Raw genomic sequence first — 503734 nt, 5'->3', positions numbered from 1 at the left:
GCCAAGGCTGGTAATCTTCCTTTGTAGTGGAGCAGTGGGCAAAAGGCTCTGTGTGCTGAGGGATGTGGACCATGGGTTTACATGACGTTGCTGGGTGTCCATGAGGATGCCCATAATGTGTCTGAGCCGTTGTCTGAAGATTCATCTTCTCCTTAGGTGGTGTGTAAACATCACGCTTTATGATGAAACGGGCAGGCGTTGGCCAAGCTTGGTACTTTTCTTTAAATTCAGTAGAACCAACAAATATGTCCGTGTCTGGCCTTATATAAGGCGGTTTCATTGACTTTGCCGGCTCACCTGATAATCCTTTATAGGATAATTTGTGAGTGGTGAGACCTTCAAAAGGGACGTCACTGGGCTTGAATGGCTCGGGCTCATGGACATATCGTTTTTGGATAGGATGTGAGACATAATTCAACTTGTAATGAGTCGTACCATCCAAAGGTATATTTGTGATCTGAGGTGGCTTAAAAGGTTTGAAGCTCTTGGTTATAACAGGACCCTTGTAGAGGTAGTCATCCTGGTTAGTAGTCCTATGATCAAATTTGTCATCTGATGGACGGTAAGCATTGTCTGGCTTAATCATGTCCCTTTTGGGCTGATTCCATGGCACATAATCACCTGGAAAAGAAGGGGATTGTGATGTAAGAGACAAATCAGATGCTAAAATTTTTCTAACTAGCTCGAGGCTGTTTACCATTGTGAAAACACACAGAGATGTCATCCCATGTATAGGCTTTTATATTTCACTTACCTGTTTAACAAACTGAAGCAGGAGTAGGCAACATAGTGCCCTTTAGAAGGTGATTCTCATAATAATAATAATAATAAAACTTTCTTTCTAGCCCGCCTTTCCAAAGATCAAGATGGGTTACAACACTTAGACCATACAACAATACAGTCCATGAAATACAATAAAATGCATTAAAACATCAATCATCAGTTAAAACATCCTACAATGAAAATAACTGTCCAAACTAGCATAATTGTGCATCAATGAGGGGAGAAAGGGGGATATCTCGGGGGTATTAGGGGTATGCCTGCTGGAAAAAGTGTGTTTTGAGCCCCTTTTTAAATTGGTCCAGAGAGGCTGCCGAGCGGAGCTCACTGGGAAGCGAGTTCCAGAGCTTAGGGGCCGAGGTGGAAAAGGCCCTCTGTATGGTGGTAGAGTATCTCACTTCAGGAACTCTTAGCAATTGCTTCCCAGCCGATCTGAGTGTGCGGGGCAGATTGTATGGAGAGAGGCGGTCCTCCAAGTACCCTGGGCCCATGAGTTTCATCACAAACAATGGTCAGGATGTCTGCAAGGCCTCAGATTGCCTTGAACTAGAGTTGATTTTAAACCATGATTCATATCTAACAGTGAGCAAGGAATTAACTGAGGCAAAATGAAATCTTAGTTTAGTCCTCTTTTTGGCCACAAAGAGGAGAGATGCACATGAGCCTGGTGCTCTGTGTGGCACCCATTCTACGTATTCAGAGACATAGGAGATTATCACATGGGGGAAAGGAGGGAGCAAAACGGAGCGCTCCCATCCTTATCCCGTCCTTATCACGTCGTGCTTATTCTGTCCTTGTCCCATCGGTGAAGTGGAATGGCCCCGTCATTTTGTATTAATGTGAGTTTCTGTTAATACAAAGTGACAGGGCCATTCCACTTCACTGACAGGAGAAGTACAGGATAAGCGTGATGTCATCTGATAATTTTTGTGCAATTGTGTGATAAGGACATTGTAACGATGGGATCCTGACAGAATAAGTGCAACATCATCCGATAATCTTTGTGTAATCATGTGATAAGGATGACATAACAATGGGATACTGACGGAATAAGCACAACATTGTCTGATAATCTTTGCGCTATAAGGATGGGAGCAATCCCCTTTGCTCCCCTCCTTTTCCCCATGTGATATCTCCTTAGCCCGGAGAATCAGGATGCAAAGGGATCTTATAGTACTTTCGATTCTAAAGGGATCTTGAAGCCTTTGAGAAAGATGTTGGTAGTACTGTATGAGCTTTCATAGACTTGAGCCTAGAAGAAGCAGATTCATGTCTACAAAAGGCTCATGCTACAAACTCCTTTCTTTCATTTAATCTCAAAGGTGCTACAAGTTCTCTTTCTGCTTATGTATACAATGCTATATCTTGCCACTGTCAGTTCTGACAGAGTCCTAATAATGAACTGCAGTAGGCCTTTGCTGCATAATGCTCTCTTTACATGCAAATATACACTTGTTGTTGTTATTATTATTATTATTATTATTATTATTATTATTATTACGTTTATTTATATCCCGCCTTCCTCCCAGTACAGGGGCTCAAGGTGGCTTACAAATCCTTTTCTCCTTTTTGTCCCCTTTTCTCCTTTTTGTCCCCTTTTCTCCTGCAATGTTGGCTTTTACACATAATATTCAATTCAGTGATACACTGCTTCAACACCAATGTGGTGAGGTGTGATCTAGATGCAGCATCTGTATCACCTCTGAGACAATTCCTGTAATTCTTGTAAGGAATCTCCATTGTGAAGAAGCAGGTTTCAGTGTTATATCTTGATTGCCAAAATGCTCACAAGGGATTGGCTGAGAATCAAAGTTTAACAGCTACTACATATAATAGAGGATTAGGATTTCTTTGGGAGGAAACCTGGAACATATATTGAAAAGAACCATGGGAAAATGGGGATGATAAATAAGTGAAAATGTACATTATTTATGGTTACCTCTTACACAATCTCTTTGTGAGTACAATGCTGCTTCATAAGGTCTTACCTTTCAAATGTGTTCTAGTAGGCTATCAAAAACATACTTGGTTTGCCAAGGTTTGCCATTATTTGTGATAATCCAGTCCAAGGAGTTCACTGATATGGCAATTTTGCACAGTATTAGAAATCTGACAAATGTTTCCACATGTCTTCCATGGTTTTTCCTTTTAAAAAAACCACACAGTTGGAGTTCTCCTAGGTAATATGAATATATTTTACTTTGTAAGAGCCAACGGTGCTACTAGCCCCCATTGAAATATGTAACAATTTTATTGAAACTCTCATTCTTTTTCTGGTAGATATTAATGGTTTCCCATGTATCACCATCTTGAAAAAATTAGGGAATAAGGGAGGGAATCCAGGATAAAAACCACATGTTAAATAGCTTAGGCAGACTACCAAAATGACTCTAAAATTAAATTATCTACTTGTAGGTAGATAAGACTATATCTCAGAGACAACGAGAAGGTTCAAATAATACACTGATTTGTACTGTAGAGCTGTGAAATGATTGCTATGAAATATCTAATGGTATCACTTACAACCATACCTTGCTGCTGAGTTCTCAGGGCCTTTCCAGAATCAGGGCAATAGCCAATGCTGCTTGAACAGATGTGTTAATTTTGCCATGTTCTCCTCCCTTCTCCAGCTTCCCATGCACCCTAAAATCTCCTCCAGAAAGCTCCCCCAACTTTCTGGAGCAGATTTGGGTATCCAGGATGGAAGGAGAATCTTCTTCCCTACAGCTGACAGATGCCATTCCATCAATACAACTCATTTTCTTTTGAAAAACATTCATCCCTTGATCGAGCAATTATTCCAGCCCTAATAAAAATATTCTGAAGTGGAATGAATGAAAATGAAAGGTGTTGCCCCACACCCAAATATACTAGATAACAGGCCATCAAAAACATACTGAAGATCCTCCAGAGTTTGCCATTACTTGTGATAATCAGGATCTTTCTTGAGGCCATCTGACGCCTTTGTCGTGTGGGGCTGTCAGCGGATTTTCTTGACACGGCTGCAATAAGTATATTCACCCCAAGTAGCTTTGTTAAAGCAATCTTGCCATGTCCATGGCCATTCCTGAACTTTAGAAAGAGACGATTGGTGGTTTGAGCAGAGAGCAGGAGGGACCAAACTGGGTGTGCAGGGAGAATTTGGAAGGGGGGGGGGTCTCCTCCCTGCTTGGCCCTTAAGCTGTCATTGAAAGAGACTGTGTCCACCAAGTCTCTTCATCAAAATTTCACTGTTCTTCTGGCTAAGAGCTACTCTCCAGGGCCATGTGCAAGGAATCTGGATAATGCCTGACTGCAGGCCAGTAATTAAATGACTCCACTCAAGAAATAAAGTAACTCATGACCTTCAAAGAAACTCATGCAGCGTGATGATTAATTCACAACTATTCATGCTCATGAAGAAATGGCCAGCCTTATGGCTGACCCTCGAGTAAGTGTCTACGGCACTGGAAAAAGTAAGGACATAATTCAAGAGAGGGTAGGGAGTATTATTATTTTTCAAACAGTGCTTCCTGGGGTTCCCTGGAGGTGTTCCTCAATGAGAAAATTGCTAATGGCACCGTTACTGATAATCTTAGTGGTAATATAGCATCCTAACTACAACCAGAGACAATTGGATGTGGTGGAGATCCACATCACACTCCATCTGTGCTAGAGCTGCCACATTCCATTCCTGCATATTCAGGCATCTAATCTGCATATTATGCAGATTATTATAATTATGCATGTTATTAATTTACATTCTAATTATGCAAATTCAACACCTTGATCATTGCATTTTTTCTATCATTGTGTTTCAACCCCAGTGCCAGTACCAAGCTAAGAGTTCTTTTCTTCTTCAACCTTAACGCGAAGAGAGGGTGGCTTCCAAACAACCCCACAGAAGGGACTCCCTTTCCTCTCTGGAAGTTGTTTGGAAGTTGCATCATGCTTTCTAGCCCAAGGCTGCAGCACCGACACTATTATCACACTACACAAAGCTGTCTCTGCTTGCCTCTTTTCCTCTCCTGACTTCTGGGCCTGTCAGAAGAAGCAGGGAAGGAATGGAAGAATAAGGTGACAATAATACACCTGTGCAGTAGCAACCATAGCCTGCATGGTGGGATGAGGATTCCAACAGTGCCTCTCTTCTTGCACGGTTTTCTGCTTCATCACCACTGTCGTATTTTAACCTATTCATCTGCCTGTGATGAAGGAGAAATCTGGAATTTACTGCTTCAACTGGCCCAGCTGGGGCATTTTTAGTCCCTTCAATCTAGGATTTTCCAGGTTTTCTGGGACAAATGCCAACCTTAATTTCTCTGCAAACCCTGCCAGCTCTATCCAGGGTACATTTACTTTCATATCGATGCAACAGAAGATAGGAATAGTGTTTTTGTCTGGATCTTCAGTACAGAGTCATTTCTTGTGCAATGCTACTTATCTGCAGCATCTAGCAACACACAGCTATTTGAAATAATTCTGCTCTAATATTCCTGAGTTCTGTTCATTCACTTCAGTGGAGGGTTCCCAGATCCATCTGTATAAGAAATTATATTTGTGAAGCTTGTCAAGCATGAACTCTATGAGTGTGTTTCAGTGAGACTCTGACTGGTTAGACCTGCCTGGATACTGAAGAATGCCAGTATGTCCTTTACACTGGTGAATTGCAGCCTTTAAAGAATGAATCAACATAATATGGAACATGATCATGGGACCAATTACATGATGAAGACTTTCACTTGCAAGTGTTGTGAAAAAGGTTGCAAATTACAACCAAATGTAGCTGAGTTACATTTTATTAGACTTCTTGAAACCCCAGCAAAGACTGCTCCAAACACTACAAATCTTTATTACTGTTTACATATGGTTTGCATGCTGATAATGTAAGCATATCACTATGGCATACAGATTTGTCCACTGGTATCAAATGGTATTGATAGCCTTTAGGGCTGAAGGGTGGAGTATAAATACCATAAATAAAATAATAAATAAATAAATACTTTAAGTACTAGCTAGAATTGCGCTCATTGTTACACATAAGTAAGGTTTGTAATGGGGTGAGCAGGACTACGTTCATGGTCTCCATTTCCCCTTCTAATCAGATATATCATAACTTGCAAGCAATTCTGTGTCCACACAAACTGTACACAATATAAACAGTGGATTTACTTTTGGCAGTATCTAAATGCACGCAATGCTACTGTGCACATGGATAGAACATACATAGGCTCGATTCACAGGTGACACCAAATGTGCACAGGGGTAGTAGAGCCCTGGCCCAGCTCTCTCCTCCATATGTGTTGTATGTATACATTAATGAAGTCCTTGTGACTCCATTGAAATCAATTTTATAGCTCCATGAATTGTAGAGCCAAATTTTCTTTATTTGCATATATGATAAAGAATCTGTCCAGGACAGCTTTCAAAAAAAAAGTTAATGCTATATCAATGTAAGGTGTAACAAGGATCTATTTAAAAGTTAATTACCCCTGAAAAGCCACTTAGGAAGACAGTCTGCACCAGGACTGTTAAAGTGTCATTGCTGTGATAAAACTGCTTGTGGCTGTTTTGCTTTGTTTTTATTTATTTTTTTAATTGCCTGGAGGTCTGTTGACTGTAATAAAGGCTATTGATTGATTGATTGATTGACTGTTAAAGTGGTCCATACTTTGAGCAGTACTAGTCTATAGTACAGGTCCAACAAAGAAAAGCTCCTTACTGATGGAAGAGCTGGCCCTTCCATTAGACATTAGACAACTGGAGTTGCATCAAAGGTCAGCAAATTCCTAGATCTGCAAAGGGATCATGTAGCACCTCTGAGACTGAAGTTGGTAGCATACGCTTTCATAAACTGATCAGGGTGCATCTACACTGTAGCAATAATGTAGTTTGACATTACTTTAAAGTGCTATAGCTCCATTCTATGGAATCCTGGCATTTGTAGTTTTACAAGGTCTTTAGCTGTCTCTGTCAAACTACAAATTCCAAGATTCTGTAAATGGAGCCATGGCATTTGTAATGGTATCAAATTTCATTATTTCTACAGTGTAGAAATACACAAATATACTTTGATACACTCAAAGTAGTCTTAAGTCTATAAGGATTTATGTTGCCAATTTCTTTCTCTCTGTTAGCCTCAAAGGTGCTACAAGATTCCTTTGTGCAGTGATATCCCAGACTAACACAGCTATGTCTTTGCAATTGCTAGATAGTTATGGAGGAGCAGAATTGGCTTCCAAGAGAGGGCAAGGCACTTGTGGGCACTTTCTGCCTTCAGTTCCAAAATGATTTGAGTGACTTGGAGTACTAGACATCTTGAGTAAAAGGGAAAGGAATTGCTCTGCCCCAGGCAATGAAACCAAACCTCTGGGGCAAGTCTTGTGTATTCTCAATTGGATATAGCTGTGACAATGCACTAGATATAGCATTGTACTGATATGCAAACATTGAATGCTGTAAGGAGCCTTTAACCACTAGAGTGTGGTAAGTTAATATCCAGGGAGATGAACCCATCAAAAGCAACATGATAATATAGTCAGGGTAACCCAGCAGCACCCTGGGCAACAAGTTACACAAAGAAGCCAAACCAGGATTTATATCTTGTGGAATGAAGTAGAAGTCTTTTGTACTTTCCCTTTTAAAATAAATAAATAAATACATCCTGCTACAATGGCGGACTCAATCTATTTACAGAGATGGCGCTGAAGAACGATGCAGAGCAGCTGTCACACACTTCCTGTCACATTACCACAGAACAGGGAATTGTTTTGGATCCACTGGTTGACTTCCAATCTAAAAGGGTCTCATTCAGGGGTACTTCTACAGGGGGCAAAATAGGAATTTTCCTACCATGAAATCTTCCTACCATGAAATTTCCCCCAAATTTCTAATATTACAGTAACTTGAAACTTCCGTTGCACATTTAGAAATAACATTCAGTCTTCCAAAGAAAAGGTGCAGGCAGAGTTGCCAGGGAAATGTGAACACAGGAAATTGTTCTGGATACAATTTTCATTGTCTCACTTTCTGCAATGCTAGATCATTGAGGACTGAAGAAAAATTTCATGGAAGGAAGATTTTTTTTATTAGGGCACATGGCTCCCAATTTACACACTCACATACCCTCATAGTTACATTTCGGACCTTAATGTAGTGGTGGGTGGGGCCAATCGAAAACTAAGTGGCACCAAAGGGATATATGGTCATGGCCAAGAATATTCCAAAGGAATATATTATAATGAAATGGGTTGTTTCTTTTTTACCGATGTAGGTGTTTCCCCACCAAGACTTTTTTTAAAATGTCCAGTCTACTCAGTTGCATCCAAAAGGTTAGAGGGAACAGCTGAAGAAACTGTAGGCTAGATGGAGAACATCTGGGGACCAAATCTGGCTGCAGACAGAGGTTCGCCACCCAGTAAGAGGCCTTGAGTCTCACATCTGGAGACCTCTCTGATCCTTACCCATAAGTAAAGGTTTTTGAGACTTCCCAGAGAAGGTGCAGAAGTAAAAATGCTCTTCTTGGCCATACTATGTATAATCTGTTCTTCCAGTCTATGAAAATGTACAGTGGTTCATTAAAAAAAAATCTCCCATCACAAAAGGAGGCCATATGTCAATGGCTTGCATACAGACATTATCCCTTCTCTTTGTTCTTACACAAAGAGGTTTCAAAGAAGTGTGACAACCTATTGAAAATACGCCTTTGCCACTTACATTTGTATGTTGGTATTGTTGTCATCTCCCCTGAGGAAATGTGTTGTGATTGGGGTATGCAAGGAAGCACTCGAGTTAAAGGGTGAGGGTTGTAGTCTTTCCTATAGGTGGATTGCAGGTCCATAGTTTCATCTTTCTTGACATATTTATCAGGAGGTCTCTGTTTGATCGGTCGCACTTCATAAGGGACGTAATCTCTCCTGTAAACGAAAACATAAATGTTATCTTACTTGCATTAGTAAGCCACTCTGGGAGCATTTTTGAAGAGAGGAGAGTGAGTGAGTGAGTGAGTGAGTGAGTGAGTGAGTGAGTGAGTGAGTGAGTGAGTGAATAAATAAATAAATAAATAAATAAATAAATAAATATCTAATATGATCTACATAGATCATAAGTAGTTGGATACAGATTTTCTTCTGCCTGGAGTAGACCCACTGAATTCAATGGTGCAGATAAGTGGCTCTATCCCCAAATTTATTTTGTTGGTTAATTGATGACATGCATGTCAGACACATGAGATGCTATACCTCACTGGAAAAGACAATACTCTTTGGCAAAGTGGAAGGCAGGATGAAAAGAGGAAGATAGCATTTCAGATGGATTGATTCAATCAAGGAAACCACAGCCTTGAATTCCAAGCTGCTGAAGAATTGGAACTCTTGGAGGTGTCTCATTCATAGGATTATCATGGGTTGAAGCCAGTTTCATGGAAAATATTTTCCAGGCTCTGGAAAGCTTGCCAAGGGCTCATCAGCCAACATCAATAGTCTTTAACCTTCTCAGATCTGGGAACTACTTTTAGCCTAAACATGCATTTGTAGACTCTCTACTTCATTTGTAGCACTGATACTGCAAACAATCTTAAATCAAGGGATGCGCTAACAGTAATCTCCATTCCCAATACCCCATGGCAGTTGGTGAGATGGTGAATGCTCTGTGCTTGAGTTCAACCTCTAAAATTGCTATCCAAGATGTTGAATCCATTGGAAGTCGGGGTTCAGCACTTTGGACAGCACTGTTAAAATTCAGACTTGAACTTGGACAAGATTCATAGCCCCAACTGAACGTCAATGATCAGATAGTTTTTACAAATACAAAAAAGTGGGAAAATCTGTGGAGGAATACAACATTCTTACAGTAGTTTATATTGTACCAGCAGTTTTCATGGAGCTTTGCACATTGACATACATAATAATAGGTCATGTTTGGAAAGACAAAACCTAAATTTGCAACTGTAAAGGAAAGAGTATGCAAGAAAGGAGAGGCACAAATAACAAATAATGCATTCTAATATGTGTAGTTACACATGTGAGATCAGGATATGAACATAAGCCAGGTACTGTAATTGGCCAACAAATTTTGAGATAACAGAAAAGTATAAGATAGAAAACTGCAGTTAGCATTTATCTATTCTTTTGCTGAATATAGAGGATGCCAATCCACAATTCACTACTATGTTGGAATGGCTAGTCCTAAACATGAAAAACATTGTTCTAACATACCAAAGTTGCTGAACTGATTAACTGATTAATTGATTAACTGAATTGGTTAAATGGTTAATTTAATTTTCCTAGGCCTATCACAGGCATTATACAGGCACAATATAGATTTACAAAGGCAGTGGGGCAGCATCATGGTTGCTTCTAGACTAGAAGTAAGGAATATCCGGGTTTCTAGATGTTTTGTCCTATAACTCCCATGAGCCCCAGCCAGCATAGCCAGTTGTAAGGGATTGTGGGAGATGTTATCAAAACTTCTGGATAGCCAAGTATCCCCTATCCTTGCTCCCGCTACACATGTCACTTACATTTCCAAAGTGGCTACACACAGGTCAAAGGTAATGCGCTTACCGCTGTGATGCTACTTCCTCCTTACACCTATTCATTCTGTGCCTGTATTACCTCTATACATGTCCACGCATCTCACTAATCTGAATTAATAGTTGTTAGGCTATATATCCAGAGATGCTAAACCTACTTTTTATTTTAAAAATGCTTTATAATTCTGGGATTTCTTAAAGAAGCACAACTATGCTACAAGTAGGGGAGGGGGAAAGGAAGAGGCAGGAGCAAGTGAAATCTCTATATTCCCCACTATGATGGCCACTGGAGCCAAACTTGGAAAGTAGTAGATTGCAACAGATAGGAATTTAAATATTTTAGAGTGTTTTATATTAAAATATGCAAATGGGCACTGTATGGAATATTATTATAGTTGAAGTGGCAACAAGTTCAACGATGACTGCACTGAACAGATCATGCCTTAGGCTGAAATCCTACATCAACCCTACACCAACCCAGTGGATCGTAATACTCTGCCCATGCAGTTCTGTGTCCTACCTGCCCCACAGCAGTTAAAAATCAGTTTGGACCTCCTATCCATTTGCTACTGCTGCTGCTGCAGGGGATGGGGGAAGTCATTCAGACAATGATGAAGCTGTTGATCTCAGCTCAGGGCCATAATACCAGGAATGTTGCTCATCCTTGTGATATACCTGATATGATGTGAACCGCTTTGATCATGTTGGAAAAGTGATATACAAATAAAGCTTTTGTTGTTGTTGTTGTTGTTGTTGTTATCCTTGATGTAAAACCATGGCTGGAATCCTGTTGGTTAGTTCTAATTAGAGTAGACCTACTGACTCAATTGTTGTATGGCAAGTAAACACATAGGAAACAAAAACTGAGGATAAAACCCAATAAAATCCACAGAAGAAACTGGAAACATGGAGGAACGATTAATTTAATAAAAATCCCAATAGAGCAGGAAATTATTTTATCAATAAATCATTCATCGACTGAGAACCTTGAGACAAACCTTCAGGGTTGTTGTTTTTTATGAAGTAAACACATAGGTAAATCCTACTGGTTGGGAGATTCTCCTCTGGTTGGGATGAAAAGTAGGATATAGGCCATATATGTGTGTGTATTATATAATATAGCTTAGTCAGAACTTGTCAACTGGCCAGAGGTGCTGGTACTACCAAGGAATAGAAACGTGTCTATCAGCCTCCAGAAATGAAAAGGGAACAGAGACAGGCATTTCTGCACATTTCCTGCTATTCCCATTCTTGCAAACAACAAATCTCACCATCGTTTCCCAGAAGCCCTACAAAGATAAGATGGGCTACAACACACATCCCTCCCACCCAATTCCATGCATATATGTGTGCTTTTTTGGAGGGGGGCTCCCAAATTAACTTTCCGTTTTCTTACCTGGCGGTTGAAATACCTTCCATGGGTACCGGCTGCTTGTTATATTCTGCTTTGGGTTTGAAGGAGTCCCTTGGTGGAGCAAAGGGGTAAAGAAGGTACTTGTCTGTATACTCAGAAAGGAGGCATGGCTTCTCATCCATCACATAGGGCTTTGTTAGGAGATGAGGGCAATGGTGACGCCTGTGGGACGAAGGAAAGAAGAAAATTAGCTGATCCATAGCTCTGTCAACAAAGCTTGCTCCCAGTGCTAGCTCTCAATCCAGAGACATGCAACACAGTCAAGAAAAAGAGAATAGTTTATTGGATATGCACAGAAGGCTTTTTCCATATCAAAGGAAAGACATTGTGTGAGGAGGAGAAAGAACAATAAGACTTCCATGTCACAAAGTCTGGTTTGTATCAGGTTAAAGCTAGTGCATCACAGTTTTGATTATAAGAAGAGTCTACCAGAGTAAGCCAAAAGACTATCTAACCCATTCTGTCTCTATAGTGGCCAAGAAGATGCCTTTGGGAAGCCTACAAGTAGAACCTGAAGACAGCAAGCATTGTCCAACATATGCTCCCTAGCAACTGGTATTCAGAAGCATGCTGTCTCCAATACCAAAGCTAATATATAGCTACCATGATTAGTAGCCACTGATAAATTTTCCCTTCCATTCATTTTTCTTATCCTTTTCGGAAGCCATTTAAATTTGTGGCTGTCACCACAACTTGCAAAGGATGTTTTATCATTTAACTAGGCACATTTAACTGTCTTGAATCTCCCACCAGGTTCCAGATTAAGTGGGTGACCCCAGGTTTTAGTAATATGAGAGAGAAAAGAGAGGAATTTCTCCATCCACTTTCTCCATCTTATTCATAAGTTTACAACACCATTGTCATGTCTACTCAGTTGCCTTTTTTCCTAAACTACATAGCCCCAAACATTCTATCATCCCTTTGCTATAGCCTCTTCTTCATTTTGGTGGCCATGTTTGACTCCTTTTGCAGCAATACATATCCCTTCTAAGGTGCAATAAACAGAACAGTACACAATACAGCCAGCTTTCCATATCCACCGATTCTTTATCCATGAATTCAACCATCCATGGCTTGGAAATATTTTTTAAAAAATAGAAATTCCAATAAGCAAACCTTGAATTTTGCCATTTTATATAAGGGGCACTATTTTATTATTTCATTGTATTTAATGAGACTTGAGCATCCATGGACTTTGATATCCATGAGGGTTCCCAGAACCAAACCCCAGTGGACACCCAGAGCCCACTGTATTCCAGTTGTGGTCCAGTTAGATTTCTGAAAAAGCATTGTGATTCTAACAGATTTATTTTTTTATTTGTCTCCTAATTCTCCAGCACAGAATCTGGCTTTGTCACAGCTGCTGACCACTGAACCAATGCCTTCACCAAGCTGACCACCTTGTACCCCAAAACTCTTTCCTGGCTATCAGACCTACTCAAATGCCACCAATCTATATGTGAAGTTAGAATCTCCTTCCCAGTGTGCTGACACATACATACACTGAACCATGCCTCACATTTTAATGGTCATTCCTCATTCCGTGTATCTCAAGTTAACAACTAGTTCTCTTGGGACATTTTTTTAGCCCTCAGCTTCTGATGGTTGAGACATGTTATATATTTTTGTTGAAGATCAGCAGTTTGACATTTGAGTTCTCTTAGAGCGCTGAAGTAAATTGATCCAATAATTTGTGAATTTGTAATGTCCGGAATTAGTGGCTTGGAACAATGGATCTCAAACTTGGGTCCCCAGATGTTGTTGGATCAGAACACCTTCACTATGCCAGGCAAACCAAGGCGACTGGGAACTTAATCCAATGATATTTGGGACCCAAATCTGGGAGCCACTGGGTTTGAACTTCATCTCTTGTTACTGCTCTGACTCCATTCCTGGAAATGCCTGGCCAAGCATTGGTATCTGACACTGCTTTACATCTGCCAGAGGGAGACAGAGGTATATAATTCATTCAGGTTTTCTGTGATTCCTTATTCTCCTTTAGCACATCTTTACTTTAGTTGTTATCCAATGGTCCATTACCTCCTTAGCCATTTTTCTATTTTTTGTGCATTCTGTGTGCGTGTGAGATTTGTATGTGAGATTTGGCAGGTTCCGTCCTTGTATGCCCCTTTTTGGTCTCCTTATTCATGCAAGACCTCATTTTCTGCAAGAAGCCCTACCTCTAACAACTTCCATGACTCTGGCTGTTAATCCTACAGGCTTGGTCTCCACACTCTGCTTGTTACCTTTGCAGTTGGTGGTATCTTATTTCTTATCTAAAGTACATGTTCTTGCTAAGCTCCTTTTACTGTGGTTTTGAATAACCCCAAAATGCTCAGAAGAGCTTTGAAATGAATTTATAGGGAACTGTGAAGTAAGGAAACCTTGCTGCTATTTTAAATGTGGGTGCCTCAGGCAAAACTGCAAATGAAATAAATTCCCTCAAATCTCAGGGAATATCGACAGTTAAATTCAGAAATAAATCTGGCTTTCCTGTATTAAAATTCAGTGGCCCGTGCTATTGACCTTCCTCCCTCTGCAGAAATTCAAGTCCTCTTTCACTTTATAATTCTGGAATGTCTCCAAATGACATCAGTGGAAATAACCCAAAACATTCCAGGATGAGAGAAGAATTTGGTTGAGGCCTCCTGGGCTCACTCTATGTCACAATGTAACACACAGGCACACATAACAAGCCTTTTGTCCCAGTCAGGGGGAAACTCCATTCTGGGAGGCCCCTTCAGGCATGTTTGGATTGCAACTCCCATCATGTCCTGCAGCAGGCTTCTCATTGGCATCTGGCTGATTACTGTGTAAACCAAATATGTTGGGAGCATATCCAGGAGTAATCCTATTGGTCATACAGCATAGTACAATAATTTCTTTCTTTCATGGGTCCCATAATGTTGCCAGTGGGAGCTGGTGTAGTGAATCCACTTTGAGTTTTAGGCTGCATCTGAACTGAAGAAATAATGGAGCTTGGCACCACTTTAACAGCCATGGTTCCATCCTATGGAATCCTGGGGTTTGTAGTTTTGTGAGGCACTAGCACTCTGGCAGAGAAAGCTAAAGGTTTTGTACAACTACAGATCCCAAGGCCTGTTACAGACTGCCAAAATAAATCTGCTTTGGGTCTCTTTGGAGGAATGCTGTTTAAATGATGCATGCATCCTAAGAATCCGGAAGCTTCACCAAAGCTGCACTCCAGTGCTTAGGAATGGAGTGTGACTTTGGCGTGACCTCCAGACTCTTAGGACCCATGCATCATTTAAATAGCATACCTCCAAAGAGACCCGAAGCAGCTTTATTTTGGCAGTCTGTAACAGGCCCAAGATTTGTAGGATGAAGCAACAGCTCTTAAATTGGTGTTAAGCTGAATTATTTCTAGAGTGTAGATGCACCTGAAATGTCAGAGGAAATTCACTGCTCCACTAGCATGCAATCCAGCTGCCACTGAGTATTGCCAGTTAAGAAAAGAACCTGATCCTTTGTTTTTAACATCAAGCTAATATACAGGGGAAGCTTTTCCTGGCATAGAAATTAATAGTAAACTGCAGCTCAACAGCCCCTTTAGAATAGTGTAAGTATCCACTCCTGGAGCTATTCTGCACAAGCACTACACAACTCCCATGCAGCATAGCAAAATTGCACAATATATGTCAATGACTAGGTACCATTGTGCAATTCACAATACATGATGTAGAAACATGATGCAAAGTGTACGGTACACATCTTCACTGCACAATATAGGTTCCACAACCACCATGCAAAGTGTAGGTGCACAGCTGCACTGCACAATGCCAGTTTCTCTTACCCAAAATGCTTGGGGCTAGAAGTGTTTTGCACTTTGTTTTTGTTTTGTTTTTAATTTTGTAATATTTGCATATGCATAATGAGATCTTGAAGAAAGGGACCAAAGTCTAAACATGAAATACAGTTGCCCCTCCAAGACTGCAAACTTGAAATCCACAGACTTGAAAATCCACGGAGGGGTGACTGGCATTAACCTTAATGAGGAGTGCACCCATGGCGCGCACCCCAGATGCACATACTCCATTCAAGCCTATGGGGCTTGAATTTTCATGAGATTTGTAAGTTGTGGGAGGGGGGTCCAGAACGAATCCCCCGCAAGTTCCAAGGAGTAACTGTACATTTATATTGTGTATACAGCTTATATGCATAGCCTGAAGGTAATTGTATACACAATATTTTTAGTAATTTTGTGCCTGAAACAAAGTTTGTGTATACAGAACCCTTTTTGAAAGCAAAGGTATCACTCTCCCAGTCACCCACATGGATAGTTTTGGAGTATTTCAAATTTCAGATTTCAAAATTCTGGATAAGGGGAACTCAAGCTGTATAGGCTGTACGACCACGACACATAATATGCAACCACAAAGACAAGACACGGATCAACAGGCTGTCTGCACAAACCTACTTTTGGTGCTCTCAGGAAAATGCATCCATTGCACAACGGTGACCTTTTGGCCCAGCATGTGTAGTGTGAATTAGGCATGCATATGTTTCTAATGGGATTCCAGCCAAAGAGTTGAAACATCAGAGTCACTCATTTTATTAGATCAGCTATAACTCATATCAAGGTACATACCCTCACTTACAATTCCGTTTTGGAAAACAGGTTCTGTTTATGTTATGGGATTTCTTACCAACTGTGAACAGAATGTACTTTTTAAAAAAGCCAGGCATTTTGTGCTTGTGTTGTGGCTTTCCCTGTCGAACAACCTAACACATGACATCATCGGCGTACAAGTGTACTTCCAAGTTCTTTCAGATCATTAAAAGGTCATTAAATAGCAGTGCAAATCATAAAGCGCTTGCTGTGAATCCCCAGGGTCGGCTCTGAACCAGCTTAAACATTCTTCTTACTGACCTAAACAAACTTCCTCCCCCAAATTTGGAAAAGCAGAATTATTCAAGCCAAATGGAATTGTTCTTAAAGTACATTATCAGCATTCATTGGTGTCTATAGATTGATATTGATTTCAGTTACTTTGTTCAAACTGCTGTGACTTTTTGAATTGCAAATGCATTTGAAAATGCCAAAAAGATGTTCAGACCTTGAATTTTTAAATTTTTTTTACAGCTTTTAAAAGAAAAAACAGAGAAGAAAATATGGGCCCAACAGTTTTCTCCAGTGAGGTATTGTGTGGTTTTGGAAGCCTGCATTGCCTAGGCCTAGAGAAGAGGTTGCCACTAGATTTTGTCTAGTGTGTGGTGTGATAAATGGAGTAAGGATACACTGCTGGGTGCTGTACATATGGCCTCCCTACTATAGGTTCATGCTGTCTTGAGAGCTAATTTAAGCTGAAAGAAAGTGGACCAAAGTTGCCTCTGAGAACATGTTGAGTGCACTTCCCAGTCCAAAATCAAGCACTCTGTCTGCTACATTACTCCGGCTCTCATGATGCCACTCTTGCCAACACTCTTGCTGTTCCCAATTGTCAACCCAAATGTATCCAAATCCCTTTCTGTATTCTGCTTACAGGATCCCCATGTCAATGAAATCCTTTCTACATACAAGTCAGCAAGTCAGCACCAGCCCTAACATTAGGCAGAGTGAGGCAGTTGCCTCAAGAGGAGATTCTGAGTATCATGAAAGATTAACAAATTATTATCTGAAAGAGCCTGTCTTCCCACACAAATCTGCAAGACCTCTACCATCTTCAGGGAAAGACTTTCTCTTGGTTCAGCTACCATCACACGCTCACTTGGTGGGGACACAAGAAGAGCCATCTCAGTGACTGCTCCAATCCTCTGGAACACCTTTCTTTGGGAAGCTAAGGTAGCCCCTTCTATGCTTTCCTTTTGCTGGGAGGCAAATAAGTTTTTATTCAAGCAGGCTTTTAATGTGTAACTGTTCCAGGGAGGCTTTCTTATTGGGGTGTGGGTTTTATTTATTCTTTAACTTTTGTATGTTTTAAAATAATTTATATTGTTTTAATTGTGGCAATTTTAAGCGTTTTAAAAATGGCATGGGTAGATTTCAGTTGATTTCCTTCTCTGGACCACCTTGGGTCCCAATCCAAGAAAGGGTGGCATATAAATAAAATAAAAATAAAACAGTTATTCTGTGTGATATTATTGTAGCTTTACTGCCAATTAATACGAGGAAGAAATAGAGGTGCTTCCAAAACGTTCTTCCTTGCATGCCAAAAGTAATTGACTGGTGTGTGTTGTGTGAGTGGGTTGTGTGTCTTCAAGTCATTTCCAATGTATGGCGAATCTAAGGTAAGCCTATCATAGGGTTTTCTTGGCAATATTTGTTCAGAGGAAATTTGCTATTGCCTTCCCTTGAAGCTGAGTGTGTGTGACATAGTGGGTTTCATGGCCGAGCTGTGAATCCAACCCTGGTCTACAGAGTCATAGACCAACACTCAAACCACTCACCCACACTGGCTCCTGGTGTAGGTTACTATACATCATGCCTGGGGTGAGTGGGAAGGCATCATTAGCCGCTCTGCCTCAGGGAATAAAATGCTACATGATGGCCTTGATAAAGGTGCGATTTCATGCCTGGCAAACTGGATAGTCTTTTAGAACTGGAAGCAGCTCATGTGTCCAGATGACCATGTTGCTCCTTGCCTGACCATCTCCCCACTGAGATGTTACATAGCCAACAATACATACCAATAAAATTGAGAGAAGCATGTTTTCTCTTCATACAAGCAATTGACCAAACAGAAGATAGAAATACTACCGTGTCACAGGAACCAGCGAGAATGCTCCACTTTGGGCAACCATAACCCGGTCAAGGAAAGAGATGAAACCACTTGTGAAAGGGAGGCTGTTTCCACCAGGAAAACCAAACCAATGACCTACTCCTTCATTTGTCCTTTTCAACGTTTAACCTCTGCCTCTCATTGAGCTTGCTTAAAAACACCGGGACCTAAGTATCTGCACATAGCATATCATTCATTACTTTAATGTCTTTGCATGGTGTGGTAGAATATGCATTTACACACACACCTGTAGCTCAGAAAACAGAAAGGCATCAATATCAACCCACACCATAGAGAATCCTACAGTCTGTATATATCTTTATTACAGGGTCAGAAAGGACTTTTTGGGTTTAAAGGTGTTTCTGCATTGCATTGTCTGTTTCAAAACAGTATTACTGTGTAGCACTAACTCATCATCTAGACTCAACACTGTGGGTGAAATATTGGCTAGAAAACCAGGGCCCACCGCATTGAAACAAGCTTTTCAGTAACACCTAGAGCTGCAGAAGGTTCTTTATAATCCATGTGAGGCTGGTGCAGATGAAAGATCTTGCATTTCATGAGCTGACAGCGATGAGTGCTATCCTGCTTATTTTATATGAAGCATGACTTAACATTGTTGAAATCACCCCTAGTAATTAAACATCAACAGGGTGGATTTTTATATACTTTGTCAAACCCCTGACCCAAAGCTGAAGTTAGTGTGGCTAGATGAAGTACCATTAGCTTCCATTGCATAATTAAGAAATAACACATATTTAAGGTCATATTACAAGCTGTACACACACAGACTGTACTTACAAATGCTCTCCATGTGTTCAGGAGTGCTTACCCCTGAGCAAGTGTTCATAGGACAGCTTGCATTCAGGCTTTGTTATTCCTGGGAGAGCTCAACTGTCTTAATATTATTTGTACAATGGGATCTTGTAGCACCTTTGAGACTAAATGTGCAAAAGAAGTTGTTGCATAAGCTTTTGTAGACTTGATCTGTTGTTGTTGTTGTTGTTGTTGTTGTTGTTGTTGTGTGCCTTTAAGTCATTTCTGACTTATAGTGAAGGGTTTTCATGGGATTTTCTTGGCAAGACATGTTCAGGGGAAGTTTGCCATTGCTTTCCACTGAGGCTGAGAGCATGTGACTTGCCTAAGGACATCCAATGGGTTTCATGGTTGAGCCAGGAATTGAACCCTGGTCTCCAGAATCACAATCCAACACTCAAACCACTACACCATGCTGGCTGTCATACTTCCTTGGAAATTATCCTTAGTAACCATTTTCAGAGGCTTACACTACAACTTCTTTTGCACACTTGTTCTCAAAAGTGCTACAAGATCCCTTTGCACGCTGATATTCCAGACGAACAGGGCTATGTCTCTCTTAGTTTAGAATATTGCTTACGATCTTGGAATTCCACCTTGAGGAGGCCAGAATAGTCCCATCCTTACTATCTTTCCATTAGCAAGTTAAAGTATTTTTATGCTGTCAGGTATGGACTGGGGTGGGCTTTTAGTGCTATGTGGTGCTGCCTTACAGTTTGTTGTGTTTTAATAAACTTCAGTCTTTTTAATGTTCAATGCTTTAATTTCATTAATTGCTTAATTGTTTTTAAATAGTTATATTTACATTTTTATTGAAACTTTTGTACAGTTTTAATCAGTATTGTTTTAATATATTGTTGTTAGCCACCTTGAGTCCCATTTTTGACAAAAGGCAAGATATAAATGAATTACATAAATGATTTCTGCAGGTGTCAAGTCCACTTATGAAGATGTAAGGCCCAAGAAGGATTCTGAAGAAAGGTCTTCCAAAGTTTTATCCAAACCGGTGATATCACAAGTGTTTTTATGCATAGTGTGGTGATTTCCTACATTTGATGGATTTTGTGCAAACATTATCTTTGCGCACAAAAAAAGTTGCACCAAAACAAAATTTTGGCATACAGAAAAATTTCAAACAAATAACGGTTGGGGTTTTGTTTTTGTTTTTTGCACAATTTTGTGTGTGCGCAAAAAAGGCCCTGAAATGCAAAAGAACTCATAGCAGTTGACTATTTTTCAATGGAATGTCTCAAGTATGTTGAAATAGCCATCCTTATCAAGTGGCTTGTTGCAATTTTTGCCCTTTCTTGCATGTAATTTTGGGAAAATTGTATAAACATGAGAAGGGAACACAGAGCTACAAGAAACAGTAGGAAAAGCTGTCAGAGGGCCCAAACAGACAGGCCAAAATAAAGCTCCTTTGTGTCACTTTGGAGGTATGCTGTTTAAATGCTGCATGCGTCCTAAGAGGCCGCAAGCAGCGCCAAAGCCACGTTCCAGTCCTAAGGAGTAAAGCACAGCTTTGCCTCAGCTTCTGGCCTCTTAAGATGCGTGTGTCATTTAAACAGCATACCTCCAAAGTGAACTGAAGCAGCTTTATTTTGACCTGTCTGTTCAGGCCCAAGGGGAACTAGAGTTCTGAAAGTTACTTTTTAAAAAGTAATTCATTACAGTTGTAGTTTTAAATGCCCCAAGACAGTTCATAATAATTTTCCTTACATTCAAAGAGATAGTCAAGATAGGCTTGATCAGTATGCAAAGGGATCTTGTACCAAAGGGATCTTGTGACTGGAAAGTCACTTATGGTTTCTCAAATACGGAATTTTGGTATAAAACAAAGGAAGGTCTTGGGTCTAGCTTTAGAGGTGAACCATTTCTCAGGGATGTTTCTGAAGTTGCTATGCTTTCTGTTTCAGCAAAGAAACAAAAAATTCAATCTAGTAGCAGGACAGAAAACTGAGGGCTGAAAATGGACATGATGGGGGACCAGCCAGGTGACTCCCAATCCTGGCCTATGTTTATTTGTATAAAAGACCTCCCTCTCCCTCTCATGTAACTACATGCACATGTGAGAAAGACAGAGAAGGGACAGCTTACAGAGATTGTGTCAGGAGGAAAAAGCTTACATGTGCAACGCATCAGGACGTAGCGTACAGGAATATTAGATGTGGTAATCATATTAAGAAAATGAAAACACATTGCAGATAAGGGCTGATGGGAATGACAGCATGCTGCTCTTAGACAGTGAATGGTTCTGAAATAAAACTTAAAAGGGCTGTAAAAAGTAACTGCTCCTTTGGGAAAGCAGAAGTTTGAAGTCTCTGTGCTTATGACCATACAACAGATTTTAATCCAAAACATTTAGAGGGTTTTCTTTAATTCCTGCAGAACTTGGAAGCCTTTTCTAAATATCTGTACTCTGGATGCTGACTATCATTATAATAATTATTGTTGTTATTGTTATTATCCTGTGACATGTACACTTCCAAATGTTGAAATACATGTGAGTATATACAGACAGATATGTTCACTATGAAAAACAATATTTTTTCACATTCAGCCACACAAATCCCACACATGCACATTTCATAGATGAAAACCGGACCACTCTTAGACTCACATAAAACTTCTGCTAACACGCCAAGGACCACAACCTGAAAATGTTCCTCTTCTCCACTATTATCCAGTGCTGGATACTTCACAAGTCTTGCTTGTATATGCATCCATTCACTCTATAATATGCTCGCCCTCACAGGACTCTAAAACAGTCAAATTGTTTGTACTTATACAGAATAGCTGCAGTTCAATTATACTCTTCAGCAACATATTTATTTATTTATATATGTGTGTGGTGATGATGAGGTTGATGCTCACTATCTAGAGAGGTGGTTGTAAGGGAGACAAATGGGAAACAGTGTGCTGGAATTAATGTAGCCAAAGGAATAAGTGTTAACTGGGGCAGATTACAAGGGCCATACAAAGCCCTTGTTAGAATAGCTGAACTGGCTGCCAGTTTGTTTCCGGGTACAATTCAAAATGCTGCTTATAATAAATAATAAATAATAAATTTTATTTCTACCCCGCCCTTCCATGGAAATGATCAGGGCGGCTTACAAAATTTATAAAAACATTACAATACAGGATTAAAAATTCAATATAACAATTAAAACCATTACTACAAAAAACAGGAACAGGAAACAGTGAAATAGGAAAATACACATATCAGGGGCAGAAGAAAAATGCAAAAAAGTTCCATCGATCCAGGGTCAGAAGGGAAAAAAGGGGGCAGGAAGAATAGACAAACAAATTAAGGTGGGAAGGCCAGCCGGAATAGATATGTTTTCAGCTGTTTTTTAAAAACAGCTAATGAGGCGGCGGAGCGAAGCTCTGCAGGGAGCTTATTCCAAAGTAAAGGGGCAGCAGTAGTAAAAGCCCTCTGTGAGGTCCGGGTAAGGTTAGACCTAGGGACCTCCAACAATTTAGTCCCGGATGTTCTGAGTGTGCGGGGTGGATTATATGGGGAGAGGCGGTCCTCCAAGTACCCTGGGCCCAAGCCATTTAGGGCTTTATAGGTCAAAACCAACACCTTGTATTGAGCTCGGAAGCGAATAGGCAGCCAGTGAAGGCCTTTTAAAATAGGTGTTATATGGTCCGACCTGGAGCTACCAGCGACCAATCTGGCTGCCATGTTCTGCACCAATTGCAGCTTCCGAGTTTGGTACAAGGGTTGCCCCATGTAGAGCGCGTTGCAGAAATCCAATCGAGAGGTTACCAAAGCATGTACAACAGATTCTAGGTCCTTTCGGTCCAGGTAGGGACGCAGCTGGCGTATCAGCCGAAGCTGATAACAGGCACTCCTGACCGTCGCATCCACCTGAGAAGTCAGCTGGAGCGACGAATCAAGGAGTACTCCCAAGCTGCGCACCGAGTCCTTCAGGGGGAGCGTGACCCCGTTCAGGGCCGGGTGACAGATCTCACCACCAGAAACCGGGGAACCTATCACCAGTACTTCCGTTTTCCCTGGATTCACACTGAGTTTGTTCTCCCTCATCCAGCCCATTACCGACGCCAAGCAGGCATCTAGAGGAGAGATGCCATCCTTAGTTACTGCATCAGTCGGAGACATAGAGAAAATTATCTGGGTGTCATCAGCGTACTGATAACACCGCGCCCCATGTCTCCGGATGATCTCTCCCAGCGGCTTCATGTAAATGTTGAATAGCATAGGGGACAGAATCGCTCCCTGAGGGACACCAGATGTCAGGGCCCTCCTATCGGAGCGACAGTCCCCCAGCTCCACCATCTGGGATCTGCCTGAGAGGTAGGAACGGAACCACTGCAAAGCAGTGCCCCCAATTCCCAACTCCCTCAGGCGTCCCAGAAGGATACCATGGTCGATGGTATCGAAGGCCGCTGAGATGTCCAAGAGCACTAACAGGGACACGCTCCCCCTGTCCATGCCCAGACGGAGATCATCAACTAAGGCGACCATGGCGGTCTCAACTCCATAGCCCGCCCGGAAGCCAGTTTGAAATGGGTCCAGAAAATCGGTGTCGTCCAAGATCGACTGAAGCTGGAAGGCGACTGCTCTCTCGATCACCTTCCCTAAGAAAGGTAGCAGCGAGATGGGTCTATAATTATTATGGAGCAGGGGGTCTAAGGAGGGCTTCTTTAGCAGGGGTTTAACCACTGCTAATTTTAATTTAGATGGAAACTGACCCTCACTTAGAGATATATTGATTATGTGATGCAACATTAGTCGCACCACATCTCCCCCCTGAGCTGCCAACCATGAGGGACAGGGATCAAGAGAGCAAGTCGTCCTCCTAACACTTCGGAGGATCTTGTCCACTTCATCGGTACTAACAAACTCAAAGTGATCCAGTATAACAGGGACCACGGACGCTTATGACCTATAAAGCCCTATGTGACTCAGGTCAAGGCCACTTGGCAGACCATATCTCCCAATATGAGCTGGTCTGGGCTCTGAGATCATCAGGAGAAGCCCTTCTCTCTATCCCACCACCATCACAAGCACAGTTCGTGGGGACATGAAAGAGGGCCTTTTCCATGACTGCCCTAGACTCTGGAACTCCCTTCCCAGGGAGGCCAGGATGGTCCTTCCTTGTCCATTTGTATGCATTTTATTTTTTAAACATGTGATGTGTTTTAATATTGTAATAGTTCTATTCTAATGCTAACCTTTTGTATGTTTTTAACTATATTGCTCTTTTAAACTTTAAGCCACTTGGAGTCCCAGTTCTGGGAGGAAGGCTGGATACACATAAAAATAATAATAGTAAGAATTTGCAACTTCTAATGCACTCTGTTGTGGAACTTATTGTGGAACGGTTTCCTCTAGGATCTGATGCAGCTTTTTTGAAAGTGTGTTTACATAGAAGGAGCTGCCTAGTCATTCTTACTGTATTCAAATTTCAAAATATTTAAAAAGCTATTAGGCCTCAAATATATGATGGTTATTAGTTCTTGGAGTGATGGGTCCTGTGATAATTTCTTGTTTTTCAATCGTTGATAGCTCAAGAGACATTTTGTTGTTGCACTTTTGTACTGACTCTGTGCTATATATCTTTAATTTAATATACAAACAGAATAAAGATATACCACTATACACATATAGATTTCACTTTGGAGATTCACTGTGGCAGGTGGTCTAATGCATTTGCATGCATATTAATAAAAGCATCCCAAACACCTCTTTGTACATACTAATGGTAAACTCCAGTGCTGGGTTATGGTGACATGTAACTAAATTAAAACTATGGAGAGACCATGGTGGGTAGGGGGGTTTCAGTATGCTTGGGAGAACCCCAATGCTTTCACAACTAGAAAAAACACCCATGAATTAATTATGTAATTAATTCATGGTTCTTAGGCATACTCAAAATGGTGGACATTTTTAAATTCCTCCTGGAGGGAAGGTTGAAATATAGGATGTGGATGTGAAAAGAAAGATGTCTGGTCACCCTGTTCCTGATAAAATAGAAATGGTTGTACAGTATTATATCATACATACACATGCATATTAAAATTTGAAAATCTTGCATGCTCTTAAAACATATAATACAGCTTAATGGATTGTAAAAGACTTCGTAAAAAGGTTTAAAAGGTTTGGGGGGAGGTTAACACAGAAAGCCTCTGCTCTGCATGGATTCTGACTGCTGTGACAGTCAGTTGTGATTTATCAGCCACTGGGAGCATTTTTATTCATTCAGACTGAGGTCAATAGTCTGAGAGGAGGACAGACACCGGAGCATGTTGTTAAAGAGCCTTGTGAATGCTTCAGTACAGCTTATAAAGAGAAGACAGAGTCATGACAAGGTCAGCTTCTTTACTGTCAACTCACAAGGTCAGCGAAGGGTCCGCAATGAGATCATTACATTTCTCCAGGCAGAGGGCCTGTCATGTTGTTCAGGAAAGCCTCCCTTTGTGTTTTGAAGGGGTTTAATCCTAAACATGCTTGGGACAGACTGTAAAAGAGGTACCTGTTTTTTCAAGTTTCCTCTTTGAAAATGAATCAGTTGGGCAGAAAGTGGACAAAAGTGCCCAAGAAAACTGTTAACTAGTTGGACTTAAGGGACCAAACTAAAAGGGCCACAACTCCCAACTATGGATCACCATTCTCTGGTTGAGGAGACACAAAGAGAATTAAATATAGCCCTCTGGAAGGGTGGCAATAACAGTCCCACCCATGCTGTTTTCACAGTGTAACCCCTCTCCAAATTGCTATTTCATCTATTACATTTTCTCTAATAGAAAAAAAGCAATATGGGGTAATTTCCACTGAAAAATTGGGGAAAGTATAAATCCCCATCCATTCCTCTGCACCATGATGGTTCCAATCCAATTCATTCTTATCTCTCCCCAACCCCCCAATTAATTTTAAAATAAACTTTAAAAGATGGAATTCAGGGACATACCAATGTTACTCTGGAATATCAGTATGCAAAGAGACCTCACAGTTCTTTCTAAAGTAACTGTGCAAAAGAAGTTGTAACATAAGCTTACAAAGAGTTGGTCTACTTTGTCAGTCTATGAACGCGTATGCTACAAATTCTTTCTCACAGTTAGTCTCAGATGTGCTACAAGATCCCTTTGGGAAAGATGGAAATTTGTATTATGATACCCAATGGCTTGTCTACTTCATCTTTTACTAGATTTTGAAAAGCCAGTGGAATAACCCCAAATCCACAGATTGGCAAAGCCATTACTAGGATCAACTGTATATACAGAAAATGTTCAGGCTTTCTAATCCTCCAGAACTAGTCATGCGATTATATGGGGTGTGTGTGTGTAAAGGGTGGGGGGAGTTGAGGGTAGAGCTATAGTAATCCAAAATATATATGTGTGTGTGTTCTGGCTAAATGTTTTAAACCATTGAAGTCTGTAATTAAATTCTGTCCCAAATTGGAGCCCTGCAGGTACACTATGCCAGACTAACTACACTGATGTTGGCAGTAGCAACAGAAAGAAAAAGACTGTGGGCACAGTAGCTGTGAAGGAAGGCACTGAAGAAATAGACAGCATGGAGACAGCAGATTTTGTCTGCCTTCCTTTGCTTCTGATGCATCGCCCAGAAAAATACAACTGCTAGTGTAGTGCAGCAGAGTTCCAACCACAGATTTAAGGCTTGCTGAGTAACTGATAGATGTACATGCATCATATGATTTTTAAGGCCCCTGGGATAAAACATGCTGGTGGGACTCCTTCACTAATAATAATAATAATAATAATAATAGTAGTATTTATTTATAACCCACCTCTCCCTGTGCTGGATCAAGGGGGTAACAACATATAAAAAGAGAAAACAATAATATCAAAGGCATTCGAATCAGTCTGAAGAGAACAATTTAGGCATGTGGAGAATGAAATTAGGGGATCAATTTGGGAAGGCCCACCGGACAAGATCTGTTTTTATTGCCTTCTTAAAGGCCTCGAAAGATGTTAGTTGGAGGATCTCGTCTGGCAGATTGTTCCAGATTTTAGGAGCTGCAGCAGAAAACTTCCTCTGGGAAGTAGTTACCACTCTAGTTCTCTGTGAATGTAGTAGGGGGCAGCAACTCAGATAGAGGCCACTTGCCACATCCAGTAAACAGTAACACCCTGTTTACAAGTGTAAAATGTAAATCAAATATCCAAAGCCTGTGAGTCTGTATTTGGAAATACGTTCCACTGTATTTGTGGGTTTTACTATCATGTAAACATACACTGGCATGCAGCACCTAAATGGTAGTGGGAAACATAGGAATACATACCTCAATTGTGCTTTTTCACACAGTGCACTTTCTATAAAATGCACATTACAAGACTTGAGCTGTGCTGTTCAGAAGCAAATCCCATTGGGTTAATGGGGCTTGTTGTTGTTGCCATGTGCCTTCAAGTCATTTCCAGCTTATGGCAATACTAAGGCGAACGTGCCATGGGTTTTGGGGGGTCTGAGAGTATGTGACTTGTCCCAGGTCACCCAGTGGATTTCCATACCCAAGCTAGCATTTGAACCCTGGACTCCAGAGTCATAGTCCAACGTTCAAACCACTATACCACACTGACTCATTTATGGGGCATACTCCCACAGAATTGCAACCCAAGTAATGTTCAGAGATTTGTCTGTATACAATTCATATTGGCACAATAGCCCAAGAGCTTGTTCTGTAAACTGGATTTCTTCAGCCCAGGTTCCTCCAAATGTACTGAATTAGCAACCAAAATCCCAACCAGCATGGCCATTGCTTCTACTGGTTAGGGATGATGGCAAGCTAGTACATCTGCAAAGCATCAATTTGGAGGAGAATGTCTTTAAAGAACTGGAGGATGTGCCACCAACTGCAGCCAGCAAATTCCATGGTCAAGGATAACTGCAACTGTTCTTGAGCCTAAGAACTTCTAGAGTACCACAGATTCCTCTACAGTTTGAAGTATAACATATATATATATAGTATATCTATTACAGATGATGGCAACAAATTAGAAAGGGATTTTATAGGAAATGCTAGCTCTCCACTTCTGATGAAGAGACACAGGGGAGACGTCTTTCTTTACAAGCTGGGTGCCAGAGCAAGCTTATTGTGAAAAAGGGTTAAATGCAAACAGGTGCAGTTATTAAGACTTCAAATACCAATTAAATGGGTAGAACATAATATTTCCTCCTTGGGGAAACACAATCTAAGAAAGGAGCTTCCCAAAGGAAGGATATCAGAGATCAGAGAGAATTTCTGGAGCCTAAGATAGCTTTTCTAATCCAAAAATCAGCCTGCGTGATTCAGTTGGCAGAAAACAATTTTTGTAGAAAGAGATACCCACCATCCACCCCCCAAAAGGGTGACCTTTCTCTGAAGCTAATGAAGAGATATACACCACAGATACCCAAGTGGATTAAACAGGGGAAAGACTTTACAATGAGACCTGTTCAAATCATCAGCTGTATATTGAATTTGGGATCAGACTCTTGTACTTCTTTTCAACATGCATTTTGACTTTTTCCTTCTGGCACAATGCTGTAGAAGAAATATTTTGTTTCCTTTATATGGATAACTGTGCTCGCATGGGACTCCGAACAACATGATGGCACCATGAAATCAAAAGGAAATGGGAACATGTTCTCTTTCATCCCCGTGCAACTGAATTTTTTAGCTTCACAAGAAAAAGAAACAAGAGCTTTTTAAAGGATAAAAAATAATCGTCAAGAGGAGCAAACTGTCATGTCAGTCAGAATCGATCATTATTCTGAACAGCACATTCATTCATTCATTCATTCAATACCCTGCCATTCACTCAACACCACACACTGATTGCTAGAAGAGAGGACTAGATTATATTATGATAATGGTATGGATATAGTTTTAACCTCTTGCCTTGTGCTGGTCTGTGACTGTAATAAAAGATGAACTGAAAAATATTTCTCTCCTACACTAGGCTTGTCATTTGTCCCAGAAAAAGAGGAAAATCGCAGATGGAAGGATCTGGAAAATGTCCCTGCTGGCTGCACCAGTTGAAGCAGCAGATCCTGGATTACTCAAGGCAAGAGTGAAACTTTTTGAGAAGACTTATCATCCTTCCATTGAGGCTCTGGGTGGTACTGTACAAGTGTGCCAGACCCAGAGCCCAGAAGGCCGGAAGGGAAAGCAAAGGAGGCAAACTGAGCAGAGAAAGGCTCTGTTGTGTCCTGCTAAGTGTGTGATGCTGCTGAAAGAGCAGGAGGGAGTCCCTCTTACTCTGGTAGCCTTTTGGGGTTCATAAGAGTGAAAAGGAAAAATAAATCCTTTCCTAAGTTCCCTTCCTATTCCCTTCCAAGTAGGAGGGAATCCTTCTTACTGTAATGACTGCTTGGGAACGTCTCCCTACTTATACTCTCCATAAGAGTGAAAAGGATTTTAAAAAAACGTTTCCTAAGTTCCCTTCCAGCTGGCTAGAATGCAGAGACATACGTTTCATTTGCACTGGACAAATAATGCAGCTTCACACCACTTTAACTGCCATGGCTCATTGTGATGGAATTCTGGGGTTTGTAGTTTTGTGGGCTATGCAGCCTCTGTCAGAGAGCTCTGGTGCCACAACAAACTTCAGATCCCAGAATGTAAATTATTGGCAAAATAATAATAATAATAATACATCAACAATTGAAATATGCAATAAAACAATGTTAAATGTCAAAATGTGGTGTGTGGGGTTTTTTTGCAGTGGGGGTGACAATAATCTGCCAAATCCAACCCTGTATACTTTTGTCCCAGTTTTGCGAAAGAGAATTATGGCAATCCTATCCTCCAGCTATAAGTGAAATTATTCTATCAACAGCACTACATCTGCCAGCCAGTAAAATCATGAACAGCGTGCTCTTGGCTATTCCCTCAGTAACGATTATATTTTTATGAGGCATACTGGGAAATTTTCCACAGAGCATTATGACATAACAAGGCTGATTGATGATCAAAGTGACCTCTTGCTGCACTCAAGGAATGCTGGGATATTATTAGAGTTTTTGCTACTAAAGGGGATAGGAACACAATGGGAGTTGTTCCTCTGTGGCCATCAATAGGACAGCAACAACTGTAAGCCTATTATAACGTCTTCCATGTCAGTATCCACCACTGTGTAAAAGTAGTTATGCCACTGAGAATTGTAGAGAGCACCAGCATTTGTTCTATGGAGCTCAATGGTGCCAAGATGAATTTGCCATGGTCTGGAAACATGTTGTGTTGGCCTCTATCATGACTCTGGTAAATATCAGGAGAACAGAAAGCAAAAGAGGTTGGTTCTTTAATAAAGGGTCCAAGGAAGATAAGAGTAGCTTTCTGACATCACATCTTACACTAATTCTCCAAGTGTTTTGTCCTTCAGGTTCCAGAAGCCCAGCCAACTGATCAACAGGATGGTGGTTAAAGTGGTGTCAAACTATACTATTTCTACAGCAGATGCACCCTTGGAAGCAAGTCCCAGTGATCAGACATCTCCCCAGCTGTTAAGGCTCCCCTACAGGAATAAAAGCCAGTGATATATGGCAGCAGTTTATTAGTGCCTTAGTAAATGTAAAGTTTCCCTCCTTAAAGATAACATTAAATTTTGATTGTAGCATCAAAATGTTATTTGATTAGATCTTTAGCAGAAAGCACAAACACATTTGCATCAGTGCTCCAAAATGCTTGCTATAAAGACTTCAGTACCTTTGCATTCTATCACTTGAAGGTAATAGGTGGGCAAGATGTAGTCTACCAACATTTTGCAGCATGTTGCTAAATGCACTAATAACACAACTAAGCAGGCATTTACCTCGATTGTTACAAGAAGACTTTCATGTGCAGGAAAACCTTGGTTCTACTACATGGTGTACCTGACTTGGATGGAAATGTTTTCTGTGCATTGAAAACCTTGGCTTTGCAAAACAGTAACTGGCTAATGTACAGTAGTTAATTATCTTAAATGAAACAAGAAGCTGTTTCTTTGCAGAGGAAAGCTTGGTTTTTTAAGCAGTTCAGAGGGTAGCAGCCATTAGCTGTTGGTGTGTCTGTCCTAGTGCTTCAGCTGCTACTCTCCGTAGTACTGTACAGTTTGTGCAGGGTGACCAAATGTCCTAACTGCAAAGGAGGACAAGGCATCACAAAATGTAAGTCATTCAGGAAAATGCAGGACATTACAAAATGAGATCTAAAAAACATCATATAAATAACCGTTCAAATGGAGGACATTTTGGAATTCCTCCTGGACAGAAGGTTGAAATGGAGTTCATGTCATGGAAAAGGAGGATGCCTGGTCACCTTGAGTTTGTCAGCATACCTACCAATGTTTCATAAATGAAAACTGGGCCATGTGTGGCCCAGCAACATCAGATTGTGATCAAGATGGTCAAAGTTATAACTGAGGAAGAACAAAGCTAGCAGAGGTAGTTTGCTTGTGCCTGTGTCTACTGGGAAGGGCAAGACGCTGTCCCAACCTGTCCTCTCTTCCCACTAAGTGCAAATTACTTTTGCAATTAGAACCCGATTTGCATCAGTTGAAGCAAACTGAGGATGAAGGGAAAGTGGGAGGAGGGAAAAGATGCAAGGACATTTTAAAAGGACCTGAAAAAGTTGGAGGACAGAGAATTAATTCATACTGTTCCTGAAAAATTGGAAGGTATGTGTAAATCCTATACTATATTAATAACACAGTGAACTCTTTGTATCTGCTGGATTCCAGGACTGGCCATGGATACCAAAATCCATGGATGCTCAAGTCCCATTATACACAGTGGCAAAGTAAAATGGTGTCTCTTATATAAAATGACAAAATCAAGGTTTTATATTTTTGAATATATTTTCAAGCCATGGATGCTTGAGTCTGTGGATATGGAATCTGTGGATACAGAAGGCTGACTATAATTTCTAATTCTAAGTGAATTGTAGTGAATTAAAGAATTAATTTTAATTGCAAATTTAATGTTAATATATGTTACAATTCCAGAAATGCATTTGTTTCATTTCTTAGAATGAACACAGTGAATATTATTTAATCGCCAGTGAATAAATAATTTTTTTAAAAAAAAATTAAAAACAAAGGAAAAAAGTGCAGGCCTTGACCATTGAATCTGAACCTGAACCATCACTCCACCACTACCATTGCTTACTACTCCCTTATAACATGGAGAGACAATTCAAGTGCCCATCATTTTTGCTGTCAGTGCTCCTAAACTGAAAGCTTTCCTTCCTTCTTTAATGTTGGTATATCCATTCTAAAACATAGAGCAAGTTGAAAGCATTTATCGCAAGAGCAGTGAACACAGGAAAATGTTCTCTTAGCAAATAGCTCTGGTTTCACTTTGACAATATAAAGCACAGGTTGCCACCCTGTGGCACTCTGAGAGAAAATACACTGCCGAGACACAGGAAAAACCATAGAACTTGACTTTCATTCATTACATGGAAGTTGCTGACTGGAAACACAGGCTAATTGTAGTAACAATTGTAGTTCATGCTTAAAACACCCTGAATCCTAACAGTGTGCTTAAATCACAAAACAATCTAGCCAATTCACGTTGTTGTTGTTGTTGTTGTGTGCCTTAAAGTTGTTTCCGACTTATGGTGAGCCTAAGGCAAACTTAACATGGAATTTTCTCGGTAAGTTTTTTCAGTGGGGGTTTGCCATTGCCATCCTCTAAGGCTGAGAGAGTGCGACTTGCCCAAGGTCACCGAATGGGTTTCCATGGCTGAGCCAGGATTCGAACCCCTGGTCTCCAGAGTCGTAGTCCAACACTCTATCTCTATGTCATGCCAGCCCTCACAACCGACTGTCTCAGCCAATTCACTATCTTATACAAAATGAGAGGTTAGATCCATCTTTCGGTCTCTTCAACCAGAGCAGCAGTCCCAAACATCCCTGTCCCCCTTCTCTCACTATGGAGTCTTTCTTCAGCCCCTTGAAAATAATCCACAGAGAATCAGAGCATCTGGCTGAATGAGATGAGCTAAATTTGCAAAGGAGTGGGGAATCCTCCCAAATCACATAAAGAGAGAGCATTAAGCAAAAACATTAACAATATTCTTTAATACACACACACACACACATATAATTTTTTTAAAAAAATTCTTTAAAAACACCACCTTTTACCAAATATTCACTTCAACCACATGAAACTAGCTATATGGAAATGCACTGAGACTGTGAATGACACGGCAATTTAAAGGTATAATTTCAATTTTCCTTGTTTATGTCACAACTTTGACATTCGGTATTATGCAGGAATTATGATTAATGAGAAACATTAATACAAAAAAACATGACTAAGGATTCTATATGGTGGTGGTATGGGAGGAGATCAATGGGGCGTGTGTGATGCCATCAGTTACCCCACCAGGTGACACCAACCCTAGTGACACCACTGCTTAGAAAGCCTCCAGTTTGGATTGCAAGTCCCAAAATACACCAACAAGAATGGCCATTGGTCATACTGATGGAATTTATTAGAGGTATAATCTCCAAAGAAACTTTCCCTGAGCTCTTTGTTGGACCCAAGATATATGGAAAGAGCTTTCCTCCCACTGTCAGAAGATGTGACCTTTATTGGAGGAAGGGAACTTTGAAGCCAGCCCAAGTACTATAACTTATTAGAGATATTAATTGTGGAAATGTAGAACTGTGACTCAAATTAAAGCTAAACTTAAAAAATAGCACATTGCTGGGATGGACCTATCCTTTTCCTGCTGAAGATATTCAAGCTGTTTCCTGAGCTTGTGTATTCAGGTGCAAGTATCAGGTGTGGAACAGCCTCATAAAATCTAAACAATCTGTTGAGCATTGCACACTAGGTATTTTTATCTCTGTCTATATATTTTCCCTTAACTGTGAAGGACGAAAAAACATTAAATGCATTTCTTCAAAGATCTGACATGATCAACAGCTTTCCTAGTATTTAAATCTCTTGGTCAATGCACAGAGTAGGCCAGCAAGAGACAAGACTCTTATTCTTAGACCACAATAATATATAGTTGCACTGTTGACACACAAACTACAGGATCACTCTCCAACCCGGCAAAGGTTTCTGATAGATATCCCTAGCATGGCTCACCAACACAGACTAAATAGCTTTCTGCTGATAGATGTGGGGTTCGTTCTCTTACTTTAAACACTCAGTGAGCCAGGTAGCAATAATTACACTCTGGATAAGGTAAAGGTGTGTGCTAAGAAACATCAGCAAGCATCTAAAAAGGATTTTAAAAACAGAAATGTGACATGTTTATGGGGCGGGCCTGCTGCTGTTGTGTGCCTACATGTATTTACATGGACATACTTTCATGTGGTTAAAGTGAAAATTCAGTGAAATGTGATGTCTTTAAAGGAAATTTAAAAATAATTTTTAAAATTATCCCTTTTTTGAACCATATAAACTAGCCATATCTCACATATTTTATAGCTAATTTTATAGCTCGAGGACAGACCACTGTGTCACTACATATGTTTTCATCTACACTTCCCATCTGCGATAAAACAGTCATCAAGGATTGGAGAGTTATAGTCCAAACACATCTGTCCACTAGGGTTCCCATATCTAAGAGCCTGGACTTTCTTTCCAAGTCTTCAGGGGGAACTCAAGGAATGTCAGGACAAGACCACTGCCTATGCATTTACATATATGTGTGTGTGTATTCATTTGTGGAAATTAGTGTGCTTTACTTAAACGTCATACTCTATGCAATGGTGGTTATTGCCAGAATGAAAACTAGAGATGGTTCCAGTCTCTTTCATATTTCTATAGAAGAGGGAATTTCAGCAGGTATTGCTTGTTACCCCGTTGCGTGACAAGCCACAACTGCTGAAATTCACTCTTCTACACATCCATTAAAGAGGTACGGGAGCCATCTCCATTTTTCAGTCTGCTAGCTGTAGTTATAGATGCTTAAGGTATTATGGTATCACCGGGGAAGTTTGAGTGCTGGACTGCAACTCTAGAGACCAAGGTTCAATTCCCCACTTGGCCATGCAACCCACTGGATGACTTTGGGCAAGTCACATGTTCTCAGGAGAGGGCAATGGAAAACCTCCTCTGAACAAATCTTGCCATAAAATGCCATGGCAAGGGTCATAAGAAGTCAGAAATGACCTGAAGGCACACAACCACACAACATAACAAGTGGCTTGCTGCCATGACATAACAAACGGTCATCTTTATGTCTCAGACTTTGGCCATGAACTCTTGGGAACTGGGCTACTCCTGATTTGGGAACCCTATTGCCCAGCCATTCTCTCGATCACATCATTCCTTTTGACTGCCTTCAGTCTATTATAACTCAGGCCCCATACAGACTGCCAAAATAAAGCTGCTTCGGGTCACTTTGGAGGTATACTATTTAAATGATGCATGCATCCTAAGAGCCCGGCAGCTGTGCCAAAGCTGTGCTCCAGTCCTTAGGACTGGATCGTGGCTTTGGTGCGGTGTCTGGACTCTTAGGATACATACATCATTTAAACAGCATACCTCCAAAGTGACCTGAAGCAGCTTTATTTTGGCCTGTCTGTATGGGGCCTCAGGGTCACCTTATGAAACTGAACACTACTAGATCACCTTTCTGTTGCAATTTCTCCCATTGTAGCCCTCTTGACTTTTAAATGAGAGTTAATATCTAGACTGGCTCGCTGTTACTAAAAAAAAAAGTTCCACTGTACTAACGCTGTTTGTCTTATGGATTTATTGGATGCTGTAAACCCATTAACAGATTGAATGCTCAAATGTTTCAGGTTCTAAAACGCAAGCATTTGGCCAGCTTCATCGTGCATCTTTCAACATATATTGCAAACAAAATGTCAGTTATTACAGTAGGCAGGGAGCATGATGAGAAGAGCAGAAAAGTGAGGAAGCCTCCATACAGAAAATGAAGGGAGGAAGGCTAGATATAGAAAACGTGCCTTTTGGATTCAACATGTGTCTAACCTCATACATGTTGAACATGTTGAACACGAAAAATACATTTTGTATATCTAGGCTTCCTCCCTTCTTCTGGTATTAAACACAGCCACTCTTAAACCCGATGCAACTCTATTATGCAGTTAATAAAATTACAGTTGGACCTTCATATCCATGCGGGATCCATTCCACTCCCTGATAAGAAAAAATGCAGGACCTGAAGTTGCAATGTTGTTAGTGGTGGCACACCATGCATGTGGTGGCACTAGTGGCCACATGCATGTGCTGTCGCTTAAGGCAAGGGGGTCTGCTGTCCACGGATGCTGAAATCTGTGGATGGCAAGCCTGTAGATGGTGAAGTCCCACTGTTCTTTGCAAAAGAGTCACAGAAGAGCAAGACTGGCTGCTCTCAAGACTGCTCCAGTGGGGAGGCACTAAGGATTCCTAGCAAAAAATAGACTTCATCATCTTCAAATGTGATATTGCTTTTGTAAGGTGTGCAAACATTAGTCAAGCATTTCCTAGGGGTGTGGGGCATAGAAAAGGTTGGGAACTACTGCACTAGAGCATGATAGAATGTTTGGGACTGGGATATATTAGAATCCCATGTAATTTCATGCTCTTGGCTGAGCTTCAGATAGGATAAACACAAGAACTAGCTATATGAATCAGAACTGTTACCTGTTGAGGCACAGTTTAACTGACTAACTGAATTACAACCTTAAAAACATTCCTTACATGATGTCCCTCTTCTGAGTCTACTGTATGTGTTATTGTTCTTGCCTATATATGTTCAGAGAATCAGGTCTTTTTATTACAAAGTTAAGAATGCTGTCAACACTTAATGGTGTTACAAGTAAGACAGGAAGTACTGTGCTGAAATATGTTAAACAAACAAAATGTCACACTGCAAACACAAATAATTGTGGGATAATATTATTTTGCTTCTCACTGTGCCAAAAAAATTCCCACCAATATCTCCACATGGTGCCCATAGCACTAACCACTGAAATGCAGACGCTTGGAAAGAGACAGCTGAACAGCCATAAATGAGAGATTAAGGCGAGTGCAGACCAAATTCAGCACCATTGCGACTCCTATTGTAAATATGTCTGAAACCACTGTCAGTGCCATGGAAAAACAGCAACAGATGTGAAAGACTAGGAGAAGTGTTAATGTACCCAAAATAAAAAGACACAGATGTACTAACAGTGGACGATGTGTGTGTTTCTGCTCCTTGCCAAATCCACCAAACACATCCAGTTCCCCAGCTTTAAGCCCACACACATTGCTCCAGATGTGGACACCTCTGCTAAACAGTCTCTCATCAAATAGGGCACCCATGGCAGGGTCCTGAAACTCATCAAAACAGCCACTTCTTCCTTTCAGCTTTTGACTTTCCATGATACCTAGGCAGTGTAGCAAAGGTTACAAGAATGAAGCTGGCATCTGGGTGGCCACAGGCCTAGGGCAAGGGAGATTAACATCTTTGCCAGTGATGTGAAGGCCACATTAGAAATGGTTGCCAATGATACCACATATTTAAATTGATTTCTGCAACCAGAATGCCCTTTAATGAAGACTGAAGTTCTCAGACTCAATCTGCACCAAGCCACATGCCCATTCCTCAAGGGCTAATTGCATGCCCTATAAATTGCCCTTCAACTTGGGTATGAAAAATGTGTATTTTTCCAAAATCTGTTGGCCTACAGCTTCCATAATTCCTCATCTGTACCTATATTGTCTAGGGCTGACAGGTGCTGGATCTGGAGGGCCACACATCCGAACCCCTGCCTCATGTATATGCAGAAAACATATAAGAGGGGGTATGACAAGTTCTCAAGTAGCCATTCAGAAAGCAGACAGTAACAACCTTCCAGATGGGTTGAAGGGTTTACGGATAGCTTCCTTTAAATTTGAATGAAATGTTTTGGAGAATTATTACAGACAGTTAAAAAAAATAGTATACCATATGAAATTTCCAGTTTAGTTAATATAAAAACTTTGTAGTTTCTTTATACAGTGGGCCCTTGGGTTCTGCTGGGGGTTGGTTCCATGATCCCCCCATGGATACTAAATCCATGGATGTTCAAGTCCCATTAAACACAATGGCATGGTCAATTGGGTCTCTTATATAAAATGGTCAAACCATTGTTTGCTGTTGGGAATTTATATATTTTTGAATATTTTCAATCCATGGATGGTTGAATTTGCTGTGGACAAAAACACACTCGCTAAATGTTATTTGCTTTCAATATGTGGATATAATGTTTGAAATCTTGACAAAAAATACGTTTTTAAAATAGCAGGAAATAAATGACGAAAGGCTATTGCAAAGCTCTGAGATTGTTTCCCTATCCTTCTCATGGGAAATTTCACTAAGCAATACCTTTCAACTGAGAATTCCTAAAAACTGTTATAGTAATAGGCTTTCTGGGGTATCCCCAGAGACTAAGATGCCATACTCTTTCTAACCTTGTTCCTTTGCACTAACTTCTCCTTGCCCTTTCTAAATGTTATGCAATAGTCCGTTCACATTTGCTGGGATTAGGGGCACAGGATCCCTGTGAAAGTGGGAAAACCACAAATAAAAAAAGACTTGTTTTCTAACCTGCGATAACACCTTGCTAGGAATTTCTAGGTCTTCCAGTGCAACTCTATGGGAAATAGCTACCAGAAACTGACCATAGCATTGCACTGGAAGACTTACAAGTGCCTAGGGAAGTGTTCTCTCTAGGAATCTCTAGGTCCTTCTTGGCAACTACTGGCGGACATTGATGGTAGTCCTGTTGGAGGAGCTAAAGATTCATAAAAAGAACATATTAATCAAATTTGTGAATAATCAAATCCTCAAACGCCAAAATCACAGACATTTATGTTCGACCAGTCCAGGAAGCCTGTAGTCTTGGTTATATTTTTGATTCTTCTCTATCGTGTATCCCCCAGATCCAGACCACAGCTAAGTCATGTAGATTCTTTTTATACAATATTGCCAAAATCCGACCAAGGTTCTGGTCCATGCTCTGGTCATCTTGCGACTAGATTACTTTAACCTCCTTCTGGCAGGGCTTTCTCACCTCCATCCTTTAATATCTGTCCAGCATTCAGCTGCACACATTATTACATCCGCCCACTGCTCCGACCATATCTCTCCTTTGTTGTCATCCCTTCACTGGCTCTTCTTCCCCTTCCGTATTCAGTATAAGCTCCTGTTGCTGACTTTTAAAGCCCTGCATGTGCTGGCCCTCCTTATTTATCAGACCTTCTTTCTCCTCACCTTCCCACTTGGGCCCTCCATTCTGGTAGTCAAAGTCTGCTGTCTCAACCTAGGATCTCCACTGCCCCGTCCCAGATTCATCCCTTCTCATTTGCTGCCCCTCACTCCTGGAACCTCCTTCCCCCACAAACATGGCTCATCACTTCTTTAACCAGTTTCAAAACTGAGTTGAAGACCATCCTGTTCAGAGAAGCATTCCCAGGCATTGTGTGACTATTATTTGCTATGTGTCGTTTTGAATTTGTTGCCTGCCTTATCTTATTGAACCTCTTCCTGTATTGTTATGTATTATTTATATGTATTATGCTATTATTTCTTAGAATGTACACCATGGGCAGGTTTACTCTTATGTATTTTATTGTTTGTATGTACAGCGCTGTGTAAATCTACAGCACTATATAAATAATGCATAATAGTAGTAGTAGTAGTAGTAGAAGAAGAAGAGGGGTGGCAATTGTACATTCTTTGCCAAATAAATCTGAGTGTAGAACTTTGAGTTATACATTAGAAGTCCTAGTAGTTCTGGGTTGTTGTTGGTTTTTTTTAGGAAAAACATTTGAACCAGTTGTGGCATGCAGTATTGCCTATATATGTGCTTGCACAGTTGATTGTGAAAGTAAACAGTTCTTCAATGAGTTTCTATGTTTTATAGCATGTTCCATAAGCTGTGCAAGCACAGATCTGTGCAATATGGCATGTGATCATACCTGAATCCGAATACTGTGTGTCGTGGCACAACAGTGCAGGCACAGGCATGATTCATATCTGAAAATGATCACAAATGTGCATGCATTTTAACATGAGATTAAAACTAAAACCCAAAAGCATTCTAAGGTTTGGAAAGAGAGGTTTGGACATATTCCTCGGCCTTCACTGGACCCCATCCCTAGTTTGATTTTTCTAACCGCATTCTGCCTGTCATCAGCCTCTGCCCATCACCATCTCTATATTCTTGTCATACAAGAAAGACTAGTATGTGCCAACTTCTTTTCTAAACTGGGCTTTACTGCACTGCGAATTTATGACCAGGGGTCCAGAGCAGCAAGGGAAGTGACTTCTCTCTGCACTTGAAAACAGCTAGGAAGCAAAGCTCTTGGCTTACTCATGGCTGAAACTTTTCTTATTTGCTTTTAAACTCCATTCTGCCCTCTGTGGACAACCCTGTGCCACTGAAACTCCAATACAGATGCATGTTACCATGCACATCTGATCTAGGTCATATAGGTATCTTACATAAGATGAGTGTGCAAGCCAGCATGGTCTCTACCTACCCACAGTCGCAGATCTCACATATGCATTTTCCAGAAGACTGGGAGAGAAGTGGAGTCACTGAGGAAGCCATTATGGGTTGATAGGATGGTTGCAATCTTTTTTTCTGAAACTGAATCTGTAGGTTAGCTCTGGCCAATCTCACTGCTGCAGGTGGCAGTGGAAGAAATGATTTTACACATCCCAGCTAGTCAGCTTTCCTGGGACAGCAGATTCTCGTCCCTACTAGCCTTGCTACTGTTTAAGCCTACATTAAAACTCAGCCTGCCCTACAGGGCCTCATAACCTCTTGGGATAGTAACCTGGAGAACCTTTGTGAAGTCACCATGTAGACCTGGACCCTGCAGGCAGCAATACTGCCAAAAGGAGACTTTCACACATTAGCCTCTCCCAAAACTATGGGATTATTTATGCCCCAATATAGCGCTACTTGAATTCGTTTGGAAACTACTAGATTACTCCAGTTGTAGCCAGAATAAAGGAGAAAGTCATGCTACAAACATGAATTAGAAGAATGCAGTTTATACATTCCTAAAAAGAAAATGTTGTAGTAAAAACGGCTGGAAGTTACTTGACAATACAGTAATAGTATTTGGTCTTAATTTGGGGTTCTTTGAAATTAGTTTTCTTAAAAAAAAAACTTGATGTATAGATTTCACAAGGATGGCAATAAAAGCCTAATGAAAATTAAATTGATCCTAATCTAATCCTAATGAAGTTCTAGCTAAGTCACATATCTTGTCTGACAAGTTCTATTCCTGTTTTTATGGGTTTCCAAACCTCGTACAAAAGAGATGTACTAACTCACAATATTGATTTGCTAGCACTACAAATATACAGGTTGAGTCTCCCTTATTCCCAATTCCAAAATACTCCAAAATCCAGAACTTTTTTCATGGGTAGCTGAGATAGTGACATATTTGATTCTTAATGGTACACAAACTTGTTTTATGCACAAAATTATTTAATATTGTATAAAATTACCTTCAGGCTTAAGGTGTATATGAAACATAAATGAATTTCACATTTAGACTTGGGTCCCATGTCCAAGATGCACAGTGTGTGTGTGTGTATGTGTGTATGCGCGCGCATGCATGCATGCATGCATGCAAATACAGGGATTCCAAAATCCAGAAAACTCCAACATTACTGGTCCTAAGCATTTTGGGCAAGGCTCAGCCTGTATTAGAAAGCTATTATATAGCACATCTCTTCTAGCAGTTTCATATTAATCTTACTAGGCCACTATTACACTAACACGGCTCACTACAATGTCAGGACCAATTCACATGACACATTCCTTCAGGCCTTGATTTATAGCATGTGAAAACAAGATAACCCTTAGGTAGGTAGTCCATCAAGTCATAAACTGCTTTGTGCAGGGGCTATAAAAACAGAACATGTCATGAAAGTCCACAACCATGCAGGTACTCCTGTGGTCCAGCTTCTGAAAAGATTAAGAGCCATAGAAGTTAAGATCATGGAAGCTGCTGTGTGCCCTGTGCTGCAAGGTAGAAGCTTTTAAAAATATACTGTATGGCAGAATCACAGCTATTGATTTACAAAGCTCACTGTCCTATTTTTGTTAAATGTTTAAACCAGGTATTGATTTAACACTGCAGTATAGCATGCAAATTGGCTATTGATTGAACACTGCAACAGCTGCCACTTCTGTGGTCAAAGAGGCTTCAAACAATCTATAGTTGTCAGATTATGGTTCAGTTCCAGCTCCTGGACCAACGTGTGGTGCAGTGGTTTGAGTGTTGGACTATAACTCTAGAGATTAGGATTCAACTCCCCACCTGGTCATGGAAACCCAATGGAAGACCTTAGGCATTGTTACACACACTCAGCCTCAGAGGAAGGCAAAGACAAACCCTCTTTGAACAAACTTTGCAAAGAAAACCCCATGATAGGTTTGCTTTAGGGCTGCCGTAAGCCCAAAATGACATGAAGGTACACAATAACGTCTCAGCCTGTGTTAATATAGAAAAATAAAGTGAACCAATAATTCAACACACAAACTGGGCCTCTTCAGAAAAGTTAAAGAAAAAATAACTTCAGACGGTTTCACTGAGGTAAGTTTATGTTATCTTTTTTAAAAACTAAACAAAAACATTATAATAAATATTTTAAGACAAATAGTTTTAAGACACCACTTAATAGAATTGAGCTTTTCTTCTACAGAGCCATGTTGTCCAGGCAAATGAGCTCCGGTGATACAGCTTAACCAGTATCCCTATTTTTAATATCTTTGTCACCCCATCATTTATCTAATAAAGGTGGACAAACTGAATGGAAGTGGACAGAACATCCTTATGTGACCATCTCTATTCCTTATGCCTGTGGGAATTCTATGTGAAGTGGAAAGAAGCTAATTTCTACATTGCATTGGAGGAAAAGCACAGCAGAGTGGCAGAAACTTAAAAACCACACCTGTAACTGGCAATCCCTCCCCCCCAAAAAAACATCAGCAAGGCTGAACTCATTTTTCAGAGAACAGCTTTCAAAATGTATCAAGATGAAAACTAAAATCTCCAAGAAGAATTGATGACTATTCAGAAATCACCCTAGATTTCTACACTGGGGTAAAATGAAATGAATAATTGATCTAGTCAGTTATTTGCTACAACATTTCATTTCAAACGTATTGTGTTATCTGTTAGGGAAGGTGATTTAATACAATTTTTATAGGGTTGCATTCTCCTAAATCTTGAAATTTCATTCTTGCAATGTCTCAAGTGACTTCACTCCATCAGTATTTCTTAGACTAAAGGGCTCCAACATCAAGCAAACTGTGCAACAAACCTACAATGAGGATTAGTATTACACTTGAAGCTTCTTGGCCTTTTGGCTAAGATCAAGTGTAGAGGATTAGTACAGTATTAGTTAACAGCAATGTCTCAATTGCATCAGGTTTGCAAAACACTTTTAACAAAGTTGAATGTACAAATATTGTATCTCAAGTCAGTGTATCATAACTGTATATAACCATAGAGTAGCTTCACCTTTACAGATCTTTGCAGATGAGGATTTTTCTGCATCCACCTTCATACTACTTTTCTGAAAAAGAAATATGCACTTCAAAATCATTTTTGGTTTTGAAGTTGGCTAAAAATATATTTCAAAGCATAAAGGACAAAGAAGTACTTGTGCTTTTATGTATGGGGTAGAAGTCTGTTTTAAATCAATTTTAATTTTAAATGTTTTGAAATTTTTGAAAACAATTCAAGTGAAATGGAGACTTTATATATATATGAATAACACCATTGCTATCAACATTTAGGCCTGTTACAGACTGCCAAAATAAAGCTGCTTCGGGTCTCTTTGGAGATATGCTATTTAAATGATGCATGGGTCCTAAGAATCCAGAAGCTGCACCAAAGCTGCACTCTAGTGCTTAGGAATGGAGTGTGGCTTTGGTGCGACCTCTGGACCCATGCATCATTTAAATAGCATATCTCCAAAGAGACCCGAAGCAGCTTTATTTTGGCAGTCTGTAACAGGCCTTAGATTCTGCAAAGAACATGGCTGTGAAATATGGCAGATGGACAGCCATGGAATGTCCTGCCACACTGCTGCATCTTCACTATGCCATTATGCTGGCCCACACCAGCTGAGCTTTAGTTTCTAGCATACTCAAAAGTAATAGCAACTAAAAGTGTGGTTCCAGAAAAATCACTTGAGGATAAAAGAATTTGCAAGGTGAAATATGGAGATCTGGAAAATATGTTTCTCCTGCAGGAACACATTTTAACATTGAGAAATCATTCTCCTTGCACAAGCAACTTATGAAAGAGACCTAAATAAATTTAAAAAATCAAAATTGTATCTGATGAAACCATTCTTACTGGTAAGAGCCAAATGATGAAATCCAATTTTGAATAAGCATTAGTATGATTGTCCAAAAGGACCTTTTCTTTTCCTCAGCCACACATTCTTCTACACGCCTCAAATTTGCTCCAAAGTATCCCCAAATTCTTCACACATGTAGATGACAGTGAGGGAGAAGACAAGAGGAATCGCCCATTTCTTTACCTATTGATGAAAGCTGATTTCTCACGAGGATTTAACTAGATTCAATTCAAATCCCATTTTCCTTTATAAAAAAAACAAACTTCCTTGCTATCTCAAACTGGTTTTTAAAATCCCAAAATTAAAATGCTGTTTGTAATGTGGTATTGCGTAATGGAGAGAAAGTAGTAGCCACTTTGGTTGCATGGTTCTTTTGTTTCTAACACAAGCCTTTTGATCTCTTATTTTCCCCATATAGCATGACTGCTTAAGACTAGCACATATGGAGAAAACAGGAGAAATGCAATTTGTTTTGTGCTTTGCAAAACTGTACCAGTAGTGTAGTGGCACTTCAAGAGTTATTAAAAGAAACCTGGAAAAATTGAAAAAAATGCAATATTAGCCCCCTTTACAGACTGAAAATCCCTATTGCTTTAAGAACCTAAAATACATTATATATCATTTTACTTGAGATGGAAGCTTAACATTTGATATATTAATAGTAAAGTTCATTTAGAAAAAATTGTTAATTTGATTTTTTTTTTTTAAAAAAAAATGTTACAAAGTTAAAAGGTCTTGAACTGTAAGGAGCCTCTTTTCTTTTGCCAGTTAGAGGAAGGGCAAAAGGAAACCCCATAAAAACAGAAGAAACCATGAACATCAGTAAAACAAAGAAAATTATTTGTCTTCTCTGGTCCTCCATAGTGTCAAGAAGACATAAAACATTGCCGTAAAAAGAACAGCGAAAAGAAAACCAAGACCAACAACAGCAATGATGTAGGATACTGTGCAGTCTTATATGAAACTTTACCTGCTATATACACTCATCCCTCCATATTTGCGGCTTTGATATTTGCGGATTTGGTTATTCACGAAATTGATTAATAGGTCCTTGAGTGCGACTCTATGGTCAACTTTAACTAAAAGTTGCACTGAAAGACCTAGAGATTCCTAGAGAGAATACTCTACTAGGCATTTGTAGCTCCTCCAGTGCAGTCCTATGATCAGTGTCTGTCGGACGTTGACCACAGAGTTGCACTGGAGGACCTAGAGATTCCTAGAGGGGTGTCATCTCAGGTAAAAACATGTTGTTTTTGTTATTTGCGGTTTTTCCATATTCACGGGGGTCTTGTGCCCTAACCCTAGCAAATATGGAGGGACAAGTGTATTTTTAAAAGATAAAAGATAACATGGGGAAATAAACATATGAACATCTTGCCTTAAATGTTTTATTGGTCATTTTAAAAGAAAATATTCCATAATGCATTTTTTTCAATTTTTCCAGAAAAAAAATTGGTTTTGGAAAAACCCTGAAAAATTTTTTTTTCTGAATTTGTCTGGGCCTTCACATCTCTAGATACTCTGCAAAGAAATACAAAGCTCACCCCATACACAAAAACCACAAACACTTCTAGCCACAAGGTCAGATTTGTACTATCCTTTCAGTTTATAACATAGATCTCCTTGATTCTGTACATCCAATTTCTCTCTTGCTTGTACTGGAGAAAAGGGAACTTGAGGGGAGAGAGGGACCTTTCTTTCAAAAGTCATGTGTGTTGGTGCCTTGACAAGTTCTGCATCAAATGCATATGGTTTTCCAGAAGAGCTAAGCACATCATTTGTTTCTAAGCCCACTGAATGAAGACTGAAGTCTGATCTGCACCTTGAAATTTGATTTCTAGAAGATGAGTTGTCAAAAAGAGTCTTTTGCAATGCTTTATATCGTTCCCGAATAGAATATAAATCCAATTTGTGCTCATTTTCTGTCAGATAATCAGGCAAACCCTTGCTGTCTTGGGAGTTTTCTTTTCTTACTTCATCAGACTCAAAATCATTAATACTATTAAGACTTTCAGATCCTAGTTCCTCTGGAAGAGTTTCTTGAAGTATGCCAAAATGGATAGCTTCTTGGCTATCAGTACAAGTGCCACCTACCATTCGAGAAGTATCCCACGATAAAGTTGTACATGTTGAAGAATTCTTACCTACATAAGGTGACGCTTCTGTTGAGTTCCCCAGATTATAACACTGTTTGCTCACATATTTATTTACAGCCTTGGGGCCTGCCTCTGGATTATCTGTTACACAACATTCTGGAACACGTGTCAATCCCTGCTTGAAAAATATATTATCCAATGCACATCCTTGGTGGGTTGACAATTCATTATGACCAATAACTGTCTGCTTTAAGCTATCTGAAGACTGCATTGCCAGGAGGGGAGACTCTGCTGAGTCAGATATGCACAATGACATAAAGCATGCCATACTTGAATCTGTCTGGTTTCCAGATGCAGGGACTGCAACCTGTGGTATGTCTTTTGTTGCTTCAGTATGATGTGATTCTGCGTTTGAAGATCCTTCAGCCTGAATGGCTTTTTTCCATGAGCTTCTGATTTCTGTAACTAAAATTGAATCAGGAAAATGTTATGTGTAACATTTAGTCTGAAAATTCTTAGGGTGCCAAATACTAATACAGAGACTGCATTTACAGTATACAATGGATTATCAACTGCATGTGGGCCTCACACTGAGGAATTTACTGGGCTGATCGAAGGGCTGGTCTTCTGGAAATGGATATTAAAATACTAATCTAGAACATATCTCTGGACTTTACAGACTGAGATGTATGGTGGAGCTAATGCTTGCCTTTCCCAGTTAATGAAGTCTTTCTTCTTACTTATTTGGGACAAGTGTCACACTTACCGTTTGGCTCTCTGATAAGCTCTAACAACTTGTGTTCCACTTCCTGAATGGAAATTACACTTTGGCACATCACTCATCTAGGCCAGCACAGAAAAGTATCCCTCTACAAAACTGTCAGAATCAACTTGCTTCAGAATCATAGAATCATAGAATAATAGAGTTGGAAGAGACCGCAAGGGCCATCCAGTCCAACCCCCTGCCATGCAGGAAATCCAAATCAAAGCATCCCCGACAGATGGCCATCCAGGCTCTGTTTAAAGACCTCCAAGAAAGGAGATTCCACCACACTCTGAGGGAGTGTGTCCCACTGTCGAACAGCCCTTACTGTCAGGAAGTTCTTCCTAATGTTGAGGTGGAATCTCTTTTGCTGTAGCTTGCATCCATTGTTCCGGGTCCTAGTCTCTGGAGCAGCAGAAAACAAGCTTGCTCCCTCCTCAATATGACATCCCTTCAAATATTTAAACAGGGCTATCATATCACCTCTTAACCTTCTCTTCTCCAGGCTAAACATCCCCAGCTCCTTATGTCATTCCTCATTTCTATAGCAGTACTACTGAAACTGGTGTTTCATAAAGTGGGTGAAAAAATCATCAACTGACAATCTGCAGTGAGGGTCTAGGAAATGTCTCTGATGCATTGAGAAAAATATGCCAGTTCTCCCACGTCAGAAAGCCTAAAAAAGCTTGCATAGTATCCAATCACTGTAATTCCTGGTCCCGGTATACACGTCTCAGTCCTTTTCAGGAGAAATGAGCGCTATGGGTTTACTTGACACCTCAGTATCTTACTAACAGTTATAATTAGTAAAACAGTTTCTTCTGTTCTTATTCTGTGGGGTTTTTTTAAGTTAGTTTTAGATTTTACAGTTCAAAACCTTATATTTCCATTTCTGTTTCTTTTTCTTAAACCGAATTATGTGTAATTATTTTCTGAATAAACTGTACTTTTAAGATCCAAACATGATTATTTTATGTCAAGCAAAGTTATATATAACAAATTTTATGTTCCTAAAGTAAAAAAGTGACTTTTAGTCTGTAAAGGGTGCTAGCATTTTTCAATTCTCCAAAAAAAAAAAATTTAAAAATTGAAGAAATAGTTTCTTTTCCTCAACTTTAACATTTCTGGAAATGTTATTGGCACAATCCCCTAACTATGGAATACTAGTTTAAACAATCCATTTTGCATATTTCATAATTCAAGAATACAGTCACTAGCTGCCCAAAACAGATCATAAGTCTATGATGTAATGACCATTTCACCTGATCCATCAAGAAACTCACTTTTTGTAATATGGATCTATCATACAAGAGAACTGGATCCCCAAAAGTTTAACACTAATTTTAACATGGTTTCTCCCTATATAACTAACAGCTGTAGTTATACTCACTCAGATACTTACTCAGATTTTCTGGAGTGCGTGGAATCTGTTTCCTTGTTAAGAAAGGATCTGAGATTAAAGTGTCAACCAGGTTATCCAGATCTTTTCCTTTTCCTCCAGCATTTTGTGGTGATTCGGACACTACCACATTTGCTACCTATAAGAATACGTCGATTCCAAAATTTAAGAGAAATTATATTATAACAATGGAGTTTCAGTCAAGTTCTAAACTCATGTTTTCCTATGAAGTATTTCAGAGAAGCTTTGTGAAAACCTGGAACAGAAAATCACCACTCATTTAGTCCTGCCAAGCTAAAGCAACTTTAAAAACAATTAATGCAGTCACTCAAGTCACAACCAATTTTTACCAGCTGCTAGCTAACCTAGTGCCCTCCTCAACTCAGACCTTCCAGTTCTGAAACTAAGTAGGGATCAGCATTTTTTCACCTGCTGGAATTTTTGTACTACAAGGATAACAGCCTGTGAGATGAGCCAGAGTACTGTAGCTATGGATTCTGAAGCCAGAGTACACAGAATATAAAATTCATGAGTAACAGATGAGAACCCCATGTGAGGAAACCTAGCAGCTTAAGAAGAATTATATTGCTGCCAATACTTAAGAATGGTTTGGCTGTATTTATATCTTAACAACCACTCCATACAAATAAAAGTCCAACATGTATAACATATTTGTATGGGGGAAGGAGCTGTCTCTGTATGTACAAATCTAAATGAAAAGCACTTGCCTGTATTACTATACAGACATAGAACTGAAATTCAAGGACAGTCACACCTTACTACCATGTGTCCATGAAATGCAGTAAGTCTGTTTTGAGTAACACAACCCTCATTTATATTCTTCCCTTCATTATAGACCCTTTCTCACTATTATTATGTTTATAAGGAGTAAAAAATGACAGAGATGAAGAAGTAATGAGGGCTAAAAATTTAGACCTATTTGCACTGTTCACTTTACTGTAGTTGACAATGTTCTGCTCTTTGGCAACTTAAGTGCTTATTAAATTAGTACAGCAAACAAAAACATTTCAGTTGTGGTGAACTTCTAGCACTAGTGTTAATGATTAAACAACATCAAACTATTTCTCACCTCTTCTGCCAGCTGCTCTTGCGCTCTCTTCAGAAGATCTTCTCTTTTAACTGAAGATGGAGTCCGCATCACATTAGTTTGTCTTTTCTTCCCAACTTCTGTTGGTTTACCTTTTCTTCCTGTGTATTTTAAGATTTGAAAATCAGAATGCTCTGTCCTTGTAGGAGTGTCAGCATTTGATCCCTGGGGGAGGAAAAAAAATGCAGGTTTTACATATTTTAGGACTGGTTAGAAACGGAAACTATCATACTTGTTATAACTGCAGATTAAAGCAGTACCACTGCCACAACTACTGAACTGTGCTTGTATTCAATTCATAAGTGCTAAGTAGAATTTGGGATGCTGCTATTGGAACAACCCAGTCTTCCTAAGCAACTGAGAGATTACAGAATTTAGCAACATTTAATCCACACTGCATTACATCGCATTTTACAAATAAATAACTAGAGAAGCTACTCAATTTAGCACAGGTTGTAATAACCAAAGCCATCAAGCAGGGTTATATAACTATCAGCCAGATACAGCACACCTGCCCCATGTGATACTCTTAGCATGCACCCCTTGTCACCCAATTATTTAACATCATCTTTCAAAGCTTGAAGTTTCATGGTATTGGAGCTATGGGCTTGGCAGATATTGTACAATAGAAAAATTATGCCTATGTCTCGTTCTTAGTCAAGCCAAGTAAATTTCTTATCTGGAATTTCTATGCCTTTGACCACAATTCACTCCTTTTAGTACTGTACTAAAGAGGAGAGTATAATCCAGTATAGTCAATTAATAAGATCTTTGCAAGCTGATGAGTAATTTGTATTGTCATTTCTACAACGTGACCAGTCTGTATTCAGCCTTTAATTCTGACATGGGTAAGAACATTTTGGAGTTGGTGATGGACGTGTTTTAAACAAAACTGTGCTGGAGGTCTTTAGCTGTAGCAATTAAACTACAACAGGCATTTTTGGGCAGGAAAGAAACTAGGCAGTACAGGGGCTTAAAAAGGAGATTTTAGGGTTACATATGGCCAATGGGTTGCACTTTCTGAACTCCTAGGAGAGCTAATTGGTGAATGCCAGGGATAAAACCAACTAGTCTGTGATTCAGTTTCTTCAAACCATTCTGAGCTGCATATTATGCATGTGATAAATTCTCAGTATAAACATGCTGATAGCTTCCTAGAAGTGAAGAATCTTCAGTGAAGAATCTTTCAAGTCTATGAATATGTATAGGCATACATACTCAGTTTGACTGTCTCAAAAGAACATATTAATTCTTAGATCTACACTATCTCATCAAACAAGAACTCAAGACCACTCATAAGCAGAGTAAAAAGAACTTGGTCAATTTATTACAAGGGCACTCCCCAGTAAAATATACATAAGCTAGAGATGGGTTACCTTTTCAAAAGTCTTCCTGTTTTCAGATTCCTTAGCCAGGTTAGAAAACATGATATTACTAAGGGAAAAAATAATAAATATTACCAGAAATACAATTAAGTTATGTAAATTTTTTTTCTTCAGCTGCTGGAAGTTGTGTGCCCCGTATCTGTCCGTTACGATTTCCCTCAATTCGTCCCGGTCATCAGAAGGCGGTTTTGTTATAGGGAGAGCTTGTGACAAGTAGAGCATGGCTTTTCTCTATTTGAGTATCAGCCTCCCAGATGTATAAAAAATTACAGTGCAGATGGGATGTGAATTGTGTGGATCTCAAGATGTTGTTGAACTACAATATCCATTGACTCTAGCCAGCACAGTCAAAGATTCGGAATGCTGGGAGCTGTAGCCCAGCATCTGGAGGGCTGCATAATTCCCACTTCTGGATTATAGCAACAGGTATACATATAAACTTGAAAATATTTTATCTTGTATTTCACAGAAATGCTTTTAAATAGCCTATAAGAAATTGCACACTGGTAAAGGTAACATTTTCCTTGACAAGATTGTCTAGTCATATCCAATTGTAGGGGGCAGTGCTCTTTTCCGTTACTAAGCCAAGGGAGCCAGTGATGTCAAAGACGATCCCATGGTCATGTGGCCAGCATGACTTCATGGAATGCTGTTATCTTCCCACCAAAGTGGTACCTATATTTCTACCTGCACTTTTTACATGCTTTCGAACTGCTAGGTTGGCAGAAGCTGAGACTAGTGATGGGAGCTCACCCCGTTGTGCAGCACTTGGGTCTCAAACTGCCAGCCTTGCAAGTGTCAGAGACAGCATCTTAACTGCTGAACCAGACATTGGTAAAGATCACAAAAGATGTTGGAGTCAAAGTTTTGCCCTATTAGACGCAACTATTGATTGTAGTTTAGGATTTTAACTCGCCTCTTCCAGTCACTTGACCACAACAGCAAAAAGAAAACCACATATACAGCTGGCCAAATAATCAGCTGGATATGTGGTTCAAAAGACTTCAAAAACAGGAATTTTATGTAGAACTGCATTTACAAGGTACAAGTTGGTGGTAGAATTACATTTACCAGAGATGCTTCCTAGACCTGAAAGGAGAAGCACGAGTGATCCCTTCCATGAAGCTGACTTCTAAGTACAGAAGAAGTAAAGCAAAGTCATTTTACCTCTCCTGTTGCTCCCACTGGGTCTGGTGACTCCAAAGTATGAGGAAATGGTGAAAGTGGCAGACAAGGGAGCAAATATCTAATTAATTGTTAGGCTGTACTAAAGAGTTCAAATTTAGATTTAAATTAGCACCTCCAATCACATTTTCTTATGGCCAAGGGAGGACAACTGTGGGGTGACTAGGAGCCACTTTTTGCTTTGGCCATATGCTTGCAAGCCTCCCATTTCGGATTTAGTTTTTCTGTGCTCTTTTAAAAAATACCTAAAAAGTCTAAATTCATTTAAACAAATTCATTATAAAAGAAATTAAATAATAAAAATGAACAGATGATAATTTGATTCTCTCAGGTTTGGAGATCACAATTAATAGGACAATGACAGCAGCAGCACCAACACATCAAGAGCAAATGGCACGTGAATTCCTTGCAAACCCATTCCTGTTGCAAATAAAAAGCCAGTTTTCCATTTAATTATAGCTTGCCAACTATTATTTAATTAACTATATCGGTCAATTACAGTGTCAGTGCATTTAGTGGTTTACCATGGAACAGATTTTCATGGTGTTTTAAAACTTCATTTTTCAGGCAGTGTTGACAAGCTGCAAAAAAAGGATTTGGGTGCTGCAGCTAGTCCACTTTTGCCCTAGATAATCTCATGTCTAGAAGTATAAATACAAGAACCTGAGAAGTGTTAAAACAACCCAATCTTTTCCAATGTATGTCCCTCTATAAATATGCAACATAAGGATATGTATAAATCATACCTCTCCGCAGTTACCACAGTTGAACAGTCCTGACATCCTGATGTTTTATCAGCTCCCTTACATTGATCTACTTGGAGATTCTTTTTGGTTAATTCTAAAACAAATTTTTAAAAATTAGAACCACAATTTAGCCTTCTAGTTAATTAAATATTACTTATATAAAAGACAAGATGTCTTTTATTATGGACAGGAGCAAATGCCCCTCATTTGATTCAGACTGCATGGATAAAGCTTCAACTGTTATACATATATCAGCAACCTGCCTAGCAAATTGTGGGAATATCTGAAATCTATAGCAAATCCATTTACAGTTGGGAATAAATACATACATTGGTAAAAGGACAAGGAACCAGTTTAGTCAGCTGATAAAGTGGGCAACTATGGATAGTCCAAGACTAATTTCCCTCCTGCTATTGTTTGCATTTTACCCACTGCAATGTTTTTCAGTCTAAGGGCCAAAACAGACCAGCAAAAAACACCGGCTTTGGGATGGCATGGGGATGTAGCATACACATGGCACATGCCCTGACAATGCCCCCAAGCTGGCATCACACCACCCCGCTGACCACACAGCGGGTGGTGTCACGGCATTTCTACGGTGCGGCAGTTACACATGCAGCAGAAGGGGAAAGGGGGCAGCAGGTTGGTGGTGAGAAGGAAAGGTGGTGGCAGGAGGGCCTTCAGTCAAACTATTGGTGTGCAAGAAAGACAAGGGAAACCAGTGGCCTTTAGAACCATGATGGAAATGAGGGTTGCATGAAGCTTCTTTTCAGGGTCCCTTAAAACCACCATGCAACTGCACTGATTGCTTCATGTGGTGGTGTCTCCCACTCTTTGCCTACCCATGCAAGCTCACTCCCTTAGCTAGTAGTGGCGGTGGTGGCTGGGAAACTCTCGCAAGGCTTTGGCACAGGGCATTGCTTCTGTGGCTTTGAGTAGTGCCATTTTTTGATAAACTGATCAACTGGAGCAAGGAGCTCATGGTGGCAAGGGAGAAATGGCAGCAAAAGAAAGCTTTCAAATTTGGGACTCTGCTTAAGCTTTGTGAGCCTTGTTGAGGCTTGGCTGGCAGGCTGAAGCTGTGCTGCTGCTCCTGCTTTATTTCATCAAACAGGTTGAGAGAAGAGGTAGTAGAAGAAACAATGTTTGAGGGGGGCACATTTGAAGCTGTGTGGGGAATGCACTCTGGGGAAGGAGTCCAGAGACATAGTTCAATGCTCAAGCCACTACCCCACGCTGGCCCCCATGGTGATATTAATGGTGGCTCCATGATATTTTATTGCTTTCTAAACTAATGTTCTGTCTCTTTTTGCCAAACATTTACATACACATGCATTGTTAAGCCTATGAAAATGAAGCACTGTTTACTTGTTTTCCAAAATATTTATTTACATTTATATACACCTGTCATTTATGAAAAGTTTTCATTTCATTCTAGAACTTAAACATTCTTATTTCTGAAAAGTAATTAGTGGAGTAAGACACTCCTTACTGAACATTTCAGTCCCACTGCCATGTTCTTGAGATATGAATTCAGCTTAAAGGAACAACTAAAGCCCTTAGATCAGGCAACCAAAAAGTTACTTCTAAAGCTTACCTGGAATTGATGCAGGATACTGGCAAAAAACACTGCTTTTATAAGCTTCCTCTGTAGCAGGAGTAAAAGAAAGGGGTGACATAGCTGGTAATAAGTCAAGTGCCTAAAACAAGAAAGAAAATCAATGTTACAATTAAGAATGTTTTGATATCCAAAAACCTAGATTTATATGAACTAAAACATTTCTATATCAGTCTATTTTGAAATCTAAAAATGTTTCCTTCATATTTTGCAATATAAGGTTTCAGTAGTAAAAAGGTGAGGAGGAAAACAGAGAGATTTTAAGGTAACTATTGTGGCCATAAAAGCAACTATTTAAAATGGCTCAAATGCATGGCATTAACCATCATAAAAAATACTGAAGGGTTCTAAGTGTCATAACAATATACTATTTAGAACTGCATTTAGCTTAATAATTAGTCCAATGAGAAAAGATGTTTCTATTGTGATTTTATAGGCCAATTTCTTCCCATTGCATTTGACAAATCCTTTTGAAGTATATATATTTCTTGTTGAGTACATACTCAGATATTTTTCTGCACTGGAAATACTTACAGAGTTTGGATATTTAATTAAATCAAAAGGAGCATGGCCAAGATAGGCTTTCCATTTCAAATCCCATTCATGTTGTTTTTCAGCAATTGATTGGCTTGTTGATATATGGTCCTCATGTTTTAATTTTAGCCTGTAAAAATATTAATACCCAAGATATTTATTGGGTTATGTTCATTACTTTTATTCAAGCAAATGCAAATTTCACAAAGAACAGGTTTTTCCAGCAACTTCAAATGCAAGCGTTTTGTTATGTAAATACAGCAGCTGTCAAATGTAAGGTATTTCCCCTGTACATTAGTTACAGTTTAATTGTGATTCATAATCATAGTAAACAAAAAGATACTGCAAAAGCACAAGTTTCACTTAGAGTCAGCTTCCAGGTGACTTGGGGGCATGGCATTTACATGCTGAATGCCCCCAAAACGTCTTGAAGCCTCCCAACTGCCCAGACATAGACAGCTTCAGGATACTCCAGCAGCACAGTGTTTACACGCCACACCCTGAAGCCAGTTTCCAATCCCAATGTGGGCGCCACAGCTGGCTTTTTGCCAGCCAAAAAAGGAACAGCTCTTTGCTGCTCCTTTTTCGGGCGGCTTCAAGGTGGATTGGGGCTCTGGCATGTGGTTGCCGCAGGCCCCAATCTGGCTTTGGAAGGGGCAGTCTGTTTTTGCCACTTACTCAAATTTAAAATTGTAGAAGTACTCAAGATCAGGGTTGTTTCTTTAAATTACTACATTTGGCAAATACAAAAATGGTAAGATGGTTTCTTAAAATTTCATAATATTCTTTTAGTCTGTTAAAATTTTATAATGATTTCATACATTTACAATGACTTTATACTTTTAAATTTTATTCTTTCTTTTCTTTTAATATAATTTTATAAGTGAAATTTTAACTATTATCTACTGTATGTTGATTGATGTTTGTTGATGTTTGATCAGTTGATCACAATAAATCTATATATATATTTATACATTATTTGGCAAATACACAAAAGACACGAATAAATCTGATCACCAGAAACCAATTAAAGAATGCAAGCCTAGGTTAATGATAGGACTGAGCAAATAGTCCTAGCTATGCTTCAGTATGGATGCTATGGATATCAGCTTGTTTAAAATTTTATTCAGCCAACAAAATACAAAAAAAAGGTCAGTGTTGTTGCTCAGATGTAACAGTGAACAGGAACAAGTGATAATTCACATGCACCATCTTCCCTTCCACCTTACAGAACTTGTTGAATCAATTTCTGTTACCTCTGAAGTAGGAAAATCTGGTTTAAGTAATCTCTGCAAACCAAGACTGATCCTGGTTTGAAGGGACTATTCAAACCATAATTTGCTCTTCTGAAGTCACGGGAACACTGTAGTTTAACAAACCCTGGAAATAATGAAAGAAGGTCCAGAATGGACCAGCATAAAAAGCCGGCTTCCAGGTGTCTTGGGGGCATGGTGTGCAGACGACACACACCCCCAAGACACCCATAAGCTGGCTTAAAGCCAGACAGCTACCCACATGTGGGCCTGGCTTCCAGGTGCTCCAGCAGCACAGCGTTTACATGCTGCATGCCGCCAGTGGACCTTAAAGCCAGCTTCCAGCGGTCGCAGCCAGAAAAAAAATGGCTTTTAGCAGCCCAGAAAAAGAGCAACTCTTTACCGCTCATTTTTGGGTGGCTTCAAGGCGGATTGGGGCCACCAATCTGCCTTGAGAAGGGCAGCTTCAAGCCGCCCCTTCAGGCCATCTATTTCAGCCATTCTGAGCAGAAGAAGAGTGTTCAAGTTCAGGCCATAACTTAAGTAAATCAAGGTTTTTACATGTAAAATGGATGAATAAATCTACACTCAGATTTTACCTGTTAATCTGGAAGGAGGCAGTGCCAACAGAATTCAATATGAATGCCAGATTTCCATGCTCACCTAAGTGACTTTAGTCCCAGGAAAGTCTCATTCTGGAGTTTGGTCTTTCCTTCAAAATACTGAAGATCCAATTTTGGTGTATTCTTATCAGTGTGTCCACGCTCATCAATCAACATTTTTATGGCTCTGATTAGTAACTGGATGACTGTTAAAATGTTTAGTTTTCCTTCTTCATATACATTTCCCACAGGCAACTTTAAACATTGAAAACAAGGAGTTTAGTACATAAATATGCTGTCATAAGACCCAGTCACCATTCAACAGTAGAAAAGGAATAGTGCATAATGTAACACAAATGGAGGGGAAAACCGTGATTTAGTTAATATTCAATAAAGATACAGCAAAAATGGCTGTGCTCTTAAATTTATGATATATAATCCCCATATAATCCGCCCCACGCTCTCAGGTCGGCCGGGAAGCAACTATTGAGGGTTCCAGGCACGAAATATTCTGTGACTGCACAGAGGGCGTTCTCTATCTCGGCCCCGCAGCTTTGGAACTCTCCTCCCAGTGAGCTCCGCTCGGCTACCTCCCTTGACCTATTTAGGAAGAGATTAAAAACTTTCCCCCAGATGTTGTAAGATCCGCTCTCTCCCTGTTGCACTTGTTGCACCAGCACTTTAAGCTAGTTATTGTGTGGTTTTAATTTTGTAATTTTAACATTGTTTTTATAGTTTATATATTGGTTGGATGTTTATGTGTTTACTGTTTGTAAAGTGTACATTTGTGTACTTCTGTGTAACCCGCTTTGATCTGCCAAGGAAAAGCGGGCTATAAATAAACAGTTTATTATTATTATTTATTATGATAATTGAGTTTCTCTCTTTATTTCTTCTTCCATATTCTGGCAATTTATTACCACTGTAGAATGTACATACAGCTTCTCCTACTGGCTCTCCTACCAAATCTACCATTAGTCATGCACAGGTTAAAAATAAATCTTCCTGACACTAGAATATGCTGGACAAAGTGGGTCATACAGGATAAGTAATTCCAAATGTATGTGGAAAACATCTATTTTGCCATTCACTTTAGACAGATAAAGGCCCCATACAGACAGGCCAAAATAAAGCTGCTTCGGGTCACTTTAGAGTTATGCTGTTTAAATGATGCATGCATCCTAAGAGTCTGGAAGCCGTGCCAAAACCACGATCCAATCCTAAGGACAAGAGTGCAGCTTTGGCACAGCTTCCGGACTCTTAGGATGCATGCAACATTTAAACAGCATACCTCCAAAGTGACCCGAAGCAGCTTTATTTTGGCAGTCTGTATGGGGCCAATGTTATCTGTCCCCTACTCTGCAATCCTTCCTAATAATTATGGGCTATTCATCCTAACAGGAATTCACAGTTCAATATTGCATAGGATGCCCAGTAGAACTACTTTTTTGTGCTTAATCTAGCAGTTCAACACTTGTGAAGACGTAATTCAAGCCAACTTTTATAGCTAATGATATATTAGATCATAAGGAAAGTGTTTCTACAGGACACCGTGCCTCATAAAAACATTTCCCCTTATTTATAATAGTGCCTCTTGACATATCTAGCAACTTCTACAGTTAATTAAAATTAACTAAAATTTCTAGGCTGATACCTAGAAAAAAATTATTGTAAACATTTATATAGAATTGAAAACTTTTAAAAATTTATTAGAAGACAGGATCCAAAAAACCACGCCTAACGTGTCTTTTCTTAACTTAAAAAGTTAAGGTTGTTGTTTTTTTTTTACAAAAAAAACTGAGTACAATAGATCTTCCACTCTGAAAATGTCTAAGGTTTTTGCAGTTTTCAATTTCTACTAAAGGGTGTGAGAATCTAACCCACAACCAGCAGTTCATCATCCTAGAATCATCCCACATTCCAAACTCTATCCACATGTCCTACTCATGCATGCTGTGGCACTTGTAGTGTCTGCAGTCCACAGGCCTCAGAGTGACCTAGTCAGTTGGCCCTTATATTCTTTCCCCTCTTCACATTCTCATTTGTCCCCATGGCACCCCAGACATCTCCCTCAGTCACCACTGCTACAGCTTCTTCCCTGTCCTCTGTCTATTGCCAGATAGGGTCAGACTCAATCCATCTTGATTCTCCCAGCAAAGATAAGGATGGAGGTTGGGTGTGTGAAAGCAACAAGTGTCACCAAAATAATAATAATAAAAAGGAGCCTGACAATCTCAGTCAGGTCAGAGCTGAATCCCAGAGGCAGCTGAATCCAATTAATTCTCTTGTCTCGTCTCAGCAGGAAATTCTTGGCTTTTCTTTCTCTAATCTAAGCACAGTAACCAATGGACATTCAATACCACACAGCTAAAGCAAATGAAACATAAGTTAGAAACATAAAATGCAGTGTCTAAAAAGCAGAAAATTACCTTGTGTATTTCCTTTTCAACTTTTTCAAGCAGGGGCCTTGGAATGCTGATAGCAACACTTGTGCCATCTAATACATACTGGTCAGCATGACCCTTAACAATTGAATCCACAACTTCTCTTTCTTTGTCCAGTAGTTTAAGTGCTTCCTTTATGACTTCCCATGAACAGCGAACCTTGGGGCATTGGAGAGGAGGAAAAGGAAATGAAAAAACACCTTGAAAAAGCCAAAATAATAAAAAAAATAACAAAATGGAAATATATACCTGCAAGTAAATGGGCAAAGATTCTTACCTTTTCAATTCTCTGTGTGGTGATACTTTCATTTTGAGGAATACTTTTTCCTATTCTGCCCAAGAAAAAACACGAAATAGTTTTCACTGACAGTAGGAGTAATACTTCTTAATTAAATCTTAACATATTTTGTCAATGGTATATGAATTTAAGCCATTCAGCATGATAGAGCACAAAATTACATAAATAAATATCTAAAACTTCTTTCTCTCATAACTTATCATACCCATGAAATGTAATGCTGCACAGAAAACGCATTAAAAAAAGCAGTTTAGAGGGAAAACATAGAATTATAGAATCATCTTGGACAGAAACTTACAAATGTAAGCAAGTTAACACAATACACATACTTTTGGAGCTGTTTGTCCAGATCTGCATTTTCAAATCGTAAATCTCTTATTCGTTTAGTTAAAAGCCTGTAGACAGAAAAATAAAACTCAAAATCCAGTTGCAAGATTAATGCAAGCTAACCCAATAAACACCTGCTAGTTAGAAATGTAAAATTTTCAGAAATGTTGAAACCATGAGGGAAAAAACATGCAATTGGAGGGAGGTGTAAAGCATAGAAATACAGGGGGGGGGGGATGACTATGTGGAATTAGCATCTTTTGCAGATTGAAAGGCACTTTGTTACTACAGGAATATGCAATTATATATACAGTAGACTACAACTATGTAACATTATTTGCCCATTCTATAAATTATTTTAATTTTTTTGTTGTTGTTATAAACTGAACTACAATGACCTCTTTGGTTTTGCCACTTTATAAAAAGAACAGGCAAAATCAATAAAAATAGAAGAAAGCATCAACAATAGCAAAGCTCAGAAAATTATTTTGTCTCCTCTAGTCTTCCATTGTGCTAAACAGATACCAGTCATTCCCATAAAAAGAAGTGACAGAAGGATAATAAGACCAAGAATTGCAATGACCAGATAGTGTATTCTGGCTCAACTAAGTCTCCCTGTTGTTATTTATTATAAATATCTGAGGGGTGAGGGAAGATATGGATACCTTGTTTTAAACATTTTATTCAATGTTCTAAAAGAAAAAATATTCCATAAGCCCAGTGTTGTGATTTTTTTTTGGCCTGGGGGGGGGGGGGGCACTTTGAAAAAAACAGGAAAAACAAAACGACCAGTGCATGAATCTACAACTAAAGCAACCTTGATAGATGACCATGTATCCTCAGTTTCAAAATCTCCAATAGAGAAGTGTGTACCAACTCTCAAGACATTTATTAGCTTTTACAATCACAAAGTTCTTCCTAGTGCTTCACTCCCAAATGATAAGAGCAACCATGTACTCCTTACTTTCAAGAAAACAACACTGCAGAAACAAAGGTCCAAAAACACTGCAGAAATAATCCAGTCTGAGACTGCTTTAACTGCTCTGGCTAGTACTGCCCTGGCTCAGTATTTGGGAATCCTGGGAATTGTAGTTTTATATGGCACCAGAGCTCTCTGACAGAGAAGGTTAAATATCTCACAAAACTACTGGCCTGTTACAGACTGCCAAAATAAAGCTGCTTCTGGTCTCTTTGAAGGTATGCTATTTAAATGATGCATGGGTCCTAAGAATCCGCAAGCTGCACCAAAGCTGCACTCCAGTGCTTAGGAATGGAGTGTGGCTTTGGCGCGACCTCCGGACTCTTAGGACCCATGCATCATTTAAACAGCATACCTCCAGAGACCCGAAGCAGCTTTATTTTGGCAGTCTGTAACAAGCCACAGTTTCCCATATTCCCTAGTATTAAGCAAGGGAAGTTAAAGTGGTCTCAAACTGGATTATTTCTACAGTGTGTTTTGGACCAAAGAGCTGTTCACAGTGAGATTTTCTGTTATTCTCATAACCCTGAAGTCCCTACAGTCTCTTCTGAAGGATTGACAAACCCTTTAGAATTGCATTCTCCCTGCTGCATTGAGGGAAGTTGTTTTGTTTGCAAGTGGGTATAGATTTAAAATTATGTAATACACTGTCATCTTCCTATTAAGAGAATTGTATGAACTTTATTGTATAACGCATTGTTCTTTTCTATATGGACAGAATATGGATAATCTTCCTCTATGTGACAGTTTGAGTTATTCAAACTATTTCAGTGTTTGTTACAATTGCAGCTTTCAATACAACACAAGTGGGTACTGAAAAGTTCCCAACCCGACACGCTTCCCAAAATTTGAATGTAACTTTGTCACTATAACTTGAAAGAGTGTTCTTTTGTCTTGTAAACTGCCAATCTGCAGGATCGCAGCTCTACATTTTGGGTTTTTTCAGATCACTGACAGAACCATGTCACCAAAAAATGTGGAATTTTCAAGTGCTGAACTCTGGGCTAACATAAAGTTCCTGTCCCAAAAGAAGAAAACTCCAAAGGAAATCCATGAGTGTCTCATGCAAACATTGAGTGACAAGTGCCGATCATATTGAACTGTGAAGAAGAGGTGTGCCAACCTTCAGCATGGAGAGTAAGACCGCAGATCTAGCAGGGTCTGGGAGGCCTTCAACAGTGTCAACTGCTGAAATTGTTGAATGCATTATTGCAATTTTGGCAGATCAGTGAATCTCAGCTAAAACAATTACCTGAGAACACATTGGGTTTATAACTCATAATATAATTAATAATCATTTATTTATATTCCGCTTTTTCACAGAGGAATCATGAGCTATGAAGAAGCTGTCTGCCAAGGAGATGGCGAAATGCTTGACTTCTGACCAGAAACAAAATCAAGTGGATACTTTCAAACTGATTTTACATGATTTTGAGAAATCCAGTGTTAATTTTTGGAATGATTGATCAATGTTGATGAAACATGTTTACATCACTATAATCCAGAGACCAAACAACAGTCCTTAAAGGTGGCACTGAATGAAAAACAGTGAGGGAAGCTGTGGAAAAATGTTCTCTTTTTGCAGAACAATGCACCTGCTCACAGGGTTGGCAAGATAATGGATGTTTGGAAGAATCCTTGGGATTTCAGTGCATAGACCATCCACCCTACGCACTAGATCTTACTCCATCCGAATTTTAAAAGAAGGTGAAAAGGAAGAAAATTTTCAAATGATTCAGAGGGGATAGCTACAGGAGAAGAGTGTTCAAGAAAGGCCCTCCCTCCAGTCCATGTGCCATGGTCCAGGACTCAGAGGGAGAAAAGATCTGTTGGACTTGATCCCCTTACTCACTGCCATTCCCTTCTCCTTTTGTGTCAGGGAACTGTAAGCCACTCTGAGAGCCTTTTTGGCTGAAGAGTGGGGTATAAATTGTCCAAATAAATAAATAGTATTTCAGAGAACAGACATCAGAATCTTGGGGGAAAGGGTTAAAGAACCTTGAGAAACAATGTGCTAAATGCATTAAACCTAATGGTGAATATGTGAAATAGCACCTAAGTTTCATGGCTCTAAGGCCTGGGACAGACTGCCCAAAAAGGACAGCCTGCTGGCAACCTACTTTCCTCCGGATCAAAGCCGCCAAACCACACGGCTTCCCTCCGGAGGATAAAGAACCCAGGGAAAGTGGGCTCTTTTTCCGCTGCAGGGCTGACGTGAGTGCGCCACTGGCGCACTCATTACGTAAGTGATGCTCAGCGACGTGCAGATGCCGCACATCGCTTACATAACAATGATGGCGCCCGTGTACGCAGGGCACCGCCATTGTTTTGCCACCTACAGGTTCTAGGGTTAGGGACTGTGCGGTTGCCACACAGTCCCTAACTCTAGAATCGGTGCCGGTATGCCGCATGTTGGCAGTATGTACCGCACCTATGTCATTCTCTTCTTGGTCAGGCAGAGAACCTTTCAGCAGCCCCTCATACATAAAAACATAATATCCAGTACTGACAATCTGAAATCTACAAATTTATAAAAACTCAGCTTACTGTGATTTTTTCTGAAGCTCTTGAATGAGCAAGTCTTCTTTCTGTAGACTTTGTAAAAATCGATTTTGAGACACACGGTATTTTGCATCTGCTATACTCAACTCTGGCGATTTTGAACTCACAGCGTCTGGACAGGGTATGTCAACATCTAAATAAAAAGTAAAACATTATGCTGCATCTCTCAAGTCTTTTATACTAGGGATCCCTCCTCTAAATGAGGATGAAAGCTCAAGGATCCCTGTGCAGAGCTGTACACATGCAGTCTACTATGTACATAAGAATACATGGGCTTCAGTACTACTTGCTTTCTATCCCATCCTTCAGCAAAACTTCCAGTGCTTTCATTAAACACAGCATAGATAACAACAAGAAAACTACTGGTTTTTAAACTCTATTTTGTAGATCTTTATCGGGGGATCTGCAACAGTTACCCATGGCAGGAATGGTATGCAAAATGCCACAACAGACAGCTTGTTCATCACTGAAGAATTTCTACAGCAGTCTGCAGCCACACGAGAAAGCTGGATGTATTCTACAATATATCCTGGTTTAATACGACTCATAAACACATTTCAGAATCTTCTACAACATGCAGACATTCTGTAACAGGTAGATTTATGCAGGAAAAGTGATGGCACTGTTGTTGTTGTGTGCCTTAAAGTTGTTTCCAACTTATAATTCCAAGGTGAATCCATCATGGTGATTTCTTTGTAAGATTTGTTCAGAGGGGGTTTGCCTTTGCCTCTTTATGAGGCTGAGAGTGTGACTGCCTAAAGTCACCCAGTGGGCGTCCATGGCTGAGCAAGGATTTGAACCTTGGTCCCCAGAGTCGCAGTCCAATGCTCAAATTACTACACCACACTGGCTCACTTGACGGCATAAACTTCCCCAAATCAAATTAGGTACCATCCTCAAAAAGAAAGCATTTCAAGAATTACATCTTGCTGTAACACTATTGTTTACCTGCACAATCTGCTTTAATATGTTGCATTATGACATATCTTGAGAAGTGGAACATGAGATGAATGAACTTGGGACCACCGGGAGAAAGGAATAATGATGCCACAACTGGAGGGAAGTTTTTTCCACATTCATCCTAAAGAATTAAGAGGATTAAGAGGAATGTGTTTGAAAAAGTGAACTGCAGCCTACAATACAATGTTTTATATTATGCTTTAGCTACTACCTGCTTATATTCACTTCAACCAAAAATGCCAGCAAGCAGGACTGTGCCAAATAGCTTTTGTTTCCCTGTCAGAGTTCACCATACCAAGTCTTACCACTACCTGAGGCTGGTACAGAATGAAGCAGCCATTCTGGTACAACAGATTGCCTCTTCTCTCCTGTGCCACACAAGTGATTTTTCACAGTATGTATATACATAGTCACAGCTCTCAGGTATCATGGCAGAATCAGTTTCATTCTCATGCTAGCACTGGTTGTCTTAATTTCAGCTGCATGTCCTCAAAGACAGGAATGGGCAACTGTGCCTCTCCAGACTTTTCACTATTGGCCTATGCTAGTTCAGGCTGATGGGAGTTTCAGTCTCACAACATTTGCCCATTGTGCTAGGCACAATGTTCATGCTCATGCTATATAAAGGATACCAAATGGAAACTTTAAAAAAAAAAGGAATCTTAAGAGATACACTAATCTTCTAGTCTTAAATTTACAAAATCATAGAGTTGGAAGAGACCACAAGGGCCACTCAGTCCATATCCTGCCATAAAGGAATACATAATCAAAGCAGTCCTGACAAATGGCTATCCAGCCTCTGTTTAAAAACCTCCAAAGGAAGAGATTCAATCACACTTCAAGGAAGCATATTCCACTGTCTAACAACTCTTAACTGTGGAATATGCTGCCTCAAAGTGTGGTAGAGTCGCCTCCTAAGTGCAACAAACTTCACTGACTGTTACTATTGATGGTGCTAAGGCAAGCTTTCCACTTTTTAAGTGTATCAAAGAGAAGAATCAAATGAGAGAAAAAAATTAAAAGACTGGGGAGCACTATGGCCTTCCTTTTAAGCTGTTTCCCTCTTCTGAACGCTTCTTTGATGTCATTTTGAATTATTTCCCCAGTTGAAGAAAAGCTTCAAAGGGTGAAAAAACGCTGAAAGAACAATGCATAAAAATTCTCTCCATTATCATGATACAAACTCTGAAAATATTTTTATAGACCAACACAGGCATACCCTGACACATATGAGACAAATGAATCAACTCATTCTTACTAATACTTACTGAAATTCTTCTTAGCCATTCATAACACTGTTTTCTAAATTCAGAATCTGTCTTTTTATCTGTAGGTGGAAAACAAAATCTTTCCATTCCAAAGGAAAGGAAAGAGACACATTTCAAAATATGCTCAAGAAGCCAAATATCTCCCTTGTCATAACACAAAAAGGGTTTTGGTGTTACATGAAAACATTAGCAAGATATTTTGTTTTCTGCAGAGCCTCAGTGGGCAATAGGGGCCCTCCAAATGTTTGTACTACCACTCTCATCATTTCCCCCACCACTGAATATGCTGATATAGAATAATTTAAGAAATGTCTCATCCTATCCATACTAGAGTTATATATACAAAGCTGTAGTGCATTCCCAGACTGGTTTCAGTAGTACAAATTCAAAATGACACCATGTTGGCTTTGAAAATCGAAAGCATCAAGTAATGATTGCTGCAAGGAATTATCGCTATCCCTGAAGATCCCTAGAAACTTCAGCTCTTCTGAAATAATGTGGCAAGGATTTAAATCGACTCTCTGGCTTGGGTGCACATGGACCCTATTTTACAACACCTATACTGCCTTCCAGGTAATTTCAGAACAGTGAAAGACTTTGTTCGTTATCTTTAAAGGATCTTCAAATCAAAGCAGACTGCCCACTCTTTAATATCAAACAGAGAGGGTCCTTTCCACATCCTCTCAGTGGCAAAAGCACATCCTTCAGAACACAACAGAGAACGTTCTCTTTGGGTACTGGGTCTATTATGCAATGCTCTGCCACAGAAAGTCTTTCACCCATTTTCTCAGACTTCATCCCTTTTCCAATAAGCATTTGATCTACCAAGATTATGTATTTAATTGATCTCTTTTGTTTTAAAATCTATTTATCAGGTATACCACTCTCTAATACACAACATCTGAGTTACACTGAACTCAGTGAAGTTACTTCTGAGCAAAAACGCACAAGAACACATTGCTAGTTGTTTTAACATAGTTTATAAATAAATTTTGAAAATTATTTTTAATTTATTAGTCATGGTAAGCTTTGTGTGACAATAGGTTATTATGCTCCAAGGAGCCCAAGATCTTCAAGGAGTGCCTCAACTCATATGAGCCTAGTCACTCTTTTTCAAATGTTCAGTGTTTATAGAAGTGAGGAACTACTATTCATGCATAGCTATGTTCTTCAAAGAAGGGTATTTCAGTAATGCTATATTTTTCAAAAACTGAGACATTAACACACCCTTATAAAGACTTCAAAAGGAAGCACAAGTTCTTCAATTTATCACAAGTCTGTGCTTCCACCACCTTGTGACTCTATAACCAGAACGTCATCTACAAAAAGAAGACTTAAAACATAATAGCCTGAAGATATTGTAGAGAAGCCCTTCGTTTCTCTCTCAAGCCCTACAAAAATAGTTTAAATTTTCAAGAAAGGATATGAAAAAGAGAGAAAGGCAAAGAACCACTTTACACTTTTTCTTGAGCTTGCTAGTAACATCCCAACAGGAATAGTAAGTACATTTCTATCATGCTTATCAGTGCACTTAAGCACTCATTAAGCGATTCACAATGTGTAAGCTAATTGCCCCCAACAAGCTGGGTTCTCATTTTAACGACCTCAGAAGGATGCAAGCCTGAGTCGAGACTGAGCCCCTGGCTGGTACTGAACTCACAACCTTATGGTCTGTGAGTGAGTGGCTGCAGTACAAGCATTTAACCACTGCGCCACCATTTAACCACAATCCCCACCATTTAATCAGCATTACCCCCTCATTGGGGCGAGGGGGCAGATAAGTTATTTCTCATCCAACAAGAGTAGATCTCTATTATGAATGACCTACATATCACACTATTTCTTTTGAACCCTTCAAAATCATTTAACACAGTCTTATAAACATCAACATCATCACGTTCTTCCATAATTTCCCATGGTGTCCCATTATACAGATCTGACTTAAAAGCTTTTAGATGCATAGAATTCTATCCCTCGTACCATATTCATAATCCTCTTAACAATGCAATCACATCTGTTAAGGAATTACACATCTCTACAGAGGCATCTGTGACTACACAGACATTCAAGGGATAATCCCCTTGTTAAATTTTAATAGCATAACAACAACCAGGCTATATACCTATAGCCTTACCAGCATTTTGGACAACATGTCAGGGCTATCAGGAGCAGTGTCTTCTGTGTTGGAGGCATTCTGAAAGGAGCCTGATAAGAGCTACTACTTGGTTTGTTTCTCTCCTTACACCTGACCAAATAAAATGAACTCATTCCAGAGGGGTTCATCATCTGTGCTTCACATCTCTGACCTCTTACTCCGCCTGGAGGTCAGCAGAAGCTGTAACTATCCTACTTGTCTCAGGTAATGCACCTGTGAGGAGATTTGATCCCAAGTCAGACTACTGACTGTCTTCTCTTGAATACAAAGGTAGAAGCATTTCTTATCTTTGTTTACATTCCAGAGCATATGGCATTTATTCCAGACCAGAATCCCGACTGATACAGACAGGCACTCTCACCAAACCTATTGCTTGCATTAGAACTTATGCCATTTATCTTATACTCTATAGGCTATACTGGGGTACATTTCATCCTTCCAATTTATATGAACAGACTGAGAAGTTGCCATCTGAATACAGTGCACCCACGTCATAGGCAGATGCACCATACGTGGCTTCAGCATATGATGAAAGCCACCAGGGACCGCATGGGGTGCAAGGGGCAGCATGTCCCATTAAGAGTAATGGGGCGCGCGCCTGTCGCTGTGCACCGTGCCATGCACAAGCCCCATTATTTTCAATGGGGCTCGAACATACACTTTTTTATGTGGAGGGGGGGCTGGAACAGATCCCCCGGGTAAAAAAGGGTGCACTGTATAACTAGCCTTTAACATAGTATCCAGGGTACCGTGGCCATAGAGTACTCAACCTGGCAAGCTTGCAATTAACCATCACCAGAAAGAGTGCACTGGTGTAGAAGGCAGAGCCAATCCTGGTCCGGGAAACAGTATTTGATTCAGCCAACAAGACTGACATAAACTGCGGACAACTCTCAGTAACCTTAAGGAGATTTTGAGTAATAAAGCATTGTTCAATGATATCAGAGAAATTTTATTCTTACCTGAAGGTCTCATTACAATGTGATTGGTCCAGCTTTGAAAACAAGAACCACGCAACGATATGAAAAGCATCTTTATTTGGTTTGTCAAACATGTCCCTTTAAAAGCAAGAAAAAATCAGCAAATTAAACAACTATAAAACTGATAAAGGTCAAGGAAATGGAATATAAGCCTGTTACAGACTGCCAAAATAAAGCTGCTTGGGGTCTCTTTGGAGGTATGCTATTTAAATGATACATGGGTCCTAAGAGTCCGGAGGCTGTGCCAAAGCCACCCTCCATTCCTAAGCACCGGAGTGCAGCTTTGGTGCAGTTTTCGGATTATTAGGATGCATGCATCATTTAAACAGCATACCTCCAAAGAGACCCGAAGCAGCTTTATTTTGGCAGTCTGTAACAGGCCATAATTACCCCAAGTACTATCCTGGAATGCTCACTAAGCCTTCCCTGTTTCCTCCAAGGTGAAGTCCCTGGATGAGCTTCATGACAGCAGTAAAACAATGTTTTCACCCTCAAGCACTTAAAACCTCCACCAGGACAGCGCTTGTCTACATTGGGCTTCCTTTGGAAGGTCTGTGGAGTTTTATTGCATTTCATTATATAAAGGCCACACTACGACAGCACTGAGAAGACTGGGTTAGCCATGAATGAGACAGCGGGCTGCCCAATTGCTCCCTCTGCAAATGCAAGCAGTTTGACAAACTCAGACCTCCCATTTGTCATGTGTTTATTGTGATGCCCAACCGCAACAACCAGTCATGTTCTTCCCTTACCCAGACAAGAGATATGAACCAAAAAGAAATCCTCTGGTCTGGGCTCGACTCCCCTGAAATTCTAGCAGCTATTCTGTTACTTATTTGTCCAGGACCCTGTTTTATTGCAAGCACAACAAGCTGCAACACACACACACACATATTAATATAGAAAGTACTGGGACATACGCATTGTTTTGCTTCCTTTACTCACGCAAACTGTTACGTTGGGGTGGCATCCTAGTTCTAAAAATGCTCACTAATCATCCGATAGACAAACTGTATATCCATATTACTGCCGCTCTGGATCTCCTTTGGTGCCACTCCTTATTAACAGCAGTGGATAGTTACGTTCGTGTTCTACATGTTTGATTGTGAGTTCCTGCACGGCAGAATGGGGTTGGACTGGACTCTTCCAACTCTATGATGCTATGATTACTATAAAACTTGCCATTTCAAAAGAGAAGAAAGAAGACCTTTTAAAGCACCAGTGTAGCTGCCTTGTAATATTATCTTTCTCATTTTGCCCTTTTCCCAAAAAAATTGCGTATTATACAGTAACAAAGACAGTAGGTTTGTTAATAACTGTGCATTTCAACCCACAGGGCCAGAAGGAGGAGGGCTCACCTGCAGGAATACCCTTCCAGACCATCTGAACTGGGGACAACCATCATCACCAAATGCAGAGCTATGACTAACGCCATCAATTTGTTTCCTTTCTCCTGTATGATGTCGAACACCTTTCTTTGCCTGATGAAGAAGCCAGTGGAGCTTCAAAGGCTCGCAACATATATTTTGTGCATCTTGGCTGGCCCCATAAAGGTATCACTGTGTTATGGATTTAGGGGGCAATGCTATCTCTTTGGTTGGCCCCATAAAAGTATCCCTACTTCGTGGATTTGGGATGCTGTTGTACTTTGCTATGGGGCCAATATATATATATAAATCTATATAGACACACTAATATACTTTGGTCGGCCCATAAAGGCATCCCTGTTCTGTGGGCTTGGGATGCTATTGTACTTTGCTATGGAGCCTATATATATCTCTCTCTCTTGTGGGTTTGGGGTGGCACTCACATTCCCAGGTGGAGGTGGCAGGATACCTTCCCGGCCGAGGCTCCCTCAGGGTCGAAGCCCAGGGCCAGGAGGCCGTACCAAAGGTGCTCCTTCTCCCAGGAGCGAGGCGAGGGCTTGGCGCTCATCTTCAGCCAAGGCGCGCCTCTCCAGTCCTTCCTCAGCAAAACCTCCTCGCCGCCATTTTGTGCAAACCGCCAAATCCGGATAAGTAGAAGAGTGGGGCATTACGTCACAATAAAGCCTTGGGGCGCATTAGCCAATCAGAACCCGGCCTTTGGGGCATGCGCGCTGTGCGACGGCGAAAGGCGACGGATTCGTCCTCCCAGAATGCACCGCGCATGGCTATGCCTAGACGCTCCCTAGAGAAAGAGCCATAGAGTTGCCAACAGTGGTTTCCTCAAACTGTGTGCTCTAAAGAGATTTTGGTTTTTTGGGGACTACATTTCCCAGAAGCCTCAGCCATGTTGGCCAATGGCCCTGGATTCTGGGAGATGGAGTCCAAAATCCCTGACAGGGCACAGTTTGGGGACCACTGCTATAATGTCAAGTGGTCTTTAAGGGATTTTGGACTTCATTTCCCAGAAGCCTCAGCCATGTTGGCCAATGGCCCTGGATTCTGGGAGATGGAGTCCAAAATCCCTGGCAGGACACAGTTTGGGGACCACTGTTATAATGTCAAGGGGTCTTTAAGGGATTTTGGACTTCAGTTCCCAGAAGCCTCAGCCATGTTGGCCAATGGCCCTGGATTCTGGGAGATGGAGTCCAAAATCCCTGGCAGGACACAGTTTGGGGACCACTGTTATAATGTCAAGGGGTCTTTAAGGGATTTTGGACTTCAGTTCCCAGAAGCCTCAGCCATGTTGGCCAATGGCCCTGGATTCTGGGAGATGGAGTCCAAAATCCCTGGCAGGACACAGTTTGGGGACCACTGTTATAATGTCAAGGGGTCTTTAAGGGATTTTGGACTTCAGTTCCCAGAAGCCTCAGCCATGTTGGCCAATGGCCCTGGATTCTGGGAGATGGAGTCCAAAATCCCTGACAGGGCACAGTTTGGGGACCACTGCTATAATGTCAAGTGGTCTTTAAGGGATTTTGGACTTCATTTCCCAGAAGCCTCAGCCATGTTGGCCAATGGCCCTGGATTCTGGGAGATGGAGTCCAAAATCCCTGGCAGGACACAGTTTGGGGACCACTGTTATAATGTCAAGGGGTCTTTAAGGGATTTTGGACTTCAGTTCCCAGAAGCCTCAGCCATGTTGGCCAATGGCCCTGGATTCTGGGAGATGGAGTCCAAAATCCCTGGCAGGACACAGTTTGGGGACCACTGCTATAATGTCAAGTGGTCTTTAAGGGATTTTGGACTTCATTTCCCAGAAGCCTCAGCCATGTTGGCCAATGGCCCTGGATTCTGGGAGATGGAGTCCAAAATCCCTGGCAGGACACAGTTTGGGGACCACTGTTATAATGTCAAGGGGTCTTTAAGGGATTTTGGACTTCAGTTCCCAGAAGCCTCAGCCATGTTGGCCAATGGCCCTGGATTCTGGGAGATGGAGTCCAAAATCCCTGGTAGGACACAGTTTGGGGACCACTGTTATAATGTCAAGGGGTCTTTAAGGGATTTTGGACTTCAGTTCCCAGAAGCCTCAGCCATGTTGGCCAATGGCCCTGGATTCTGGGAGATGGAGTCCAAAATCCCTGACAGGGCACAGTTTGGGGACCACTGCTATAATGTCAAGTGGTCTTTAAGGGATTTTGGACTTCATTTCCCAGAAGCCTCAGCCATGTTGGCCAATGGCCCTGGATTCTGGGAGATGGAGTCCAAAATCCCTGGCAGGACACAGTTTGGGGACCACTGTTATAATGTCAAGGGGTCTTTAAGGGATTTTGGACTTCAGTTCCCAGAAGCCTCAGCCATGTTGGCCAATGGCCCTGGATTCTGGGAGATGGAGTCCAAAATCCCTGGCAGGACACAGTTTGGGGACCACTGTTATAATGTCAAGGGGTCTTTAAGGGATTTTGGACTTCAGTTCCCAGAAGCCTCAGCCATGTTGGCCAATGGCCCTGGATTCTGGGAGATGGAGTCCAAAATCCCTGACAGGGCACAGTTTGGGGACCACTGTTATAATGTCAAGGGGTCTTTAAGGGATTTTGGACTTCAGTTCCCAGAAGCCTCAGCCATGTTGCCCAATAGTGTAGGATTCTGGGAGCTGAAGTCCAAATTAAAGAGCACAGTTTGGGGCCCATTCTTATAATATCAAGGGTTCAGCACTGACTTTGGACTTCAGTGTGGCCACAACCTTCACTGGATCCTTTTATATTCTATTTTACTCCCACAACTGTATAAATATGCTTCATAACCTGAGTCCTTAATCTCTCTCTGCTGTATCTGAAGAAGTGGGTTGATATGAACGGTATAAATATATGAAAGCTCATGCTGAAATAAAAACAAGGCGCTGCCATGGTTCCCTTTTTCTGTCTTCATAAGTAAACACAAGTAACAGTTCATATTCTTAAAAAAGAAGTTAAGATCACAACCAAATGGCACATAATAAAATGGTACATGGAGGACATTTTATTAGTATGGTAAAAAAAATTAAATGACAAATGGCAGAGGATAAAACTGCACACAGAGATTGTTTTCCTTTGTTTGCGTATGGTCACTTGTCATTAAGGCATAGTTTAATAAAACATTTAATCCCAAGAAAATGAAAAGCAAGTCTGACAGTAAAACAAAAAAAACATCACAAACAGAGAAGGCTAAATGTCTCACAGAACTACAGTTCCCAGGACAGTTAAAGCGGTCTCAAACTGGACTATTTCTGCAGTGTGTTTTGGACCTAAACTCACTCTTTCAGAAGACTTAAGGTTTTTTTAAAAAATCCTTTCTTTCTCAATAGTACCATCACAGTTGCTACAATTTTCTATGAGGAAAAACAATATGGACTTATTTTGGTATCAATAAGGATCAGTTACTTTATAAACACTTTCATATTTCAAATTTAGCTTTCTCAGGCATATCTAACCAGCAATGCTGGCTTAACTTCACGTGAGTTTCCCCCCGCATGTTTTTTGGTTGAACTTGTGGCTGTTATGGTATGAATGATCAGATACAAAACCTGCTCGGTGCTTATACTCATGGCTTCATTGCAATGGGAAAGGTCAGCAGCTTTACACGCCTTCTTTCTAAGGGCTTTCACGCTTATGTTTTTGTACCAAGGAGATCCAAATCTCCAGGGCGATGCAATACTGAATTGAAGGAGTTTATCAAATGGGACGGGAGGCTCTCAATTTCGAAAGAGAAGATAGCGAGGTCAATTCAAAAATTCACGCAATTGCATGATTACTTATCACACCTTAAATTCACCATAATGGCCTCCCTGAATGCAACCCAGATTCTGTGCAAAGTAAGCCATTCTTAATTGCGAACTGGCCCCCTTGCGCATGCTCAGTGAGACTCCAGATGACTGGAGCATAGCATATTTTGGCGAGTGACAGAGAGGAACCAAGGAACCCCACAATTTACAAAAGCGGCTGGAGGGGGGGCGGGAAGAATGGTTGAAAGAACATGCTCTATTCACATTAAAATGAGCATATATCCACTCTTGTCATGTTAAAACATGAATATAATGGTTATCCAATAGCTCCCGGTCCATGCCTCTTAATTAGCAGGCAGCAGCCCCCCAATGCTGAAGGACAAGCGGAAGCAAAATTGAAGCATGGCAACCCCCCCTTCCAGATTGGGGGGGGGAACCAGGGACAAAGGAGACATGCACATCACACCAAACAACAGTGCACTGAGTGTGAAGTTGCCTAGGAACAGGGTTTGTGTCTTCGCTAGTTCACTAAATTTACTTAAGTATGGATTGACACGTGATTGTGTTTGGAGTGCATTCAGACTGCCAGTGATCGCGTGTGGTAACCTTTCGTGCAATAACGTGAATACACATGATTGTGTTCAGGATGACACTGGATTATACTTCCAATTTCAGTCGTGTGATGTCATCCGAATTTCCCACTACGTTTACCACAATCGAATCTCTCTATAGCATTTTAACCCTATTGCTGTTTACACTGTCATCATATCAATTTAAAATGGAGCCTCCATTTCAAATATGTTCAATCATTCTCGGGTTGTTTCTTTTAATGTCAATCAAGTGATATGCATCTTTGTCATTTTGCTTCCACTTTTACTGTTGGTGATATGACTCTTCTTCCATTGTCACAGGTAGTTTGAATCTGAACACAAAAAGTATATAAATATACAGTGGGTCCTTGTTATCTGCTGGGGCTTGGTTCCAGGTTCCCCCATGGATGACAAAATTCATGGATGCTCAAGTCCCATTAAATATAATGGCATAACAAAATGGTGTCCCTTATGAAAAATCAAGGATTGCTATTTGTAATTTATAATTTTTAAAAAATATTTTCGAGCTGCAGATGCTTGAATCCATGGATAAAAAAACTGTAGATAAGAAGGGCCGACTGTATAAATAAGCCTTCCAATGCTAAGCCAAAGCAAATTGAAACAGTGGTGGAAATACTGGCCAGATTTATGGACCCATTGGCAAGACCAGGTGGGATGTGTGTGTTCTGCCCCTCTGCACATAATCCTTTCCTTCTTGTTTTGGAAGATCCTGTTCAGAATGCCCTGAATCAAATTGACAGTGTGTTCTCATGTGCTGAGATCTGCATGTTTTCAAAAGACGTGGAAAAAAAACAGCATCGAATATACCAGGGTAAGTGGTTTTTGAGGCAGCCCCCCCCCCCCCCAATGCACTGAGTGCATTTGGGTGCATTTGGTGTGGTTACTGGAAATAACCCAGTAACTACACCGTGTTATTTCGTAGTGTCAATGAACCCTAAGCCCTTTTTTGAAAAATGTCCTTGGTTACTTCTTGCAGATCAAATTCATCACCCCATCCATCTGGAAAATATGAGCAGACTGCAATGGTGATCACAGGCAGCAGGCGGTGCTCAAGCTCTCAATTGGTGAACTCTCTCTAGTGGAGATGGATGGCAAGGAATGGTTGTGTTTTTGGTCTCTGCGATGTTATGGGTGTTGGATGGAACTTTATTGCATTTATTAAAGAAATTAAGGTAAATTATGCAAGCCTGGACAGATCAGGGTTCGATCTCCCGCTTGGCCATAAAACCCACTGAGTGACCTTGGGCAAGTCACAGTCTCTCAGCCTCAGGAGAAGGCAATGGCAAGCTTCCTCTGAACAAATCTTGCCATGATAGGTTCACCATAAGGTGGCCATAAGTTGGAAACAACTTAATGAAACAACAACAGCTGCAACAACAACAATAACAGTCTTTAGCCAGGGACATAGCCAGGATTTTAGGAAGGGGGGGTCCAGACTAAGTGCCACCATTATATTGGGGCTTGGGTGCAGCGGTGCAGCAGCACACACCATTCATTTTTCTAACAGAAGGGAGGGTCCGGACCCCCAAGAACCCCCCCCCCTTGGCTATGTCCCTGCTTTAGCCTTCTCTGCCAAAGAGTGCTGGTGCCTCACAAAACTACAAATCCCAGGATTAAGTAGGATGGAGCCATTGAAGTTAACATGGTATCAAACTGAATTATTTCTACATATACCTGCACCCTGAGTGTTGGAATGGATGTTAAAAGGGCTAGGTGGGTGCCAGAGTAAAATGTGAGTGTCAAGGTTAGGAATATGAGTGAGGCATGTGAGTTACAGTTAATGTCAGTCAGGTTTTAGATATTTTAAATAAGTAATTGTTAACTGTATGTTGAACTTTTGTAATATTTCCAGGCATACAGTCAGCCTTCCATATCCATGGGTTCTTTATCCACCGATTCAACCATCCAGAGCTTGAAAATATTTTTTAAAATCCCAAAAGCTAACCTTGGTTTGACCATTTTATATAAGGGACACCATTTTACTATGTCATTGTATTTAATGGGACTTGAGCATCCATGGATTTTGGTATTTATGGAGGGTCCTGGAACTAGGGTTGCCATAAGCCGGCTGGGGGCGGGACAATCCCGGGTTTTGACCACTAGGGGGTGTCCCAGCACGGTTTCCTCCTTGTCCCGGGTGGATGAGGTTGCCTTTGCTGGCCCTTGCAGAGCTGCACGCAGGGCTAATGAGGAGGACTTCCTCCTCCTCAGGCTGGGTCCTCCAGGCCTGAGCCTGTGAGGGCTGGCAGGGGGCGGGGCTGTTCCAGCCCCAGTCTGCCCCCATTGGCCAGCCAGACTCAGGAGGAGGAGTTCCTCCTCTGTTGGGCTGGGCTGCAGCCAGAGGGGAAAGGAAAGGGCCATTTCCTTTGCCCTTTTTTGGTGCCAGGGAGGAGGAGGAGGAGGATGAAGAGGAAGAGAAGGAGAAGGAGGAAGTACTGTATGTGTTTTTTAAACTGTATTTTTAAAGTGCATTTTAAGCTGTATTTTTAAACTGTATTTTTAAAGTGCATTTTAAGCTGTATTTTTTAAACTGTATTTTAAAGTGCATTTTAAAGCTGTATTTTTAAAGTGCATTTTTAAGGTGTATTTTTAAACTGTATTTTAAAGTGCATTTTAAGCTGTATTTTTAAAGTGCATTTTAAGCTGTATTTTTTAAACTGTATTTTTAAAGTGCATTTTAAGCTGTATTTTTAAGCTGTATTTTTAAGTACATTTTAAGCTGTATTTTTAAACTATATTTTTAAAGTGCATTTTTAAGCTGTATTTTTAAACTGTATTTTTAAAGTGCATTTTTAAGCTGTATTTTTAAACTGTATTTTTAAAGTGCATTTTAAGCTGTATTTTTAAGCTGTATTTTTAAAGTACATTTTAAGCTGTATTTTTAAACTGTATTTTTAAAGTGCATTTTAAGCTGTATTTTTTAAACTGTATTTTTAAAGTGCATTTTAAGCTGTATTTTTAAACTGTATTTTTAAAGTACATTTTAAGCTGTATTTTTAAACTATATTTTTAAAGTGCATTTTTAAGCTGTATTTTTAAACTGTATTTTTAAAGTGCATTTTAAGCTGTATTTTTAAGCTGTATTTTTAAAGTACATTTTAAGCTGTTTTTTTAAACTATATTTTTAAAGTGCATTTTTAAGCTGTATTTTTAAACTGTATTTTTAAAGTGCATTTTAAGCTGTATTTTTTAAACTGTATTTTAAAGTGCATTTTAAAGCTGTATTTTTAAAGTGCATTTTTAAGGTGTATTTTTAAACTGTATTTTAAAGTGCATTTTAAAGCTGTATTTTTAAAGTGCATTTTAAGCTGTATTTTTTAAACTGTATTTTTAAAGTGCATTTTTAAGCTGTATTTTTTAAACTGTATTTTTAAAGTGCATTTTAAAGTGCCTTTTCTGTGTATTTTTGATGCTTTTAATGCTAACAATTGTCCCTTGCTTCGACAAGGATAGTGTGGTGATGATGTGATTTGAGTCAGCTTCTGAAGTTGAGAGAGTGTCACCTTCCAAAGTGTGGTTTTGGTGTATTTTTTGTGCTTTTAATGCTAACAAGTCTCCCTTGTTGTGACAATGATGGTGATGATGGTGATGGTGATATTGATATCAGCAAGCCTCTCAGGCATGGCCAATGTTAGCTGCTCTGATTTTTACAAACTCATGTGCAGTGAAAAAAAATCAAAGTCCCTTGACTAAGTACACACTTCTGAGAAGTAGAGTTGGTGCAAGAAACCTGAAACGGCAAATCCACTTCTTGTGAAACCACCTTGACATGTTCAATATGCATAGCCATGTTAAACCATGCTAAGTGTTAAACTCAAGGGGTTTGATTATGGAATAAGCCTCTGAACTATGCAAGAGGCCATGTTAAGTAAAGCCACGGGAAGTGCCCAAATGTGCTGTTGTGTGTGTTTTGGAATGGAGGGGGGTGGTTTGGGCAGAAAAGGAAGTCCATTTCTGCCATCTGACTAGGAATAATGCCCAAATGTCCTCCATTTTGATCATGCCTAAGAAACATGCATTTATATTAACATTTTTAAAAAGCATCAATTTTTTCCGCATGTCCTCCATTTTTATAAAATGTGCCCTACATTTGAAAAGGTTGTCCTACATTTGCCCTACATTTGTCCCGGTTTGGAGGTCCTGACTTATGGCAACCCTACCTGGAACCAAACCCCAGCAGATACCAAGGTCAGCTCTGAGACTTCCATGGGTGGTAGTTTTAGGTGTCACCAGATTGGAAGAACACAACCCTCCAAATCTGAAACAAACCTGAAAAGCCAAACTGAAAGTTGCTGTCCAATGAGTGACGGGAGTAAAAAAGCTGAGCCCTTAGCTCTGCCAGAGTTGCCTGCCTCACTACATTGACCATATGTATGATGGAAGTGACCCCCGACCATACAGATTTGCAAATGCATAAGGATGGGGAAAGTGTATTAGCAATTGTCAGACAAAACTGGTCCAGTTTTTTGAGCAAGAACGAAAATAGGATGTTTACTTCTACTGTACATGCAGCTCCTCAGAACATTGCATCTGATTTTAAAAATGCCTTTGCTATTGTTGAACAATGCTACCCTAGCTTCCAGTGTGAAAAACTGAGAAATGACCCACCCATCAACAAGTTTCATAACCCTACGGCTATGGAAATTTTCAACACCATAGGTGAACAAAACAAAGTGAAGTCCAAGGGAAAGGAATTTGTTTTGAAAGCTGTTGTGTTACTGTTTTGAGTACATTAATGTAATGCCAAAAGCATGTGATCTGTAGAAGGCAAATAGCCTCCCTAATCCATATTGTCACATGCCTAGTCAACATCAGAAATATGTCATAAAAATATAAATAAAGATGCTTTAGTTAATTTATTGAAGATGAATGCCACAGATGAAGTAGATATACAGACTGAGTCTCCCTTAACCCAAATTCCAAAATCTGAAATATTTCCAAAACCAATACTGTTTTCGTGAGTGGTTGAGATACTGACACCTTTGCTTTCTGATGGTTCAGTGTACACAAAACTTTGTTATATGCACAAAAATTATGAAAAATATTGTACAAAATTACCTTCAGATCATGTGTGCAAGGTGTATATGAAACATTAATGAATTTTGTGTTTATACTTAGTCCCATCTCTAAGATAACTCATTATGTATGTATATGCAAGCACTGGTATTCCAAAATAAAATTTAAAAACCCAAAATCCAAAACATCTCTGGTCTCAAGCATTTCAAATAAGGGAGACTTAATCTATACTAAGTAGTTCAATCACTATAGTAGATGATCTGGATCTAGTACTGAAGGTGAAAGGTGATGAATTAGTCATTTTTCTTCAGCAGCAATCAGAGAAGGGAACAAGTAAAAGAATTACTGCTGTGTTTGACAAGCAGTGTCAATCAAATCCTGTGGAAGACCCCTTAAAGAAAAGAGGCTCGACACAACCTACTTAGTATCGCAAACTCACAAATAGCTGGCACTCTCTCAGACACAAATCCTCACATATCATCCCACTCTGAGGGCTTGCCATTCAACAACAGACCAACACAGAGATCAACATATAAAACACTTCCTCTCAACCAAAGGTCACATAGTATATATACCCCACACACCTCCAGGCCACCATTATCTGAGATGCCAGCCACAGCTGCTGGTGAAACATCAGGAATAAACTCTTCCAGAACACAGCCACATAGCCCAGAAATAAAAACCCACAAAAAATATGAAAGTGACATTGATTTTGACATTATTCAGATCTGAGAGAACTACAGAAATTGAGTCTCAGACAATTTAGAAATAGTAGCTTCCAAATATGATAGAGGGAACTGTCATATAAGGAGAGCAAGGAGTCCAGCAGGCCTTTTCTTGCTGGCACACTTGGGGAGCACTGAATCCATCCCCTTACTGGAGAAGACAGCCCATAAATAGATGTCTTCAACGGAGCAGCAATTCAAGTTGTGCAGGGCAATGGAAGATATGGCATTAGCAGGGCAAAAGGTCATTACAGAAGAAGACGTGATAGATGTCTGATATCTATTCCGCCTTCCATTCGCCCTGCTACCCCAAAAGATCTGGAAAGCATGCCGAACCATTCGCCAAACCTTTCCCTGCTCTTATGTAATGCCAGGTCAGTGAAGAATAAGTCCCGTATCATCTATGACTTACTGATAGATCACAATGCTGACCTGGCATGTATCACAGAGACCTGGCTAGGAGCAGATAGCTCTGTAACCTGGGCTCAGGCCCTTCCGGCCGGGTACTCTGTCAATGAGCAGATAAGGGGAAGCGGGAAGGGGGGAGGCGTAGCCATAATCCATAAAAACAATCTCACTTTAACCAGGATACCTATCCGTGCATTAAACCACATTGAATGCATTTACCTTCGCTTGAAGACCAGGGAGAGTTTGGGGATTCTGTTGGTCTATCGCCCACCCCGTAACGTAACAGACTCCCTAACTGAGCTGACACAACTAGTCTCAGAGCTGATGTTGGAATCGCCTAGGCTGTTAGTCCTGGGCGACCTCAACATCCCTCTCAAGGGTGATTTGACTAATCTTACTGGTGCGGCTCGGGAATTCATGGGTTTAATGACAAACATGGGCCTCTCCCAGATAGTCTCTGAGCCCACGCATTCTGCAGGTCATACTCTTGATGTGGTCTTCTGTACCGAACAGGCATATCCATGGGGAGAAATAAATAGTATCTCCGCATTATCATGGACGGATCATTTCCTGGTTAAGGTTGGTCTGGAGACTACTATTCCTCCCTCTAGGGGTGGAGGACCAATTAAAATGGTCCGCCCTCGAAGGCTGATGGAACCCATTAGGTTCCAAGAAGCCCTAAGGGGTTCTATGGTTGGCAGTGCCAGTGACTCTGTTGAAGTTCTGGTTAATTTATGGAATAACAACATCACCAGAGCTATAGACATGATCGTCCCAAGCGTCCTTTCCAACCCAGTAAAAACCGTAAACCTTGGTACACTGAAGAGCTTAAACAAATGAAGCGGGTTGGACAACGACTAGAGAAGCGTTGGCTGAAATCTCAACTCATATCTGATAAGATACTTCATAGGACTTTTCTTAGGTCCTATCAAATGGCGATAGATGCAGCCAAAAAATCTTTCTACTCTGCATCTATCGCATCTGTGAAATCTCGTCCAGCTGAGCTGTTCCGGGTGGTAAGGAGTTTAACACAACTGCCTCCCACCCAGACCCCTCTATTAGAGTCAACCATAGCTTACTGTAATGCTTTTAATGATTATTTCACAGATAAAATCTCTCGGATAAGAGCTGATTTAGATGCCAACTTTAAGTCAGAAGCAATGAGAGAGGCATCCAACGCCTCCGCCATTACTGTTAGACTGGATCAATTTGAGTCGGTAAGTACTGAGGACGTGGACAAGCTCCTTAGTAGTCTGAAAAAAACGACTTGCACTCTTGACCCTTGCCCATCCTGGCTGGCTGTCCAGGGGGGTGATATAGTCAAGCTGATGCTGAAAAATATAATCAATGCATCCTTCAGGGAGGGTACCCTGCCTTCTTGTCTTAAGGAGGCAGTGGTCAGACCACTCTTAAAAAAGCCCTCCCTGGACCCTCTGGATAGAAATAACTATAGGCCAGTCTCGTTGTTGCCATTCTTGAGCAAGGTGATCGAGAGGGCGGTCGCCAATCAACTACAGGCAGTCTTGGATGAAGCTGATTATCTGGACCCATTTCAAACCGGATTCAGGGCAGGATACGGAGTTGAGACGGCCTTGGTCGCCTTAGTCGATGATCTCCGTCTAGGCATCGACAGGGGAAGTGTGACCCTGCTGGTGCTCTTAGACCTCTCAGCGGCCTTCGATACCATCGACCATGGTATCCTTCTGGAACGCCTGAGAGAGTTAGGTATCGGAGGCACTGTTCTACAGTGGTTCCAGTCCTACCTTTCAGGCAGATTCCAGATGGTGGCGCTAGGAGACAGTTGCTCTTCTAAAAGAGAGATAAAATTTGGTGTACCCCAGGGCGCAATATTGTCTTCTATGCTGTTTAACATTTACTTGAAGCCGCTGGGAAAAATCATCCGGAGACATGGGGCAGGATGTTATCAGTACGCTGATGACACCCAAATATATTTCTCTATGTCTCAAACTGATGCAGTGTCTATGGATGGCATCTCTCCTCTGAATGCCTGTCTTGGGGCGGTAATGGACTGGATGAGGGAAAACCGACTCAAGCTGAATCCAGGTAAGACGGAGGTACTTGTTATAGGAAACCCAAGCCCAGGTATGGAATTATGTCAGCCAGTTCTGGATGGGGTCACACTTCCCCTGAAAGACTCTGTCCGCAGCTTAGGGGTGCTCCTTGACTCGTCGCTTCACCTGACAGCTCAGGTAGATGCGACAGTCAGGAGCACTTGTTATCAGCTTCGGCTGATACGCCAGCTGCGCCCCTTCCTGGAGCAGGGAGACCTTGAAACAGTTGTACATGCGCTGGTCACCTCTCGATTGGACTTCTGTAATGCGCTGTATATGGGGCTACCCTTGTGCCAAGTTCAGAAACTTCAACTTGTACAAAATATGGCAGCCAGGTTAATTACAGGTACTCGTTGTACCGACCACATAACACCGGTTTTGAAATCCCTTCACTGGCTGCCAATTAGTTTCCGGGCAAGGTACAAGGTGTTGGTGATTACCTTCAAAGCCCTACATAGCTTGGGTCCAGAATACTTAAGAGACCGCCTACTTCCATACTGTCCGTCCCGCACTCTAAGGTCCTCGGGGAAGAATCTACTTCAGCCAATAAAATCTAGGCTAACTTCAGTCACCCAGAGGGCCTTTTCCATTGCAGCTCCAAAGCTATGGAATGACCTGCCGAAGGAGATCCGTGACATTTCTACTCTTACAGCCTTTAAGAAGGCTCTTAAAACGGATCTCTTCCGGCAAGCCTTCCCTACCTAGTTCTACTCCCCATTTACTGTGACTTATGTCACTCTGTCCCCCAATTCTTCTCTTAAATTTAATGAGAAGAATTAAATTGAAATTAATTAAAATAAAATCCTTGCCTCAAGAAGAAGAGCCCTCCCTCCATGACATCATCATCAGACCTGGGAGGGAGTGAAAAAGAGAGGCCCAACTTCCATCAGGCCTAACTGTGAATGTACTCACTTCGCTCTCTGTAATTTTATTGTATTTTATTTATTTATTGTATTTTATTTTATTATCTTTATTTTTACTGTTGTAACCCGCCTGGATTCCTTGTGATTGGGCGGGCTATAAATAAATCATTATTATTATTATTATTATTATTATTATTATTATTATAAACAAATGCCATGAACGCTACGTATAGACAGTAAAATGATAGATAACAGCACTTAGGGAATGATCTGCACAGTCTGAACCAGAAGAAGCTGCATGCTGTGAACTGAAGAATCCCCAAATGGATGGAAATATGTTATATACAATGCTAGTACAGTCAGCCCTTCTTATACACGGATTTTTTATACATGGATTCAAGCATACACGGTTTGAAAATGTTAAAAAAAGTATAAATTCCATTTGATTTTCCATTTTTATAAGGGACACCATTTTTCTGTGTCATTATATTTAATGGGACTTGAGCATACACGGATTTTGTTATACACAGGGGATCTTGGAACCAAACCCCAGCGTATAACAAGGGTCCACTGTATTACCAATAGAGTCAGCAATAGTCTCTAAACCAGCCTTCTCAACATTTTTACCCCAGATGTATCCTTGAAATAATTTTTAGGTCTCACTTTAACTTTAACTTTCTTTCACATGTTTGACTTTTCATTAAAATATACATGCTCTGCACCTCATCTGGGTTAGGATGTGTTCCTACACCTAATTCTTGTCTGTCAGTGCTAGTTAAGGTAATTACAAATGCTTGTACTTTTGTCCCTTTCATTTCCATTCCTTCTCATGTCATTAATTACATCCTCCCGCCCCAACCATGTATATAAATATCTGCCAACTGAAGCAGTGTTTGCTTTTAAATACAAATTATATCTACATCTTATTTTTAAAGGTTATTTTTTTTAAAAAAAATCATAATCTCTTGCAGAACCCTATTGACCTCTTGCAGAACCCTAGGGTTCCAGGGAACAGTGGTTGAGAAACCTTGCTGTAAACTCACATAGTTACCAAATACTTTCTGTAACAATAACTATTAATGCAATGCATTAATGCAATTTATGTAAAAGTACTGCAATCCTGAACTAAGATGAAAAGTATCAGAATATATTTTGTAAGAAGCTAGATGCCATAGAGAGCCAGTGTAGTGTAGTGGCTTGAGTACTGGACTATTACTCCAGGAGACCAGGTGCTCATTCAAATGCTCATTCAGCCATGGAAACCCACTGGGTGATCTTGGGCAAATTACATTCTCAACCTCAGAGGAAGGTAATGGCAAACTCCCATTGAAGAAATCTTGCCAAGATAATCCCATGATTGGTTCACTTTAGGGTTGCCATTAAACAGAAATTAATAGAAGACACAGAACAACTACAGCGGACATAAAGATACCTAGTGCAATACAAATAAACCACAATATTAACCTTTTTGTTATGCACAAACACTTCCAGTGATATCCTCCTAACTATATTTTTGCCATCAGTTTTTCTCTTATGGGAAAAAGATACCAATTCATACCACAAGAGTCTCCGGAGAGTGACTGTCTTCTTATTCACAAAAGATGCAGAATAAAGTAAAAAACAAATGGCAGCAGCTGACGGGAAAAAGGTATGGTCTAATTACCTTCAGAAATACATATTATGTTATTATAACTAGAAAAACCATATACTTTAACTTTCTTTCACATGTTTGACTTTTCTTTAAAATATACATGCTCTGCACCTCATCTGGGTTAGGATGTGTACCTTACACCTAATTCTTGTCTGTTAGTGCTGGTTAATGTCATCAGAAATGTTTGTACTTTTGTCCCTTTCCTTTCCATTCCCTCTCATCTCACTGATTATACCCTTCTACCCCAACTATCTGCCAACTGAAGCCGTGCTTGCTTTTAAATTAGTCTATCGGAGAGCAGATGTGTGGAGAGACCTCGCTGACACATTAGCATTCATTTTGTAGGATCTTACAGACTTTCCTGCTTTGCTTGATATGTTAATTGTATTTATTTTTATTTTCTCCATTTTGTAATAGTCCATTTCATAATTTTTATTGCTTTCGTGGTAGTTTATTACCTGCTTCCTAGTATAGCAGAAATAAGTGTACAATATATCTAATTTTTGTATGGGTTGGATATATAGAATGTGAATGGATTATTCAAGAGGAGCTATTAAACTTTTTTAAATTAAAAAAAGAGATTATTACTTGGTGGTAGTAGTAGTTATGTAGATGGGGGGAAATCCACTTTTTAAAAACTGTTCTAAAATATTCTCATGTCAAACATTTCAGCAACGAAGTTTAGTTAGTCCTCAGACAGAGTACATGCCCAAATGACACCATTACAGTACTTCGTAATTTCTAAGGACTTTATCACACATGAGGAATTTCATTTAATTTCGAATGAAAAGAAAGTGGGGCCAAAACGCATTTATGAGAATTCAGCGAATTTACGTGAATGCGAATTGCGTTCGAACTGGCTTCCCATTGCCCGAAAATAGCATGCCATTGCCCGAATTTGCGTGTGGTAGTCTATCATGCAATAACATTAAACTCCATGATTGCGTTCGGATTGCCTGCTGTCAACTCAAAAACATCCTTATATAAGTAAACGATTACTTCACTGTCTTGTAAGGGTAACTAAATGCAGAAAAGAAATAGTCATTTTTATAGGAAACCATTTGATTTTGAAATAATGGTGAACATAAGAGCTTTCTGCATGATCTCTTTCACTCCCAATTCTAAGACCATAGGATATCTCCAGTATTTGATGTGATGTCCTTAGGTCTTCGAGAAAGACAACTTCCTCCTTAGGATTCCAGCCTCTGCTGTTTCAAATAATCCAGATTTTTCAATAAATTTCAGGGTTATGAACAGATTAACAAAGAGAAGCAACACTTCAGCATCAAATTATATAGCTCAAACTTTATTTGCAAGGCATTTCAGTGACTAGTCCTTAAAAACATCAATGTTACATCTGACATTATTTTAGAACAGGGGTGTCCAGTTCATGCTAGAGAGAAAATCTCTTTCATCCCAATTTGTGGACCTAGTCTATTAAATTAGCACCAGGAGATACCCTCATGTCCCCGTAAGATTCAAACTACTAGTGATTTTGAAGTGGTATCTCCACAGGATGTAACATATGATGTTAGCATTCAGCAAGGTAAGTTCTAATTCTTTGTTTTTGGCTGATGCTTGGAGCTCCCCATAAAACTTTCATTACCATGAAATAAAGCATTTGTTGGCAAATTACAGTAATGATACACATCCAGTTTAAACAAATGTGAGTTAAGTAGAAATATAGATTCTGGAGGGAGCTTTCTCACTCTCATCCATATTCGTTTCCTATTTTCACTTACATACCACTGTATCTAAGCTTCTTGTGTGAAAATGTTTTTCCCCTTTTCCAGCACCAGTTTTCATTTCATAAGCCTTTCCTCGGTTATTTTTCACATTATTTGTCCTTTTCAAACTACACACTCTACCTTAAGCCTAGTTCTTCATAAGACAATAAATCTGTTTCTGGACTTTACCACTTTTAGTGGGGGTTCTCATGATTTAATGCTCTTCCTCCCTGATTAGATAAAAGGAAGAATTCCAATCTAACCTTTTCCTTAGCATATTTATTTCCTATTGCAGTGAACTGTTATACAAGGAAGAACATTCCTTTTAAGACATAATTGAACGCTCAATGATGGCCGGTCCTTTTAGGCCAAAAGGCTGGCATCCACTGTTAGCTGGAAATGGAAGGCTACCCATATGTTCCTATATATGCACATCCACAAGCTCCAGCATGCATTGATGGGAAGGCTTAAACCTTCCTTGCCTGCTTGGCAAGATCTAGGGTTGCATGTAAGAAAGGGAAAACCTCTCCTGTCTCTCAGAGGTGATCCACCTAAGAGTTCCCTGTCACTGCTATTAGCAAGAGAAAAGCAATTTTGGAAGCCAAGGAGCAACATTTTCCTCCAAACAGTCCAACTGTTTGGCTTAGATATGGAAAAAAAAAAAAGGAGTGGAGTCCTGCCAGCTTTTGAGGCCGTACAGAGAAAAACCAATGGCTGTTGGCTGTGGACCCCTGGAATTATGGTAACCCACATTCTGAAGTGGTATAATCAAGATCCAAGTTTATTAATTCTGTTAAAAAAAAATCTAGTTTACCCTTTGCTGGGATATCAGAAGATAAAATCATGAAGAAAAGCAATACCATATCTTCCCATTGCATTAGAACCCAAAGTGGACTTGTTTAAAAAGTGGACTAAACTGGATATTTAAGACCAAGGGATGCTTTGGTCTGAAATATAAGCAATTTCTGCACTGGACAAAAGGTTCTTTTATCCCTGCTAAAATGTTCAACTAATGTATCTTCCATGATAATGAAAAAGTCAAAAAAATTGATTGATCTACGTGAAAGTGATAAACAATTGTGTACTCCAAAGAGCTAAACAATTCCATTCCAAAAAGCAGGCAGGTAAGTTAGAAAGTGTGCATCAACGTAGTACATACTGAAAGAAAAAGAACAGTCTGTTTTGTGCTTGATGTCTATTCAGCCCTTTGTCCTGTGGTGACTGGGCCATTTGTGCGTGAATAGTCAGGCTGCCCTTCCTCATCCAAAGCCAAGATGTCTGGTATCTCATCAGATTCTGAAGATAAGTCTGTGATGGTGAAGTCTGGAACCTGCAAAAGAAGAGAGAAATTTGAAGGTAAAACCAGAGACATTTTCCAAAGTACTAGGCAACTAAGGCACTGAAGATAACAGGAACTAACCAACATCCACCCCCACCCCCCGCTGATTAATTTATTTATTCATTCAATATATATCTGACAAGAAAAGAAGGCACAATTTGCACATTCATCAAGGATCAAAACAAAGGATTTAGCATATTCACAAAAGATTCAAAGAGTGGGGAGACTTCTCTCTCTCTCTCTCTCTCTCTCTCTCTCTCTCTCTCTCTCTCTCTGCTATGGGTTTCCTAGAGGAAACATAGATTTGGAACAACCCCTCATTTTGCCCAGAATGTGTAACTTTAATAGAGGATGCTTCCTTAATACAAAGAAAGATCCATCCAGCTTAGTATTGCTTATACCTACTGGCAGTTGTTTTCTAGGACTTCTACCACACTGTAGAATTAATGCAGTTTAACATCACTTTAACTGCCATGGTTCCATCCTATGGAATCCTGGGATTTGTAGTTTGTTGTGGCACCAGAACTCTATGACAAGGATGGATAAATGTTTCACAAAACTACAAATCCCAGAATTCCATACTACTGAGTCATGGCAGTTAAAGTAGTGCAGTGTAGATGCTGCCTTGGTTTTCATACAATGCCTTTCCTGAAGATGCTAGAAACTATAAACCTGTTGTATGCAAAGTATTTGCTATACCACTGAACTATGGCTCCTTCCTTAATATTTGGGTCCTCTTACCTTTGTTGTATGGGCTTCTTATTGAAATCAAAGGCCTCTCGTTCACTCAAAGCAAGACCATACCCCCCAGATCAACAAGCACAAACTGAGCTAAAACCATCCCACAGTTCCCCAGTTGTTCTCCTAAACTGGATTCTAATATACAATATACCACAGCTTGGATATAACAGAAGGAACTGGTTGTTGTCACTTGCACCACTTTACTTTAATTATCTGATTTAAGTTGTCAGAAAACCAAATAGTGGGAAGAAAACAATCATACATACTCTTAGGCAGCTGGAGGAATGGCTCATGGTCTTAGATGTCTCTACATAATGCACACAGCATGGGAAATAAACAAGATGAACTTAAACTCTTAGCAAAGCAAATATGATATAATAGGTATCACCAAAATGTGGTGGGATGAGTCTCATGACTGGAATGTAGTAACAGAGGGGGATAACCTATTTCAGAGAAATACAACGAATTTGAAGGGAGGAGTACCACCATTATATGTCTGGTATTATTTACACCTACGAAGAGATCCATGACTTAAATCTGGAACTCAGGTTGACAGCATCTGATAAAAATGAAAGGGGAGAGAAACAACAGGGATGTCATTGTGGAGGTGTACTACAGATCCCCAAATCAGACTGAGGACTTGGATCATGCCTCCCATCCTAGACAGAAGTGACTAAAGGGTTGCCACAGGGTTCTTGTCCTGGGCCTAGTTCTGTTCAACATCTTTATCAATGGCCCGGGTGATGGAATAGATGGCATGCTTATCAAATCTGCAAATGAAACCAAATTAAAAGGGGTAGCTAACAGCCCAGAGGCCAGCATTAAAATTCAAAATGACTTTAGATTAGAGAGTTTGGCCAAAACTAACAAAATGAATTTCAACACAGAGGAGTGCAAGGTACTACACTTAGGCAGGTAAAAATATGAAAGGCTTAGCTATAGGATAGGTTGACACCTGGCTTGACAAGAGTATATGCAAAAGGCATTTGGGAATCTTAGTAGACCACAAGCTGAACATGAGTCAACAGTGTGGTGCAGCAGCTAAAAAAAGCCAATATGATCCTAGGTCGCATCAATAGGAGTGTAGTATTTAGATCAAGGAATACTACTTTGGTTAGACCTCACCTGGAATACTGTGTGCAGTTCTAGACACCACAATTAAATAGGGATATTGACAAGCTGGAGTGTGTCCAGAGTAGTGAAAGGTCTGGAAACCTTGCCCTATGAGGAGAAAGGTCTGGAAACCATGTCTTGTTAGGAAGCTGGGTAGGCTTAACCTTAGGAAGAGAAATTTAAGAAGTGACATAATAGCGAAGTTTAAGTATTTGAGTGATGTCATATTGAGGATGCAGCAAATTTGTTTTCTGCTGCTCCAGATACAAGAACCCAGAGCAATTGATTCAAACTACAGGAAAAAAGATTACACCTAAACATTAGGAAGAACTTCCTGACAGTAAGAGCTGTTTGACAGAAGAATACACGGCATTGAAGTATGGTGGAGTCTCCTTTGGAGATTTTTAAACAGAGGCTGGAAGGCCATCTCTCAGGAATGCTTTGATTGTGCATTCCTGCATGGCAAGCGTTTACAGTGAATTAGACTGGAAAGTTGGACTAGGTGACTGCGTCCCTTCCAACTATCCAGTTGAATGTTTCCATGGGATTTTTGTTCTTCCAAACTAGTGAGCAGTACAGTCAAAAACTATTCAAAGAAACTGGGATCAAAAGGGGCAGAAATTATCTGCAATTATCAAATTGCAGAAAAATAGTAATTAATTGTATTTAAACAGGCAAGGAGTGACAGACAAGTGAAGGAAGATTTCTTCCTTTGAGCAGAATATGATGATCTGTAGGTAGCCACTTAATATACATTTTCATGGCTTTATATTTCCAAATGCATATACAGATTGAGTTTCCCTTATCCCAAATGCTTGGAAACTGATGTCTTTTGGATTTTTTTTTCAAATTCTGGAATATTTGCTTATACTTAATGAGAAATATTGGAGATGGGACTCGAGTTTAAATGGGAAATTTATGTTAATTAATTTATTAATTTATTTGTTAATTTATGGAATACAGGTTGCGATTCCCTTATTTTGAAATCTGAAATAATTGAAAAACATTTTTTCTGGGTGGCTGAGATAGTGACACCTTTGCTTTCTGATGGATCATTGTACACAAACTTTATTTCATGCACACGATTATTAAAAAATATTGCATAACATTACCTGAGACCATGTGTATAAAGTGTATATGGCAAACCTGGGTTTTATGTCAGTACACATCTGTAGTGATATTTCACTTTAAAGAATCTGGGAATACTGTGAGAAGAAATCCAAACACTACTGTGTTACAGCTCTTCCAGTTTATAGATGATGTTATGTTTTTAAGTTATCTCAACTGGGAGAGACTATCATAAAATCTCCCAATTGAGGATGAAATTACAATGGATTGTATGGTCAAATGAGCCCAGAATACTGGGCACACAATCAGACAAATGGGAATAAATGTGGAATAAAAGATAAAATACAGGTATATGTATTGCCAAGATGTATAACAAAATAATTATAGGCGGGATACAGACCGCCCCTTTCCCTGACGGATCGGGGCCTCAGCGGCCACAGCAGCAGCCCCAGAGGCCCCGATCCGTTGTTTTTCCAGGCCTTGGGGAAGCGGCAAAACACAGCTCGGCCCCTTTCTCTCTGTATCGCTGAAACGGAGCTCCACAAGCATCCTTCAGTAGCGCCAAGACATAATGGCCGCGCTGCACCATTTGGACACGATGTGGCCGTTCCATCAAAATGGTGGTGCCCATGTAGACAGGGTGCCGCCATTTTTACGTACTCCGTACGTACTAGGGTTAGGGAGCGTCTAAAAAGGACGCTCCCGGGCAACCCTAGCACGTACTGAGTATGTGCTTAATGGCCCATGTAAACAGGGCCTATGTATGTTTTTTAGATGGCATTTACCACCACATAAGCTAAAATGTATAAAAATTGAAAATATTAGAATATTCCCAAGAACCAGGAACTTATTGTCATACAGGGTGGGCATGCATTAAAGCTAAGAAATACTGGTTATAAATTTGTAAAATAATAGTTGAGGTTTTAAAGACTAATATACCATTGGGACCAGAGGTATTTTTGCTTAGCATAATTCATGATAACTTGAGGAGCAAAACTGATAGAATTCCTTTTTATATGTTAAATGCTTCAAGGATATTCTATACAAAGATGTGGAAGAATGAGGAACCCCAAATGTTGAAGATTGGCTATTAAGAATATATGAGATGGTTAATTGGACAAAACTGACTTGCGTGATGAAGGAAGGATAGAAAATTTTAAGAAAGACTGGAAAATAGTGACCACCTCCTTGAGGGGATATGGCTGTAATGAGTTTCAAAGATTAAAGAGTTAACTCTGGTTTGTATAAGAAAGGAAGTAATGGAAAAAATGTAAGAGGCAATATATTATATTATATGTATAAATATTCTGGGAATATATAAGCAATAAGTAAAAAAAAAATCAGTATTAATAGAATCGAATGGCCAGGAATCATAGTGACATTAGACGGATTCCAAGCATAAAGATTAAGAACTGTTAGGGAGGAAGTCAATGTATGTGTTGCTCTTTGTTGCATTAGTATTGGTCATTTAGTGATTAAGTTTGTTATGCAATGGACTGTTATGTTATATGTTTTGTTGTTTGGTTATATGTCTTTTTATGTTATTTTGTTTGAATTTTTATTTTTTTAAAGAAAAATAACAGTTGCTGTTTATTGAATAAAAATCATCATCATCATCATCACCTCCCAGTCCAGAAAAATCTCCCAATTCAGGGTGGCTAGTAATGTAAAACAGAATATTGGATCAAAATTTATCAGCTATCCTGGGGGTGATGGTTGCAAAATATATTAATTCGAGTCATTTGCAGCTAAAACTTGTAGGCCCAGACTGAAGTTTATTGTACTGTATTTCCATTTTGTTCCAGATGATTAATATGGGAAGAAAACTGAAATAAATTTTCACCTTCTTACACTATAGAAAAAGAAAGGTAACTATGACTCACCTTCTGATTAACAATAATAGTATGGCAGGGATAAGATATTGAACAGAAAGGGGTTTTTTTTCATTTGAAAACCTACTAAAATTGTTAACATGACCTCAGCTGCCTCTGAAATGCCTTTGATCTATAGCAACTAACACAACTATCCATAATGTGTGTTGGGTAGCATTTTATCTACTCAGTCACAAAGTGCTAAAAAGACTTGTTTTCTGCAGCTATAAACTATAGTAGGGTTGTAGAACATACAGCTCTCTTCTGCCCATCAGCATTTCGACAGTACCTGAGCCCTGCAATAAAATGGGAAACTTTTACCAAGGGTGAGAAACAGAAGGGATGCATCTCACCATGATATTACATGGGTGGTGATGTGTGGATATCTGCAAGCATGAAGCACCACTGAACAATATGGGGTACAACAAATTCTGGACATGCCTATCTGCAAATAGCCAATCCACTGTTGTGGCAGGGCCAGTATATTATCTCATAATTTATCTCAGGTTGCCAAGTCATGCCTGTATTGGTTCCATTACTGTAACACTGAAACCCATTAAACATTTGCTGAAAACTTAGACCAAGAATACTTTGTGTGAGAGGTTGTTTGAACATTATTTTTTCTGGGCATGCATGCATCATTTATGTATATGCTGGAGTTAATTGGTGAGGTTCATTTCAAGCAACTCACCTCTTAAATCCAACTTGCTTCTTATATTTTCAGACTGAATGCCTCTTAAACTTTCTAGCATAGGTAGCTTTTATCAAAGGATTTTATCAAAGGGTGGTGGGGATGAGATAATGAGCAAAATGCAAGAGAAAAAATGAGATACATCGTAGCTCCTGTATAGAACAAACCTCTCTTCTCTTTTTTTTTCTCTTTTATTATACCTGTCTCAACCCTTTCTTCTCCTACTCATGGTAATATTAACTGATTCCTTTAATTTTTCTGTCACCAGAGACATACTAGCATGGTATTATTCACATCTCAGTGAGGCTAACAAAACATCAGTTGAAAGTTTTGACTTTTAAAGGGTTCGCAAATTTCTCTTTTCAGGAACATGCTGAATTGCCTCTGAAGGATGTGTGTATCCCAGTCAAGACTTTTACATGTACACTTCAAATATGAAAACATTTCTTAGTGTTATTGAGGTTATTTTCCACACCTACATGTTTAAATTATGAGGTTGCTCTTTTTTTGGAACAAGAGCAAAGAAGTTTAGAAGATGGTCCACATATCTGTGCAAGTATGCAGTTAAAGAGGAATTTGGGGAGGTATCATATAAATGTTACCAGTATAATTCAAGACTCAGATCTGCAACTAATATTAATCTAGGGTGTCATATAACTCTACTTCACAACTCCTCTGCTAAGATCGAAGTTATAAATTTATGAAAAATACAGTGATAAAATACAGAATTAACTTAGGGGTTGTCTGCACAGGCTAAATGACCTGAATTCCCCTCAACCTCGCATCGTGTAATGTAGACCACACAGGCCAAAACCCCATGAGGATCTGGCCTGACCCCAGGGTAAAGAGCTCTTATCCTGGGGTAATTTATCCCTGGTGTTCCATGGAGTTTCTAGGAAACTGCAGCAAAAAACCAGTCTGTGCACACATACCCCCACGCTCCTTACCTTTCCTGTGGTCAATCCATGTGAGAAGCCCCCTAGTCGCCTGTCTGACATAGAAATGGGGCGCCAGACTACATGGGTGCAGCCATTTCTGCATCAGACAGGGCGACTGGGGAGCTTCTCAAATATATCAACCACCAGAAAGGTAAGGAGCAGTGCACCAGTCCTGGGATGAGGAGGACGGGTGTGTGAACTCCCACCAATCTCCATGCTGGCCCAGAGACTAACCTAGGTGAACACCAGAGTCACAATAGCAGAGGCTCAGCCCATACTATCCTAGCCTGTCTGCTCAGGCCCTAAGCCTTATATTTAAGTTTCTTCATTGTTTCTATCAAACTTTTTAAAACAAGGCTAACATGTTCTTTAAAAGACTGAGGAATTCTCAGCATGAGCCAAATAAAACATGAGTAGTCCTGACAACACAGGGCCCAATCTCCGATTCTAGTGCAAACTGTCTGGGCGATGTCCAGCCAGTTCAGCACTGAACCTGCCATATAAACCTCCCCTTAAAATGGTTTTAAATAACTCACCTTTTGTTCTGGATCTTCCTAGAAGATTCAGAGGTGTCCTTTATGGTGCCAGGTGGCTTTTTACAACATTGCTCCACTGTATCTCCCAGGACCGCCATGGTATATCACTCATTCTGAGGTCAGACTGAGGCACCCAGCCATATGATCGATGGTGGGTACCTTGTTTTGACTTCAGATTGAGCTGTCAAGTGTCACAACGGAGGGCTGCAGGTAATAGGAAGCAGACGTTGGGGCAGCTCTGTGGCCAGAATATTCCCGGTTGCTCCCTATTCTGCCCTGTGCAGACCTAGCCTAGAAGTAGATCTAGTGTACTGTGTTTTGTTATGTTGTCTTTCGTCTGCTATTAACCTGCTTGATCCTGCCTAAATATCATTGCCCTCACATATGCTTTCCATATCCTCACATCTTCAGAAGTGGACAATTACTAGCGGCAGGTCTTTTGTATGGGTGGGATTCTTTCCAAACAATTGGCACACTTCATCAAATCAAGTGAAGATTTTTCATTTGCCAAGACCTTTTTAAAACTCATGCCATCTAGTATTTTTATGCTGACTCACTGTTCTGCTCATTTTAAGAATGACTTCTTTCTATTGGCATTGGAAAGTTTGGTATTACTACTCTGAGGGCCTTCATGCCAAAGAGGGTTATTACATTCCTGTACTAAATATTTAATATGCAAGTAAAGCTTGAGGAAAAGTAAAAGTATTCCCTGGTGACAAGATTGTCAAGTCGTGTCCAACCATAGGGGGCGGTGCTCATCTCCATTACTAAGCCGAAGAGCCAGTGTTGTCAGAGACTACTCTGTGATCGTGCGGCCAGCATGACTGCACAGAACACTGTTTACCTTCCCACCAAAGTGGTACCTATTTATCTGAGGAGCAGATGTTTATAACAAAGTTGACTTTTTAACAAAGCCAACTTTGTGAAGATACTTGGACTACAAAACATGTTTAGATTTCATAAACCAAAATAGAAGGATTTTCTTTCTATTATTCCATCAAAGGATTTAGAGAGACATAAAGAATAACTGTTCTGCAACTGCCGTGTTTTCAGAAAACACCTGTAAATGCTTGTAGGGCAAATACTGAATTATTTGAGCAAGAGTGAGGTTGTTGCTGAACCCATATTTATACAATGTTTACTTTAGGCAACTGCACCGAAACAAGGTCTGCTCCTAAACCTAAAATTTTGCTTAGAAGGCTCACCTGATGAACCAAGCAGCACATATAGTCTTGTAACCAACACAAGAACTGCAAAAAGAATTCAGTTTTGAAGGAATGAAACTCACACCCTATTTCTGATCCTCATATAGCTAACACATGGGCTATGTGTAGGATGACCACCTTACTTATACCAGGGAAATAAATGGCTGACAGAGCTGAACAAAGACATTTTTCCGCAAGAAGTGAAACAGAAAATGGCATTTACCTCCTTCATCAAAGTGTATAGTACTGAATGCCAGTCAAGTTATTTTAGCACCTGGGACACAAAGTCCCACAAATACCGCTAACTGGTGCAGCATATATAGTGAAAAACTATTTGTTAACCTTTTCTTGATGCCCCAAATCAGTTGTATGAGATGATCTCCATCTTGAAGCTATCCAGTGGTAAGGCTAGTAAGCATAACTCATCCAGATATACAGAAGTGCTACCCGTGAACAGTTCCACTAATGCTTAATCCTCAATCTGGGCAGTAACAAAATCTTGGAGATTTATCTTGCAATGGTTAGTACAGTACACCATTGATTACCAGGGCCTAAAACAGGTATTTCATTTTACATTAAGCAAGAAAGGCAGAGCCAGCATCGTGTAGTGGTTTGAGCATTTGACTTCGACACTGGAGACCAGGGTTTGAATCCTAGCTCAGCCATGAAAACCCACTAGGTGACCTTGAGCAAATCACATTCTCTCAGCCTCAGAGGAAGGCAAAGGCAAAAACCCCTCTGAACAAGAAAATCATATGACATGTTCACTTAGGGTCACTATGGAAATGGTGAGGCACACCACAATAACAAGGAGAGTGTAACATCTGCAGAGCAACAACCACAGATATCTCAGTTAAGTAGTGGGGGTTCTCAACCACTGAAACCAGTGGTTTTCAACCATAAGCCTCAGGATCTATTATAAAGTCTGACAGACCATTAAAACCACTGCATATGTGTACTACAGGAGACAGGATATTATATCACAGCAACCCATTGCCATGTCATAATCAACCAGTTAGGAAACCATGACCCAAAAATGCAGGCTACAAGCAAAAGCTAGAATCATAAAGCTGAAACAAGTAAAGCTTAAGAAACAGCAAGTATTTGGAAAGCCAGATGAAGAGCCACAGGAAGGAAACAAATGCAGCAGCAACATCTAGAGCCCATCTATTTACATGTCATATTTGCGGCTGATTAATGGACCAGCAGTTTGTGTTCACCCAGTTTTAAAAGACCCAGCTCAATAGTAATTGAGTCAAAGCACTCATTTAGAATCGACAATTTTTATATATAATTCAAGAGACAGACTTTGGCTGCTGAAGCATTTATTACTAAAGCATACATGTGAAATTACAAGGCAAGGCACTACAGAAAGACAGGCTAAACACCCATGTACAAACAGCATGAATCTTGTGTTCAGTGCACAAAAGTAGTTTAAATGGAGTTATTGAGTCATACAAAATCTTAGAAACTGGGAAAAATAATGTAAACTGTCACAGCATATGAGTAACTTTGGCAGATATTAGCCATAAGCCCTATTCAAGAAAAGTGGCAATGTGCATCAAGGCTTTTTTGGTACTACATCAAAGTGGATAAAGGCACACAGTAACTGTAGAGTGTATCTGCAATGGCACACCATGCAGTTTTCAGAGCAGTATCAATATAAATTTCCAATTATGGTGCCAGAAATGTGAGATTTTCTCTTCAAGTGTTTTGACCATATATCACAATAGCAGGAAATTTATTTTAAGAGCCACTTTACAGGTGAAATAGGACTTTGTAACTAGATAGCTGAACAAGGCTTCTTCAACAATGTAATCTGCTGAGGTTTAGAATTCTTAAGACACTTTGCATCTTTCACTACTTCTAGCCAAAGCACTAAAAGCTGAACTCAAGACATACGTGAATCTCTTTTCTCATGAGACAGTTCTTGTCAGAGAAAGACCCAGCAGACATATGGCACAAAGCAAACTTCTGCTGCCATATAAATTCCCCCCCAACAGGTTACATTGCAGCTCCAACAGCTAAGCCACCTTGTTAGTTAAGGCTACAAAGTCTATATTTGCCGTGCATGAAACTTATTCTGTGTTGTGTTCAGGCTGTTTGTCCTTCCGGCTGGTTTTTTTCTCCCCTTCACCTTTGTGCTCAGCATTCTGAGAGCCAGCCAACTGCAGGTAAAAGGGACCTACCAGCCAATTGAGGGGCGTGTTGTTTACAAGATAATCCATCACATCATCCAATGACTCCTTCATTTTCTTCAGCTGCCCTTTACTGGTGGTAATGAGATTGTCAGACACTTCTCGGAAGGAAGATGCCGACCGGAAGTTTTGGTAAACTTCCCCTGCCATTTCCCCAACATGGTGAACTTGGTCCTGGATATTCTGTGGCAGGCCTTGTATACTTGACACCAGGGTGAGGCAGGTGGTTTGAAGCTGCTGAGTCAAATTCCGTGCAATCGTCAGCGTGCGTGATTCAATGTACTGGAAAGAAAGAACAGATCCTGGAAATAAGTTTCTCATTTTGCTAATTATAGCTTCTGAGCTTCCACAACAAATGCAATGAAGGACTAGTCAAATAATCTTTGCAACACTTCTATTTTGCTATTCTCACCTGATATTAACTAGAACTTCGAACTGAAATATCTAGAATATGGAATCTGGTTGAATTCCCACCCTTTCATACTGTTTTCAACATTATGAGCTGGAATCAGACTTGCTCCTTACGTTCTTGGATGGGACCAAGAATCAGTGATGGCTTTCTGCTGGACAAAGGGGCAGGCAGCAATCTTCTTCAATTCCCCTTTGCCCTCTGTTTTATGGCACCATCTTTGAGGGCCCTCTTTGAAACAAAATGGGAATGGACTGCTAAAAGACAAATAAATAGGTCCTGAAGCCTATTTGTAAGACCTGGATAAGGCTGTTGATGACAGGATGACATCTGATTCACAAGTCAAAGTAGACTTGACGGCAGTTAACAAATAACAAAAACAGAGGAGTGGAAGGAGAATAAAGTGGGTTACCACGCTGACTACTTCCTGAATGCCAGTGGAATGCTGCTGAGCACAATCTTGGATCCAATTAACTGACTAGTATTTCTTCAAATATCAGAAGGCCCTTCCCAAGGGGTTGCAATTTTGAGTGAAAAAAACCCAGCCTAATCAAACCAATGAATTTGAATCAAACCTAATCAAACCACAAATAAAATCCTTCCTTTTCTTCCTTCCATACAGCTCTACTAAGTGGTTCTTCAGTTGCCTCAGTTGCCAAAAAGCTTTACTCTGATTCTTGTGTGCACCCCTATACAAATTTGGAAGGAGCAGGAAAATGAACTCAAGGACCCGCCTTTCTAGTTCACATGTTCCAGCTTTATACAAGCTTGTTAGACTTTCAGAAGACTGAACAAGACTAGCAGTTAACGCCCAGTAGTAGCGAGAGCTATGTTTAAGCCAGCAGTTCTTATCGCTGCTGTAATTATGTGGGTCAAGAGGTTAATACTCTTAACCTTGATAGAGAACTTTCAGGATACTCGGCTGTAAAATGCTGCAGTCACCAGCAAGGAAAAGTGTTTTAGGTGTTACCTTTCAACAGTTTGGAGACCTCAAGGCCAAATCAATCCACTGAATATTTTAAATCAAATCCCTGCAAGGAAGAAACTGCTGCTGAAAGGAGGCCAAGTGATGGCTTTTCTTCCTTCCTTCCATATTTTTGGCCTACCTACAGCAGGGCACAGTGGGTTTCCCAATGTGCACCATGAAAGCATCTAAAAGACTAAGTTTTAACAAGCTCCGGGATGTCTGTTTCTCTTTGAAGAATCTATAATTTAAAGCACATATTTGAAGTCTGCTTATTAATCAGACACAAATGGTTCATGTTACTTAACTGCTGTTACTTCAATGAAACAAAACAGCAGCATGAAGGAAACACAACTGAAACCACAATGCAAGATGCATATGGAGTCAATGGAAGATACATATGGAGTTAATCTTTCTATGCATGTCTCTTTACCTATGGCATGTACGTCCAGGCACCTACCTCAGCACTTTTCAAGTCATCCTCATCATTTTGGCTTATGTTTTTCCTCCATTCTACCCAGGAACTGTACAACTTCTGTTGGGCATCTTGGAGTTTCTGGTTGGCACTATTCATATTCTTTCTGGCAAATTCAATCTAGAATATTCAAAACCTACATGTTCACATTTGCATTAAACATTTTAAACACCTCTTAGAACTTTGATATATATTTTAACCACTAAAACCTTGGAGAATTTCCAGGTAAGAAAGAAACCACTGTTGCTGGTGGGCAAAAATATGCTACCTGCCCATGGCACACTGGAAAAAAAATCAGCTTCCCCCACCCTTTATATTAGATAGCTTAAGAAGTACTAGTCTATAGCACTTTTCAAACTCAGCTGTACAACTCCAGCTTGTACTTCTGCTTAAACCTGGGGGTAGGGCTGATGTTATGAATGTTAACCATTACAAATCATCAGAAGAAAAAGAAGGAACAGTAGTATCACAGTGATGTGGATTGTGAGAGCTGAATGACAACTGCCTGGATTCAGTACTGATAATGAACAAACAGAAGGCAATTGTATTTATGCAAGGGAGGGCTCTCAATTTTTCATCTGTTCTGCTGCAGCATGGATAGGAATTGTGTGGCCCTCCAGATGTTGTTGGACTGCCACTCCCTGCAGCCCTAACCATTAGAGTCAATGGTGAGAAATGCTGGAAACTGCAGTCTAATAAGAGAGCTGTACAATTCCACTCCTGTTCTACAGTCTAATGTGATGCATTATAAGGTTCCTCAGCAAATTTGGACCAGGTTTTAGGCAGCTATGGGAGGCAAACAAGGGTGAAAGATAATCATACAAAGCAGGATGCATGTTATTGAATAATAATAACAATTATTATTATTATCATCATCATCATCATCATCATCATCCCACCTTTCTCCTAACATAGGGACTCAAGGCAGTTTACAAAGAAATAAAATAAAGAAATAAAAATAGTGTCCCCAAAATGCTATTTCAGATGGACAGGTTTCATGATAAAAGCAGCAGAGAGCAACATCTAAAACTCCAGTAAGGTATCAGGAAGCATTCTACTCCTATAGTGTAATTAGGGCCCGTTGTAACTAATAGGGTCACACTAAGGACAAACATATATGTCAATTCTAATCCCTTACCCATCTTAAATTACTTTCATCCCATTTCTGCATCACACTGAAATTTGTTTTAGCAAAATTCATGTGCATTTCTCCTGGTTTGAGATTTTGTCCACTATGCTTTTCTGCAAGCATTTTTTCTAATGTAATGTGCTACCATGTGCGCATATCCACAGCCCAAATACACACGTTTGTGCCCACTTTTACCCCATTTACACATCATACTCATTTTGACAGCATAACTATACAGTGGGCCCTTCTATTATGCAGAGGATCTCTTCAGGAACACCCCCCTCCCCACGTAAGGGGAATCCCGCGTATGCTGGAACCCCATTAAAAATAATAAGGCTTGTGCCTGCGGCACGGTGCACACACCATTATTTCTTCTGGAGTGCACCATGACTTTTTCCAGTGTGGCTTTCAGACATATAATGTGGCCGCACTGTACTACAAAATTAAAGAAATTGACTATCTTAGTACAACTTAGAATTCAAAGATATAGCCATGTTAGTCCATAGAATCAGTACATGGAGAGATCTTGTAGCACCTTTGAGACTAATTAAAAGAAAGAAATGAGCTTTTGTATACTTCAGTATACTTCCTCAAATGCATCTGGTGCTACAAGATCTCTTTTAGTACAACTTAGTTTTTGGTTCACATATTAGTTCAGGATGTATGAATTAGGTAAACTGACATCTAAATGTGAGCTGAACAAGTTTCCCCAAATATGCAGGCAACAAACATTGATCAACTAAGATATGGAAAAGGGCAAGAACCAGATGGGCAAAGTTTGCTAGACTGCTATTTCCTGGGTAACAGAAAAACTCATGAGAACAGCCTTTAGAGAGAAATGAGAATAACTATTCCAAGAAAAAGTCAAATCACCTTTCTTCTATGCCAAACCAAAATTGAAGTGCAAATCATTTGAAAACCTGTTTTCACATAACACCTTTACTGCATTGCTTTGTATCAGGGATGGAGAACTACCAGCTTGTGATGCCTTTGGATCCAGCCAAAATTTTTCCCTTGCCCTGAAATTTGGCTTAGGAGGAAAAAAAAAAAGCTTTCATTTGCATGAATGAATGCTTGTCTTCTGTGCCTAATTGTGGGAGAGGGAGTCAGAAAGCACAACAGGGAGAGGAAGGTTAATCTTTCCCTCCCCATACAGCATCTCTCTCAATAAAATTCCTTCCCAGGCAGTTAGCCTCAGAAAATGAGCTTCCACTAGTGCCAACCAAAGCTTTTAAAATCCTAATTGCCATGGTATATGTCTGGAGAGAAAAAGAAAGAATAAAAAGGGACATTAGTAAAATGGGAAAGAAAACTGGGATTTTACTCTCTACAGCTGGGTCTCTCACCACTCAGTTTCACAGCTTCCCCACTTCCATAGGAATGTGGCTCCAGACACAGTCCCACACCTCTATTTTGAATCAGGTTAATCTACAGTAGGGATGTAATGCTTCACTGATTTTCTTTTCTATAGAAACAAGTATGTTCAACAATTTTCTTCCCACTGTGAGAAAAGTCTTTGAAAATTAGGCTGTTTCAGAGGCTATTTGCAATTCTGGACTTATTCTGGAAAAAAAATGCACATGGTTGTTTTGTGCAGAAAATAGCATTTTCTGCATGGAAAATAGTATTTCAATGCAGAAATATTAATCACCAATATGCAATTTTTACATATGTATGTGCACCCACCCACACACACGTGTCTGTGTACGTATGTGTATACACACACACGCACACAGCACAACATTAAAATTTGGCTTACACCAGAAGCCTGCAGCTTGATTTACTGGACAGCCACCTGATGCCGTCATACCAATACATCTCTATTGTGCATTATTAATTGCCAGAGGGAGCATAAGAATCACCAGCTGTTGACACTGTACACAGTTTAAACAGAGAAGCAGCGTAAAGAAAGTTAGAGAGGAGTCAGTGGCCTCTTTGAGGAGGAAGCTGAATTTGTAATTATATCAAGAAGTAGGATGAATAAATTGCTTTTGTATATGACCTTCCAATTATGCTGTTCTGGATATATATGGCTTACTGTATATACTCATGTATAAGTCTAGAAATTTAGGTAAAAAAATTGACCTCAAAAAACTGACTCGACTTATCCACAGGTCAATGTAAGTATTGTATCTTAAATCTTATTTAAAAGAAGGCACCATCTCCTGATGAAAACCAAGAGTATAATATGTGAAGCACTGACCCCCTCTACTTTCTCATCCATCTAATCTTAAGAGTAAGCACACAGAGTTATGTCTGCTGGAATTTTATAAGTTCTTTGACATTGTTTTGCTTTGCTTCATCCTTTCGATCCTTTACTATATGCCCCTAAATTTTACCCTCGACTTATCCATAGGTCATAGCAAAATCCATAATTTTGGCCCCAAAACTTGCCCTCGGCTTATACATGAGGTCGACTTATAGTTGAGTATATACGGTAATTGTAATATTAATCCATGTGGAGGTGGAACACACTGCACATACTCAGAGATATCCTGTTTTGCACCCAAGAGGTAGTGCAGATGTTCACATTCAGCTGCAAATAATAAATTGGTGCATTTTTGGCAAAAATTCCCCCAAATCATTTTGGTCTGTTAAAGTAAAAAGATAGACCTTTTGAAATTACCTCAATATTTTTTTAAAAACCTACTTATTAATTAATGACTTAATGAACTGATTTTAATTATCTAATTTTTAATTTTCATGAGCTTGTGGGCAAAACTAGTAACACACCTTGGGCAATTATAGTTTAGCCTTTATATATTTATCTGAAGCTAAGGAAACAGAATAGTTCAGAAAGAACAACAACAACAACAACAGATAATGGGCTGGATTAAAAATATTCCATAAAGCCCCAGCATTTAACTCTTTTATGAAAAGTGGTAAAAAAGACACTTACCAGATTAACTGTGGAATTAAGTTGAGAAATTGTCTCTTGGCTTCTGATTTTAGCATCCCTAACCTTGTTTAAGGCCTGTTGGTAGGCACGTGATCGGACCTTTGAAGACAAAGATCCTAGTCTAACATAATAACTTGGCTTCTGAACTTCAACTTCAAATCCTTCCATTTTTGTAGCTTCTTTCTCTGCAGAGAGCAAAATATTTTAACTGTGATTCTAATGTTAGGACTATACCATTTACAATCCTACAGCAAATGCTTCACATCCTTGTTCTTTCCAGGTCTGTGGCCTATCATCAATATGTATTATTTGTCCCAGGCAGCTTTGAAAAGGGATGTTTAATGATCAAATGTATTCTTCGCATAAACATCCCAGCTAACTAGGCTGGCAAATCTTCCAGCCAAACCCTTGATCAAAAGCTTACTTCAGATTCTGGAGTGTTGATACAGCTTGACGGACTTCAGCCTTACTCAATCTGCTGTCCTCAAAATATTTTGGATTACAGCTCCCATCAGCCCCAAGTAACACAGACAATGGTTAAAGATTATAGAAGAAAATATTTGTAGACCTTCAATTTGAAGCTCACTGGTATATGATATTGAACTGATTTACTGCTGGTCCAATGCCACACTAGAAGTGTACAACAATACGTAAACATCTGTCGATGACTGAAATTACATAATACTTGATAATGGTCATTTATCATTTTCTTTACAACAGGGGTGAGAACTATGAGTCCCTCCAGATGTTATTAAACAGCAATTTCCAACATTTCTCCCCACTGTTCATGTTACCCAGGGCTGCTGGGATTTGTAGTCAAACCATTGAAGGGTCCCATGACTCCCCACACCCAGCTGTTTTAATCACTGAAACTGCACAAACCATTATTTCTCTACCCTTGAGTTATGAAATAGCAAGTTTGTCACTTAATATGACAGCATACTTGTGCTGCTGGGAGAACTTACCCAGCTCTTCTTCTGTAAGTGGGAGGTACTGGTCTACAAGGGTTTCTGATTTACTGAGTGCATTATCCACTCCACTAGTCACAAGACGCACTACACGGCTCTCCAGGACAGTACTGATGCTACCAGCAGCAACTGACTTGGTCAGGTCCACACTGTTCTGAACAGCTCCTTTTGTCATGTCAACAACTCCATTAATTGTATGTGCAACAGTATCCTTGGCACCAATCACAGTGATTGTTACAGCATCCCTTGCTCCAACAACAGCATCCACTGCATTAGCAACTACCTAGAAGAAGAAAAAGTTGTAGATGCTTCACTACCAGCTGAGAATGAATGCAAATAGTGCAAGCAGTTTTAAGTCCTTGGTACAAATTACACCATCTCAAAATAGTTAAGCATATTCGGAATGTGCAAGATTTGTAACCAATATAGTAAGTGCATCGTTTTCCTTACATGTATGCATACACACTCCAATCAACTTCATTAAACAAAACGAGTATATATCATTACTGTAGTGGTGGGATTATATCAGCTGGTATTTTTTTTAAAGCCTGTTTGCACAAGGGTCTTTTAAGACAGTTATCTTGTTTATCTCACTCTATCCTAAATATCCTAAACGACTGATTATGTCATTTTCAATTTGGTTAACTAAGCTATATGAGAATTTGTGTACAGAGTCTACAAAACTTCTTGAGATTCTATTCCTCACAACAGGACATATGTGTCTCCAAAATCCAGAGTGGTGCAGATCCTTGCTCATAAAACATAATATGGAATACTCTATAGGTACAAGGAGGTCTGTATAGATATTCAGAATATTTCCTGTCACAGAAGAGACTAAATAGAATTTTAAATTAACGCATTTAGAAAACAATGGGTGCCAAGCTCATATATGACTCACTGGCAAGTTTTCTAGTTTTTCATACCATAGTCTATCAGACCCAGACTTACTGCATTCTTTTCTGTACTGAAGCAATTTAGGGTCATTTTTCTAACCCAACTAGTTAGTGTATTTTTCCATTCCGCAGGCAATGTGAGGCAAGCCTTATATGCTTCTAAATAACGTACCTTATCAGTTGGTTGATACAGAATGGGCAGCCTTTCTTCCACTTTGTCAAGTCCTATACAAGCATAGCTGTTGGCAACAGCAACTGGAAACATTAAAAAAAAACTATTAGGATAACTCTGTATTTCTGAAGTAACTTCAGAAGTTAGTTCAGCTTCTTTTACTATTAAGCAACATGGAATTGCTTTAGTATGTTGAAAACGTATACCATGACTGTCTTACTAACAAACTGAAAGGCCCCTTTAGAAAGTTAGCAAGCATTTCCTGGTCTTCTGCCAGTTCACAAGAATGGGTTTTCACCACTCTTGACATCCAGTGAGTTCAAAATAGGAACTGCCAAAATTCTGCACAGCATTTGGAAAGTAGGTGAAAGGGAAAGCACAAGACAGAGCCTGAAAGTGGGTGAGGAGTTACTTTACATGCTAACTTGAGCAAGAGGCTTTTTACTTATTAAGCATCTTACAAATCAAAGTCCGTTAAACAAAAAGTCGTTAGAAATATAATCTTGAAAGCAAAACTCATTTGCCTTCACACCCAATTATAGTCTTAAAAGCTCATGTTTAAATCACAGTTGATTCAAGGCTTACAGTATGCACTCATTACAGTCCTCCAATGTGCAATTGTTTGAGGGTGCCTATTTACAATATAGAAATAATGCAGTCTGACAGCACTCTAGCTGCCATGGTGCCATCCTAGAGAATCCTGGGATTTGTAGTTTTGTAAGGCACCAGCACTCTTTGGCAAAGAAGGATAAAGATGTTATGTTTTCAAAGCCGAACTATAGTCCAAAGGTGGGATGGTAATTAGTAATGAACAGATCATATATCACTGAGTATGATGCAGCAGAAGTACCGTCCCAATTAACTTTTCCTGGTTTATACTGGTCAAAGACCGAATAAATTTTATTACTTACTTACTTTCCTGGTTTGAATGAGCACCCTGTTGATAAATGGTGTCAACTAGTGTCTCCCTTTGTACTCACAAGTAAAAATCAACCAAAGGGATAAAGGTGACATTCAAACCTAGGACCCCAATTTGTTGCATTCAAGCATGTCAGGTCTTGATGGCTTAAGAATGCTGGCTTGTTTGGGAGCAAGAATCCAGGATCCCATATTCAGATGTCATACTGCTGCACCCAGATGTTAGTTGCATTCAAATGGGCTGCACACAACTTCACACTGTTCCCCAGAGTAAGCCAGGATAAGTAAGGTACCCTGGCTTATTGTTACAACTAGTAATTTACTGAAGTCTAGTGAGTGGCTATGTAGTCATTACAAAGTCAGGGAACAGAAAACACACACTCTTCTATGTTGCAGGTACCTAGTTAAACTATAATATGTATGCTGAAGATGGGGAACCAATTGTACAAATATTGCTCAGTGTTACAGAGCATATATGTCACTAGGCCCTCCCTCCATTTCATCTGCCAGTGCCCTGGCCTCAGAGGGAGAGAAGAGGAGGCAGGCACAGCCCCACCACGCCTAGCCCAGAGACAGAAGAAAAGCCCTCTCTCCATTCCAACTGCCATCACCCTGGCCTCAGAGGGAGAGAATAAGAGGTAGTTTCTGCTGGACTTACTCCTCTCCCGCACTGCCATCCTCTTTCCTTGTATTTTTAGACTTGTATCTTTAGGTTGTAGGCTTTAGAGCAGGGACCTTTCTAATTACCAATTTGTAAGCCGCTTTGAGAGCATTTCTGAAGGGGGTTAATAAATGCAATAAATAAATAAACAGTGACTGTCCCCAATCCTCTATGATCCATCCATTCATTAAGCCCTGGACCTACTGTGTGCAGGTGCCCCCTCCCCAAACCATTCCATGTCTAAAGAGAATGCTAATGGATTGAAAAAATGTCCGATTGTGTCTCCATAGCCAAACACAAAATGACTGCATCCTCTACTGAGGTTTACTTGGGTCCTCCGGAGGTCACAGTAGACAATGTAATCATTTTGCGTCTGGCTACAGGGATGTAGCCAAACATTTCTTCAATTTCCCACCACTCTCACTAGTCATGGGATGGCCAAACGAGGGCTGCAGTGACTGTGGCACAAATCTGGGAGAAGTGTGATTTGGTTGGAGCAGAGGGAGGAAGAAAGGGAATTATCATCCTCTTTATCACCCAAAAAGTGGTTAACTTACTCCTGCATATGCAACTAATAAGATGCCAGCCAATGTTTTATTGTTGTCTTCATGTCAACCTATGCTTGTCAATAATTTATGGTTATAATGACAATCTGAAAACTCTCAAAAATTTACTGCTACTTCCATGTCCAATCAGCTACAAGCAAACCTTGTTTGCCAAGGACAGCCTAAGCCACTGAGCATTTACAAAACTTGTGGCCTAAAAGTGACAGTACCTGTTACAGTACCAAACTGAAGTTATGTTTATCATATTGCAAGAAACTAGATTTCAAAGAAATTTCCAGCCTTTCAAAGATGCAAAGCTAGCCACGTGCTGGAAGTTAGTACTAGAAGTGCTTTCTTAACCTGAAAGAAGGATTTAACAGTTTTATAAGCAAACGTTATGTTTTTAAATAAAAAAGCAAAGAACAGTGATGCCTTACTTTGTGGCTCCAGCTTTTGGATGATAGGCAGAGCGCTGGTCACCGCCACTGCAGTAATGGTCTTCACTCCTTTCTCTGCTATCTCACATACAGATTTCAGGTAGGGATGGTTATCTTTTGTGCTGACATAAGCAGAGGAGACCATATCATAGGTGGAACTCACCAGGGGAAGGTTGGCAACCCTGGATACCACATTCTGTAAATACAGAAGACAGGACAGTTAACCCACATGTCTTCTTGGATAAATGGCAGCTGACATTACTCAACTGACTCAGACATACCTGTTGTGCGTCGGTTGACACTACGGCCATGTTGCAATCTTGAACGTTTTAGAATCTGAAAAGAAAGAGCACAAGTGGGGATTTTAGACTTTTAGTTCCCCGCAAAGACGTAACTATTTTGTTAATTTACTAAACTCCTTCTGAAGGAATGGCAAATTTAGAATCCAAAACCAGATCTGGGATCCAACCCTTCCTAGACATTGGGAAGGAGGGGCTGTCCTGTCTACAACATTACACACTCTGGTCTATTCAGTAAGAACAAAGGCCCAAGTTTAAGCGGCCATGGTCAGACCCTGAGGATTCTAACAATATCATTTACTTTTCTACAATCCTGAGGCTCCTTAATCTTTCTTGAGATCAAAGCTTGCCTCATTTACCAAACACAGAAGTATTAGATGAGGAAAATAAAGTTTCGGCTAACACCAGAAAACTGGAAACTGGGTGCCTGAATACAGCATCCAGTAGAAAATTCCTAGGCATGGATGATTAGGAATTCAAGTTCCTGATCGTGTGATCACTCACATACACACACTGTGCAGCCAAGGCTGTGCCCTCAGGGCCAATGCCAAAGACACACATTTTACCCTGACTACAAACAAAAAATAGACAGTATATCCCTCGATATTCCTCTTTTAATTAGTACTCTTTGCTCTCTTACTAAAAGATGGAGCCAGCCTACTGCAAATATTTTCATGTGCCACCACTACTGGGTGTGGCAGCATCTGTTGGCAAACAGACCCGCCATTTGTGTTATAACACCACATCACTCTTCTATGATTGAGAACAATAGCTCTGGAATATTCCTGTAGCCCAGATATGGAGATTTCTGGAATGCACAAATAGAAACCTAACATCGTGACAGACAGTGTTTCTGTTTCACTTCTCAGTGATGCTTCTAGACAGGCAGGACTTCACCCTACAGCAAATTTTGACCAAGTAATAGATATTACAACCAGATTTACAATCCCTTAAAAAAATAGGCCTGTGTTGTAAAGTTTAATTATTAATATCAAGTAAGATTATTTGTAATACTGTCCTATTAACAAACAAATGAGTGCTCCAAAAAAGGTAAGTGCACACCATTTTATGTAACGAGAAACTGGACTAGACATTTCATTAATTTGTAATTGGAAGACAAGGCAAAGATGCTCTTATGCTCAAACCTTTACACAATACCAGGAAGAACACGCATCTGAATTAGGGAAACATAATTATAGTCAACATACACTAAAAGTTCAAATACACATTAATATTAAAATTAAAAAATATTCACCCAAATGGCTCATTAAGTCTTCTCTGCTTCTAACTGTAAAGATGATGAAAATAAAAAGCTATCCATACTGCATCCACGCTGCAGAAATAATTAAGTCTGACAGCACTTTAACTTCCATAGTTGAATGCTATGGAGTCCTGAGAATTGTAGTTCCCAGAACTAAACCTCTGCAGCACCAGAGGTGGCTAAATGTCTCACAAAACTACAATTCCCAGAATTCCTTAGCATTCAGCCATGGCAGTTAAAATAGTGTCAAAATGGATTATTTCTGCAGTGCGGATTCAGCCCAAAATTAATATTTTTCTATCAAAAGCCCTGTTTAACAGCAAGCAGAGGTTGCTCAGCTTCTTCAGGAAGTCTGTATAGACGGCAGCTGCTGCTGCTCGTCGTCCACATGGTTGAAATCACTTTAGCAAGGCATTTAAATGGAAGCAAACCTTGGGCAAGTCACAGTCTCTCAGCCTCAGGGAGAGGCAATGGCAAAACTCCTCTGAACAAATCTTGCCAAGAAAAACCCATGATAGGTTTGCCTTACGGTCACCATAAGTGAGAAACAATTTGGAAGGCACGCAACAACAACAAATCACGCACAGAGAACTTTTAGCTTGAGAAAGGAAAGAATCTATTTCATCCCCAAATAGGAGAGCCCGAAAAATCACTCTAACCAGTGTGTTTTTGTACAATGGGGCCCTTGGTATCCTCTGGAGTTTGTTTCCAGGACTGCCTCCCCCCAAAATGGATACCAAAATCTATGGAGGCTCATGTCCTATGATGTACAATGACATAACAAAATGGTGTCCTTTATGCTTTTTGGAATTTATATATATGTGTGTGTGTATTTATATATACAGTCACCCCTCCGTTCTCCATGGAGGGGCGACCTATGTTAATTTCAATGGGGCATGCCCAGCCCTCGCTCATGGGCATGCACCTTATTAAAGTCTATGGGGCTTGAATATCAGCAAGTCTCCATTTTCACTGGGGGGGGGGGAGTGCGAAACGAATCCCCAGTGAAAACGGAGGGCCGACTGTGTGTGAGTGTGTGTGTGAGTGTGTGTCACGGATGACTGAATCTGTGGATATGGAGGGCCAACTGTATTTCAGCCTGATTTACTCATCCCAAATCTGGAACGCTCCAGGAACCTGGAAAGGAGGAGAGTTCAGAGAATGAGTTCTTCTATGAAACAAAATGTAAACCTTCACACTAGCAGTGACAGCACCTAATCAGTATCTTTCCCTTCTTCAGATAAGAGACTTTGAAAGAAAGTCTGCTGTCAGCGTTGGTACATCTAAGTCTTCTCAGGGAGCCCAACCAGAAAACTTTTTAGTCCTCATTTTCTTTTCTTTTCTTATTGTTGTTGTGTGCCTTCAAGTTGTTCACAGCTTATGGCAGCCTTAAGGCGGTTGAACCCATCGTTGGGTTTTCTTGGCAAGATTTGTTCAGAGGTAGTTTGGCATTGCTTTCTCCTGAGGCTGAGAGTATGTGACTTGCCCAAGGTCACCCAGCGGGTTCATGGCCAAGCTGGGAAGAGAACTCTGGGATTCGAACCCTGGTCTTCAGAGTCCTAGTCCAACACTTACACCATTACACTCATTCTCTATGCACCATCATCTATTAGTTTACATACCTGTGTGTTTGTCTGACAAGCGATCCAACAGAAAGAGAAGAAAAAAGAGCACAGTTTTTCGCATGTGGAGTAAAGGTGCATCCACAGGGCATCAAAGGATGCATCTACACTGTAAAAGTAATGCAGTTTGACGTCTCTTTAACTGCCATGACTCCATCCGACAGAAACCTGGGATTTGTACTTTGTTGAGAGTCAGTGTGACATAGTGGTTTGAGCACTGGACTACGACTCTGAAGACTAGGATTTGAATCCTCGCTCAGCCATGGAAACCCACTTTGAGCGAGTCACACTCTCTCAGCCTCAGGGAAAGGCGGCAACAACAAAACCCTTAACAAAACCGCAGGATAGTGTTTACCTTAGGGTTGCTGTAAGTCAAAAACGACTTGAAGGCACACAACACCAGCACTCCTTGGCGGAGAAGTCTAAAAAACAAAGCCCTTTGGGAACTACAAATCCCAGGACTCCATTGAATGGAGTCGCAACATTTCAATGTAGTGTCAAGTCGTGGCATTATTTCTATGCACCCAGCAGCATTGTCTGGTGGATTGAGTACTGGGCTACAACTTTGGAGACCAGGGTTCAAATCCCATAGAAACCCACTAGGTGACCTTGGCCAAGTCACACTCTCTCAGCCTCAGGGCTTTAACTGCCCTGGCTCAAGGCTAGGGAGTCCTGGGAGCTGTAGTTTCGCGAGGCATTTAGCCGTCTCTGTTAGAGAGAGAGAGCTCTAGTGCTACAATACAGTACAATCCCCCTCCAGTGTCCCACCAGCATTGAGCCAGGGCAGTTTAAAAAGCGCTGTCAAACCGCATTAAAGCTCCAGTGCGGATGCAGCCTCGCCTTCTCCAAATAAAACAATACTGCAAATACTAAATATACACTGAAATACACACAGCCATAAACTACTCACCCTGGGTTCCTCAAAGCCTCTCCAGCCCTCCAGGCTCTGCCTCCCAGGCAATTTATGGAGCAGCCGGGGCGGTGGCCAAGGCCTCCCGGCATCCTCCTCGCCTGCGATGGATGGCCGCCCACCCGCCTCCTCCTCCTCCTCCTCCTCCTCTTCCTCAGAGGCCGCTCCCATGATGGCGCCTGCTGCCTGAGGGAGGCCGACCCCTGCCCCAGTGGCCTCCTCTTCTTCTTCTTCTTCTTCTTCCTCTTCTGGGGGGGCCTCAGAGTCGTCTGTGGCGACCCTCCTCAGGGCGGCCCTATCCTGGGGTTTTATTGGGGGGGCTACTAAAGAAACAACTGACTGTACTTGCCCATAGAGAATACATTGGGAATGTTTGCCCTCTTAGGGAAGCATAGAAAGGGAAATATAGGGGAATGCTTGCCCATGGGGAAACCTAGAAGACATGCCCATAGGGAAACACAGGAGAATGCTTGCCCATAGGGAAACATTACTTGCCCAACGTTTCACTATTGACAAGTATTGCCCTATGATTCCCTATAGGCAAGTATTCTCCTATATTTCCCTATGGGCAAGTATTCCCCTATGTTTGCCTATGGGCAGGTATTCCCCTATATTTCCTAATGGGCAAGTATTCTCCTATGTTTCCCTATGGGCATGTATTACCCTATGATTCCCTATAGGCAAGTATTCCCCTATGTTTGCCTATGGGCAAGCATTCCCTTATGTTTCTCTATGTGCAAGTATTCCCCTATATTTCCCAATGGGCAAGTATTCTCCTATGTTTCCCTATGGGCAAGTATTTCCCTGTGGGCAAATATTCCCCAAGGTTTCCCTTTGGGCAAGTATCCCCTTATATATTCCTTTAGGTGAGTATTCCCCAGTTTTTCCCTGTGGGCAAGTAGTCCACTATGTTTGCTTACGGACAAGTATTCTCCTATGTTTCCCTATGGGCAAGTATTCTATATATCCTTATAAGCAAGTATTCTTTATTCCCCTATGGGCAAGTATTCCCCTATGTTTCTCTATGGGCAAGTATGGTTTCCCTATGGGCAAGCACTGTCATTTGCTTTAATACCTTCCTATTTTTGGTAAGGTTCCTTCAGAAGGGGGGAGGCTGCCATGGCCATCCTTTGGAGGCTGAGAGCGTGTGACATGCCCAAGGTGACCCAGTGGGTCTCATCGCCAAGCTAGGATTTGAATCTTGGTCTCCAGAGTTGTGTCACACCAAACTACACATCCCAGGATTCTGTGGGATGGAGCCACGGCAGTTAAAGTGGTGTCAGGCTGCATTATTTCTACAGAGTAGATGCACCTTGAGGCTCTCTTTGGCCACGGTAGTAGTAGTTATGTGGCGATTTATTCATGTTGTTGCTATGGGCCTTCAAATTGTTGCTGACATACAACAGCCCTAAGGCCAACCTATCACAGGGGTTTCTGAGGGCTGAGAGTGTGTGACTTGCTCAAGGTCACCCAGTGTGTTTTCATAGCCGAATGGAGATTCAGATTCAGCTTTTCAGAGTTGTAGTCCATCAACACTCAAACCACAACACCACATAACACACACACATAAACACTGGGCTCTCAGTATCTGCTGGGGTTTGGTTCCAGGACCTCCAGTGAATATCAAAATGTATGGATGTTCAATTCCCATTAAATACAATGGCATAATGAAATGGTGTCCCTAATATAAAATGGCAAAATCAATGTTTACTTTTTGGAATTTATATATTTCTTTGATATTTTCAAGCTGTGGATGTTTGAATCTGTGGATAAGAAATCTGGACACAGAGGTCCGGCTGTAGGTAGGGCTTTTTTCTTTCATGACTTGTTACCCAAGGAAAAAAATATTTTAAAAATTATTATGACCAAAAGTAGGTTTTGGTATTGTTAATTTGCACAATATTTCTCCCTATCCTCAATAAAGATCCCAGTGAGGGTCTGGGCCACTAGAGTCTGTTGCTACTGAAGCAGCCAGCATCTTCTGTCAATGTAATTGTAATCCTGATTTCAAAGGTTCTTGCAACACAGTAAGATTATTTGGTTTGGCACTTTTAAGATTTTAAACATAACATTTTGCATGTCTACTCAGAAATAACTAGGCTTCATTGAAGCTTCCTCCTAGGTAAACGGAAACAGGAGGCTTTAAGGAAGCTTATATTAGCACAAGATTTCCTTTAGATGCCTGAAGTATTTATCTGCTAGTGGCAAATAACAGATGCATGCATGCGCACAAAATTGTAAATCCGGCGTTTTCAATATCTATGGAATGCAAGGGCATCTCTATATTTTTGTACAGTCATCCTTTTTTCCCCCTGTATTTGTGTTGTCTAGAGCAAAACAAAATAGACCCATATTTAAATGTCAAATTCAGAGGAAACAAATCCTTACCCTCAATTTCAGGTTGCCATCCTGTACAATATTATCATTATTATTAGTAGTAGTATTACTATTATTATATATTTCAACCCTGCCAGATAGCTAAGATATCAGTGCTCATACTCCATTTTGGGAAAGGTATTCATTTTCAGATGCTGCCAGACAATTGGATGAAACTGATATGGATCCTTTTCAAACAGGTATCAGGCCTGCTTTTGGCACAAAAATGGCTTTACTTGCCTACTGGGGTGAATTTTGACAGGAGAAAGATGAGGGAAATTATTCGTTTAGACTCCTCTAAGGTTTTCAATACCTTTCATAAGTCTGGAGAAGCTATTTAAGTGGTACTGTATTTCCAGACTCATGGCTTCCCATGCTAACAGTTGGGAGACCCAGAGCTACCTTACTTTATTCCATAGTGGAAGAACTGGTAGAAGAAATGGTGGAAGAACTGGTGGAAAAACAAGAGGGGTTATGTATAAAGGATGATGGCGGGATTAGGATGCGTTAAAGTTTCCTCTGGGACTCTTTTGCCTTGGAGGAGCTGTTTTTCATTAGCTCCACTCCTGCTTGAAGGATATCAGATGATGATGTTTGTCATGTTCCAATGTTCAAGCATGAAAAGGTCACAGCTGATGATGAGGAATCTTTCAGAGAGTCACTGTTCTTCTTTCCAAATACTTTCAGGCTAGAGGACTTTGCTTTACTAGAGCTTTCAGATTTGACCCCAAGGTACAACCTACTTGCCTCATGTCATGCCATAGGTACCAAACATGTTGAAATTCAGCTCCCATGAGAATGGAAACTGATAGGGCTTGGAGTCCAGCAACAGCTGGAGGGCCACAGTTCTCCCTCAGCATTAAGGCCATAGGCAGCTGCTCAAATGGGATAATTCGAACAGCATGTGCAGTCTAGTCAGCCTTCAGAAAGCCATATCCAAAAAGCTTGTGCACCTCACTGAAGTAGCAATTCCTGTTCCGTGGGTGGAAACAACCCAGCTAACTTTCTCACAATCTCTGGTCCAAGATCCTGATTGTTGCTACCTTATCTAAATTGGACTCTGCTGTATCAGGCTTGGTCTGATCTTAAGCAGATGTCATTTTGCCTTATCTTTCCTAAAGTTACCTTGTTAGTCAATGTCACTGTTGCAGTCTGCTTCACCTATGGCCTCAAAACGTGGCCAGAACAAAGCTGATGATGAATGATTTCAGCCCTGCTTCTTGACATTTGTGGCTTGAGATATTACATGGTTCTATTTTATTCCTCATGCTATTTAGCATCTCAAGAGTCTAGAGTGAAACTTCTAAGTGACATTGTTCAAAGATTTGGAGCAAAATATCATGGATATATAGATGACACCTAGCTCCTTAAACTGGAAATCCCTGGATTCCCTAGTGTGATTATATTTATAGCCTACATCTGCAGAGTATACCCAGTTATCTGGGGGTAAGTCCTGTTGAATTTAGTTAAATTGAGCTGATTCTTGAGAGAACTCTTGACCTATTTTATTTTTTAAAAATCAGTTCAGTCATATTAATAAAACTTACAGCCTTATTTTCTACACATCTTCTCTCTGGAGAGGCCATCTCCTGATCTTCGGTACTGGCTCATGCATCAGCACTTTAAATTGGTTCTCTATATCCATGGATTCTTCATCCAGAACTTCCACAGCTTGAATTTTTTTTAAATTCCAAAAAGCAAACCTTTGATTTTGCCATTTTATATAAGGGACACCTTTTTTCTACCCTATTGTATATAATGGGACTTGAACATACATGGATATTGGTATCCAATAGGGCAGGAGGGTCCCTGGCACTAAACCCCTGCAGATAGCAAGGGTCCACTGTATGCCTTACCCAGTTTTTAGTACTGTATTAGCTTTCTTTACAACTCAGACATGGCCTCTGAAACTGAAGTGAATGCATAAGGCTAACATAGAACTATTACTTGTAGTAGGTTTGGCAGCAGCTAATAGTCCATCTATGTATGCACATGACCCACTAGGTGACCTTGGGCAAGTCACACACTCTCAGTCTCAAGAGAAGGCAATGTCAAACCCCCTCTGGACAAATCTTGCCAAGAAAACCCTATGGATTGCCATAAGTCAGAAACAACTTGAAGGCACACAACAACAACATTTTGTATTTAGTGAAAGCCAGTGTGGTATAGTTGTTTGAGCATTGGACTATCTGGAGATCAGGGTTCAAATCTCCAATAAGCCATGGGAACCCTCAGCCTCAGAGGTTGGCAATGGCAAATCCCTTCTGAAGAAACTTGCCAAGAAAACCCCATAATTGGTTTGCCTTAAGGTCGCCATAAGTCAGAGACTACTTGAAGGCACAGAATAAGAAACAATCATTTGTGCTTAAGTGTTTGAAAAAAGCAGTACAGTATTTTCATTGTCTGATTTGTAAGAGAGAATCCTTGTATTATTTTAAAAGGCTACTGAGCCTGTCAGCAGTCATGTTTAAATAAGTATTCTAAAATACCTCCAATGTGACTTTGTCTGAAAAACTGTACTCCAGATATCATATATGACCATCTCATAACTCCTCTGCCCCCAGGATTCCCTTCAGAGCACGCTGCCTCAGAAAACTTTCAGTTTTTTCTGCCAAGTAAAGGAGAATGAGAATGACCTGAGAATAAAAGGAACATCAGAGCAGACATTGGCCCCGGTCTTTTGATGTACAGTCACTGACTGTTGCACAACTAAATTATGTGTCAGAAAGTGAGTGAGCCTGGTTAAAGTGCACAGATCACTTTATCATTAGTGTCTCATTAGCTGTTAGCTGATGTTGGGCAAAGTTCATGAGCCTGCTGATTCAAACAACAGTTGTTTGCACAGACTGTCTGGTATAATGCACCATATGCAATGATCAGAGTCCACCAAAAGCATATTGCATCTATGCAAAAGAGTATGGGTCATGTGAGACCTTGACAGAACAGAGTTGAATACCCAACTGATACAGTCAGACCCCATTCAATTTATTATTATTATTATTATTATTATTATTTAAAATACTTTTTGTCCTGAGGAGATCTGGATATCTGTGGTGATGCAATACCAGATCGGAGTTCCTACCATATTTTCCATCCCAAATCTCTCTGTAGCATTTTAACCCCGTTGCCATTCACACTTGCCATCTAAACGATTTAAAATTGAGGCACCTCAATTTCTGGGAACGATACAGCCTGATCTACATTGTTTGGAAGCGTATTCACACACCGAACATGTGGATTGTTGCGGATCTTTTAAAAAAAAAGTGGGGGGAAATGGTATCAAATGTACCAGGTTAAGTGGGTTTAAGTGGGTTTTCTGGCAGCCCCCCACAGACTGCACCAAGTGCAGTTGGGGCAAGTGTGAATTACAAGAAAATAACCCAGTTTCACGCCAGGTTATTTTTGTAGTGTGAATGAGGCCCATCTGATCAGGTTTGCAAGTCTTTGATCTGCGCTACAACCAGTGTTGCCAAGAAGCCTCGAAGATAATTCCCCAAACGTTTGGCCAAAACTCACCAAATCCCCCCCATATCTCACCAAATACTTATTTCAACTCTCAAAATTACCATTAAAACCAATCGCCAAAATCACACCAAAGGCTCTGAAAAGTACCCATTTTGGTGTGAAAGTCACCAGATTTGCAGCAGAATCGCATGTGATGCCCTTGGGGTAGTATCCAATAATGTAAGGTAGTCAAAGGGATCTGTAGTAGAGTTGCGAGTTCAAGACCAGCAAAAGGGCTCAAGTTCAACTCAGGCTTGCATCCTTCTGAGGTCGCTAAAATGAGTACCCAGATTGTTGGGGGCAAATTAGCTTACAGTTGTAAACCGCTTAGACACTGCTTAGGCAGTATGAAGTGGTATATAAATGAAGCTTGTTTTTTTAGTACAATATACAATGAGAAGCATATGTTATCCTATGCTGAACTAAAGCTTGTGAAGTTGTTAATCTCTAAGCAAGACAGAAATCCCACTCTATGCTCAGGATTTTAGGCATGGTACTTGGGCAGCATGAATATTTCAAAAAGAGTTGTAGCAAAAGGAAATGAAATGCTTCCTTTCTTGCTTTAAGAAAGAAATATTTCCATTCTTTGCTTTAAAGAGCTCATACAGGAACTGGTGATTCGTTGTTCTCTGCCCCCTGAAACTTTTGAAAAGCTTGTTCTTTTGTAATCATTTATTATATGCATTTAAATACATTCATGCATTATAGTTCCATGTGATGATACTGATGACACCAAATAGACCATTACTAGAATAAACCTAAAAGCCACGTTAATATTCCACAGAAGCTGATAATTGCCAATAGAATCCCAGACTGTGCAAGTTACTACAGAGTTTCCCAAACGTGCCAAAAACCCTGGAGAAACAGGTGGTGAAAAGGACGTTAATGCCAAATTATGCTACTTAATGTCTTTTTGTGTCCCCTTCTTTCTTCTCTTTGTGAACATCAGGTGAACATATATATCCATTTTCTCTACCCATCCCATTCCATCCCACCATCCCACTCCACTTTCTTCCTCCACTGGTTTGATAAGGAATTTCAGTGTGGTACTTGATGTGAGTGTAGATTGAGGTTTGTAGAGAGGTTAGATAATGGTTGCAGTACTGTGTGATGATGCACTTAAAATTTGAATTGCCAGTTCCTATCATGATATTCAACAAGTCAAATATGCTGGAGAGTCTAAAAATTCAGGCAGCTGTTCTGATCCATGTGGATGAATCCATGTGTACACACACATATACAAGTCCTGTTCAGACATTCCTCTCAATGAATGGAAGGCTAAATGAGTGTAGGGGAAGTATGCAGCCCCTAAAAATCTCCACACACCCAATAGTAGGGGACCGTTCTGCTTTTGTAGAATCACAGAGTTGGAAGGAACCTCAAGGGCCATCTCATTCAACCCCCTGCCATTCATGAATCCAATATTAAAGCACTCACAAGAGATGGCATCGCTAGGGGAGGTGAGGACCACACTGGCTGAGACCGCTGAGGGTATGTCATCTGATGGGGTGGTACACTCAGAAGGACTGGCATGGATACTGGGCAAGTGAGAAAAAGTTCTTTCCCGCTTGCCCAGCAGCCACACTGGACCCTAAACAAGCCCTCCGGAGGCTGTACTACTGCCCCCTCAGTAGTAGTGTTGGCTGATGGTGGCGGTGGTATCTTCGGAGTCTTGTGTAGAAGAGGATGAAATTGTCCTTCCTAAGCAAAAGATCCAGCTGCTTCAATCCTATCAGCTCTGGCTGTACAACAACATGGAATGCCATCAGTAGCTTTTTATGGGGGCCATGCTCCCTTCTCAGGTGAGTTTTTGCACCTCTTTGAAATGGCCTCAGTTCCCAGTCAGGGAAATCCAGACTCAAAACACCATGAATGGTAAAGCTGGCCCTTACCCTGTCCTGTTCTTATGGTGTACCTCCTCTCAGAAAGCTGTTCTGAAGATTCATTAAGGATTCTCGACAACACACTTCACTTGAGGGACTTGGAGGAAGGATTGAATAAAAATGTGATCCGTTAATACCTAAATATAGAACGGATAGATTTCTGTGCTACACATTACCTTTAAATGGCACACTAATGACAATAATAAGGAAAGCTGATGAAATCACTGGTTCAGTTGGCTGACATGAGCAAATAAATGCCTGAGTACCTTAAGCTAGTGCATCAAAAAATTGTTCCCTTAACCAGACTGTTGAATCAGTCTCTAGACTTTACTCCTTTTAGCCAGCCTTTTCTATTCTTTACCACTTGTCAAGGTCCTAAGGTCTCCTTACATTTTACAGCCAATGCATGTATATCCCTGTAAAAGATGAAAGAATATGCTGGATTTCAGCTTGTTCCCTTGGTTATTTTTTTAAAAAAATCAATGGCTAGCTTAAACAAATAGTGAGAATGTAAGTATTCCGATAACACACGTACAATCCTTGACCTCTCTTGCATCTGATAAATAAAAGATAGCCAATATCTGTGGCTAAGACTTAGTGAAATCCAGAAATATGCCTCTATCAACAATGCTGTCTTTTGTAACTGTCTAAGAGCCTGTAGTTCCTTGCAGAAACAAACATTGCACATAGGTTCATTTGCAAACCATTCATTCTGAAAACATTCAAGAGCTTGCCGACGGAAAGCTGAAATACATGGGGGTGGGGGTACTTCAAGTCTGGATTTCTAGTTTCTCATTCAATTTCCAGGTGCAAGATGCTGCTTCAGATGACACTAGATTTTATGTCAACACCACCAAAAAGATTTTTATTCAGAAGCAACAAAGGTGTTTGGGCACACAAGGTGGCATTCCTCAAATGCCTATGTCAGACCCATTGGCAAAATTAATCAGTTACAACATGTGATAAATAAAAAAGGTGTATTGCCATGCTTGCTTGCTTCCATCACTGTGTTCTTTTGGCTTGGTTCTCTCTCTCTCTTTTTTTAAACAAGCAGTGATGCATCTTTGTAATTGCTTGCACACATGCAGAATTTTCTGATTCTCCTAGGATAGGGGATGGTGACAAAGGCAGTGCATTGGGATGAGGGAAATCCTCTGTCTCACTGCCAAGTATGGGGGAGAAAACAGTTTCTCCTAGAACTCAGTGGAATGAGTGAAAACAGGTCACCCAGTTGATGATCATGATGTCAATTTTGAACCAGCTATACTTTGACTTTCACATTCAAACCACTCATCTCTGTGTTGCCATATCTGACAGAGCAGGAGCTACATACGGGAATAGTTTGGATGTCTATAAAACCTGATGTCCATTTTTACTGTTGTGTAAGCTGCATGTTGGTAATATGCTCACTTTTGATTCAAAGTAGATGTGCAATGAGGTGGACTGTGGTGCATATTGGTTTGTTCACACTCCAGATATGGCTGCATGGGATGGGATGTGGTAGGCAAGCAAAGGAGTGGATTGGGGATGTTCTCAAAACTTCTTGGGCTCCAAAGATTGCTTTTTTAAAAAGTGGCTCAGAGGATATTTTTGTTACCATCCCACCCTTACATATTCAGCTGTGTGTGGATACGCTCTCAGCATCTCTTTTGCAATGGATTAGAAATGGTAGTGGTAGCAGAAATACTGTTGAAATTAAGAAAATTGGACAGTACCAAGCAGCAGGTATTTGTTCCTCTCTTTAAGGTGAAACGGCAAACTAAAGATAATGCATTTGTTATTAGTCTTCAAAGAAGTAGTTGTGTTAGTCTATTGCAGCATAAAAAGGAGGAAGGGAGGGAGAGAAAAAAAGAAACATGGCAGCACCTTTAAGACTAAGGACTTTATTATGCAGGCTATAAAAGTGAAATTTTAACAAGATAAAATCCTTTTTGGCTGGTACTGATCACACAACATTGTGTCTGTCCTGCTGCTGCCTTGCATTCCATTTGTTACTGCAGTGCATCTTTTCATTGACAGGCAAAACCTGTCAATAGGCTCTCAATGCTGCTATTCCATTGCTGCCTTTGTGTGATAATCTGATCCTGCTGCATTTGTGTTTCTCAGGAGATCATGTGATGTTACTGAGTGTGATTCTGCACCTCTCCCCTCTCTACCTCGCAGCGATTGCAGTTTTCAGCACTTTCCTGAAGCTGGCTGCTTTGTGCACATTCACACAGCAGCGTCTTCAGGAGGTGGTTGGTGGCCAAGATCACTTGTTCCCAGCCTTCTTCCCAGAAAGCAGTATTTGGCAGTGTAGAAAATAGATCGTATGACATTGGATTGTCAAAGTGCTATCATTGGGAAAATGTGATAAGAAATTATGCCAAGCCAATATGGTTTCATTCTTAAACTAGTGCAAAACTATTCTTAAACTAGTGGCAGGATAGCAGAATGGTTATTACTAGGTGTATCCTGAAATATCCCAAATTATCTCAGATTCATTGTGCTTTTGCCAGAGTGACTCACATTTGAAAAAAGGCAGAGTTGGTGGAAACTGTGGTGAAGTCATGTCAATCATCTCATATCTCCCTTGAATAACTAGTGGAAATTGCCACATATGGTCAAGCTGCCAGTGCAGGTTAAATGTATGGAGTCCTTGAACTCTCTGGAAATCATATAGGTGTAAGATTTCCAGAGTGAAAACTGGAAAGAGAGTTCCTGTGCCTATAATGGTTGTGTAGAAGGGGGAATTTCAGTAGGGGGCTCTCGTAACACAATCGGATAATAAGCAGTACCTGCTGAAATTCACTCTTCTACACAGCCATTAAAGTAGGGTTGCCATAAGCCAGGAGCTCCAAACCGGGACAAATGTAGGACAACATTTTCAAATGTAGGACACATTTTTATAAAAATGGAGGACATGCAGAAAAAAAAGATGATTTTTTTAAAATGTTAATCTAAATGCATGTTTCTAAGGCATGATCAAAACGGAGGACATTTTGGCATTATTCCTAGACAAAAAAATAAAAATCAAGACAGGGGTGTATATATTTAATAATAAAAATCATGAAAAAAATAAATAAATAAAAAAGCAATAATAAAAATTAATAAAAAAACAAGAAATTATAAAAATTAATAAAATAAAATAAATATTTGATATTTTTAAAAAATAATTAAAAACCCCAAAAAACCCAAGGCAGACCTAATGGCCACTGACTCACCTTTCGTCCTCCTCCTCTCTCTCACCCTCCTCTCCCTCCTCCTCCCCCTCTTCCTCCTCCCCCGTCCTCTTCCTCCTCCTCCTCCTCCAACACAGGAGCTCGTCCCTTGCTTTGGCCAGCCAGCCATTGGCCAGCTGGCCAAAGGGGACGGGATCCTCAGCGTGTCCCGCCCGGGCCTCATCAGGGGCCAGCGGCAGCGCTCGCGCCTGCCCTGTATCCCTACTGCGCGCACGCTGCCACTGGCCCCTGCTGAGGCCCGGGCGGTGCACACCGAGGAGCCTGTCCCCTTTGGCCAGCTGGCCAATGGCTGGCTGGCCAAAGCAAGGGACGAACTCCTGTTTTGGAGCCGCGCGCGCGGGCAAGCCCTGACACTGGAGGAGCGGTGGTGGCGGCGCTGCTGCCGCCGAGGAAGAGGAGGAAGGCAGAGCCGGAGGAGGAGGTGGGTTGGCGCTGCCCACCACGAAGAGGAGGAGGAGGTGGGTTGGCGCTGCAGCCAGCTGCATTAGTGGCAGCGGCAATGGCCGCAGGAGCGGGCCCCGAACCGGGAACAAGGCATGGGTGGGGGCCAAACCAGATCGGGACCGGGAGGGGCCCCCCAAAAGCAGAATTGTCCCGGGGGCCACCAGGATATGGCATCCCTACATTAAAGGCACAGCAATCCTCTTCAGTTTTCACTCTGGCAATCCTACATTGGTCACGGCTGCATGACTATCTGTCAGGAGTGCTTTGATTGTGTATTCCTGCATGCCAGGGGGTTGGACTGGACAGCCCTTGTGGCCTCTTCCAACTCTAGGATTCTATGATTCTATGACAATATGGTACAGTGAGCATGCACCATACGTGGGCTCCTTATAGGCGGCTTTCAGCATATGCTGAATCCACCCAGGAAACGGGCAAATGCCCAGGGCACGCACATGGCTGTGTGGCGAGCACAAGCCTCATTATCTCCCATGGGGCTCATGAATGGCGCGTGCGGCCGTGGGGCATGCATGCGGCAGCGCAGCGCACATGAGCCCCATTGAATATAATGGGGCTCAAGCACACACGTTTTTTGCTTTACACGGAGAGGAGGGGTCCGGAACGGATCCCCATGTAAAGCAAGGGCCCACTGTACTATTGTACTTGTCATCTGTTAGATCTAACAATGGAATTAGCCCTTGAAACAGCATCGAAAGATAAAATATGGCTGAGTAATCTTTCAAGCATAAAACCATACTTCCAAACAGATCCTTCCAGATATAACCTTATACACCAGTTTTTCCATGAATGTTACACATTTCCTTATACTTTAAAAGTGCATTTTGCATATCATTTAAGAAACCTGGGGGCAGCTTTGTAAGTTTAAAGAGGAAAATATTCTGGTACTGGAAATTTGAAGACACAAACCTCAAGGTCACAACAAGTTATATTAATACTTGGTCCTCCAGCTATTTAGACTTCAGCTCCCTAAAGCCCCAGCCAGCATGGTGCAGGGTAAAGGATTCTGGGAGCTAAACTACAAAAGCAGTAGCAAGTACTGAGAGCAGTGTACTGTATCAATATGTGACATTGGACAGGGACGTAGCCAGGATTTTAAGAAGGGGGGGTCCAGACTAAGTGCCACCATTATAATGGGGCTTGGGCACAGCGGTGCAGCAGCACACACCATTCATTTTTCTAATGGAAGCTACGTCCCTGAACAATGTAATGCTTATTTCAGAGTTATTATTATATATTAAAACGTAAAACTAACTTAACCTCTCATTGACCTGTTGACAAACCAGTATATTTTATTACACTATAGATTTACAATTTCTTGTAATTGTGAGTACAGTAATAAAAGACTTCAAAAGATTAAAATATAATTCTTCCACTACAAATAATTTTATTTCTATATGCCAATTTGATAACTTTCACTTCTTTTCTATAATGAAGTTGTGATACATTTAATGTGCTTACCTCTTTTAGTTTGCTGTTGGAACTTATTTTCTTTCTGATCACAAACACATCTATCTTGAACACTCAATATAAAAACTGTTAAACTATTTTAATATCACATCGCTCAGAAAAACATACGATGTTGTTATGCAACAAACATGGCAGATCAGCAATAATGCACTGGATATCATTAAAACATAAACCAGACAGTCCAACAGGCCAAGGGATGAAGAGGGGAAAGATGTATGTCCTCCAGTGGAATTCCTGGCTGCAGTGTGTGTTTTTGTACCATACAGTTCCCAGAATTCCCTAGCAGTCTGAAAGCAGTCTCAAATTAGATTATTGCTGCAGGTCGGCTTAATAAAGTTACTGCAAAAGTATGGGTTTTGGAATTTGTCATGTAAGACCCACAAGGTTAAATTTGTTGTAGTGGTTTGAGTGTTGGACTATGACTCTGAAGTCTGGAGACCAGGGTTTGATTTCCAGCTCAGCCATGAAACCCAGTGTGTGACCTTGGAGAGTAAGTTACACTGTCTCAGCTTCAGAGGAAGGCAATGGCACAGCTCTTCTGAACAAATCTTGCCAAGAAAACCCCAGGATAGGTTCATCTTAGGGTTGCCATAAGTTGGAAAGGGCTTGAAGGCACACACAACAACAACAACAACAACAACCCAGATCACAATGCACTGTAATGGAACTATATTCTGTTTTAACTTTAGCAGTGGCAACACTGTGAGCAACTACACTGTAGAAATAATGCAGTTTGACACCACTTTTAACTTTCAGGGCTACAAAAAACAAAAAACAAACCCCAAACCCCTGGGATTTGTAGTTTTGTGAGGCACCAGTACTCTTTTACAAAGAAAAAAAAAACGCTTGTAAAAATACAAATCCCAGGATTCCACAGAACTGAGCTACAACACTTAAAGTGGTGTCAAAGTGTATTATATCAACAGTGTAGATTCCCCCATGCTATAGAATTCTGGGCTTTGCAGTTTGGTGAGAGGGGCATTTGGAAAGCTCAGCCAGAGATAGAGAGATGGGGGAGGTCACTGAACTACAACACCCATAATCCCAGAGCACATTGCCACGGCAATCACTCTATAACAGTGTGATAAACTACTCAAGTTGCAGTGAGTGGCTATTGATGAAGGAAAGGGGTGGCCTTTGCCAAGCGCCGCCTTTTCATTGGTGCTTTCCTTCCTTGCAGTGACGGGCGCTCTGTCCAATCACAGGCAGGAGCGCGAGGGACTCAGGCAGGGTAGGCATTGCCATAAGAAACTGACTGCCGTCACTCTCTTCTCATATCCAAACAGAGCCCCTGCCAGAGCCATCCTCCTTTAAAATGCCTTGATTCACACACCTGCCCTCCCTCCCTCCCTCCCTCAGCCTCCCTGCGACTTTCCCCCCTTTTCCCTCTAGTCTCCATTGGAGTCTGTGCTTTTGATGGAGGGGAGGAGGAGGGGGAGGAAGGAGCTTGAAAATCCCCAGTCTTGATGGGGGGGGGGGGTCCGGACCCCCCAACCCCCCCCCCCGGCTACGTCCTTGCATTGGAAGGCATTTGTGATCTGCAGTTTGAGCAGCAGTTGTTTCATATTTCGTCGACTTTCTCAGTATAAGTCTGCAGATAGAAGAGGACAATGCTATCTCGAGGAAGTCTACATTTTTGACAGCGTTCACGACTAAAATTCTCAGTTATCAATGCTCGCTGTCCACTGGTTGAGTGATTTTTTGGTAAGGTTACTGGTAGCATAGTTTTCCCCAAGCATCTGCAATAACTAGCCAGTGATTTTGGAAATACTAGGAATAAACACCCCAGACTATGGTACACAATATTCTAATAAATTGCTGAAGCTTTTCGTTTGCCTTTCAGGTTTACTACAGACATTGCTTTCTTCACCTTTGGTGCTAGCTCTCCACACTGTGACATCGAGAATAGTTTTTCATGACAGTCAAACAAAAGCTCCTCACTGTATCCTTGGTGTAAGAGTCTAAAGAATGCAACCTTATTTGTTTCACTGAATGACAAAGGAGCTGCTACTTATGATTTATACTGGAGCAGAATTATAATGGAAAAAAAGAATGAATATGTAGGGAATGGTGCAGCACTGCGTACAGAAAAGATATTTTATTGGTTTTCCAGACAGATTGATGGTTTCTAATAACGTCAAGAATTATTGTGTAATATGTCTCTGTGTTCAGTCGCTTCCATTCAGTTTCACTAAAACTTCATTCTTCTCATCTGTGTTCCTTTTTATAATTAAAAAAAAACTTAGGTTGTTCCACAGAGACATAGAAAAACACATGTGAAAAACACAATGGTGTACATAATATAAAAGCAAAAAAATCATAAATCACAAATTAATTGGTTAAATTCTTGTGTCAACTGATGTCTACTGCATGTCCCAAAGCTAGGATTGGGTTGCCATTTAACACAAATAGCAACCACTTTTAAAATACCTTGAATAAAAGGATAAACCTAACAGGTGTTAGGATCACTAACTTTTGGTTACTGGCTTCTGCATTCTTTGAACTACTTCTGCTGATTCTTAATTCATGCTGTGACAAGACTCACCTGCTTTTGTCTGCAGATTTTCTGTACTTTAAAGGTACAGAGACAGACCAAGCTGTTGTTGCTTTCCTATATAGTATCTAGACATGGCTTTTTATTTGTATTGCAATACTATAAGACTGAAGTGTGGAGACAGGCCTTCCAGATTAACCAAATATCTCACCAGTTAATTGTTGGACCACTTTGTTGTTTGAAAGTTGCGTCCTCCCTCTTTCCTTCAGCAGCTGGGTATCCCTTGAGACTGCTGATATATTTTTCCAAAGCAACAAGGACCCTGCTGTTCAAGAGCAAGGCAATTCCCCAGAGCTCAAGGTTACCTGCCTGAAAAGCAAGGTTATGTCTGTTTCATGGAGGCTGTAAATTGTGTAAAGGGCTCTGCCTTTTCATTGATATGAGAATAAATGATGCTGTAAGATTTGGCAAGATTTGTTCAGAGGAGGTTTGCCATTGCCTTCCCCTGAGAGAGTTTCAAGCTCACCCAGTAGGATTCATGGCCAAGCAAGTTATCAAACCCTGGTCTTCAGAGTTGTAGAGTTGTTTCACTGAATGACAAAGGAGCAACACTCAAACTACTACATCATGATGGCTCTCTAGTTTGTCTCCTCACACCAAATAAGATGGTTGAAGGATCTCCATGCCATTAGTAGTCTTGTTTGGAAAAGAAAAGGACAAATCCATCTGTTTCATTGCAGAGTTTGCATTATTGTTGTTATTTTAGCTTCACTGTCTACCAGGTGTTACCGGATAGAGATTTGGACCATCAGTGATGCAGATTCTATCCGACAAGCTAGGAATCAGTGAGGTATCCTTGGTTGTTCCAAGGAATGTCTCTTTTTGTAATTGTATTATTGTGATCCTTTCTATGATGGCTTCATTCAGATATTTTGTCAGCCTATTTGGAATTGTGCCCAGAGCACCTGCTGCTACTGGAACCACAGCTGACAGTTATATTTTGTGGTTGTTTCTTCATCCAAGTACTAATACATATTTTCTTAACAAACTTAAAAAGAAAGGACAACAAGAACTGTGAGATAAATCAAAAAATGTATTGCAAAACTTCACCCTGGAGGATGAGGGACCGCAAGTGGGAACCTGAAGCCCTCCAGCTGTACATAGACTACAAATCCCAACATTCCTGACCACTGACCACGTCAGTAACTGTGAAAATGTAGTCCAAATTAAGCTGTGGTGGGCCTTTGCAAACTATGTGGCTACAACCAGCAGCATTTTAGCACCATTTTTTTTTCTGTACAGAGTTTAACCTTGGCTCAAAACATATGGGGATACTATGAATGTGCAGTATGAGTGGTGGTGTATTCAATCATGGTTAACCAACATTAGGCTCTGTTTCAAAATACAGTGAGTCCTTGGTATCCACTGGAATTTGGGTCCAGGATCCCCCCCCCCCCATGAATACCAAAATCCATGGATGCTCACACCCCATTCAATACAATGGCATAGTAAAATGGCATCTCTTATCTCAAATGGCAAGGTTTGCTTTGGAAATTCATTTATTTTTTAAATATTTTCAAGCTGTTGATGGTTGGATCTGTGGATGAAAAATCCATGGATACAGAGGACTGACTGTAGCAATAAAGCATAGTTGAAATTCATGGCATGCAGAGATGACTTGAAGGAACACATGGGGATAGTAAAACACAGTAGCATCAGGATAATAGCATCTTCAGTTGGGTTTCTCACATGATGTCATCGCTCTTCCATTGCCACATGGGAGACCATATTAAAAGCAACTTTTTTTAGTACGGGGATATATGATTTCCATGCAATAGCACTATACTGCTGATTTTGGAGGTGAATAGGCTTGGGAGAGGAAATGATAGCGTTCAGGGGCAATCCAGTCCCTTGCAAATGTCTGTGTTGTCCTGTTGCTGCAATGCTACTACATCTCTCTCTCTTTTCTCCCCCTTCTTTTTCTCTCTCACACACCAATCTCCCTTGACTCCCTTCTTTAATGGTACCAGAACAAAGATGGTGACATGAAGGTGCTTCTCCCCTTTTGCCCTCCTACCTACAGGCTGGTAAACCAGCAGCATCCTATCTTCTCCCCTCCTGGCCTCCTCCTCCTTGCTCCTGTGGGGCTGCAATGACCCTCAGGTTGGCTGAGGAGCCAATGCATCCCTTGTGCGTGCAATCAGGTTTTGGCACTAAGTGGTGCTCTGATCTCAGAATGAATCCAAAGGTGCATAAGGTAAGACAGCAATCTTGATTGCATTCCATTTTTACAGGAAATAAAATTGTAGGAGTAGAGGGGTCTTGTGTAATAAGGCCCAAAGTACTTGATAACAAGTTCATGTCCCCGCTAAAAACCAAATTATTGATTTTAATTCACTTATGTATTGCTTTTGTACATATGTACTTCTCTGTAAAATTAACATATTGTCTGCATTCACAAATTGCATGATGCACCCATTTCTGTATTTATTAAGAGCCAACTCTTCAAAATACGGAATTTGGGGTATCTTGTTCAAGCTATATAAAAGGAAAAGCTTTCCAACTTTCACACAAAAGATATCCCATATAACAATAGACAGCTGTCAATCCAACCCTCAAAAGGGGACATCCCTTATAAGAGACACTTAGGCCTGTTCTGCACGGTCGGAAGGTACGTGCGCGGTACGTACTAGGGTTAGAAAGGGGCGTCCTAGTACGCGCTGAGCGCATACAAAATGGCGACACCCATTCTACATGGGCGCTGCCATTTTGACGTCACGGACACTTAGCGTCCCCACGTCACGTGGTGTAAATGATGCCACGAGTGCGCCACTGGCGCCTTGCGGCATCATTTCTGCACCACAAAAAGAACCCGCTTTTGCGGGTTCTTTTTGCTGCGTCCAGGAATTGCACGGTTTGTCCGCTGCGGTTCCCTGACGCGGCAACCACCAGCGCCGGCAGAGCACCCTTTTTGGGCGCTCTGTAAAGCGCCTTAGCAACCCTGGTCTGTGCAACAACTGCTCCTCCACCCCAGAACCATCCCTCTTGCAATGAAAGCTTTGGAAAGTTTGGCATTAATTATAGAGCTTGAAGCTCCCTCTTGTGGTGAGAAGTCAAACAATTTATACTCTGGTCCTCCAAGTTGTCAGTCCAGATATAATTGTGTAGGATCACTACTTGGTTAAAATCTTCCTCCATTCTGCTTGGTAAACTAGTTATGGAGTACTGAAAGCAAGATTTCTATAGAACAACAGATGGCTTTGCCTTTTTTCCTTCCTTCCTTCCCCAATAACAAGCGTACAAACAGTTTCAGATTATAATCATTAACAAGGCATAACTTTGTGATGTCACTGAAACTTGTTGGTGAATTTTATACTTACAGGGGTTTTGTCTCACTAAATGGGGAAGGAGGAATATCACATCCTCCCAGTACAGATTTGTGCACCCTCCCCTCCAAAATGAATTATTTCTGATTGTAGAGAAGTCCCATAGGAAATAAAATGGCTGCAAATAAATAAAGTCTTTCACATGCAAGTATGGAGAGTGTGGATAGAGATGCACTTTCAAACAACTCCCCTTTGGTTACTTCAATCCGATCTGATCCGAATGGGAGAGGCGGGCTAAACATTATTATTATTATTATTATTATTATTATTATTATTACTTTACAGAGACCAAGACCTATCAAATGGGCTGGCTATTAACAAATGTTGTTTTGGCCAATATGAATTAGAGCAGGAGATGTTTCTGAATGATTAATATTTACACATAAGGACCATTCTGTGTCAAGAAAGCTGTAATTCTGCTTGAAAGGGGAACAGTATCAACACGATCTGCTCCAAATGAAATGGAAAAAACTGCACAATTTTAAGTTCTATATTATAGAATTACTATTTTAAATTATAATATTTCATGTGTTAAAACACACTTTTGCAGAAGGTCTAGAAGCATAAATGGGTGTGCACCTGTGGGGTTTCCACCACCGCCACCCCAGTCTTTTATGTGCAAACTAAAAGGTAATGGCTTTTAATTCCCTGGACTATGAACTTGGGTGTGTCATATTCAAAGACCTAATACAAGAAAGCCATTACATCTGTGCACATTTATCTGGCTTTAATCTCTCACGTGCCATTTACTCTGAGTTATACAAGAAAAGCTGTTAAACAAATCCATATTTATCTTCCTTTATTCTGTAAGCTGTTATTTACTGTAGTCCTGTATTAAAACAGCCATCTGTTAAGAACAGAAATAATGTCCATGGAGGAGATAGAGAGGAAGTATACTCTTACTTAAGATTATAGCACAAGGGGTGCTGTGTATATGTGGGAAGTTGAGAAATTATCATGACTGTGGTACACCTGTCCATGACAGAGCCATAGCTCTAATGGAGGGAGCCCATGATCCATTACATACAGGAATAACAGTATTCATCTCTAAGTATTTCAAAGTAGATCTCAGGTAATAACACAAGGTGGACAAATGGTTTGAGAATTATGGGGCAGTTTCATTTGGTGAGCCAAATGTTTTTAACATTTTTAAAAGTTGGCAATAAACTTTGGGAATCTTAAAACAGCTTTCTGACATCCTACAGACATGTTGGACTATGTCTCCTCCATCCAGTATCACAAAGAGCCCTGCTGGGATGATGCAGGTTGTAGTTCAATATATTTGGAAAGTGTCTGGTTGAAGAAAGCTGTCCTAAAATAATTATACTTTGCCCAGATAATCTTCTGCATTGCCCTGAGGAAGGACTGTGCAACAAATCATCCCAGTTATTGCATCTAATATGAACCTGGATCCCATTGGTTAGTCCCAATTGGATTAGACTAATTGAATCATTTCTTGAAGAGTGACTCAACATGTAGGGAATCCAGTCAATTCAGTGGGTCTACTCTATTTGGGGTTTACAGTAGGATTCAGGTAACTCACACTTTCAATGCTACTGACAGGATTATAGACAAAATGGGAACAATGACAAACAAGAGAGCCATGAGCATACCTAAGAGAATCATAGGCCCGTTACAGACGGGCCTTAAAGTACGTGCTGAGCACGTACTAGGGTTAGGAAGCTTCTGCACCCCCCCAACCCTAGTACGTGCTCAGCACGTACAAAATGGCGGCGGCCTTTCGACACGCCATGACGTCACGACCGCGCTGCCTCCAAATGAAGTGGCACAGTTGTTACGTAGTGGGGCCGCGCGAGGGCACTTACTGCGCCCTTTCCGCGGCCCCGGAAGGAGCTCCGTTTTGGAGCTCCTTCCAGGTTTGCGTCGCTGGATGCAGCCTTTAGATGGCTGCGCCCAGTGACGCAGAGGAGAAAGGGGCCAAGCGGCCCCTTTCTCCTCCTCCCCACCGCCGCGGGGTGTCCTTGGGGCTTCAAGCCCCAAGGACACTCCTTTCCAGGCCACGGGGGAGCGGCCTTTTGCCCCTTCCTTGTGGTCCACAAAGCGGCAGATCAGGGCCTCAGCGGCTGCTGATTTACCCACTGAGGCGCCGATCCGGTGGGGAAAGGGGCGGGTGCAGGCCGCCGCTTTTCGGCGGTCTGTAACGCACCTATAGCATTAAAAAAAAGTCTTTTAAACAGAGGGGGAAATATTAAAAATAACTCAGTGAGGTCTTGACATACTCAATAGCTACAGACTATTGACTAAAAGATACACACACATACACCCCTCATGTGCACACTCTACTCCACACTGAGGCCCTCTCCACAAAAATCCATGGAGCATTTTTTCTTTAGCTTTTCTTTTTCACTTGTCAGCATCCTATTGCCTGTGTAACTTACTGTATTCTTGCAATCCATGGCCTCATTCATACTGGCATAAAAGACCTGGAAGGAACTGGGCTGAATAGGATGCCCCTCCCCCGAATCGCTCCGTTAGCAAGTGCCCACTACAAATGTTAAATCGAATGCATTCTGTGTCTGCTGGCGAGGTGGCCGCTGTCAATCAAGCGACCGTCATGGTGACGTTTTGAAGGGCATCGGAAAGTGTCCTCCCCCTCCTCCCTTTTTTTAAAGAGCCAGGCACAGGGTCAATTTTTTATAAACCTGTGGGCATTTGGGTCAGATCTGCCCCTGTTCCAGGCATTTTTTTATGCTTTTAAAAGCAACATTAGCTTTCCCTTTGCTTCCCTTGCTGTATCTGCTCAAGAAGACAAATCATGTGCATATTTGCTCAAAAAAATTGTTAAAAAATGTAATTGATTGTTTGCAACATTTGTAGCTTCCCCCTCTGCAGTAAGCAAGGAGATCCAAGGATATAAAGTGCAAGCCTGGCTCTATCTGCCTCTGGAATACAAACAATGCGCATATTTGCTCAAAAAAAATTGTTTAAATTTGAAAAGGTGGGGTTGCCTGATGTGAACTCCGTTCGTGACCTGAACGTTTTCCTCCTGCAAGGGAAGGAATGCCCAGCGACAGAGGGTTGTGGGCAGGGGATGCAGGGAAAAGAGGCTCCTAAAGAATGCCTTCCCTTGCTCCCTTCTTCCCAGGGCTCTTTCCTCCTCCCTCTCCCCTCCGATGAGGGGAGGAAATGCCTTGCCCTTTGCCCACCCTCTGACCTAAATCCCTCCCTCAATTTGCCTTGATCGTGATCGAGGCCAAGTTCTCATTCCCAGAACCTGGGGTTTTCCAAAAGAAACGGTATTTGCGCCGATTTCAAAAACACCACGCTAGGGGCCATTTACCACGGAACGGGTGTGCAAGCCTCGGATTCGCTTGTGTGAGATTCGGGGTGAGTATGAACTTCACATGGAAGAATCGCTTTGAAAACCGGTTTTTTTCGTAGTCTGAATGGCCCCCTAGTTTTCCTTGGTTACTTCTTTTCAGAAAAGTAAGTGGATGAGCCATGCAGCTTCCAAACTGTTGGAAATATCTACCTGTGGGGCAAGGTAATGAAACAGGAATACAGAAATTGAGGCTGTTGTAGCTTGACCACATTATTAGAAAACCTATGACAGCTGGAGGGAAGTAGAAAGAGAAGAAGACCACACAGCAGATGGAAAGACTCAATCAGAGGGTCTTCGGCCTGAATTTACAGGACTCAAGCAGAGAAGTGGAGGAAAAGGGGTCTTGGAGAAGTGTCATCCACAGGACCACCATGAGTCAGGGACAACTCAAGGGCAGTTAACAACAACAGTACAAATGGCCATGGTCCTCCTTCCTCTGTGTAGACAGCTCTGATGACCAGCCATGCTACATCTGATCTGTAAAATAAACATCCTTTGGAACTATTGAACTGCTTCCCTTTCTCTTCATCATGTTCACTGCCAAGGATTCATGTCTCCACGTCTTCCCTTTCATGTTTGTAAAACAATCTTACTCTAGGGAAATATCAAGGAAAATCCATTTTTCATGCATGTTTGAGTTACCACAGGCAGCGAAAGATACTTAGCAGACTATTCTCCTACAAAATGAATACACATTAAAGTTAAAGCAAGTTAGAAAATATTGTTTTAGGAACGCATCATTGCCTCTACTGAAAACGCCAAATGTTTGTGGAAGATAACCCAGCAGCATTTCCACTTATTTCATATCTTTTCACCTGAAGTATGTGTCCTATGTCTATTTATACTAATAATCAAGAACCCGAAAGCTTAAATTAACAGGGCTATATACATAATCAGATACCTCTGATCAGAATATTATTCTTGCTTCCCCACCCTCCTATTGTTTATGCACTCCCAAGGGGATTTATTACATTCTTTCCTTGATAGCAAAAATAACTGTGCTTCCTAAGCTAGTGTTAGTGCTATACAGTTATACTGTACATAATGGTATCTGAGCACCTTCAGACCAAAAACATCCTTTTGGCCAATACAAGTTCAGATTTCATAATGCTCCTCCTCCTCCTTCAAAGGTAATGTTTCAAAAGTCTTATTGTTCTGGCATAAATGCCATATACTCCCCTTCCCATGCAGAGTACAAAAAAGGATTGGAAAGTAGCTAACTGGATCTCTTTGAAAACTAAGCATTTTGCTGCAATCTATCCTGAAATAGATTCTTTTAGGTAGGAATAAAATAATTTAGCTTAATGCTAAACATTAAGAAACCAAAATAATGACCATGATAAATATACAAGAATTAATCCTAGACAATGAGAAAATTTAAATTAAACATTAAGAAAACAAAATAATGACCATGAAACATATACAAGAATTCATCCTAGACAACGAGGAAATTTAAATGGTCAAGAGTTCCCTTATCTTGGACCAAATATTGATCAGAACAGAGACTGTAATCAAGATATCAGAAGAAGACTAGGATTGAGAGGGACATCTATGAAACTCTTACAATGAGGAAGTAATTCCTAATCTTCGTAAATTGATAAGATTAGTAAAGTGCTTTCCAAATGTGTGTTTTGATTAATTATTTTGTTAATTCAACCAAGAAATCTCAAGAACTTGAGCAACAGCTAGAGCAATAAATGGGAACTTTTCCTTTAACTGTTTCTCAGGATGGTGGCATTAGAACACACTAATCTGTCCCTGGGATCAATTAGGCAATTGGAAAAATATGTCTGGATATTATATCCTAGTTGAAAATGTAGAGGGTTTCCAACAGTTTAAAATATTTGTCAGAGATGATTTGTCTGTTGACAGGATGGTTAATGTTCTGGAAACCTTGAAGGATATAACTGGACAGGTACTCAGCACCAGCAGAAGGACATTAAATTCTGTAGATCAGTTCTCATCCCTTGGGATTGCTGTTCAAATCTCTGTTTCAGCCTCCTCCTCCCGCTATTTTCCCACCGTCCCCCGGCACCCGCAGGAAAGAAGGGAGGGGATCCAGCGCCTCCTCCCACTATTTTCCCACGGTCCCCCCCACAGCCGCACGAAAGAAAGGAGCGGGTCCGGCTCCTCCTCGCGCTATCTTCCCAGGTGCCCCGGCACCCGTGGGAAAGAAGGGAGGGGGTCAGGCTCCTCCTCCCGCTATTTTCCCACAGTCCCCCGGAACCCGCATTAAAGAAGGAAGGGGGTCTGGCTCCTCCTCCCGCTGTTGTCCCCTGGTCCTCCGGCACCTGCGGGAAAGAAGGGAGGGGGTCCGGCTTCCCTCCCGCTATTTTCCCATGGTCCCCCGGCACCCACAGGAAAGAATGGAGGGGTCCGTCTCCTCCTTCTGCTATTTTCACACGGTCCCCCGGCACCCGCGAAAGAAGGGAGGGGATCCGGCTCCTCCTCCCGCTATTTTCCCACAGTCCCCCAGTGCCCGCGGGGAACAAGGGAGGGGGTCGGGCTCCCGAGGGAAATAAGGGAAGGGGTCCAGCTCCTCCTCTTGCTATTTTCCCACGGTCCCCGGGCACCCGCGGGAAAGTAGGGAGCGGGTCCGGCTCCTACTCCCGCTATTTTCCCCCTGTCCCCCAACACCTGCGGGAAGGAAGGGAGGGGTCCGGCTCCTCCTCCCACTATTTTCCTACCGTCCCCCAGCACCAGCCGGAAAGAAGGGAGGGGGTCCGACTCCTCCTCCTGCTATTTTTCCACGGTTCCCCGGCACCCGTGGGAAAGGAGGGGGTCCAGCTCCTCCTCCTGCTATTTTCCCACTGTCCCCCGGCAAACGCGGGAAAGAAGGGAGGGGTGCAACTCTTTCTCCCGCTATTTTCTCACGATCCCCTGGCACCCACGGGAAAGAAGGGAAGAGGCCTTTTTGGTCGCCGGCCCTACTTTGCGGTGATGACATCTGGTCACCCTGTGCCAAGAAGAGCTCAAAAACCCAGGTTGATTATGTACCATCTGTATATCTTTTGTAAAATACAGTGTTGAAATGTCCATTCCATAAAGCTATTTTTCAAAGTCAGGGCAGCTATCAAAGCCTCTGTGAAGCCATTTTGAATGCAGTTTCCAAAAGAAAACAGTACTAAAAATCCCCTTGTATGTTCTGTTATTAGCCTTAACACTGGACTAGATGGCACAAAAGTGCCCTCACAAAAACCCATAACTTCTTTGGTGGCTGCTCAGATTTGACCCTGCAGAAATAATCTGTTTTGACACCACTTTAGTTGCCATGGCTCAATGCTGTGGAATTCTGGGAACTGTAGTTTATTGTGGCACCAGAGCTCTCTCTGACAGCGATGGCTAAACTTTTCACACAACTATAGTTCCCAGAATTTCCTAACATTGAGCCAAGGCAGTTAGAGTGGTCTCAAACTAGATTATTTCCGCAGTGTGTTTTGCACCAGTATGTTAACTTTTCTAGGCTGTTTAATGCCAAAAAACCTGTCCCTCCACATTTGCAGCTTAATACTGGGCTAGATATGGCTTCACGGATGTTATTAATACGTTCTATCTAGGAACATCGAGGTGCTCCAGCACAACTCTATGGTCAGCAGTTGCACTGAATGACCTAGAGATCTCTAGAGAGAACACTCCACGAGCCACTTATAGCTCCTCCAGTGCAACTCTATGGTCAATTTCTCACAGAGGTTGACTATAGAGTTGCTGAAGCCCTAGAGATTCCAAGAGAGAACACGCCACTACATTTGTAGCTCCTCCAGCACAATTCTATGGTCAATTTCTGGCAGATATTGACCACAGAGTTGCACTGGAGGACCTAGAGATTCCTAGAGAGGTGTTCTCTCAGCTGAAAAGACATACATGACTATCACACTACCCTCTTATATTGCTGCTATTCTACTTTAACTGTTCTGACTGCCTCCTGTTGCATTTGGAGTTTGTAGTCCAGTGAGGACTAAGACCTCTTTGGTTGAATATCCTAAATGCTTCTGCTTAAACTGCAAATTCCAGAATGCAACAGGAGGCAGCCAGAGCAGTTAAAGTGGAATAACAATGCTTTAAGAGTGTAGTGTGGTCATCATCTCTATATAGGGTTTTTGTTGTGTGCGGTTTTTCCACATTCATGGGAGTCCTGTGACCCTAACCCCAGTGAACGTACTAGAAGTATAGTGTCTAGATCAAGGGAAGTAAAAGTGCCACTCCATTCTGCTCTGGTCAGGCCCCACCTGGAATATTGTGTCCAGTTCTGGGAGCCACAATTCATAAAGGACATTGAGAAACTGGAGTGTGTCCAAAGGAGGGTGACTAAAATGGTGAAGGGTCTGGAAACCATGCCCTATGAGGAATGACTTAGGGAGCTGGGGATGTTTAGCCTGGAGAAAAGAAGGTTAAGAGGTGATATGATAGACCTGTTTAAATATTTGAAGGGATGTCATATTGAGGAGGGAGCAAGCTTGTTTTCTGCTGCTCCAGAGACTAGGACCTGGAGCAATGGATGCAAGCTCCAGGAAAAGAGATTCCACCTCAACATTAGGAGGAACTTCCTGACAGTAAGGGCTGTTCGACAGTAAGAGTGCAGTGGAGTCTCCCTCCTTGGAGGTCTTTAAGCAGAGGCTGGATGGCCATCTGTCAGAGGGGATGCTTTGACTGAGAATTCCTGCATGGCAGCTTGGGATTTCCTGCATGGCAGAATAGTGTTGGACTGGATGGCCCTTGGGTCCTCTTCCCACTCTATGATGACTCCATGTGGAGAGGGAGGAGTGACTACTCCAGAGCGAGGCCTTCCTGTGAAGGAGTGTGTGCCAGGCCTTGACTAGGCCTGACTTGAGAAGCCCTCTGGGCGGCGGCATGACTCCAGCCTCCCTTCAGTCTCAAGAGGGGCGCCTATTGAGCTTATATTTTGTGTGAATAAAGACTATTTCTGCTTGTGTTTATTACTCCATGGAGGCGGGGGAGGAGGAGGAGGAGGAGGATAAAGAGGGAAGGAGGGCTCCATTTTCCTGAGGGAGGCGCTGAGCAGGTTTCACTCGTGTCCCTGCTTAGGCTCCCCCCACAAACTGCGGTGGTCCGGTCCTCCTCAGCGCTAGGCCTCAGCCAGGCCTGAAGGGGAACTCCTCCTCGAGGCCCGAGAGAGGAAGAGGCCAGTAATGGCGGAGGAGCCTGAGCAGGCGGAGGGAGGAGGAGGAGGAGAGGGGCCGCTCTCCCTGCTCCGCTCCCGGGAGCCTTCCTCGCGGCGTCTGGTGGTGCCTTCGTCGTGGCTCTCCCCGCCGGGGTCTCTCCCTTCGGAGCTGGGCGCCTGGTTCCCGGGGCTGGAGGAGCTGGACGTGAGCGGGGCCGGGCTGAGCGCCTTGGGGCCCGAGGTGCTGGGCCTGGGGCGCCTGCACACCTTGCTGGCCAAGAACAACCGCCTGGGCGGCCGGGGCTCCCTCCCGAAGGGGCTGCCCGGGTCCCCGCTGGGCCGCGCCCTCCGCACCCTCAACCTCAGCGGCAACCGCTTCGCCCAGCTCCCCGAGCCCCTCCTCGGCCTCCGCGGCCTCCGCAGCCTCAGCCTCGGCAGCAACCGGCTCCAGAGCATCCCCGCCGCCATCCAGGGGCTCAGCAGGTCGGGCGCCGCGGGATGGGAGCCATGGGGAAGGCAGGCCCCGGGGGAGAGAGAGGGAGAGGGGGACGCTTCGTGGAAGCAGCCCTCGCCCTCCTTTTCCCCAGGGCATGTCCTACACTCCAGCACGGGTGTCCTCCTTTTACTAGGACATGTCCTACATTTCAGTCTTCTGCCCAGGAGGAATTGCAAAACATCCCACATTCAGGTGTCCTCCTTTTTCCCAGGACACGTCCTACATTTCAGTCTTCTGCCCAGCAGGAATTGCAAAACATCCCACATTCAGGTGTCCTCCTTTTTCCCAGGACACGTCCTACATTTCAGTCTTCTGCCCAGGAGGAATTCTCCAATATCCTCCATTCAGGGTGATCAGGTGTCCTCCTTTTTCCCAGGACGTCCTACATTTCAGTCTTCTGCCCAGGAAGAATTGCAAAACATCCCACATTCAGGGGGACCAGGTGTCCTCCTTTTTCCCCAGGACATGTCCTACATTTCAGTCTTCTGCCCAGGAGGAATTCTCCAATATCCTCCATTCAGGTGATCAGATGTCCTCCTTTTTCCAGGATGTGCCCTCCATTTCCATCTTCAGTTCAAGAGGAATACCAAAACGTCCTCTTTTCAGGGTGACCAGTGTCCTGCTTTTCCCTGGACATAGACTACATTTCATTCTTTTGCCCAGGAGGAATTGCAAAATGTCCTCCTTTCCGGGTGATCAGGCATCCAAATGTGCCCCTTTCAGGCTGACCAGGTGCCCTCCACCCCCAGGATAAGTCCTACATTTCCATCTTCTTTCCAGGAGGAATTCCACAATGTCCTCCTTTCTGGGTGACCAGACACATCCTCCTTTTCCAGGACTTGTCCTACAGCTCAACTTGACCAGGAGGAACTGTAGAATATCCTCCATTCAGGGTGATTAGGTGTCCTCCTTTTTCTAGGTCGTGTCCTACATTTCCATCTTCTGTTCAAGAGGAATACCAAAATTTCCTCTTTTCAGGGTGACTAGATATCCTTCCCCCCTCCCCAGGTTACGTCCTACATTTCCACCTTCTGTCCAGGATGAATTCTAGAATGTCCTTCGTTCAAGGAGTCTAGTCCTCTACCTTTTCCCAGGATGTGCCCTACATTTCCAGCTTCTGTCCAGGAAGAAGTGCAAAAACATCCTCCATTCAGGGCGACCAGACACGTCCTACATTTCTAGCTTGTTCCCAGGAGGAATTCCATACCGTCCTCCATTCTGGGTGACCAAGCATCCTCCGTTTCTAAGACACACCCTACCTTTCCACCTTCTGTCCAGGAGGAATCTCAAAATACCTTTCATTCAGGGTAGCCAGGTGTCCTCCCTTTCCAGGACATATCTTACATTTCCGTCTTCTGTCCAAGAGAAATTGCAAAGAAGTCCTCTATTATGGTTGACCAGGGAGTCTCCATTTTCCCCGCCAAGACACATCCTACATTTCAACCTTCTCTCCAGCAGTAACTCCAAAATGTTCTCCATTTTGAGCAGTACTAAGAGGCAGGAACTTATATTAGTGTTTTTAACTTTGATTTGGTCATGTCCGCATTGTTCTCGAAGGCCCTACGTTTTACGACGGCTTGCCCTCCTTGTCATCCCAGGGAGAGCAGACGTCTTCCTTTTCCAGGACATGGCCTACGTTCCTTGTTTCGACCAGGAGGAATCCTAAAACGTCCTCCATTTGGAGCATGATTTAAGAAGCAGGGATTTACACTTTTATGAATGTTTCAAGCTTTGACTTGGTCCTTTCCGACTTATGGCAAACCTGCTTTGAACAAATCTTGTCAAGAAAAACCCTAGACCTCAGGGTTGCCATAAGTTGGAAAGGACTTGAAGGTACACAACAACAACCACAAACACCCTTCCCTTTGCTTTCAGGTGCAAAGTTTTCACTTAGACATGGCTGAGTTTTTCATTTCAAGGCGTTTGCACACATTGATGGAAAATTCCTAACCTCTGTTTATCTCCTGCTTATTTTCCCACAAAACAACCTTGTGAAGAGCAGTCACTTTGACTCCCTGTGATTGGAGAAAGGCAGGATATAAGATAATAATAATAGTAGTAGTAGTAGTAGTAGTGAAGGGGCTTGCCACCGACTCCTTCCTTCTCCTCGGTTTCTGTGGAGATTGTTGGGGTCCACTTCAGGAATAAGCCCATTGGTGGTGCTTCTAGCATTTTGAGAAATGAGGAAAGACAGCAGTCACCATTTGTTAACTCATGTATAGTTGGCCCTCCACATTTGTGGCTTTGACTTTTGCAGATTTGATTATTTGTGGTATTGATTAATATGTTCTCTCTAGGAATCTCTAGGTCCTCCAGCTCAAATCTGCTAGAAGTTGACCATAGAGTTGTGCTGGAGAATCTAGATGTTCCTCAAGAAAACACTTCTCTGGGCATTTGTAGGTCCTCCAACATGATTTTGTCATCAACTTCTGGCAGGTGTTGACCATAGAGTTGCACTGGAGGACCTGGAGATTTCCAGAGAGGTGTCCTCTTGATAAAAATAGTGTTTAACTTGCAGTTTTTCTATATTCACAGGGATCCTTCACCCCTAATGCCAGCTAATGTGGAGGGACCACATAGTCTGGAAAATCAGCATGCAAAGGGATCTTGTAGCTCCTTTGAGACAAGCTGAAATAAAGAAGCTGGTAGCATGAGTTTTCATAGACTTTAGCCTATTTTCTCACATTCATGTTTTTACAAACATGCATCTGAGGAAGTAGATTCAAGTCTATGAAAGGTCATGCTGCCAACTTCTTTCTTTCAGTTAGTCTGAAAGGCGCTACAAGATCCTCCTTTGCATACTTATATATTGCAGTCCTTCAGGAAGAAGGCCTTAATTAGTTTTTGAGTGTATTGTACATACTGAGTAAATATAATAACAATAACAGAACACTTGCATGTCACATTAGAACACCGAGTCAACCCTAAATAGAGCATTTTCCTGCCCAAACAGTGTGGTTGTGAAAAGGTAAATGTGATGATGAGGTCACTGGCAATTTACAATTTTATTTTGTCACACAAAGGAAAGAAATCCCAAAGCCATTTAATTCTAACCTCTGTCAATGCAGGAATCCACAGATGAAGAGGTGATAATCCAACCTCTGTTTAAAAACTTCCAGCAAATCAGAGTCCTTCACTATCAGAAGCATTCTGATTCCACTGTTGAGCAGTTCTTACTGTTAGGAAGGCCCGTTACAGACTGCCAAAATAAAGCTGCTTAAGGTCTCTTTGGAGGTATGCTATTTAAATGATGCATGGGTCCTAAAAGTCCGGAGGTTGCGCCAAAGCCACACTCCATTCCTAAGCACTGGAGTGCAGCTTTGGTGCAGCTTCTGGATTCTTCGGATGCATGCATAATTTAAACAGCATACCTGTTTCCTCTTGCAAAATTATATCTGTTGAGAGAATAGTCTGAGCTGTGAGAAATTACATTTACAAGCTTTGCTTATTACTTTTGTTTTTCAGCTTAGAATTCTTGTATCTTGGAGGAAATTTCATTACTTCAGTTCCACCAGAGTTAGCAAACCTACCATCACTCAGTTACCTTGTCTTGTGTGATAACAAGATACAGAGTATTCCCCCACAGTTAGCACAGTGAGTATTTTATGCTTTTTACTACTTTTGAATGTCTCTCTCACTCTGATCTCCTAAATTCAAGCGGTTGTGAATCTGGTATTTGCTTCAGAAAGCATGTGAGTCTTGGAAGAAGGATGGAAGCTATGTGTTGTTGCTCACAACATAGCGTAGTTCGCTGTGTATCCTTGACAGAGATGAAAACATATCAGAAATTTTGAAACCATGGAAAAAACATCCCCCATTTTTTTTTCAAAAATGAATTTTTTAGAAACATTTAAAAACTGCACCGTTAAAACCACTTTACAGACTGGAAATCATTTTTGTTACTTTAGAAACATAAAAGCCATTATATTTCACTTTGGCATGAAATTGTGTTTGATATATTAAAAGTGCAGTTTTTTTAGAACATAATTACAAATTGAACTTGACTTTTTTTAAAAAAAAATTCACTATAAAGATTGTTACAAGTTCCTGATTTTCTGGTGTATAAGACTACTTTTTAACCCAGGAAAATCTTCTCAAAAGTTGGGGGTCATCTTATACTCCAGGGGTCATCTGATATGGCAGGTGCTGAAACGTCCAAGCTGGACTGAAGAATCTGTGATTGCCGCATATGGTGGGGGGAGCTCAAAAATGGCCGCGGGGTATGGAAAAAAGAACTATGTTTGCACTACTGCTCTGATAGTCTTGGAGACAGGGAGGGCTGGGCAGGCAGGGAGAGCTGACCGATCCAAGCAGGCTTTGTATACAACAAGTTTCCCTGCTAAGTACTTGCATGTCATAAGCATTTGCATTAAAATTACCATATTGAAATCAAATCTGATGTTTTTTAAATTTTTATTTGGTGTGCGTTGGAAGAGGGGTAGTCTTATACAGCGAGTATATCCCAAACTCTATATTTTAACTGGAAAAGTTAGGGGTCGTCTTATACGCCCAGTCGTCTTATACGCCAGAAAATACGGTATAAGGAGCCTCCTTGGTGTTTCCACTTTAAGGATCAGACAAAATCTCCCAAGTGGAACAGGGTAAAGCATCAACATCAACATTAGTAAAGGAGAGAAAATTATTTTGTCTTTACTAGTTCTCCATAGTTCCAAGTGGATATAATGCACTCATATCCATAAAATGAAATTTGAAAAGGAAACCAAGACTACTGTGATCTGCTATTATACATAGTCTTCCACAAAACTCTCCCTCTTATTAAGAGCCTCGACAGACTGGCATCAAAGCCTGGCATGGGGGCAGAGTGGGGGCGTGGTGTCCACACAACGCATGCCCTGACTCCGCCCCATGCAAGCGTGATGCCATGCACCCCACTATAGATAACACAGTGCCAAAGGAGCACTGAAAAGCTGCGGTGCCGGCAGCTATGGCACCCTTACCATCGTGCAAAAAGGAGCTGCTTTTTGCGGTTCCTTTTTGTGCCACAGAAAGACCAGATCAGCCCCAATCTGGCACTGAAAGGGGCAGGCCGCCGCCCTTTAGGAGAAGTCTGTCCAGCTCCATAATTTTTAGAAATGATTTTAGGATAGGAAATATTGGAACATCTTGCATTAAACATTTTATTCATCATTCCTAAAGAACATATTCCATAACAACCCCCCACACCCCAATTTTCTAATAAAACCCATTTTAGAGAAGAAATACACCTTTCCCCCTAAATTCTTCCAGGTCTTCACATCTGTAGTCCTGGGAAGTGTGATTGTTGCAGATTCAGAGCACTTGTACAGCCAAAACAAATTGTGCAGTAATATTGCAATCCATATATCAGTTGTATTGCTTTTGTGTATAAGGAAGTAATCTCTTTAACATGGTAATTATGGATATCTGTTCAGAGAAGAGTTCCACTGTAACTTACTCTAAGGTAAATTGGTATAGGAAGAAGCGTGAGTGATCTGATAAAGCCTTATTGCATTTGGACCAACAGAGGTGTTTCTCATGCTTGTTTTCTTGATATATGTAATGACATGCATATGTAAATGGGAGATCATCACAAATTTGTATTTCCTAAATCAGTAATATACCTTTATATGAGAAGCAATTGTGAGTGTATGGAAATAGTGGGCTTAGTAAAGAAAACATTTCAGAAGGCAGACCAGTCATTGTTCTCTGTGAATGGTTTTCTCCAAAGTATAATTCTAAAAACTAGATTTTTTTTCGAATTTGGTTATGTATTTTGCAGTTCCACATCTTTTTCAGCAGCATTCTCCTCCCTTCCCGGCCCACAATTGCCAAGGGATTTTTTTTCTAGGTAGTTGAGCCATCTTGGGTGAAAATATATATGGACCGTGCCAACTTCAAACTAAGTGTTACTTATTTTGACTATTTTTGTATATTACACCAAGTTGGGGGATTTCATGTCATGAAAGCTACTCACTTCTGGCCATCATGGCTAGTAATTTTATTCGGGATAGGGACTATCCACAAAAATGTACTTTATTGTGCCTTCAAGTTGGTAGCAATAACTCCTTCTAATCCAGAGAGGAAACAAAACTTTTGGCAGTCTTACCTCAGATTTTCATCTCTTTGCTTTCCAGGTTGCATTCATTGCGCTCCCTTAGTCTGCACAATAACCTTTTGACATATCTTCCTCGGGAGATCCTCAATCTTGTGCATCTTGAAGAACTGAGTTTGCGAGGGAATCCTTTGGTTGTGCGATTTGTCCGTGACTTGACCTACAATCCTCCAAGTCTTCAGGAGCTGGCTGGACGCACAATCAAAACCCGTAATGTTCCCTATGTTCCTAGCGATCTCCCTGGGAACCTGCTCCGGTACTTGAGCTTGGCCAGCAATTGCCCCAATCCTAAATGTGGAGGTATGCTCTGTTCCCTGGCCCCTTAGCATCCCCTTTCTCCTGCCTTTCAGTGTACTATCCATGCTGCACAACCCTTCTTTGGGTGCAAGTTGTTAGGTGTCATTGGGGCAAAACAGATGGGCGGTTTGGAGTGGCCTCTGGCCACTGCGCCTGTGATCGAGTCCGGATCAGCCTGGGACTGTGGCGACAGAACAGCCTGCTCTGAAAGCAGGCCACTGTGGTCCCAAATGAGCCACAGGAGCAGATTTTTGCCACTTCTTTTGCTGGCGGCTTTGGGCCACCTTAGGTGGCCTTGGAGCAGCTTTCAGCCGCACTGGGTGTGCATCATCTGTATGCCAGCTCCATAACTGTTGTGTCTTCATGGCATTTAGATTAGCATTCTACAGTCTTTTCATAACACTGAGCCTACAGTCCTGTACATACTTGGGGGTAAGTCCCATTTAAGTCAGTGGGGTTTATTCTGAATAAACATGTGTAGGTTCACAATGTTATTATCTAAATCCAACCTACCAAGAAGACTGGTAACATCCAACAGATGTAATTATTTCTCCTTTCAACATCCTGAGAATTTGGCCCGGTACAGACCACCACTTTGTGCCGGCCTGAGCGCGGACTAGGGTTGTGCAAGGGCTGAGCATTTACATGCTCAGCAACTCCCCCTCGCACCCTGGCCACCATCTTGGCACGTGCCCATACAGATGGAGTACGCCATGATGGTGTCGCTCGTGCGCAGCACTTACATGGCACTGCACATGACAGACGTCATAAGGCTGTGCTGTGGCTCTTATGGCACCCGTTTTAGGGCGCAAATAAGAACCACGTTTCATGGTTGGGGTGTGGTGTGCGGCTGCTACATCCCTAACCCAGGCCATTCAAGGGCAGCATAGAGCCTCTTTGTACAGCCCCTTTGTCTGTTTTCCACATCATACTTAAATCCAATCTACAACATGAGGTCCACTCCAGTTTTGCTTTCCTTCTCCTTCCCCTTCCCCTTCCTCTTTTCCTTTTCTTTCTTTTTTTCTTTTTGGTACATGATTACTTTTTCCTCATCCTGGTGTCTTTTTTAATTATTATTGATTTGTTTATTTCATTTTTATGCCTCCTTTCTGCTAGAAAAGTACCCAAGAGGACTCACAAGATAAAAATATTTTTTAGAACTTGACATTAAAAATTTAAAAACAGTTAAAATCATTGAATTAAAACAATATAAAATTAACACACAGAAAATTCAAGCATAAATAAAACACACACACTCCATATAAAACCACCCTGTCACGATTGCGTTAAAAAGCCTTCCTAAATAATCTATTTCCCTTGTTCCCTATAGGAATGGCTTTGCCGGATCGTAGTGATGTGTATCAATAGCTGGCAACCAGTAATCAGTTTACATTTAAAAAAATATCACCACAACCCTGCAGGTTGAAAGTTACCACAGATTTGTATCAGTTTAGGATGGCCAACAGCCAAGTTCTGAACACCAGGACATGCCTTCTTCTGTTTTAGGTGCATATTAATACCTTATGCCGAAAGAAAGTTAGGGATGTTATCTCTGCAAACAAGTTTTGTTTTCAGTAACAGTTTGAAGCATCTGTTATCTTAGAAACTTTGTCTTTTTTTTTCTATAGGAGTCTATTTTGACAGCTGTGTCCGGCAAATCAAATTTGTTGACTTTTGTGGGAAGTACCGTGTTCCCCTGATGCACTACCTTTGTTCCCCGGAGTGCTCTTCCCCTTGCAGTTCCGCATCTCAGAGTTCCAATTCTCAGAGTGAGTCGGACTCAGAAGACGAAGCCATTGTTGCTGCACGCAGGATGCAAAAGGTTCTTTTGGGCTAGGAAGAGGAAAGGAAAAGACTAGGAGCAAATTGCTTTCAAAAAGGAGTTGTGGAAGCAACTGTGAAGGGGGAATCTTCCAAATCTGAGCTTGGCCTTCTTGCATCTTGTTGCATGTGGAAAATGGATCTGGACAAACAAAGAATTGCTTGGAATTGTGCTTTCTGGGAGGCTACAGGCCCTGCATGCCTTGAGGGAGGAGGAAGCTGGCAAAGGAGCCTTTGTGAAGACACATGCTTCCGGAGAGGTCATTCTAGGCCTCCTAGATATTGCCTGCTAAAAGGGTGCTTGGACCCCTGCACTACTGAGACTGGATATGAAGTGAACTGTTCTTAGTCACTGTGATAAAACAATTAATAATGGAGGGGGTGCAGGGTGGGAGTTCCCCAGTATTATTATTTGCATCTGTCATACTTGAACATTGCTCTCTTTCCTTGCTTCAGATGCTTGATTCCTATCTATTTATTTTAACACATTCCTCGAAAGTACAAAAATCCCACAGATTTTGATACTTTCTTCCTTGTCTGGTTTCAGTGCCTATCACCAGTGTTCTGTTGTAGAAACAGAACTAAGCCTTTCTTTGTGCTATATATTGCTTTGAAATGCATAATTAGTGCCTTATTTGACCTTTGTTCCATTATGACTTTTTATGTATAAACCTTACTAGTTTTTCACTATGTACTTCCAGAAGATTTTTTTTTCATCTGGAGTGATAGTGTAATGAACTAGTAAAATGTAAATTCACTGTTTGTTTATGGCTTGGTTGTTACAGACTTAGGGACCATATTTGTCCCTTTTTATACTGTGGGCAATATTTCTTCAACCAGCATATCTATTTATCATATATTGCAACACTTAGCATAATATGGCTTTGCATTATATAAGTGAAAAGTCAGAGTGGAAACATTTATCAGTGTCTCCAGTATCTCTCCCAATTCCTGCATTACAAAGTATTTTACATTATAGACTTAATCTTCTCTTGTCTTGCTTGGTATGATTTTTTTCAGATATATCTTGCCCTCCTAAAATTGTCCTGCCCAAATGATTCCTTTGCTTCTCTATCAGTGCTAAAGATACTGTCATGTACAACAGGGAGGCAGCTTGCTTCTGCAGGAGATAAAAAATAAAACTTTATCACAAAATCACAGAGAGATGAGAGGTTTTGCCTCTCACTAGAGATGTTAGGCTGGGTAGTGGCAGCCGTACAGCCATATTCCATCCACAGCACTTGTTGTCTTAATAGGTGTATTAATCCAAAGAGAGTGGAAACAACTGTATGCTTTTTTCACACACTTGTCTGTTAGATTGTCTTTGTAGGAAGATCCACAATGACCCTCCACTAGTATCTCACTCCAGTTGGATTGCATTTTTTCAAAAACCTAATCCAGTATTGTGGATTGAGTACTAGGATAGAGTGATATCTGTGCAGTGGAAACACTGTTTTGAGTATGATAATTTCATCTCCCACAACCATGTTACAGAATGGTGGAGACATATAAAAGGGTCTTTTTGCATAAAGCAATTGATGTGAACTGAATTCCACTGTTCTTCTAACAAGGCTTTTAAGAAACAGTTAAGTGAATACATCTGCTATAGTTGTGATCTACAAGCAGTTCTGTCACTATTTCTGCCACTTGTAAAAACTTTCTCTGTTGAATTACCATTGTAGCAGCATGAGTCCATAAAGTCAGCAGAGTGGATGTTGATACGTAATCTTTGTTCTTTACTATACTTTCCTAGCAGTCTGATCCATCTTTAAGTCAAGTCTAGGGAGTCAGATCTTTTTGCACTCCAACTGTATATTGGCTTGGTCAGCATAGTCAGTAGTCAGCGAAAACATGAGTTGTCAACCAGTGACAATTTGAGGTTTGCTTATGCTATAATGCATATTTTTCTGTTGAATATCAGCAGTGAATCTGACCCTTTCTCAATCTCCATTTTCTTTTCTTCATATAACTCTTGCTTTTAACACAGTAAAACCTAGTGCGCTAGTGTTACTTTTAATGATCATCAAATTTTGTAACTTCAGCTATTACGGTAGTTAATGTCAGTTCATTTGCTAAAACTAAAAACAGTAATATACAGACTACTTTTCAAAAGAAATCAACACTTTTTCTATCACAGAATCCTAGGTGTAATCTGATAGTACATTAAAAGAGAAGATTAATTCAGTCTGCTGTCTCTATCTTGAGAGTGACTCTAAATGCAGACCATACAATTACAACCTCTAGCCTAACAAAACATTGCTTTTGCCTGTTTCTTCTGGCCATTTGGGTATTGGGAGCGGTGGAGTGTTATTGTGCTTTAGGTATTATTTAGGATGATGCTGAAGTCTAGCGAATTCAAAATCTTGCAAATAATCTGCCACAGTTTTTCCTAATATTACCAAACTGTGCATTTTGTAGCGCCCCCCCCCAAGCTAACACTTTTGCTTTTTCCAATGTCCATGTCACTTTATTAGTGCTTTTGGTATAGGATTATTTAATGAATGCTGTCAGCCTGAATCACATCCAGTTCCCATTCATTGATGCCTTTTCTGGCTTCTTTGACAATAAGTAACCATGGGAGCTTTGGTCTGTTACAGCAAAAGCAGAGCAGGGCGATTTGGTGGCATCTTACTGGCCGCATGTTTATTTTGTATTCACTCTCATGGACTGTAGCCCACTCCATTAGATGGCTAGGGAAATTGACAGTTTGATAACAATTGGTAATATATACTTTTATTTCTCATTACAAATTTGAGATTATTCTGATCTAGCATTCAAAACTGTTGTCTGTAAACCTTCACTACTTAACAGGCATTTAAGGCTTCATTAAAGCAGTTCTCAAGTACTGTTCATTTTTTTATCTCTTTATAACATGAACGTGCAGAAAGTGCTAAACCTGAATGTGAATAAATCAGTCTGTCTTTCCTGCCATTTCTTTTTTTCCCCCCTGCCGTCTCTTTAGCCAAGAAGAGCAGATGAGACACTTGTAAATGCAAGTTTGGTGCTTTAAGATCAGTTAGGAAACGTTCTAAGAACAAAATATCTGCTTGACTGGAAGCAACTCATACAATTCCCGACACAGATGCTTTTCTCTAGTTAGAATTGGGGTGTTTTTTTGAATCTTTTCCCACTATGCCCTGCTCATTTGAATGGCCTCCCTGGTCTTTTTTGAAAGCTTGTTTGGACTGTTTGGCAAGAGAGAGATCTTGATCCCTTTTAATTTATATTCTAGTTAATAGCAATGAATGTGAAGGATTTAATCCATGGGAAGTAATGAAACTTAATCCTTACAGTACTGCTTTGTTACTTACTTCAAAGAGTTATTGTAATGCCTCTTAATTGTGCCAGGGAGATGTGGTTTTCCTTGCTTGAATGCTCTTAAGACACTTCACAGAGATGTCTCTGGAGTGTAAAATGGGGGGGGGGGGGGGGAGAATAACTTCCATCCTTAAAACTTCTCCATCAGCTGGATGGATTGCTTGCTTGTCTAGCACACTTGATTGCACAGTGAACTTTGATAATGTTGTTTGACTGAATTCTATTATTTAATGTAATCATGTGCCTTATATTTACTTTACAAAGATGCCTTGTAAAACCTTCACTAGATATGTAGAATATTCCTCTACATAAGGAGGTTGTGAACACTAAAAGCATAAAATAATTCACAATTTTTGTATTTGCCTGTTGCATACCATAGAATCGTTGCTTCTGAATGGGTTTGGGTGTGTATATGTTGCAAACTTCTCCCTCCCGATGTATAACCTATGTATAATTTTAAAGTATGTATTTTGTCTTTTCTTGCGGCAGATGTTGACCTGATGTTCCAAGGTTCATCGTTGTTAATAATTGCAAGTTGAGAAGACAGTATTTGTCTTGTTTTGAGAGGATCTCATTGCCCCATCCCAGCCTTGCTTTGAGTTTGAATTAAATTAAATTAAATTAAAGGGCACACACAGCATGCCGTGTTCAAGATGTCGGCTTGGTCTTAGGTTCTACTTCTCCCCAACATATACAAACACTTAGTTCATTTCAATGATAATTAGTTTTATACTGGTTTCTCTGAAATCCTTAATTGACAATCCTATACATACTTACAATGGTTGAATTCAGTGAGGCTTACTCTCAAGCAAGGAAAGCAGCCTATGCCTTACTACCTTTGTGAAGAATAATCTCAGAGTTCTTAATAAACTCAAATATGAAATTGCCAGTTTTACAGCAAAAATATGTTACAAAATTATCCTCCGCCAAAGGACTGGAAATTGGCCAATTTAACACCTGATTTTAAAAAGAAGTTCAGGGGATGTTAGCTTAATAATTTTCCCAGATAAATTGTGGAAAGCACTATTAAAGATAAACTATCCAAGCAGGTAGGATGCAAAAGAACGAGTCCTGCTGAAGAAGAAACAGCCTGGTTTCTGTGAAGCCTTCTCTCATCTTGTAACTGAACAGTCTTGGAAGAAGAGAAGAGGTCCTCTTTTTGGACTAGTAGTTTCAAGCACAGAATAAGGGGAAAATAGTTCTTGCAACTGAATCCCCTCCTGGTTTGCACTGGGACCAGTGTTGTTTTTCAACCTTGCCCATAAGTGACTTTGAACTGGTTGAATTGTGAGGTGACTGAGTTGGCTGACAGCACAAAATTAAAACAAAAAGGAACAGTGAAGACATCTTAAGTGCTATCTCTAAATTGCTGACATTCAAAGTAAGCAAGTGATGGACAAAAATATCCAAATTTCATCTATATGGATATAATCTGGTGGTGAGTGAAGAGAAATGAAATCTTGGGATTAATTCATAAACTTTTGTCCTGTATGAAAAGGAGTATCCCTTTCAGTAGTATTGGTTGGAATAAATAAGGAAGATGTTCAATAAAATTCTTTCTTGCAAGGTTCCCAAGGTCATCTGTCTGTTGTGAAAACAGGAATTTTATTGAAAAACATCGTCTTCCTTATATATCCCAACCAGTGCTATTAGGAGAGATGCTAAATATAGTTTTATCCAACACAACTCTTTTTTTAATCGTCTTGTAATTTGGTATTTTCTCCCATTTTCCATGTATTCATTGGTTTCTTTTGCAAGTGTAGAAGAAATCAGTGGGTGTAGCCTATAATGTTCTTTTAAATGTTGCACAGAATAGTGGTAGCATTTGTTGTTATTATTCTGTTGTTGTTTTTAAGGGGCTTGGAATAAGCTCCTTCATGAAGCTGAAACTAAAGTGCTTGCTGCTAGATTATTTTCTTACTAGATTTATTTTAAAACTGCCCTTTAGTCTTTGAACTTCCGGTAAAATAAATAAGACCAAGGTCTGTTATTACCAAATAAAATAAAACTGATAAGGCCCAGCCAGCAAAACCACTGAATAGCAACAAGGTATAATAAAACAAAATGTTCAGGCAAACAAAACCCTTTTTTAATCTGATGTCAAAAGGACTGCAACGTTAGCACCAAAGGGAAGATATTCTAAGAAAGTAAGATTCCTGTTTGATTATTCTCAGCCTCTGGTCCTCCAGATGTTTTTGACTTCATCTCCCAGATTCCCTCATCATTGGTCGTGCTGGCAAAGGTGCTGAAGTCTAAAACAGCTGGAGGATCAAAAGTTGAGAACCTCTGGACTAAAGGCTTTTCTAGTCAAGTATTCTGTTCACACAGTGGCCAACCAGCTGCCTATGGGAAGCCCATAAGCAGAACACGAGTAAAACTTGTGTTGTACTCACCTTGTGTTCCCAGCAGCTGATAAAGAAGCATACTGTCAAGTTGGCAGCTGAGGCACCACAAAAAGGATTATTTCCCCTTATTATCATATTGTTGATATGACAGTCTACCTCCCTTTTAGGTTTTTCAGTGCAGAGAACCTTAAGTTGTGGATACAGCAAAAACGCAGTGGCACAGACACAGTCAGTGGGATATTGTTAACCATCAGTGGGATGCTGCATGTGTGAGTTGCAATCTACTAAGGACAGGGAAGGCTATATTGGCATACTATTTTCATGGCAAAGAAGTCCAATCTAGTGTACTAGCCATGTCTGTCTGTAGAATCCCTATGTAGAGAGATTTTGTAGCATCTTTGAGACTAAATGAAAAAAAAGTTGGCAGCATGAGCTTTCATAAATGCATCTGAGTAAGTAGGTTCAAGTCAATGAAAGCTCATGCTGCCAACTTCTTTCTTTCAGTTAGTCTCAGAGGTGCTGCAAGATCGCTTTATATACTAGTGAACTAAATCATTTTTCAAAAGAACCCTTTCTATAGAAGTGGTAAGAGTAGCAATACCAGGCCTCAACACTACTTTAGTACAAGATTAGTATCAGGCCTTGACAGTAATTTTGTACTGAAGGTTCGATCTTCAGGCAAAGGTATTGGGCGTCTGAAGAGCAACATATTTTAATAATCCCAAATTAAACAGAAAACAAGCAAAAAACCAAAACCGTATTCCATTTCAAAGCGATAAGTCCCCTTTTCTCAAAATAGCTTCAAACGGTCATGGATGACAAAAGGTGCATCTACACTGTAGAAATAATGCAGTTTGACGCCACTTTAACTGGCACGGCTCCTATAGAATCCTGGGACTTGTAGTTTTATGAGGCACCAGTACTCTGGCAGAAATGGCTGCAGACTTCACAAAACTACAAATCCCAGGATGTTATAGGATGGAGCTACAACACTCCGCATTGGCAAAATAAAGTGGCTTCAACCCAATTTGAATCCTACCTGTTCAGATGACACACGACACAAAACTGGGTAGAGCCCAACATGAAGCTGCGCTCTGGTGCTAAAACCCAGAGCAAAAAGCAGCCTTGATACTCCATCTTGACATGGAAAATGCGCATCATTATACCAGCATATAAACAGCAAGGCATTCAGGAAAACCAAGGCAGTGTATGGAAGTGGTCAAGTATGCGCCCTGGCATTGGTGAGATGCAGCCGCCAGAGACATTATGTGCTGTGTTTTTTTCATTTGAGCATACTTCACATGATGGCCAGCTGCACCACTGACGGGTAGCGCCATTGACTTGTCACACCCCATGATAAAAAAGTACGGCAAGCATGAAAGGTTGGCAATAATGCAATGGATGTAATTAAAACCTACATGAGCCAGACAGTCCAACGGGGGGCATGGGGTAAAGGAGACATGTACAGAGGGGTGCCTCCATAATTGTGCTTTGTCAATGTGTCACTGGGTGCACTGATGTACCATATGGGTGACGTTTTTTGTGGGTTTTTCAGGCTATGTGCTCATGTTCCAGAAGAGTTTCTTCCTGACTTTTCACCAGCATATGGGTGAAGTGTTGCCTGTGGGACTGTGTGACCAATCAACATGGAGCATCCACTGGGAAGGCAGCTGAGCGGGAAGAGGGAGGTAATTCTGGTCTCATGTGGTGTGTTTGTACAGTGGTGCGCATGTATGGTGGGAAAACAAAAAAACAAAAACAAAAAAACAAGAGGTTTGGCTTGATGCCATGTGGTGTGGATTACCTGTGGGACTGCTTTGAGAACAGGCCCTGTGGACAGCATAGTTTCCAACTGGTTCAGCAAGAACTCCCATGATATTCTTGCAAACAAGCTAGTAAAATGTGGGCCAGACAATGCAAATGTTACATGGATTTGTAATTGGTTGACTAGCTGAACCCAAAGGGTGCTCAACAATGGCACCTTTTCATCCAGGGGCCAGTGCTATTCAACATCTTTATCAATGACTTGGATGACAGAATTGGAAGCATACCCATCAAATAGTGTTCTTGAAGAACGTCTATAAACTGAGTGAGCGGGCGAGCAACAAAACGGCAAAGGAAGTTAAATTATGTATAGGGATAGCTCTGTTGGCTCTAAATTATTTTTATTTTTGAAAATTTTCTTTTAAAATAGCACATTTTACCAAATTTTCACTTTAATCGCATGTAACTATGTATATGTAAACACATTTCTTCTCTGCATATGATACTGCAATTTAAAGGTATAATTTTAATTTTTCTAGTTGTTTATGTCACAACGATTTATGAGTAAATACCATCAGACACAACTAGGCAATCTTGTCAACCTTTACCATATTGGTACAAAAACATTACTATGGATTCTGTATGGGTGTAGTATGGGGAGATGTCAATGGTGGGGGTGACACCATGAGTTGCCATACTGGGTGACACCAACCCTTCCCATTAATGGGAAGGCATACACTTGCATGTTTTCTTTAAAGAAGGTTGTTGGTCTGTGCACTGGCTGCCCACCCATTAAAAAATATAAGAAGATGACTATGATTCTATGATGCTATGATTCTAAGACTGACTGGACCCAGCTTCTGGTCCTGTCTGTCCTTGGTGAGTGAAAAGGCCTGAAGTCCTGAGGGGAGGGAAGGGGAATACAAAGCCAGGCTTTCCTTGGATCAACACAATTGCTGACAGTTCGGGGTGTTTGGGGTGGAAAGAAGAATTGTGTGTTTGAAGGGGAAAGGCAATATGGTACTCAAATGGTACTCAAATAATGCAATTTTTAAAAAATGTAATAATAATAATAATAATTTGTTTTATTTATATACCGCTATTCCAAAGATCATAGCGGTGAACAGCAAGTAAGCTAATTTGCCCCCAACAGTCTGGGTACTCATTTTAGCGACCTCGGAAGGATGCAAGCCTGAGTCGAGCTTGGGCCCTTTTGCTGGTCTTGAACTCACAACCTTGTGGTTTCGAGTGAATGGCTGCAGTACAGGCATTTAACCACTGCGCCACCAGGGCTCCATAAGCTACGTTTGCACCCTTCTGGAAATCAATAAAATAAATAGCGTCAAATACATTGCTGTCTGAATCTTATGGAAACAAGTGTCTTGCTTGCAACATAATTTTGTTTATGACACACTATGGCCTTGCAACCACTGCTCCTCGAAATGTAATATGCATTCACCACCATTAGCTTGATCAATGTTGCAACCCCTGAGGGATGTAACATAGAGTTTACCCCTTGGGATGATGGCATGTGACTGGAGTTTGACCAGCTGTGGCTAAAAAGGTATCCATTGAATGCCTGGTTGCCTACATAAATATGGCATAAATATGTTAATTCTCTGGCTAGTGTTGTGTTCCTGACTGAGGTATTTGGCGAATGAACCTGCATGCCACAAGATACAAAAACCTTGCCATTTTGAAATTTTAGTTCCCCCTTATAGTACAAGGGGAGTCTACAAAGTTTTACGTTTTCCATGTGGATGAAGAAGTAGCGGGCCTGCTTATCAAAATTGCAGATGACACCAAATTAGGAGGAGTAGCTAATACCTCCGGTGAAAGGATCAAAATTCAAAATGACTTGAATAGATTAGAAAGCTGGGCCAAAACTAACAAAATGAATTGCAACACGGAGAAATGTAAGGTACTGCACTTAGGCAGAAAAAATGAAATGCATAGCTATAGGACGGGGGGACACCTGACTTAAGAAGACAATATGTGAAGGGGATCTAGGAGTCCTAGTAGACCACAAATCGAACATGAGTCAATAGTGTGATGCGGCAGCTAAAAAGCCCAATATGATTCTAAGCTGTATCAATGGAAGTATAGTGTCTAGATCAAGGGAAGTAATAGTGCCACTCTATTCTGCTTTGGTCAGGCCTCACCTTGAATAATACTGTGTCCAGTTCTGGGCACCACGATTCAAAAAGGATGTTGCAAAGCTGGAGCGTGTCCAAAGGAGGGCGACCAAAATGGTGAAGGGTCTGGAAACCATAAAACCTTATGAGGAACGACTGAGGGAGCTGGGGATGTTTAGCCTGGAGAAGAGAAGGTTAAGAGATGATATGATAGCCCTGTTTAAATATTTGAAGGGATGTCATGTTGAGGATGGAGCAAGCTTGTTTTCTGCTCCTCCAGAGAATAGGACTCAGAGCAATGGATTAAAGCTACAGGAAAAGAGATTCCACCTCAACATTAGGAGGAACTTCCTGACAGTAACAGCTGTTCAACAGAAGAAGATGATGCTTTGGAGAGTGATGGAGTCTCCTTTTTTGGAGATTTTTAAGCAAAGGTTGTCAGGGGTCCTTTGATTGTGAGTTCCTGCATGGCAAAAGTGGGTTGGACTGGATGGCCCTTGAGGTCTCTTCCAACTCTATGATTCTATGATTCTATGTTTCAGCAATGTGAAAGGTCTCTCAACAATACAAAAGTTGAACTCCTTCTTGAATATGCAGCTAATGTGCCAGTAAGAGGATCTGAACATCTGTGTGTCTTGGAGCAGTAGCTGCTGTTAAATATTTCAGTAGATGCTCCTGCTCAGACGACTGTAAAGGACTGATCAAATTTCTCAATACTAATGCAACTGACTGGTTCATGACCTATTTGGCTTGTATAAAACAAAGCAAGAGTTTTGACTATTCAGCCCTAATAGCAAACAGTTAAAAGTGCAGATGGACAGATGAATGGGGTGAGCATATGATTATGACTCTGGGAAAACATGTTTTCCTCTAAGTCAATAATAAAATATGTAATGGAAATAATTATTCACTGTACTGGAAAATGGGGAATAGAAAACTGACCACATGTAAAACTTGTGTAGCAGTTGTTAAAGCTTCGTAGAAGTTGAAAAGGAGGAGGGAGGTTGTATGACAAGAAAGCAAGATTTTCTTACAACTTTAAACTCATAGAGTTGCGTTACAATATAGTCTCAGCAAGGAACCTTTTTTTTTTTCTTCATTTGTGTGAAAGAAGTTTTAGAAATCCAGCTTACTGCTTGCTTCGAGGACCTGGCCTAAATACCCAAAGGCAACAGATCCCATCTGATCTTAGAAGCTAAGCAGGGTCAGCCCCAGTTAGTACCTGGGTGGGGGACTGCCAATGATATCAGATGCTGTTGGCGATATTTCAGAGGAGGAAACTGGCAAAACCACCTCTGAGGATTCCTTGCCTATGAAATTCATGGGGTTTTCAAATGTTGGCAAGCGACTGGAAGCCAAGATGACTAAATGGAGACTGCTGCTGCATCATGAGAAGGCATCATTTGCTATAAGGATCCTAAAGAGTAAACATAAACAACTAAGCACAAAAGTTGGCATACAAGCCATCATGTTTCCCATCACCATGTACAGATGCGAGAGCTGAATAGTGAAAAAAGTGGATAAGGAGAAAATCAACTACATTTGAAATGTGGTGCTGGAGACAAGTGCTGAGGATCCCATGGATGGCCAAGAAACAAAACAAGTGGTTCTTAGAACTGATCAAGCTTGAAATCTCCCTGGAAGCCAAGATGACTAAAATGAGGCTGTCGTAAGAGTTTATCATGGACAATTGGAAGTATAAACAATGATTAACCTGTGATAATCCCGCAATTGCACTAATGGTTTTCACATGACATCGATATGAAATGTGATTAAAGTGCCATTATCCCATGAATACAGTAGGATATCATTCACAAGATTGTCCCATGAATGCATATCAATATTTATGGAATAGCCCTGGGGCTGTCTCAAAATACCTCAAAACATACAATAGCATTCTATGGAAAGTCTATAGGGAACTACACACACACACACAAAATGTTAATAAAGTACAATAAAGTACAATATATGACAATGCAATATAGAATGCCTTTTTGCTGATTATTGCCTGGTTATTTACTGGTTATTCACAGAATAATGGCTCTTGTGCTAATATAATTTTAATTGTGTTTTAATGTCAATTGCACCATTTTCACAGGTTGATCACTGTCAAAACTCCCGTGTGATATACATCATACTTTGGCCGTGTCATGTGGCAACAAGCTCCATGTAGCCATCGACTTATAGGGATATTTCTGGCTTGATCTGCTCTAGGACTGATTTGTTTGTCCTTTTGGCTGTCCATGGGATCCTCAGCACTTGTCTCCAGCACCAAATCTCAAATGAATAGATTTTCCTCCTATCTTCTTTCTTAATGGTCCAGCTCTCACATTCACACATGGCCATAGGGAATACAATGGCTTGTATGATTTTAACTTTTGTGCTCAGTTGTGTATGTTTGCATTTTAGGATCTTTTTCTAGTTCTTTCATAGCCTCCCTCTTCATTCTTAATCTCCTTCTGATTTCCTGGCTGCAGTCCCAGTTGCTATCAATGCTGGTGCTGAGTTGGAGATCTGTACTATTCAGGATCTGCTGCAGCTCCTTCTGCTGCCCAGCTAAAGCCTCTCCTGTCTGTGCCCCTTTCCCCTCCCCAAGGAAGGAAGGCTGGCAGCAGGGAGGCAGGTCCCAGTGCAGAAGCCCCCCCCCCCCCCACCTTCATCCCCAGGGAAAGAAGACTCTGCAGCAGAGGAGAAAGAGGATCCAGGGCTGCCTTTCCTTCCAGAGCCAGGTAAGGAAGAGGAGGAGGATGAGAGGGGGGGTAGCTAAACCTCCTAGACCAGGATCCCCCCCCCCTTAGTAGGCCAGATAGGTGGCCAAATGTGGCCCCTCACCCCAAAAGAGGAGGACAAGGCACTGCCCAAGGAAGGGCATCCAAGGGAAAGGGAGGACCCCAGCCAAGCCAAGCCCAAGATCTCCTTTCCTGCTTCTTCCCCCTGCTCCAAATGCAGGACCTGGGGGAATTCCTTAGAAATGAAGGACATGTCCTGGAAAAGGAGGACAATGACCCCCCCCCCCCCCCCCGGCCAATCCACATAAAGAACAGTATCTTTATGGGACCAGCCCCATAAGATGCACAAAATGCACCCAGTGTCTGTGCAGAGTGATCTTGCAGCCCCTTTGAGATTCACTGAAAGGAAGAAGTTGGCAGCGGGAGCTTTCCTAGACTTCAGTCTACTTCCTCAGATAATATTTACTATACTGTAGTATACTGTAGTGTACCGTAGTATATTTAGATATAGCCGTGTTAGTCTGTAGAATCAGTATGTAGAGAGATCTTTTTGTAGCTCCTTTGAGACTGACTGGGAGAAAGAAATTGACAGCATGAGCTTTCCTAGACTTCAGTCTACTTCCTCAGATAATATTTAGTATACTGTACACTGTAGTATATTATAATATACTGTAGTATATTTAGATATAGCTGTTTTAGTCTGTGGAATCAGTACGTAGAGAGATCTTGCAGCACCTTTGAGACTCAGTGAAAGGATGAAGTTGGCAGCAGGAGCTTTCCTAGACTTAAAGCTGCTTCCTCAGATGCATATGGATCAAATGCATCTGAGAAAGGAGACTTAAATCTACCAAAGTTCATGCTGCCAACTTCTTTCTTTCATTGAGTCTCAAAAGTGCTGCAAGATCTCTCTACACCTGTCCCTCCACATCTGTGGCTTTCATTTTTGCGGCTTTGATTCTTTGCAGATTTGATTAATATGCTCTCTCACTATCAATCTCTAGGTTCTCCAGAGAAAGTATGCTGGAAGTAGCACTGGAGGACCTAAAGACTCCTAGAGAAAACACTTCTCTAGGCATTTGTAAGTCCTGCAACATGATTCTGTGGTCAAATTCTGGCAGATGTTGACCGCAGCGTTCTGCTGGAGGACCTAGAGCAGTGATGGTGAACCTGTTTGGGGCTGAGTGCCCCAACTAAAAGTTTTTCCAGCACCAGGTGTTACCCGGTGCTGGGGGCAGGACTTCCACCCTCCGAGGGTGGGACTTCTGCTCTCTTGGGCAGGGGCTTCTGGGGTGGGACTTCTCCCCTTGCATCTTTTCCAGCCTCTAGCTGTCTCTGGAGAGGCAGCTGGAGGCTGGGAAAAGTCTGGGGGGAGGAGGAACAGGCATGTGCGCCTGTTCCATCTTCTCTCCGCCGGGTGCCAGGCCAAATGGCATTGTGTGCCACAGTTGGCACATGTGCCATAGGTTCACCATCATGGACCTAAAGATTCCTAGAGAGGTGTTCTCTCAAGTTAAAAAAGTCCTGTTTATTTATTTGTGTGTCCCCCCCCACACTTTCATGGGGATCCTGTGCCCCTAAACCCAGCAAATGTGGAGGGAGAAGTGTACGTACTGATTCTACAGACTAACACTGATAGAGCTTTGAATTCTTCGCACACAATGTTGCAAGCTTTGGAGGCTCCACCAGCTTCTTCCACAGGCAAAGGGGTTGAAAAAATCATATAAGAGGGAAAGAAAAATTCAGATGATCATAGAATCATAAATCATAGAATTGTAGAGTTGGAAGAGACCACATGACCACCAGAGGAGTCCTCGGACAACGCTGGCTATTCGGCTTAGTAACAGAGATGAGCACCGCCCCCTATGGTTGGTTATGACTAGACATTCATGTCAAGGGACTACTTTTACCTTTACCTTATTAAAAGCCCTTTAAAAAAAACCCACTTCTTGAAAATTTGCAAGGATTTAAAAAATACTGTACCAATCGCTTGCATGCTGGTAGAAGACCAATATGTACGGTATATGTTTCTTGGTTGGTTAACAAATGGACAAACTGGTTCATGCACCAGTTCCAATCACTGATACATACACCAGGCAGAGCAAGGGCCCTTTCTTCTTTTTTTTCTCATCCAAAATCACCGGTTGAGCCAGAGAAAACAGTAGGAAGAAGGCATTCATTCTGGTTCTCCTTCCATCTCCCTCCCACACAATGACACCAAGGCATGCAATGCCAAACATCACCAAGCCTGCATCCCCACTGCAGCAATAGTCTGGTTTGGCACCACTTGAACTGCCATGGCTCACTGCTATGGAAGTCTGGGAACTGTAGTCTGTTGTGGCACCAGAGTTCTTTGACAGTGAAGGCTAAATCTCTCGTAAAATTACAGTTCCCAAAAAACAGGTTCAAAGTTGCAGTTGCCTCCCACTGACAATCACAGTCATCCTCATTTGTCTGGATGTGTTTCATTGAAGTATCTCAAAAACCACTGTCAAGTCACAGGTAGCCAAAGTTTGGATGCTCATAGTAACATTTCTAAGCTCTGTACATAACATCTACTTTGATGGAATTGACTGTAAAAACCAGTGGTCCTCTGCCTGTAGTCTTTCAGTGGACTTTCATCAAACAGCTATAAATCTATGGAGACCAGTTCCCAAGCAATGGTGTTCCACCAAGTGTCCACATCCTGCGTTGAGGTCCCTCAGCCCCTTTTTCCAGGTTGCCTTTGCAGAATGGAAGGCAGGGCAACCTTTCCTTGTGAAGGCAGTGTCTTTAATAACAGTGACAGGCAGCCAGGTAGTGTATGGTTTGGGTTTTGTATAATCTTCCTCGCTACATAGAGAGATCTTGTAGCACCTTTGAAACTAATTGAAAGAAAGAAGTTGCCGTCCTCGCTAAGTCAATGAAATCTCCGTTGTGAATAACAGAGTAAACCCCAAACTATAAATGTTGCTCTTGCACAAATCCCATTGCACCCATCGGTCTGAAATGTCATCAGGCCATACAGTCTGAGCTCAGACGCCCTTTTCTGGGTCTCCGCACCAAAAGAAGGGAGGCAGGAAGATACCAATGGCAGACTTTTCAGCAGGATCACTGCCCTGGTTGTGGAATACCTTCCCCAAGAGGCTTGCCTGGCACCTGCACTGTGGCCTTTTTGGCAACAGGTAAAGAAGACCTTTCTATTCCCCCTAGGTTTTAGCTCTGTCTGTTTTAAAAGATGTTGATTGTGATTTCAAGTTTGTTACAGTGCTATTGTCCTTGCTTTTGCTTTATTTTACAACTCTTTTATGTTTATTTTTTTAAAATGTTTTATTCTATTATATTGTTCTAACCTCTCTTTTGTAAACCAGGCACAGAGATTCAGCAACTGGGTAGTATACGGATGTGTTAAATTGTGTTGTTAAACGGTTGTACACCACCTCAGATTCCATGATGGGATAATGGTGGGATATAAATAAAATGAAATGTATTTATTTACATTATTTGCCTCTCCCATCACCATGTTGGCTGAAACTCTTACATTACCCTTAACTAGAATAAACCCACTGAATCAGTTGGATTTATCTACAGGTTGACTCCCCATTCAATACTTAATTCAACGGGTCTACTCTTTTGAGGGCTAACCAACAGGATTTCAGCTTTGGTGTGATATTTATATCATTGCTACCACCATCTTCTGTAACTGCTTTTTTATGATATCCATCTATCCACTTCAGGACACATCAGTATAGACGAATTTGTTTCAAATAATTCCTGCCATCATTGGATATATCTAAGCCAGAGCTGCTTGGAACAACTTTCCCTCTACAACAGCGTAACTAAGGACCGTAAGACAATGTGGTTGAATAAAGGCGTACAGTGTGCTGTGGAGACTGGTTTCAACTATTCCAGCCGGCTTAATTTCAAGAGCCGGGAAGAGCTGCAGAAGAACCTGCAGGATCTCTGTACAATAACAACTGTGGGTAAATATAAGGATTCAAAGGGCTGTAGCTTTGAATTTAAAGCTCCTTATATGTTACTTTCATTGTTGCAGTTTACAAAGAGCTGTATTAATCTGTTTCAGCATAAAAAGGAGAGGAGGGAATGAGGTAATAAAATAATTCAGCAGTATTTGTGGATATCAGTCAACTTTCACTCATGCTAAAAGGTGTTACTAGATTCCTTTAATGGAATTTCTGCATTGCTGTTTCCATGTTACTTCAGCCAACTTGGCTATCCATCAGAATTTTTTGTACATTACTTGCAGCAATGAAATTTTCCTGTGGCTCCTTATATATGTTAAGATAGTGGGTCAGACAGTCTGAAAGGAATGAGAGAGTGTCTTTTATGTTGGCTGCCATTTCTTGTGATGCAGATACCACTAACCAATTCGTCTGCAAATCCAATAACGTCAAAAATCCATCAAATAGTGATACCTTTATTGGAGCAACCAATCAAGGTATCACTGTTCAGTGGATTTATGATTGGATTTGCTGTATGGCCAACATGGCTACTTCAGCCAACATGGCTATCCATCAGCATTTTTTCTTTTTGGTTTACCACATTCTCATGAGAATGGATTGTGTGTTGTATACAGCATGCTGTATTTTACCAGAATGCAAGCCAGTGCAAAAATTGAATTGTTGGACCAATGTGAATTGTGTAAATCAGTGCTTCTTAAATGCTTCTGATGTGGAGGGCTAGCATTTCCTTTCCTCAGTATGCCAAGGACTGGCACCATATTTGTTTCTTTCTTTCCTGGAAACTCATCAGAGACTGGCAGCTGATGGCTGGTGAAGTGGCATCAGTTCATAGACCACCACTTTGAGTAACTGTTTTGTGTAAAAATGTGGCTAGATAACAGTAATCATCCTGAGAAGCTTTGCAAGGACCCCCTGAGAGGAGAGCAAAGCTCTGGTGCCACAGCAAACTACTGTTCCCAGGATTGCCTACCATTGTGCCATGGCAGTTAAAGTGGTGTCAAACTGGATTATTTCTGCAGTATGGATGCAGCCCATGGTGGCAAAAAAACAAGGAAACCACTGTGCTATTTCATATGCATTAGACTTTTCTTACCAAGCCTTTCTTGGAGAGAACAGTCTCCATATGTGTTCTCATTGTCTTCCCTTAGCCACTTTCAGGCAACAGTTGTGAAAATTCCTCCTCCTTTTCAGCCGCCCTCTTGGGAACTGTGTCCATCTTTCTTACCTGTGGGGTCCTGCTGAGTTTCTTCTTTCTCATCTTCACAATTCACTTCAGAAATAATAGGTAAGATTAGAAGCCTATTCTATTGATACTTTGACTCGAGAGGAAAATTGTGACAAGGTGTTGTTCTGCTCTGGCTAAAAATAAAGAATCCTCTTGCTGTCTGATGCAATATAGGAAGGTATTCTACAAGAAATTTAAACATAAGGTAGAAAAAGGTTGGATACTGTATATGGTAATATTTTAACCCCCACCCCTGATTATCCAGTATTTGTCTTCCAAACCAGTTTTTAAAATGTTCCCAGGATTATCACAGCTAATAAAACTATTTTTCAAAATCAAAATAAAACAGCAATATAAAAAAAATACAAAGTGGTTTGGCACCAATTTAATATAAAACAGCCTGAGACCAGTTTAGAACCAACAGATTTGAAAAATATTTTCCATGGCTTTTTTGTGGGTTTTTGGGGCTCTGTGGCCGTGTTCCAGAAGAGTTCATTCCTGACATTTCGCCAGCATCTGTGGCTATGGGCATCTTCAGAGAATGCTGACCTGGAAGAGAGTGGGTATAAAAACCCACAAAAAACTGTGAGTGCCGGCCATGAAAGCCTTCGACTTGACATTTTCCATTGCTTTTAAAACATTTTTCATTCAGTTAGCTCCCATTATTCAGATTAGGGATACATACCATATAGTACTTTGAGTCATACGTAGCTCTGTGAAACCTCATAGGTTCATATCCAAAACCTGGATCAATATAGGAAAATGAATGGATTCAACACCCACGGTTTGAAAATATTCCAAAAAAGTACAAATTTCAAATAGCAAACCTTGATTTTCCATTTTATATAAGGGGCATCATTTTACTGTGCCATTGTTTTTAATGGGACTTGAGCATCCATGGATTTTGTTATGCATGGTGTGTGTGTGTGTGTGTGTGTCCTGGAACCAAACCCCAGCGGATAACAAGGGTCCAGCGGATAACAAGGGCCCACTATATTTTAGTTTGTACTCAAGATGGTGGGGTCTCCAGCCAATCCTGGGAGATTATTGCATGCCTCTTTTTGCTCACTCTGGGCATGGGTTTAAACGGATTTTTACACATGCCTCCATGCCCAACTTGGCCTCCTGGTGTACTTTTCAATGAACAGGAAAGTATCATTGGCCTGTTACAGACTGCCCAAATAAAGCTGCTTCGGGTCTCTTTGGAGGTATGCTGTTTAAATGATGCATGCATCCTAAGGATCCGGAAGCTGCACCAAAGCTGCACTCCGGTGCTTAGGAATGGAGTGTGGCTTTGGCGCGACCTCTGGACTCTTAGGACCCATGCATCATTTAAATAGCATACCTCCAAAGAGACTCGAAGCAGCTTTATTTTGGCATTCTGTAACAGGCCATTATTCGAAAAGTATGCCAGAAGTCCGAATCGAGTACGCAATGTGGCTGAGGCACGGAGGTGTGTGATAAGATGTTTTCACCTGTTTAAACCCATGCCCAGCCTGTGCCTGGATTGAGCGAAAAGAGGCATGCGATAATCTCCATGGACAGTATGTAATAGCATTCACACACATTATCAGGCACTCTTCTGATAATCCCATCCAGGCTGTTGGGAATGCTTTGATTGTGTATTCTTTTATGGCAGGCAGTTGGATTGGATGGCCTTGCAGTCTCTTCTAACTCTACGATTCTATATGTTTTGACATAGGTCCTGAAGTCTGTAAATTCACTGATTTCCATAAACAAGATTTATGCCGTTTATCTGAATTCATAAACAATGGATGATTTTAAAATGAATAAGTCGAGAAGCAGTAGGAATTAACCTTTTTGACAATATTTTTAAAGTGTAATCATGTTTTAAAGAAAAAGATTACCAGTAAGTATTTCATAACAATGACTGGAATATTAAACCTTCCATTAATTGTCTGCCTTAAAAAAAAATCTAAAGACAGGCATCTGGGATGGAGTCTCTGCTTACATTATAAACAGAAGCTGTTCCATTCATATGGATATATGTTGTCACACAACCCATCTGTTTATTTGTCAGTTTTCCCAGGAGTGCCATTATTTACACCCAAAGTATCCATCTGTATATGAAAATTGTAGGAAAGCTTTCCAGTGCTTAGGCAACATATAAGAGTGGTAGGACTCCTTTCATTATTTAATCCTTTGATTTATCTCTCTTGCATGACTCCTGCCTTCATTTCCAAAGGAGCATGATAGATGTAACATATACAGTCAGCCCTCCGTTTTTGCGGGAGATTCATTCCAGACCCCTCCCCCCTGAAAACAGAGACTCACAGATATTCAAGCCCCATAGGCTTGAGTGAGGCATGTGCCCATGAGCTTGCACAGGGCTTGTGCTGCAGGGGTGCACCCCATTGAAAATAACAGAGCATGCCCCTGCATGAATATTCAAGACCGTGGATCTAAAGTCTGTGAGAACAGCAGGGCGACTGTACTACAATATATTTGCTTTGAGTACCGTATATACTCAAATTGAGAAATATATGCCCCAAAATTGACCCTAAAATCCTAGGTCAATACACTAATATTGCTTAGAAAGATCCTGAAACAAACAGGTCTGATGCCCCACTCTTCTTGCCTCAAGGCAGGTGTTTTTCTGTCTGTCTCTGTGTGTGTGAAAGAGGCTCCCAATCCAATTGCAAGCCTTCTCTTCCCATCAAAGAAAGACCCCTTTTAACTCCACTTCCTTCCCTTCCCAATCCAATTTGAAAGCCTTCTCTTCCCATCAAAGCAACACCCCCTTTAGCTGCACTTCTTTCCTTTCCCAGTCCCATTTGGGAATCATGTTAGGTGGTCAGGAGAGGTCCAGAGAAGGAGAAGGAGGGACAGAAGTGATGTTTTCCCCTTTCTTTCCTTTGCTTTAGCCCTCTAAGTTTTACCCTTGTCTAGCTATCATCCGATTTCTCTTCTTCCCTTTCTTTCTAAGGTTTTGGAACGGGTTGTCTATTCGCGCTGTCTTGAGTTTCTTGAAGCCAATTCCATCCTCGATCCCTTTCAGTCTGGCTTCCGCCCAAGGCATTCTACAGAGACAGCTCTCACCAAGATCTCGAATGACCTTTTACAGGCCAAGGCTAATGGCCTTTACTCTGTTCTCATCCTTCTTGATCTGTCTGCAGCCTTTGACACCGTTGATCACTGTCTTCTAGTTGATATCCTCTCTGATCTTGGGTTCTCAGACTCTGTTCTCGACTGGTTTAGATCTTACTTGTCTGGCAGATCTTTTGCAGTAGTTGCAGGTGGTCAGACTTCATCTCCTGTTCCCTTATCTGTTGGAGTTCCCCAGGGCTCTGTTCTGGGTCCCCTTCTGTTTTCTCTCTACACACTGTCCTTAGGAAAACTCATCAGCTCTTTTGGCTTTTCCTACCATCTGTATGCCGATGACACCCAGCTGTATCTTTCCGCCCCTGACCTTTCTCCAAGGCTTGAACAGCAAGTTTCGTCTTGCCTCACAGCTGTCTCGCAGTGGATGTGCCATCGGCGTTTGAAGCTCAACATGTCCAAGACGGAGCTTCTTGTCTTTCCTCCTAAGCCCATCCTTCAACACTCCTTTTCTGTCTCTGTGGACAACATTTCTATTCAACCAGTCCAGCAAGCCCGCAGTCTTGGTTTTATCTTTGACTCTTCTCTGTCGTGTATCCCTCAGATCCAGACCACAGCCAAGGCTTGTAGATTCTTTTTATACAATATTGCCAAAATCCGACCATATCTCTCCTCCTCTACTGCCAAGATCCTGGTCCATGCCCTAGTGGTCTCACGACTTGATTACTGTAATGTCCTCCTGGCTGGGCTTCCTCTTTCTCACCTCCGTCCTTTAATCTCTGTTCAGCATTCAGCTGCACGCATTATCACTTCCACCCACCGCTCTGACCACATCTCTCCTGTGTTGGCATCCCTTCACTGGCTCCCCCTCCCTTTCTGCATTCAGTATAAGCTCCTGCTGTCCACGTTTAAAGCCCTCCATGGACTGGCCCCTCCCTACTTATCAGACCTTCTTTCTCCTCAACTTTCCACTAGGGCCCTCCGTTCTAGTAGTCAAGGTCTGCTGTCTCAGCCCAGGATTTCCTCTGCCCCATCCCGGATTCGCCCCTTTTCACTTGCTGCCCCTCACTCCTGGAACCTTCTTCCCCCACAAGCAAGAGCCATCACTTCTTTAACCAGCTTCAAAACGGAGTTGAAAACCATCCTGTTCAGAGAAGCGTTCCCAGGCATTGCATAATTGTCGCTCACTATTTGATGTTCTTGTGGTGCCTGTTTATTGAACCCTTTCCTGTACAGTGGTCCCCCGGGTTACGAAAGTAATTCGTTCCGCCGCCGCTTTCGTAACCCGGAAACTTTCGCTAGCCGAAATGCCCATAGGCGCTAATAGCGAAAGCCGCTTTTTGGTGCGAAATCGCGCCGAAAAGCACCAAAAGTTTTTTCGTAACCCGAAAAAACTTTCGTAACGCGGAACAGTTTTTTTAAGTAAATTTATTTCGTAACCCGGAAATTTCGTATCCTGGCGCATTCGTATCCCGGGGTACCTATCCTACTTGAGTGTATGTATTTTCCCTGGAAAATGATTAACCATCCATTATGAAGCCTCCCCCTCCCTCCAGTCCATCTGCCTTGGTCCAGGCCTTGGAGGTAGAGGGGAACTGCTGGACCTCTTACCCTTTCCCTCCACCACTCCCTTCTCCTTCTGTGTCATGTCTTTTTAGATTGTAAGCCCGAGGGCAGGGAATCGTCTAACTAAAAGACTGTATGTACAGCGCTGTGTAAATTTACAGCGCTTCATAAATAAAGGTTAATAATAATAATAATAATATCCACGGATAATATCAAAATTCATGATTTTGATCCTGAAGCCTTCCCTCGACTTATACATGAGATCGACTTGTACATAAGTACAGTTGGCCCTTCTTATACACGGATTTTTTATACACGGATTCAAGCATCCACAGTTTGAAAATGTTCAAAAAAAGTATAAATTTCAAATATCAAACCTTGATTTTCCATTTTTTATAAGGGACACCATTTTGCTATGTCATTATATTTAATGGGGCTTGAGCATCCATGGATTCTGTTATCCACGGGGGATCTTGGAACCAAACTCCAGCATATAACAAGAGTCCACTGTATAGACAGTATTTACTTCTCCACCCCTCCCCAAAATTTTGGGAAAATGGGGCCTCCAGGGTGATGCTTCGGGGCATGCAATTCACTTTTGAGAAAGGGCATGGGTTGAATGGATTAAATATCCAGTCCCAGAGCACTCCATTCAAAACAGGCCAGGAGACACCTGATGCAGGTTATTTGGGTCCTTCCTTAGAAGTGGAGGATTGAATCAGGACATTCAGCACAGCAAAGAAGCATCATCTGATGACATGGACATGAAAAGTGTGGCATTGCCGTTTCTTAAAATAATTCTTGTCCCTGTGTTCCCTTAATTCCTTTGTTGACTGGAGGATAGTGAAGATGTCCAGTCCCAACCTCAATGTGGTGACTCTTCTGGGCAGTGGCTTGACTTACGGCAGCACTTGCCTTTTGGCAATTGAAAAGCAGACTTCAATCACCAAACACTCCATGGAGATACTTTTTCAGGTGTGTAAAAGCCAAATGGGAGGGGAAAGCATGTGGCTTACTTTAACAAGGTCTTATGGAGCACCTTTGTATTTGAAATTAACTGGAATTTGGAGGGGTACAAGGATACGTTCTCTAGGTGCATGCAGAATTTTCCTCCTGCACACCTGCTTTTCAAGTCAGTTCTTAATGTGAAACAGCAATGAACATACATTGCAGGCAACCAAAGACCAGGGTCTAGGCATTATCTGGACTGGTGTGCCTAGAACTTGGAAATTTATAAATCTAATAACTAGCTTTGAGAGCCAATGTGTAATTTTTACTCATCCACCAAGCTGCCATTTCTCAACATAGGATGAAGTCGAGATAGAGAGAGAAAACAAAATAAAAATGATTAAACTGAGTAAGTACTGTACTTCAAAAATATATACAAAGTACAACCTGTTGCTTCCACCAAATACTGCCTGCCCATCTGACTGGGAATGAAGGCAGCTAGGAAGACACTTTTAGCAGGTGCTATCTGATGATGGAACTGGATTAGGGAGTTCCCTAGTTGCTCAGTAGGCTGTTGCATTGGCAGGAATGCTGTCAGACTCTATGAGCCGGTTGCATTTTTTATTTTATTCCGTTCCTACCTAACTGCCACATGCCACAGGTGAGAACATGGTGCTGCCCTTTGTTTCGCCTTCCCTCCAGACAAGCAACCAGTTTTATGATCATTTAAATTGTTTTTCCAGCCCACTCCCAACATTATTGGGCCCAGCAACACATTTGTTCTCCGCTAGATGAATCTGGCTATCTGACCATGATGGCCAAGGCTCAGCGCAGATAGCAAATTGTCTACTTTGTCCGATTCCAATAACTGAAAAGTCATTAACAAAATTAGAATAGAAGATAAGATGCTTCTTGAGGTGAATAACTGCTCTGGGATGAACTTGTGGGGTGAGATGGAAGTCTATCATGTTCTTACTCTGATTTGCAACCATAGTAGTTGCAACTATTTTTATAAAATACACACCAGTCTTACAGCTCCCCATATTATGTCTAGCTTGGATTTCCTGGATTTCCTCCACTTCCTACCTCAAATCTTTTCCCTTCTCGCTTGCTTTACAGGCACGACTCTGCCTATTGTGTATAGGCAGTTCCCTAGCTTTTGGTCCCATCCTAGGAAAAAGCTGGCGGTTGTACAAAGTATTCACTCAGCAGGTTCCAGAGAGGAGAGTGGTAAGTTCTCCTTTTCAGCCTTCTGTTCATTGTCCCTTCAGTTTGACAAAGAGTTTGTTGCATATGGTTCTTCGAGGAACTGTGGAAATAATGGCAAAGCTCATGAATGACCAGATGTAGCTGCATTAATGGGGTTCCATCAAATTATTTGTTATTATTATTATATTCATTTATATCCTGCCCTTTCCTCAAAACTGGGACTCAGAGCAGCTTACAAGATTAAAAACAGTACAACTAAAAACGTAAAAAGTGTTACATCATATGTCTTAGGATTCAATTCCCTGACTCCCATCTTAGAAGTCAAGCAGTGGATGAGAATGTCTCCAGCCCCCTCACACAGCAGCAGGTTGCAATGACTGTACATGTGAAATGCAATATTTACAGTGCCATAGGTCTGGCTCATGACCTTATAAACATTGAACAGGATGCCAGCAGATACTGTCAACTCGATGTGTTGCAATTTTGTTAATATCAAGATTGTACTGCTGTACTCAAGATATACTAGTCCACACATTCTCATAGTAGTAATTCTATCAAAGCATGAGTAGTCTGTCATGACCTATTCTGGATAGTACCCATGCCAGTGCATTCTTTTCTAAATGCTCACAGACCCTTTAGTAGTAGTAGTAGTAGTAGTTATTGTTATCATCATCATTGTTTGCACAGCAGTGATGTGAGCTTGACTGGCTTATATGTTGCAGGATCCACCTTTCCTTTTTTTTTTTTAAACGGACATTTTCTCTGGCTTCCAATATTGTCCCAGTTTTGCAAGAATTCTAAAGTATTGCAATTAATCTGAAATAAAATTCAGAAGCTCTTTCAGTACATGAGATATTAATCATCTGGCCCCAAAGACTAGAAATGGCTAAATTCCCAGCTACCTGTGTGGCAGGTCATACTACTCTGTTTCTCCAGGTTGGATGTAGATTTTCTTCAGGAGGCAAAATGGGAATTATGTAGTTCCATCACCTCCCAGCTGTTAACACTTCACCATCTTCCCCAACTTACATGCTATCCCTTCCACATTTTCCATGATCGATACATAATCAAAGAAGGCCATTTAGATCTTTTCACAGCCACCTTGTGTAGCCCAGTCTCTTTCGGCCAAAATTCTTGTCATTTTGGTTATAGTTTCCTGGCTTTGATGGGCCTTCACCCATCACTTTTAAAAGTTTATGATGTAATTTAGTCTGATTATGTCACCCTCTACTTTTTCATTAGATCGTTCCAACAATTGAAAGTATCTATTTACAAAGGTGAGCATCTCCACTGAAGAAATAATGCAGTTTAACACTTGCTTTAACTGCCTTAGCTCCATTTTATAAAATCCTGGGATTTGTAGTATAGTGAAGCTCCAGAGCTCTCCCACAGAGAAGGCTAAATATCTCACAAAACTACAAATGTTAGACTTCTATAGCATTGAGACATAGCAGTTAAAGTGGTGTCAAACTGCACTATTACTGCAGTGCAGATTAGACCTAAAAGAGTTCATTTAAAAATTATACATTTGGCCAAACATTAAAAGTGCACTGGTTTTAACAGTTAACAATTAATTAATGTTAAAGATGATCATAGTAAAATTTCCTTCCACTGTTTGATGTTTAATTAAGTCTTCTTGGTTTTTGACAAATGAAAAAGACAGCAGTTGGTACTATCTTTTGGATATCATCTGAAACCTGCCTATCTTGGTGTAAGTTGTTGTTGGAAAACTCTAGTGCATGCACACACACACACACACACACACACACAATGAAATCTCGAATATCTGTATTCCAGATTATCAAAGATTTTCAACTGCTGGTGATGGTATCAGTGTTAGTACTGGTTGATGTTATCCTACTTTTGATCTGGATTCTCTTGGACCCAGTTCAGTGTCTCCAAGGCATCAATGTAGAGCTGCAGGTAAGATGTGAGGGAGGAATAATGTGTGTATAGTTAAGAGAAAGCTGCAACCCAATACTTCACTATGTGAAAATAAGTATATTTCTGGTTCACAGTGTGTTTGGCTGCAGCAAAGGCTCTCACCATCCAGATTGTAAACCTACCTGATGTGTGCTAATTCCAGAGACAAATCACAGATTTACTGTATGTCAAGCAGATAACATGCATATAAGTAATGTATTGTTATGGAAGTAAACATTTATACATTTTGAAACAATTGATAAACATAGTTTATTGTGGGTTGAATCTAGCTAGTAATCTGCACTGGAAAGAATTCCATGTTGACATGGGCATTGGTGCAGTGGCATCACTAGGGTTGGTGTCGCTTGGTGCAGAAACTCATGATATTACGCCCCATTGACCTCCTCCCATCCCAACCATACAGAATCCTTAGTCATGTTTTTTGTACTAATGTTACTCATAAACTCTAATTCCTCTATATTATTAATATAGATATTAATTTAAAAGGCAGATATTTGGGGAGGAATGGTGTCACCTGGTGTGGATTGCACCCCCTAAGTGACATCCCTGCATTGCTAGCAGGAAGAAGCAGCCAGTGGAGAAAGGGGGCTGCTTGGAGCTAGGAGCAGTCCATGCCTGTTCTTCCTCCCCAACAGGATTCTGTCTCTGATTCCTACTCTTAGTAAAGCACTCTAGGTCGGGGAGGGTAGGGGAATTATTCTGAGTGCAGTCTTGTCCCATCAGTTACTTGTAGGCCACCCTGAGATCCTGTAATATTGGCTGGGATGTCAGTATTGTAAAAAACAAATTTTAATAAAATCATTGGGGTAGGTGAAGAAAGAAAGAGCAGCCAAGCTTAAAGCTTCTGATTGCTCCATTGTAAGGATTTGTAAGCAACTACTGTATATACTGTAATTCCCTTGCCCTCCTCAACCCAGAGCACTTTACCAAAGAACCTACAAAATTATGCCAGGCATAACTGGCAGGCTCACATTAAAGGCTGGATGGAAGAGAGAGTAGTGGGAGGTCAGTGCTTCCAAGACAGATTGGACTTTTGCCTTTCACTAAGGGATGGTACCCTTTTTAATAAGAGTTATAGTATAGTATTTATGTTGACCCATAGATAAGTGACCTAGGTTTTTGGGGTCAATTTTTTGACTAAAATTTTTAGACTTATAGATGAGTATATGCAAAATACCATAGGATCTCTTGTTTATGAATTCAATTTCTGTTGCCACAGAGTAAAGTGCTGTTCTAAATTCTCATTTCAAATGACAAATCCATCCCTATGGTACATTTTATCTTACTGTATCTTTATTTATGTTCACAAAGCTAATTTATATATTAGCTGTGCTTAGCAAATAAAGAGCTTAACAACCTTTGTAAATTTAATCAGAATAAAATGTGGAAAATCCTAAATTCTGTCCTTAACACACACACACACCCCGATATTTGATTTTGGGGAGCTGTTTTTGTAAACATAAACCATAATAAAAGCTCCATTCACAGAAAATGTTTAGAGTTAGATTGTAGTGACCTGCAGGAAAGTGCAATGTTTAAGCAGATTTCTTTAGGTGAGCAAAACAAAAGGCAGCTGTGTGATCTACGAGTAAAAACAAAATGTTAAGTTCTCTTATAGCTTTGTAAGAATCACCAAAATATCACAAAATTGGAAAGCTTTCAAGTTTTAAATAAAAAACAAAGTCCAAAAAATCTGACTCAATGTAATGATCATGGTATGGTGCCTGTGGACAGATTGACTTCCAAGTTTGAGACTGTAGAGGAAGCGAAGAAGATAGGTGTCAAGGTAATATAAGTAATAGCTGCTGTCCCCACTGAGGAGGAGGGCAGGAATGTTTTTTCATCACTTCAGGAGATCTGAGGATTTGCTGAGGGCTCCATCTTCCTCCAACCACTAGCTACCAATTTTGCTTCAACTTATATAACAAGCTTAGAACCTTATTGGACAAGAAAAGAAAGATGAAACTGATCAGGAGAGTAGCGGCTTTCTCTTTGCCTCTCCACATGCCATCGAAGCACTTCCATTCTCTTTCTTGAGTGAGATGGTCATAAAAGCACATCTTTTGTCACAGTGGAAAAATGCATTTGTCAAAAGGAACACTTTTACAACTGTCTCCCTTAGGACAGAGAACGGAAGTTCTACAACAGCATGCGGAGAGGCAAGGAGAGAACAGCTACTTTCCCAATCCATTTCGTCTTTCTCTTCTCAGGCAATAAGGCTCTTAACTCACCACATAATTTGATTTTTAACTTTGCTGATACAAAAACTTTCATGTTTACTCCATGCTTTTGCTCTAAAATGCATGAGGAGCCAGTATTCCTCAATTAAGGCAACACACTGTGCATTAACATCCAGCCTAGAAGTAGGAATTCACATGTGCCTGAAGAGGGAAAACATGACTCCCTTAGAAAAGGTGGAGGCTGTGAAGAGTTGCATTCTTGAGTTTTGTGTGCTTAAATTTCAGCTGAGATTTCAAGTATGTCTTTTATGGTTAGGAATCTGAAAATAACAAATTGTTCAACATTGGGCATTTTGCAAGCAAAGGCAAAAGGCTTCCTCTGTGTATTTCAATTTTCTGCTAGGTGACGGAGAAAGGCTTGGCTTGCACAATGCACCAAGGGCACTTCTGTACCTCTCTGTACTCTGACTTTTGGCTCCTTCTCTTTCTGGGATTCAAGGTAGGTACTTCATTCCAATGATCTGTTCACACAGCTAGTAAAGTTCGTATGTGAAGAGACTTTGGGTGACAGGTTTGTTTAGTGCTGCTCACTGTACATTCTATACACACCTTGCTCAGGATAGTGAGTAATTCATATCTACACCATGTTCAGTTGCTTAATAGTGCAGATTTATTTCAGATGTTCACCAGTGCAAAATTCATAGATGCATTTGGCAGTTTACTGGGTTTTAGAAGAGATACAAGGACTCCCTGAAACAACATCTCAGGCTCGGCCAAATTGATCACCAACAATGGTCCACCCTGGCCTTGCATTGGGAGGCATGGAGACACACTATGTACAATGCTGCAGCCTTTTTTGAAAGCTCACACCGAATGAGTCTTGAAGAGAAATGACAACGCAGAAAGAACCACAAACTGGAAACATCACCCAAGGAGACTTTGTGCTGTGCTTTCTGCAACCGGACTTGTTTATCTTGGATTGGCCTTTTTAGTCATCAACGCGCTTGTAGAAAGCGCAGGATGAGTCCTTCCTGAATCTTCGTTCACGAAGTAAAGCCAGAGAGAGTTTTAGACTGGACAAAAAACATTCACCCCACCTTTATTGTAGCATCACCTGCTTTATCACGTGCTTTATCCTAAACCAGACAGAACAGATGTGAGTTTAAGGAGTGACAATGAATGTGAAGGATCACATTCAAAGTGGCATACAATCTTCAGATCTTCACAGACAAAACACAATTAGTTCTGTTGTTTGAGAAGATTGTTCTCATATAAAAGAATATTCTATTATTGTGGAATAATAAAGCCTTGGAAGAACCCGTCTAGGGTATAACCAGCCCTTTGCTCAATGTGGGAATCTAGAGCTAGAACTTCTATTCTGCTTGAAGATGTCCAGCAAGGAGGAGCCCACTTAGAATGGAACCAACTAGGAAACTGGTTCCATCATCCAGCTGATCTTACTTCAAGATATTTCTCCCAAAATCCAGCCAAAATCTATCCAACAGATCTAGACTATTAGAGCTACTCTGGCATCTGGAACAGCACATCTTTTACTTGATAGCTCTTTAGGTCCTCTCTCAGCCTTCTTTTCTCCTGGCTAAATATTTCCTTCACATTTCCTTACACGAGACTTGTGGTCCATAGTGCCTATCACTTTTAATGCCTTCAATGGAACTTGTTCACATTTCTAGCTGCTTGTTAAAGAGAATGTAGACCAGTAGTTCCCAAACTTTGCACTTCTAGGTGTTTTGGACTTCAACTCCCAGAAGCCCCAGTCAGGAATTCTGGGAGCTGAAGTCCAAAACACCTGGAGGATTACAGTTTGGGAACCACTGATGTAAACAAACTTGGCACAGTACTCTAGATTAGATGCACAGATTAATGGTGAACCAAGATCGTGACTTGGAAACAGTTGGACTATTAAAATAACATCAGTTGTTAAATCGCACTGCTGACTAACCTTGTAATGGACTACAAATCTTAGATGATTTTAATGTAATACAGTATATTTAATGCACATTAATTCTCTAGCAAGCTCACACAGTTGGAGTTCTCATACAGTTCTCAAGGGATTACCTGCTCCAGACCTTTTCCCCTCCAGTTATATTTTTGCTAGATCCCTGTTCAGCTTTCCCTTGAAATCCTTCTAGTAATGCTATATAGCTTCTGTAAACCAAATGTGCACTTATACTGTCATACCAAGTAAGTACTAGAATTTGATTGCATTAAGAAGTGAATGGTTAATTAGGCCAGAATCAAATTTTAATGTGTTGAAAAAAGTGCTAAACATACTTCTTGAATTAAGTTTTAAAAAGATCACTGTTCTTTTTGCTCCCAGTGTAGCCTGTTGATATATGGAGCGTATCTTGCTGGGCTAACAAATGATCTCAGTTGTCCGCCAGTCAATCAGTCCCTGACCCTCATCATTGCAATAGCTCTTATTTTTCTCTCGACTGGACTTTTGCTGGTGGTGCATCGTTTTTTCCACTTGTGGCACAATCTGGTTTTTGGATTTACCTCGGGAGGCATCTTGGTTTGCACATCTACAATAAACTGCTTGATCTTTATTCCACAGGTAAGGAACCAAATGGAGCAAGATGTCGCTCAGACCAATAGTTTTTTTTTGTTTTTAAAGTTCTACATGATTGCTCAAACACACATATAGCTGTGGTACTGGTGTGTGACACCAAAACGTAACCAACCAAACATACTGTATATACTCATGTATAAGCCTAGAAATTTTAGTCTTAAAACTTATACATGAGGTTGACTTAAAGTCGAATATATACAGTAGTTGTTTGGTGGCTAGTTGTTCAGGGTCAAGAATTCACTGATGTTGTGTGGTAGTGGCTGGAAACTACTATCATGTGGCCCTGCATTTGCTTCATTCCATTTCTTCCAGACTAGTCCGTTTAGAAGAGAAATACATTAAATCCTTTTTACTCCTTGTGGAGTAGGGTGCTTCTTAGGTTGTGGAGGCTGAGGTGAAGATTCCTAGCAGGGTGACACTCTTGCCTTTTCTTTGTAATCTGACTTCCCAATACCAAGCAGAATAAACTGGTGGTACTTTCCGCAGTGTAGGAACAGATCTGAAGTGATGCCTGGGATGTTTACCTGATTCTTCTGCAGTGTAGGCAGGTGTCATAACTGGGATCTACAGCAACTTCAAAATATTTCCTAAAGGGAACATTGGTCTATAATGATTCAAATTGGCCACAAAATATATTTCTCCTTTAACTGCTCATGAACCACCACAAATGGTCAGGCTCCACAAGAAATAAAAAGGATTTAATGTATTTCTCTTCTAGCTTATGCCTGATTGAGATCTGAAGCCAAAAACATGGAGCTAGTTTGATAAAGCGCCTCAAAGGCAACAGCAGAAGAACCAAGGAAATCTGGAATGGCTATAATGTCATTATTTGGTGGATCAGTGATTGGGTGAGCTAGGGATCTACTCTAATTCTATAGTTCTTTAATTTAATAGCATGTTATACCTACATATCATATATACCTGCATATACCTGTAACAGTGTTCAGTGCAGTATGCTGGATACATGACCACCAGAACAACACTGGTTCTTTGGCTTACTAACGGAGTTGAACACTGCCAGTTATTACTGGACATTCATGTCAAGGGACTACCTTTACCTTAACTTTTATACCTGCATATCAGAAATCTAGAAAACATGAAGAAAGGAGTGAAATAACTGTACTCTTACAGAATTGATTAGCTGAAATATGTTCTGAGCTGCAAATCACATTAGGATATATGAGCTCAATAGACAATGCAATCTAGCTTTCAACCAAATAGATGCCCCAGAGACGTTAAATATTGGACTTGTATGGTATCCTAGACATAAGGAAATAAGGAAATAACTTAAAATGTTTAAAGTAGTGACTTTAAAATAACCAGAAACGGATGGATGGATGGATGGATGGATGGATGGATGGATGGATAGACAGACAGATAGACATTTTAATTTATATATTAATAACCAGCCAGGGCTCTCCTCACTCTCCTCATACTTCTGATACAAGCATATTAGTACAAATTTTGTTTTGGATAAGAGTAAGCTGTCAAAATTATATTTAGAATAAATATCCAAAGTGGGACAAAGTACACATTGGATTGATAAAGAGTTTACTTTATTTTCCAGTTCCACTGTTGAATTTGAAAACTGCTGATGATGTGTACATTATAATTTTCCATCTGATACCAGCATTACATGCATTCCATCCAACAGCATAAAAAGCAGTAAAAACATCATTTACACTTCTGGAGTTTAGAAGCAAATTTAATTTTTAAATTCTCATGATTAAAAACTATTGTTAGATTCAAATATTTCCAGAGGATATAGCAAAAAGGGAAGTGGTAAAATGCACTGCATCGTTCTCAGAAAATGGTGATTGCTAAGTTGCTACTATGTTTTCTGTGCGGTTAGAATTCAGAGACATAGCCATGTTAGTTGGGGATATCAATATGCAAATGGGTCTTGTAGCATCTTAGAGATTGAGTGAAAGAAAGAAAGCTTTTATAGACTTGGTCTTCTTCCTCAGATGTAGACTAAATTGTGAAAACTTATGCCACAACTTATTTCATTCCGTTAGTCAAAGATTCTTCAAGATCCCTTTGCATATTGTTATTATGTGTTGAAGCCAAGGAGAAGAAATCAAATAATAATCCAACTGAAAGAAATCCTGGTGCATAGTTGCAGGCAGGTAGAGGAAGGATATTTTCCATTGGATGTTGAATATTTTACCATCAACCAGTCCTAACTCATATATGACTTGATTACAGAATGATTGAACCAAGGAATTAATGTATCAATGAACATAAATTATTTCTGTAGTCTAGGTTTTCCAGTAGCTTAAGGCAATAAGACCATTCAATACAATCAAATGCCTTAGGGGCATCTAAAGATAAAGAAACGAAGACTGTTTATGTTGCTGTAATGCACAATTTTCAAAACTCTTATGACTGAATCTGTCATTTGGCAAATTAGATTGATAACCAAAATAGAAAACTTATGTTTTGGCCAGATGTCAGAACAAAATACCCACCATCCATTATTTTCTTTTTCCATTTTTCTGTTCCCCCCTAATTATACTGTTTACACCTTTTTAAATAATGTTCAGCAGATTAGACAATGGAAAGCTTTTGAAACACATAAAGATGATGCTAGCCACATGGCCAAATATTTTACCAGCTCCAGTAAGATCTTCCAGTCTACCATGTACAGTGATGAAGAGATCTACCAGCTGCTGGGAGAGAAAAAATCCATGATACAACAGCTTGCTGAGGTGAGACACAAGGAGTAGAACAATTTCTTCCTTCTAATTATTTTGCTTATTAATAGGAAGATTAGTGCTATGTATTCATATCCCCCCATCATTCAGGAGCCGTAGCTATGACCCCTCTTATTCACATAAAAAGTAAGTATTAAAAATGCCTCATGGAACACGTAAAAGAAAAAACTAGTTTATGACATGGAAAACCATGGAATGAGAGTGAGGAAGACCATCCATTTTGTAATCATCCTAAGCATTAAATTCTATTAGCTCACAGTAAAACTCAGTGTCAAATGTGACAAATCACTCAATCAGACAAGATATTTACCAAGTTGTAAATATAGGAATATCTCTCCATTTGATGGAGACTCTGGCCTTTTCACATTAACATATCTGTTAGGAAGAAAGCACCATATTTTCCATAATTTTGGCCCCATACAGACAGGCCAAAATAAAGCTGCTTCAGGTCACTTTGGAGGTATGCTGTTTAAATGATGCATGGGTTCTAGGAGTCTGGAAGCTGTGCCAAAGCTGTGCACCAGCCCTTAGGACTGGATTGTGGCTTTGGTGCACAGCTTTGGACTGTTAGGACGCATGCATCATTGAAACAGCATACCTCCAAAGTGACCCGAAACAGCTTTAATTTGGCCTGTCTGTATGGGGCCTTAGATAACTAAAAAAACATGTTGTAGAAATTTATACCAAGAAGTCAACTCATATTAAGTTAGTCAAATTAATTTCTTTTTTTAAAAAATTAATCTTTATTGAAATATTACATTAAAACCAACACATTACAGGACATAACATACAAAATACACTTACGTTATGACAATAAACAAACACAAAACTAACATAAATTGTCCTTCCTGAGCTTCTGATACTTCCTTTCTTTTTGAAAACAAATTGTTAATTCGAATTGTATTTTTGTTTCAACTTACTCACTGCTTTTTTTACTTTTAAAGTAATATTTGAGATGGTTTATAGACCAACATATATCCTTATCTTTATATACATTTTAGGAAAACATCACATCCCAAGTTTTCCCTTCGTTTTCTTCCCCCATCTTGATATGATTCCTTGAAAGAAAGAAAAAAGTAAATAGAGTTTAATAATATAATTATCTACAATTATCTAACAATTACTACTTCTAGTCAAATAGTCAAATTAATTTCTGTGCACTATGACAGACAGAAGCTGTAAGTTAGAGGGGCATGTGCAACTCTTAAGAAACACCTTTTCTGTCTACTTTGTTATGCAAAATGTCAACCAGAGTAGGTAGCTGCTACTGCACCGTCTCAAACTTTGGTTGACTTCATGCTGCCCTACACTAATTGTGACAGGGAGTCCTTTGCAAATCATGTAGCACTAGAGACAATATCTATTTACTGACAAACATAGAATGGGTTCAAAGGACAATCAGGAAAATATTTAGATAGCTTTTTTAAAAAAACTATTTAAAAAGTTCATTTTTTAAAAAAAAAAAAAAGCTTAGTTTTTCAATAATGAAAACCTTTTGTAGGTTTTATCCAGCAAAAATAAAAAAAATCTACTGGGATCTTAGCATTGATAATCTGATTTAAGATGCTAATTCCAGTGATCTGAGGTTTTGTCTATTTTTAAATGGACGACAAAAACAACCTGATGATTCCTAGTGAAGAATATGTTTATTAAATAAATAACTGTAATTGATTTGTCTCTCCGAAATCTTTCTGTTTTATTTTGTGGTACGTTTAGCCAGGCCAGATACAGGGCTTGAAAGAAAATAAAGAACAATATTCAAATCTCACTTTATGACAGATGTAGAATTCAAGGATATAGCCTCATTAGTCTCTAGAATCAGTTTGTAGAGAGATCCAGTGACACCTTTGAGAGCTGAAAGAAAGAAGTTGGCAGCATGAGCTTTTGTAGACTTAAGAATACCAAAAGCCTCTGAGGAAGTAGACTTAAATCTACGAAACCTTATGCTGCCAACTTTTTTCTTTCAGTTAAGCCCGGGACAGACCGTCGTAAAAGGGCGGCCTAGCAGTGACCTGTTTCCCTCCAGAGGGACGCCGGAGCAGCCAAACTGTCTGGCGTCCCTCCACCCCAAAAAGGACCTGGAAAAACTGGGTTCTTTTGGGGCCACCGCTCACATGTCATGAGTGTGCCATTGGCACACTCATGATGTAAGCGACGTGCAGACGCTGCATATCGCTTATGTCACAATGTACACGGGACTCTGCCATTAGTCCGCCACCACTCCTTAGTAGGGTTAGGGACCATGCAGTTGGTTCACGGTCCCTAACACTAGTATCGCCGCCGCCACATCCCTTTAGGCCAGTCTGTCTTGGGCCTAGTCTCAAAGGTGGTGCAAGATCTCTACATATTTTATGACAAATAGTGTACTTGGGGGTATTAACACTGGAAACATTTATCATATTCTGTTCAATACAGAAAAATACAGCAATTGCTTGTCTTCAAGAGGAAGTCAACAATGCTAAGGAGAAGCTGATGAGGCTTGTGGCTGTAGAGGATGACAGTGTTGTTGATTCTCCATTTCCTTCTTCACCACAATTACTGAAGGCTCACTCTGCAACTAATTGTTCTTTCATGGGAGCTGAAAATCAGCTGAGAGATACTTTTTTACCTGGACAGGAGCTGAAGTCTTGGCAGTTTCCCCGGCTCTCAAACTCACAGTGCGGACCAGGATTCTATACTAAAAAAGATTGCACTGATTATCACGAACCTACACCTCAACAGGTACCATTAGACATTACTACTAGGTGCAGATTAATGAATGATTACAAGAAGACTGGTGATGATTTCAGTCCTAAAGATGACCAAGACCAGCGGCTCTGCCACTGCACCAACACATTTTGTATAGATGCTATTCAAGAATCATCCAGACTCTCAACTCCAACTGAGGAAGCAAAGCAAGGGAAGTCTGCACCTGCACTTTTGAATCAGCTCTCAGAGATTACCCATGGAAGAACCAAAAATCTTCAAGGAACCTTACAAGATCTGAGCATGAACTATATTACCAGTACCCAAATGTCTTCCAGGGTATCTAATGAAAGTGTGGAGTGTGACATGAACATAAAATGTCAACCACACGATATTCAGGCAGACATCATGAAACTTAGTCCTTATGAGACAAGACAGGGGGGGAAATGTCCCATTCCCCTCAAGAGTTTGCATACTGTGGACAAAACAACCAGCAGAATGCAAACAGGTGACATAGGTTCATCTCATGCAGTGGTAAGTGACAACAAGGACGGGATACCACTAAAGATGGGATACCCCCAAGTATACTTGCATCATCTGCCTTCTTTGTCAGCATCAGTGGGTAAGAAAACGCTTCAGGACAATGCTAAAACCCTACTTTATCTGGGCAGCATCAGGAACCTGCATCAGTATCATCAGAAGGATTTTTTGATGCACACATTACAAGGCCCTGGCTCTGATGCCAGCAGTAGCTCCTCTGGAGCTGATCCTCTCAACTTCCATCACAGACACTGCTGCGAATTTTGCCACTGCAGACTGTCTTCCTCTAGTGACAGCTGCATCATGGATACAGACTCGGAACTTGGTATGGCCCAAGGCTCTTTTGTAAAATGTTCTGACAAGTTTCAGCCTATTGTGAATTTCAATGAGGATTTGGAGCCCACCTATGTGTAAAAGGTAGGACTGAACACAACCACTTCCTGCATAGGCAGGAATGGCAGTCTAGGAGGATAATAATGGGAAAACCCTACACAATTAAAATGTGGAGACAAACTTGCTTGGTTCAGCTATCTGAGAAGTGGGTTGTTTTCTGGAATGGAGACGGGATCACGGAAACGGGATCACAGATTTTATAAAAGTTTTGTGACTTAATGCATCCCTCTCACCCACAAAGTGCATTGCATTGCATCTCTCCCATGAATTCAGCGGATTTATCACAAGGGCAAAAATCTATGTGGTCCTTCTTCCAGGTTTAACAGAAATGGGGTTAAAAAGTCTGTAGTACACTGGTTTCTATGGTACTTGCAGGACATTTATAACATTTGCATTTTTGTCATAATAAAAACAATTGTATTCTTGTTGGGAAGATGGAAAGCATGTTTATAGGGGAAGGAGTGAATAATTCTAGCAGATTGTTCTGTTGTGAAGTGTATAGTGATTATGTGTAACACCAACACCAAAATGACATTGGATTTTGCAAGACTGACCTTATCTGTGATAAGCAAAATATTACTAAAGATGCATTATGTAGACAAATCTGTGCATGTTAATGTTACACATGTTTTTGTTTTGAGAAATGAGAAATAGCAAAGCTGTGTTGTGAAGACTTCATGTTTGTTGGTAAGGGATAGTCTGAAGGGATTAATCAAGGAAAAAGCTACCCTAGAATAGGGTCAGAACCGTGAGAAACCTTGTTTATCTACTTTCTGGTGGTGTGACAGTTAACTATTGTTTTTATTACTGAGAATAGTCTTTATAAAGCCAATTGTCAGTATGAGTAAGTCTTATAGTATTATAAAGCCAAGAGTAAGAAACACATTCTGAGGCATGAAAGAAATCATACAATTCTTTTGCAGCTGTGTATTAAGCAAAACAATAATACAGTGCGCCTGCGCCATACACGGGCGCACCATACAGTCTTGAGCGTATGCGCTCAAGCCACGGGGAACGCGCGAGGCGGAAGAGGCGGCGTGTCCTATTCAATTGAATGGGGCCGTGCGCCCGTGGCACCCCGTGTGCCACTGCGCACGAGCCCCATTGTTTCCAATGGGGCTTGAGCATAGGCGGAATTCGCCTTACGCAGCGGGATCCGGAACGGATCCTTCACGTAAGGTGAGGGCCGACTGTACAGTGGGCCCTTGGTATCCAATGGGTTTGGTTGCAGGACACCCCCCCATGGATACCAAAATATGTGGATGCTGAAGTCCCATTGAAAACAATGGCATAGTAAAATGGTGTCCCTTACATAAAATGGCAAAATCGAGGATTGCTTTTTGTAATTTCTATATTTTAAAAATATTTTCAAGCTATGGATGGTTTGATCCATTGATAAAGAATCTGCGAATACGGAAGTCTAACTGTACTAGTGATTGGATTTCTTTTGTTTAGAGATATTTGATACACATGTGATAAGGTCCATAGACACCTCTGCTGCTCAGGAGCAAAACAAAAACAGGAAAGAACGAAGAGGAAAATTGTGGGGATAAACAACTGGCAGCAGTTTAAAATGCCAATATAATTCTGCGCTGCATCAATACAAGTATAGTGTCTAAATCAAAGGAAGTAATAGTGCCACTCTATTCTGCTTTGGTCAGATCTCCCCTGGAATAATACTGTGTCCAGTTCTGGGCACCACAATTCAAAACATGTTGAGAAGCTGGAACAACTAAAGGGCAACTAAAATGGTGAAGGGTCTGGAAATCGTGACTTATGCCCTGTTTAAGTATTTGAAGGGGTATCACACTGAGGATGGAGCAAGCTTGTTTTCTGCTGCTCCAGAGAACAGGACCCAGGACAATGGATGCAAGCTACAGGAAAAGATTCCACTTAAACATTAAGAAAAACTTCCTGACAGTAAGAGCTTTTTGACAGTGGAAGACACGATGGAGTCTCCTTCAGCTAGATCATTACGGTCTGTTCTCACTGTGCAATGTCTCTGTTAACCTTCCCATTTCCACTCCTTAAATACTTTAAACTCAAAATGCTAGAATAGATTTAACTCAAAATAAAAAGGATCTTTTGCATGCTACAGCACAAGCCACGCCAGCCCTAAAATTAGGCAAAGTGAGGGAGCTAATGCAGGCCTTAGATGGTGGTGATGAGGATTTAGTGAGAAGCATCCCCCTGCTCCTTGCTCTTCAGCCCTCCACGCCATCCTCTGTCCAGCGGCATCCCCAGGGTTGGCATCACCCAGTGCGGTCACTCATGTTGTCAGCCCCCTTCATTGACCTCCTCCTGCCATCCCACAACATACAGAATCCTTAGTAATGTTTTTTGTACTAATGTTACTCATAAATTGTAATTCCCATTTATCACCGAATGTATGGTCATAGCTGTGGCATAACCAAGTGGTACAATTAAAATTATACTTTTATTTGACAATATCACACGCACAGCCTAAATGTATTTACTTATACAGTGGACCTGTACCATACACAGGGGATCTGTTCCGGAAACCCCCTGCATAAAGGGGAAAACATGTATCCTCAAGCATTTGGGCACACGCTCCCATGCACAGTGGTGTGCGTGTATGGTGGACATGTGCACCATTGTTTTAGATGGGGCTTGCCTTTCATGTAAGGTTAAAGCCACGTATGGTGTGCCCGCATATGGCACGGGCGCATGGTACATAGTTTCATATGCTTAAAGTGGAAATTTGGTGAAATTTGATGCTTTTAAAGATTTTTTATTAAAAAAAACAACTATTTTTTTAAAAAATTAAAAAAATAACAATTATTTTTTTAAAATGGAGCCTCTCCTTTCTCCTCCCACTGAGCCTCATCCCACTCACACTATCTCTTCAGTGTTTTGAAGGGACAGAGGTGAATGCGACAGCCCATTTCTGCCAAAAAGCAGATCTTTGGGGAGCAGTAGTGTCACCCCCCCCTTAGCGTATCACCTAGTGCAGTCTGTACCCCCTGCACTGCTCTAGTTATGCCACCACTACTCCAGGCTAAACATACCCAGTTCCCTATGCCTCTCCTTTTAAGGTATGGTTTCCAGACCTTTCACCATTTTTGTCATCTTCCTCTGAACATGTTTCTCTTTATCAACATCTTTCCTGAATTGTGGTGCCCGGAACTGTACACAGTATTCCAGGTGAGGCCTGACCAAAGCATAATAGAATTGTACTATTCCCTTGACCTAAACACTATACTCCTATTGATGCAGCCTGGAATTGCGTTCGATTTTTAAAACTGCTGCATCATATTGTTGACTCATGTTCAATGTGTGGTCCACTTTTAATGGGACACAGGTGAATTCTACTGCCTGTTTCTGCCAAACGGCACATGTTTGAAGAGCAGTGGTGTCATCTCCTCTTAGGAGTTTATCACACGAAGGAGATTGGGAGTTTATCCCGTGAATATCCCAGAAAAATTGCTTAATTATGCTTAACGATTTTATACAACGTTGCACAAAACCCATCATTAAAATAATCACAAAGAAACTTTAATGCTCATCTTTTTACTTCTGGGATTTCAGTGGCAATGCATTTCTGATATCACTCTATTTGTTCAATTGCGCATGATAATCATCCGCGCAATTACTCGCCATTTCTGCTTCATTTGCAGGATGCTTTAAATGCACTTTAATCTCTCTTTGATGCCTAAATCAGCCCCAATGTGATAAACTCCTTAGGGTGCCACAGTGGTGCACTCTGCACCCCCTGCATCTCCTAGTCAGTGACACTACTACCTCTCTGCTAACCTTTGTGTTTAGGAGCAATACAGCCTGTCTGCAACCTTCAAGTAGCTTTGTATGCCCTGTTGCTAGAGGTGAAGGAAGATTCAGCTGCTAGCCCAGTTTGCTTTTGAATATTTATTGTTCTTGTGTGCCTTCATTTCCAACTTATGGCAACCCTATCCAGTGGTTTTCTTGGCAAGTTTCTTCAGAGGGGGTTTGCCATTGCCTTCCTCTGAGGCTGCGAAGGTGTGACTTGCCTGAGGTCAACCAGTGGGTTTCCATGGCCAAGTCAGAATTTGAACTCTTGTCTCCAGAGTAGTCCAATGCTCAAAATACTATACCATGCAGGCACTTTTTATGGAGGACCATTTCCCTAGGCAGCAAAATACCTCGCTCTGGCATGAGCCACAGTAGTAACAACACAAGACAAAACAGAACAGAAAATAAATGTAATAAAAGCATATAGTTGGAGACAGCCTAACCATGATATGAATTATGGAATTATGGCATTTGGAAAGAACATTGCTAGATATTTATTTTGTTCATCTAGGCTTTTTAAAAGTTTTTCAACAGACTGCCAGCATTCAGTCTCTGTTGCCATCTTGTGGCAACAGAACAAGAAAAATTGCAGCTTGGGAAAATGGATGCTAACTATTGAATATTAACAGTACCAAAAGTGTAAGTACCAAAAATAGAAACATAAGATTTATCTTCAGTTTCAGGTGCGGCTGTGGGACGCCTGAATCTCTGAGAAGCCACCTAAATTTAAACACACATTTGTTTTAAAAAGAGGGAGATGGTTAAGTTCAGCCTAAAGCAGAGAAGAAGGAGAAGTGATATAATAGCCATTTGTAAAGATGTGAGCCAGCATGGTGTAGTGGTTTGAGATTAGGCCATCCAGTCCAATCCCATTTTACCATTCAGGAAGACAGTCAAAGCACCTGAGACATATAATGTTTTATGAGTTACTGAGGGTTCAGACCTAGGGAGATCTAGCACATTTCCAATATAGTCCCCCATGGATGCTTAAGTACCAAACAAACAAAAGAAAGTCAAAGAAGAAAATACAAAGGCAGGCCTAATGTTAAACTTAAAGAAAATGAAATAATGACCACAGAGGATTTACATAAATTCAACCTAGATGACAAGGAAATCGAAAAAGGTAAAGACTTCCCATACCTTGGATCAAACATTGATCAGAACAGAGACCATAGTCAAGAAACCAGAAGATTAGGAAGGGGGAGGGCAGCTACAAAAGAACTAGACAAAATCCTAAAGTGTAAAGATATACAGCTGAACATTAAAGTTAGAATTGTACAAGCCATTGCATTCCCTATTACCTTGTACAGATGTGAGAGCGGGACAGTGAAGAAAGCGGGTAAGAAGAAAATAAACTTGTTTGAGACGTGGTGCTGGAGAAGAGTGCTAAGGATCCCACGGACAGCTAAAAAGACAAACAAATGGTTCCTTGAACAGATCAAGCCTAAATTCTCCTTGGAAGCCAAGATGATGAAACTGAGGCTGTCGTACTATAGATCATGAGAAGACATGACATGGCATGGCAAATTATGAGAAGATGTGACTCATTAGAAAAGACAATGATGCCAGGAAAGGTAGAAGATAGTAGAAAGAGGAAGGCTGTGTGCCAAATGGATGGGACTCAATGGAGACCATAGGCCTGAGCCTGCAGGGATATATATACAAGAAATAAAAAAGAGAATAAGAGGGCTTGGAGACATCTCATTCACAGGTTTGCCATGAGTCGGGAAATACTAGAAGGCAGCTAACAACAAATAACAACAATATATTGGAACAGACAGCACAGCATCGAACTAGGGGAGTTCTTTTGTTTCTTTGTTTAGGAAGACCACATCTGCTCCATCCTCCAGTTTTCACACAGATTGTGTTTATTCACCGTCTGTTCAAGTGTATGAACAGTCATGAAGGATATGAGCAACATAGAGAAGATGCATAGGAGAATTTGTCAATGGAAGAGCAGATAGTTTTGGATGATTTCATCAATCAATGGTTATTAATGAGGCAGATAAGGAGCAATGCTACTGCTCTAGTTAACAATGACAATTATTGTCTAAAGACTGTGTGTTAACTGCAGGATTTCCTGTGCTACTAACCTGTAGGAACTGATCTTACTAAATGTATGATATTGATTTCTGACAGTTGCAGATGGCACTCCTAAGATTCATAAAGCAGGCTCTTTTCTGCTTGGGAGCCTTACTGTTTTATGTTCTAATTCTGAATCACAATCACAATACATTGATTCATCTTTCAATCTTGGTTGCAAAATATTCTATCCCAGTTAGAGATACTAAAGATTTTTAGAAGATTTGAACGCACTAAGAAGGCTGTTTCAGTTACCAAGGATATAGTAAATATATTCCACATGATAGTTGCAGTTTTGAACTCACAAGGGTCCTCCTATTTGTTTTCTCTATGGAAATAAAGTTATTTCAGCATCTCCAGGATAACAGAATATAATCATAGACTATTTCATTTAAGACTTTTTTTCCTATGAACTTTGCTACAAACTGTGTTTCATGTGTTTGGGGAGGGACACTATTGTATTAGCACTCATTTTCTGGACATATGCTTCAAGGTTAAAAATAGGATCTTTTAGCTTATTTTATTGAGTACACAGTCATACTGATTTAAAATTCTTTGTTCTGGATATGTCTGAAATGTAACTAGGATGAGCATGCATCATTGTTGGATTGCAGGCAGGCAGAGTGTATAATTAAATTGGACATAGTGTCTCCCTGGGGTTTATTGTTGATATAGATTTCTGCTATTTAAAATGGCAGGAGGTGGACTAGATAGCTCTTGTAATGCCTTCAGCTTTATGATTCTATTTCTTTGAGGAGCGGTGTGCATGTAAATCAAATCAGTTGCATCCACAACTTGTGTTATCATGAAGAAGTTTTGTCCCAGTAAACCAAAAACCAGGATTCTATCTTTGGATTAACTAGAAGACTTACTGTTTATGGCACATGGCTTGGAATTAACTTAAACCTGATTACATTTTATCATTCTAGATATACAGCGGGGCCTTGTTATTCACTGGAGTTTGGTTCCAGGATCCTCCGTGGATAACAAAATCCATGGGTGCTCAAGTCCCATTAAATACATTGGCAGAGCAAAATAGTGTCCCTTACACAGAATGGAAAATCAAGGTTTGCTATTTGGAATGTATACTTTTTTGGGGAATATTTTCAAGCCATGGATGCTTGAATCCGTGGATGAAAAATCCATGGATAAGGAGGGCCAACTGCATAGTCAAGAAATAAAAAGAGAGAATTCCATAACTCTGGGTTTTGAAAAGATTTCTACATAGGTAATAATGGCCTTGATTTATCTATTTTTTAAGTTGGGGGATGCCTGTACCCTGGCTAGGAGTGAACAGTGTCTTATGGATGGGGACCTCTTTGTTTTGTATCCATTTATGGTTGGAGTCTATGCTGGAGGATTTTGAGCAGAATTTTGCCTGTGTGGGAAATTGATGCTATGGTCCTATAGATGCTGCAGTCTTTTGTGTCTCCTTTTTTGTGTATGGGGATGACTATTGAATGTATCCAGTCTGTTGGCCACCATTTTGTTTTCCATACTTGTTGGCATATTTTAGTTAACTGTCAGAATGGTCAGTCAGCTCTTGGATCAATCAATCAGTCAGGTTTGATGCAAAACAAACTGCACTTTATTGATGATTTCCAAGACAGCACTTGTGACTCATTCAGCTCCTAAACTGAAACTGTGCATCTCCAGCAATTATAATACATAAAATCCCCAGCAACTCCACCTCCAACAGACCTTTTCCTCCAGTGTTGCCAATTTCGTGACTTTCACACGAAAACGGTGACTTTTCAGAGCTTTTTGTGTGATTTTGGTGCCTGGCTCTATTTCAGTGCATTTTTGGTGACTTTGGCCCATTTCTGGGAGCGAGGCTGGCTACAGAGCAACCAACCCTTTGGAGTGTAACAGTTTTCAGCCAATCAGAGAGAGGACAGGCATTCTCAGGCTCTCCAGGGCAAAGCAAAGTGGCGGGAGGGGAGACAAGGAGGCAGGCAACCAGGCACAAAGTGTTGCCCAGGAGGACTGAGGGATCTTGGCTGGCTTAATCCCAATTGCCTTGGATTTCCAAGTAAGACATAAGTTTTAAGGCACACAAAGGCAATACTTGATCATGGTATCATGGCTTGATCTTGTGGACTTCTGTGTCTGCCTGAGAGTGACATTTGAATTTCTGAATTCCTGAGCTTGGGCAGAGTGCCCCAAGCCTACCTCTCAGGGTCGTTGTTATACTGTGAGGTGGACCATTTGGGTTGTGTGATGTGAATGTGATGTCCCTGAGTGTGTGTGTGTGTGTTAGTGATTAAATATGCCTCTGAGCATGGGCAGAGCACCTGGTAAGTTGGCATCCCTGCCCTATCTTCCCAGAATTTTGTTTTGTGGCTCTCTTTTCGTTCCCTTTTCCATTGCCATCCATACTGCAGAAATAATCCAGTTTGGCACTGCTTCTAACTGCAAGGCTCCCTGCGATGATGGGATTCTGGCCACAACAAACCACCAAGCCCAGAATTTCAAGATGGAGCCCTGGCTGCCGGTAAAAGCAGTGTCTCAACGTGTCACAAGAAACTACAATTCCCAGGATTCCCTGGTTGAACAAGGGAATTGCCTCCACGCTTCCAGATCACAGCCCCAGAGAATGAGTCTACAGGATATCAGTGTTGCCAATTTAAGTCCAGTTCTTCAGCAGCATTTGGATTTAATAATAATAATAATAATGGTGATGATGATAGAGAGATCTTGTAGCACCTTTGAGTCTCACTGAAAAAAAAGCTGGCAGCATGAGCTTTCCTAGACTTAAGCGTATTTCCTCAGATGCATGGGAATTGTAGTTCATTGTGGCACCAGAGCTCTTTCTCACAAAACTACAATTCCCAGAGTTCCCTAGCACTGAGCCAGGGCAGTTAAAGTGGTCTCAAACTGGATTATTTCTGCAGTATGGATTGGAACTTGAGCATTTTTAATAACGAAGGTCCAAAACACTGCAGAAATAATCCAGTTTGTGACCGCTTTAGCTCTCCTGGCTCAGTGCTAGGAAATCCTGGGAATTGTAGTTCATTGTAGCACCAGAGCTCTTTCTCACAAAACTACAATTCCCAAGGTTCCCTAGCACTGAGCCAGGGCAGTTAAAGCAGTCTCAAACTGGATTATTTCTGCAGTGTGTCTTGGACCCAACTCAGGCTGCATCTTCACTCCAGACTCCAGAGACAATCCAGTTTCATACCGTTTTTACTGCCATGGCCCAGTGCTATGAAATCCTGGGAATTGTAGTTTGTTGTCACACCAGAGTTTGCTGAGAGAGAAGGTTAAATGTCTCTGAAAACTAGAATTCCCAGGATTCCATAGCACTGAGCCATGGCAATTAAAAGGGTGTCAAACTGGATTTATTTCTGCAGTGCAGTTGCAGCCGAACACATTTCTATTTGGCACAAAGCTTCCTGAACCCCCTTCATGTCAAAATAAATATCTTAAAAGGACTGAAAGATTCTTTTTTTGGTTCAATGGTGATTTTGAGGTTTGAAATAAGTTACAATTATTTTTATTCAATTATGTTTACGTTTATTTGCAAAACATCTGCCATTTTAACATTATGGGAATTTTCCGGGAATTGTGACTGAATATTCCGTGTGATCTGGGGGGATTCAGTGTGTTTTGGACAAACATTTTGGGGAATTATCTTCGAGGCTTGTTGGCAACACTGTTTTCCTCCTTTTCCATCTCCTCCCCTTTTTATACTTAACAGTTTCTAAAATTCTAACACCAGATTCTACTGTACTGACACTCCAGGCCTCTTGCAACAAATAACAAAGTGTCTGTATCTGCCCTCCTCCTAAGCCTATCCAGCTAAACTAAATATTTTCAGCTCACAACTCTTATTTCTCCTAACCCATTATCCCCAACCTTTTAAATATCTATTTACTTTTGATAGAATCCAAGGATTCTAACATTAACATTGGAGTCGATCCTGTCTGTGTAGGGTTGCCATGTCCCGCCCCCCGGCGGGACAATCCCGCTTTTTTACCAGGCGGGGGCACCCCGTCCCGGTTTCTTCCTGGCCTCGGGATTGCCCTGGGTCTGATGCCTCTGCTGGTGGCGGCGGCAGCTCTGCTGGCCATTGCACGCGGCTGCTCCTGCGGCTTTTGCGCTGCGTTGTACACAGTGCACCGCCACCTGTTGCCCTGCGCGCATTTGCAGGGCCACACGCAGGGCTAAATAGAAGGAGTTTCTCCTCCTGGGGCTGGCTGGCCAATGGCTGCTGGCAGGGGGCAGGCTGTTAGAGCTCCAGTCTGCCCCCATTGGCCAGCCAGCCTCAAGAGGAGGAGCTCCTGCTCTGGTCCCCATGTGGGCCGGCCCAGGCCTGGCGAGGCAGCAGCGACCAGCGGAGGAGGAGGAGGAAGAGGAGGAGGTAGCAGGAGGAGGAGGGAGGGAGGGAGGGAGGGAGGAGGAGGAGGAAGGAAGAGGAGGAGGAAGAAGAGTAGCAGGAGGAGGAGGAAGAGGAAGAGTAGCAGGAGGAGGAGGAGGAGGAGGTAGCAGGAGTAGGAAGGAGGAGGAGGAGGAGGAGGAGGAGGAGGAGGTAGCAGGAGGAGGAAGGAGGAAGAAGAAGAGTAGCAGGAGGAGGAAGAAGAAGAGGGAGGAAGAGTAGCAGGATGCGGAAGAGGGAGGAAGAGTATCAGGAGGAGGAGGAGGAGGAGGAGGAAGTAGAAGAGGAGGAGTAGCAGGAGGAGGAGGAGGAGGATTTTCATTCCATTTGTACAGGTCTGCTTTGTTTTAACAATGATAGTGGTGATGATGATGATGATGATATCAGTCAGTTTCTGAGGCATGCACTCACTTTTTTTGAAGGTGAGACAGTGTGACTTTCCAAAGTGCATTTCTGTGTATTTTCGGTGCTTTTAATGCTAAAAGGTCTGCTTTAACGATGATGATGATGATGATGATGATGATGATGATGATGATGATGATGATGATGATATCAGCCAGCTTCTGAGGTATGGCCAATGTAAGTTGCTCTGATTTTTATAAACTCATGCGCAGTGAAGGAAAACCAAAGTACCCTGACCAAGTACACAATTCTGAGAAGTATAGTTGGTGCAAGACACCTGAAACCGAGGGCAAATCCACTTCTTGTTAAACCACCTTGACATGTTCAATGTGCATAGCCATGTGAACCCATGTTCAGTGTGAAACCCAAAGAGTTTGGTTATGCAATAAGCCTCTGAAATATGCAAGAGGCAATGTTAAAATAAAGCCATGTTCAATGCTGAAATGTGCTGTTTGGAATGGGGGGAGGAGGGGTTGGCCAGAAAGGGAAGTACATTTCTGTCATCTGTGTAGGAATAATGCCCAAATGTCCTCCATTTTGATCATGCCTAAGAAACATGCATTTATATTAACATTTTAAAAAAACCATCACATTTTTTCGTGTGTCCTCCATTTTTTAAAGTGTCCTCCATTTGAAAATGTTGTCCTACATTTGTCCCAGTTTGAAGGTCCTGACTTATGGCAACCCTATGTCTGTGTGAATTGTATCAGTTCTATTGGAATGTATTCGTTCCTGGTGGTTTATTCTTTCCAATGTCTCTTACTGCAGCTTCCACCTCACTGTCTAGAATTTGGGGGTCATTTTCGTATGCTCCTTCATTCCATAATAATAAGAATAATAATACTTTTTATTTATATCCCGCCTCTCCAGTTGGATCGAGGCGGCTTACACCATAGATAAAAATACAGTGGACCCTTGTTATAAGCTGGGGGTTGGTTCCAAGATCCCCTGTGGATAACAAAATCCGTGGATGCTCAAGTCCCATTAAATATAATGACATAGCAAAATGGCGTCCCTTATAAAAAATGGAAAGTCAAGGTTTGATATTTGAAATTTACACTTTTTTTGAACATTTTCAAACCGTGGATGCTTAAATCCATGTATAAAAAAATCTGTGTATAAGAAGGGCTGACTGTATACAATACAGAATAAAATCCATTATCCCTTCCTCCCACATAACTCTTAAAATTCCCAGTTAACAGCCACAATAATAAAATTACATCCAATAATAAAATAATAAAAGCAATAAAATAATAAAAACAATAAAAAGAACAACAAGACGATGGGAATCCTGGGTATGCCATGTGTCATTCGTGTTTTTTCCCCATCTCTTTTGTATAGCTCCTCTTGTATTGCAACCAAAGTATTTTTATTTATTCTTGGTCTTGTAATATGTTTCTCTTTTTAATAATAATAATAATAATAATATATTTATTTATTTGTATCCCACCTCTCCTGTTTGAAGATCGAGGCAGGTAACAATAAGGAAAATTTCAAATACAAAAGTCACAGAAAATAATAACAAAATAGTCCCCAAAAACCCTCACCCTTCTATCCTGGAATAACATCAGTTAAAACCACTGCTTCAGTTAAAACAAAGAGCATCACAGCCTTATAAAGATCCATACACACTAGCAACTGATGAATAGGAAACAGAATACAATTAGGCTGCCCATTTTTATTGTACAGATGAGCAGCAAGTGCTTTCTTTTGCCTGCTTAGAAGGGGGAGCATGAGAGACAGAAAGAAACTTGAATCCTGCTGTCATTTAGAGGAAGATTTATTCAGAAGGGGTTGCCTTTGACTTCCTCTGTGGCTGAGACAGTGTGACTTGCCTAATCCTTCCATGGCTGAGAAGGATTTGAACCCTGGTCCCGGAGTAATAGTCCAGTGCTTAAACCACACCACACCAGCTCTCTTTTCTTATAATGTGTTTGTACTATGTTAAAACAATATAGTTTCCAACTATTATACTATTCAGTTTATGGCACTGTCTGTCCTATCTTTGTGTATGTTGTTGTGGTGGTGTGCCTTCAGGTCATTTCTGACTTATGGTGACCCTAAGTAGAACCTATCATAGTGTTTTCTGGCAGTGAGAGTGTGTGACTTGACCATGTCTGACTGAGAAGCTGTACCCTGATCTCCAGAGTCGAGTCCAATGCTCAAACCATTACACCACACTAGCTCTCTTTGTGTATTTATTGTGCTATATGGTCTATCACAATACACATACTTTATACTATAGTGTAGGGTACCTATTATTTCTATGGATAGGGTTAGCATTATCTACTCATGTGTTGTGTAGTTAAAAGATATCAATCTGCTGTAATTGTGCAGTGTGGATAAATCCTAAATCCTTGCCTTTTAATTAAACCAAATAGTTTCTTTCTTCTCAAGCTATGGTGAAACCCTATGTTATTGACAATCAGGGCAATGGGTGATAAACCTAAGATTACATTCCATGTTGATAATAAACTTTTCTCATCCTAAGGATTCTGAATTTTTGTTTTTTTAAAAATATTATGCAATGTGAAATTACATTGTAAGGCTTTAGCAATAGCAATAGAAAGTACATTTCTATACCACTTATCAGTGCACTTAAGCACTCCCAAAACAGTTTATAATGTGTAAGCCAATTGCCCCCAACATGCTGGGTGCCTCATTTAGCAACCTCAGAAGGATCCCAGGCAGAGTCAACCTGGAGCCCCTGGCTGGTATTGAACTCACAACCTTGTGAGTTTGTGAGTGAATGGCTGCAGTACAGGCATTTAACCACTGCACCACCAGGGCTCATAAATTTAAATTTAAATAAAACCAAACCAAGTATCTGAATATAAGTCCATTTGTAAATTGTGTTGATGTAACACTCTTTCAAATGTTGCAAGTATTGTTGAATCTTCTATCCAAATCACAGCCGGGAATGAGATATCTTTCCAATGCTGGAATATCAGTCTTTTAGCAGCCAGAAGAACATGAAAGATCAATTATTATTTTTAATTTAAAATGTATTAATTTAATTAGAATATAATCATCCGAATACATATCAGCAATCAGCCATTTCATATATATAATGTAATCGTATATACTGGTTTATCTTGACCGATGAAGTCTATCAATCCTTCTTTATTAAACTTTCTTTAAAATCCAAATCTTCTCTTGTAAAGCTTCCTGCTCTAATTACCTTCCAAGAACCAACCAGGTCTCTAATCATGAAAGATCAATTATGTCTGATCATGTGTTAAGTTCAAAGCCATGGATAAACAGTTCAAAAGAATATGTGCAACACTAAATACCAGCAAAGTTTCTAGTATCAAATTTATTCATCTAATTCTTCCCCCTCTCCCAGAATGAGGCAGCTGCGGAGCATTTCCAAAACATACGGGTTAAAGAAGCAATAACAGCACTATATCTCCAACAATTACCCAATCTAGTTAAGCCCTTATATTAAAAAAAACAAACGAACATTGTGGTGACTAATATAATTGAAACGACAGTTTTTGTTATATAAGACAGAGATCTATAGTCATACTTGTTATGGATGTTAAAACTGCTGACTATTCACTGGTTAAAATTGGGCATTCCAGTTCCTTATTCCATTCCTGCTGTAAATGTTACATATCATTCTTTCTGTCAATAATAAAAAATTATCTGTGCACCGGCCATTGCCCTCCTACTCACCAGAAGGGGTTGCACAAAGTCTTTCAGCACTTTCAACTCCTCCTTCAGTTGCTACATTTCTATCACTTGGTCTTGGTCTCCAGTTCTCTCAAAGTTAAAGTGCTGCTGACCTGCATGTCCCAGTCTGACAGCCAGTCAGCCATGCATCGTTCTCTGGGGAAGCGGCGGGGGGGATCACTGTTCCTGACCACTCCAGAATGATGTAGTCCCAAAGTTTCAGTTTCACCAAATGCAGCCCACCTCACCACTGCACCTTAGTCCAACTCCTTGGTCCCTTGCTCTGCAGCCTTAGCCACTTCCAATTTGATAGTAATGAATAAATATTTTCCCGAATGCATATCTGCATCAATTCAGCCTCTTGAGGAGTCCTAACAAACTATCATGTACTGGCAGTCTTTGACCTAAGAACACAAAACTTCAGTGTAAAGTGCCCTTTCCACACAAGCCCATCTTCTGCCAAATTATGCATCAACCCTCACTAGAGTATCCAGTCTGTAGTGTTGGACAAATGTTGATGGCTGTGACCAAGTTGCAGCTGGACAAAGGTCCAGCATAGAAACATCTCTAAGAAAAGTTGAGGAGGTAGCCCTAATGGAGTGCTCCCCTTCAAGAGGAGATTGACAGGATTGACATGACCCATCTGGTGAATGTATGAGCACAGATTTTTTATCCCTTCCTGGTACCAGAAAAGCAAACAAAGAGGTACAGTGTTTTGCAAAAAGTCTTTTGTACTGTTAACATATGCTCCACATGCATCAAGACAGCGAAGTGACTTTTTCAGGCCATTTGACGGGTCTGGGAAAAAGGAGGGAAGAACAATATCCCATGAAAGGTGAAATTCAGACAAATATTTGGGAAGAAACAAAATATTTGGCTTCAACACCAAGTTGTCTTTATGCCAGATCAAGTATGAGATAGGATGCATTCCTTAAGGCACCCAACTCTCACATCGTACGTGTGGATATAACAGTTACAACAAAGGCAGCCTAGCCCCTAGCTATATGTCATATATTCAGAGTCAATGATGGTCTGTCCTCAGTGCTGTCAGCTTCAGCTTGTGGACTCTGGGGTGGAGTGTCGATCCATGATCTTTCAAGACCACATTGTTCCACAAGGCAAGTCAGGAGTCCTGGGAGAGTTGTAGAAGAAGAGGGAGTCATACCTGTCTGGGCCACCAAGTTGTTAGGTGGCTATAATTAGCACAATCTCTCCTGATCTTTGAGATCAGCAATGGACATGGAGGGAAAAGGTAGAGGAAAAGCTCCCACCAGCTGAACAAGAAGGTGTCTCCCTCCAACCCCTTCCCTATGCCTTCTCTGCTGCAAAAAACAAGGGAGCTGAGCATTGTGCTGAGTGGCAAATAGTTTTGTTTGTGGAACACCCCATCTATTGAATGACCTGTCCCAGATGGCTGGGTGAAGTGTCCACTCATGGTCAGCAGTCCCTGATCTGCTTAGTTGGGCCACAAGAATATTTCATACTCCTGCAACAATTTCAGTGATGAATGCCATGATGAAGGCACCAGTGTCAAACACAGAGTGCTATGCCAGCAAAGATGTGGGAACATGTGCCCCCTTCCTTGGTTATATACTATACCACCATGGTGTTGTCTGTGACTACCTGGACTGCACGGTTTTATAGAGGAGGCAAGGGGGCTCTGCATGCCTTGAAGAGAACCAGCAATTCTAGGATTTTGATGTGCAGGCTCATGCCCCTTTTTGCCCACAGACCGCTTGCCTGATATCTGCAGCAGTGGCTGCCCCACCTTTCCAGGAAAGTGTCAGAGATGACAGTGATGGGAGTGGAAATGAGATGAATGGCATGACCACAATGGAGGCCCACACCTCCAGCTGTGCCAAACATGATGTGCTAACACAACACAACTATCCTCACATTCAGAGTGGACATGTTTACTAGCTGCAGAAACCAGAGTTGTAACAGATGCTAGGCCATATGGTCTTGCAGGTTCATAATGGAGGTTGCTATGATGATGCCCCAATGAATTATAGCTTTTGTCATGATACAAATCTGAGATGCTTTCCATGTTGGAAGAATGTCTTAAGCCCTCCTCAAGGAGAGCAGGGTACCTATTAATAAAATATCTTGTGTCAGGGTCAAGTGAGATTTCTTGAAGCTGACGCAGAGGTCGAGATGAGAAAGATGACACAGAGCTGCATGAATGGCTATTTCTAGTTGGCATTTGGAATCCGTGACAGATAGCCAATTGTTTACGTATGAGAACACTTATATTCTATAAAGATTTTCAAATGCTTAGAGGCTATAAGGAGGATGACTTCTCCCAAAATGACTTCATTGATGACATTAAAAAAGGACAAAAGAGAAGTACCACGGTTGCATTTGCAGTAGACTGAACCATCCCAAAAAACTGGGTGGTCAGGTTGAGGTAAATCCTGTTTATGAGTAATCTGCAGCCCTTGGCCATTAACCTCTGTCAGTGAGGAAAGTTTGATATCCTCCAGCAGGGCACCCAAAGAGGAAGAGATCTGTACACAGTAGTCTCCCTGGATAGTTCCAAGTTAGAGTCAGATTCCTTTCCTGATGATAAATGTTGAAAATGCAATATTTCTGTTAATGGTACCATTGGGGCTGATAAGGAAGTGGAGTGGACTGGTATCGTAGTAGAAATTAGCATTGGTATGCATATAACCATAGCTGTTGGTAGCACTGAAGTGGTGAGGCATGCTGTTGGTACCATGATAGTATATGATACGGTGGGAGAACAAAATGGTTGTGGCAGCAAAGGAGGCAGGCTATGGGACCGAGAACAGGACTGTAGTACTTGTTGTCTTAGAGAATGTGAGCATTATCAGGACATATATATCCTGGAAAGAGATCTTCTTAATGAGCTGCAAAAACGGCAGCTAATCTATGAGGCTGAGCATTCCCTTTCTAGACATGAGGGTAATAATAGTTGTGCCCCCTGTTGTAGTAGTGGGATGGAGACCAGAATCCCTGAAGGGGATCAATGGCTCCAATACCAATGTGAGCTGCAATGTAAATAGAACTTCTCTGATGATGGAGAGTAGTCTTAACAGGCTTATTACTAGTACCAAAGGTTGTGATGGTGCTATCCAGCATCTCCCATTTATCAATGTGGTAAAGGGCTGGGGGTTGTCTCTCAGGAGAGTGTGACTGTTGTGTATACCTGTAAGAGTAGCTTGGACATCTTTAGGGACTGGCAGACCTCTGCCTAGATCTGTGTGATTCCTCCTGTAGAGAGTCTTCGGCCCCATTCCCACTTGGCAAAAAAGTGGCTTATTTCGCTGCGATTCTGACTCGGATTTTTTCCCGAGTCGTAATCGAATCTGACCCACCATTCCCATTAAAAATGGGTGCAAACAGACCTGGGTTTTTTTACCCCTGTTTTCGCTCCCATTGGTATTTTCCCTGTGGTAATTTGAAGCGGTTTATTTTGCTCCCTGCTCCCATTGCCCTTCCAGAACCTCTTTGTTTTTAAAGCAGCTGTCAATCAAGCACTTAAGCGCTTGACGTCACAGCAATCAGGCGCTTAGGCGCTTTTCTCCTCCGGGAAAGGAAGAAGGGAGCCTCTATTCCCCTCAAATCTATTCTCTGGAAGAGAGAAGGAGCCTCTATTCGTCCTAAACCCCTTTGCGTCCCGGCTCTTCTGTGTCTCCCCAGACTCCCTCTGGAAGAGAGAAGGAGCCTCTATTTGTCCTAAACCCCTTTGCATCCGAGGCTCTTCTGTGTCTCCCCAGACTCCCTCTGGAAGAGAGAAGGAGCCTCTATTTGTCCTAAACCCCTTTGCATCCGAGGCTCTTCTGTGTCTCCCCAGACTCCCTCTGGGAAAGAGCGAACAGGAGCCTCTAATCACTCCAAGTCCCTTTGCCTCCCCCATTGCTCCCTGGGGTGTCTGGGGGGCGATCAAGCAGGCATGTACTGCAAAGCCCATCTGCTGCTCAGGCGCTCAGGCAGAAGCAAAAAAAAGAAAAATAGAAAAAATAAAAAATAATAGTTTAAAATGGTGTTCAATGGCTCTCCTCACACGTTGGTCTATGAATGTGGAGCAGGGGGGAGATTGCAGGGGGAGTAATGTGTTTACTGCGTTTGGAGCTCAATGTAGCGTGATCGCCTTATCCTGTTTCCCGGTAATGCAGGAAAGAGAACAAAGAGGGTGACCCCCCCAGGCCAGCCCCTTGAACACTGCTCCTTCCATCCCCAAGTTCCCGAATCAGACATGCTTTCGTTCCCATTCATTTGCCCCAAATCAGACTCAGGAGGCACAGGAAAAGCCTCTGAAAAGCTGCTGTTTATTTAAACCGGTTTATTGACCACTGATTCGGGTTTTTCAGGATATATCGATTCAGATTCGAATTCCAATGGGAACGATATCGGAGCAATGCGGATCAAATGCGCGCTCAAATGGAAATTATGCACCCATGATCCGAGTTATAAGCCAGTGGGAATGGGGCCTCCTTCTGATGCTGAGCCCACTACCTAGACATCTGGAGCCAAGACTATTAGAGATAACTCTGAGTCAAACAGATCTGAAAGTGGCACAATGGGGGCTAACTGGATAATGCAGGGTAGAACTTGGTTGACTTCACTTTTTTCTTTTTCTAAGGCTCCTTATTATGAGGTCTCTTTGACTTGAGGTCTTAGACACCCCCCCCCCCCCCCCCCGCAGCTCATACTTATGATTGTGATGGTAATGGAGTCATCACAACCCTTGGCACCATGGCAGATGTAGTTGATTCTGATAGGACCAACAAGGTATCTGGGTCGGTACCAACAGAGGCGGCAGCAAATGTGGTACTGATATCTGCTGAGGTGGAGGCCATGAGAACATTTGGGACTCCAGTTGTCTTAGAAATAGACGGTTCCAGCATGAAGACTGGAGGCTTTACCAAACAGACTGCAGCCTCACAGAGAAAGGAGCAGAGATGAGCGGCTATATTATGTCTCACCTCCAGAATACAGCTCAGGCAAATTTGACACTTTCCTACATTATGTGATACACACAGGCAAAGCAGGCACTTCCAGAGTCTTTCAGCTGGCAAGAATTTTATGTTATACTTGGGATATGTCATAAATAACAGCCATGAGCCCATAAGCTTCTGAAAACTCCCATCTCCAAGAACTCACACTTTTGGCTATTTCTCTCCATAATGAAGAAACAAGAAGATAAGTAAAATTTTAGTTGAAAAAAGGTAATGAAAATCTGAAAAGTCTCTAGCTAAAAGAGATGCTCCAGGACAGTGGTAGCACTGGAGTGGATGAAGTACAATGGAAGCAGAGCATGTGCGTTAGGAAAGGAGGTCAGAGCTACTAACTGAGGTCTTAGCTATCTACAAGGTCCCAAAGGGTCACTCTGCACAGGTGCAAATCCACAAGTATGAGGCAGAGAGATCACAAAGAATAATTCTTAAAATCCATTTAATCACAACATCATACATACATCTTTAAAACTAGCTCTCACAAGTGTTGGAGAGGATGTGACTTAAATGAGTCTTATGTCCATATGTAATAGACTTGCACAGTGGTTTCAACATTTTGGAGAGCTGTATTCTATGTGAAATAACAAAACAAAATGTGTAACAGTCCCCAAACCTTGCCTTGCTGAACATTTTCTCAGGTCTCAACATTCATAAAGATGTCAATTTCTTCTTGCTGTTAACTGCCAGACTGCATGGCAGTGGAAACTGGCATCTCACTGGGTATGTCTGGACACTACCCAAAGCTAAGGGGCATGCCCACCTGGGAAGCTAACACAAAGAGTTTGAAACTTAATGTGGTGCAAAGGAGAAGGTGTCAGGGTGCTCACCTCTGACAGAGCTCCACCTGCTAACTTATCTGCAAGACCAGGTGATCCTTGGAGGCCATGGACAGGAACATGCTGTGGGAAAGACCTTGGGAGGAAATGCTGGCAGGGAAATGGAGAGAGAAAGAGATGTGATAGGAGGAGAAGAAGCAGGAGGGAATGAAGATAGAAAAAGGAGAGAGAGAGGAAACATGGTGCCTAAAAGATAGGGACAGGTGGCTGGGGAAAGGAACATAAGAGGAAGAGGAAATGTGAAATAATGGCATTAAGCCTTTTTGTTTGGTACAACTGGTTGTCTGGAGGGACACTCCTAGTTTTGTTGTTATTAACTATCCTCAAGTCAATCTCAACTCATGGTGAGCCTGCTGATCAAACATCTCCAAGACCCCTTGTTTCCACTGCTCTGCTCAGTTCCTGCAAACTCATACTCGTGATCTCTTTAATAGAGTCCATCCAGTGATGTAGCCAAGGGGGGAGGGTTCTGTAGGGTCTGGACCCCCCTTCCGTTAAATACAATGAATATTGCATGCCACTGCGCCACCACACCCAAGCCCCATTATAATGGTGGCACTAGATCTGGACCCCCCCTTCCCAAAATCCTGGTTACGTCCCTAGTCCATCCATCTAGCATTTGGCCTTCCTCTCTTTCTACTTCTCTCCACCTTTCCTAGCATTATTGCTTTTTTTCCAATGAGTTGTGCCTTCTCATGATGTGGCCAAAGTATGAAAGGCTCAGTTTTGCCATCCTGGCTTCCAAGGAGATATCTGGCCTAATCTCCTCTAGGACCCATTTGTTTGTCTAGAGTGTTGCTCCCGACAACTGGTTGTCTGGAGGGACACTCCTAGACCTGGTGCTTAAAAACTGTTTACACTGATAATAAAGACTAACTGCAGTTCATCCTACCAATGAGACGAATTTAGCAGAGTTAGATGGATCCTCAGGTAGGGTGGGCCTGGGCCTCTTGCGGGCGGGAGTTGAGCCACACTTAACAATAAAAACAAACAGAGAATTTTATTAAAACTTGGATTTAATTTCATTGGTTATATGAATCAAAACAAGTGTACTAAATAGTAGCTGTCACCTTACAAATAACCAAGATATTATCACTTGTTGCCCTAAACAAATGATAAAAAATAGAAGACAGTAGTTTGACAACTAAACAGGAGAAATTTTGAATGAGAAGGCATCAAAAACTTTTTTGTGGGATTTCTATGAATTACAAATTATGATTATTAATGAAGGAGAAGGAGAAGGAAATACTGTGTGTGGTTGCCGCAGACCCGATCCGGCGATCAATGGGGCAGCGTCAAGCCCAAAGGCCCAAAGACTACAACCGGTAAATAAATGAGAAGTCTATACTTAGGCTATTTCCAATTATTTAGTGGGTCCACTGTAGGTGGGACTAAGGACTGGATTTAGGCCAGAATATAAAATCTGATCCCATAAGACCATTGACTTTACAGTGGAATGCAGCCACTGCCCATAATTACCAGCCAGAAATAGAAGTTCTACTTTCAGATGAGGCAAACCAGGTGCTAGGAACATCCACTGAGGGAGGGATGTTGGTTTATGCTGCTGCCACCACCAACTATAAGGAGAGAGTTAGGGAGCTGGGTTTGTTTAGCCAGGAGAAGAAAAGATTAAGAGGTGATACGACAGCCATGTTCAAGTATTTGAAGGGATGTCACATTGTGGATGGAGCAAGCTTTTTTTCTGATACTCCAGAGAACAAGACCTGGAGCAATGGACTCAAACTACAGGAAAAGAGATTCCACCTCAACATTAGGAAGAACTTCCTGGCAGTAAGAGTTGTTAGATAGTGGAAGACGCTCTTTCCGAGGGCATTGGAGTCTCCTTCTTTGGATGTTTTCAAACAGAGGCTGGATGGCCACCTGTCACAGAGGGGCTTGGATTGTGTCTTCCTGCATGGCAGAAGGTGGACTAGATGGACCTTAGTCTTTTCCAGCTCTAGGGTTCTATCACCAACACCATCACCGCCCAGCTCCCAGCAGCTGCCAGGCTGGCTCTTCCTCTCCCATGGAGAGGAGAGGGGTCTATCCACAGGCTGGGGTGACTGGTATTCAGGGGCAGCTCACCCTTGAAAGGCACAATGCTTGGGACAAAGCCACCTGGTGATGTTGGCTGCATTAGTTCCTTTGCCTCAGGGCTGCTATGTTTGGTGTAGTGGTTTAAATATTGGAGTACCACTCTGGAGATCAGGGTTCGAATCCTGCTTGAGCATAAAAACCTACTAGGGCTGCATCCACATTGCAGAAACCATAAAAATATTGAATCCTAGAGTTGGAAGAAATCACAAGGGCCATCCAATCCAACCCCCTGCCATGCAGGAACACACACTCAAAGCATCCCTGACAGATGGCCATTCAGCCTCTGTTTAAAGACTTCCAAAGATGGAGACTCCACCACTCTCCAAGGGAACGTCTTCCACTGTCAAACAGCTCTTGCTGTCAGGAAGTTCCTCCTAATATTTAGGTGGAATATTTTTTCCTGCAGCTTGCATCCATTGCTCCGGGTCCTAGTCTCTGGAGCAGCAGAAAACAAGCTTGCTCCATCCTCAATACAGCATCCCTTCAACTATTTAAATAGGGCTATCATATCACCTCTTAACTTTCTCTTCTCCAGGCTAAACATACCCAGCTCCCATTTAAGTCACCCTCCTATGGACACGCTCCAGTTTCTCAATGTCCTTTTTGAATTGTGTCCAGAACTGGACACAGTATTCCAGGTGAGGCCTGCCCAAAGCAGAAGAGTGGCACCATTACTTCCCCTGATCTCTAGACACTAGACTATTAATGCAGCCTAGAATCCAGGGCTGGGGAGTAGTGGTGATTTTGGGGTTACCCCTTGTCCTACGCCCCATCCCTGGGGATATTTTTTCTTAATGTTACTCCTACTCCTACTCTTGTAAAAACCTCTTACTCCTTTACTCCTTACTCCTACTCCCCATCCCTGGGGAAAAGCCCCAGTTGCTTTGCAAGGCTGTGGGGGGTGTGTGTCTTTGCTTCCCAGTCCCTTCCCCAGTGCAATATGATAAAATTGTTTTTGATGTTTGCATGTACAATATATTAACTGGAATGAGTAAGAAATATATTTTGTTACTCTTTATTCCTACTCCTGCTCCTGTAAAAACCTCTTATTGCAATGACCTTTTTAGCTGCCTCATCACACTGTTGACTCATGTTCAACTTGTGGTCTACTTGGACTCCTAGATCCCTTTCACACACAGTCTCCTTAAGCCAGGTGAACCCCATCCTATTTCTGTGCGTTTCATTTTTCTGCCTAAGTGCAGTACCTTACATATTGAATTTCATTTTGTTAGCTTTGGCCCAGCTTTCTAACCCAGTGGTCCCCAAACTGTGCCCTTCATCTCCCAGATGCCTAAGCCATCTTGGCTAATAGCCTGGGATTCTGGGAGATGAAGTCCAAAATCTCTTAAAAGGGCAGAGTTTGGGGACCACTGCATCTATTAAGCTCATTAGGCAGATCAGGGAATTGGGGCTGTGCCTAAGCTAGATGGGGTTACATTCCCCTGAAATCTCAGGCTTGCACTTCGGTGTGCTCCTAGACTCCATCTGAGCCTGGATGCCCAGGTTTCAGCAATGGCCAGGAGTGCATTTGCACAGTTAAAACTAGTGCTCCAGCTGCGCCCATTGCTTGAGATGTCAGATCTGGCTACAGTGACACATGCTTTGGTTACATCCGGTTTGGACTACTGTAACACGCTCTACATGGGGCTGCCTTTGGAAACTGTTCGGAAACTGTCCAAAACACTGCAGCTAGAATGCTGACTAGAGCCAGTTACAGGGAACATATAGCTCCCTGTAACTGGCTACTGGTTTGTTTCTGAGCACAATTCAAACTGCTGGTCATGATCTATAAAGCCGTACATGGCTTAAGTCCAGACTATGAACCACCTAGAGCCCTAAGATCCTCAGGAGAAGGCTTTCTCTCAGTCCCATCAGCATCCCAGGCTCACCTGGTGAGGAGATGAGAGAGAACCTTCTCAGTGGCTGCTCCCTTCCATGGGAGACTAGGCTGGCCCCCTTGCTGCTGGCCTTTTGCAGGCAGGCAAAGACATTGGGGATGAGGGGGTTGGTTTTAGATTACTATTTTTAACTTTGTATGTTTTAAATTTTATACACTTGTCCCTCCGTATTTACTAGGGTTAGGAGCCCTGTGAATGTGGAAGAACACCAAATAACAAAGACACCTGAGAGGACATCTCTCTATGAATCTCTAGGTCCTCCAGCGCAACTCTGTGGTCAATGTCCGATAGGCATAGAGGTCTGAGTGCGTGTGGAGTAGGCCAGGAGTTCGAATCTCCACTAGGCCATTGTGGTGGGTAGATGTAAATTGGGATTTTACTTTTTGCTCCGGAGTTGGGAAATTACAGCACTGAAGTATTGAGAGCAAAGGTTGTTATTCAGGTCATGACAAATTCTATGTTTAGGAATGTAAACAATTTGGAAACGTGAAGTCGAAGGCTTTCATGGCCGGCATCCATAGTTTTTTGTGGGGTTTTGGGGCTATGAGGCCATGTTCCAGAAGAGTTTATTCCTGACGTTTCGCCAGCATCTTTGGCTATGGGCATCTTCAGAGAAACGCCAGGAATAAACTCTTCTGGAACATGGCCTCATAGCCCCAAAACCCCACAAAAATTTGGAGAGGGCTCCTAACTCAAGATGCTATAGATTATTAGTTATATTAATTAGATTATATTTGCTGTTGGATGCTGCTGTGCTGAACCTGAGGAGTGGACATGAGCCCCACTGTTTGATCTTGGGCAAGAAGTCACACTCTCTCAGCCTCAGAGGAGGGCAGTGGCAAAGCCTCCTCTGAAGAAACATAGCAAGACACTCCATATTTGGGTTTTCTTGGCACCTTGGCAATGGCTTTGAGGCACATAACAACCAACATTGGCCTAATGACCCCAGGGGTTCCTCGAAGGCACGGCTCCTTAACAGCCTCCCTTCTTCGCCCCTGAGGCGGCCAGCCGCCATTTTGGGCCTAGAAGGCGGCCACAAAAGCGGGCGCCACGCCCCCCTCCGCGGCAGCTCCTCCAATGGGCGCGCGGGTCTCAAGCGAGGCGCCCGCTTTCGTAACGCCGCAGCGGATTGGTCGCTGCACCTGCGCTTCAGAAGCACCTCCCTCTTCTGCGCGAGGTGCGAGCCTTCGGAGGAGGCGGCGAGCCAATCAGAACCAACCTGAGGCGACCGAACGCGGGGAGAGGGGAGGAGGGCAGCGCCTCCTCTTTAAGCCCCACCCATTTTGCATCACCTCTTCTCCTCCCGAGACGAGAAACATCGGGCGCCGCTATTGGTTCCGCCCTGGAGACCATTTAGGGCTTTCTGATTGGCTGTTGGAAAGGAAAAGGCGGGAGAACATTGGGAGGGAAAGGCTTCTGATTGGTCGCCTGTTTAGAGCGGCGCTTTCGCTATTGGTAGCTCGAGGGCGAGGGAGGCGGGGTTTTGGGCCGGGGACGAAGCGTTCCTATTGGCTCCCCGATCGCACTCGGGTGTCTCCGTTCGGCTCGGCATTCACAGAGAGAGAGAGAGAGAGAGAGCGCTTGGTGAGGTTGCGTAAGCCTTAGTCTCTCTGAGGAAGAGGAGGAGGAAGAGGAGGCAACGCCTTTCATCCCTTGAAGAGAAAGAAGGAAGGAAGGGAGGAAGGAAGGGCTGCAAAGGAGTGCTGCTGCTGCGGACAAAGGATCCCAGTCGGGGAGGCGGAGCCGCTGCCTCTTCCCGCAGGAAGCGCCCCAGCGCCCTCCTCCTCCTCCTCCTCCTCCTCCATGGCCGTCCCCGCCACAGCCCTCCCTCCTCCGCACTGCAGCCTCCTCGCAGGGCGCCCCTCGCTGCTATGAGGAGGAGGAGGAGCAGCAGCAGCAGCAGGACTAGGCCCTCGGAGAACGACCACGACCTCGGCGCCTTCTGAGAAGGAAGGAGGGAGAAGCCAGGAAGGAAGGAAGGAAGGAAGGAAGGAGGAGACAGACACAGAGAGAGAGAGAGAGAGAGAGAGACCTCTAGGAGTAGGCCTTCGGAGAAGGACGACGCCTTTTGAGGGGAGGAAGGCATCAAGAAGGAAGGAGCAGACTCACCAGCCACTGGGCCTCCTCCTCCTCCTTCATCTTCCCTTTGGACTGAGCCCCTGAGGGAGACCCAGGAGGAGAAGAGGAAGGAAGGCACCAAGGAGGAAAGAAGGGAGGAGGAGACAGACAGACAGACCGACCGACCTCTAGGCCTCCTCCTCCTCTCCCTTCTCCTTTTTGGACTGAGCCCCTGAGGGAGACCCAGGAGGAGAAGGAAGGAGCCAGGAAGGAAGGAAGGAAGGAATCAAGAAGGAAGGGAGGAAGAGACTGAGCATCCACTAGGCCTCCTCCATCTCTTCCTTTGGCCGAGCCCCGAGGGAGGCCCAGGAGGAGGACAAGAAGGAGGAGGAGAAGAAGAAGAAGAAGAGGGAGGAAAGGGAGGCGGATAAGGAAGAGGCCGGGGGAGGATGGAGGGCCTCTCTTGCTAGAGAACCCAGAGGAGGAGGAGGAGGAGGAAGAAGAAGAAGAAGGGCCGCTCTCTGCCTCGCTCCCGTCCTTGGAGGCTCTCCTTCCCTCCCGCCAGCCCTCCTCCGGGGTTCTGGGTGGCTGAAGAAGCGGGGGGCCGGCCCTGGCCCTGCTGCCGGTGCTGCCGGCCTCCCTCCCTCCCTCCCTCCCTCCTTCCTTGCTGCTGCTGCTGCTGCTCTTTGGGCCCCTGCGGGAGACGCCGCCGCCGCCGCCGCCATGTCCGGTAGGCCCAGGACCACCTCCTTCGCCGAGAGCTGCAAGCCTGTCCAGCAGCCCTCCGCCTTCGGGAGCATGAAAGTCAGCCGTGAGTATAGGGACGCCTTCCTCCTCCTCCTCCTCCTCCTCCGGGAATAGACAGACGACTGGCCCAAGGGGGTCCTTCCCAGCCTCCCTTCTGCCATCATCCTCAGGGGAGGGGAGGGGAGGGCCCACAAGGCCCCCTCTCTCCGGCTCTGCCTCGGAGACTCCCTCCCTCCCTACCCTCCTCCTTTTTTCCTTCCTTCTTCCCCTTCTTTTTGGCTTCCTTCCTTTCCTCTTGTCTTCCTTTTTTCCTCCCTTTCCGTTTTACTCCTTTCTTCCCTCTCTTCTTCCCTTTTTTCCTCCCTCCCTTTTCCCTTCCTCCATTCTTTCCCTCCTTCCTTTTTTTCTCCCTTCCTTTTTTCATTGATTTTTTTCCTTTTTCCTTGCTTTCTTTCCTTCTTTTTTCCTGCAATCTTTCTTTCTTCCCTTCCTTCCTTTTCCCCTTCCTTCCTTCTTTCCTTTACCCTTCTTTCCTTCCTTCCTTCCCTCCCTTTTCCCCCTTCCTTCCTTCTTTCTTTCTTTCATTCCTTCATTCCTTCCTTCCCTTTTTTTTCCCTTTCTTCTTTTTCCCTTCCCTCCTTCCCCCTTCCTTCTTTCTTTTCCCCTTCCTTCCTTCTCCTCTTCCTTGTATCTTCCTTTTCCCCTTCTTTCCTCCCTCCCTCCCTCCCTACTTTTTTCTCTTTCCTTTTTCTTCCCTTTCTTCTTTTTCCCTTTCTTCTTTTTCCCTTCCTTCCTTTTCCCTTCTTTCCTTCCTTTCCTCCCTTTCCTTACTTCCTTCCTTTTTTTCTTCCCTTTCTTCTTTTTCCCTTCCTTCTTTTCCCCTTCCTTCCTTTTCCCTTTTTTCCTTCCTTCCTTCCCTCCCTCTTCTTCCTTCCCTCCCTTTCCTTCCTTCCTTCCTTCCTTCCTTCCTTCCTTCCTTCCTTCCTTTCCCCCTTCCTTCCTTCCTTCCTTCCTTCCTTTCTTCCCTTTCTTCTTTTTCCCTTCCTTCCTTTCCCCCTTCCTTCCTTCCTTCATTCCCTCCTTCCCTCCTTTCTTCCCTTTCACCTCCCCCATAGACCCACCCCTCCACCTCAGATTAGGTATTAAAGGGCACCTTAATTTACTTATAATAGCTGTAGTTTCTATGATCGTTTTGATCACTCAAATAAAGGCATGGTCTACCCCCCCCCCCCCCAAAAAAAAAAAACATGGTTTTGGACCTGTAATTCTGTGGGGATGGTTACCCACAAATGTGCCTGCATTAGTGTTTTCCCCCTCATTTTTGTACCTACAATTGAAGAAGCCTGTTTTGTGCTTTGACACATGGTTTGCAGTGATTTCAACCCACTTCCCCAAGCTATTTATCTTTATTCTCATAGGCTTTAAGGTCCTTTTGAATAAGCAGCGAGGAAAAGAAATATTCGCAGCAATAGGCGTTTGTTAGATTAATATGCTTTTTTAGGATATAAAGGGATTTCAGTTGGAGCTGGTGGAATGATCTAATTGCCTTTCCTAAATGGGGCCTGAGTTTCATTTGGCTCTAGACAGCAAGAGTTACATATGTGTGTGTGTGTATGTATAGATATATATATATGTAATGGTTGACTCAATTATGTGTGCAGATCAGGATTTTTTTAAATGGGCTATCACTATATAGGATGCATAAATTATAAAGTGGAGAAAATTGCTATTTGATGTAATTTTATATCTCTTTAGTGGCCTAAAACAGTCCCTATATGCTGTGACAGAAATACCTCGAATCCAAATTCCCCTTAGTCTGGTTAATTTTATGAAAGGACAGGTATTTATAACAAAACTAGATAAAATGATGCTTCGGCACCAACCCCTCCAAAAAGCATGCCTCCAAATCTACAAATATTTGCTTAGAGTTCTGTCTGATTCAGACAAAAACCCAGTATGGGTTTGCATCAAGGATTATCGTTTCCTGCCGGAAATGTGGCAACGTATCAGGCCATTTATTTCTGGAACGTCTTCAGCTTGAGTTGAAGGTCTGAAAATACTGGATTGCAGGAAGCTTGCAGAATATGTGGTCCTCCGGGTCAAGCACAACCCAGGAAGTCAGGTGTAATGTATTATAAGCCCCCCCCCCCTTCTTCAAATACCATTCAACAAGCATCACACATCGGCCACTCTGTCAGAAATTATGTATTGAGGCCTCAGGCTCTGCACTTTCCTAATGTATTGCCCAGATGAGATGTGGGCAGATTTTGAAGACATCATTTGCACAAAACCTAGGGAGGGAAGAAAGTAATGCATCTTTAACATTGTTAAAACATTACGTTTTAGTTCCAGAAACATACTGCCACTTATTTTTTGGGATTATGAATGAAGAGCCTTGAGAAACTGCAAACCACGCTTCAGTTATTATTATTGTTTGTATAACGCTTCAGTTATTATTATTGTTTGTATAATAATATAAGCACACCATTATTATACACCGTTATTATATTTATTATTATTATTAATATTAATAATAATATACCAATAATAGACCATTATTATATTTATTTGCATCCCGCTTTCCCCCCAGAATTGGGACTCAAAGCGGCATACAATTTAAAAGCACAGTACTGTACAAACTTACAAAAGCGACAATTAAAATAGAATTAAACCATTGCAATATTAAAACAGATCTTTTGTTTAAACGTTGATTAAAAACTGCTTCAAGGATGTTTATACAGCACCACTTTAATAAGTCAATGTATGACCTTACACATTTCTGTTTATGTTATTACATTTTATCCCACCTTTCCGTTAAAAACAGTGCTTAAGGTAGCTAACATTATTAAAAATTTAAAACCAATTGGACAATCAAACCATTGAAATAATCACAGTAATTGAAGGTATTAAAATTATGATGATAATCAGTAAATATCAAACAGTTAAAAAGGCGAATCGTTTGATTATAATTCTGTCAGTGGCCTTTGATCAGTTATGACTCATTGTCTGGTGGAAATTAAAGTTGATCGTAATAGTTAAAGCTACATCATGTTAAGATTTATTGTCAGTCAGAACTTTGATGTCTTTTTCTTTATAGTAGTTATATTAATTGTCCCACTACAACTTAGAACTATGTTACACGAACCTCACACAGTATCTACTTAGAAGCAAGTCCTGTTTCATGCAGTCGTTACTATCTTTAGGTATGTTTTCTGCTGCTCCAGAGACTAGGACCCGGAGCAATGGATGCAAGCTCAAGGAAAAGAAATTCCACCTCAACATTAGGAGGAACATCCTGACAGTAAGGGCTGTTCGACAGTGGAACAAACTCCTTCCTCGGAGTGTAGTGGAGTCTCCTTCCTTGGAGATCTTTAAGCAGAGGCTGGATGGCCATCTGTCATGGATGCTTTGGTTTAGATTTCCTGCATGGAAAGGGGTTGGACTGGATGGCTCTTGTGGTCTCTTCCAATTCTATGATTTCAGTGTAAATCACCAAACTGACTTGAATGAAAATCTTCATCATTCACGTATTGAAAACACTACTGTGATTGGGTAAAGCTACAGATCACAAGGCAAACATTGTGCTTACAATTTTATTCTAAGTCTAAAGTCATTTTCCTTAATTCTTGAAGTACTGTTATCAAGAAGAATTTGCCTTGTAATCCCAATAAAATGAATTAATATTAGAGGCAGGTTGTAATATTAATTAATGTATTGGCAGCTAACAGCCTTATGGGTCAGGCTGTTATTTGCTGGCTGGACCCGTGACTAAATCAATAGCTTCCAGATTCAATGTGATAGTACTTACTATCTGTACTAAATGCCAAAGGATGTGTCTTGATTAAGGTGAATTTGAGCTACTCCACCTTCTGATATCTGCCTTTAAATCTTCAGGAAGGAGCTTTCAGGTTTCTCAGTGGCCATTTGCCAGGCTGGTTGAAGCATGGCATGATTTGACCTTTCTCTCTCTCTTTTTTAATTCTTGTTTAAAAGCAGTAAAGCAGGTTTCTGTTACGTTCTAGTACTGCCATTCCAGTCCCTGTGCCAACATTTCTTAGTCAGCTTCCATGTGGCAGATCTTCCTTGGTCTTAATTTCTGATAAGTCTTACTTATTCATATTCTCCTTTGCCGCTTCATTTAGTCTTTCATTTTTTCAGCTTGTAAATCATTCAGATTTATATTTCAAATGTACACTTTCTAACCCCACCCAGGGTACAGTCAGTGGGACTTGCACAGTATTGATTTACAAAGCAACAGGCAACTCACTTGGTTTACCCTAGTTGAGACTGTCAACTGGATTTAGGTCTCTGATTTTATACTTCCAACAATCTCCTCAGTAAGCTACATCATTCCTGTAGTCTTGATGTATGCTTGTGTACCTGTGTCTTTATTAAGCCACAACTACATAGGCAGAAATGTTGGGCTGGGTGACTTCTGTAGGTATTTTATGACCCCATAGGAATTTTAAAGTGTTTCACGAAAGAATACAGCTGTCCCATGGCCACAGGAGTCTTTGTGGATGTAGAGCGGAAGATACTCTTATTTCAGTGGTCCTCAAACTATGGTCCTCTGGCTGTTTTGGACTTGGCTAACATTTAGGAATTCTGGGAGCAGAAGTGAAAAACATCTGGAAGACCAAAATTTGGGAATCACTGCTCTATTCTAAAGGAGCCTAGAGGCAGAAAACGTTTGGTTTAAATAGTTAACAAACTTTCTTCTCTGTAAAAAAAGGTAGCAGCATTTTTAGGACATAAACTTATATCCAGTGGAAAGCAAGAAATCCCTCTTCCAAGTTTGTGAAACACACAAACTCTGAAGGAACAAAGTAGTTTTTATTTGCAGGAGAAGTAGGCATATGCTGTTATGCGACAATTTTTATCCCAGTAGCATGATGATCCCTGTTGAGGACACCCAGCTGAAGAGCATTGCTCTACAGACAACCAAAGCATGTCCCTTGGAACATTTCAGACATTCTTGCAAATAAATTTCTCACCTGTAGTATACTCTGGTTTTCTTTTCTGTTGCCCTACTTTTTTTGTCAGATGGTGCTGACATGCATTACTGCATTTCGTCCACTGTAGAAATAAGTTCCAACTAGTGTTGTCCAATGGCAAAATGCAATACATATGAGGAGAATTTTTGGCTGTAAGCAAAAAAAAACTCTTACATGGCACCTGGCTGAACTTGGAGATAAAGGCCTAAATCATATTATTAGTCCTGATTAGAGTAGAGCCATTGAATCACCTGGATTTATCTATTTGTCAACTCATCATTCAACAATTGATACAGAGAATGTACTTTATTTGGATCTAACCAACAGGATTCCAGCCATATTTTGCAGCTCTGCTGGTGACAATGTTGTGACATTCCTACTTATCCAGTTCTGTGTGTATTGTGGGACAAAAAATGACTCTGGAAATACAGTGGGCCCTTGGACTCCACTGTGGTTTGGTTCCAGGATCTCCTGTGGAGACCAAAATCTGTGGATGCTCAATTCCCCATTAAATACAAAGGCATAATAAAATGGTGTCTCTTATATAAGATGGCAAAATCAAGGTTTGTTTTTTGGAATTCATATTTTTGGAATATTTTCAATCCATAGATGCTTGAATCTATGGATAAAAAAATCCATGGCTATGGAGGGCCAACTGTATTGAAATATCCTGTTTGATAGAATCAGGGTTAAAATATGTAAAATTTAGGTTATCACACAGGATTTATTTTATGCTTTTTCTGCTCTGAAAGAGAGTTTATTCCTACATCTGATATCATCAGCATTTTCTGACACCATCAGCATTTTCAACCAGCTCAGATTTGTAGTTCTCAGATTAAGAGGCACATTTTCTAGTTTGTGGAGGCTGGCACACATTTTTGGTTGGATTCCTTTTAATAAGAACATTTCATTATAACACCCTTTCCACTAATTTGGTTGTTAAAGTAAATCCTGAAAAATGTCAAATGGAACAGTGGAATTAAGTACTATTTGACATATGGAATTGGATTATTTAAATCCCAAATAACAAACAAATCTGAAGTTCAGGTTTAATGATTTCTGAAGGTGAAATCATTGATGACTAAGAAGCTTCTTATATACACTGCTTGAGGTTCGGAAACAAAAAAATTGAAATTATTTGAAATGAAATGACAAGTAATTCCAATTCCTTTTATATAGAAAGATGCAAAAGGGAACTCCTCAAGAAGCAATTGAAAAAGAACCCAAATTTTGGTTTTATACTGCAGTTTGAATTTGATTGGGCATAATAAGAAAAGCCACCTGTAATAAAAAAGCTTTCCACAAACTTGGGAGCATTAGTAGTCAACATCCTCAAGCCACTGGAAAGCTGTCAAAGTTTGAGAAACAGTAATTGCACATGATCATGGATTCATCCATCCATCCATGGATTCAAAATATTCAAAACATATATAAATTAAAACAAAACCACCCAATCCTTGGTTTTGCTGTTTCATATAAAGGACACCATTTTACTATGCCCTCCCCTGTGCTGCAAAAAAGGAACCTTCATGGTAAGTATCAATGTTTGATTTTATTTTACCATTGCTTGTCAGATGGTAAGAATTAACATACATATGCTTAAGTAGCATTGCTGTGTGCCATGTATTCATTTCCGACATACAGTGAACCTAAGGTGAATCTGTTTTGAGGTTCTCCTGGCATAATTTGTTCAAAGGGTGTAGTTCAGTATAGTGTAGCATAGTTTGAGCATTGACTTATATCTTTGGAAATCAGGGTTTGAATCCCTGATTGATCATGGAAACCCAGTGGGTGATACTGGGCAAGTCACAATGTCTCAATCTCAGAGGAAGGCAAAGGCAAACCCTGCTGTGTACAAATCTTTCCCAGAAAACCTCGTGATAGGTTTGGTTTGCCATAAGTTGGAAATGACTTGAAGGTACAGAAAAACAACAGACTAGCACAACTCTATTGGTTCTTCAGTCTTCTGAAGTCTTCCATGGTGCTATTTACTTCTTATTTTTGTTATATATTGACCTGTGACAACTGCTCTTGCAATTCTATAGTATGCATACTCATTGTCTTATTGTCTTAAATTACATTGTCTTTCACTCTTCCTGCAGTTTGATTTCTGATTCCATACTTGAAACCCACATTATTATTCTGAAGCTTTTTGCTTAATCTCCTCTTCCTCCAAGAAGTCTCAATTTTCTGAGATAGATTATCTTGATCCATTTCGGTCTGGTTTCAGGCCCAGTTATTGGATGGAGATATTTGGGCACCATATTTGGGAGTATGTAGTTGTTAGTTCTGTTGGACCTCTTAGAATCTCCGTTGTTGTTGTGTGCCTTCAAGTCATTTCTGACTTAATGGCAACCCTAAGGCAACCCTGTCATGGGGTTTTCTTGGCAAGATTTATTAAGAGGAGGTTTGCAATTGCCTTTCCCTGAGGCTGAGAGAGTGTGATTTGTTCAAGCCCACCCAGTGGGTTTTATGGCCAAACAGGAACCAAAGCCTGGTATCTGCATTTTTAGGTACTATTAATCTTGGTATCTTGCTAGGATGGGATTTAGAGGCACAATTTTGCAGTGGTTCAGTTCTTTTCTTGTAGGGGCATGCCTAAAAGGTGGTGCTGGGAGGATTCCAGTTTGACAGCTTGGATGTTGCCCTGTGAAGTCCTGCAAGACTCTGCCTTGTCTCCTGTCCTTCATATACGTGGCACTTCCAGAAGTTGTTTGGAGTTTTGGGGTTTCATTGCTATAGTGGTGACAACCAACTCTATTTTTCTTTTCCACTAATCTCCAAGTAAGATGTTTTGGTTGTAAACCATTATTTGGATTGGATGAATGCAAACAAATTAAATTTAATACAGAAAGATCAGAGAAAGGAAAGGTGAGGTGGATTAATCTGTCCATCAACCCCATCAGCAAACTGTCAGTTGAGAAAGATCTCAACCTTGAATTCCCACTACTCTGCGAAGGTCACTGGAGTTGAAATGGAATCAGTAGTCCCTCATAGGAAACATAAAAAGAAGAAAAAGGCAAAGGACAAGACTCAACGCAGCCATACATTGCACAAATCTATTCCTCTAACTCATTGGTTCCCAGTCTGTGCTCCAAGGAGGCCTTAGGGCTCCTTGTGCACTTCCCAGGTGCTCTGTGGCCGCTCCAGGAAAATTACAGTCTATCCCATCTCCCCCCACCCCAGTAACACTACTCCTAAACACCATTAATGTGTAAGACACAGCGTAGGCCTCTTAGTGGCACTGCTATAGAAATTGATTCTAAAAAGAGCTCCACAAGTCAAAAAGTTTGGGAACCCCTGCTCTGGCTTGTGCTGGAGACAAATTGGAACCCTCATTTCCATCCCACTAGCATGATCCTCCAACCTTACTGTCTTCTGAAAATCCTGGCTTTGCCACTTGTGGAACAGGCAGTTGAGCACTTTCCTCTTTTCCCTTCACACAAACCGTTATCATCAATCCATTCTGTAAAGCATGGTTTCTGAAGGTGAAATCATTGAGTCTTCTTTGATGGTTTGAATATCAGTAACTGCTCTACAAACTCGACCTGTTAGTCCTCAGACATGGACTAATAGACCACTTCCTCATATTCCATTGCAACATTGTTGTAGGTACCAACAACCATGGTCAGATTTATCCTTGAGCTCACCTAGGTCCAGAAGGAGAAGTTGGTACCAGGAGGATGTGTGACTGTGGCAGATGGGAGAGACAGCGTCAGTGCTGAGGCTTTTGCTTGAGGTACTATGACTCTAGGTCCAGGCAACATAGAAGGTCTCCCTCTGTCCCTTCCAGGGAGTATGAGTTCCCTTGAGGAATGTTGGAGGAAGATTTAAGAGAGCATGAAGCAGAGCTTTAGAAATTGAGGAACACTATACATAGACCCTTTCCGCGTCCCACTGCAGTTCCTAGTTATTCTGCTGAGGGGCAAAACCTACTTGCAGAGACTCTAGGGGCCTCAGCACAGGATCAGACTGCTCAAATAGTTCCTGTGCCACCACAAACTGTCCAATCTACCCCAGTTAGGTCTCGGTTTCCAGTCAGTGCTTTGGATGATACCACCACTGACACTGAATCCGACTTCAGTTTGAAGGACATCCCAGCTCAGCAATCTGCGCCATCTATCCTGACTGAGATGGATCCCTCTTTGTCCAGTGATGATAGAAGTTCCTTTATGAATGAGACCATCAAGATAACAAAATCACTCAACATACACATCAACCAAATGAAGAACCATATTGAGGACCCCATCTTCTGTAGTGTACAGAGGCAGGTCCCTGTACCAGGTACCCTACTGATGTTACTGCATTTTCTACAGGTGATACAAAAATCTTGGTCCATTCCATCACTGATACCTTTGATGTCAAAGAAAATAGAATTTATTGAATGGCTGACACGAGTGGATTGGCTTGGACAACCTGTGGGTGCAGCACAGTCTAAGACCTCCCATAAGATCCACTTTATACTGGTGGCTAAGGAGGGGAAGAAACTGGACACAGTGGGGAAGATGGTTATATTCCTCAGCTGCCCATGTCTCCAAGATTGATAACTAAACAGTTTGCATGGGGGGCTACCAGCAGCTCCTCTGGGGGGAAAATGACACCCTTCCTCAATAAGATTGTTGGTCACTACCAGACCATGACAAAAAAGAAGTGCCCCTTTACAATCTAAGACACATAAATTGTCAGCCCTACATATGGCTTCACTGGGAAGGCTGTAAGGGGGCCATAATTCTTGAACAACTTGCATAGACACGCTCCTTGGGCTTGACCTCGCAGCCTTGCTCCAGCATTGAGGATCTGCCTTTTGACAAAGAAGGTCTTTTTAACATGTCCACGAATTCAGCTTTTGAGCACACACACAAGATATGTTCAACAGCTGTTTGAGTTCCAGCAGTCCTCTCAAGCCACAGCCATACTGAGGACTGCATGGAATAGATTCAGAACTGGACAGCGAAGATTTTACAATCCAGCCCATCCTAGGCACAAGGGATACTGCATTTTCCTCTCTTCTTCCTTGTCTAAGAAAGGAACTGCAGCCTCAATTTCTTCATCGGTCAAAGAAATTTACTCGCAAGTAATCAGTGTCAATTTTGACTTTGCCTTGGACAACATCTTTGCTACCAGCCCTTCTTGATGTTGTTTGCCATGTTTTGTGAACAGGCTCAAGACCTTCCACCATGCTTTGGCCTCTTATCACCTCAGACTCTTAGGTTCTCAAGATTATCAACAGGGGACATGCCATAGAATTAAGAGAGACTGCCTATACATATCTTCAGGGCTACCTCTTTGTTTCCAGAGTTGAAGCAGGAGGTGGAGATTCCCTTTTCAAAAAGGGGCCATCAAGCCTGTCTCTGTCCCACCTGAATCAGAGGTACTTCTCCTGCTATTTCTTTGTGACCCAGAAGGATGGTGGATTGGGTCCCATCCTGGACCTTTGGGACATCAATGCCTATATCTCACCAAAACAGTTCAGGAAGATCAAACTCAATGCTATCCTTCCCCCTGGTGTTGTGTGCCTCCAAGTTGTTTCTGACTTATGTTGATCCTAAGGTAAACCTATCATATGGTTTTCTTGGCAAGTTTCTTTAGAGGGCATTTGCCATTGCCATCTTCTGCAGCTGAGAGAGTGTGATATGCCCAAGGTCACCTAGTGGGTTTTTATGCTGGAGCAGGGAATTCAACCCTGAATTTAGAGGCATGGCTCAAACCACTGTGCCACTGTGCCACTGGCTCTCTCCTTCTGATACATGAAGGCAAATGATTCACCACACTGGACTCAAAATACACCTACTTCCACATTATGATCTGCCCAGGCCACTAGCGTTTCCTTTGCTTCTCAGTGGGGTCCAGGTGTATTGGTTTTGAGTGTGGTCTCTGCACTGCCCCATGAATATCCACCAATGTTGTGGTAGTGGTAGTAGTTGGGCTTTGACAGCAAGGTGTCGTCCTGTTCCATTATATAAATGTCTGGCTCACTGGCGCTCAGTCCAGACATCAATGTCTGGATGGTATTCATCTCATCCTTGAGCTTCTGGATGCCCTCAGACTAATGGTGAATTGGAAGAAATCTTGCTTTATTTCTTCTCAGATGATAAGGTTAATCAGAGAGACAATTGACTTTCAGGCCCAAGCCTCCTTTCGCCAGATACAGAGTTCTTTAGAAAATTCCTTTATCTCATTGCATATAGAACTGCTGCGTTGAGGCCAGAGACACCCACATCCTCCTAGGCTACATGGCATCAACAACATCTGTGATGTTACATGTCAGACAGACAATTTAGATTCTATAGGCCTGGTTTCATTGATTTTGATTCCATTGGGGGACTCCCTGGGAAGGTGGTTCACAATATGAAGAGCTGTTCAGTGCTCCCTGAGATGGTATACAGAACCGAAGAATATACAGTGTCATAACTTGTCCCCCACAACAGCCTCATAATGTAGTCATGACAAATGGGTTCATGGGGAGCTCAGAGGCCCACTTCAATGCTCTCTCGATCAAGGGAAAGTGGTCTTCCAAAGAAAAGATTCTCTGTAGTAGTGTGCTAGAGCTCCTCCGGGTGGAGAAGGCATTTTGTTCATTCGAGACATTGCTTCACAATTGGATAGTACAGACAGAAGGCAGCATGAAACTGACCACTCTGTGATGAACTGTGCATCTATTTGATTGGCACATCAAATGAAACATCTCCATCTTGGTGATCTGCCACAATTGGCACTCCATCTGGATGTAGTGTTCCCCTTCTTTCATCGATAGGGCAGCTCCAAAAACAGACAATGACAGATGTTCTGTTCTAGGACTCATTAGGGAAGTCACAGGGCAGTGCCTTCATATATTGGTGGGATGGTCCATATGTCTGTGTCTTTGTACCCTTCAGCTCATCAGGGTCGTCTCAAAGTTGAAATGGAGCAAATTGCATTCTGATTACTCAGCAGTAGCCCAGGCAGTCCTGATTCGCTCTGTTGCTCCAGTTGTCCTGGTCTGTGTACCTCAGCTTCTAATCTGGTCAGCCTGGCCACTATACACAATGAAACCTCCAGACCTCCATGCCCTGAATGTCACAGCATGGAGAATACAACACTTAGGCACTTGGGACCATAAATGGAGCTGCTTATAGACCATAGACAGAGTGTTCCTACCAATATAAGTGGAAAGCATTCTTATCCTTCTTAGAACTGAGAGGGATCTGTCAGAATTGAGAGTGGGTTAACTATGTTCTTGAGTTTCTTCTCTTGCTTTCAGAATATCTCCTATATTAGCTGTTACTTGGCTGCATTATCGGCCAACTTCCAGTTCATCGGTAAGCCTCCCAGGACCTATTCCTGAAGGGGTATAGGAATCTTCATTCTGCCTGTTTCAGGACCAATGACACAATGGAACCTGGAACCTTTGTTGACCAAGAATCTGAGAATCCCATGGCACCCTATGACATTGCTCTCCTGGAAGATGGTTTTCCTGGTGGCCATTACATCAGAGCAGTTAAACTCTGTGCACTTCGACTGGACGCTCCATATTTTTGGTTTGATTGGGACAGGGTCATTCAGACTGGACATTACCTCTCTTCCTAAAGTAGTCTCTGTGTTCCGCATCAATCAGGATACTGTGTTGCCTGCATTGTTGCCAAACCTGACTTCGGATCTGGAATGGATGCTACACTAGCTCAGCGTTAGTTGAGCCCTTATCTTCTACTACGTTGACAGGACTGCAAGTTTCTGAACTTAACTGATCTCTGTACTGTACTCCTGCCTTACCTGATGAGTTACCTGATGTCTTCAGGATTGATATGCATACTTCTCAGTGGCGTGATGATACTCCTGCTTTCTGTGGTTAGTAGTTTCCTAGTGTCCCATTTGTGTGAATCCCAGAGACCATGAAGGAGGAGGACAGGTGGCACACCTGTAACTAGTTCTTCAAGTGATCATTTGTGAATTCACACAATCCTTCCCTTCCTGCCCTTGTCATGTCCTGCCTATCCTTAGTTCTTTGGGTCTTGCCTTTACAGTATCCATGGAACTGAGGTAAAAGGTCAGAATTGGAACTATAGTTGGCTGAGGGTGGGCAGTGTTACTGCCAAATGTGTTATGCAACTGTTCTGAAAGAGTCCAAACGGTGCACTGTACGGGCGTAGAGCAACTCATGTGTGAGAATTCACAGATGACCAGTCGATGTCCAGTGTGCATTCCTTGCAAAAGCATAGTGTGAAAGAGAATCCAAGACATTCTTCTCCCCAGGTTCTCAGTAGAGGAAAGGAAGGTTGTTTTTTCTTTGGCTCGGGTAAAGGTGGCAGAAGCAAAGTCTGACTGCTGTTACCCCTCGAGATGTGAAGGCCTGGGTGGAGGGAGTTGAAATAATGAGGGATAACTTTTTTCTTGAAGGCACAGAAGGGATGGAAAATTGATTTCTGTGATGTTTTGCTTATTTATTTAGTGATATCTTTTTGTTTGTGTTTTGTGTGTCTTCAGGTAGTTTCCAACTTACGGCAAACCTAAGATAAACCTATCATAGGTTTTCTTGCCATGTTTCTTCAGAGACGGTTTCCCATTGCCATCCTCTGAAGCTGAGAGAGTGTGACTTGCCCAAGGCCATCCAGTGGGTTTACATGGCCAAGAAGGGATTGAACCCTGGTCTCCTCTTAGTCCAACACTCAAATCACTACACATTTGTGGCTCTTGCTATCGTTGTATATTATGCTTTACCAGTAAAAGAAGAACAAAACTGTTCCCTGTCCTCAGGTTTAAGGCAAAGGGAATTAATGAATAAAATATTTCAGACAGGGTGTTCATATATTTATTCTCCCACATTATTTCTAAAAGCTAAGAGGAAGACTTTTAGGCAAAATTACAGTATGTGACATCATTGCAATTCCTGGTTGTTTTTCTTTTCTCTTTTTATGGGAATGAGTACTTTATATATTCTGGGCATTATGAAGGACTGGAAGAGACAAAAAAATCTTCATTTTTACTAATGTTTATATTTTTTTATTTTTCTGTTTATTTTACCTGCTCCACACAAACTGTAAAATCAAAGAGGACCATTATAGTTCATGTGTCCCTTGCATTTCAGCACTTTGTAGCTCCATTTGTAAGTAAAATAAAATTTAGGAAAGAAAATTGAATTTGTAATTTTGGAGTAATTTCACGCCAAACCAAATTATAAATAATGCATTTTATATTTCTAAAGTAGCAAAGTGACTTTTAGTCTGAAAAATTATATTTCATTTTTTTTAAAAATTCCAATTTTTTGCTCCCATAGGAAAACCACTCCTTCCCAGTTTTTTCCAAATGGCTTCAAACATCGCAGCATTTTTACAGTTCTACTTTCCCTGCTTTTGTGTTTGCTTTTGTTGACTCTCCCCTCAGAACTTGGAAGTTTCCTCTGTCTGTCTGTCTGTCTGTCTGTTTCTCTCCCCCTCTCTCTCACACTGGCGCTCCTTTTCTGACATCAGCCACTCCTGGGCAAATTATGCTTCTTGGAGTGAAGGTGTGAGGAAGCAATGCTGTGCTCAGTAGATTTGCACAAGATAAGCAACTACTGGGCAGATTGTTTTTAGGGTCGCTGGATAGGTTTAGCACTTTCATTGTTTCCACACCACAAGTAGAGCAGTTCTAATCTCTCCCCTCCTTGAAGCTGTGTTTATATGCCTGGAGGGAAGAAAATAAAAGCAATGTGGGCATGCATATTGCCTCCACAGGAAGCAAAATGAGTGGTTCCTTTGGTTTGCCTTTATACATCTTGTTGGAAATGATGTGGGACTCTGTTGAATTCTCCTGCTGACTTCAACTGTGGTTCTGGAAAGAGAAACTGTCTTTCAGGAAACTTTTTGCATAGCCATGGCCTCTCTCACTCTTGCTTATTAGACAGTGGATACCAAGAGCCCACTGTATAGTAGGTTCTTGTGATCAGACTGTTTTTTCCTACCGGACAACATGTACTGAGCCTTTTGAAGGACCATTGTTTGCTGTACCTACATCAGGAGAGTTAGGGACAACCACACTTTTTGCCAGGCTTCGGAAGTGTCAGAGAGCACCTGGACAGACGTTGGTGTGTCAACATGGGAGACTTGTTCCATTCTGTTCAATTGTTGTTGTGTGACTTCAACTTGGTTTAACTTATTGTGACTCTAAGGTGAAACTTTCATGGGGTTTTCTTGGAAAGATTTGTTCAGAAGGGGTTTGTCATTGTCTTCCCCTGAGGCTGAAATACTTGCCAGTGGAGTCCCCATGACCAAGCAAGGATTTGATTCCCGGTCTCCACAGAGTTGTGGTCTCAAACTGTAACACCACATTGGTTTTCTCTTTTTAGTTGTATAGGAGTAAATCAGATGTAGTATGTGAGGTCTACAACTGAATAAAAATGCATAGAATCATATTGTGAATTGTAAATAGGTTCATGTTTAGTTGAGTTAACATAGCAAGGACTGGAAGAGAGGGACAGAGACATGCTTCAATGGCATAGTCATGGGCTAGGCATTTAGAAGGTCCCAGGTTCAGCCGTTATCAGCTCCAGTAAAAATTATATGATAGTAGCTGATGGGCAAGACCTCTGCATCCTATCATTGAGATGTACAGCAAATGAAAACAAACAGTGCTGGGTTCGAAAAACCAGTATGTACGGTAGCCCCACATGTTCAAGGGAGGGAAGAAGAGTGAGAGAAAGAAAGAAAGAAAATAGCTTTCTGGATCATTAAGTGATCATAGTTACAAGGAAGTTATTGAATGAGATTAATCTGGGAAAACAATGTATCAGCCTAATTATGGTGAGGTTGCAGAGTTTTGGAGTTGAACCTTTATGTTGAGACTATGCAAATGATGTTTCCATCATTTTAGAGTAATCGGGGTAGGTAGCCCCCAATCTGTTTACAGCCCTCTGTCCATATTTTCCATGAGCAGGAATGTTTGTCAGTACAGAACTGCTTTTGTTCATATTCGCTACCTGTTACCACTTTAAGAGAGATAAAGGAAGCTTCCCTTTATTTGCTTATTTTTCTTTTAAAATTGCCATGTACACTCCTGCAGCATTAATAATTTCAGCATAACTAAAGTACAGGTTCAGTCTCCCTTATCCATAATGCTTGGGACCAGAAATTTCTTTGATTTTTTTTTTGGATTTTGTAATGTCTGTATTTGCATATATCTACATAATGAAATACTTTGAAGATGGGTCCCATGTCTGAACACAAAATTCACTTGTTCCATATACACTTTATACACATAGACTGAAAATAGTTTTACACAATACTTTAAAATAATTTTGTGCATGAAACCAATTTAATGTACATTGAACCATTAGAAGAGCATAGGTGTCACTATCTCAGCCACCCATGAAAAAAGTGTTGGTTTTTGGAATATTTTGTTTTTCAGAATTCTGGATAAGGGAGTCTCAACCTACAGTTCTCAAAAGCTTTCAAAATTTCCTATTACAATTTTATTAGAGCATTAGTTAATTGAAATGGATTATATTACAATTGAAGGTTTAGCCTAAAATTTGTTGGTGATTCATGTGGGATTGCCTTAGTGAATCAGAGACTAGCTCTATAGAACTGCAGCCCTAGTCTCTGGAGCTTGGTGAATAGGCGGCACCAACAGGGATGTTTTGCGAGTGTGCTTGGTGGGGTAGTTTTGAGCGTGAGACCCTGAGTTCTGTTTCAGTGCCTGCTTAAGACTGTTGAATATAGATGGTCTCCTGCAATAGCTGTCATAATAGTAATAATAATAAATATTTATTTATATCCCGCCTCTTTTGCTTTGAGGATCGAGGCGGGTAACAGCAAAGTTAATAGAATATACAACAATAAAAACAGCAAGCCCCACAAGACCCCAACCCAACCCTCTCTCCCAACTATAAAATTAACAGTAAAAGATGGTTAAAAAGTACATAACAATACATTAAAATTTAAAAAGAGAAAAGACAGACCACAAATAAGAAAAATAATAAAAGGAGGGGGATTCAGTTGGTTCTGGACATTATCAATCGGGGAAGGCCTGCCCGAAGAGAAAGGTTTTTGTCGTCTTTTTAAAAGCCTCGAGTGAGGATAATTGGCGAATCTCTTCCGGCAGGTCATTCCAAGTTTTTGGAGCGGTGACAGAGAAGGACCTCTGGGAGGTCACCGCCAGTCTGGTCTTTCTAGATTGTAGAAGGTTTTTCCCGGAGGATCGGAGTGTACGGGAAGGGCATTCCTTCAAGTAGACTGGACCTAGGCCATGTAGGGCTTTATAGGTGATAACCAACACCTTGTACTGTGCCCAGAAGCAAATAGGCAACCAATGTAGTGATTTTAAAATAGGTGTATGAATTGGAGCTTCCGGATGTGGCACAAAGGTTGCCCCATGTAGAGCGCATTGCAAAAATCAAGATGAGAGGTTACTAGAGCATGTATGACCGTTTCTAGGTCCCGCTGCTCCAGGTAGGGGCGCAACTGGTGTATCAGCCGAAGCTGATAACAGGCACTCCTGGCTGTCACATCAATCTGAAAAGACAGTTGAAGCGACCAATCCAGGAGCACCTCCAAGCTGCGGACGCAGTCTTTCAGGGGAAGTGTGACCCCCATCTAGAACTGGTGAATTTATATGTTGCGTTCTTCCCAAAGGATGTGGACAACTACATCTGCAGCAAGTGCAAGTTGGTTGCTGCCTTGGAAGAGAAGATCCAGCAATTTGAGGCCCATTTATCCACTCTTTTGCATATTAGAGAGCATGAGGCTTTATTGGACAGAGCAGAGCAGACTGTCCTGGTTGAGGAATACACAGGAGAGGTCTCTGAGGGAGAGGTCAATTTCCATACACAGGAGGTAGACAGTTGGAGGAATGTAACAAAGAAGTAAGAGGGCCAGGGATCATCCTGTGAGATTGGAGCTGCAGAATCAATTTGAAGCTTGCTCGCTCTTATCCATGATGACGAAGGGAAGGAAGAAGAGCAGCAGTATCACTCCTCAGAGAATGTGCATGAGACTTTGGAAGTTTCAGCACACAGAATGGTCTCTGCCAAATCTTGGAGGAGGCGTATGATGGTGGTGGTAGCAGTAGGGGATTCTCTGCTGAGCAGCACAGAATCAGTAGTTTGTGGGCCAGGCAAGATGTCTTGAGAGGTATGCTGTCTTCGTGAGACAAAAATATACATTGTAAAAGAGAGGCTGAAGCCCACTGACTGTTGGTTCATGTGGGAATCAATGATACTGCAAGACATAGGCTTCAGAATATCATAAGGGATTATGAGGCTCTGGATAGGAAGATGAAGAACCTGGGTTACAGGTTGTCATTTCATCTTTTCTCCCAGTGACAGGACATAGCCCAGGAAGGAAGAGATAAACAGTGGAGGTGAACAACTGGCTTGGCAGATAATGTTGCCAGGAACAATTTGTCTTCTTTTGACCATGGTAACAGCTTTATCAATGACTTGGAAGATGGAATAGAGGTCATGTTTATCCGATCTGCAGTTTGACACCCGATTAGGAGGGATAGAGATCAGGATCAGAATTCAAATTGACCATAACAGATTAGATTTAGGTCAAAACTAAGAAAATCAAATTCAACAGGGAGAAATGTATGGTATTACACTTATGCCAAATAAATAAAAAAAAGAGAGAGAGTGAGTGAGATAGTAAAAGTAAAAGTCTCAAATGTAGGATGAATGAAACCTGGCTTGACAACCATGTGTGTGAAAGGGATCTAGGAGTATTAGTAGACCACAAGCTGAACTTGAGTCAGTGTGATGCATCAGCTAAAAAAGTCAGTATGATCCTAGACTGCATACAATAGATGTATCGTGTCTAGACTGAGGGAAGTAATAGTATCACTGTATTCTGCTTTGGTCAGACTTCACCTAATCATAGAATCATAATCATAGAATCAGAGTTGGAAGAGACCACAAGGGCCATCCAGTCCAACCCCCTGCCATGCAGGAAATCCAAATCAAAGCATCCCTGACAGATGGCCATCCAGCCTCCGTTTGAAGACCTCCAAGGAGGGAGACTCCACTACACTCCGAGGGAGTTTGTTCCACTGTCGAACAGCCCTTACTGTCAGGAAGTTCCTCCTAATGTTGAGGTTTGTTTGTTTGTTTGTTTATTTGTTTTTTTATTTATATACCACTATTCCAAAGATCATAGTGGTGAACAGCAAGTAAGCTAATTAGCAAGTAAGCTAATTTGCCCCCAACAGTCTGGGTACTCATTTTAGCGACCTCGGAAGGATGCAAGCCTGAGTCGAGCTTGGGCCCTTTGCTGGTCTTGAACTTGCAACCTTGTGGTTTTGAGTGAATGGCTGCAGTACAGGCATTTAACCAATGCGCCACCAGGGCTCCTGGTGGAATCTCTTTTCCTGCAGCTTGCATCCATTGCTCCGGGTCCTAGTCTCTGGAGCAGCAGAAAACAAGCTTGCTCCCTCCTCAATATGACATCCCTTCAAATATTTAAACAGAGCTATCATATCACCTCTTAACCTTCTTTTCTCCAGGCTAAACATCCCCAGCTCCCTAAGGCGTTCCTCATAGGGCAAGGTTTCCAGACCCTTCACCATTTTAGTTGCCCTCCTTTGGACACGCTCCAGTTTCTCAATGTCCTTTATGAATTGTGGCTCCCAGAACTGGACACAATATTCCAGGTGGGGCCTGACCAGAGCAGAATATAGTGGCACTATTACTTCCCTTGATCTAGACACTATACTTCTATTGATGCAGTCTAAAATCGCATTGGCCTTGTTAGCTGCCGCATCGCACTATTGACTCATGTTCAACTTGGGGTCTACTTGGACTCCTAGATCCCTTTCACATGTTGTCTCCTTAAGCCAGGTGTCCCCCATCCTATATCTGTGCATTTCATTTTTTTGCCCTAAGTGCAGTACCTTACATTTCTCCCTGTTGAAGTTCATTTTGTTAGCTGTGGCCCAGTTTTCTAGTCTATTCAGGTCATTTTGAATTTTGATCCTGTCCTCTGGAGTATTAGCTATTCCTCCTAATTTGGTGTCATCTGCAAATTTGATAAGTATTCCCCCAATTTTTTCCTCCAAGTCATTGATAAAGATGTTGAACAGTACTGGGCCCAGGACAGAGCCCTGTGGAACACCACTGGTTACTTCTCTCCAGGATGAAAAGGTGCCATTGTTGAGCACCCTTTGGGTTCGGCCGGTCAACCAATTACAAATCCACGTAACAGTTGCCTTGTCTAGCCCACATTTTACAAGCTTGTTTGCAAGAATGTCATGGGGAACCCTGTCAAAGGCCTTACTGAAATCAAGATATACTATATCCACAGCATTCCCTTCATCTACCAAGCTAGTAATTTTATCAAAGAAAGAGATCAGATTTGTCTGGCCTGATTTGTTTCTCTGAAACCCATGTTGACTTTTTGTGATTATGGAATTGCTTTCTAGATGTTCACAGACTCTCTGTTTAATGATCTGCTCTAGAATCTTTCCTGGTATAGATGTCAGACTAACTGGACGATAATTGTTTGGATCCTCTTTCTTCCCCTTTTTGAAGATGGGGACAACATTTGCCCTCCTCCAGTCTGCTGGGACTTCTCCTGTTCTCCAGGAGTATTCAAAGATTATTGCCAATGGCTCCAATATTACATTTGCCAGTTCTTTTAATACCCTTGGATGTAGTTCATCTGGTCCTGGCGACTTAAATTCATTTAGATTAACAAGGAATTCCTGTACTATCTCTTTACTTATTTTGTGCTGAAATTCCCCTATTCTGTCCTCTGCTCCTTTATCCTCAGGTTGAGTTCCCTTTGCCTTTTCTGAAAAGACTGAGGCAAAGAAAGTGTTGAGTAATTCTGCCTTTTCTCTGTCCTTTGTTAGCATTTTGCCATCTTCTCCACGCAGTGGTCCTATCATTTCCTTCTTCTTCCTTTTGCTGCGGACATATCCATAAAAGCCCTTTTTGTTGTTCTTAACCTCTCTAGCAAGCCTGAGTTCATTCTGTGCTTTAGCTTTTCTGACCTTATCTCTACACTTGCTAGCTATTTGTTTGAATTCCTCTTTGGTGATTTCCCCATTTTTCCATTTCTTATACATGTTCCGTTTAAAATTTAGCTGAGCTGAAAGTTCCTTGGTCATCCATCCTGGGTTCTTGCGACACCTCCCATTTTTCTTTCTCACTGGAACTGTTTTAATTTGTGCCTTCAGTATCTCCCTTTTGAGAAACTCCCATCCATCTTGAACTCCCTTCTCTTTTAGTATTCCTGACCATGGGATCGCCCCCAGTATTTCTCTAAGTTTACTGAAATCTGCTCTCCTGAAGTCTAGAATGCATGTCTGACTATGCCTGGCTTCTCCTTTCCACTGTATAACAAACTCCAGGAGAACATGGTCACTTCCACCTAAGGATCCCACCACTTGCACCCCATTAACCAAATCATCTTTGTTGGTTAGGATCAGATCTAAAATAGAATACTATATCCAGTTCTAGGCACCACAGTTACCAAGTCCTATGAAGAGCTGCTTAGGGAGCTGGGTATGTTTAGCCTGGAAAAGAGAAGCCATTTTTAAATATTAACTATATTAAGGATGGAGCAAATTTGTTTTCTGGTACTCCAGAGGCTAGGACACTGAACAATGGATTCAAACTCTTGGACTTTTCTTAGAGGAAATCTTTCCTAGAGACATTAGGAAGAATGTCCTGGCAGTAAGAGGTGTTCGGCAGTGGAATATGCTCCCTTGGAGTGTGGTGGAGTCTCCTTCTTTGTAGGTTTTTAAACAGAGGCTGGATGACCAAATGTTGGGGATGTTTTGCTTTTGTCTGCATGGCAGTGGGTTGGGTCTCATGGCCTTTGGGATCACTTACACCTCTGTGATTCTCTGATTCATTCCTTTTGAGGTGTTAGAGTTCCCCATTGCAAGAAGGAAATAGGAGATAGCGGAGACTCTGGAGCAGGAGACTCTCCCAGTTCTCAGTGGAGGGGTGCTTGTTGAATTAAGTAGAAAGTGATTCTCTTGTGCTTAGAACTTAAAGCAGTGCTAGAGATTTCTGCTGTGCTGCTTCTAGGTGCCTGTCCTCAGGGGAATGTGATTCTTTCACAGGGTCTCTTGAAAACACTTTCAGGTTAGCTGTGTTGGCCATACAGCAAAATGAAACAGGACCCAAAATCCATAAAAGACTAATGCCTTTATTGGCCAACCAAAATGCACAAAACAGTAAAATTTAACCCCCTTAGCGGCAGTAAAATAACTCCTCTTGGGATCCAGGGTGTGCTTTACTTTTGTGAAGCCAAAGACAGAGAACTTTTTTCTTTTTTCTTTAGAGAACATTGAATTTCTCAAGAAGTCTCTGTATTACTACATCTGGAAAAACCTTTAGATATTGTATAGGTAAAACCTAGGCCATTATAGTATAAAAAAGAGTGGTTTACCTTTGTTGAAGTCCCACCCTTACTTGCCTATTTTTAGGATTTCTTTGTTACAACTAAATTCATTATCTTCAAATCCAGGAAACATATTCAGGAGTAGCTGTGTTGGCCTGACAGCAAAATACAGTAAAATATAAAATCCACAAAAGAGTGATACCCTTATTGGCCAACCAAAGTGCACAAAACACTGTGTAAGCATTCAGAGTTCCACTGGACTCTTGGGCACTCTTTCATTACTGAAAGGAGGTGTGCTGGAAGGACTAGAATAACAACTGAATTGTGCTCTTTCTCATTCATTCAGAGCAGAAAGGTCATGTAATATGCACATACAGTGGAACCTCGCCTTACGCGGCCGCGTCATACACGGCTTGAGCATACGCGCTCAAGCCGCGGGGCGCGCGCGGGGCGGAAGGGGCGGCGCGTCCCATTCAATTGAATGGGCGCTTGCGCCGCCGCGCCACCATGCCGCTGTGCACAAGCCCCATTGTTTCCAATGGGGCTTGAGCATAGGCGGAATTCGCCTTACGCAGGGGGATCCGGAACGGATCCCCGCGTAAGGCGAGGTTCCACTATATACCTGTGCATGTATGTGTAAGGACTGTGCAAAGTAAGTTCTGTTTTTGGAGATGAACCCATAAGTTGGAATGGAAGAAGGAGCTTACAATTTTGTTGTTGTTGTTTCTCATTGGAAATGGGGGAGAATGCTGTACAGCTCTTGATCTGCTATTTAAGAGTTGAAACAACCAAGAAAAGCTCTGCTTCCCATACAGTTGCTAAACCCTTCCTTTCTACTTAAGATAACAGCCAGTGGCCTCCCACATCCTTTAAATCTATTTTTGAGGGCATTCTGCAGCTGCCTTTAAAATTGTGGGAAGTCTGCTAAGGAAAAAGGGAAGGAGCAAGAATTGTATCAGAACTTCAGAAGTGACTTTCTTTGCCAGTCGAGTTTTAAGTAGTCTTGTACATACCTATTCAGAAGTTCTGTTCAGTGATGTTTACTCTGTGATAGGTGTGCATGATATCACTCTTAAAATCTTTATTGGAGAATTGATTTAGAACAGTGGTCCCCAAACTGTGCCCTTTAAGAGATTTTGGACTTCATCTCCCAGACGCCTCAGCCATGTTGACCAGTAGTCTGGGATTCTGGGAGCTAGAGTCCAAAATTCCTTAAAGAGCACAGTTTGGGGACCACTGATTTAGAACATTGTTCAGCATTGATGTTCATCGGAATTGTGGAGTTGATTCTGCAAAACAGTTTTCTAAGCCTATACTCTTCTGATATGGGGGGATTAGTAGATTAAGTAGAATATCAGTTTTATGATGTCATCCATGGGAATATTGATGGTGGCCTTGTGGCCTTTGTTGTCTATTTTGATTAGATATGTGGGCATTTATCATATCTGTGATCTGTTAATTCATTAAAGTTTCTTTGAGTAAAAACCCTAAATAAAAGCAGGCAGGTTTTAAAAAATGATCTGTATACCACTGATATTTTACAAATTGCATTCCATTGTTATTCTTTGTGGTCTTTGTGAATTACACAAACAGGTTATCCTGCACCTGCACAGTGCACAGTCTATATCCTTCTAGAGCTGTTACATAAGCATTTTGTTGGTAGCCAAGCGTTTTGTTGGTCTGCCAGCTCGCTTCCCACCTAACCCCTCGTTTTCTTTTTGTCTGCTGCAGCAACACTGTCTCAGGAACACTTTGGAGCTTACTTTTCCTGTCAGACTTTGATTTTTGTGTCTGAATCCTTCTGTCTTGCGGTTTGGTGGTTATTTCTTCATTTATTGATTATCATGGTGTCTCAGGTACTTTTAAAATTGTACCAAGTATTTTGGTGAAATAAGTGGCACTTGGCATGCCTTTTGTATTTTGCATAGTTGTGCATACATAGGTTGTAATACAGAGGCAAGGCTAACAGTACTTCTGTGTGAATAAAGCCTACCTGAGACTTCTCAGGCAGTTGGGAAACAGTGTTTTCTGACAGATCATCAGCTTCTTGTTCCCTGCCCCACCTCCATCCTTTTGAGTCCCATTGACTCTTCAACCCAATTGGCCCTCAGGTGGTCTTATGTGGAACGTATCTCTATACTGGTTTAGAAGCATTGGGTGGAAACCAAGCCAGCATCACCAATGGCCACAGACCATTCTGACATTGCTATTGAAGGAGACATATGAGGCCAGTCACTCCATAATATGGGTCTGTTGTCAGTACCCTCTCCTCACTCCATACAGAGGAATTAAGTGAAGTCAGTCCCTACATACCAAGGGCCAGTCATCAGTATGATCTCATTTCATGCAGAGGAAACAGAAGATGAATGGTGGGTCCCTCCATACTGTGGGCTCTTCGTTCATACATTCTGTCACTCCATACAGAGCAAACAAATTGGGTCAGTTCCTCAATGCCAAGGACTTGTTGTCGGTGCCATCTTCTTACTCCATTTAGAAGAAATGAGAGATATGATTTGTCCCCTCCCCCCCCCCCCCCCCCCAAATACTGAGGACTCATCATCAGTACCATTCTCTTGCTCCATACAGAGGAAATGTTAACTTGTCTCTATACTGAGGGCTGTTTTCAGTACCATCTTCTCTCTCCATATGGAGTAGACAGACGTAGTTGGTTCCTCCATATGGAAGGCCTATTGTTAGTACCATTGTCTTACTCGATATGGAAAAAAATAGCATCTCAGTCCCTCCATACTAAGGGCAGATTGTTAGTATCATTTTCCCATCTCATTGGGTGATACACAAGAAAAGGTCAGTCACTCTACCAAGGGCCGATAACTGGTGTCATCTTCTTGCTTCATATGAAGGATGCTTAACAAGTCTGTCTCTCTACTAAAAAGCAATTGTTAGTACAGTTGGCTTACACGGGGGATCTATTCCAGTCCCCCCACGTAAACTGAATAACGCGTAAGCTCAAGTCCCATTCAATTGAATGGGGCTCGTGCTCGTGGTGTGGGAGAGTGTGCGTGCCATTCAGTCTCCCGTCACACAGTTCCCACGTAAGCAGGAAGCCACGTATGGGCCGTCCACCTATAGCACAAGATATTCAGTTGGTGTTGGGCTTTACAGCCTCCACCATATCATTCACACCCTTTACCAGGCTTCGGAGGTGGCTCCTTCAGGCCTCCCTCCTGTCTTTCTTTGAACCTCTGGGTGATTCTCTTTGTAAATGTATCCCAATAACTCTTAATGTGGTTGTTGGGGGATGCCATTGAGTGACATCCCACTAGATTCTATGTTCTTCTTGTCAGAGGTCATTGATAGCAAGACAAAACAGCTCTGCACATCAATGCTATTTGAGTTTTGGCAGTTGCAAAATCCTTTCAATTTTTTGAGTGACATTTACAAAGTGAAGTGGTCCTGATAGTTGCATTTTCACCATGATCATGGATCAACAAGTGAGTGCATGGTAGACATCCATCTCTTGATAAAGATATGGGTGTATCCATAGGGTTGTCTTCCATCTGCCTGCCTGGAGTAGAATACACTCTTGCAGATGACTGGAGCAGGCCTGAGTCAGGCTTGAGTCCTTTTGCTGGTATTGTACTAGCCTTATGGTTTATGAGTGAGTGGCTGCAGTACAGGCATTTAACCACTGCGCCACCAGCTTCTCTCTCTGCTGCATAATTCCAGTAGTCAGTATTAGAGACTTCCACTAAATCCTGTTAACACCTGTTAACACTCTCCATTGACAGAAATCTAGACCTCTGTACAATCAAGCCCACAGCGTGGAAGCTTTCTCTATGATTTCTTTTGTCAGTCTCTTTTAGCAAAATTATTACTGAGCCTAAAGGCTGTTCACTCAGTGCTCTTATGCCTATAGGTGGATCAAGTTCTTTGAATTCTTTCAGTTTCAGAAGATCTCTCCAAAAGATAACACTGTCTTGTGTTCGACTTTCTGGTGCCCTTATCCAATTGTTGTCCCTGTTTTAGGTTAAGTGTTACTTTGCAACCCTCTCATGACACTTCTGATGGCTAGGTAAGGCTTCTTGTTTATCAGATCTACTGGTCAGGGAGTTCTTGAACAGTTAAAGGACTTTATACCATCTAGAGCAGGGCCTTATTTTAATGGTCCAAGAAACACTTAGAGCTGATGGTTTCTTTTGGTTTAAAATTATAAACCTGATGGATAGCTTTTCTGATAGTGGTCACCATGGTTAGAAAAAGCTATGAAGCTATGTACTTTGTGAAGGGATCAACCCCACCTTTATTAGGCTAAACATTTCCTTCTTACCAACAGTCCTGTCTCTTGTCCATCTCAATTAGGACATTTGCCCCCATAACTGCCACGAATGTAGGGCACTACCTTCTGAGATTTCCTCCATTATTCATCTGCAAAGAAAGGATGGCCTGTGTCTATACGGCTTCTCTATAAGTGGATTGCAGCAACTGTCTGCAGTGTATATGAGGTAGTAGGCAAGCGGCCTCCTGCCCAAGTGAGAAGTCATTCTAGAGTGATTGCAGCCTCGATTACATCCTTGAATAGTATTGTTCTGCGTAACAACTGTAAAGCTGCCCCGTTTTCCAGACGGTTCACTTTTGTATCTCACTATCCTGTGGTCACAGATGGAGGCTGCCTTTGAATAACCTGTGCTTTTCTCCTGTGTAGCATGACACTACCTCCTCCTATGGTTAGTAGCTTGCTAGTCTCCCATTTGTGTGATTCACAGAGTTCATGAAGACAGGTTGCTTACCTGTACCTGTAGTTCCTCGAGTGTCATCTCTAAAACCACACAACCCTGTCCACTCTCCCCTTGTTGTGTCCTGCCTGTCCTTAGATCTTTGGCTGCTGCTTTGACTTCCATGCAGCTGACGGCTTAGATGGGAAGCAAGCTAGCAAGTCACTCGGAAAGTGGGTGAGACTGCAGCTAAAACAAATGCATCTTGCGCAGGTGCAGGATGACCCATTTGTGCAGTTTTACAGATTACCAGTCAAAGTACAACAGTTACATGCAAGCAACTGGTCCTGTGGCAAGGTTGTGGAATAGTTGAGAATATATGTACTTGGCCCTGCATTTGGTTCATTTTTAAAATGAGCAATATTGAGCAGATTGATTGTACCTGGCTGAGATTATAGAAGGAGCTAACAAGACGATGGCTTAGCTAATAGTGTAATATTGGTTTTGATGATACTGTTGTGGAAGAAAAAGTTATTAAAACAATAGCTGGGTGTGTGCCATTTGATAGATCTCTACAACTTTATAGATACCTTGGTAGACCAAAATAAATTATTGAATGTTCTGCAGCAGGAAGAAAAAAAGATTTTAGAGCTGTTGAGTTATAAATGAAGCAGGAGTAAAGCTGACTGTAATCAGGGATTTAAAATCCACTATATCTGTACATGGAATGGTGACAAGCAAAGTTTTACTCAAGGAGCTCAGGAAATTACTGTATCTGTAAGCTCTTATTTCAATGACAGTAAGGGATGTCAAGGGGCTTTTGCATGCACTCACCATTGTATGCCGTGTGTGTGCCATTTGATAGACCTCTACATTTTGGGAGCAAGAATCTTATATCTACTACTAGAAAGAGGCAGAGTAAATTTAGTGGGGTTTTCTGCACTAATGGCATAAAAACTTATTAGAGAAATGTTGGATGAAGGAGCTCACAGCTTCATGGGATATAGTACTCGTGGGTTTAAAAACCAAAGAAGAAGTCATATCAAATTAAAACCATCTCAGACTGTTTGGTGAGGATTAGTTATATGACTGGCTATCAGGTGTCAAGAGCAGGATTCAGCAGTAGCTTGTGATATTATTGTAGCTTTTACCTGGACATTGGGAATGTATTTTTGATCTTTTAGTAGCTGTTGAAGTTTGGCTTTCTTATGTCTTGTTCAGGAATGACAAAATACATCTGTCAATTTTGTACTTGAGCTCTGAGAAGCTTTCTTTCTTTCTTTACAGAATTTTGCCTCTTGTAGAAACATTCTCTTCAAAACTGTCAGTTTTCATGTGATGACAGTGATAATGGAGGGATGAAGCTAGGAGGCTGCCTTCTTATGTGCTGACCTTTTCGCACCCCTGACTAGGGCTGTGGTATTTCTATTTACACACATGATTGATGCTTTTACATCTACACAGAGCTAGAACCAGAACCTTCTAGCAGTTCACTAGTGTTGGCAGATGTTCTGCCCTCTTCCCAGTGTGCATACTCAAGACGTTCTGGATTCTACCTTTCTATTATTCTTGCTCTTATCAACATAGCATCAGCTTTATCTGGAATAGTTTCTTTGCACTCTTATCTTAAAGTGTGAGCTAGACTATGTTTTGTATTTTTCTTGTTTGCTTTCCCTTTTCTTCTTCTGACATTTCCCCCTCAGTCCCCTTTAGCTTGTATTTTCATTTTCCTGTGGTTCCTTTTTAACACAAGGCATCCCATTGCCCCTGTAGTGCTGAAAGCTCCAAATTGCAAATGTTGGGTTTGTGACATAGTTTATATCTTCATTTGAATAAAGACTTGCTGATGATCTATGCCCACATCATCAACAAGCCATCAAACAAGCTTGTTAGTGATGAAAAATTATTTCTAGTACCAATTTGCAAGCTCTGAACCATTGATACTCTCACTACCTCCATAGATGGCTTTGCTTCTCTGTCTCCTGGCACAGTGCAGATTCTCACAGGGTTAGACAGTGAAGAGAAGGTTGGTACTAATCCTACTGCATCCATACTTCATCGAGGCTATTAGGGCTGTTTTGTATGCCTTCCAGTATTGGAATCTTCTGGTAATAGGTGAACACATGCAGCTCACTTTAGTTGTATGTGTTCATTGTTCAGATCAGTGACCTACAGAGATAAGAATATTTCTTTTCTTAATAGTTGCAGTAGCCTTGACATATCTCAGATGGGGGGGGGGGGTGAGGCACAATGTGTAGGGATGCTTATCAACTCTGGGCTGTGCAATTGTGAGTGCACATTACTGTACTTGAACTTCTATTGCTGATGAAGTCATCTTTCCATTCATTATTACAAAGATGGTGACCAAGATACAAGAGGAAGGGAGCTAGACTCCAGTGATAATTACTGTATGGTAGCTTTCTGGAGGTACCAGGCCTGTTTCTGAGATAGACTTTTCCAGCTTGATATTGCTGACCTCTGGCTGTGGCCTGATACATTCATCCCACATTAACCTTCTAGGGGGAAGTAGGATGATTGAAGCAGTATAGAAACCATTCATGTTGGGTTTTCCAGTTGAGTCCTGTACCTCTACATAGGGGAGAAAGTGGTAATACTACTGGATGCCTGATTGTTTCCTAAGGTTTAGTACAGACTTAACCCAACCTCTTTATTTTTTCCCAAACCCTCCTCACTTTTGTGGCCAGGTTATTAGCATCCATACCAGGCTTCAGTCTTCATGTGCAATCCTCTTTTGACTAATATGGACTATATCCTGACCCCCAGGGGGGAAATGAAATACCTCTGGAGCATGTTTTTGGAGTGGCCTTCAGAATGTGGGACCAAAAACATATACAAATGTCATGCAGAATTTAGGATGATGCCTGAGTGTTTTAAGGATGAACAATAACATGAGAATGTTCGCATGTATATTGTGAAGAGAGTGTGTATTATAACTAAGGAAAGGCCTCTGGATCAAAAGCTTCTCTTGTTTTTATGTCTTTGATGCAATTAAAAACAATAGAACACAGAGAGAAGTGCTTACAAGGATATCACTGATTTTCTATCAGTTTCTTTGGAGCCCCACCAAAAAACACAGCAGCCCCACCATGAAGAAATCTGGAGATGGCCCTGTATTACTACATGCCAGATTGCTTGTCGGTTGAGAACACATTGTACAAAGAAGGGATGAGAATCATGGGCTCCTGCAAACGTTGTTGGGCTGTAACTCCTGGCCTTGACTGCCACTGGCTGTGCTGGCAAAGACGGCTGGCATTTGCAGTACAACAACATCTGGAAGGCCCCATGATTCCAACTCCTGATATAGAGATAATTACAACAGTCAGCTACAGGATTATTCCTGAAGCAGATGTGCTTTCACTTAAGCCATCAAAGACTCATTTGTTTTAAAAGACTTGCCAGACCAAGATCTGCACACTGCTTTAAAGTGTACTTAGAATAGCCATTTCCTTGCCTCAGCAGAGTACTTCAATTCCAGTGAGTCAGTCGCACCTAACTAGCCCAGTTTCTCTAAAGTTGAAGTACATTTTACATTAACTCTAACAAAATTGAAAAAGCCTCAAAGGCTGTGTCTTCTATTCTAACCTAGAACAGAAGCATCCATCCACCAGCATCCATCCACTCAAATCAACCTGCCTTCTCCAGCTTGCAGCAGAATTGCGCTGGAGAACTCAGAGGTTCCTAGAGAGAACATATTAATCAAAACAGCAAATTATCAAATCTGCAAAGGTCAAAGCTAAAGAAAACAGCATTTGTGAAATGGCTGTTATTTTCTCATTGCAGTGTGTACAACTACTTACGTTGAATTTGATATTATTATAATTTATGTTTTCTATATTATTTTGAGCTTCCCTGTAAGGCTGCATTGTAAAAGATGGTTTCTAGATACAGTTGGCAATCCACATTTGCGACTTGGACCTTTGCAGATTTATAAATAAATACTTTAAATTTTAAAAAATCCTTGATTTGCCTATACGTGAGAACAGACCACATTTAACTTGAAAATAGCAGAAGTTATTTGGGCCATAGATAGAAGTGTGGGGTGGAATTTGTTTTACCTTAGGTACCTGCTACGTCTTATTTCCTTCTGATGAACATTTGAATGCTACAGTAATTTTTTTTATCTATAGGTGTGAAGAATTTAACTAATAAGTGTTAAAGATTTTTATTTAGCAGCTTGTGTGAAGTTTTGCCTTGCTTAATTCTTAGATGGCAGAGTAAAAGATGACTGATAAGATATGTACTGAATGTCACCCAGTTTGCATGGTGCATTACACTGAGCAAGTGTAGAAATAATGGATTTAACAAAGGTGAACTAATATTGTATGGCATTATTTCTTGAATGTGTCGTTTAGTTTAGAGGGCTGTATGGCAGGAATATGCATGTATTATGTAGAATACTTGGGAAGACCTCTTAGCCTAGAGAGCTAAATAATACAGCATAATCAAATGGATGAGTGAAATGGAAGGGAGCACATTTTGCATTAGAAGATGGTAAACGTTTCATTCTAATTGTCTATAGCATACTAATTTTACAGATAATTCTAGAATAGTTTGTTAATCCAAAAACTGAGTTCAGTTAGCCTTACTCTCAGGTAAGAGATGTAGAGTTTTGCTATATTGTCTTACATCAGCTTGTGTTAACATCGTTGCTAACACTCTGTTTAAAACAACTTTTATTGTAGCCCATGTATTTGCCATTGGCATAAACATCCTAGTATTTAATGTCTGATTTAGTTGATCTCTTGATGTTTTGCAATACAAACAAGAAATTTTGGAATTTCCTTCCTGACTGAACAAAGAAGTGCGGAAAATGTTGGGATATATTTCTCAGTTTCGTATATACTTTGTCTTTTGACTTAAAAGTCAGCAGGGGAAGTGCTTTGCTTGACAGATTTTTAATATTTATTGAAATGGATGAAAGGCAAATTCATAGGATTGAATGGCTTGCCTAAAGAGCTTGTCTCCCCCCCAACCACACACCTTACTTTTTTTTATCTGTTGTATGTGTTAGTGGTTTTGGTGCACTATAGCAAACTAAAATGTAATACAGTGCGCCCTTGCTTTACATGGGGGATCCGTTCCAGACTCCCTTGCATAAAGCAAATACTGCCTATGCTCGAGCCCCATTTAAACGAATGGGGCTTGTGCATGTGGTGGTGGAGCAGTGCACGCGCGGCATGGGCACACGCCCCATTAGTCCCTATGGCAGTGGTTCCCAACCTATGGGTCGGGACCCTTTTGGGGGGTCGAATGACCCTTTCATGGGGGTCGCCTAAGACTATTGGAAAACATCTAATTAATTACAGTTATGAAGTAGCAACTAAATAATTTCATGGGTTTGGGTCACCACAGCATGAGGAACTATATTAAAGGGTCACGGCATTAGGAAGGTTGGGAACCACTGCCCTATGGGTGTGCCGTCCCTTCTCCCTACGCAGCTTTCAGCGTATGCTGAAAGCCGTGTAAAGCGCGCCCGCGTATGACACAGGCGCACCATAGTCTTTACCTGGTCTCTGCCCATACAGTCTGTATAGCCTATAATGATGGAAACTAATCTTGTCTAGCTTGCATTAATGAGGATGGAGGGAAGGGAAGGAGAGAATTTCACAAATAGTCAAGTCCCATTGTCCCCAATGGCATCATTGGGGACAATGGGACTTGAATTTTTGCGAAATTTCGGTTTCATGGGCCCCCTGGAACATATCCCCTGCGAATCCATAGGGACCACTGTAGTCTAGGGTTTAAGCCCAATTTTCTCAGTCTGAATTTGTATTCATCCTGGATAACCAGAATTAGAAGAATTGTTTTTTTTAGAACAGCACATTACTTTCCCCCATAGACTTTTTCTTATTTGGATAGGAGAAACAACAGGTCTCAGATCAGATCTAATTGATCACCTCAGTATCCAAAATGAAGATAGTGGTCCTTTGTATTTGATCCATGGTGTATCTATCTGTGTGTTATATATCGCACACGCATGCACGCACACACCCATGGATCAAATACAAAGGACCACTATCTTCATTTTGGATACTGCAGTGATCAATTAGATCTGATCTGAGACCTGTTATTTCTTCTTCTTCTTCATTTTATTATTGTGTGTGTGTGTATGTGTGTGTGTGTGAGAGAGAGAGAGAGAGAGAGAGAGAGAGATATTTTAAAAAGATAATATAAAATGGACTTAATGTTGTCACTCAGAAGGTAATGGTGCTGTTATTGCCTGTTGACATGTTATGTGAGGCTAGTCCATAAGTTCATCATCCTTTCGCAGAACTATGATTATATGAAGGAAATGAATTGTATGAACCAGAAAACTTGATGTGGCTGTAAATATTGCAGTAACAAAATAATGTGGGAATGAGTCTTGCAATTCTATCTGAAGAAATAATTCCTTCCAGTATACAATTTCTGTAAAGTAACATCTGTGCCCGGAGTTGCATAGACAACTTGCCTGTCATAAAATAATGGGAATTAGGTGTGATGGGTTATAGAGTAAAAATTGGAATTGCTAGGTCAGTGGTGATAAGATAATACTGGAAGGGAAGCAGGCAGACAGACAGGAGCCAAGCCTGGTCAAGGTTATTTCTGTGAAAGAATTCTGTTGTAACAGCAAAGATAGGGGAGGGGGGCTGATATGGGAAAGTGTGGGAAATTGTGTTTATTGTAAATAATTAGAATTAGGCCTGCCTGAAGTTTGAAATTGTATGTAGTTTAGTTAGGCAGTTTTAATGTTTGCTGATCAGTTCTGAATTGTACTGAACATCATTGGACTGGATGTATAGTTTCTTAAATAAAGGCTTTCTGAGTTTTAACTACTGAAGCCTGATTTTCTGCAATCACTTGTGTAGATCTTTCCATATTTCGTTGCTGTATTTTTGTGCAATTTCAGTTGAGTTCCAAATATTTTCATAGTTGTCTAGTAAAATGTTTTCTGATACTGAAAAATAATATGCAAAGGTGCAATCCTAAATGTTTATTGTTGTCAGAGATGATGAATTAAGATTTGAATATCGGTGGATTTCCGTTTTCGCGGGGGGTGGGTGGGTCTGGAATAAATGCCCTGCAAAAACAGAGGGACGACGGACGACTGTAATATTCTTTTCCATATGGACAGCATATTAAACTTTGATTCAAAATACACTTCAGAAATAATCCAGTTTTAGAGTGCTTTAACTGCCCTGGCTCAATGCTAGAGAATTCTGGGAACTGTAGTTTTGTGAGACATTTAGCTTTCTCTATCAGAGAGATCTGGTGCCACAATAAACTACAATTCCCAGGATTCCTTAGCATTGACCCAGGGCTGTGAAAGTGGTCTCAAACTGGATTATTTCTGCAGTGTGTTTCGGACATTTGTCTTGAATATTCTTCTTTTCTGCCTTGAATTTACTCTTGCTAACCACTTTGTTTTTGTTGTTTCAGGAGATAAAGATGGCAGCAAAGTGACCACAGTTGTAGCCACCCCTGGACAAGGGCCAGACAGGCCTCAAGAAGTTAGTTATACAGACACCAAAGTGATTGGGAATGGATCTTTTGGTGTTGTGTATCAAGCCAAACTCTGTGATTCGGGAGAGATGGTTGCCATTAAGAAAGTTCTACAAGACAAGAGATTTAAGGTGAGAAAAACAAGACTGTTCTTGGTATTGACTTCTTCTGGTTCATTTTTCTCCAGATAATTTTTATCCAGCATTGATATTCCAGTGCTACACTTGTACTTTTATGTCAGATAGAGAGCAAAAAAGTTAAAGGTTCCACTTGAACATGTAATGCTTTTCCTTTGACCGTATACTTTTAAGCCTATTATATATTAACTACAGGAACTAAAAACTTGATTGATTTAGTGATTCCATTTTTTGTCATAAAAACTTGATGTATTCAGATGTATTAATGATTTATGTAGGTATTTAGAGAAGTAGATTGATGTTCAGTCATGCTTCCAATTTTTCCTTCAGAGATTTCCTAAACAACACTGCATAGTAACTTCTTGATATAATTATTAAAACATGTTTATTTGCAGATACGTGGAGTGTAGATTCTTAGACAATTTACAGTTTTGCATAAATAAAATCACAAACCAATTATTATATATGAGTGTGTGTATTTAAACTACTAAGTTAAAACTAACAAATTCTACTAACTTTGCCTGTCTAACTACTTGGTATATGCCACTATTTACTGTACTTCCATTATATGATACAAATTTGTGCTTCCACAATATACAAATTCTGTTTATTTAACAAAATCTATTATTGATTCATAGCACCAGTGTAATGGCAAATAAGTAATATTTCCCAGTTTTTCATAAGTTGGCTCAAAGATTAATCTTTGATCAATATTGTCAATTTCAGCAAGTTTAGTCACCTTCATCAATCAGTCCTTTTGTGCAGGTATAGCAGTAATCTTCCATCTTTTTGAGCATATATTACTCTTGCTGCTGTTATATATTGTAATGACCATTCATAAAGGTAAAGGTAAAGGTTTCCCCTTGACATGAACCAACTGTAGGGGGCAGTGCTCATATCGGTTACTAAGCCATAGAGCCAGTGTTGTCCGAAGACGACTCTGTGGTCATGTGGCCAGCATGACTACACAGAACACTGTTAACTTCCCACAGATGGGATACCTATTTATCTACTTGCTTTTTGCATGCTTTCGAACTGCTAGGTTGGCAGAAGCTGGGACTAGTGATGGGAACTCACCCCATCATTTGGCACCTGGACCCCAAACTGTCAACTTTCTGATCTTGTGATCTTCAGAATTGGGATCTTAACCACTTAGCCACCGCATCCCTTATACTGACTATTCATGCTTATTCACAATTTGATCATGCAGCATTCCAAGCCCCCCCCCCCTCTATATATATGGCTTTAACTGTATCTTTAAAAATGTCTTCCAACATACAGTGCATCTGTGTCCAGTATCACATGCCCACTGCATATTTTTTTTAAAAGTCTCTATCTTTTGATTACATTTCCAACATTTATTTGAGTTGTTCCTATAAATTTTGGTAACCTATCACTGTGCATCATTTTATAAAAATTCTTCCCTAAATCACAATTCGTAACTCGCCTTCAATTTCAAACTATTTGTCCACGTCTTTGCTAGGTTCTAACTTTAATAACCATTATCTGAGACAGTCATTATTGCAGATTAGGAATAGATATATAGTCAGATTTTATTCAAGACTACCTCATTGGTGCTGTCTTGTAGAGGTTTTTTTAAGATAGAAATACATGTAAAAGAAAAATGGTTGACATAAAGACTTGTTGATAATAGAAAATAACCAAAGCCGATTGAAATCAAGCAAAGAGCTGGAATCTTAAGGTCTTGTATTAAAGTGTTTTTATAGACATTAAATGAAAGATTCTATGGTTGTCATGGAGGTCAGGAAGTCCTGAGCTGCTCCCTACAAGATAGCCTCAGCATGTCTGTTGAAGTCTTCCAGTACTAGTAGCCACTCAGACTCCAGCACCAACCCTGAGTCCATACCTGCTAGCTCAGGAAGGGAAGGGAGACTGTTGAGCAATGTGATGGGCAGTAGACCAATAGAAACCCTATTCTATCCTGGCTACCCACCTTTAGGTACACACACTCAAAATCAGTAGACTGTGGGAGTTGGCATCTGGCCAGGGACGATGGAATCATGATAGACTACTGCAACCCCACCTCTCTGCCCACCAGGTCTCGCCTGCTGCTTCACAGAGAATCCAGCTGGGCAAAGCTGAGACAGATTAACCCTATCTCCCAAGTCTCATCCAACCAGGTCTCTGTAATACCTGCCAGGTCAGCATGTTCATTTAGGATCAAGTCTTGAATGGCAGCTGTTCTACCATTCACCATCCTAGCATTCAACAGCAGCATTTTCACCCCATGAGGGTAGAGGCTGTCAGCAAGGCTATCTGCGCTATTTGAGCTGAGAGACAGTTATGGAACAACAAGCACCCTTTGCTCCCCTCTTCCTTGGTATTGTAGTTGTTTCCTCTCTCCATATCACCCCCTGCCCTGTATGGCTCCAATGGCTGTTCCATAAATCTGTGTATCCTCTCCCTCCTTTGGAAAACACATCTTTCTCATCTTAGGCTGACAGGACAGTGCATGTTAACAGTGACTTGGAAATGTAAGGGAGAAACCCACTCTTCTAACTGTTGTGATTGCGCATGCAGCAGATTGGTCGGTTAGTGTATGTGAAATGTAATATGAATACAATTCCGATTTTTAGAAGAGAGCTTTTAAATTCTTAGCCAGTGGAGAAGGAGCCATCTAGGAATGGGTTAATTCCAGACGCCACCCAAGCAAGGCAAGGGATCTTAACATTAATTTGAGTGATTCAGTATCCTGATCCCTAGCTCATCCTCTTCAATCATAAGCAAGCTCCACCATCTTTCTTTGGCTACATTTTCCCCCTTTCTTTGAGTTCCTTATCCCTCACTTCCCCCCTTGTGCCTCCGTTTTGTTGTGTCTCCAGCCACTGGAGTGCCGATTGCAAATCACAGAGGCATTTGTTTTGGAGGAGGACATTACTTTAATTTCTTATAATATATCTTTTCAGTATTTAGAAAAGGCAAGTTCTCTTCCAGAACTCTCCAGTACTACCCAAGATAACACCAAAGAAACCTTTATAAACAGGGTTATTCCTTAGTAGCAGCCTTCTAAAAAGCAAGCATGTGCTCACCCACATGGTGGTGGCCATTTTGAATTAACAATACCTATGCCCTTGTCAGTTGCTGTGACTTTTATGGATCAGAGTGCATGGCTCAAACTATTTTCCTCCATGATGGCTCAGGAACTCAATGGGCTGCACCAGCCCCCCCGCCACCATGCCCATGGTAGGCTGTACTGTAATCCCACTCCTCAAAAGAACCCTAGTTCCTTCTCTGGGCCCTTCTACCTCCACAACCCAAGCACCCCTTGTTTTCCCCAGGAATCATGGAAAGACCAAAGGCAATTACATGCTAGACCAATTAGGCCATTTCTCTTAATGAGGAGTCTGCTCCCCCTTCCCCAGGGAGAGGGGCTCCTCTCAGAGATAGTGAGATGACTTCTTTCCATTCCACTGTCAAAGATTTATCTGACTCAGACCAAAGTGACTGGTCAGAGTCTGGAGAGCAAGATGATAATTCCACAAAGATATTTTAACAAAAATGAGTTTGTCTCCCTCCCCTCTAAGGCTATAACAGCTATAGGCTGCCAAGAGCCCCAGTCTGACTCTCATAGTTGCTCTTGACCACTGAGCAATCCAGCCATGTAGCAGCTGTGATCTCCTCACGAGTGGCTCCTTTTCCCTGTGATTTCAGTGTCTTACTAAAATCAGAAAGGTCCTCTCCTCTACAGGGCAGAAAAGAGACAAATGTGGCTCAAAATCTGTACACCCTTCTGTCAGAAGCCATTAACTTACTAAAGCCTGCTCTCATTGCTGGACCATTTCTGCTATTTTGACCCATGCTCTCCCCCTTAGGGACTCTGCTTTTAAAGACCCCTCCCTTAAATGTTCTAATTAAGCTTCTGCACTATCAGTTTTTATCTCTTCCACAGTATATCTCATAGAGTTACTGTGCTCTGGGTATAAAATATTTTAGAATCTCAGACCTGGATGCAAAATCCCTTCACAAGCGATTGTTTGAGATTTATAAATCCTTAGCCTTGGTAGCTGATTCTGCCAGAGATACTCCTACCTCTTCTGCCCTCTCCATCACAGCAACTATTGTAGCTAGATGCTTTATTTACTAAGGCACTTTGGAACACTGACTCCCAGTCCAGGTCCAGCTTAGCTATGGTCCCTTACACTGGCTCCCTCCTGTTTGGTGAAGAGGCTCTCAAGGATATCCTCGTTGAGACTAAGGCTAGTAGAAGGCCACACCTTCAATGCCCAAGAAAAAAAAATTAAACACCAGGATAAACAGTCCCAGAGTTTTCATCTTGCCTGATCCTTTCCCTTTTCTTGCGATTTTCGGTCATTCAGACACAACTAGTCTAGATCCCAGTTTTGCTTTCATCCTCAAGGAAAATTAGGCAATGTTTGGAAACCCATACCTTATAAGGAGGGACTTAGGAAGCTGGGTAGAAGAAGAAGTTAAGAGGTGATATGATATGTTTAAATATTCAAAGGATTGTCATATTGAGTACGAAGAACGTTTGTTTTGTGCTGCTCCAGAAAACAGGACCTGGAGCAATGGATTCAAACTACAGGAAAAGGGATTCTATCTCAACTTTAGGAGGAACTTCTTCACAGTAAGAGCTGTTTGACAGTGGAAGACACTCCATCAGAGTGTGGTGGAGTTTCCTTTTTTGGAGGTTTTTAAACAGAGGCTGGATGGCCACCTGTCAGGAGTGCTTTGATGGTGTGTTCCTGCATGGCAGGGGATTGGACTGGATGGCCCTTGTGGTCTCTTCGATTTCTGTGATTCTGTGATTCTCCTGCTCATTCTCATGTGACTGAGTCTACTTCTCAAAGAGACTCCCTTTTATGTCTTACTCAGAAGCCCCAGGCAGAGAACATTTCTGGGGGTTAAATCCTAGAGTCGTCTCTGATTGTGAAAATTTCCATCACACTTGCTTCCTTTCAGCTGTTCACTTGGGAATGCTTCCTGCTAAACCATTGTATTGTCTGCCCTCTCCACCAGATTGAAACCAAAGCAACCAACAATTTAGATCTTGCTCTCCTTCCACTAATTTCAACTCCTCAAACTCAGGGTATCAGTCTTGGAAATCTCATCGGTATTGGCACTCAGTATTGTAGGTACCAGTGTCATATATGCTATGGCGTCATGAGTGGAGGCATTTGAGGTCCATTCTGATGGAATCTTTGTATTCCCATTAACAAAAGCTCTCAGGCCTACTGTTGTCACTACCTGTGTGATTACGACTTGGTTTGTACTTGCTATCATACTTGCCCACAGTATTGTTAGAATCATAATCACTCTTGAGTACACTCTTGCCTTGTAGGAGATTTCACCGGTGATGTATGAGGAACCTGCCTTATCTGGAACCCAGCCTGTTCAATCCTTTGTGAAGCAACCATCTCAAATTGCTTCATCTTCTCAGGTAGAGCTACAGGCTTACTGTATATACTCGTGTATAAGTCTAGAAGTTTTAGTCAAAAAATTGACCCCAACAACCTAGGCCGACGTATCCATGGATCACTGTGAATAGTATACTTTAACTCTTATTAAAAAGGGAACCATCCCCAGGTGAAAGGCAAAAGTGCAATCTGTCCTGGAAGCACTGACCTACCTCTACTATCTCTTCCATCCAGCCTATAGTGTGAGCCAAAGCAGTTATGCCTGCCATAATTTTGTAGGTTCTTTTTGCATTGTTTTCCTTTGCTTCATCATTTAGATCCTTTGTTGCATGTCCCTAAGTTTTACCCTTGATTTATCCAAGGGTCATAAGAAAATCCACAATTTTGCCCTCAAAACCTGCCCTTGATTTGTACATAAGGTTGACTTATAGTCGAGTATATACGGTCATCTCAGCCTTTGCTCTTGAGAACCTTGTCTTTGGAATTTGGACATCATTCTGATACAGAAGTCTCCAATGCTGTTGGATGGAGTAGATCTTTCCTCTCTTACAGATGATGTGAAGGCATTTATAGATCAGATGAAAATAGTAACATAGCCACAAACAGAAATTGTGTCTAGACTCAGGCTACTGTTCTGGCTGCTCGGCCCATACTTCTATGCCTTGTACAGGTCATCCACAAATCTTGGGCAACTCCGTCTACTGTACCATTCACATCCAAGAGAATAGAAGCCTTGGTTCGGGACCCTGACATACCTTGGTTTGGTCAACACCAAAGCCAAACTCAATAATTTTGAATGCACCACATTCCCATGTGTCACACAAACTACATTCAACACCAATTGACAGAGGATAAAAATTTGTACGCAATGGGCAGAAAGTTTTACTCCTCTCTATCCCTTATTTGTGAAATCTCTACCTATAGGTGTGTGTCACTATTGCTCTGGGAGAATATACTTTCTTCCTTCCTCAATAACTTGGGAAATCAGAGAGGGGTGTTGCTCCAGTCTGAAGCCTACAGGTTAGCTGAGCTACCTTCCTTCCACCATGTAACAGATTGCAGTGGCAAGATTCTGGCTAGGTGCTATCAAGACATGCTTGACAAAATGCATGACAAAAGCATCATGGTCATAGTGTCGCTCTTCCTGGAGAAGACAACATCCTGACAGACATGCTCAACAGGACATCAAATTCATCACATGAATGGATATTCCATTCTGAGGCTCTGGTACGAATCCTTTGTCATTGGGGCACTTCAGTACTGAACCTCTTAGCATCCATGATGAATACTTAGTGCAAGGACTTTGTTTCCGGAGTCGATGGGGGAAGTGGCACTGAGATTCTTTCTTGTTTAATTAGGGACACATCCCCATGTATGCCTTTTTTACTTCCCTATTCTGATCATGCCATGGTGGCCCCAGCAGCTGTCATTCAACCCTCTTCTCCATTTAACTTGAGGGGTCTACATTCGTCTTCCATGCAGATCTGATCTCCTTACCCTTTACTGTGGCAAGGAGGATTGTTCACTACCCTCCTTCCCTGTTGTTGTCAGGGACATTATCCCTGACATTAACCTTTCATAGGTGCTTGTAAAAGGAGGAAGTTTCAAGAGGTCTTGAATCATCTTCACATTCACCCTTCTGAAACCAGTACTGGGCATGTACTTGATTTCCTGCTCCCATTTTCATCCAAAGGCTTCTGTCTGTCATCGATCCATCAAATTTGCTGCAGTTTCTTCGAACTTTCAGCTGTTTTGGAAGTCTTCCTGTTTTCTTGAGTCTCTCATGCAAAGGTTCTTAAAGGGCTACAAGAAGCTCTATTCTCCAGTTTTAGGCCCGATACTAAGGTGGAGTTTGGAACTTCTCTTGGGCCAGCTTTGTGGGAAGCCCTTCAAGCCCATGGCTATTTGTGATCTCTTAAGTTGGTTTTTGGAAGATGGCTTTCCTGATTACGATCCTGATTGCCAAGCAAACTGTGCTTTCCATGTGGACCGTCCATACCTGAATTTTCACCACAGTTGAGCCGTGTGGAAAGCTGATATTACCTTTTTGTCCAAAGTAGTGTCTGTTTTTCATGGCAACAAAGAGATTGTTCTTCCAGATTTTGTGAAGAACTTCACTTTTGCATTCAAGAGGAAGCTGCACTGTCTTGACATGTAGAGGGCTTTGGTCTTCTCCGAGAACAGGACTTTGGCTTTCTGACTTCACAAACATTGTTTGTGTGCAACTCTCAGCAAAGAAAGGACTGCTGATTTTATTGCAGCGTTTCTCAAAGTGCGATCTGTTGGCTATATGCCTCGCTTATGAGCTGGCTCAGAATGACCTTCTCAATCGAATTCAAGCCCACTCCATGTGGTCTGTTGTCACATCTTCTGCTTTTTTGGCTGGCATACCTCTTAAGGGCATTTGTCATCATGCTACCTGGTCATAGCCAATGATTCATTGCAGAACAGACTTGAGGTCTCAAACTGATACTGCTTTTGGGAGATCTGTACTATATTCCTCAATATCTTGACTGAATTATTGATGTTTCGGGACAATTCTGTTTTCTGAAACCTGGTTTTCTACTGTGTATTGATGTTTCCGCTTGTTTCTGTCTTCTGAAACGTGTTGTGCTTTTATATTCCTTTATATGGGCTAGGGGATGTTAGACTCATATTTGATGTCTTGCATTGTCTGATGTTAAGTGAACCTCTGATTGGTTTGCAGTGACACTCCCACCTCTTCCTTTGGTAGCTTGCTAGTCTTTTTGTGTGATTCACAAAGACCACGAAGAAGAAGGACATGTTGCATACCTATAACTGTACTTCTTTGAGTGGTCATCGGTGAACTCACAAAACCCTACCCATCCTCTTATCATTCATCCTACCTATCTTTTGGATTGCTGCATCAGAATCCAATGGAACTGGCAGTTTCAGTGGGAAAGCCTTTATATAGGGTTTCTGCAGGTGGATGGGGCTACCCCAAAAATGCTTATGTAATGTCCTAGAACAGCAGTTCTCAACCTGTGGTTCACAACCCCTTTGGGGGTCAAACGACCCTTTCACAGGGGTTGCCTAATCTAAATGATGTACTGTGCAGGCACAGGATAACCTGTTTGTGAGTTCACAGATAACCACTCAAGCTACAGTTACAGGTAAGCAGCCTGCCGTTTTGTTGTATCATTTGTTGTCTCAGTAAAAGGCAAACCATGCTAGAAGTATGTTCACTAATAATTGCCTAAGAAACAATTGAGTTTCTTTAATAATTGTTTAAAGAACTAACTGAATGAATTATTTCTAGTATTTGAGCTCTCAGTCATACAAGATCCTATATCCCTTGAAAAATGACCTTTCAAATACTCTTCTCTCTTTCAGAATCGAGAGCTTCAGATTATGAGGAAACTCGACCACTGTAACATTGTCAGATTGCGTTATTTCTTTTACTCCAGTGGAGAGAAGGTGAGTTTGGAAAGGCATGCAGAAATTTGAGTCTCTGAGATTGTCTCACCATTTAGTGAACAAGCAGTGGGAAGGAGAGAGAATGATTTTCAGGAGAAATTTACAAAAAGAAGAAAGATTGACGATTCACTATCTGGATGTAGAGATTAGTTGGGTTGGTAGCTCTGGGGAAGGGGTGACCATTTGAATAGCAGCTAATGTACCACACCTCCTTCATCTGGTAATTCTTGTGTTTCCAAAGAAATAGGAAGCTGAATAATGTCAAAGTGTTGTGTAGTGTGGCGTATACCCCATACACCAGCAAACTAAGAAGAAGCATTTATATGGAGGGTATACAGTGAGTCTGAGCCATACGTGGGCTTCACTTCTGTGACTTTGAGCATACGCTGAAGCCATGGGAGAATGTAATAAATGGCATGCACACTGAGTGCACGCGCCCCATTATTTTCAATGGGGTGCCAGCATACACAATTTTTCGCTTACGCGGGTGGTCCAGAACAGATCCCCCACGTAAGGGAAGGAAGCACTGCGTATGCCTATGGAAATAGGATTTTAATGCTACACTTAAATCTTGTTGTATAAAGTATAATTGTAAATAGCAGTTGATTAAGAACTCATAACTTCATGTATTCTGTGTTATTGCTTACAGTTTCTGATTAAATCGTATAGGTACTTTACAGTATTTAACTTTTCTGTAAGCATCATGTTCCAACAAAGCTATTCATACCTCTTTGCTTCTCCCTTTCTTGCAAGGGGTCACTCCCCCTTGTAATTTAGAATTTTAGCACACAATGTAACTGGATATGTTTTTAAATAGGATGTTTTTAGAACCAAAAAAACCCCACTTTTTTCACAAATTGTAATATTCCAGTGTGATTTAGTAGGTTGAGAGTTGGACTGTGAGTTTGGAGACCAAGTTTTGAATGCCAGCTCAACTATGTAAACACATTGGGTGATTTTGTTCAAGTCGTATTCTCTGAACAGATGGCAATGGCAAACCCCCTCTGAAGAAGTTTGCCAAGAAAAACACGTGATAGGGTCTCATTAGGGTCACCATAAATCAGAAATGACTTGAAAACACACACCAACAGCAATATGATGATTGAAAACAATGATATTTTCTTGCCTGGCTTCTTTTTCAGTGGGGAAAAATGTGTAGTATGGTATGGCATTTAAAATCATCCATTTGTATCCTAGTGCATTGATTTCTTGAAGGACAGACTAAACTCTGTTTAAAAAATTACTTGATGCATATTGTAATCTTTCTAAAAACCATCACCTTTCTTAAGTGCTACATACAGTTCCTTATTAATTTCTATTTCTTTCTTCTCTCCTTTTTCCAGAAAGATGAGGTATACCTTAATTTGGTTCTGGACTATGTTCCTGAAACAGTATACAGAGTTGCCAGGCATTATAGTCGGGCCAAGCAAACACTCCCCATGATATTTGTGAAGGTAGGTGACATGAACTAAGAAGTTTCACTTGGTTGATTTGTTTGTTATTGCAGCAGTAGGACAGGATCACCAACTCTTTGTGTGAGCACCTACATTTTTCATTTATGCATTACAATAAGCATCTGGATAGTTCCTTCACATCTCTCATTGTGTTCTGGAGACCTTGACCATGGTGGCCATCAAGGTAGTAGTGCTGAGTTCCTGGAAGAGGGGAAAGTACCTCTGTGAAAAGTACAGATGTCCCTCCACATGCGCTAAGGTTAGGGGCACAGGACTCCGGTGAATGTGGGGAAAGAGCAAATAACAAAAACATGTTTTTACCTGAATCTTTAGGCCCCCCAGTGCAACTCTGTGGTCAACATCTTTCAGACACTGACCATAGAAATGCGCTAGAGGAGCTACAAAACCTAGTGGAGTGTTCTCTCTAGGTATCCCTAGGTCATTCAGTGTGAATTTTTATTAGAGTTGACCATAGAGTTGCGCAGGAGGGCCTAGATATTCCTAAAGAGGAATAAAATCTGTGAATAATCAAAGCTGCAAATGTGGAGGGACGAGTGTACATATATGCACACTGTTTTGGTCCTGGTCATAAAACTTGAAAATAAATTCAAGCATTTCTAAATGAGGGCTCATTCATACATTTTGTCTACATAGGCATTTATGGATATAAAAAGGCTTGTGAAAGCTGTGTAATATAATGAAAGGACTGTACATGTGAAAATTGTGTTTGTTTGTTTCTGCAATATCCAGTGAGTTTCTGCTATATTCATCAAGGTACCAAAGAGCGCAGAATGGCTGGTTCTTGAAATAACTTGGAAATACTGATTTAAAAACAGTCAGCAAAAACAAACCTAGAGGCTGTGTTGGCTGGTTTAAAGCAGGTTGCTTTAAACTAAATTACTTTAAAAAACAAAACTATTCCTGTTTTTTTAAGTTTGGCTATTGCTACTATTTTCTAAACACCCTTACTGGACAAACAATGATTGTTTAAATTTAAACATTTTAACTTTAACATTCTCCCTAGAAGCCAAGATGATTTAATTGAGAATGTCCTATTTGGACATACCCTGACTGACTAGCAAAAGCAATAACGTTTGGTAAGGCAGTAGGAAAAGACAAATGGATTCAAACGGCAAGAAATGAGATTCCACCTAATCATTAGAAAAAATCTCTTTGCTGTAAGAATTGTTCAGCAGTGGAATACAGTGCCTCAGATGATGGTGGACCCTTCTTGTTTGGAAGGCCTTAAACAGAGGTTAGATGGGCATCTTTCAGGAGTCTTCAGTAGTATATTCCTGGATGGCGGGGAGTTTGGACTAGTGTTCCCTTCCAATTCAATGTTCCCTTCCAATTCTGTGATTTCATAAAAGTCTCTCTAGAAATCATTTAGAGGCAGTACATTTCTGTGTCCCTTGTGTTAAACATTTCATTCGTTGTTGTAAAAGAAAATATTATTGAATCCACCCACCCCCATTTTTAGAAAACATGGCTTTGTGGAAGGAGATTAAAACCTCCCTCCCATTTTTTTCAATTTCCCCCCCTGCAGGTCTGGCTATGGAATTTGGGGGCCACCAGTAGATAGCCTTCCTTTCTTCTAGGGTTGAGTTAATTCCTTCAGACTCTACAAAGATACTGAATAGATCCTTACCATCCTGTAAATTCAACCTGTCATGTTTTGGGAAATTTGTCCTCTTTTAATGTTGAATTTGATTCTCTTTAACACCATCTATTTCTGTCTTCCATGCCACCTATTATATGCAGCAGGGTGGTCAGTCTGTCATGCTGGAGTCTTCTGAGGGCGGTAATCATAGCACAAAATTAATAAATTGATTTTTCAGTTCCTCTTTACTCTCAGCATAGGACTCAAGGCAGCATGAAAGATGTAAATTTACAGAATTTTGTCAGGTTACGGTACTTCCTTGCCTGCTGCAGCCAGATCTGATACCTGATAGGAATTACAAAATAGAAATGTTGGTTGATTTCTGTTCTATATATCTCATTATTTCAAAAAAGGAGAGTGGGGATTTGAGATGGGAATTACTGTCATCATCCCACGAACATTCAGGATAACTACTTTGCTCAACACCATTTTCCTCATTGTAGTAATTGATTTCGCATTGCAACTTGTAGGACTTCATTTAAGGCTGATGGCAACTTGATTTATTAACTGATAAAATGAAGTTGGAGTTGGAGCTTTGCTTTGCCTTGAGTTGGTCAGAGAGCAAAAGACCTAAGCATCTGAAGAAAGTGCAAAATCTTGATAGGAAAAGAGAAAAGTGCGCTACAGATATTGTGGGAATATATCCTACAAAATAAAAAAACAGTCCCAGGAACATTGTTATGGTGGCTCTAATCCTGTTTAAAAAATATCATAAACCTTCTTGATTTTCTTATCCCAGTGATTCCCAGCCTTTGGTCCTCCATTTGTTCTGAATTTCAGATCCCAGACGCCTCAGCTAGTCTTGAACAACAGTCTGGAATTATCGGAGTGGATGTCCAAAACATCTAGAGGACCAGAGGCAGGACAAGTCAGTTGAAAGCACTGCCTTATCCTGATAATTTCTGAATTAGTTATCTATTATTGTCTTGGCCTAACTTGTCAGTTTAAGAGATTTTTAAAAGCACATACTTTTGGTTCACCTCGGAGAATAAAAGAAATGGTCCACTTTGAGGAATAGTTGATAAGGCTTGCTAAATTTGGCAAAACTGAGATTGGTCAGTAAAAGAGGTTTCTAAGATTGTCAAAATAACAATAAATTTGTTCCAGTGGAGATGGAAGTAGAGAATTAATAAACATTAACAGACAAAATCAGATAATGAGGAATATAAAAATTCCATCTTGGAACATTGCTGAGGGGTGTATAAGAGGGGACAACACGACTTTAAGGACTATTTACAATTCTGTCCTATTACAGCGCGCCTTACACAGAAGGTTAAGCTGCCGGAAATACAGTGGTGCACGCACCGCACCAAACACAGCGGCATTCCCCCAGTAAAACAAATGGGGTTTGAGCATACACATTTCCTCCGTGTTTGGGGAGGGCCCACTGTATTTTTTCTAAAAGACTTAGTTGTCAGATTTCTTAATGTGCAGGGTTTTAAGATAGATGGATGGATAGATAGAACAGACTTGGGTCAGGTCAAGGTTGGTTGCTAGGAAAGGATGTAAATTTTATGTTTACCAGAGCTTTCCAAGAAGTGCTATATAGAGAAATAACCTTGAAAATTTAGTCAGTGTCATTAACACACACTGTTTCAAAGTATGCTTGGCGCTTCTAATGAATGAGTCCTGAATTTGATTTTTAATATACAGTTTTGTTAAGTAGATTTCTCATGTTTTAAAAGTTATTTTTTTAAATGCCAGATTATTGTTGTTAACTGCCCTCAAGTCAGCCCTGACTCATCCACCTTGGAGATGAAACATCTCCAATACTCCCTGTTCTCCACTGCTCTGCTTAAGTCTTGTAGATTCATGCCTGAGATCTCCCAAACCGAGTCTAGCCATCTGGTATGCGGTCGTGTTCTCTTTCTACTGCCCTCCACCTTTCTTAGCATTATTGTCTTCTCGAGCGAGTCATGCCTTCTCATGATGTGGCCAAAGTAGAAAAGCCTCAGTTTCATCATCCTGGCTTCCAAGGAGAATTCTGATTTGATCTGTTCTGGGACCCATTTGTTTATCTTTTTGGCTGTCCGTGGTATTCTCAGCACTCTTATCCAACACCACATCTCAAATGAGTTGATTTTTTTCCCCCTTACCTGCTTTTTTCACTGTCCAGGTTTCACATCCTTACATGGTGATGGGGAATACTATGGCTTGGATGATTCTGACTTTAGTGCTCAGTTGTATGTTTTACCTACTTAGCAATTTCTTTCATAGCTGCTCTCCCCATTGTGATCAATTTGATCTTTGATTTGATTTCCTTATTGTCTAGGTTGAATTCTGTGGTCATTAAGCATGCCTTTGCACTTTCATCTTTGGCCTTCCTTAATACCGTATTTTCCGGCACATAAGGCGACTGGGAGTATAAGACAACTCCCAACTTTTCCAGTTAAAATATATAGTTTGGGATGTACTCACAGTATAAGACTACCCCTCTTCCAAAGCACACCAAATACAAATTAAAAAAAAGATCAGATTTGATTTCAGTATGGTCATTTTAATTCAAATGACATGCAGGTACTTAGCAGGAAACCTTGTTGTAGACAAAGCCTTCTTGGATTGGTCAGCTCTCCCTGCTTGCCCAGCCCTCCCTGTCTCCAAGACTATCAGAGCGGTAGCTGCTTTCATACGATTGTCGCATATGATGGGGATGCGGCCGTGGCTGTTTTTGAGCTCCCCCCACCATATGCAGCAACCACAGATTCTCCAGTCCAGCTCAGAAGTTTCATCACCTGCCCTAAAAGATGACACCCGGCGTATAAGACGACCCCCGACTTTTGAGAAGATTTTCCTGGGTTAAAAGGTAGTCTTATACGCCAGAAAATACAGTAGTTGTTTCAATTCTGTGATGTTTTGAGCTAGTAATATTGTGTCATCTACATTGTTGATATTCCTTCCTTTTATCTTCACTCATCTTGAGTCTAAACCTGCTATTCCTACAATGTTTTCTGCATACAAGTTGAACAAATATGGTGACAGAATGCATCCTTGCCTGACCCCTTTGCCAGTTGGGAACCAAGCTGTTCCTCTGAATTCTGTTCTAACAGTAGTTGCTTGTCCTAAGTATAGATTTCTCATCAGGACTATCAGATGTAGTGACACTCCCATGACCTTTAGAGCCATTCATAGCTTTTTGGGATCTGTACAGTCAAATGCTTTGCTGTGGTCTATATAAAGCATATGGTGATTCATCAAATTGGTGAACAATTAATGCAGTCCTGGATAAACCACTGTGTATTGTCTCAAGGAAGAGATTTTGTGCTTGGATTATTACTTCATTCTTTTCTTCAAAAGAGAATATCAGTTAATTGTTTTAATGGAATCCCTCTCCGTTCTTTCATGGGTAACTGATCCAGCACCTAATTTGAATACTTTCTTGGTCTCTATTTTTCATGTCTTAGGTTATATAATAAAATGGAAAGTGTTCACATTCTCCTTAAACTGCAGCTGCATTTTCAGACCCAAACGTTCAACAGCAATTTCATGTCCTAGGATGAAAGGAATTTAATTTGGGGATGCCTTTTAAGGTTGCTCATACTTGAAATAAACAAACAAACAAATAAATAAATAAATAAATAAATAAATAAAATTAACACAAAAATGAACTGTGGTATGGAAAATAAGTCTTGTAAATAAATGTTTAAAGGAATTAATTATGTTTATCCTGGAGAGAGGTAGTTTAAAACTGGAGGAAATGATAGCCCTTCAGGTACTTGAAAAGTTCTGTCACAAAGCAGAGGGTCTGAGAGACTTGGCACAGAGGGCAGATGAGTTCTAGTAGGTTTATGTTAAGAGAAAGGTAGATTTTAATATTGTGAAAAGAAACCTTTTGTTAGTAAAAGCAGGTTGGCAGTGAAATTATTTCCTGCCAAGAACAGTGGTGGCTTTTCCCTTGTTGAAAGATCGTTGAGCAAAACCTTGATCAGTCATGTGTTTGAGCTACTCTATTTCTGGATTGTCTTCATGGAGCAAGGCATTGGGGCAGATGGCCTACAACAGTGGTTATCAGACTGTGGGATGGGACCCCAAGGGGGTCAAGGGGAGTACAAGGCTTGGTGGCCCTGATCACCCCTCCTTCCTCTTCCCAAACTGTTTTTTAATTCGTGAAATTTACACAGGCATTGAGTTACATATTGAATTTACTTAAATAAAACTGTTCTAATAATGTCATTTCTTTAAAAAAAATGTGTGTAAAGAATGTGTGATTGAAAATACGCACACTAAATAAAATATTTTCATTCATATATTGTGTCAGGTTGGGGTGGGGGGAGAGGACTTCAGCAGGTAGGTATAAAGGAAGGTCCCAAGGGTGAAATGTTTAATTACTACTGGCCTACAAAGTCACTCTGACTCTGATAAATGAATTCATGAACTGAAATTTAAATGATGACCTGAGTTTTTATTTCAACATTGTAGACTTTTATTGTGTTTTTCTATAGTTTTGCTTGATTCTGTTCTGTTAACTGCTTTGAATTTCATAGTTGAAGAGAAGTGGGGGATTTTTTTTTTTAAAAAAAAAGTACATACTGGTTGAGTCTCCCTTATCCAAAAAGCATGGGACTAGAAGTGTTTTGGATTTTGGTTTTTTAATTTTTTTTGGAATATATGTACTGTACATATATTATTGTACATATATTATGTACAGTGTGCCCTTGTCTTATGCAAGGGATCCATTCTGGACTCCCCCCCTATGTAAGACAAATACTGTGAATGCTTGAGCCCCATTGAAACTAATGGGGCTTGGTTGCAGTGGCACATGCACATGACAGGCACATGCGCCATTTCCTCCTTGTTGTGTGGCTTTCAGCAGCTGAAAGCCACGTTTAGGGTGCCCATGTATGACATGGGCGCACTGTATATATCTGTACTTAATGCGTTATCTTGAGAGAAGGGACCCAAGTCTAAATACAAAAAAATATATTGCATATATATCTTATACACATAACTTGAAAGTACATTTTTACAGTATTTATAATACTTTTGTGCACTAAACGTTTGTGTACATTGAACCATCAGAAAGCAAAGATGTCACTATCTCAGCCACCCATGTGGACATTTTTGTAATTTGGAATATTTTGGAATTCAAGATGAGGAGGCTCATTGTGTAAATTATGAAGAAAATACATGTTATATGTCTATAATGTCTGATTTTTGTTTTTATTAATTTATTTATTTACAGTATTTATACCCCACCTTTCAACTACATAGATGTATTTCATTATTTATTATACAAAAATTAGTATGTCAAATCTGCCATTTGCCAGTGTTTTAATATGGAAAGTGTGCATTATCCAATGTCTTCTTGTATTTCAGTTATACATGTATCAGCTGTTCCGAAGTTTAGCCTATATCCATTCCTTTGGAATATGCCATCGAGATATAAAACCACAGAATCTTTTACTGGACCCGGACACAGCTGTTTTAAAACTTTGTGATTTTGGAAGGTAAGCTTCTTTGGGGAATAAATGATAGTAATATCCTGGTTTGGCACACAATTTTCTCAGTGACATTTGCACTGCGCTTTCCTTTGAATACTTTTGATTTTTTGCAGGTTATTGTGACTTGTAGGATAATGGTTATTTTTGTTGTGTGCCTTTAAGTTGTTTCCAAATTATGGCAATTCTATCATAGGGTTTTATTGGCAATATTTGTTCAAAGGAGTTTGCCATTGCCTTCCCCTGAGCATGAGAGCATGTGACTTGCCCAAGGTCATGCAGTGGCTTTCATGGCTGAGCTAGAAGTCGAACCCTGAACTCCAGAGTCATAGTCCAAGATTCAAACCACTATGTCATGCTGACTCTCTTGCAGGATAAACTACTTCTATTTTTTCAAAGTACTATATTGCCATTTTTAAAGCTGGCAAAATTTGCAAAATTGTCCTTGTTGATTTTTGTCCTTGAGGGATCGCCTACTCCCCATATAATTGCCCCGCACACTCAGGTCATCTGGGAGGAACCTGTTGCAGCCTTTAAAGACCAGACTAACTGCTACCTCCCAGAGGGCCTTCTCTGCAATTGTTCCCAGACTATGGAACGGCCTGCCGGAAGAGATCTGTCAAATTGCCAGCTGTCAAGACGGATCTCTTCCAGCAGGCCTTTCCTGAATAAAAGTGTCCGGCCACAGAATGATCACTCCTCACATAATGTATTAGCCCACCGCTCTGTCCTCGTTATATTTTTTTAAATTGTGTTATTAATAGATATTTTAATCTTCAATTTTAATTGTATCATGTTTAATTCTGTTTTAAGGGGAGGGGGAATTTGGGATATACTGTTGAATGTGGATATTTTAATGTATTGTGAGCCGCTTTGATTGTTTCGTCACAGAAAAACGGGATAAAAATAAAAGTTTTATTTTATTATTTATTATTTAAATCCTTTCTGTTGCGAATAGTTGAGGTGTATTTTGATGTTCATGTTATAGTAGTAGCAGCAAAAGCGTATTTCACCAATGTTGTAAGTCTTGTTACAAATGTGCCTAGAGAAGATGCTGTGGGTATTTGTGTAATATTCCTATTTCCCCTGTGACTTAAATTTGAGTAGGATTTGTTACTTAAAATAGGCATGCATACCAATATTTAGTGTATATTATTTCTGTTTTGCCCATGGCTCTTTTTAACTTATACCTCAGAAAGCATGAAAGTTTAAGAGATTATTTGAAAGAAGAAACATTAGTTGTAGCATTCTCATTTTCAGTTATCTCCCTAAAAAGAGTTGGACATGGTATGAGGGAAGAAGCCTGTAGACTGGAGGAGAAAAGCAACTCCGGTCATCGAGATGTCTTTTGCCTACAACACAACTTCAGCTCGCCCTAGCATAAGTCCAGAAACATTGGCAGGGGTACAGTCATAAACTGTTTGAATAAAATACCGTAGTGAACTCTTGGACTGAGTACAGATATAACAACAAACCTTAGTTTTTGGCATGAACTGGTGTGCTTCTCCATTTCCTTCATGAATGTGGAGACAAAAAGCTTCGCTTCATGGCCACTATCATATTGTAGTTGTTCCAGGATAAAACAAATTATAGTATATTGAAATTAAAATTTGTGAACAAGCCAGAGTATCAGATCAGGATCTTACAACCATTGCTTTCAGTTTATTTGTTTCTAACAGTTGACTGCTGTATTGCAAAGCTGCATTAGCAATTTAGACATACCTCACATAGTTGAATAGCACTTGTCATCTGCAGTGTTTATAGAACTTATTTGGTGAATTTCAGGTTCAGAAACAACTGTATCATTGATCAAAAACTACATTGCCAGATTTTTTCATTAATCCCAAATGTAAGCCAAAGCATTTAGAGTGATGCATGATTAAAATAACAAAATCGACCATCCTCAAATTGCACCAAACTGTGTGTCAGAAATAATGATCATTACAGTGTGTGGATGATGAAAAAGAAATACAGAAATACATTCTTGAGTAACCAAAATAGATTTTTGAATTAAAATTGTGGGGTGAAAAAAACCCTGCTGGTAGATTTTCTTAAGGCTGGCAAGAACAGAAATACATAAGAATAGTCCTGCCAGAGTAGGTCAATTGCCTGTGTACTCCAGCATTCTCTTCCTGTACTTTCCTATAGTGGATGAGTATAGGAAATCCCCAGGCAGGGCATGAGCATAATAGTATCCTCAGAGATCCCACTCATGTTCTTTGGCGACTGATGTACAAAGGGCTAGTACATCTGACATTGTAGGTGATATTTTAGTTATAATATTTGGTAGCTCCTGACAGTCCTCCTCTAGTCTAAATCTCTGTCTAAATCTCTTTTTGTCTAAGCTGACAACTCTACATTATATGTCATTGCAGCAAATTCTATAGCTTGATTTTTGTGCCTGGCTCAGGAGGTGCGTCCCTTTGTTAGTTCCAAGCCTCCCAACATTTAACTTCTTTGGGGAATCCTGCTCCTGATGAGAGGGAGGCGAAAAACCTCCCTTTCCCCTTTCTCCACACTTCACACAATTTCATACACCTCTCATTTCCCTTCTTGCTTGCTTTCTTTCTCAGTTAAACAAGCCCAGATGTTTTAAACTTTGGAATTGCTCCAAAATCTAGACAAGTTTGATTTGATTTTGAAACCTAGAAATATTTATTTTAGCAGCATCAACATTGTGGAGATAGTGATAGAAGGCTGGAAAAGCACAGACGTTTGGTTTTTACTGTCTGTTGTATACAATTAAGCTTGAAGTGGGAAAGAACGGGATTCTTCTCTTGCTGATCCTATCATAGTTGTGTGTGCCTGCCCACAGCAGGCAAAGTAAATGACAGTTGCAGCCATAATCACTTATTAAGCATGTATGAACACCAAAACATTGAAAAGGGGTATAGGCGATACACTTGCCTTGCCAGCTATCCTCAGCATGTTAAAAAAGCATAGATATGTAAGTGGAGTGGAAATCATAAGAAAAATGGAGTCTGAGGAGAAAAGACACTTTCCCTTGATGCAGTTTGTTGTTTCTTATTGCATGCACGTATTGTTAGTTCTGGATAAAAAGTTTGGTTAAACCTGTTGAAGTGCCCATCTTTTTGATGATATAATAACCTATTCCTTTTCTTTTCATGTTATTTCTGCTTCTGATAACACATTTTCTCTCTACTTTATTAACTGAGGAATATCTGCATTGTCATACCATAGGATTAAACAAAGATATAGTACAGGTTTCGTCAATTTCATTTTTTTAATTTCAGATCTTCAGCATGGGAATTTGTCTTTTTATAGCAACCACACAATGGATCAAGGTGACAGTTGCAACCCAGAAATCCTTTTCCTGGTCAATAACTGTTAATTCAGACCCCATCGACATACCTAATGAATTTATGATTTACTTGTTTTGTCCAAATGTGCCTCAGTTTGCACTTGGATACATTGAATTACATTTGCCTTATCAGTGCTTCTTCACCTAGTTTGCAGATGCTCTTTAATATCTTTTCTCTTTTTCCTTATTCGTCTGATCTTGTAACTATTGTGATGTAATCCATTATGTAGAAACTTGTACATTAGCCCATTGCTACTAGGTTTGCTTAGGAGACTTTGTGAAAGTTCAGATGAACAATGCTTACCACATCTCCATTTTCTACATGCTTTATGATACTCTTAAAAGACCTCAGATGGCAAGGTTTTACCTTTTCAGAAGCAATGTTGATTCTCCTTCTGCAAGACTTGGCATATTATACTTTCTCCATTTAATAGTCCATTGATGCAGAAGAAACATAAGCTAATTAGCCTTCCATTTCTGGTACCTTTCAAAAAACTGTATTGTCTACATTTCTGTCCTCTGGCACTGAACTTAAGGATTTATAATAAAATCAGTGATTTCACTTTTGTGGCTTAGTGGTTAAGATGCCAATTCTGACAATTGAAAGATCGTAAGGTTAGTAGTAAAGGCCCAAGTGTCTCATCATGCAGTAAGCTCATGTCACTAATCCCAGTTTCTGCCAGCCTAGCAATTCGAAAGTATGCAAATGCAAGTAGATAAACAGCTACTACTTCGGTGGGAAAGTAACAGCGTTCAGTGCAGTCATGCTGGCCACATGACCACCAGTGCAGTCCTTGGACAATGCTGGCTCTTTGGCTTAGAAACGGAGATGAGCACCACTCCCTACAGTCACTTACTACTAGCCATTCATGTCAAGGGACTACCTTTACCTTTACTCTTTAAGAAGTTTCAGGTGATAACTGGGCCAGGTGATTTAGCCTTTTTTTCTTCAGTTTGTCAAAAGTCCTATGACCTCTTGTCACCATTTCTTATCTCAATTTCTCATGTCCCCTTTCCGAAAATGCCCTCACTATGTATATTAAATTCTCCACAATGAAGAAAGACATGAAGATTGCATTCAGCTTTCTTCCATTCCTCATTATTCTTTAACCTCCCTGATCATCTCACTAAGTCCAAACTATCACTATGGATTAATTTAGGAGTAACTCCAGCAGTCACATCCCCTCTGGCTGATTTCAGGCCAGGTGTACTAGTGCATTTGCTTAATGTCTCTACAAATTTTGTTTTGGCAGGTACATCCATCTAGCCCATCCTTGTGAGTATAATTCACATTATCCATTATCCCTTGTCTGTCTCTGATTTTAGAAGGTTAATACTTGAGCCACCTCCGGAGAATGTATGCTTACCCAGTTTGAAGAACATTTCAGGCAGTTGATGAAATGTTCTGCAATTCAAAAACATATTTTTAACAAAAAATATAAAAATTAAAATACAGTTCTTCATGGATTCTTCTCCGTACCCCACACAGATGGGCTATCCTGCACATGCATGGTGCACCGTTTGGAACTTTCCACAATCTAGTAAAAATATTTTGGCAGTAGCCCCATCCACCTCAAGCAACCCTAGACAAGGGACTTTCCACTGAAACTGGTAGATACTTTTTGTCCGCCACTGCGTCATCATCATTAGATACTGCTCTGTTGAGTTACTTTTGCTATTCATTATTCAGTGCTGCCCTTGCTGCTATCTTTGGCTTCTCCATTATCTAGCGTTTGGCAGTCAAAGCCATGTTCGCACTTGGAGCTATACTTCCTCACTGGCAATTTTCAAATAGTGGATCTCTTGCAGTGCCAAAATTCCCAGATGGGATGGTCATTTGGAAGTGCCTAAGCTGTTTAGGCAAGGCTCATGTGGTTGCTGCTTGTGTCCACTGTACTGCCTTCCCACCACAAGTGAGGAGAAACAGGGAGTTGTGGAACAAAGCAGTCTTTACAAGCAGGCCTTTCCGTCTCCTTCACCAACATCATGGTTATCCACCTCTAATAGGATGGGCACTGCAGATAAGTTTTCTTGCCCATCTACATTTGTTTTTGTCAGTATTGGTGCCACAAAGAGATACTAAAAGTCACTCCAGTCCCAATGGTCAGTTCCTTGCTTGGCATGAAGCAGAATTGTTGCTGATAGATTCCATCTCTGCTATTTCTAAACTCTCACAGGGACATTCAGATACTGTGTGTGTGTGTGTGCGCACACACACATCCCCATACACTGGGAAAATCCTTGGAACTTGACTTACAATTGCTGGGGAGAAAAAAGCAAAAGAAGAAGAAGCATTCAAAAGAGAAAGAGTGTGGTCAGTCTCATTCTTCAGTCCCTGCAGAGCAGCCAGCTTCTATTCAAACCTAGACTACTCCTCAGGTTCAATGACTCACCTCTCGAGAAAACCTTTTGGACATGCAATCTTAAACCGCTCAAGTCTCCTTAAGCCACTCACCTTTGCTCTGTTGGTGGCAGTGCATGTGTCTGATTACCACTCTTATGAGAATATATCTAAAGATTCTTGGAATCATATCCGGCTATGAGGGTCATGATATAACCATCTCCCTCTGGACAAGCGTCTCCTGTTAATCCACCTCCAGCCAGCAGACCTCTACTTGACATGCTGTCACCATTTCGAAGGCATTTGCATCGGTCTTCATCCCATTGTTTCCGATTGGCATTGAGATTGTACTTGAGTTAGGGTCCTCTTGAAACTCCAGGTACCACTCCAGGGGTTGCCACTGGCAACATCTTGACCATCGGCCCAGACATTGGTGGATACAGTGGCACTGGACACTCATTGATGTTGTTAGAATTCAGCTATTTTAGATACAGCAAGTCTTTGGCCTACAGGAGAGTCCTTTAGTAATGCAACATGAACCTCTACTGTCCAGATTGCTGCCAGTACAGGAAGTCTCCAAATAGGCTAACTATGAGCCTGCTGTTTCAATAGAGCTACTGCAGCCTTCTACTTCAGCTACTGGCATTTTGCACCCTGGGACTATTTCAGACTCAGTCTATCAAATTCTCTTTGCACTTAGTACCCTGGATCCGTCCTCACCTACAGACGTCATATAAGCCTTCGTCAGTCAAATTATAAGCATGACTGAGTCACTTGACCTCTTCATGGCCCAACCACAGTCGCAGATTGACAACAGTGTTTTATCATGTCCAGACACATGCTACCATGCCTGCAGTGTTGCCTTTGCAGTCTTACTTTGTCCAAGTCATGAATAAGTCATGGGCAATGCCCCCTTCCATTCCATTCTTTTGCTACAAAGTCATGCACATCTCATGGTGGACTCCCCCATCCATTCTAACCATATCCAATTAAACTGAGAACTTTTACAGGTTCAGAACTCTGAAACACCCTGGTTAGGGCAACATCTGAAGCCCAATTCTCTTATTGTTGATTCTGCTGGGTGTCTCCACATCTCCACTTCATGCCAGCCAGCAAGCAGGGGAAGAAACCTGATTCAGTGGGAAGAAAATTCTACTCCTCCTCCTCCTTGCTGTGCAAGATTTCCAATTGCTTGACCTGCATGGAGTACACCATCAGTTATTTGGGGGAAATCAACTCCCACTGTCAACAAGACGAGTGATGAGGACAGGAGAATAGCATCCTTTATCCTATCTGAATCTCACCTGTTGGCTGGCTAGTAAATAATGACATCCAGCCACATCTCTGACTGCAGGAGCAAAATGAATGCTGGTGTTGTGGCTCTCCATACACATGTGTAACTATGTTCATTAGGGTTCTTCATGCAGGCTCAGTTAGTGATTGAGAGCCAGCCATTTGACAGTGATGAGCTCTTCAACACTTATGTAGACACCAAGTTAGAGCACACCCAAAAGATGAGGGAAACAGACAGCTTCAACCCTCTGCTACAGATGAGTTTTGAATCCCAGGTACTCCTTGTATGGATACTGCATGAGCTCAAGGAGATCCTACATTCCATTGAGATCTTGGTGCCAATGTGCTTTTACACTACCTTCCTCTGCTGGGTAGTTGAAATGCCAAGAAAAGATATCTAAGCATTGGCTTTGACTTTCTGAGCTGCTTCTGTACTAAAAAGACCACTGTTGTATTTCACCAAACAGTAAGACCATGCTGCCATCATCAATATATATGCCTCCGTTCCACAGCTGGCCTGAGAAATACCACTCTACTTGGGCATCCATCACCTCAGAGTCCTGGGTCCTCAACATTGTTGAAAGAGACTATGTCATTGACTTTGAAAGTATCCTCCCACAGGCATTGTAAGTTCCATGCCTCCCTCCATGACATTATTCCAGGAGGTGGATACTTTCTTGCAAAAAGAGGCCATCAATACTGCTGAAGTATCTTCTCTCAGTATTTCGTTGTCACCCAGCACCCCATCCTGGACCTTTGAGGTGTCAACTGCTACATCTGTCCATGTCGCTTCAGGACTCTCAACTCAACTGAATTCAGGTAGCTGGTTCACCACTCTGGATTTGAAGGATGCCTACTTTCACATTTCAGTTTGGCATCCCATCGAAGATTCCTCTGCTTTGTGAGGAAGAAGACATACTAGTTCTGGGTCATACCTTTCATCCTCAGCATGGCTGCTCATGCTTTCATAAAGGTCATGGCAGTGGTGGCAGCTTTCTTACAGCAGTAGGTTGTTGTCCTTTATCCCTACATAGAGAATTGGCTCACCATAGTTCCCTCCAAAAACAACTCCTAAAAGATATAGAGACTGTCTTGGATCTTATCAAGAGCCTTGAACTGCTGCTGAACTGGGGGATATCCCTCTTGGTCCTGTGTTAGGAGAGAAGATTCATTGAGACAATCCTAGATCTGAAGGCACAGGCAGCCTTCCTCCAAGACAACCATTTTGTAGCACTCCATCAATCCCCCTCAAGTATGTCCAGGTGAGTGAGGGCCAGACAAGTGCAGGTCACCCTGGGGTATATGGCAACTACCACTTCAGTCACATATCATGGATAATGTGGTATTTAGAGGATAGTGAAAGGCTGGAGAATTCTTAATCAGAAATATTTGAATTCCACAGAAATATGCAGAATATTTTTCTGCACAACAAAATTACTGTATGCTCCCTGTCCTCATATTCCCTATCAAGAACTGTGATCTGGAATGCTTGGTGGCAAAGCACACATTTTACTTATTTCAGTCTAAGATAGATTCTTCCTAGTGGAGTTTTAAGAAAAAGAGATGTGAAGGTATAATTTTAGCTGGTTGTATCTTTTGGCTGCAAGCTGCAAACTTACCAGATCTATTGAAGTCAGTGATCCACTCAGCAGTGTTTGTGAGAAAAACAGAATGGATGAGGAGAGAAAGAAGCAGTGAGGGAAAGATTCCCACCTAGTCAGTCAATCAATAAAATAAGTTGTCCAAGTTTCTAACACTGTATGAGCTATAACAAACACACAAAAGACGTACAATGGGTTCAATGGAATTTCCTTCTGAGTAGGTAAATGCAGTAAGGGCTTAGCTAAGCGGCTCCATTGGTTCCAAACTAATAGATCCCTCCTCACACCTGAACTTAAGCACGTAACTTACTGAATTAGAGGGTTGTTGGAAAGCAAAATGAGAAGAGGAGAGAGTCTGCAAATGGAGAAGATGGATGAGATAGCATTGAGGGAAACTTTTCAGGGAAACTAATGCAGTTCTACTGAAAGTGGTGGTCTCTAGACTTGTGGTAGTCCACAAGATATTAGCTGCTTGTCCAAACAGTGGATAGAATATTTTTTCATTTCTGTTGTGCATTGGCACATGCTGTGTAGGGGAGGGGGACTTCTATTGGTCCCCACATCAGATAGCTTTAAAAATCAGTGGACTAAAGATATTCTAAGGGATTCATTGAAACTCACTTCAGAAAACAGGTAGCGCAGCGCCTTTGAGACTAACTGAATGAAAGAAGTTTGTAGCATAAGCTCTCATAGACTTAAGTCTACTACAGCAGATGCATGGAGTGAAGTGCCTAAGAACAGACCTTTATAGCCATAAAGGAACAGGTTGTATGTGTGAACAGCAATATCAACGCAGAACTTGTGGATATAGTGATGAGGTGACAAGTTCAGTTTTAATGATGGGTCATTGTGGGATAAAGGCAGGAAGAAAGATGTTGCCTAAAGCCAAAGTGAATAGCTAACTATATGAATGGTGGAGGGAATTATTGCACTGTGATGCTGGCTGGGAACCAGAAAGGAGATTGGATAAACTCGCCAGGTGTGCCCTCATGTGGCTGGGATGTTAACTAGTGTTATGTTGAGTGTGCCAGGAAACCATAGTCTCTAGACCTCATTACTTTTCTTCTTTTTTAACCTCTTTGACTAGTGAAGCTTCAAATGCTTGAATGATATATTTTTTGCATTTTAGTTAGTCCGATAGAGTATCATCAGTTTGTGGATTTGGAATTTAGTCCAGCATCAAGTTTATGTGGATGAAATAATGTGACTTTCCCATCTATAATTATTTCAAGTAGCAGCGTATGGTCAGGAATTGGGGAAGGTCAGTCCTTTTAATTACCCATTTAGTCTAATCCTACTGATTAAATATGTGAACAACCCATTTCTTTGGCAAAACAATCAACTGAAGTAAGACAGATTCTGTGAAAGTCAGAACATTCCTGTAAGTGCTATATACTGTAAGCTAGACATCCTCATTTCTGTCCAGCTCAGTGTTTTTCAAAGGATTTTACGATTTTATCTCTCACAAGTTTGCTGCTGTAGGAGCGATGACCTGAGCCTGGCATGACTTGCTGGGGTAGCCTGGCAAGTCAATAAAATGCTACAGATCACTAATTCATCATCTTGGCTTTTTGTTCAATCTACAATATTATCACAGTATTAGTAATATTGATTTTATGTACTGACTCAATATGGCATATAATTATGATTTGTGCACACCTGTAGAAAACGTAGATGTAAGCACTACGTAAACAGTTGTAAATCAATAATAAACATATTAAAAGCAAACAAAAGTAAAAAAAAACCCACATCAGTAGAGAATATATGCATAGAAGCAAATATTTAAAGATAAGCCATTACAGCCAGTGTTTTATAAAATGATCCAGTATCAAATCAAAACTAGCATGTTATTTTGTTTTCATTTCTATGAAATACCTAGAATAGCATTCTGTCTGGGAATTTGTTGGTCCTCCAGAGATTATGTTGACTATAGAGTCATGCTGGAAGACCTAGAGATTCTTACAGAGGACATATTAATCAAATAGGTGAATGATCACATCTGCAAAAATCAAAGCCACTAATATGGAGGGCTGACTGTGAATGTAATTTTTCTTATAGCAAACATACACTAGATAATAGACCATATCAAAGAATTTCAAAAGAAGATCAGCCTGTGTTTTTTATAGTCCATAGAAAACATTTGACTGTATAGATTACAGGATTCACTAGAGGAGACAATAATGCTAGGTAAGGTGGAAGCAGTAGGAACAGAGGAAGGTTGCTTTCCACATAGACACAGTCAAGGAAGCTAAATGAGCAGGGCTCTTGATAAATAGGGTGACTTGGAGGTCCCTCATTTATAGGGTTACCATAAGTCGAGTTGACGGCCGTGAACAACAACAATTTTCTATTGATTTTGATAATATTTTAGTACCATAAGCATTTTTTTATTTGCATCACATTCATCAAGTTAGTGGGGTCAGATAGAAAGAGGGAGGGTTAAGGATTGAAAATGTCAACTTTCAACAACTCCATGTAATATATATTCCCTTGCTTTAATGAAGTTACTTCTCTTGTTTGTTTTGTGGCCATCTGATCATTTTTAAAGATTGCCATGTAAGCAATATCATTCTTGTTTGTAACAAAATTTGGCGTAAAGGAAAAATTGGTTAGACTCCAAGATTGAATGAAACATTTACAAACCTGAGTCATAGTAGTTTGGCTTTAAGCAATAGAACCTTGCTTGTGTGAACCATTAAAACTGCTTCCTCGCCATTCCAACATTAATCACTCTTTACATTCATGAATCACTGAGGTGGAGAAGAGCATGAGGATTATCCAGTGTGAATGTTGGGTGCTGGCAAAAATATTTCTCCATATGCCATGCACTGGTACCATGTTTGTGAGCATCACTACTACAGTGTGCCCTTGTCTTATGCGGGGGATCTGTTCTGGACCACCACCACCCCTGTGTAAGACAAATTCCACGTATGCTTGAGCCCCATTGAAACTATGCCATGGGTATGCACACCATTTCCTGCTTGTTGTGCGGCTTTCAGCATAAGCTGAAAGCGACGTATAGGGCACCTGCATATGATATGGGCGCACTGTACTACTACAAAGGCATCAGTCCAGAAGCCATTGCTTAGTGGTATAAGAGTCTCATCTTTTGTTGCCCACTAGAGCAACAATACCACTCATATGAACAAATTCTGCTGGTTCTTCCCCCTATTGTTCATAACTATTTCTTATGGTGCTTTCACGTTCATGCAGACTTAGGGAGATCCTATCAGAGGGTTTCCTTGGCAAGATTCATTCAGGGGAGGTTTACCATTGTCTTCCTCTGAGGATGAGAAAGAGCGAATTGCCTAAGGTCACTCTGTGGGTTTCCATGGCTGAGATGGGATTCAAACCCTGTTCTGTCAGATTCCTAGTCAAACACGCAAAGCACCACGACACATTGGCTAGTTTGGTCAATTGCCGTGGCTTCATCCTATGGAATCATGCGATTTGTAGTTTGTTTTGGCACCAGAACTCTCTGACAGAGAAGGCTAAATAGCTTTAAAAACTGCAGAGCCTAGAATTATGTAACATTGACTCATGGCTTTTAAAACAGTGTCAAACTGCATTATGAAGTGCAGGTTAGACCTGTGTAACTTGCAAAGATTTTTATTTTAATGCCTTTTAAAAAGTGATATATTCACCTTCAAACCTAATGTAGTAAAGTTAGAAAAGGTAAGATTGTTTTTATTACCTCTAGTTCAGTCATGTTGATACTTAACAAGTTATCCCACTTCATTGTATACAAAGTTTAGGGTCTAAAAATTAAAACATCATGATTTACATATATTAAAGTATATCAACATGTTTTAATCATGTATAATCAAGCACTTGGAATGCCTGTTTTGAAAAATATATAATTTGCTCTATTGAATAATGCTTTACTCTGCTGCCTCAATCCTTAATAACTATGAGCTCCCCTCAGTCTGGAAAAAAGTAAAAATATATATACAGTATAATACAGTATTGGATATGTGTACTAAGGAATGGCAAATGAAGTTTTATCTTGAAACAAGCATGTGTTCGTTAAATAAACACAATTAATTTGTAACCTCTGTCTTTGTTTCTTTCCTTACTTCTAGTGCAAAACAGCTAGTTCGTGGAGAGCCCAATGTTTCTTACATCTGCTCTCGGTACTATAGGGCACCAGAGTTGATCTTTGGAGCCACCGATTATACCTCCAGTATAGGTATGTATGTATTTCCTTTTAAAAACATATTTAATATAATCAAACTTGAATATTTAGAATTAGCTGGAAAATAGGTTTTTTTAATTGTTTTTGAGAGTATAAAGCCAGTTTAATATTTCTATTGTTTCTGATAATTTACTCGGGCAAGAGGCATACCTTTTCATTTTAAATTAAACTTTTAAAGCTTTAGCTGGAGCTGGTAAATTTGCTATGGAACATGTATTTGAAGGTTTTTCTGCCTTTAGCAAAATTTAGCAAAATAGACCCCATTAAAGGGTACTATATAGGTAGGCATTATCTATTTCTTCCCAATGTATAGGTAATGCACAGAGCCTCTTGTAGCATGTTGGAGATGAGTTCGTTTGCTGAGATTTTTGATAGGAGGACCTTTCTTTTTGTCTTAACTGCACAAGCCTAAAGGGCTTTCCTCCTCACTTCCTTTTAGACTGCCATAGGAAAATCACAGAAACATCCCTTCAAATTCTCTTCAGACAAAAGCAAAGTAATTTCTTCCTAGTATTAATTTCCTTCCATTCTCTTTTCTTATGTGCTTTTATTTTTGTTACATTTTTGTTTATTCTTTCATGCTTTATGTCCCCGAGGGCATCTTTCCATGAGGATTTCAGGGCTTATGGACTCAAATGTGCATCCCTTGAGAACGAAAGGTCCTGCCAAGTGACAGCCCTGACAGTGGTCTGCCTCAAAGAGAGTCCCATTATTCAATATTCTCATCATTGCCAGTGTTGCAGGGTACATTAGTGCCTGCTGCACTCTTTTTGGAAGTCTCTCCTACATGAGGGAGGTATCTCAAAGTGGATTCAAGGACAAAGATAAAAACTCAACAGTCTTCTGACTTTTTATCAAGAAGCAGAAAAAGAAAAAGTAGGCATAAAGAACAGTCTTAGTCAATCTCGGGAATCAAATCTGCTCTGATGTTGGGTTGTGACCACCCTGTGCATATGCCAGTGAATAAATGGACATAAGTCAGACATTAGGAATGGGAATAAACAGAAAATGGTTGCAGAAATACTTCAGTCTTCCTGAGTGGTCCATCTTGGACCACAGAACAGCAGAACAAAAAACTAGAAAGGAAGAGTGGAAAGAGAAATAGCAGGAAAAGAACATATCCACAAACTCTGGTCCATCAGTGGTGGACAAAGACAATGCTTTCCTGGCACACTACACACATTAAAACACTAACTAATCCCCCAGCCTCATGAGGGCTCTCTTGGCCAGTTCATCACATCTCTTTTCTGGCTCCCGTAAGTTCAGAAAGAGGTGTGTTCTTTTTTCTTTTGCCATTCAGCTCCATGGTTGTTGAAACCTCTGATCATAAACCTCTACATACTACTACCAAAGTGGATATTGTTGTCCTTTGGCCCCATATTCTGCTAGCTGAAGAAACTCGAGCTAGAATCTTCTTTGAGCTGGAGTCTATGCTGAAGTCACTGCAGAGGTGTAGGCAGTAGTGGCAGGAGGAAAAAAACCCAGCTGTATCCTCCAGGAAGAAAGAAAGATGTTGGGGAAATAGGCTGCCTGAAGATTTTTTTTAGCTTTGCCTCCCACTTCTGCATGACCCTGGAAAAGTACAGTCATTAAGGTAGTGCACCAACAGTTTTCCTAGTTTTCAGTTCTCAGACTGAAAACTTACCATTTGAGGAAGAGGGATTGGTCAAGAATAAAGACCAGAGCTGTGGGCTGAGAAATGAGATGCAGTAAATTGTGTTCCAGAATAAGTCTGTGGTGGATGCCATTCTCTACGACATCACACACCGAGTCCCCTGTCTCTCGTTTAGCCTGCATCCATTCTTTCAAGGATCTCCCAAGTTCCAATGACACAGTCAACAGTCATCAAAAGAAAAAGAAGGTGTTTGAAATGGTGTCTCGGATGATCCAGAGTAATTTCTATAGAACTGAATTTTGAGGACTGGCTCTCTAATATGTAATATTTCAAGGAGTTGATCTGCATTTGAAACATGAGTCTATTTATGTTCTCAAAGCAATCTGGAATTCTGCCTGCATGGATTTGATAAACGCATATCTTTTGCAAGTGAACAACAGCTAATAGTTTTCAGAGTAGGTGGTAGTAGTACATATATCATCACTTACACAATTTCTTGAGTTTGTATCAAGTCACCTAATCCAACTTTTTAAACTTCTTTGTTTCTTTCTGTGGGTACCTTAGCAGTGTAGAGGATTCAAGAAAGCCGACAATACATCAGAATAGGCCAGGCATTAAACATTAGCTGTAGATAGAATTGGACTCAGTTTTGTGCCCTGTAAATTGGCTTCTTCAGTTTCACAAAGAATTTGAGATTGGCCTTCTTATCATTAAAGATGCATGTGGCAGGCACTTTGGCTTTATGCAGTCCAGTTCAGAAGTCCATAGCCTTTTCCCTCATATCCTAGTGAATCAGTTCTGGAAAGTTCTCTAAAATCAGTACCCATCTTCTTCCCCCAGTGCCTACTCAGAATTGGTCAGTTTTATTAGGAGTCTTAAGTCAAGCCCTTGGACCCTAACATGTAATCAGTGTATACTGAAGTTTTTGATTTTAATAGCTGTTGTTTCTCCCTGTATGACTAGAGAACATTATACACTCAATGTAGATCTTACTTTACCGAGGTGAGTGTGTGTGTGTGTGTGTGTTAGTTACCCAGGTGTTTCTGTTGGTCTCTTAGTTTATCTTTTCTTCCTTTTTTTGTTGCAGTTGTCTGTGAACTGAAAGGAAAACTGGGAGTCATGCTATTTAGGAGTGCTGCTGAAGGGGAGGGGGGTGGGCTTCCTTCCACAAAGCTCAGCTCCAGAATATTCCAAATGATAGTCTTCTTCAGACTCATAAGCCTCTGTGGCTTGCAAGTGTTCTGTTACTGGTTTTAAGACAGATATTATATACAATGGCATAGTAAAATAGTGTTTCTTTATTAAATGGCAAAATCAAAGCTTGGTTTTGGGAATTTTTAAAATATTTTGAAGCTGTGGATGGTTAAATCGGTAAATGCAAAATCTGTAGATATGTAGAGCTGATGGCAAATGCAGACAAGCAGATGTAATCCCCCCCTCTCTTTCTCTGTCTCTCTTTCTAAAATATATTTCCACCCCCCAGATGTTTGGTCAGCAGGTTGTGTATTGGCAGAACTATTACTAGGACAACCAATTTTCCCAGGTGACAGTGGTGTAGACCAGTTGGTGGAAATAATAAAGGTATGGTATTTTTATTATTATTTAGAGATTTAAAAAATATTAAAAATTGCAATTTTATGTGAGTTTTATTTATCTACATTCCTCCTTGTAATTAAACAGAAATATGTGTACTTTATTTCCCATTGATTATCAGTAGTTACTTGTAGAACTAGATCACAAGGGCGTGGCTGTCTGATTTTTCAAAGGTAGCAAGTGTATGATAATAAGTGTAAATAGGTGGAGTAAAAAGCCACTGTACTGATGTTCACATTTATAGGTAAATACCAAGAAGATGGTAAAAGCATTCTGAGATGGATGAGAGTGACCACTGAAACAGCATGTGGGACATACACCTTTTAGGTTTTTAATGACTATGTTTCTATTCCTTGGTTTGTTTTATTGGGTGTGTCACTGTACAATATGATGGTGATGCAAATTGTCACCATCATCTTCATCATCATTTATATAGATTTACTTTTGTGCTGGACAGAATGTCTCTACTTGTGATGGAACTACTTATGCTTGTTTTGTGTCAGAAAGAATATCTTGTCTAAACTTGTCCAGTTTACTGAAGCATTATGAGGCTACTTCATAAAACATACAACCTACATTTGACGTAATTATGTGTTTTTCATTCCAAAGTAAACTAATAAATTCTGTCAATTATTTAAATGCAAAATCTGGTCACAATTGGAGAGATCACTATGACCTCTTACCCACTGAACCTCAGTCTGTGACTTATATCCCATTGTGGAAATATTTGCTGCTGTTCAAAAAGTACAAATGTTTTAAACATTTTATATGGAGTTGGAATCTATATGCATAGCACTTTTGATTGAGGTCCATAGAATCATATTCCTTTTTTCTGTAATGCTGCAGCATATGATAGATGTAATATTTTGCTTGATCCAAGGTGTTAATAGTTCATCTTTCTCATTTTCTAGGTTCTTGGAACCCCTACAAGAGAACAAATTAGAGAAATGAATCCAAACTACACTGAATTTAAATTTCCTCAGATTAAGGCACATCCATGGACTAAGGTGAGTCTCTTTGAAGTAATGGTAGTTGCGTGTGGGAAATGTATTTTGCTCTCAGGTTTATATGTTAATTTTCAGAAGTTTTAAAAGATAACTAGTACATTCTGTTTCTCAGTGGATCTATATATTGTTAACATGTGTTATTCATGTCCAGGATAATAGACTCTCTCTCTTTTTTTATGTGGCTGGATGGACTTCTGTCATTATAGGGTGGGAACCTATAATGTGGCAATCCAGACCACTGGAGTTACTTTTCTGAGGAGAGAGGAAGCTGCAGATGAGGCTTGGTGTGGAAAAGAATAATAATAATATCCACCTAGCATGTGTAAAAATACCTTGGAGGTTTCAGGAGAGCATCACTTCCTCTGATACTGATCTCAGATCAGGAGTAGCAGGATTGTAGCCTAAACTAAGCACTGTGAAACAAGCAGCATACGGTAGAGGAACTGTAAGATTTGCAGAGGTACTAAAGATGTGGGAAACAGGGACAGAAGAATGCCTCCTCCCAGTCAGCCAGTGAGGGTTGAACATGTTTACTTGGCCGTACAGTGCAGTGTCTGGAAGGGGGCTGAGAATGGAAATTCAGGAGCGAGGGCCAATTTAGTGGAGTATCCTAAACTAGTGTGTGGGTGACTGCAACCTTGAGAAGGGGCATTTCACATCAGTGTACTGTATGTTGTATGTTTATTTACTATATACATACAACATAGGGCTTGGGCAATAGAATGGGGAAGCATGGTGATCACAAGCACAAGTCTTTAGGAGAACCAAGGAAAGAGAACAGAATTGCATAAATTTATTGGATGCTTGGCATTACAACGAACTAGAGTTAATACTTTTCCAGTGTGAAATGAAGGGGTTGCACATACTGGTTTAAAAGATCAAAAACATGCACAGCAAAGGAGGATGAAGGTGTGTGTGTGTGTCATAGCAGAAGTGGAGTACATCCAAGAAAATCTAAACAGTGGAACAGTAGTCATTCTGGACCAAATCTAGTGGGCTTTTGGATGGCCTGCATTCTGCTATTTAGAAGGGTCTCCCTGACTAAGCACATGATATGGAAGCCCTTGTGCTTGTTGATTTTAGAATGAGGAAACAAAGGCCCTGTGATGCTCTGATAGTTGGTTGTTTCCAAGGTCTGTTGTACATATTACCTCCTAGTTCATTGAGGGGTTTCAGTTCAAGGTCAAAGGAATTTCAGGATTATTTCTTTACTGAAACCACTAGACCTCAGAGGGCATGACTTTGATATCTGACATTCTAGATTTACTTCCCCAAGCCCCAGTATAACACCAGAATTTTGAATGGCCGGAAACTGATTACCTAATTGAGAGGCAGTGACTGATAGTCCTGGCTTGTCAAGCATGGTCATTAATATCCTTCTTGTCTCTAGATGACAGGCCACCAGTTGTATCTATGCAGTTGGTACAAATATGAGGATAATGTGACCATCAGCCAGAATCTTGAGTTTCCTGGACTTGCTGTGTGATAGCTCTGTCTAATCCAGTGTAGCATTCACATAATGGCCAAGCAAAAGTCTGTGGGAAACCTGCAAGTAAAACTTGAGGGCAAGAGTCTTTTCCTTTTGTTACTACTCCTTGATAGGTGGCATTTAGAATCGTACTACTTCTGATACTGGAACAAATATATGGCCTTTTTGTAAATAAATAAAGCAGCTATTTATACTCGCATCTTCTTCCTTCTCTAATTCTCTTAAATCTCATCCAGGTTGGCAGCCATCACTGTATATTCTGCTAGTGAGTTCCGAAAGTTTTAACTTTGTGGTGTGTGAAGAAATATTTCCTTCTATCCATCTTCTTACAAAAGCAGGCAGTAAATTACAGAGCTTAAAGGCAATACATTTCAAAGTGACACATGACATGAAACTACTCTTTTTTGTGGTAATGACTGCAGACTGCATTCCCTCTTTCTTCAGAGTAGCTTTCCTCTTGTCTATGCCTGTAAGAATGGGAGACGGGTCTACAGGTCATTTATTTTACTCACTTTCCAAACTGTTGGTTTTTTTTTTGAACATCTTTCTTCTTAGGAACATAAAATATAAGTTGTATTATATGTGAAATTTATGTGACGAGTTCCAGCAGACTATCTAGAATTCTCTAATTGCCTCCTAGAAATTACTGATGTATTTTTTCCTAAGGAGATCTGTAGAAAGAGGGCAGAGGCAGAGGGAAGTCTTATGGCCCTCCAGAAGTTATTAAACTATAACTACCAGAATCCCTAGCCAGCACACCAGTAGTGTAAAATGCTGTACGTTGAGGACCTATGCCATCTGAAGGGTCCCGTGATTTCTACTGTAGAGTCATACTGGTAGAGTGAGAAGAGAAACCTTGGGATGCAGACTGTTGTCCACTACCAGTAAGTAGGCAGTGCCACATCCTAACAATAAGGAGAAAGCAGGAGGTTAGTCAGAAGCAGCTGTGGATATGCAGTTCCATCAGTCTTCTTATAGAAACAGACCGGACTACTCTATTCTGTTTTGGTCAGGCCTGGAATACTGGAAGCTACAGGAAAAGAGATTCCTCCGAAATATTAGGAGGAACTTCTTGACTTAAGAGCTGTTTTAGACAGTGGAGCACACTCCCTTGGAGAGTGGTGGAGTCTCCCTCCTTGGAGGTCTTTAAACAGAGGCTGGATGGCCATCTGTTAGGTGTGCTTTGATGGTGTATTCCTGTATGGCAGGGATTGAACTGGATGGCCCTTGTGGTCACTTCCAATTCTATGATTCAAGGACAGTTGGATACTGCACTGCCAGCATCTACTGTACTGCAAACCAGCAAAAAGGGAATGGTGACTTCGGATCAACTTCAGAGGCAAGGCTGAGCACCACTTGACTTACTGTATGATTAAATTCTTTCTAAATAGCAAAATAATTTTTGCTAAGTATTTTTGGAACAAGATTTCAATGGATATTGAGTAGCATAGAATTTAGCAGAAACTGGGAGCTCCATCTGCTGGGCAGACAGAGGAACACTTGCTTCCCTGAAGAAATTCTTGCATGCTTGGCGGCACTGGATCTTAGATTAATGTTTAAATTAAATAGTTAAATCATGCATAAATAGTGATATAGAATCATAGAGTTGGAAGAGACCACAAGGGCCATCCAGTCCAATCCATATATTAGTGTTTAAATAGTGCTTAAAATTTAAAGAAGACTATGTTGTTGCTTTTATGTCCCCCTGTTTCCTTTTTTTTTTTTTTTTTGTGAGTATTTTTGAGAGAGTTTTTTCTTCCAGTACTATGTAATGAAAAAGTACACCACAATTCATTTTGATGTTTAGCAAATTATATAGTTGGACTGGTTTTACTGATGGATAAGCTGGTGCAATTTAACATTCCATGTTTGACATACAAATAATACTGACTGTTTTTAATAAGTATAAAGTTAAGCATAGTTTTTGTATCTGTAATGATAGTGGCTCAATTTTACTGATTCTTTGTATAAAATTGCTACATTTCTAAGTAACATGGGACAGAGAATCCCTAAAACGGAGGGTCGACTGTAGTTATGTACTGCTGTCACTCTTTTAAGTGGGTTTATTAGTTAGTTGTGAACAGTGCAGCAGAAGCTCTTTCTTCAGAAACTGTTCCATTGCTTTCAGAGTCTTAATATTTAGAACAGCTGGAAAGCAAGCAAGGTATTTTGCTATTCTGGACTCTACTCCAGGTGGCCCTTCTACTGAAAGGTAAAAATAAAGTAGGCATCTTGCTGCAAGTGCCTTCAATTTCAGGATGAATCAGATATTTCCCCTTATCAGAAATAGAATGATAGCTTTTTATGTTGTCAAGAAAGGAAATTTATTTTGATAGGAATGGAAAGCAGGGCATGGTGGGTTGGATTGAGCACCTCTCCTATTTTATGGCAATTTGAGAAAAGAGGATGCTTTAGGTAACACAGGTGATTAGATTCAGGCTTGTATAAAACTTGTTTTAGAAATGTTTAGAAATCAGATAAAATAATCTGATTTATACAAGATAAAACTTAAGGCAAAATATTAAGAAAAACAATGTAAGCATTATGTACTGGTCGTGCTAATGCACACTGTCTTCTAACATGCCTTGCTAGTGTATTTGTCATGTATGTGACAAATACATTATTATTATTATTATTATTATTATTATTATTAGGGAACAGCTTTTTGTTCTTTTTGAGTGCTCAGAAAATATTGTGCTTTCAATACAGAAGTATTCAAGAAAAAAATTGCATTCCCTTTGTTGTTGTTGTTGTTGTTGTTGATCCCAACTCATGGCAACCCTGTGTATGATACACCTCCAGGACCCCACATCTTCCACTGCTCTGTTGAGGTCCTGTGAATTCATATTCTTGACCTCCTTAATAGAGTCCATCTATCTAGCATGCAGTTTTCCTCCCTTTCTATATCCCTCCATCTTTCCTAGCATTATGGTCTTTTCCAGTGAGTATGCCTTCCTATGATGTGGCCAAAGTATGATAGCCTCAGTTTTGTCATCTTGGCTTCCAGGGAAATTTCCAGTTTGATCTCTTCTAGGCCCTATTTGTTGGTCTTTTTGCTGTCTATAGAATCCTCAGCACTTTTCTCCAGCACCACATCTCAGATAAATTGATTTTCTTCTTAGCTGCTTTCTTAGCTGTCCAACTCTTGCATTCATACATGGTAATAAGGAATACAGTGACTTGGACAATTCTAAGTTTTGTGCTTGGTTGTGTATCTTTATACTTTAAGATCTTGTTTAGTTTATTATAGCTGCGCTTCCTATTCCTAGTTTTCTTTTTATTTCTTGACTGCAGTCTCCATTCTGATCAGTGTTTAGTCCAAGATATAGGAAATCTTTTCCTATTTCGATTTCCTCATTGTCTCTAGGTTGAATTTTAACTGAGTAAAAAACTTAATAATTGCTATTTCTTGGGGAATAGTACATATTTTATTCCAGGATTATCATGAATCATTTGTTGAGTGATTACTTGCAGTGTATTTTAGATTTACAAAATGTGTTTTATAATAACGTCAGTTTGTATGTATTTATATTCATTTTTAATTGCCTATCACTTAAATATCTTTATTTAAAATATAGTAGACAGAGTCCAGGGTTTTCCCTCACTCTTGTATGCTTAACATGGAATTGTTACACAAGAAACTGGATAGCTTATCTCTGGATAACCCAGTTTCAAAGTGGGCATTGAGCAGGTTCAACTTCAGAAATTTACTCATCATTTCCTGAATTGTGAAGTTTTTAAAACTCTCACTAACACTTCTCTCTATTTCTCTGAACAATAAGTTACATGGGGACAATATCTGTAAAATGTAAACTCAGATCCTAAGTGGGCAATTATTTCTGAGAAATGTAGTTTTTAGTAGATGCAGTGTGTGTGTGTGTTAAGAGGCTAGATCAAGATTATTGCTGCCAGTTGTAGAACTCCCCCACCCTCCAGCTCTCAGCGTCACCTGAAGACTAACTTGTAAAGTGTTTCCCAGCCATTTTTTGGAAACACAGGGGGTATTCCCTAGGTGTCACTCCCTCCTAGTTATAGTAGAATCTATTATTCTACCAGTGGAATGCTGCCATTGGATACTTCCTTATATACTGTCTTGTTCCATTCCATATATAGAAGGCCCTCCATATTTGCGGCCTTGACTTTTGCAGTTTTGATTATTTGTGGATTTGATTAATATGTTCTCTCTGGGGATCCCTGGGTCTTCCAGAGAGATTCTGCTGCGGATTGACCATAGAATTGCACTGGAAGACCTGGAGATTACAAGAGAAAACGCTTCTCTGGGCATTATAGATCCTCCAGCATGATTCTCTGGTCAATTTTTGGCGGATGTTGACCATGGAGTTGCAATGGAGGACCTAGAGATTCCTAGAGAGGTGGTTTCTCAGGTAAAAAAAATGGTGGTTTTTTTTATTTGCGTTTTTTCCACTTTTACGAGGGTCCTGTGCCTCTAACTCCAGAGAATGTGGAGGGCCTCCTGTACTAAAACAGTGTGTATGCTTATTTAGCTCCTGACATAGTCCACAAGTGAGAAAGGTAGCACACATTTGAGAAAAATACAAAAAAATTTAGAAGCAGAAAACCTGTTTAAATGGAGAAACTTGTGGATAGGGTGAGCCTCCCAAAACAGTCACAATCTTGCATGTACTGTGGTCACAGAATACTTGCTGACTTTTGGGGTGGAGGAACCCCAAGGAAGGATGCAGTGGAGTATCCTGGAAAAGAACTTAGCTGGGTGGCAGGAATCTTAAAAAGGAGTACTCTGCAACACAACATTTTGTTGCAGATCCCACATGTATCTGTGGATTTTCCGCTGTGACATCCAGTATCAAAATTGTGCAACTAAACGAAGCAAGTCAACTGCAAATATATTATGTTCTGTGATGGTGATAACATAATCATGACCAAGTGAGGTAACCTTTCCAAATTCCTGTCAGTGTTCACACGTCCTGTTTTAGTTTTAGTTTTTCTGCTTGTGGCTTTCCTGTGCATTTACCTGGCCGTATTTAGTCTGCATACTAAAGGTTAGTCTGCCCAACTGCATTCTCTTTTACACTCTTTGCTTTTCCTTTCCTTTTCCAAGACTGTTCTCGATTGTAATAGATGTCAGTGTCATGGGCCGGCTTTTAGACCGAATGCTAAATTTTAGTCCGCAGACTAAAAAATAATCCGCGGATTATTTACCCAATCAATTCCCTCACTGAAAACTACATTAAAACAGTAACCAATTTCCTCAAAACATAATAGTGAGGGCAGTTCACAGCTAACGGTAAACCCTACCACCTGCCCGTTTGCACCTAGGCACAATAGAACGCTGAACCCATCCCTGGCTTGTGATGCGCCCCATTGTGCTTAAGTGTTGACAAGCTGAGTCATTCATTGCTTGATCTGTAACTGTGACAGTCCCTTGCTTTTAATGTTTGTTGTTTGTATGGTTTTGTGTAGTTCTTGGTGGGCGAATGAAGGTGCAGAACAGATTGCAGTAGAAAGAGTTCAACAATGTAGTGTGTTTCTTTTGTTGTCAGAGCATTCCTATAAAAGAAAAAGACATATCCCCTGTCCTTTCTAAATGGGCATGAGAGGGCATAAGGAAGAAAGCCACAATAATGAAAAAAGAGTTAAGACCTTTCCAGCACTCCTGCAGTGTCACGTCCAGTTCCTGAAGCATCCTAATGAAATGTCAGCTAAGATAATCAAACACTAAAAATCCATTGGCGGGGAAGTCAATCCAATATGAAGAATAATCCGCGGCGGCCTGATATACATATAGCATATAGAAATTTAAAGTGGTCATTTTAGAAATGAAATTGAAAACTTTCTATTATACGGGTGGTTTCAAAAACACTTTTCACCTTGTAATTTTGGGACATAAACAGAGGAAAAAATATGAGTATTCTGTGTATGAGAACATGTCTCATCTTCTTTCCCATGTCGTGGAAGTCTGTATCCAAGACAGAGAGGAAAATTTCAATATTGAAAATTCAAAATAATTTTACTTTTACATAGATATTTGATTTCACCTTTTTGTTACTTCTCAGTAAAGTCACTGGCATTGGAACATACATTTAAAGTAAAATGTTTCTATACTATGCCTCACCCTTGCAAAAACAAAATTTTGAAGTTGGACTTGCTGCTATCAAGACTGATGTTTAAAGGTTCTAATTGTATTAAACATTTAATATTTCCCCCATCACCATGGATTTCTTATAATATTGGATATATTTTTACTTGCTGGACTATTCTTTTGGATTGACTCCCCCTGTTTGGATTATTTCACTGCATTACCATCTTTAGGACTCGTCAGGAACAGGACATTTCACCTCAGGAGTACGGGTATGTACATAAATATTTTTCATATCATCAGGTTTGTTGTTGGAGGAGGAGAGGCAAAAATGAGGATGCAAAATTGACACCAGACACCCATACTTCAAGTGTCAATCAGCTAAATATTCTCTCTCCCTTTTTCAGTTAGATGCCTGAGGAATGGAGATAGCATTTTACGTTTCTGGCATTCTTGCTATAGATGGCTGTATATTAAATTACTCATTCCAAACACTAATAGAGAAAGGGCAGCTTTCTTTATAGGCACTTGTAGTTAAGGCGTCTGTTTGAATCTAAGCTGTGGTAGGTTGTGAGACGTATGTGAATAGTTTTTCCTTACCTTTAGAAAAGGTAAAGACATGGTAATCTTGACCACTAGCAGTAGTCTTGTAATTAACCTCCCACACTTCAACTAAAGATAGTAGAGAAAAAGAAGTATCAACAATGTTAATTTAAAGGTAACAAAACGGCTCCCAATGTATTTGAACACATAATTATGTTTTCACCACATTTTATAGAAGGCAGGCTTCCGTTTTATTTAATAAATCATGAGATAATACTTGGTTTTCCTCAGCTTTGGGGGAAATGCTAATTCCTCTTGGAAATATTGGAAATACTGTACTTGAAAGATTTTTAAAATTAAAACCACCAAAACTTAGGAAGTGGAAAAAAATAGTTCATTTTATTCAGCAAGTAGGAGCCACAACCAGGTTGAAGCCCAACCTTGGTAATAGTGGTGAAGTTATATTGACTTTCCTTCTTTTAAATGAAGGACAAAAACAGAAGAAGAAAGATGTGGAGATGGCTTTACCTGCTTAAATTTTTTTTTTTAGTTGAATCTCATATTGCAGGTTGTGGTTGTGAAGACTTAAGTGTTAATCCAAGCTGAAACTAAAGGACCATCTGTTGGTGCAGTGAGAGGGCTGCTGCTCATGCAAAGAGAATTCCCCTTCTTCTGCCCCGTGTTCTCTTCTCCAGGTCCCCCCACAGCCCTCTTAAAAGATTGGGTTGAAGAGAAACTGCTGCAAGAGACAGTGAATCTCTTCTGTGCCAGAAGTGTCTTTTCTGCTGGCAATCAGATATAGTGCAATGCAGCCCATCACTTACTGACTTCAGAGCATTCCTGCTGGCATCTAGTATTCACACTTAGAGATTTAAGTATATCCAGGGACCATGGTCTGAATAACTGTAACTCAGAATAATTATCTGGTCAAGAACAGTCATTTCTTGAGATGAGATTTAATTACCCAGTGAAATTAAATGTAATGACCTGTTAGGATTCTAGGTTCAATCTTATACCCAAGCAGGGCCTTTTGTTTCATGGATGACGTGTCAAAAAACAACTATTGGGCTGCATCATCCTCAGCAGGAAGCTCCCAGCTCTTTTATGTGCTTTTTAATTTTTTAATTGAGAGCAGTTTCACACCAGTGAGTTTTGGTAGAAACATCATTTTGTCTTCCTACAATGATTTTTGCAACTGTCCATAACAATAACGTGCAACATGTTTCTTATGTGTCTGTTCTTCAGAAACCAATAAAACATTTTAAAAAGAAGGACGTAATGTTTTACTGCCACTTTGGCCTAAACAACAACAACAACAACAACAAATAAATAAATAAATAAATTCCAATTACACTGGTGCCTCGGGATACGAAATGATCGGGTTACGAAATTTCCGGGATACGAAAAAGTTGGATTGGCAAAAACTGTTTCGGGTTACGAAATATTTTTCGGGTTACGAAATTCATTTCGGCGCGAAATTCAAATGCTGCAAAGTGCAGCTATAGGCTTTCCAGTGCTAACGGATTATTTTTCGGGTTACGAAATTTTCGGGTTACGAAAGGAATGGCGGAACGAATTAATTTCGTAACCCGAGGCACCAGTGTAAATATATATGGCACTATGGGACCTTCAGGTACCTTCAACCATGGTGAAACACAAACAACCAATATAAATACAAGCAAAGCTACTAAAATAGCAGTAGTATCAGATTATAAAAAGCAAATGTAAGATTAATTCCACAAATCCTTTTTAGTTGAAATGAATACCTTGTCTGTAAAGCACCTGGCTCTCATGCATTACAGCAGTTAGGAAAGATGCTGTTCCAGTCCCTGTTTTCAGGGATGTTTGTAGAAAGAAATTGGCAGGTGGGAATGACTGTTGTGTGTATGAAGGTGTTCACTTATTTAGAAAATGTATTGACTCAACCCTCAAAAGAGGAGAATGCACTAGTCCTTCCCTGTCTGTCCACAAGTAGGGCTAGCACACCCCCTTTTTATGTGTTTTTTCAGTATGCATTTAAATGGGTGAATGGGGCTAGCGATTTACAGGGGGGAAACAGTAGAAGTAATTAAACTTCCTCTTTTCCCCTGTTGCTGGTTCTCATGTACAAATATACCCGCTGCTACATTAGTGTTAAACATGTCGGGTTTTGCAGGTTTGGGACCAGGTAGTTCTTCATCTTGTCCTCTGTGCTTCACACTTTTTAGGACTGCTCCTGTGCAGTTTTCTTGGACCTACTTTGAAATTGAGCATTTTTGGTAGTTGCCCCACCCTCCTCCCCTCAATGAATGCTCAGTACAAGGCCCCTTGAGTTCTGCTTTGTCTTCCACAGCAGAAACATTTTCAGATTCTTCTTTTGAGCAGACATGGTTAAAAAGTTTTTAAAGCTAATTAGACATTTATAATTTTTAATCTCTTACAGTTTAGTAATTACAATGAGCAGTTAGTATCCACTGGGTTTGGTTCCAGGACCACCCCATGAATATCAAAGCCCATAGATGCTCAAGTCCCATTATATTCAGTGGCATCATAAAATGGTGTCCCTTATATAGAATGGCAAAATCAAGGTTTGCTTTGAATCCATGGATAAAAAATCTTTGGATACTGAAGGCTTACTATATTCCTTTTTTTAAAAAAGAAATAGGTTAGTTCAGTAGTCAGTATTCTAGGGGATTATAGCCTCGCATCTGATTGCGGTCATAAAATTTTGCTGGTAGCAAATGCAGAAAGTGTTTTCCTGGAAGAAAGTCACAACATCAAATCCTGCAATATCTATTTAGGATTTACAGCCCAGGTGAGAAGAAATAGAATGGAATGACACAGGTGCACTGCCCTGTAGAAATAATGTAGTTTGATACCACTTGAATTCTGTTGCTCCATTCTGTGATTTGTAGTTGTACAAGATCTTTAGCCTTCTCTACCAAAGAGTGCTGGTGCCTCACAAAACTACAAATCTCAGAATTCTTTAGGATGGAGCCGTGGCAGTTGAAGTGGTGAAAAATTGCCTTATTTCTACAGTGTAGACACGCCCTACATCTTTTACTGAAAAGGTAAAGATTTCCTGTTTGACAAGGTTGTCAAGTCATGTCCAACTGAAGGGGGCAGTGCTCATCTCCATTACTAAGCTGAAGAGCCAGCGTTGTCAAAGATAACTCTCGTGGGTCATGTGGCCAGCATGGCTGCACAGAACACTGTTACCTGCCCACCGAAGTGGTACCTATTTCTCTACTTGCACTTTCATGCTTTGCAACTGCTACATTGGCAGAAGCTGGAGCTAGTGACGGGAGTTCACTCCGCCCCGTGGCACTTGGGCCTTGCACTGCCAACCTTGCAGTAATTAGAGTCAGCATCTTAACCGCTGAGCCACTGTGTCCTAGATTTACATCCTTTACTTAGGGAGCCGAAAATACAAGGAGTAGACATAGTTCTCAGAGTCAAACCATGTCAAAAAAATCATCTTTATAAATCAGCAGGGATGATTAACACTTCCTATCTGTTAATGTGGCACTAAGGGCTACTGCAACATAAACTGAAGGACGGATTAAAAACACTGTCATGACCTCTGTATTGAAGCCAGGTAAAATTAAAGAAACAGTGATGGTATTCAAGGAAAGGAATGAAAAAGAAAAGACCTATAAAGGACACCAAAAGAAAGAGGAAGCACATGCAGACAACACAGTGATCAGTACAAGATCATCAAGCACAGGAAATAACAAATACTATCTACATCAGTACAACGTATACTTCCATTGGAAACATTTCATCCAGAGCTTTCCCAATTCCACAGAGTCGGCATTCTTGACTCTGAAGTAGCAATGGTGGCCTCAGCATCTGAGTACAGAAATAGAGATGAAAATGAGAACACAAATCTGCATAATATGTCCAGCTCAAACTATGAGACCACAAAGCTGTATTCATACCTTGTGTACCCATCAACTTTTACACAAGGGGAAATGAGGACTGACAGATCTAGCTGTTCAACATCAAGATCTAAATGTGGGTACTGGAAACACTGCATGGGGTTGCTCTCTATAGAAAGAATTATTTATGATCTCACTTGTGATGTAGGTACCCTGAGTGACACTGTAGATCCTGTTCCAGAGATTCACAATCACTGTCTTACAGCTAGGGTGGGAATTACTGGAGAGTGGATTACTGGTATGGAAGTAAGGTGCCCTTTGTATCATACTGTGATAGCTGTGATTGACATAGGGATTGTGTCAGAAATGCAATGTCTCCAAAGTACTGTGAAAGAGAGTACAACCCAGGACACACCAGAAATGATTTATTCACAGATGCAAAGAGAACACCTACCAAATATTCACAGTATCGAAACTGCCTGATGTCCAAACAGCTATCATTATCCCATTGATAATACCAGCTTATGCAAATTCATCTTGCTCAGCAAATATAAAATTCCTAAAGTCTCAAAATACATTACAGGATACTACTTCTAATATGGTAGAATTCATTGATATAGCCGTAGATGGTATGTAGAGAGATCTTGTAGCACCTTTGAGACTAACTGAAATAAAGAAATTGGCAGCATGAGCTTTGTAGACTTCAGTCTACTTCCTCAGAGGCTTATGTGTAGTGGTTTGAGCATTGGACTATGACTCTGGAAAGCAGGGTTTGAATCCCCACTTGGCCATGAAAACCCACTGGGTGATTTTGGGCAAGTCATGCTCCTTCAGCCTGAGTTGGAGGCAAAGATTCACCCATTCTGAACAAATCTTACCAAGAAAACTCCATGATATGGCCTTAGGGTTGCCATATGTCTTAAACTACTTGAAGGCATACAACAACAGCTTAGCTGAGTGAGCTCAGCTGAGTATAGTGAGAGAACTGCCTCCATGAAAAGAGGCAGAGGTTACATCCTTGAATACAATACTGGTAAATTATTGAACACCAAGTGATTACAAAGGAAGAGTAAGCATCAGAGTTAGATATAGGCTGAACCCCACACTCATATCATTGATAAAAATTTCATCATTGTTTCCAGTGCAATGCTGGAGTATCCAATACATGCTGTCGTCCTTAAAGATCATATGGGAGAAACCATAATCATGGCAAGCCTTCACAAAAAGACTAGATAATACGTACAGAATACAAGCCAAAAAGTGCAAATTTATCATAAAAGATTCAGACACTTACTCTGTAATTGTGATATTATCACAGGAGGAAAAATGGTATTTTATGCCTGTAGACAAGGAAGGCAAGATATCAGATCATATGGGGAGAAAGGCTTGTGCCTTATCAACACTTAACTTGCAAACTGGAAATCACCAGGCATATATGGGTCAGTTTCAGTTATTTCTTTGGGCTAAGATGGTTGCTATAATGAAGCACTTGCTCCAGGATTATTATTTTTTAAAACAGGAGGAGCAGGTTTTTTGTTTTGTTTTGTTTTGGGGGGGCAAAAGTGGGAAATTAACCATTCAGACATGCACCAGATTGTGCTTTCAAAGTCTTGCCAGAGCTGTGATACTTAGAACATGTTCGTGGCTAATATCAATTTGACTAATGCATGACATTCTTGGAAGTTAAAGATATGCCAACTGATGGTTTAAAACTATTAAGTACAAAAATTAATGATAAATTAGATTCTGATCACAAACAATAACTGAAAAAAAGGATGAGTAACAGAATATATACAGCCAGTTGAGGACCTACATAAATTCAATCTAGACTATGAGGAAATCTCATGAACAGAATGGGAACTGCAGTCAAGAGATAAGAAGGAGACTAGGAATGAGAAGGGTGGCCATGAAAGAGCTAGAAAGGATCCCAAAAATATACAACTCAGCACTAAAGTTAGAATCGTCTAAGCTATGGTATTCCCCCATCACTACTTTGTATGGACGTGAGAGCTGGACAGTAAAAAAAGCAGATAGAAAGAAAATCAATTCATTTGTGGTGTGGTGCTGGAAGAAGAGTGCTCAAGATACCACGGATAGCCAAAAAAGGGTCCTTGAACAGATCAAGCCTGAAATACCCCTGGAAACCACATTGATCAGATTGAGACTGTTGTATGTTGGTCACATCATGAGAAGACAAGTAATGCTGGGAAAGGATGAAGGTAGTAGAAAGAGAGGAAGACTGTATGCCAGATGGCTGGACTCAGTTATGGAGGTCGTGGGCATTAATCTGCAAAACTTAAATTGAGCAGTGGAAGACAGGGAGTCTTGGAGATATCTCATTTGCAGCAGGGTCACCGTGAATCAGAGTCAACTCAACAACTTAAACCATTGTCTAGACAGAGCTGCTACTACAAGCTCTGCAGTCAGCAACCATTGGAAAATCAAAATACCATGAGCACCTCAAGGGAAAGACCATCATCTACGTCTCGACAGCAGAAGTTTTATCATAAGAAGTTTTCTACTGCAAGAAAACAGCACTTTTGACTACAAAACTCATCACAACTTAACAAATATCAGGAACATACCAGTTCACACCACCCATACGATACGGGCTTTTATGGTCATCTTTAACTTCCAAGTATTTCACTGCCTGAAAAAGGTATCAGGGGCAAATCCAAGCTTGGATCTATAACATATATTTTCAGGTGGTTCCTGTAACCAATATTCTTCTCTTTATAAAGAAAGGAGATTGGTTTGCAGCAATCAATTTAAAAGATCTATATTTTTCATATTTCAATTTATGCAAGTTACAGAAAGTACCTTTGGTTTGTTAACAATTAAAAATTAAGCCAGTTTGCTGTAATGTATTTCCATTCAGGCTCTCTACAGTACGAACAGTATTCACTGAGGTTATGGCAGTAATTGTGGCAAAATTAAGTACTGTTTGGTGATTCTACCATACATAGACAATTGTTGCAGGTCTGCTGAGTCAACATGACACTGGCACTCTCATTCAAACTAGGGCTCTGGGTAAATCTAGCAAAGTCACTCTGGCAGTCAGCTCAGGATTTCATATTCATAGAAGTGAGACTGCAGTTCCAGAAAGGTCAGGCAGTCTTTACTAATAGAGAAAAGTCACCATATATTAGCACTGGCAAAGATAGCTGCTTACAAAGAGAAGGTACCTGCAAAAACCATACTTCAGCTACTGGATCTGATGCATCAACAACTAGCACAACTGAATGGGACCATTACAAGGATAGTTTCTCACACATTTCAGAGTAAAGAAGGAATCAAAGAGATGAGTGTTGAGAGTGCCACCTTGAATGCTTCACAGTCTCAAATGGACAAAATGCAAAATTTGACAACAGGCACGCCATTTGGTTCTTTACAACCACATCTAACAGTAATCAGAGATGTATCCACAACAGTATGTGGTGGTCATTGCAAAGGTCTCTGAATAAGGATTCTGTGGTCTACCCAAGAGACAAGCCTACTTATTAGTACCTTTGTACTTCTAGCAGTCAAGATGTTTCTATTGTTGCTAAGGAGGAAAGCAATACAAGTGGCAACAAATAGCATAGCTGTTGATATTGGTATATAAACAAAGGGAGACGCAGTTTGGAACACTGATGTAACTAACATTGGCATTGTGGGAATGGCGCATGTACAATCAAATCAGTAGCAATTCACATAGTCAGCAGTGTGATGCAGCAGCTAAAAAAGCCAACATGCTTCTGGGCTGCAACAATAGAAGTATAGTATCTAGATAGAGAGAAGTAATGTTACCTCTCTATTCTGCTTTGGTCAGGCCCCACCTAGAATACTGTGTCCCGTTCTGGGCACCACAACTTTAAAAGGATGTTGAGAAGCTGGAGTGTATCCAGAGAAGGGCAACCAAAATGCTGAAGGATCTGGAAACCATGAAGCTCTCTAAGGAGAGACTTAGGGATCTGGGTATGTTTAGCCTGGAGAAGAGAAAGTTAAGAGTTGATATGATAGCCTTGTTTAAGTATTTGAAGGGGTCCCATATTGAGGATGGAGCAAGTTTGTTTTTTGCTGCTACAGAGAATACTGGATTCAGACTACAGGAAATGAGTTTCCACACTGGGCTCTCATATCACCACCTAAGCTTCTCTTCTCCAGGTTAAACATTAGGAAGAACTTCCAGACAGTAACAGCTGTTTGACAGTGAAAGACACTTCCTTGGTGAGTGGTGGAGTCTCCTCCTTTGGAGGATTTTAAAACAGAGGCTGGATGGCCATCTGTTGGAGGTGCTTTGACTGTGAGTTCCTGCACGGCAGAAGGAGGTTGGAGTGGGTGGACCTTGTGGTCTCTTCCAACTCTTATGATTCTGTTATTCAAATGAGGGATATACTGTATATACAGTAGGTCTTCCATTTCCATGGAATTTGCAGCCATAGATTCAACCATCCACAGCTTGAAGATATGCCCCCCCTCAAAAAAAAAAACCCAAAAAAGCAATCCTTGGTTTTGCCATTTTATATAAAGGACACTGTTTTGCTATGTTATTGTATACAATGGGACCTCAGCATCCATGGATTTTGGTAGGGTGGGGGGTGGAACCAAACTCCAGCAGATACTAAGAACCTATTGTAGAATTACACTTCTTATAATAAATACAAAGAAACTATCCATTAGGAAGTCTTATAATAGAGTGCATTCTGTAAATATGCACTAGAAGAGAACTTCCTTATTCTTGAAAGGAAATCAACACTTATTCTTAGCCACAATACGGCCCACTCCATCCTATAGTCTTTTATTGTTACTTATACATCTAACAAAACCAATGTTTTGAGCCAATGTTGACTGAATTGTTGACCATCTATTTTTGATAGTGGCATTTCTCATAGTGATCACAACCGCAAGAAGAACTAGTGAACTTTGTACATTAAGAGTAGACTCATCTTATGTAAAGGTGGCATGGAGACCAATGGTTTTCAGGACAGATAACAGCGTTCCTACAAAAAGCGGTCTTAGTTTTTCATAACAATCCAGGGAGAAAAGGCAAAAATGTATTTGTTACTCTGTAAAAAATTTCCTTTAGTTGATCCAATCTCAGTCGCTGGCAAGATGGTTGTCTAAGACAATCATCCTGTTATAACAGATGGCAAAAAAGCTGATATTTCAGGGAGTAAGAAGAAAGTACAAGATCCATGGCTTCTTCATCAGCATTCCTGAGAGGCATTCCTTGCCAGACATATGCAGAGCTGTGACATACTATCAGCCAACTACCTTCATAAAGCCTTACCCTTTGGATGTATGGGTGAGAGTTGATGTATCATTTGGGAGAGCAGCCCTCTCTATTTTGGTGTGAGATCATATGCCATCCACTAAGATGGCATGCTTGCCAGTTGTCACCCATAAGCGTGAAGCACAGAGACCATGATGAAGAACAGTTTGATTACCTGTGATGGGTATTCTTCAAGTGCTCATCTGTGTATACACATTACCCCCCATTACCCCCCCCTCAGGCACATGAGACTTTGTAATATAGCATTATAGTGTCAGGCTTGCAGAACAGAAGAAATATGCTGAGCATCTATTAAGGGGGGGAAGGCAGGATAACTACCAGTAATGCTCAGATTTCAAGAAGAGGTACTGAGCATGCATAGATGATCGATAAGGTAAGAGTAAGGAAAGCAGTGGCTTTGAAATTGACTTGCTAAAAGTTTTAATGAGCTGGATAGAGCAGCCCTGGGCTATTTCCATCTGGAGCAAGAATGTATGTCATTCTTGCTTCCTTACCCAAGAAAGGTGACCAGGACAGTGACTAACTTCCTGTTTTTAGAGGCCCAATTGATTTCTTTTACATTAACAATAGTATTGCCATTTATCATTTCAGCAACAGTATGGTTTCTTTGACTAGTTTCTGAAACAATGGATCACTGTAGCAAAATTTTGTTTATGATTGTTGTCCTATCCTAGCCTAATTATTGTTTTGGTTCTTATTTCAGGACTTTCCCTTATACCTTAAACTAGCTAGTAAATTGTACAAAATGATAAGGATGCACAATAATGCATATGCATCCAACCCCGTTCTACTTATTCAATATGTTTTGGAGCAGTTTTAGCTGAATTTTAATGGCTCTAAAACCTATTCTGGCAGGTTTTGGTTATGGTATATGCTAACCTTTCTCTATCCTGTGCATCAAATTTCCCAACATTCATGTCACTGTAATATCAGGATTTAAAATTTCCCAGCATTATGTGCAGCATAGCTGAAAGAAACAGCTTTTTTTCATAGCAAGAAACATGCTGATTCATTACCATCCTTCAACTGTATTCATGAATGCCAAAAATGTGAAATATATCCTAATTAATTACTTGCTGCTTATTATAGAAAGATCAAGCAAACCTTAATTTTTACTATCAGCCTGTCTATCAGCCAAAATCTGTGGCCAAAATCAGCTTACTGTTTAAGTAGTGATTAGTCACCACTTTAGGAACTAAAGATTGATAAAGTTTTGTTAGCCATCTTGACCTCCTGTGGGAAAAAGTGGGATATAAATTGAACAAATCAATACAAGGCCTAATCCATCCTTACCCAACCTGGTGCACTGTAGGTATTTTAAACTGTGATTCCCACCAGTCCACTCAGCACAAATTAATGGCTGGAAAAGATTAAAGTTGTTGTCTGGTATTTCTGGAGGGAGCCATTTGAAGAAAGCTGTTTTAATCTTACTGTCTTCAGAAAATCCAACTCGTTTGTTTTCTCTCTCCTCCAATCCATGTGCATGGGTGATTGCGTATCTGTTACATTTTAAATGGATTATTCCCTTCTCTTCCTATTTTTTTCTCAGAGCTGCCCTGTATATTTTTGCTCATTGCCTTTGTCATTTCACTTTAATACAGTAGAATCATTTGCAAATAACTCAGTTTTAGTAATTTAGGTAAGTTTCAGTACTTTAGAGATCTGATGTTGTTAGTAAAAAACAGCGAGTGTAACTCTTAATCTAGGAGTTTTAACTGCTCAGTCGCCTATCATCTATCATCTACAACAACGTAGAAAAGTACTGACATCTTCCCTTATGTTCTGTCATAGGTCTTCCGGCCCCGCACTCCACCAGAAGCAATAGCGCTATGTAGCCGTCTGCTGGAATATACTCCCACTGCGCGTCTGACTCCGCTGGAAGCTTGTGCACACTCTTTCTTTGATGAATTACGGGACCCAAACATCAAACTACCGAGTGGGCGAGAGAAACCTGCACTCTTTAACTTCACCACTCAAGGTAGCTTCACAGTTATTGAAGAAAATTGTGTGTAGAAGTTTTCTGTGGCGCAAATGTGGCATCATCTCAAACAATGAGGTCATAAAGAATGGGTAAAATAGTTGAACAGCTGGATAGGAAAACAGTCTTTTTTCAAAGCATGGACTTTGTCAGAGGGTGTCATGTAGTAGAAAAGGCTTAGAAATATTGTATGTACAGACTTATTTGTCATAAGTCAAATCATGATAGAGAAGGGACTGTTGAGACATATGCGCATACACACACAACCTGCAATCTGCTGGTGCCTGTGTCATTACTCATTCCTACAGAGAATTTGTGGATTATGTGGGTCAGAAATGAAATAATATCTTAAAATGATAGCAGACACTTAAGTTTCATGAATCACATTTTACCAAAAATAGCATTTAATAAGCAACATGAATTAATAATGTAACATTCTGGATGGTCTAAATCAGTGATTCCCAAAGTGGTACTGCACCCTTAGGGACGGAGGAAAGAACCAAGGGGGTGTTGAGGGAAAAGGGAGTAGAAGGGGGCCTTCAGTCAAAATACTGGCATGTGAGAAAGACAAGTTGACCAGCAGCCTTTAGGACCATTGTGAGAATGAGATGCAGGAAACTTTTCTTTTCAGGGTCTTAAAACCACCATAATAAATAATAATAATAAAATTTTTATTTTTATACCGCCCTTCCATAGATCAGGGCGGTTGACAGCAAAATATCAAACAACATATACATCAGGGTTAAAAACAATTACACACAAACAGAATAAAACCCCCGTTAGCCAGTCCTCTTTGCCACAGAAGAGGAAGGGAGGCCCACTGGACTTTAATACAGCTTTGTGAAATGGTTGCCTGCCCTTTGCCTGCCTGTGCTAGCTCAGTCATGTGGTGCCATTTTGGGACAGACTGAATGGAGTGAAGAATGTATGTATAAAGCATGTGACACTGGCATTGTAGCTATTTTCTCAGGATAGAATTTAGTGTTGTTCATTTTAGGTGTGATCCACCACAAGACGTGGCCACAAGACTTGGCTTTGCTATCAGTATTAGGTTTACAATTTATTTCATTTTGTTATTTGAGTCAGTTCAAATTCAAATACAGTTGTGGGCCATTTTGTGAATGTCTATGATAATTCAGAGTCTGCATATTAATACAGAATCTGTGTATTTCAGGGGTAATTAATGCTACCTCTTTAGTTTAATATTCATTTATTGGAAGTATTTTGTGACAGTCCTAAAGTAGTTCATTCCACCAACTTAAACAATAAAAGAAGCAAAACAGAAGTGCTAACGTAATATGTGAGAAAGTCCAGACTGCGGGAATGCCAGGGGGAAAAGATATGTTTGCAATAAGCACATGAAAAGTACCATCACTGAAGAATACCATTCTCCAGAGGGGATATCATTCCATAATGCTGGTTGCCACTGCACCAAAACCCCATCTTCATGCTACAGTTAGATCTGTAGGCTGTAGTGTGGACAGTGCAATCATCTTTGAATATCAAAGTGGGAGATTAGCACAAGGAGAGAGGTTCCTTCATATTAGTTGGCCTTAGGGTTTTATAAGGTTTCTCAGAAACAGGCTGACAATCATTATCTGTCATCATTACGTGTGTGGCAAGGCACCCCATTCAGCAACCGAGTGAATGTATTCTTCACGCGAAGCGAGAGCAGCCTTACCTAAAATGCATTATAGTAATCCACTTATAATCATAGAAATCATTTGGGCTTCCAATAGTAGAATTTAAATCAGGAGGACCCCCAGATTTTGCATTCCAAGGGAGTGCAACCCCCCTGGAATACCCTTAATTCCTGATTGGATTCACCCATCATGTTTTCCTCTTACTTGAATTCAGTTTCAGCATTTAGCCCTTACTCTCAATTCATCATTGTACAGATCTTGATCAGGTGTGGCATTTTCTCATTGAAACATAATAGAGGAATAGAGATGTCACTACCATTCTGATGATGTCATGTTCCAAATTCCCTTAAGACCATACCCAGCAGTCTTACATAGTATTTATATGGAGTGAGAGAGACAGTAGTTCCTTGAGATATTGCACAGAAATGCTATCAGTGGATTGACATAGAATCTACCCATACTGTTCTCTGTAATGTACAATTTGGATAGGAGCCGAGTCACCACAGTCCATACAGTTACCTAATGTAAAATCAGCGCCATCAATTTCATAAAGTCAGTTGAGGAAGATACCATGTTGACATCATCCAGGATAAGTCTTTGGAGTTCAACAAAGCTGGGCTCCAGGCCACATCAGCCAGAAATGTTCCTAGCAGGAGAGTGAGCAGTACACCAACAATAATCATAGTCTTTCTTTGGCCCAACCAGAGGAACAAGCTTTCAAGGGCTCTGCCAGGGTGGAGTAGTTTCCTGGTGAGGAAAATGGTCTCTGTGTGGGTCACAGAAACCCCCACTCACTTTCTGGCCTATATCAGTGCTGTATAAATTATCCAGGTGGGCACAGCTGTATCAGGTCAGTGTGACCCATCTCACTGACCAAAATTCCCTGTTTTATGAACTAGATTAGCTTTTCAACCATTGTTAAATTGTTAAAACTGATGATATCAGTCTTATTACAGGTGCACACCAATTGTACATAGCTGAGCAACCATATACAGAACATTTAGGGAACAGTCCATCTTCTCTTTTTCTCTAATGACAGAATCCTTTCATCATATCATAGCTGCCTCTCCATTATGTTGGCACACATCCCTCTGTGCCTTTCCCCTCTGCTTTTCCCCCAGATGCACTGTACATTCAGTACTCTCATTAGGTCAGTTGTCCTTAATACAAAGGGGCAAAGCAGACTGTTGGCTTGTGGTCGCCTGTGACCACTCTAGCCCCAATCAGCCCACAATCGTCCTGGGATCGTAGCGACTGGATGCAGTACAGAACAGGCCACCAGCAAGGAACACTTTTTCAGCACTCTTTTTTTTTTCTTTTTGGCTGGCTTCAGGTCACCTTAGGCAGCCATGGAGCAGCTTCCAGTCACTCTGGGGGCATGCATCATTTGCCCGCCCCGTCCCTGAAGTGGCCATCTGTTTTGGGCCACAGTCTTTCCTGCCCATCTGTTTTGGGCCACATTCAAGCTAAAATAACTATCTGAATAATGGGAGATTTCACCAGAACCTAGGCATCAAGTATCTTCATTTTGACTATCTTCAAGCATCAGTATAAGCCCCTGTATTCTCAAGTATCATTCACCAACCCATACATTCCTTCTCCAGTTTGAGAAGCTTGTCCATGTCCAGGTTCCTGCCCAGATCAACTAGCTTTCCACCAGCCAGCTCACACTAGGGGGATGGTATTCACTGCCTTTTACTGGTCCAGGCTCCCATCTCGTAGCAATGTTTAAAACCTTTTCTTTTTTCCTGTTCCGAATAGAACACTTGCCATATTGATAATATTTGATCCCTCAAGGTTGCTATAAATAACAGATGATTAGAATTTCAAAAGGAAGAAATGTAAGGCAGAAAAAGTGAAATGTACAGAAACAGAATGCGGGATCCTTGGCTTGACAACAGTACATCTGAAAGGGATCTAGGGATCCTGGTAGACCAGAAATTGAACATGAGTCAATAGTGTTATGCTGCAGCTTAAAAAGCCAATGTGATTCTAGGCTTCATTTTGTCCTCTGAAGTGTTAGCTACTCCTAAGTTGATGTCATCTGCAAATTTCATAAGCATGCCTTCTGTTCTTTCATTCAAGTCCTTGTTAAAGATACTGAATATTACTTGACCCAGGACCCCCACTGGTCACTTCTCTCCAGGATCAAGAGCATCATTGCTGAGCACCCTTTGAGTTTGGCCAGTCAACAATTACAAATCCACCTAACAGTTACACTGTCTAGCCCACGTTTTACTAGCTTGTTTGCCAGAATGTCATGGGGACCTTATCCAAGGTCTTACTGAAATCAAGATATGCCACATCCACAGCATGTCAGATTAACCAGGCAGTAATTGTTTGCATCTGCTTTTCCCCCTTTTTGAAGATGGGGACATTTGCTCTTTTTTAGTCTCTTGGGACTACTCCTGTTCTCTGGGGGTTCTCAAAGATTATTGCCAGTGGCTCTGAGATTGATGTGGCAAAGTTGCTGATAATGAAATAGATATAAATTTCCCTTCATTTTAATTATATTTACTTTTTAAAATGTTTCCCTCTTTATTTATTTAAATTGTCTTTTCTGTTTACTTTGTAATGTATTGGTATTACAGTCCACCCTTCTCTTACATGGGAGATCCGTTCCGGACCCACCCACATAAGAGAAAAAACGCAGATGCTCAAGCCCCATTCAAACAAATAGGGCTTGTGCATGCGGGGCACACGCCACGGGAGCACGCCCCATTCATGCAAATGGGACACGCCGCCCCATGCACCCCGTGTGGCTTTGAGCATATGCTCAAAGCCGCATATAGCACGCCCGCATATAACGCGGGCACACTGTATATACATTTGCAAAACCAGATGTTGATGCTGCATCTATTTGGGTATAATACAAAAGCCTTTTAGATTTTTCTGTGCCCTTCCTAAGATACAATGCTGTACAGTGGGTCCTTGGTATCCACTGCGGTTTGGTTCCAGAACACCCCACCCTACCAAATTCTGTGGATACCAAAATCCATAGATGTTCATGTCCCATTATATACAATGGCATACTAAAATGGTGTCCTTTGTATGCAAAATCAAGGTTCCTTTTTGGATTAAAAAAAAAAAAATCCTTTCAAGCCATGAATGGTTGACTCTGTGGATGCAAAATCTGTGGATACAGAGGGCCAGCTGTATCTGTTAAAGGCCACACGCTTAACAGACATGATGTTTTGGTATTGTGCCCTCAGTATTGCTATACGTGTTGTTAGTTTAACCTCCAGGACTCCCATAGAGCTGAATGGCTACCAGGGATAAAGTGAAGGCTTGTTAGTTCGTTGGAATAGACACACAAAAATCTAGGCAAGTAAAGTTATGCCACTAAAATTTCTATTCCAAGTACCTCCTAAGGGCCAGAACCTATGAAATCCACACCTTATTGTTGTTTTAATTTATACTACTATTATTACTGCTGCTAGAGAGCCAGTGTGGTGTAGTGGTGTGAGTTTTCAACTATGACCCAGGAGACCAGTGCTCAAATCCAGGATCAGCTATATAAACCCACCGCTAAACCCACAACCATGTAAACACTCTCTCAGCCTCAGAGGATAGCAATGGCAAAGTCCCTTTGAAGAAACATGCCCAAAAAAACCCAATGGTAGGGTTGCCATAAGTCAGAAATGACTTGAAGGTACACAACAACCACAATTTACTGCTGCTGCTGTTGCTGCAACTATTACTATCACTGTGGCAAAGGAGGTGCTAGATCTACTTTTTGACCTAGCACAACAATCCCCAAAAGATACTTACCATATATACTCAACTATAAGTCGACCTCACGTATAAGCTGAGGTCAGGTTTTGGGGCCAAAATTATGGATTTTGCCATGACCCATGGATAGATTGAGGGTAAAGCTTGGAGGCTTCTTCAGTGTGTGTATGTGTGCATATAGCAAGAGAGACTCTCATTGAGGCATTTTGCTTCATCAGTTCAGCCTTCATTTCAGTCAGACACATGAGCAGGAGAACTCTTAAACAGCAATATCAGTCAGTCACCCAGGACTCTTTCTGTTTGGATCAAGAGAGAGAGGGGGAAATCTGAAAGTGCTGCTACCACATTACTATAGTGACCCATTAATAAGTTGACCTCGTATTTTGGGGTCAATTTTTGGGCATAAATGTTTAGACTTATCGATGAGTATATATGGTAAAATACAGTCGGCCCTTCTTATACCCCGGTTTTTTTATACACAGATTCAAGCATCCACAGTTTGAAAATGTTTAAAAAAGTGTAAATTTCAAATATCAAATCTTGATTTTCCATTTTTTATAAGGGACACCATTTTGCTATGTCATTATATTCAATGGGACTTGAGCATACACAGATTTTGTTATCCACAGGGGATCTTGGAACCAAACCCCAGCGTTTAACAAAGGTCCACTGTAATTGCATTGGCTGATGAAGTTCAATTCCCAGAAAAATCTTTTGAGGGACAAAAATAAGAAGACCTCATGGTACACTACTGGTGGTTACTCATCAAATCATAAACTCATAAAAATAAGCCATTTCTTACGCTTTCTATTTTAAGATTGAGATGGCCTTGCCCTACAATGCCAAGTTACATATCAGTCTGTTGAGTTAGTCTTTCCATGTTAACCACAGAATTTACTCCTCTCCCTCTCAAGTTTTGGCCATAGCAACCAAAGAAAATTGATCTGACCCAGCCTTAACATAGAGCTGCTTTGGAGGCCAGATAATTCTTCAGACATCAGGCAAGAGGTGCCTCTTAAAAGATGTACAAATTCTCTCTTAAGTTTTGGGATACCATGTAGTTTAGTCCTACCTTCCGCATTTTTCCCACTGTGCTAATTGTACGGAGGTTTGAAAATACTTTTAAAAACGAATTTTGTTATCATATGTGATATTTTATTAAACAATTGAAATAACAGAATCTATGTAGTGATCTAACAAAAGAGTTATCTCATGAAATGGGGGGGGGGACCTACTACTAACTAACAGTATGTGATATAATCTTATTGGCTGCATCTGCACTGCAGACATAATACATTTTCACACGGCTTTAACTTCAGTGTCTCAATGTTACGGAATTCTGGGAACTGTAGTTTTGTGAAGTATTTAGCCTGCCTTGTTATAGAGAACTCTGTTGACACAACTAACTACAGATCCTAGGATTCCATAACTTACGCCATGGCAGTTAAATTGGTGTCAACCTGCATTATATCTGCAGTGTAGATTAGACCATTGTTACCATTGTAACTTTTATAACATATATGGGTTTTTATTTTTCAAAAGATATTCCTTGAACTCAGAGCCAGAAATAGGATGGCCTGCGTATAACTTTGTTGTAATGTTAGCAACCAGCACAGTTAAATGAAAAGTAGGGGATATGTAGTACTTGTATTAAACAGACTCCACAACCTTTACCATGAGGATAAATATGCACATAGGCTCTACAAGTGTAGGTTACTGAGACGAGTGACCAGCACATTCCTGCTGGGAGGGCAGAGGGACATTTGGAGTGATTGGGTCTTCATTGGCCCTTCATAGCTCTGGCCCTTTTCTTTCTACTGTTATTTTAATAGTGAATTCAAACAGCCTCCTCAGTCATGATCATGCTTGTATTTTTTTTCTTACTTTATAAGTATCATAGTAGCCCCTGTATCCACGGGGGATATATTTCTGGACTTTATGTAGATACACAAAACTGGATAGTAGCAAACCTCAGGGTGGGTGAGACAGCGAAGGAGGGAGGCAGCACTGCTGCCAGGCCTCCCTCCTAAGCTCCTTACGCTCCTCTCTCTGTCATTGCTAGTCACAGGACAATGAGGGTCTGCTCTCTTGCTGTTTCTGCCACTCGCAACTTTACACAGCAATAGCAAGTATATTTCTGTATTGCTTATCAGTGAACTAACACTCTCTAAGCTGTTTACAATGTGAAAGCCAAGTGCTCCCAACAAGCTGGGTACTCATTTTACCAAGCTATAAATGAATGAAAGGCTGAATGGACCTTGTAGCCCTGCCTGGGATCGAACTCATAACCTTGTGGCTGTAGTACTGGCATTTAATCACTGTGCCACCAGGGCAGATGCTGCTGTGTCCAGCTCACCGTTGCCTCCAGTTCATGCTTCTCGGCTGGGGGGAGGCTGGCCATAGGAAGCCATGTGCTTCTCTTACTGGCGGGTGCTGCAGTCTCACATAGGAGAACAAAAGGAAGGAAGACTGGCTGGCTACTCAGTCACAATTAGCAATGATGCAGAGAAGGCCGTTGCTCCCTTTGCATCCAGTCACTCTGGGAGCATCAGCTGGCCTTCCTTGTGTCACAAAGAGAGGTGCATGGCTATGTGCAGCCAGGACCCCACACCTCTCTTGGTGGAGGAAAGACTTTTTGTTTCCTTCCTTGTTTGAGGACCACTTACCAGAGACAGCGGGCTGCTGCACAAAGTGAGATGGTAGCAATTGGGCAGCTCCCCATTGTCCTCATCCCATGACAAGTGAGGATGAAGAGGGACACGTGGGGATAAAGGAGGAGGAGCTGGGCAGTGGTACTGCTTCCCTGCCTGGCAGCCTGGCATTAGGAAAAGAAGAGGAAGAACTTTGGCTTGTGGCAGCAGCAGCCATGGATCACGAGTAAGTGAAAACATGGATACCTGTCATGAGAGGTTGTACTCAGCCATGTTGGCCAATAGTCTGGGATTCTGGGAGCTGAAGTCCAAAATCCCTTAAAGAGCACAGTTTGTAGAATACTGGTATAGAGTGAAGTCATGAACCATAATAATAAACAGTATTTTATTTTTTATTTATTTAGGTATTTTCTAACCATCTTTGTAATAAGAGAGTTCCTGTTCTCCTGCTATTTTAAGTTGCTGTAAAAAAAATCAGAGCCATTTATATTGCTATGAAGATGCTAAGTTAAATTGTTTCTGCTAGAATTTTTTTTTTTTTGCATAAAAGTTCTAATTTCTATGTTTTATGCAATTACATAACTAAAAACTGAGCTACCCATAATCCCCCCCAGCAAGATGTTTCTTAACAAGCAGTGTTAAGATAGAAATTGTTAACATAGTAAATGGAATTACTGTAGGTTTTCTCAGGTTAATATTACCAGGCTAAGGATGCAGACATAGAACATTATAAAGACCTTAAAATGTTCTTTTGAAGTTCACATCCCCAGAGCCAGTCTGCACCAGTTGACTTTTACTGTTGCTGAGAACAACACAAATATTGTTTCAGCTGCTTTATTTTAGCTGGTGGCAAAGTAAGATTATCTTCTGTAATGCTTCACAGTCCTGTGGACATGTCTTCTAGTATTTTCTCCATTTTTTCTCAAAATGTTTGGTGTAAATTGTGCATTTTTTATTATGTCACAATTCCATCAGCCAGAAACTCAGTGTACATTTGAGATAAGTTGGTATATAAGTTCACCAGGCAGGCCCAGCTCCATCAGGACTAGCTTGGAAGAAGGAAGAGCCCTCCCTCCAATCCATCTGCCTTGGTCCAGGCTTCAGAGGGAGAGAAGAACCACTGGACCTCATCCCCTTTCCCTCCACAATTCCCTTCTCCTTTTGTTTCGTGTCTTTTAGATTGTATGCCTGAGGGCAGGGAACTGTCTGATTAAAAATAATAATTGTAAGCCACCCTGAGAGCCATTAGGGCTGAAGGGCGGGGTATAAATACCCAAATAAATAAATAAATAATATATAGGCACACTTTAAAACGTATTTGAAAATTGATAACAAGGGGTAATCTGAAATTAAAAGAAAAGTGATCTGAGCCCTATTTTTTTTGTTATAGCACAGAAAAATACCTTTTCAGTTAAAAATGGTAAAGCCTGAAAGCAGGGAACTCTTGTTGTTGTTGGGGGTTTTTGTGTGTTTTTCGGGCTATGAGGCTGTGTTCTGTGGTTGAATGGCAGGGTGTCCATTTAATTAATGATCCACAGACTGCTGGGAATCTCCCTGACAATGGGTGGTTTTCATTTGCATGGGCTGGGTCTTGATTTTGGTCTTTTTCAGGACTAGTAGCCAAACTTTGTTTAATTTAAGGGTTTCTTCTTTCCTGTTGAAATTATTTATAGGTTTCAAAGGCTTCCCTGTGCATTCTGACCTTATAGTTGTTGGCATGGTCCAGAATTTCAGTGTTTTCAAACAGCATTTTATGCCCAGGATGGTTTATAACATGTTCTGCTACTGCTGATTTTTCTGGCTGGCACAGTCTGCAGTGTCTCTTGTGTTGCTTGATTCACGTTTGGATGTTGTGTTTGGTGGTGCCTATGTAGACTTGTCCTCAGCTGCACAGTATGCAGTAGACTCCTGCGATCATGAGAGTGGGGTTTCCCAGCAGACAATGGATCATTAATTGAATAGACACCCTGACGCCTTGCCATTCAACCACAGAAGAATACATAGATCAACATGTAAAGCGCTTCCTCTCAATCAACAGTATATATACTCCACTCTCTTCAATACCAGTATTCTCCAGAGATGCCAACCACAGCTGCTGGTGAAATGTCAGAAATAAACTCTTTGAGAACACAGCCTCTTAGCCCAAAAAACCCACAAATGAACTATCTTTTGTTGTTCTTTTACTTATGAAGTCTCATATACAGTGGTGGCACCATATAAATAAATGATAATAAAAAAGAAAAGCGCAAAGGAATATATTCACAGGATAGAATTGGATGAGCCCAAAGTTGTTTCCGACTGTGATGATAGTTCTTTTTCTCTGAATCACACTTTTACAGTTAGACTTTGAACTACTAGTGCATAAGAAAGTACTGTTGGTGACCTTTGCAGAGGCCTTCCTTTCATTCATGGCTGCACTTAAGAAACCTGCTGGCAGAGTCTCCTCCTTATGTGCTGGTTATAATAACTGTCTCCAACTTCCTCCTAGAACTGTCAAGTAATCCATCTCTGGCTTCGACCCTCATACCTGCTCATGCTCGAAATCAAGCAGCTGCTTCAACCCCTACAAATGCTCCAGTAGCCTCAGGTGAGACCACATTTGTGACTAACATATTTTTCTTGAGACAAATACTGGCATTTCACTGACCACCTTAGAGTGACTGCAGACTCTTCAGTCTTACTCATTAATTTGTTTTTTATCGTAGTTAATTCTCAAAAGTAGTGGAACATTAAAGATAGGTTGAAATCATATTTCTCATGTTACAGATTTCAGTTACATTCATCCCTCCACATTTGCAGCTTTGCCTTTTGCCGATTTGGTTATTCGTAGATATTACTACTATGTTCTCTTTAGAGTACAACTCTGTGGTCATCTTTAACCAGAAATCGCACTGAAGGACCTAAAGATCCCTAGCAAGAACACTCCACTAGGCCCTTGTAGCTCCTCCAGTGCAATACTATGTCTGGTAGATGTTGACCACAGAGTTGCACTGGAAGACCTAGAGATTCCTAGAGAAGTGTTCTCCCAAGTAAAAGCATATTTTTGTTGTTGTTGTTATTTGCAGTTTTTCCACATTCAAGGGGGTCCTGTGCTATTATCCACAGTGAATGTGGAGGGACAAGTGTAGTTGCATACAGATACATTATGAATTAAAATATTTCCATCCCTGTTGCCTAAATGCCAGGTTGTGGGTCTTACATTTATTGCACAGATAATCACAGCTGTTTTTCATCGTCTCTGTGATTCATGTGTGTGTGTTTGCTCTGCACCTGTGTATAGCAAATCAGAAACTTCTAGATTGAGCTGTGCATTTTGAAACAAGCTCTGGCATCCTGATTGCATCAGCTTCTTGGCCTTGAGATCCACAAACCATCGAGGTATCCAACAGTGCCATGTGTATGGTGAAAGAGGAAACATAATTAATAGAAATACTACAAAATTCCTGATGTCTGTTTATAGAGTCTTCTTCAAGAAAATACAAATAAAATAGCATTCAGACATACACAACTGTATGGGGTAAAGGTTGGGGACCTGAAGATATGGTAAAGAAGGAAAAGGAAATTACAGAAAGCCATGGGTTGAGAGGAGAAAGCCTTTTATGGATAGGTAACTGTTTAAAGAAAAAGTAGCACAGAATTGGAATTAATATAGTACAGATCTGTATTTAGTGCTTTATTATTTGTTCGTAAATGATGTGTAGGTGGAGATGCGCAGTGAACTCATGCTTATACAGGAACGGTACTTGTCCAATTTCTGATATGCAGTCTCCCCCTTGGTTATGTGTTCTCTATTTGTGAAATTTAAATACTCTCAGCTCTCAACCTCCAGTTTATTAGGAAAAAAGGCAAGTTTCTTAATGTCTGCTCGTCAGTAATAGTAATAATGGTCACAATGGGTTTTTTTAAAGTTGTGTTTCTGAGGCCTAAATCTTAAATAACGTAAAATGCAAGGTTGATTTAATTTAGTTACTCCAGATACAGCCAAACATCATTGCTTGTAACATTACACCTCCTTCCACTTTTCCATTCTGCCTGGAATCCCCTAGTACATCAGGAGACATAGGCCCAGTACATACTGGCCCCGAAGGACACCCTTGTCATGTGTGAGGGGCACCCTACCCACACGCTCCTCGTATGTGATGAGGGCATCCTCGCTGTGCGGTGTTGAATAGACAGTGTGCGCAGCAGTGACGTCACTGCTGTGCGGCATCTAAATGGAGCTGCACAGCAGTGACGTGCTCGTGCCGCTGAAAACTATTTGCAGCAGTACAAAAAGGTGCCGCTTTTTAGCAGTCCTTTTTTCGTGTGGCAGCGCCACGCAAAATGCAGCCGCCTCTTCCTGGCACTCTGTACTGCGCCATAGATTGCTAGCTGTACTCATACGCATTGGGGAAAAGATGGCTCCTGGTGTTTTCACTAGACTGCTATCTGGTTAAGACAGAGAGCATGATGTATAAAACCTGTGCTTGCCATCCAGAGCATGTGTGCAGCAGGTCCAGGCCTGTTTGAAAAGCATAATATAAAGTACATATTGTGATTCCAAGAGCCCTCTTCCTCAGAGGTACACAATTTTTAACTGACCTTTTACCAGACTCTGTTAGCTGTGTCAAAGAGGCAGACCAGGCACCTGTCCACAAAACTGCAAGTTGTCAGTCTGTTAACCGTGTGTCTTTGTTTTTGCTTGTGATGTTTGCAGATGCTAATGCAGATCGAGTTCAGACCAATAATGTAGCCTCAGCGTCAGCCTCCAACTCCACCTGAACTGGTCACAAGCAGCAGCCTGTACAGAAACAATCGCCAGTAATTTTGAGTCTCGCTCAGCAACACTGGTCACATTTGGAAAGAAAATGTAAAAAGAGGGGGGGAAACTGTTCATTATAGTGTTCAATTTTTTTATTATTGTTGTTCTTATTTAACCTTGTAAAATATAAATACAAACCAGTTTCATTGTTTGCTCACTCTGCGGGCTCTTTGGGCAGGGGACTAGGTGGGGGTGGGAAGAGGGGGGAAGTGGAGCAATAGAACACACTCATGTCTCTTCCCATGACAATCTTCAAATTTAAAAAAAAACTGCTGTTAGATACTTCAGAATCAGGTATCTTGTCTCATGCCCTTGCAAAACAAAAAGAAGGGAAACCCTAATTCTGCTGAAGCTCCTTTTTAAGCCTTGTATTTTTAAGTGAAGTTTCAACTTTTGGTGTAGTACATAACTTGAATTTGGTCAGGAGCTTAGCAGGAGTTGCTTGCCTTGAAATCATATGCTTGGAGATCTTTCATGTCTTTTGTGTTTTTAGGCGAGGAGGAAGAACATGGTGAGGTGCTAAAATATGCTGAATTGCCAAAGGGGGATCTGGGAGAGTGGGGGAGTTAATGCGTGAGTAAATCCTGGAAGAATAAGGGGAAGATGTTGATCTTGAATTCCTTTCTAACATTGGAAAATTCTGTAAATATGTATGTTTCATATACACACACAGACAGTTGGCTTGAATGAAAGATCCTCATTTACCTACCCTAAATTTGTTGGAGCTGAAGATTGAAAGATCTGTAAAGCATAAAAAAGACCATGGCCAGTCTTCAGCAAGTAGGAGGAGGTACACAGACCCACGGGTGCAGAATGTGGATTGAACGCAGGACAAAGACGCTTCTGCACCTTCCCCTCCTGCTGATACTCTGAACTGGCTTCTTGCTTGAATACGGGAGAAAAGAAAGCCTAGGGTTATAATGTGAATGGACATAATATTTTCATGGGAATTAGGGAGATCAAATTGGTGTATTGTTTTAGTGGTAATTTTGAATCCAGAGCTAGAATTTTCGAACTTCACCATTTTTCAGCCTCTTCCTTTTTAATCTTTATTTATTGATTTTCAGCAGTTGCTGTTGTCACAATGGTAGAATCTTTAAGAAGTAAACTAATCAGTTTACTTGCTCCTGCTGGCATATAAAAAGCTAAGTGTGTGTGTATATATGCACATATACATATACATATATATATATAAATATAAAGTATAAATATATACATAGATACAGTGCTGCTTTTTATTTTTTATTTTTTACTCTAACTGGTCTGACTAAAGCAGAAATGCCTGTTTCTAGTGCTTTTGTGTTCTGGGTTATTTTATAGTGGTAAAAAGTCTCTTGTTTATGAAGTGAAAGCAATACTCCATGGAAGGTCCAAGTGAGGCGGTAAGAAGGAATGCCATTGCCACTGCATCAAACAGGTTCTCGTGACTGGCTTCCTCTTATATTTGAGAGATGTGCCTATCTAGCCTTATATTCATATATATATAGTCATCTTGGTGCTCATGGAAGTTTATCTCATTGGCCAATGATCTTTCGAAATGCGATTTGATCCAAGAAGAGCTGGCAGTGTGTCAGTAGGGCCCCTTGTGGAGACAACTGGACTTGGGACTTCATCCTAATTCTTTTTCCTTTCCTAGATTGTGTAGACTTGGGGGAGGCAAGCAAGCCCTGTTTAAGTCTTGTCTATTGAAGTTGTTGGGCCAGGAGGTTGTTGTCGCCTGCCTAATGTGCCAGATGAGTACAAGCAGAGTTCACACAAAGTGTTTCTGAAACAGTTTCAAGGGTGGAAACCATCTTTGGTCCAATATTCCTGTTTACTGTAAAAGACTCCCTGGCGAATCTGACTGCATGAAATGAGCCCGTAAGTGTCCTCCATGTTCGGGATGTGGCCTTCTTGTCCAGAGCTCAGGGGACACTTGGACAGGCGAGTGGAAGGCATAGCGGAAAGTCAGTTTTGCAGTCGTTATAGCGGGACGGTCTGAACTCAGAAAAGAGAAGGTGTCGTAGGATTTGCATAACTTTTTGTTAGCTTAGAGCTAGCACAGGAGAAGAATTAAAAGCTTTAATTCTTTTTTTAAAAAAATATTTGTGTGTGTGCGTGTGTGTGTGTGTGTAAAAAACTGGGATCCTGTTGGTTTTATTTTCTCAAGGATCATGGCGGACTGCAAACAAAATTTTATACAAATCTTGATCCAGGTGTTTCAGTACCATTTTTTTTTTTTGTAAATAAACTGACAAAAGCTCCTCACCAAATTCAAGTTTGTACATTCGTTCTTAAAGATTTTGAGTTTTATTGCTTTGTATGTAAATATGTGGACACAGGAACTGCTATTAATGAGCAAAAAGTTACCATTCAGGGCAGTTAATTTTGTTTTAATAATCAAACAAAATGTAGACGAGCTTTTTAAAGCCATATAGTTCTAACTCTGTACAGTAGATAACCGGCCTGTATTATTGTAACAATAACTCTAGCGATGTATAGTATATCTATATAGTTTGGAGTGCCTTTGCTTCCATGATTTTTTTTAATTTTGGTTTTTTTTTTTGTTCTTCCTTTTTGTAACAAATATCTCACACATGGAATATCTTTGCTTCCCTTCTTTCAGCGATTTCATGGTCAGTAGCAAAATAAAAAGAATTAAATGCACCCATAACTATTTTTATTTCATACCATGACTTTGTTGTGCGCGTCCCTCCGTTCCCACAAAAGCAGAGACCGGTTTCATTTTGTATTTGCCATCTTGCCATCTAAGTGGCAGGTTTACATTTTGCTCGTCTTTTCCTAGTGCTTTTGTCCAGAGTTCTTGTAAACAACTTCTCGAAGCTTTGGTTTAGTCTCTTTGTTCCTGCAAAAAGCAGAATTGGGCTTTGTAAAGAAGAAACTGTAATGGAAGGGGGCAGGAAGGAATTGGGATCAATCAGCCAGTCTCTCTCTCACACACACACACACACAAAAACACACACACAGTTTCTGTATTTTAAGACTATAGATACCTTGCAAAAGTTTTTTGGCTCGAGATTAATTTGTGGTATCAAGAGTCTGCAGTTGTAGATTATCACTTGCCCTCCTTCTCCCATCCTACCCCAAGTTTTTATTATTTTGACGAAAGACATTTTGAATTTGACCTTAATTTCTTGTGCTCAGTGCAAAAACCTGGCTTTTAAAATGTTGCGCCTTGTGTTTGACCTTGTCGGTATTCCATGTGAGCTTTCTTCAATGGCAAAACGTTGAACTTTTTATCAAACCAAAGGTTGCTGTTTTCTTCTGTTTTAATCCTTTTTGTAACCATCTTGTGTTCATTCCAGTAAGGCAGAGGCTGCACTTTTTCTGGTGACACAAAGGTCAGTGGTAGCATTTTGTCTCTGACAGTCCAGTCAGAATTTTTATTTTTGTGGTTTGTTTTTAAATGAAGTACCATACGGTCTCTTGATCTTTTGCAATTGCAACTGTGCATGTCCCTGATACGGCAGTGATATATGACCTGGGCCCTCGACTGAAAGTTAAGTCAAGACACTAGTTACCTTAATCTCAAAGTACCTTCATTTTTTTTTTAAATTTTAAAAAAAGCAAAACAAAATGGTTTTTACATCATAGTTTGTTCTAACATTGTCTAGCCGATACTTGAACATATACTTCATTTTAGTAATAGGCCAAGTAATGATGGATGTTTGTAATTAGTGACGATTTGAAATGTTCCCCGATTAGTAATGCTTCTGAAGAAATATTCCCACCGAGCTTTTATCCATTAGAAATCTCAGCCACTTGGGTCAAAGCCAGTGATGAAAAGCACAGTTCAGATTCTCACCCAGGACCTCTGTGTTCCAGGTGTTTGCGCATCACAGCACCTTTTGAAACCCCACTATTTGTACGGGGGCTAATTTCTTACTTCATTTTGCCACAAGGCAATAAAAGCAAAATGAAGGAGGATATTAAAATTAGTACCTAAAGAGTTAGTTTCAGATACGCATCTTCCTTCATTGTGTTGTCCTTCGTTTTTTTGGGGAAAACAGTTTATATATATAAATAGCAATTTATATATATAAATAATGCGCTTGCCTGTAAAAATTTGCGTTTATTACTATGTTGCTGGAAAAAAGAATCACTTGGGCTTATACACACAATTAGCGTGTTCACTTCCATCTTACGAGCAGAAATTAAAAATATATATATAATGGACTGTGGGTTGTATACAAACTATTGCATACACATGCAAAGCTGTCTTGATTCAAAGAAAAAAAGCAAAATATGTATAACATTATTACTACTTGAATGCCTCTGTGACTGATTACGTTTTCATTTGAAATATAAACTTTTTTGTGGAAAGTATGCTTAATGTTTTATTATTTTTACCTCCTCCCTTCTGCTCCTTTGTAAATACATTTTGTTCTGTGTGACTTGGTTCAGAAATAGTTAACTGGTACTGTAATTTGCATTGAATAAAAATAGGTTAGCCTGGACATGAGATTTAAAATTAAAAAGTGTGTGCTCTTTATTTCAAAACCTTTTATTATGTGCACCGCCCTCTTTAACGTCTCTTCTACTAAGCGTGTTCCACATTTTTTCTCGAGCTATCCCCATACCCCACCCAAAAGGTGGGTTTCAATCTTTATAATAGTAATAATACAAATACAAAGAAAATTTACGTATTTTCTTTCATGGTCTGTACGAAGGCTACTTTTGCAAGAGATAGCAGCTTCTGTCTTCCTTCAACTATTTAATTTGACCGAAAAAGGGCCCTTTCCTCATGATCATAATAGATGCCCCTACTTTACTGCCCACCTGCAGGATGTGCTAAAACATTTTACAAAGCACTTTCTTTGTTGAGCCCCTGAGTAAATGGTTCTTGACGACGGCGTAAAGAGTTTATCGTAACTGTCTTGTGGGGCTGTTCCTCAACAAATTGGCACAACGCTATCTCTAAGCTGGGTTTCAGTCCTGGATAATGTATGTATTAAATGTGATGTCTGTTTGCGCAAAAGAAAATTCCTTTTTCAGGCTGGATGACTGACTGCTCAATCTATTCTGTTACTGTCCGAAAATGCTAGATGCAAGGCCATGTGACTACTGCTTCAATAAAATAATAATAATACTCATCTATTGCAAAGGAGACTCCTCTTCATTTTTTCCTAATTCGTTTAAACAGGCTTTGATAGGACAGAGCAGAGCAAAAGGTACAGCTACAGTGTCTAAAAGCAGGTCTGTAATATCACACAAACTGACAAAAATCCATTAGGAAAGTGAAAATCTATAAGTGAAAATCTTGATAGAAGGAGCGTAGCATGAAGGCTGTCTTGTTGGCTTCTGTTACGAAAAACTAGAAAGCTGGAGCTTGACGGATCTGGCCAGTTATCATGTTTGATGTTACAAAACAGTGTTGAGGAAAGTGACCCAAACCCTATTTTCGTGGCCCCTGAACTCTATGTTTTTTCTGAAAACTAAATGTTATTGTGGCCTGTTACAGACTGCCAAAATAAAGCTGCTTCAGATCTCTTTGGAGGTATGCTATTTAAATGATGCATGCATCCTAGGAATCCGGAAGCTGCACCAAAGCTGCTCTCCAGTGCTTAGGAATGGAGTGTGGCTTTGGCACGACCTCCAGACTCTTAGGACCCATGCATCATTTAAATAGCATACCTCCAAAGAGACCGGAAGCAGCTTTATTTTGGCAGTCTGTAACAGGCCTGTGTTATCTCTTATAAGAAAGTAATTACAGGAACGCTAAGCAAAAAAGAAGGAAGATGAGGAAGAACATTGCTGACCTTTTAAAAAGCCAGTTCATCATTGTTTTGAAATTCATCAGACAGGATACTAGATCGAGTGTTGCTATGGATTACAGAAGGATAACATCTTACTCTTAGAATATGTAATAAAAGACCACCAAATTTAATTAAAGGAATCATTTGGCTGGTTATTTCTATTCTTTTCAACTGAGTGGTCAGCTTTTCCAAAAGTTGCCATAGCTTACTCCATTCACATGTAGAGAAAAATCCATTGATTCCTTCCAATTATTTTTTTTTAGTAATTAAGAATTTAGCTTCAATGCAAAAGAAATTTATTGGTCCTTTATTGTTAAGGTTTATATTATCTCCCTGGAATATGCACAATACTCCCAGATGAGGCAATGCAAGAGAAAAATTTTAGAGATTTCTTCAAAAACTAAAGCCCATAATGGTATGACATTAGAGCAAGACTCCCACATATGGAAAAATTATCCATATCTCCAGCTTTGCAACTTCAACAAAAAGGGGGCTCATGTTTGTCAAGATGCACCTTGTGGTGGTTAGTATCACCTGTTAACCATTTTTAAATAAATGTCTTCTATTACTGTCTTGGAGTATGATTCCTTTATGAAACCTCTTGTACCCTGTTAACCATTTTAATCATATGCTCCTTTATGGATAATCATGCCAAGCATATGGGGCCCCTGGACCATATTTTATTCCATTTTGTTTTCCTACAGTGTGGGGTGGCATCTTTGGTGTTGGTCTTGCACCTCCCAGGAGCAACTTCCTTCACCATCAGTGAGAAAACGAAATCCTCCCCTACTTCCATCTTGCCCCACAGAGGAAGAGCAAGGCTATAGCTCTGCTCCAGCTTGGAGAACATTTTTGGAGAGAGTTTCCTCCCAGGTTGGCTCCACCCCAATGGGAAGGGATTTGCTTGTGGGGAAAGTAGTGTTTTGGATCGTGTCTGTAGGGCGTGTAGACATGACTGGTTGGTCTATTATGCTGGGCGGATCGGATGCAACTTTCAACCAGACCACTGAGACAGCAGAGGTTTGTAGTAATACTTCCTGGCAGGTACTGAGGACGCAGGCAAGTTGGAGAAGGGAGTTGCTGCTGCATGGGTGAGTGCCACTGTTTTCTTTGCTTCTCTACTGACCCCTTACTATTAAAGCCAGGTCCTACATCCCAACCTTTGTTAGTGGGTTTCCCCAATAGTGGAGCATGCTCACGGTGCCCAGGATTTGGGAGATGGAAGTGGCTATGGCAGTGATGGTTTAAGCAATGGCCTAGCATGACAAGCTAGATGTACAAGTAAAATATTAGAATCATAGAATCCTATAGTTGGAAGAGACCACAAGGGCCATCCAGTCCAACCCCCTGCCATGCAGGAACTCATAATCAAAGCACCCCCAACATATGGCTATTCAGCCTGTTTCAAAACCTCCAAAGATGGAGACTCCACCACTCTCCAAGGGAGTGTGTTCCATTGTTGAACAGCCCTTACTGTCAGGAAGTTCCTCCTAATGTTGAGCTGGAATACTCGGACCTTCTCTGCTGGAAAGGGACGTATCTCAGGTAAGTACTAACGTACCATTTCCTGTATCATGCATCCATTGCTCTGGGTCCTAGTCTCTGGAGCAGGAGAAAACAAGCTTGCTCTCTCCTCAATATGACATCCCTTCAAATATTTAAACAGGGCTATCATATCACCTCTTAACCTTCTCCTCTCCAGGCTAAACAGACCCAGCTCCCTAAGTTTCTCTTCATAAAGCATGGTTTACAGAACATTCTCCATTTTGGTTGCCCTCCTTTGGACACACTCCAGTTTGTCAACATCATTTTTTAATTGTGCCCAGATGAGGCCTGACTTAAGCAGAATAGAATGGCACTATAATTTCCCTCGATCTAGACACTGTATTCCTGTTGATGTAACCAAGAATCACATTGGCTTTCTTGGCTGCCGCATCACACTTAACTCATGTGCAGCTACTAAGGCTCTAGATCCCTTTCACATGAATTTGTTAAGCCAGGTGTCCTCCCTCCTATATCTGTGCATTTCATTTTTTTTTTCCTGCCTAGGTGTAGGACCTTACATTTCTCCCTGTTCTAGGCATGCAAAATGCTGGTGCACATCCAGTAATAGGGACTCAAAAACTTACATGGATCCCCTAGCAGGTGCTCATAGTGCAGGAGTTCTGGGAGGAGACATTTCAGTTCTTTGCAGGACTTCCAAGTCTATCCATTCAACTGGGGTAGGTCCTGGCAGAAAGAGGGCCTGTTCTTTCTTCCCACCCCACCCTACACAAGGCTTAGCGAAAGCAAAAGCATACCTCCTCTACCACACGGTCCTTGTGGGGTTCAACCTCCTCAAGCTCCCCACTCTTCTCGGACAGGGAAGAAGGGGGAATTCGCTCAAGGAGAGGCAAGGCTCACCAGAGAACACCACAATGTGATCACTTGCTACAGAAGATTTTGGCCATTCTGTTTAGGCAGGATGAAAATCCCTTAGAATTGAATTCTCCTGAGCAATCTAGTGCTGAAAGTGCTAAGAAAGTACCCTAAATAAGTGCTAAAGTCAGGCAGGATGTTACAATTGCCCCATTCTCTGAGATTATTGCTGAGACTTTGGAGGATGACTGGGCACACACAAGGGCTACTAAATCTAACTGTTCTTTCGTTTGTATTTTATAACAGCTGCAACAATGGAGAAATTTTAAATACCTCTTATGGATGCCCCAGTGATAGTCCTTGTTTTAGGGGCCTTTTCTCCATTGGGATGACATCCCCCGAAATGCAGAGAAGAAGAACCTAAGACATTTTTGTGCACAGGGCTCATGCATGTAAAGTTTTGGCTGGCTGAACTCTCAGCCTGTTTGGCATGGATACAATTAGGTAGGCAAAGGATTTACTTCCCCAGACACCAGTAGGGGAAACTCAAATCCATCAAAGCACTACCAACCTTACCAAGGTATCTGCCTTTATGATAGATGCCAGTCTGGATTCAGTACAGTATGCATCTCATGCAACTGGTAGCTGGAGTAACAGCTAGAAAACAGTTTTGGTTAAACAACTCATTTGGCTACCTGTCCATTTAAAGGTTCAGCATTGTTTGGGGATGCTGTAGATAAAATTCAAGAAAAAACTATCTCCTTACTTGCCACCTAAAAAAGAAGAGAGGAAGGTCAGATTTTGTCCAGTCCTTTCAGCCTTATAGAACAAATTTCAAACAGCAAGATTTGAAGCCCTTTAGGCCCAACATTTTGTTCACTGCTGACAGCAGACCTGCACCAGTGCATGGTTGCACAGGATGGTAGTGGAGCGATCCACCATAGATTTTTCTTTGCATTCCTTCCGTTTTGTTCAGTGCCATGCTCTGGCCAGTGACCAGCAGCCAGCGTCATCAGCACATGATTCAAGCCATTGCTCATCTGGTGCAGATCAGGGCATACTATATTTAGTGCCAAAGGAAAACAATAATTGGCATGCTATTCTATGAGTCAAGACAATCATTTCATCAAAATGAGGATATTTCATATGGAGACTATGCATACAATTCTGGAGGGGGATTATCTGGCATTTCTCAGAAATATCTCACATTTCCTTACCTCAATAGTCATAAGTACTAGGCTCTTCCATTTGGCCTGTCTGCCTGTTTTTGAGTGTTCATCAAAGTTTTGGTTGCATTATGTGCACATCTGAGAGCACAGGGTGCAAGCGTTCATGTACCTGGATGAACTGTTGATTCTCTCACCTTTCCCTCCTCAAGGGCAAGGAGGATGTGTGGACCATCATGGAAGGTTTAGAATTCTGTGAGTTTGTGGTCAACAGAGAAATGAATAGTCTGATTTCAGTTTAAAGGTTATAATGTTTGGAGGTCATCACAGATGCCAGAGATTACACAGTATTTCTTCCACAGGAGGAAGGCATTGCAGTCTACAGTCAGGTAGATAGTTTATCACCCATTAATGAACTTGATGCAATTAGCCCGGTTGTTGAGACTCATGGTAGTGTGTAATGGTTATGTTTTGTGGGCCAGGTTTCAGCTGAGATCTTCAGTGATGCCTGCTACCTTGGCAGGACAAGACAGCAAAACAGCAGCAGTGGTAGGCCCTGCTTCCCCTAAAGGTCAGGATATCCTTGAGATGTTGGCTCTCCAGAATCCTCAGGTTGAACATATCTATTCAGGACCCCAAGAGAGTGGTTAATAGCTACGGAGACCAGCCTCGGGGGTTTGGGAGGCTTACTGTGAGGGGCAGTTGGCTCATGGTCTTTGGTCAACGACAGAAATGGACCACACTACCAACTTGTTAGTTATGAATAGTGCATCTGGCACAGCTGAGCTTTGTTGCATTGAGGTTAGAGGGCAGACAAATGTCTCAGGATAGAAATGTCTGTAAAAGCCCAAATAAACTGACAAGGGGGGACTCAGTCTTGGTTCTTGATGAGAGAGGCAACACTACTCTTACATAGAAGAGAGTCTCACCTCAGTTTACTGAAGGCAGAGTATCTGCTGGGTCAATTGAACTGTCAAGAGAGTGTGGATCTGGGGAAATGGAGTCTCAGTCCTTTTATTTTTCACATAGTGATTCAAAGTTCTGGCACCACTTGGGTGAACCTATTTGCTTCACCAGAGAACAGCAAGCTTCCTGAGTTTGTGCTCCGATTTTGAACAAGGGGAGCCTTGGCCTTCAACGCTCTGATTATAGAATGGCTGGAGAAATTCTGTTATGCCTTTCCACCAATATCCTTGCTTGCAAGGGCACTGAGAAAGGTTTGCACAGGAAGGAGAGAAAAAGGGCTACTTCATCCAAATTCAGGCTACTAACAGTTACATGCTTGGAGGTTAAATGGGAAATTTGTTACGTGAAGGGTATCAGAAAATGTCATCCAGACCATTTGTCAGGGCATCTACAAAGAGTTTATATGAGACTATTTGGCATGCTTTTTGTAGATGGAGTAAAGTAAAGGTGTGTGTCCACAGTGGGGTCAGTACTGGCATTTTGACAGTCAGGTTTGGATAAGGGATTGGTGCAAATACCCTGAAGCAGCATGTGTCTGCTTTGAGTCTAATTTGAAATGAAAGAGGGAAATTATCCAATCTGTCCACTGGAATAACTGTTATTTTCAATGAGGTTTCCTCCCCCTCCCCGTTTCAATAAAGTTCATTTTAAATATGTTTGCATGTGTCTCTCTCTCTCTCTCTCTCTCTGTGCGTAATATATTTTGATGTTCTTCTCACCATTTCCTTTCTCCTAATCACCTTAGTCTAAAGCAAGAATGGACCAAATATGGGCTGCTCTCTGCTTTCCTTTCACTGGATAAACCTCGTCACTGTGCTTTTGTTCAAGTCATTTATAAGAAAATATTAAATATTCCAAGGACTAGGACAGAACAGCTTTCCAATCAAGAGCTCCCTCCAGGTTGAAATGGAACCATTAAAGGACTTGATTTTTCACCCAGCTCTTGGTTCACCAAACAAAATTATTGTCAACTCTGCATTTTACCAAGTTGTCAATGAGGATCAGTATCCTGCTGGTATACTACACTCATTGTTCCACTTTTTCCAAGACTGCACAGCAATGGCAAAGAAAGGCTGCCAACTCTGGGCAGCCTATTTCTCCTATCACTTTCTTCAAGGCCACTATAACTGCCACAGCTGCCTACACTGGTGTGGTTATTCCAGTGTAATACACCAGTATAATACACCAGGATTCAGGTATGAATTGTTCGAATTAAGGTATCTTTCATTCACAGCAACACATAATCTAGCAAAATAGTAATTACACTCATCCCTCCATATTTGCAGCTTTGATATTTGCGGATTTGATTATTCACGGATTTGGTTAATATGTTCTCTCTAGGAATCTCTAGGTCCGCCTAGATTGCAACTCTATGGTAAACTTTAAAAGTTGCCCTGAAAGACCTAGAGATTCTTAGAATGAACACTCTACTAGGCCTTTGTAGCTCCTCCAGGGAAGTTCTATGATCAGTGTCCCTCAGAGTTGCACTGGAGGACCTAGAGATTCCTAGAGAGGGGTTCCCTCAGGTAAAAACATGATGTTTTTATTATTTGTGATTTTTCCATATTCATGGGGGTCTTGTGCCTTTAACCCTAGCGAATATGGAGGGACAAGTGTACTTCAATAAAGGCTATGAGGTGATCTCCTCATGTAGCTCTTAATACGTTCACATAATGATGGCTGAACTGCCACAACAAAAACTATGAATACCAAGGTGAGAAGGCTGCTGGGGCATTGCAGAGGTGTAAAAATCATTGCACAAGTGATTGCACTTTCCCAAAGGTTGCACAAATTCAGTCCCTAGTACAGCCTATCATTTCACATCCTCCTGATGTTGTGGGATTGTCTGCAACTCCTGGCATGCCTTACCATTGGCTAAGCCAGCCAGAGTTACCTGAAGTTGAACTTCAACTGTATCTGTTGGGCCTTACAATCCCACTCCTGCACAAGCACACACATACTCTTCTTTCTCACATGTTTCACTTAGTGGGTAGGCCAGGTAAACCCAAGGCTATAACTGCCACTACCTAAGCAGCTGTGCAACTATGGGATCCAGCATAACTGCCCTGGCATATATTTAGGCTATACTAAAAGTGTACAAGAGTTTAGCTATAGTAGAAGAGTATGAACAAATACCTGAAGTTCATGAAATGTATTTACTGTAAGATTATTTGAGAAGCAGGATTTGGAATGTCTTATTAAAGAAAGTGCAGGAGGCTACAACTCTCCCTTTTCAAAAAAGGGTGACTGCAGATTTCCTGGTACACTTCACACCCTGCTATTTGGTTCATGGGTCAAAACATATGGTATTGCTTTCAGCTTTTGAAAAATCACATTAGAGTTCACGCTCTTTAAGTGAGAAAGGCAGTAATAATTATTCTTAGAAGAATAATTTATTTATCCACTCATTCATTCATAGACAGACAGAAGTGGAGGAGACACCTAGCAATAGTGGCAGGTGCACCACACAAAGCTGAAGAAATGTCATGCTGAGGCCACTGGCTTACTAGCAACATGGGATCAAGGATCTCCTCTGACATCATTTCCTCCTCAGTGTCAGCAGCGACTCAGGAACCAGCACCACAGGCTATTCCTCTTCTCGGATTCCAGGGTTTTAGAGATTCTTACCTGAAGGGGAAGAGTTTGGTCAATCTAAACTCAAATGAAGCTTGCTTTTTTGACTGGCTATGATACAAAAGACAAGACATTGACAACATCTAAATGAAAAAAGCTGTTCCACTCATGCAATGTTCACCATCTCTCTAACCATCCCAGGGGGCTGTGAAGGGGACACTATACCTTGGCTCTTCCTTTAAGTCAGGCAAAAATCCCCTTCCAACCTAAAACATTTGAAAGGGCTGAGAAACATATTTAGGTTGTTCCCACTACTAGGGGATGATAAGAGCCTTTTAAAGTTAAATAAGCTGGGGGGGGGGGGGGGGAGTTAAAGACAGAGTCTCTGTAGCAGAAACAAATGAAGAAAGACTGAAGGCAGTATACGTTTTTCTGGAAAAGGCAATGAAAGACTTGAGAGTACAGCTGGTGGGAAAATCCTTTTCTTTTATTGGCATCATGAGATCTTGTCTCTTCTGGGCAGCAAAGGAGGCATAAACCCACTCTTCTGGATACTTCTTTGAGGGCCTCCCAGAGAAGGTTGGTTCTGTTGCTTGTGGTGCTGACAACTTCCTTTGCCTGCCGTTTATCCTTGCATGTTCTGATAACATGTGGCAAAGCCACTTCCCACAACAAAGTATAACAGGGGGAAAATGTGGAGGTAGAGCGCATTATTATAGTAGTCCAAATGGGAAGTATTCAAGGCATGTGTTATCACAGCCAGATCCAACATCTCAAGGAATGGGTGGCAAACTAGTTTTAGCTGTGCAAATGCAAATACACTTCTGGCCACTACTGAGACCTGGGCATCCAGGCCCTTCTCTATGTGTTCTTTGGTGTCTACTGAAAACTTAACAAAAATCAACAAGCTTTTAACATTGACTTGAACTTGTCTTTTTCTTATGACTGCATTTGTACTGATATGTTTGTACAGAAATTTTCTACTGCCAAGTGAAAGGCAGTGTATGTGGCTCTCTTCTACTGTTGCTGTTTGAGGGTGAAGAACATTTTTCCTAGCCTTGCTGAACTTTGAATGTGAATGCTTTTGGTTACAAGGAAGTTTAATGCACCAGCCTTCAGTTGTAGGGAGAACTTTTGTCTGTTCTTATTGCTAGGGAATACACCGTTGGTTGTTGCCATTAGTGAAGTGCAATTCAAAATACAAAAATGGACTCAGTGCTGAAATCATAGTGGAAAAGACAGGGCAGGGAGGACTATCTTTACCATTAGCTTGAGAGTGAGGCGATGTGGGATGATGTTAAGAAAGGCCAACAAATGGTTGGCTATTTAACTTGTCTAGAACCTGGGAGAGTTAACGTTTTGGACTATAACTCCCATAACCGTCCAACATGAGAGACTGGGGAATAACTTTTCCAGGTTTGTTGCTATTTTAGTGCCTCAGGAGGCAGAATAACATTACCAGCTTTTGACCTGGGGTGCTGCTTTGTTTTGGGTTGTCCCAGGTTGTTGTTGCTCCGTGGATTCAAGTCATTTCCCACTTATGCCGACTCTAAGGCAAAATGATCACGGAGTTTTCTTGGCAAGATTTGTTCGGGGTAGGTTTGGCATTGCCTTTCCATGGGGCTGAGAGAGTGTGATTTGCCCAAGGTCACCCAATGGGTTTTATGGTCAACTGGGAATCAAACCCTGGTCTCCAAAGTTGCAGTCCAACACTCCAACCACTGCACCACTCTCTATATGCCCTATTTGGGGCATATAGAGTCCACCAGCCTATTTGCCAGTCCTGTTCTGATGACTTTAATCAGCCACTTGAAATTCAGGGGCTTAGCAAAGAAGACAGAGAAAGCTTCACCTGCTGAACCTCTGTAGGTCAGGACACTGGGAAAGACACAGGTGCAAGGATGGTTAAAAAGGGAGAAAAAAAGGAGGGAACTCTGTTATTCAAAACATCATCTACTTAAAAACCCAGGCCTTGCTAATGACCTGCTCTTGTGTATATCAGACCAATTCTCACATTTCCTTCCAGTGACCACCAGTACATCCTCAGAGGGAGGATTAGAAACAAAGGGCCTCTATTGAGTGTATCCAGAACAGGGCTTGCTCACAGCTAGGCTAGTGTGTATTTTCAGCTTCCTGTTTACACACCATTTATCAGCTGCTAGCAAGCTGCTCAGGAAACAACCCACACACATCCATCCAACTTCCTACAACAGGGAATGGGAGCGCTGTGATCCTCCAGATGTTTTTACCCTATAAATCTCATTAGTCCTGGTCCTTATAACCAACAGTGAAGAGTTATGGGAGCAAGATGTCCACTCCTACCATAGATACAGAAGAAAAGAAGGCTGCGGCTTCCTTGACTGAGCTCCTCCACCTGCAATGCTTGGAAATACATCTCTAAGCATACCTTACTTTTCTTCTCCCCTCTCACTCTGTGGAGGCTCGGCACTTTCATGACTCCCTTCAAGTGGCACTTCAGGCTGGGTTTCAGCATCTGAAAGCTTTATCTCAGGTAGTCCAGGAGTTCCTTGTTGTTCAGGCTGGGTTTCAGCATCTGAAAGCCTTATCTCAGGTAGCCCAGGAGTTCCTTGTTGTTCAGGCTGCGTTTCAGCATCTGAAAGCCTTATCTCAGGTAATCCAGGAGTTCCTAGTTGTTCAGCCATTGCTGCACGCAAGTATCCAGTTGGAAATCCTGTCTGAGAAAACCCTCCACTCGTTTCCTGTGGGAATTCTGTGGCGAGGAATTGTCCTACCGCCACCTCTGTATTCTCATGGATGATCTTATGTGCCGCATGAATATGCTTTCTCTGTGACTGCTTCACTGTTCAGAACAGAAAAGAAGAGAGAGGAAGAAATCTGAAAACAATGAAAATAGAAGATTGTACCCCTTTTATTCATATCCCCTTCCATAGTTCCCTCACTCAGGAGAAAGAGATGCAAAAAAGAAGGTCTCAGATCAAAAGACCAACTACTACTAATCATCTGAACCCTGCCCAAGGATGATCATCTTCCTTTAATTTTCACTATTAAAGTTTAGAAACCAGATTATTGAATTACAAATGCACAATTGTATTTGATACACTGGGCCCTTTGCATCCACTGAGGGTTGGTTCCAGCACCTCCTGTGGATACCAAAATCCATGGATGCTCATGTCCATTATATATACAATAGCATAGAAATTGTACCCCCTTATACAAAATGACAAAATCAAGGTTTGCTTTTTTGCAATATGTAAATATTCCAATGTAATATTTTCAAACTGTGGCTGTTCAGATACAGATATGTGTTTTCTAGCTGCACAGAGTCTGTTCAGGAGCTACAGCTAAGCTTTATAGCTCAACATGCTCAAGGAGTTGTTGTTTCTGCTTTCCTGCTCATCTGAACATGTCTGCTGAGTATTTCAAAAAAACTATGTGCCTCAAAACAAGCTCAAAGATAACACTAAACATTTATTATGTATCAAATATTTGTGTGTTTTTATGCACTGTCTGTTCATCTTCTTATTCAATTTCGTTTTAATTTCATTAATGGGCTATTTATTTACAGTTGCAACATATAAATTGGAAATAACAGCAATTGTACTAATTATAAATACTGTATTTTGTTAGCGTGAAAGTTACAGCTTATGGAAACAGACTGCCAAGGGGTACTACTAAAGTATTGAGTGAACTTGCTGATGTACTCTCTGAACAATCTGCCATCGTTTTTGAGAAAGTGAGGTGCCAAATAGATTTCAGCAAAGCATTTAATAAGGCTGCCCATAATGGTTTGTTTAGCTAACTGATTAAATGTGGAATACACTGTCGGATGGATCCATAACTGGTTGGTAAAACATGCTCTTCTCTAAAGATGCCAGCCACAGATGCTGGTGAAACGTCAGGAATACACTCTTCTATAACATGGCCACATAGCCTGAAAAACCCACAAAAAGCTATAGTTGTCATCAATGGCTACACTTCAAACTGGAAAGTGGTCTACAGTGGAGTGCCTCAGGGATCTATCCTAGGGCCAATATTCTTCAACATTTTTATTAATGACTTCGATGACAATGTGCAGGGAATCCTTATCAAGTTTGAAGATAACACAAAACTGGGGTAGGGGGCTGGCTAATTTATTGGAAGATAGGAACAGAATCCAAAAGGACCTAGTTAAACAAGAAAATTTGGCTGAAATTAATAAACCAAAATTCAACAGAGAGCAAGCAAGCTAAATTTATTACAACATACAGCCAGTACAAAGATAGAATACAATAATGACCAAATATCCATATAGGCACAATATGATCATGATGTCCATACATATCAATGAGAAACCTAAAATGGGATAAAACTCTCTACTGTGTGCCGAATTACTGGGGAATTTTAAGGAATTATAGATATATTACAATAGGGTTTCTTTGGCATAGTCATTTAAGTGTCAATAGCAAGAAAATAATAAAAAATTATAAAAAGGCATATCCCATCCATATACATATAGACGGGCATTGTCAATCAATTTGTAAAAGCAGATAAAATTTCATACAACAAGTCACATAAAATCTGCAGTAATAATGGCAGCTATAGTTAATTTTACAAGGTTTACTGTATCTGTTTCAAATATCTTATACGGAGAGTAATTTAGCAACTCTCTGCTGGTTACATATTCATGGCAGTCTGCTAAAAGATATTTGACATAGAATTTATTCTTTCTTCCAAGTAGTTGTTTAATAATAGGAGTTATATAAAAAACACGGGTCTCTATATAAAGGGGGCAACAAAGAAGGACATGATTGATTGATTCAACTTCCTCAAAGCCACAAGGACAAAACCGACAATGGTAAGGTACTTTTTTGTATCTTCCTTCCAGAACCGCAGATGGAAGGATATTTAACCTTGCCAGCATGAAAACCCTTCTCTGCTTAGGGATGGTCAGATATTCAAAGTACCTGGCACATTTACCAATTTTTCCAAGTGCTCCAATAGCAAGATGTAGTAATGATTGGCTTCTATGGGTTTGCAAGTCAATATCTTTGATTCTCTGGATAATAGTAATGTTTGCCTTATTGTAACCTAACAAGGATATAAGTGACAATGATAGCCCAATGGAGGACAGCCTCATGGTAGGGATTTCTTCCAGACAGAAATAAAAAGGCTCTATTCAATATAGGAAAATGCAAAATGCTACATTTAGGCCACTAATACCAAATGCACAGGTATAGGATGGAAGATATATGGTTCCACAGGTCAACATGTGAAAAGGACCTTGGGATTACTTCCGATAATAAGTTGAAGATGAGCCAGCAGTGTGATGCTACAGGAAAACAGGTGAATGCTATTTTAGCCTAGATTAATAGAAGCATAGTTTCCAAGTCAAGGGAAGGAATTATCCCACTATATTCATCTTCATCCGAGTACTGAGTTCAGTTTTGGGTGCCTAATTTTAAGAATGATATAGACAAGTTTAATCAGATTCAGAGAAGGGCAATGAGGCTGATAAGGAAAACAAAACATATGAAGAAAGGTTGAAGGAGATGGGCTTGTTCAGCTTGGTGATGAGAAGGTGACATTATTGTGCTCTTTAAATACCACAAAGGCGGTCACAAAAAGGAGAGGGAGAGGCTTGTTCTCTACTGCCCCAGAAGATAGGACCAAATCTAATGGTTAAGAGTTAAAGAAGGGTAGATTGTGATTGAACATTAGAAGGATCTATTTGACAAGAGAGCGATAAAGCAATCGAACCAACCGCCTAGAGGGTGATCGGGCCTCCTTCTCTGGATGTTTTCAGGAAAGGGCTATTGCTGGTGATGCTCCAACTTGAGATCCTGCACTGAGCAGGTGTTTGGACCTGGTGACCCATGAGACCTCCTTCCAACTCTATGATTACTGTACATACTCATGTATAAGTCTAGAAATTTTAGTCAAAAAATTGACTCAAAAATCCTAGGTCGACTTTTCCACGGGTCAAATGTAAATATTATACTTTAACTCTTATTAAAAAGGGAACGATCCCATGGTGTAAGGCAAGAATGCAATCTGTCCTAGAAGCACTGACCTCCCTCTACTCTCTCTTCCATCCAGCCTTTAGTCCGAGTTAAAACAGTTATGCCTGCCATCATTTTGCAGGTTCTTGGCATTGTTTTCCTTTGCTTCATCATTTAGATCCTTTGTTACATGCCCCTAAGTTTTACCCCCGACTTATCCAAGGGTCATATCAAAATCCATAATTTTACCTCCAAAACATGAGGTCGACTTATAGTTGAGTATATATGGTATATGACTCTACTGGAGAGCAATGTAGAGAAATATTTTTCAAACCTGAAAAAAATATACTTAAGATGCTGCTTTGAAAACAAAGGCCAACAGGAGACCTAATAATCTCTAAATCTGATGTAGTGACACATCCAAGCAACATCAATGCCTTTGGAGAAAATAGGTATGCCCTTTGGCAGGAGAGCCTAGGCCATGATCAAATTCAGAACTTCTCCAGTAAATTGGATCCTGCAGATAAGTATCACACAAGATATCAAAGATCTAGGTCTAGCTGAAAGTAACTTGGAGGAAGCAGCAGAAGGCAAGTAATGACCCAACCAGGACAGTGTGATGACAGCAGCCTTCTTTGATGGGGGGAGGGGGGAGAACATTAAAATTATGGCAGTATTAGTTAAGTTAATTAGTTAAAAAGTTTATTGATTAGTCAATCAACTATATCAAAAATTATGGCAGTGATGCATATAGGCCCACACCCTTTTATAGGGATGTGCAGTCTTCCAAAACATGACAGGAAATAACTGCCAGTTAAGCATGGAAGCAAGAGTCTCAGTTAAGGAACAGGTGAGCAAGAGTGACATGATCATACCAGCAATACAACTGACCACTGATCAACATGGAGGGATGAGGCAAAACAGGCGGGAATAAGCCACTCATGGGCTGTCTGTATACCACAGATACAATCTGACAGAAGCGGCAATAACAGCCACAGGTGAATTCTCTAGAGTGAAGACAATAATCTCTTCCTTAAAGACAAAACCACCTTTAATGAGTAGTGTCCAGTGGAAGAGCTGGGGATAGGTATATCCATATGTGAAATCAGATGTATACTACTTAGGGCTGCCATAATTGTCCACTTTTACCAGGGACAAAATGTAGGACAAATTCAAGACCAAACTGTAGGGCAACTGCAGGACAAAACTCAGCTCAAAATGTAGGACATTTAAGGTCCACCATTTTTCTTCAATGTCCTACATTTTGGGCAGAGTTTTGTCCTGCAGTTGTCCTACAGTTTGGTCTTGAATTTGTTCCACATTTTGTCCCTGGTAAAAGTGGACAATTATGGCAACCCTAATACTACTAGACATACAATCAGCCCTCCATATTCACAGGGGTTGGGGTGCAGGACCCCTATCAAACAGGAAAAGCTGTGAATATATCTAAGCACCTCCAGGAGATAGTCAGGGAGAGGCTGGAGAGGTGAGATGGGGTGGTGCTGCCATCAAGGCCCTTTGAGAGGCTTACTAAGGCCCCTAGTCCAGGGTCTTCCTCCCACCTGCCCTCCTGCCATTCTCTTCTGCAGCCAGGGCACACATGGAGGTGTTGGGGACCATGGAGAGAAGGAGCCTGGGATGGTGCCCAGGGTAAGAGATGGAGAGGCCATGAAGGGTGTGTGGGGAGCACAGCCCATGCCCTCCTCATCTGCTAGGTGCTGTCTCCTTCTCCAGGCTAGTTGCAAAGACAGAGAGACCTGGGCCAGGCAGAGCTGAGGGCACCACATGGACGGACAGAAGCTTGGCAGACTGGCTGGCTAGTTTAGGATCACCTGGCAGGAAGTCAGTGGCCAGGGGGAGGTAGAGGCCGGCCTGGGGCATTATTATTATAATCATTATGCTTTATTTATATAGCACTGTAGATTTACACAGTAGGGATCCATTAAACAGACGTGATGGGGTAGGGGTGGGGACGGAGGGCCCTCAGGAGCATCTCCCATGTCCTGCATCCAGGCATCCACCCATCTATCCATCCACTCAGATTTTTGTCCTCAAGCAAACTTGAAAATAATCAAACTCGCAATAGTTAAACACACAACAGTGGAGCACTGGCTGTCATGGCAAACTTTCCCAGCACAAGCAGGACCAGCAACCAAGAATGTGAGCTAGTTTAACCAACTTTGTCTCCTACTAACACCTCTCGCCTCTTTTTTTCCCATTGTAAAAAATGCTTCAGTTTCAGCTGAGGCTAGATACTAGGCCAAGGGTGCTATTAGGAGATATACCATTCTAGAGCCTAAACCCTGTAGTCCTCCTGCAGCAGAGTCCACTGAAGTCCAAGCAGATACTCTACAGAGACACCATTAGCAGCAGATGGTGCCTACTGGAAATACTGGAAAAATCATAAGAGGTGGACAAGTCTTTTGACTTCCCAACAGTCCAAACTACAGAAAGGAGAAAGGGAAATAAATCCACACAGCCACACAAACACACTCCTTTGGAAACATAGTACAGCAATAACTCATGTTATTCAAGATATCAAGTGTCTTGAAGATCATGAGGGCAAAACACGGCACACAGTCAATGCAGCCATACAAAATATCCAGAGCTGATTTAAAGGCCCTGCGGTGAAAGAGACAATATTCTTTCAGCAGCAATGTTCATCCTATGGCAGGATATCGAAACCAGAGATTCAAAATTGCAAACCAGTCACAGGAATCAAAAAGTGTTCACATTTCTTACCTTTCTCCTTAATGGCCATTCTCTGTACTTCTGGGATCAGGAAACTATAAACCAGTTCAGCCACAATCTCTTCGGACTGCAAGCGAGTTCGACTACAGAACAGATAATGTATATTAGAAGAGTAAAGCTGTACTGTTAAAGAAAGAACAAGTGTACTATTAAAGAAAGAAGAAGCATCATGGAAGGAATCTTGATCTTTCTGAACACTTGAATAAAACTCAAACGTCTGTGTGATGCTTTACCAAACATTTTACTGCTATAGGTCCTCAGAGCATTTGAATTTGACATTAAAATATGTCTAAAAATCTTGTGCCAACATATGATAAATTCAACTTGACCAATTTAAAAAAATGGAAACAAAACTTATTTTAAAAGACTAAAAATATATTAAATAATATAAGAAGTTAAAAGACGACGACAACTGGCTAGACAATTTAAAATAAGTTAAAACCCCACATAGTAGCGGATCTGTATAAAACCAGGCAAACACTGAAGGCTTTAGTTAAAAAAACACGTTTTTACCTAAAAGTCTAAAGAAAGTCCCAGTGTAGCTTACCCAGCAATGGTGCCACCCTCTCCCACAGAGATTGCTAATATGCTCCCACACAGGCCTGGGAATTAGCAATTCTAAATGACGAAGGTGTCTGCTGGAGTGGAAGGAAGTTTCCCCACTTCTTTCCTTCAGAAGCCTCCTGGACAACAGAATTGGCTTTGGGATCTTTGACTAAGAGTACACACTTATCATTGTCACCCTGTTAAAGGTTTTTAGTTTGTGCTATGGATGAAAGAATCAATTACGATGTCTCCCAGGATTGTTGAAAAATGTTTAGAAGTGAAGGTAACATGGGCAAAGCTGGACTGTTCTGAAAGCCAGTTCTGGAACTGATGAAGACATCACTTCCAACATGAGAGATGACTGAATATCTTCTGTGGGGGACAAAGAATTCTGGTTACTTGTCAGGATATCTGGAGATGCCAATTCCTCCAAGATAGATGAGGATCACTCTGAGATGGAATCACTGTCATCTGTATTCAACTTATCTGAAGACCCTTGTTGAGATTCCACATTTGAAAACTGGACTGGGAGCTTCAGATCCAACAATGGCTGATAAAAATTAGGTTGAGAAGTTATAGACTGGTTGGTAGCTGGCTTCTCCCAAGCTGTGATGATGGCAACTAATGTTCAGACCAGAGTGCTGATTCCTATATTGCAAGAGTTGTGGTAGATAGATGTGTTTGAATCACCAAGGTGGAGCCAACAATAGACTGCTGTACAACACACAGCACCCCTTGATTTGTTATGTCATTATAGAGGCCAACAGATGTACAACCACAGAACTAGGAGGCGGCTGTCTGCTTCCATGATACAGCGAGGCACAGTGACTTGGTAGAATCTAATATGGCTCCTAATCTCAGTATTGACAATACACCCATTGATCTATTGGAAGAGATGGATAACTTGGTGAAAGTTAGAGAAAACATGTTCAAGAAAACAGGATCTCTAACATGGGTGTCTATAAGGTTCTGGCCATGGAGAATGATATAGTTCGGTAGGAAAATGCAAAGAGCCCATGGACACTAGCAAGGCAGAAGACTAGTTTGAGTGACAGGATGGGCTCTGTGTCTTTGAAGCAGCCATTCTAGCTAGCTGGGTGACCAAGACCCAGAATGTTTCTGTTGATAGAAGATAGTGAGCCTGTGAACTTTTGAGCTGATTTTGGTGTCAATGAACAGGGGAGGCCAACTCCAGGATGTTATCTTCAGAACAAGGTCTACTGTGTAGATCACAGAACTGTAAGAGATGACCAGGACCATCCAGTCCAACTTCCTGCCATGCTGGAATACATGATCAAAGCAACCCCTAACAGATGGTCATCCAGCCTGTTAAAAAACCTCCAGAGAAGGAGACACCACCACTCTCCAAGACAGCATGTTCCACTGTCAAATAGCTCTTATCATCAGGAAGATCTTCCTAATATTGAGCTGGAATATTTTTTTCCTGGAGTCTGAATCCATTGTTCCGGGTCCTAGTCTCTGGAGCAGCAAAACAAGCTTGCTCCATCCTCAATATGGCACCCCTTCAAATAATTAAACAAGGCTATCATGTCACCTTTTAACCTTCTCTTCTCCAGCTAAACATACCCAGCTTCCTAAGCTCTTCATCACAGAGCATAGTTTCCAGACCTTTCATCATTATGGTCATCCCTCCTCTGGACATGCTCCAGCTTAGCCACATACTTCTTGAACTGTGGTGCTCAGAACTGAACACAATATTCCAGGTCAGTCCAATTCAGAAACAAGACTTCTTGAACTCTAAGGTCCTTATTGGACTGCAGTTCTTGATATTCTAGCTGGAAACCCTATTGCAATCAATCAAAATATTGAAGTAGAATAATTTAGCAATGGGGTGGCAGCAGTAGGACACTCTGAACAGATTCCTAGACAGCATCAGAGTTAAGAATCCAATGTCAATATAGGATCAATAAGTATTTGGCTGAAGGAAGTCATGTCAGGTGCTGCCTTTTCTGCCAAAGATGATTGAGATGAGTATACAGTACTTAGTTCTCTACAAGTTTGCTGTGTTTTTCTTTTTCCTATTCTTCTGCCTTCCTTTTTCTCATAACTATTTGACTGATCTCTCTTTGGGAAAAGAGACAGAATGCCCAAACACAAAGGGAATCCCTCAGGCTCCAGAATTTGAAGGTATCTAAGTGAATGATACCAAAGGATTTGGTGGTAAACAGAGATAAACTTCTTGATGGGACTGCCAGGCGAGGAGGTGTCTTAGGTGCCCATTGTGACACCAATATGGTCCCTACAGTTGCAGTGGTTTCAAGATCAAGATGAAGAAGCACCATAAAATGGGGAGGCATTAAGCCAGTTCCCACAAAGGCCTGCTACTTTGCATGTGATTCTTGGCAGAGACCACATCTACTAATGCGGAAGCCTTTAAACATGGCACCCTGTTGTGATGTGCCTAATGAGTAAAATTTAAACAAAGAATGCAGTTCCCTATAATGTTGGCCCTTCTCAAAAATGTCAAGCTGCAGGAGTCACCATGCAATAGTGGGATTTTACCCCTATAGTTCATGCATTTAAAAAAAATTACTTTCAGAAACAGTGACAGGAAGATAAGAGGATGAGGGCAACAAAGATGATTTGAAAAGGGAAATCTACGAATGCCACAGGCAAAAAAATAATCCAGAGGTAAAAATTTCTGGAGGTTTCCAAGCAAGCTGTAGTCACTAAGGTGCATGGAAAGGAACTGGGGTTTTAGGCAGGAATCTTGTTTGGGCATAGGTTTCCTACCAAAAGGATACCCTTAGTTTGAGAGGGTTTTGATCAGCTGTCCACAAAAGAGACCATAACGAAGAATAACAAACAAGTTATAATTTGGACAGGCCAAAAACAACGATTCAACCACAAAATGGTGAAATATAGCCCGTAACTCATAGAGAAACATTGCAGAAAATTTAGCCCACTGATCTTAATTCCTATATGATTCTCTGTTTCTACAGTACCTCAGTACAGTTCTTATATTATTAATATGCAGAAATCTTTTTCTTTTTACCCCATTTCATTTAACAAGGTTCAAAGCTATTAGCCTCAGGATTATTCAGAAAAAGCTGACTAATGGGGAGAAAACCCTCCATATTGAATGCTGCCCTGTTTCACACCCTCGCCACCATAATTTTACCTAAATAGAATCAAACAGCCTATTTCAACCATGGAGAAAGCACAAAAGAATTAGTATTTGTCAATTCAAGCCAGTGCTAACGGTGATGTAAACTTTTGTAAATTAGACGAGCCCCTGTGGTTAGATGCAACCATCAACGTGAGCTTAGCTGATAAAAGGTTATGGCACAGTAAAATGACTAGTCTAAAAGGTCCACTAGATTTTCCCTTCTGTTGCTGCCACTCTCCCTCTGAAGCCCATACCGTGATTCCATTTCATAAGCAATATCGTTAATTTCCAAGGCCACTCTCTGAATCTCTTCTCTGGCTTGGTCATCAGCTGTAGTCTCCATGCTGTTTAAGATGACATCTTCGAGATAGGAGTCAACTGTACTCTGGTGTACCTTCACAACCTGAAAAAAATACCCCAAACCCAGAATATGTTTTACTTCCAGTTCACAAAATTAACCCTTTTTACAAATATCACCAGCCATTTTTACTCTCAAATTGTTAAAACTGGGCCCACATATATTTATGGTATATCTCGACTACCTTATTTCCAAATAAAATCTTCCAGTGTTTTCTGCACTTTGCAATTAAGTATTTTTCAAATCTGATCATGGGTGATTTTAAAAAAAAACTTCAAGAAATTGTCACTACATTTTTCATAGCATCCATGCATTTTAATGAAAGAAGGTTGCTTTTGTGTGTTTACTCTGTTTTACTTATTTATGTTGCTCCAGCCAGGGGGAAAGTGAATCATCTTCCCTTCAATAATTTCTGTGAATTTTTCCCACGTCACTTTATATTCTTAGGGGAGGGAGGGAAGGGTGGGTAGGACTCTTTACTTTAATTTATCCTGATTTTCCCTCTTTATGTTTTAACAGTGAAATAGAACTATTTTTCTATTTTAAAACAGTGGAAAATAATAAAGAAAGACTTCCTTCTCCTTCCCAAGCCAAGATCGCAGGGGAAAACTAACATAGGGCAATGGACAGAGAGGCTATACTAGGGAAAATTACTCACTAATCTCTCAGTCAAGATCAAAAGGAACAAAAGGAATAAAGTCAGCTGAACGTTAAGAATACACTTTTATATGAATATACAACATCCCTTTACTGACTAGAACTTACTTTTGAGAATGCATTATAACGAGAGCCAGCATGGTGTAGCAGTTTGAGTCTTGGGCTATGACTCAGGAGACCACAGTTCGAATCCTGACTTGGCAATGTAAGCCCACTGGGTAAGTCACACTCTCTCAACCTCAGAGGATAGCAACTCCCTCTGAAGAAACTTGCCAAGAGAACCCCATGAAAGGGTTGCCATAAACCAGAAATGACTTGAAGGCACACAACAACAAACACATTATAACAAGGATAGACAAAGTGCAGCACTGAGGCCACACACATCCCTCAAAGCTGTTTTTGTGCCTTTCCCCCAGATTTTCTGAACTGGCTTTTTCCTAGCCTTCAAAAGATATGAATCCCCTCACCTCAAAAGTAGCTCTCCCTACAGTATTTAACAGGGGGAAAAAAGTTTTTCAAAACCAGAAATGGACTTCTGGTTATTCTGTCTCCTGCTTCCTTTCTTTCCTTTCCTTACCTTTCCTCCCACCCCCTGCCCCATTTCTGGCAGCCTGGTAGAGTCCTGGAGCAGAGAACTGCCCTTGAATCTACTGCAGATGCCCTCCAATGCATTATAGCCTTGGTGAAGGGCGCTGCCAGTTAAATGAATTCTGCGTTAAATGCAACCCTGACACTTCAATGTCACTTAGAATTAATTGTGGTAAAATGCCTCAGCAGCACTGAAGGGTTCCTATGTGGAAGGCATCCCCATGAATCCACATATGGTTATGTCAGATTAAGACCTCATTCTTGTGTTTGCTTATCTCCATTTTGTGTGAGCTTAGTCAAAAGCTGGAAAGTACCCTTTTTAACCAAAGGATCCACTGTCAGTTGCATGCAATGATTTCACATTAACTGAATATTCTGAGTCTACTGAGAAGTATAAAAGTGTATACTGTACATGCAGATGCTAAGGGAAGAGCATCTAAGAAAAAACTAGATGGAAAGTGAACAGGTCTGAAATGATGTTCTTTTGATTGTAAGCCCTGCCCACCTCTATGGATCTTGATCTTCCTCCTCCCTCTCAGAAAAAACATCTTCCAATATAAAATGCAGAACACAGGCAGGTAGGTCAGTCTACTATCAAGACCAAGAAAAATGCAACTGCCCAATGGCCAGGGCTAGCTCTCTTTGAGTTCAGGGACATGCCTGTTTAAAGATTTCATCCTCTTCCCGCCTGCGCCTCTCCTCCACCTGGCGCCTTCCACTCTCTTCTGCTTCCCTTATTCGGCGCTGCCTTTCAGCTAACATAGCAAAAGCGTGGATCCTCCGCTCTTCCTGTAGCCGAATTAACTCTTTGGAGAGGAAATCAAACATGTTCACAAGTGCTCTGCCCTCCACCCGAGCCAGATGCTTCTCCATGAGAGACATCTAAAGGTAACAAAAGAATTCATTATCACATCACCATTGTACAAACCAGTGATAGTGGACTAGATTCCCAAGCCCACAGCTCACTTGGGAGATGGCTTCATTCTCCTACTTGGGAAGGTACAATAAAACATGGGGCAATCCCTGTGACCAATCACTGTGGCTTGAGAAGTGGGATTTCCCTGGACCCTGTATGGATTGGATGGGAAAGCTTTGTAAAATAGATTAAGCAAGAAGTTTCCTTCAACCAATATAAGGTAACCTACCTGTTCCTTCACAAGAAACTACAAAACCGTTGGGATGAAAACAAAATGCTGGTTCCACTCAGTGGATGAAAAGAAACTGAGGTGAGTGGGACAGAGCTGAGGGTGAGTGGAACTACTGTCAAAAATCTTGCCTCACTATCCTAGAAGGTTCTGAAGTGCAGATGAAGGATAACCCAATTGTGCAAGTCACTGAGACCACAAAGAACAATCTCTACTCCTGAGATTCAGCCCCAGATGTGGAACTAAGTAATTATTCAAATTATTATTTCTAAGTCACAAAAAGTCTCTACTTTCCTGGCAATACATGAAGTTTCTGTACCAGATACTGGATAGCCCTGGTCATGCATCCTTTCTAACCATGGTAACATGTTCCCAGAATCTTCTCCAGGACTATTATATAATAGACCTCTCAAATTAGACCAAAAACACATTGCAGAAGTAATCCAGTTTGAGAGCGCTTTAACTGTCCTGGCTTAGTGCTAGGGAATCCTGGGAACTGTAGTTTGTTGTGGCACCAAAGTTCTCTTACACAGAAGGCTAAATGTCTCACAAAACTACAGTTTCCAGAATTCCCTAGCATTGAGCCAGGGCAATTAAAGCGGTCTCAAACTGGATTATTTATGCAGTGTGTTTTGGACCATATACACAACTACCATTAAGACACTGGGAATATAATGGCCTGAAACCGACTGGAACTGAATTTTGGGTTTGTAGTTTCTTTCACTAATAGCTGATCAGTGCATGATGTGCTGTATAGACAACAACTAAGAGGCTCCCCCCACCATCTTTACATTCAGTCATAAATCTGGCTTCTGCAATGAAGTTATGAGGTGGCATTAGCCAACCCAGCTGCTTTCAGTCTCAAACAATAGGAGGATTATAACATCTGTCTATCTTGCAGCCTCACAATATAAATTTATGTGAAACACTTTTAAATATTCTAGATCACTTTAGAAATACTTCATATTCTTACCTACTGTGTACCTGTAAATAGTCCCATAAATTCAGTAAAAGCATGTTGATAAAGAAATGTGTTACTCAAATGTCCTCTCTACAGCAAAGGCAAGAAACATGATGTTGTTAGACTGCAATTTCCATCATCCCTGTGCTGGAAGTGAAGAATTGTAGTTTTCTGAGAAATGTAGTCTTCTCTGTCAGAGAGCTCTGGTGCCACAACAAACTAGAATTCACAGGATTCCCTAGTACTGAGCCAGGGCAGTCAAAGCAGTGTCAACCTGGATTATTTCTGCAGTGTGGATTGGACCTAAATTTTATTCTTTAAACCTTACAATTTCTCTCCTGCTTCCTATCATAAACTCATATTGCATTGGCTGTACTGCACTCTTTTTGATATAGATACCAAATATTCTCACACCCTCACCATCAGCTAGACTAATGAGGATTGATGAATGCAGAGCCTGGAGAGTTCCTTTCAAAAAGAAAGAGTAAAATGGCACACTCAAGGGATTCATTATTGATACCTCAATTATAACTAGGTCCCAGAACTACATCCTACCACTGCTATGGATGGCTTCAGCACAGTCATTCTGGATGAGAGTTCCAGTCCAACACCAGGAGTGTCACAGCATTTTTAAAAAATTGTTAATGAGGATGTTTGTTGGACTGGATGACCCTGAAGACTTACATTTTGGAGACATAAAACAACTAGATAACCTTGGCTAATGCACTCTGTGTATATGTGGCCTAAACCATCCATTCTTTCCCACTATGACAGTTGCAATAATATCGTGAAAAGAAACACAACAAAGTATGCCAAGTTTGTTGCAAATATAAGCTGCTAATGATGCTGGTACAGTATTGAGAAGGACATGCCACATATTTGATTTCAACCAGCAAGTCTAAAAAGTCAGTTTCAGTCCTTCTTTGGGTCAGCACATCTGCAGTACCCAGACATCAAGATACATGAGCACCAGGCCTTAACTTGTAAAAGGGTAGGCAGAAACTGAACTGAGACCATTTGCAATCCCAAATCACTTGAATATAGTTTACAGATTTTGGGATTAGAATGAAGAATAAAAGATTATCTGAAAACATATTTTAGCTCATTTATTCTATAAAAATGTCAGACAATGTGATTAAATGATGAATGGTTCCTTTCTGATGTTCTGAAGTATCTTATTCACTTTGTATTGTGCTGCAAGTCCCTGGCCCAACAATGGATTCTTTTAGCATTTTCATCAGTGTTTCACACTTTCTACCCTCATTATAACTTTCGCAGAAGGCCATTAAAACTAAACTTTCAAAAAACCATATTTCCATGCTTTGAATGGGAATATAAATCCTTAAGGTTTGAAGTCATCCTAGTGCATAACACTATAACCAGAGCCTCCTTGTAAGCCACATCTTGAAGACTCCTCCGTCACTCTTCCTTCAAGTGGCAGGTTGAGGGGCATGGGAGGGTTGGAGCCTCATCACTTTCAGGTTCATTGCGCATATTTTTGTAAAAGAAAAACTTTAAATGTTAATGTGAACTCCCTTTATGTCCACAAACCTTGTGCTCATGTAAATCCCGCTGCCGCTGCAGTGCCAAAGTCACTTGCTTCTCAGCCTTCTTCAACAGCTGCCCATCCTCCTGGAGTGCATGAGTTGTGCGAAGCTCCCGGATCAGTTCCAGTCGCTTCTCCTTCCCTTCAAACATCTTTTTTTTAAAGTTAGGAGATCAAAGGAAATCAATGAATGAGAACTAAAAACCATACTGAATATCCTGTTCCACCAATCTCTTTCTACCTCTTCATTAAAAAAATGTATGTTTAGAGCTTCCATATAAAAAGTAGAACAACTAACATTATAAAATTACATTTTAAAACAAGCAAGCAAACCAACTTTTCTGGAAAGAGAATGTTAATTGATTTCACACTTTGGTGAAAATTAACACAGAAGCGTAGGAGGGCTCTGTATTAGCCATAGTTGCTAGTGCACTGGGGAAAATGTGGCCCTAAGGCTGTTTTTGAAGCCTCTGGACAGTATGCACCCACAATTATGAAAAATCTCCCCTGATTTATTTTGTACCCAAATGCCTACCAGCACTTCCTAAGGGGCTGATAGGCAATTTTGCCATATTTCAGGCCCTTTGGGCAAAGCACAACACAGGCACAGATAGTGCTTGCCATTAGGTCGTTGGATGTTATGGACACAGACACACACAAACACACACAGAGGAGTACCATGTTTTGGATAGCTCTGCCTCGAATTAATCTCTGTAGTGTAATCACAGCTAGTTCTCTCTCTTCATCTACCTGTGAATATAATAAAATAATTTGTTATAGTCAACATTTTTTTCCCTTATAGTTAGACACGTGGAAAAAAGCACCATTAAAACATCTGTGTAAATACTGTCTAGATTTCCTAAGAGTACAACTCATATTTAGCACCTTGACTTTAACATCTGTATACCAGCCAAGCTAGTTTATGGTACACCTTATCAGGAAGCTATGGGTAAAGAAACAGAAAAACATTTAAGGAATACACCTACCAATCAGGTTCCACAATGATGACTTTTTTAATAGAGCAAAAATGAGTTTTGATGATCCATAAACTGATAAAAATTTGTTTCGTATTTTGGTGGGGGGAAACCAACCTTCTTTTAAGACAAATTTCCCCAAAATGGAATACAATAATGTCACCAATAAAGCAAAAATAAAATAAAACAATATATAGATGAGATAATCAAATATCCATTTCAGAGAGCAATGGCAAAATATGTTCTAATACAAAGGACAAAAAGATTTCTAATTTGCAACAGAAGGCACAGCTAAGCCCCCTTTCAATGAAAATACGTCAATGGCATAAAAGAACACATCTTGCTAACTTAAACAAAAATGGAAAGTATACAAGGCAAAGTTATTTAGACCTAATGACTATTAATTCTGTTCTGTTTTTCTAATTACAAATTAGATACTTTAACAAGCAACTGAAAGCTTATGGCAAGAATAGAGCAGTGCATTCTGGAATACTCAAAGCCACTGACTCCAGAAGCATGGTTCAATGGTTTACTTCCTGTGCCTTTCAGCTCTCTGGGTTTTCAGAAAGCCAGGCAGACTAAGCCTTTGGGGAAAGGTCCCCTCAAGAGTTGCAGCTTCTCTTCAGGGATATTGTCAGCTGACTCTCCAAATGAACTGGAATACTCACACTCCTGGAACCAAGCCAACGTATCAGTTTGAGCAACTTTCCTTGAGCTTAAAGGCACTGCCTACTCTCCTGCTTTCTCTTCTTAGATGCTGTCATATTATGTCTTTGATCTTGCATTTGCTTTTGGCTCCTCCAGTCTTTTACTGATATTCTGAAACTTGACCACACTTGATTGGCTTTTTAGGCACTATCTGGTTGATATGATCCTCCAGTTCATCTATGACCAGATCTATAGCCCTCCTGGGTCTTATTCACTATCAGTCAAACTGGACAAACAGCTGCTGCCCATTTTGGAAGTAGGCCAAGGCTTGACAAACAGTCAGCAACGTTGTACCTACCAGTGAAGGTAATTCCAGTACTGGAGTGGAAGGACGATCAAAGGATTTGGATATTTTCTCAAGGAAACGAAGTGGCTTGGGTGGCTCCTTGATTTGATTCTTCTTGTCTTGTAGAATCTGCAAAGAAAATTAGCAATATGGTTAACTGGGATCTCATTACTATTTCCTATTCTTATTCCCTACCCAAATCTTCTACAACAAATTATGTCATAAATATAGAAAAACTTTAAAACTTTAAAATTTGAGGAGTAGAGAGAACAAAATAATTTGTATTCCTCTGGATATTCTTTTGAGGTTGATATTGAAGTTGAAAAGTTCTCCAAGAGGCAGAGTACCTGGTAAACTTGTGCCAGTTCCATATCAAATCTAGCAGACCTTTTAATAAACCCATCCTTAGTGGTGGTGCTCTTGGGCTTTGGAGCTTCAGTTCGAGGCTGGGTAACAGAGTCAGGAAAAGATGCCTCCAGTTCAACTAATCCTAAGAAAGGCAGAAAAACAGTAATAATAATAAGAAGAATGAAAGCAATGCGAGTGGAAGGGAGCATTAATTGTTATGTAAGATAATTAAGTGAAGATTGGAGGAAGTGTGAAGACTGAAGGAAGGAACACCAACAATCTAACATATGCAAATGACACCATATTACCTGCAGAAAACATCTTAGATTTGGAACAATTACAAAAGAAGGTAAAAGAAGAAAATGCAAAGGCCAGTTTAATACTGAACATAAAGAAACAAAAATAATAACCACAGAGAAACTACATAAATTCAACCTAGATCATGAGGAAAACAAAATAGTTAAAGAATTCCCATAGCTTGGATCAAACATTAATAATAATAATAATAATAATAATAATAATAATAATAATAATAAATTTGTATCCCACCTCTCCCTGTATTGGATCGAGGCGGGTAACAACAAACATAAGAACAATAAAAATAAAACACAACAAGCCACAAGTAAAAACATAGGAAAACACATAAAATCCAATTCCCTGTCTCCCTCCCACCTTAAAATACCATTAAAAATGACAATTCCCAACTGGAGAGTGAACATTCTGAGGAAGTCAATTTGGGAATGCCTGCCGGAAGAGATCCATTTTTATTGCCTTCTTAAAGGCCTCCAAAGATGTTATATGGCGGATCTCCTCTGGCAGGTCATTCCAGATTTTTGGAGCGGCAGCAGAAAACGTCCTTTGGGAAGTTGTTACCAGTCTGGTTCTCTTAGACTGCAAGAGATTCTTCCCAGAGGACCTGAGAATGCGGGAAGGATTGTATGGGAGGAGGTGTTCCCTCAGGTAAGCTGGACCCAAGCCATGCAGGGCTTTATAGGTAATAACCAACACCTTATACTGTGCCCAGAAGCTAATAGGCAGCCAGTGTAGGGATTTTTTTAAAAAGTGACCATCATTGACCAAAATGGAGACTGCAGTCAAGAAACCAGAAGACAACTAGGAAAGGGAAGGGCAGCTATGAAAGAACTAGAGAAGATTCTAAAGTGCAAAAATATTAAACTGAACACTAAAGTTAGAATCGTCCAGTCCTTTGCATTCCTCATCAACATGTACAGATGTGAGAGCTGGACAGTGAAGAAAGCAGACAAGAGGGAAATTAACTCTTTTGAGATGTGGTGCTGGTGAAAAGTGCTGAGGATACTATGGACAGCCAAAAAGACAAACAAGTGGGTTCTTGAGCAGACAAAGCCAGAAATTTCCCTGGAAGCCAAGATGACCAAATTAAGGCTCGGTTAGTGGAGAGCAGTAGAAAGAGAGGAAGACCACACACCAGATAGGTAGACTCAATCTAAGGAGATCAAGAGAAGATAGGGGGGCTTGGAAAAGTCTCATCCACAGGATTGCCATAAGTCAGGGATGGCTCAAGAACAGTTAACAACAAGAATAGAATTAAGCACAATGAGACCTTGCCAAAGTGAGGACATCCAATAGCACTCCTTCAATCATTACAGAATTTCCACAAATTTCAATGGAGCACACATATAAAAGAGATGTAAAACTGAGGACAATTCTCTGCATGGCTCTTGGGCTGTACAGTATGACTTACCTTCATAGGTGTTAAGAAATGGGTTCTTCACTATGTAACGGTCTGCATGATTGTCTGGAAAATAACCAATTCTTGATAGAGGAGCATAAGGCTGTGAATCATATTCTGTGTAGTCCTTGATGACATTTCTTCGCTCCAATTTTCCTTCCACATTTTTTCCTTTTGCTATTATTCTTCTGATTGCTAAAATTGAATTTTAGACAATAAACATTTCATTTCTAAATCAAAAGTTATATCAAACTTTCAGGCCTCTTACATAATGCCAGAGTTTCAGATAACTGATTCCTCATTTGATGTAACCTAAAGATGCCTCTGTCCTGAACCAAAGAGTTGTGCCTTGGCCAAAAATATGACCATAGTTTGGGAAACAAGACACATACACACACATACACATACATTTTCCCACCATATTACCTTTTATATGTTCATGATGAATCCTTTTCACTTTCTCTTCTTTTTCTCGCATGAGTTTAAACCACTGAGTATCTAAACGACTCACATTTAGCTCACTGTGGTTCTCTTCCCGTTTCTTCAGTAGAGCCTTTAGAAGTTCTAGCCTAACTTCTTGCAATCTTCAAGAAAAGAAGAGCAAATATATAGAGAAGAATGTTGAGCAGATCCCAAAAACCACTGCTACTCTCAATCCCATGATAATTACTAACATTTCTGGAAATACTAAGAAACCAAAAATAACAGGCATGCAGATCAAACTGAGCCTAGGTTTACTCACTGATTTTGATAATATTTTTCATATTTTATACCATTCTTCAATAACAATTCCCACGATGTTTTATAAAAGAATAAATCTTACTTCCAAGGACATATAAGATTATAGTTCCCAAAATATTAACTTTCTTATGAAGCAGTGGTTCCCAACGTTTTCTATGCCCCACTCACCGAGGAAAAGTTTGGTTAATGTTCATACCCCCTACAAAACTAGCATCACATTTGAAGATAAGGAAGTTTAATTTTTATTTTTAAACCACAAATTGAACCACATACCATATTGTGGGTGAACACATTGAACTTTTTTTTAAAAAAAGCTTTTTACTCAGTACATAAAATGCCCATTTAAACTGAGCAAGTAGATTCTAATTTATTCAGAAAAAAAATCTAAACTATTCTATCCCTCCTTTTGATTAAATAAAAAATGGGACTACTATCTATGCAACACAACAATCTAGTACTACTTCTCAAGGAATACTGGGAGCTGGCTGAGAGATGATCCTTGTCATGAAGAACACAAACCATTCTTTGAAGCACCCCCATCTCACAACTCCTGGGCATATAGGCACCCCAGGTTGGAAACCCCTGTTCTAAAGTATAAGTATCAAAAATAGTTAATTAAAAGTTATTTCAAAGAAGATTGCTCCTTCTCAGACAATTAGGAGGTAGTAATACAGCTTTTAAAAACATAAACATATATTTCTAGAGAAAATTAAAAAATGAGCACGTACTCTTCTATTTCCATTTCCCGGAAGGCCCACTCTTTCCTCTCCATTTCCTCCATCATACGCCTCCTTTTTGCAATGTGTGCTGCATCATTCAGCGGTGGAAGGGTTGCCTCCCAGGCACGTTTCTCTCGAGCGCGTTCAATCACCTCCACTTCGGCCTGCGTTGCTGGAAGGCCTCGACCTTCAAAGAACAGGAAACAATATTACTGTTTTAATTAGGCTATTTTAATTGTTTTTAAAATGTTGTTTTAATGTGTTTATTATATGATGAGCCCCCTAGGGTCCCTTTTTAGGAGAAAGGCAGGATAAAAATAAAATAAAATTGCAGAGTGTGGAAACCTATCAAGGCTGAAGGGTTAATTTTTTGAAATAACTTCTGAAGTAGTTGAAAGTGTTTTAGTTTTTAAACGTGACTAAAAACTGTATTTGTGATGACTCTCATTGGAGTAACTATGGGAAGACTGAGATTCCCCCTTCAGAAAACAGCCAGTAAAAAGACATGGGCTGGTTGGCCATTGTTTGTGTGTATTGGTAAATTCCTTAGCCCAAGCTATACAGGTGGTTTGTGGTGCCTGAAAATGCATGTATTGAGACTAAAATCAATGTCATTTCTTCCACTTGGCGGCAGTATGCTGGGTTGGCCTAAGTTAGGTATGTGGCAGATGGGAGTGTGATGTAGTTGGCGTATCTCTCTCCAACATCCATCAGCCTGTTGTCTATGACAAAAACAGGTCCAGGGTGCCTTCCAGATCTATAGAAGCCACTGACAGTTGGCCTTTCAACCCATATGCCATGTTGCTATGGCAAATGGCAATGGCAAGTGACAGATGGTGAGGATGATGATGATACTGGAAAATGGCTGCCCTGTGCTTCTGGCCACCCAGCTGGCTTCTTTAAGTTTCTGATTTCCCTTTGCTGGGTGGAGACATGGTCCATCCTCACTCATTTCTGCTCTGTTACTGCTGCAGCTGCACCTGAGAGACAAAGGATCAGGAAGCAGCAGCTCCTTCGGCTGCTCTTTCTCCTTTTAGACAAAGAGCACCTAGAGTTGAGTGTATGCATGCAGCCGGACAACTGATTGTAGTTGAGATTGTGAAGACAGTGAAGTAGGAGACCCAGGTCCTTTTCTCTTATTGGTCTTTAAGGATAATTTTCCCATTTAAAATTCACAGCAAGCAGAGGCAGCTAGCTTTGAGTATCATGAAGGGACTGTAATATGTTGTTCAAGTATTTTTGTTTCATTCTATTTCCAGAAGAGAGTATTTCCAAATTAGTTTTTTGTGGGTTTTTCGGGCTATATCGCCATGTTCTAGGAGAGTTTCTTCTAGAACATGGCCACATAGCCTGTAAAACCCACAAAAAACTATGGATGCTGGCCAGGAAAGCCTTCAACTATTTCCAAATTATTTTTGATCTCAGGTGCCAAAAGGATTCTGCCAGCCTTGGGTACTAAGAACATTTACACTGAGATGGGGTAAGTGACCATTCTTCATTTTTCATCAGGCCGTGTAACTTGAGAAGGGGAACAAATCTAAATCCATACAGGAAATTGTGTCTCAGATCCCAACATAATCATCAGTGTTTTTTCAACTCACCCCAGGTCAGCGTGGCAAGGGTCAATAACTCAGGTATTGAGCCTGAAGGCACCACATATGCAGGACTGTAGGGATCTGTCTGCGCTTCACCATCCCGGTAATCTGTCTGTGTACCCACCGTTCGTGAAATGAGATAAGCAGGTTTGTCCCTGGGTTCTGCTTGATATGGCTCTGGCCTGAAAATCAAGTAAGAATCAAACAATATCCTTTTGACAGAAAACTAAATTACAATTATCTAAGTTATACTTCTGTTTTATTCATTGATTTCTATTTTACCTTCCTGCCAAGGCAGCCTTTCTGTTCCCACAACTATCCTCTGAAGTACGTGAGTCTGCCTGGGAGTGATTAAATTGATGTTACCCTATTTGACAGCTGAGCAGATTCACATACAGATCTCCAGAGTTATCATTCCATACTCTGAACACTACACTATACTGAACATCAGTCTGGATATAATTTTATTATATTTTTTATACACAGAGTTTATATCCTAAATAAATCGTAAAAGAGTTTCAATTTTTTTTCCAAAGAAAAAGCAGCATAAAATGTGTTATGTAATTCTTATACCTCATTACACGCTGTATGGATGGTGTGCGCCATGATGGAGGCTGGGCCCATGTGGACGTTCAGCCCTAGTTCGCCTACAGGCCAGCATAAACTGCCGGTCTGTACAGGGCCTTTGTCTCCTCCCTTTGTTTGGATGCCTAAACTCAACTCCTAAATAATCCATTTACGTTTTAAGTCACTGCAAGGCTTGAAATTTCAGGAAAATTTCATTGGGGAAGTAAAATTTTTACGGGGAGGAACAATGCCCTCATTCAGTCAACCACATAACTACTCACCTGCCTTTGGTCTTCAGCTGTGCAGTCTGATAGTGGCTTTAACTTCATCCTATACTCATATATCCCCACCCTCTGAACAGTTCTGATAGTTGTAACTGCACTAGAAATCATTCTGATCACACAGTATCTCCTTTGACCACCATACTCACTCACATTCAATCTCTTGATTTTGTTTTGTCAAAAAGTAAGCTGGTGCTCCTCAGTCTGTTGTTTCTTCCTACCATGAGTTGGAGTCTATTAACAAAGTGACTTTCGTAGAAGTGTTGTCTTCCATATTTTATCATTTGTTTCCATATCCTAGATCAATGATCCCCACACTGTGCCCTTTAAGAGATTTTGGACTTCAGCTGCCAGAAGCCTCAGCCATGTTGGCCAATAGTCTGGGAATCTAGGAGCTGAAGTCCAAAATCACTTAAAGACCACAGTTTGGGGACCACTGTCCTAGATGCTCTATTTTTCAGCTTCAAATCCTCTGTGCCCTCAATTCTTGACTTTTTTGCTCCATTACGCATTAATTCTAATAATCCTGTATTGATTTAGTCACTAAATTCTTATTTCCAGTCATGATTTTAGGCCGCTAGAAGTAAATCAAAACATTGTGCTGACTTGGTGTGTTCATTTTAAATAAGGCACTAGGGCCTCTGGCACTTAGGCCTAATTGGCTGATCATAGCCTTTAATCTTGACCATGAAGTTCTACAACCTTTCCAGTTGCTTCTGTTGCTTTCACTGTTTTGAGGTCTCTTTAACCAGCTTGGGAGCAATACCAGCCTGAAGCAGTCCTCTCAGCATTTTATTCTGAGCATGCTGGTAGTAAGCAACAGCAAAACTGACTCATTTTATGAAGAGACAGCTGAATGCAGTAGAGCAAGTAGCCTGAATGAACTGTCTTTATAATACCCTAATTACTTCAGAAGTAAAAGCCTTCTCTGGTACTGTGATGTACAAGACTGATTTAAAGACACATAAAACTTAAAAATATGCTGTTCCTATCAAGGCTAATTCACCAAACTATTGATTTTTCAACTCAGCAAGTTCTGGGGGTGAACATTCATGTACAACTACTTAGGCATGAAGGCTTTTAACAGCTGGTCTTCCTCAATTTCTGAGTACAGATTTTCATCTACGTATATGCATTTCACATTTATGATCTAAAATTTTAACAGATATTTGGTACAATAAATCTTAGTATGGACAAAGCACCCACACGCACAGGGACTGCCTTAAGGCCTGACCAACTACTGTTGTCTTCTCTCTTCAACTCTGAGCAATACAGACAGGCACATGTTCACACAGATTCACAGGGCTTGGGTGGTCTGAGTGTGCCTGTGTATCCTCAGCAGCCCTCCGTCTTATTTGGGTGACAGTATCTCTTCCTTGAATTTTTTAAAACAAAAATTAGCAAAATTTAAAAAAAAAATCCATTTCCCTAAGATACCATGAAACAGCCTATGATCTTTGAGCATAAACAGTTAGGGAGCACATCACTACTTACTTTGACATAGCATAAACAATGTTCAGTGGAATTGGCTTATGAAATGGGAGGAAAGGCCTGGAAAAAAAAGCAAAATGTATTTAGTACTGGTCTGCAAGGCAGTATGTTTGCGAACAAATAAACTTGTATATTTGTAGTATGTTCAGCAGATAAGTTATCCTCTTCAGCCATTTCACAAACAATAGTCATTATTCTCAGATTTTGTTTAAAACACAGTTAAGGTGCAATTAAGGTGCATGGGGCTCAGGCCAGCACAAGTCCCTGAAAATCAGACTTCTGGATGAAAATGGCTGACTGACATCACTTTCAGGGAGCTCTATTTGTATTTTTTGGATTCTGCTGTTCTGATCTCTTTCCTTTTGTTATTCTTTTTTACATCAGAGAAAGAAGTCATGCCAGACAAACCTGATCTCTTTTTTGGATAAAATTACCAGCTTGTTAGATGAAGGGAATGCTGTGGATATAGTATATCCTGATTTCAGTAAGGCCTTTGACAAAGCTCCCCATGATATTCTTGCAAACAAGCTTGTAGAATGTGGGCTAGACAAGGTAACTGTTACGTGGATTTGTAACTGGTTGACCGGCCGAACCCAAAGGGTGCTCAACAATGACTCCTTTTCCTCCTGGAGAGAAGTGACCAGTGGGGTCCCACAGGGCTCTGTCCTGGGCCCAGTGCTATTCAACATCTTTAACTTGGAGGACAAAATTGGGGGCATACTTATCAAATTTGCAGATGACACCAAATTAGGGGGAGTAGCTAATACCCCAGAGGACAAAATCAAGATTCAAAATGACCTGAACAGACTAGAAAACTGGGCCAAAGCTAACAAAATGAAATCCAACACGGAAAAATGTAAGGTACTGCACTAAGGGCGGAAAAATTAAATGCAGATATAGGACGGGGGACACCTGGCTGAACAAGACTACATGTGAAAGGGATGTAGGAACATGAGTCAACAGTGCAATGCGGCAGCTAACAAGGCCAATGCAATTTTAGGCTGCATCAATAGAAGTATAGTGTCTAGATCAAGGGAAGTAATAGTGTCACTCTATTCTGCTTTGGTCAGGCCCCACCTGGAATACTGTATCCAATTCTGGGCACCACAATTAAAAAAGGACATTGAGAAACTGGAGCGTGTCCAAAGGAGGGCAACTAAAATGGTGAAAGGTCTGGAAGAGGAGGGAGCAAGCTTGTTTTCTGCTTCTCCAGAGACTAGGACCCGGAACAATGGATGCAAGCTCCAGGAAAAGAGATTCCACCTCAACATTAGGAGGAACTTCCTGACAGTAAGGGCTGTTCAACAGTGGAACAAACTCCCTCGGAGTATAGTGGAGTCTCCTTCCTTAGAGGTCTTCAAACAGAGGCCGGATGGCCATCTGTCGGGGATGCTTTGATTGTGATTTCCTGTATGGCAGAATGGGGTTGGACTGGATGGCCCTTGCGGTCAGTTTCAACTCTACAATTCTATGATTCTATGACATACTTGAAAATTTTAAATAAAATGATTTTAAACAAAACCCTGAAAAACAGTTTTTAAAAATGCAAGGGTAGGGACACCCTAAAACGGCAAAGGTAAAGGTAAGTCTTGAAGCAACAGCTGGATGTTACCTTCAATTTCCTCCAAACCCTGGAAACAGGTCAAGAAGTGCAAACAGATGGCATGTTTTGCAGACTTTTAGCCAACAATGTAATGTTGCAACTCTCTGGGGGGTGAGAAAATGCCCATCCTTTCCTTAACAGAAACATATAAATCTCTTATGTCAGAGACCTTAGTATGCCTGTTACAGACTGCCAAAATAAAGCTGCTTCGGGTCTCTTTGAAGGTATGCTATTTAAATGTTGCATGCATCCTAAGAATCCGGAAGCTGCATTCCAGTGCTTAGGAATGGAGTGTGGTTTTGGCGCAACCTCCAGACTCTTAGGACCCATGCATCATTTAAATAGCATACTTCCAAAGAGACCCGAAGCAGCTTTATTTTGGCAGTCTGTAACAGGCCACAGTTTCCTGATACAAGAGCATGTTTTCCTGAATAATTCAGTACATCTAAATTCTACCCTATTATATCCTATTCTTATTTGAGGCTTCTATTTGGCATATTGACACAGAAATTAGTGACTGTGGGCAAGCTATCTTTCACAGAAGCTTACCTTGATCAACTTCCAAGCCCAAGGTTCTACCGAACAGAATTTTAAAATCTGACTGTCTTACTTGAGCAGAAAAAGATATTTCCATGTTTTAGGACAGATATAGACATTTTGGAATGCATACCACAGTACATAAAACTTTATCTGCAAACCAACTATAATCAACACATTTTCAAGATAAGAAATGCTATCTTTTTTGGTGCTTTGGGAATATGAGAAATAGAATTTGTCCTAGAAAAGAATAAGATTAGCTTTGTTCCATTCCCACCTTTCAAAATACTTCCAGCGATTCCTTCCACTAACTTCAGGATCTTCATACTCCATTCTAGGAATCTGAAGTGAAGGCTGAGATCTATCAGGAAAATAAGAAATGTAAAATGCATTATTAGATTTAACATTTCAGTGAGAGAGACAACATTTAGAATTTATATTAAGCTTCCCGTTAAAAGTAACTAGTGGATTACTAAAGCATCCCCAAGAGATAGCCATGCAGCCTACAATGATGTGGAGCCTGCCACCTTAAAAACCTTTAGCGAAGGAGAGTTAACACTCTTCCAAGGTAAACCAGTGCCGAACACGTCTTACCATCAGGCAGTTTTTCCTATCTGAATGCACTGATTTGGGTTCTATCCAGTGGAGCACCAGAAAATAAGCTCACTCCCAGAGGATTTATTCCACAATATTTTGGCACCATAGTAAGTAGTTACTGTGACCTGACATTCCACTACATTCTCGCCAGTCATTTTCTACTTACAGGACAGCATTCGCAAACCCTGCTTTTTAAAAAAAGAAAAGCCTTACCGTACCAAATGCCACTTACACATCAAGCATCTGAAGAGCCTCAAGGCGCCGCTGTGCCCGTCCCCTCCAACTTCGATCAATGAATGGAGGAACTGGATATTTTTCTTCTAATTGCACAGAGTATGGTGGATAGTGAATCAGGTTACTAAACATGGCTTTAAACTCTGGCATTTTCCTCTATTTTATTTTGGAAGAGAAAAATAGGAAAGAGAAATATTGTAGGTAAAACACATAGAATAATTGAAGGGGGAAAACAGCATTTGCTTGGTATATAATAGATGATAGCATAAAAACTAATCTAGAGTTCTGATTACTAATATAATATAATACAGCATAATATACATTCCAAAGATAAAGTTTTAGGACCTAATAGAAACAAGGCTGCCAGTTGATAATCTCATCACTGACAAGGCACATCTGATCAGAAATAGCCTGTCACATTTTGCAGGATATGAGAAATTGTTTATGAAAACACAATTCTTTCTCTGCATACTAGAAAGGTAAATACATTTACTGCCAAGAGTTTACATGAAGTCTTACCAATACACATCTTTAGAGGACACTATCAACTGCTACTTATAATGCTACACATTAATTGTTGACAAAGGATGAAAGGAAGGTATCACAGTAACTATGGGTAGATTATTATAGTGGGCCCTCCACATTCGCTGGGGTTAAGGGCACAGGACCGCCATGAAAGTGGAAAAACTGCAAATAAAAAAACATTACTTTTTTACCTGAGAAAACACCTCTCTAGGAATCTCTAGGTCCTCCAGTGCAACTCTGTGATCAACATCTGCCAGAAGTTGATCATGACATTGTGCTGGGAGACCTACAAACGCCAGAGAAGTGTTCTCTTAGGAATCTCTAGGTCCTCCAATGTGATTTCTGCTGGACACTGAACACAGAGTCATGCTGGAGGATCTAGAGATTCCTAGAGAGAATATATTAATCAAATATGTGAATAATCAAATCCACAAAAGTGAAAGCCACAAAAGTAGAGGGCCAAATGCACAATTTTATACTTCATGTGCATGTAATTGTGATACAGCCTATATGCCAAAATATATTTACATCCACTCCTTCAATAATGAAAGCATGGCGACAAATGCTGTTGCACATGACTACTTTACGCCAGTGTTGATAAGTTGGCACTGTTGGCATCATTCATATATCCATGTGAAGTTAGCACTGTTGGCATCGTTCACATATCCAGAGGTAGCCATGTTGACCATGTAACAAAGTAACAAAATCATCCAAAATCCACAAAACTGTGATAGCTACCAATCATAACCATCTGTACAGTAATTAGTTTCCTGTAAAAGTAGATTTTAATGTTCCTAGCCACAGAAATATAATGTATAGGAACTGTGAAAGATCATGTAAGAACTATCTCAAACTATAATCACTTACCATTTCATCATGAGTCAGGTGCGCCTGGATAGTTGCTTGTGCATGATCCCTCTCACTCGATAGCACATACAATGGATCTAGAATACAAATTTTATATATATATATATATTAGTTCATATGAATAAATCTGGGGAGGAAATAATAGATGATATTACTGTGTTAAAGAATATATGAGAGCTAATCAGAAGAAACAAATAGAAAGATTATTGTAGACCAGCAGGATGCTATTCACTGCTTAAAGAGCTCTTGATAATTCGACCCAGAAAAATTAAATCGCCACTATTCCATAGTAAGGCTTTAACTGCCCTGGCTTAGTGCTAGGGAATTCTGGGAGTTGTAGTTTGTTGAGGGAGCAGGAACTGCCATGGCTCCATGTGGTGGAATCCTGGGAGCTGTAGTTTTTTGGGGGGACCAGAGACTGCCATAACTCAGTGCTATGGAATCCTGGGAGCTGCACTTTGTTTAAGGGCCATGGATTGCCATAGCTCCATGCAGAGATCCTCTGGGAGCTGTACTTTGTCATAGGACTAGAGACAGCCATAACTCAGTGCTATGGAATCCTGGGAGCTGCACTTTGTTTAAGGGCCATGGATTGCCATAGCTCCATGCAGAGATCCTCTGGGAGCTGTACTTTGTCATAGGACTAGAGACAGCCATAACTCAGTGCTATGGAATCCTGGGAGCTGCACTTTGTTTAAGGGCCATGGATTGCCATAGCTCCATGCAGAGATCCTCTGGGAGCTGTACTTTGTCATAGGACTAGAGACAGCCATAACTCAGTGCTATGGAATCCTGGGAGCTGCACTTTGTTTAAGGGCCATGGATTGCCATAGCTCCATGCAGAGATCCTCTGGGAGCTGTACTTTGTCATAGGACTAGAGACAGCCATAACTCAGTGCTATGGAATCCTGGGAGCTGCACTTTGTTTAAGGGCCATGGATTGCCATAGCTCCATGCAGAGATCCTCTGACAGCTGTACTTTGTCATAGGACTAGAGACAGCCATAACTCAGTGCTATGGAATCCTGGGAGCTGCACTTTGTTTAAGGGCCATGGATTGCCATAGCTCCATGCAGAGATCCTCTGGGAGCTGTACTTTGTCATAGGACTAGAGACAGCCATAACTCAGTGCTATGGAATCCTGGGAGCTGCACTTTGTTTAAGGGCCATGGATTGCCATAGCTCCATGCAGAGATCCTCTGGGAGCTGTACTTTGTCATAGGACTAGAGACAGCCATAACTCAGTGCTATGGAATCCTGGGAGCTGCACTTTGTTTAAGGGCCATGGATTGCCATAGCTCCATGCAGAGATCCTCTGACAGCTGTACTTTGTCATAGGACTAGAGACAGCCATAACTCAGTGCTATGGAATCCTGGGAGCTGCACTTTGTTTAAGGGCCATGGATTGCCATAGCTCCATGCAGAGATCCTCTGGGAGCTGTACTTTGTCATAGGACTAGAGGCTGCCATAGCTCAGTGCTATAGAATCCTGGGAGCTGCAGTTTATTGGGGGTACTAGGAACTGCCATGGCTCCTCCATGTGGTCAAATTCTGGGAGATATAGTTTGGTTTTTTGGGTCCAGGGACTGCCAAGCATTCAAATGCTGTGGCATTCTGGGGGTTGCAGTTTGTTGAGGTGTGGAATCCTGGGAACTGGTAGGTTGTTTTATTATTGTTATTGTTGTTGTTGTTAAAATTTCAAAACATAACATACATACTTACATATAATCTAAAAATTATATTTTATATTTTATAATATTTACACTATTATAATTATTTCTCTAATGAAACAATCTTATAATATTTATAACATAATATAAACATTTTATATTTTATTTATTATATATAAAAATATATACATATAGTTAAAATTACATATATATATATATATATATAGAGAGAGAGAGAGAGAGAGAAAACACAATGCAAAAGAAGACATCTCAGAGACATCTTCAAAAAGTTTCTTTTGGAGGTAAATCTGGGGCTAGGCTGAGGCGCCCAAAGACTACAAATCCCAGCATCCCTCGCTCGGCGTAAGAGTGGGCCATGATCCTAGTTTCCCTGCCTGCGCCGTTTACCATAGAGGAAGTCGAAGGCCCGGCTGGGCGCCATAGGCCTGCGGTACCGGGCCCCCGAGGGACCCCCCGCCGCCGCCGGCGGCCTCCCCAGAGTCACTGCCCGGCTCATCCTGCCGCAGGCCCTCCTTCTCCTCAGGGCCTAGCTTCTCCTCTGGGAGTTTCTGACCACGCCGTCTCCATAGCAACGCCGGGAGGCGGGCTGCGCATGCGCGCCGGGACGCGCACGCGCACTCTGTGCTCCATCGCACCCCCCTAGAGATATGAAATCCTGAAGAGGCGCTCCCCGTGCAACATCTTCCGGGTATCGCTCAGTTTTCCAAAATGGAGGGAAACGTTGTTTTAATAAATGTTGTTGTTGCGTGTGCCTTCCAGTCTTTTCCCACTCACGTCGACCCCGAGGGGAACTATCCTGCGGTTTTCATGGCACGCTTGGTTCAGGGGAGGTTTTTAGCCATGGCCTTCCCTTGAAGAGGCTGAGAGAGTGTGACTTCTTGCCCAAGGTTGCTCGTGTTGTGTGTTGCTTCCACAGTGGTTCAATGCCTCTGCTGCAGCTACTCACAATTAAGCCACAAGCAACCTTGGGCAAAGTCACACTCAGTTTTGGGCCATCTTTCTAACCTATTCAGGTCATTTTGAATCTTGATCCTCTCCTCTGGAGTATTAGCTATTCCCCCTAATTTGGTGTCATCTGCAAATTTGATAAGTATGCTCCCAATTCTGTCATCCAGGTCATTGATAAAGATGTTGAATAGCACTGGGCCCAGGACAGAGCCCTGTGGGACCCCACTGGTCACTTCTCTCCAGGAGGAAAAGGAGCCATTGCTGAGCACCCTTTGGGTTCGGACGGTCAACCAATTACAGATCCATGTAACAGTTCCTTTGTCTAGCCCACATTTTACAAGCTTGTTTGCAAGAATGTCATGGGAAACCCTGTCAAAAGCCTTACTCAAATCAAGATATACTATATCCACAGCATTCCCTTCATCTACCAAGCTGGTAATTTTATCAAAAAAGGAGATCAATTAATCTGGCATGACTTGTTTTTCAGAAACCCATGCTGACTTTTTGTGAGTAAAATGCAAAACATTTAGTAGGAAATGAAACAAGAAATAAACAGAATAGTGGTGAGAAAAGTGAAATTGAGTAAGGAATCCTAAAATCTAAAATATATATGATTAAATAAGGAGGAGGAATTTTTAATAAAACAGTTAAAGCGGAATAAGCAGTAATAGCAGTTTACCGTTTAGTAAAACAATTAGTAAAAGTGGAACAAGCAGTAATAGGGGTGGAAGGAAAAGGAAAGATGGGACCTTAGTTACCAAATGGAAGTATTATATATTAGAATGTCTGGAGTTTGACTGTTTAGTGGGAAATGGAGGGGAATTATATGGGGCAATTGAAAGAAGAAGTTTGGTTTAGAAATGGGAGGATATTAATCAAGGATATAAAGGGGGAGATGAGGATATGAACAGGACTATTGAAATGATATTCTATATGAAAAGTAGAGGAAATTATAATAAATAAATAGACTGAAATCTGGAGGGTGGGAGGACAGTGGGACGTGTGGGGAAGCTTTAAAAATGTATATATATATATATATATATATACACACACACACACACACACACACACTATATATATATAAGAAGACTTGGAAGTTAGCTCCAGGTTTGTTAGTAAATGAATAAATTATGGAATGTACAGTATTATGTGAAATGTATAAACTGTGGTAAATGTATAGCAGTACTTGGACTAAAGAATTTCATTTTTAAAAAAATGTTCCCCCATTTCCATGCCTTTATTCTCTTTTAGTCCTGCTTTCCCTGTGATATGTTCCATGGATAAATTGAAGAAGCAGGATGGTGGATGTAGGCTTGTCTACCATTCTGTTTCTCCATATTGAACCCTGATAGTGGCCCCTTGACCAGAGTAATGGTTTCTCGTAAAGATAATTGGATGGTGTGGCCATGATTTACAAAATCAAAGGGGTTGCTGATCTATACAGCAAAGGCTGGTTTTCTTCTGAAATGCTTTCTGGCCTTCCATTATACAATGTATATTTGCAGTCTGGTCCCTAGTGCCTCTTCCTTTTCTGATCCCAGTTGGGTTGTCTGGCTTTTCTCACTCCTTATAACTCTTCCCCATAAGATCTTGAGCATCACTTTGCTTCAATGGATTATCAGTGTAGCAGTCTGAGGGTTACTCCAGTCTCTAGTGTCCCCTTTCTTGGAGAATAGGATATAGATTGAATTGCCTGTTACAGACTGCCCAAATAAAGCTGCTTTGGGTCTCTTTGGAGGCATGCTGTTTAAATGATGCATGCATCCGAAGAATCCGGAAGCTGCACCAAAGCTGCCCTCCAGTGCTTAGGAATGGAGTGTGGCTTTGGTGTGACCTCCGGACTCTTAGGACCCATGCATCGTTTAAATAGCATATCTCAAGAGAGACCCAAAGCAGCTTTATTTTGGCAGTCTGTAACAGGCCAATGTTTCCACTCTTTGACCCATAGTTTTGTTTTGCATCTTTGTTGGCAAATTTGGGTTAGAATTGGAATGGAGTTCATTTGTATAGCCTGAAATAGCTGTATTAATATATATATATATATATATATATATAATTTATTACGGCACATGGCCAACACATAATAATAAAATGTTTACAGAAATTACATTGTATTGCATCCATTGAAAACATCGTATTCTAGCATCGTATGAATACATGAAATAGCTGTATTGTTTGTATACCATCAGTGCCTGGTGAAAGATTTCTCCCAAGCGCTTGAAAGGGGTTTTCACTTCCCTTTCTAAAAATGGGAGAGGAAATGGTCCTTCCTTGAAGGAATCTGTCATTGTTTTAATCTACTTCTTTACCATTAATTTAATGTTGGATCGTAGCAGTTCACGGTCCATGCCACAATCTGCTCCTGAACCTGTTTTTGCATGCGAATGGAAGTTCTCCATCTTCGGCTTCCAATTATGTAGCCAGATTTCTATATTGGCCATCAGGTGCCATTCATATACAGAGACTAATTTTTTGTTGTATGTCCATGCAGAATCTTTCGATGTTGTCCTCAGATGTCTCCGTGGTGGGTTAATAAACTGGAATTACAGTTTTATTAACAGGTCTTCCCTAGAATCATATTAATCCTATTCAGTCAGACTTCACATTCCATCCCCAACAGGGTATTTTGCTAGGTCTCACCTTACTATTAATGCCACCCCATTTCTCTTTTGACTGTCATTTCTGGAGGCAAACAAGTTGGAATTCTCTGATGGAAAATGTTCCATTTTCATCCACTTTAGCTCAGTCACAAAGAGTTTGGGTAGGTCCACTGCTGTTGTCTCTGAGAGAACCTCTATCACACACATATAGGACTTTATCCCACAAGGAAAATTGGAAGGTTAAAGTGGGGGCAATGCCGGGTCACCCATAGGGACAACTTTGCAGCTGCTTATCACATGATGCTGCATGCAATCTGGACAGAATCCAGTGAGAATGTGAGGAGAATCAAGAAATGAGCAAATTCTCAAAACTACCATAGTTACATGTCCATTTTGCTTGCAAATTCACTCCGTTCGCGTCAGCCGTGTGGAAATGCAAGCCTCCAGATGCCTTCGTTTCTCAGGGTGCCTTGCTGTGCCAAAGAGGGAGACTGCTCTCTTCTTAAAGCAGTGGTTCCCAACCTGTGGGTCGGGACCCCTTTGGGGGTCGAATGACCCTTTCATGGGGGTTGCCTAACACCATTGGAAAACACCTGTTTAATTACAGTTATGAAGTAGCATCAAAAATAATTTCATGGGTTTGGGTCACCACAACATGAGGAACTGTATTAAAGGGTTGCCGCATTAGGAAGGTTGGGGACCACTGTTTTAAAGGGACACACACACACACACACACACTCCCCTCTTTAGCCTCGCCCGGCTGTTCCTCCTCCTCTTGGCAGCCTGTAATTGGCTGGTGGGAGAAGGCAGAGGGAGATGCCATTCCTCCTGGACAGGAGGGAGAAATTGAGGACATGTCCTGGAAAAGGAGGGCATCTGGGAGTGTCAGCTCACTGTGGAATCAATCGGGCTTATGAACCCAGCCCCCTCCTTTCTCTCTCTCTTTCTCTCTCGTGTGTGTGTGTGTCTTTATGTGTGGTTTTATGGAGTTTGCAAAGGGAAGCTTTATCCTGCCTTCCTCTAGCACAGTTTTGGGGGCAAAGAGGATTCCCCTACTGGTTCCCCCTCCCTCTCTGGAGCATGTGGGGGGTGGCACTTGTGAAAATGACAGTTTGGAGCATGCGCAGAAAAGGTAGTTCTAAGCTGGCAATCGGGATTTGTCTCTTTTTGATACCCAAATTCAAACCTGACCCTAAGTAATGTGCCTTTAACCCCTTGTTGTGCTCGTGCATGTGATAACCATTAGCAAATGGGCTTGCTTTCCTGGGATGGCACCACTTTAACCATTTTTGGGATTGACGCACATAAGGTCCCCGTGTGGAAAAGTCCATGTACACACTACGGCTAGTGCTGCCCAATACCTGTTTGGCACATTTAGTATGGCTCTTTGGCAAAGGTTTGTCTGACATGGAAGAGCCTAAAAGAAGCATTGCTTCCATCAGCAAAGCCTCTTACTTCACTGGAATATAGATTCCCATGGAAAAGTAGTGCCAAGGTGGGTAAAATTAAGTCAGTGGGATACGGGCTTTGTGCCTCCTCCTCCTCCTCTGTGGCTGCTCAGTCTCTTGATGCCGCTTTACTCACACACTCTGTCTTTTAGGCTGTTTTCAAGATGGTGACCCGAAGCCAAGGATGTCTCACTTCTCCAAATCCTCCACTTCCTGTTTATCTGGATATGGAAGAGGAAAGAAACAAGAGGACATTTAATCCTACCAGCCAACAATTGTCAACCAAGAGAAGATTGGTTGTTCCTCTGTTTCAGGGTTAGGGTTCCTCTGTTTCAGGATGGCTGATCAGTCCAAACCAAACCTGCCTCTTCCAAATAGAGAGGGGGAATTTCCAAGGCTAGCGGTAGGGGTGAAAATGAAGGAATTCAACTAGGGTTCCAAAGGCAGTCCTCTGCTGCAGTGTGGGAAACCGGCACCAAAAGGACAATATCTATCCTTGTTCAGGATAGATATTGTGGATGCTCTGGGATTTGTAGAGCCCTTACTTTCTGGGGTTTGGAAGAAGATCTGCAGGATTCTGGGGATCTTCTGCTCCCAGAGTTTATGGAAGGTTTGGAGAGCTCTTATCTGCACCAGCTTTGCCTAGAAAAGAAGGAAGGAAAGGCAATCCATCAGACATGGCAATCTAGACTCAAGCTGTAGACCCCCTTGAAGCACCTTCAGAAGTTTCTGAGCTGAGGAGACTAGAAGGTTAAACTCTCCATGATATAACCCTTTCTCATTCCCTGCCACCCCTTCCATCCTCCTGGCTCCCACTAGGGATGGATCTTGTGTCTCTTGCCAACACACTAATCCCTGATGACGGGCTCCATTTTGGAGTGACATTGTATGACATGTCACTTGATCTTGGCCAAAAAGAACTAAAAGAAGCTGAGAAAGGAATGGGAACCTGGGAAGGAAGGAGATGGCAGATGATGTCATAATCCCTACTCCCCCCAAAATCCTGCGAGCCCTTCCTCCACTCCCCCCTGCCCTTGACAAGGAAGCAGGCCCTACTCTACCCACCATTTTAAGCCTGGCTTACTAGCTCACTTATTACAGTTTTATTGAACAGAAAAAGATAGGACTTTTGTACTATTCCATACAGGAGTAAAATTGGAGGGGAACTGGTGATCAGCCAGTGATGGCTGGCAGCCAGCCAGGCAGTCTGGATGAGGGCTTCTCTCTCCTTTCCCCTCAGCATCTTCCCAAAAACCTGAAACCAAGGAATGCTTCCATCACTGGGGGAGCCTGGCATGAGCCCCAGAGGCCTGGCATGAGCCCCCCAGACTGCTACCTTTCAGGTGTTGCGGGACCTTGTGGGGTGTGAGAATATGAAATGGTGTTCTTACCCCTCTCCTCCTTCCCTAGTCCTCCTTGTTTGGTGCAGAAAGAGTGGGGGGCACACCCTTTGTCCTCCCAGCCCTAGACCTACCTCCTGCATTCCTCTAGCCATGAGACATTCAAGACTTCAAATTATCTGCTCTGCTTTTCCTTCACCTGGTCTTTATCAAATTCTTTTTTCTCATAACCACCAAGTCGTGTCTACACACCTGGCTGGGGTAGGGCACAGTTTTCCATGCAGGAAGAAACTGCCACCCATTTTGCTGACAGTTTCACAGGAACCTGAACCCATGATTTGTTCCTAAAAGCAAAATAGAGAGCAGGATATCCCTACCTCTCCAACCCTGCAGATGTCAATATAGTTCAGCATCTCTTCCTTCATATCCTCCTGGCACCAGAGGTCCTCCAGCATATTTTCCTCCAGTCTTGAGAGGAAGAAAGAAGAATATGGTTACTTAATGGACCCATCTGGGCATCCTGGCTCTTTCTCCCTGGCAGCAAGGCTCATGTCCAAATGCCCTCATGGCCTGACATAAGATGTAAAATGTAGTCAGCCACGAGACATCCCAGTGCAGGGGTTTGTTCTTCCAAAGCCCGGAAGGAAAGAAACCAAGACAGCTTTGTGCTTTGTAGCTCTCTGTCCAATTCTTCCTTGGCTTGAATGTCTTTCTGTCCTTTCAAGTCTCAGGGAATGAAGGGCCCTAGGTAGGAGATTACAAAAAATCTCCAAGCTGGGCTGGAAACTTGGGGGGACTCACCCTATGGCCAAAGATGGCTGGCATGGCAGAGTAAGGCCGCACTTCAGAACGTTCCTGGTGGCTGCTCGATACCAGCCAGAAGTTGAGATGCTGTGAGGAGAAGAAGATGGCCCCTGGAGGAGGAGGATGCTGTGACTCCCCCAAGCCTGACTTGGGAAGCCTCTCTTGTCCCCTAAATGCTCCCTCTGCTTCTTCAAAGGCGGAAGGAGAGATGGAGGGAGACTTTTGGAATCAGGTCTTTGGCACACTCTGCTCCTTCTTCCCCTTTGGGGAGTCTCATTTGGGGCTGGAAGTACAGAGGGGCCGGGGGGGGGGGGGGGCTGAGCTCTGCAGCACACTCCCTTTTATCAGGAAGAGGAGGTGGTCCACTGTGGGGTCCCCCCTGAGCAGCCCCTTCAGAGAGCCTCCAGGGTGTTGGCTGAGGAGGCATAGAAGTCCTGGATAGGATGGGAGAGGGGAGGGTGAGCATGTGGACAGCCAGAAGCCCTGAACTCAAAGAGAATCAGGCAAGGGAAGATAGCCTCTATCCCCTCAGGCACCCCCTTCCCACCTTCCCTCAGTAACATGCCCCCCTTGGGGACACACTGCCCCTAGAAGGAATAGAGGGCTCTCTGGGAGGTCTGTAAAAGAAGGGAGTGGGCAAGAGATGTCGAGCCTGGGCGGGCCCCCTGCCCCTGTCTGGGAATGGGAATGGGACCCATCCTAAACCCACAGCCACTACCAGGCACAGGAGAGCCCCATAAAGGGAAGGTGGTCCAGGAGCCCAGGCTTTTTCCCAGGGGTGGGGAGATGTCTGTACCTGCTTCTTTGCCCTGATTTTTCTCATCATTTCCTTGATTGCTTTATGGTCAAGGGTCAGGTTCTTCTCAGAATAGAGGGATGGCAGGGTCCAGGAACATTCCTCTCTGTCTGTTCAGAAAACGGTGCAGAAGCATGTGGCATGAGCCGAGAGAATTGGGCATTGCCTTCCTCCCTCTCAGGGATGTAGCCAAGGGGTGGGGGTTCTTGGGGTTCGGACCCCTCCTTCCATTAGAAAAATGAATGGTGTATGCTGCTGCGCTGCCGCACCCAAGCCCCATTATAATGGTGGCACTTAGTCTGGACCCCCCCTCCTAAAATCCTAGCTATGTCCCTGTCCCCCTCTCGCTCCAAAGAATGCTCCTGCTCATCTCCTTTGAACCTGGCAGTCCCTTCCTTCCCCCCTCCCCACCATTTGTGCTTTAGATCCCTCCCAACAGCCCCCAAGCCCCCTGAGTGTTTTCTCACTTCTCATCATGGCACTCTCCCTGAAAATGACCTCCAGTTTGTGTCCCACGCTCTCTAGATTCAGGAACTTCTATCTCTTGGGCCTCCCACAGACGAGGGGGGAGACGGGACAGCCCCTGGACCTCCACCACTGGTGGGATGTGCCTTTGGTCCTCTTCGCGCCAGCATTGGCCTTGGCTTGTGACCGGGAGGCTGGTTGGAGCCAGGGCAACCTTTCTGCCCTTTCTTTGAAGGAGGTGCTGCAGCCTTGACAGCTTAGAATGGGGGAAAGGGATGGAGAAGGTGAAAAGGTGAGAGCCCTGGTCTTGGACTCTGGGTGCCCTTTTCGTGCCCACACTGAGAATGAAGATGGGTGGCCTAGTGATGGGTTTGCCTGGAGGAGTGCCATCTCTGGGGGCAGAGGGCAGGGGAACTGAATGGCCCAGGAACCGGACCCTTTGGGAACTCCTGCCCAAAAGACCTCCTTCTGAAAGGTGATGGTGATTCTCCCCTTTAATCCTCCCTGCGGAGGAAGGAGCCAACCTTCCTTCATTCTTTCCCCACAAAAGTGTCAGTGCTGCCTTGTCTGGGGATGGAAAATGCCTGTGGCTGGGGAAGAAGGGTGCCAGAGAGGGAGAGAACCAGGGTTGGCGGGGTTTAAACTAGGGGCCCATTCACACTACGAAATAACCCAGTGTGGAAACTGGGTTATTTCATGGAGTTCATACTTGCACCGACTGCACTCAGTGAGGTTGGGGGGGGGGGGGGGCTTCCTGAAAACCCATGTAAAGGTAAAGGTATTCCCCTTTGTCAAGGTTGTCAGGTTGTGTCTGACCATAGGGGCAGTGCTCATCTCCACTACTAAGCCAAAGAGCCAGCGTTCTCAGAGACTACTCTGTGATTATGTGGCCAACAGGACTGCACAGAGCGCTGTTTACCTTTCCACCGGAGTGGTACCTATTTATCTACTTGCATTTGCAAGCTTTCTCTAGAAGAAATTATCCAGCATTGATATTCCAGTACATCAATTGTACCTTTATATCAGATAGAGAGCAAAAATGTTAAAAATTCTGACTTGAACATGTAATGCTTTTCCTTTGACCTTATACTAGGCCTATTATGATAACTTATTAGCTACAGGAAATAAAAACTTGATTGATTTAGTGATTTCATTTTCATCATAAAAACTTGATGTATTCAGATGTATTAATGATTACGTAGAAATTTAGAAAAGTAGATTGATGTTCAGTAATGCTTCCAATTTTTCCTTCCGAGATTTCCTAAACAACACTGCATGGTAATTTCTTGATATAACTATTAAAACATGTTTATTTGCAGATAGTGGAGTCTTATGTTCTATGCCTCCATGTGTAGACTGTTAAATAGTTTACAGTTTTGCGTAACACAATCACAAACCTATTATAACAAAGACACCTGAAAAATTTATTGGTTCAGATAAAACAGGGGTAGGCAACCTTTTTGAGCCGGGGGCTGGGTTGGTGGGCTGAAGCCAATAAATAAATAAATAAATAAATAGGGAGGGAGGGAGGGAGGAGGCTGCCGGCAATTGCCGGCGGCCCCGCACGCTCCTTCTCAGCCTCTGCGGAGGCTTTGGCCTCCGCAGAGGCCGAGACGGAAGGGGAGGCCGCCAGCGATGGCCCCACTCGCTCCTTCCCGGCCTCTGCAGAGGCCAAGAGGGAAGGGGGAGGCCACCAGTGGCGGCCCCGTGGGCCCCATCCTAGCCTCTGCAGAGGCTTCGGCCTCCACAGAGGCCGAGAGGGAGGGAGGAGGCCGCGGGGAGGTGGGCAGGGTGGCACGGCCGCGCGCAGGAGGCACCGCCTCCACCTTCGCTTCCTCCGCCCCAGGCCTCGCTGCCCTCCTCTTCCTCCGCCTCCTCCGTGCGACCATGTGCGGTGGAGGAGGTCAGCGAGGCCCTGCGGGTGCCCGTAGCAGCGCGAAAGCTGCGGCGGGCCCGGGAGGACTGGGCTGGGGCCGGTCCCAAGGCCTCGGTGGGCCGCATCCGGGCCGCGGGCCATGTGTTACATACCCCTGCTGTAGTCCAAGTCTGACAGTGAAGCAAGCCAACAAGGAGAAAGGTTTAAAGAAGGGATTCTGAAAATCACAGTTTAGAGATGGTTCTAGTCATTCTTGCAAAGTCAGTCTCAAAACAGACCTTGGCCTTTTGGCGTGTGGTGTCCCACTACATTCCATTTTTGTCTCCTTTGCTCTTTAACATCACATGAAACACCTGGAGATCTGAGGTAAACTGAACATCATTGTTCAGGTGGAACACAACTCTGTCAATCCATCAGATTAGAGAGAACATGCTGATAGTTTAACCAGTAATAAAATGGCTGAGGTCTAACAAACTGAAGCGTAAATAAAAAGATTAATCAAACAAACTGAATCCACAAGTGTTCCTGGTAGTGCCTGTAACTTCTCCAGATATAGCATTTCAACCAATTCAGGATGGGACAATGTGAGCGCTCTCTTTGAAAATAAAGGCCACAAGCTAGACCTTGCTTCGCTCCTGAATATCCATATAGCACAACAAAACCAAAGTGCCTTGCCCAGCTTACACAGGTGTGCCAGTGCCAATTTTCTCTGCTTTGGATCAGGCTCAGACCTAGCAATTTGGCACATGGTGGCTACATCGACTGGGCTCCAGAAAACTCCATCCTATATAATCCTGGGATCTGTACTATGGTGAGGGATTTAGAATTATCTGCCACAAAACAACAGTGCTTCCCCCAGAAGAGCCCTCCCTCCAATCCATCTGCCTTGCTCCAGGCCTCAGAGGGAGAGAAGTATGCTGGACCTGATCCCCCCCCACCATTCCCTTCTCCTTTTGTGTCGTGTCGTTTTAGATTGTAAGCCTGAGGGCAGGGAACCATCTCTTATCCCCTCTGTTGTAAGCCGCCTGGATTTCCAGTGATTGGGCGGCATATAAATAAATCCTATTATTATTATTATTATTATTATTATTATTATTTGCTATGCTCCAGTTAGCAAGCATCCTGGGAAGGAGGGGGTTACACTGCAAGTCAGTCACAGACTCTCCAACATGATCAAGGAGGGTAAAACAAAAGGCTGGTTGTCATCCAGTCCAGGAGTAGTAGTAGTAGTAGTAGTAGTAATAATAATAATAGATTTTATTTTTATCCTGCTTTTCCGCGATGATCAAAGCGGCATAGAGATTAAAATTTCAACAAAAAATACATATATATTGATAAAAACAATGTAAAAAATATCACATTAACAGCTATTACACAGCCAGCTTGGTTGAATTGATCCAAAAACATTGCGAAAATCATTACACAATAGGGGGAGAGGGCATAATATCACATTTCATGGGGGGAAAGCTTGGTGAAAGAAAAAGGTCTTAAGGTTCTTTCTAAAAAGGTCCAGGGAGGTGGTGGAACAGAGCTCGTCGGGAAGGTTGTTCTACATTTTTTGGGGCCAAGATGGAAAAGGCCCTTTGCGAGGTCGCAGCATATTGCGCAGTTGGGACCTTCAGCAGATTCTTCCCGGCTGACCTGAGTGTGTGGGGCGGATTATATGGGGAGAGGCGGTCCTCCAAGTACCCAAACCAAACCTTATAACAAGTCAGCAGTCAGAAACCATCAAAGGGTAAACCAGACTCTCCAAGCAAAGCCTGTCCAAGGTTCAGGAACGATAAATGCCAGTGCACAGTCAGTCACCCAGAAAAGATGGTTGTCAAGAACAAAGAATTATGGGCAGCCCCTACAACAACACCAGGGGCCTCATCGTCAATCATTATTATCTTTATTTATTTATTATCCATTATTATTATCCTTATTATATATATATATATGTATAATTTCTGCTGCCAGAGCAACACTTTTTAAAAATTTAAACATGCCTTCAGCTTTTAACTATTTGGGACAGAGGCATATTCAATGGGTGTGCTGTATTTTTTTAAAAAAATGTGTTAAATGTGTTTTTTTTTAAGTCTTTCATATTTTAATTGGATTAAATGTTTGACAGTTTTTAAACTTTTGCACTGATCAGGTTGAGCCTCCTTTCTCCAACATGATTTGGACCAGAAGCATGTGAGATTGGAATTTTTTTTGGATTCTGGAGTTTGCATATATGTAAATAATGAGAAATCTTGGCGATGAGATCCAAAATTGATTTGTTTCATATACATTGTATACACATACCCTGCAGTTACTCTGATGCAATATTTTAAATAATTTTGCGCACGAAACAAAGTTTGTGTACATCGAACCATCAGAAGGCAACAATGTCACAATCTTAGCCACACATGAAAAAAGTTTTGGTTTTTGTAATATTTAGGAATTCCAGATATGGTAGACTCAACCTGTATATTGTTTTAGCTGTTTTGTTTTAACATATTGCAAGCCATTTGGGTCCCATATGAGGAAAAGGCAGGATATTAAATAAATAAATAAATAAATAAATAACTTATGCTTAGTCTCCTTAGCCCTCACACTTTCCCATTTGTACATTGTGATTGTGATGAAATTTGTGATGTTTCTGCTGTGGCGCACTCATAAAGCTTTCAGTGATGCACCAAGCTTAGTAGAAAGCAAGGGGAAGGAGGAAGGGAGCTTTCATGGGAGACACTTGACGTTTCTTGGGAGCCACTTTTCTGTTAAAGGAGGAGGAGATTCAGCACAAAATAAGAGAAGATATTGTGTACATTTGTGTTAGATACCAAAAAAACTGTGTGTGTGTGTGTGACATACAACCAAAACTAACCAACCATTTCCCCATCAAAACTTCATCTAGCCAAGTAAACCTTCTATATATTTCTTTTCTTTGTCTGAAATCAAGGATATTGGGAGGTAAGAATAGCCAAAGCTAGGAATGTGATGTTATTTAATTTGCCTCCACTACTCAGAAGATGGAGGCAAAATGGTGCAACCAATGTAGAATAACCAAAGAAGCCCTGCTCCTTCTAAAACACACAGAACAAAAGGCAAGGCTGGAAGTTCAGTTCTAGAATGAACAGCTGTAGATGATTCCGAAGGAGATGGGAGCAAAGGAAGCCAACAGGTGAGGTGGGTATTGCAATACTCCTTTTATTTTGCCTGGGTCTCCAAATAACCTTTGTCTAGAGAAAGGATGAGATTTCCCATGGTCTTAAAGGATATGATCTAAAGCAGAGTAAAGAAAAATATATTCTAGAAGGGGAAAGAGCATTTCCAGTGAATATCGAGTTTCTGGTAAGTCCCTACAGAGCAGGTCCTGGAAAAAGAGCAGGTTATTGGTGCTTGTTAACCCCTTTCTTAACAGCTTCTTCAACCTAATTATGGGGCAATATTTTCCATGGTTAACATTTTAGTTCACCATTTTCTAAATGATCTCTCTGCAGATTTAGAGGGACATTTTCAAATTTAAAAAGAACTGCAAACACCTTTGTTTTATAAGATGGAGCAGTAACACCTTCCAAATCAAGGTATGTCTTCAAAGATCATTGATATGTGTAGGTGAGAAGGAAGCAAACGCAAGAACCTTTCTTGTTTAAAAAATAAATACAAGACATAAAGGCCTCAGCTACACTTGTATGCTCTCTCCACTTCATGTGTTATTTATCTAATATTAGGTGAACTAAAAAGAAAAGTCAGTGGACCATATATTAACATTGGCGGAAGGACGAAAGCTAAATGATATGAAGAATAAACTGGATGAGGAAAGACGTTCTGCTTCTTTAAAATACACAATACTATATCAAGGAGGTCAGGTGAGATTTAAGAGACATAGTTCTAGAACAAAAAGTTATATACTCCGGAGAGATTTAAGCATAACAATCTAGCAAATGTGGTAGACATTGTCTGCTTTGTCTGGCTCCCTAAATAACCTTTAACTAGGAGAGAGATGAACGTTCAAGTTTCTATCAATGTTAAGTAAAGCACAAATATGCGCCAAAAGAGGTATAAAACACACCTTCCCTCAAAAAGAGAAACGCGAACAGGATTTCCAAGGAACATCTCCAATATTTTGGTAAGTCTACGAGAGGTAGGTCCCTTTATTTGGAAGAGAACCTCTCCTATTTTTCTTGATGCCTGGCACTGGGAAATATTTATTAAGGTTAAAGGGTTACACCATCTTTTTATAAATGGCCTCTTTGTAGATCTGAAAGGAAATTTTCAGGTTAAGAAGAAGTGGAATCCTTCTGTTCTATGAAGAGAGACAGAGAAAGATACATCTTTCAGGTAAATTTTCATCTGTAATAAACTTAGAAGAACACAGAATTTGACCAGACCATTTTTATTTGCAGGGATTATCTTAGTTTAAAAAGGAGAAAGAAATCTACTGCAAAAGATAAACACGATTAAGAAAGCAATCAGCTCCTAATAAATAATCTGGAGTAATATAAGATACACAAGGTATTGCTTCAAAAAAGGAGTGTAAAGCATCCTAAATGAATATTCCCATCATGGAGGTGAGTCCATAGGAAGGAAGGAGAAAGGAAAAAGATTTGAAATACGTTGCTAAAGGAAACAGGTATTTGGTCACTTATAATCAAGTGTCTGAGAACATGGATGATATTTTAGCTGTGAGATGTTAGTTGCTGTGATATTTTGCAGACTGAAAGGGAATTCTCTAAGTTTAGTGCATTCATTCTCTAAAGATGAAATCTTTGTCAGTGATGATTCTTCAGCCGTCTTGTCTAGGGGAAAAAAAGATATCTTGAATACAACTCAGGAAAACCATCCAACTTTTCTAAGAAACAAATTTTAAAGGTCTCCTTAGAAATATTGACATCACAAGTACACAAGTAATTACATTATGGAGGCCATCGTGGGGCAAAGGAATTGAGGACAGGACTCCAGTAAGGAAAAACAAATATCAATGAAGCTTATCATCTACACGAAAGCTTTTTCAAGGTAAAAAAAAACATGATTTGTTGCATTCCTTCAGGAAGTGGTCTGTGCAAAACATCATAGAGGATTATCATAAACATATAAGAAGCTTCTTAAATATGTCACTAATGTAAAAAACCAAACAGATACCTGGTAACTTTTCCTGGTTGTTGAATTAAATGCAGAGAATCAATCTTGCTGTTTTTCATTTTACATTCTGTATTTACATTCTGTATTTTCATTTCAATTCTGTATTTTACAAAGTGAAAAGGAACGCTCCAAATTAAAAGGAGTTGATTTCACACTTTCTATTTGTCCGTCTGTATTTGCAGCTGAAAGGAAAAGGTTATCTTCTGAAATATCAACTTTCTGGTAAGTCCCTACAAAGCAGATTGCTTCCTGGGAAAAGAGGGGATTGTTGTTGATTTTTTTCCCCTTTCCTTAATAGCTTCTTCAAACTAAATATGGGGAAATATTTTTCAAGGCTAACCTTTTATTCCACCTTTTATTTCACCATGTAAATGATCGCTCTTAAGATTTGAAAGAAATTATCAAATTTAAAAAGAACTGCAAACACCTCTGTTTTATAAGATGGATCAGTAACACCTTTCAGGTTAATTCAAGGTATGGTTTCAAATATCATCGATATAGAAGAATGAGCTAATGATAGCATGACAATGTTTCTTTTAAGGAAATGCCATGGCTTGAAAAATTATAAAGAGAATGACAGCTTAATTAAGCAAGAAACTAAGAACAAAAAGTCTAGTGCAATGCAAGAAGTATAAAACATATTTATTTTTTCACAAAAGCGTTTAAAATATCATAGCTTAATATGAGGTGGAAGTGAGTCCTTGGAAGTAGTGTCTGTACAAAGACATAAAGTGGAATTCTGAACTGTCCAGTGTCCAAGTATCCAAAGTGGTTAAACGTTTTAAAGATAATCTTTGTGGCTTTGCAAATTTAACAGAAACCTGATTTAATAAAACGAGATTAAGCAATGCATATGTATCAAAAAGCTCAGTCCAAGGCAAGGAATCTAACAGAAGACTCTGTTCCAAAAGAGGAGAATGAGAAACATTACAGATGAACTTCAGAAACCTGGAAGAAAGTCTTTATGATGTATGGATTGCTAAGGAAAACAGGTACATGGTCACTTTTTCTGGCTGCCTCATGAAATGGTTTTGATCATTTATGTGACCTCTTTCACTCTGAGGTCATTTTTTCTGTTTTTTAAAAAAGTCATAGTCAATTCCTTCTCTAAAAATGTTATCACCAGACATGGATGCTCTTCATTTAATAAACAGGAACAGGTTGACAATCATGTATATAAGATACAAAATAAATGCTGCTTTTGTATGTTTCTCCAGCCATGCCTATAGCAAATATTCACAGCTCCACCAGGAGAGGAACAGAGTAAGTAACTATTGACCTCCAAAAACAAACTATATGGAATTGAAGCTAAATTTGGTGAGAAAAAGATAAGTATGAGAACTTTTATTGTTTAAAATAATCATAATAATAATATTTAAAGACCTCAGCTACACAGAGATGAGCTTTATACTTTTCATGTTATTTATCTAATATTGGGATCACCTTTTAATATAGGGTTCAGTGGATCATATATTAGCATAGGTCGAAGAACAGAAGCTAAACGATTTAAAGAATATCAGTTGGTGAAAAAAGTTGTGTTTCATTTAAAATGCACAGTATTATAGCAAAGTTGTCAGGTGAGATTTAAAAGATAGTTCTAGAACAAAAGGTTACATGCTCTGGAGAGACTTAAACACAACAATCCCACAGATGTGGTGCACATTGTAGTATTTCTAGTTCTACATGTTCTGTTTTGCCTGGCTCTCTAAATAACATTTGAGTAGGAAAAGGATGAAAGTTCAAGTTTCTGCTAATGTTAAGAAAGGCACAGATATGCACCAAAATACGTGACACAAGGTCTTGAAGTCATCTTCCTTCAAGAATGGAAAAGCGAAAAGCATTTCCCAAAAACATCTCCGTCATTTTGGTAAGTCCCTAAAAGGTAGGTCCATTTATTAGGATAAGAACAGATTCCTGGTTTTCCTTCGCTTGACAGCCACTAAGAGCTAGGAACCGAGAAATATTTATTACAGTTAAAGGGTGACACCATCTTTTTATAAATGAGCTCTTTGTAGATTTGAAAGAAAAATGTCAGGTTAAGAAGAAATGGAATCCTTCTGTTCTCTGAAGAAAGAGCGACACATCGTTAAGGTAAATTTTTAGTTACAATAAACAGAAAATTACACATATTGACAAGACCATTTTTACTTGCAGGAATTAGTTTAGTTTAAAAGAGATAAAGCAATCTACTGTGAAGCATAAACATGATTCTGAAAGTAATCAGCTTTTAATAAAACGTATGGAGTAAATATAAGATGCACAACAAATTTCTTCAGAAATGGAGCGTTTCGCATCATAAATGGATTTGCCCATCATAAAGGTGAGTCCGTAGGAAGGGAAGGAAAGGAAAAAGACTTCTGGTTAATTTCCCCTGATGATTGGCATGTTCAAAATCCTACGTATCGAAAATAGTAGTTAGCCACTTTTAAAAGCATATTTGTGACTTCTCTGCACATTTAATAAGAAATTATCCAATACAAGGTATAGAACTCATCTTCCTTCAAGAAAGGAAAAGTGAGAAGCATTTCCAATGAACATCTCCAACATTTTGGTAAGTCCCTAAAAGGTAGGCCCTTTTATTTGGAAGAGAACAGGTTCCTGGTTTGCCTTCACTTCACAGCATCTTGCAACTAAGCACCGGGAAATATCTTATGGTTAAAGGGAGAGAGAGAGAAAGATCTTTAAGATAAATTTTCATCTGCAATAAACAGAAGAATATAGAATTTGACAAGACAATTTTTACTTGCAGGAGTTAGTTTAGTTTATAAAGGATAAAGAAATCTACTGTAAAGGATGAATACGGTTCAAAAAGCAGTCAGCTCCAAAAGCAAGTTTTGAATAATATAAGATGCACAACATATTTCTTTAAAATGGAGTGTACTAAATGAATATTCTCATCATGGAAGAAAAGACAGGAAAAGATTCCTAGATAATTTTTCTTGATGGGTGGCTGATTCAAAATCCCATGTACCCAAAATACTGATTAACCTTTTAAAAGAGCGTATTTGTGCTTTCTCTGCTGATTTAATAGGAAACTGAATTTTCTGGAGTCAATGTTCAGTGTGGTTCACCAAAGCATCAGTTTAGTCCAGAGCTGCACAAAGAAGGCATTACATCCCCACTTCCATGATGTTTTTCTCTGGAGGAGCCAGCAAGGAACGTGGCACAAGAACTGGCAGGGGAAGAGGGAGCATGGGTGGTGCGCTTGCGCATGGCTCTTGCTCATGCCATGCCCAGGCTAGTGCTGACTGCCACTTTTGGGGTCGGGAAGGAATTTTCCTCCAGGACGGATTGGCCTGAGCTCCTGGAGGTTTTTCGCCTTCCCCTGGGCACTGAGCAGGAGTCACTTGCTAGGTTAATTGGCACATTCAGATCAGTTTTCAAAAATCATCTTAGAAACAATGAAAATATTAAAACTAATAAAGATAAACCAGCATAAATACAAATAAGAGATAATAAAAGAAAAATAAATTTATTGATTTAAAAACTATTTCTTGTCTCCTTTGCCTTTTTCACTGATATATTAAGTACATTTCTGTTAGCTGCTGTTACATGGATTCTATGAGAACATGGGTTGCTCTGCCAGATAGCTAGGGATATGGGCTTACATTTTAGAAATTTCGATGGTGTCAGCATTGTGGTTTAAGTTTTAAGTTCTGGGTCTAATTGATGGTGAAATAAACCTCTTGATCACAATAGATATTGGGTCTTGTAATACCTTTGAGACAAAGTGAAAGAAAGATGTTGGCAGCATGAGCTTTCGTAGACTTCAGTCTACTTCCACAGATGTTCTGAGACTAACAGACTAACAGGGCTATATCTTTGAATAGATTTTAGGTGATTCTACAGACTAACATGGCTAGATCTTTGAATAGGTGTTAGGTGTTAGGAATGCAATAGACACTTGCTTAGAAGCAGATTGCAACTGCCCATTTGTATCTGAAGAAGTTAGGACTGAATTATAAGACTACTCACCCAAGAGTTGATTCCACTGAAATAAATAGGGTTTTGGAGTAAATGAATAGGATTGTGTGTATATGGTCCACACTGAGAATTAAAGTTGCTACAGAAGTCAATGAAAGCACTTTGAAAGAAGTAGGCTGACGTCCCAGTCTGTGTGTGCAGAAAAGGACACCAGTTTATGAGTGTATCCACATTATACAATTATAGTGAGGACAAGGGGATCTGGGGTACACTGAACATTATTGATCAGGTGGAACACAACTTTTTCTATCCATCAGATTGCAGAGAAGATATTGATGCCTTAATGAGTAATAAGATGGGTGGGATTTAAGAAACTGAAGCTTAAATAAAAAAGATTAACCAAACAAACTCAATATACAAGGTAGTGTGTCGTGTAACGTCTCTAATACAGCATTTGAATCTGTTCAGAATGGGACAAGGTGGGCACACTTTTTGAAGATAAAGATCACAAGCTAGACTTTGAATGTCCATATAGCAGACCATGGTCAAGGTGCCTTGCCCAGATGACGCATGTGTGCCAACGCCAATGATCTCTGATTTGGGGAAAGTTCAGGCCTAGTTCATGATGGAGGGTGAAACAACAGGGTCGTTGTCAGTTGGTCCAGGAGCAGTAGTAACAAGTCAGCAAGAAAGATACCAGAAGCCATCAAGGAGTAAAAGAAAGCTGTCAAACCAAAGCTAGTCCAAGATCAAGGAGACACAAATGCTAGAGGACAGTCAGTCGCCCACATAAGACAGCTGCAAAAATCTTGGACACTGGGGGCTGTGGGAAGAATTATGGGCATCTCCTTCAACAACATCAGCTGCCTAAATAATCAGCATCTCTTATGTTACAGCTTTTGGAATCAGTATTTATTGTTCATTGCTCAGCAAAGGATAGTGGTGTGTCTTCAGCATCCCCACCCTCTGCAACCTTCTGATGGGGAGCAGGGACCCCTACTACCTCAGTCCTGTCTCTTGGGAGCTTCACTATCAGGAGTAACGGATTCCTGGCAAGCTGCCTCTTCCTCCTCCTCTTCACTTGAATTGTTCAGGGCTGAGTTATGACACCCTTGAACTTCAGGAAAGATGTCCAAGTACCTCCCCAGATTATAGAGCTCAGGATGCTGAAGAATGGAGCCATGACATTTGAACTGGCTTCATACTAGTAGGTTAGTATAATATAGACACAGTAAAAGTAGCTGTACCTACTATCAGATAGGTTGTGTCATGTGGCAGATGCCTGGAGGGAGGCTAAAAGTGTAAAAAAGAAAGCAGTATAGAGAGTGAGTATAGCCATTTTTCTAGTCTGTTTACTCCAAGTGTGGCAGATATTCACCACTGAGAAGAAGAGGTCCAACGGCCAGCCTTCATTTTTTGCTGCTTTCTTGTGTTAAGATTAAAGAAAAAAATCCAGTTTCGTTCAAAGAATTATTTGAATTCTTCTTTGTTTTTTTTTAAATCTAGTTTTAACTTTTGTATCTTGTGAATTTTTAACGCTGGGTTTTCTTTAACTTGTTGTGAGTTACTTTGAGTCCTGAACTGGGGAAAAAGTGGGATTTGTTGTTGTTGTTGTCATTGTTGTTGTGTGGGTAGATTTAAATTCAGAATTCTACTTATGCTCAGGAGGAGTTGAAAATTATAGTACTGAAATGAATTGAGGGCAAAGTTTGTCAGGAAGGAAGGATTCAGGTCATGTCAAATTCTGCTTTGGAACGTAAACAATTTGGAAATGGCTCCAGATTTTAAGGTGCTCGCCCAAATAAAAGGAAATACTGTACTGCATAAACAGTTTGAGGACAGTAAAACAGAATATATAGATAATGGTTTATTGTGGGGTTTTGGGGCTATGTGGCCATGTTCTAGAAGAGTTTATTCCTGATGTTTCGCCAGCATCTGTGGCTGGCATTCTTCAGAGAATGCTGGCATGGAAGAGAGCTGGAGATATATATATATATACTGTGACCCTGGGTAGTATGTGTGTGTGTAACATATACTCTCTCTCTCTCTCTCTCTCTCTCTATATATATATATATATATATCTCCAGCTCTCTTCTATGCCAGCATTCTCTGAAGATGCCAGCCACAGATGCTAGCGAAACATCAGGAATAAACTCTTCTAGAACATAGCCCCCAAACCCCACGAAAAACTATGGATGCTGGCCATGAATGCCTTTGACTTCACATATAGATAATGGTTTGATTGATGGATACGAGGCATAGAGAGGTATGTTAGGTGTAATATTTGAACATCCATTATTTTACTGTCTCTTATTTATTTTTGTATTTTATTTTATTCTCTTTATTTTTATTGTTGTAACCCGCCTGGATTCCTTGTGATTGGGTGGGCTATAAATAATAATTATTATTATTTATTATAATTGTCCAATGAATATACAGGAGGGGTGTAAATGTTTAATTGAATGTAAGCCATGGAAATGTGATTTCTAGTTTTCTTTCTTCAAAATGCTATATATAAACTTGGTTCATTTTTAAATCATGATCCCAGAATTTGGAATATGGATTTCCTGCTGGGAACATGGCCTTCCCTTGAGGAGGAGGCTGAGAGAGTCGGACTTTCCCAAGGAGGGTTTTCCTCCTCTGGTCTCCATCCCACCCAAAAAACTACAAATCCCAGGACCCCATGGCAGTTAGAGGTGAATCCGTCGCATTTTTATGACGTCAGCAACCACGGCCGGGCAAAAAAGCTTCCTGGGGGAAAAAGTGGGGAGGTGGTTGCTTGTGCGCATGAGCGAAGGGAACGCTCGCTGGATTAACGGAGTGCCTCCGTCGCGTCCGGATTACGTCAGGAGCCTCTGCACAGGGCACAAAGGTTCCTTGAGGGAAGACATCGCAGTGGCCGTTGCGGCGCGCATGCGTGAAGGGAAATCGGCCTGGGTCATGCCGCGTCGCATTTGTATTACGTCAAAAGGCTAGGCCGGGCAAATAGAACTTTCTGAGAGGACTCTCTCCAGCAGGTGGATTAGGCGCATGCGCAGAGGGATAAACAAAGATGGGGAGCCTGGCGTCACGCGAGTCTCCGGATCTCCAGGCGGCAGAGCAGAAGCAGCAAACGACAACGACGCCGCCGCCGCCGCCTTCTTCACTGAAGCCCTGCTGCGCCTGCCCTGAGACGAAGCGGGCGCGCGATGCATGGTGGGTAAGGGGTGGAGGGGAAGGGGAGGGGGGAGCCTGGTCGCCATGGCGACGGGGGGCTTTGACGTCCCATGTTGCATCCACACTGGGGAAATAATCCGGTTTCAGCCACTTTAATTGCCAGGGCTACGTGCTGTGGGGGATCCCGGGATTTGTAGCTTGGTGAGGTCTGTCAGAGTCATAGAACTGTGGAGTTGGAAGGAAGAGACCCCAAGAAGGGCCATCAGTCCAGGCCCCTTCTGCCATGTCCCCCACAAGGGTAGGACTCTCCCCTCCCTCCTGATATTGGACTGCAACTCCCAGCATCCTCCAGTCATGGTTACGCTTGCAAAGGTGTGAGCTGCAAGACAACGCTTGGAGGCCAGAGAGAGGGATCTCATGTTGAAAGCTTGCAATGCTGCTCATTTGGCATCATCATCATCATCATCATCATCATCATCATCCACGTTTGTATGCTTAGCTTCTTCCTTCAGACCTCTTTGCAGCCGAGATCCAGGGATCAGTGACATCCATCCTGCTCCTTCATTTACTCACTTCTGAGCTTCTCAGATTGAAACTGTGAAAAAGCCCAGATTATTCAAGGCACTATTGCATTCATCTCTCTCTCTCTCTCTCTCTCTCTCTCTCTCTCTGTAATTCAAGGACCCTATTAACTGATTTAGAGCCCAATGTCTCACACAATACAAAGACTGGGTTACAAAAGGAGAGCAGGCAGCCCTCTCCGATGGCAGCACCTCTTATTAGAAACGGGGAAAGACCTGTGGCCCCATCACAGATGCCCTGAAACCTATGTGGGTTTTTTCCATTGGCGGTTGTTCAGAGGAGGTTTGCCCTTGCCTTCCTCTCGGGCTGAGAGAGTGTGACCTGACAAAGTGGGTGGGTTTCCGTGGCCAAGCAACAACAACAACGTAAAATTACTGCGATGCTGCAGACAGAAGCAGACTTTCTCTTGTTAGGTTGTAATTTGTAATGCGATGTAATTATATCTTCATTATTGGGAAAAGGAACTAAATATAAGTAAGTATAAGGTGTGTCCAGGTACTTTCGAGCCCTTTATCCGAATAACCACAAAGCGCAAGACATTTCAGGGCTTGCTGAAAAGATCACTTTTCAGTTACAGACTGCCAAAATAAAGCTGCTTCGGGTCTCTTTGGAGGGATGCTGTTTAAATGATGCATGCACCCTAAGAATCCGGAAGCTGCACCAAAGCTGCACTCCAGTGCTTAGGAATGGAGTGTGGCTTTGGCGCAACCTCCGGACTCTTAGGACCCATGCATCATTTAAATAGCATACCTCCAAAGAGACCCAAAGCAGCTTTATTTTGGCAGTCTGTAACAGGCCATTGGCATCTTACAAGTCTACACTGAAGTTATATATTGATCTGATTGTCACAAGCATGAAACCTCAGAAAATATGTTCAGAATGTGGATAGCATCTGAACAATCAAGATTCAGACTAGGAGCATCTTGCTTTTCTTAATGCCTTGTATCTTCAGAAATGTTTAAAATGTGGTGTGTTTTTTTGTTGTTGCTTATTTTCAATGGTAGCACAACTACTGAAAACTGACTTCTTCTGCCTCTGGGGTAACAGAGGCCATTCTACAACAATTTACAGTTGCTCTGTAACTCTCCTCCTAATTAGAGTGTTTAATCTTCAAGAAAAGTAACCTATTCTACTGGTTTTTTTTTTTTTTACATTAATAGTGAACTAAGGCAGAAACATTCTGGCCTGAAGATGACAGCCACACAGCAGTTTGTTTCCTTTTTCTAATATGTAGGAGAAGTTGCCCCATGAGCTGGCATCATCATGTCCTGGTCATCATAATGGACTTTGGAGCATTTCAGGTTTTGGAATTTTACATAAGGGAGACTCAGCCTGTAATGACAGCAGACATTTATTTAGTCGAAGGATTTCATGGCCACCATCCATAGTATTTTGTGGTATTTTGGGGCTATGTGGCCATGTTCTATAAGAGTTTCTTCGTGACATTTTGCCATCATCTGTGGCTGGCATCTTCAGATCTTCTCTGAAGATGCCAGCCACAGATGCTGGCAAAACATCAGGAATAAACTCTTATAGAACATGGCCACATAGCCCCAAAATACCACAAAATACTATTTTTTAACTGTTTGGTCAGCGGTAAAAGAATTATGCTGATTGATTTGTTGTTGTTATTATTATTATTATTATTATTAGTCTAATAGACCAAGATGAATGCAAATATTAGGCCAAATCATTTTAATTTTTTATTTCATTTTTGCCTTTTCATAGCTAAATCATGCCCCAGGAAGGGCCTTAGGTCGGGGCCAGGCCAGGAGGCCAGCAATTTGGAATGTGTGTTGAAAGTGCTCTAATGCTGCCTTTGTTTAGCTGTAGCAAATGTCAACAGTCAGTATCTGGACAATAGATACATAGGCGGGTTACATACCGCCGAGAAGCAGTGCTGTCCCACCGCCGCCGCTTGCGGCGTCCGGGAGCCGCAGCTGCCACACCGCGGGGCTCCCGGACGCTCAGAGGAAGGAGTGCAGAAATCGTGCTCCTTCTCGGGCCCCGGAAGAGGCACCGCAAGTGCCAAAGGGCGCACTCGCGCGTCACCTCTGGTGCGCCACGTGCGGACGCAGAGCATCCGTTACGTCAATATGGCAGCGGCCGTGTGGAACGGCCGCCGCCATATTGTACATATTGAATACGTATTAGGGTTAGGGGTGTGTGGAAGCACCACCCCTTCCTAACCCTAATATGTATTCAATACGTATTTGTTGGCGGTCTATAACCCACCATAGATAAAAAGAAGTAAGATTCTGTATTTATCTTCAGGCATTATCTACGTCCGTGCTACTCAAATTGATGGTTCAGTATTTATCAAGTGCCAGTCTCTTGTGACTTTCTAGGAAAGAAAGATGGTTGTAGCCAATGTGGACAAATGTGGTTTCAATTCCCGATACATAAGGAAGGGAAAAAAATCCAAGTTGGATAGTCTTGTACTGAAGAATGCAATGAATGCAAATCCAGTGTTCCTTGGAGTAGTTCAAGCCTATCTAATTTGTGATATTACTTCATTGGCAACCTTTCTCTTGCAGCATCATTGAAAAAGGAGAAGAACATTGTGGTCCTCTTATTGAGGCACACAAGGAGTGCATGCGAGCCTTGGGTTTTAAAGTCTGAATCAGAAGAGCTCTGAATATTTATCAGGTAGGTAGACCAATGACCTCTTCTCAGCTATCTTTTTCCCCAGGGGTAAATGTGGACTGTGTAGGAAGAACTGCAGCTTCTCGGATGTTAACTTACATTTGTGAGTGTTGTCTGGCAGATGGTTGTGGAATATCAAGGACATGTTTGTCAAGTGATCACTAACACTGATATCTCACAATTGTCTTCTACACAACAGTCACAAATGCAGTGGCTGTGCGTGCTGGTGTAGAATTGTAAGTCCTATTAAAGATTACTTTTAACTCCCTTGAAGCAGTCATATAAGCACTTATGAGACATCTAATTGTCCCATTTCTACTGCTTAAGAATAAGTTGTTGTATAAGAGATGACACAAGTACCTGCCATTTGATGCTTAAATGCAAGCTCAGTCTTTTCACATGAGGAGAAAGTATGAAAATTATATCACAGTCTGATATCTGATACCTTCTTGGACTGTACTTTAACTGATTTATTCTAGTTGCATAATTGTGTGTCATACATAGAATTTAGAATATGGATGCTGAAGGATTTGCTCCTGCCGCATGAAGAACGCTACCATGGTAGTCCATGTGTGTTGACTTTCAAAATCCAGATTTTAAAATAGATCTTCAAAGCCACCACTGCTAAGTGGGAACTTCAAATCTGTGATTTTAACCAAATCCTCTAGGTCAGTGGTTCTCAACCTTCCTAATGCCGCGACCCTTTAATACAGTTCCTCATGTTGTGGTGGCCCCCAACCATAAAATCATTTTCATCTCAGTTCCTAAGATCATCAGAGATATGTGTTTTTCAATGGTCTTAGGCAACCCCTGTGAAAGGGTCATTCGAGCCCCAAAGGGGTCACGACCCACAGGTTAAGAACCGCTGCTCTAGGTTTTATGGTATTAGTGGTTTTATTTATAATTAATAAAGTCATGGTACAAAACTAGCAGTTTAGTCCTTGCTACATTTTAGACCACTGCCTGTTGCAAGTATTGAGCTAACTTTGCAAAGTAAGTGATAGGTGAACAACACTTACAGATAAGTTATATGGCCAAACAACTTAATGGGTCTTGGTTTTATTTAATTTCCCCCCTTTTTTTGCTCTAGGTGATTTGCTTTGGATGATGATTTTCAGGACTTGACGTCTGTGGCTGCTGGAATAGTTTTTTAAAAAACGTTTTGTATCAGAATATGAATTTATTGGAAAATATTTATGATGGATTCTGGGATCACAACAGTACGTTTGCCTTATTATCTTATCCTGTTTCTGGATCCAGACTTCGTGAGAGTAAGAGATATTCTTCTCAACATTTTTCCAAGTTTTCATTTGAGCACAATGGACGTTGCTCCTGTAAAATCTTGGTCCTGCAGTCGGGCCACAATCTTCACCCCCCTGGTGTACATTACAATGAGAGATTACAAATATAAACAATAAAAATGAAGTGGTCTGAACTCAGCTATTCCTGTTGTATTGAACAAGTGTGTGTGTTGGTTGCTCATTGGGCTTCCTCCCTAGTCTACCAAATTTCATTACAGGTTGAGCTCAATGCTTCATTTTGTAGTTTTGATAAGGACTCTGCATCTCCCCAGTTTGGTAAATGGACATAATACACTTTCATGTGAAAAAATAACATTCGTGGCACCTAGTATTGTGTTGGACAGTGATGGTGAACCTTTTGGAGGCCAAGTGCCCAAACTGCAACCCAAAACCCACTTATTTATTACAAAGTGCCATGTCCCTCTGGGTTTCTAGTAACAAACTCTGGCAAACTCTGTGCTGGGGCAACGGCACATGTACCCACAGAGAGGGCTCTGAGTGCCACCTCTGGCACGCGTGCCATAGGTTCGCCATCACTGGTGTAGGATATGTCTTATCAGAAAGGGCTGTTGCAGTCCAGTGGCATCACTAGGCGTCACTAGAGTTGCCGTCACCTGATGCAGTAACTCATGGTGTCAATTGACCCCCTCCCCTACAGAATCCTTAGTCGTGTTTTCTTTGTACTAATGTTACTCATAAATTTTCATTCCTATATATCACTGAAAGTAATAATAATTGAGACATAAGCAACTAGCAAAATTAAATCTATACCTTTAAATTACAGTATCATATGCATTGAATGTCTTTTTACGTACATAGTTTCATGTGGTTAAAGTGAAAATTTGACCAGATGTGATGTTTTTAAAGAAAGTTTTAGAAGAATTTAACATTTTAATTTTTGATTTTTTAACAAAAATAATTTTTTTAAATTTAAAATTTGAATGTTTAAAAAACCCTAGGACATCTCCTTCATCTTCTGACTGAACTTCACCCCATTCACACCATCACTTCAGCATTTTAAAGGGACGCAGGCAAACATCACAGCCCTTATCTGCGAAAATGCAGGTTTGAGTAGCAGTGGTGTCACCATCCTTTAGGGTGTCACCTGGTGTGACCGCAGGCCATGATCCGAAAATCCATATCTTTCTTCGTATCACCATCTGCAGAGCCAGTTATTCACTTCTGCTATTTTCCTCTCTCTTCCTGGACCATGCCGTTCAAGTGGGAGAAGATATGAGATGACAACCTGTGCATCCAGCTCTTTTAGCTTCCTACCCAGAGCCTCATAATACCTTATGATATTCTGAAGGCTATCCCTTGGAGTGTGGTTGGCATCCATGTGGACCAAAAGGAAGGGGTAATGGTCAGTAGGCTTGACAAGTCTTGTTAACCTCACTGTCATGTCACAGAATTTTGCCCCAGGGAGACAACACTTTTCTTGAGTCAACTTGTCAGGCCCGCAGACCACTGCTTCTTTACCCTTCAGTAAGGAATCCACCACCCGCCATGACGCACCTCCCCAAAAGGGTTGACATCAGCCATTCCTGGTGCTGATTCTACCAAGGTCTCCTGCACATTCCCTCAGGACTGACCCTTCTGCTCTTGCTCGTCATCCCTGATAAGTTAGAGAGCTTCCAATTGATAATGTAGCTGCATGCTCACTGGTTTTCCTACCTCTCTGGGTCACATTGCTGCATCTGCTTACCTCCTGTCCGTGAGAACTGACCTGCTTCCCAGAAATGTCCTCTGTGTGTTCCCCATTCAGGACAGTCCTCTCCTCTATGTCTAAGAAAAGCTATTGCTCCCTAATCTGTTGAAATGTATATACCCAGGCCTCCAACTGCTGGATCTTCTCTTCCAACAGGGCTACCCACTTGCTCTTGGTGCAAGTGTAGCTACCCACATTCTCAAGAAGGAAGACAAACATACCACAGCAGCTGTAGGAGACTGCAGGAGCTGCCTGACTGATCATGCCCTTTCTGGCACGTTTGGTGGGAACGAGAGAGAGGGCCTTCTCAGTGGCTGCTCCCAGGCTCTGGAACTCCCTCCCTAGGCAGGCCAGGATGGCTCTATCCCTGCTTTCATTTTGGTGGCAGATAAAAACATTTTTATGCCACCATGCTTTCTCACACATGGGTACTGTGAGAATTTTATAAAGAGTTTATACATTTTAAATTTGAATTTATAATGTTTTTAACATTTAGAAATTGTTTGATTTTTAGACTTTGTATTTTTAATGCTTTGTTTTAAATTGGACTTATAAATTTTGTTAGTTTCCTTGAGTCCTTGTACTGGCAGGAAGATGGGGTTTAAATAGATGAAATAATAAATAAATAATAATGTCCAGTAGGCTTAAGTAAGCACTGAGGAGAACTCTGCCCCCTCCCTTTTAAATTCCTCCGCTAAACATCCTTGCAAAACGCCCCTATTATCCGAACCTGTTTGCCAAGTTCTGTTGTCAAGCTCCAGGAACTGGAGCTTTGTTGAACTCTTAAAGATAACTTCATTTCGATATAGGAGTATATATATATATTTTATAGCTACTTCTTAAGAATCAGTATTTCACAGATACGACCAGCTTATGTATACTGGCAAGCCACTCCACTGAAGCCGCAATAGGAGATCCAAACAACTTCGAACAATATTCAGGAGAAAAGTTCCTTAGAACAAGACCATAAAGGTAAAAGGTAAAGGTAGTCCCTTGACATGTATGTCTAATCATAAACAACTGTAGGGGGTGGTGCTCATCGCCATTTCTAAGCCGAAGAGCCAGCGTTGTCCAAGGACTGCTCTGGTGGTCATGTGGGCAGCATGACTGCACCGAACACTGTTACCTTCCCATTGAGAAGTGGTGCCTATTTATCTACTTGCATTTGCATGCTTTCAAATTGCGAAATTGGTAGAAGCTGGGACTAGTGACACTTGGGCCTCAAACTGCCAACCTGCCAGTCATGCAATCAACAGAGTCAGCGTCTTAACCACTTGAGCCACTGCATATCATAATGTATTTGCTGCTTCTGCACTGCAGAAATAATCCAGTTTGACAGTACTTTAACTGCCATGGCTCAGTGGCATGAAATCCTTGGATTTGCAGTTTGTTGTGGCACCAGAGCTCTCTGATAGAGAAGGCTAAATATCTCATAAAACTACAACTCCTAGAATTACATAGTGTTGTGCCATGGCAGTTAATGCACTGTAAAACTGGATTATTTCTATAGTGTCAATGCAGCCTGAATAACCTCCATTCTACATTGCCTTTACAAATACAGGGGCCCCTTGCTATCTGCTGGGATTTGGTTCCAGGACCTCCCATGGATAACAAAATCTGTGGAAGCTGAAGTCCCATTAAATACAATGGCATAGTAAAATAGTGTCCCTTATATAAAATGGAAAATCAAGTTGGCTATTTGAAATTATACTTTTTTGGAATATTTTCAAACTGGATGCTTGAATCCATGGTTAAAATATTCATGGATAAGGAGTGCTAACTGTAAGAAAGGCAACTGGGTTCCACTTTCATGGCCAAAGCCACTATTACTGGCATATCTAATTCTCTAGTTAGCAGACTGATAAAACCAGTTAAAAATAGTAATTGATGGTTTGTAACAAGGAAGCCTGCCCACCATTACTGATCTTTGATAGAGAGTGCATGCATGCTGTGGCTAGCTGCTATCATTAAGGAGCATTGACCCCACTGGCTATAGCAAATAAACTCCAGTCCATCTGCCTTGGTCCAGGCCTCGGAGATAGAAAGGAACTGCTGGACCTCTTACCCTTTCCCTCCACCACTCCCTTCTCCTTCTGTGTCATGTCTTTTTAGATTGTAAGCCCGAGGGCAGGGAACCGTCTAATTAAAAAGATTGTATGTACAGCGCTGTGTAAATTTACAGCGCTTCATAAATAAAGGTTAATAATAATAATAATAATAATAATAATAATAATAATAATACAGGAACTCCACCAGAAAGAAGAAAATTTGCTAAGGGTGCTAGCCTAAGCTAACCACAAACGGAGAGAAACTAAAAAGCTTCATATGATTGTATTTCCTCCAAGTGGGAGTTGTTGTGAACAGAAAGTGTGGGACCTGGAAACAAAAAGCATTGGGCAGATTCCTGTTTGAGAGCCATGGTGGTTGAAGGATGATCAGGGTGACTAGATGTCCTCACTGCAAAGGAGGACAAGGCACTTCAAAATATAGGATGTTCGAGAAAAGTATAGGACATTAAAAATAAAAGCGACAAATGTTCATATACATGTACATTCATGCTTCTTAGTCCTGCTCAAAGTGCAGAGCATTTTGGAATTCCTCCTGGACAGAAGGCTGAAATGTAGGACACGTCCTGGACATCTGGTCGCCTTGTAACTACTGCATAAGAACAAGGGCATGTAAATATGAGCTACAGGTATAAACCTGAAGAGGACAGCAGACTTAAGGCTACATCTACACTGCAGAAATAAACTCGTTTGATACAGCTTTAACTTCCCTGGATCAATGCTATGTAATTCTGGGAATTGTTGTTTGTTGTGGCCCCAGAACAGAGCTTTGCCCTATGAGAAGTGACTTAGGGAGCTGGGGCTGTTTAGCCTGGAGAAGAGAAGGTTAAGATGTGAGATGATAGGCCTGTTTAAAGACTGAAGATTGAGCAAGCTTGTTTTCTGCTGCTCCAGAGAACAGGGCATGGAGCAATGGATTTAAACTACAGGAAAAGAGAGTCCAGCTCAACATTAGGAAGAACTTTCTGAGAGTAAGAACTGCTTGACAGTGGAAGATGTTCCCTCGTCTACATCTTTGGAGGCTTTTAAACAGAGGCTGGATGGCCATCCATCACAGGGGGAGCTTTGATGGTGAGATGGCAGAATGGGGTTGGACTGGATGACCCTTGAAGTCTTTTCTAACTCTGTATTTCTATAATGGTACAATTTACAACAGCAATCATTGCAGGCAATATGACCAGAATAATCCAGAGCTATCCATCTAATTTTAAATGTACCAGCTGTCAGCACTTTCTCTGGAATGCTGTGCTCTATATCTTAAAAAAAAAACTTGCTAAAATCTTTTTTGTTGCTTAGATCAATTTTTCGGCTGGGCTGGGTGCATTTCATTAGGGAGGCAATCTCCCCTTTCCGCATGGTGATCCCAGAGATATATCCTTTTGCCACTGAATAGGCCCTGGGAAGGGACCGAAAACCCTGGGTTACAAATGCCCAAACAATAACTCTCTGTAATCTGGTGCTCTGAGTTATGTTAAGTGGCGAGTGCCTGCCTGAACTCTCTTCCTCTCACTGTGTTTGCTTCTTGGGTTTCAATTCCAAACATGGTTATCTATTTGGGGTCTCTCTGCTTTCCATGGCCCAGTGCTATACGTTCCAAATTAAACACAAATACCCTCAGCTCCGCTTCCCCGCCTCTTTTACCCTCCCTACTAATCTTTCAACCGAGTGTCTATTTTTCACTCCTCTTAGGGCTGTCGAAGGAGCAAGCCACTGGCCCTTGCAACTCTCTTTTGCTAAGAACACATTTCTGCTGCTTTACAACTGGACACTACAACCCATTGGGCACAAGGACATTTGGTATTAAGTTTTGCGGGAAGGGTTTGCGGGGCGTATTCAGTGCAGCAATATTTAACTGCTGCTTCCGATTGTTACTATTACAACTAATAATATAACTATTACTTTCCAAAATGCTGCTTTGAAATCTGAGTAGAGGTATAGCTTCTGTCCAGTTCCCATAACTGGTTCCACAGATATTCTGATATAATTGTCAAAGTGCAAAGGTTAGGAGATAGTGAAAATGAATGAGAACAGCACCCTTTTGGACCGGATTGTTTTCCATCCTGTTCTGTGTGAAGGATGGAAGGTCTATATGGAAGGAGCAGCTTATCAACTTGCCAATTTCTTCCTCGTCCTGGGATTTATGGGAGGAAGCGGTTTCATTGGCTCCATCTACATCTTTGGCTTCTTGACTGTTGGTTTCATCTGCCTTGCCCTCTGGGGGTGGCTGGATGCCTGCGGACTAGACATCTTCACTTGGAACATGCTGTTAGTTCTGATCTGTTTGCTTCAGTTAGCACATTTATTTTACCAGCTCCATAAACATACTTTTTCGGACGAATTTGACCAGCTGTACAAGCAAGTTTGCCAGCCTTTGCAAGTGCCACCCAAGGTCTACAAAGAAATTGTCAAGTGCTGTGAGGAGCAGGTGCTGCCTCTGGCCAAAGACCAGACTTATGCTGTGGAGGGCAAGACATCGATTGATCGGCTGTCATTCTTGCTCTCTGGCAGGTAGGATTAACCACACACACACACACAATTTTATTGTTGTTGATAGTGGAAAGCTGATCTCACTGGTGGTTTTGATGAACTGACAGTCATAGAAACTGCATAATCCACTTCCTTTCCAGCATTACACAGAAGAGGAATTGTGTCCTTCCTGGTTGAGTCCTCCTGAAGACAGCAAGAGTCTCTCATTTGTTACTTCACTTTATAAAGAACAGAACAACTGAGGTTATGCATAGTAAGATGTCACACTAGGGATGTGGTGGCTTAGTGGTTAAGACGCCAATTCTGATTATTGTAAAGTTTATTTGTTTATCTATTATTTATTATTAATTTATTTGGTGGGTTGGCAGTTTGAGGTTGAGGTGCCACATGATGGGATGAGCTCCTGTCACTAGTCCCAGCTTCTGCCAACCTAGCAGTTCGAAAGCATGCAAAAGCAAATAGATAAATAGGTATCACTTCGGTGGGGTGGGAAAATGGTGGTGCTTCCCCTCAAATGAGCGCAAAGAGGAATCAAGCTTTGAAGGATCTGAATAAGACATGTGGGTATGTCTGTCAGCTTTTCTGGCTTAAAATCTGACAAAGTTATCACTGTAAAGTTAAAGGTTGCAATCACTACTAACTGGTCACGATTTTCATTGCTTTGCCTAAAATAAAGCTGCTTCAGGTCACTTTAGAGGTATGCTGTTTAAATGAAACACAGATCTTAGGAGGACAGAAGCTGCACTAAAGCTGCACTCTAGTCCTTAGGACTAGAGCGTGGCTTTGGTGCTGCTTCCAGCCTTAGGATGCATGCATCATTTAAACAGCATACCAGCAAAGTGACCCAAAGCAGCTTTATTTTGGCTGTCTGTTTGGGCCCTTTGTCTTTCTTCCCCTGATATGATAAAACATTCAATTGCACAAATCCTTCCTTGCACTTTAAAACAGTACACCCCAGACATAGGCATATTACCTCAGTGAAATTTTGGATTTCTGTCTTAAATTGAAAATATGAGGATGGCATCCCCATAGAATAGAAAATAGGTGTGGAAAGGATTAACAATTTTCTTTTTTGCTGCTTGCTTGGTGCAAGCGGTCAGCTCCTTCCTGTGGACAAGCAGCTGTTTCAGCAATGCGCTAATGTTATACATTGACAGTAACACATGAAACGTGTACTTTGGCCCTTAGTCCTTAAGAAACCTAGTGTACTGTTAGATTATTAGGCTCCACAGCAGAGCTCATCCGAAAGTAAATTTCAATCTTCTGGTAGATCTCCTTGCCTTAAGTCAGTATGGCTTTCTGATTTGTGATGTTTAGGAACAATAAAATGACTCCCCTTCTCTCCTAAATTATACTAGGAAAATTAAAGCTTGTGTTAAGCAGGATTGCGTCTACGCTGTAGAAATAATGCAGTTTGGCAACACTTTAAGTGCTGTAGCTCCATCCTACGGAATCCTGGAATTTGTAGTTTTGCAATGTCTTAGCCTTCTCTGCCAATGGGTGCAGGTGCCTCACCAAGCCACAAATACCAGGATGCTGTAAGATGGAGCCATGGCAGTTAAAGTGGTGTCAAACTGCTTTATTTCTGCAATGTAGATGCAACCCAGGCGTAGATATTTTTGAGCAGAAGGTCCTTGAGCTCTCCACTCCATTTTGGTGCTCAGAACAATTCCTGAGGTCAGAATTTATTTAAGTGTATGTCTTTTGTACCTGGCTCTTGGTGGATCTTGGTGGTCTATTAGAAAACAACTAACTAGATCCTGTGACCCTAGAGTATGCCCACCCACCTTACAGTTCTTCCTAATTATTCTTGTATTTTTAGGCAAAGGCGACCTGCTAGGACAGGTGAAAACATCTGGCAAATAGTGAGCTTTTCCCTTCTGAAGTAGGGAGTTCATGCATACATGTTAAAGACTATTGTGTTGACTTAATAATATTACATGATAGAATGGGAGATTTGAGGAGTGAATAATCTGGGAGTTGCCTATCCCCAGTTTGCTCTGTATGGCTTTTGGTTTATTTGTATGAGGCAGACGCAATAGTACAAGTTGCAACTGTCTCACATTTGGGCTTTGTTGCCATAGACTGGTTAAGAGAACTGAAGTCAGCTACTATGCTCAAGAGTTGGGAGTGCTACCAAAATCAAAAGAAATTTAATTAATGCTCACAAATAATATTACAGGCCTAGATTTACAGTCTGCATACCCTCTTGGGATTTGCTGGCATGTCTTAATTGATGCCGAGATGAAGAATGTAATTTGAAAAACTTTTGAAGATTGGAAAAATGGTGTAATGGTTTGAGCGTTGGACTATGACTGGAGACCAGGGTTCAAATCTTGATTTGAGTATAAAAACCCAGTGGGTGACCCTGGGCAAGTCACATTCTCTCAGCCTAAGAGGATGGCAGTGGCAAACCCTCTCTGACGAAACTTGTCAAGAAAACTCTATAGATTCTCCTTAGGTTTGTCCTAAGACAAAAATGATTTGGAGGCACACATCAAGGATTTATAAGCTAATGTAGAGCACAGGTGGGTAACGATAGCCCTCCTCACATTTTTGGATTAAAGCCACAATATTTTTTTACTGTTGGTTATGCTGGCAAGAGCTGGTTTTGGTTGACCAAAACCAATCTGGATGAGCATGGTTGTCCATACTCCTTGTAGAGAAAAATGATGTGTGCGGATTTGCAATCTGTGTTGGATACTGAATTTTCAAATGAAACAAACGAACTTCAAAACCCACCAAAGCAAAACACTGGTTCCTGATCCAGCAACATCCAAAACCTGGTTATATTATCAGTAATGAAGAGCCCCATAGCCAGATTTTGCATGTAGTATGAATGTCATACTACCTAGACAGCCACTTTAGGCAGGCAAAGGATTGCTAATTGCCAAGATACTCTATTGTGTTTTAACTTTGAAGAAGAGGACTTTATGGGATTTTCTGTTTCAAGTGCCAAAACAGTTTGATAAGCTGGCATTCATTGTTCCAGCTAGATTCATATTTTTCAGTACAATTTGTTTCAGTCACTATATACACATGCATATTTTTCTTGTTGTTGCTGTGCTTGTTTCAGACTTATGATGACCCTAAGGCAAACCTATCATGGGGCTTTCTTGGCAGAATTTGTTCAGAGGGAGTTTGCCTTTGCTTTCTTTTGAGAGTATGGCTTGACCAAGGTCACCCAGTGGATTTCCGTGTCTGAGTGGCATTTTGAAACCTGTTCCCCAGAGTCATATTCCAGCACTCAAACCACTACACCATGTTGGATCTCATATGCATATACATTTATGCTATATAAATTTTGTAAGTTTACTGAGTGAGGCTTGCATAATTATTCAGAAATATGGCTGTGGTTTAGAATATAAATAAAATGACTCAGAGTCTGAACTATTGGAAATAAAAAAAAGTCAGTAGCCATTTAATCAGAACTAACAGCTGAGATCTTGCATCAGGAGATATATGTCTGTCACATGTCATAGCTACATCTGTGTAGCTATGTTTCCCAATGCTTCTTTCCTCAAAACTTGCCAGGGAACAACTGCAGCTACATCTTATACTCAAAGACAACAGATGATTATTTATACCTGCCAATTATTTGGAAAACCTAAATATTTTTTAAACTATTAAGAGCTTTTATACTAGCCAGACTGAATGTTCTCCCTTCTGATGTATTGCATGGCTGATATAAAAAGATCCCCTACTTGAAATGCATTTGCCCTTGTGGTTTAGATGAAATGGAGTCAGTGTGTCGTATCCTACTGTATTGCACTTTTTATAAAGACATCAGCTTATAAAGACACCAGGGCCTCAATTATAACTCCTCTTATTCAAAGAATCCCAGGTAGACGAGATAAATTCTATATGGAATATCTTCTTTCAGATCTAAATGAGCAGAAAACTGTCAAAATTGCTAGATTCTGTGCAGCTGCTGTTGATTGTTAGAAAAACAACATTGTTAAAAATTTGGTTATTAGATCCCCCATTACTTCCTTTTATGATTTAAAGTGATTTTGAAATGTATATATTGTACCCAGTCGGCTGCCTTGTAATATTTGTATTTATTTATTATTATGCTGGACATTTGCTGTAATAAATAAAGTGAAATGAATTGCAGCCCTCCCAACACAGCCATTTTCACATTGTCAGGGAGCCAAGGGAGGAACAGGGATGTGTTCAGCTATTTTCATGTAGCTGGATGTGCTGTGACCTCTGTGTGTCTTTGGGATATCCCTGGAGATGACATCTTTGCAGCATGAATGGCTAAGGGAAAATGGCTGAATGCAACCCCTTCCCGACATGACGGAAATGGCCATGTTTAGGGGATGGTGCTTCTTGTACAGTAGATTTTGCTGGAATAGGAAAAAGATCTATAACTTGAGTCATTGTTAGGTTAATGACCATTATGGGGTTAATGGTGAGCTACTGATATAGAAATGATCTTCAGCTGACTGTATTGCCCTAATCTGTTGTTGCTCCTTCATAAGGCCAGCTTTAGTTTGTAATTCTCTCTCTCCCTTTCTCACTCATTCTTTTCTCTTAGGAGTTTATCACATGGGACGACTCCCATGCAGAAACTAAATTTAAACTGAAAACAACCCGCATTCGCAGGTTATTTTTCAAACGACGTTCATGTAAAAGAGAAATAACACGAAAATAACTCAAATGCAAAGTCGTCAAAACCAGCTTCTTTTTACTTTTGCTAAATTCCAAAAGTACAAAGGAGCTTTCCGTTCAGATTATTTTCACATTACAGTCCTTCCTCCATTGTCGCGGCTTTGGAACCTGTGTCCCTTGTTTATGTGCAAGGGATGAATGGAAGGGGAAATAATGGGCCACATGCCCAAGGCATGCACATGTGCGCTCCTGCAACCACATGCCCATATTCAAGCCAATGGGGCTTGAATATATGTGAAACTCCATTTTCGTGAGGGTGTCCAGAACAGATCCCCTGCGAGAAAGGAGGGGTAACTGTATTTCTCTTTCACACCAATGCATCTAACAAAGAACACCTGGATTTTAAAACCTCGTTTCTGCACGGATTTCACTAATTTGCCCTCCATGGAATAAACTCCTTAGCCTCTTTTCTCTTGCATTATATTCTGTGTTACCTGCTTCAGTATAGTTTCTATTATTTGATGTATTTGCTAGTTTGTGTTATTCCATTTGACATTATTACTACGGTCCATTTTGTATTTTTTGTATACATTGGTTTTGAATACTTTTGTTATATATATTGTTTTGTTACCTCTTAAGCAGATATAGATAAAGGTTATTTATGGTAACTTTTGCTTTTGGCCTTTTCAACTCCATTGTTTCAACAGGTTTCAGAGGGAATTTTGGCCATTGTATGGTACAGGATTCAACTGCTGCAATGGCTAAAAAGCTAATTGCAACTGTTTTTCAGGCCCAGCTGGCTAGCTTCCCAGACCACTTTTGGCACACTGGAACATCAGGTTTCTAACATTTCCGCCAGGGCTTCCATAACCCCAGGAGGCTCTCCTCTGCAGGCAGTGTCACACAAGGGCTCCAGTCCCCATTTCATTTTCCCACCCCATACAGCTCTTGTGCTGCATTTCTGCTTTTGGAAAGGTGCTGTGATGCCTTCGCACACCCTTCATTCCTGTACATTGCTTTCCCTTGTGCGAGCTTTCCTCAGCACCACCTACATGTTCCTTTATAGATCTCCCCATCTATAACAGTTTTGTTTTGTTTTTTTACTTATAAGTAAACATGTAGGGATGGAAGCAGAAGGGCTTTGACTCTGCCCCACACCTGTAATTTACATTACAAGTGAGTGCCTTTTATACAACGTAAATAGTGGCGGGCAAATCTTTTTTCTCCATTTAAAAAAAGTAACCAAGAAGATTTTCAGATGGGGGAATGAGACCGGGAGTAAGAGGCATAATCACAGCATAATCACGCAATCGCACTGAAGATTTTCAGATGACGTTGTGCTCATCCAGGACTTCTTCAGTGAAGATCCAGGAATGCTCCAGCAACAAACCATTCATGGGGAAGTCCCATGATTAGCAGTAACGCAAATGAAGCGCAATTGCAAGAGCGCAAAAGTTAATTGCACTTCAGTCGCGCTATTGGGGAAGCAACCAGGGACATATACCCAGACTGCATTTCAGTAGAGTCAAGCTGTTCTCATTGGCAGAATCGTTTTTGCAGTGGATTTCTGTCTTCTTTTGAGGTATGGGGCACAATTTTGTTTACACTGGATTAAAAGAATGTGGTGAAGTAATAAATTTTATTTTATTGTATTTGATTCCATGTGGTACGGAAACATGATTTGCAGGCATGCGCCGTAGCGACAAAACGACACATGCACAAAATGTACTAATGATTTATTCATGGATGTATATGGAATGCGATCTCGATATTATTTGGCATTTATGTCACACTTATCATGCAACTGCATGAAAATATCAGGTGCCATAGCGCTACTATTGCATTAGCTTTCATTACCACAGTTATCACTGAATTGGCCCTGGTGTGATAATCTCCCAAACCTCTGCTGATTTACTTTCTCCTCTGGCTACTTTCAGCTAGTGTATACGTTATTAATGACACACATAACAAATGTCTGAGTAAGTCGTTTTGGTTTCGTCCAAGTCTGGATTACTTGCTCCAGTCCTTGTAAAGCAGATTGATTCTTTCTGCTATAATCTCTCGTTGTTGTTGTTGTTGTTGTTGTTGTTGTTGTTGTGTGCCTTCAAGTTGGTTTTGATTTATGATGACCCTATGGCAAACCTATAATGGGGTTTTCTTGGCAAGATTTGTCCAGAGGAGGATTGCCACTGGCCCCCTTCGAAACCAGAAAGAATCACCATGGCATCCCTCAATAGGATTTTTTGATTTGTTATTTCCCCAAACAATCCTTATTGCATTGGACTGTATGTGTTTGAGCAATATAACCACATATATTTCAATGTGCTAGTATGCTGAACTGAGACTGATCTGTGTGCAGTGGAGGGCCAGATTTTATTCCAGTAATTTTCTGATACCTTAATAGAGAATTCTATTGCTGAAGCTTCTCTAATCCCTGTTAAATTTCCAAATTTGACATCCATTAGTTCCCAGTGTACATTTGAAACCTCAGTCATGGATGTGGGATGTATACAATATCATTCAAATTTCTTCATTCACCTTGAAGCACCTTGCTTACTGAAGAGTCTCTTGGCAAATCATTACTTGTAATTGCTCCACACATTAACAATTACAGCCTCTGAGGTTTAGTCACCAGTTGATCTGTTGTTATAGGTCTTGTTGTTATTCACATTGATTATAGCTGTTTCCCAACTTTCTTCACTGATCATGTGCCGTAAATAATATGCATATATGAAGTCGAAGGCTTTCATGGCTGGCATCCATAGTTTTTTGTGGGTTTTTGGGGCTATGTGGCCATGTTCTGGAAGAGTTTATTCCTGATGTTTCACCAGCATCTCTGAAAATGCAGGCGAAACGTCAGGAATAAACTCTTCTAGCACATGGCTACATAGCCCAAAACCCCCACAAAAAACTATAAATATGCATATAGTTAGGTGTTTGGTTTGACCCAGCATACCCCTTCTTATGTGTTTATGGTGTTTATTTACTGTTGTGATGTTTCAGTGGGTACATTGCTTAATTTCTTTTCCTATAACAGTGATGATTGTACTTGAGCATTATTTTTAGGTGAAAGGTGAGAAACATTAATTATTTTGTTCTATTTATTATTGTAAGAGTCTGGCAGATGTGTTCAGAGAAGGAGGAAGTGACATCTCCTGGTAAGAAGGAATGACAAAGCTTGAGTACATAGACCAGTGATGGCGAACCTGTGGCACGCATGCCAGAGTTGGCACTCGGAGCCCTCTCTGTGGGCACATGTGCCATCGCCCCAGCACAGAGTTTGCCAGAGTTTGTTACTAGAAAGCCAGAGAGACACGGCACTTTGCAATAAATAAGTGGGCTTTGGGTTGCAGTTTGGGCACTCGGCCTCTAAAAGGTTCACCATCACTGACATAGACCAAAGAATGATACAGAAGGGTGGAATTAGGGTTGCCATTTGTCCTGGAAAACCTGGAAAATCCCAGACTGAAGGGACTAAAAAATGTCCTGGCTGGCTAAGCCAGTTGAAGCAGTAAATCCCAGATTTCTTCATTGCAGCCTGATGGGTAGGTTAAAATGTGGCAGTGGCGATGAAGTAGAAAACTGTGCAAGAAGATTGGCACTGGTGGGAGCCTTATCCTGCCCTGTAGGCTCCAGTTGTTACTGTACAGACATAGCATTGCCCTTATTCTTCCATTCCCTCCCCACAGGCCCAGAAGATGGGGGGGGGGGGGAAGGAGGCAAGTGGAGATAGCCTTGTGTTATGTGGTGATTGTGTTAGTGGGCTAAGCCTAGGGCTGGGTAGTATGGTGGAAATTTGCTCCCAAACAACCTCCAGAGAGTCAGTGGAGTCCCTCTCTTCACACCAGCTGGGAGAACAAGAAGAAAACAAGTACTGTGCTGATGTTGAATCATAATGGTAGAAAAAGTGCAATGATTAATGTGTTGAATTTGCATAATCAGAACGCATATTAATAATATGGATAATTATAAAAATTTGCATGCCCGGATGTAAGTGATTGGGATAAGGCGACCCTAGGTGAAACAAAAGGGCAGGTGTTATCTAGACTCCCCTCTTTCACTAATCACCCTATTGATGTCTGGATGTCTCTTTCCTTCCAACAAGGTGTAGTACTGCTAGTGCCTTCCCATGAACGTGTGCCCCTGAACAGTGGAAAGGTCAGAAAAAGAACAGGACCTACCGCTTCGGGGAGTTCTGGGTGGCGGTGGGGTGGGATTGGTGTCATTGCTGCCTTTCAGTGAACACATTTAGAACAGCTGGCACTCTGTCTGGTATGCTTGCTTGTTATACGAGTCAGCAGTAAGTTCCCGTACATACAGAGACTCATGCCTTTCTGATTTTTTCATTCTCTACAGGCAACTAATATGTGCTTGTCTACTTGCCTGAGTGCTTTTGTCTGTCTGCTTTGTTGCTGTGTCCCTTCAAGTCGTTTCCAACGTATGGTGACCCTAAGGCAAAGAACTTACATGGGGTTTTCTTGGCAAGTTTCTTCAAAGGGTGGTTGCCATTGCCATCCTCTGAGGCTGAGAGAGCGTGACTTGGGCAAGATCACCCCAGTGGCCTTCAAAGCCATGTTGGGAATCGAACCCTGGTCCAGAATCATAGTCCAACAATCAAATCATTGTGCCACACTGGCTCCTTTGTGTGTCTAAACACCGCTTAAACAGTGCAGAATTATTTGGTATTTGGTATAGCGACGCCCATTGAATGTTTTAAAATGCCACCTTTTTGCTCTAGATCAGTGGTTCCCAAACTTTGGTCCACAAGTTGTTTTGGAGTTCAGCTCCCAAAATTCCTGACTCCTGGCCAAGCTGGTTAGGGCATCTGGAAGATGAAGGAGGATATCACATGACTGAAATTGGAAGTATAATCCAGTGTCATCCTGAATGCAATCATGCGTATTCACGTTATTGCACGAAAGGTTACCACATGCGATCGCTAGCAGTCCGAACGCACTCCGAACGCAATCACGCATCAATCCACAGTTAAGTAAATTCAGTGAGCTAGCGAAGTCACAAACCCTATTCCTAGGCAACTTCACACTCAGTGTGCCATTGTTTGGTGTGATGTGCATGTCTCCTTTAGTCCTGGTCCCCCCCCAAAAAAAAATCCAGAAGGGGGGGATTCCCATGAAGCCACACTGCAATTCTGCTTCAATTTTGCTTCTGCTTGTCCTTCAGCATTGCTGAAGGGGGGGGGGGGCTGCTGCCTGCTAATTAAGAGGCATGGACTGGGAGCTATTGGATAACCATTATATTCATGTTTTAATGTGACAAGAGTTAATATATGCTCGTTTTAACGTGAATAGAGCATGTTCTTTCAACCATTCTTCCTGCCCCCCTCCAATCTCATTTGTAAATTGTGGGGCTCCTTGGTTCCTCTCTCTCACTCGCCTAAATATGCTATGCTCCAGTCATCTGGAGTCTCACTGAGCATGCGCAAGGGTGCCAATTTGCAATTAATAACCCACCGATGCGATGGCTTACTTCGCACAGAATCTGGGTTGCGTTCGGGGAGGCCAGTACAGCGAATTTAAGGTGTGATAAGTAATCACGTAATTGTGTGAATTTTCGAATTGACCTCACGATCTTCTCTTTCAAAATTGAGAGCTTCCCATCCTGTGTGATAAACTCCAAAGTCCAAAACACCTGGAAGACCAAAGTTTCAGATTCACTGCTCTAGATGGTGCTATCCAAAACTGCTATATTTTATACCAAAGGAAAAGTTCACGTGAATGCAAGTTAACAATGCTGCTGTTTGTATATTCAAAGGACCATTTAATTCCACAGAAAACCTGCCCATTTAAACTCACCAGCCACTCAAAGTCCTTTTTCTCAGTTAGGTGTTTGGTGGTTGTGGGAAAGGACCCTTTGTGGAGTGAACTAGTTTGACAAATTTATTAGAAAACAATGCATAAAGCTAGATACAATTAAAGAAACCAAAGCCTGTTGTAAGGATTGTCTTTTTCCTCTCCCTCTATAGGGTTAGAGTAAGCCAGGATGGACAATTTCTGCATTATGTCTACCCATATCAGTTTCTGGATTCCCCAGAATGGGAATCACTGCCGCCTTCCGAAGAGGGAACATTTCAGGTAATCCTGCAAGATTTAATTTTCTAGCAGTTTAATGCAGTTGTATTTTTTATCCCAATTTCATTTTTAGAAACGCACAGTAGAAGGGAAGATCCAAAGAGCTGTTCAATTAGTTTTGAATGTCTAAAATATTTTCCTAGGAGTTACACTGACATATATAGTCTCCATCCTTTTACTCTTGTGTTGGGACAGTCTAGACAAAGGCGAGGTACAGAACTCCCCAAAAGGGAGGTCTGCTGGCACCTTTTTTCCTCCTGTGGGGAAGCCACAGCTGCCAAACTACACGGCTTCCCTGCGGAGGAAAAAGAACCCACGAAAAGCGGGTTCTTTTTGCAATGCCATTGTGACGCCCGAGTACGCCAATGGCACACTCATGATGTCACAAGTGCAGTGCGACGTGTGGATGCTAGGTGTCTGTCATGTAACAATGGCGGCACCCGTATATGCCATTGTTACAGTGCCGCACCGTACTAGGATTCGGGACCGTGCGGTTGCTGCGCAGTCCTTTAACCCTAGTATGCTGCCAGCACGGCGCATTTGGCGTGTCTGTACCACACCAAAGTGTCAGCCAAAAGAGTTATTTTTCCCCCAAGTAAGTATTTTATTGTGAGTTTATATTTGTAGATAAATTTGGCACATCTGATTTGTTTTGGGGTTAACATTCTTGGTATTCCAATGACAGCAAATTCCAGTGATCTGTCCACACCTCAAAGGGGCAAATGGTACTCTTCAGCAAATGTCTCCAACTCCTTGCTTCAGCATCATCAGGCGAGTATGGAATAGGTGTTCAAAGAGTATCTGGAGCCTCATCATGAAAGCTTGTAGATTGTTAATTCAGGCACCCCCTTATCATATAGGTGCACCAGCCAATAGTTTCCCCTTCAAGGCGTATGCTCACACAGCACACTTGGGCTGTCTCTGAAGAGAAAGTGCATTCCAACTCAGCCATAAATCCAGCTACTTGGATGACCCAAAAAAGGGTAGTCTCTCAGAGCGGCCATCAAACATTGCTTCCAGTTGTCTATTGCCAAATGTTGAGGGCATCCTGGGCACTTGTGGCTGTGATGGTGTTGGTGGTTGAGGCACTGAAACAGTGGGGCAGGCTGAGGTTGCTCAGCCTGCATTAGAGATGGGAATGATTCCACCTACAGCTTGTCCCCCTTTAGTTGATGCTAGCGGGAGACAAAAAAGTTCCAATTAGTCCATCAGAACCATAGGACCTCTCTGCTGAATCTCATCCTTACCGGTTTCCTCCTTCTGTCCCCTTACTGAGCCACCAGCATTGGCATCCCAGTCAGAATGTCTGTGAAGTTTTCCTCTGCTTCTTACCCTGTCTTAAATCCTGCTCCCACCCCCAGGAGTAAGACAGTAGCAGAGGAACCTGCTGCCATCATCAGAGGGTTCTCTGTGGGTCTCCCTCCACTCCTTGAGACCACCTTTTATCCATAAACAACTTGCTGCCACCACCCAGTGATTAACCTGTATACCTTAACAACGCATTGGGACATTGTTGGGACTTCTACTGGTATTTGCCAATCCAGTGAGGAACTAGCCATGCTAAGGCATGTAAAAAAAGAGTTCAAAGAGGCAGAGTACTTTAAGGAAAAGCTTTACTCTAACTAAAGGGACTTTAGAGGAAAAGGATATCACTACTGGTCCTCCTGGCACAAACTTAAAGTATAAGAGGCTGTACATACAACCTCATGCCACAGCCCCGATTTGGGCTTTTGGGGGCACAAAAAGGAGCCGCAAAAAGCAGCTCCTTTTTGCACCTTCAAAAGGGTGCCATAGCTGCGTTGCCATGGGGCTCCTTCGGTGCTGCGTCATGACACTGTGTACCGTGTGGAGCAGTGTGTGGCAACAGGGTGCCCTAGGGCTCTGACTCCCCCCCACCCCGGGCCGGCCTTTCAGGCTGGTCTGAAGGGGGCCTAAGTTGCAGATTACACTCGTCCCTCCACATTTGCTGGGGTTAGGGGCACAGTACCCCCATGAATGTGGAAAAACTGCAAATAACAAAAACACTATGTTTTTGCCTGAGAAAACAACTCGTTAGAGATCTCTAGATCCTCCAGTGCAACATTTGACAGTCATTGACCATAGAATTGTGCTGGAGGAGCTACAAATGCCTAGTGGAGTGTTCTGTCTAGGAATGTCTAGGTCCTTCAGTTAAACTTTTGGTTAAAGTTGACTATAGAGTTGCACCAGAGGATCTAGATATTCATAGAGAGAACATATTAATAAAATCCATGAATAATCAAAGCTGCAAAAGTCAAAGCCACAAATCTGGAGGGATGAGTGTACAATCATTTCGGCCAAACCATTGAAATAAACCTAAACCTGACGCCACTGACTATTAGTGTTCCTAACCTTAGTCCTATATTAGAGAGATTTATAGTTCTGCTGGTCAGCGAGTGCTGACAATGCCTCGTTAAACAGCACACAATTTCAAATTAATGGTGGACTTAATTCTCACTCTTGATAATTTTTAAACACATTTTCCCATCTCATACCACCCCTCCTGTGTTTTCACAGCCATATTCTTTTCAGATAAACAACCTTGAACAGTCTTAACTAATGCTTACCTTCCTCTTGTTATCTTGGCACCTGTGTCTGAGATCATCATGTCCCAGCAACAGCCTTTTGTACTGTATAACTCATCACACCAACTTCCCAACGTATTATGGCAGGCAAGGCGCATATGCAACTCCTGTCATGTAGTTTAGTTTTTCACCAGTTTAGAGTAATAAAGCAGACCTTCGTTTTTATTCCCCTTACGTTCTGTACCATATGTGGCTTAAGGGCAGGTCTCAAATGGACTTTTGTCCTCTCTCATAGCATTTTTATTGGATATTCCTTGTAACAAGCCACAGTGTGCCATCAAAGAGCTTTGAGTATCTTAGCCCATGAATAAGTCAAAATTGTCCTTAGTTTTCCAGCCCCCAGAATACACTCCTGGATTACAACAAAGCCCTGAGAATATTCTCCCTTCTTGCTATGCAATAGACAATGTTCGTTCTCTGTTTTTTCTGAGCCTCCTCCAAACTTTTGTGCGTCATTTACATTCTGACCTCTATTTCCAAATCCATCATGGCTCTTCATGGGTCTGTTTGGCTTTTCATTGCCCGCTTATCTCCTTATCTGGCCTTGCCTTTCTCCCACCTTCATGTGTGTCTCTCATACATCACATCATTTCTCCCAACTTTTCTTCTCCTTCACTGAACAAATAATAGTTGATCCAGTCTGAATGCAGATTCTGGGGTGGTCTGCACTGCAGAAACAATCCAGTTTGACACCACTTTTAACTACCATGGCTCAATGTGGAATTCTGGAAAATGTAGTTTTGTGAGATATTTAGCCTTCTCTGTCGGAGAGCTCTGGTGCCACAATAAACTACAGCCAGCCCTCCTTATCCACAAATTTTTTATTCATAGATTCAAGCATCCATGGCTAGAAAACACTTTAAAATATAAAGCAAAGCTTATATTTTATATAAGGGATACAATTTTTCTATGCCATTGTATTGAATGCGCATCCATGGATTTTGGTATCCATGGGGGGGGGGGGGTCCTAGAACCAAACCCCAGCGAATAACAAGGGCCCACTTACCATTCCTTGAATTCCATAGCATTGAGCCATGGCAATTAAAGTGATGTCAGACTGGATTATTTCTGCAGTGTGGATGCATCATCTTTCAGTTCTTCCATTATAGGAACAAATCATATATTTCAACACGAAACTGGCACATTGCCTTGCTTCTAAAATTTTAAAGATTTAAATGGTATTTATTATTGTCATGTAGGGATTATTATGTTGTGTTTAAGGGAGAGAGGGATAATGGAATTATTTTTGTATTGTATGAACCTATTGATGTTGTAAGATGCTTTGATCCTGTTGGAGAGGCGGGATACAAATAAAATTGTTTTATTATTATTAATATTAAAACCCTGTCATAGAAATCCCAGTTTTTCCAATGGCACATTCTGACTTTTGGTTAAAGATGACAGCATGTTTCACTTGGTTACATGTAAGGTGAGGACATATGATAACATGTTAAGAAGGATTCTTTCCCCTTATTCAATCTGACATTGTGGAAAACAGCAGCAATTGGTTTTGTTGGATTACAGTGAAGTTAAGTTTTCACCATAAAATTTAGTTACCGAGCTCACTAACATTCTGGAAAATGCTGCTAGTGAACTGGATTCCTGTCCCATGAGGTCCACCGGACCTGCTTCAGGAAAACTCTTTCATATCCTGGCTCTTCTGAGCAGCTGCTTGCTTGGCTGCAGTGTCGAATATCAGACTGAAGGACATACCCTGTCACTTGTCCATGTTCTTCTTTCCAAAGCACCATTCTTTGGTCTTTGGCCAAGAGAGACCCCAGGCTGCTGGGAGGCCAGAGGAATGTTGTGACCCAACTGACTGGCATGCAAGTGTTTCATTTACCCACTTCGGTGAATGAAACGTGGCAGTTAGTTTCATAGCGAAATCACACAAGCGAGGAAAACTCTTATCAGGCTTTTGAAATCTTCCAGCCCATGTGCAAAAAATAGAGGCAGATGGGTTATGAGTTGTTTCAGATTACTCTGCTATTTATAACTCACTTTCACAAGGAGTAAAATCCAGAGATAGTATTGCTTTTTTTTTTTGTGCCTTTGTGTTAGAGAGCATTGGCATCTTATGGCACCTATTAAATAAAACAAATATCACAGGAGAACGGGGTGGAGGCAAATGCACCCCTTTAAGCAAGCAGGACACCTGCTAAGCCTGCAGCAGAATCCCAGCAAACCAGTGTTTCAGTCCCCAAGACTTCAGGCCAGTTCTCTATGACTTTGTTGTTGTTGCTGTTGTAGTTAGCTGCATTCGAGTCAGCCTAGACTCAGGGCAACCCTACAGATAAAGCATCTCCAAGACCCCTGTCCCTCCATCCTCTGCTTAAATCCTGCAAAATCAGTCCCATGTCCATCTGGCATAGGAGTATATCACATGGAGGTTGTTGCAGTTCAGATCCGGGATGACTCCTGGTTCAGCTATGCGAATTCCCGTTGTAACGTGAATCTTTTATCACACCTGGTTACCCTTCCGTTGCCCTTCCGAATCGAGGGGGAATCGAATCCAGGGCAAGTCACGTGATGCGGATTCACGCAAAGCAGAGTGACTGCAAATTGTATTACCAGACTGGTGCATACCATGCAGATTCAACGATTCGAATTGGGACCCTTGTGCATGCTCAATGGGGGTCTGGACACTGTCTTCCTTCCCTGCCCCCTCCTCAGCTGTCATCCTTAATCAGGAGCAGTCAGGGGATGATGGGATAGGCCGCAGGGAGTCACTGTAGCCAGGATCGGGCTGAAGGAGCAGTCGGGATGATGAGATAGGTCACAGGGGGTCACTGTAGCCAGGATCGGACTGAAGGAGCAGTCAGAGGATGATGGGATAGGTTGCAGGGGGTCACTCGGGCCAGGATCGGACTGAAGGAGCAGTCAGCAGATGATGGGATAGGTGGCAGGGTAGCAGAGAGGACGAGATGGCATGAAGGAGGAGGAGGGGATGAAGGAGCAGGACGCAGGGGGCTGGGGGGGGAGCGACCGAAGTGATCTTACACACCAGACCAATTCGAAGTGAAATCGAAGTGAGCTTGAAAGCGAATTCTGTGAATTTCCTTTTTTTCCGATTTCACCAAAATGAGGAGTCACTTTGGAATCACTGTGGAAGCGCCATGGAAGAAGCACCCATATAAAGGAATCTCGTGTGATAACACATTCACGTTATGATGTGAATCTGCATTGTGGACGCACAGTCACCCTGAATCTGAGCTGCAAAAATCCCCCAAAACCTCCATGTGATAAACGCCATATAGCCTTCCTCTCTTTCTACTTCCCAAGCATCATTGTCTTTCCCAATGAGTCCTGCCTTCCCATGATGTGGCCAAAGTATGACACCTTCAGTTTGATTATCTTGGTTTTCAAGGAATTTAAAGCTTGATCTATTCCAGAACCCATTTGTTTATCTTTTTGGCCAGAGCTGATTTTCTCTTTATCTGCTTTTTCACTGTCCAGCTCTCACATCCATACATAGCAGGATGACCAAACATCCTCCTGTTCCGGACATGTCCTACATTTCAACCTTCCATCCAGGAGAAATGTCAAAATGTCCTCCATTTTGAGCATGACTAAGAAGCATGAACTTGTATTTATGTAAAAATCCACCAAACAGTGATACCTTTATTGGCAACCGAAATGCACAATATACTTGTTGCAAGCCAGTGGAGCTTTGGAAGCTTGCAACAAGTATATTGTGCATTTCGGTTGGCCAATAAAGGTATCACTGTTTGGTGGATTTTTGTTTGAATTTGCCAAATGACCAACACAGCTCCCCCTGCATGTGTTTTATATTTATATAAGTGATTTTAGCTTTTATGTTGTAATGTGCTACGTTTTTTCTTGAATGTCCTACATTTCAAGGTGCCTTGATCTCCTTTGTGGTCATGACATCTGGTCACCATGAGATGTAGTGATGGGGAATACCATGGCTTGTATGATTTTAACTTTATTGCTCAATTATATATCTTAGCTGTTTAATATCTCGTCTAGTACTTTTATGTCTGCCCTTCCCATCCTAGTCTTCTTCTTATCTCTTGACTGTAGTTTCTGTTCTGATCAATGTTTGATCTAAGGTATGAGAAAGCTGTTGGGCCAAACTAGACAGGTACAAATTGTATGAATAATTCTTTTTTTTTAGAAAAATAAATAAATAGAAAAAAGAAATACCCCCAATATTTATAGATTGCCAAATTGAGGGGGAGGGGAGGGGGCTAACTCTTTGGTCTGTTGCAGATTTGATTCAGATCAAGGGGAAGGAGAACCTGCTGTTTCCATTGGAAGGATGGTGTCCATTTACACCAGGGGAAGTTTTTCTTCCTGTGCAAACATAAGCCCCAGAGGGGGTGGCTGATCTGGCCTGACCTTCATGCTCCAAACCCAAAAGGGATTCAGTCCAGATTAGGCAGGAGCTTTAACAAATTGCTTTGACTAACTGTTTATTTTTAAAACGTATACCCTAGGGTCGGCGTCACCCAGTGTGGTCACTCATGGTGTCACCTCCCCTTCATTGACCTCCTCCTTCCATACCACACTATACAGAATCTTTAGCCATGTTTTTGTACTAATGTCACTCATTAATCGTAATTCCTGCAAATCAGTGAATGTCATAGTAATAGTGGTGACACAAACAAATAGCAAAATTACAATTGCATCTTTAAATTAAAGATAAATTAAGATGTAAAAACATTCTAACGTTTCTCTGACCTTCTGCTAAGATCAGAATGAAGGATTCTGCTAAGAACAGTATTGCAGCTGAATTTCAGGCAACACAGTGGGCTTGTTACCTCAGAGTCCTTGTGCAAAGCATTTTAAAATAATGGTTGTGTGCCCAAATGGACACCCAGTCCTAGCTGTTAAAATACCCATTGAAAGCAAAGAGACACGTACAAGAAAACAAGGAATCCAATTCAGATTGGAAGCTACAGAAACACTGACTACAAGTATGAAATGTCAGTTAAATTGAATATAAGAGATATATTAAACAATAATTCTTACAAATCTGTAGTCTTTCTCAAAAAACAAAAACAAAAGCAACCCTTAACAAATGTTCTCCCTGTACACTGAGGGTAGGCAAAGCTGAGGCCTGGGGCCAGAGGCATCCCTTTCAAGGATGTTTTTAGAGCTTTCAGTCTTTGTAAACACTCTGTGATCCGTTGTTGTTGTTGTTGTTAACCACACTCAGGTCAATCTTGACTCATGGCGACCCTGTGGATGAGACATCTCCAGGACTCCCTATCCTCCACTATTTTTCTAAGTCCTTGCAGATTCATACCCGTGATCTCCTTAATTGAGTCCATCCATCTAGCATGTGGTCTTCCTTTCTTTCTACTTCCCTCCACCTTTCCTAACATTATTTTCTAATGATTAATATTTTCTCACGATGTGGCCAAAGTATGACAGCCTCAGTTTAGTCATGTGTGCCTCCAGGTAAATTTCATGCTTGATCTGTTCTAGGACCCATTTATTTGTTCTTTTTGCTGTCCATGGTATCCTCAGCACTCTTCTGCAGCACCACATCTCAAATGAATGTATTCTCTTTTTGTCCATTTTCTTATCTGTTGAGTTCTCACACCCATACATGGTAATGGGTAATACAATTGCTTGTATGATTCTAACTTTCAGGCTTAGTTGCATATCGTTGCGCTTTAGGAGCTGCTTTCGTTCTTTCATAGCTGATCTGTCTTTTCTAGAAATAAAAAGGTTGAATAACTTGTCCTGGAAGTGTTCAGTGCTCACAGTTCACCATTATAGGTTACAGCCCTTCACACACACACAAACACACACACTTTTTTCACAACTAGAAGGAAACGTTTGGCCACTTCTGATAGTAAATGTGTTTGCAAAGCTGTATTTACTCCCTGTTTCTTGTTCAAGTGACTTTCACTTCGTTCCTAACACCAGGATTGTATGCTATGGAGAAGATTCCATTCACTAACCATTTGAATGAAAAGAAATGGAAACTGTATGTCCCAGCGTGAGGCAAAGTCACTTCTCTCTTCTCCTCCCCTTGGCAGGTGACATTGACAGCAGAGACAGAGTGCAGTTACATCACTTGGCAAAGGAAGAAGCTGTACCTGCTTCTCTCAAAGGAGCGCTACATTGCTCGCCTCTTCTCAGTCCTCCTTGGCTATGACATCTCAGAGAAGATCTACGCCCTGAACGAGAAGCTTTTTGCCAAGTTTGGCCTGCGATTTGACATCCGTCTGCCCAGCCTCTATCATGTCCTAGGACCTGCCTCTTCAGATACAGAGGCGGAGAAAGAAGCAGAGGAGTGTGAAGAGCCGCCAGTGCCCTTAAGTCACCCACCCACATTTGTTCAGACAGCTCCTGTGGCCCCTCAGCCTGGGTTTCTTCCAGCTCATCCCCGGAAAACTCGGCCTGACAGTGACCTGTCTGGTGAGGACTCTACCAGTCTTGTATTGGAAGATTTTGCTGAGATGACAGGGTCCTTTATGGACTATGTGAGCGAAGGGGAGTATATGAAGTGAGGGCACTTCTAACATGGGCACACTCTGTCACCCTGTATAAGTAAGTACTCTTTGTGCCTTTAGAAGGAAACACAACTGTGTGTGCTGGGAGGTGGTGGCTGTTGGTTCAGCATGCTGTTTGCATCTTTGGCCTGATGAGTGACTGGTCCCCCTGAATCATAAGCAGTTATGCCACATGGTGATACCAACTTGGAAAAACTGCTCCTCATAGTACTTGTTCAAAGCCCAGCAGTAAATGGGCAAAGGGAAGGGGAATACTTACTATGTGCAGTGGGTCACTTGTAAAGACATGCTTGTTTAATGTCACTGTTTTTAACATACTTTGTCCGGGTTCTGTTTGGACCATACCTGGGCAGTGTGTTTAAACAGAGGGTATGGCAACCCATTCCAGAAGTTTGGAGATGATACTAATACTTTTAAATTTAGGATGAGATGTTACCCCGAGAAAAAACTAGGGAGACATAGCCTAAGGGGAGTGGGAAATGCATGAGAGGTGTTTGGTGTGTGTGTGTGTATGAAGTTGCAGACCATGTTGTTGTTTGTTCCTGTGGACTTTTTGGCACTTTGAGATCATCAGTTATGGTATCCATCTGGATTGCTTCAATTGCCAAAATGGGGTGGATTTCACCAATTTAGTGTTCTCCCTGAAAGATAGATCTTGAAAAGTTAAGAGCCTGCCACTCCACTGGGTGCACTCAAAAGGGTTCATTTTGTTGCCCATGGTCTTGAACATTTACATGAAACTGCTGGTTAAAGTTATCTGGAAATCTGGGGGTTATCCATCAACACACAGGTGACACTAAGGCTTTATTTCTCCTTGCCATCACTTTTGGGGAAAACAGTGAAAATTTTAAAGTCTGGAATTGGTAGTGCAATGGGGATGGGGAGTTCATTGAAACCTAAGTCTAGACAGACAGAGGATCTGTTATTTGGAGACAGGTGGCTTACTGGCATTAAGCAGCAGTATTTTTACCATAGGGGGCCTGTAGGCAAGTCAACATCTAGATTATTTGAGGATGCTGATAGTTTAGGGGCAACCAACACGCTATGACTTTCCCCTCTTCTTTGTTGATAACTCTGTCTTCCCACACAATATCTCCCTTTACCTATTAGTGTTCCAATGGCTGCTGCTCCTCCCATACTCTCTGCATACTTACTGCCAGCAGGGCAGCTAAAGACAAGTTTCAAAGAGGGGGGGTGGGAATCTTCTTTCCACTCCCCAGCAAAGTCCTTGCACCATTCTTGAAGCAGGCAGCCCCTTATATCCCTTTCAGGCAAGGAAGCTGGTGATGTTTACCAGCTGATGTCTTAGTCCTGGGAGAACCTGGAGTTTGCTCCTGTGAGTATCACAGGATCCCATTTGGGGGTCAAACAACCCTTTCACAAGGTTCGCCTAAGACCATAGGAAAACACATATTTCCTATGGTCTTAGGAGCTGAGATGAAAATAATTTTATGGTTGGGGTCACCACAACATGAGGAACTGTATTAAAGGGTCGCGGCATTAGGAAGGTTGAGAACCACTGCATGGTCCTACTCAGTAGGAGGCAGGCAGACAGTCAGGCAACAGCCTTGGAGAAGAGAGACCAGAGGAGTGGATGATGGAACACTCTCTCTCTTCTCTGCAGGAGTCTTGTGGGTGCTTTTCCCTGCAGGAGCAGTGTGCTGAGCATAGTCAGTGGCAAAGGGATTATGGGAGTCTCAAAATTTGTGAACTGTTGCCCAGTCCTAGTCTAAGCTCTGGATATCCCAAGGACCATGCTTATTCCATATGGCCCTCCCAGCATAACTTCAACTTCCAAAATCTTGGTAAGTTTCCTCCACCACAGGCAGGACTGTTTCAGTAGTCGCACCAAGGCGAGGGAATTTCTTGCTCAGAGACACTTAACTTACTGAGTCCCTGACAGCACTGACACAAGAAGCAAAAGCATTCTGGAGGACTTTCTGACTCAATTCATGGTGTGTTGTATACCACTTTTTGCAGGTGTTTAGTTGCTAATTTGGGTGAAAGGTTGGTTCTGTGGTGTTGGTCATGCAGTTACTGTATTTTTATTGAGGTTATCATCATTGCATTGTTCTGCCACCTTGTGAACACTAGTGGATCAGAAGACATGGTATACATTTATATAATTTACATAATTTATAAATGTATATAATGAGTCCACGTAGAAAAATATTCCCTCCAGGAATGATCTGTTATGTATCCTCCTTTGCAAAACACTCTGTGCCTCAAAGAAGTCACACACACACACACACACACACACACACCCCAAGCATCTGAAGAGAAAGGGCAAGGAGAGATTCTCAAAGACCTGGCTGTCCAAGGAGTTTAGATTTCTCCTTCCTTCACAACCAGTTCTTCTGCAAGTCCTTTGAAATGGTGATTTAGTTGAGAAAATCATGCATAATGGTTCTATTTTATGCACCGTATAATTCAGCATTCTAAACCCCTTTTGTTCCAGCTTTAGTACCCTCTAAGGTACCGGGAAAACTGAGAATATTGCAGTATAAATAGGTACTGGGTGCATTAGCTGCATATGAAGGAAAGGATGGGTGTGCAGTTTTGGTCAGTTAAACTGTCACAGAAATAAGAGACTTTGCAAAGCAGGAAATCGGAAACTAGTAGCTTGGATGATGGATGGCTTTAACCAGCACCAATGGGTTTCTCTAGAACTCTGAGTACCTAGGTATGAACTAACTGCTGCCATAAAAACACCAATATGTTTTTCTTTCCTACAGCTTCTGGAAGCCTCTTGAAGACTAATCGACAGATCCTTGCAAAAGGACGAGCTCCTCTGGCCCCTACTCAAACCCCAGAACTCTAAAGAACAACTATTTGAAATCACAGTGACCCACAAATGATTACATGATCAGACATGATCAGGATAATGCTTGTTACTTGTGTGCCATTACTTGTTTTGCACAGGCACCAGCATGGCACTCTTCAAGTATGTGCATGAGACTTTGATGCATGGTGTTGGGACACTCTCCACAGCTCACTGATCTGCAGTGGCACCAATTTTTGAGCATCTGTATTCTTTAACACTTGCCACATGACTTCTTTATTAGGTGCATTAAATGTCTAGGAAGGACAGTGGTGTAGCTGGTCAATGGAACGAACTATCTCTTGAGGGTCTGATAGTTCCTTCCTTTTACAGAAGAGAGCAGAAGGAAAACTACCTTCTCTTAAAACCTTCTATTTTGATTATCACAAGTCGTGATTCAGATGGACTGGTGGAAAGAGATAGACATGCCCTAGAAATGCAGCGGAGAAGCTTTACAGCTTAGGCCCTGCATTCCCTTGTGAATTCCAGGGTTGCATGCCAGTGACTGCAGCCACAGGGAGGCATTTTGAAGTATGATTCCTGGGTGAGGAGTGATTTTCAGGGGTCTGAGAACTTGGGTTCCCATGTATCCCCTTTTATACAGGATGTCCTTATTTGGAGGCTTAAATTCTGATCCCATATGGGAGTCATAAGGGACACCCAAAATCCCATATGTCTTGAACCGATGAGAGCAGGTGCCAACTGCATTGCCAAAAGGCTGACAGCCAAGTATACCAAATGCTATGGGGAGGTCTGTTGAAGAACTACCAGTCAAGCAGTGCTTTGACAGCATGTCTGCTACAGTAAAATCTTCAGATTTCATGACTGCCAGCACCCATTGCAAGATTTTCTGGGGTTGGAGGGCTCCCGGGAACCTAAGGATTTCGTGAGAGGCTGTCTTCTCAAAAGATCTGAGGCGCCCTTATTTGGTCTTGTATGTCCCTGCTCAGTCTTGAGCTGGTAACTGACTACCCCATATTGCTTGCATTAAAAACTTGTCAGCCCTACTGAAAACTTAATCATAGTTAGATATAGTTATGATTGTTACTAGTAGAACTGGTTCCAGAAGCACTCAGTAGGGTGTTGCCATGAGCTCCCTTCCAGTTAGACATTTGACTGACTGGGTGGTCCCCCCAGTACTTTATTTGTTCATAAAGGCATGTGGTCTTCCAATACAGTGTCAGCTAATGAAAAACAATGGCCCCATGAATGGAGTTGAGATGTGGGGCTCAGGCTGTGACAGGCAAACCACAAGCCATCACTGGCAGTTTGGCCTGCATTTCCCTGACCACATACATGGCTATTCAAAGCTGTCATAGGACAGCTAGCTACATGGATATTAGTGCTTATAAATTCTTTGGTGCAGGAGTATTGTGTTCCTTAAAGGAATCATTTGAAAGCAGAATCCATCCCCTTGCCAATCTAGTTTTGGGAGAGAAACAACTTTGATCACCTCAGTGAATGACCTGCTCCAGGCATTACGAAGGTGAAATGCATCCCTTATGGTTCTGTTGGACTTTTCAATGACCTTTGATACCATCAGGGAGATTTTGCAAGCATTAAGATGGGGTACATGGTATTTGCAAGCAAGGAAGTGCTCCCCAGCTCCAACAACATCTCCTGGCTATTCTTTGAGGATAGCTCAGAGCATCACTGATCACTCCAGCCCTCAGGAAAGAATCAGTGAGTGAGGAAAGAAACTTTAATGAGAATGAACTGCACAATTGTGGGAACTGCTCAGGAAATACAGGTTGAGTCTCCATTATCTGCAAAATCTGAAATATTCCAAAAACCCAAAACTTTTTTCATTGGTGGCTAAGATTGTGACACTTCTGCTTTCTTATGGTTGGGTGTACACAAACTTTGTTTCATGCACAAAATTATTTAAAATATTGTAACAAATTACCAGCTATCTGTATAAGGTGTATCCAAAACAGAAATGAATTTTGTGTTTAGATGGGTCCCATCTCCAAAATACCATATTATGCATGTATATGCAAAATCCCCAGACACTTCTGGTCCCAAGCTTTTTGGATAAGGGAGATTCAACCTGTATTCGATTCACATCATTCCTATAACCTTGCATTGGAAGAATTTGAGCCAGGTACTTCTGATACGAAACCATTTCTGCATGGCACATCTTTTATTTTTTTAAGAGTTATTACTCATCCTGAGCCTTATGGTGGTGGCAATAGTAGATCCTAGAAGCAACACACATTTGATTCAGTCTTTTGTTCTTTAGTAATGAGCTGTACAATGACATGCGTAAAGACAGAAAAAACACACATACACATCCAGTATCTGCTTCAAGTCTGCATCTACCATCCCACTCTCAGATCACAACTCTGGAGCGGAACAGCCATAGTTGGATGGCAAATGATGAAGATGTTTCCATTTCTGCGTTACCATCCTGTCTATACATTCCACCTGTGATCTCCTTAGATGCAAACCTGAGAAGTCTAGGCTAAAAGCAGGCATAGCTTGTAAGCTGCAGTGGAAATGAACACACATTTACTTTCTTTCTCAGGTCAGAAAACATGTGTTCAAATTACTTCACTACTAGTTATGCCCTCCTCATGCTTAGAGGCTTGCAATTGTTTTTTGTTCCCCCTTCCCCAGCTGTGTTAGATACAAGCTCCTGTGAGGTGATGGAAAAGGGGTACACTTCCAGTCAGAGACAGCATCTGAGACAGGCAGAACATTTTCCTGAAAGAGAAACAGACTAAAATGGAAAAAATGCTAACAGCACCAATAATAATTGACATTTATAGTAGATTATTTATTATTTTATTTTATTTTATTTATAGACCGCTATTCCGCAATGATCATAGCGGTGTACAGTAAAAAAATGTTTTTTAGATGTTTTATTAAACTACATGCATACATAAGCACTGGAACTATAGTGGTACAGCCAAAAAGGTATCACTGTTTGGGGACTTTGGATGTTACTGTACTTCACTACAAGGCCAACACAACTACCGTTGGATATGTTTCTCAAAGCTTTGGTCATGAATGGGGGCTTCCTATTCCAGCATAAAATCTATCAAGTCAGCATAAGGTAAATTGGAGCCCTCTGGACTCTGACTCCATTTGCCAGCCCTTCCCAGCAATCCCAAAACACCCCCATGTTTCTTTTTTAACCACCACCCCTTGGGGACACATGGTATGCCAATTAAATGTAACTTCACCTTCAGGGCTCTTTTAGGGATCCCAATAGGTAGTGTTTAAAGACTGGAATCTATGTACTGAGTATACCCCTCTTCTGCTCCCAGCCTTCAGAGTAAGCCAGCTGAGTGCATCAAATGAGGCCCAAGTAAAATGGTTTGTTCAACATTCATTCCACAACTAGCCAGTTACTGTGTCCAGTGGAGCATCTGCTTGTAAAAGGAATTAGAAGGAGTGTAAACCTTGATGATCCTCATCAGGGGCAAATGAAGGGAATAAGGTCCAATCTCCCAAGTAGGAGTGCAAATGTGAAGGATCACACTAAGGCGGGCTACTCCTAGAGCTTTGCAGCAATACCTTTTGTAGCTACAACTTCTGGAATCCCCCAGTGGCCATGCTGACTGGGGGAGTCTGGGAGCTTCAATCCAAACTGGTTATAAGCTCCCAGTTAGGGAGAGGAGCAAGACAAACTGTGTGGAGTGGATGAGTGCATGGGACAGAGATTATTATTTTTTAAATGAAAGGCAGAAAGGTCATTGGAAAACATTGGTTCCTTCTGAGAGGTCATATCAAACACAACTTTCTCAAGGTCTTTTCAAAAAAAAAATAAAAATTAACCAAGGATTGCTGATTACTCAGGCAGTCATCTAAGTTATCCAGAGCAGAAAAAATGTTGGGGCCTTGTATATATTGTCACTTTATTTAAAGTTTTGATTCCTGCTGTGTGAAATTAAATTTATGGCACTTTGGGATTGGATTGGTAAAAATGGCAATAAATAAAAGTTCATGTCAAAACTATGTCTCAAACTTGATATGTGTGTATTGTTTAACTTTGGGAGAAGGGTTCGCTAATTTCTGTGTGGCTTTCTCTCACATTAAGTACACATTCCATGCCAAAGGAAAATGAATATCCAGCTTACCCTTTATCTACTGGCAACTGTGCAGTACAGAACTGGCCAACAATGGGGGTACCATCTTTCTTCCTACTCCAGGTCTTGGAAGGACGGTACAGCAGCGTCACGCTTTCCATCTGGCACAGTGGAGCAGAGTGCATCAGCAGGCCTTTGCCCAGGGTCTGCTGCTTGGGTCTGCAAAGCCCCAAAAGGGATATGGCTAAGCACAGGGATCTTTTTGTGAAGGATAAAATATGCAGTTCTCTTCAGTCACCCAAGCTTTACTGAGTCATTAAAGAACTGGCCCTTGTAGAGAGGAACTAACATGGTGGTTATGCAATCCTATATGTATGGCAAGAAACAAGTGGGCAGTGGAGTGTTGGGGGGGCACATTAGAAAGGCACCAGATGATGCAGGAATGGCAGTAAGTAACCAAAAACAACAAGGTTTCCATTGTTACTCACATAATAATGTTTGTGTTGAATGAGGAGTTGCTACTGAGGAATGTTATCTCAATTTTGATATTCAAAGTTGTCATCTGCTGTAAGTGAAATTCCACGAGGCTATGGTATACTTGGAAATAAAAAAAATATTCTGTGTAGAAAGCATTGTCTATCCAGCCATAACAAAAAATTGCAGTAGCTTTTCTCATAAAACTATTTCTTATAAGATCACTTCTTTGACTCATGCAGGAAAGTAAAACAACAAAGTCAAGCAATCTGATATGGGTGAGGCTCACATTTTTCTTTTCAAATGCGCCAGGGACTTCATACCCATTGACTACAATTGTTCCTTTCTTTCCCAGCAACTCTCCAGGAATCAGCATCTGATTCTTTGCATCAGTCCATAGACCACAGCTTTGAGTAGCATTGGAGGCCCAGAGAGATCATGGCTGTTCCTTTTTATTGGCTGTGCAATTGCAGCTGGATGCTGCCTAGGCACTTTCTGACCTACCCAGGTCACTAACAGGCACCTCCCTCTGCCTGCAGTTGTTGGTGGGGAGCTCCATAAGAAGGTATTGGATACCTCCTTCTGCTGCATGCCTAAATGTATACACTGACATATACATCATGCGAACATACCTAACCTATAGGATTCCTGCCTTTGTTAACATGTGGAAGAGGTTAGCATTTGTGGAATTTTGAATTTTATGACACTGATTTAGGGTGATATTAAGAAAAAGTCCTGAGCCTTCCAGATGTCCTATGCTTACTCACCACAGTATGGTGGAGATGCAGCTGTGGCCAGGTAGACTTTTACCTCTGTGGGCAGTTTTTTCATGTTGACTCCTCCATTGTCCAACAATCCTAAAACAAAAACACAATGCAGAGGAGTACAGAATGCCAACACAGTTTATTGTTGATTGTTGTGCAAATGCAGTGTGAACATGGCATCTGGTACTGAAAAGATAATCTAGTTTATTGAAAATCTCAGCCTTCATTAGTAACTGTTTAATGTCTACCTATCTCTTTCTCTTTGTGAAGGAAAGGTCTGAATTGGTGATCTTGGTGAAATTCAAGTTTTGAGAGGATGTGTTATGTAAGATACAGCTTTCAGGAGGTGACCTTCCAAGTCCACCATAGTACCTGGATCCTCCCCATGATGAGCAGATGAAGGCTAAATGGTGTAAAATGAGCAAATATCCCTTTTTATTCAAATTTTTACATAATTTATGCAAGCTGCAGAATTTATATTTCAGAAGAATTTGGATGTAGGATATTTCTCTGTAGATAAGGATAACCACAGCTTCTGTATAAAAAACTATTGCAGTGGTTCACAAACGGTGCAGCGGGCTCTCCAGGTGGGCATGAGAGTTGCTCAAGGAGGAATGAGACTTGGAGGTCCTGATCCCTCCTCCTCCTCTTCTTTCTCTGCTTCTCAAACTTTTTTCTGTCCTGGAGGCTAAGGCCTGAAGCAGATGAACCAAAAGGATTGCACGAGGAACAATTGGGCTCTCCATGTGCTCTCTGCATGGCTTTAGCCCACTTTGGGAGTGTGTGTCGTTTGCACACTACATCCCCAACGTGGCCTGAAGCCAGCACTTTTGGCCAGTCAGGCCTAAAAGAAAGGCAAGGGGGGCATTTGGAGCCGCTGCTTGAGGGAGGAGGAAGCAGAGGAGATATTTCCATTTGTAACTAAATTTTACATTCTTGGTTTCCGATACAACTATTTTAATTTTAAATCAACAACCTACCTATTGTGGGACAAGAGAGCAGAAAAGGATTAAAGCAGTCTAAGCAGTCACCAGCTAAGAAATTCTGATAACTGGAGCAAGGGAAAGCCATCATGTGACAGGAGTCTTCCAAGGCACTAATATAGAAATGCACAGCTCTCATATGATCACAGATGAGATAGCGATAGCCTATAGAAGAAAAGGAGAAAGCATATAAGATTAGACCATGGACAAAGCCATCAGGCATTTCTATAGGCACATACTCTTGATGGCTATCAGTTCAGATTTTGAGGGAATGGGTCAAAATGTACTTCTATAAGGAGCTTATCGCTTACCTCTTAAAACCGGTTCAAGTCTCCCTGGCTGGAGCCGGGACACAGGTTGAAGGCAGGGATTATTGCTCACTAAATCGCTGCCAAACTGCCAGCCGCAATCAGCCCAGGGCGAAGCTAGGTCCCACCAGCACTTTTTAGAAGCTGGGAAGCTTCCAACTTCTAAAAAGTGCTGTTGGAGTGCGTTTGTGAGCTGACTTGGACCTGGCCTGATGGTGACTGGTGGTTTGGCAGCGATTTAGTGAGCGATAATCCCCACTTTCATCCTGTGTCCCGGTTCCAGCCCATGAGACTTGAACCAATTTAAAAAGGTGAGCAATAAGCTCCTTATAGAAGTACATTTTGACCCATTCCCTCAAAATCTGAAAATGAGAAATGGGTGCAAGTGGCAAATAGCAATGAAAAGCAGCTTCAGGTAATAAGCTTGAACCACTCTTACCAGATGAGATGAAACGGGGACAGCCAGGCTGATCTTTGCCTCCATTGATGTAGTAATCAATGTGTCCCACGGGTATCCTGATGCCAAAATCTAAAAGAGGACATGGTTAGAATTCCACTTCTTTCAAATCTTTTCTCGGCACATATAGCTCTTGGTTTATCTCCTTCATTTTAATCCCAGACAATAATCCATTTTGACTGCCTTTGCCTGAAACCTTGACCTATTTCATATTTTATACTATAAGATTGTTGGGGCCACAGACTGTGATATGTGTTGCCCATAAAGCTCTGTAAGCACCGTATATGCTGCTAGTACTGGAGTTTATCAGACAAGAGGAATTGGAAGTATAATCCGATGGTAATCTGAACACAGTCATGGGGTTTAATGTTATTGCGTGATAACCCACTACACACAAATTCGGGCAATGGGGAGCCAGTTCGAATGCAATGCGTATTCACGTAATTGTGTGAAACTAGCGACTAAGTGAATGCGTTCTGGCCCCACTTTCTTTTCATTCAAATTTAAGAGAAATTCCTCCCATTTGATAAACTCCACTGGGTAGATACATATCTTCTTTTACACCTTCTCTTCCAGAGAGTCAGTGTGGTGTAGTGGTTTCAGTGTTGGACTAGGACTTCAGAAGACCAAGGTTTGAATTCCTGCTCAGCTGTGGAAACCCAGTGGATGACCTTGGGCAAGTCACATTCTCTCTGCCTGCGAGGAAGGCATTGGCACCCTCTCTTTGAAGAAACAGTTTCACCTTAGTGTAACTGGAAATGACTTCAAGACAAACAACAGTATCCTAGGATCTGCTAGGAACATGGCAGAGCAAAAATGATGGGGGGTGGGAATGGCAAAGTGATGGACCTGATCTGCAAGCAAAGATCTCCTGTAGATTAAGTCAATAAAGGGACAATGTACCACAACAAAGAGGGCTACCTGTAAAAAACCTACAAGGTCTTCCAGCATAGAGAGGAAAACAAGTAAAGTTTTAACAAGAGCACAATATGGACCAGACACATACAAACAGCTTACTGTCTGCATCTGTGTGAACAGCTTCCACAAAGAGAGCATCCCCAGGATCCAGGCGCTCTTCACGGCTGGCTCGGGTAAATTTGGGCCCAGCAGGATCCAGACCTGGAACATGATGAAAATAATGTCCAAAAATACAGCAGTATTTCCTTTTGCAATGTTTTGCAAGATCAGACATATGTTTTGAAAACAATACACTCCAAGAGAAAGCTGGAGTATGCTGAGCAATAGAGTGTTGCATATTTCACTTTTCCAGAAGGAACAAGAATCTTGTTCCATTGAGAGTGAAAGCCAACTAGACATTATGGAAGTGGTGTGTTTAAACCAATGTGCTTAAATTGACTGCCTTTATTTTGGAGAAAAGACTTCAGAGCTAAGCTAGACCACAATCTCGATCTGGACTGTGGTCTCATGCCAGTTTCCTGTTTTTTGCACCCAATAGTGTTTATTTGTGCATGTTAGATGCCACAGATTGCAGACTGTTCATTCCTGTGTTATGAAATTTTAGAATGTGGATGAAACAGTGCTAGCTTCAGAAAGTGGCAAAATCAAGTTTTTGCCATGTAGGGGACCAACACCAATAAATGGCTCATTATTCCGTCAGCACTCATATCGTCTCTGCAGTCTTTGGGGGAATTCTCAATTTGCACACTCTTCCTGTTCCCCATGCTTTCTTCCTCCTCATTGTAAGGGTCAACTCAGAAATCAAGGGGAACACATAGTGTTAATCTCTTGTGATTATCCCATCAAAGACTTTCTCAGATATGTGCATCAGCAATCAGAATGGAAAATTAAGCCTGCATTGATCTTACAGTATGTGTATCTGTGCCTTCAAGTCCCCTGTCAACTTATGAATTAGCCAAGAAATAATCAGAGATGGGTTTTGCCAGTTACCTTCCAATGACCACTTACAAAACACTCTAAATGCAAGATATGCAGTTAAGGGCAATCACATGTGATTGAGGGAGTGCCTGTTCTGAATATACACTAAATTTTAATGCACGAGAAAAGAAAGCTGAAACAGAGTGGGAGAGTAGCAGCTTTCTCTGCATGCCGTCTGTTCTCTTTCCAAGGGAGACGGTTGTAAAAGCATGTCTTTTGTCGAAAGGACTGTTCCTGCACAACAAAAGGAATGTTTTTACTACCATCTTGGAGAGAAAGACTCACAAAATCCAGGCAATAAAATTTAAACCCCATTAGCAACTGAAAAATAATGGAGCTTTGAAAGCTTGCATTATGTATTTTTGCATTTTGGGTTGGCCCAATAAAGGTTATACAGTGCACCCTTGGCTTACGTGGGGGATCCGTTCCGGACACACACACCCCCACATATGCTTGAGCCATGGGCACGCACCCCATTCATTCAAATGGGACGCGCTGCCCCCTGTGCCCCATACGGCTCTACACAGGTTTGAGCATATGCTCAAACCCGCATATGATGCGGGTGCACTGTACTGTTTTGTGGATTTTGGATGTTATTATATTTTGCTGTATGGCCAGCATGGCTACTCTTGTAAATGTATCATCTACACATTAACATTTACAGTCTTTTCCCAAGAGAAGTATATTTGAAATAGAGATGCACTTCCAAACTTCTGAAATGTCATTAAGCCAGATGAAGAACAACTTTGGAGCCCTTTTGGTTTGTGCAAATAATCATCCTTGCCATTGGCCTGGAGCTAATGGGCCAAATGGACTGCATCAGGACTGCACTGACCCCCATCGTGCCAAGACCATGGCAGTGGCAAAGGCCAGGGCCTGAACCAGGCTGCCAGAAGGAGTGTATTATACCTGCTACTTTTTGGCCTGGCTTTTCTTGCTTGATGAAACATCAGTGTGGCATCCAGCCATGTTCAGGACATGTACTGTATCATCTAAACACCATGCCCCAATGTGGCTAAAAGTCAGCACTTTTTGCCCATGTGTTTTGGGCCATCGTGTATCTGTTTTCCATTCTTTTTAGTTTGAAGATTCAATTGGACAGAAAGGTTCAATGGGACATATTTGCAAAGGAAGAGGATCCCTAATCCATCTGCCAAATGAATAAAAGAAGGCCCAAATGAGTAAAAGATCCTTGTGTCCAAATTTCCTTTAGGTCTTTCTGAAGCCATACATGGCAGGGTAGTATTACGAAACACAGCACAGTAGTGCATAGTTGTGTTATGGCATGGTATTATCAAACAATAGCATGAATGGTATTATTTATTCTGCTACTCTACTGTAGTATTTGGTAGTAAAGCAGACTAAGGTACTGGCATAGATTTTAATTTGTTTACACTAGTGCTTTACATTGGCAGCAAAACTGGTGACCTGACGCAAAAGTAATGCCATGACACGGAACTAGAAAATTCAAAATATTATGAACCATGTTCCAAGAAATCTGTCTCCTTTAGTCACAGTAGGCATAATTGAAAGTCAGTGTTTTTGTTTTCTAAGGCTACATCTGTAATGCAGAAATAATACAGTTTGATGCCAGTTTAACTGCCATGGCTTGATGATATGGAATTCTGGGAATTGTAGTTTGTTGTGGCACCAGAGCTCTCTGACAGAGAAGGCTAAATGTCTCACAAAACGACAGTTCCCAGAATTCCATAGCACTGAGCTATGGCAGTTAAAGTGATGTCAAACTGGATTATTTCTGCAGTGTGGATGCAGCCTTTAAGGTCAGAAGTCTGGTAAATCTTGTTACTTTGAGCTTGTTGGATTTTTACCTCCTTACCAGTAATCCTTCCCAGTCTGCCATCAAAAAAATGACCCACCAGGCCTGCAACATGGGCGCCAAGGCTCACCCCAATAAGGTGGATGGATGTCTCTGGCACTCCTGTGGCCTAAAGATTCAAAGAATAAGAAGAGGAGGAGGAAGATGGAATAATACAGGCAACTTCAGCATTTCCTTATCAAAGTAGCCTCTCTTCAAGAAAGGATATAGTATCTATATACAGTGGGCCCTTGTTATATGCTGGGGTTTGGTTCCAAGATCCCCCGTGAATAACAAAATCCGTGAATGCTCAAGTCCCATTAAATATAATGACATAGCAAAATGGTGTCCCTTATAAAAAATGGAAAATGAAGGTTTGATATTTGAAATTTATACTTTTTTTGAACATTTTCAAACCTTGGATGCTTGAATCCGTGTATAAAAAATCTGTGTATAAGAAGGGCCAACTGTATTTATTAATGATCACATTGCCCTTTCCCATTCTTTTCTCCCAAGATAGGCATGGGATGAAAACTTTTAAACACAGATTTTATTGCATGCCTCTGTGCCCAGGCAGGAGGCATCCTGTACCCGATCATGGCATCCTGTACCTGATCCAGACTTCTCCGGCTTTTTGAAAGAATGGGATTTTAGCATTCTTTGCAAGGTGCGGAGAAGTCCAAGAACACTGGACTTCTCACTCAACCAAGAGTTTCCTCTTCCTTCACTCAGTTACGTCCATTTTCACTTGACACACCATATTCCTGGAACAGCCTCCCAGTACATCTTCGGACTGCCTCTTTGCTAAATGGTTTTAAATCCGAGCTAAATCAATTTCTGTTTACCAAAGCATTTGGAACTACTGATATTGTTTTATAATATTTTCAATTGCCTCAAAAAGCTCCATGGTTGTCACAGGCCCATTCAAACTCTGCTTTTGTTCCAGCCATATTTTATCCAATTGGAGTCTATCTAGATAAGCTTCCATTTAGGGGACTATTTGTTGCCCTTCATATATAAATTTCTGTAATATTTCTCAAGGGCTTTTAATATTTTCAAATTATCTGTTACACAGTGTCCTTATAATCTGAAAACGTTTTTGGCAAAATGTCAATTTTTCTTTTACTAAGTTGGCCATATTCTTAGAAATCCAAAATGTGTCTATTTGCAAATGAGATTCATGGTGACGTGAGAAAAAGTGTTGTCTCTGGAGTTTATCTTACTCTCCAAGTAAGTATTTAGGTAACTGTTCAGGTCTACAGGTAATTTTCTCTTATGGCAGTTCTCATAGCAAGCTGCCACTGAAGACTACACTTAACTTCATGACTTTGACTTTCATGCACTTTCCATTTAATGATCTACCTAACTGGGAGACTGCTAATATACCTGTTGTATGATACTAACTTTTTCAGTTCTTCTGAAAAAGTAGACTGAAATCAATGCAAGTGCATTCTAAAACCAGTCAGTCTTAAAGATACTACTAGATTTCTTCCCCCCCCCCCCCCACCACCACTTTTTAATGGTAAGTTGAAGACAAAACCAACATAAAATCTGCTTTAAACCCAGAGGTAGCATACATGACATGTCTCTTTATGAGTTCTTTTTTCTCCAGTCAGGTCTGGTTAGGATGTGTTTATGTAACAGGCCTAGGCTATGATGCTGAACAGTCTTTGCTCTTCCTGAGTATGCCATATTGGAGAAAATGTGGCCTCCCCATCCTAGGCTTCCACTGCAGGAGGAGCAGGGGATGGACTCATGGACTTAAGACCTGATCAGCTGAAGGGGGATTTATAAAAAGAAGTGGCCCAGGTTATATGCATGTTGGGACATGCTGGACCTTAAAGATACACGCCAGAAGCGTGAATTTGGTGAAGAAATAAGCTGGCAACCACTGCAATTGTTATGAAATCAGTCACATATGCTTCTGTAATCTAGCAGGAAGAAAGCACTTGCATTTTGTACTACAAGTATCTTTACAGTTATCTTCAAGGACAGCAATACCTGCAACATAAGACAGCAGTTAATCCTTGAAGCAACAAAAACGCATTGGCACATTGTGTTTCAAATTCTCTTTGCAAAGAAGAATAACCAAACTCTCTTCTACTGTACCCAGTGATGCAGCTGGAGAAGAAGCCACTCCTTATCTACTACTTATCCAGGAGCAAGGCAATTATACTGGAGCTCTTTTGTTGAGCTGATTAAATAGTTTTTGCATAGTTTTATGTGTTGAAAAAAAGACCCCACTGGATCCCCCCCCCCCCCCCCAACTGAGAAAGAAACACTGTGTGAATTATTGTGGATTCAATGCCAACTGCTACAATTCACCAAATTCCTGAATTCATTTTGTACATTTCTACCTACCAGCAATCTTCGGATGAAACTGGATATCTCCAGTCCCAGCTTCATAACATTTTCTACTGCAGTATGATAGGCAGCTGTAGCTCCCTGGACCCAGTCCACAGCAATGACATTGGCTTGGGTAGACCGCAACAAGGCCTCAATTAGCCCATTTATCCAGGAGGGCTTTGTGCCTAATGCCCTGAGGAAAAACACAAGGAAATAGCTAAATGCATGTGGATACTCTTTCCCACAGAGTGAAATCTAATCCACAAGGTTTGACGTAGTCAGCCGTCTGTATCTGTGAATTTTTAATCCATGGATTCAAGCATCCACGGTTTGAAAATATTGTTCAGAAGAGGTTTGCCATGGCCTTCCCCTGAGTCTGAGAAATGTGACTTGCCCAAGTGATGCAGTGGATTTCATGGATGAGTTGGGATTTCAACCCTAGTCTCCTAGAATCCTAGTTGAACACTAAACAGCTATATCACACTGGCTCGGGAAAAGGAATATTATTACAAAAGGCAAGGATATTCTATACTCTGAGAAGTCCCAGTGTCTGAAATCAAATGCATATATGCATTGCAGATGTTTGCAAATCTCTGGGAATAAAAGCGGCCAGGGTTAAAAATAAATAGTTCAAAGGAGAAGCTCAAATGCTGTTCCAAGTGTTGTAAAAAAGAGTTTTTCAAGTTGTCCATATAAAGAGGAACAGGGTTAAAAAAAGACTGTGCTGCCCAAAAAGCTATTTGGTGTGTTTGTGTTAGAGAGAGAGAGCACAGTGTGAGAAAATTGGGATTAATGATTCTCCCATCGCTTGCATTTACTTTGACCCCAAGTTTAAACTGCTTCTTTCAGGTAAAAAACATGAAAAGTGAAAGTGTACTGAAGAGTAACCTAAATTTGGTATTTGAAAGCAATGGCATAATATGACTGTATCGGCTCCTCACACGTGGGGGATTTGCAGCTCAGATCCGCAGTCACTCCTGTTCTAGCAATGCGAAAAGAGATGTTTTTTCACACCAGATCCAGAGTCACTTCTGTCTAGCAATGTGAATTCATGTTAAAACATGATGTTTTACCACACCTGGTTGCCTTTCTGTTGCCCTTCCGAATCGAGGGGGAAGCGGAGTCAGTTCGATTCCAAGCAAGTCACGTGATGCAGATTCAAGCAAAGTGGAGTGAGTGCACATTGTATTACCACACCAGGACATACCATGCGGATTCAACTTGATTCGAATTGGGACCCTTGTGCATGCTCAGTCTGAACGCATTCTGAAACTTTGCACTTCCAGGGTGAAGAAGGGAGCCTGGTTCCACTTTCATGTGAATGACAGCCTCACGTGAATGACTCCCTTCTATTTTCCATCCCTGGCAGCCAAATTCAAACAGGTCCTCCAGCCCCCATCCATTTCAGCCTCATCTACATCTATCCTCCTGTAATTCTCCTCATCTATTTCAGCTATATCTACATCTATTTTCCTGATATTCTCCTCATCCATTTCGGCCATATCTATATCTATCCTCTGTGTCAGAGCCCCCATCCATTTATTATTATTATGGAATTATTATTATTATTATTATTATTATTCACTGCAAAATAATCAGTGTAGAAGCTGCAGGTTTACTTGGAAGTAAATCCTTTGGATCTGAAGGAGACCCGTTTTGGAGGAGTGCAGAAATGATCCAGTTTCCCTTATTCTCCATGCTCCCTAAAATACCACCTCCTTGAATCCAATCCACTCTCCTTCCCTTTGTAACAGTTGCCTTCTCTTAGGTTGCATCTGCACTGGGAAATAATCCACTTTAACTGTCCTGGCTCTGTGCTATGGAATTCTGGGAACTATAGTGTCCTGAGACATTGAGCCTTGTCTGCCAGGAAGCTCTGGTGCCTCAGCAAACTAATAAAAATAAATTAATAATAATAATAATAATAATAATAATATTTTAAAAACATTTTTAAAATTATAATTATTATAATTATTCTCTATGCTCCCTAAAATACCACCTCCCTGAATCCAATCCACTCTCCTTCCCTTTGTAACAATTGGCTCTGGTTTAACTTCACTTTCACTGTCCTGGCTCAGTGCTATGGAATTCTGGGAGTTGGAGTTTGTTGCTCCCCCCAGCCTCCCATCTCTCCCCCCAGCCTCCTGTTCATTCCCTCCATCCCTGTCATCTACCCTTCTGAGCAACGGAAGCAATTGGGGCAAAATTGCAGCGCAGCATCATGGGAAATTTCGCCTCTTTTGCGTTTTTTTTGGGGGGTGTACCGGGAGGGAAGCAAAGTTGCATTCCACACCAGACCAATTCAGAGTGAAATTGAAGTGAGCTTGAATACGAATTCTGTGAATTCACTTTTGGACCGAATTCACCAAAATGAGGAGTCACTTTGGATTGACTGTGGAAGCGCCACGGAAGGAGTGCCTAGAGAAATGAATCACATGTGATAACGCATTCACGTTATGACGTTAATCTGCATCATTGGACCCGGATCTGAGCTGAAAAATCTCCAAAAAGCTCCATGTGATATACTCCCCTGTCAGAAACATTTGGCTAGTTAGGACTTTTAACTATTCATAGTGTTTAGGGATTCCAGGAAGCAAGGAAGACACATTTGTTCCATGTCCACAAATATACTGATTCCTAGTTTGATTCTTTTATTAAATGTTGTTGTTGCATGCCTTCAAGTCATTCATTTATACTAGCGTTATCACAACAGGCACTTACTATTAGATAATAAACATACCTTGTTTTCAGGGGCTCTGTGTTAACATAACCCAACAGCAAATGTAATTCCACGGCTAAAACAAATCAGTGGGGCAGAAGGTTAAAATATAGCAGCTGGGGACAAATGAGGTGGACCGCACTCAAAAATTGTAAAATTCTCTCAGATCTCTTTCCAGAACCTGAGGAATAGCCCTGTCATTTCGGAACTCTCTTCCTGGAGAAATACCACCAACCTCTGTTTGACTTTGGAAGAGGATCCTAAAGACTATAGTTTTTTGTGGGTTTTTCGGGCTATGTGGCCATGTTCTAGAGTTTCTTCCTGATGTTTCACTGGCATCTGTGGCTGGCATCTTTAGAGAAGATTTCTCTGAAGATGCCAGCCACAGATGCTGGTGAAACATCAGGAATAAACTCTTCTCGAACATGGCCACATAGCCCGAAAAAAACACAAAAAAACTATGGATGCCAGCCATGAAAGCCTTTGACTTCATATCCTAAAGACTATTTCATTGCAGTCACCTTTGGATGGATCCTACACTTCCATTATTCTGTTGTCTCTACTTATTCTTCTACTGCAGCTATTATATTTTTGGCTATGTTAATTTTTTATAGTATGATTTTGATATGTTGTGCCTTATATGTTGTGAGCTATGTTGGTAATGGTAACCCTGAAATGTGGAATATACAAACTGAAATAAATAACAGTAAATAAAAATATTACGGCAAAAAAGACTGGAGATCACCAAGTTTTCTAATTTCATATTTCGACTAGGCTTCTAACATCAAATCAATGGTTTGGGTTGCCATCAATCTCCTCCTTCTTTTAGTCCTACATTGTGTGCAAGACCAGATTGTTTATTTTTGTGTGACTGTACCTGAACCCATGGATGATTATTTTGGTCCCCAAGCTGGTGTTGAAGCTGGAGTTCTGGATAGCCTCACTTACTGACAGCAACTGTCCACATCTTGGGTTTGAAGGAGGGAACAGAAGAAACTGGACTTTGAGATTGGTACCCCGTAGTAAACTCGCAGACTGGAAATCAGTGCATCCTTGAATTTGGATAGTTTCAGCTCCTGAAATGAGGTATCAACAAATCAGGCAAAGCCAGATGTTATGTATTCAACAAATGGAATAACAGGAGTGTTTTGAATGCAGAGGTCAGTTTTGATTGCTTGCATAGTCTTTCTGTTTCACAGCATGTCTTCTGTTATGCATACAAAGAGTGGTTGAAGTCCTCAGGTAGTTGACTTTGGAGTGGCTGTTGTCTAGATTTGTCTTAGCTTTCTTTTGTCATGCAATAAGGCTCCTGTTTTCATACTACAGAGAAGCAGTGAATTACTGCTATAGCTAATTGGGGTGGGGTGGGGTGGGGGTAATTCCTTCCCAGCTCATTACTGCAAAAAGTAACTAGTCAGAAAACCAACTCATTAGAAAACAATTTATTTTCCTTGGCTCTGTATTTAAGGTACATCTATCTATTCTCACAAGTTAAAAAATTTAGGATCAACTTTGCATCCAGTTATATGAGTCGGTCTTCAGGTAATAGTGGCCCCATACAGACTGCCAAAATAAAGCTGCTACGGGTCACTTTGGAGGTATGCTGTTTAAATGATGTATGCATCCTAAAAATCCGGAAGCTGCACCAAAGCTGTGCTCCAGTCTTAGGACTGGATGGTGCCTTTGGTGTGGCTTCCAGACTCTTAGGATGCATGCATCATTTAAACAGTATACCTCTAGTCTAAAGTGACCCGAATCAGCTTTATTTTGGCCCATCTGTATGGGGCCAGTGGTACCATGAAGACTTTTCTGCCTGTGCTGTGTTCATAAAGTACACAGCCCCTCCACATTTGCTGGGGTTAGGCACACAGGAACCCTGTGAAAGTGGGGAAAACACAATTTAAAAAAACCCACTATTTTTTTTAAACTGAGAGACACCTCTCTAGGAATCTCTAGGTCCTCTGGCATAACTCTGTGGTCAGCATCTACCACAAACTGACCACATAATCATGCTGGAGAAGCTACAAATGGCAAGAGAAGTGTTTTCGCTAGGAATCTCTAGATCTTCCAGTATGACTCTATGGTCAACTTCAGGCAGATATGTGCTGGAGGACCTAGAGATTTCCTAGAGAGAAAATATTAATGAAATCTGCAAATAATCAAATTCACAAAAGTCAAAGCTACAAATGTGGAGGGCTGACTGTATTGCAGTGGTGAAAAGATGAATGAAATGATTGCACAAATGCATGACCTATGCAATTCTCCTATGCTTAGGTGGGTTTAATGCGCAGAATACTTCATTTTTAATGAAAGCTTTAATCATTCCCCAACATCTTTTCAACCTGACATCCAAAACAGGTGATAGATTTCAGAACATAAGAACTCACCTAGAGGTGGTCAAACGTCTATTCAGCCCAGTAACCCAGCTTCTTGCAGAGGTTATTTGGACTGAAACTTTGGGAGGCAAACACGGCATTCCATGTCCTGCCTCCAGTATGCAAAGCAGGGGACAATACATTTGCATGCATGCCTTGAAAAGGCATTTTTGAACATATAAAATGCTGTGGGAATTCCCAACCAGTTCTCTTAAACTTCCTAACAGTAAAATCTAATTTCCGTACTGATGTGTCATTATAATTTTGCTTGTTCCCCATCTTACATGTGGCAGCCTAGGGAAAGTAAAATGTAGATTTACATGCTGTTTGTGATCTCTCTTAAGGATAGGATGCAGAAAACATTGTTAGAAGGGCACATATGCCATAATAACACACTGAAGAATGAAGTGTGAGGTTTTACCATTTGCTCCTCTAGTGAAATTTTGCTTGATTCCTACCCCTCCTGATAACTATTTCAATTAAAAGTTGGAATATTTGGTAACTGACAGTGTCTGCTTCTTTGCCTAGTATCAAGGACGAACTTTGAGTATAAAGATTTGCTAATCTTGAGTTCTAATATGAAAGCCTGGAGGACAGGCCAAATGGACAACAAGGCCAAAACTTTGGTTCAATAATGATTTGATACAGAGCCTGTTTAAATTGGGGCAATGCAACAGCTAATCAGGTTATATTGAAATTTTAGGGCATTACCAGAAGCAAGTGTGTGTTGTGTGTGTGTGTGTGTGTGCCTCTGCTTGAAACAAATAATAGGTTGGGTTTTTCCATACTGGTAATCCTTTTTTTCTGTAACATTGTTCTTTATTTGTGTGTCTTCTCTGGTACTTGGCCATAATTTCTGGCATGTTGCAAAAATGTCTGGAAGCAATCACAACTCTCTCAACACAGTCAAATCAAACTAAAATCATTGTGTCCCTGAACAGTCTCATGGTGGATAAAGCATTACTAAGTATGTCAAACAGGTGGTTATTATGATTCTCGGCTTACTGTTGATCCCATTTTTCAACCAGAGATAGGACCCGTACAGACAGGCCAAAATAAAGCTACTTCGGGTCACTTTGGAGGTATGCTGTTTAAATGATGCATGCGTCCGAAGAGTCCAAAAGAGTCCCAAGGACTGGAGCATAGCTTTAGCGCAGCTTCTGGCCTCTTAAGATGCATGTGTCATTTAAACAGCATACCTCCAAAGTGACCCAAAGCAGCTTTATTTTGGCCTGTCTGTTCAGGCCGAAGTTTTCCAGCTTCCCAGTTGCTGCTTGTCAGCTAAGCCTCAGATTGACTTCATCATACAGAGGTGCTCAAAGGAATAAAGAGGAGGGGTATAAATAAATAAATAAATAAATAAATAGGAGCCATTTCTAAAGAGCTGGGAATAAATACAATTAATTAATTAATTATGCTCCCTTGTGCACCTTTTTGGGATGCAAGAACTGCTGCAGAACTGCAACTGTGTTGTTGTGTGGCTCCAGGTTGTTTCCAATGTATGGTGATGCTATCACAGGGTTTTCTTAGCAAGATTTGGTCAAAGGTTGCGAGTTCAAGACCAGCAAAAGGGCCCAAGCTCGACTCAGGCTTGCATCCTTCTGAGGTCGCTAAAATGAGTACCCAGATTGTTGGAGGCAAATTAGCTTACTTGCTAATTAGCTTACTTGATGTTCACTGCTATGATCTTTGGGATAGCGGTATATAAATAAAACAAATTATTATTATTATTAAAGGATTTTTACCACTACTTTCCTCTGAGGCTGAGAGAATGTGACTTGCCTAAGATCACCCAGTGGGTTTCCATGGCTGAGCAGAGATTGAATCTGGTCTACTGAGTCGTAGTCCAAAGCTTGAGCCACTACACCACACTGAGTCTCCTACCCACTCACAAATAATTGGCAAAGGTGCAAGACACACTGCAGAAATAATCCAGTTTGAGACCAATTTAACTGCCCTGTGTCAATGCTAGGAAATTCTGGGAACTGTAGCTTTGTGAGCCTTCTCTGTCAGAGAGCTCTCATGCCACAACAAACTACAATTCCCAGGATTCCCAACAGTGAGCCCGTGTAGTTAAAGTGGTCTCAAATTGCATTATTTCTGCAGTGTGTTTTGGACCTTTGCCATACAAACAGAACTTACCTTTGCAAAAGCCATACTGATTCTAAATTCTGCAACACCTGTTCTTCTGTACGATTAAGAACTCATGTTTGATCATGCTTTCCAGCAACTTACTTAAAATAGACATAAGCTAAGTCATGGAACTGCATGGAGACCCTCACCCACATAAACCTTTTTAAAAGACCAAAGTTATTAATTGGTTCAGCCTGGCCCTCCATGTTTACCATTCTAATTCCTGTCAGACTTTCCTTACCTGTATCAGCAAAGATGAAAAACAGCTGCATTGTCAATACTGCGACAAACCACCTGCCAGGAGCCATAACCAGCTTTTTAACCAGATTCTTCAACACACTTGCAGATATAAAAGCCCAGAATGAATAAAAGGAAATGTGGGTTCAAATCCAGCTTGTGAGTTGGTTTTGTGTTGGTTAATGATCCACAAGTACAGAGACTCTAGCATGGGGGAATTCAGACAGTTGCCTCTTGCCTTGTTTGCAATATTCATTTGCACAGAGAATTGATTCAGTCCCAGGAATCAGCTGGAAGGAGGAGGTGCTGTTGACAAGAGTGTGACAATGGGGCATTTCAATAACCACCTTGTTCAGACTGCTGGACAAACAAAGAATGAATCAAAGCTTCATCTGGAAAAGTGTCAACACCCTCTTTTCTATTCCTGTTTCAAAGATAGAGATGAAACATGCTATTGTTTGGTAGCGGCCCAAGACTAAAGGCAGAGGGCATCAAGTAAGATGCTGCCAGTGGTCAGGAGAGACTGTTTGTGTCCTAAGGTCACATTTTATCTCATGAATGAATGAACCAAGCGCCTCCTGCAAAACTATGTTTTGTGCTTGTCACAAAGACTGTCATTTTCTTGTTAAGCCCAATTGTGACTGCATCCAGATGAGAACCTTCTTGCATAGTTTGATAGTATTTATTTTTTCCATTGTTAAGGCTGCTGTTGCATGTGGATTTACAATAGCCACATCACTAAATGATTTGTTGTTCCTTTATTTTGCTAACAGCTTATTATATTCCATTCACACAAGAATCATAGAATTGTAGAGTTGGAAGAGACCACAAGGGCCACCCAGTCCAACCCCCTGCCATGCAAGAACTCACAATCAAAGCATACCCGACAGATGGCCATCCAGCCTCTGCTTAAAGACCTCCAAGGATAGAGAGTCCACTACACTCCGAGGAAGAGTGTTCCGCTGTCAAATTGCCCTTACTGTCAGGAAGTTCTTCCTAATGTTCAGGTGGAATCTCTTTTCCTGTAGCTTGCATCCATTGTTCCGGGTCCTGTTCTCTGGAGCAGCAGAAAACAAGCTTACTCCCTCCTCAATATGACATCCTTTCAAATATTTAAACAGGGCTCTCATATCACCGCTTAACTTTCTCTTCTCTAGGCTAAACATACCCAGCTCCCTAAGCATCTCATCATAGGGCTTGATGGTTTTCAGTAGTGATGTAAAGAATATTCTCAAAAATTTGAAAATTAGTAGAAATATGTCTGATTCGAAAATTTCGAAAGCATTTTAGAGAGAAGAAATTCTGATCACTTCTCGATCAATGAGTAAGAATTTTGATTTTTAATCATTTCCAAATGAAGTGAAGAGACGAGACTTTCAGCTGACAATTCGATGGCCAGAATTTGGGTATTTTGCGTAAGAAAAGCTACCATTCATCCTGGGTTTTACCAGAGGCTATTTCCTTTGTTAGGGTGATCCCCCCCCCATCTTTGCTCACTCACAGCTTTGCTTTGAAAAACAAAAGAGAACAAAAGGGGAGGCTTTCTGCCCTTTATGCCATGCTCTGCCATTCAAATTCTCACAGAAGAGAAGAAGGGTGAAATTCTAGCATTGGAGCTTGGGATTCCAAGGGTCATCTCATCCGACCCCATTTTTGGATACACCACACTCTCTTATTCATGGATATTTTGAACTCTCCTTGCCAAATATATATATATATATATATATACAATGCAAAATAAAAAGTACGTTTACCTTAGAATCACCTTGAGAGAGCTGGAGAGAGAGGTTTGTCATGCCCTACCTCTGAGGCTGAGAGAATGTGCACTCTCCTTGCCAATGAATATCCATGAATGAGAGAGTGTGACTTACCCAATGTCACCCTGTGGATTTACATGGCTCAGCTGGGATCAGGACTCTAGCCTCCCAGTTCACCATAGAAATTCACTGGCTGACCTTGGGCAATTGACATGCTCTCAGCTTCAACTCCAGCTCCTAGGTATTCCTTCATGGTAGAAGGGGGGTTGGATGACCCCTGGCAATCCCTTTGAATGCTAGGTTTTATCCATGGCAGAATTCCTGCCATTGCATCCCACTCCGCTCCTTCTTGAGGATTCCTGGTTGGCAGAAGAGCATTGCCATTTGGCACACCACCCTCCCCTTCTCATCTGTGAGGGTCACACTGTCTCAGCGTCAGGGGCAGCCCATGGCAAAACTCCTCTTTATGCCGAGAAAACCCTCGGTTTGTCCCATCTTCCAGTGCCATCCTGATGTTGAATAGGGGTCAGACTACATGTCCACTAGGATCCCATGTATTCCTATGTATTACTTCATAGCAGAAGGGGGTTGGACTGGATGGTCCTTGAGGATCCCCTCAACTCTACCATTTCTTGCTGGGGCTTCAATCACAGTTTATTTGTTGAGACTGGGCTTTTTTCCCATTTTGTGTGTGTGCCTTAAGGTTTTTTCGAGCAAAGGAATGTTCTTTTTTATTTATTTATTTTTATTAAACAAATATCAACCATACAAACAAAACAAACATGCAAAAGAAAAACGAATACCAAAATAAAAATCAATACACTATACAAATTTCTTGTTATCACTTTTTCCCTTCTACTTCTATCTTCTATCTTCTCTACTGACTTCCTTAGGTTCGCATCTTCCACCCTCTCTTTTGGCCTAATATTAAAACAAACTCTTATTCATCCAAACTTTCGTTCTATACTCACACCATAGGAAATAGGCAACCACTCTAATAAGAAGGATCCCAATAATTCCCCTGGTTCTGAAACCTACAATTTTCCCCTTTTCCACTTTAACCTAGAGATCACTGAGAATAACCATCCCAGTAACTATCCCCTATTATGTAAATATCTATCCCAAGGATCCCATTCCCTATTAAACTCATCTAAACTCCCTTTCCCTATCAAGGTTGTTAACTTATCCATTTCAGAATACTCCATCACCTTTAGACGCCAGTCTTCAATCGACGGCAAGTCTTCCGTCTTCCACTTCTTGGCAATCACTGCTCTTGCGGCGATGATCATATAAAAAACTATCTTTTCTTTATAAGCTTCCTCTTTGCTCAAATCGGTAATATTAAGAAGATACATTAAGGGGTTTGGTTTATCTCTAATTGTCACTATTTTTTTAATCTCTTTATGGACCTCTCTCCAAAACCTAAATACTCTAGGGCAACTCCACCAACAGTGTAAGTATGTTCCTACATCCTTTTTACACTTCCAACATGTATTATTTTGATTAAACATTTTAGATAGTTTAAAAGGAGTCAGGTACCACCTAAACATTGATTTATATAGATTTTCTTTAATTTCCACACTAGGTGTTATTTTTACTCTTCCATTCCAAACACTTTCCCATTGCTCCAATTGAATCGTTTCTTTTAAGTCCTTAGGCCATTTAATCATATAATCCTTTATAATTTCAGCTTCTAATTCATACTCTCTAATTAAATTATAAAGTTTGGCAATTTGTTTCCTTGGATCTAATATAATCTTTTCTAATTGTGATTCCCCCTCCCCTATATCTTCCATTTTCTTATCCATTATAAATCTTTCTTTAAACTGTCTATATGAAAACCAATCACATTTAAATCCATCCCTCTCCAATTCCTCTTGTGTTTTCATCCTTCTCACTCCTTCTGTCACAGTTGTTACCTGTTTATATGTCACCCACATATTGTCCTTTATAACCACTCGATTAAAAAAGGCTTCATTAGGGGAGGTCCACAATGGAATTAATAAACACCATTTTTTTTGTACCTATTCCATACCCTAATCAAAGATTTACGTATAATATGGTCATTAAAGTATCCGTCTATTTTAGTTTTCCCATATATCAAATAGTCATGGAGACCGAATTTTAAGTCTCTTTTCTCTAAATTTATAGCCCTTCTATTATCTAACCTAATCCAGTCTAATAACCAATCTAATACCGCAGCATAGTAATACCTTTTTATATTCGGCATTGCCAATCCTCCATTCTTCACCGCGTCCTGCATTGTTCTTGCTTTAACCCTTGCTTTCTTTTTTTTCCAAATAAAATTATTTAAATCCTTTTCCCATTTCACAAACGGTTTATCATTTATTATAATCGGAAGTGTCTGGAATAGAAACATCATTTTTGGCAGTACCATCATCTTAATTGTGGCAATTCTCCCCATCCAAGATAGATTCAATTTATCCCATCTTTCTAATTCCTTTTTAATCTCCTCCCATAATTTATCATAGTTGTTTCTGAAAAGATCCGAATTTTTAACTGTTAGCACACACCCCAAATATTTAACCTTTTTCTCAATTTTAAATTTTGTTGTTTGTTCTAACCAATTCTTTTCTTCTGTTGTTAAATTCAAGGCCAAAACTTTTGTTTTGTCCACATTAATCCGATACCCCGACACTCTTCCAAATTTCTTTAAAGTTTTCATTAACTGTTCACAACTCTCCCTAGGATTAGCTATTGTTAAAACCACGTCATCCGCGAATGCTCTAAGTTTATACTCTTCCCCTTTATATTTAAATCCCTCAATCAATTGATTCTTTCTAATATTCATTAATAGTGGTTCCAATGCCAGGATAAATAGAAGCGGGGACAGGGGGCATCCTTGTCTAACTCCTTTCCTTATCTCACAGATTTTAGTCTTCTCACCATTAACAATAATTCTAGTCTCCTGTTTTGCATAAATTGTTTGAATCATCTTTATAAATTCCGAACCTGCTTTCACCCTAGACAATACCCCAAACATGTACTTCCAATCGATATTGTCAAAAGCCTTTTCCGCATCAATGAAAAACATGGCCATTTTCTTGTCAATTTTTTTTTCATGAACCTCCACCAAATTTAAAATATTCCTAATATTATCTTTAATTCTCCTATTTGGAAGGAACCCATTCTGATCAGGATGTATCCAGTCTTTTAGAATTGATTTTAATCTATTTGCCAATATCGACGCCAATAATTTATATTCCGAATTTAATAATGAAATGGGTCTATAGTTTTCTGGGCAACATAAATCCTTCCCTTCTTTAGGTAACAATATCGTATTGGACTGAGTCCATGTTTGGGGTATCTTACCCAATCTCACCTCATTCATCACTTCCAACAAGGGTTGAATAATTTGGTCTGCACATACTTTATAAAATTCATTTATAAACCCATCTGGGCCTGGAGATTTTCCTGGTTTACTCATAGAGATTGCTTGCATCAATTCTTGTTCCGTAATCGGCCCATTTAATCTATCTCTCTGTTCCTCTGTAAATTCCGTTAAATTTGTCTTTTCCAAATATTTAATTATATCTACCTCCTCTACATGCCCTTCCCTATACAAATCCTTATAATAGTTCAAAAATATTGCCCTTATTTTTTTTTATCCGAAATTATCTCATTTTCCTTTTTAAGGACTATTATTGATCTTTTAGCTTGCTCTTTTTTCAACTGCTGCCAAAATTTTCCCCAATTTATTTGCCCCTTCAAAATATTTCTGTTTTACATATTTCATTTTATTTGCTAAATCCTCTGCCAAATATCCTCTAATTTGTGTTTGTAAGACTTTTACTTCATATTGGATTTTCCTATTATTTGGGTCCTTCTTTAACATCAATTCCTTCAATTTCAAGTCATCATTAAACTTCCCCAATTTACCCTCTCGAATTTTCTTTTTTTCAGATGCTTTTTTAATTATCCAACCCCTTATCACCGCCTTCATAGCTTCCCAAGTTATTTGTGAAGAGGTCTCGTTGTTCCTGTTCTCTTTAAAATACCATTCAATATTCTGCTTTAAATCTTTTACCAATTTTTCATCTTTCAATAAATTTGAATTTAGTCGCCAATTGTAATCTCTTTTTCCTAACTGTAACTCCATTTGAACTGGGGAATGATCTGACCATACTTTTGGCATTATTTTCACCTTTCCAATTCTTTTACATAAATGTAGTGAGGCTAAGATTGTATCTATCCTGGACCAGGTTTTGTGGGGGTTTGAATAAAATGTAAAATCTTTATTTTCTCCATTCTTTATTCTCCAAGCATCCCCTAACCAATGTGTTTTCATCAAATCAAAAAACTCCTGCGGTAATTTTTCCTGATTTATTTTTAGCTTTTTTTCTGAGAATCTATCAATTAGCGGATTTATTACCCCATTGAAATCACCAAGAATTATTATATTTTCTACTGTTAACTTATTTAATTCATTTTTTAACTTTTTGTAAAATTTATTTTTATTCTCCAATGGACCGTATACCCCTACCAATAGGAAGCTTTGCTCTTTATATTTTAGTTCTACCATGATGAGATGACCTTCATTGTCATTATATACTTCTCTAGTATTATACTTATTATTTATATACATAGCCACTCCCTTTTTTCTCACCTTAGATGCGGATACAAATTCTTGCCCTAATTTCACACATCTTAAGTATTTTTTATCTTTCTCTTTGATTCTCGTTTCCTGAATACATATTACATCCGCTTTTAACTTTTGTAAGTAATGATAGACTTTCTTTCTCTTCTAGGGTGTATTTAAACCCTGTACATTCCAAGATATTAAATTTAATTTATCCATTCTGTCCCCAATGTATCCTCCGACACAAACCGACTCGTCTGTTATAAATATACAGCTTATTTTTATTAAATCAGTGGAAGCAAATAAAAAAAGGAAAAAAGAAAAAAGCTCAGACACTCCAAAAAAGTTGGGGTTGAAGGTGGTTCAGCTGAAACTGTAGTAACTAGATCTCTGACAATCTGTCCTCTTCTTCCTGGTCGTTTCGTTCTTCCTGGTCGTTTCGATCTTCCTTTCTCAATCTCTCTTCTTCTTCAAGAAGTTCCTGTACACTCAGTTGTCCAACACTTGCTACTAGGCTCTCTTGGGTTTCTTGTCCTACTTCATCATTTTGTCTTTGTCGATTGTTGCTCTCTTTTTCTCTATCTTCTTCCCTTCATTGTTCATCCACTCGTCTCAAAAAACTTTTTGCCTGGTCAGGAGAATTGATTTTGACTTTTTTCTTTCGCCACCAAAATGTTAGCCCTTCTGGGAGGTCCCACCGATAAGAAATGCCTTCTCTTCTTAAAACTGCCGTTAAAGCACTGTAGTCCCTTCTTTTCCGTAAGATACGCCCTGGGATGTCTTTTAATATCTTCAGTTCCACCCCATTAAATCGAAAAGGCGACTCGTTGTGTTTTGTTAAAAACAGGTCCCTGGTATGCTTCCTTACAAAAAATAAAGCCACATCTCTCGGGAGGCCTCTTTGCTTGGCAACCTGCGAGTTCACTCTATACAGATTGTCCATCTCGTCCTCAAAAAAAACTGGATCCTTTTCTAAATATTTAGCTATTTCTGTAATTAAAGTTTCTTCAAGTTTCTCATCTTTATCTTCTGGAATTCCTCTTATTTTTATACATTTCTCTTTCAATTTCTGTTCCCAGAGAGCTCTCTCATCCAAATCTTCGTCTCTTTTATTTAGAAGCTTTCCATAATCTGTTTCTAACTTCTCACTTCTAAATTCCAAAATATCAACTCTTTGCTTTGTCCTTTGAATTTCACTCGTTAAACTATCCACCGTTTGTTTAATCTCTTGCAAATCAGTCCGAATCTCCTTCAGGTCTGCCCTTATCTCTTGTTTAATCTCTTTTTTGAAATTACTCATTTCTTTAGCCAAATTAGCGGATAAACTTGACGACAAACTTTCTATCTTCTCCAAAATCAATTGATTCATATCTGGTCCGTTTATTCTTTCTGTTGAATTTCGACTTTGACTTAAAGCCTGAGATTGTGCCTTTTGTGTCTGATGCCTCGTGTTCATTTTCTTTCTCTCCCTTTCGTATTATCTTCTTTCACTATTACTTAATAGCTAGTCCTATGATACAATTGCATCAGTTATCACAAGGAAGCAATTCCTATAATTCAAACAAGAAACACTAAATATACTATATATTATTTCTCCCCTCTATCTTCCTTTCTTCTTCTTCTTCCTTCCCCTCCTTTCCTTCCAACACCCCCTCTTCTCCCTTCTCTTTTCCCTCTTCCCTTCTCTCTTCTCTCTTATTATTATTATTATTATTATTATTCTTTCCTCCACGCACTTCCTGTCTTAGATTACCTTTAATTGCCTTAAATTAACCTAATTTCTATTCTCAAATTATTACTCTTTTTATACCAAAATTATACACTTTCCATCCATTCAATCCTCTATATATATTTATACTAATCCACTCAAATCCCATTTAGCTAATCCGTGTTATTAGGTCACAGCAATAACATTAAACAGAACCGCTTACTCCCCTCTCTCTTTGTTAAACCATATTATTAAATCTAAGCAAACCTTTCTAACTCTAGATAGCACAGTCTAGAGGAAAGAGCTGCAAAAGGGCACGAAGAAAAAGCAAAGAAAGCATAAACACACCCCAAATGCTTCCCCAAAGCCTCCCACATAAACCCAAGCAACCGTTTCCAATTATGGTATAGACAGCCCTTTATATCTTTATAATTTCATTCAACTCCTTCCTCCCCCCAACAGTCTATTTTTAATCCGTCTCTTTTCTGGTTATCAAGTCCCAAGCCTTACGTTTTCCCTTTTCTTCTTCTTGTATTGATGTTATAGTCCTTCCAGGTGGATCGGTTTACAGTCCTCCAAGGAGCCTATCTAGCGACCTTCTCTATGATTCAATGTTCCATCCGTCTTCATAAACTTCCGCTGTCCCCTCTTCCGATGTTCTTCCTTCCTCTCACTCACTCCACCTTTCTATATCCTTCCTCTATGGTCAGGCGTCCTCCTTCCTCCTCCCTTCGCGTTGCCTCCAGCTTCTCCTCCTCCCAGGATCCCCACGCACCGCCGCTCCGTCTTTCCCTCCTCCTCTCCAATCTCTCCAAGGATCTACCACAGGTGGGTTTCCAAGGTCGTTTCTTATTATTTCTTTTTATTTCGCCTTTCAGCCTTTACCAATCTCCTGTTTTTTTTCAGCTTCTTTTCTCACAAGTAATGTCCCATTAACTCTTTAGTCCCCTTAGAACCCAAAGCTTACAGACCCCTTTCTTCCCCACTTAACAGCTTCACTCCAGCCTTAAATAAAAATAATTTCAAAGCGGGTCTGGGAACCTCCACGGCTTGCCTTCTCCTGGCAATTATAAAGATTTGAGTCTATTCTGAAAAGTTTTGGGTTTTTTTTTTTTTTTTTGAGTTTTAAAAGTTTAAAGTCCACTACTGTTTCAAAGAGTTACAAAGTTTCTCTTTCCTTCCTCCCGGGATCCACAGCAAAGTTCTTTCTTTCTTTCTTTCTCCTCTCCGCTCCCAATGTATCCAATAGCTCAGTATAGTTAGTTTGTTAGGATAGTAACGTCAATCTCTAGAAATTTAGTTACAGCTCTTGAAACTTAGTAACTTAGTAGCTTGTTGTCTTCAAGGAAAAAAAATTTGTTGTTGTTATTATAGTTAACCCGAACACAGGCTGATGTTAATTACTCCCGATCCTATGGGTTTACCTCTCAGTTGTTATTCTCAGGTGGAGTGCGTTCCCAATTACCTCCTCCTTTAAGACCACTCCAATTAAAAAGTTGGTGAGCGTCCATGTGCCCATAAGCTCCCTTGGTTGCGCTGGCGTGGGTTGCTCTTCAGATCCCCCGTCTCCTATGGCTTCTGTCCTCCCCACGTAGCGAGGTGAACTTACTGCCGATCACTCGGCTCCAGAGACAGTATGGGATCTTGCGCCGAGCCCCCTCAGATTGCCCTTTCCTTAAGAGGAATTTTCCTGGTAGACAGGGTCCCCTGGTCCAGAAATTCCAGCGCAATCAAGACGTCTCCACAGAGCCCATGCAGAGAACGTCTTAGCGGGACGCCATTCCCAACCGGAAGTCAAAGGAATGTTCTTTAAGCATCTGCTAAACTTCCTTTTGACATGGTAATTGAGCTTGAAATGCAAAGTAATAAGCGTAGATGTTTGAATTGTCTTTTATTTTATTGTCATTCGGGAAATCTGTGCAAGGTATTTCGCTAGCTGCTGAAAGGGAGAAAAGAAATCACCTTTTGAAAGCGGGACTTGTGGAACGAATATTTTTTTAAAAAAATCTCATCAAGTTCTCAGTGAAAGAGAAGAAACACATGGGTTTCACAAATCAAAGAAGGAAGAAGGAACGGTGATGTATTAATATTTGATTTTTAATCATTTCCAAATGAAGTGAAGAGACGAGACTTTCAGCTGACAATTCGAAGCCCTCCCTTCAGCCACCATCTGGGAGAGAGAGGCAGGCGAGCTCCAACTGCCTTCCTCGAAGAGGACCAGCCCTCCCTTCAGCCACCATCTGGGAGAGAGAGGCAGGCGAGCTCCAACTGCCTTCCTCGAAGAGGACCAGCCCTCCCTTCAGCCACCATCTGAGAGAGAGAGGCAGGCGAGCTCCAACTGCCTTCCTCGAAGAGGACCAGCCCTCCCTTCAGCCACCATCTGGGAGAGAGAGGCAGGCGAGCTCCAACTGCCTTCCTCGAAGAGGACCAGCCCTCCCTTCAGCCACCATCTGGGAGAGAGAGAGGCAGGCGAGCTCCAACTGCCTTCCTCAAAGAGGACCAGCGCTCCCTTCAGTCACCATCTGGGAGAGAGAGGCAGGCGAGCTCCAACTGCCTTCCTCGAAGAGGACCAGCCCTCCCTTCAGCCACCATCTGGGAGAGAGAGGCAGGCGAGCTCCAACTGCCTTCCTCGAAGAGGACCAGCCCTCCCTTCAGCCACCATCTGGGAGAGAGAGGCAGACGAGCACCAACTGCCTTCCTCGAAGAGGACCAGCCCTCCCTTCAGCCACCATCTGGGAGAGAGAGGCAGGCGAGCTCCAACTGCCTTCCTCGAAGAGGACCAGCCCGCCCTTCAGCCACCATCTGGGAGAGAGAGGCAGGCGAGCTCCAACTGCCTTCCTCGAAGAGGAAAAGCCCTCCCTTCAGCCACCATCTGAGAGAGAGAGGCAGGCGAGCTCCAACTGCCTTCCTCGAAGAGGACCAGCCCTCCCTTCAGCCACCATCTGGGAGAGAGAGAGGCAGGCGAGCTCCAACTGCCTTCCTCGAAGAGGACCAGCCCTCCCTTCAGCCACCATCTGAGAGAGAGAGAGGCAGGCGAGCTCCAACTGCCTTCCTCGAAGAGGACCAGCCCTCCCTTCAGCCACCATCTGAGAGAGAGAGGCAGGCGAGCTCCAACTGCCTTCCTCGAAGAGGACCAGCCCTCCCTTCAGCCACCATCTGGGAGAGAGAGGCAGGCGAGCTCCAACTGCCTTCCTCGAAGAGGACCAGCCCTCCCTTCAGCCACCATCTGAGAGAGAGAGGCAGGCGAGCTCCAACTGCCTTCCTCGAAGAGGACCAGCCCACCCTTCAGCCACCATCTGGGAGAGAGAGGCAGGCGAGCTCCAACTGCCTTCCTCGAAGAGGACCAGCCCTCTATTCAGCCTCCATCTGGGGGAGAGAGGCAGGCGAGCTCCAACTGCCTTCCTCGAAGAGGACCAGCCCTCCCTTCAGCCACCATCTGGGAGAGAGAGAGGCAGGCGAGCTCCAACTGCCTTCCTCAAAGAGGACCAGCCCTCCCTTCAGCCACCATCTGGGAGAGAGAGAGGCAGGCGAGCTCCAACTGCCTTCCTCGAAGAGGAAAAGCCCTCCCTTCAGCCACCATCTGAGAGAGAGAGGCAGGCGAGCTCCAACTGCCTTCCTCAAAGAGGACCAGCCCTCCCTTCAGCCACCATCTGGGAGAGAGAGAGGCAGGCGAGCTCCAACTGCCTTCCTCGAAGAGGACCAGCCCTCCCTTCAGCCACCATCTGGGAGAGAGAGGCAGGCGAGCTCCAACTGCCTTCCTCGAAGAGGACCAGCCCTCCCTTCAGCCACCATCTGGGAGAGAGAGGCAGGCGAGCTCCAACTGCCTTCCTCGAAGAGGACCAGCCCTCCCTTCAGCCACCATCTGGGAGAGGGAGGCAGGCGAGCTCCAACTGCCTTCCTCGAAGAGGACCAGCCCTCCCTCTAGCCACCATCTGAGAGAGAGAGGCAGGCGAGCTCCAACTGCCTTCCTCGAAGAGGACCAGCCCTCCCTTCAGCCACCATCTGGGAGAGAGAGGCAGGCGAGCTCCAACTGCCTTCCTCGAAGAGGACCAGCCCTCCCTTCAGCCACCATCTGGGAGAGAGAGAGGCAGGCGAGCTCCAACTGCCTTCCTCGAAGAGGACCAGCCCTCCCTTCAGCCACCATCTGGGAGAGAGAGAGGCAGGCGAGCTCCAACTGCCTTCCTCGAAGAGGACCAGCCCTCCCTTCAGCCACCATCTGGGAGAGAGAGAGGCAGGCGAGCTCCAACTGCCTTCCTCGAAGAGGACCAGCCCTCCCTTCAGCCACCATCTGGGAGAGGGAGGCAGGCGAGCTCCAACTGCCTTCCTCGAAGAGGACCAGCCCTCCCTCTAGCCACCATCTGAGAGAGAGAGGCAGGCGAGCTCCAACTGCCTTCCTCGAAGAAGACCAGCCCTCCCTTCAGCCACCATCTGGGAGAGAGAGAGGCAGGCGAGCTCCAACTGCCTTCCTCGAAGAGGACCAGCCCTCCCTTCAGCCACCATCTGGGAGAGAGAGAGGCAGGCGAGCTCCAACTGCCTTCCTCAAAGAGGACCAGCCCTCCCTTCAGCCACCATCTGGGAGAGAGAGGCAGGCGAGCTCCAACTGCCTTCCTCGAAGAGGACCAGCCCTCCCTTCAGCCACCATCTGGGAGAGAGAGGCAGGCGAGCTCCAACTGCCTTCCTCGAAGAGGACCAGCCCTCCCTTCAGCCACCATCTGGGAGAGAGAGGCAGGCGAGCTCCAACTGCCTTCCTCGAAGAGGACCAGCCCTCCCTTCAGCCACCATCTGGGAGAGGGAGGCAGGCGAGCTCCAACTGCCTTCCTCGAAGAGGACCAGCCCTCCCTCTAGCCACCATCTGAGAGAGAGAGGCAGGCGAGCTCCAACTGCCTTCCTCGAAGAGGACCAGCCCTCCCTTCAGCCACCATCTGGGAGAGAGAGGCAGGCGAGCTCCAACTGCCTTCCTCGAAGAGGACCAGCCCTCCCTTCAGCCACCATCTGGGAGAGAGAGAGGCAGGCGAGCTCCAACTGCCTTCCTCGAAGAGGACCAGCCCTCCCTTCAGCCACCATCTGGGAGAGAGAGAGGCAGGCGAGCTCCAACTGCCTTCCTCGAAGAGGACCAGCCCTCCCTTCAGCCACCATCTGGGAGAGAGAGAGGCAGGCGAGCTCCAACTGCCTTCCTCGAAGAGGACCAGCCCTCCCTTCAGCCACCATCTGGGAGAGGGAGGCAGGCGAGCTCCAACTGCCTTCCTCGAAGAGGACCAGCCCTCCCTCTAGCCACCATCTGAGAGAGAGAGGCAGGCGAGCTCCAACTGCCTTCCTCGAAGAAGACCAGCCCTCCCTTCAGCCACCATCTGGGAGAGAGAGAGGCAGGCGAGCTCCAACTGCCTTCCTCGAAGAGGACCAGCCCTCCCTTCAGCCACCATCTGGGAGAGAGAGAGGCAGGCGAGCTCCAACTGCCTTCCTCGAAGAGGACCAGCCCTCCCTTCAGCCACCATCTGGGAGAGAGAGAGGCAGGCGAGCTCCAACTGCCTTCCTCGAAGAGGACCAGCCCTCCCTTCAGCCACCATCTGGGAGAGGGAGGCAGGCGAGCTCCAACTGCCTTCCTCGAAGAGGACCAGCCCTCCCTTCAGCCACCATCTGGGAGAGAGAGGCAGGCGAGCTCCAACTGCCTTCCTCGAAGAGGACCAGCCCTTCCTTCAGCCACCATCTGGGAGAGAGAGGCAGGCGAGCTCCAACTGCCTTCCTCGAAGAGGACCAGCCCTCCCTTCAGCCACCATCTGGGAGAGAGAGGCAGGCGAGCTCCAACTGCCTTCCTCGAAGAGGACCAGCCCTCCCTCTAGCCACCATCTGGGAGAGAGAGGCAGGCGAGCTCCAACTGCCTTCCTCGAAGAGGACCAGCCCTCCCTCTAGCCACCATCTGGGAGAGAGAGGCAGGCGAGCTCCAACTGCCTTCCTCGAAGAGGACCAGCCCTCCCTTCAGCCACCATCTGAGAGAGAGAGGCAGGCGAGCTCCAACTGCCTTCCTCGAAGAGGACCAGCCCACCCTTCAGCCACCATCTGGGAGAGAGAGGCAGGCGAGCTCCAACTGCCTTCCTCGAAGAGGACCAGCCCTCCCTTCAGCCACCATCTGGGAGAGAGAGAGGCAGGCGAGCTCCAACTGCCTTCCTCGAAGAGGACCAGCCCTCCCTTCAGCCACCATCTGGGAGAGAGAGAGGCAGGCGAGCTCCAACTGCCTTCCTCGAAGAGGACCAGCCCTCCCTTCAGCCACCATCTGGGAGAGAGAGGCAGGCGCGCTCCAACTGCCTTCCTCGAAGAGGACCAGCCCTCCCTTCAGCCACCATCTGAGAGAGAGAGGCAGGCGAGCTCCAACTGCCTTCCTCGAAGAGGACCAGCCCTCCCTTCAGCCACCATTTGAGAGAGAGAGGCAGGCGAGCTCCAACTGCCTTCCTCGAAGAGGACCAGCCCTCCCTTCAGCCACCATCTGAGAGAGAGAGGCAGGCGAGCTCCAACTGCCTTCCTCGAAGAGGACCAGCCCTCCCTTCAGCCACCATCTGGGAGAGAGAGGCAGGCGAGCTCCAACTGCCTTCCTCGAAGAGGACCAGCCCTCCCTTCAGCCACCATCTGAGAGAGAGAGGCAGGCGAGCTCCAACTGCCTTCCTCGAAGAGGACCAGCCCTCCCTTCAGCCACCATTTGAGAGAGAGAGGCAGGCGAGCTCCAACTGCCTTCCTCGAAGAGGACCAGCCCTCCCTTCAGCCACCATCTGAGAGAGAGAGGCAGGCGAGCTCCAACTGCCTTCCTCGAAGAGGACCAGCCCTCCCTTCAGCCACCATCTGGGAGAGAGAGGCAGGCGAGCTCCAACTGCCTTCCTCGAAGAGGACCAGCCCTCCCTTCAGCCGCCATCTGAGAGAGAGAGGCAGGCGAGCTCCAACTGCCTTCCTCGAAGAGGACCAGCCCTCCCTTCAGCCGCCATCTGAGAGAGAGAGGCAGGCGAGCTCCAACTGCCTTCCTCGAAGAGGACCAGCCCTCCCTTCAGCCGCCATCTGAGAGAGAGAGGCAGGCGAGCTCCAACTGCCTTCCTCGAAGAGGACCAGCCCTCCCTTCAGCCACCATCTGAGAGAGAGAGGCAGGCGAGCTCCAACTGCCTTCCTCGAAGAGGACCAGCCCTCCCTTCAGCCACCATCTGGGAGAGAGAGGCAGGCGAGCTCCAACTGCCTTCCTCGAAGAGGACCAGCCCTCCCTTCAGCCACCATCTGGGAGAGAGAGAGGCAGGCGAGCTCCAACTGCCTTCCTCAAAGAGGACCAGCCCTCCCTTCAGCCACCATCTGGGAGAGAGAGGCAGGCGAGCTCCAACTGCCTTCCTCGAAGAGGACCAGCCCTCCCTTCAGCCACCATCTGGGAGAGAGAGGCAGGCGAGCTCCAACTGCCTTCCTCGAAGAGGACCAGCCCTCCCTTCAGCCACCATCTGGGAGAGAGAGGCAGGCCAGCACCAACTGCCTTCCTCGAAGAGGACCAGCCCTCCCTTCAGCCACCATCTGGGAGAGAGAGGCAGGCGAGCTCCAACTGCCTTCCTCGAAGAGGACCAGCCCTCCCTTCAGCCACCATCTGGGAGAGAGAGGCAGGCGAGCTCCAACTGCCTTCCTCGAAGAGGAAAAGCCCTCCCTTCAGCCACCATCTGAGAGAGAGAGGCAGGCGAGCTCCAACTGCCTTCCTCGAAGAGGACCAGCCCTCCCTTCAGCCACCATCTGAGAGAGAGAGAGGCAGGCGAGCTCCAACTGCCTTCCTCGAAGAGGACCAGCCCTCCCTTCAGCCACCATCTGAGAGAGAGAGAGGCAGGCGAGCTCCAACTGCCTTCCTCGAAGAGGACCAGCCCTCCCTTCAGCCACCATCTGAGAGAGAGAGGCAGGCGAGCTCCAACTGCCTTCCTCGAAGAGGACCAGCCCTCCCTTCAGCCACCATCTGGGAGAGAGAGGCAGGCGAGCTCCAACTGCCTTCCTCGAAGAGGACCAGCCCTCCCTTCAGCCACCATCTGAGAGAGAGAGGCAGGCGAGCTCCAACTGCCTTCCTCGAAGAGGACCAGCCCACCCTTCAGCCACCATCTGGGAGAGAGAGGCAGGCGAGCTCCAACTGCCTTCCTCGAAGAGGACCAGCCCTCTATTCAGCCTCCATCTGGGGGAGAGAGGCAGGCGAGCTCCAACTGCCTTCCTCGAAGAGGACCAGCCCTCCCTTCAGCCACCATCTGGGAGAGAGAGAGGCAGGCGAGCTCCAACTGCCTTCCTCAAAGAGGACCAGCCCTCCCTTCAGCCACCATCTGGGAGAGAGAGAGGCAGGCGAGCTCCAACTGCCTTCCTCGAAGAGGAAAAGCCCTCCCTTCAGCCACCATCTGAGAGAGAGAGGCAGGCGAGCTCCAACTGCCTTCCTCAAAGAGGACCAGCCCTCCCTTCAGCCACCATCTGGGAGAGAGAGAGGCAGGCGAGCTCCAACTGCCTTCCTCAAAGAGGACCAGCCCTCCCTTCAGCCACCATCTGAGAGAGAGAGGCAGGCGAGCTCCAACTGCCTTCCTCAAAGAGGACCAGCCCTCCCTTCAGCCACCATCTGGGAGAGAGAGGCAGGCGAGCTCCAACTGCCTTCCTCGAAGAGGACCAGCCCTCCCTTCAGCCACCATCTGGGAGAGAGAGGCAGGCGAGCTCCAACTGCCTTCCTCGAAGAGGACCAGCCCTCCCTTCAGCCACCATCTGGGAGAGAGAGGCAGGCGAGCTCCAACTGCCTTCCTCGAAGAGGACCAGCCCTCCCTTCAGCCACCATCTGGGAGAGGGAGGCAGGCGAGCTCCAACTGCCTTCCTCGAAGAGGACCAGCCCTCCCTCTAGCCACCATCTGAGAGAGAGAGGCAGGCGAGCTCCAACTGCCTTCCTCGAAGAGGACCAGCCCTCCCTTCAGCCACCATCTGGGAGAGAGAGAGGCAGGCGAGCTCCAACTGCCTTCCTCGAAGAGGACCAGCCCTCCCTTCAGCCACCATCTGGGAGAGAGAGAGGCAGGCGAGCTCCAACTGCCTTCCTCGAAGAGGACCAGCCCTCCCTTCAGCCACCATCTGGGAGAGAGAGAGGCAGGCAAGCTCCAACTGCCTTCCTCGAAGAGGACCAGCCCTCCCTTCAGCCACCATCTGGGAGAGGGAGGCAGGCGAGCTCCAACTGCCTTCCTCGAAGAGGACCAGCCCTCCCTCTAGCCACCATCTGAGAGAGAGAGGCAGGCGAGCTCCAACTGCCTTCCTCGAAGAAGACCAGCCCTCCCTTCAGCCACCATCTGGGAGAGAGAGAGGCAGGCGAGCTCCAACTGCCTTCCTCGAAGAGGACCAGCCCTCCCTTCAGCCACCATCTGGGAGAGAGAGAGGCAGGCGAGCTCCAACTGCCTTCCTCGAAGAGGACCAGCCCTCCCTTCAGCCACCATCTGGGAGAGAGAGAGGCAGGCGAGCTCCAACTGCCTTCCTCGAAGAGGACCAGCCCTCCCTTCAGCCACCATCTGGGAGAGGGAGGCAGGCGAGCTCCAACTGCCTTCCTCGAAGAGGACCAGCCCTCCCTTCAGCCACCATCTGAGAGAGAGAGGCAGGCGAGCTCCAACTGCCTTCCTCGAAGAGGACCAGCCCTTCCTTCAGCCACCATCTGGGAGAGAGAGGCAGGCGAGCTCCAACTGCCTTCCTCGAAGAGGACCAGCCCTCCCTTCAGCCACCATCTGGGAGAGAGAGGCAGGCGAGCTCCAACTGCCTTCCTCGAAGAGGACCAGCCCTCCCTCTAGCCACCATCTGGGAGAGAGAGGCAGGCGAGCTCCAACTGCCTTCCTCGAAGAGGACCAGCCCTCCCTCTAGCCACCATCTGGGAGAGAGAGGCAGGCGAGCTCCAACTGCCTTCCTCGAAGAGGACCAGCCCTCCCTTCAGCCACCATCTGAGAGAGAGAGGCAGGCGAGCTCCAACTGCCTTCCTCGAAGAGGACCAGCCCACCCTTCAGCCACCATCTGGGAGAGAGAGGCAGGCGAGCTCCAACTGCCTTCCTCGAAGAGGACCAGCCCTCCCTTCAGCCACCATCTGGGAGAGAGAGAGGCAGGCGAGCTCCAACTGCCTTCCTCGAAGAGGACCAGCCCTCCCTTCAGCCACCATCTGGGAGAGAGAGAGGCAGGCGAGCTCCAACTGCCTTCCTCGAAGAGGACCAGCCCTCCCTTCAGCCACCATCTGGGAGAGAGAGGCAGGCGAGCTCCAACTGCCTTCCTCGAAGAGGACCAGCCCTCCCTTCAGCCACCATCTGAGAGAGAGAGGCAGGCGAGCTCCAACTGCCTTCCTCGAAGAGGACCAGCCCTCCCTTCAGCCACCATTTGAGAGAGAGAGGCAGGCGAGCTCCAACTGCCTTCCTCGAAGAGGACCAGCCCTCCCTTCAGCCACCATCTGGGAGAGAGAGGCAGGCGAGCTCCAACTGCCTTCCTCGAAGAGGACCAGCCCTCCCTTCAGCCACCATCTGGGAGAGAGAGGCAGGCGAGCTCCAACTGCCTTCCTCGAAGAGGACCAGCCCTCCCTTCAGCCGCCATCTGAGAGAGAGAGGCAGGCGAGCTCCAACTGCCTTCCTCGAAGAGGACCAGCCCTCCCTTCAGCCGCCATCTGAGAGAGAGAGGCAGGCGAGCTCCAACTGCCTTCCTCGAAGAGGACCAGCCCTCCCTTCAGCCGCCATCTGAGAGAGAGAGGCAGGCGAGCTCCAACTGCCTTCCTCGAAGAGGACCAGCCCTCCCTTCAGCCACCATCTGAGAGAGAGAGGCAGGCGAGCTCCAACTGCCTTCCTCGAAGAGGACCAGCCCTCCCTTCAGCCACCATCTGGGAGAGAGAGGCAGGCGAGTTCCAACTGCCTTCCTCGAAGAGGACCAGCCCTCCCTTCAGCCACCATCTGAGAGAGAGAGGCAGGCGAGCTCCAACTGCCTTCCTCGAAGAGGACCAGCCCTCCCTTCAGCCACCATCTGGGAGAGAGAGGCAGGCGAGCTCCAACTGCCTTCCTCGAAGAGGACCAGTCCTCCCTTCAGCCACCATCTGAGAGAGAGAGGCAGGCGAGCTCCAACTGCCTTCCTCGAAGAGGACCAGCCCTCCCTTCAGCCACCATCTGTGAGAGAGAGGCAGGCGAGCTCCAACTGCCTTCCTCGAAGAGGACCAGCCCTCCCTCCAGCCACCATCTGGGAGAGAGAGGCAGGCGAGCTCCAACTGCCTTCCTCAAAGAGGACCAGTGCTCCCTTCAGTCACCATCTGGGAGAGAGAGGCAGGCGAGCTCCAACTGCCTTCCTCAAAGAGGACCAGCGCTCCCTTCAGTCACCATCTGGAAGGGGAGAGAGAGGAGGCAAGCTCCAACTGCCTTCCTCAAAGAGGACCCCCTTCAGTCACCATCTGGAAGGGGAGAGAGAGGCAGGCGAGCTCCAACTGCCTTCCTCAAGGAAGACCAGCCCTCCCTTCAGCCACCATCTGGGAGAGAGAGGCAGGCGAGCTCCAACTGCCTTCCTCAAAGAGGACCAGTGCTCCCTTCAGTCACCATCTGGGAGAGAGAGGCAGGCGAGCTCCAACTGTCTTCCTCAAAGAGGACCAGCGCTCCCTTCAGTCACCATCTGGAAGGGGAGAGAGAGGAGGCAAGCTCCAACTGCCTTCCTCAAAGAGGACCCCCTTCAGACACCATCTGGAAGGGGAGAGAGAGGCAGGCGAGCTCCAACTGCCTTCCTCAAGGAAGACCAGCCCTCCCTTCAGCCACCATCTGGGAGAGAGAGGCAGGCGAGCTCCAACTGCCTTCCTCGAAGAGGACCAGCCCTCCCTTCAGCCACCATCTGGGAGAGAGAGGCAGGCGAACTCCAACTGCCTTCCTCGAAGAGGACCAGCCCTCCCTTCAGCCAACATCTTGAAGGGGAGAGAGGCAGGCAAGCTCCACCGGCCCTGCCTGGAAGAAGCAGAGCCCTCCCTTCGGTGCATCTGCCTTGGTCCAGGCCTCAGAGGGAGAGAAGAATGCTGGACTTGATCCCCTCCCCCATCACCATTCCCTTCTCCTTTTGTGTCGTGTCTTTTAGATTGTAAGCCTGCAGGCAGGGAACTGTCTGGTTAAAAAAAAAAAGAAATGTAAGCCGCCCTGAGAGCCATTAGGGATGAAGGGCGGGATATAAATACCTAAATAAAAAAATATATATATTCTGAGTCAAACAAGAGCCCTCCTTTTAACTCTGCTTTTTCCTGGTCTTAGGATAAAACATACAGTGGTACCCCGGGATACGAATGCGCCGGGATACGAAATTTCCTGGTTACGAAAAAAATGTATTTAAAAAAACTGTTCCGCGTTACGAATGTTTTTTCGGCTTACGAAAAAACTTTTGGTGCTTTTCGGCGCTATTTCGCACCAAATCGCGGCTTTTCCCCATTAGCGCCTATGGGTTTTTCGGCTTACGAAGCCTTTCGGGTTACGAAAGCGGCGGCGGAACGAATTACTTTCGTAACCCGGGGTACCACTGTACCTGTTGTAGCCTGTATCATCAGTCTTGAGAGGCGGATCTCTTGTAGCACCTTTTAAGAGGGAAGAAGGAACGGTAATGCATTAATATGAGGAGTCAAACAAGGGCCACGTTTAACTATTCTTTTGCCCAGTCTTACGATAAGACGTACCTGGTATAGCATGGAGCATCGGCATGGAGAGATCTCTTGTAGGACCTTTTAAGAAGGAATAAGGAACGGTAATGCATTAATATGAGGAGTCAAACAATGGCCACCCTTAACTATTCTTTTGCCCATTCTTAGGATAAGACGTACCTGGTATAGCATGGAGAATCAGCATGGAGAGATCTCTTGTAGGACCTTTTAAGAAGGAATAAGGAACGGTAATGCATTAATATGAGGAGTCAAACAATGGCCACCCTTAACTATTCTTTTGCCCATTCTTAGGATAAGACGTACCTGGTGTAGCCTGGAGCATCAGCATGGAGAGAGCTCTTGTAGCACCTTCTCAGAAGGAATAAGAAACGGTAATGCATTAATATGAGGAGTCAAACAAGGGCCATCCTTAACTATTCTTTTGCCCATTCTGAGGATACGTCGTACCTGGTGTAGCCTGGAGCATCAGCATGGAGAGATCTCTTGTAGCACCTTCTAAGAGGGAAGAAGGAATGGACTGCATTAATATGAGGAGTCAAACAAGAGTCATCCTTAACTAATATTTTACCCAGTATTAGGATAAGACGTACCTGGTGTAGCCTGGAACATCAGCATGGAGCGATCTCTTCTAGCACCTTCTAAGAGGTAACAAGGAACGGTAATGCATCAATATGACGAGTCAAACAAGGGCCATCCTTAACTATTATTTGCTCACTCTTAGGATAAGAGCTACCTGGTGTAGCCTGGAGCATCAGCATGGAGACATCTCTTGTAGCACCTTCTAAGAGGAAATAAGAAAAAGTAATGCTTTAATATGAGGAGTCAAACAGGGGCCATCCTTAACTATTCTTTTGCCCATTCATAGGATAAGACGTACCTGGTGCAGCCTGGAGCATCAGGATGGAGAGATCTCTAGTAGCACCTTCTAAGATGGAATAAGAAACAGTGATGCATTAATTTGAGGAGTCAAACAAGTGCCATCCTTAACTATTCTTTTGCCCATTCTTAGGATAAGACGGACCTGGTATAGCATGGAGAATCAGGATGGAGAGATCTCTTGGAGCACCTTCTAAGAGGTAAGAAGAAACTGTAATGCATTAATATTAGGAGTCAAAAAAGAGCTACCCTTAACTATTATTTTGCACATTCTTAGGATAAAACATACCTGGTGTAGCCTGGAACATCAGCATGGAGAGATCTCTTGTAGCACCTTCTAAGAGGGAATAAGGAACGGTAATGCATTAATATGAGGAGACAAAAAAGGGCCACCCTTAACTATTCTTTTGCCCAGTCTTAGGATAAGACGTACCTGGCGTAGCCTGGAGCATCAGCATGGAGAGACCTCTTGTAGCACCTTCTAAGAGGGATGAAGGAACGGTAATGCATTAATACGAGGAGTGAAACAAGGGCCATCCTTAACTATTCTTTTGCCCATTCTTAGGATAAGACGTACCTGGTATAGCATGGAGAATCAGCATGGAGAGATCTCTTGTAGCACCTTCTAAGAGGTAAGAAGAAACGGTAATGCATTAATATTAGGAGTCAAAAAAGAGCTACGCTTAACTATTATTTTGCCCATTCTTAGGATAAGACATACCTGGTGTGGCCTGGAGCATCAGCAGGGAGAGATCTCTTGTAGCACCTTCTAAGAGGGAATAAGGAACGGTAATGCATTAATATGAGGAGTCAAACAAGGGCCACCCTTAACTATTCTTTTGCCCATTCTTAGGATAAGATGTACCTGGTGTATTCTGGAGCGACAGCACGGAGAGATCTCTTGTAGCACCTTCTAAGAAAGAAGAAGGAACGGTAATGCATTGATATGAGGAGACAAAAAAGGACCACCCTTAACTATTCTTTTGCCCAGTCTTAGGATAAGACGTACCTGGTGTAGCCTGGAGCATCAGCATGGAGAGACCTCTTGTAGCACCTTCTAAGAGGGATGAAGGAACGGTAATGCATTAATACGAGGAGTCAAACAAGGGCCATCCTTAACTATTCTTTTGCCCATTCTTAGGATAAGACGTACCTGGTATAGCATGGAGAATCAGAATGGAGAGATCTCTTGTAGCACCTTCTAAGAGGAAATAAGAAACAGTAATGCATTAATATGAGGAGTCAAACAAGGGCCATCCTTAACTATTCTTTTGCCCTGTCTTAGGATAAGACGTACCTGGTGTAGCCTGGAGCATCAGCATGGAGAGATCTCTTGTAGCATCTTCTAAGAGGGACTAAGAAACAGTAATGCATTAATATGAGGAGTCAAACAAGAACCGTCCTTAACTATTCTTTTGCCCATTCTTAGGATAAGACGTACCTGGTGAAGGCTGGAGCATCAGCATGGAGAGATCTCTTGTAGCACCTTTAAGACAGAAAAAGGAACGGTAATGCATTAATATGAGGAGTCAAACAAGGGCAACCCTTAACTATTCTTTTGCCCAGTGTTAGGATAAGATGTACCTGGTGTATTCTGGAGCATCAGCATGAAGAGATCTCTTGTAGCACCTTCTAAGAGGGAATAAGAAACAGTAATGCATTAATATGAGGAGTCAAACAAGGGCCATCCTTAACTATTCTTTTGCCCATTCTTAGGATAAGACGTACCTGGTATAGCATGGAGAATCAGCATGGAGAGGTCTCTTGTAGCACCTTCTAAGGGGGAAAAGGAACGGTAATGCATTAATATGAGGAGTCAAACAAGGGCCACCTTTAACTATTCTTTTGCCCAGTCTTAGAATAAGACGTACCTGGTGTAGCCTGTAGAATCATCATGGACAGATCTCTTGTAGCACCTTCTAAGAGGTAATAAGGAACGGTAATGCATTAATATGAGGAGTCAAACAAGAGCCACGTTAACTATTCTTTTGCCCAGTCTTAGCATAAGACGTACCTGGTGTAGCCTGGAGCATCAACATGGAGAGATCTCTTCTAGCACCTTCTAAGACGGTAGAAGGAACTGTAATGCATTAATATGAGGAGTCAAACAAGCACTACCCTTAACTATTCTTTTGCCCAAACTTAGGATAAGACGTACCTGGTGTAGCCTGGAGCATCAGCATGGAGAGATCTCTTGTAGCATCTTCTAAGAGGGACTAAGAAACAGTAATGCATTAATGTGAGGAGTCAAAGAATCACTATCCTTAACTATTCTTTTGCCCAGACTTAGGATAAGACGTACCTGGTGAAGCCTGGAGCATCAGCATGGAGAGATCTGTTGTAGCACCTTCTAAGACAGAAAAAGGAACGTTAATGCATTAATATGAGGAGTCAAACAAGGGCCACTCTTAACCATTCTTTTGCCCATTCTTAGGATAAGACGTACCTGGTGTAGCCTGCAGCATCAGCATGGAGAGATCTCTTGTAGCACCTTCTAAGAGGGACTAAGAAACAGTAATGCATTAATATGAGGAGTCAAACAAGGGCTACCTTTAACTATTCTTTTGCCCATTCTTAGGATAAGACATACCTGGTGTAGCCTGGAGCATCAGCATGGAGAGATCTCTTGTAGCACCTTCTAAGAGGGAATAAGAAACAGTAATGCATTAATATGAGGAGTCAAAGAATCACTATCCTTAACTATTCTTTTGCCGAGACTTAGGATAAGACGTACCTGGTGTAGCCTGGAGCATCAGCATGGAGAGATCTCTTGTAGCACCTTCTAAGAGGGATGAAGGAACGGTAAAGCATTAATAGAAGGAATAAAACAACGGCCACCCTTAACCATTCTGTTGCCCATTCTTAGGATAAGACGTACCTGTTGTAGCCTGGAGCATCAGCATGGAGAGATCTCTTGTAGCACCTTCTAAGAGGAAATAAGAAACAGTAATGCATTAATATGAGGAGTCAAACAAGGGCCATCCTTAACTATTCTTTTTCCCATTCTTAGGATAAGACGTACCTGGTGAAGGCTGGAGCATCAGCATGGAGAGATCTCTTCTAGCACCTTCTAAGACAGAAAAAGGAACGATAATGCATTAATATGAGGAGACAAAAAAGGGCCACCCTTAACTATTCTTTTGCCCTGTCTTAGGATAAGACGTACCTGGTGTAGCCTGGAGCATCAGCATGGAGAGATCTCTTGTAGCACCTTCTCAGAAAAATAAGAAACGGTAATGCATTAATACGAGGAGTCAAACAAGGGCCACCCTTAACTATTCTTTTGCCCAGACTTAGGATAAGACGTACCTTGTATAGAATGGAGAATCATCATGGAGAGATCTCTTGTAGCACCTTCTAAGACAGAAAAAGGAACGATAATGCATTAATATGAGGAGACAAAAAAGGGCCACCCTTAACTATTCTTTTGCCCTGTCTTAGGATAAGACGTACCTGGTGTAGCCTGGAGCATCAGCATGGAGAGCTCTCTTGTAGCAGCTTCTCAGAGGGAATAAGAAACGGTAATGCATTAATACGAGGAGTCAAACAAGGGCCACCCTTAACTATACTTTTGCCCATTCTTAGGATAAGACGTACCTGGTGAAGCCTGGAGCATCAGCATGGAGAGATGTCTTGTAGCACCTTCTAAGAGGGATGAACGAACGGTAATGCATTAATATGATGAGACAAAAAAGGGCCACCCTTAACCATTCTTTTGCCCATTCTTAGGATAAGACGTACCTGGTGTAGCCTGGAGCATCAGCATGGAGAGATCTCTTGTAGCACCTTCTAAGAGGGACTAAGAAACAGTAATGCATTAATATGAGGAGTCAAACAAGAGCCACCCTTAACCATTCTTTTGCCCATTCTTAGGATGAGACGTACCTGGTGTAGCCTGGAGCATCAGCATGGAGAGATCTCTTATAGCACCTTCTGAGAGGGAATAAGAAACGGTAATGCATTAATATGAGGAGTCAAAGAAGGGCCACCCTTAACTATTCTTTTGCCCATTCTTAGGATAAGACGTACCTGGTGCAGCCTGGAGCCTCACCATGGAGAGATGTCTTGTAGCACCTTCTAAGAGGGATGAACGAACGGTAATGCATTAATATGATGAGACAAAAAAGGGCCACCCTTAACCATTCTTTTGCCCATTCTTAGGATAAGACGTACCTGGTGTAGCCTGGAGCATCAGCATGGAGAGATCTCTTGTAGCACCTTCTAAGAGGGACTAAGAAACAGTAATGCATTAATATGAGGAGTCAAACAAGAGCCACCGTTAACCATTCTTTTGCCCATTCTTAGGATGAGACGTACCTGGTGTAGCCTGGAGCATCAGCATGGAGAGATCTCTTATAGCACCTTCTGAGAGGGAATAAGAAACGGTAATGCATTAATATGAGGAGTCAAAGAAGGACCACACTTAACTATTCTTTTGCCCATTCTTAGGATAAGACGTACCTGGTGCAGCCTGGAGCCTCACCATGGAGAGATGTCTTGTAGCACCTTCTAAGAGGGATGAACGAACGGTAATGCATTAATATGAGGAGACAAAAAAGGGCCACCCTTAACCATTCTTTTGCCCATTCTTAGGATAAGACGTACCTGGTATAGCCTGGAGTAGCCTGGAGCATCAGCATGGAGAGATCTCTTGTAGCACCTTCTAAGAGGGACTAAGAAACAGTAATGCATTAATATGAGGAGTCAAACAAGAGCCACCCTTAACCATTCTTTTGCCCATTCTTAGGATAAGACGGACCTGGTGTAGCCTGGAGCATCAGCATGGAGAGATCTCTTGTAGCACCTTATAAGAGGGACTAAGAAAAAGTAATGCATTAATATGACGAGTCAAACAAGAGCCACCTTTAACTATTCTTTTGCCCATTCGTAGGATAAGACGTACCTGGTGTAGGCTGGAGAATCATCATGGACAGATGTCTTGTAGCACCTTCTAAGAGGGAATAAGGAACGGTAATGCATTAATATGAGGAGTCAAACAAAGGACACCCTTAACTATTCTTTTCCCCAGTCTTAGCATAAGACGTAGCTGGTGTAGCCTGGAGCATCAACATGGAGAGATCTCTTCTAGAACCTTCTAAGACGGTAGAAGGAACTGTAATGCATTAATATGAGGAGTCAAACAAGCACTACCCTTAACTATTCTTTTGCCCCAACTTAGGATAAGACGTACCTTGTGTAGCCTGGAGCGTCAGCATGGAGAGATCTCTTGTAGCACCTTCTAAGAGCGAAGATGGAACAGTAATTCATTAATATGAGGAGTCAAACAAAAACCATCCTTAACTATTCTTTTGCCCATTCTTAGGATAAGACGTACCAGGTGTAGCCTGGAGCATCAGCATGGAAAGATCTCTTGTAGCACCTTCTAAGAGGAAATAAGAAACAGTAATGCATTAATATGAGGAGTCAAACAAGGGCCATCCTTAACTATCCTTTTGCCCATTCTTAGGATAAGACGTACCTGGTGCAGCCTGGAGCATCAGCATGAGATCTCTTGTAGCACCTTCTAAGAGGTAAGAAGAAACTGTAATGCATTAATATTAGGAGTCAAAAAAGAGCTACCCTTAACTATTCTTTTGCCCATTCTTAGGATAAGACATAACTGGTGTGGCCTGGAGCATCAGCAGGGAGAGATCTCTTGTAGCACCTTCTAAGAGGGAATAAGGAATGGTAATGCATTAATATGAGGAGTCAAACAAGGGCCACCCGTAACTATTCTTTTGCCCAGTCTTAGGATAAGACGTACCTGGTGTAGCCTGGAGCATCAGCGTGGAGAGATCTCTTATAACACCTTCTGAGAGGGAATAAGAAACGGTAATGCATTAATACGAGGAGTCAAACAAGGGCCACCCTTAACTATTCTTTTGCCCATTCTTAGGATAAGACGTACCTGGTGCAGCCTGCAGCCTCACCATGGAGAGATGTCTTGTAGCACCTTCTAAGAGGGATGAACGAACGGTAATGCATTAATATGAGGAGACAAAAAAGGGCCACCCTTAACCATTCTTTTGCCCATTCTTAGGATAAGACGTACCTGGTGTAGCCTGGAGCATCAGCATGGAGAGATCTCTTGTAGCACCTTCTAAGAGGGACTAAGAAACAGTAATGCATTAATATGAGGAGTCAAACAAGGGCCATCCTTAACTATACTTTTGCCCATTCTTAGGATAAGACATACCTGGTGCAGCCTGGAGCATCAGCATGGAGAGATCTCTTGTAGCACCCTCTAAGAGGGAATAAGAAACAGTAATGCATTAATATGAGGAGTCAAACAAGGGCCATACTTAATTATTCTTTTGCCCATTCTTAGGATAAGACGTACCTGGAATAGCATGGAGAATCAGCATGGAGAGATCTCTTGTAGCACCTTCTAAGAGGTAAGAAGAAACTGTAATGCATTAATATTAGGAGTCAAAAAAGAGCTACCCTTAACTATTCTATTGCCCATTCTTAGGATAAGACATAACTGGTGTGGCCTGGAGCATCAGCAGGGAGAGATCTCTTGTAGCACCTTCTAAGAGGGAATAAGGAATGGTAATGCATTAATATGAGGAGTCAAACAAGGGCCACCCGTAACTATTCTTTTGCCCAGTCTTAGGATAAGACGTACCTGGTGTAGCCTGGAGCATCAGCGTGGAGAGATCTCTTATAACACCTTCTGAGAGGGAATAAGAAACGGTAATGCATTAATACGAGGAGTCAAAGAAGGGCCACCCTTAACTATTCTTTTGCCCATTCTTAGGATAAGACGTACCTGGTGCAGCCTGGAGCCTCACCATGGAGAGATGTCTTGTAGCACCTTCTAAGAGGGATGAACGAACGGTAATGCATTAATATGAGGAGAGAAAAAAGGGCCACCCTTAACCATTCTTTTGCCCTTTCTTAGGATAAGACGTACCTGGTGTAGCCTGGAGCATCAGCATGGAGAGATCTCTTATAGCACCTTCTGAGAGGGAATAAGAAACGGTAATGCATTAATATGAGGAGTCAAACAAGCACTACCCTTAACTATTCTTTTGCCAAGACTTAGGATAAGACGTACCTGGTGTAGCCTGGAGCATCAGCATGGAGAGATCTCTTGTAGCATCTTCTAAGAAGGACTAAGAAACAGTAATGCATTAATATGAGGAGTCAAACAAGAACCATCCTTAACTATTCTTTTGCTCATTCTTAGGATAACACGTACCTGGTGAAGCCTGGAGCATCAGCATGGAGAGAACTCTTGTAGCACCTTCTAAGACAGAAAAAGGAACGTTAATGCATTAATATGAGGAGTCAAACAAGGGCCACCCTTAACTATTCTTTTGCCCATTCTTAGGATAAGACGTACCTGGTGCAGCCTGGACCCTCACCATGGAGAGATGTTTTGTAGCACCTTCTAAGAGGGATGAACGAACGGTAATGCATTAATATGAGGAGACAAAAAAGGGCCACCCTTAACCATTCTTTTGCCCATTCTTAGGATAAGACGTACCTGGTGTAGCCTGGAGCATCAGCATGGAGAGATCTCTTGTAGCACCTTCTAAGAGGGACTAAGAAACAGTAATGCATTAATATGAGGAGTCAAACAAGAGCCACCCTTAACCATTCTTTTGCCCATTCTTAGGATAAGATGTACCTGGTGTAGCCTGGAGCATCAGCATGGAGAGATCTCTTATAGCACCTTCTGAGAGGGAATAAGAAACGGTAATGCATTAATATGAGGAGACAGAAAAGGGCCACCCTTAACTATTCTTTTACCCATTCTTAGGATAAGACGTACCTGGTGCAGCCTGGAGTCTCACCATGGAGAGATGTCTTGTAGCACCTTCTAAGAGGGATGAACGAACGGTAATGCATTAATATGAGGAGAGAAAAAAGGGCCACCCTTAACCATTCTTTTGCCCATTCTTAGGATAAGACGTACCTGGTGTAGCCTGGAGCATCAGCATGGAGAGATCTCTTGTAGCACCTTCTAAGAGGGACTAAGAAACAGTAATGCATTAATATGAGGAGTCAAACAAGAGCCACCCTTAACCATTCTTTTGCCCATTCTTAGGATAAGACGTACCTGACGTAGCCTGGAGCATCAGCATGGAGAGATCTCTTGTAGCACCTTCTAAGAGGGACTAAGAAAAAGTAATGCATTAATATGAGGAGTCAAACAAGGGCCACCTTTAACTATTCTTTTGCCCATTCGTAGGATAAGACGTACCTGGTGTAGTCTGGAGAATCATCATGGACAGATCTCTTGTAGCACCTTCTAAGAGGGAATAAGGAACGGTAATGCATTAATATGAGGAGTCAAACAAGGGCCACCCTTAACTATTCTTTTGCCCAGTCTTAGCATAAGACGTACCTGGTGTAGCCTGGAGCATCAACATGGAGAGATCTCTTCTAGCACCTTCTAAGACGGTAGAAGGAACTGTAGTGCATTAATATGAGGAGTCAAACAAGCACTACCCTTAACTATTCTTTTCCTACACTTAGGATAAGACGTACCTGGTGTAGCCTGGAGCATCAGCATGGAGAGATCTCTTGTAGCACCTTCTAAGACAGAAAACGGAACGGTAATGCATTAATATGAGGAGTCAAACAAGGGCCACCCTTAACTATTCTTTTGCCCAGTCTTAGGATAAGATGTACCTGGTGTATTCTGGAGCATCAGCATGGAGAGATCTCTTGTAGCACCTTCTAAGACAGAAGAAGGAATGGTAATGAATTAATATGAGGAGACAAAAAAGGGCCACCCTTAACTATTCTTTTGCCCAGTCTTAGGATAAGACGTACCTGGTGTAGCCTGGAGCATCAGCATGGAGAGATCTCTTGTAGCACCTTCTAAGAGGGAATAAGAAACAGTAATGCATTAATATGAGGAGTCAAACAAGGGCCATCCTTAACTATTCTTTTGCCCATTCTTAGGATAAGACGTACCTGGTATAGCATGGAGAATCAGCATGGAGAGATCTCTTCTAGCACCTTCTAAGGGGGAAAAGGAACGGTAATGCATTAATATGAGGAGTCAAACAAGGGCCACCTTTAACTATTCTTTTGCCCAGTCTTAGCATAAGACGTACCTGGTGTAGCCTGGAGCATCAACATGGAGAGATCTCTTCTAGCACCTTCTAAGACGGTAGAAGGAACTGTAATGCATTAATATGAGGAGTCAAACAAGCACTACCCTTAACTATTCTTTTGCCAAGACTTAGGATAAGACGTACCTGGTGTAGCCTGGAGCATCAGCATGGAGAGATCTCTTGTAGCATCTTCTAAGAGGGACTAAGAAACAGTAATGCATTAATATGAGGAGTCAAACAAGAACCATCCTTAACTATTCTTTTGCTCATTCTTAGGATAACACGTACCTGGTGAAGCCTGGAGCATCAGCATGGAGAGAAATCTTGTAGCACCTTCTAAGACAGAAAAAGGAACGTTAATGCATTAATATGAGGAGTCAAACAAGGGCCACTCTTAACCATTCTTTTGCCCATTCTTAGGATAAGACGTACCTGGTGTAGCCTGGAGCATCAGCATGGAGAGATCTCTTGTAGCAGCTTCTAAGAGGGACTAAGAAACAGTAATGCATTAATATGAGGAGTCAAACAAGGGCCACCTTTAACTATTCTTTTGCCCATTCTTAGGATAAGATGTACCTGGTGTAGCCTGGAGCATCAGCATGGAGAGATCTGTTGTAGCACCTTCTAAGAGGGAATAAGAAACAGTAATGCATTAATATGAGGAGTCAAAGAATCACTATCCTTAACTATTCTTTTGCCCAGATTTAGGATAAGACGTACCTGGTGTAGCCTGGAGCATCAGCATGGAGAGATCTCTTGTAGCACCTTCTAAGAGGGATGAAGGAACGGTAATGCATTAATACAAGGAGTCAAACAAGGGCCACCCTTAACCATTCTTTTGCCCATTCTTAGGATAAGACGTACCTGTTGTAGCCTGGAGCATCAGCATGGAGAGATCTTTTGTAGCACCTTCTAAGAGGGAATAAGGAACGGTAATGCATTAATATGAGGAGTCAAACAAGGGCCACCCTTAACGATTCTTTTGCCCAGTCTTAGCATAAGACGTACCTGGTATAGCATGGAGAATCAGCATGGAGAGATCTCTTGTAGCACCTTCTAAGGGGGAAAAGAAACGGTAATGCATTAATATGAGGACTCAAACAAGGGCCACCTTTAACTATTCTTTTGCCCAGTCTTAGGATAAGACGTACCTGGTGTAGTCTGGAGCATCAACATGGAGAGATCTCTTGTATCACCTTCTAAGAGGGAATAAGAAACGGTAATGCATTAATATGACGAGGCAAACAAGGGCCATCCTTAACTATTCTTTTGCCCAGTCTTAGGATAAGACGTACCTGGTGAAGCCTGGAGCATCAGCATGGAGAGATCTCTTGTAGCACCTTCTAAGGGGAAATAAGAAACAGTAATGCATTAATATGAGGAGTCAAACAAGGGCCATCCTTAACTATTCTTTTGCCTATTCTTAGGATAAGACGTACCTGGTGAAGGCTGGAGCATCAGCATGGAGAGATCTCTTCTAGCACCTTCTAAGACAGAAAAAGGAACGATAATGCATTAATATGAGGACACAAAAAAGGGCCACCCTTAAATATTCTTTTGCCCTGTCTTAGGATAAGACGTACCTGGTGTAGCCTGGAGCATCAGCATGGAGAGATCTCTTGTAGCACCTTCTCAGAAAAATAAGAAACGGTAATGCATTAATACGAGGAGTCAAACAAGGGCCACCCTTAACTATTCTTTTTCCCAGACTTAGGATAAGACGTACCTTGTATAGAATGGAGAATCATCATGGAGAGATCTCTTGTAGCACCTTGTAAGAGGTAAGAAGGAACGGTAATGAATTAACATTAGGAGTCAAAAATAGCTACCCTTAACTATTCTTTTACCCACTCTTAGGATAAGACGTACCTGGTGAAGGCTGGAGCATCAGCATGGAGAGATCTCTTGTAGCACCTTCTAAGAGCAAAGATGGAACAGTAATTCATTAATATGAGGAGTCAAACAAAAACCATCCTTAACTATTCTTTTCCCATTCTTAGGATAAGACGTACCTGGTGTAGCCTGGAGCATCAGCATGGAGAGATCTCTTGTAGCACCTTCTAAGAGGAAATAAGAAACAGTAATGCATTAATATGAGGAGTCAAACAAGGGCCATCCTTAACTATTCTTTTGCCCATTCTTAGGATAAGACGTACCTGGTGCAGCCTGGAGCATCAGCATGGAGAGATCTCTTGTAGCACCTTCTAAGAGCAAAGATGGAACAGTAATTCATTAATATGAGGAGTCAAACAAAAACCATCCTTAACTATTCTTTTGCCCATTCTTAGGATAAGACGTACCTGGTGTAGCCTGTCGAATCAGAATGGAGAGATCTCTTGTAGCACCTTTTAAGGGGGAAAAGGAACGGTAATGCATTAATATGAGGAGTCAAACAAGGGCCACGCTTAACTATTCTTTTTCCCAGTCTTAGCATAAGACGTACCTGGTGTAGCCTGGAGCATCAACATGGAGAGATCTCTTCTAGCACCTTCTAAGACGGTAGAAGGAACTGTAGTGCATTAATATGAGGAGTCAAACAAGCACTACCCTTAACTATTATTTCGCCTACACTTAGGATAAGACGTACCTGGTGTAGCCTGGAGCATCAGTATGTCGAGATCTCTTGTAGCACCTTCTAAGAGCGAAGAAGGAACAGTAATTCATTAATATGAGGAGTCAAACAAGAACCATCCTTAACTATTCTTTTGCCCATTCTTAGGATAAGACGTACCTGGTGTATTCTGGAGCATCAGCATGGAGAGATCTCTTGTAGCACCTTCTAAGACAGAAAAAGGAACGATAATGCATTAATATGAGGAGACAAAAAAGGGCCATCCTTAACTATTCTTTTGCCCTGTCTTAGGATAAGACGTACCTGGTGTAGCCTGGAGCATCAGCATGGAGAGATCTCTTGTAGCACCTTCTCAGAAAAATAAGAAACGGTAATGCATTAATACGAGGAGTCAAACAAGGGCCACCCTTAACTATTCTTTTTTCCAGACTTAGGATAAGACGTACCTTGTATAGAATGGAGAATCATCATGGAGAGATCTCTTGTAGCACCTTCTAAGAGGTAAGAAGGAACGGTAATGAATTAACATTAGGAGTCAAAAATAGCTACCCTTAACTATTCTTTTACCCACTCTTAGGATAAGACGTACCTGGTGAAGGCTGGAGCATCAGCATGGAGAGATCTCTTGTAGCACCTTCTAAGACGGAAGAAGGAACAGTAATGCATTAATATGAGGAGTCAAACAAAGGCCACCCTCAACTATTCTTTTGCCCAGTCTTAGGATAAGACGTACCTGGTGTAGCCTGGAGCATCAGCATGGAGAGATCTCTTGTAGCACCTTCTAAGAGGGAATAAGAAACAGTAATGCATTAATATGAGGAGTCAAACAAGGGCCATCCTTAACTATTCTTTTGCCCATTCTTAGGATAAGACGTACCTGGTATAGCATGGAGAATCAGCATGGAGAGATCTCTTGTAGCACCTTCTAAGGGGGAAAAGGAACGGTAATGCATTAATATGAGGAGTCAAACAAGGGCCACCTTTAACTATTCTTTTGCCCAGTCTTAGCATAAGACGTACCTGGTGTAGCCTGGAGCATCAACATGGAGAAATCTCTTCTAGCACCTTCTAAGATGGTAGAAGGAACTGTAATGCATTAATATGAGGAGTCAAACAAGCACTACCCTTAACTATTCTTTTGCCAAGACTTAGGATAAGACGTACCTGGTGTAGCCTGGAGCATCAGCATGGAGAGATCTCTTGTAGCATCTTCTAAGAAGGACTAAGAAACAGTAATGCATTAATATGAGGAGTCAAACAAGAACCATCCTTAACTATTCTTTTGCTCATTCTTAGGATAACATGTACCTGGTGAAGCCTGGAGCATCAGCATGGAGAGAACTCTTGTAGCACCTTCTAAGACAGAAAAAGGAACGTTAATGCATTAATATGAGGAGTCAAACAAGGGCCACCCTTAACTATTCTTTTGCCCATTCTTAGGATAAGACGTACCTGGTGCAGCCTGAAGCCTCACCATGGAGAGATGTTTTGTAGCACCTTCTAAGAGGGATGAACGAACGGTAATGCATTAATATGAGGAGACAAAAAAGGGCCACCCTTAACCATTTCTTCCCCATTCTTAGGATAAGACGTACCTGGTGTAGCCTGGAGCATCAGCATGGAGAGATCTCTTGTAGCACCTTCTAAGAGGGACTAAGAAACAGTAATGCATTAATATGAGGAGTCAAACAAGAGCCACCCTTAACCATTCTTTTGCCCATTCTTAGGATAAGACGTACCTGGTGTAGCCTGGAGCATCAGCATGGAGAGATCTCTTGTTGCACCTTCTAAGAGGGACTAAGAAAAAGTAATGCATTAATATGAGGAGTCAAACAAAGGACACCCTTAACTATTCTTTTGCCCAGTCTTAGCATAAGACGTAGCTGGTGTAGCCTGGAGCATCAACATGGAGAGATCTCTTCTAGCACCTTCTAAGACGGTAGAAGGAACTGTAATGCATTAATATGAGGAGTCAAACAAGCACTACCCTTAACTATTCTTTTGCCCAGACTTAGGATAAGACGTACCTTGTGTAGCCTGGAGCATCAGCATGGAGAGATCTCTTGTAGCACCTTCTAAGAGGGAATAAGAAACAATAATGCATTAATATGAGGAGTCAAACAAGGGCCATCCTTAACTATTCTTTTCCCCATTCTTAGGATAAGACGTACCTGGTATAGCATGGAGAATCAGAATGGAGAGATCTCTTATAGCACCTTTTAAGGGGGAAAAGGAACGGTAATGCATTAATATGAGGAGTCAAACAAGGGCCACCCTTAACTATTCTTTTGCCCAGTCTTAGCATAAGACGTACCTGGTGTAGCCTGGAGCATCAACATGGAGAGATCTCTTCTACCACCTTCTAAGACGGTAGAAGGAACTGTAGTGCATTAATATGAGGAGTCAAACAAGCACTACCCTTAACTATTCTTTTGCCTACACTTAGGATAAGACGTACCTGGTGTAGCCTGGAGCATCAGTATGTCGAGATCTCTTGTAGCACCTTCTATGAGCGAAGAAGGAACAGTAATTCATTAATATGAGGAGTCAAACAAGAACCATCCTTAACTATTCTTTTGCCCATTCTTAGGATAAGACGTACCTGTTGTAGCCTGGAGCATCAGCATGGAGAGATCTCTTGTAGCACCTTCTAAGAGGAAATAAGAAACAGTAATGCATTAATATGAGGTGTCAAACAAGGGCCATCCTTAACTATTCTTTTGCCCATTCTTAGGATAAGACGTACCTGGTGTAGCCTGGAGCATCAGCATGGAGAGATCTCTTCTAGCACCTTCTAAGACAGAAAAAGGAACGATAATGCATTAATATGAGGAGACAAAAAAGGGACACCCTTAACTATTCTTTTGCCCTGTCTTAGGATAAGACGTACCTGGTGTAGCCTGGAGCATCAGCATGTTGAGATCTCTTGTAGCAGCTTCTGAGAGGGAATAAGGAACGGTAATGCATTAATACAAGGAGTCAAACAAGGGCCACCCTTAACCATTCTTTTGCCCATTCTTAGGATAAGACGTACCTGTTGTAGCCTGGAGCATCAGCATGGAGAGATCTCTTCTAGCACCTTCTAAGACAGAAAAAGGAACGATAATGCATTAATATGAGGAGACAAAAAAGGGCCACCCTTAACTATTCTTTTGCCCTGTCTTAGGATAAGACGTACCTGGTGTAGCCTGGAGCATCAGCATGGAGAGATCTCTTCTAGCACCTTCTAAGAGGGAATAAGGAACGGTAATGCACTAATATGAGGAGTCAAACAAGGGCCACCCTTAACTATTCTTTTGCCCAGTCTTACGGTAAGACGTACCTGGTGTAGCCTGGAGCATGAGCATGGAGAGATCTCTTGTAGCACCTTCTTAGAGGGAATAAGAAACAGTAATGCATTAATACGAGGAGTCAAACAAGGGCCACCCTTAACCATTCTTTTGCCCAGTCTTAGGGTAAGACGTACCTGGTGCAGCCTGGAGCATCAGCATGGAGAGATCTCTAGAAGCACCTTCTAAGAGGGAATAAGAAACAGTAATGCATTAATACGAGGAGTCAAACAAAGGACACCCTTAACTATTCTTTTGCCCAGTCTTAGGGTAAGACGTACCTGGTGCAGCCTGGAGCATCAGCATGGAGAGATCTCTAGAAGCACCTTCTAAGAGGGAATAAGAAACAGTAATGCATTAATATGAGGAGTCAAACAAGGGCCATCCTTAACTATTCTTTTGCCCATTCTTAGGATAAGACGTACCTGGTATAGCATGGAGAATCAGCATGGAGAGATCTCTTGTAGCACCTTCTAAGAGGGAATAAGAAACAGTAATGCATTAATATGAGGAGTCAAAGAATCACTATCCTTAACTATTCTTTTGCCCAGACTTAGGATAAGACGTACCTGGTGTAGCCTGGAGCATCAGCATGGAGAGATCTCTTGTAGCACCTTCTAAGAGGGATGAAGGAACGGTAATTCATTAATACAAGGATTCAAACAAGGGCCACCCTTAACCATTCTTTTGCCCATTCTTAGGATAAGACGTACCTGTTGTAGCCTGGAGCATCATCATGGAGAGATCTCTTGTAGCACCTTCTAAGAGGAAATAAGAAACAGTAATGCATTAATATGAGGAGTCAAAGAATCACTATCCTTAACTATTCTTTTGCCCAGACTTAGGATAAGACGTACCTGGTGTAGCCTGGAGCATCAGCATGGAGAGATCTCTTGTAGCACCTTCTAAGAGGGATGAAGGAACGGTAATGCATTAATACAAGGAGTCAAACAAGGGCCACCCTTAACCATTCTTTTGCCCATTCTTAGGATAAGACGTACCTGTTGTAGCCTGGAGCATCAGCATGGAGAGATCTCTTGTAGCACCTTCTAAGACAGAAAAAGGAACGATAATGCATTAATATGAGGAGACAAAAAAGGGCCATCCTTAACTATTTTTTTCCCTGTCTTAGGATAAGACGTACCTGGTGTAGCCTGGAGCATCAGCATGGAGAGATCTCTTGTAGCACCTTCTCAGAAAAATAAGAAACGGTAATGCATTAATACGAGGAGTCAAACAAGGGCCACCCTTAACTATTCTTTTTCCCAGACTTAGGATAAGACGTACCTTGTATAGAATGGAGAATCATCATGGAGAGATCTCTTGTAGCACCTTCTAAGAGGTAAGAAGGAACGGTAATGAATTAACATTAGGAGTCAAAAATAGCTACCCTTAACTATTCTTTTACCCACTCTTAGGATAAGACGTACCTGGTGAAGGCTGGAGCATCAGCATGGAGAGATCTCTTGTAGCACCTTCTAAGACGGAAGAAGGAACAGTAATGCATTAATATGAGGAGTCAAACAAAGGCCACCCTCAACTATTCTTTTGCCCAGTCTTAGGATAAGACGTACCTGGTGTACTCTGGAGCATCAGCATGGAGAGATCACTTGTAGCACCTTCTAAGAGAGAAGAAGGAACGGTAATACATTAATATGAGGAGACAAACAAGGGCCACCCTTAACTATTCTTTTGCCCATTATTAGGATAAGACATACCTGGTGCAGCCTGGAGCATCAGCATGGAGAGATCTCTTGTAGCACCTTCTAAGAGGGATGAAGGAACGGTAATGCATTAATACAAGGAGTCAAACAAGGGCCACCCTTAACATTCTTTTGCCCATTCTTAGGATAAGACGTACCTGTTGTAGCCTGGAGCATCAGCATGGAGAGATCTCTTGTAGCACCTTCTAAGAGGAAATAAGAAACAGTAATGCATTAATATGAGGAGTCAAACAAGGGCCATCCTTAATTATTCTTTTGCCCAGTCTTAGGACAAGATGTACCTGGTGTATTCTGGAGCGTCAGCATGGAGAGATCTCTTGTAGCACCTTCTAAGAGGGAATAAGAAACAGTAATGGATTAATATGAGGAGTCAAAGAATCACTACCCTTAACTATTCTTTTGCCCAGACTTAGGATAAGACGTACCTGGTGTAGCCTGGAGCATCAGCATGGAGAGATCTCTTGTAGCACCTTCTAAGAGGAAATAAGAAACAGTAATGCATTAATATGAGGAGTCAAACAAGGGCCATCCTTAACTATTCTTTTGCCCATTCTTAGGATAAGACGTACCTGGTGTAGCCTGGAACATCAGCATGGAGAGATCTCTTGTAGCACCTTCTAAGAGGGATGAAGGAACGGTAATGCATTAATACAAGGAGTCAAACAACGGCCACCCTTAACCATTCTTTTGCCCATTCTTAGGATAAGACGTACCTGTTGTAGCCTGGAGCATCAGCATGGAGAGATCTCTTGTAGCACCTTCTAAGAGGAAATAAGAAACAGTAATGCATTAATATGAGGAGTCAAACAAGGGCCATCCTTAACTATTTTTTTGCCCATTCTTAGGATAAGACGTACCTGGTGTAGCCTGGAGCATCAGCATGGAGAGATCTCTTGTAGCACCTTCTAAGAGGGATGAAGGAACGGTAATGCATTAGTACAAGGAGTCAAACAAGGGCCACCCTTAACCATTTTTTGCCCATTCTTAGGATAAGACGTACCTGTTGTAGCCTGGAGCATCAGCATGGAGAGATCTCTTGTAGCACCTTCTCAGAAAAATAAGAAACGGTAATGCATTAATACGAGGAGTCAAACAAGGGCCACCCTTAACTATTCTTTTGCCCAGACTTAGGATAAGACGTACCTTGTATAGAATGGAGAATCATCATGGAGAGATCTCTTGTAGCACCTTCTAAGAGGTAAGAAGAAACGGTAATGAATTAACATTAGGAGTCAAAAAAGAGCTACCCTTAACTATTCTTTTACCCACTCTTAGGATAAGACATACCTGGTGTAGCGTGGAGCATCAGCATGGAGAGATCTCTTGTAGCAACTTCTAAGGGGGAATAAGGAACGGTAATGCATTAATATGACGAGTCAAACAAGGGCCACCCTTAACTATTCTTTTGCCCAGTCTAAGGATAAGATGTACCTGGTGTATTCTGGAGCGTCAGCATGGAGAGATCTCTTGTAGCACCTTCTAAGAGGGAATAAGAAACAGTAATGCATTAATATGAGGAGTCAAAGAATCACTACCCTTAACTATTCTTTTGCCCAGACTTAGGATAAGACGTACCTGGTGTAGCCTGGAGCATCAGCATGGAGAGATCTCTTCTAGCACCTTCTAAGACAGAAAAAGGAACGATAATGCATTAATATGAGGAGACAAAAAAGGGACACCCTTAACTATTCTTTTGCCCTGTCTTAGGATAAGACGTACCTGGTGTAGCCTGGAGCATCAGCATGGAGAGATCTCTTGTAGCAGCTTCTGAGAGGGAATAAGGAACGGTAATGCCTTAATACAAGGAGTCAAACAAGGGCCACCCTTAACCATTCTTTTGCCCATTCTTAGGATAAGACGTACCTGTTGTAGCCTGGAGCATCAGCATGGAGAGATCTCTTCTAGCACCTTCTAAGACAGAAAAAGGAACGATAATGCATTAATATGAGGAGACAAAAAAGGGCCACCCTTAACTATTCTTTTGCCCTGTCTTAGGATAAGACGTACCTGGTGTAGCCTGGAGCATCAGCATGGAGAGATCTCTTCTAGCACCTTCTAAGAGGGAATAAGGAACGGTAATGCACTAATATGAGGAGTCAAACAAGGGCCACCCTTAACTATTCTTTTGCCCAGTCTTAGGATAAGACGTACCTGGTGTAGCCTGGAGCATGAGCATGGAGAGATCTCTTGTAGCACCTTCTTAGAGGGAATAAGAAACAGTAATGCATTAATACGAGGAGTAAATCAAGGGCCACCCTTAACCATTCTTTTGCCCAGTCTTAGGGTAAGACGTACCTGGTGCAGCCTGGAGCATCAGCATGGAGAGATCCCTAGAAGCACCTTCTAAGAGGGAATAAGAAACAGTAATGCATTAATACGAGGAGTCAAACAAAGGACACCCGTAACTATTCTTTTGCCCAGTCTTAGGGTAAGACGTACCTGGTGCAGCCTGGAGCATCAGCATGGAGAGATCTCTAGAAGCACCTTCTAAGAGGGAATAAGAAACAGTAATGCATTAATATGAGGAGTGAAACAAGGGCCATCCTTAACTATTCTTTTGCCCATTCTTAGGATAAGACGTATCTGGTATAGCATGGAGAATCAGCATGGAGAGATCTCTTGTAGCACCTTCTAAGAGGTAAGAAGAAACTGTAATGCATTAATATGAGGAGTCAAACAAGGGCCACCTTTAACTATTCTTTTGCCCATTCTTCGGATAAGATGTACCTGGTGTAGCCTGGAGCATCAGCATGGAGAGATCTCTTGTAGCACCTTCTAAGAGGGAATAAGAAACAGTAATGCATTAATATGAGGAGTCAAAGAATCACTATCCTTAACTATTCTTTTGCCCAGACTTAGGATAAGACGTACCTGGTGTAGCCTGGAGCATCAGCATGGAGAGATCTCTTGTAGCACCTTCTAAGAGGGATGAAGGAACGGTAATGCATTAATACAAGGATTCAAACAAGGGCCACCCTTAACCATTCTTTTGCCCATTCTTAGGATAAGACGTACCTGTTGTAGCCTGGAGCATCATCATGGAGAGATCTCTTGTAGCACCTTCTAAGAGGAAATAAGAAACAGTAATGCATTAATATGAGGAGTCAAACAAGGGCCATCCTTAACTATTCTTTTGCCCATTCTTAGGGTAAGACGTACCTGGTGAAGCCTGGAGCATCAGCATGGAGAGATCTCTTCTAGCACCTTCTAAGACAGAAAAAGGAACGATAATGCATTAATATGAGGAGACAAAAAAGGGCCACGCTTAACTATTCTTTTGCCCTGTCTTAGGATAAGACGTACCTGGTGTAGCCTGGAGCATCAGCATGGAGAGATCTCTTGTAGCACCTTCTCAGAAAAAGAAGAAACGGTAATGCATTAATACGAGGAGTCAAACAAGGGCCACCCTTAACTATTCTTTTGCCCAGACTTAGGATAAGACGTACCTTGTATAGAATGGAGAATCATCATGGAGAGATCTCTTGTAGCACCTTCTAAGAGGTAAGAAGAAACGGTAATGAATTAACATTAGGAGTCAAAAAAGAGCTACCCTTCACTATTCTTTTACCCACTCTTAGGATAAGACATACCTGGTGTAGCGTGGAGCATCAGCATGGAGAGATCTCTTGTAGCACCTTCTAAGGGGGAATAAGGAACGGTAATGCATTAATATGAGGAGTCAAACAAGGGCCACCCTTAACTATTCTTTTGCCAAGTCTTAGGATAAGATGTACCAGGTGTATTCTGTAGCGTCAGCATGGAGAGATCTCTTGTAGCACCTTCTAAGAGGGAATATGAAATAGTAATGCATTAATATGAGGAGTCAAAGAATCACTACCCTTAACTATTCTTTTGCCCAGACTTAGCATAAGACGTACCTGGTGTAGCCTGGAGCATGAGCATGGAGAGATCTCTTGTAGCACCTTCTAAGAGGGATGAAGGAACGGTAATACATTAATACAAGGAGTCAAACAAGGGCCACCCTTAACCATTCTTTTGCCCATTCTTAGGATAAGACGTACCTGTTGTAGCCTGGAGCATCAGCATGGAGAGATCTCTTGTAGCACCTTCTAAGAGAAAATAAGAAACAGTAATGCATTAATATGAATGGTCAAACAAGGGCCATCCTTAACTATTCTTTTGCCCATTCTTAGGATAAGACGTACCTGGCGAAGCCTGGAGCATCAGCATGGAGAGATCTCTTATAGCACTTTCTAAGACAGAAAAAGGAACGATAATGCATTAATATGAGGAGACAAAAAAGGGCCACCCTTAACTATTCTTTTGCCCTGTCTTAGGATAAGACGTACCTGGTGTAGCCTGGAGCATAAGCATGGAGAGATCTCTTGTAGCACCTTCTAAGAGGGATGAAGGAACGGTAATACATTAATACAAGGAGTCAAACAAGGGCCACCCTTAACCATTCTTTTGCCCATTCTTAGGATAAGACGTACCTGTTGTAGCCTGGAGCATCAGCATGGAGAGATCTCTTGTAGCACCTTCTAAGAGAAAATAAGAAACAGTAATGCATTAATATGAATGGTCAAACAAGGGCCATCCTCAACTATTCTTTTGCCCATTCTTAGGATAAGACGTACCTGGCGAAGCCTGGAGCATCAGCATGGAGAGATCTCTTATAGCACTTTCTAAGACAGAAAAAGGAACGATAATGCATTAATACGAGGAGTCAAACAAGGGCCACCCTTAACTATTCTTTTGCCCAGACTTAGGATAAGACGTACCTTGTATAGAATGGAGAATCATCATGGAGAGATCTCTTCTAGCACCTTCTAAGAGGTAAGAAGGAATGGTATTGAATTAATATTAGGAGTCAAAAAAGAGCTACCCTTAACTATTCTTTTGCCCATTCTTAGATAAGACGTACCTGGTGTAGCCTGGAGCATCAGCATGGAGAGATCTCTTGTAGCACCTTCTAAGAGGGAATAAGAAACAGTAATGCATTAATATGAGGAGTCAAACAATCACTACCGTTAACTATTCTTTTCCCCAGACTTAGGCGAAGACGTACCTGATGTAGCCTGGAGCATCAGCATGGAGAGATCTCTTGTAGCACCTTCTAAGAGGGAATAAGAAACAGTAATGCATTAATATGAGGAGTCAAACAATCACTACCGTTAACTATTCTTTTCCCCAGACTTAGGCGAAGACGTACCTGATGTAGCCTGGAGCATCAGCATGGAGAGATCTCTTGTAGCACCTTCTAAGAGCAACTAAGAAACAGTAATGCATTAATACGAGGAGTCAAACAAGGGCCACACAACCATTTTTTTGCCCATTCTTAGGATATAACGTACCTGTTGTAGCCTGGAGCATCAGCCTGGAGAGATCTCTTGTAGCACCTTCTAAGAGGAAATAAGAAACAGTAATGCATTAATATGAGGAGTCAAACAAGGGCCATCCTTAACTATTCTTTTGCCCATTCTTAGGATAAGACGTACCTGGTATAGCATGGAGAATCAGCATGGAGAGATCTCTTGTAGCACCTTCTAAGAGGTAAGAAGAAACTGTAATGCATAAATATTAGGAGTCAAAAAAGAGCTACCCTTAACTATTATTTTGCCCATTCTTAGGATAAGACATACCTGGTGTGGCCTGGAGCATCAGCATGGAGAGATCTCTTGTAGCACCTTCTAAGAGCGATGAAGGAACGGTAATGCGTTAATACAAGGAGTCAAACAAGGGCCACCCTTAACCATTCTTTTGCCCATTCTTAGGATAAGACGCACCTGGTGCAGCCTGGAGCATCACCATGGAGAGATCTCTTGTAGCACCTTCTAAGAGGGATGAAGGAACGGTAATGCATTAATATAAGGAGTCAAACAAGGGCCACCCTTAACCATTCTTTTGCCCATTCTTAGGATAAGACGTACCTGGTGTAGCCTGGAGCATCAACATGGAGAGATCTCTTCTAGCACCTTCTAAGACGGTAGAAGGAACGGTAATGCATTAATATGAGGAGTCAAACAAGCACTACCCTTAACTATTCTTTTGCCCAGACTTAGGATAAGACGTACCTGGTGTAGCCTGGAGTATAAGCATGGAGAAATCTCCTGTAGCACCTTCTAAAAGCAAAGAAGGAACGGTAATTCATTAATATGAGGAGTCAAACAAGAACCATCCTTAACTATTCTTTTGCCCAGTCTTAGCAGAAGACGTACCTGGTGTAGCCTGGAGCATCAACATGGAGAGATCTCTTGTAGCCCATTCTAAGAGCGAAGAAGGAACGGTAATGCATTAATATGAGGAGACAAAAAAGGGCCACCCTTAACTATTCTTTTGCCCTGTCTTAGGATAAGACGTACCTGGTGTAGCCTGGAGCATCAGCATGGAGAGATCTCTTGTAGCACCTTCTGAGAGGGAATAAGAAACGGTAATGCGTTAATACGAGGAGTCAAACAAGGGCCACCCTTAACTATTCTTTTGCCCATTCTTAGGATAAGACGCACCTGGTGCAGCCTGGAGCATCACCATGGAGAGATCTCTTGTAGCACCTTCTAAGAGGGATGAAGGAACGGTAATGCATTAATATAAGGAGTCAAACAAGGGCCACCCTTAACCATTCTTTTGCCCATTCTTAGGATAAGACGTACCTGGTGTAGCCTGGAGCATCAGCATGGAGAGATCTTTTGTAGCACCTTCTAAGAGGGAATAAGGAACGGTAATGCATTAATATGAGGAGTCAAACAAGGGCCACCCTTAACGATTCTTTTGCCCAGTCTTAGCATAAGACGTACCTGGTATAGCATGGAGAATCAGCATGGAGAGATCTCTTGTAGCACCTTCTAAGGGGGAAAAGAAACGGTAATGCATTAATATGAGGACTCAAACAAGGGCCACCCTTAACTATTCTTTTGCCCATTCCAAGGATAAGACGTACCTGGTGTAGCCTGGAGCATCAGCATGGAGAGACCTCTTCTGGCACCTTCTAAGACGGAAGAAGGAACGGTAATGCATTAATATGAAGAGTCAAAGAAGGGCCGTCCTTAACTATTCTTTTGCCCATTCTTAGGATAAGAGGTACCTGGTGAAGCCTGGAGCATCACCATGGAGAGATCTCTTGTAGCACCTTCTAAGACAGAAGATGGAATGGTAATGCATTAGTATGAGGAGACAAAAAAGGGCCACCCTTAACTATTCTTTTGCCCAGTCTTAGGATAAGACGTACCTGGTGTAGTCTGGAGCATCAACATGGAGTGATCTCTTGTAGCACCTTCTAAGAGGGAATAAGAAACGGTAATGCATTAATATGACGAGGCAAACAAGGGCCATCCTTAACTATTCTTTTGCCCAGTCTTAGGATAAGACGTACCTGGTGAAGCCTGGAGCATCAGCATGGAGAGATCTCTTGTAGCACCTTCTAAGACAGAAGAAGGAACGGTAATGCATTAATATGAGGAGACAAAAAAGGGCCACCCTTAACTATTCTTTTGCCCATTCTTAGGATAAGACGTACCTGGTGCAGCCTGGAGCATCAGCATGGAGAGATCTCTTGTAGCACCTTCTAAGACAGAAGAAGGAACGGTAATGCATTAATATGAGGAGACAAAAAAGGGCCACCCTTAACTATTCTTTTGCCCTGTCTTAGGACAAGACGTACCTGGTGTAGCCTGGAGAATCAGCATGGAGAGATCTCTTGTAGCACCTTCTAAGAGGAAATAAGAAACAGTAATGCATTAATATGAGGAGTCAAACAAGGGCCATCCTTAACTATTCTTTTGCCCATTCTTAGGATAAGACGTACCTGGTGCAGCCTGCAGCATCAGCATGGAGAGATCTCTTGTAGCACCTTCTAAGAGGGAAGAAGGAACGGTAATGTATAAATATTTTGAGTAAAACTAGTACCATCATTAACTATTCCTTTTCCTCGTCTTATGATAAGACATACCTGGTTTAGTCTGTAGAATCAGTGTGCAGACAGGTCTTGTAGCATCTTTGAGACTGAGGAAAAAACATTAATGAATTATTATTAGTAGTAGTAGTAGTAGTAGTATTAGTATTATTACACAGTTATTTATTACTCTTATTCTTATTATAAGATACCTGTGTTAGTCTGTACATTAAGTGTGCAGAGATATCTTGTATCACCTTTAAGACTGAGTTGTCATTTAGTATTATTATGATAACAAGAACAATTAATTATTCTTTTTCTTATCCTTATTATAATTTATACCTGTGTTAGTCTGTATAATTAGTTTGCAGACAGATCTTGTTGCACCTTTGAGACTGAAGAAATAACAGTAATGAATTATTATTATTATTATTATTATTTTGAAACAAGAACAATGATTTATTACTCTTATTCTTATTTAAAGATGTACCTGTGTTAGTGTGGAGAATCAGTATAGTCTTATTCATCAAAAGCTCTTGGCATAACAAGGACATATTTATGCTAACCCTTTTTTCCAATGTTCATATTACTATATGCAAATAACTATTTCACTGGTGGTGGTGTGGTTAAAAACCTATCTCCTACTGCAGGCTGATATGATAACAGCTCAGAAGGCGCCTGCACCAGTCCACCACCTAATTAAGAATACTGTTCAAAACAGAGCATGATGGAATGAAGACGACAGTCGGCCAGAAGAATCCCATATTTTCTAACTCCCTGCTTCAAATATTACTAGCCCCAACCTAGATTTTGGGGAGGGAAGATTTAGGCCTAAATCCTGTTAATCCCAACTGTAGTAGACCTATTGAATCAATGTTAATTGGTGCATTCACTTGAATGTAAGTTTAATTGATTGCATGGCTGTCCTCTTGTTGGAGCTAACAATAGGATTCATGTCTTAGCATACTGCCGAACAAGGCCTGATTCCTTTAATTTGCACATGCATACAAAATAAAGAGCTGCTATGCCTTCTTGTGGGACTGGCTCAAGTTATTTTGCTGACCGAAGCAAAGAATAAGACTATGGGCAGGAGGCTGGGAATGATAGGCTGAATGTGGTACAGGGGACACATGCCGCCAATGGGTCTCTCTCTGCCAAATTTTGATTGGAAAAATGGGTTTACAGATGGAAAAAATACGTCTTTAGAGGGTGACGTTTTGTCTTACAATGCTGTTTCCCTATGCCACCACAAACAGCCAAAAATCACTCCCTTAATTGACCAGAGCTGACTATTCTAATTCTTAAAAATGACAGCCACATAGCTAAAGAGGTAGGAAGGAATTGTAGTGGTGTGAGTGTTGGATTAGGACTCGAGAGTCCAGGGTTTGAATCCTAGATCTGCCATGTAAACCCACTGGTTGGCCTTGGGTGAGTCACTGTCTCTCAGTCTCAAAAGGATGACAATGGCAAACCTCCTCAGAAGAAACTTCCCAAGCAAAACCCATTATAGGTTCACCTTAGGGTCGCCATAAATTGGAATTGACTTGAAGGCCCACAACAGCAACAACAACAACAACAACAACAACGGGGGTGCAAGGGGGTTGCACAAAGCGCACAACTCTGGCCTCCATCATTGCAGTTCTCCTTCATTGCAGCTCCACACAATCCATTCCTTGTTGTATGAGACAGTGGTCTCTATCTACAAGTGTGAGGGACAGTGCAGCCCTCCAAGATGTTGCCAGACTGGAATTCCCAGCAACTGTAAACCAGCGTGGCCAGTGGTGAGGGATCATGGGACGGGTAATCCAACATCTGGAAAGTTCCATGTTCTCATCCCCTCTTTACCTCATGGCAGGGCTGGCCCTGGCCTTCTTGCATTCTCCCTCCCCATCATCCTTTCAGCTTTTCCTGTGTTGAAGTTGGGATTCTTGCCAAGGCTGGAGTCTATAAAGAAATCCTCAAAAAGCCAAGGTGCAATTATTCCAGTTGAATTCACACTGAGGTATAAAAGCTTGAGTATGTGGGATATTCACCACATAGGGAACACAGACCACAGTTTTAACTAAAATGCAGTATGGTTTGAGGGTGCTGCATGTGACGGAAGTCCTGAAGGCTCCATGTATTGCATGGCAAGCGGCGACAAAACCTAGGAACGCTGTTTCCATGTACAATAGCTTTTTCTTGGTATCCCATGATGCCACCCAGATTTGGGCTTGGGTGAACCCAGAAATCTTTGGCCGTGGCATCCACCTCCCACCCTCATCCTTCTTTTTGCTATAGCCCAGGCAATATGGAAGGAAGTCAATGGGTGTGTGTGTGTGATGCCAATCCTAGTGGTTATGAGAGTCAAAATTGCCCCCCAACTCTCCACAGTTTCAAACCCCCACCCTGAATGGTCGGAACATAGAAGAGGCCTTCTTAGTGGCTTTCCCCAAAATTTCGAACTTCTTAGAAAGGATAGATTGACACCCTCCCTGTTATATTGACACCCTCCCTACTTTCTTTCTGCACACAGATAAAGACTCTTTTGTTTCAATGAGCCTTTGAGAACTGATTGCTTAGGCAGGAGGCCTTGGAGGAGGATGATGATGATGATGATAGCAACAATAACAATAAAATATTTCTTTCCCACCTCGGCTCAAGACAACGTACAACTTATTAAAATACAAAACACAAATTACTGAATATACTCATGTATAAGTCTAGAAATTTGAGTCAAAAAAAATTGACCCCAAGAACCTGGGTGGACTTATCCACGGGTCAATGCAAGTGCTGTACCTTAATTCAAAATAATGTCCAGAGAGGAGATGCAATGAAAACATCGTTACATCTTATTCTCAATGCATCTCTTCGGGAGGGTATATTCCCAACTGCCTTAAAGCAGGCAATAGTAAAACCAATTCTGAAAAAAACCTCCCTTGATCCCCTGTTGAGAAACAATTATAGATCAGTTTCCTTGCTACCATTTTTGGGCAAGGTGATCGAGAGGGCGGTTGTATTTCAACTCCAGGCTGTCTTGGAGGAAACCAATTATCTGGACCCATTTCAAACTGGCTTCAGGGCGGGATACGGAGTTGAGACTGCTATGGTCACCTTAGTCGATGATCTCCGTCTGGCCACTGACAGGGGTAGCGTAACCCTGTTAGTGCTCTTGGACATCTCAGCGGCTTTCGATACCATCGACCATGGTATCCTTCTGGAACGCCTGAGAGAATTGGGTACCGGGGGCACTGCGCTCCAGTGGTTCCGGTCCTATCTCTCGGGGAGGTTCCAGATGGTGAGGCTGGGGGACAGTTGCTCTTGTAAAAGAGAGCTTACATCGGGCGTCCCTCAGGGTGCCATTCTGTCCCCCATGCTGTTTAACTTCTACATGAAGCCACTGGGAGAGATCATCCGGAACCATGGAGCACGGTGTTATCAGTACGCTGATGACACCCAGATCTATCTCTCCATGTCTCTGGACCTTACCACACGGGGGCTTTTTGAGCGTCAGTTCGCATTGGCCAATGCGTATTCGCGTTATATAGCATTGAAGTTCCACAGCTGTGAGCTCTGAATACACATTGACCAATGCGATATAATGTGAATACACTTTGGCCAATGCGTATTCATGGCTGGGTTCCGAACTGAAGGCAGCCGGCTCCTCCATTTTCCGAGTGCGCAAAATTAGGGGATCGGCTGGATCCGCACTGATGGCCAGTGCGGAACCTCTGCTGCTTTGGCTGGTGTGTACATCCAATTCGCTGGTTCTCCTGAAGACCATCGGTTACAAATCTCCCATGATACTGCGCTGGAATTTCCCCCTTCTCCTTCTGGTGGCCCTTTTCCCTTTTAGCACAACTGCTGGGGCTGGGAGCGTTATTTCCACTGAACGAGATAAAGCAGAAACCTTTTGTGTCCGGGGAGGGGGGAATGTATATGTATATGTGTGTGTGTATACACACACACACACACACAAAGATGTGTGTGCAAGCATATACATGCAGCATTACATTTTCAGCTGCTCCACAGTTTGTGTGTGTGTGTGTGCATATATATATATATATATATATATATATATATATATATATATATTATATGCATGTGTGTATATGTATATGTATGTGTATACACACACACACACACACACACATACAGAGACAGCTGTGTATGTACACATATAAATACGGCTTCACACTTTTGGCAGTAACACTATAAGTGTATGTGTGTGTATACATATACACACACACACACACACACACAAAGATGTGTGTGTAAGCATATACATGCAGCATTACACTTTCAGCTGCTCCACAGTTTGTGTGTGTGTGTGTGTGTGTGTGTGTGCAAAGATGTGTGTGCAAGCATATACATGCAGCATTACACTTTCGGCTGCTCCACAGTTTGTGTGTGTGTGTGTGTGTGTGTGTATATATACACACACACACACACACACACACACACACAAAGATGTGTGTGCAAGCATATACATGCAGCATTACACTTTCGGCTGCTCCACAGTACATATATATATATATATATATATATATATAAACTCTCATACAGACAAATATGTGTTTACACATAGAAAAGGCATCACACTTTTGGCTGTACCACTATGTGTATATATATAAGTATGTATGTATGTATTTATGTGTGTGCACATACACACACACACACACACACACATACAGATAGTGCATACCCCTTTCGTAAGTGGCTAAAGGCAGCAATTCTCGCGATATTACGCGCTAAACAGTGACCTCATTCTTCACCCCTGGAAGTTAAAAATGTTGCGCCCTGTTCAGAGCCCCACAGAGCATGCGCAAAGCTGCCAATGCGCATAGGCGAACACACATTGTATTGAGCTGGTGTGGTGATCCAATCTGCACTGGCCTCGCTTTGCGTGAATATGCATTGGCCAATGCGCAAGACCTCGATCCGGAAGGCCTCCCAGGTGTGGATGAATGTTGCGATATGACGCGAATACGAATTGGCAAAGCGTATTCAGAGAGTGGGGGTGTGAATGAACGATACATTATAATGCGAATACACATCAGCCAATGCGAACTGACGCTCAAAAAGCCCCCATGTGGTAAGGTCCTCCGACTGATACAGTGACTAAGGAAGGCATCGCTCCTCTGGATGCCTGCCTGGGGTCAGTAATGGGCTGGATGAGGGAAAACAAACTCATGCTGAATCCAGAGAAAACAGAGGTACTTGTGATAGGTACCCCAAGTCCAGACAGGGAAATCTGTCATCCAGTCCTGGATGGGGTTACGCTCCCCCTAAAGGACAAAGTTCGCAGTCTGGGAGTACTCTTGGATTCATCCTTACAATTGTCACCACAGGTGGATGCGATGGCCAAGGGGTTGTTCTCACTAGGTGAAACCCCGCGTTCTGAATCGAATCCAAGGAGTGGCGTTCCTATTAGGATCCGATTTAAACCTAGAACGGTTCTAGAGCAACCCGCAATCGTCTCCACTACAAATCGAATTGTAGAGCGGAATAAAATTTTGATTCGAGTTTTCCTCATTTAACGCGTGTTAAAAAAACACTAGGGTCTGACCTACGTTTTTCCATTGATTCGATTTAGGAACCGGAGCATTTAAATAGGAACGACAGCCTTTGAAATTGCGTTAGATGAATGGGAGGAGCGGAGTGCGATGGGGCTGTCCTTGGGGGAGTTGCCCTTTCTGTCCCCATCCGTCTGGCTGTCGCCATTTTTGCTTCCCTCACCCCTTTGTCCGCTGTGGTCTTTCAATAAGAGATAAGGATTATTTTTATTTTTTATTTTAATGGTTTACAGGCGCTTAATCTCTTCAGCGCTTTAAGCGCCTGAAGTCCCGGCTGCTCAAGCGCCTGCATCTGCCAAAGGAGTACAAGGCTTCCCCCGGTGGATTGCAACCTCCCCTCTGTGTGGGGAGAGCCCATTTCTAACGGAGGAGAGGCAGGAAGGGAAGGCTCCTCTCAAAGAGGCATTCCCTGCCCGCTTGGGCACTGATCTCGCCCAGGCAGGGAAGGGAAGGCTCCTCGCGAGGAGGCATCTGATCTTGCCCAGGCAGGGAAGGGAAAGCTCCTCGCGAGGAGGCATCTGATCTCGCCCAGGCAGGGAAGGGAAGGCTCCTCGCGAGGAGGCATCTGATCTCACCCAGGCAGGGAAGGGAAAGCTCCTCGCGAGGAGGCATCTGATCTCGCCCAGGCAGGGAAGGGAAGGCTCCTCGCGAGGAGGCATCTGATCTCGCCCAGGCAGGGAAGGGAAGGCTCCTCGCGAGGAGGCATCTGATCTCACCCAGGCAGGGAAGGGAAAGCTCCTCGCGAGGAGGCATCTGATCTCGCCCAGGCAGGGAAGGGAAGGCTCCTCGCGAGGAGGCATCTGATCTCGCCCAGACAGGGAAGGGAAAGCTCCTCGCGAGGAGGCATCTGATCTCGCCCAGGCAGGGAAGGGCTCTGATCAATGGGGGGGGGGGGGATAGAGCCTTTCTCCCTCCATTTCTCAAATGGAATCTGCCTTCTCCTCCAACCCTGGAAAGGGAATCTTTGGGAAGAGTGCTCCCTCCCTGCTTTTCCAGCAGCCTCCTTCATTGATCTCTGGGCTCTCTGAAGGGATTCTCCCTGGCTGTCTTGGGAGACAGGATGCTGCCCTCCAAAACCTATCCCATAGTTCCTCTGGAAAGAGCTTCGCTTTTTGCCAGCAGCCTCCTTCATTGATCTCTGGGCTCTCTGAAGGGATTCTCCCATAGTTCCTCTGGAAAGAGCTTCGCTTTGCCAGAAGCCTCTCCCATTGATCTCTGTGCTCTCTGAAGGGATTCTCCCTGGCTGTCTTGGGAGACAGGATGCTGCCCTCCAAAACCTATCCCATAGTTCCTCTGGAAAGAGCTTCGCTTTGCCAGAAGCCTCTCCCATTGATCTCTGGGCTCTCTGAAGGGATTCTCCCTGGCTGTCTTGGGAGACAGGATGCTGCCCTCCAAAACCTATCCCATAGTTCCTCTGGAAAGAGCTTCGCTTTTTGCCAGAAGCCTCTCCCATTGATCTCTGTGCTCTCTGAAGGGATTCTCCCTGGCTGTCTTGGGAGAAAGGATGCTGCCCTCCAAAACCTATCCCATAGTTCCTCTGGAAAGAGCTTCGCTTTGCCAGAAGCCTCTCCCATTGATCTCTGTGCTCTCTGAAGGGATTCTCCCTGGCTGTCAATGAAATGGAAACGATGCCAAAAGATAAATCGCTTCCAAATATTCCGGATTAACGTTACGTCATTCTGACGTACTATTGATTGACAGCTCCAAATAAGGTATGGAGGAGAAGAATCGCTTTATTTAAACACCGATTTCATGCCAAGTAGGAACGCTTGCAGGTAAAAACTTCGATTTAAACAACCAGATGGGAACGATGAACAAAGCGATTCGGATAGCGGGATAAGAACAGTGTTATTTTGAATCGATTTTATTAAAAATGTTGTATTTTAAATCGTTTCAAATCTTAAGTGGGAACAACCCGCTAGAGTGCTTGGTACCAGCTTCGGCTGATACGCCAGCTGCGTCCCTGTTTGGACCAAAAGGACCTTGAAACAGTAGTACATGCACTGGTAACCTCTCGTTTAGATTTCTATAATGCGCTCTACATGGGGCTACCTTTGTACCAAGTTCGGAAGCTTCAGTTAGTCCAAAATGCTGCAGCCAGGTTGGTCGCTGGAACATCTAGGGCAGACCATATAACATCAGTATTAAAATCTCTTCACTGGCTGCCCATTAGCTTCCGGGCTCAATACAAAGTGTTGGTCATTACCTATAAAGCCCTATATGGCTTGGGCCCGAGCTACTTGAAGGAGCGCCTCCTCCCACACAATCCGCCCCACACTCTCAGAACAACAGAGAAACATCTGTTAGAGTGCCCGAGAGTGAGATTGACAACAACTCACAAAAGATCATTTGCGACAACAGCACCGACTCTCTGGAACAATCTCCCTGATGAAATCCGAGTCTGCCCCACCTTGGATGCCTTCAAGAAGACTTTGAAGACATATTTATTTAGGCTAGCATACCCGTCTGACTCCTTGTAGATATCATTCCTGATAGAAGTTCATTTTACTGACTGATAGATTTTATGGTTGTACTTTTTATTATGCTATTGTAAAGAATAATGAATAATGAAGATTTAATATTTTGTAAATTGATGTAAACCGCTTAGATCATTGGAAAAACGGTATATAAATAAAGCTTTATTATTATTATTATTATTATTATTATTATGAACCATCTCCTGCTCTGAGTAGAGTAGCAAAAGGCAAGAGCTTAGTCCATCCCTGGAGAACCTAAAAGAAGCACCAACCCCTGTATTCTCTACACTGTGGTGCTGCTTCTGGCCTTTTAGAATGCTTGGACAGGAAAATAGTAGCATTTTTGGCATCATTTTCCTTTTCTTTACCTCCTTTGTTGCATGCCTCTAAGTTTTACCCTCGACTTATACACGGGTCCCATCAAAATTCATAATTTTAGCCCCAAAACCTGCCCTCAACTTATACATGAGGTTGACCCATAGTCAAGTACGTATACAGTGGAACCTCGCCATACGCTGTCTTGACATACGCGGACTTGAGCGTACGCGCTCAAGCCACGGGGCACGCGCGGGGCGGAAGGGGCGGCGCGTCCCATTCAACTGAATGGGTGCGCGTGCCCGTTGCGCCCCACGCGCGCCTGCACCGCCGCGCCACCACGCACGAGCCCCATTGTTTCCAATGGGGCTCAAGCATAGGCGGAATTCGCCTTACACGTAGGGATCCGGAACGGATCCCCCGCGTAAGGCGAGGATGGACTGTATATGGTAAAAAGAAAACAGATAGCAACAACTGTTAAAATACAATACTACAAAACCATTAAAGTATAGTACACTCATATGAGTGCAATAGCAATAGCACTTACATTTCTATTATGCTTCATACTGAACTAAATAATCTCTAAGCAGTTTACAATGTGTTAGCCTATTGCTCACAACAAGCTGAGTACTCATTTCAAGGAACCCTCAGGATCAAACTCACAACATTTTGGTTATACTTCCGGCATTTAACCACTACGCCACCAGTGGTTAAGTATATTCTTAAAATATACAAATTAAAAGGTCATGATTTAAAATTGACTGGCTAGGCCTGCCAGAAGAGATAATGTCTATAATGTTGTTTTAAATGCTGTCAATGTTTTCAGCTGTCGTATCTCTTCTATCATGTGCTGAATTTTCTTGTACTTGTTACGATTTGTGGTTTTAACCAGTTTTTTAAACTAGTTTAATTACTTTTGAACTTTTGCATTTGGCAAATTTTAAGCTATACTGTGTTTTAAAAACCTGTTGTAAGCTTGTCCACTTGGCCCCTTTCTCTTCAGTATTGTTGGCGTGGTCATGTAAAAGCTGTGCCGGCGATACACGGTGCAAAAGGAGCTCCATTTTGGAGCTCCTTTCGGCGTCGCTGAAAGGGTGCCACAAGCGCCCTTCAGCGGCGCTAGTATGTAACGGCCGTGCTGTGACCATTACGTCAAAATGGCGGTACCCATGTAGACAGCGTATAACAAGGGTCCACTGTATGTCTCTAGGCCACATGTGCTTTCTGTAAAATGGTTGTTGGTGCTGAGACCAGGGTAGCTCTGTGTTTTGAATACTGTGCTTTTCTAATACCTAAGAGGCAATTCTAACCTCACCAAACTTAATTCTCTCTCTTTCTCTGTTCATCTGACCAAGTACTCCGTCCCCAAAATGCATTAAGTTATCATTTAGGGGGAAATCCTAACATACAAAGATGATTCTTGGCTATTTCATACCTGGTAGATGGCTTTGCCTGTATGAAGGAACACAATCAAAGAAAATGCAGCCAAACTAAGTAACCCTGGGAATATACACACCCAGGATATAATGGAATAGACATTTTAATACTATACTATATAGATAGCTATATTGACTAGAAACTTAGATGGTTAAAATCAGCAACACTTTCTTGTTTCTGGACCACTTAATCTCAGTAACCCCTGGACATCTTACAGATATCAAATTTGAGACTGGTTTTGAATTCAGATCATGGTTTGGGCTGGACATCCTCCATCCACTGAAGAAAGGCTTTTCTCCCCTCCAGATCCCAAAGGGGGCTCTTATCCTGGTTGAACAGGACAGAAGTAGTGACCCCTCTCTCCTAGGCAGTGGGGCTCTATGGGGTGAGGATGGGGGCCCAGGAATCAAGAAGAATGCCCCAGGAAGAAAATGGCAGACCCAAAGGGCAGAGGGAGCTAGGAACTGGCATGGGCCAGGGGAAGTGGGGAAGCCCTGAAGACCCCTGAAGACCACCGTCCAATCTACTCACAGAGGGTCTCCTTTGGGGCCAAGACCTTTGCCTGAAGGAAGGAAGATAAAAAGATGTAAGACAGCAGCCTCCCTATCTTCCTTCTCTCTTGAAATCAGGAGGACTCTTCAGTTGGAAATGCTAGCCAGCCCAATGGAGAGATCAAGGAAAACAGACCTAGAGGTGACCTCTGAACCTAAGCAGCGGTTGGATTTAAAACCAAACCCAGATCAAACCAACGGGTAAAGATTTCCAGAAGAGCCACCTCTGTCTCTGAAGTCCTTCTCATGCCCAACTTCCAACTAGAATGCCAGAGCACTGTTGAGTAAGCATCATTCATGACCTCAGAGGTCAGGATTTAAAGGCATATTCCTCTTTCTCCCTGAAACAGTCTCAAAGGCTTCTTTCAAACATGCCATCAAGGCAAAGGGGAGACATGATCACAGAAATAGAGAAGCAGTCATTGTGGCTGTCTTGCTGCTGGCCTGGTAGTTCCCCCAAAGCCCAAAAGAAGAAAGGTTGGGGACAAGGATCGGGAGTGCATGGCTTTTGAAGATGTTGCTGGACTGCTCACACCAATCTGCCCAGGCCCTGATTGAAGAATGATGGGAATAGCAGTCCAGAAACTATGGGGGTGGCTATGCATTCCTATTCTTGGGTTGGGGACTGTGTGTTTCAGGTGGGGATTTGTGCCCAGAAAGACCGGAATTTGAATTAAAAATTGAGCAAATGCCACAACCCATTTCTGCCAAAAGGAAAATTTCTCTTTAGATCTATGGGAGACCGGGGAATAGTCCATGGGGCTCTGCAATCCTCTGATTCTGGGAGTTTATTTGCCACTTTCTTGGCAAGTGATCATGGGTGAAGTGGAGGAGAGGAGGTTGTGAAATTGCTCCACCACATAAGAAACCTGTCAGAAGACCAATACAAGGTCGACATAACCAATTTTCTGAATCAAGTGAAAGTAAAATTTGGCCCTATGATTAAAGGAGGCTTCTGAAGCCAATGGTCACTCTCTCACTCATGGATGTTCTGCACTCTCCTTACCTATTATTACCATTATTGTTATCATTGCATGATAGGTTTGCGCCTTACCATCACCATGGGAGAGGTGCAGAGAGAGAGTTGGCCATGCACTGCCTCTGAGGCTGAGAGAGTGTGACCCTCACAAAAGAGAAGAAGGGGCAGGTTGGAGTGCAATAGCAGGAATTCTGCCATGGATAAAACCTACCATGAAGGAATACGTTGGAGTTGAAGCTGAGAGCAAGTGACTTGCCCAAGGTCAGCCAGTGAATTTCTATGGTGAAGTGGGAGAATGAAGAGCTACTGAACCTTTCCCCTTCCCCACTGCCATTCCCGTCTCCTTTTGTGTCTTTCTATTTTACTACTTTGTCATCATCATGAATGCTGATGGTTCTGGCCTTTGGTTTTGTTTCATTTCAAGAAAGCCTCTTTAAATGATAAAGTTACAATTTATTTATTTATTTATTTTATGATTGGTTTGCTCTGGGGCAAGGATGGTTCAGAATGTCCCTGAGGCTGAGACAATATGACTTACCCAGAGTCACCTCTGGATTTACCTGGCTGAGCTGGGATTAGCACTCTAATTATTATTATTATTATTATTATTATTATTATTATTATTATTGCCCAGCTCTTCAGCCAAAAGGCTATCAGAGCAGCTTACTAATTGTTAGACATTTCCCTGCCCTCAGGCTTCCAATCTAAAGAGACAAGAGACAAAAGGAGAAGGGAATGGCAGTGGGGAAGGGGGAAAGTTCAGTAGATCTTCATTCTCCCAGTTCACCATAGAAATTCACTGGCTGACCTTGGGCAAGTCACTTGCTCTCAGCTTCAACTGCAACTCCTAGGTATTCCTTCATGGTAGGTTTTATCCATGGCAGAATTCTTGCCATTGCACCCCATTCTGCCTCTTCTTGACAATTCCTGCTTGGCAGAAGAGCATTGCCACTTGGCACCCCACCCCTCTCCTTCTCATCTGTGAGGGTCACACTGTCTCAGCTTCAGGGGCATCCCATGGCAAAACTCCTCTTTATGCCAAGAAAACCCTCGGTTTGTCCCATCTTCCAGTGCCATCCTAATGTTGAACAGGGGTCAGACTACATGCCCTCTAGAATGCCATGTATTCCTATGTCCCTGAGGCTGAGACAGAAGGGACATAGCAGAAGGGGGTTGGACTGGATGGTCCTTGAGGGTGCCCTCAACTCTACCATTTCTTGTTGGGGCTTCAATCACAGTTTATTTGTTGAGACCGGGCTTTTTTCCCCATTTTGTGTGTGTGCCTTCAGGTTTTTTTAAGCATAGGAATGTTCTTTAAACCTCTGCCAAACTTCCTTTTGACATGGTAATTGAGTTTGAAATGCAAAGTAATTAGCGTAATTATTCAACTTGTCTGAACTAGAAGAAAAACATGGGTTTCTCAAATCACTAGTTTTCAGACCCTTCACCATTTTGGTCGCACTCCTCTGGACACGCTCCAGCTTCTCAACATCCTTTTTGAATTGTGGTATTGCAGTATTCCAGGTGAGGCTTGACCAAAGCAGAATATAGGAGTGCATTACTTCCCTTGATCTAGTAGATACTATACTTCTATTGATGCAGCCTAGAATTGCAAGGAATTGGAGCACTGCTGTCCTGTAATTTTTTTAAAAAATGCATTGCAAAGTTTCACAAGTGAAAAATATTATGACATTAACATGAAGTTTAGCTATGGAGAAAACCAGAAAGAATCCAGATCACTGCATAATGGAATGGCACATGTATTGCTCTAGGGAAAAACAAAGAAACCATTGTACTCACCACACTGTGAGATCCACCATTTTAAATTAATCCACTAATTAATTTTTTGGTTATTGTTGAAATGAGCAAAATGTTTTTTCAAGAGTTAGAAAGTGCAAACAATCCTGAAATACTACCATATTTATACCAATGATGCTTCTTCTTCTTACAATGCATGAATCCCCAATGAATTTCTAATTTTCTCTGCAAACAGAAGTTATTTAAGGCTTCTCAACACATGTTCAAATTGGCTCCAAGGAGACCTTTCCTTCCAGAACTAACAACAAGGGTATGGTCTCCGTCCGACAGCACCAGGAAGCATTGTTGTTGTTGTTAACCATCTTTCAATCAACCTCAACTCATGGGATCCTGTGGATGAGACACCTCCAAACCCCTTGTCCAGACCAGTAGTGTCTCTGTGTGTGTTTGTATGGGGGTGCAGACCGCACCAGGTGACACCCCAGAAGAGGAGTGACACCTGGCTGAGTGCCCCCAACACTTCCCTACTGCGTGCCACAGCATGCGGCAGAGAGGGAGAGGCCCAAGCATGCCTTACATATGTAAAGCCGTGCCAGGCAGTGAGGAAGGGATGTCCTGGGTCTCTTCCTCCCCCTGCTTATTCAGCATGGCTTAACACATGTATAAAGCCATCATGGGCAGGGAGGTGAGGATGAGTCCTTTTGGCCCTGCCCCTGAAGCCCTCCCCCATACTGGGTGACACCCCAGTGTGGGATGCCACTGGTCCAGATTGCTCTGCTTAGGTTTTGTAGAATCACAGAACCACAGAGTTGGAATAGACCCCAAGGACTATCCAGTCCAACCCCCTGCCATGCAGGAACTCACAATCAAAGCACCCCGACAAATGGCCATCCAGCCTCTGTTTAAAGACCTCCAAAGAAGGAGACTCTACCACTCTCTGAGGGAGTGTGTTCCACTGTCAAACAGCCCTTACAGTCAGGAAGTTCTTCCTAATTTTGTGGTGGAATCTCTTTTCCTGCAGTTTGCATCCATTGCTCTGGGTCCTATTCTCTGGACCTGCAGAAAGCAAGCTTGCTGCAACATCAATATGACATTCCTTCAAATATTTAAACAGGGCTATCATATCACTTCTTAACCAAACTTATTCAATATGAAGTATAGAAATACCTGGATTAGGTTCATTATGTTTCTGATCTGCGGGATTTTTTCAGACTAAGGTAACAAATTTGAGCCCAAACAGCTTCCAAATACAGGAGGCTTCAAGATTCAGGCCTGTGATCTGCCTAATTGTCTAGTGGTTTTCCTCTCTTTCTGCTACCTTCCACCTTTCCTAACAACATTGGCTTTTCCAGTGAGTTCTCTCTTCTCATGATGGCCCTTATCACACAACGGGTTTTGCAGCTCAAATCCAAAGTCACTTCTGGTCCAACCATGCAAATTCACGTTAAAACGTGATGTATTATCACACATGATTGCTTTCTATGGGGGGGTCATTCTGAGGCAGATCCGGAAAAAAGCAATTTCACAAAAATTGTTTTCAAGCTCACTTTGCTTTCAATACAAATTGTTCTGATGTGGAAAGCAACATTGCTTCGGCCCTGGTACGCCCCCCAAACCCCCAAGGTGGCAAATTTCCCATGATGCAGCGCTGCAATTTTACTCTATTTGCTTCTGGTGCTCCTTCAAGAATGGAGGGCATGGAGATGGGAGCAACAGAGAGGCGATTGGTGGCTGGGGGGAGAGATGGGAGCAACGGAGGGGGGGCGATCGGAGGCTGGGGGAGAGATGGGAGCAATGGAGGGGCGATCAGAGACTGGGGGGAGAGATGGGAGCAACGGAGGGGGGCGATCGGAGGCTGGGGGAAGAGATGGGAGCAACGGAGGGGGGGCGATTGGTGGCTGGGGGGAGAGATGGGAGCAATGGAGGGGCGATCGGATGGGGGAGAGATGGGAGCAACGGAGGGGGGCAATTGGAGGCTGGGGGGAGAGATGGGAGCAACGGAGGGGGGGCGATCGGAGGCTGGGGGGAGAGATGGGAGCAATGGAGGGGCGATCGGAGACTGGGGGGAGAGATGGGAGCAACGGAGGGGGGGCGATTGGAGGCTGGGGGGAGAGATGGGAGCAACGGAGGGGCGATCGGAGGCTGGGGGGAGAGATGGGAGCAACGGAGGGGGGGCGATCGGAGGCTGGGGGAGAGATGGGAGCAATGGAGGGGCGATCAGAGACTGGGGGGAGAGATGGGAGCAACGGAGGGGGGCGATCGGAGGCTGGGGGGAGAGATGGGAGCAATGGAGGGGCGATCGGAGTCTGGGGGAGAGATGGGAGCAACGGAGGGGGGCAATTGGAGGCTGGGGGGAGAGATGGGAGCAACGGAGGGGGGGCGATCGGAGGCTGGGGGGAGAGATGGGAGCAATGGAGGGGCGATCGGAGACTGGGGGGAGAGATGGGAGCAACGGAGGGGGGGCGATTGGAGGCTGGGGGAAGAGATGGGAGCAACAGAGGGGGGGCGATCGGAGGCTGGGGGAGAGATGGGAGCAACGGAGGGGGGCAATTGGAGGCTGGGGGGAGAGATGGGAGCAACGGGGGGGGCGATCGGAGGCTGGGGGGAGAGATGGGAGCAATGGAGGGGCGATCGGAGACTGGGGGGAGAGATGGGAGCAACGGAGGGGGGGCGATCAGAGGCTGGGGGAGAGATCGGAGCAATGGAGGGGCGATTGGAGGCTGGGGGGAGAGATGGGAGCAACGGAGGGGTGATTGGAGGCTGGGGGGAGAGATGGGAGCAATGGAGGGGGGGTGATTGGAGGCTGTGGGGAAAGATGGGAGCAATGGAGGGGCGATCGGAGGCTACGGGGAGAGATGGGAGCAAGAGAGGGGGGCAATCGGAGGCTGGGGGGAGAGATGTGAGCAACAGAGGGGCACTCGGAGGCTGGGGGGAGAGATGGGAGCAACGGAGGAGCGATTGGAGGCTGGGGGGAGAGATGGGAGCAACGGAGGGGGGCGATTGGAGGCTGTGGGGAAAGATGGGAGCAATGGAGGGGCGATCGGAGGCTGGGGGGAGAGATGGGAGCAAGAGAGGGGGGCGATCGGAGGCTGGGGGGAGAGATGTGAGCAACAGAGGGGCACTTGGAGGCTGGTGGGAGAGATGGGAGCAACGGAGGGGCGATCGGAGGCTGGGGGGAGAGATGGGAGCAACGGAGGGGCGATCGGAGGCTGGGGGAGAGATGGGAGCAATGGAGGGGCGATCGGAGGCTGGGGGGAGAGATGGGAGCAACGGAGGGGGGCGATTGGAGGCTGCGGGGAAAGATGGGAGCAATGGAGGGGCGATCGGAGGCTACAGGGAGAGATGGGAGCAAGAGGGGGGCGATCGGAGGCTGGGGGTAGAGATGTGAGCAACAGAGGGGCACTTGGAGGCTGGGGGGAGAGATGGGAGCAACGGAGGGGCGATTGGAGGCTGGGGGGAGGTATGAGAGCAACGGAGGGGCGATCGGAGGCTGGGGGAGAGATGGGAGCAATGGAGGGGCAATCGGAGGCTGGGGGGAGAGATGGGAGCAACGGAGGGGGGCGATTGGAGGCTGTGGGGAAAGATGGGAGCAATGGAGGGGCGATCGGAGGCTACGGGGAGAGATGGGAGCAAGAGAGGGGGGCCATCGGAGGCTGGGGGGAGAGATGGGATCAACGGAGGGGCGATTGGAGGCTGGGGGGAGAGATGGGAGCAACGGAGGGGGGCGATTGGAGGCTGCGGGGAAAGATGGGAGCAATGGAGGGGCGATCGGAGGCTACAGGGAGAGATGGGAGCAAGAGAGGGGGGCGATCGGAGGCTGGGGGGAGAGATGTGAGCAACGGAGGGGGGCACTTGGAGGCTGGGGGGAGAGATGGGAGCAACGGAGGGGCGATCGGAGGCTGGGGGGGACAGATGGGAGCAACGGAGGGGCGATCGGAGGCTGGGGGAGAGATGGGAGCAATGGAGGGGCGATTGGAGGCTGGGGGGAGAGATGGGAGCAACGGAGGGGCGATCGGAGGCTACGGGGAGAGATGGGAGCAAGACAGGGGGGCGATCGGAGGTTGCGGGGAAAGATGGGAGCAATGGAGGGGCGATCGGAGGCTACAGGGAGAGATGGAAGCAAGAGAGGGGGGCGATCGGAGGCTGGGGGGAGAGATGTGAGCAACAGAGGGGCACTCGGAGGCTGGGGGGAGAGATGGGAGCAACGGAGGGGTGATTGGAGGCTGGGGGGAGAGATGGGAGCAACGGAGGGGGGCGATTGGAGGCTGCGGGGAAAGATGGGAGCAATGGAGGGGCAATCGGAGGCTACAGGGAGAGATGGAAGCAAGAGAGGGGGGCGATCGGAGGCTGGGGGGAGAGATGTGAGCAACAGAGGGGCACTTGGAGGCTGGGGGGAGAGATGGGAGCAACGGAGGGGCGATCGGAGGCTGGGGGGAGAGATGGGATCAACGGAGGGGCGATTGGAGGCTGGGGGGAGAGATGGGAGCAACGGAGGGGGGCGATTGGAGGCTGCGGGGAAAGATGGGAGCAATGGAGGGGCGATCGGAGGCTACAGGGAGAGATGGGAGCAAGAGAGGGGGGCGATCGGAGGCTGGGGGGAGAGATGTGAGCAACGGAGGGGGGCACTTGGAGGCTGGGGGGAGAGATGGGAGCAACGGAGGGGCGATCGGAGGCTGGGGGGACAGATGGGAGCAACGGAGGGGCGATCGGAGGCTGGGGGAGAGATGGGAGCAATGGAGGGGCGATTGGAGGCTGGGGGGAGAGATGGGAGCAACGGAGGGGCGATCGGAGGCTACGGGGAGAGATGGGAGCAAGACAGGGGGGCGATCGGAGGTTGCGGGGAAAGATGGGAGCAATGGAGGGGCGATCGGAGGCTACAGGGAGAGATGGAAGCAAGAGAGGGGGGCGATCGGAGGCTGGGGGGAGAGATGTGAGCAACAGAGGGGCACTCGGAGGCTGGGGGGAGAGATGGGAGCAACGGAGGGGTGATTGGAGGCTGGGGGGAGAGATGGGAGCAACGGAGGGGGGGCGATTGGAGGCTGCGGGGAAAGATGGGAGCAATGGAGGGGCAATCGGAGGCTACAGGGAGAGATGGAAGCAAGAGAGGGGGGCGATCGGAGGCTGGGGGGAGAGATGTGAGCAACAGAGGGGCACTTGGAGGCTGGGGGGAGAGATGGGAGCAACGGAGGGGCGATCGGAGGCTGGGGGAAGAGATGGGAGCAACGGAGGGGGGGCGATCGGAGGTTGCGGGGAAAGATGGGAGTAATGGAGGGGCGATTGGAGGCTACAGGGAGAGATGGAAGCAAGAGAGGGGGGCGATCGGAGGCTGGGGGGAGAGATGTGAGCAACAGAGGGGCACTTGGAGGCTGGGGGGAGAGATGGGAGCAACGGAGGGAGCGATTGGAGGCTGTGGGGAAAGATGGGAGCAATGGAGGGGCGATCGGAGGCTACGGGGAGAGATGGGAGCAAGAGAGGGGGGCAATCGGAGGCTGGGGGGAGAGATGGGAGCAACGGAGGGGCGATTGGAGGCTGGGGGGAGAGATGGGAGCAACGGAGGGGCGATCGGAGGCTGGGGGGAGAGATGGGAGCAACGGAGGGGGGGGCGATCGGAGGTTGCGGGGAAAGATGGGAGTAATGGAGGGGCGATCGGAGGCTGGGGGGAGAGATGTGAGCAACAGAGGGGCACTTGGAGGCTGGGGGGAGAGATGGGAGCAACGGAGGGGCGATCGGAGGCTGGTGGGAGAGATGGGAGCAACGGAGGGGCGATCGGAGGCTGGGGGAGAGATGGGAGCAATGGAGGGGCGATTGGAGGCTGGGGGGAGAGATGGGAGCAACGGAGGGGCGATCGGAGGCTACGGGGAGAGATGGGAGCAAGACAGGGGGGCGATCGGAGGTTGCGGGGAAAGATGGGAGCAATGGAGGGGCGATCGGAGGCTACAGGGAGAGATGGAAGCAAGAGAGGGGGGCGATCGGAGGCTGGGGGGAGAGATGTGAGCAACAGAGGGGCACTCGGAGGCTGGGGGGAGAGATGGGAGCAACGGAGGGGTGATTGGAGGCTGGGGGGAGAGATGGGAGCAACGGAGGGGGGGCAATTGGAGGCTGCGGGAAAAGATGGGAGCAATGGAGGGGCAATCGGAGGCTACAGGGAGAGATGGAAGCAAGAGAGGGGGGCGATCGGAGGCTGGGGGGAGAGATGTGAGCAACAGAGGGGCACTTGGAGGCTGGGGGGAGAGATGGGAGCAACGGAGGGGCGATCGGAGGCTGGGGGGAGAGATGGGAGCAACGGAGGGGGGGCGATCGGAGGTTGCGGGGAAAGATGGGAGTAATGGAGGGGCGATCGGAGGCTGGGGGGAGAGATGTGAGCAACAGAGGGGCACTTGGAGGCTGGGGGGAGAGATGGGAGCAACGGAGGGGCGATCGGAGGCTGGTGGGAGAGATGGGAGCAACGGAGGGGCGATCGGAGGCTGGGGGAGAGATGGGAGCAATGGAGGGGCGATTGGAGGCTGGGGGGAGAGATGGGAGCAACGGAGGGGCGATCGGAGGCTACGGGGAGAGATGGGAGCAAGACAGGGGGGCGATCGGAGGTTGCGGGGAAAGATGGGAGCAATGGAGGGGCGATCGGAGGCTACAGGGAGAGATGGAAGCAAGAGAGGGGGGCGATCGGAGGCTGGGGGGAGAGATGTGAGCAACAGAGGGGCACTTGGAGGCTGGGGGGAGAGATGGGAGCAACGGAGGGGGGGGCGATTGGAGGTTGCGGGGAAAGATGGGAGCAATGGAGGGGTGATCGGAGGCTACGGGGAGAGATGGGAGCAACGGAGGGGCACTCGGAGGCTGGGGGAGAGGTGACAAGAAGAATTCATGTGAGGGTTGCATTCACATGAAACAGGAACCAGGAAGTGGCCCCCTTCTTCACCCTGGAAGTGCAAAGGTTCACGATGCATTCAGACCCCCACTGAGCATGCGCATGGGTCCCAGTTCGAATTGTTGAATCTGCATGGTATGTACCACTGTGATAATTTAATGTGCACTCCTTCTGCTTTGACTCAGGAATGACCACAATTTCAGTTCTTCATGTGTGATCATTCATCGTGTGAATTGCCTTGTATTCGAATTGGCTCTGCTTCCCCTTAACTTTGAATTGGCTCTGGATTGGAGTTCCAGTTTCATGTGTGATAAGGTCCAATGTGGCCAAAGTACAATACCCTCAGTTTCATCATCTTGGCTTCCAGGGAGATTTCAGGCTTGGGTTCAAGGACCCAGTTGTTTGTCTTTTTGGCTGTCCACAGGATCCTCAGCACTCTTCTCAAAAGAGTTTTCT

At 42.0% G+C, this 503734-nt stretch overlaps 10 protein-coding genes, 1 long non-coding RNA gene and 1 other non-coding gene across 18 annotated transcripts in view; 6 read left to right on the top strand and 6 right to left on the bottom strand.

Annotated features, from left to right (window-relative positions):
- Nucleotides 1-11857, bottom strand: part of SAXO1 (stabilizer of axonemal microtubules 1) — a 12338-nt gene extending 481 nt beyond the window's left edge. The window contains exons 1-3 of the mRNA XM_089511583.1: nt 11688-11857; nt 8476-8675; nt 1-621 (exon numbers count right to left, since the gene is read on the bottom strand). The exon at nt 1-621 is cut by the window's left edge and continues 481 nt beyond it. Coding sequence (XP_089367709.1) covers nt 1-621; nt 8476-8675; nt 11688-11827 — 961 coding nt within the window. The 5' untranslated portion in view covers nt 11828-11857. The remainder of the gene's footprint in view (nt 622-8475; nt 8676-11687) is intronic.
- Nucleotides 11858-44206: 32349 nt separating this feature from the next.
- Nucleotides 44207-71239, bottom strand: LOC149323569 (HAUS augmin-like complex subunit 6). Of its 2 annotated transcripts, XM_089489364.1 has the most exons (17): nt 71020-71106; nt 70155-70386; nt 69192-69287; nt 66075-66153; nt 64795-64927; nt 63832-63979; nt 60308-60373; nt 59958-60012; nt 59666-59839; nt 57298-57491; nt 55382-55511; nt 54827-54929; nt 53230-53323; nt 51290-51347; nt 49896-50078; nt 48809-48944; nt 44207-47108 (listed from the first exon to the last, which is right to left on the bottom strand). In XM_089489364.1, the coding sequence occupies exons 3-17, from the start codon at nt 69281-69283 to the stop codon at nt 46141-46143; spliced, it is 2613 nt and encodes an 870-aa protein (XP_089345490.1). In that variant the 5' UTR covers nt 69284-69287; nt 70155-70386; nt 71020-71106; the 3' UTR covers nt 44207-46140. The 2 variants fall into 2 exon arrangements, with proteins under 2 accessions (XP_089345490.1, XP_089345484.1); XM_089489358.1 differs by lacking the exon at nt 70155-70386 and having other exon boundaries at nt 71020-71239.
- Nucleotides 51421-51551, bottom strand: LOC149323570 (small Cajal body-specific RNA 8). The gene has a single exon (XR_016279585.1).
- A 4360-nt stretch (nt 71240-75599) lies between the features above and the next one.
- LOC149323568 (uncharacterized) lies at nt 75600-85724 on the top strand. The gene is made up of 3 exons (XR_016280177.1): nt 75600-75755; nt 75921-76116; nt 85552-85724. It is a non-coding gene; the product is annotated as an uncharacterized LOC149323568 (long non-coding RNA).
- Nucleotides 85725-86957: 1233 nt separating this feature from the next.
- On the bottom strand, nt 86958-113778 carry PLIN2 (perilipin 2). The gene is made up of 9 exons (XM_089489347.1): nt 113669-113778; nt 109858-109912; nt 109577-109772; nt 107016-107098; nt 105948-106233; nt 104983-105167; nt 100940-101074; nt 99098-99388; nt 86958-88736 (listed from the first exon to the last, which is right to left on the bottom strand). The coding sequence occupies exons 2-9, from the start codon at nt 109885-109887 to the stop codon at nt 88602-88604; spliced, it is 1341 nt and encodes a 446-aa protein (XP_089345473.1). The 5' UTR covers nt 109888-109912; nt 113669-113778; the 3' UTR covers nt 86958-88601.
- Nucleotides 113779-140881: 27103 nt separating this feature from the next.
- LOC149323566 (leucine-rich repeat-containing protein 58-like) lies at nt 140882-153057 on the top strand. Its single transcript, XM_089489339.1, has 4 exons — nt 140882-141406; nt 144885-145013; nt 147533-147810; nt 149436-153057. Exons 1-4 carry the CDS (start codon nt 140952-140954, stop codon nt 149642-149644), a joined length of 1071 nt encoding a protein of 356 aa, XP_089345465.1. The 5' UTR covers nt 140882-140951; the 3' UTR covers nt 149645-153057.
- Nucleotides 153058-165751: 12694 nt separating this feature from the next.
- Nucleotides 165752-187385, top strand: LOC149323565 (putative G protein-coupled receptor 156). 2 transcript variants are annotated; one of them, XM_089511561.1, is made up of 9 exons: nt 165752-165874; nt 167027-167163; nt 172569-172704; nt 173797-173907; nt 175684-175809; nt 178414-178509; nt 180349-180585; nt 183150-183311; nt 185733-187385. In XM_089511561.1, exons 1-9 carry the CDS (start codon nt 165752-165754, stop codon nt 186954-186956), a joined length of 2352 nt encoding a protein of 783 aa, XP_089367687.1. In that variant the 3' UTR covers nt 186957-187385. The 2 variants fall into 2 exon arrangements, with proteins under 2 accessions (XP_089367687.1, XP_089367678.1); XM_089511552.1 differs by having other exon boundaries at nt 183147-183311.
- Nucleotides 187386-212621: 25236 nt separating this feature from the next.
- Nucleotides 212622-319322, top strand: LOC149323564 (glycogen synthase kinase-3 beta). 2 transcript variants are annotated; one of them, XM_089489324.1, is made up of 12 exons: nt 212622-213940; nt 248281-248474; nt 257231-257314; nt 258658-258768; nt 265742-265872; nt 278503-278609; nt 281714-281811; nt 282735-282830; nt 290611-290649; nt 301847-302033; nt 312548-312646; nt 314756-319322. In XM_089489324.1, the coding sequence occupies exons 1-12, from the start codon at nt 213853-213855 to the stop codon at nt 314818-314820; spliced, it is 1299 nt and encodes a 432-aa protein (XP_089345450.1). In that variant the 5' UTR covers nt 212622-213852; the 3' UTR covers nt 314821-319322. The 2 variants fall into 2 exon arrangements, with proteins under 2 accessions (XP_089345450.1, XP_089345456.1); XM_089489330.1 differs by lacking the exon at nt 290611-290649.
- An 8161-nt stretch (nt 319323-327483) lies between these two features.
- On the bottom strand, nt 327484-365827 carry LOC149323563 (cilia- and flagella-associated protein 91-like). Of its 3 annotated transcripts, none has more exons than XM_089489301.1 (18): nt 361184-361402; nt 359107-359183; nt 357713-357870; nt 357161-357244; nt 354747-354803; nt 352411-352586; nt 350819-350996; nt 349776-349933; nt 349362-349544; nt 347638-347780; nt 347303-347419; nt 346001-346072; nt 345328-345474; nt 342331-342552; nt 340322-340470; nt 336383-336474; nt 330088-330501; nt 327484-327734 (listed from the first exon to the last, which is right to left on the bottom strand). In XM_089489301.1, the coding sequence occupies exons 1-17, from the start codon at nt 361290-361292 to the stop codon at nt 330089-330091; spliced, it is 2535 nt and encodes an 844-aa protein (XP_089345427.1). In that variant the 5' UTR covers nt 361293-361402; the 3' UTR covers nt 327484-327734; nt 330088. The 3 variants fall into 3 exon arrangements, with proteins under 3 accessions (XP_089345427.1, XP_089345441.1, XP_089345433.1); XM_089489315.1 differs by lacking the exon at nt 361184-361402 and adding an exon at nt 365800-365827 and having other exon boundaries at nt 327485-327734; XM_089489307.1 differs by lacking the exon at nt 361184-361402 and adding an exon at nt 360550-360568 and having other exon boundaries at nt 327485-327734.
- A 17151-nt stretch (nt 365828-382978) lies between these two features.
- LOC149323562 (cytochrome c oxidase copper chaperone-like) lies at nt 382979-387925 on the top strand. The gene is made up of 3 exons (XM_089511539.1): nt 382979-383301; nt 386382-386493; nt 387581-387925. The coding sequence occupies exons 1-2, from the start codon at nt 383159-383161 to the stop codon at nt 386464-386466; spliced, it is 228 nt and encodes a 75-aa protein (XP_089367665.1). The 5' UTR covers nt 382979-383158; the 3' UTR covers nt 386467-386493; nt 387581-387925.
- A 5341-nt stretch (nt 387926-393266) lies between these two features.
- On the top strand, nt 393267-418859 carry POPDC2 (popeye domain cAMP effector 2). 2 transcript variants are annotated; one of them, XM_089489291.1, is made up of 4 exons: nt 393267-394073; nt 404653-404761; nt 413376-413757; nt 416588-418859. In XM_089489291.1, exons 1-4 carry the CDS (start codon nt 393583-393585, stop codon nt 416671-416673), a joined length of 1068 nt encoding a protein of 355 aa, XP_089345417.1. In that variant the 5' UTR covers nt 393267-393582; the 3' UTR covers nt 416674-418859. The 2 variants fall into 2 exon arrangements, with proteins under 2 accessions (XP_089345417.1, XP_089345410.1); XM_089489284.1 differs by having other exon boundaries at nt 413376-413889; nt 416588-416675.
- A 438-nt stretch (nt 418860-419297) lies between these two features.
- PLA1A (phospholipase A1 member A) lies at nt 419298-437493 on the bottom strand. Its single transcript, XM_089489277.1, has 11 exons — nt 437220-437493; nt 433348-433546; nt 429767-429944; nt 427427-427535; nt 424711-424812; nt 423676-423765; nt 422926-423093; nt 421949-422038; nt 421196-421304; nt 420759-420926; nt 419298-419379 (listed from the first exon to the last, which is right to left on the bottom strand). The coding sequence occupies exons 1-11, from the start codon at nt 437284-437286 to the stop codon at nt 419298-419300; spliced, it is 1362 nt and encodes a 453-aa protein (XP_089345403.1). The 5' UTR covers nt 437287-437493.
- Nucleotides 437494-503734: the final 66241 nt, after the last annotated feature.

The sequence above is a fragment of the Sceloporus occidentalis genome, unplaced genomic scaffold (genome assembly GCF_023333645.1).
Source record: "Sceloporus occidentalis isolate IW3139 unplaced genomic scaffold, rSceOcc1.0.p SCAF_1, whole genome shotgun sequence".
In the NCBI taxonomy this organism is placed as follows: Eukaryota; Metazoa; Chordata; class Lepidosauria; order Squamata; family Phrynosomatidae; genus Sceloporus; species Sceloporus occidentalis.
This window is presented reverse-complemented; position numbering and strand designations above follow the sequence as displayed.

Bases quoted from the DNA above. Each gene is read 5' to 3' on its own strand.
- LOC149323563 (XM_089489301.1), bottom strand. From the start codon at position 361,292: ATGAGCCGGGCAGTGACTCTGGGGAGGCCGCCGGCGGCGGCGGGGGGT. The intron at 347,420-347,637 runs GTACTCTGCCTC...TTTTCTTTGCAG, and splicing joins AACTGGCACAAGTTTACCAG to ATTCTACAAGACAAGAAGAA. The intron at 340,471-342,330 runs GCATGTCCCTGA...TATTTTTTTCAG, and splicing joins AGGATGAAATCTTTAAACAG to GTTGTGAAGGTACACCAGAG.
- LOC149323566 (XM_089489339.1), top strand. From the start codon at position 140,952: ATGGCGGAGGAGCCTGAGCAGGCGGAGGGAGGAGGAGGAGGAGAGGGG. The intron at 145,014-147,532 runs GTGAGTATTTTA...TTTGCTTTCCAG, and splicing joins ATTCCCCCACAGTTAGCACA to GTTGCATTCATTGCGCTCCC. The intron at 147,811-149,435 runs GTATGCTCTGTT...TTTTTTCTATAG, and splicing joins CCCCAATCCTAAATGTGGAG to GAGTCTATTTTGACAGCTGT.
- LOC149323569 (XM_089489358.1), bottom strand. From the start codon at position 71,144: ATGAGCGCCAAGCCCTCGCCTCGCTCCTGGGAGAAGGAGCACCTTTGG. The intron at 60,013-60,307 runs GTATGTGTATTG...TTTCTTGGGCAG, and splicing joins CTGGACAAACAGCTCCAAAA to AATAGGAAAAAGTATTCCTC. The intron at 55,512-57,297 runs GTGAGCATGGAA...ATATTTTTACAG, and splicing joins CTGGGACTAAAGTCACTTAG to GCTAAAATTAAAACATGAGG.
- PLIN2 (XM_089489347.1), bottom strand. From the start codon at position 109,887: ATGGCCGTAGTGTCAACCGACGCACAACAG. The intron at 107,099-109,576 runs GTAAGGCATCAC...TAATGTTTCCAG, and splicing joins CCAAAAGCTGGAGCCACAAA to TTGCTGTTGCCAACAGCTAT. The intron at 106,234-107,015 runs GTACGTTATTTA...TTCTTCTTCTAG, and splicing joins TGTATCAACCAACTGATAAG to GTAGTTGCTAATGCAGTGGA.
- PLA1A (XM_089489277.1), bottom strand. From the start codon at position 437,286: ATGGCTCCTGGCAGGTGGTTTGTCGCAGTATTGACAATGCAGCTGTTT. The intron at 423,766-424,710 runs GTAAGCTGTTTG...GTCCTCTTTTAG, and splicing joins TGTTCACACAGATGCAGACA to ATTTTGGCATCAGGATACCC. The intron at 421,305-421,948 runs GTGAGTAAGCAT...TTTATTTCCAAG, and splicing joins TGCATCTCCACCATACTGTG to TATACCATAGCCTCGTGGAA.
- LOC149323562 (XM_089511539.1), top strand. From the start codon at position 383,159: ATGGGGAGCCTGGCGTCACGCGAGTCTCCGGATCTCCAGGCGGCAGAG. The intron at 383,302-386,381 runs GTGGGTAAGGGG...TTTCTCTTGCAG, and splicing joins AAGCGGGCGCGCGATGCATG to CATCATTGAAAAAGGAGAAG.
- LOC149323565 (XM_089511552.1), top strand. From the start codon at position 165,752: ATGTGGTTGAATAAAGGCGTACAGTGTGCTGTGGAGACTGGTTTCAAC. The intron at 165,875-167,026 runs GTGGGTAAATAT...GTCTTCCCTTAG, and splicing joins ATCTCTGTACAATAACAACT to CCACTTTCAGGCAACAGTTG. The intron at 172,705-173,796 runs GTGTGTAAAAGC...CTTGCTTTACAG, and splicing joins CCATGGAGATACTTTTTCAG to GCACGACTCTGCCTATTGTG.
- LOC149323564 (XM_089489324.1), top strand. From the start codon at position 213,853: ATGTCCGGTAGGCCCAGGACCACCTCCTTCGCCGAGAGCTGCAAGCCT. The intron at 258,769-265,741 runs GTAGGTGACATG...CTTGTATTTCAG, and splicing joins TCCCCATGATATTTGTGAAG to TTATACATGTATCAGCTGTT. The intron at 265,873-278,502 runs GTAAGCTTCTTT...CCTTACTTCTAG, and splicing joins AAACTTTGTGATTTTGGAAG to TGCAAAACAGCTAGTTCGTG.
- POPDC2 (XM_089489284.1), top strand. From the start codon at position 393,583: ATGAATGAGAACAGCACCCTTTTGGACCGGATTGTTTTCCATCCTGTT. The intron at 394,074-404,652 runs GTAGGATTAACC...CTCCCTCTATAG, and splicing joins TCATTCTTGCTCTCTGGCAG to GGTTAGAGTAAGCCAGGATG. The intron at 404,762-413,375 runs GTAATCCTGCAA...TCCCCTTGGCAG, and splicing joins CCGAAGAGGGAACATTTCAG to GTGACATTGACAGCAGAGAC.